At 37.3% G+C, this 514,737-nt stretch overlaps 3 protein-coding genes, 2 non-coding genes and 1 pseudogene across 7 annotated transcripts in view; 2 read left to right on the top strand and 4 right to left on the bottom strand.

The window, feature by feature from the left end:
* Positions 1 to 35,541: 35,541 nt before the first annotated feature.
* Positions 35,542 to 136,719, bottom strand: PIGK (phosphatidylinositol glycan anchor biosynthesis class K). Its single transcript, XM_049771783.1, is given in 14 exon segments — positions 35,542 to 35,740; positions 78,172 to 78,243; positions 91,351 to 91,435; positions 97,066 to 97,238; positions 100,656 to 100,766; positions 101,596 to 101,713; positions 104,658 to 104,754; positions 107,394 to 107,444; positions 107,447 to 107,489; positions 107,491 to 107,505; positions 109,970 to 110,105; positions 126,925 to 127,016; positions 131,166 to 131,219; positions 136,597 to 136,719. Coding segments are annotated over 12 exon segments (1,059 nt in total). The 5' UTR covers positions 136,693 to 136,719; the 3' UTR covers positions 35,542 to 35,740; positions 78,172 to 78,243; positions 91,351 to 91,362.
* LOC126006395 (eukaryotic translation initiation factor 1A, X-chromosomal-like) lies at positions 72,360 to 72,836 on the top strand (annotated as a pseudogene).
* A 44,596-nt stretch (positions 136,720 to 181,315) lies between the features above and the next one.
* Positions 181,316 to 464,794, top strand: AK5 (adenylate kinase 5). 2 transcript variants are annotated; one of them, XM_049771780.1, is made up of 14 exons: positions 181,316 to 181,650; positions 186,819 to 187,005; positions 195,603 to 195,770; positions 198,647 to 198,816; positions 198,929 to 199,042; positions 227,976 to 228,167; positions 314,095 to 314,185; positions 321,493 to 321,569; positions 383,340 to 383,382; positions 390,203 to 390,247; positions 429,070 to 429,233; positions 431,875 to 431,991; positions 438,509 to 438,700; positions 463,980 to 464,794. In XM_049771780.1, exons 1-14 carry the CDS (start codon positions 181,591 to 181,593, stop codon positions 464,046 to 464,048), a joined length of 1,689 nt encoding a protein of 562 aa, XP_049627737.1. In that variant the 5' UTR covers positions 181,316 to 181,590; the 3' UTR covers positions 464,049 to 464,794. The 2 variants fall into 2 exon arrangements, with proteins under 2 accessions (XP_049627737.1, XP_049627738.1); XM_049771781.1 differs by lacking the exon at positions 390,203 to 390,247.
* Positions 186,398 to 186,530, bottom strand: LOC126007816 (small nucleolar RNA SNORA51). The gene has a single exon (XR_007495298.1). It is a non-coding gene; the product is annotated as a small nucleolar RNA SNORA51 (small nucleolar RNA).
* On the bottom strand, positions 237,877 to 237,983 carry LOC126008270 (U6 spliceosomal RNA). The gene has a single exon (XR_007495609.1). It is a non-coding gene; the product is annotated as a U6 spliceosomal RNA (small nuclear RNA).
* Positions 464,795 to 470,385: 5,591 nt separating the features above from the next.
* The window catches only part of ZZZ3 (zinc finger ZZ-type containing 3), a 49,429-nt gene continuing 5,077 nt past the window's right edge, over positions 470,386 to 514,737 (bottom strand). The window contains exons 2-12 of one of the 2 annotated variants that reach the window (XM_049771470.1): positions 503,616 to 505,162; positions 487,614 to 487,752; positions 483,826 to 483,973; positions 483,630 to 483,745; positions 482,739 to 482,810; positions 481,289 to 481,390; positions 480,003 to 480,098; positions 477,552 to 477,704; positions 476,042 to 476,176; positions 472,308 to 472,408; positions 470,386 to 471,667 (exon numbers count right to left, since the gene is read on the bottom strand). In XM_049771470.1, the coding sequence (XP_049627427.1) occupies positions 471,523 to 471,667; positions 472,308 to 472,408; positions 476,042 to 476,176; positions 477,552 to 477,704; positions 480,003 to 480,098; positions 481,289 to 481,390; positions 482,739 to 482,810; positions 483,630 to 483,745; positions 483,826 to 483,973; positions 487,614 to 487,752; positions 503,616 to 505,111 (2,703 nt within the window). In that variant the 5' untranslated portion in view covers positions 505,112 to 505,162 and the 3' untranslated portion in view covers positions 470,386 to 471,522. The remainder of the gene's footprint in view (positions 471,668 to 472,307; positions 472,409 to 476,041; positions 476,177 to 477,551; positions 477,705 to 480,002; positions 480,099 to 481,288; positions 481,391 to 482,738; positions 482,811 to 483,629; positions 483,746 to 483,825; positions 483,974 to 487,613; positions 487,753 to 503,615; positions 505,163 to 514,737) is intronic. The other variant, XM_049771471.1, reaches the window with a different exon arrangement.

A 514,737-nucleotide genomic window follows, 5' to 3' on the forward strand; every position in this document is an offset into this window, starting at 1 on the left:
AATAGTCCATTTCTTTGCATTAACAAGTACTTTTAACTATAAGGAGTACTATTGCTGAAATGCACAGTCCAGATATTTGTATAGTCAATGCAAAGTTGGCTGGATTAGGCTGTGGCTAGAGCTATTTAACCCCAGTATGATTGAAATGTCTGTCTTTTTGAAAGATTATAGGATCTTATTGTAGTGCCATCTTTGCTTAGGAAAAATTTGAACAAAAATAGTTTATAAACATATGAAAAAACATTCAAGCTTTATATGATTGATTTATAGGCCACCTATCCAAACACTAGAAGAAATTATGTTGCTCTTTTAACAAGTCTTGTTTATGAAAATTAGGAAGGGTAATCTTGGAACATGATTATGTAGCTACATTACCAAACAAATGCTTGTGTCATTTTAGATTTTATGACTTTAGTTTTAAAGCTGACCATAAGAGAACACTTTCTCTTTTGTTAAATTCTCCTTCTCAAACACTCAAAGGAGTAGAAAAAAATTCTGAAAGTCCTGTCTTCATGGGAACTATATCTACAGGTAGCTAGATTATGTATGTGAATTTATGTCTCTAAAAATATGGTGTAAATAAGTAGAAGGAATTAGCATCACTTGGGTGTGACTTTATTATAGAATTCAAAGAAAATGCCCAGTTTTCTATAAACTTAGCTAATGGACCCGGTTGTGGACAATTGCCACTATCATTTCATGATCATTCCAACACCATTCAACCCCATTAAACATCAATTCTGATAGAAAAGATGACTACAAAACCATGTTTACAGACCTCAGTGATTTCAATAGCCAATAATGATTGAAGCCCAAGTCAGACTCATTATGTTATATACCTTTTCTTCTCTTCCCAGCTGTGTCATCAGATTCTCCCTAGCTTTTAAGATCACAGTAATGCAAAGCCACAGCTGGCCGATCTATAGCGTCTGTTATTTCAATACAAGAACATTTGGTTGAGGCCATTACAATAGATAGCCATTATGAGCAAAGATACAGGAATGCACAAACAAAATCAATCACTTCAAATGGCCCATAAAAAGAGGAATCTTACATTTAATATTCTACAGTAAATATTCACCCAAGAAAGTGTACATTAAAAGAACATTAGGAGGTAAATATTCAGTGTACTGAGTGGGGACTTCGCTGTGTGATTCCATTATGGTTAATGGGTGTTTGGTAACTAAATCCCTGTGCTTCACTGACCCTGGGATGTGCTCCTAAGGGCTAGACATAAAACCGAGTGATTCAGAAAGTTCCAAGGTCCTAAGATTTCAGAGTTAGACTTCTTCAAAGAATAATGAAAACATTTAGGTTGCTCCGACATCTTTGAATCAATTTCTAAACAATACTTTTAAGGACATACTATCTTTTTTTATCTAGCGTTTTCTCTTTTACTGGTGTAATTAAATTTCATTAAATGGAAATATATATTTTATAAAGTTTTATTTTGAAAAACAAATTCCCCTCAAAAAATCAAAATAAATTATTTGGAAGCTAAATGTATACTGGGTAACAACTGGGAAGAAAAGAACTGTTAGGATTTAGGCAGTGTAATTTGAATGCACTTATGCATTTAGAGTATTTAACTAAATATTTCCTTTCAAATATACCCAAGTTCCATTGACATGATTATTTGGACTATTAAACAGAATATAAGAAAATGACCCATGTTTTTATTTTCTGCTATATTGGTAGTTGATGTTAATAATCTAGTGTATTTCATATCTGACCCAATCTTCATCCTCACTGTTTCTATCTTAAACTTCATTTTGCTTTTTTTTTCTATCATTCTCTTCTGATTATTTATTTTTTGTCTATCATGTGCTCTTAGACCAGTGGTCTTTGGGGAGTGTAAATTTTTCACTTAAAAACCTAACTAAGGAACTGATTTCTGACAGGTCTGCAATGATCATATAGTAGGTGGGAGAAAAAAATCTGGCTATCACAAAAGTATTTCTGAAGCTCATCCTAATTTCCTTGGGGCCAGGGAGAAGTTCCACTCATGGATATTCACTGCTAAATTTGAACAGTCTTGGCTGTACCCGGACAGTGAATCACCATATCAAAAAGTCCGATCAAAACAAACCATAATATCAAGGCTTGTAAGGGAAAATTTCATCATATGTGCACATTCTAGTATGTGCCAGGAGATAATTTGGAATGGAAATTTGTGCAGGAGTTATACCTAGCTTTAAAAATAAGCAGGAGTAACCCCTTTAATATAACTCGCTAAGTCCCACCTCCTCAGGGTATTGAGCCATCATAGAAATGCAAAAAATAAATAAATAAATAAATAAATAAATAAATAAATAAATAAATAAATAAATAAAAAAAAGAGAGAGAGAGAAAGTCTGAAATCCTGTTTGTGTCTACTCAGTGCCCTAATAATATATGCTACCTTGGATTGTCCCTTTTCTTTTTAATATATGTGTTTGTTAGTTTAATTAGATTGTAAGCTCTTTAAGAGCAAGAACTGTTTCTCTTTTGTCTTTGTAGTCTTATGTCTAGTACAGTGCCTTGCACACAATAGGCGCTAAATAAATGTCTGTTGTTGATGAAGACCTCTTAATGTGGACCCATTGGATTTGGATTTGTTGCAAATTCATTAATTTAATAAGTACAGGAGACAGGACAGGTAATGAAACAGTTAAATCTCAAGTGTGTGTGTGTATGTGTGTGTGTGTGTGTGTGTGTGTGTGTGTGTGTGTGTGTGTGTGTGTGTGTGTGTGTGTGTTTAAATGGGCCCAGACCTTAAATCTGTGTTGTTAATCAACAAAGCTGACCTACATGGAGAGAGCATAGTGTTGCTGAATTCATTAGATTTGTTAATGCTGTACCGAACACACAGATGACATGAAGTTCTGCAAACTTTTTATTCTTGCTATTAGCAAGGTGTTCTTAGCACAAATTAAATTTAATATTGACAAATGTTATACTCTACATAGAAAGGAAGAAAGGTAAATGGGCTCTCGTTAGGATAAGAAGGGAGGACTAAAATAAGGTGAATTAAAACTTGATAGCTTCTTAAAGTTGTTGGGACTCTAATTGGTGGTTTCCTGAAAGTACACAATAATTAATCATATGTTTATATTAAAAATGAATTTAAAGAAAAAGAAACTTTAATTTTCATGAAGTAAGTTCAAAATGAATCCATCTCTACCAGAAGATAAGGGTGAATTGTGTCTTCAGGTGAAAGACCTGCACCACCAGGTAGAAACCTTTCAAGTAGTCCAATTATCTCCAAGCCAAGGAAAGGATAAGACGACGTGAAATCTGTCAAGGTGAGTTAACTGCTCTTGAGGGACGCTACAGAAGACTTTCTTGGACATGTAGGCATTGGAATCCCTTTCTTTCATTGCCTACTCTTTTCACATTCTTATTTGCATGATCTTGATTTCATACTTATAAACTAAGAAAAGGACTAGACCATCTGACATAAAATAAAGATGAGGATTTATTTTTGAATGGATATTATTAAAGATTTTCCCACATTTTCAAAACTTTTTGTAAAAGAATCACAAAATGGTATTTTTTAAAATGTTAAGATGTTGTAATAGGGTTTCAGACAGAAACCCAACAGATATAAGGGAATATCAAGTGCATCTTTGCTCATTTTTTTTTCAAAACAAAATGTAAACTATCCATGAAGGTGAATTATATTTCTTTCATTGAAAAGCTACTTGGCAACGTTCACAATCCCTTTTGCTCTATATATGTTCTTTCACAAGAATCGTATTTTTTCATTATGAAAATTAGTAATGGTGTCTATAAAAGTTTATGTATCTGACTCCCAAAGTGATGAAGATAAGGGCAGACATATAGTTTGACAGTTACCAACCTCATTTGTAAGTTTTTGCATAAATTAATTTGATCTTTATAGTAGCACCAATAAATTATTAGTTTCTTTTATTGTTATCCTTTTACACATGCAAAAATTTAGGCACAGTATACCTCAGTAACTTTCCTAAGGTTGTACACCATAACAAGTGAAAAATCAAATTAGAAGCCATGGAGTCTGTCTATAGAGTTTCTGCCCTTAGCCATGTGTTTTCCTGGCAGAAACTTAAATTAAAATATTTATTCAATTATACTACAACATATTCATGTAAGTTTAAAATAATTAAATTATGAAACAACCTAAGGAGAGGTTACTATTATCCTTGAAGTTATGAGTGTTTCTTCTACTGTCTTATATTTTCCATTTACCATCATCTTTATTTCTAAATAGTTTACTATGTACATACATGTAAGTAAATAATGAAAAAATTTTTAATTTTGTCTGCAAATAAGCACCATAACCTGTTATAACTTTGTGGATATAATAGTCTGAAACTGCTTTTCCATATCTATTTCTTGTGTGTAACTAGTTTAGTTTCATGATTGTATGATACCTTTGTGTTTATAATTATATGATGTCCTTGAGTTTATGATAGTTTATTTTATTTTTTTATTTTTTTCTTCTTTTAAAATTTTATAGTGATAATGAATAAGGGGAATTCCCACCACCAGTGTTGTCCTCCCTCCATCCCTTTTCCCAGCATGCATCCCACTTCTCTCTCCTTTACCCCCAGGATGCTAGTGTAGCTGGTAAGTTTATTTTCATTTATTTTCAGTACATTGGATTTTTAATAGTTTTTATATTAATAGTATATGCAATGCTTTTTTGAAGAGAATCTAGAATTTGGACCACAACTAGCTGTGCTCAAAAGCTACTCCTGGCTCTGTACTCAGGGGATCATATAATGTCAGGGATCAACCAAAATCTTCTAAATATAAAGCAAGACTTTAATCCCTATACTTTCCCTCTGACCTCAATGCTTTTATATACATTCCTGGAATGTTTTTCGGTTACACTTATGTAGAAATTTTTACACTAAGAATACCCCTAGGAATAAAACTGCTGGACTTATGATGAAATTGTTCACCAGTACAAAGCATTACCAGATAGTTTTTCAAGGTGGTTGGACATTTTACATTCCTAACAGTTGTCTACATCTTTGTAACACTTGACTTATTATTTTCAGAGTGTGAATTTTAGACTACCTGGTACATAAGAAGTGTGTCTCACTACTTACTGTCTTACCTTGTATTTTCTTGATTTCTTATGATATTTTTTTATTTTTATTCCTCACTAATATGATTAACTTGCTTATGAAATAGCTATTTATTTGTCTGTGTTTCTGCTGGGATACTTTACTTTTTCTATTAAATTTTTAATGTAGTGTAAATACAATTTTTTGTCAATTCTTGTTATGTTTAGCAAACATCTTTTTCTCCTTTAGATGAATAGCGTTTAATTTCTTTTTTTGGGGGGGGCACACTCATTTGATGCTCAGGGGTTACTCCTGGCTAAGCGCTCAGATATTGCCCCTGGCTTGGGGGGACCATATGGGACGCAGGGGGATCGAACTGCAGTCTTTCCTTGACTAGCACTTGCAAGGCAGACACCTTACCTCTAGCACCACCTCACCGGCCCCTAGCTTTTAATTTCTAAGTAGTTATGTTTTCTATCTTAAAATGAATAGCACTTCTTTTATTTAGTAGTTCCATGGCTCCTGATTAATAATTACTTTCCTGGATTTTTTCTTTTAAATTTTCAATTTTTTCTTTAAGAAAACTTTATCTGTTGATTGATTGGTTGATTATTTATCTATTGATTGATTGGTTCCTGGACCATACCCACTGGTGCTCAAGGGGTTATTCCTGGCTCTGCACTCATAAATTGCCCCTGGCAGACTGAGGGACCATATGGGATGGTGGGTATCAAACCGGGTCCTTCCTGGCTTGGCAGCATGCAAGGCAGATGCCCTACCGTTGTGCTATCTCTACGGCCCCTCAAGTTGTTTTTATATGAAAGTTATTTATATTTTTGTATAACTAAGATAAAAATTTATCTTTTAATAAATGGCAATTATCCACAACCACTTACTGGAAATTATTCTCCAGTGACTTGATGCCAGATTTTCATAACTGTGGGGGTTCGTTTCTATTTATTGTATTCTGTTCTATTCTAACAAATTTATCAATCCCTATACTAATAACACCCAATCTGGTTTTTTTGTTGTTGTTGTTTTACTTGTTGTTAGTTTTTTGTTTTGTTTTTTTGCTATTTGGAGGTCCACAGGGCATATTCTTGGCTCTGTGCTCAGGGATCACTCCTGTCAGTGCTCAGAGGACCATATGTAGTGCCAGAGATCAAAGGTCAGCCTGATTTTGATCCCAGGTCAGCTTCTTGCAAAGCAAGCTTGTTACCTATTCTACTATCTCTTCAACCTCTTCCCCAATCTTAACTACAGTAGCTATCTAATAAATCTTAATCCCTCATAGGATTATTTTTATTTCTTATTCTTTGTAAACAATGTCTTACTTGTTGTTCCAAATATTTAAGTCATGTTTTATAATACTTATGTATACAGGTTGATGAACTTATATATATTTGTATCCCATGCTCCCACTATAAAGATAAAAATATTATTATATCAGTATGGCCACTCCAGCTTTTTTATGGGACGAATGGCTAAAGAAACTGTGGTACATATACACAATGGAATATTATGCAGCTGTCAGGAGAGATGAAGTCATGAAATTTTCCTATACATGGATGTACACGGAATCTATTATGCTGAGTGAAATAAGTCAGAGAGAGAGAGAAAAACGCAGAATGGTCTCACTCATCTATGGGTTTTAAGAAAAATGAAAGACATTCTTGCAATAATAATTTTCAGACACAAAAGAGAAAAGAGCTGGAAGTTCCAGCTCACCACAGGAAGCTCACCACAAAGAGTGATGAGTTTAGTTAGAGAAATAACTACATTTTGAACTTTCCTAATAATGAGAATGTATGAGGGAAATGGAGAGCCTGTTTAGAGTACAGGTGGGGGTCGGGTGGGGAGGAGGGAGACTTGGGACATTGGTGATGGGAAAGTTGCACTGGTGATGGGTGGTGTTCTTTACATGACTGAAACCCAAACACAATCATGTATGTAATCAAGGTGTTTAAATAAAAAAAAAAAAGAAAAAAAATATTATTATATTTTCAGAGGCTGGAGCGATAGCACAGTGGTAGGGAGTTTGCCTTGCATGTGGCTGACCAAGGACGGACTTGGGTTTGATGCCCGACATTCTATATCTATGTGGTCCCTCAAGCCAGGAGCAATTTCTGAGTGCATAACCAAGAGTAACTCCTGACCAGGTGTGGCCCAAAAAAACAAAAAAATGTTTTGATATTTTTTCAGCAGCCAGATGGATCACTCAAGTTTTCTTCACTCAATAATATCCCTAGGGTAACAATTTCCAGTCTCCATTAAAGTGGAATTTTTTTAATATTTAAAATTCATATAAATATAATTATATATTATGTACTGTTTTAAATCTGATTTCTTCAGTCATATATATTTTTAAAATTCACTCCCATTGAGTGATATGTGTAGCAACTTTTTAATTGCTGAATAGTTTCAACTTGTTTTAGAATTGCCACTTTGGCTTTTAGTGGACCTGTGGGTTGTTTCCAGCTTAAGAGTACTTTAAATACAGATGTTATGGGTATTGATGTAAATGTGCTTAAGCAAACAGATTCATTTTTATTTGATATAAGGCAAGAACTAGAATTGTTCAATCACAGGTACACTTTAACTGAACCTTAGTAGATTCTGTTAAATAGTTTTTCAAAATAATCATATTGCACTGAGCTATAACTAAGGACTCCACTTACTTGACGCACTTAGCTTGGTATTTTCAGTCATTATAAAGGTAGAGTTTTAAAACTCACTTAGCAATAAGTGAGCACACAGCCATCCTGGGTTCAATCCCTGGCACCACTACGGTCCCCAAAACCCACTAGGAGTTGATTGCTGACCTCAGAAACAAGAATAAACATTGAACACTGCAGGGTATTACTCATATACCAAAAATAAGTAAAGAAAAGTTTAAAGTTTTTGCAAACTACATATAGTGGTAGCTTTTGGTTTTGCATTTATAAGTAATGATGTTAAACAACTTATAATATTCTAGTTGGCCAATTACATTTCCTCATTGGTAGCACGACTGTTCAGAGCTTCAATTTCCTTCCAATGTTGTCCAAAGTTAATTTCAATATTAGCTTACTTTAATATGGCTATCTTTGACTATACAAAAACATTTTATATTTTTAGATCCAACTTTAAAATTGGAGTATCATTTTCCAAATTAAATAAAGCCTGAAACTTCTATTGAGATCACATTCCTATAAATGTGTTTCTATAAATTATTAATATAGAATCTATATCTTAACATTATCAAGCCTTTTAATTCATGAACACAGCTTGAAATATTCCATATAAAGGTCTTCTACATGTCTATATCTACACTGAGATATTCGAAATGCTTCTCAGTGCAAAAATCACTACTTTTTTAAATTTAGTTTTTCACCTTTTGTTAATTGTATTAGAATAAAATTGATTTTGGTGATAGTGGTGGGGGGGTGTTAGGCCACACTCAGTTATGTTCAGGGTTAATTCCTGCCTTTACATTCAGGAATCACTGCCAAAGGACTCAGGTGACTATATGGGGCACCAGGGATCAAACTCTTGGTCGGCCATTCAGGAAAAGTTTTCTACCCATTATACTATTGCTCCAGCCCTAAATACAATTGATTTTTGTTTATAAATCTAATATTGATTGGAACTAAGTTAACTCCGATTCTAAAACTTTGAAGTGCCTTTGGATTTCCTTGATGTTCAATCATTCTGTCAATACTGGCAGGTTTTTTTTTTATTTTTCTTAAATAGGGGATAACCCTAACAGTGTGTGGAGGCAGGAATGGAATGCATTGTCACTTTGCCATGATATTTGATCTCTGTGTTCAGGGCTCTGCTAGTTGTAATCAGGAACCATTAAGCCAGTGTTTTTCAACCTTTTTGTGCACACTTTTTTCATGGAAAAAAAAATCATGAGGCACACCACCATTAGAAAATGTTAAAAAAAAATGAACTCTGTGCCTATATTGACTATAAAGTAATTCTCTTAAATAAGAATAAAATAAACACAAAGAAATTATTTTATAATTATTTTATTATGAAATAATAAAATATTTTATAATTGTTCATATTTCTGTTTACTTACTCAGTGTGAAACCTGAGCCTGTTTGACTGAACACAAAGTTGATATTCTGGCAGGACTCGAAGAAGACACACACGTAGCTCTTCGTCAACAGCTCTCAGTCTCTCTCTGTCTTTAGTTTTTTGTTTGTTTTTGTTTTGTTTTGTTTTAATATAATTTTTATTTTGATCATAGTGGCTTACATATTGTTGACAATAATATTTTAGGTACATATTAACATAACATCAGGGGGATTCCCATCACCGAATTATCCTCCCTACACTTCCGTTCCCACCCTACCTCCCATATCCTCCTCCCTCACCCCCGGGGCCGCTAGAATACGTGGTCCCCTCTGAGTTTAGCTTATTCCTTAGTGGTCCTACACCTATTTTGGTCTTGGTACCTCCCTTGTTTCCTCCTCTAACTGGGAGGCAGGACTAGATAGTTCCAGTTATGTGGCTTTGTTTGAAGAGAAAAGTGATAAACTGAGGTAAAAATCAAATACGTTGAAAATGGGCGGAGTCGTTGGCTCTTATTGGTTTGAGAGACGAAGGAGAAAAAGGTGAAACACCTCAACAGTACAAAAAGAAGTGTCAAATAAAATATCCAGTGAGCACTAAGATAAGCACCACATAAAAGCCATTGTCTTGAGATAAAGAACATGGCATAGCACCTAAAGAAAAAGAAAAGAAGAAAACAAATAAATATAAATGAAGACAACAACTTGAGTAACCATACCAAAACAAAGAAATCAACAAAACCTTGATAGATATAAAAAAACGTTTGTGCTTCTTTTTTTTCCCTCCTGCACAGGCACAGTAAATATTGGGGTCATTCGAAAAGGAATTCCCTTGGCCTAAGAGATACGGGGTTTCTCCACCCTTGAAGTATATTGTCATGGGATTAAGTATAGACTCCATTCAGGTTCATTTACTCTCCCCTTGGTGCTTTCGTGGTGTTTGGAAGACTTCTGCTTCGTCCTGGGTGATAAAATCAGATCTCTGTATCTAGAGATCTAGGTATCTGCACAGGTCGAGGGGTGGAACTTATGATGAAGCTTTTCTTTATGGTTCTAGAAATTCTGTTCCCTTAGTGTCATTTTAATCCGTCTTCTGTGTTTGGTGGTCTTGGTCTTTGCGCTGATTTTAGGATGGAACCTATGATAACATCTTCCGTTGTGTTTCCAGAAGACCCATTCCGTTGCAATTGTCTCAGAGGGACCTTTGGAACTGGAGATCATGGTTGTTGTGCAGTAGTTTTTATAATCAGTTACATGCCTTCAGCTCACAAATAGACTAATCATGCTGAAGCCGCATGTTACGGACGAAATTGGAATTTTTCCCATGGCACACCAGACAATATCCCACAACACAATAGTGTGCCGAAGCACAGTGGTTGAAAAACACTACATTAAGCAATACCCAAACTGCTGGGACATATGACAGAAGATGTAAATAGGACATATGGTTTCAGGGATTGATTTCAGGGTCTCCCAAGTGCTATCTTAAACTATCCCTCCTGCCCATATTGGAGGCTTTATTACTCTCTTGTACAAACATATTTTTATTTTCTTATTTTTGGAGAAAGTCACACCCAGTTGTGCTCAGAAATTCCTGATTCTGTGCTCAGGTATCACTCTTTGTGTTGCTCGAGAGACCATATGGGATACTATGGATCAATTCACATGCAAGAAAATTGTTCTACCAGTTGTAATTAGGTTTTCATTTTTATCATAATTTATCCCTTAATGCATGGGTTATTCATACATAAAAATTATCTAATATTTAGAAATTTTTTAATGACTTCTAATTTTCTCATTCTGCTCCATTGTAGGCAAATTTCCTATGATTTTAAATCTTTTAAAAAATTTACGATAGTTTTATTGTCCATAATTTTATCTGATTTGTTAATGTTATACATATACATAATGTATTCCTTACAAACATGTATTTTGAGAAGTTATTTGATCAAATTAATTACTATTACTAATTACTATTTTGTTTTAGTCTTATTGATGTTTAAGTCTGATTTCTATATATTATTTAGTCTCTTTTAAAAAATTTACGATCAGTTTTATTGTCCATAATTTTATCTGATTTGTTAATGTTATACATATACATAATGTATTCCTTACAAACATGTATTTTGAGAAGTTATTTGATCAAATTAATTACTATTACTAATTACTATTTTGTTTTAGTCTTATTGATGTTTAAGTCTGATTTCTATATATTATTTAGTCTCAAACTCGCGGCCCGCGGGCCATTTGGAGCCCTCCGTACAACATTTTGTGGCCCTGCCCTAGAGGAATCTTGTTTTGTTTTGTTTTGTTTTAGTTGTTTGGGTCACACCCCCCAATGTTCAAGGCTTACTACTGACTTTGCACTCAAGGATCACCCCTACTTTGCTTCCTGTGGCCCCCAGGTAAATTGAGTTTGAGACCCCTGACTTAGAGGGATATTTTTTAAACTCACTATAATGAAATTTAAAATTTCCTTTCAAGTAAACTTGAACCTCTATTTACTTTTAAAATGCATCATCTAAATATATATAAATTTAGGATTTTTATATTTTCATATTGCTGTGATATTTTGATGTTATAAATGCCATATTTAATTTGCTGCATTCAGTAGTCCATCCCTATCGATGGTGTTCATCATTGAGACTAGGATGTGTCTTGGCATGCTTTTCTTTAGATAATACATTTTGGGCATGTAGAATTTGGTTGCATGCAATCTTTAGCTCTGAGAGTTTCTCTGCAATGTTGCCCTTTATTGTTGATACTTTATAGGGGTTTTCTTCCTGTCTGAGACTTCAAAAATTCTTATGTTGTTTCTGTTGAGTTTATCAAAGACTTCTATTTTTCATCTGTTCACATTCTTTTTTTTTACCTTTTAATAGCTTTTATTTTGACCAAAGTGGATTACAAATCTTTCACAGTAGTATTTTAGGTACATAGTGACATTAGTGTGAGTGGTCCCCTCTAGCTTGTTGTAGATTGGGTATCAATTCTGTGGTCGTGGGCTTTGGATTTGATACCTAAGTCTGATCATTTTTTTATATTCACTTTCTTTGAGGAATTTTTCTCATTGTCTGCTCATTTGTCTTGAGGCTCTTTTTCAATCTCTTCTGTTGTATGGAGTTGTTATGCATCTCATCTTCCAAATCACTGATTCTGTCTTCAGCCACTGTCACTCAGTTGGAGAAGCTTTTCAGTGAGGTTTTTGATTCTACTACCAAGTTTTTCAGCAGTTATTTTAGTTTGAAGTTTTCTTATTTCTACTCTCAGATCCTCTTGATTCTTGTTTGTGGCACATTCAGTTCACCCCATGCTTTCTTTGAGTTCTATGAACTTTCTCCATATTTCTTCTCTAAAGTCCTTATCTGAGAGGCTAAATAGGTACTTTTTTGGTCATCAGAGCTACCACTCTAAATCTCTAAGCATTATGGAGGCTTGCGTTGTTGTTTCCCCACTGTTGTGGCTGTACTGTTATGTTTTCTATGTCCTGTCATGCTGGCATTCCTTGACTAGGAGGAGTGTGCAAGTGCAGAGTTCTTTGTTTTAGATCTTACCCCTCACTTGAACACCTCTGGCATGGCTTCCAGGTCCCAAAGTCGCAGGGTATTGAATGTCTCTTGTTTAATATAAGACTTCATTGTTCATATTCAACTTTGGCATTAGTTTAGTTACATATACATTTTTGTAGTGTTTTTGTTTATATTTGTTTCTATCTTTTTCACTTTTAAATTTCAGTTGCTTTGTATCTTTTTACTAGTTTTCCAATGACCAATAATAATAATTATTTTTAATCCAATATGATGACTTGTTTTAATTGTATATATTTGGATAATTTGCTTTTTAATGTAATTAGTTACATATATTACATTGATTTATGTTTACCCCATTGTTATTTATTAATTTATTTCTTATTTTTTTCTGGATTGAATAAAAATGGATGAAGGGAATTTTAGACCACATCTGACATTACTGTTACTCCTAATGCCATGCTCTCAGGTCACTCCTGGCAGTACTTAAGGATCATATGTAGTGCTGGAATTCAAACCAAAAAAAAAAACCATATTTGCAATATGTAAGCATATAACTGTTATTTTAGTTTGGGCTGAATGTGATTTTTTTTATATTTTTCATTTATTCCATGTCATTTTGTCTAGATCTCTGAATTATAAGGAAATCATATGTAGTGCTGAAATACAAACCATGTTTGGCTCATGCAGGCAAATCCTGGTTTCTTTCTAGGTATTTTATTCTTCTGTGCCTGCCTTCTTCTCTGTAATTTTTCCTATATTCTTTCATTTTTCTTTAAATAATTGTTCTTAATTATAACATTTATTTAATATTTATTACAATATACCCTTGATTAATGTTTTCACACCTCCAAGAAATGCAAAACTATAAAAGTTTAACTTTATTAACACACCATCAGATGTGGATTAAAACAAAAAAGTAAATAAAAGGGATCAGAGAGGAGCTGGAGCAATAGCCCAGCAGTAGGGTGTTTGCTTTGCATGTGGCTGACCCAGGATGGATTTCTGTTTGATCCCCGGCTTCCCATATGGTCCACCAAGTCAGGAGCGATTTCTGAGTGCAGAGCCAGGAGTAACCCCTGAGAGTCACCAGGTGTGATTCAAAAACCAAAAGGGGGTGTGTGTGCTAGAGACAGCACAGTGGTAGAGCATTTGCCTCTCACAAGGCCAACCCAGATGGACCCAGGTTTGATCCTCAGCATCCCATATGGTTCCCCAAACATGCCAGGAGCTATTTCTGAGCACAGATCCAGGAGTAACCTCTGAGCACAATTGGGTGTGGTCCAAAAAAACAAAAAATGTAAATAAAATATATCCCCCTCAAATAACAACTACCACTGACATTTTTTGGAAAAGGGACGGGCAACATCTACTGGTCTTCAGGACTTACTTTTAGATCTGTACTCTATATCACTCTAATTTCTGTTCAGGGGACCATATGTAGTTCTGGGGTTCAGTTGTTCAGGCAAATAGTCTAACTTGCCTTGAAGATTCTAGCTAGATTAACAGTGACAAAATAAACGTTGATAAAGTAGATGTTCTCCATAATGAGAGTACTGGACACATTCAAGCAGGCAAAGTCTTACAAGCAAAGATTTAATTTTCCTCAGAAAGAAGTAAATCTTCCTGATGGACAAAGTCTAAAACTCTCAGCTATAAGTCCCACCTGTCAAATTCATCTGCAGATTTCAGACTCAGGACTGCAACAGCATACCCTACAGATCTCACACTTATGGTGCCTCACATTGATTCACATGAGCCAATTCCTTAAAATCAATCTCGTAATTGATAGTTGTTTTTTAACATTATATAAAGTGACTTGATAAGAATGATAACAATAGATATCACCGGTTTTGTTTCTCTATAAAACCCCAATTAATGTAAGTGATGTTTCAGATTTCTTCATAATAAAGTAATTACATTTCCTTTTAATTATCAAAAATATTCTTTAGAGATGTTTTAATATGGAAACATATAATTGTTATTTTAGTTTTGGCTGAATGTGTGTTTTTTCTATTTTATCATTTATTCCATGTCATTTTGTCTAGATCTCTTAATAGTACTTATGCTATGAAAAACTATTACTTTTTTCAACTTACTCAGTTTTTTTAATATGTATAGATATATAGGAGTTGATTGATAGACATCAATTTATCAGATGGAAGCTTACTTGTCTATGTTAAGATAATATGCTCAGCATTATGCTGGCTCTTTAAAATATGTAAGATATCTAGATCATTGTATTGCCCATGTTATACTTGAATGTATATTTGTTAATTATTGGTGGTCCTGATTTCTGTATATGTCAGAAAATCAGGTTGAGTAATTGAGTCAGTGAAGTCTTTTATTATTTACTTCCATGGTAAGACCTTCCAAGAAGTGCTCCGGGGATTTAAGGGTTATAGCTAGCTAATTAGGTCACTCATTTAATGTTAGGCTCCAAGGCTGCAGTGCACTGGGGCTCTGTGATACTAGGGAGCATTGGGGCCACCCTGACAATGCTGAGAGGCTGCCAGGGCTATCAGTGGTGATGCTTATGGGGTCATAGCATTCCAAGGATCAAATCAGGTTCAGGTGTAGGCCAAATATATTTTTAACCCTTGTACACACTGTCCAATTCCAAAATCTTTTGTATTTTTCAATTTTTTAATCTAATAATTGAAAAGTATGTTAGAACTCCTCCATTTCAGTATTGAATTTCCTTTTATATAGGTCTCTAAATACTTTATTTTAATCCTTTTTTTTTTTTTTTTTTTTTTTTGCTAATTCAAGTTTTGATTTGGTTGGGTTTCATTTGGGTGCTTTGTTCACATCCTGAATTGCTCAGGGAATACTCCTAGCTCTATGCTCAAGGGTCATGGCTGGATATGCATAAGGATCTTGTGCAGAGCCAGAGATCACAATGGGGTCAGCACATTCAAGGCAAAAGCCTTATCCCTGTAATATCTCTCCAGACCTGATAATACAAGTTTATAATAACTTTGTAGTCCTGATAAAATTTGTTTTTTGTTTTTATCTTTACTTTTATATCTTGTATATATTATTATTTACTATTTATTACTTTATACATATATACATATATGTATGTATATATACATTATATACATATATATGTAGGAGTTACTCCTGGCTCTATGCTCAGAAATAGCTCCTGGCAGGTTCGGGGGACCAAATGGGATGCCGAGATTCAAACCACCATTCTACTGCATGCAAGGCAAATTACCTCCATGCTATCTCTCTGGCCCTTTTTTTGTTTGTTTGTTTTTGTTTTTTGGAGGGACCACACCCAGTGACACTCAGGGGTTACTCTTGGCTATGTGCTCAGAAATTGTTCTGGCTCGGGGACCATATGGGACTCTGGGGATGGAACCCAGGTGCAAGGCAAATGCCCTACTGCTGTGCTATCACTCCGGCCCCTAAAATTTATTACTTTTATTTTATAGAGAGGGCTCCCAAGCAGTGATCAACAGAACCAGTTGTCTCAATACTAGACTTCATGTGTGCAGCAGCACTACTCTAGTCTAATGATGTCTTGATGGCAACAAGGGTCAAATCAGAGGTATCTTGGGAGTTATAAGATGCCACGCATTGAGTTTAAGCCTTGCACATTCAAGGCATTTACTCCTTGACTCTTTTTAGAACTTCATTTGTTTTCCCTTAAATTAACTAGCAGGAGTAAAAGTATAGTAGTGGATGTAAGATTTTGGTCTTACATGTCCCCACTCAGATTCAATCTGGCAGTCTGTGGATCCTCAAGCACTGCCAGGAGTCACTTTTGAGGACAGAGCCAAGAATAGTCTCTGAGCACCACTGGATGTGGCCCCAAGTCCACACAAAAATAAAAAATCCACAATTAAATAACTAAAAATAACTATCTCAGTGTTGCTTTGTTTACTATTTCTGGTAATATTTTTTCTGATTCTTTAGGTTTTGTACAATACGCAGCAGTGTGGGCTACTCCAGCTCAGTACTCGGTGCGGTACTAGGGACTAATTTAGGTGTCTTGCATGAAAAGTATATACTTTCAGTTTCCTCTTTTTATTTTTGCTTTAAATCTTTTGTGCCCTTATATTTTATGCATTTCTAATAAATAATTTTTATTTCTCTAATATGACAATCTCTGTCTATTATTAGAACTGAATTAATTTCCAATTTGGCTGAACTGATGATATGTATAGGCTAGTAACTATAATTTAACTTTGCAATTTACATTTATTTTCCATATTTCTTCCCTCTATTGTTCCTTTGTTTTAACTGATTATGATCATGGCATTTAATTTTTTTTCTATTAGTTCAGAGTCATATACTATTTATTTCAACGTTCTCTTAAATAAAATGTTAACATATAGTGTATAAAACAACTTAGAAAATTTATGATTAATAATAGTAAAATTTCCCTGCTTGCCTTCCTAAATGACTGACCAAAGACCTTAGCACTCTAATTCTCTGTAAACTTTCTTCACATATTTATTTATGAATAAATAAACTCCCTCACTTTGAGTGTTACCTATTGAATCCATATTTCATGCTTATATTTTTAATCTATGGAAGTATTGAAGGATTTGCTTAAATTTATTATTTCTTTTAAACATTTCTTTCTGCTATACATTCTTTATTGCTCTACATTCTTTACATTATATCCCAAAAACTTTACTAAGTTTCAGTTTATTCTTTTAAAATTAAATCGTCTAGAATAATATATTTGTGAAATTGAAACTGCCTTTATTTTATATTTTCTGTTCCAGCTACACATTTCTACATAATAGTGGGTTTTTCTCACCTCTTTAAAGATAGTTTGCCTTCGGATTTATGGACTGTGGAAATTTGATTGCTTATTTTGTTATTCCTTTGTACAATCTCTGGCTGTTTATACAATCTTGTTACTTTTTTTGGAGTTCTAACATTTTACTGTAATGTATTTAGATATGAACTTAATTTATTTTGCAAGGTATACAGTTATTTTTATATTTACATATAAGATTATAAATTGTATTTATCAATTCTGAAACATTACTAGTTATAATCTCTTTACCTATTGCCTCTACTCGATACTTTATTTTTTTGTTTTTAGATTTATGTTAGGTACATAATAGACCTACATAATTCTCCATGGTCTTGCTAATTGTTTCATATTTTTCATCTTATTCTTGTACCATATTTCACATAAATTATTTCACTCTAGTCCCCAATTTACTATTTTTCTCATATCTGTGTAATATGCTATATAAACAAGTCCACTGAAAATTTAATCTGACCATTTTAGAGCAATTTTGGGGCCAATTTGTTATTTTTTAACTTTCAGAAGAACGTCTCTGGGGCAGGACAGATAGCGGTAGAGCCTTTGCCTTGCATGTGGCTGATCCAGGATAGACCTGGGTTTGATTCCCAGGTCTCCCAAGCCTGCCAGAAATGATTTCTGAGCAAAGAGTCAGGAGCAACGACTGAGAGCCGCCAGGTGTGGCCCCAAAACAAAACAAAACCAAAGAGAATGTTCCTTTGTAAGTATATATCTATACAACTATATAAAATCACAAAATATCCTATTAATTAAACTAGCATAAAGAAGTTTCAAAAAAGTAACGCTTTATTTGTATTATTTAATATATTAAAATATAAAAAATATAACTTTTTGTATTTTGGGCCACACTCGGTGGCTCTCAGAGTTCTCTGTGCTCAGAAGTTGCTCCTGGCAAACTCGGTGGACGATATGGGATGCTGGGGATCAAACCCGGTCAGTCCCAGGATGGCCCCTTGCAGGGCAAACACCTTACCATTGCGCTATCACTCTGGCTCCAAAATAATATAAAAATATACTGGAAATTTAAATGTGTGAGTTGTTATAGGATTAATTACCAATAACCAGTAGCTTTATATATATAAAAAATTCTGTGTACCAAAAGATGTCAATCACGAAATAAAGGAATTTAGCATTTATCTATATTAAATACAATTTTATTGGTGTCAGTTTGTCAAAACAACCTTAAATTCTGTCATCCCTCAGACATTTTATTTCTTACTGCTTGCCAAGTATAATATTGGTAAGTATGCTATGCTAGAGATGGTTTTTCAGTCAAGCCTTCCCTGTAGGAAAAGTGAAAGCTGTTAATTTGGATAGAACAGATCTAACTGATATGTTACTTTGATCCAGTGTGTGTTGCACCACTTTTTTTTTTAACAAGATTGCACTGAAAGCGTTTAGAAAGCATGTTGCCAAAATACAAATACTCTTCTACCTATATCATCTCCTTAGTCTATCACCAAACTAAATAAGAAAATCAAATTGGCATCTAGGTCCATTGTATTCCCTCTCAGGTTTTTGCTTCAAAGAATTTTCAAAAAGCCTTGTTTTATTTTATTTTTTCTTTTTGTGATTCTTAGAGTATTTATAATGTGACCTTTCTTTGCAATTGCTTACTCTGGTTTTCTACTTCTTTGTCTTCTGTATCACTCACATATCCTTCCATCTTTTGGCTTTATGTGTTGCTTTATTCCTACTCGAAATTTAAAGAGAGCTGAGCTAATTTTTTTTAGGGGGGGCACACCCGGCGGTGCTCAGAGATTATTCCTGGCTATCTGCTCAGAAATAGCCCCTGGCAGGCACAGGGGACCATATGGGACGTTGGGATTCGAACCAACCACCTTAGGTCCTGGATCAGCTGCTTGCAAGGCAAACGCTGCTGTGCTATCTCTCCAGCCCAGAGTTGAGCTAGTTTTTAATGAAACTGAATAAAATAAGATATTGATAGTGGAGGCTATCTTGATATTTCTAATAGCTTACATTTCACATGGTCTTTCTTACTGTCCCCAATGTCCCTCAAACCAAGAATGAGAGCCTCTAGAATGACTCTGCTCATAGTCGGCGTAGTCGATTTTTACCCCATTATATTACCTTTCTCTTTCTCAAACAAAACCACATAACTTGAACTTTCTAGTTCCGCCTCCCATTTGGAGGGGGCAGTAATGGAGTCACCAACACCAAACAGTTATAAGACCACTAAGTAATAAACTAGACACAGAAGGGACCACGCATACTAGCAGCCCCTGGGGGGTGGGGTGAGTGGAGGATATGGGAGGCAGGATGGGAGCGGTTGTGGGAGGACAATTCAGTGGTGGGAATCCTCCTGATTCAATGTAAATATGTACCTGGAATATTACTGTGAACAATATGTAAGCCACTATAACTAAAATAAAAATTATATTAAAAGAAAGAGATATATAATGTCACAGCCATGTCAGAAATATAGCCAGCAATCCATGGAAGGGTCAATGACTTCTCCAACGGGCCTTCTGGCAAATATTTCTTGGGAGGAAAATTAGGCATTGCACCAGGAAAGCCAAAGCCATGTCTGGTGCGTGCTTCCTTTTGCGGGTAGTGACAATTAGAAGTTGTATCCTTAGAAGGAATTTTGAATTTTTGTCAAGTACTTTTAGCATAGAATATGTCATCAATAGCAACAGGTTCCACTGAGGAAGTAACTAAAAGTGAGTAAGAAAACTTGAGCGTGGAGAAGGCCTTACAAAGGGTGCATAAGAAAGTTGATAATAAAACAAGAAATTTGTTGTGGTGCAAGCATTAAAATTTTAGTGCTATAATCAGTGTGCATGGATATTCATTAAGCAAAGACAAGGTAACTTTTGTATGCCATATAATTGTAAGTGACTCTAACATAAAGAGAAACCAATTTCTGACCTAGTTTAGTAAATGTATTCCACCAATTAATTCTCATTATTGCTAGATGTGGGTGTTTATACAATGTATTCTATCTGCACATAAATATAGGTATCAACACAATATCAATAATGAGCTCCTTCTTCAAGTAGGTCTCAACTATTGGGATAATTCTGGAAAAATAAAACAATAAAATAACACCGTTAGGGTTTAAAAATTTTCATTCCTTACAATGGTGCTTTCTTAGGTTCAGTATAGCTGGGATTCATCACTATTCCTTTAGTATATATCAGAGTCCTTAAATCTAAGTTATAAATGCTTGGGAAAGGGAGGAGAAAAAGAAATAGAACTTATTTTCAGGCTTCTCTCCCCTGCTCATAATCTAGTTGGAGATACAGACACATGTGTATAATGCTAATACAAGACTGTTAACTAAGATTCTATAGGGTAGGGAGGGAAAAAATTGATCAGAGCTCCTTAGAGAGCTTGAGCTTCTCTGGTGAGTGACAAAACTCTGTTCCATCTCATTTGTTGCAAAGTTATTTAACCATTTAATGGGCCAGTCTTGTACAATGAGTAACATAACTGTTGACTTACTTCTCCCCATAGGTAGTTTCTTCTCTTTTGAGAATAAGCCTTTCAGAAAATTTTTAATCTTTGTCTGAATCACATTAAATATTAAAAGATGTCTTCCCTCCTTTATATAAATCAATAGAATGGAAAGTTCATTTCACAGGGTTATGAGAGGAGCCCAGAGATTTTGCATCAGTTCCTTTTGCCAGGTTAACATTCATATAGTCCATTAACTCTTGCCTGTACCACCTTGATTTATAGTATTGCCATTCTCTTATTCAGTATGCTTCCAGTGCAATGTGAGTCTCATAATTTTCTAGCTTTGCTCACCAACTTTTTACTGGATTCTGATTATGTGCTAGATTTAGTACCCATCCTAGAGCCTGGATTCAGAACCCAAGGTTTCTGCCTTACGTGTTCTGGTCTTGCTTTTCTCTAAAGGTCTTCATTGGATCCTGAAGATCTATCTGTATCAGGTAACTAAAGGTGACTCTGGGCTTCACTTAATTCACTCCTTAGGCTCTTCTTGCTCTTCTGGCCCCTATTTATAGAGATACTTTCTGTAATACAGCTCTTTCCTCTATCTCTATCATGTCTTCAAAACTCAGTGGAGTAAACATCTGCAATTGGCAATCCAAGTTCCATTATCCTATATTCCAGTACCCCCATATTTCCTTTGGAAAATCAAACCATTAACTCTTAGTCCTGTGGCTTATGAGGGATTTACATTCACAACATAGTTCTAGAGGTAGATCTTGATTAGCTTAAGCTTGTTGCCATAATCTCTCCAAATACAATTGATTCTAGAATGAGAATATGCTTCTGTGGGGCTAATAAATTCTTGTCCCAAGTTCATATTTCTTTAGGGTTTGAGATATTAAAGTCATATTTTCTATCACAAGAGCACAGCATTGAGAAATAGATATGTAGAACAGACAGATCTTAGGATGCTGTCAAGTGGCTAGATCAAGCTGAGCCTGAAAACAAACTTCCTGAATATTTAGTCTGAAGATCAATAAGTATCAGCTTATGCAACTTAAATGTTGAGTTTTTATATAATATTCAAACTACTTATATCAAATCAATATTGATGACTTAAATATTGTCATTTCCCAAAAATTCCTTTGTTGCCCTTTACCAGGGAGTGCCAATTCATTCCAAACTAAACACCATAGAGACAAAAGCTGTTCCATTCTCCTAGAAGGTTCATATACTCAAGTTTGAGAGGATAAGGACACAATATATTTATAAAATCAATAGCAAATTGAAAAAATGTGTTATCAGTATGAATGTATCTATAATCAATCTCCCACCCTGTTGGCATTTTCCTCCTCAAAAGTCTCTCGTCTACTTCAAAAGATCAGAGATGCGTTATAGATATGACTGAAAAGCCATTACAAAATGGTAACATACCAAAGAAAGAGGTGGGTGGAGAGATAGCACAGCGGTATGGCATTTGCCTTGCATGCAGAAGGACAGTGGTTCAAATCCTGGCATTTCATATGATCCCCCGGGTCTGCTGGGGCGATTTCTGAGCATAGTGCCAGGAGTAGCCCCTGAGCACTGCCGGTGTGACCTCCCCCAAAAAAACAAATAAAAAAATGGTAACATAATAAAATGGAATAATAAAAGCTACATTACACTACCAAGAGTATTTCCTTCTAACATTTTAATTATAGATATAGATGCAATTTATATATGTGCATTATACAGTGATGCATATACATATATGTGCAATAGATCACAATGTGAGATGCACTTCTTAGTACAATGGAAGCAAAATAAAATAGGCATTTTGGAAAACACTTATTCTGGCTCTTACCTCAAACAGTTCTGTAATAAAAAATGCAAAAGAATAGAAAATATGAGCATGGTGGCATTAGAGAAGGTACATATTTTATTAGACATTCCATTTAGACATATATATATACATAAATACTAAGTAACACTATGATATGTATTTTTACTGAGCATAGGGGCCAAAATGGTTGAAAAAGACTGGTTTGCTTTCTGATGCCAGGAATATTACAAAATAGTATAATGGTCTGAGCTGCAGTCAACAATGTGAAGGAAGGAAGGAGGATCAGGGATTACCTCAGCCCTGAGAGCCATGGAAACAAGTAATGTCTTTTCAGAATATCCACTGGGCCTCTAGGCAGCTAGTGAAAACTTGTCCAAAGGACTGCTCTAGAAGTCAAGGCAGACAATGGGGCTGGCCACTCAGAAGCAGTGTTTTTCCACTCTGATTCCATTGCCAGGTCTTCACTGCATTTAGGTAAAGCCACACAGGCACAGCCTAGAAGCTTTTCAGGATAGAAGCTAAACATTCAGAACTGTTTGCTACCTTTGTACTTGGCCAAAAGGAAACACTGGTGGGTACTCTGTCAAGAACATGACCTTGAAAATCAAAGGGATGAGAACATCTATTGAAAGAGTATGGTTGAATGAATACTTCAATGATAAAAGCAAGCAGACTTCAAAAGCAGGCAGTTTGCTATCTCTAAAATTGTTTGCTCTTCTCGTGTTTTAAGTTGCTCACCTCTTTTGTATTTATTTTTAGTGTATTTCATTCTTTCTCTAAATGTTTAGCACTTAGAGTGTTATACTACTTTGACTAGCTTTAGCTTTTCGAGTTTCTTTCAAGTAAATTATTTCAGTTACTTGCATTACCTTTTTATAGTCAACGTAATTTTTCCCCTCAATTTTTCACTTTTAAGATTTTTTTTACCTTTTTTTTCCTGTGCGATTATTTACAACTATATCCTTGAAATTCTAAACTCCTGAGTTTAGCACACAAATTTAAGTTGTTTTTATCTCACTTTCTCTAGTTAATTTTTAATTTTAAGCTTCTTTTAACCAGTTATTAATATAAACTATAATATAGTAAATAATGATACATTTACATTTTAATATGGTATATTTTGTTAATCTAATTTCTTATCTTTTTTCCCCCAGGGCTGAGGTCTGAACATTATTGGAAGGGAATGAGGGGTGAGATGGAATGGGGGGTGTATTCATGCCTGACAGAAGTTTACTGAGGTGTTGTTACAGTGGAACTTTATGGAAAGCATCCTTAGAGTTCTAGTAAGGTGCTAAGAATGTTAGGCTTAAAGAGGTGTCACACCTCAGAATTCACTAAATTCTTTCCTGGAAAGATTTGGGGTGAAATTATCCTGGGAGAGATAGGAGTATGCATGGAGGTGTGGAAGAATCGCTCTCAAAATGCTCTTCACTGTGAAACTGCTGAAGGCATGGATGTGTGGGGAAGAGCAACCCCACAGGAGGTGCCTTCTGGTCACTCTCTAAAATAAAGCTGCCTATAGGGAAGGCCTCTGTGTTGCCAACCACTGAGCACTGCAGAAAACAAGTGTGCACATGTATACACACACAGAGGTTGAAGAGATTTATAGGAAGAATGTGCCAGAAACCTGAGGAGAATCTCCTTCCTGCTATGCTCCTCCAGCACTTCTTTTGTCAAAGCTTAATATCATGTTCACTGCGAAGGAGAGATTCCTAAAGGGTTCAGCTCTATTATCCCAGAGTGAAAATGAGTGGATTTGGAACTAACAGATAACGAATTGATCTTTGAATGGCATATCCCCTTGGCTACTTATTTTCTGCATTTACTCTCCTACACGTATTGAAAGCCTGCACAAAATGATAGAACTCTAAAAATTCTATCTTACAAGATGTTGCTTTTCTTCTTTTTACAAGTAGAGAACTTTCTATTCTTCACCAAAAATAAGGAATATGAGTCCCAACTGTCACTGTATGCATTGCTGACTATATTAATGGTTTTTCAAATCCCATCACAGGCCTAAAACACCCTTCTCCACACATCTAAAAACATAGAAACCCTCTCCACTCATCTTTTTAGAATGTCCTAGCTGATGGCATAATTCAGTCTCCAGTAATTCATTTTGCCTTCAATTATCATGACACTTCTAGCTTTTGGGGTTTTAGTTAATCCATGAGCCTAAATAAACAGTTGAACTTCCTTTGCTATAAAGAATTCTCTGTTTGGATTTAACACTGTGTGAGATACCAAGATGGTGGGCTAGGTATCTAAATCTACAGATGATATTGGCAGAAAATTTAAAGAGCAAGGAATGCCTGTGTATATCCAGAATATGTCTATTTCAGTAAGGATGAATATTTTATGCCTCTTTAATGATCAATAAAACAACCCCCTGTGTGTCACCTGACTGGTGCAATGAAGAATGAACCACCAATCCAGCTGGCAGCTGAGATATAGAAATTCTCCTGCCAATAAAGAAGAGATAACAGAAGATGGTCCTGATGGGATTGAAAATATTCAGGGGGTAGTGAAGAATTTTAAGAATTTGAGAAAGGATTTTGCAGAAGATCTGGAGGGAACTGTGTAAGAAAAACATTTGAGAAGACTGAAAAAAAAAAGAAGCAGAATGAAGAAAACCTGGAGAGACAAGCAAATGCCATGAATGCAGAGAAGGAAATGCTTCTAAAATTGGAAGTGCTCAATCATTCTTCACATATTAAGGAAAACTTAGAAGAATACAGGCAGGAAAGTTCTATTGGACTTGGCAATTAGGAGATCATTGATATCAGTAAAGACAATTCTCTTAGGGGAGTGGTGAGAGCTGGAGCTAGATTCCTGTAAAAGTTCACAAATGAATACAAAGCAGAAAAGCCAAGTCAGTAAATGCTGCCCATTCATTCAACATAATAGGCTATGAAATGAAGTAGAAAGAGCTTTGTACAGCACTTCCACATTAGCATTTAAAAGGGCACATAGGATTTTGACAGATTTTAAGAGAGAAAGCCTGAATATTTTATAAAATTAAAAAAAAATAACGCTTTAGCTATATGTATTAATATGACAATTTTTGATTAGAAATTTGGTATAATTAAAATGAAGTAACTTAATACCAAATGAAAGAGACTGAAGATTTTTTGAGGACATTGCTAAACAAACATACAAGACACTGTCAAATAAAAATCCTAGTTGTGTTAAGAGCATAAACTTGTAAGTCTATCTGTAGCCCTGATAATATAGCTCTCAAAAAGTTAAAGAGTTTTAGAATAAGCCAATCAGAGACACTTTGGATGCCATTCTTTTCTTTTTTGAGGGGCACAACCAGCAGTGCTTACTCCTGGCTCAGAAGTCAAACCTGGAAGTGCTCAGGGAACCATGCTGGATGCCAGGGGTCAAATCCAGGTCAGTCACATGCAAGGCAAACACCCTACCAGCAGTGCTATTGCTCCAGTCTTTTGGATGTCGTTCTTATGAGTCTCCAGCATTTGCCCCTGAAAGCTCTCTGTGGTAGCATTTCCCACCCCTATCTTCTCATATGAGACAGCATCACGGGATATTCTGAACCTCAAATAATGCTGTTCTTGCAGTGGCATCCCCAAATCTTGTCTTCATGGCTTGTGACTCTACCTTGTACTGCTTATATTATTCTAATGTGAATTTCTTCCAATAAATTGTTTTGCAAATATATGTGATTGTTTGATTCTAAGTGAAACTTCCCCACCCCCATGGGAGAAAGGAGTTAGCACTTTGAGACTTGAATATTACAAATAGTATAGTTTCTATGCAAAGAAGATTGCATAGAGGAGAGGGTATTAGTGAGCAGTATCCCAGAAGAAGTGGAATCAATAACTTAATCCCTAAGATCAAAGTACTTGGGTAAAGGAAAATATAGGAAAGTTTATAGAAGGAAGAGGGAGTTGAACTAATTGCTTTCCCCCAATTTAATATTCGATGAGAAAAGGTTTTTCTGATTACAGAAGTCTGTCTTGGTGAGAAAAGTTTGGAAAAAACACAATTTGAAGGAGTAAAAGTGAGAAATGTAATAAATAAATAGAGAAATAATAATCTGATTGCATTTCAATCATGATTCTAGTTTCATTTTTTTCTTGGAGTTATCTTTTCCTGTTCTACTGAGAAGGAATACATTACTAGCATTTATCAGAAATTTAAATGTTTCATTTTGCAATTTCTTAAGTGACATTTGCAATTTTCTGTTCTGTAGCTATTTTATTGTTTTCTATCTTTTTTCCCTTTGTTATTTTTCTTTCCCCTCAATTTTGTCACTATTTTCTTAATAGATAATATATTTTTCCTTAAAAATATCTATCAGAGTGGGTCATCTATGTTAACAACGTTTCAATAATTATAGCTGTACAAGGAGTTATCTTAACCTGGATGGAAAATAACAATGGTTTCAAATGATTCTAATGAATCTCTGGGAGTCACTAGGTGGTTCTCATTTGGGGGTTTCTCTCATAATCAGACTAAGGAAACATCCAAGAAGACTCCCTTTTTCATATCTCTGGAGGCTGCTTTTGGCTACCGGCTGCCATCAGAAGGCTGTCAACTCGAATAAATATAAACGGTTTCCCTATGGGTGAACTCAGGGAACAAAAGCTAGATTTTGAGAGCAAGTACTTGAGAGACAGGCAATTGCTAATTTACCTTTTTGAGACTAGCCTTGGAAGTCATGAAGTGTTCTGCTATATTTTAGGTAATCATAAAGGCCAGCCCATATCCAGGTAGAGGGAAAGTTATATATCAACTCTAGTGGAAAAAATTGTTTGAGAATTAATAAATGCTACATAAAGTGAAGGCAAATTAGACAACTGGTTAAGCAATAAGCATTTTGAAAACACCTCAGAGGGAATAATGAAGAGAGTAATTGTGATGCTGCCTTAAGAGATCTAAATAAAGGCCATTAATAAAGTTAAATAGACAATTAACCATAACATATTTATTAATAGCAGTTGGTTACTATAAGGAAGAATTTATAATCTTTTACCATCTTTTTTAAAATTGTATTTAAAGAAAATGCATCACATCATTGACATAGTTAATTGTAATGCATTTGTTTCTAGATAAGTGAAAGCAAAGTTACTGAAAAAAATAAAAAGGAAAAAATAAAGCAGAAGAGAAGCAAAAAATGAAAAATAAAGTCAATAGCAAGCTTACTTGTGAAAATCAATGAATCACTAATGAAGTCTTTAATACAACGGCAGATGGTTTAGTAAGCTCTTATTGTTACATGTCCAGTTTGTTAAATTGGGGTGTTCCTTTAAGGATGACAACATCGAAATTGTCCAGAAATTCAAAACTACATATACTACTAATTTTAGAGGCATACACTCAGCTGCAGAACCTCCTGGAAGAGCCAGCTTAAACATGGCAGCTGCATTTGTAGACATGGTTATAGCTGCCAAGCTTTCCTGGAAGAAGGAAGAAACGGGGGGAGGGTGATCACACTCCTTCTGAAAAAAGGTCTGGAGATGTCAACACAACAACCAGGATACCTGGCTTGTGGTTGGATTGGTGCCCCCACAGGAAACCGAGGGTCAGTGATGAGGCAGACCATTGGGGAAAGTGATTCTGAGAGGCAGCAAGCATGGCTTCAGCAGTGTGGGGCTTGGTCCACCCACTCCTCTTGAGATGGCCAGCTCTGTCACATGGGCCAGTGTAGCCATAATCATTCATGGCTGGGTTTACATCTCGTTCAAGAAAAGAGTTTGTCTATGGATCTGGCCTGGTTGGAATATGGTGACCTACAATTTCCTTTTGAGCAGTAAGAAGTGTTTTTCTTCTTAGTCACAAACTAGACAAACTAGATAGGAAGGAAAATACACCTGCAAATTTAGTGCAGTTTAAGATTAGGGAAAACCAGTCCTGACATACCTTTCCTTTTTGTTCTTCTCAACAAATTAGTATCAACAATACTCCTGAAGTAGAAGTTGCTAAGTGAGACTAAGAAAGTTACCCTCTATTGAATATTCATTTATTCTTTCTATTGTGAAAGGAGTCAGATGTCAATTATGTTCAGTTCTGTTAGTGAAGAATTTTTAGAAAGGGTGGGGGGCTCCTCCAGACACCCTTTTCATTGGTGTTCTTAGCTTCAACATATAGCAAATAAATTTTCTATTTAAGTATCTAGAATTTCAGACTATTAGACTTTCAACTAAATTTTACCTCTTAAGTGTGATCAAAGGGTTTGAAGGAGGTTTATGCTAAGAAACCCAACTTAAAGATAAGAACAATTATAAGAATTCAAGCAGGAAAAAAGGGAAAGTGAACACATTAATACTTAATGTTTTTGTCATTTTGTATATAAAAATAACAATGACCTAACCATATGTGGTCTAATGTCAGTCCTCTTAAATCTAAATGGCAAAAGGCTTCTATCTTTTTTCTTGAATTATTAACAAGAAATGATATACATACATATATCCATGTAAAGACACACATACACAGACACTCCAAGGACTAGGGTGAGGATAAGTTACCCATTAAATCAGGCTACAACTGTTTCTGACAAAGTGTCATAGAGAAAATAATTAAAAACTGAAGCTAGGAGAAAACTGTGAAAAGATTCAGACCAAAAACATCAACAAAAACAAAAAACAACATAGAATAGGATTAATAGTCTGAATATTAAAGTTTTTGAATAATATCAAAGTAGAAATAAAAATTCATTCTAGAATGATGTTTGCAGAAACAGGACAGTCAGGCACCAAGGCTAATGTTCTTCAATGTTAAATTAAATAAGCCTGAAGAAGGATAAATATAGAATGATATCACTTAGATGTAATTTTTAAAATAACTGCATAAAGAAATGCAATGGTTGAAAAGACATTTTTGCAACAATCCTCAGAGATAAAGAGAGGAGGGCTGGAACTTCCAACTCACTTCATGAAGCTTACCACAAAGAGTGGTGAGGGTAGTTAGAGAAAATAACTACACTGAGAACTACCATAACCATGTGAATGAATGAGGGAACTGGAAAGCCTGTCAAGAGTACAGGTGGGGGTGGGGTGGGATGGAGGGAGATTTGGGACCTTGGTGGTGGGAATGTTGCACTGGTGAAGGGGGGTGTTCTTTACATGACTGAAACCTAATCACAATCATGTTTGTAATCAAGATGTTTAAATAAAGATATGATAAGAAAAAAAGAAATGCAATGGTTGAAACAGGAGTTGTCTTGAACAACCTTGGTCCCAGGGTACAGTGAGAAGGAAAGAAAATGGAGAAGGAGAAACACAAATATGAAAGGATGGGAGCAAGGGGCCAAGTGTCTCAGATGCACTGGTAAAGTTAAATGACAGAACTGAATATCTAAGCCAAAGTTAACAATAGACTCAAAAGACTCAAAGTCGAACAAACTACCCTAAATGGGCCTGTTATACTTACTGGCAGGTTGGAGGACAAGGAGGTTGTGGTGGTAGTGGTGGGTAGTGGTATGGGATGTACTCTTGAACATTGCTGGAGGGAGATTGACACTGGTGATAGGATTGACCCTGATTCATTGTATGTCTGAAATCCAACTGTGAAGAACTTTGTAAATCACAATATTTTTCAATAAAATAAAATAAAAAGAAATAAAAACATTTTACAAATAAAAATATAGTCATCCTAGGCCTTGAGTGGAGGTTGAAAACTAAATTTGGGTAAAATCATCTGCTTAATGTTGAACTTTCTTTTTATTAATTTATGGACAATCAATTTAGTATATCATCACTGTTGCAAGAGCTCCAAAATTATATATGTATAAATACTACATAAAGTATATATTACTTTACTTAAGCACCATGGTTACAAAATTGTTAATGGTTAAGTTCCAGTCACAGAATGTATACCACCCTTCACCAGGATACATTTCCCAACACCAGAGTTCCAAACTCTTGTACCTGATTCCCTGTTTATTTCTATGTACCCAAATTTAATAGTCAACAGTTCGCATAGTCCCCAACTTACACCATGATTTACACTCTGAAATCCTCTGTATTTAGGATGTAAATTCAAATCAATTATCAAGGGTCCTAAATCTCCCTTTTCCAGCAATCATTGCTTGATTCATTTGCAGATGACATTTCTTGGACTACTGTTCCTAAATGTACCACTCAACACTACTAAATAGTAACACATAGACTGCTTATATATATTGAGCTCAGAAATTGAGGGAGTACTTTGAAAGTTCAAAGGCACAATTAATTTGTTAAATGTTCTCAATTTAATCAAAATCCATGGGAAGAAAAATAAAAAGTCTATCTTGCTACTAATACCAGGGTCTTCCAATTTATTTTGTCTCAATACTTTAAATTTTTTAAACTATGTGTTACTCTGATCAAGACATAACACTTCTATTTCCTTTACAACCCATGTTTATTTCTCTTCTTTCTTTTTAGGCACCATTTTTTTTCTTTATTCTTAGTTTTCATTATTTAACTCCTACAAGGCAAAAATCTAAATTAGACCATGCCTCAATAGATTAGATTACAGACATCATCTTAAGTCAATTGCTATCTTAATGTAACATTTATAAAAGTCTTTATTTTATACAGAACTGTTTATATTAGCTAACATTTACAAGCTAAGAAATAAGAGATGACCAACTCTTGCCAGTTAGCAAGTAGCAATATAAACAATATTCACTTCAAACATGTGGCCACAGACTACTAGGAGCACCCCCAAACACCCAGCCAGGAGTATTCCACCAGATTAGTCTTTGCAAAGCTAACTCTCTGACTCTGTCTTCTGTACTATTTTACTGACCCCTGTAAATTTTTGTTTTGCTTTGATTCTGGACTATATCCAGCAGTGCTTAGGGTTTATTCCTGATTCTATGCTCAGCAATCACTTCTGAAGGTTCAGGGGATTCCAGGGATCGAACCTGGCTTTGCCACAATCAAGGCAAATGCCCTACCCATTGTGTTATTGCTCTAGCCTCCCATAATTATTTTTCAATGCTTATTTATCTAAAAAGAAAGTGCATAAGGACACGAAGCAAATTTACCTTTACTAATCTCTATATATTCACTGAAAGTGCTAAATACCTATTTGCTAACAAATCTACAAAAACTCAACACAGGTAATGAAATAAAATAGTAAAATCAATGTTAGGGATAGTACACAATTACTAAGTAGTTACAAACTCCATGCCAATATGGTCAGAATGTTTTTACCACTTCCAAAATAGTGAACTTTTTATATGTACTACATATTATATAGTGCTTTACACTTATAAATTTATTCAATGACCTCTATCTATGCTATCTTGCAAATTCTAACAATGGTCAGAGCTGGCACTTGCATGATCAAAGGGCTGGTTCATATAATATGATCCCCATCTAGCAGATCCTATGTCTGGAAATATTTTGGGTAAATATGAAAGTCTCTGAAGCTGACGGCAGTCTGGGTAAAATAAGAATGACAGTGAAAGCTGTTTCATGTTTGAATAAATAAATTTTTAATAACCGGTTTCTTGGTCATACCTTATCTAGATCAGTCCCACATTCAGGCATCTACATAGTTAAATTAAAGCAGAGATTTCAAAGTACATTTCCACAATAATCAAGTTTTTGCACTGGAGGAAAACAGAAAAGAAAAAAAGGTGATCGTTGTTTATCATCCATGAATTTTCTTCCATATTTATGCAGCAAGTTTGTGTACAGAGAGAGCAGAGAGTAACAAAAGACCAATAAGGAGAAAACTTTTTTTATGTGGCAAATGATAACTGGTAGGAACTTCATAATGGGATAGCATTGCTGATTCCATAAAGCCAGAATGACTACTGATCCCATTTTACAGTACCACCTTGTGGTACCTTTAAAAAATATGCTTTTCAAAGTTAAAATGGTTTCTGCTACAAATGGATTTAATTTTGGTAAAACCAATGGAAAAAGGTCTATGTTAATGTGACAGTTGTAAAGATTTTAGAAACACATGCGTCAAAATTTCGAATTATGATTCCCAAAGTAACAGTAACTGTTATACAACATACATAATGGAAGAAATGCTATCAACATACACCACAGTGGAAAATACTCAGTAAGCAGAAACAAGCTGAGTTATGCTTTTTGTGGGAATCGTAATTTTCAACTAGCCGAGTATATATAAAAATTGAAATAAAAAATACATACATTGCCTATGTATTTATTTCCAATTTTCTCGATCCAATTTAATCAGCTCTGTATCCAAACTACATTTCCCTTTCTTAAACTGTAAATGAATATCTCTTGTAATTTTGAAATCCACATCATTTGGTTTCTTTATCGCATGCAAGCCACCTCGGCAGGATGGCTTCATTACACACAATTCTTTCCCCAAAAGGTCAAAACCTGTCTGATGGGATCCATTTATCTATATTCCATTTCTCCCTGAAGGACACCACAGGGGAGGAGAAAAAAAGAATAGCAAAGAGAACAAGAATAACTCCAAGCTACTTAGAAAGGTAAAGAGCAAAAGAGAGTGATACTAGAATCGCTTACTATTCCATAGTCCCCATCTTCTTAAGCAAAAATGAGAAAATCAGCACCATCAAACATTTGCAATTTCAAAAGTGTTCAGCCATATAGCATTATCTCATAAGACCCTCATAAGAACAAGCAAAAAGAAGACAATTTTCAGCAGATCAGCTCTCAGGGAGTCAAGTAGAATGTATTTAAGGATATGCTTTTAGATTACAATTTGAAGTCTGGGCCACTTAACGGCACTGACAATATTACCCACTTACCACATGGAGAGATTCACTTATTACTGAAGGCAAAATATACTTTATGTAAAAAGATGATGGTGATAAACCAAACATTTAATGTATTTTAAGATCTTTGCCTTAGCTTTATTCTAAAAATGTACTAATGAGCAGAAAGAGAAATAGCTGCTCTTAGCAATTTTCCCTGGACAAAATAAATCCTGCATATTACATCCAACATTGTTTTTTGCAGTCTGGTTAACTAAGAACTTCTGAAGAGATCTTCTTTTACTTTAAGCAGTCTTTACCGTCAGAGTATATTTCATTATATTTAAACTAAATTACTTTATCACTCTAAGTAGGTCCAGTTCACAACAGTGCTGTGATCTCAAGTTAATATCTGAAGGGTGATGTGATCAGCTTTTTGTCTCTTAGTGATACTATGATCCAACTACTTGAGTTAATATTTTTCTCCTCTTCCCATGGTTAATTCTCCAGCTAATCACATAAAAATATTCCTTCTTCCTTTGTCTAGTGCACCCCCCCAAAAAAAATGACAGCAAAAAAAAGGGGGCCAGGGATGTGATTCAGTGGTAGAGCACATACCAGAAATGTATGAGGACCTACCTGGGTTCAAATACAGAGTGAAAAGCAGAAAAAAGAAACAATGAAAAATGAATATTCAGAGCTGGCTACAAGCATCAATATAATTTGTTCTAACTTGGAAAATAACACAGTTAATTCTGGGCGTAAGGAAAGTGCAAACATTTTACATGTAAATAAATCATGGTACTTTAAGAGCTAAAAGGAGACAAATCCAAAGGGATATTAATTTTAGAAGGTTATCATGTGGAAAAACAATCTTCTTAATGATATTGACAATGACAAATAGATTTTTGAGATTAATAAAGTTCTTCCATAAAACAGGTAACATAAAATGTTATTCTATGGAACATGTACAAACACTCAACATTCAGAAGCTTTCCCCTTTATATAAAATTTTTAAAGAAAAAACAATAGGTGGTGCTAACAGCAAAATACAGTGTCAATACCATTTCCCATTAAACAAAGAAATAAAAATGGCTGGTGAGTTAAACAATCAACTTGTGATATAAGCTCCCTCTTCTTGTTTAAAAACAAAGAAGTATGTGCATAAATTTTCCAACAGTCCACCCACTTTGGGATGGTCTCAGAAAAGCATAGATTCATTCAATGGGAAAGATTTACAACAGAATGAAATGTTTCTTTCCAATAAGAAAAACAAAAAGACAACTAATTCTAGAAAATCACAAGATGTTAAAAATAAGGGGCTTTCGGGCCCGGAGAGATAGCACAGCGGCGTTTGCCATGCAAGTAGCCGATCCAGGACCAAAGGCAGTTGGTTTGAATCCCGGTGTCCCATATGGTCCCCCGTGCCTGCCAGGAGCTATTTCTGAGCAGACAGCCAGGAGTAACCCCCGAGCACCACCAGGTGTGACCCAAAAAACAAAAAAAAAAAAGGGAGGGGGGCTTTCAAATTCCCAAATATCTGAAAATTTCAAATCTGAAAATTATGGTCCTGGAGACTATAGCTTAAAAAACTATATTTCTAGACTTAAATATAATGAAAGGTACAGAATTTCATTAATGACAGTAAAATATGAACACATTAAAGTATGTACAAAGGGATTTGGTGATGTAGTTCAGTGATGAAGTGCGTGTCTTAATGTTTAGTGTCAATATTTGTGGGGTCCCCCAGCTGTGTCAAGAGGTAGGGTGTTGATCACTCTCAGTGACTATCATCTGGGTTCAATGCTGGGGTTACTATAGTGTTGCCTAGTCCAAGTGATGCTGGGGCTATGATGGCCACTTCAATATGCTGAGGGCTGGCAACATCAGTTGCCAGAAAATGAATTTAGGCCACATGTATATAAAGCATGTACTCTACCTTTCAGCTACTTCCTCAAACCTTAACATTTCTTTTTCTCTTTTCCAAATGAAAGTGTTTATTAAAAACAATTGTTATTTTCTAAAAAGACTAAGTATACACATTCTAATTTTTTGTTTCACAGTATAACATATATAATACAAGACAAATGTGATTAAGTACAGGCATTGATAATTATTTTACAAAATCATTTTTATTCAAATTTATTATATTTATTTCAAATTTACTCAAATTTCCATGTACTTTATATTTTTGCCAATTTACACAAAAAATTATTTTTTTTAAAAAAAGACCTAACAAAAAATCTTTATTCAAAGCTGTAGTCTTTCATGCATTCTTCATATATCCTTGGGTCTAGAAAATGAACTTCATATGTTTAATGCCGTAAGTCTTGAAGAAAACCATGATAATAAGTGCCCACAGTCCCAGAATAAAGCCCCCAGGAGGATGCCAATCTTTCGGCTTTGGTTTCTGCAAAAACAAGGAGGAGATGGTAAGTTTAACAATGGCTAAGCCAAACACTGGTGGAAAATAAAAACTTCAGTAATGTAACCAAATGAAATGTACTGAGATATGCTTTTGTTATCTTCAAATTATTTTGGTTACAGAACAATCATTGTTGAATAACTATTTATTAAACAGCTCCACTCCACCTTCGCAACAATGGTGAGAATTTCAGTGGCGAGGTCTGTATTGCAAAGTGATCTTGTAAAGATCAGTTAGCTGACATTTTGTTCCCACACAAAAAGAATATTCTACCATACCAAACTGCCTCTCTTCATTTCAGTTGTTAAGTAGCCAAACAATCCTTCTCATCTTGAATTTATATTTACTATAGTAGTCACATCATATTCAAATTTATACTCATTACTTTGTTGGTTTTATCTGTTTCTCCTGTTAGACTCTATAAAAAAAAAAAAAAAACAAAAACCTGCTGTTAAAATCCTAGCACTGGGAGCCAGAGCTATAGTACAGCAGGTAGGGCATTTACCTTGCACACAGCCAACCCAGGTTCAGTCACTGGCATCCTAAGCACAGCAAGGAATAGTTAATGCCTAGCCAGGAGTAAAATCTGAGTACTACCAGGTGTGACCAAAAACAAACAAAATCTCATCACATTTGACAACAGTGCCAGTTATATTGGGGACATGTGATACTTGGTTCCTTTTATTCAGATAACAACAACAAAGGCTGAGTGCCTTTGGTCATCACGTTCTTCCTTTGAGAAATGTGCCTTACCCCATTCTGGAAATTCTGCCTATTCAATATTTAGGAGCCCCAAAGCCTACTTACTCCCTAGGATAATATTTCTAGTCGCCAATATTCCCTGACTTCTTACTTAGCTGTTTCACTGGTTATTCCCCTCTACTATAATAGTTATCTTTAACGTAATTGTGGTAAACTGATGGCAAACCATGGCACTAATTCTCCTTACTTATCTGTCTTAAACACTTTTTAGTATTTTACTTTATTACACTTGTCATCCCTATCTTTATTCCACTAACTAGTTGATCTTGTGGCTATTTTTATTTTTTTCTGGCCACATACATCCAATATTCAGGGCTTCTATACCATGCAAGGTGCTGGGGATCAAACTGGGGTTGACCACAAGCAAGAAAGGCACCCTAATTCCTTTTCTATTACTCCAGCTTCTGCCCCATGATTTCTTTTGACCAACTTCAAGAGACTTTGCTTGCTTCTGATTTCTTTCAGTCCTCTGCTACCACCATGAGAAAAAAAAATATATAGGCAAAGCTTTTTTACATAGGCAAAAAACACTATCAGGAGAAGAATTAAAGACTGCCAACAACCAATCAAACCCCCAGAAGAAGAAACATCCAAGCTGATCACATATTCATGTAGCAGCATCGCTGAGAACAGAAGTGCACAGTTAAATTCAGCCAAAATTTCCACCTGGAGAATTGTGAGCTAAATACATGGTTGAAGTTTTAAGCCACTAAGTTTTTAAATGGTATGTTTTGCATCAAAAGCTATGAAATGCATCTGAGAGTGGCAATGCAGAAGAAAATTACTGGTCCTTTGTCATCAAAAGAAAACAGAAAATGTTCCCAATTTTTAACCCTATATTAACTTTTAATTCACCATAATCCAATGTAATTGGGTAGAGACATGAAAAAAAATCTTTCAAAGACAGACAGATGGCTAAAAGGTACATGAAAGAGTGCTGAGCATCACTAATCAGGAAAATGCAAATTAAAACCACAATGAGATAACACCTCACACCTGTTAGCATGGCTTTTATATAAGAAAAGTCCCAAATGTTGCTGAGGTCATGGAGAAAAGAACTACTAGATAACCTAGTAAATCTATATTTAGGAATTTACTCAAAGAAAAACACAAACTTGAAAAAATATCTGTATCCACCTTTATTCAATATTAGTTACCATAAATATTATTTAAAATGGACAAGACTTGGAAATCATCTAAGTGCTGACAACATACACCAATACCAATATACACAACAAACATCAACACAAGAACACACAGGAATCTATAGCCATTTAAATAAAAAAAGGAAATATTGTCATCTACAACAAGAATGGACCTTGAAGACACTGAAGTGAAGTCAATCAAAAAATAAAATGTAAATATGATTTCACTTATACATAGAATCTAAAGAATGAACAAACAAAAACTGGACTTCTAGAAACAGAGAGCAGATTTGCAGATGTCAGAAGAAAGGGGTCCATGGGGAGGTGAAAGAGGTGAAGGGGATCAAAAGCTGCAAATTGGGGACTGGAAAGATAGTACAGCAGCTGACCCTGTTAATCCTAGCACCAGATGTAGTCCCTGAGCACTGCCAGGAGTAGTACCTTAGCATAGAGCTACAAGGAAGTTCTAAGCACTGCTGGGTACTGTGGCAGGGAAAACATGTACTTGAAGAATATATATTTAATCTTCTTTCCAAATTAGATATACTGCAATAACATAGTTCAGTACTCACTATCCTTAAGAAAAAGTAACATGAATAGTGTGATAATGTGACGGCAATATAATAAAGTACTTTTCAGTGTGTTTTTTTTTTCAACCCGCCGCCTCTCCCCCGCCCCCCTTCAGTGTGTTTTTAGTGACATTCCTGTATATAATAATATTCTTATTTTTTAAATAACTGTAGGTAATATTTTAGCCACTCTGCAGTGATTTTACTTACAATCAAGTGACAGATTGGTATAATTATTGCATTTTGTAGTACAGCTATATTTGAGGTAAGTTCATATTAAAGCATAGCTTGTAATTTCATTTGTGTCCATATTAAAGTTTCTCATAAAATGACTGATTTTATGGAGTTAAGGTACTCTACTGGCTGCCATTAAATACACCCCTCTTTTTTTAACCTTTCACAATAATAGCTCTAATACAAAGGTGAAATGCATACATAAAACACTGCAATACATCATGAGCAAACACTTAAAGCTTAAGGGCAAGCTATTATTGAAATGCCTAATATTTCAAATTAAAAAGATAGGTAGCTAAGCAACACTGCACTTCAAATTGTGAACTGTATTCAGTATCTCCCTTCATGTTGCTAGGAGAGTATTACCGCAGAACTTTAAAATACATATTAAAATTACTGAAAGGATAAAACCAAGAATTTTCTCAACTGTGCATATTTATTGAGAAATAAGTGGAAAAATGACAAGGTTTCGATAAGATTTTTAAAGTAAAGAAAGTGCATTCAGTAATTTTGACTTTTTTTGGCGGGGGGGGGGGGCATACCTGATGGTGCTCAGGGGTTACTATTGACTCTGTACTCAGAAATCATTAGTGGCAATGCTTGGAGGACTATATGGGATTATGAAGGGGGGGTCAAAATCAGATAAGCTGCATTGCAAGGCATGTGCCCTACCACTGTACTATGACTCCAGCCCAGTATTTTTAGACTAAGGAAAGGCAAATAGATATACTTCTGTTCCAGTTATAATTACTTTAACATTAGCAGCTTCTTTCCAACTACTCGGTGGTATTATTAGTATTTCACACATTAACACTTTCTCTATAAAATACAAGTGTACCTTTCCAATTAACATTATGTCACCAAATTCTAGTGACACCCCAACACACTCTCTCCCTAGTATACATGCCCCGTATAATGCCTTTCCTTTGATTGTAAAGAAGGCTTGTGAATTTGATGAGCAAGTATATAGTTAACCCCATTACAAACATGGCAGAAATGAAGCATTCTGAAGATACAATTAAGATTCCTGATCAACTAATTTTCAGTTAATCAAATGTGAGGAATGAGTCTAATCAGGTTAGCACTTTAAAAGTGGGGTCTAAATACAGGAGAAATCAAAGAGTTATATTAGATGCTAGAATATTGGAAAAAGGATGAAAAGCAATCATAAGCTGACAACCTCCTTTGACCTCCGCCAACAAAAGAACCAAATTTAGGCATATCCAGAAAGCTTGAAAGAGAACCTTGAGATCAGATGGCATTGCAGTTCCAGGTGATGCCTCATTGAAGCATTCCAAGACTTATGAAGACTTAGGAAAAAATTAAAGTTAAGGAGGTTTGAATGGCTAAGATTTAGTGGAGTGACTAGTAGAGATGAGGACAACAAACAAAACACAGCTCCAGGGGCCGGAGAGATAGCACAGTGGCTTTTGCCTTGCAAGCAGCCGATCCAGGACCAAAGGTGGTTGGTTCGAATCCCGGTGTCCCATATGGTCCCCCGTGCCTGCCAGGAGCTATTTCTGAGCAGACAGCCAGGAGTAACCCCTGAGCACCGCCGGGTGTGGCCCAAACTGGGAAAAAAAAAAAAAAAGACACAGCTCCAGCAATCTGTGAAGGACTTTTCAAGTCTTGGGCAAAGTCATCCAAAGAAATGAAAATAATAAATGCTTTGAAATCACTAAGTATGTTCCTTACACAGCAAGACAAAACTAATCCCAAATGTATTTGTCAAAGTTGGACTTACAAAGCAGCATTGGGATAAAACTATTCATTACAACTGATACTGGATTCCTTTAGTAGAATAACTAAGACATTACCTTATTTAATAAGAATAGAAGTCAAAAAAGATAGAAAGAAGGCTAACAGGTATCTGAAAAAAAAAAAAAAGTCCAGAGCCGGTGAGGTGGCGCCAGAGGTAAGGTGTCTGCCTTGCAAGCGCTAGCCAAGGTAGGACCAAGGTTCAATCCCCTGGCGTCCCATATGGTCCCCCCAAACCAGGAGCAATTTCTGAGCGCTTAGCCAGGAGTAGCCCATGAGCATCAAACGGGTGTGGCCCTAAAAACAACAACAAAAAAGGTCCATAATTACCTATTATCGAAACAACAGCTACTATCAAAACAACCATACTAGAGAGAATCATCCTTATAAAAAGTCTGTAAACAAACAGTGCTGGTGAAGATGTGGCAAAAAGGAAAATTGTATCCATCGCAAGTGTGACTGTTATATCATTCAGTCTATTTGGAAAAAAGCTGGGGAACTTCTCAAAAAATTACAAATAGAACTTCTATATGACCCTGCAATTCCACTCCAAGAATCTACCCCAGGGACACAAAAAACATTATTCCAAAAGGACAGATGTATACCTACATTCGCTGCAGCATTTTTACAGTAGACAAGACCTGGAAACAACAAGTACCGAATGACAAATAATGAGTGTATTCAGAAATTGTGATCGATACATAATGGCAAACTGTTCAACTATGAGAAAAGATGAAATATGCAGGCTGCTGCAACCTGGGTGGATATGGGGAAAGTCGTGCTAAGTAAAATGAGTCAGAAAGAAAAGACAAACACTAGATGATCTCACTCATATGCACAGAATAAAGACACAGAGCAAGGAATGAGATAACTCCCAAGGGAACAGTGCCAAGAGTACTATGATCTGAGGGTGAAAGGTAGAGGGTGGAGGTGGGGAAGAGAAACCATGGAATAATAATGGAGAATCTAAGCACTTGGGTGGTAAGAATGGTTCCTAAACCATTCTTTAGTTAACATTGCATATGTAAGACAATAATATTGAAACTCTTATATAACAAAATAAAAATGTAATAAACTAATTTAGAATAAGAAAAAAAGAGAATAAGATAAAAGTCATTGAACTTTTTTGTACCTAAGATCCTACTTTAAATATAACCTCCAAGTGAAGCCTGTTCTTATTCCTCTGTGAGAAATGATTTATTTTCCTTTAGGTATCAATAATAAAACTTGATTTCTGTTATTAACAACTCCATTTTACTCTGCTTATCACATGCTTTCTGATACTTAACAAGATATTATAAGCTCTGAATACAATAGATATATCAACTATTTTAGTTATTGATACAGTTTTCTTTTTAAGAACTATGACATATTCAAATATTTAATAACAATTTATTTATATTTTTGTTTTTATGACAAAAAATTTAAGCATGCATGATTCATGTGCTAGAAAGATAGTTCAATTGTACTGAGAATATACTGTACATGTATGTGCCCTGGGTTTGGTCTCCAGTCTCTCTTGGAAATGGTGCTCAAGCAGAGACAAAAGTAAATCCTAAGCACAGAAAGGTGTGGTCAAAAAACAAACAAACAAACAAAAAACAGCCTACGAATGCATAAATCAAAAAACACATTTAAAAAAGACTCCTGAGTGAGAAGATAAAATAGTGATAGAGTGATATTGATTGATACTCTTGTCATAGGTATGCTGTAGAACCCTCCTATTCTTGAAACAATATTTTAACATGGTGTCAAAATTAAAAAGTAAAATAAAACTTAAGTTTAAAGAAACTTATTTTTAAATTCTTGTTTTGTTTTGTTTTGTTTTTCAGGCCACACCCGTTTGATGCTCAGGGGTTGCTACTGGCTAAGCGCTCAGAAATTGCCCCCGGCTTGGGACGTGGGGGGTGGGTGGGGGGGATCGAACCTTGGTCCTTCCTTAGCTAGCACTTGCAAGGCAGACACCTTACCTCTAGCGCCACCTCGCCAGCCCCTTATTTTTAAATTCTTAAAAGATAACCTATCATCCCTCAAATAAAAGTTTCATTTATCAGTTGTGCCTATCTAGAGTTCTGCTACTGCCTATGAAAAATTAAATCATACAGAAATCATCTACCCATTTTGAATAACTAGAAAGTCATATAAAAAGTTTTTTTAATGGCTTTGTTCTTGAACAGCAGTTATTGTTCTTGCAGCAGTTTTCCGATCCCCAAAAGAATGAAAATAAAATGAGCCCTTCAGTTGCTCAAGACATGCTGCCTAAAGGCAGTTTCTAAACTGCAGAATAGAGAGGGAAACTCAATCAGAACCTGTAGCTTTTAGTGATATTAGAATTCAGGAAGGTTTGGGGTGGTGAAACTTTATAAAGTAGATGCCACTGGAGAGAAGAAAGCTGCAGAGAGAGACCTCCAGAGATTCACAGAGGGGACTTCTTAATCACCGGCAATGGTCTAATTTGTGCATGTATAACAAGAATATTCCTATTGCTGACAGGAAAAAATATAGCTAAAGTAATTGGCCAAAACATTCCCTTCCAATGTTTATAATAGAATATCTTGTGATAGTTTACAGAGGACGAAATTTGAATAAATTAAAGAGAGTAGGGGTTATATTAAACATACATGCAGTGAGGGGACGGAGAGCAAGTAAGAACAGCAATAAGGTACATGCCTATGCAGTTAACCCATTCAGTCCCAACATGCATATGGTCCCCTACTCACATAGTCAGGAGTAAAGTTTGAGTGCTATCAGGTATGGTCCCAAAATTAATATATGTATATATATACAATCTTTATTGTATATATATATACATATATATATGACCCCAAAATACATATATATATATATGACCCCAAAATCCAGCAAACACCAAAATAAACCAATGAATTGAAACAAACACATATGTGAAATAATGACTGACTAAGGGCAAAAAGATTTCAAGACGGTTATTATATGTATTGGTTGTAAAGAAAAACATGAACATATGAGGAAATAGAATATCTGAAAGTCCTAAAACTAAATATTTAAGACAAAATAAAAAACAATGGAATAAGAATTGAGCTGCCATTTGACCCAGCAATTGCTCTCCTAGGCATATACCCCCAAGATGGAAGGACATTCATTCCAAAATACATATGCACCCCACTATTTATTGCAGCACTCAGTATAATAGCCAAATCTTGGAACCAACCTCGATGTCCAACAACAGATGAATGGATCATTAAGATGTGGTACATATACACAATGGAATATTACATGGCAGTCAGAAATGATACAATCACAGACTTTGCAGCAACGTGGATGGACCTAGATCATGTTATGTTAAACGAAGTAAGTCAGAAGACAAAAGATAAACACAGAATGGTAGCACTATTCTGAAACACCTAGAACACATATTTTATACACAACTAATACCTAACAAATAACAGGGTTTAACAGGGTAGAAACTCCGAACACTGTAATAGTCAACATATACGTGGGAGCAGTGTCCAAAATACATGAAAAAGGAACAACACAAACTCTTGACTACACATTATACCACAAAGAAAACAGCATCAACAGAAACGGCAGCATAGAGAGAACAGGTATGTAATCAGACTTCTACAACAAAGCCCCACAATAATCCCTTAGAGTTCGTATACAGGAACACAAGTATAGAACACCAAGGGAAATTACGGACTGCAATGGCAACATACCATAACACTACCTTTTAATGCCTTTATCTTACTATATTTTAAATAACCTCTCAGCTTTTCTGTCCACAGGCTCCCTTGGATACAAAGGGCGGACAAACTAAGGTGGCAACTCGGGATACCACACGGGATACCATACCTTGCTTGCACTATGAGATGGCCACGAGAAAACTCTTTAACATACACTTTATCTCTAGGTAATACCTTCATTTAGGAATTGAAACACGTGACCAGTCAGACCACCGAAGCAGTACCTGCGACGTACAGACTTAAACTACGGCTCTATTCTTCGAACACATTCAATCAAACCAGCATTCCCTGGCTATTCTCTCCTCTCTTCTCACTACTTTATTTTTTTTCTATTCTGCTCATTACTTTTTTCCCTTTCTCTTCCCCTTTTCTCTCTAAGGTATTTTCTCTTTTCTCTCCCTTCATACCCTTCCCATATACCTTCCCCTTTCTCCCCTCCGGAAATCCAACTATCCCTTCACCCCTCAATCCCATCCAGATCTCCCACCATATTAAAACTCTTCACCCTCAGTCCTTATTCTATTAGGCATCAATATCGACCTCCTACCCAACGAACCAGTACCCAGCACCCAGGCGAGGGGACACCCAGATAAACCCACACCTCGTCTCCGGCAAGAAAAGACAGCCAACTCCCCGGCGGACTCATGCTGCGAGGCCCTCCCTACCAACTCCCCTTAACGCGGACTGTTCCTTGAAACCGGGCCTAGGTCCAAAAGTATCCCCAATACAAGAACTCTTCCAAGACCTCCCTGCCGCAAATTTTTACCAATCTGAAGAAGGTCAGGGGGTGTGTTAGGAAGATGCCTGGGAACCCACACACCACAAGAAAAACCCAAAAGACAATGGGAAAAACTGTACTTCCAACATAGGCATAAGACCTGTAATACACCACCTCTTTACCTGCTCTCCCCCAAATGTAAAGTAGTCCTCTGCACCACTTTGGTCCCTTAAAAACTTCGCTAACTCATTTTATTTCTTTTTTTTTTATTGTTTTTTATTTTAATTTTTTAAATTTATTTATTTATCTTTTTTAAATGTTTGTCCTACATATATATTTGTGAGCACATACACTTTTAATTCCTTTTTTTTTTTCTTTTTTTTTCTCTTCGTTTTTGGGTATGTCACCTGTTTCTGTTATCCCATCAGTCCACCCACAAATACACAGACATTATAATGTAGCACCACTTCCCCCTGCAAAGGCACACTAAGTAAAGGGGAAATCTTACATATATATAAAAAAAGGAGCTCTTATCTACTAGAGATAGGAACTCATAGTTGTTTACAATATAGGGATATCTCCTGCCTTGAAAATATGTCATGTGGCATCAACTTAGACCTCAGGTGATTAGATACCATTCATCCAGCCTTGAACCCTTGATCCCCGACATAGAAATGGCACAGCTCTTCACAACAGCTGCAGGAAACAAACTCCATCCGGGACAGCCTTGATACGGCAGGACCGACAACAAGGCCCAGCTCTAACATGATATCCTGACAACGAGGAAAATGTGAACATCTTGACCTTAGAGCAGATTAGCCTACCTTACCAACTAACGACAAGACAAAACCAGAAGTCTTGGCACCCTTTGGTAGGTCCAAAAGCCAAGATCGGGATTTACAGATGACTGGCTGCTAGTACCACGACCAGACTGTATACATCTTGGGACCAATAAAAAAGCCCTAGTTTAGGGTTTGAACTATGACCTGCACAATAATCATGATCCCCAGTCCCAAAGGTCCAGCAGAGACAATTGTAAGGGAATGGGGCTTTTGGAAGCACAAAGAAAGACGCTATCCTAGGTGCCACCCTAGGTTCAGTGCAAAGACCAAGATCACCAACCACAGAAGATGGATTAAAATGACACTGAGGTAACAGAACCTCTAGAACCACAAAGACTGACTTCATCATAAGTCCCACCTCAGGATCTGTGCAGATACTGAGACCTCTAAACACAGAGCAGAAGTCTTCCACACACCAAAAAAAAAAAAACACCACCGGGAAAGTAAAGGATCCTGAGCAAAGTCTAGAGTTGATCCCATGACAGTATGCTCCAAGGACGGAGAAACCCCATATCTCTTAGGCCAAGTGAATTCCTTTTCAAATGACCCCAATATTTACTGTGCCAGGGCAGGAGGGAAAAAACAAAAATACAAAAAGCACAAAACCTTGGTTATTTTTTATATAAATATATATATTACCTTCATTTATTATTGTTATTATTATTTTTGATTTACCTATCTATTTTGGTCGATTTCTCTGTTTGGGTGTGATTATTGAAAGTGTTGTCCCCAATTATACTTATTTTTTTTTCTCTTCCTTTCTTTTTTTTTTTTTTTTTTTTTGGTTTTTGGGCCACACCCGGCAGTGCTCAGGGGTTACTCCTGGCTGTCTGCTCAGAAATAGCTCCTGGCAGGCACGGGGGACCATATGGGACACCGGGATTCGAACCAACCACCTTTGGTCCTGGATCGGCTGCTTGCAAGGCAAACGCCGCTGTGCTATCTCTCCGGGCCCTTTTCTCTTCCTTTCTTCTCTTTCGTTATGTGCTATGCCATGTTTCTCAATTCAAGACCATGGCGTGATTTTTGTTTGTCTGTTTTTGTTTTTGTTTTGTTTGTTTATTTGTTTTGTCTGTTTTTTGTGGTGCTTATCGATATAGCTAGAGCCCTCACTGGATATCTGACACTTCTGTTGGTACCAGTGGAGTGTTTCACCTTCTTTTTCTCCATCTCCCAAATTGATGATGAGAGCCTTTAGAAGGACTCCGCCCATTTTCGGGGTATTAGACTCTTACCCCAGTTTATTACTTTTCTCTTTTTCAAACAAAACCACACAACTTGAACTAGCTAGTCCTGCCTCCAGTTAGAGGGGGAAATAAGGGAGGCATCAAGACCAAACAGGTGCAAGACTCCTAAGTAGTGGGTTAGATACAGAGGGGACCACATATTCTAGCCGCCCTGGGGTGAGGGAAAAGGAAATGGGAGGTAGGACAGAAACGGAGGTGTAGGGAGGACAATTTGGCGATGGGAATCCCCCCTGATTTTATGTAAATATGTACCTAAAATATTATTGTCAACAATATGTAAGCCACTATGATCAAAATAAAAATTATATTAAAAACAAACAAACAAAAAAAACAATGGAATAAAGAGACCCATACCTGAACAATCTAAACTTTAAATAGTTTAGATTATACTATACTATACTATACTATACTATACTATACTATACTATACTATACTATACTATTATGTTATACTATTATATTATAATTACTATTATACTGGCAGATTGGGGGGCAAAGTATAGGGGTTGGGTTACACTTTAGAATATGGTGGAGGGAGGTTGATGCTTGGTGAGGGGGGTATTGGCCTGATTCATTGTATGTCTGAACCTACTATGAAGGACTTCGTAAAACACAATGGTTTCAATAAAAACAAAACAAAAATAAAAAAAAGAGCAAAGTCCTTTATTGGACTCCTAGAGAGAAAAAAAATAAACTGGATTAAGTAAACAGATTATACACTACACAAATATTAAAAGTATACTTAGATAGCAATAGAAATTATTAAGAATAAAATCAAAACAGGGCCGGAGCAGTGGTGCTGCTGTAGAGCATTTGCCATGTAATTGGCTGGCCTAGGACAGACCGCAGTTCAATCCCTCAGTGCCAGATGGTCTCCCAAGCTAGGAGCGATTTCTGAGCACAGAGCCAGAATAACCCCTGAGCATCACCGGGTGTGGCCCAAAAAACCAAAAATAAATAAATAAATAAATATATAAATGAAAAAGGGAAAAGGCCAGAGAAAAGAAATCAACAAAATCTAAGTAATTTCATCAATATGAAAGGTCACAATATCAAGAAAACATTTACAAAATAAGAGTCCCAAGTGGAGAGAAAGAAAATTAAATTAAAAATTGACTATTGTCATAGTTCATAAACCCTTTAAACCAAATAATCTACTTGGGGACAGGGGAAATGCAGTTCGGGGCCAAATCCAGTTATGCTTAGGGCTTTCTCCTGACTGTGCTCAGTGATTACACCTGGCAAGTTAGAGGGACCATATGAGGTACCAGGGATCAAATTTAGGTAGGCTAAGGGCAGGCAAGAGTCCTACCCACTGTACTATCTCCCCAGAGCCTATTTTATTTGTTGTTTTCTTCATCAAGCTATAAACTGTTCTACAGCAAAGAAAACTGACCTTAAACTAAAGAGCAACCTACTAAATGAGAAGATGTCAAAGGGTTAATATACAAAATACATAAAGTATAAACATAACAAAACATTCATTCAAAATACAGGTATAAGACTAGAACAAATACTTCTTCAGGCAGAAGATTAAGATAAATACTTCTTTAAATAAGACATGCAGTTGATTAGTAGATTAAAAAAAAAGCTCAACTTCACCTGTTATTAGGGAAATGAAAATCAAACCACAATGAGATATCACCTAGCACCTATGAGAATGATTTGTTTTAAAAAAAAAATAATAAAAACAACATGTTACAAGACTGGAAAATGGGATGGGAATGTTAGCAGATGTGGCCTCCAACATAGAGATTCATTAAAAATTTTAAAATAGAAATACAATACAACCCAACATCATTTCATATACTTATATAATATACATGAAAACACTACTGTGAAAAGATATATGCACCCCTGTGTACATAGCAGCATTATTCACACTCCCAATCTATGGAAAGAACTCAAATACCCATCTAAGGGCTGAAAAAAAAGAGTGGTATATACATTAAATTAAAAAAATACTTCAGTATTATAAAATTACAAAACCTCGGACTTTTGCAACAACATGGACAAACTACAGGTGGTTATATACTGAGTAAAAGGTCAGAAATTGAAGACAAGTACCAGAGGGTTTCTCACAAACTGAAATATAAATAAGCAAAACAAACACAATCACAAATAATAATAAAAAAAACTCTCAAGCTACAAAATAATATCATGCTCACTAAGATGTGCAAGAAAACGATGGAAGAGCTCGGTCTGACAATCATAATGACACTGGAACTTTGGCCTTCTGAATGGTGAGTCTTAAACACCAATGGAATGTACTCATAGAATTTACATTGAACTTTAGACCAATAACTAGTAAAATTTTAATTAAAAAACAAACAAGAAAAGGCCACGAGAAACTTCTTTTAACTATTGAAAAAAATCTATTAATTTAGAATTCTAGGGGAAATGTATTATGTGAAAATAACTATTAGTGATGGAGGTAAAAACATAGTATTTTTCCATAAAATGTAAGAGAACTCAAAAGGCTCGCCTACCACCTATACTAGAATGTATAATAAAAATATAACTACAGAAAGTAAAGAGACAATACATGCTTAGTATGCAGGAGCCCTGAATTTAATCTGATAGCATATGGTCTCTCAAAAGTGATCTCTGAGCATAGAGCCAGGAGTAGCCCTCCAAAACTAAGAGCAACACCAAAATCAAAACTAATAAAAAATTACTACAACAAAACTTGTTTAGGCAAAAGGATACATTTCACCAGATGGAAATACAAATTTCCACAAAGAACAAGGAGAGGCAGAAATGATAATAGGTAAACATTTATAAAAATATTTTCCTCATTTTAAAATTTCTTTAAAAGATATCTATTTAAAGAGAAATTATAATAGTTATTGTGGGGTTTATAACAAGTAGAATCTAAAACATTTAACACCAAAACCACAGAGTGAAAGGGAGAAAGTGGAATACATCATTATAAAGTTTTTATGCTATGCATGAAATAATTTATTATTATTTTAAAGTAGATATGATAAATTAAAGATGCATATTATAAATCCCCTAGCAGTAACAGCAATAAAGTGGATTCACTAATAAATCACACTGGCAATAAAATAAGATCCTACAAAATGCTTAACACAAATAAAGTCAGGAGAGGAAACAAAAACTAAAAAACAAATGAGAACATAGGAAAGATAATAATATGGCAAACTGAACTCGAACATAGAAATTAAACATTTCAGTGAAAGAATCTCTTGCTTGGGCACAAGTTCCCAAACAATGCTTAGGACACCAGCGATCACTCCATGTGATGGAGAGCTGTGATGATGGAGATAACTAGAGTCACAGCCAGTTAGTTGTATTAGGAGGTCTCTAGAGCCATGCTCAGCACTGTCATGGCTAATGGGGACCTCCAGATACCAGGAATCAAACTGAGGTCTCTGGTAAGCAAAGAATGTGCTCCTGATCTGTGTTATATTCCCAGTCAATGAGTGAAGAGATTTTCATACACCAATAACATAAAATTTCAATGATACTCTATTTTAAATCTAAACAAAAAGCATATAAATGGGAAGCTGGAGATATAGACAGAAGGTAGGCTGCTTACTTTGCACACAGTGCCAATTTAATCCCTTGTGGCATACATACTCCTCCGAGCATCTTCAGGAGTAAGTCTTGAGCAGCACCAGATGTGGCCAAAACCCACTCTACCCCCGAAACCCACACATAACCCCCAAATGAAGTATACAAGTGCACAAAGATAGCCTAACTTTAGAACAAGAAATATTAAGTGTTTATTGCCAGAAAGCAGTGGTGGGATATTGTGACAAGACTGAATGAAATGAATGCTTCATCTAGAATACTGTACCCACCAAAACTCACTTTCCGGTTTGACGGAAGAATACATGGTTTCACAGACAAAAATACAGCTCAGAAACTTTACAGACTCAAAACCAGTCTTAAGAGAAAAACTGAAAGACCTAATTTAAGACAAGACTGACCAAAAGACACACCAAATTTCGATATAAAGATGGCATTAAATCCCAGGACAATTCTTTCTCTCAACGTCAATGGACTAAATGCACCAGTTAAGAGACACAGAGTGGCTAAATGAATCAAAAAACTCAATCCAACGTTCTGCTTCCTACAAGAAACGCACCTGAATAGTCAGAACAAACATAGACTCAAAATAAAAGGCTGGAGAAAAATTATCCAAGCAAACAAAACCCATAAAAAGCTGGAGTGGCCATACTAATATCAGATAATGCAAACTTTATACTCAGGAAGGTTGTAAGGGACAAAGATGGACATTTTATATTAATCAAGGGATATGTAGAGCAGGAAGAAATAACTCTCCTAGAGAAAGATTAAGTGTTTAAAAAGAATTAGTTATATTGTTAAAAAGGAATGATTGATTAAAAATAGCATAGTGTCTCAATACACAAAATAAAAATTTATAGGTCTAAAAGAAAAACTGTAATTGTGTATTTCAGTATACCTTAGGACTGGTAAGTAAAAATTTACTAAATACATAGAAAATCTGAGAAATTCTATTCAACTAATGTGGCTGAAACTTTACCAGTCAGTAACAATACAAATTCCCTATAAATATGCATGGAAAAAATTATACATGGAATGTGCACCCTGATAGACCAAGTATGATAAACTCTGAATTACTTAAACCACAATAGTCTATATAGTAGAAAAAACTAGAAAGCAGCATTTTTTTTAAAAAAAAGTTTGAAAAATATTTAACAAATATCTGGAAATTAAGCAATTAATTTTGAAATAATCCAAGAGAAGCTCACAAGGAAACTTAGAAAATGTTGATTAAAAATGAAAATACAAGGCCAGAGAGATAGTACAGTGTATATGGGGATTGCCTTACAATCAGCCAACCCAGGCTTCCTGTTACCATATATGGTCCCCTAAGCACAGAGCCAGGAGTGGGTCATGAACACCACGAATATAAAAAGTAAATAAAAAATTATGAAAATTCAAAGTAAGAAGACGATATTGCATAAAACATACTCCTAGTTACTATGGTACAATTAAAATAAGCTTAAGATCAATGAACCACAGAGCACATAGCTTGGTAGTCCTAATTAATGCTCTCTTGAATCATAGCATCTAAAACAATGCTTGAGTTAATAAATGGGATTGTGTAATTGAATGTGGGATTAATGAAAATCCTGACAATTGTCAAAACTTTCTGAACAAAAAATAACCAAAATCAAATTAACTCGAAATCAAATGTACAAGGAATCCATGATACTTCTGAAAATTCTCACTTGTGCTGCATTCTTGGGTGAAAAAGAACTATGAGGTGGAAAAAGTTTAAGTACCCTATTTTAGATGCTTTGGTCAAGTAACATATAACAACTATTGATGCATTCTACAGGTTTCAATCTATACTTTACCTTGAAACAACTATGCAAAACCACCGGAGTGAAGAAATCTTTGTAATCATGTGCAAAATTGATCACGAAGAAAGAAATTCTGCCACACATATGTTCTAATTTCTATCTATAAGTGCTTACCTTAAAAATGAACAGGATTTGTCTTTGCTAGTAATACAAATAGCAAAGTATATTTAAGTGCACATTAAGAGATACATCTAAGTTCAATTTTTTGCAAGTGGCTATCCAGTTGTGCCAACACCACTTATTGAAGAGGCTTTCCCTGCTCCATTTAGGATTTCCTGCTCCTTTATCAAAAATTAGGTGATTGTATGTCTGGGGAACATTTTCTGAGTATTCAAGCCTATTCCACTGATCTGAGGGCCTGCCCTTATTCCAATACCATGCTGTTTTGATAACTATTGCTTTGTAGTAAAGTTTAAAGTTGGGGAAAGTAATTCCTCCCATATTCTTTTTCCCAATGATTGCTTTAGCTATTCGAGGGTGTTTATTGTTCCAAACGAATCTCAAAAGTGCCTGATCCACTTCTTTGAAGAATGTCATGGGTATCTTTAGAGGGATAGCATTAAATCTGTATAATGCCTTGGGGAGTATTGCCATTTTGATGATGTTAATCCTGCCAATCCATGAGCAGGGTACGCGTTTCCATTTCCGCGTGTCCTCTCTTATTTCTTGGAGCAGAGTTTTATAGTTTTCTTTGTATAGGTCCTTCACATTTTTAGTCAAGTTGATTCCAAGATATTTGAGTTTGTGTGGCACTATTGTGAATGGGGTTGTTTTCTTAATGTCCATTTCTTCCTTATTACTATTGGTGTATAGAAAGGCCATTAATTTTTGTGTGTTAATTTTGTAGCCTGCCACCTTGCTATATGAGTCTATTGTTTCTAGAAGCTTTTTGGTAGTCTTTAGGGTTTTCTAAGTAGAGTATCATGTCATCTGCAAACAGTGAGAGCTTGACTTCTTCCTTTCCTCTCTGGATTCCCTTGATACCTTTTTCTTGCCTAATCGCTATAGCAAGTACCAGCTAACATCATGTACGAAGGTAAAATCCAAATGGATTAAAGACCTCGATATCAGACCCAAAACCATAAGATATATAGAACAACACATAGGCAAAACACTCCAGGACATTGAGACTACAGGCATCTTCAAGGAGGAAACTGCACTCTCCAAGCAAGTGAAAGCAGAGATTAACAGATGGGAATATATTAAGCTGAGAAGCTTCTGCACCTCAAAGGAAATAGTGCCCAGGATACAAGAGCCACCCACTGAGTGGGAGAAACTATTCACCCAATACCCATCAGATAAGGGGCTAATCTTCAAAATATACAAGGCACTGACAGAACTTTACAAGAAAAAATATCTAATCCCATCAAAAAATGGAGAGAAGAAATGAACAGACACTTTGACAAAGAAGAAATACAAATGGCCAAAAGACACATGAAAAAATGTTCCACATCACTAATCATTAGGGAGATGCAAATCAAAACAATGATGAGATACCACCTCACACCCCAGAGAATGGCACACATCACAAAGAATGAGAATAAACAGTGTTGGTGGGGATGTGGAGAGAAAGGAACTCTTATCCACTGCTGGTGGGAATGCCGTCTAGTTCAACCTTTATGGAAAGTGATATGGAGATTCCTCCAAGAACTGGAAATTGAGCTACCATACGATCCAGCTATATCACTCCTAGGAATATACCCTAGGAACACAAAAATACAATACAAAAATCCCTTCCTTACACCTATATTCATTGCAGCACTATTTACCATAGCAAGACTCTGGAAACAACCCAGATACCCTTCAACAGACGAATGGCTAAAGAAACTGTGGTACATATACACAATGGAATATTATGCAGCTGTCAGGAGAGATGAAGTCATAAAATTTTCCTATGCATGGATGTACACGGAATCTATTATGCTGAGTGAAATAAGTAAGAGAGAGAGAGAGAGAATAACGCAGAATGGTCTCCCTCATCTATGGGTTTTAAGAAAAATGAAAGACATTCTTGCAATAATAATTTTCAGACACAAAAGAGAAAAGAGCTGGAAGTTCCAGCTCACCTCAAGAAGCTCACCACAAAGAGTGATGAGTTTAGTTAGAGAAATAACTACATTTTGAACTGTCCTAATAATGAGAATGTATGAGGGAAATGGAGAGCCTGTTTAGAGTATAGGTGGGGGTCGGGTGGGGAGGAGGGAGACTTGGGACATTGGTGATGGGAATGTTGCACTGGTTATGGGTGGTGTTCTTTACATGACTGAAACCCAAGCACAAACATGTATGTAATCAAGGTGTCTAAATAAAAAAAAGAGATACATCTATATCTTTATACTAATGGTCTTATTATATCTTACATCTTATTGTATATGTGTATATGTATAAATTTAGATTTACTACAAAGATAAATCCTACAAAGCTTTTTCAAATGTGTTGACAAAAACTTTCAAAATTCAGAAATGCTATTTCACTTTAAAATTAAAAGAATTACTTTGTGCCCCTGAATTCTGAGCACAAACAATATACCAAGAAGTGGTAGGAGTGGGGGAAAGGAAGGCAAGGAAGTGACATAAGGAAGGGTTGGTGAGGGTACAGTCATCTTGTACAATAAAACCATGTCATTACTATAACCAAGTTACCTCGATTGTAACCATCTTAAGCAAAATTCTTTTCAACTAGTCTTTACCATATATTTTTCTAGGCTGGTAAAAATTCGATAATAAATGCAACAAATTAAATTTTAAATTCTTATTGTAAACAAGCCACTTGGGCTGAATGGCTTTTAAGTATTGGTTATTCTTTTTAAAAAATGAATTATTGAATATTATCACAGGTTCCCTGTATTTATATTTTTATCATAAAAATTATTCTAATTTACTTTTGTATAGATAGAAAAATTCTTCTTCCTCTTCCTCCTTTTGTTTTGGGGCCACACTGAACAGTGTTCAGGGGCTACAGTCTGCTTGGCATTGTTCCAAAGACCATACTGTGCCAGGACCTAATCACTGGCTTACTGCATGCAAGGCATGCTCTCCAGTCCTTTGAGTTATTACCCATTACTTTGTTATTTATAATTTTATTTTATTGAAACTATTGTGATCTACAGAGTCCTTCATAGTTGAAATTCAGATATACAATGAATCAGGGCCCTTTCCACCACCAGTGTCAACCTCCCTCCACCAGTGGACCCAGATGCATCCTATACCACCACCCTTTGTCCTCTGGCCTACAGCACAGAGGACCCTTTGAGTTTAGAGTGTTAAGGTTTAGGTCCCTTGATTCTATTATCATTAACTTCATCTTCAATATTCAGTTCTGTCCTTATTTATTTCCCCACAATGCATCCAACATTACTGGCCCCTGGCTTCCAGCTTTTCTTTATTCCTTTCCTCTCAGTTTTATAGAAAAGTGAGAATATGTGGAATTACCCATTACTTCAATAAATTGTTACTTCTTAAATAAATGAAGATACATATAATGGTTTATATATTAGTCACGGCCATAAACATCGATGCTAAGAAATTACTTTAAGTTACTAAAGCAGAAGTATATGTTTTTTACTGTTTTGTTTTTCAAAGGGTCAATAATAAGCATTTTATATTGTGGGTCATGCAATGTCTGTCAGAAGTATTAAATTCTATCTCCTCTACCACTGTCCATAGCACAAAATTAATCACATAAAATATGTAAATGAACAGGTGTGGCCATTTCAAAAAAATATAGAAGTAATACTAGGTGGCAGGCTAGACCATGGTTTTGCCAGTGAAGTATCTGGAACATGTCACACAAAACATATAGTTAAAGAAACTACGTTGAACTGAGGGGAGTTTAAAAAAGCAAATAGCAGGAGGCATTGACTCATGTCTTTCTACTCTAAAGCAGATGTTAAAATTTCTCATTAGAACTTGGAAAGATTACACAAAAAACCATAATGGATGCCTTGCATTCTGGTGCTGAGTTTCAATTCCAAATAAGTCCAGACCACTGCATGAGTGGTTCAAAATCAGCCACCACCATCACCATTACCATCACACACACACACACACACACACACACACACACACACACACACACACACACAAAATTATTGAAAGAAAGGTTCCTTCCCTATTCCAGGAAGAGTGCATTCTTACTAACGGAGATTAGAAGTCAATGGAATTGGTCAAGTGAACCTTCTTTTTTTAAAATATCTTTATTTAGACGTGATTACAAAAATGACTATAATTGGGTATCAGTCACAAAAAGAACATCCCCCCTTCACCAGTGCATACCCACCACTAATGTACCCCCATCTCCCTCCACCCACACCCCCTGCCTGAATTCAAGACAGGCATTCTACTTCTTTCACTTATTAACATTGTCAGATAGATAGTGTAGTCATCTCTCTAATTAAACTCATTGTTCTATGTGGTGAGCTTCACATTGAAAGCCAGTCCTTCCAGCCCTCATTTCTGTTGTCTCTGGGCATTATTACAATAAGGTCCTTTGTTTTTCTTAGAACTCATAGATAAGTGAGACTATTCTGTGAGTCTTTCTCTCCCTCTGACTTATTTCACTCAGCATAATAGTTTACATGTCCATCCATGTATAGGAAAATTTCATAACCTTATCTCCTGACAGCTGTATAATATGTGTTTATGTACCAGAGTTTCTTTAACCATTCATTTGTTGAAGGGTATCTTGTTTCCAAAGTCTGGCTATTGTAAATAGTGTTGCGATGAATATAGGTGTGATGAAGAGATTTTTGTGTCTTATTTTTGTGTTTCTATGGTATATTCCTAGAAGTGGTATAGCTGGGCCATATGGGAACTCAATTTCCAGCTTTTTGAGGTATCTCCATATTGTTTTCCATAAAGGCTGGACTAGACAGCATTTCTACCAGCAACAAATGAGAGTTCATCTCTCCCCCACATTCCCACCAGCACTGATTATTCTTGTTCTTTGTGATGTGTGCCAGTCTCTATGGCATGAGATAGTACCTCATTGTTGTTTTGATTTGCATCTCCCTGATGTGGAACATTTTTTCATGTGCCTTTTGGCTCGAGTGAACCTTTTAAACTAAGCTTTATCTTCCATTAATTTCCCCTGTATCCCCTAAATCTTTTCCAAAACTGATTACCCCTTTATCCCTTTGTACTATCCCTTCTCCACAAAGTTATTGTTTCTTTATTAAAGTATTCAAGTTCTCTGCATTAACTGTTTTTTTTTTTTTGGATCTTTGTTTTCCTTAAGAAGACTACCATGTGCATGCTTAGCTATTAAATAAAATTTGTATATTTCCCCCTGTCAATCTGTCTTATAACAGTTTAGTTCTTAGGTACAATCAGAAAACCAAAAAGAGAAGATTTTCCTTGCTTAACTGTAAAGTGAGTGTTCTTTAAAAACTGTTTTCATTGTATTTATATTGGTAAGAGAAAATCTAAGATTTAAAAAAAGTCATCAAAAGTGAATAAAATGGTGTCTAAAATATGAAACTTTCAAGCCAGAGCAATAGTACAGCTGGTAGGGCACTTGCTTAGCACACGGCCAACCTGGATTTAATCCCTGGCACTCCATATGGTTCCTCAATCTTGCCAGGAGTAAGCTCTGAGTACTGCCAGGTGAGCTCCCAAAGCAAACATTTTTAAAAATGAGATTTTTGCAGCAAAGAATAATTTAATAAAAATTATCACAAGCCCTACAGTAAATTAACAATGTAATTTTAAATTAAGACTTTCATTAACTTATTATAATTTGAAAACTTTTGACCTATTAGTTCTTTAACAAGCTACAGAACTAATGTCCCAAGGACATCAAAAGGGACAGGGATGAAGTTACAGTGATAAATGTTACACTATGGTGGGATTGATGCTGGGATACTGAGTGTTAGAAATAACTGTATTATGAGTAATTCTGTAAGCCAAGATGTTTAAAATTTAAAAAATTTTAAAAATAAGGCAATTAAATGGGTTAAAAAAAGATCTTAGTAAATGAAGATGCCATGGAAACAGTAAGAAACCAGTATTGACCTCATGATCACAAAACAAAATTATTTTTTATCTTCTACAAAAATAATGACTTCCTATTTATCAACTTCCTAATTATAAAACTTATTCCACCTGAAAATCCAAAAATTAAGCTTAAATTACATTTTATGTTGTAACCCTTCCTCCAGAAAACACAACCCTAAACCTATTAATTGTGCTTTCCCCAGTAGAACCAGTATTTCTAAGTGAGTAAAGAAAATAAAAATCACTGTGCTGTGTCTTTGTTACCTTTTGCTTTAAGGTAAAAATAAATTCCACTTCTTGTTTTTTTAATTTAATTTGAGGGATTTTGGATCACAGCCAACAGTGCTTAGGGCTTACTACTGGTAGGTCTTGGTGGACCATATGTGGTGCCAAAGATTAAATGTTAGATGGCCTGTGTGCACCTCATCTACAATCTCTCTACACAGCCTCTTGTTATTTGTAGGCAGATTTTTTTTTTTTTTTTATGATTCTATTTGAGAATTAAAACAGTTGGACCACAACTGGAAATGCCCAGGTGCTCCTGGATCTCTGCTAAGGAATCACTCCTGGTGGTAACTGATGCTTGGGGATCAAACCAGGGTTGACCCCCTGCAAGGTAAGAGCCTTTTCTTTCTGTACTATAACTTCTTCAATGTGGGTCACCTATGAGGAACATCACAATGACTTTGAAAATTAAATTCAGAAGATTGACATCTTCTCTTAAATTATATTGCCTCAAAAAAACATCAGTAGCCCTCCCACTGTGCTTAAATGAAGTAATATTTCAGAGAAACAAGCTACTTTTTGTCAAATTAGTTTTTCTGTGATACAATTTGCTTGTAATTAAAAAGATCATAAGCTACATTTTTGTCCAAAAAAATTATCTGAAGTTTGTCAAAGCATTTTAAACAAATCAGTCACTTGTAGCCCCAGTATAATTATTGAATTGTTTTACATACTTGCATAACAGAAGTTAATCTTATATTACTTCATCCACATTCTACTTTCCAATTGATAGAAGCCCTTTATCTGCTTTAATCAAAGTCAATGTTCAAAAACAGGTTTACAATTGATTATAATTGCTATTTCATTTTGGGCAGAAAGTCAAATCAGATATTTTGAAAATAAATTTAATAAGATGTATGAAAACTGGGGAGTTCACAAGATGGATCACTGACTTAAAGTATTTGCCCAGCAATTACAAGGTCATGAGTTCAAACCCAGTGTAGCCCACATGTACTGGGAAGATGAGAGTCACTCATCTCTCTGGGATTCCCAGTGAAGAGAAATAAAAAGCCTGAAAACATAACAATTATTAAAATGGCAAGATATAACTGAAATACTTCTGCATTAACAATTTTAGGCATAGTTGATACAAGCAAACTTTACCATTTTATAGTATAAATTACTTTGTAGAAAGAAAATATTTTTATCAATGCCTAACCATCATTTATAATTATTAAGTATCTCTCTAGCAATACTACAGAATTAAAAACACTATCTAAAAGTAAGCATATTTATTCTACAGGATTAAGCAATTGTCTAACACATTTACACCAGAAATTTCTTAATCAAACTTAGAAGACATAGATATTTTTCTGTTTTCTCAAGGTATTAATAACTGAAAACAACTGGCAGATAAGAAAGATGTGTAACAAAATCAAATAATTAAATATCCTGATAAGGCACTGATAAATACATCTAAATAAAGATCAAAGACAAATTTGGAAAGAACTGGAAAATTCTGGAAAAGAAATTTGTACTTATCTTAAAATTTGTCCAAATTTATAATTGAAATATAACACATTAATTACTCTCTAAACATAATTAGTATAATAAAACCATAGTTAATCCTAAATGCTAAAAATCTCTAAAGATACTGATTTCTCTGACCTATTACTTTCTTGCCATGTACACATCAAGTTTAAAATAAATAACTTTTAACACATGTAGGTGTTTTCAGGTCAATTTAAATAATAGATTAAATTACTTCTACTTCAATTGTTTCTATCTGTTGTAGACTTTCTTTCTTACAAGTACATATATAACTATAAACAGAAGGCCGCTACATATAACTTTGTAAGCTGACTTGGGGGTATATTTGAGAAGACACCTGCTTTGATTGAATTACCTTTCAGTTTTTCCCCATGATACTTTTAGTACTGTTTTGTAGTAATTGCTGGGTTTCACTACCAAGTTTGTAAATATGTATGTATGTAAATAAGTATGTATATAATAATGACAATCAACTTAAAAAAAAACAATAATACATTTATCTCACTTCATTTGTTAGCTAAAATGCTAACTTGCAATGTAAATTAAAATCTTCTAGGAGAAGCAGAAGATACTTTGGGCATAGCGCTCTGGTTCTACTTTCTTTACTATATGATATAAACTTTAACTCTCGTATAGATTCTCTATTAATTTTTCATTCTGGGTTTTGGGCCACACCTGCCTGTGCTCAAGGTTTACTCCAGGCTTTGTGCCTTGGGATTATTTCTGGTGGTTAGAGCACCAACCATATGTGGGTACATCTGGGTACCCACAATCATTCTAGGAATGGAACAGCAATGTGCCATGTGCAAGACAAATAGCTTAACCCTGGTATTATCACTCCCAGCTTCCAAATTCCCTACATTAAAAGTAGATACACACACACACACACACACACACACACACATATACACACACACACAAATGACTATGAGCATGACATTTTCATTTCCTGAGGCTAGATAAGGGTCTGTTTTCTCACTTCCAGTATTGTTTGCTTCAACTCATAGCAAGTCAACAATAATTCAACTAAGAATAATTATCCACCAAAGTACATTTGTGTCCCTATACTTCACTCTTATAAAAAATATAGTCATGGGGCCGGCGTGGTGGCACTAGAGGTAAGGTGTCTGCCTTGCCAGCGCTAGTCTGGGACAGATCTCGGTTCTATCTCCAGGAATCCCATATGGTCCCCCAAGGCAGGAGCGACTTCTGAGAGCATAGCCAGGAGTAACCCCTGAGTGTCACTGAGTGTGGCTCAAAAACCAAATATATATATAGTTAAATATATATCTATAAATATATATATATAAAGTTAGGGCCTTCAGGGCCGGCCCTGGAAACTCGGGCCCTGGGGGGCAGGGGGAGTAGGGAAACCCCTCCCGTTTGCATTTTCAAACTGAAAGAGGGAGCCTGTAGTTGGACCCAGAAGAGCGCACATGCCAGGAATGCTGTCCCTCTTTTTTCTGGTATGTCAGGGTCCCTGGGCAGACAGCTGTCCATAGGCCTCCTGGACTGAACATGTAGTCCAAGAGACTGAGATCTCCCCACACCAGTCTGGCCTTCAGGACCGGCACTGGCAACTCGGGCCCTGGGGGGCAGGGGGAGGAGGGAAACCTCTCCCCTATCATACTGGACCCCTGTATTATTCGTTACTAATACTAATTTTCAAAACCACGTGGGTGCAAGCATTATCCAAAAATGTTCATTATCCTAGACAGTTCCTAAGAATGGAATCATGATATTCAAGATTTGGATAAAACACTCAAATAAACCTTTATTGTCTAGTCTTTTTGTGTACGTGACTTTTCATACTGACTTTAAGACTAAACCATAAACAGCTCATCTATATATTGTATATAGTCTCTATCATGTATTGCCTCTCCCCCACCCCTGTGTCTCTCCTACCCCCTCATTCCCAACCCTGAACCATTATCTTCCCCTTATTTAACCCTCTTTACCCTCAGTTCCTAACTGGGTAGACACCAAGACTAGCCTTCTGCCCCAACAGACCACCATCTAGCTCCTCATTGAAAGACACCCTCTCAGTCCCCATCTCATGCCTTGACAAAGAACTACAACCAACACGCTCGCTGACTCATGCTTGGTGGTCCCTCTTGCCCCCATCAAACTATGGACTGATTGTTGCATGATACCGGAATCAGCTTCAGCAAAACCCCTAGTTCAAGGGCAATATATGGTTCCGTAATGCCGCAAAACATGTCTCTAATTCAACTATCACTTGTTGTCTTCAAGTACCTTTCTTTTCTTTTTGTTTTTTTTTGTTTTTGTTTTTGTTTGTATTTTAAACACAGGTTTATTTATCTGTTCTATTTTAATGTATGCATATTTTCACTATCCTTAACATTTTTGGTGCTGCTGGGTACTAAAGCCTTGCCTGGGATAAAAAGGCAGATTAAAAACAGGTCACATAGACTGTGAGTATAATCTGTCATCCTTACCCAGAATAACACCAGCAATCCAATATGAAATCATATGTTTTTGTATTGTCACAGTAAATAAGGGGAAACCATAGACACAGAAATAAGATCTTATCTTCTAGGGATAAGACCTCACACTTTTTATAACACAAGGGTGCCTCCCATCCTGGACATGTGTCATGTGGATACAACCCAGTCTCCAGGAGATTGGACAGTGTTAGTTCAACCCCAAACCCCAGATCCCAGATGTAGAACTGATACAGCTCTGGGCAACAATTCCAGGAACCAACTCCATTGGGAAAATTATAGCACAGCTCTGGCACCAACTTGTATCAGTTATGATATGACAACGAGAAAATGACAACTTGACCCAAGACCAAGTTGTCTTATCACCTCACCTAACACTGGATGGAAATTAGAAGATGTACTGTCCTTTGAACTGTGAAAAATAAGAGCACCATGTACAGAAAACTGACTTTGACAGTTGCAACTGGGCAGAACTTTCCTTGGGACCGATAAAGAAAACCCTGCCCTAGACTGTAGACCAGAACTCTTATTAAAAAAAAAAAAAAAAAAAAAAAGGATTTCTTATTGCAGAAGCCCAACTTGGACAACAGAGACTGAGCAGAACCCTTAGATCCATAATATACCATACTTCAGCTTGGGGACTGAATAAAAACAGGGAGTATTTGCTAAAGAAGACTGAACATAACAACAATGATGGAACAGAACCTTGAGAACCTTAAAGACTCTAACCTAGACCCTGTCCTAGGACCTGCACACATGCCAAGACCGCTGGCTACAGTGGCCTCATTTTCTCACCCACAACTGAGAGGAAAGTTTCCTGGCACCACATAAAAAGCCCTTGGGATAAGGTAATGAGTATCTATGGAGCCAGGGGTTGATTCCATGATGGTTTGCTTCAAGGATGAAGAGGCCCTGAATCTCTTAGGCCACGGGAATTCCCATTCTCCCCCAATGCTTACTGTGCCTATGTCAAAAAAAAAAAAAATTGGAGAAAACGCCAAACCCTGCCACTCCAGCACCCCTTCTTTTTCTTGTTTTGCTTTGATTTGTTAGTTTTTGACTTTATATTCCTTCTCTTCTTTCCTCCACTTTTCTCTTCCCTTTTCAGTCCTGTGGTTATTATTTGGTATTTTTTTCTTTTTTCTTATTAGCCAGGTGCTTTGTTTTTCTTTCTCTCTCTTTTTTCTTTTTCTTTTTCTTTTTTTTTTTTTTTTTTTGTAGTTGCGGCCAATTTTCTTTTTCTCTTCTTCCTTTTTTTCTTATCCTTTTTATCGTAAACAACAACAGAATAGATAATCTACAACTGTAAAGTGTAAAGTGTAAAGTGGAGACCAGTTGTACTAGTATTCTGGGGGGAAACGGAGGGAGATATGAGATGCATACTGGAAATGGGGGTGGAGGGAGGACAGCACTGGGGGTGGGAGTGCCACTCATTCGTTGTCACTATGTACCATAAATCTGTGAGAAAAAAAAAATAACTGTAGTAGAATGCCTGTCTCGAATACAGGCAGGGGATGGGAAGGGAGGAGGAAGGAATGTTAAAGTGGGGTGTTTTATTTGTGACTGTAACCCAACTATGATCATGTTACTTAAATAAAAAATATATTTAAAAAAATAAAAAAAGAAACATGAAAAAATATAGTCAGAACATCTAAGAATACATTGGAGGAGGCTACACTGTATACTTTAGTATAAAAGAATGCAGAAAACAGAAACATCGTCCATATCTGGTATATTTATAAAATTACAATGAACTTTTAAAAAAACAAAATTCAGTTATAACAGCTGCTACTATGACTTGATAATATATTATATAAATAAAAATAAATTATTATTTTGGCAAATCTTTACTATTTACAAAAAATGTTTTTAAAAGAATTTATATTCTATGAAAAAGCACCAAAATATTTTGTGTATTAGTAAAAAATATAAAGCTGCCATGCAAAAGAAAGTAATGTTAGCAAAAAATATCTTGATATTCAAAAATAAACAAAGGGTGAAATAAATAATATTCATTACAAATGCTTACTTTGAAAATGTGACCATGTAAATTACTTTGACTTATAAAAGATATTTATTGGGATAGCTATTTTTAAATTATTAATTGCTTGTTTTAGTTGTATGTAGCTAATTTTAAAATATTCATTGCCTACTTTCAACACTCTTGACACTCATTTTCTTTAAAACTTTGTACAACCACTACTTGGCTGTAAGGACAAAATGAAAATAAAATAATAAAAGATATATAGTCAACCAGTGAGTGAGTCATATTCCAAACATACTTTTATCATCAATTTCAGAAAAATCTGAAATATTTGAAAATATTATTCCAAATCATCAATTTCAGAAAAACCTGAAATATTTGAAATATTTGAAAATATTATTCCAAATAATGGTTAGATTATTAAAGACAGTTCACAAAAGTACAAAATATTAAGTAGGTAGTAAGTCTACAAATTGTTAAATCTACTAAATACTTAGACTGATGATCTAAACATAGGTCTAAATATGATCAAAATATGAATCAGTAATTAGGTGATCACATAGAATATACTTTTCTCTTTATTTAGCTTTTATACTATAATCAACAGTGCTCAGGGTACTCCTGACAGATTTGGGGGATCATATGAGTGCCCAAGATTAAGCCCAGGCCAATTCTGTGCAAAGCAAATGTCCTACCCACTGTATTATCATTCTGCCCCCCCCCCCAATTTTTCTTTTTATGACACAAATGAGTCATAAACAGCCAAGTCAGCCTTCACAAACTACTCTTACCACTTTTATGTGCTCACCCCTGCAAATCTATGCCTTAATCTAAAAAATTTAAGACAAAACTCTGAACAACTGGACTGGGATAAGAGCGAGTATTGATTTTAATAAGAATGAATTCTTTTGAGATCAGTTTCTAAATAAATGTATATTCATCTGCTAAATTACTGAATTAAATTTTTACTGGGGGGAGAGGTTAAGCCTCAACCATTGAGGCTCAGGGGTTACTCTTGGTTCTGCACCTAGGAATTACTCTGGGTGGCATCCATATGCTCATGGATCCATATGTGATGCCAAGGATTGAACCTGTGTTGTCCACATACCCTACCAGCTGTACTCTCAGTTCAGCCCCAGACTAATTCTTATTTTAACCCTATATAAAGTATTTTATTTTTTTATTTTTTATTAAATCACCGTGAGATACAGAGTTAAAGTTTGTTGATAGCTGAGTTTCAACTATACAATGCTAATTCTTGAATCTTAACTCTACCAAACATAATGTCAGTTAGCCAAGATAAATATATATATATATATATATACATATATATACACATATACATCCTGTGAATACCTCATTCAAGTTTCTGGAGACAAAATTTTTTCTTTTAAGAACTTTACAATGTTCTAGGAAAGAATATGTGTGAATCATGGTTTTGCCAAAAAAAGAAAGAAGCCTTAGTAAGTTACTTAAGCATTCTAAACCTCAAGTGATTCATGCATGGTAATGATTATAATAACGATTATAATTGTATTCACCTCTACTCATAATAGTCCTTATTCTTTTATGATGCTTAAGGAGTGGTGGTGCAACCCATAAGGCATCTGCCTTGTGTGCGTAGCTTAGGACGGACTGCTGTTCGATCCCCCGGCATCCCATATGCTCCCCCAAACCATGAGCGATTTCTGGGCACATAGCCAGGAGTAACCCCTGAGCATCACTGGGTGTGTTGCCCCCAAAAAATAATATTTTGATAGAGAGATTAAATTAATATGGAAAAGGTGGGAGGAGGGAGGGAGAAAAAAAAGAAAAGAAGGGAAACAGAAATTTAAAAATCCAAGAATAAGATTGAACTATGGGATAAGTGCCCAAGAAAGAGTCATCCTGGTAATGCTGGGTCAGAGCGTGGAGTGTCAAGGACTGAACTCAGGCCTCAGCAAGCAAGGCATGCAATTCCATTCTTTTAAGATTTTATTCTTCAATCTATGGCTCATGGACTGTCGTGACTTCATCGAAATTTCCTGGAGGTATTCCAGTCATCACGTGATAGGTTAAATCAGTGTAAAGGTATAAAAGGGTTGAAGAGCACTGATTAAAGCTTTCCCTCAAGCCCTGAATTTATTATTATTATTATTAAGGGTATAGTGACACTAGGATAAAAAGAATCATTTAGATAAATAGAAGAATGATTTAGAAAATAAAGGATACAGCTTGCTGACCCAGATTCAATTTCAAGTACCACATATGTCCTCAATGCACCACCAAGCATGCTTACTGAGCAGAGCTAGGAAGAAGCTCTAAGCTGCCTTGGCTATGCCCCACTACACCAAATAAAAAATTAAAAAGTGAGGTCTTTTTAGATGTGTTGGTGATACTTGTGCAATTTGCAAGTGAAACTGTCATATAAATAAGCAATAATATACTATTCTCCTACTTAAAAAAAAAGAAAAACAAAGAAAAGGATATTTGGGGTTCACTGGCAAAGAAGTGACATTTAAAAGCACTATGGTAGGTTAAACTATAGAAAGTGCCAAACTAGTAGCAATTTTTTTGAGGAGGTTATTTTCTAGGTATAAAATCCTAAAGCTAAGTCTAGATGGAGATCAGCAAATGTATTTTTAAAAGAAAACAGAGAGATAGGAGGGAAACCACTGTATACTGATATCCTAAGAACAAAAGAATAGGTTTCAGAGAGATTAATTAACAGAGCCAAATAAAGAAGTCAAAGATTAGGATGGAGTCAAAGGAAATTTCAGTAAACTCTGTGAGAACAATTAAAAACAAGTTAATGAGATGCCAGCTGAATAAAGTAGCCTGAATAATAATTCCAGTATATATGTATACCATATTTATCCATGTAGTCATCAAAGGGTTTTCCTATTATAAATGACACTGCCCTAAACATTGGTGAACAAATATATGCACATATCTCTGAATTTAATTCTTTTGAATTTTAATTGCTTGTGGAATTTCTGTCATATAGAAATTCTGTTTAATTATTTTAAGAACTATCATACTGTGTTCATGGTGGATATTATTCCCACAAACAGCATAAATCATACTAATTTCTCTATCTTCACCAATACTTCATATTTTCTGTAAATATATATATAAAATAGTCATTTTAAGGAGCATAAAAAGTGTATCATTATGGTTGATTTGCCTTTCATTGTTGATAGGTAATACTAAGCAGATTTTCATGTGTATGTCAGTCATATATGTGTGTGTCTATATATCTTTTATATATTTATTTGCCTATTTAATAAGTTGTTTATCTTTTTGCTTTTAAACTACTTTACTTTTTTAACATCAATAAGAGAAAAGGAGTAAAGCTTAAAGAGAAAGCAGAATTCAGAACACTTTGTAAACTAAAAATACTTAAGTCAGCAGGGGAGAATGCAAAAACAAGAGAAACGAAACTAATAGAACAAGGTTCCTAATTATGTAAGCAAGGTCATCTCTGTTATTTCTTCCTCGAAGATGGTCAGAAAAGAAAGATTCAAGAAGATACAAATAAATTTGAAGATATATGAAAGGGTACATGTTTTTGAATCCTAATAATTTTAATTTGCTAAAAACTAACGAGTCAAGTTCAAGAGCTGAGATTAAAAGAAAGGAATAGGTGAAACAGAAGCTTGATGTCAGTGGCAAATATTAGGAAGGTAACTAGATTGATTTGGCAGCACTTAGCTCAAATGAAATTCTCCTAGTTTTCACTGTTGTTGTCATTAATATCATCATGTTTCCAATATACTATCTGCTTAAGCAAGGCTAAGAGATGTTTTCAAGGTCATGTAGTTATTAAATGGTAAAATCCTGGATTCAATTCTAGTTGATTCTATTAAATTATAAAAATCTTAAGAAATGCCTTCTTAGAAGGCCTGAGAAAGAGAGTGCTTGGGTAGGGTGCTTGCCTTGCATTTGGATGATGTAAGTTCAAGTCTTGATACCCATATGGTTCCCCAAACTTGGCAGGTGTGATTCCAAGCATAGAACAATGAGTGAGCCCTGATACAGACCACAAAATTACTTTTCATAAATATTAACTTGCATTTTGTCAGCAATTCATTTCAAAGTCCATTTCAAAGTCTACTCATTGACATCCATTTTTCTCACTTGAAAAATCTTACAAATTTGACAAAACTGATAGATCTGGAGATAATATTTAATGATTAGTGTGGTTCATACATTGCATTTCCAATGAGAAAGTTGAGTATATCAGAAACTATATGAAAATTTATAGATGAACAAAGTTTTTGATACATATTGTTGATAAAATATTACTACTGAAATATGGATCACTATTTTCAAATAACTTTACAGTTTCACCTCTTCCTCATAAAGTGACACTTTTAGAAATGGCTGTTATCTGATCAGAAGCTAAATTTACTTTATTTGATATTAAATAGCACACATTTCAAATATTTTAATTTATATTATAATTTTAACAAAACTACATGGACAATACATATTTTTCTCATAGACTTTAAAGTTGTTATGACTTAGAAAAGCTCCAGAAGATTCTAAAGCAGACTAACTCAGTCCCTAGGCAGAAAGAAAGATATGAATTTAGCATCTTTTTGATGAGCTCTCAAATATTGGTAAATTAAGAGACACAACTGTATAAAGAAGGTGTCAGAGATTTTTTTACTTTAGGGACTTTTCAATCAATCTATAGTAAAGTTTAGCTATGAGAGGTAGTAATTATTGGAAGGAATTATTGGAATAGAAAAAAGAATTAAAATACCAGGATAGCTACAGTAAAATAACATAACTAAGAGTCATAAATAATGTTATGTGAACTAAAAAACTATACAAATCTATGTCCTATAGTAATGACACTAGAGTTGCAGGGCAGTTCATATTTTAAACTATACCATAATAAAAAAATGAGACTAAATAATTACAAATACAAGGTTTGGTAGCAAACCTATGATCAGCTGCAGTGGTCTTCAACATGAGGTATTACTGCCCTTCAGAGGAGAGGTGTTCAGGAAAGAAGGCAATTTTGGCATAACAAAGACTACTTTTGAGTGCTTCTGGCAATTAGTAACTGAAAGGATCAGAATGTCAATTTTTTTGTCGAATTATTTTGTGGAACATAGACCCATTTGCACAGTGTAAGTACTATCTATTCAAATGCCAAGACTGCTTTAAAAGAAAAATAATGGTTCCTTCTGTGCCCAAACTGTACTTTCCCACTCTTTGTGGCAATCTTCCTGCCATAAACTGGTCCTCCAGGGCCTTGTCTTCATTGTCTTTGGATATTATTATCAAACTAACTTTTTTTTTTTTATAGCCCACAAAAATGTGTGATCTTTCTATGTCTATCCCTCTCCCTCTGACTCGGTTCACTCAGCATAGTATTTTCCATATCCATCTGGTGGTGGAAAATGTATACTGGTAAAGGGTATATTATAGACTGTATGACTTAAATTCAATCATAAACAACTTTGTAACTACGTATCTCATAGTGATTCAATAAACATTTATTTACAAATAAATTAAAATAAAATAAATAATAAATAAAATAAAAATAATAGATATACCAGGAAACTATATGGGCTGGTTATACCAGACAACAAATATCTAGGATTTGGGCCAGAAAGAAAGCAGAATAAGGTGCTTGTCTTACCCCTGAACATCACTAAGAGTGATCTCAGAGCAGAGAATCAGGAGTGAGCCCTAAGCACTGCTGAATGTGATCCAAAAAACCAAATGAAAAAATATATATCAAGGATATTTTAAAAAGCAAAATAACCTTATAAGACTTGAGCAGAGCCTGGCAGGACATTCATCAGTACTTGTCTCTTGCCAGTAAATGGGAGCTTTAATACATATATATATCTCTACAGTGATCTTTTAAGCAACTTGTCTTAATGAGGAAAAAAAGCAAGACTATACTGTGCCACCACTATATACACCACAGAGATACATTCAAATATAGATTATGGGGCTGGATGAAGGTGCTAGCCATGCAAGTCGCCAACCCTGGACTGATCCTCAAGAATACATGGTCCTCCGAACATTGCCAGGTAAGTCCTGGAGCCCTCTGAGCACTGCCAGGGTAGTCCAAGCAATTTCTAGCACACAGGGCCCAAATAGTACACTTAAGCCTCCGTGTTAAACTACAGCTTCAATGATCAAGTATCACCAAAAGGAAGCCCCCTAGATCTCCTAAACATCACTTAGAAGAACCCATCTCAAAAAAAAAAAAAAAGAATAAATAAAAAGATACTCTGTAATCTACTTATCTTACAAAATATTCAAAGAGCTATAAGAGGTTCTGTATGTTCCAGAGGAAATCAGAGATATAGCTAAGAACAGATGTTCACAGCAAGGTAAGTGTCAAAGCCTGATAAGAGGTAAAGAAACTATAGCACATATATAAAATAGAATTCTACTCAACTTTAAGAAAAACAAAATTATGGATTATAAATTACTTTCTTATAATTTAGAAGGTACTCCATTGGTTCCTTGTTTTAAGTGTTGCTACCATTATATCTTATGAAATTTTGCATTGTGGCCTTTTGTTTTTAATGCTAGATTTTTTTTTCCTCTTCTAAAATTTCAAAATGATGTCGCTTGGTATGAAATCTGTTTATTTCATTTTATTAAATTTCAGTAAACCCTGAAGATCTAGAAAAGATTTTCAATGTTATTATTATTCAATGTTATTATTTCTTTAACATATACTCTCCTCCATTTTTTGTATCCTTTTCCCAGAACTTTAAATGGACTGGGGCACTTTATTGTCTAAAACAATAAAGAGTTAAAATTATTCTCTGCTTCTTGGTTAGCAAAAGTCATAAATATAGGGTACAAACCGCCAAATTTTTCTCAACTGTATACCAATTTACATTCTTCTTCAGTAGAGAAAATTTTTCTATCATTATTTTTCCTATGTTTCTTCATCTAGAAGATTTTTTAAGTGGTACTTTAGGATCCAAATAAATTTATTTTTATACTTGGAATGAATACTGACTAGCTTTCACAGTTTTTTAGCTATTTTTGTTTGTTTGTTTTGGGTCACACCTGGTATCGCTCAGGGGCCACTCCTGGCCCTATGCTCAGAAATTGCTCCTGGCAGGCTCAGGGAAGCATATGGGACACCGGAATTTGAACCATCGACTTTCTGTATGCAAGGCAAATGCCTTACCTCCACGCTATCTCTCCGGTCGCAGTTTTTTAGCTATTCTTGTTAAATTGATGAATTTGAATTGTTTTATTGAAATAGGTTACTTTTGATCATTTTTATTATTTTAAGAGCTTATGATAATAAGCTCTTTTTTATAAGAATATTAATAGTATAAGGAAAATTCTTTGACTTTAATATTTTTATCCAATATACATTTTTGTTTTAATGAATATCTTTATTTAAGCATCATGATTACAAACATGTTTGTAGCTAGGTTTCAGTTATAAAAAAGAACACCCCCTTCACTGGTGCAACATTCCCACCACCAATACCCCCCATCCCTCCTCCCTCACCCCCTGCCTGAATTTGAGACAGGCATTCTATTTCTCTCACTATAGTTATCTCACAATAGTTATCAGTGTAATTTTTTCTCTAACTGAACTCACCACTCTGTGGTAAGCTTAACGAATATGTTTTACAATTCTACAAAATCAAAAGTGAATTTTCCTTTGTAATTTTTTATTATTTTGATATTTAGAAAGCCTTACCAACAAATATTTTACAACGTAATTTTCTAATTATTCTTTTTCCATTCTTTTACATATATAAAATCTAGTTATTATTTTTTCCAGAAACATATAGAATGGAAGAATATTTTTGATCTTATGTACAGAACAAGGGTGCATTAAAACAAAGAATCTATTAAATGCAACAGTGTTAAGAAAAAAACAACCTGATTTAAAAAATGGGATAATAAGTACATTAAAAAAAAATGTTCATCGGAAACAGACCACCGAGATGCCATTTTTGAGCCTGCGCAACAGCTTCGGAAAAACGTAGTGCGTTTACATAGCCTTCTACTAGTTACTAAGAAGTCTGAAAAGTCTGGAAATCGTTCACTAAAGCGATGCCGAAGAATAAAGGTAAAGTTGGTAAAAATCGTCGTAGGGATAAGAATGAAAATGAATCTGAAAAGAGAGAATTGGTATGTAAAAAGGATGGCTAAGAGTATGCTCAGGTAATCAAAATGTTGGGAAATGGACGATTAGAAGCAATGTGTTTTGATGGTGTCAAGAGGTTATGTCACATCAGAGGAAAACTGAGGAAGAAGGTTTGGATAAACACCTCAGACTTTATATTGATTGGTCTGCGGGACTATCAGGATAACAAAGCGGATGTGATTTTAAAGTATAATGCAGATGAAGCTAGGAGTTTGAAGGCATATGGAGAGCTTCCAGAACATGCCAAAATCAATGAAACTGATACATTTGGCCTCGGAGATGATGATGATGAAATCCAGGTGATGATATTGGAGATGATGATGAAGATATTGATGATATCTAACCTAGCTTTGAAAATTCTACGGATTTTGGGCTGTATCTGTTAAGAAGATTAATATTCATTCACCATAAATATTGGTTTGTAACAAATTGGTTTATTCCCATGGTTTTAATGTTTATTGTATTTCTTTTAAGAGCTTTTTGATTCTGAATTATCTTAATTAACAAATTGTTCTTTTGTGTGATGGAGCATTATCAATGAGAGACCACAAAAGCTACAATTAAAAGTGAAAGAAAAGGGCCCGGAGAGATAGCACAGCGGCATTTGCCTTGCAAGCAGCCGATCCAGGACCAAAGGTGGTTGGTTCGAATCCCGGTGTCCCATGTGGTCCCCCGTGCCTGCCAGGAGCTATTTCTGAGCAGACAGCCAGGAGTAACCCCTGAGCACCAGGTGTGGCCCCCCCCAAAAAAAAAGTGAAAGAAAAAAAATGTTCATCGTATCATGTTAGGTAAATGCAACTCAAAACAGTGAAATATTACCTCAAAAGGGAGACAATGACTATTATGCAGAAGGCAAGAACCACGTAGTGGACAGGACACAGACAAAAGGGAGTCACAATGTTGGCTGAAATGATATAGCTAAGAATCATGATGTTGGTTAAACTAATATAACTATTATGTGAAGCAGTATGCAAATAACTCAAGAAAATGAAAAATTTAAATTTCATGGGATCCAAGTCTACTTTATGTTGAATCCAAACAATGTAAAACACTATTTCAGGCCTGGGTCACAGTACATTTCTATAATTTAAAAGAAAATCAGTTCTTTTATTTAAATGCTAGGTCCATTCTACAGAGATTCACTCTCTAGTCTTAAATGGTTAGCTCAAGTATTGTAAGCTTTAGCCCTGAAGGCCTCTGGGAATTGTTGGTGAAAGCACTGGAGGCCCTAACTACTGCCTAAGTGGTCCTCGTGGCCCCTAACACAACAGATCCTGAGCAGTTCTGTGATAAACTGCCAGACAGTCTGACCAAGTATCAGGAAGAGTGGCCCTATGATTCCCTGAACACTTCTTGGACAACAGCCCCACTCCTTAACTCTACTGCAAAAAAAGAAAAAAACAAAACAAAAAATTCCCCAAACAAATAGAAAAATGAACATTACAAGCTATAGCTGGAAAGAACCTAAGTGTCCACCAACTAAAGAATATATAAACACCATGTAAAATATATATATATATCTAAACACAATGAATATTAATCAGTTATTAAAAAGATGAAACTCAGTCACTTGCATAGACAAATCTAGTAGTAAACATTAACAGTAAAAAGTGCCAGATTAGAAAAGACAAACACTATTTGATTTCACTCATAAGGAACAAAAAATAAAGCAAATAAATAAGAACTAACTAAAACAAAAGTGAACTTTTGTTCAAGATCAATCAAGTGTTACCAGGGGTGGGGAATGGGGTAGGAAAGTTGAAATAAAAGAGAAAAAAATGTATGTTTCTGAGAGAAAAGACAGTATTAGATTTTCACTGGTAAATTTAAGTAATGTAGAGTATTCACATGTAATTTTCAATGATGCAGACTTAAAGCTTTTATGTTCTAAAGAATGCTAATCGAATGCCTGTCTTGAATACAGGCAAGGAGTGGGGGAGAGGGAGATGGAGGGTATTGGTGGCAGGAACTCTGGACAGGTGAAGGGAGGTGTTTTGTTTCGTTTTTATAACTAAAACCCAACTACAAACATACTTATAATCATGGTGCTTAAATAAAGATATTTAAAAAAAAAAAAGAATGCTCTTTCAAGTAAAAGAATTAATACTTTAAGATCTAGTTTTTCCATATTACCAAAGAATAAAATATAGCCTCCTGCCAAATACTTGAATCAAGTGTGCCAGTGTTATCAAAATATTCTTCAATGGGGCTGGAGCGGTGGCACAAGCAGTAAGGTGCCTGCCTTGCAAGTGCTAGCCTAGGATGGACCATGGTTCAATCCCCCGGCATCCCATATGGTCCCCCAAGCCAGGAGTGATTTCTGAGCACATAGCCAGGAGTAACCCCTGAGCATCACCAGGTGTGGCCAAAAAACAAACAAAAATATTCTTCAAGGAGAATAGCAACTTCCTCTGTGTCCACCTATGACCTCCACTGCCTCGAAGGTGAGTGTGGCCCCACCCAGAGGGAGAAACAAGCACCTAACCAGCTTCCCCTCTGCAGCCACCCATGGCCCCGTCCAGAGGGACAAAACCAGAAGAATATTTCTCCTACTCAATGAACACTACAATTGCAAGCATGACAATGAGGAAGCAATGCAGATCTCTACTGTTCTTAGAGAATGAAGAGGGCCAAAAATCAAAACTAACTAAATAAAAATATTCAATTCTAAAACTCAATATTGAGAATTATCAAATTTATCATTATTGTCTATAAATGAAATCTGATTGTCATAAATAGATTTTTCAATAAGCTGTTTATAACTTTTGTAGATCTCCTGTTTTTTTAATTAGCACTTTAACAGAAGACCCCTAAATTCAGCAATCCATGGAACCATACCTGTCCTGTGTCTAATTACATTATATTTAATTCACTGTAATAAAAATGCTAAACAAATTCACTAACATTTGAGAAAAGGTATATCATTTTAGTTTACAGGAATGAGAAAAAGAAACAGAGGTGGGAGTGGAAAGGAAAAAATAGGAACATTTCCCCCCCTATAAAAAACAAATAAAAAATAGGGAAGGAAAGACAAGAAATGAAAAGCTCATCTTTACCACTCAGTTCTCTTTCCCTAACTTTGCTAGCACTAACCAATTAAAGATATGACATATAAATATCAACTACTGCACTATATACACACCAGGCTTTTCAGTGATTATGAAAGGAGATCTGCTCCTCAATCATACAAAATAACAGTATATATACCACAGTAGAGGAAAACCTTGCTTCTTTTATTGCCATGAAGACATAGCACCTAAACTATTATATATGTATTCATATATATTCATTAACATGCAATGTCTCATGAAACATTTTAGCACATATACAAATATATATCACAAATATACATCAAGTGTTATTTTGTATATAAAATATACTTCTCATTATGAATAATAATAAACTGCTACACTAATCCATATGCCTACTCTTCTGTCCATACAATATTTATTGAATGATGACCATGTTTTAATATCTGGTAAAAAAAAAAAAGTATACGCATATTTTACAACTTTTCTTTGACTATTATTGGACATTTCCCTTCAACATGGACTACTTGGCTATTATTTTCCTTAATATTAAAATTATTAATATTAAAAATATTAAAATAAAGTCTGGGGTCATGGATCCAGGTTCAATTCCCAGCATCCCATATGGTACCCTGAGCCTGCCAGGAGTGACTTCTGAGTGCAGAGAAAGGAATAACCCCTGAGTGCTTCAGGATGTGACCCAAAATCCAAAAAAGTAAAATAAAACAAAGTCTGAATTCTAATTCAAATAGTTAACTTAGGAGAAATTTAATGTTATATTAAGTTATTTGCTTTATTAGCATTTGGTATGTCTATATGTCAGATTGGTTGAATCTAATTGTATGTATTTACTATCCTCCTATGGGAAGAAAATATTTTTGAAAAATACATTTATAAATAAAATTCCAGCAACATAACTAAAAATTCTTAAATATCCTCTGGACAAAATTATACTAGAGTAAGTAAAGAGTAAGAATGAATAGATGACGAGTATGGCTTACAACATTTTTTCTGACTATGGCTGGATAACAAAATTATTATTCAAAGAAATATAAAATAAAATCCTATTGTGCAAATTTAATAAAAACTGAAGTATTGCAAATAAGGTACTACAAAATTTAAACTACAGTGTTATTCACATGCCTTCTTATACTGTCAAAAGTATCATCACAAAACTTTACGAAGTACATAATAGAAAAATACAATTATGATATAAACTATTGTTTATTGGTTCATGCAGGCTACAAAAACATGACTGACATTTCATCTGGTCAACCATCTAAGAGGTTAATTCTTATTTCTTGCTTCAGATTTTACTCCAGGTGAACCGTTGTGGGCAGATTCTATTTACCTATTCTGAACAAACCACGAACTGTTTCATTGCTCACTCTTACTGTTAAGAACATATTGACTTGCTGCCTGCTCTGCTGTTTAATTCATTTATGCTTAGAGTCAGGCATGAAAACAGAATTTTAAATGTGACATTTGCAGGCTGTTAGGTCATTTAAGCTCTGACAACACCAGGGAATTCCTGACATATAAACTGGACCTGATTGCTAAGCACAGAGAAGCTTCACAAAGGGGTAAATTTCTGACCATTTCTTTATAATTTCTCAGAATTTAAATACTACATTCAACATTTTAAAAATACATTTGACAAGCTCAAACTGGCACTGCTAATAAATAAAAATTATTTTGATTGACAAAGATATATGAAAAGATTCAATAACTGACACTCATTAAACATCTGAGAAATACTGACATTTAGAAGCTTCTTTTATAATCTGCAGATTCTGAAAAAGCTGGTAGGTCAAAAGGTATTGCCAACAATCCATAAAAATGCTTAAGATTCACAACTGGAGAGATTGTACAGGGGTTAAAGCCTTGCCTTGTAAGTAAACAATTCTGGTTCAGTCACTAACAGAGTGCAGAACAAAAAGGAAATCCCTTAGAAAGGGTAGATTTCTTTTATAGTCAATATTATGGCACACATTTTTTTCTTTTATTTGTTATTATGTTGATATTGGGGTCATCCAGAAGTACCTAGACTATCAATGGTTGAATGTATACTTCCATATGCAAAAACCTGCTCTATTTTCAAAAATCTAAGTTTATATACTTACTATATACAGCCTTTTCTCATATAATGTAGATGACTGAATCATCTGAGTCATCTCAGAACTGGAAATATAAAATTAGCCACACATTTAGAATTATACTTAACAAGAGGCTATAATGGGGTGATGTGGAAATAGTGGGGGGGGGCGGAAATCGTTTCACTTTGGATACTCAAAAAATATTACAGAAATTATATTTTTGAGCTTTTTTCCTAATCAATGACAAGTACTATGTACAATGGTTCAAATGAAAGTTTTCTAGAATTAAGTCTTGTTGTTAGGTAATGTACAAAAAAAATTCTGATTTACCCTGTATTTTATATAGTAAGAATTCTATTGCACAGTAAGTAGCCTTTTAATATTGTGCTTACAATGAAACTTCCAACAGTAATAGGTGGAGTCTAAATAGGGATAGACAGCCTGAAATGCCTTTCAGCTATAGCATATTGATTCTGAAAAACCTAACAAAAGCAATTACTTTTCAGAGATTAAAAATCTTGTTTCTTTCGAAAGAATAAAATGGAAAGCAAACCTGGTGTATTATCTGAGCTACAGGAAGTTGTTCAGCATATTTTAGAGGTTCTATTAATTCCTCATCCATCGAGTCTTCCTCATGGCTAGAGAAAAAATACAAAGCAAAGGATGAATAATATATAATTAAATATGACAAATATTCCAAATAGGAAATATATTTTGAATCAATATTAATCAACAATCTATGAAAACCATATCAATTACATTAATTACTATTTTAAGTAAAACACATAAAGGTAATAGTCTCAGATTCTTTGTTTTATTTTTGTTTTTGAGGCACACATGGCAGCACTCCAGTGTTACTCCTGACTCTGCACTCAGAAATTACTCATGGAAGGATTAGAGGACCATATGGAATGATGGGGATTGAACCTGGTTCGACTTTGTGCAAGGCAAATACCTATTGTGCTATATTGCTCTGGCTTCTTCAAAGTATCAAATTTTGTAAGTTTAAAAGTAATAAATGTTTCAGGGTGAGTTTTTTTTTATTAATCAAGCTATCTTCAAAACTCATCTTCAACAATATTAAAGCCTTCTCTATCAGCAACAGTCCCCATTTTGTCCTTTACATATAGATGTATTTAGTTGCGTTTTGATCATATAATGTACCAGCACCATCCCTTCTCCAGTGTTCATTTCCCACCCCAGATACTCACTTACCTACCCCCACCCCCAAACTGCCTCTTTGACAGACACTTTTTCTCTCTCTGTCTCCTTTTTTTCTTTTAGGCACTGTAGTTTGCAATACTGTTACTGAGGGGGTATCATGCATATTGCTTTACATCATTTAAATTTCTTGTTCTTGTTCAGACGATTATTGTAAGAGTGTTTCCTTCTCTGACTTAACTGCACTTCCCATTCATCATTTCTATTTTCTTTGGGTATTATTCTCATACTATGAGGTGTTTTTTGCTTGTTTGTATCTTTCAGATGAATGTAATGTGATCATTCTTTGCCAATCCCTCTCCCTCTGACTCACTTCACTCAGCATTATACTCTCCAGGTCTATCCACACATAAGCAAATTTTATGACTGCATTTTTCCCAATAGTTGCATAGTATTCCACTGTGTGTAACACAGTTTCTGTATCCATTCATCTGTTCTCAGGTATTTGGGTTGTTTTCAGATTATGGTTATTGTGAATAGTACTTCAGTGGACACAGGAGTGCAGACACCTCTTCTGCATTGTGTTTTCATGCTCCTAGATTATATTCCCAGGATTGTTAGGTTGAATGAAAGCTCAATTTCTAGGTTTTTGAGGAATATCTACATTGTTTTCCATAAAGGTTGAATTTGTTGACATTCCTAGCAACCCCTTTTATGTTCTAATCAATTGCCTCAATTTATCTACCTACTGATCATCACAAGTAAAGTCCTAGATTGATTTTTTCCCCCACCACTTCCCTGTTGAACCAACCACCAATTCCTTCATTGTCAACTTGTCATTCAGACAATTAATTTATTTGGGCTGGAGCGATAACACAGTGGTAGAATGTTATGCCTTGCACACGGCCAATCCGGGACGAACCTGGGTTAGATTCCGGGCATCCCATATGGTCCCCCAAGCCAGGAGCAATTTCTGAGCGAAGAGGCAGGAGTAAACCCCTGAGCAACACTGCTGGGTGTGACCCAAAAGCCAAAAAAAAATGTTATTTAAACCCAACTAAATAGATTTTTACCATCTTGAAAACAAAATTCAATACTTATTTTTATAACAACATTTACTATATTTAATCAATGTCTGCTGAATAATTTATGAGTATTATATGATTTATAATAACAATAAATTTGAGACTATTTTATATGAAATTTTTGGTTAATATCTACATTCAGTTAGATGCAGATCAAAAATAAAAAATAAATTAAAAGAATTTATTACATATAAAAAAGAGTTCTACCAAGATGTTGAAAATAACACACTGAATGGTAGAAAAACTTTAGATATTGTGTATCTGAGAAAGGATCTATAATAACAGTACCTAAATACTACAACTCAATAGTAAAAAGACAAATAATAAAAATTTCCTTCTCATCAAGTAAATTTCTAAATGAAACTGATGTATGTTTATTCATTTTACTGTCTTTGCAATGAAAAAGAATATAGTGTCTGCAGAGTATAATTTGGCACCAGTGACTTCATTCTGTTAAGGCAACAACAATTTTAATAAGTATCTGAAAAATAATAAAGTAATTCTGAGTTTAAGCATAAATATAAAAGAGACATCTCATTGTTTATTACATATAGGTAATATAATAGTATGAAGGATAGAATACATTTTATTCATACAATGTCTTTTGGTCAATATGGAACCTACAAATACATTGAAAATGTAGCAAGAGTGATTTTCTTTAGTGAAAAGTAGTTGTAAGAAAAAAAAATACCCCCCCCTCTCTCTCTCTCTGTCTCTCTCTGTCTCTCTGTCTCTCTCTCTCTCTCTCTCTCTCTCTCTCTCTCTCTCTCTCTCTCTCTCTCTCTCTCTCTCTCTCTCTCTCACACACACACACACACACACACAGGAATGCTCAAAGAGAGAAAAAAAGGAAAAAAAAGAAAAATATTCCAAATATATTTCTACATTAACATTTTTATCTGAACCATTTTAAAGTAAGGTGCAGTAATCATAGTCCATATTTAAACATTTAAGTGATCATAAAGTATGCATACATTTGAAAACAATTTTGTTTTTTGCAATTTAAGTATTATGGACATATATCAGCTTCATATGCAAAATATGATTTGACATATGCATACAATGCAAAACAAAATTTTAACTATAGTTTTCATGTTGTCTTAGCACTTTTAAAAGTCTGCGATTTAAAATTATTGCTTACAGGCCTCATACTATACACATTCCTGTGACTTTATAACTGGAAATCTCTTCTTCTTGATCCCTTTTAGTCCACTTACCAAACCTCTTCCACTCTAGTAACTACTCTTTGTTCTCTGTATCTATTTTTGTCTTCTTTTTTTCTCAGAACCCTCATGTAACTAAAATCATACTTGTCATTTTTATTTATTTTATTTCATTTCTAGATATTTCATTGATCTTATTTTACCCAACATAATGCCCCAAGTCTATCATGTCATTGCAAAAGATAAGACTCCATTTTTCTTTTTGTGGCTGCATAGCATTCCAACATGCAAGTGTGCACAGCATCTTGCTGATAGAGACACCTCCCCAACTGTGCTTAAGATTGCAGGGGCAGTGCTGGAGAGATAACACAGCAGTAGAGCATTTGCCTTGCATGTCCAGGACAGATGGTGGTTCGAATCCAAGCATCCCACATGGTCCTAAGCCTGCAGGAGTAATTTCTGAGCACAGAGCCAGGAGTAACTCCTGAGCGTCACTGGGTATTACCAAAAAAAAAAAAAAAATTGCAGGGGCAACTACAAGTTATAGCAGACTCAGTTGGCAATTTAGTACTGCTTGAGCCTAACATTACTGGGGACCACTATGGCCACCGTGTGGTGGCTGGGAACACAAGAGCTATAACCAATGGAGGTAATGAAGAAGGAAGTTAGGATCTCACACAGGGCCAGAAATCAAGCTTGGAGGTCTGAATATACATTCCATCTCTCTGAGTTATCTCCCCAGCTTCTCACACATTTTTTTTTTACCATTCATTTGTTCAGAGATCTGCAGATCATCTCCATTTCTTGGCTATTAAAAACAATACTGCGGGGCCAGGCGGTGGCGCTGGAGGTAAGGTGCCTGCCTTGCCTGCGCTAGCCTAGGACGAACCGCGGTTCGATCCCCCAGCATCCCATATGGTCCCCCAAGAAGCCAGGAGCAACTTCTGAGTGCATAGCCAGGAGTAACCCCTGAGCGTCACAGGGTGTGGCCCAAAAAACAAAAAACAAAAACAAACAAAAAAAAAACAATACTGCAATGAACATAAGGATATATAAAACTTTTCTGATCAGTGTTTTCATTTTGTTTGATAAATATCTTGGGCAGTATAGTCCCCCGTCCAAGAAAAGCAAAATCAATGGATCATAAGATAGCTTTATTTCTAACATAAAAAATTATTTTATTTATTTTAATTTATTTTAGGCACCATAATTTACAAGATTAATTATTAATAACAGCAGGGTTTCATGCAAAAATACAACCCTCCACCCTCCACTATCAGCTTCTCTTCATCACTGTCCCAGTATCATTCCCATCCCCCTTCCCTCCATTGTCTTTTATTCACCTCTAATTCCAACAGTGATTTAAAAAAAAACAAAGCCCCGTTCTCAGAGTCAAGTGCTTTGGAGTATTATTTCCTTATTTGTTCTTGTAGCATTATTCATAATAGTCAAAATTACGGAACCAACCCAAGTGTCCAAGAACAGATGATGGGATAAAGAAACCAGGCATACATCAGAAAACTACTAGTCTATAAGAAAAGATGATGCCAAAGAGCCTGAGTAAAACCCTTGCCTTGTACAAGACTCACCGAGGTTCAATTTCTGACACTACAATTGGTATTCTAAGCCTCATGAGGAGGGAGCTTTGAGTGTTACTAGGTGTGTCACCCTAGAAGGAAAAGGAAAGGGAAAGGGGAAGGGAAGGGGAAGGGAAGGAAAGGCATTTGCTGCTATGTGGATATGGACAGAACCTCTATACTGCTTCTTAATACTAACCCTATCAACTTATGCTTCCACCAGTTATGCACAAGGATTTTCTTTCTCTACATGTCTTGTTTTGCCAACACTTGTTATTTTGTCTTGTTTTTGTTTGTTTGGTTTGGTTTGGGGGCCACACCCGGTGACGCTCAGGGGTTACTCCTGGCTGTGCATTCAGAAATCGCTCCTGGCTTGGGGGACCATATGGGACACCTGGGAATCAAACTGCAGTCCATCCTATGCTAGCGTGCGCAAGGCAGATGCCCTGTGGCTTGCACCACTGCTCCAGCACCTTCTTCTTGTTTTTATTTATTTTTTATAATAGCCATCTGACAGCTATGAAATGACATTTCAGTAGGATCCTAATTTGTATTTTCCTGATTGAAAATTGTGGTGTATTTACTTAATGCAACACTGGCTAGCTATTAAAAATGATGAAAGCCTGCTTTAAACAACATGAATAAAACTTAAGGTGGTTATGTCATAAGCAAAATAAACCAGAAAGTAAAAGATAATTACTAGATGGTTTCTCTCATGTAGGGAATAGAAGAAACCAAAACAAATGAACAAATCACAACAAAAATAATGCTATTTCTGCAGAAAGTATAATTGCCAGAGGAGGGAGATAAGGAAAGAAGAGAGAAATCATGGAAACAGTGATCGAACTTGAGTGGTGCTAGTGAGTATGGCAAAGCTTATATATACATATATGGGTCAAAACTATATTCTCAAAATGTTTATAGCACTGCAAACCAATAATAACACTTTAAAAAAAATTGGGGCTAGAGATATATTTCGACTGACTGAACACACATTCTTCATGTAGGAAACCCAGATTTACCCTTAGTATTATTAAAAGGCTCCTAAACTCCTAAGAATAATCCCTAAGCACAGAGCTGGGAGTAGCCCTTGAGCATCACTGGTTGTGGCTCAAAATCTAGAGTGATAGTACAGCAGGCAGGATGTTTGCCTTACACACAGCTAATTTAGGTCCAATCCCCAGTACCTGATACAGTCCCCTGAGCCCCCCCAGGGAGGAATGGTCTCTTAGTGTAGAGTCACAAGTAAGCCCTGATCATTGCCCGGTATTGCCCCAAACCCAAAAATAAAAGTAAAATAAAGATGAAAAAATGTATATTCTTAGTAATTTAAAGACATTTAAAAAGTCAAAGAAAAATTCACAAGAAATATTTTTTGGGGGGGTAAAAGGTGGTGTTTTGGGCCATACCCTGTGATACTTGAGGCTTACTCATGGCAGTATTCTGGAACCATATGAATTACCGGCGATCAGATAAGTCAATTGTATTCAAGACAAGTGCCTTCATATCTGTCACATTTCTCCAGCCCTTCTATATAAAATATTTTTAAATTGTTTATGTTGTTTTCATTTATTTTTATTTAGGCACAGTGATTTACAAACCTATTCATGATTAACCTATTCTGACATACAATGTTCCAACACCAGGCCCTTCACTAGTGTCCATTTCCCTGCACCAATACATATGAAATCTTAATTAATTAAAGAAATAATTAAAGAATTTCTTTAATTAAAGAAATAATGGCTGGGTTTTTTTAACTAGCAGTATTTCACAAATTAAAATAATTATGTACTTTAGTTTTTTTTAGGTTATAATAGAATTTATTCATCACCATTCTAAAAACAGAAAGCTCTGCATTAGGGTGCCAGAACAATTGAGGAAAGTTGTCTTTAGAGTTGCATAATTCTCCTATCTCACATGGGGGAAGGGGCCTAAGAGCTCTATTAAGTGATTTTTTTTTATTTTAATTTTAAAGTTTTCAAAAGACTTTAATTCATGCAAAGTATATTCCCTGACCATAATGAAATTAAACCATAAATCAACTTTAGGAAACACCACAAAATTTTCTAAATATTTAGATACTAGAATACACTTCTAATCCATGGTAAAAAGAAAGGAGGTTTCCAAAAAAATAAGAAAATGATCTAAATATTTTCAGCAAACATTTAAAGAGAAGTTCACAGTTTAAATATGTATATATGTATGTATTATGTATGTATTTAAAATAAGCACTCTCCATTCAATAATACTTTCCTAAAAGAATTTAGAAAAGAGTCAATAAACCCCAATTAAAAAAAAAAAAGTAAAATAGAATGTTTAGGATCCAGACAGATAATATATTGGGTAGAGCACTTGCCTTGTATGTGATTCAGTTTCAATCACTGGTATCCCAAATAATGCCCTCCCCACCAGCACTGCCAGAAGCAAAAACATCTACACTTTGCTAAGTACAGAGCCATAAACATTCCCACTTCTTTCTTTGTACTCATATGTTTAATCTACAAAAAAGTTTGATTTAAATTTTCTTAATTTGTCTTACTGTATTTTATAATGGCCATTAAACCTTATTGCACTAACTCTAGACCTACATGTAATATAATATAATATCCATCTTTTGTCTCATTGCCTTTTTAGTTGGAAGATTACTTCATCAGACATGACAACAGTTGTACCTGTTCTGTCTTTTTTTGGTTGCTTTAGAATGCCGAATGTTCTATTCATTTTGGTTCTATTCTTTGATTCTGCTTATGTGGTGCTCAGGAAACTCCAAGGGTACAACACAGTAATGCTCAGGGATCCAAGAGATCCAAGAGATCAAGAGATCTGGTGCCAGAGATCAAACTATGGTCAGTAGTATACAAGGCAGACACCTTTATCCTTACATTATCTCACTGGCCTGGACTTCTTTCTTTATAGGAACCATATTCAAAGGTCTTCTAATGAGCTAGGTCACTACCAGTAATACATACTGCTTATGCCCAGTAGTTGGGAATGGCTTAGTCTACAGCAGCATACAATGCCAGGGAAATTTTTCAGGCCCTCACACATGCTAGACATGTGATCTGTCACGAGCTATAGCCCCAATCCCAAATAGGAAAAAAAATTTAGTATCTTTAGTCTCCATGGTGCAGCATTGCTTGTATTCAAATAACACCTTTTGTGTTATCTTGGACTTGTTTCGCTGTATTTAATTAAGACTCCCTAAATTAGATAAGATTTGTTATGACAACTCTTTTCCTTTGTTAACTCTTTTCTTTCTTAACATTTGCACTATGGATACTTGCATTTTCTTTAAGAAACACACTTTATTTTAATAGCACAATATTTTTGTTTATATGTGTGTCACTTTTCTTTACTTTTCTCAGCAGGTGAAATAGTCACCTTAGTATTGCAATTCTCTTTTGTTTCTATGGCCTCGAGAGTGAGAAAGAGGAACACAACTGATCACAGGACTACAAGCAGGGGACTGGCCAGGTACAGTTCAGAAGTAAAAATTCATGCCGCTTCACAGCCTGGTATCACTCCCATCTCCAGTTCCTCCCAGGAGACCACCTCACCATATCTGCTTCTAGGCAGGAAATGGAAGTCACACTATTCTCTGAGAACAGGAGGAGGGGAATTCTAATTCAGCTGCTCTGAGCCTACAATACCAGGAGCTACTGTGTTATTTTGTCTTGCTTTTTGTCCCAGAGCCCAGGTCGCCAGTTGGGCAGGTAGTCTTTCAGCTCCAATTGAAAGACGAACTGTTTCTTCTATAGTCTTGTCCTTCCTCCTGCTAGATCAGCTGAGCCTACATTAATGAAAGTTGGTAGATTGAGTCATCCCTTTTTGTTCTGTTTTGTTCCATCAAAAAAGAAAAGAAGTTGCATGGTGTTTCAGGCAAGCCAGTCTATGCAAGAAAGTGATTTCTTTCTATGATATGAAGTTGATTTTCAGTTGTAACTGAGCAGGGAGATTTGCTTGACAGAATCTATGCTTCCATTAAACTTTGGAAGTTCTTCTGCTTTAAACTGTTGTATCTTCAAAACTATATATATCCTTTTTAAAGCCAACTATTCATAGATCCAAAGTTTTTTGTCCTGACCCTTATACAAAGTGCCAAGTCAATATTCCAGGTGTTCTCCATTAATTATTACTTAAGGAACTTTGCCTGCTATGGCATTTTTTCACTTGGATTTTAGCTCCTCAGGCATTATTTCTCTCCAGATTCCCCTGTTTTGAGACAACTATGTCTTTCTATTGAGAGCCACTGTTCAGTAATAGATTCCCACATAACTTTCTGTCTCAGAGAAAAAAACATCTGCACTAGAAACTAGAGCAGTGGCACAAGCAGTAGGGCATCTGCCTTGCACACACTAACTTAGGATGGACCGTGGTTTGATCCCCCGGTGTCCCATATGGTCCCCCAAGCCAGGAGCTATTTCTGAGTGCATAGCTAGGAGTAAGCCCTGAGCATCACTGGTTGTGGCCCAAAAACAAAAAACAAACAAAAAACCATTTACAATAGGGTTCAATGACAAAATTCCCTGTAAAAGCATATTTGGATCAAGGTGTACTGTGTTGGCTTGTATTGGTTATAGAAGAGCAATCCCACCCACTCATATTTTTGAGAAGAGGTGCTGGGGCCACTCCCAGTGGTGCTGGAAGGGGCATGCTAGCCACCCATCTGGCTCCCTGAGCTCTACCAAAAGTAATCCCTCAGCGCAAAGCCAGTACCACTGAGTACCACTGATTGTGGCAACACCCTCAAAAACGATTCTTAAAAAAGTATTCAAATTAAAATGAAATTGATCAAATTCACTGAAAAAAAATTCTGTAACAGAAACTAAAGATATAGTATAGGGGATAGGGCACTTGCAATGCATGTGGTCAGCACTGTTTCAATTCCTAGCACATCTTCAAGCATGGCAGGAGCTATGCCTGAGCACAAAGCAAGAATTAAGTCCTGAGCACTCCTAGGTGTAGCCCAAATACACCCCTGCCAAATTCCACAACAATATACTTGCATGCTTCTCCTAGTGAATGCATAGTCAAAATAATATGTGATAATTTCATTAAAGAAAGAGAAAAATCTAGAACATCACTGAAATATGACAAGAACTTTGTATATCTGATTGAGATAGAAAGATTGAGTCATGTTGATAGATTAATGCATCCAGGGCTCAAATAAAAATCAGTAATATAGTTTTGTTTCATAAAGAAACAGGTCTTCTTCCTCAAACAAATATTTTATTATATTATCAGATATGGTCACAATCAAACTCTTCAATCATCTTTATTCTTATGAGAATTAAATCATGAAATAAGCATTTAAAATTACATTTCTAAATAAATAATTATTTATCTATTATAGATAACTACATATCTATATTTTTAAATGATATGGTCTATAACTATTTATTACATTGCTAGATAAACTTAATTTTCAGATTTTAGGTTATTTGGTTTTATTTAAAAACTATGAATGGAGCTAATGACAGTACAGTGGACAAAAGGGTGACCCAGGCTCAATCCCCAGCACCCCACATATATACTTCAAGTCCTATCAAGAGTAATACCTGAATGCAAAGCCAGGAGTATGCCTTGAGCATAGCCAAGTGTTGCCCAGAAACAAACAAAAACAAACGAGCAAAAAAAAAAAAATCACAAAATTTCAAATATTAATTAGTCCTAAGAAAAAAATCATAGTATTTAAGACATTTAAAATGGATGCTCCTCAAATCATATCACTCATAAAAGATACTGCTAACAAAGATGTCAGTGCCTATCCCTCGACTGGTTCATTTTGCCCAAAATTAAACTTAAAGGTAGTTTAAAGCTAGTATTATGATGTCAGAATTGGTATTTTAAGGCTCATAATCTGCAATCATGATGATTTAAAAATGTTTAATAAGATAAAACTGCAATTAACCAAAGCATAAAGTCCTGAAATAAAGTTGTAAAATATGAATATTACAGGAAAGTATGGGAAGCACTGTATAACAATAACTCCTGCCACAATGAGATATGTGGCATGATTGATAAAAATTCAAATCAAGTACATAGAGCTACTGTAGTACAACAAATAAAGATCACAGCATCCTCACTATACATTTTGCTTGGAAAAAAAATCAACAGTTGACTATGATGGCTTTCACATGTACTCTTAAAAAGGCTTTGATAAAATAAGTTCATTTTATATACATTATCTCCAACCCTCACAATAACAATATCTAAGTTTCATAAAGACTTAATAATGTGTCTGACGACATAAAGCAAGGAGCAAATCCAAACTTTGAATTTAAATATACTCATCTCCATTCACTTATCTCTACTAAATCATATTGTTTTAAAATTCCTTCTAGAATTAGAAGGGGTGATTTCACAATATCTTATTTGTAGGCTACTTGAAAAACAAGTAATTTGGCATATCACAATTTCAACGAAAATGATATAGTTACATAGACTTCTCCCTCTTCAATGGTTATAATCCTTATTAATCATATATGTCAATTTTTAAAAACTAATTCATTTTTCCACTAATAACATAACTAAAAACTTTAATCATAAATAACTTCACAGACATCTAACACTTAAGATGTTTCGAATTATACCTTCAATTTCTTTTAATTATTTAGTATGCAAGCTTCTTAAACTTTAGTTTGTATTCCTAATTTCATAAAATAGGCCAGAAGGTCAATGATTCAAAAAGATCCTAAAGATTTACCTACTTTATAGTGAAAATTCCTTACCATTAGGTTTATTAAAGCATGGAAACATAGAAAGAACATATTTTTTTTACCATTTTTTAAACTGATAATTCAATACCAAAGTCTTTTCTTCTTCTATCAGTGACCTGAAGAAACAAATACCCTGATTTATGTGAAGGTAAACCTCTACCTTCAGTATTTAAAAAAAAAAAATTCTTTTGCATCTACATCCATGTAATTCTACTGCCACCTTCTGGCATAAATTAACTTCCAATTTCCTTACAGCACCACAAATGAGAACCCTCCAAATAGGAAACAGTACTTTTAAAAAGTAAAATGATCAAAAGTATATTGAAAATAGTACTTTTAAAAAGCAAAATGACCAAAATTACTGAGAATAGGATTCTGGCAATAATTTTATTGTAGATGATACATATTCTATCAATAATGATATATAAATTTAAATTCAAAAAATTAGAAATAACTCTTAGTAACCTTATTAGCTGCAGTTATTATTTCCATTTTATAGTTAAGAAAATAAAAGAAAATAAATCACAGAAGTCAAGTCTGTTCCCAAGGTTCTAAAGCTGGTAATGACAGACTATGAATTTAGAAGCTGAATGACTCCAATTACCCTGCTTTTGATTTATTATATTGTAATATCCTCAATCTAGTCAGATAACAGACATTAATTAAATTTTTTCCTCATTTAGAATAGTGAAGATTAATTTATCAGAATAGAGCAATGATATTTCAATAAGAAAGAGACCGAGAGAGTCACAAAACAGAGATTGAAAACTCAAAGTTTCTATAATGCAATTTTCCATTAAATTCCCTAAACAACATAATGAATCACACTCTAAAGTTCTAGCATACTAATACTATAGTAACATTTTTAGATTTATAGTTTAGTGTTTAAATTGAAATAAGCTGATACTATTTTAAATATTAATAAAAACAAGTTGAAAATCACTTTCCGTAATAAACTTATTTATGAATGTATCTTCAGAGAGCTTTAACTTAATCAGATAAAGTACTATATTTTATTCTATTATTTATATACACTGATTTCTTATAAGTCATTAGCTAAATGAATTTATGTGCTTGTTAATTGTATGAGTGAATTTAATCATTTTTTTAAAAAGCACATTATTATGAAACCATAAAACATGTATTCACATGAAGAATTATAAAATGTACAAATCAATGTTAATTTCACTATATCTATAAATCAAGTCATTACATATAGTTTATGCTATGAAATTCTAAACAATGAGGTCTTGGATAACTGGTCACTAAAACAAAAACGCTAATAGGCTGAGTGAATTAAGTGAGAGAGAGAGAGAGAGAGAGAGAGAGACACGCAGAATGGTCTCACTCATCTATGGGTTGTCAGAAAAATGAAAGACATTCTTGCAATAATTTTCAGAGACAAAAGAGAGGAGGGCTGGAAGTTACAGTCCACTTCATGAACCTCACCACAAAGAGTAATGAGTTTAGTTAGAGAAATAATTACATTGCGAACTATTCTAACAATGAGAATGTATGAAGGAAATAGGAAGCCTGTCTAGGGTACAGGTGGGGGCAGGGTGGGGAGAAGGGATATTTGGGACATTGGTGGTGGAAATGTTGCACTGGTGATGGGGTGTCCTCTTATATGACTGAAACCCAATCATAATGATGTTTGTAACCAAGGTGTTTAAATAAAAAATATTATTTTAAAAAATACTATAAAATGCTGCTACTGTTTTATAATATAAAAATTGACCAACTAATATCTTTATAATAATAAAGAAATACAAGTAAGAATCATTTGGAATTACAGAGGATTATGTACAGAAGGAGAAATGCTCTCTATCTAAGCTAGGGTGAATGTAGAGTTCAAAAAAACTTCCAAATTGTAGTGATTTACTTTAGGCAATTATCACTGAATCATCTGATGACGAACTTCCATAGTCTTAACTATTCTTCACATGCATAATACATACATCAAATTTTTTATTTAATTTGCCTTTAAGAATTACAAATAGTATAGGGACCAGAGAGATACAGCACAGCACGTAGGGCTCTTACCTTGCATATGTCTGACCAGGTTTGATTTCCACATTTCTTATGGTCTCCAGAGCCGGCCAAGAGTAATTCCTAAGTGCAGAGATAGGAGTTACTCCTGGGCAAACAAACAAACAAAAATAATAAGCATGAAAGGATGAAGAACAACAATTGTTCAGAAGGTAAAGTGATTTTGGAAAATAGTTTTAGAGTTTCTAATGAAATTAAAGATAAATATATTTCCCTTTTTTTTTTTTTTTTTTTTTGGTTTTTCACCCGGTGACACTCCGGGGTTACTCTGGGCTATGTAATCAGAAATCGCTCCTGGCTTGGGGGACCATACGGGATGCCTGAGGATCAAACCGAGGTCTGTCTTGGGTCAGCCATGACCACTGCTGTGCTATTTCTCAGGCCTCACATTTCCATATTATATAGCAAATCTAGGTATCTACTCCAGTAAAGAAACACTATACTTGTTTTCAGTGGCATTATTCATAACTGCCAAAAACTGAAAAGGAAAACAAATGTCCCTCTACTGGTGAGCAGAGAAATAGATCACAAGTATCAATAGGAACCAATCTTAAATGTATTATGATTACAAAAGAAAGCAAATTCAAAAAGATACACAGGGCAAGAGCAATAGTAGAAGACTATCATCTGCATGACTCTTAAAAAAGAAAAATCCCTGGAATGACGCAATAAAGGTGGTTTCTCAGGAACACAGGGAAGAGAATGGATTACAGGGCATAAGGACATTTCTAGTGTTATCAGGTTTTCAGAGTGATTATTCAAGTCTATGCATTGGTCAAACCCAGAACTATGCACTAAAGAGGTTGATTTTACTGTAAGCACATTGTATTTTAAAAATTTATAAAAAATAATTATAATTACCAACAACAATTGATTCTCAAAATATGTATGTATAAAAATCAAAACAGAGTTTTAAGATACATGCTTAGAAGATAAAACTAAAATTAAAATCAAGAGGTAAACTACTTAAAAGCTGGTAGAGGGGTCAGTACATAGTACAAGTGATAAGGTCCTTGCTTTGCATGTGGCAGACCCAGGTTCTATTCTCGGCATCCCATAAAGTCCCCTAAGCCTGCCAGGAATGATTCCTGAGAACAGAGCCAGGAGTAATCCTTGAGTACTGCTGGGTGTAGCCCGAAAAGCCCCAGAAAGTTGGAATAAAAGTTAACTTTAAGGGACAGAGAAAGGGTAGAGATTGGGAATGAAGAATAAGGAAGATCAAGGGACTTTTCCAATATGTAAACAATTTTGTTTTGATTTTCTGGGGGCAAGTTGCTTTGTGACAGTTCATTAAGCTATGTTTATATTTCATATCCTTTTAAAATAGAAATACAAGAAACTCAGGCTAAATTTAAAAAAAAAGAATACAAGAGAAAAATTATTTTTCTTTTAGATTCTTTTTTTTTGGGGGGGGCCACACCCAGCAGTGCTCAGGGGTTACTCCTGGCTGTCTGCTCAGAAATAGCTCCTGGCAGGCACGGGGGACCATATGGGACACCGGGATTCGAACCAACCACCTTTGGTCCTGGATCGGCTGCTTGCAAGGCAAACGCCGCTGTGCTATCTCTCCAGGCCCTTTTCTTTTAGATTCTTGACTTTACTATCAGATATGTGGCTTTAGGAAATTTTCTGAATCTTACTCTCAATTAAGTTTGCAAAATGACAAAAATTGGAGGATTGAATGGTAATACAGTAGATAGGACATTCATCCTACACATGGCCAACCCAGGTTTAATCCCTAGCTCCTCATAAATGTTTGTGCACATTCTAGCCCCTACACAGCAGGAAAAGCAAAAAAAGAAATGACTAATAAGACAGGGAGGGAGAAGACGGCTGCTTGCATTTCTGATTGATTTCTAGATTTTGATGCCGGTCACTGACAGAAGTCTGCCCTTGGTTCCTTATAGCACAGAATAAAGTAAAAAAAAAAAAAGTCTATAGGAAAATAAGGAAAAGACAGATTTTATTTACAACCTAACAGTCCTATCTAGTACTATATATAAAGTATGATGGACTTAGGAAAGGGCTTAAAATATGATGACTGTGCAAGTAACTGACTGATATTTGGCCTCTTGTTCAAGGTGGGTACTTTTTACATCAACATAGCTGTGCTCACCCTTCTGTTAGAGGTCTGTGAATAATCTATAAGAATCCAATCCTCTCAGCAACAGTATTGCAAGCCATAGTGCCTAAGAGAAAGGAAAAGTACCTGCCATAAAGGCAGGCTGGGTAGACAGTAGGGGTGGGGGAGGTTAGGGGGGAAGGGACTGGGGATGCTACGAACCTAGTGAAGGGATTAGTGTTGGAACATTGTATGCCTGAAATCATTAATGCCTCAATTATTAATAACTTTGTAATTCATGATGATTCAATAAACAATAAAAAGTTTTTAAAAAGAATATCACAGGGGCTGGAGAAAGACTCTGTGAGTAGGATGTTTGCCTCATATGCAATCAACACGGGTTTAAACCCACTATCCCATATCAAGTAGTAATTCCTGAAACAGAATAACCCCACACATGACCCAAAGATACACAAACAGCAACTAAAAATTTCACAGAAACTACAGAAAAAAATAATACAAAATTTGCCACAAAACAAACAAACAAAAAAAAAATAAAGAGTATCCAGCCTCCAGGGAACTGCTAGACTCAAAAAAAAAGTTTACTTGCTTCAAACTACTATAAGGATGAAAAACATTCTAATAAAACATAATAAATAACAAATATTCATAAATAGAACATGACCAAATTCAGAGCCTAAAGTAAAAGTCTATTTACATTTTAATAAAGTTGACTAACATAAAAAGTAGGTAACTGAAGCTAGAGGCAAAGTACAGGGTTACATGCCTTGATGCAAAGGCCCTGTCACTACAAGGCATCCCCAAAATGTCCCTGAGTCTACTTGGCCAAGAATCACTGGACCTCAAGTTCCAAGAGTACCACTGGGGGAGCCCCCTCACCCTTAGAAAAGTAGTTGCTTATTTGCAACTTATATTCCTAGATTCTTGGCAATGCCTAGAGAAGATAAATTTCTATTCCTTGGGGTTTTTGTTTGTTTGCTGTGTTTTGACCACACCCAGCAGATTCAGGTGTTACTCCTGCCTCTTTTCTCAGAAATTACTTATAGCAGTATATAGGGGACTATATGGTATGCCAGGGATCAAACCCAGGTTGATGCAAGCAAATTTTTTTTTGGGGGGGAGCTATACCCAGCGGTGCTCAGAGGTTACTCCTGGCTGTCTGCTCAAGAAATAGCTCCTGGCAGGCACGGGGAACCATATGGGACACCGGGATTTGAACCAACCACCTTTGGTCCTGGATCAGCTGCTTGCAAGGCAAACGCCACTGTGCTATCTCTCCGGGCCCATCAGGCAAATATTCTACCTGCAGTACTTTGACTGCAGCTTCCAGATTCCTACATTGTGTAACCTAAAATGGGCTTATATTTTTATAACCACTGCTAGAGGCTACTTCCCCTATATAATAAGAACACAACACTGGTAATGTATGTAATACTGATAGACATATTACTAGACTCCTGAAAGTGCAGCTCTTTGAGGAGGGCAGGCTCAGTATGCATAGTTATCAAAAGTCAACTTTTGGAGACTGGAAAGCTAGTACTAGAGTTAAGGTGCATGCCTTGTATTCAGCTGATGCCAATTCAATCCTGAAACGATGTGGTCTTTTGAGTATTGCTGGGTGTGGTCCAGAAGGTGTCTGAGCTGAATACAGCACTAGAGAACTCTAAGGACTAATAGGATGGTCAGACTAATCCCTAGAACCACAGGGTCCAGGCAAGGGTATGTGAGCATACCCTCGCACTGAACCACTGAATTAGTTGGGTGAGAATCACTGGAGCTTCCAGGGTCCCCCTAGCACTTCTTGGAAGGTACAACTCTGTCTCCTTAAAATCAACAAATATTGGTGATGAAGGAGGTGCCTTATAAAAAATAAATGAGCAAAAGTATAGAATGTAAAAGAAAGAAAACATGTAATCAATAGTACTACCATAGATAAATATATACTTCAGTTTGAAAGGTCAATCTATATAGACTCAGAACAAGCAGTTCAAAATCAAATTATTACAAACCAGGCTTGTTGCAATCACTGCTACCTCATTTGTTTGTGCAAATAAATGTATTACAGTTAGAAACTTGCAGAAACAATGTTGTTATCATTATGTAATTATATCACTAAGTTTCAGAAGACAATTCTGTCATATAGCTACTGTAACTGTATGTACTAATAATTTCATCATTTTTGCTTTTAGTCTAATATAGTAGACTAAAAATATGAAATATGGCTAATCTGAACCAATTTGTTGCACTGATTTTCTAATAGAAGTAACCTTCTAAAAATCATCACTTTAAATGTAATAACGATGATCACACTGACATTTTTAGCCTAAGATTCAGAAAATAAATATTTTAGTCCATAATTTTATTACTAAAATAGTTCATGAGATATCTGATCTTTTATGTATATATTTTTCTCCAAACTCTAACTCATCTTTGCATACAAAAAGTACCTATATTCAATATAATTAGAATAGACTATATAAAAAATATTCTCATTAATTAGTTAATATACCAGTAAACCATCTGTGATATTCTAAATAAAATTATTTACAAAACACTAGAGGGTGCTCTAATTCAATATGACTGGTACCTGACTTTGATGCTTTGAAGAATTTTTTTCCTACATTAAAGATAAACTAAGATCATCTTTAGCACCAACATATATAGCTTTTGAAAAGGAAGCTAATTTATGAGACAAGCCTCTCTCTTTCTCTTTCTCTCTCTCATATACACACATAAATATACATTGGGAGCACTTACTGCTTTTTCTCTCATTACTTTTCATAATGAATTATTAAGTACCCCAAAGAAAATCTGAACAGTGCTACTTACTAGCTTCACTTCAAATTTACTTAAGTTCCAGATAAACTGCTCCAGATTAATGAAATACAATGCTAAAGAAAAGCCAGAAACTCCCAGACTACTCCTAGACTAGGAAAATGACAATCAAAATTATTCAGACTGCCAAAGCCAAAAGAAATTCTAAGCATGTAAGCACTGTGTTTTAAGTATATATTTGGCACCTACCCTCACTTCCCCTCCAGCATTCAACTGCCAGGCATTTATCTATCTGTCAAATTCCTAGAACCCTTATTATACTCTGAATACCAGGCTGCCAGTACTTCCATTCAATGCCTTGTCCTTTGCTATTTCTCACTGCAATAGGTGACAGCACTCACCAGTTAAATTTTATTAATGATTTGAAATATCTGCATATATTACCTATATGTGGAGTTCTAAACCAATACATACACTTCCATCAGATATAAAAGTATGGCCTTTGAGCTAGTCAGTTATAAGAAAAAAATTGGTACTTTTTAGAAAATTCCAATCACTGAGATTTTACTTATACATACAAAGGAATTCCAATGTTAGGTTATATAAAATCTTCAAATCGGGGCAGGAGAGATAGCATGGAGGTAAGGAGTTTGCCTTTCATGCAGAAGTATGGTGGTTCGAATCCCAGCACCCATATGGTCCCCTGTGCCTGCCAGGGGCGATATCTGAGCATAGAGCCAGGAGTAACCCCTGAGCGCTGCCGGGTGTGACCCCCCCCCAAAAAAAAAAAAATCTTCAAATCATCAGACCTACTCAGATAATTTGAAATGGATACCTGCTTTCTATGATTATTGGATCCTGCTGCAAACTAATAGTTTCTGTTGTAATTTCCACTTTCCGTACACTCCCAAAGAAATCAGTTATCAACACACGTTTCGGATCCCTCTGAAAAAGATCAGTGCGATGTCCAGGAGTAGACACACAAAGGCTTTTAGGGCATACCTGAAACTGAAAGGTAAACTTATATTTTACATATATCAATAAATGTATGACAACATATATATGCCATTTTTACTAAGTGTAATTAACATTATATAACATTCTGCCATGCATTTTCAAAGTTCTCTGACTCTAAACAAGTCACTGATACAGATTTGAAATTTATTCTAAACCTAGCGCTCAGGATATATAGACATTTATAAAGACAATATAAGAAGATAATCAGGAGGGTTTAAAATGTACTTTTTAAAGTTGCAAGCTACAAAGTATATTTTTAATCCTCAAATCTCTAAGAACTAACAAACAATATTATGATGACAAAATTGCCTCATTCTGCATCTATATGCACACTGAAGTTCTCAGTAAAAATAGCTTTATTTTGAAATAATGACCATTCATTTAAATTCTTTTTAAATAAAATATTGCTCAATAATCTAACATGTAAAAAAGATGAAAATAAAGTTACCCTTTGTGGCAGAAAGTTGACACTTAAAGTCATCATCCAGATATTCCCTTTAATCTCTTGTTGTGAATCTGTGTATATTAATATATAAATCAAGTAACTTTCTTAGTTAATTCCTGAGGAAAATAACCAAGACACCTCCTGATATTCTACTACCCTGACAAAGTCTAAAAAAAACACCACTTCATCACTACTCAAATTCCACAATGTTTTGTTAATAATATATCTGATATTCCATGTATATTTCCAACAAATGAAGTCAGCAAAACATAAACTATGTGTAGTTCATAGTGTTACTTTTCATAGAGAATCCAAAAGACTAGATAAAATTGTCCTGTTTTCAAAGCTTTGACTGTAGTCAGTGATAAATAAATATAACATGGTAGGAGGAAAGATGGCAGGCTGTATTTTAGAAAAGAATAAGCTCTTGATAGTTTCAAAATATGAGTAAATAGAATGTGGCATTTGGCTATATTTTTAAGATAAAAGAAAATTACAGAAGGTAAATATGGCCAGTCCTAATGAATTTCAGAAGTGTGAAGCAAATGCCTAGTTTTGCAGAAGCACAGGATATATGAAAAAAAAATAAATAAATAAAAACATTGCAAATTTGCTTGTAAGGGCCAGGACACACAGTATTTGCCCATCTGTAAAAACAAGACCAGCTGCAAAGGTGATACTGTTGCAGCAAAAAATTGGGCAAGAGAAGGGCAACTCTCACTTATTAATTCCGTGGTTCCAAACACTGTGCCTAGAACTTGTGGAAACTCCTTTAAGCCTACCAATATTTCGGTTACTATATTTCTACTTCAAACTAAAGTTCAAATAGGGTAAGTAATTTGCCTAACAGCACACTAATATCATTTCTTTCCATCCCTGTGCAAGAAAGCACAGTCCAAGAAAACGCAAGAAATCAGGAAATAAGCTTCAAAGCCAAGAAAAAAAAAAAAAGGTGTGAGGAAGTTTAAGGAAGGATCTTATCAAGCAGGAAGAACAAAGCAGATGCAAGTTTGAAGGAACAATGTAAAAGGTAAAACAACATAAACAAAGATAGAAATTCTAGATGTTTTGAAGTCTTTTTGGGTTTGTAAGTTCTGCTAGGTATCAGCAAAAGAAAACAGCAAAAATACAGTCAAATGAATTTGGGGAATAACTATTCTCTTCTTTGATACCAAAATAATGATACTTCCTCTTTTCATAAAAATCATTTTTTTCTTCAACAATATCTATCATAATGACTTGATTTCCTCAGAAATGTAATAACTTACAGATGCTGAAATTACTGTTTTATTTTATTTTATTTATTTATTTTTAGCTTTTGGGCCACACCCGGTAACGCTCAGGGGTTACTCCTGGCTATGTGCTCAGAAGTCACTCCTGGCTTGGGGGACGCAGGTGGATCGAACCGCGGTCTGTCCTAGGCTAGTGCTGGCAAGGCAGACACCTTACCTCTATCGCCACCGCGCCGGCCCCACTAACTTCGATTTTAAATAAACTTCTTCTTCACTTACAGAATCTCTATACTTTACCAGGTATACACTTATCAGCAAAGGCAATGATAAATTATTATTACAATCTCCATGTCCTTGCAGGCATTCTATTTTTCTGAAGTGTGTAATGCTTTCCTTCTCTCAAACTTCTTCCAAGAAAAATTTCAATCCCTAAAATCTATCTACAGGAACCAAACGTATATTGTCATGTCCTTTCAGACATTCAATGAATATTCACTGAGCATCTACAAATATACCAGGTATTATAGTTCTATAAGTAGTAAGGTATTTAAAGCACAGAATAGTTTGAGAAGCACAAGGTCTCAAGAGAACATCATTTAAAAAATAATTTACAAAGTGGCATTAAAAGCTTAATAAAGAAACATAGCAAGTAATAACATTTAAAAAAAACGACCATTTACCTTTAAAAAAAATCCAAAGGCTTTATATAACAGGTGATAATCCAAGAATGTATTCTCAAATGTTTTGTTTTTGTTTTTTTGTTTTTTTGCTTTTTTGGGACACATTCTGTGACGCTCAGGGTTACTCCTGGCTATGTGCTCAGAAATTACTCCTGGCTCAGAGGACCTATGGGACACTGGGGATCAAACCAAGGTTTGTCCTAGATCAGCCATGTACAAGGCAAATGCTCTATCACTGTGCTATTGCTCTGGCCCCTGTATTCTTAAATTCTTATCACTAGCACTATAAAATGTTTTATAGGCTAAGCTTCATGTCATAATTTCCTGCACCTAAAGTAACTAATATTGGAGAGATAATACAGCAAAATTACAGGACTAGGGAAATAGTACAGCACACAGGACATTTGTCTTGCATGCAACTGATGCAACTGACCTGCATTCTCTCCAACACTTCATGTGGTCCACTAAACCCCTCACAGAGTTACCCCAAGAGCAGAGCCAGTACCTGAGCACTGCCGGGTGTTGCCCCAAAATAAAATTAAAAAAAAGTTTATTTATATCTTACATAAATTCTAAATGAGAACAAAATGAGAGAAAAAATTCCTGGGAAGAATAAATTTGATTTGACTCCAAAGAATTTCAGCAAATGAATCTTTTAAAAGTCTATAAGTGACATGGGGAAGAACAAAGCAAAAACATCAAAATAGAACAGTACTTTAGAGAAAAGCAAGCTAATAAGGATAAAATGTAGGCCTTTTGAGGTAAAGAGAGAAAGATTCTTTTTTTTGGTTTTTGGGCCACACCTGGTGACGCTCAGAAATCGCTACTGGCTTGGGGAACCATATGGGATGCCCTGGGATCAAACTGTGGTCCATCCTAGGCAAGCGCAGGCAAAGCAGATGCCTTACCCCTTGTGCCACAGCTCTGGATCCAAGAAAGAAAGATCATTACAAAAGGGCACTCATTATTCAACATATAAAGTATCATCAAAAAGTACAGGGAATGAACACACTTATATTACATATGTATGATACATCAGAAAAATACTTACAAGGTCATGCATATTTGTTTGGCTTGCTGGATTAATTTCTTCCAAAAATTCCAAGACATAATATGTATATCTATCCATAAGGTGGACTCCAATTGCAGGATCAGGTTGATGCTATTAAAAAAAATGCTTTACTTAAAGGATTCTTTAAAGAAGTGTCTAAGATCATCATGAAGACAAAATGTGTACTATATAATCATCCTTCTAAGAAGGCAAAAAGACTAAGAGTTAGAAATAACAAGAATAGGGCCCACGATTAATTCAGTGGTAAAATAGCTGTCCTGCAAGCATGAGGCATAAATTCAGTCCCCAGCCAACACCCATGCTAAGTGATTCCTGAGCACCTCAATTTGTGATCCCTCGCCAAGAGTATGATTTTTGGCACACCAAATCTAAGTACATGTAAGCATCACAACTGTACTGTGCACCTATAGTAAGAATGACAACTGAATATAGGAGCACTGCAAACAAATTTTCAACCTCTGGTCACTGCAAAAACAAGAAAGAGAAAATAGAACGTAATGCAAGAAGGACAGAAAGAGCTCAACCCTGGTACCAAATGATTCCCTGAGCACTGTCAGGCTCTATAATATCAAGCTGGGCGTACTTCCTGAATACCACTGATTTGCCCCCCACCCACACACACACACATACAACAATTGTTGTTTGCTTGTTTCTGGGCCACAGCTCACAGTACATAAAAATACTCCTGTATTTGTGCTCAGGGATCACTCCTGGCTATACTCAAGTGACCACATGCAGTACAAATCAAACCCAGGTTAGCCTCATACAAAGCAAATGCCTTACCCATTGTACTATCTTTTTGGCCCCCAACTTTTTATAAATAAAAGAAAGACAAAATATATTCCTAAGGCATGTAACTTCAATAATGATTACATATACAAAAGACAATGAAGTATACAAATGGTAAAAATGTACCTACCGAGAGTGAATCTTCTCCCACCTGGCTACTAGCTAAAGCCATTATATTAGGAGAATAAAATCGCTCATACATGGATGCTCCTTGACAAGTATCAATAATAAAAAGCAGTTCATTGTAGCTGAAAGAAAAAATAATAATCTTTACTATGATTGATCATCAATCATACACTAGTATTCATACATTTCCATAACATGCGTAAGTTGTTTCTTATTTTACTGGTTAAATAAAAGTGTTTTGATAGAAATAATGGCCGCTAATACTTCCCACATAGCCAGGTCCAGGCTGATACCTCTGTGAAAATCTAAAAAAGTGAGAGCATGGGAGACAGATTTTTCCTTTTCTTTCTGCATGAACTACAGCAGCCTACTACCACAATCTACATCCTCCAACAGTTCTGGGGTCGAAGTGGTGGTGCAAGTGGTAGGGAAGTTGCCTTGCATGAACTGAACTAGGATGGACTGTGGTTCGATCCCCAGCGTCCCATATGGTCCTCCAAGTCAGAAGTGATTTCTGAGCACATAGCCAGGAATAACCCCTGAGCATCACCAGGTGTGGCCCAAAAACAACAAAAAAAAAAAAGGAAAAGAAAAGAAATGGCCCAGTTCTGCAACTGGAATCAAATCTGAGTAGCTCAATCCTCTCAGATGAGATCATACTACAAAGACTTTCTTTGGAAAAGGGATTGGGCCAAGTCCCACCCACTCACCCACCCAGCCACAGCACAGGAAAACGCAGAAGGCGTTGCCCACAGTCACAATCTTCCCTGGCAGAAACAATATCAGCCTAGCTCCTCCAAAAAGCTTCAAAAGAAAATGGCAACTGATACCTCCCAGATAGCTCTATCTGGGCTGATTTTTCTATGGCAATCTCAGAAAGCAGCGGGCTAAGGTAGAGACAGATTCCCTTTTCTGTATGAACTGTACAGCAGCACAATACCACACCCTACTAGACCCTCCAATGGATAAAGCCTGGCTCCAAGACTTAACCTTATCAAACTGACAAAACACCAAATTTGTCCAGTTCTATAAATTCTGGACCATGCAGCTATGTGCAGCTGCTCGACCCCTCAATATTTTATAGTACTGAAATCTGATGGGAGAGTTACATAGATGTCTACCAAGCTCAGTAAGCCTAAACAGTAGCACAGAAGGCTCAACTAGCACCAATGACAGCCCACTAAATCCTTAGACAGTAACTTTAGTAAAACCGTGGAGAGATATAACAACCATTCTAAATTGACCATTATGGATCAAAGTTTTGTTCATTCCACACTTGCCTCTGTGTTGTAACAAACTATATCAAGTAAATTTGTCTGTGCCTGCATGGTGGGTGGGACACCCTGATCAAGAGATAGTCACACTGATCATGAGATAGGTGTTTGAAAAAAAAAAAAAGTATCAATAAGTGGCAGGGGTGTTTACAAAAGACTTCCCAATACAAAGCTAGTATCCCCCCTAAAAAGAGTCTAGAGTTCTGTTTTGGGTTTTTTGTTTTAAGGGTCATACCCAACAGTGCTCAAGATTTACTCTTGATTCTGAGTTGAGGATCTACCCCTAGCAGTGTTCAGAGGCTCATCTGTGGAGCCAGGGATCAAACCCAAATAAGACACATACAAGCCAAGCACCCTACCCACTGTACAAATCATTTAAGCCCTTCAAAGGTCTAATTAGGAGACACCTCAATATGTATAATAATGAGCTACAAAATGGCTTTTGCAACACTTTCTCCTTCATTTCTCTATATATGTTGTATGTCGCAGAAACCAGGTGAACATTCAATTCAATAAATATTAATTTGGCATCTATTACACTGTCCAAGAAACTGAGCTAGGTACAGGAAAAAATATTATAACTTAATCATCATACTACATGAGCTTCAAATTTAACTGGAAAAAAGACTCAAACACAATTAAATTGAAATGAGAATTACGAATATTTACTGAGTTGGAGTTTTGAGTGTATTTAGATCCAATTACTTTAAGAACTCAAGAGAGAAACAGAAACAAACAAGCAAAAAACAAAAAAAGAAAAAGAAAAGAAAAAGAAACCACATTTCAGCAGAGGAAAAAACCTTATCCCAAGGTATCTAAAAGCGTAAACACTTAGAATAAGAGCCAGAGTACTGTACTGCTAGGTTTAGAGTAAATGTGAAAAAGATTGGAGGAAAGTAGTTCCAGACATGTAAAATAGAAACCCATATGAAATTTGGTTCTTACCTTCTAAGTTTTAGGAAGCCACCAAAGGCCTGTTTTTAACTGAAAGAATCTAATCAGCTCTATATTTTAGAATGATCTTACTATTTGGTAAAGATAAAAGTAGGGAGCAGGACCAGAGAGGCAGAGTTAAGACATATGTTTTTCATGGCTGACCTAGGTTTGAACTCCAATACCAATACAGTCCTCACAGCACTTCCAGGAGTGATTCCTGAGCACAGAGCCAGGAGAACACCCTGAGAGCAATGTCAGGGATTGCCCCCAAATTAAAAAAAAAAAAAAAAGTAGGGTCTAGGGTGCAGACATGTTATCTTAAAAGATGTCTTTGATAAACTAGATACAGGTAAATAATTCAAGTATGAAATCTTGAACTTCAAAATTCAAGATGACAAAGGAACAGCTATAAGACACGTTGTTATGAGACATCTGTGGGAAACCCCCGAGGATGAGAAAATCTAAGGTTCTAAGAGGCAACACAATAAAAACACAGTGCTGAGCACTGACATTGTGGGTATAAAATTTAATGCAGACACTTTCAAGCTATTTAAAGTTGACAAGTTACTTCATTTACATTTGCCTTAATTTAGTCATTTGTAAACATGGTAGTGATAATATTATCTGCTTTGAGTTATTAAAATCAAATAAGATAAATTATACAAAACACAGTACCTAGTACATATGTAATAAATATAAGCTATGTATAAGTCATAATAACCTACCAAATGCTTCCTCCTCAAATGGCTGAAACATCTGCAATTAAGTTTTAATTACACAAGAACTATAAATCCACTAACTGTGGAAAAATTAGTTATTGTCTTATAAAAAGTAATCATTTCCTATTTATAATTACCGTCTTTTCTGCCACATTTGTTCAAAAGCATCTGCAAGTTCTATGTTGGTAATTTCTTCAGAATCTTGAAACTTCAAGAATCCATTTCCACCATGTCCTAGGAGCAGCCAAAAAAATTCAAATAAAAACATTTGCTTTATTAAAACATTTTATGTCACTTTATACTCTAAAAATGAAAACATTATGGGAGCCAGAGAGATTGCACAGTGGGTAGGGCATTTGCCTTGTTTGAGGCCAACCAGGCTCAATCCCTGACTGGCTCAATTTTTATATAGTCCCCTACACCCTTCAGGAGTGATTTCTGAATGCAGAGCCAGTAGTAACCCCCTGAGCATCATCAGGTGTGGCCCAAAATTTTTTTTAAAAAATTATGAAAAACTAATGTAACTTTCTATCACATCAATAAAAAGAAAATATAGACTCTATATAAATATTGTACATATATCTTTAAAAGTTTCTCCTCATTCAATCCTAAAAACACACATATATACATTTCACTAAGTCCACTATTATATCCAGAATGCTTTTCATAGATAAAACTTTCATAAATACCAGGCAAAAATTATTGATAAAAAAGGAGTCAAAGATAATAGCTTGTCCCAAGATATGCTACTGCTATTTAGTATATATTTGGAATCCTATAACCCAAGGAAATATAGAGCTCATCTTAAAAAAAAAAAAAAAAAATATATATATATATATATATATATAAGAGGCTAGAGACACCCAAAAGATTAAAAAAGAAAAAAAAAATAGTGTCAGACTCAGTATTGTAGTGTGAAAGCATACACAGAAAATTACTCAACAAATGATATAAAAATACGTCCTAACACCACTTTATTTTCTAAACAGTCAATCATTTCATGGTGTAAGTTATTGAATTTTATCTTAGACACTGGAATTTCTTTTCTGCCATCATGAATGACAACAAAGACTCACTCAGAAACCAATTGTAAAAACTTTTAGTTTAATATACTAAGCAAACCAAAATAAGTTCTCTTTATTTGTGCAAATACATGAAAAATTCTTATAGCTTTCAGGTTTAAAAACTGTATAAATTTTTTAACTTCATTAACTCCACTAAACTAACTTATAAAGTTTAGAAAATGACTAAATCTTGAAAGATATAAATACCTGTAATATGACAGACAAAAAGTAAATTAGAGAGCAGTAAGTGCTCTGCTATATGAGATCTAAGAAGCATAGGGCACTGAAAAAGAACTTAAATATTACTTAGTCAACACTCATTTTACTGAATACAATCATAAGACAAGAGCATTAGTAATTTAAAAAATTAAAGATGAAAACTGTGGGCCCGGAGGAGATAGCACAGCGGCGTTTGCCTTGCAAGCAGCCGATCCAGGACTTAAGGTGGTTGGTTCGAATCCCGGTGTCCCATATGGTCCCCCGTGCCTGCCAGGAGCTATTTCTGAGCAGACAGCCAGGAGTAACTCCTGAGCACCGCCGGGTGTGACCCCAAAAACAAACAAACAAAAACAAAAAAAAAAACAAAAAACAAATGAAACTGTGAGTAAGGTGCTTGACTTATGCACAGCTGACCCATAACTGACCTGGTACTAACATAGGTCCCATAAGGCATCACCGGCAGTGAAGTCTGAGCACAATCAGGAGTTTAGTTAAGCTTAGCCCCCAAACCTTCTCCCCATCCAAAAATAATTATGAAAAAAACACTATCAAAAATAAATTGGGAGTTCAAAATGTAGTGAAAGAAATAAATATCCAAGCAAGAAAATAATAATAACAAGCTAAATGCTAAGACAGAAGCTACAGAATAATATGGCTGTGAAGAGAAAATTTTAAAATATACTTCCAAGGTTTGATGTATGGCAGTGAAATTTGGGAATAATTGGCTATTATGAATATACTGTTTATTTAGCTGTTTATTATTTAAATTCATTTTAGTTTTTACTCTTGTTCTTATTCCCTTCCAGTTGTCTGGTACATCATGGATTTATATCTTTTGTCTCAGGATCTAATTAGTGATGGAGCCTCCTTTCTCCCTGGCAGTGTCCTGTATAAGGGATTCATTTTGTAGTTGCTGAAGACACTTTACATTTATGTGATTGGTGATTCTATGATTTTCTCTTCATAGCCATATTATTCTTGCAAGGAATACTTGCATCCCATATCCTAGGAGGCACCAAAAATGAAATCTGAGGCACAATGTAACCAAGTATGCAAGTACCATAACCAGTGTGTGACCGCCCACATCCTCATCCCAGAAACTGAAAGAGAAGGGGGCTGGCTCAGGCAAACTTAAAGCCTTAATTAAAGGCAATTTCATAAGCTTCACTCCAAAGTAACATTAAATTAGAATTTTAGGAATAAAGCCAAAATATCTGCATTCAAATCATTGTTATAAACTCTAGAATTTAACGATCAATCAGTAGGAAACCATTTAAAAGCTTTATACAGAGACAGATCTGTAGCTTTGATTAAGTAGATAAGCAGGATATTAGCAAAGACAAAATTAAAGTCAGAGAGGTTATAGCAGGATATTATGTAAGATGATGTAAGGTTTACCAAGGCAGTGAAAAAGATAGGAAAATAGCACAAAAAGTTTTTAGATATTATTTTATTACTACTGTGGAAAAAGAATTACATAATAAACTACTTGAGCAAAATTCATTTAAGGTATTTAAATTTCTTGCCAGGTGAATTTTAATTTTAAAGGTGAGATATTCTGTTACTAAATTTCTAAAACTCTGAAATTACCTGTCATATAAATAAGAATATTGCTCCGATCATCAGAAAGAAGACGCTTGACCGAGGAGTACTAGGTGGGACTCTTCCAGTTAATACTCGTAAAAAAATTCTCCACAGTGACCTAAAAGCATAAAAGGACAAAAAAAAAAAATAGGTTAAATAGAAGAGCACGAAAAAAATCTGATTTTTTAACCTTCAAAACATTTCTTCTTTGTCTCTAAGTATACTCAGCATAAACAACATCAAGATACAAAGAAAAAAATAACTTAATTAAAATACGTTTATTTAAATATACACCTGAAAGTAACGTTGCTTTCATCATTAAAAGAAAATAGGTTAAATAGAAGAACACGAAAAAAATCTGATTTTTTTTTTTTTGGTTTTTGGGCCACACCCGTTTGATGCTCAGGGGTTATTCCTGGCTAAGCGCTCAGAAATTGCCCCTGGCTTGGGGGGACCATATGGGACACCGGGGGATCGAACCGCGGTCCTGATCCTTGGCTAGCGCTTGCAAGGCAGACACCTTGCCTCTAGCGCCACCTCGCCGGCCCCAAAAATCTGATTTTTTAACCTTCAAAAACATTTCTTCTTTGTCTCTAAGTATTACTCAGCATAAACTAACATCAAGATACAAAGAAAAAAAATAACTTAATTTAAAATACATTTATTTAAATATACACCTGAAAGTAATGTATGCTTCCATCACTAAAAAGAAATACTAAAAACAAATTTTGAAAAAAATAACTCAATTAAAATACATTTATTTAATAGACAAGAGTAACTTTGCTTCTATTACTGAGAGAGATACTTAAAAACAAATTTGTAAATTTAAAACTTTCAATGATTCGCTAAGTATTGCCCCCAAATCATAAATGTCATCATTTAAATTGTCTTTATTTTTATAGAGGTCGTGCTTAGGAAGATGGAAAAACACAAACTCTTACAGATAAATTCACCTACATTATAATGATTGTAGTAATTAAATGAAAGGAATTAAAAAATCTATGAGTATAGGTATATAAAATGATCTATTATCATTTTAAAAAATTTTTGCTGCTTAAATTTCATTACGGATTATCTTTAATATAAAAAAATTCCTAATGCTTTAAAGCAGGAAATTCTGGATCTCTGAGATTTTTGAAAGCATATTTAAAGTTAGTAAGGAGTAGATAACTAATTTAAAGTTAATAGCCAAATCATTTATTATAAAAGATTTAAATTTTAAAAGCAGAAAATCTATCCAGTTTTCTTGCTCAAGTTTTCCATAGATATTTTGTACATAAATGTGTGTGTATGTGTTAGGGGCAGAGAGAGGGGAATGTGGGTTATTATTTCTCCAGAATACAGCAAAATGATAAGTGTTTTAATGGATTTCTTATTGGCTAACTAGAAGAAAAAATTTGGTCCACATCTTATGATGACTAAATGAAAATTCAGCATCCATACACATTTATTCACAAGAGGTTTTTTAGTGTCTTCAAAGAGCTATAGGTACTTACTAGGTGTAAGTTACATAAGAAACAACTTTCCTAAAAGAGCTTACAGCCTCAGAGTAAAAAAGTATGTTTCATAAGTATTTTTAAACAGTGTCTAAGAACATGGGAGATTTACATGTTATTTTTAATTAGGCAGAATTCATCAATGCTTTACATTTCGCACCGATTTACAACCGATTAATTTTAAAACAAAATTTCAAAGAGAGGAATCTTTGTTTCCTGGGGACAGTCATGCCTGTCTGGGCAAGAGCAGGAAGGCTCCCATCCTAGTCCCCTCCACAAAGCTCGAATGGGGCCTCCTTCCCAATCTTCCCTCAGCTTCCTTCTGGGTTCCAGTGCCATCACTATTCCATATGCCCTTTGGGGCTAGCCAGTGGGTCCACGCGAAGTCTTTTCAATTTATATCATAGACTTCCTGCATATTGGATCTAGCACTTCTTTCAACACCTTGAGAATTCAGCACTACAAACTACCAAAGTTCAGTAGGGAAGCTAAAGAACACGTCTATTGTAAAGGATATGAAGAGAAATCCAGGAAAATCTCCAAATCTGTCCAAACACCTGAGCCTTATAGATGAGGACCCAAAATCAACACTGAGAAATTAAGAAATGAAGAAATTCTTAATTGAGAAATTAAGAAAATAGTCCTTTATATTTCAATTTTGCCTCTTATTTTATATTATAAATATGTACAAAACACTGGAAGTATATTAAAATAACTTACTTGAATAGTAAAATGTTTCCTATTGGTCATTTAAATCCTACCACATTAATTATTAAAAATAGGAAACTTGATATTTAGATCATATATGAAAACAAAATATTATAAAGAAAGCTGCTAAAAAAAACTTTACAAAAGTAAAAAAGCCAAGGTAAACCTTTTCTACCCTAGATTCATATACAAAAATGTTCATATTGTAATATTTTTACTCAAATAAAGTTTCCCATAAAGCAACTCCATAGGCAATTAATTATATCAAGGCTTCAGTGGCAATTATGTACAAAATATAAGGGTTAAGACTTTTAATCTACCATGATTTTGAAACTTAAAACAGTTACATTCTTAAAATGTTCATAATTAAATACTTACCTCATAACTCCTGTAATCTACTTCCACATCATCTCCATACACATTTAGTTCCATATTCTTGTGACTAAATACTGTGGCTGGTTTGGGATTTCTGGGGTTGCATGCCATATCATCTGCAAGCATCAGAACAATGTGACTAGAAAAAAAAAAGTCCAATAAATATATAATGTAAATAAAACCAAAAATTTAAAAAGAGCTATTGTATTTATAAATAGGAAGTCATGGTTCACTCTTTTCTTCATTAAAAATTACTCAAAGACTGGGAAGATTATCTCAAAGGGCTGGAATATCCGTTTTTCATTTGAGAGCCTGGATGTCAAGCCCAACACTGCATAATTCCCTAAGCAGTAACAGAAGCAAACCCTGAGCACCAACCTAGAGTAGTCCCAAATGATTTCCAGGGAGTATGGTCCACCAAAAAAAATTATTTTTTCAAAAAAAATAAGTACATATTTAAAATAACTATTTTATATCCCTATTCATTTAAATTTTAAAATGGAAGGAAAATAGCAAGAAGGCATGAATATCTGCAGGATTTGAAATTACTAACAAATTTCTTATAGAGCACAATTGATGCTTTATATATAGCAAAAGAAAGTTAAATGAGTTTCTCTTCTTCCAAAACAAAACAAGAAAGCAACGTTTTATAATAAGAGTTGTCGAAGCCACACTGGATTATGGTAGTCCCAAAGAATTAAACATTCAGAATCCCAACTGCTTACATATAAACACACACAGCAAACACATATCCACAAACACAATCCAGTGTGCTGCAGAAATATAATATCAATCAATTACTCATCATGGCCATTTCTGAATTAGATGTTGGGATAAATAACTCTCAGGCCAACTTCTTGCTTCTGACAGTTAAGACTAAATTTTGCCCAAGTGGTGAGCTTCCTTTAACAAGTCAAATCAGTATTCCCTTATGCCAATGATTGATGTCTGTTCTATCATTGAGCTACATCCCAGTCCCAGGTCAGTAAATTTTTCTAACTTAAAACTTGTTAAGGATTCCCATTAAAATGTAAGGAAAATCTCAAATCTTTATAAGGTTAAAAGACAGGCCAGGGAATATGACCTGTCTAACTTCATCATCCTTATCACCCATGTTCACTAAGCTGTTTCCACGCAGGCTTTTCTCTTTTGTGAATTTCTCAAATGAAAATGAAATCTCTAGAATTTCTCACCACAATACACACTAGACTCTAAGCTCTCCAAGAGCCAAGACTCTATCCTATTCAACATGGCATCACTCAGCCCTAGTATAAAAAACTGAGATACAGAAGATATCCAATAAAAATTCACTAAACGAAGAAAAATATTTGTATTTCAGCATACATTTTGCGATAAATTTAAAAAAAATTACTCTTAAATGCTTCTCATTAAGACTGACGAACATAAATCAAGCAATTCTTTATCATACTCTATGCTTGAGTTTCCCAAACATAAGGAGAAAATTAATGTGGTACATATAATTAGTTTGGCAAGATGAAAATGTTCCACTGCATATGTTCCAAATGCATTAAAGTTCAAAACGGAAACATTGTGAATTTTCTTGAAAACTGGCTAGACTTCTATTTTGAAAAGGTTCCAACCCTGCCACTTTCAAAGATCATATCCTCAGCTGCTACTGATTCATACCTACAAAATGGTGACATTCTATACAAAGAGGGACTATATCTTCTCTTTTATTAATAAGTGAATATAATTAACCTATATTTTATTTCAAATGCTAACATGTTAACCTAAGTTTCATTCAACCACAGGTTTATAGAGTATTAAGTAAGGTTGATCTTCCAAATTCAACACAAAACTGACAGCATTTCTTAGGGTTACACTTTTGGCTTAAGGTTAATTCTATTCTGTAAAATTAAAATGATTACTAAATATCTAATGTTACAGAATCATAAAGCAGTAGGATAATTTCATATTAAAATGATAAATCTAAACATCTTCTTCCAGATAACTTGATTCTCCATATAAACACTAGAACTCTTCGGGAACATAATCACTATCATATATCAAATCTGTGAAGCTGGGGAGAGAGTTCAATGGATTGGAGTACATGATCTGTATGCAGCAGCCCCAGGTTCAATCCTTAGCCCTGCCTGGTCCCTGAGCACCACTAGGAGTTGCCCCTGAGCACGACTTCAAGAGTAGTCCCTGAGTACTGTGATGTGGCCCAACCCCACCCCCGAAATAAGCATATTTGTGGATGAAAAAATAAGTGAAGGCATGGACTGAATCTAAAGGTTAGAAATTCTCATTCACACTTTCTGTTCTAGCTTTTTCTAGAACTAAAAAAATCTCACTTGGTCCAAATGTTAAATGTATATAATGCCACTCAATTATATATGTAACAATAAACTCATTAGTCTCATAGTTCTTATAAAACAGGGGTCTCAAACTCGTGGCCCACGGCCGTATGGGGCCCTCCATACAACATTTTGTGGCCCGCACCAGCCTTCAAATATCGCAGTATTCGCGATTATTCGTTTACCGAAAAAAAATCGCATTAAACATTCGCATACCCCGAGCAGTCCCGTTCGGGGTATGCGAATGTTTAATACGATTTTTTGCGATTTTTTTTTCTTACTAATGCGATTTTTATTGCGAATATTCGGTAAGCAAATAATCGCGAATACTTTGCGCCTAGCGCAGACATCATTTCTGCTGCTCCTGCCTGCTGTCCCTTGCTAAGAGAGAGAAGTTTATTACAGAATTAGATTTTGTCATACCTGCATCATGACTTCATCAAAGCCTGCAGTGAAGAGAAAGATTGATGACGAGCACAGACAATTTCAGGAAAAGTGGGAGACGCAGTATTTCTTTGTTGAGCACAGGGGCATCCCCACATATCTTATTTGCTCAGAGAAAGTTGCAGTGCACAAGGATACAACTTGAAACACCATTATTCAACTAAACATGCTGAGGAATGTGCAAAATATCAAGGAAATGAGAGAGCCAAGCAGGTTGCCAGTCTTTAAAGTATGTCTAATGAGGCAACAAGATTTCTTCAAGAAAGCAACCAAAGAGAATGTTGCATCAGTTGAAGCTAGTTACATGGTTAGTGAGATGATTGCTAAGGCAGGGAAACCATTCAGAGAAGGAGAGTTTGTTAAAAAAAAAAAAAATGCATGTTCCAGGTTGCAAGTATTATCTGTCTGGAAAAGAAAGGTCAGTTTAGCAAAATCAGCCTTTCTGCCAACACTGGCAAGAGCGCATTTCTGACATGTCAAGTGACATTTCTCATCAACTGTGTGAGAAAGCCAAATGTTTTGATGCATACTCAGGGCACAGATATAATAGATATAACAGACACTGTGCAGCTCCAATTTATGTCTGTGGTGTTGATTAATATTTTGAATTGACAGAGGAGCTGCTCACAGTAATTCCAATGCATGGCCAGACCACCGCTAATGAGATATTTCGGCATCTGTGTGATGCCATTGAAAATGCAGGTTTGCCATGGAAAAGGTTTGTTGGAATAATAACCAATGGAGCGCCATCAATGACAGGGAGGAAAAATGGACTGGTGGCACTTGTTCAAATAAAAAACTTGAAGAGGCAGGTGTAGAGAAGGTCATTGCTCTTCACCGCATTATCCATCAGCAGGCCCTTTGCAGTAAATGCCTGCCATGTGACAATGTGATGTCTGTTGTTGTGAAATGCATCAACCAAATCAGATCCAGGGGCTTAAAGCACAGGCGGTTCCGTGCTTTTTTAGAGGAAATGGAGTCAGAATATGGAGATGTGCTCTATTTCACCTAGGTATGTTGGCTCAGCAGGGGAATGTCCTGAAAAGATTTTTTTGTTGAGAGAAGAAGTGAAAGCCTTCATGGAGAAGGATGGGAATGCTGTTTCTGAGTTGAGTGATCACAAATGGCTCATGGACTTAGCTTTTCTTGTTGACATCACACATAAGCTGAATGTACTAAACAAAATGTTACAAGGCCTGGGGCAGCTTATCAGTGCTGCCTATGACAACATGAGAGCATTCTCCACAAACTTATGCTCTGGAAATCCCAGCTCTCTCAGACAAACCTTTGCCATTTCCCAGCATGCAAGGAACTTGTGGATGCAGGCATACCATTCAGTGGTGAGAAATATGTTGATGCTATTTTTAAGCTAAAGAAGAAATTGGATCACAGATTTGCAGACTTCAAAAAACACAGAACCACTTTCCAAATTTTTGTGGACCCCTTTTCCTTTGATGTGCAAGATGCCCCTCCTGTGCTTCAAATGGAGCTCATTGACCTGCAATGCAACTCTGATCTCAAAGCCAAGTTCAGGGAGATTAGTGGCAAAGCAGACATGCATGGGCAATTTTTGAGAGAATTGCCCCCCAGCTTCCCTGAGCTTTCCCGAATGTTCAAGCACACTATGTGCCTTTTTGGGAGCACATATTTGTGTGAAAAGTTATTCTCCACATTGAACTTCAATAAGTCAAAGTACAGGTCTAGATTTAATGATGATCATCGTCAAGCCATATTGAGGGTCTCAACTGCTTCCTCTCTAAAGCCAAATGTGGTTCAGATTTGTGAGAAGAAGCACTGTCAAGTCTCTGGAAGCAAGGAATAGGCAAAAAATGCCATGTTCAGAAGAACTGTTCATGATCTTCACTCAATGTTCTATTCATGTTCAGAAGAAATAATTAAAACTGTTAATAATGACGTTTGAGGACTTTTTTTTTTGTGAATCCCTTATGCGGCCCTGCCTCACCCAACTATGCCTCCTGCGGCCCCCAGGTAAATTGAGTTTGAGACCCCTGTTATAAAATTATAAAAAAAGACATCATGGACTAATAAAACTATTAGAATAATTCCATTTGAGAGATTTTGTTATTTTTTTGTTTTGTTTTAAGGTCATACCCAGTAATGCTCAAGAAGTTACTCCTGGCTTGACACACAGGAATGACTCCTGGCAGTGCTCAGGGGACCATATGGAATGCTGGAGATAGATTTTGAGTCAGTCATATGCAAGGCTGTTTATACACTCAACCTGCTCCAGCCCTGGATGTTGTCATTTTGATGTGACTTCTGTTATATTCATTAATGAAAAAAACAACATCAGGCCTATATTTTCTATTTATTTTCCTATATTTTTTCTATATTTTGATGCCCACACTATAATATACTTTAATAATCTAGAAATACATGTTCATAAAACTATATTGTACAAAATGCAATTCATAAGTTCCCAATTCTGTTGGCTATTCAGCATAATCAGCCTTTATAGTTAATGCCTTTGCCAGTAAACAATCTTGGATCACCAATTAACATGAAGTCTAATTTGTTGCCGTCTTTTTGAGCGGATCATCAGATTATCATTTTTACTATCTTTTTCACTTCAACATCAGATTTGTATGATCACAACAGTCATATAAATCCAATAAGTTGGTATCAATTAATCACTACTAAAGCCACGACTAAAAAAATTCTACACGGAAGACATTATATGTTCCTATGTAAGTTGCTCTAAGATTTAATTAAAGATGAAACTTTAAATCACTATAAATATATGATATTATAGCAGCAATTTGGTGACCCTAGGGTAGAGTGTTATGAGTCAACTATCATTCAACTCATTCAAGCATCTGCACCACAGTCATTAGTACAGTGAAATATTAAAAAAAAATAAAGTAAAAACAATTATGTATTAAATATGAATATTGATATGCCTTATGAAGTTGGTGATATGCCTTATGAAGTTGGTGTTTTGATAGCTTAATAGACTTGATTTACTATTATTAACAGTAATCTAATAATCTTACAAAAAAATTACCAATCTTTAGAGCATGCTCCTGCAATAAGCTCTTGCTAATGCTGCCCATCTATTTCAATTTTAAGATAACTAAAATTTATTTTTATTTCCACATTGGCACCTTTAACAAAGTAAACCCATTGGCATCATATATCTAGTAGTTTTGTTCAAATGTACAAGAACATGGTTTTTGCGATAGTATGTGCGATAGCCTTGTTACATTTTTTTGGAAAGAGGGTTTTTGGCAGGGAATTGAGGGGTTTTTAAGACAAACTCAACTGTGTTGAGGGCTAACTCTTATCTCTATGCTCAGGGATATAAGTGTTGATATATGTTAGGCAAGTGCCCTCCTCATTGCATCATATTTCTAGCCCTTATTGAACGACCATTTTTCAAACAATGATAAGCCAATTTAAAATTGAGTTTTTTCCAAGGATTGTGTAATGTAAATGTAAAAGTCATATATCACTTAGATGGAAAATAATAGGCATAGTATTTTAGAATATAAAGTCATAATAAACTTGTCATTATTTACAGAGTAGATAACATTACTTGCAAAATATCCGCCACCAAAAACCCTATGTATGAATGTAAAAGTTCAATTAAACTGCAGTAAACAAAATTACTATGTAAAAATCAGTTATTATACAGTATTAAAAATTATTAGAGAAAGGGGCCAGTAAGATAGCGTGGAGGTAGGGCATTTGCCTTGCATGCAGAAGGACAGTGGTTCAAATCCTGTCATTCCATATGGTCCCCCGAACCTGCCAGGAGCAATTTCTGAGCGTAGTGCCAGGAATAACCCCTGAGCACTGCTGGGTGATACCCAAAAACAAAAAAAAAAAAAAAAAAAAAAAAAACAAGAAAAAAATTATCAAAGGAAGAAGTTTAGAAAAATCCTATTTATGAGCACATCAAAATAATAAAATATATAGGAATAAGAGACCTGTAAAAAATTACTGAAGAAAGAAAGACTTAATAGCATAATACCATTCTATGTGAGTCTAAAACTCAAATGGAATGCAAATGAAAATTCCAACAAGATTTTAAGAACTTACGAAGCTTCTTCTAAAATTAACATGAAGACACTGTGATATAGATGGAGGAATAAACATTTCTAAATTCTTCAATGTCACCCAAATCTTTCTATTTACTTATAAAGCAGTTTCCTCTCTGCTCTATAATACCCTTCAAGTCTTCTTAGTCCTGCAAGTCACACCTAATTATGTAAACATAGCATAACATGACAGAAATAGTCAAATGGTCCTTTTATATTTGTCTCTATTCTCTTCCCTACAGTACAATTTAGCTGCTTCTGGGGATTGAGAAATCATCTCTTACAGTTCCAGGGGAACCTTATGAGCTGGGGGATCAAAAAGGGTATAGAAACTTGCAAGGCAAGAACCTTAATCCCTGTACTATCTCTCTAGCCCTACACCTTAGGTTCTTAATTACTCCAAATTCCCTATTCAAGATTGTCTAAGCACCTCTCCAGAACAGCAATCAGCTGGGGGTGGCAGACACATCAGCTGCCAATGTGAAAATAAAATGGCAGACTGTTCATAATGTTAAAGTACCCTGCTTCAAACATTTATTTTTATACCTTTCCTAAAATATGAGTAAAAAGTATTTTGCAGTGACAGGAGATAAGAACAAAGGTTATTTTTAAAGATGAGAACAAAGTTATTTTACCACACTATAATACTATATTGCAAATTACAAAGCACATTCACTACAGTTTTCAATGTTTTTACCAAAAAATGAAACAACATAAAATTAATAACAAAATAAAATATTACATATATTTAAACATTTAGAATTGCTTATACATTCAAGAAAGTGGTTAAAAAGAAATTACTTAATGACCTCCCTATCTACTCCACAGAGCTCTCATGATGAAAGAAAGATCTATGGATAAGAATAGAGAGCAAAGACAAAAGTACAAATGACTAAATATTATGTAGTAAATGTCATAATAAATCAAGAACTGAAAATGGTAAAGTCTGAAGTCTAGTCGAAATTTTTTTTGTTTTCGGAGAAGCAACAGAATTACTAAAGGTCCTTGATCGTAGGAGTAAAAGAAAGCAGTGTTTGAGAAGGGGAGTTCTAACAGCTGTGTGTAGGATGAGCTTGGAAGGGATAAAAATATTAAAGAAAGCAATAAACAATTACAGTACAAAAGTACAGATCATGGCAAAAAACATAATAAAGTGTGAGGTTCCTAAAACAAGATAAAAGAAAAACCAGACAGTTTTTAAAATGGAAATTTTTAAAAAGTGAAAAATTAAGAAAATTTAAAAATAAATTTGGCTTTTCTTATATTGGCCTATCCAATTACTTTCATAAAACCCAGTATTACACTCAACACATAATTATAGAATTTAGGACTAAATAAGGTTATTATACAATCAGTGTGCAAAATCATTTCAATCTTTCTAAGAGCTGTCATAAGAATAAAATGAAATAATATATATTAAAATAATTCTAATTATAGATGTTTAAGAGTTAAATAAATACTAATCACTGCAATTTCTCAGGAATGAGAGTTGTGATATAATAAAAGTGATTTTTTGGCCATAAAGTCAGAGAACCTGAATTCAAATTCCGGTTATATTATTTAAGCAAGTCATTTAACCATTGTAAGCAACATTTTTCAGGGAGTGATAGCAGAGATACCAGGGTTTACGCCCGGTTCTATATTCAGAGATCATTCCTCGTGAGGTTCAGGTTCTTCCTTAAGCGGTTACCGAGATGAAACCTGGGTCACATGTAAGCATGGCAAATGCCCCACCTAATACATTACTCTGTGGCCCCTGCGCAGATATTTTTTTAATATATAAAATGAGAAAAAGATCACACATAAAGGCACCAGGAAATAACATTATTAAATCCTCAAGACAATATTTAAATTCAATGAAAGGTCAGTATAAATTGCAGGACAAAGTAGGGGGGATCAGAAATAGGAACCCATTTTGGTACCCTTACAAAAGAAATAGCTACAAACATTTTTTTGTTTGTTTATTCTGTTTTGTTTGGGGGCCACACCCAGTGACGCTCAGGGGTAGTTACTCCTGGTTATGCTCTCAGAAATTGCTCCTGTCTTGGGAGACCATATGGGACACCAGGAGTCCTAGGTCAACCCTAGGTCAGCCGCGTGCAAGGCAAATGCCCTATCACAGCACCACCAATCCAGCCCCAGCTACAAACATTTTTAAAGAGTCCTAACAGGTATACCTTTCTCCACGTTATAAAAAAATTATAACAAAAATTATTATCAAGAAAATTCTAAATGCATTTATTCCCCACATTAAAGATAAAATGGTAACCATAATTCTACATTCCTTTAGTTAAAAGTCAATCCCAACCTGCCCTATATAATATGAACATTAAAGTTCTAGTGTTAACAATAAACATTTTCAGCTCTTAGAAAAAACAAAAATCAATGCAAGGATAATCTCTCTTGTATGAGGAACTTAAAGATGCACATCAAAGTAGCAACAAATGTTCAAAAGCAACATAATGAGGAAAATGATTCACAAAATTGAGTTGGTAAGGGGGACTGAGAAGGACGGGTTTTGGAGCCCTTGGGGAAGGGTATGGGTATAATGGTGATGGATGTGGTTTCGAATTATGTACATGAGAAACCATTATTAACAGTATTGCAAATCACAAGATCATAACTAAAAAATTAAGATAAACATGTTTTAATATAGCCTGTAACTGATCCTAAGTAAATCACTTTACTAAGTGCTCAACAGAAAAGAGCAACTGTACCAACTATAGAGAAAAAAGAGCCAATTTTCTTGAACACTGCTTAATGCCTTTTCTCTTTCTTGCCTTAATCGTTTATGCCTACTCGAGATAGTTGTACAGAAATTTCACCCCAAACACTTATTTGAAGGCAGAAAATGTTCTTATAAGAATGAAATGTTTCATGAAGCTTTAACCAAGAACATGACACCAAAGCCTTTGGGGGCTTGCTAAGGGTACAGAATGTATGGGCACAAAGTACAAGACACCTGTCCTCCATGGAATTTGGGACTGAAAAAAATAGGCTGGAAAATGATCCTGAGGGTTATCTGAACATGTCTAAATTTTTACCCATAATCACTAAAATCTGAGAATTCTATATTGGCAACCCTTTTCTTAGCAATGGGTCGTTTCCTGCCCTTTCCTCCTTCATTCTGTTCTCTAAATAAAATTGCTTCCTGAAGTTAAAAAAATAATTCTTTTTCCATAACTCAATATTTAGAAATAGTATTAGAAAACTCTGCCATGTTGTTCCTTGTTTGCATAGGCACATTAAAATGAGAAAATACTATACATACAAATAATCGGAATAAATTATCAGAACACACAAATCTTGTAGTGCAATGGGACCTTACACCCTGAACAATGACATAATGACCTGGCATAGGCCTCAGAAGAATGGGCATTCTCCATTCACCCCTGAAGCTATCTACAAAACATCCAAGGTTTTATATAACAACACCTGGAAGCAATTCTCTACCAGGGAAGACCCTACCGCTGCTCTGACGTTGACCTGCTCAAAAGAGACTTCCCTTAACACTAAGAAGACTTGACAACAACAACGACCTGCTTACAGGACAGGGCTCTCTGCATTGTCCATCAGTTGTGAGGTGAAACTAGAGGACGCTCCACATCCTGACTTCAGATTCCAGGATCTTTAATACAGAAACATTATACCAACAACAGAGACTGTGTGAAAAATAAAAGTGTATTGATACTACAGACAATGACTTGGATTGGACAAACTAGTTTGCCTGGAGCCTAGAGTTGGTCTTATGCCAGGAAACTTCAGGGGTAGGGTCTCCTTGCATTTAGACCAAGGCTTTTCCTTTCCATGTCCCTCATATTTTGGTGGGCCTATGCAAACAATAATTGCCACTCTAACACTGTTTTTACTGTGTTCCTTTGACTATAATCCTTAAGAAAAACAACCCACTTAAACTTTTGAGGTTAACTTAAACCAATATGCATGTGCATGGAAATGTAAAAATGTACTATGCCTTCAATGTTTAAGGAGTTATATAAGTTTTATGGCTTTAGATTGCTTTGTGTGCTGCTAAGAAATATTATGTATTACAATCTGGGGACTTGTGGGACAAAGTAATTGTACATGGGTTCTGTTTTATTTTTCTTAATGTTCTTTCGCTGAAAATTCAAAGTTAAGATATCAGCAAGGGGACTTATGTGAATTCTGTTTATGGGTGATTATCCTTCCACTATAACTTTACCTTGTCCTCTTTCTTTGCATCTTTGTTCTCATAATTAAAAATTATAAAAAGAAAGAAAGAAAGAAAGAAAGAAAGAAAGAAAGAAAGAAAGAAAGAAAGAAAGAAAGAAAGAAAGAAAGAAAGAAAGAAAGAAAGAAAGAAAGAAAGAAAGAAAGAAAGAAAGAAAGAAAGAAAGAAAGAAAGAAAGAAAGAAAGAAAGAAAGAAAACTCTGCCATGAGTGATTCCTGAGTGCAGAGCCAGGAAAGAAAGAAAGAAAGAAGAAAGAAAGAAAGAAAGAAAGAAAGAAAGAAAGAAAGAAAGAAAGAAAGAAGAAAGAAAGAAAGAAAAAGAAAGAGAAAGAAAGAAAGAGAGAGAGAGAGAGAGAGAGAGAGAGAGAGAAAGAAAGAAAGAAAGAAGAAAAGAAAGAAAGAAAGAAAGAAAGAAAGAAAGAAAGAAAGAAGAAAGAAAGAAAAGAAAGAAAAGAAAGAAAGAAAGAAAGAAAGAAAAAAAGAAAGAAAGAAAGAAAGAAAGAAAGAAAGAAAGAAAGAAAGAAAGAAAGAAAGAAAGTAAGAAACTCTGCCATGAGTGATTCCTGAGTGCAGAGCCAGGACATATAACTGATCACTGCTGGGTGTGACCTGAAAAAAGGCAAAAAATATGATAGTCTTCAAGGGTCTTGAGCACCTTGATAGGAGTTGCTATAATTTTGTATGTCAATACCATAAACATTAACATGTTGCTGTTGCATGTTACTCAAACTATAGTAACAAAAAAAATCAAAATTTTTCATACATTTATAAAAATAGCAATCATTTTCAGAATTCATTTTTAGAATGAGAAACCTTTTAACTTGAAAATTTTTTTATAATGTATAAAATAAAATTTATATTTTGTTTATTTGTTTGCTATTCAGGCCACACCAGTGGTGCTAGAGGCTTAAGCCTGGATTTGTACTAAAAAATCACTCCTAGTGAGACTTGGAGTACCATTGGAGTGCTGGAGATTGAACTTAGGTTGGCCCTATGCAAGTCAAGGGCCCTACCTGCTATACTATCTCTCCAGCCCCTCAAACTGTATTCTGAAATTCAAACTCTAAAACTTAAAATTGTTCTTACTGCTTCCAAGTTTCCAAAACTGTCATTTCATAGTAACTTGTTACTTTCTAAATAAAAGGTATTGCTCATTATAATTCCAGGTAAGATTAAAGAGCTATAAGACCCTATTAAAAGGAATATTCACCATAACGCATTAAAAGCCAAACAGAATCTTTTCTATTGATTTTTATTATTAAGTAACAAGTGGTTTAAATTTACTGTTTCAACCTCCAATTCTCTTTCCAACAAAGACTTGATAAAATGACGTAGAAAGGCAATTATCTGAAACAGAAATAAGCTTTGAATAGCAATTTTCTGAGAGCAAGGGACAAGCCTACTAATTAAAACCTACAGGACATATCCTATTGCATGTTCTGTTTCTAAAAGGACTCTATATCTTATTTACACCATTTAAACATATGACTCATATACCAGACAAAGATTTATTTATTAAAGTGAAAACTTCTGCCAAGCCATGCATAGTAATTTCCTGAGGAAGCCATCAGGTATAGAAGCAATAGTAGTTAAAAGCAAAGGGATAAATCACATACAATGATCTGAGGAAAATAATCAATAATTATAACAATTAGCTAATTAGAATAATAACTATATGTCTGATGTAACAAATTATTCATTCTCAACCTCAATTAAATGTGCTTTTTAAATTTAGTATTATTGAACTGTCTTAATTTACAGTAAACATAGGAATTAGATTATAGTTTGCCAGCTTCTTAGTACAAAATGATCTATTTACATAAAATATAACATTATTTACAGTCATTCATTGTTTCCTTTTTGTCACTGCAGCTCATTATATACATACCTGCTTCTAGTTCAAATATACAAATCCTGCCCAAAGACTATTAAATGAGAAATGAGACTAGTAGATGAGAAACAGCCATAGTAAGGCAAAGTGATTTGGCCGATGCACCAATAAACTCATATTTCAAACACAGACCAATCACATTAAAGCTTTCCAGGTAGTCTTCTAGATAAGGAAGCACAGAGTGAAAAAAAAAATCAAACCTAGTAACTGAATTGACTGCCATTTCCTGTCATAACTTACGCTTTGATAGTAGTAAAAGCAAACAATGACATTCAACAAAAAATATCGAACAAACTAAACAGAGAGGTAAATATCTGGATGTAAAGAAGTAGGGTTTTTAGCACTAGAGCCCGCCTTTTTATCATTTACAAAACAGCCTACCTTATATGTAATCATCTAAAGATAAGTCCCTCTCCTATGAAGAAGCCAACAATGCCTTGCAGGTATGCTTCTTGTCACCCCTATAGCACAAAGACAAAGAATCTAGGTTCCTTTTTTGTCAAAGTGCCTGTTCATTTCTTCTCCCCATTTTTTGATGAGGTTAGATGGTTTTTCTTGTAAAGTTCCTGTCAGTGCCTTGTATATTTTGGGTATTAACCCCTTATCTGATGGGTATTGGATGAAAAGTTTCTCCTACTCAGTGGATGACTCGTATTCTGGGCACTATTTCCTTTGAGGTGCAGAAGCTTCTCAGCTTAATATAGTCCCATTTATTTATTTCTGCTTTCACTTGTTTGGAGAGTATGGTTACCTCTTTAAAGATATCTTTAGTCTCAATGTCATGGAGTGTTTGACCTACATGTTGTTCTATATACATTATGGTTTCAGGTCTGATGTCTAGGTCTTTAATCCTATTTGGATTTTACCTTTGTACATGATGTTAACTGGAGGTCTAATTTGCTTTTTACAAGTGGCTAGCCAGTTGTGCCAACACCACTCTATTGTAGAGGCTTTCCTTGTTCCATTTAGGATTTCTTGCACCTTTATCAAAAATTAGGTGATGGGTATATCTGGGGAACCATTCTCTGAGTACTCAAGCCTGTTCCACTGATCTGAGGGTCTGTCTTTATTCCAATACCATGCTGTTTTAATAACTATTGCTTTGTAATTACAGTTTAAATTTAGGGTAAGTAATACCTCATATTCCTTTTCCCAAGTATTGGCTTTAGCTATTTGTGGTTTGTTTATTGTTCCAAATGAATTTCAGAAGTCTTTGATCCACTTCTTTGAAAATGTCATGAGTATCTTTAGAGGGATCATATTAAATCTGTACAAAGCTTTTGGGGAGTATAGTCATTTTAAATGATATTAATCCTGCCAATCCAAGAGCAGGGTATGGGTTTCTATTTCTGTGTATCTTCTCTTATTTCTTGTAGCAGGGTTTTATAGTTTTCTTTGTATAGGTCCCTCGCATCCTTAGTCAAGTAGACTCCAAGGTATTTGAGTTTATGTGAGACTAATGTGAATGGGGTTGTTTTCTTAATATCCATTTCTTTCCTATCATTATTTGGGTATAAAAAGGCCATTGATTTCTGATGTTAATTTAATAGCCTGCTACGTTGCTAAATGCATCTATTGTTTCTAAAAGTTTTTTGACAGAATATTTAGGGTTTTCTAAGTATAGTATCATGTCATCTGCAAACAGTGAGAGCTTGACTTCTTCCTTTCCTACCTGGATTTCCTTGATATCTTTTTCTTGCCTAATTGCTATAGCAAGTACTTCCAGTACTATGTTAAATAGGAGTAGTGAGAGGGGGCAACCTTGTCCTGTACCGGAGTTTAGAGGGAAGGCTTTCAGTTTCTCTCCATTGAGAATAATATTTGCCATTGGTTTGTGATAAATGGCCTTGATTAGATTGAGAAAGGTTCCTTTCATTCCCATCCTGCTGAGAGTTTTTTTTTATCAAGAATGGGTGTTGAACCTTATTGAATGCAAATGGCTAAAAGGCACATGAAAAAATGCTCCACATCACTAATCAGGGAGATGCAAATCAAAACAACTATGAGGTACCATCTCACACCACAGAGATTGGCACATATCAGAAAGAATGAGAACAAGCAGTGCTGGCGGGGTTGTGGAGAGAAATGAACTCTTATTCACTGCTGGTGGGAATGCCGTCTGGTCCAAACTTTTGTGGAAAGCGATATGAAGATTTTTCAAAAAGCTGGAAGCTGAGCTCCCATACAATCCAGCTATACCACTCCTAGGGATATATACTAGGAACACAAAAATACAATACAAATATACCTTTCTCACACCTATATTCATAGCAGCATTATTTACAATAGCCAGACTCTGGAAACAGCCTAGATGCCCCTCAATAGATGAATGGTTAAAGAAACTATGGTACATATACACAATGGAATATTATGCAGCCATCAGAAGAGATGAAGTCATAAAATTTTCCTATACATGGATGTACATGGAATCTATTATGCTGAGTGAAATAAGTCAGAGGGAGAGAGATAGATGCAGAATAGTAATCTCACTCATCTATGGGTTTTGAGAAAAATGAAAAATATTTGTGTAATGATTTTCAGAGACAAAATAGAGGAGGACTGGAGGGTCCAGCTCCTGACATGAAGCTCACCACAGGGATCATTTAGTGCAGTCACAGAAATAATTATACTGGGGCCAGCGAGGTGGCGCTAGAGGTAAGGTGTTTGCCTTGCAAGCGCTAGCCAAGGAAAGATTGCAACAGCGGTTCAATCCCCCAGAGTTCCATATGGTCCCCCCCAAGCCAAGGGCAATTTCTGAGCGTTTAGGCAGGAATAACCCCTGAGCATCAAATGGGTGTGGCCCGAAAAACCAAAAAAAAAAAAAAAAAAAAGAAAGAAAGAAAGAATTACACTGAGAACTATCATAACAAAATGTGACTGAATGAGGGAAGTAGGAAGCCTGTCTAGAGTACAGGCCGGTATGGGGTAGGGAGGAAGGACATTTGGGATATTGGTCATAGAAATACTACACTGGTGAAGGATTTTTTATATATATAAATGTATATATATTTTAATTTTTTAAGGAAATAAAAAAGAATCTAGGCTACCCCATTGACATTCTGAGGCCAGGGAGACAGTACAGCTGAGAAGGTGCTTGTTTTGCATGCAGCAGATACAAATGCATTCTCCTGCACCACATGAGGTCCCCAAACACCTCCAGGAGTGATCCAAGTACAGAGCCAGGAATTAGTCACCAAAACAAAAACAAAAACTAAAAGCAATAAAAGCAATAACTAATAACTAAAAGCAATAAAATTTTCTCATCAAGGACTCTCAAGAGCAAAAGAATATGAGAAAACTCGATTAGCAAAGGTAAATTTGGGCTGTGGACATCAGTAATAATTATTTCCAACAAACCAGTAGCTGCCAAGCATTGCCTAAATCTAGCCATCAGTAACTTGAGGCTGCATTATTGTCAATGAAATGATTTATGCCAGATTTTCAGATAAATCTTTTCTGCTAGTAGCCATCATAGTTCCTGACTATTTAAGGCTACAACTTTTCAACAACTTAATGAATTAATCAATAGGCTTTCAATAGGGCGCAAGCGGTAAGACGTCTGCCTTGCTTGCACTGACCTAGGACAGACCGCGGTTCGATCCCGGGGCGTCCCATATGGTCCCCTAAGCCAAAAGTGATTTCTGAGCACATAGCCAGGAGTAACTCCTGAGCATCACCGAGTGTGGCCCAAAAACAAACAAGCAAACAAAAAGCGTTCAATAAATTTCTTTTCTATTTGAGTCATTCAGAATTGTTTGCAATTTGAAAACCTGTTCAGGCACTTAATTATTAGATGACCCTAAGCAAACATATTTTATCAAAAGTTTTTAGTTTGGTACTGATTATTGATCTACTAAATTCCTGTTACAATCTCAAGTAAAGTTATTTTATGATGGCATGTTCTAACAAAAATAAACACTTCAAAACAGTTTATTGTTTGAAAAGGCAACACAAAACTATAAATATAGTAATAATCATAAAAGGATGAATTTCATTAAGATTCAAAGCCACACTTTATTGAAATTCCTTACCTGTCAGGAATGCCTAATCTCTTGACACTTCTATAAACAGAAAGAGTATTTGCAACATGTCGATAATTAAACCAAAATCGGGATGTACACACCTGAAATAGTAAACAAATAAGTTACTTTCATGAATTAAAATAAAACACGGAGTTAAAGAATTACTTACATTTTAAATTTTATTTTTTTTCAGGGGAGAGCGTGAACGCAGCCCCCCACTACCAAAAATCATGCAGTCGAGTTTCCCACATTTAGGAAAATCGCAGGGGTCAGCACACCTGAGCATACCTGGTGTAATCCCAAAACAAAACAAACACACACAAAAATTTCCATAAATTCCCAGGTTGACTAAAATAAATTTTAAAAAAATTTTCTAAAGAAATGGACAAGCCATTTTTATTTTTTGCAACAGAACAAATGATCTTCCCAATCAGTAAAACACAATTTGTATCCTAATATTCCCACTTTGAAGTGCCAGTGAAAGCCTATCCTCTTATTTTGTGCAGCTCTTGTTCAATTTTATCAAAAAATATCTCCTGAGGAATAGCATATAAAAGGTATTCTTTCTTAGTGAACAAGACCAAAGCCATGAATCAATTTTATAATTGATTAAATACCAATACAATTTTATTTCACAAATACATATAACAATTACAAACACTATTAATTTCTCTAGTAATTTGTAGATAATTATAGACTTTCATGAAATGAATCTTAGTAAACTTATCAAGGGCTACAACGATAGTTTAGCGGGTAAGACACTTGAATTGCAGGCCACCAACCCAGATTCAATCCCTGGTACCATACATGGTCTCCTGAGCTCAGCCAGGAGTCATCGCTGAGTACAGTAAGGAATAATATAAGTCCTGAGCAGCATTAGTTGTGGCCAAAAAAAAAGGAAAGAAAAATAAAAATAATCTATAAGCCTTCAAATATTCAGCCACTCTTTTCCATCACGAATGATAGATTTTGAAATATTGTATAATGCCCTTTCTTTTTCACAAAAATCAGCTCTTGTCTTGTCTCTAGATTTTCTCACCCTTCTTTCTAATCAACCTTACCATAACTTCATACAATTATTGTCTTCTAATTATAGACATGTCAGTAACTGAAACTTCAATATAAATGAAACCTTAATATTATTCAATTAATTTTTAAAGACAGGAAAAGCAAAGCTAATTACCTGTATGGAATTGAAAATACAAACTTAGGAATTCATATCAATGCAAGATGATAATTCAAGAGTAAAAAAGAATAAAAAAAAGAAGAAAAAGAATGGCCATTAAGTAATCCTTACTAAGAATCAAAATAATATATTTACAAATTAAAATAAAAGAAGCAGTCAGAAAAAAGGACATGAGGAATGTGTCTCCAGTAGTAGTACACATTCCTTGAGGTCATGAGTTTCATCCTGGCCTTGAATTCCTGCCCCCAGCACACCAGGTATTTTTGTTTTATTTTGGGGCCACTACTTGGATAGTGCTCAAGGGTAACTGACTCCTGACAGTACCCAGATATCAAGCCTGAGCCTTGTGCATGCAAAGCATTTAAAGCATTTAAACTATCCAAATCCTTAACACCTTCTTTTGGTTTTTGGGTCACACAGGGCAGCGCTCAGGAGTTACTCCTGACTCTATGCTCAGAAATTGCTCCTGGCAGGCTCAGGGGACAATATGGGATGCCGGAATTCGAACCAATGACCTTCTGCATGCAAAGAAAACACCTTACCTCCATGCTATCTCTCCGGCCCCCTAAACACCTTCTTTTAAACTTTTTTTGCATGGTCTGAATTCCCTACAATGAGCATTTATTATTTCTCTGCACAGAAAAATAAAAAATTTTAATAAAAAATAACGGGGCATGACAGGTAGGACGTCTCTGCTTTGCATGCAGCCAAACTAATTTCAATCCCCAGCATCTCATATGGTCTCCTGAAACTGCCAGGAATGATTTCTGAGCACAAAGCCAAGAGCCCTGACAGCCACTGGGTGCAACACTCCCAAATAAGAAAAGAATTTTTACTAAAAATAAAATAACCAATATGGTATTTATAAACTAATAAGGCAGATAAAAATATTAGTTTTCATTGTAAAAACAAGTCTACATTTCATCAAAAGCTTCCTTTTTTATTTTTTTTTTATCCGTTTCTTTGATGTGAGGTTTTTTGGTTGGTTGTTCATTTGGTGGTTATATTCAGCAGTACTCAGGGGTTATTTTTGACTCTGTACCCAGGAAATACTCCTGGTGGTGCTCAGGGAGGCCATATGGGATGTCAGGGATTGAACCCCAGTTGGCCATGTGCAAGGCAGATGCCCTACCAGCTGTGCTATTGCTCCAACTCTTCATTCATTTTTTAAATTTTTTATTTATATTTTTATGTAAGCACCTTGATTACAAACATAATTGTGGTTTGGTTTCAGTCATACAAAGAGCACCCCCTTCACCAGTGCAACATTTCCATCACCAGTTCCCCCAATCTCCAGCCCCCCACCACCTGTATCTGAGAGAGGCATTCTAATTCCTTCACTCACTAACATTGTCACCATAGTTGTCAGTGTAGTTATTTTCTAACTGCACTCATCACTCTTTGATAAGAGTAGAAGAGTAGTATCCTTATACTTAAATTTAGTCCTACCACCACTTGAGAGATATTCTAAAAGTAAAATATATTGTCAGTTCACATGGTGAATTGAAAATATTAGCCAGCAGTCAGAGAGATTGTATAAGAACTGAAGAGTATCCCATTGACTCTGGCTCAAATTTTCAGTACCTCATAAGGTCCCGAAGCACTAGTAGGGGTCATTCCTGAGCACAGAATCAGTAATAGCTTCTAAGTACTGTAGGTAGAGACTAAAGCCTCCCCCAATAAGAAAATTAAATATATTCAAATAAAACTATAAAGAAATTAATAAAATATAACAAAATCAACCAATTTTAACTGTTATAAAATAAAAAATAATTCATTCAAAATTTCTCAGCATATATCTAAAGTAGAGAGCTAAGTATATTTTTATAAACTATACTTACCATGTAAAAAACAATGTCTTCTCGCTACCATAATTCCCAGGTACCTTGATCTGGACTAATAACTGTGTGGCATTCTCAGAAAATGAAGGAGAACAGATTTCTCTTTCTGCCTGAACTACAGAATGCAACAACTCCCTTATACTCCTGGCCCAAATATATGAACAATTAAATCTTTTCAGATGACACTGGACTACAAAGCTAAAAACTCTGGAACTTTATTTTCAAAAGGGGATTGAGCTGAGCTACACTACATCAATCCTACCACTGAAAAAACCCAGCTGCCCTACCCAGTATCTTTCTGGCAAAAAAAAAAAAAAAAAACCTGTGTGGCTCCTCCAACAAGAAATTTTCCATTTCTCAAGACCGGAGCGATAGAACAGCGGGTAGGGCACTTGCCTTGCACGCGATCGACCTGAGTTCAGTCACCGGCATCCATCATGGTCCCCTGAGCATGCCAGGAAGGTGTCCTGAGGAAAGCTAGGAATAGCCCCTGAGCATCGCTGGGTGTGGTTAAAAAAAAAGAAAAGAAAAAGAAATTTTCCATTTCTCGAATGAAAAATAATGGCTACAGATACTTCCCAGGTAAGCCAGTCTGGGCTAATAACTGTGGCATTCTTAAAAAAGGCAGATTCCCTTTTTTGCATGTACTACAGCAATGTACCATTCTACACCTGCCCACGGAAACAGCCCAACTCCTCAACTTAATCTTATCAAACATCCAAGTCACCAAATTTATTTCAGATCTATAAATTCTTCAAATTTTATAGTATGTCAGCCCAGTAGAATCACAGGAAATCTAATGGGAAGATTGCATAGAAATCTACCAAGCACAGTGAGCCTAAACTGTAACAAAGAGATTCAACTACCAACACCCACAGTCCAGTAAATCCTTAAAACATTTATTTAGTAACACCATGGAGAGATGTAACATTCATTTCAAACTAACCCTTGTTGATCTAAGTTTTGATAATTCCACTTGTGTTGTAAACAAACTATCTCAAGTAAATCTATGTCTGCAAAGAGGCAAGTTATGGTGGGTGATAGGTGGGAAATTGGGGACCTGGTGAAAGGAAAGTCACACAGTGATGGGTTTGGTATTTGAACATTTAATGACTGAAACAACTGTATATGAACAATTTGTGAACAATTTGGACAATCACCGTTATAATAAAATTTAAAAGTTTTTTTTAAATACAAATTTTGAAAAGAAAAATAATACTTACCAAAACAGCCCAGTTGTTTGTATGGCCACTTCTAAAGAACTGTTCTGTTTGATCCTATCAGTCAAATAACAGCAATAATGATTAGAGAAAAAAAAAAACCTCATTTCCCAACATAAAGACCAATGAAGGCCAGTTAAAATTATGCTTTTTTTCACAGTTGCATTAATAATAATTCAATCATTAGGCAAATTCATAATAATTCTCGTAATTAATCTTATGAAAGATTCAAAAACAATTTTTTTCTTAAATTTTTATTTTGGGGACATTATTGGGAGAGGACTGTTTCCTTTTAAACAATGATCTTAAACACACTGAATTCTTCTTCATAGTCTAGTTTTCCATTGGCTCTTTAATGAATCACAAATTTTATGTCTTCATTTTATATACAAAAAGTAACAGCTGACGACTGATATTTAGTTCAACATCCATGCCTACTCTGTGCTAGCTGCTTCACTGGAACTCACCAATATATCTGACTAAGCACATTCTCTAGCACACTGTTCATGTACCGTTTCATTCATTTTATTTGTCATTGAGAAACATTTGAAACCTGAGCACTCAAAACCATTTAGATACCTAATAAATTTTATTATGTAACAAAATAATATTATCTATAAACTATAAAGTAGACCTCTGATCTACTCACAAACAGCATTTGTTACTAGAATAATAAGACTGTCTGTTTTAAATTTGGGCCCAATTACTTACTAGCTATAGAAACTTAGAAAATCTATTTCACTTCTTTATGTCTCTATTTTTCTGACTATAAATGAGTAATATTACCTAAAACAAAGTAAGTAGAAATAGTGACTAAAACAGGTACTAATTAACAAATGTTAGCTGTTTTAATTTTCAGCTGACAGGAAAATTTCAGGAATAAAACTTTAAAACCATTCAACTGCCAGTTCTATATTTACACACATATCTATACATAATTTCTAACCTGTCTCAACAGTTTCCTAGATACAAAAGAAAGCAATATGCTAGGAGGTAGGCACACTGGTGATGTGTGGTGTTGAAATTATATGCAAGGGAAACTATTATTAACAAAGAGTATTGTGAGTCATTAAAACACAACCAATATAAGTTAAAAAAATAAAAAATTAGGACGTTTACTGTGCTGTCTGGGTAGGGCATTTGCTTTGCACATGACTGACCCTGGTTCGATCCCTGGCTTCTCAGAATCATCCAAGACTGCCAGGAGTAATTTCTGAGCACAGAGCCAGAAGTATCCCCTAAGCACTGTTGGGTATAGTCCAAAAATAAAATAAAAATGAGGAAAGAGAACAAAAAAGAAGGAAAATGAAATGGAGAGAGAAGAAAAGAGGAGAGGAGAGATGAGGAGAGGAGAGGAGAAAACTAAGTACTTTACTGAATCAAGCACCAATTCAGAAATGCATAGATCTGTTTTTAGCCTAGATCTCATCCTTCTGGCCTATGAGACAGGCAAATTATTTAGCTCTTCAGAAATTAACTATTTACTCATACAAAATATGAGAATTAGGGCCAGAGCAATAGCACAGTGGTAGAGCAGTTGCCATGCACGCGGACAACCTGGGATGAACCTGGACCAGGATTTGATAACCAGCATCCTATATGGTCCCCCATAGCCTGCCAGGAGAGATTTTTGAGCATAGAGCCACGAGTAACTGCTGATCAAGGCTGGTGTGACCCAAAAACAAAAAAAGACAGACAGACAGACACAGAGAGACAAGAGACAGAGACAGAGAATAAGAGAGAGAGAAGTTATCTAATTAATCCAGCTTCAAAATTCTTATATCTAAATGAATAATTTGCAATGGCAGAATTCTTTAGTGCTTGTAGGCACTGCAAAATTATTCACTCAACATATGGGGCACACATTAGGTGCTTTAAAAAGATAAAAATAAAAAAACATGGTGATATGAAGCCATCATTAAAGCATGCTGATTTCTCTCCAAAATCCCACAGGAAGTTGAGCAAAAAAAAAAAAAAAAAAAAAAAACCAGCTCATGACAATGTGAAAACACTGACACTCATCACAACCATTCAGCAAGCATCATTTACTATACATATCCTGGCTGCAGTCTGTTCTCCAGGCAGTTAATGCTTGCCTATAAAGAAATTCCTACCCAACTTGAGAGACAGCATGTATATCCTGAAAGAGAATAATAGGGGCAACTGAAGGTTGCAGGTATGGAGTTTGCCAACCAAGATCCAAGTTCAATCCTTAGCAACCCATATGGTCCCTGGAATTCAGAGCCAGGAGTAAACACTGTGCATCTCCAGGTGTCAAAACAAAAATAAAAAGGGGAAAATGATCTGATGAGATGCCACAAAGAGGTGTCAGTACATTTGGGCTAAGAACCAAATAAACGCAACTCCAGACGAACACAGAATTGAGCCTAAAGATTTTGAGAAGTAGAAATATTAGCATAATTATAAGTTGAGAGAAGGGAGGCAAGTAGAAAAAGTGTGACAGGGAAGCTAGGGAGCAGGAGAGAGGTAGGAGAGAGATTGATGGTTAAACAGAAACCAGGAAAGGCAAGTACAGGAAGAGGAGTCAGAAAAAGCAGAGATGGGAGGGAGAGATGGGAAGAGGAGAAAGAATGATATGTGTAGGCAGAGATCTAAGTATGCAGGGTTTGTTTGTGAGTAATGATGATTTTCTTGATGATGAAGATTTTGTTCCTTATCCTTTAGAGCAACATTAAAGTGTAAATGGGTGACACAATAAGATTTACATTTTTTAAAATTACTCTGGCTGCAGTTTGAAAAAGAGAGTGGCAAGAAGAAAATCTAACAAGTTAGGAACTAAAACAGATGAGGTAAGAAACTACTACATTCCAAGATGGTGGAATAATAGATAGTAAATAACATACAAAGGTTATAATACTTAAGTGCTATATTACTCAAGTGTACAAATTACAATATAAAGGATGTGTAAAGGTTCTAAGAGGTTATACTTCTATTATTCTAATAGATAAAAAGAGAAAACTAAAGCTAGGAAATGTGGAAATGTAGAACAGCAGAGCACTTGTGAAACTACAGAAAAAAAGTAATAATATCCACAATGACATATAAAGATAATCCATTGGAATAAAGAAGGAAAATGAAAGAACCTCTATTACTATTATCTTAAAAATAGGGCCAGAGGGGCTGGAGAGGTGGCACAAGCTGTAAGGCATCTGCCTTGTGCACACTAGCCTAGAACCAACCACGGTTCAATCCCTGGCATCCCATATAGTCCCCCAAGCCAGGAGCGATTTCTGAGCACATACCCAAGAGTAACCTCTGAGCATCACTGGTGTGGCCAAAAAACAAAAAACGGGGGTGGGGGAGGAGGATGAGAAAGCCATAGGACATTTGCCTTGCACGCACTAACCTAAGACAGAAACAGTTTGATCCTCCAGCATCCCATATGGTCCCCCAAGTCAGGAGCAATTTCTGAGCACAGAGCCAGTAGTAAACCCTGAGTATTATCAAGTGTGGTCCCCCCCCAAAAAAAAATTTTTTTTAAAAAAGTCTTATAAACATTGAATATACATGCTAGCAATAATTCACCAATATATAATAGCCATGATCAACATCTTTTTTTAACTGATAAGAAGATAGTTCTTGTACACACACACACACACACACACACACACACACACACACACACACACATCAAAATGCCCCAAACCCCCCACCTCTGTCCGCATGTTACTTCTAGTACACCTCTTCATTCCTCACATCTCTTCCACTACTGCATGGTAATGTCAATTTTGTCAGGCAAGGCCCACATCTTCCATGCTATTTCCTTATTTTATCTCTACATAATACAGATGTGAAATCATAATGTACATATCCTTGGAACTATAAGCAAAGTTTTAAACTCAAGATACAGAGGTGCTGGGAAGAATGGACTCCAGTATGAAAAGTAGCCACAGACTTTTATGTGTGTACAGTGGAAAATCATTGAAAGGAAAGGACTGAGAAGAACCTAATCTGGCTTACATTTTCTCAAGAAAACTGTACATCTAAATGAAGAAATGTGAAAGTCTGGGAAAACAAGATGAAAGTAATTTCATAAGACCAAGCATTAAAAACACAGAACTGGAACGCTAAAATCAATGTTTAAGTCCCAAACATAAAATTTAATAATATTAAAAATATGATAGTAAAATAGTTTTCTGAAAACACCCAGATTTCAAATTTAAAGACAATGCCATAGAGCAGAAGATAAAAGCTTCAGAGGCCTGGATAAAGAAAGTGTGATATATGTACACAATGGAATATTATTCAGCTAGAATATCTAATGGTTTGCTGCAACTTGAATGAGAACTGGAGGATGCCAAATGAAATAAGTCAGAAAGAGGACATGTACATTATGTACTATATAGAGATAAAAGTAAGGAAAGAGCATGGAATGATGACAAAATTTGGGGCTTTGAATGACAAAACTGACATTACCATGCAGAGGGGAAGAGATGTGAGGAATTAAGAGGTGCACTAGAAGTAACATGTGGACAGAGGTGGAGAGTTTGGGCATTTTGATGTGTGTGTGTTTGTGTGTATACAAGAACTGTATAACAAAACCAATCTTAACACTATTCTACCCATGTTACCAAAACTGGAATAAGAGCAAGTAAGTTTGTGAGTGAGTGAGTGAGTGAGTGAGTGAGTGAGTGAGTGAGTGAGTGAGTGAGTGAGTGAGTGAGTGAGTGAGTGAGTGAGTGACTGACTGACTGACTGACTGGTTGGTTGGCTGGCTGAGTTTGGGGCCACACCCTGCTACCCTCAAAGGTTACTTCAGGCTCTACACTCAGGAATTCCTCCTTGCAGAACACTGGGGACCATAAAGGACGCCTGGGTCGGCCAGGTGCTAAGGCAAGCGCCCTCCCCGCTGTATTATTGCGTCAACCTCTAGAATAAAAAAATTTAAAGAATAAAAATAATTGCAAATCTTCTGTAGAGTGTACATTTACAAAACAATGAGTTTTACCTGTCATTTATAAAACAGTTTCTGTGGCTTTGTACACAGATGACACACCTGCAAACTAATGTAGTCCCTTAACCATATGCACAGACAGACACAGGACACACTCTGATCCTACCCAGAGGTGGGGGGGGCCTAGTGATTTGCTGCAAGGAGAGTTAAGTGCTGCACTGACATGCTGGTATTGCACCTAGTTTCTGGCCCGAATCCACTAGCAAAGGCCAGCAAGATCCTCCCAGATCTCCAAGCGTTTAATCCTTTTAATTCACCATTCGAAAAGTCTGAAACTGACCGAAATTGACCCAACCCGTCCCCAGTGTCCCCCTGGCGATGGCCCAGCCCTGGGCCCAGCCTGCCTGAGGACTCCAGGAGAGCTGCCTGTTTGCTGAGGATTGGCACCTGCGCTCACTACCTGGACACAGCGATCTGTTCTCCCAGAGCCCTGCCGCTCAGAGGAGCCTCGACTCCTACCTCGATATGACTAGTGGCCACGCTGCCGAACGACAAAAGCAACAACCCTGACAAGGCAGTCAGCCGCCAGTGCAAGGAAGCGCAGGAGGCCACCATGTTTGCGGTTCAGCGCTTCGGCTTCCGCTTGGGCGGAGCTAATGCCGTAAAGCAGCGCCGCGGTTCTGGGGCTGAACTCCGCCCCCTTGAAACTCCGCCCCTCGCCAATGACTATAAACGAGCGCTGGCGCTAGCTTGTGCTTCATTCTGTGTTCTGGGAAGGTGGAAAAGGATATAGGTCACGTTGAGCTTTGATATTCGGCAGCATATTTCATTTTTAAGTTGTGAGACAGATATAACCCTTTTTTTATTATTTTTTTGCAAGGGACATGAGAAAAATCCGTGACCCCAGAAACTTTCAAAAACTATTTTCCTATATCTCCTTTTTGATTTTTTGCAAAGTGAATGAGAAAACTCTGTGACCCCAGAAATTTTCAAAGGCTATTTTCTCCTATATCTCCTTTTTGATTTTATGCAAGGTGAATGAGAAAACTCTGTGACCCCAGAAACTTCCTTATTTGCATAGTGCTGCCCACCTTCTGAAAAACAGGATGCAGAGAAAAATACTTCAGTAAAAAATCTTGTGAAAATTGTCATAAGTCACAATGAAGTCATTAAGTCATTGTATGAATTTTTAGTAAGCTGTTTGTGGCTAGTTGAGCATTCTATGTTGTTTTTATTGTTGAACTCACTTGGCTTCTTTGCTACTTTCCCATCAAATTTGCTGTGTTTCTACTGGGGTGTCAGTATTGAGGAACTTGGGGGGTATAGCTTCAGGAGCTTCAGGATCTGTAAAACTGGGTCAGTGAGTTTACATGATGGTAAGTAACTGTGAGATGTTGTTTTATTTTATTCTTTAATGAATGCATTTCTTTTTGCTTGTCCTATAATTTTTTCTAGTTTTCCCCTAAGCACATTTATGATGCCTGTTTATATTCAAAGGCTTACTTTTATATTCTAAGACCTACATTGTTTTGCCCAGGGGACTATCTTGACATTGAGTTTGGATTTTGTTAGGGGAACAATCACATTATGTTCATATTTTTTTCTGATAAGATCACACAATAATATTCTATTTGTGATTCTCAGTGCTTATTCCTGAATATGCACTCAGGGGTCACTCCTGGCAGAGCTTGGGGGGGGGGGGGCATTAATGGTGCTGGATTTCAAACTTAGGTTAGCCTCATGCGAGGCAAGCTCCTTCCCTGGACCCACAGAATTGGTAAACACACAGAGCAATTGGGAGACAAATTTGCAAAACCTATTTTAAAACTTTTGTGACTACTAAAAGAACATCTATACAAAATAAAGTTTTCAGGCCAAGTGGCTGACCCAGGACGAATGCGAGTTTGATCCCTAGCATCCCATATGATTCCCCAAGCCAGGACTGATTTCTGAGCGCAGAGCCAGGAGTAACCCCTAAGCGCAGCCACATATGCCCCCTAAATTTTTTTAAATAAAATGTTCTAATATGAAAATAATATTCAAGTATGATAGAAAAAATGCCAAGGGAATGGATCCATTACAGGAAGTTTGATGAAACAGGGGTTGAAGGGAGTTTGGTTAGGAAAGAGAAAGGATTACTATGACCATGGTAGTGAAAAATGATAATTCTAGATGAGAACTGGATTCTAGGGGCCAGAGCAGTGGCACAAGCAGTAGGGTGTTTGCCTTGCACCCACTAACCTAGGACAAACCACGGTTCAATCCCACCGCGTCCCATATGGTCCCTCAAGCCAGGAGTAATCCCTGAGCCTCACCAGGTGAGGGAGGGAGGGAGGGAGGAAGGGAGGGAGGGAGGGAGGAAGGGAGGGAGGGAGGGAGGGAGGAAGGAAGGGAGGGAGGGAGGAAGGAAGGAAGGAAGGGAGGGAGGGAGGGAGGGAGGGAGGGAGGGAGGAAGGGAGGAAGGAAGGGAGGAAGGAAGGAAGGAAGGAAGGAAGGAAGGAAGGAAGGAAGGAAGGAAGGAAGGAAGGAAGGAAGGAAGGAAGGAAGGAAGGAAGGAAGGAAGGAAGGAAGGAAGGAAGGAAAAGGAAGGAGGGAGGGAGGGAGGGAGGGAAGGGAGGGAGGGAGGGAGGGAGGGAGGGAGGAAGGAAGGAAGGAAGGAAGGGAGGAAGGAAGGAAGGAAGGAAGGGAGGAAGGAAGGAAGGAAGAAAAAGAAAGAACTGGGTATTAAAAGGATATGCATAGATGCAGGCTCCCTGGGAAGGAAACTGTGGACACCCATGCACTAGCAACAATAAGTGTACACTCCTGAATAGATAGGTTATGCAACATTGTGCAATTGAAACTTAACCAAAAACAACTTTGTAACTGTGCTTGTAACTGTATCTCATCATGATTCAATAAAATACAATCAAATAAAATGATCTTTACTCACCCACTTGATCTTTCTCTCTGAAGCATTTTTAAGATGTGTGACATTCTAAAAAGTCTCTCAGGAATATGTAGTGGGAAGGAAAGGAAGGAATTGTGTATTTTATAAAAATTGCAACAAGTATACTATGGTAGGCAAAAAAAATGGCTCCCTAAAGATTTTCATGCCTAATTTCTATAATTTTTTGTTGTAGTTTTTGGTTTGGGGCCACACCCGGCGGCACTCAGGTGAACTCGGAAATCAAACCCTGGTTCATCCTGGGTCAGCTGTGTACAAGGCAAATGTCCTACCGCTGTGCTATCTCTCCAGCCCCTAATCCCTACAATTTATAAATATGCTACATACTAAGACATAAAGGAGTTTGCAAGTGTGATCAGGGATATTGATGGGAATATTATATTCAATTGTTTAGGTAGTCCTAATATTATTACAGGGAATCTTACAAGAGTGAAAACAAAAGATTAGAGAAGATAGGAGATATGATGGCAAAGCAATGGTTGAAGTGATAAAAGACCACCATCCAAGAAATATGAGAGACCTATATTAGCTAGAAAAGGTAGAGAAAAGGATAATCCTTTAGCATAAATAAGCAAAAACAAAAACAAATAGCTCTAATGAACAAATGCATCCCTGAAAAGGATAAAAGATAGCCAATAGGCATATGAAAAAAGTGACCCTTATCACTTATTATCAGGAAAAGCAGACTAAATTGTCAATGAGACATTTCACAGTGTAGATCAAAAAAGTAAGAGCAACTGGTATTAACTAGGATGCAGTAAAAAAAAATGGAACCCTTATTCACTATTCGTGTGAAAGTTGTCTGGTTAAGAGTATGGAAAACAAGGCCCACAGTGATAGTGACAGAACGGCTGATAGGGTATTTGCATTGCTCACGGCCAACCGTGGGTAGATCCCCAACATCCAATATGGTCCCCCAAGCCTGCCAGAAGTGATTTCTGAGTGCAGAACCAGGAGTAAGCCCTGACTGCAGCTGCATGTAGCCCAAAAAGCAAAGAAAAAACTAAATAAAAAGACTAGAAAACAGTATGGAGAGTTCTCCAAAAAAAGAAGAAAGAATAGAGCTTCCATATACTCCACAAATTCCACTTTTTGCATCTATTCTCAAGAAACAAAAACATTAATTGAAAAGATATGTACGTACACTCCTATGCTCATTACAACATTGTGTAATTGCAGACTATAGAACCAAGTCAAATGTCCAATAAAAGATGTGGATAAAGAAGCTGTGATTTTGTTGGGACCTGGGTTCTGAAGATAAGGGACACCATTTTGTAAGGACCACATGATGTAAGCCACATGCTAGTTTTCCATTTGCCTATTTCCATTAACACCACACCAAGCTACCTGGCCATACCAGGAAGCCTATCAGGGGAGGACACAGGGAGCAGCAGGAAGGTATCCCTAGACAATGGCCAATCACTTTAAAGATCATCAAAAAGATAGAATCTCCCTATATCCGTCCCTATATAATCCTCTTCATGACCTTGGGTGGGGTTCATCTCCTTCCAGGTGGCCCTGGCCAGCCCATTTCGGGGCTGTTGGCAGGCTGATTAAAATATTCAGCTTTAGGGGCCGGAGAGATAGCATGGAGGTAAGGCGTTTGCCTTTCATGCAGGAGGTCATCGGTTCGAATCCCGGCGTCCCATATGGTCCCCCGTTCCTGCCAGGAGCGATTACTGAGCCTGGAGCCAGGAGTAACCCCTGAGCACTGCCGGGTGTGACCCAAAAACCACAAAAAAAAAAAAAATATTCAGCTTTAGGGGCTTGGAGCGGTGGTGCAGCAGTAGGGCATTTGCCTTGCACATGGTTGACCTAGGACGGACAGAGGTTCCATCCCATGGCATGGCATCCCATATGGTCCTCCAAGCCAGGAGTGATTCCTGAGCACATAGCCAGGAGTAACCCGTGAGCGTCACCAGGTATGGTCCCAAACAAATAAACAAGCAAACAACAACAGATTTTCTCCAGTTGTTTGGTCTCGTCCTTCAACTCTGGACTCTAACAATTCATATACACACATACATATAATATAATGAGGAAGTCCTATGTAGCTAAAAGATAAAAAGCTCAATATTGCTGTAATTTAGATGGAACTGAAGAGCATCATATTTTGGAAAATAAGTTAAGAGGGTGGAGTAGAAGAATCTCACTCATTTGAGCATAAGAAACAAAAACAAGAAAATGTAAAATATTAAATAATGGCCTTGGATCACAAAATCTGACATTAGCAAGTAATGGAGTCTTAATAGTGGAGGGACAAATGAAGTGAACTAGAAATGACATAAGGGACTGCAGTGGGAAGATTTCGACACTTTGTTGATGATGTGGTGCAGTCAATTGCATACATCAAAAGCCTAAATGACTAAAATATTGTAACCATGTTATTTAAATTTGTAATAATTAAAAATCAGTTTTATCAACCCACGTTAGATGTCTTACCTCCAGAACTATAAAATAATGATTTTTCTATTTTAATCTACAGATTGTGGTAATTTGTAAAGCAATAATAAAAAACTACTGTAGGTATTTCATCTGGTAGTAGTGATCATCCCCCAAAAATAAGAGAATGAAAAATGGGTCTAAGAGGATTTTTAGTCTACATCCCTCAATATTGCTTGAAATTTTTGTCATAAATTTATATATATTGAAACAAAAATGACTATTAAAAAGCTAGCTCATGTTATATGCCAGATATTGGAAAAAATTATATATGGGGTAATTCGCAATTATCAAAGTCAAAATTGAGAGAAAGTTCACTAAAATCTTATTTATATTTATTCCCAACTTTTGAGACTATAGTCAGTCTGTATTCATTTATTCATTCATTCACTCAATGCTATTCATTGAGAGTCTTATTATGCTTCATAGTATGTTAGGAACTGAGAGTGCAGGTGATATTAAAACAGACACAATCCCTGCCTTATAAAATTAAGTAGAAAAAGTATAGAGTAAACAGGCAATTATACAAAGTGTAATTTACTATATTGTGACAAATTAAATAAAGAGATTGCTAGTGGTATCATCACACACCAGGTCATTTTAACCTTGTCAGGAAATGTTTGATTTTCAACATCAATTTAGTATTAAATTAAAGTTTACCAGACAGAGATGGAAAACAAAATTTTCTTAATTTTCTACAAAGGGCACAGATCACATTTGTTACAGAATGAATAGTCTCACTATTTTGAAAGACATGACTAGCTCTTTTTCTTTATCCAACTGCTCATTGCTAGAAGTGATGTTCAATTAGCCTGAACTAGTCAAATTTGATAATTGGACTTTTAATCTCTGTCTCTCTTTTACCAGTCAAATGAAATATTTAAGTTAATAAATGGAAGCTCTGGAAAAAAATAATGATTAAATAGTCTCCTTTATTAGAGTTTACATTAGGGAAACTATTATGGTTACTGACTTTTAATATCAAAAAGGGTTTATGTGATTCACTTAATGTTGATCTTGAGGGAAATTTGACATATGACACAGCCTTTTTGTTAGTTGAAGATGGTTTTTATAAGATTAAAATTAAGAAGCCTCTACAACTCAAAGAAAATGAGGACAAGGATACAAGGACAAACCACAATGCGAGGAGAAGAGGACTCTCATTCACTGCTGGTGGGAATTCAGACTGGTCCAGCCTTTTTGGAAAATAATATGGACATTCTTCAAAAAGCATCATTAATGGGTGTTGGACTTTGTCAAATGCTTTCTCTGCATCAATTGAGATGATCATGTGGTTTTTATCTTTCCTTTTATTGATGTTATGCATCATCTTGATTGATTTGCATAGATTGTACCATCTTTGCATTCCTGGGATGAAACTCACTTGGTCATGATGTGTAATCTTTTTGATGTATTATTATATTAGATTTCCTAAGATTTTATTAAGAATTTTCTCATCAATGTTCATCAGTAAGATTGGTCTAGTGTTCTTTCTTAGTAGTATCGCTGTAAGGTTTGGGGATGAGTGTGATATTAGAAGTTATTAGGGAGGATTTCCATCTCTTTGATACTTTGGAAGAGTCTAGTACCAATGGTAGTAACTCTTCTCTGAATGTTTGAAGAAACTCACCCATAAACCTGTCTTATTATGGACTTTTATTCTTGGGAATTTTTTAAATTACTGTTTCAATTTTCTTACATGTATTTGGCCTGTTTAAGCTTTCTACTTCCTCCTCCCTCAATTTTGGGATATTATATTTTTACAGAAATTTATCCATTACTTATAGGTTCTCTACCTTAACAGAGTAAAGTTGTTCATTATTAGCTCTCATGATGTCTTGGAGTTCTTAGGGTTCTGTTGAAATCTTTCATTTCTGGTCTGATTTATTTGAGCATTTTTCTTTTCTTTCTTTCTTTTTTTTTTTTTTTTTTTGTGAATCTTGACAACAGTTTGTCTATCTTGTTTATTCTTTCAAAAAACCAGTTTCTGGTTTCATCAATTATTTGTTCTTGTTTAACTTGTTTCTATATTGTTGATTTCTGCTCTGTTTTTTATTACTTCTTTTCTTCTGCTTGTTTGGGTTCCTTTGCTGATGGTTTTCTAGGTATTTAAGGTGTACCTTTAAGTTGTTGATTTTGTCATTTTCTCCTTTCCTTATTAAGGCCTGCACTGCTATGAGTTTCTCCCTAATTACTGTTTTTACTGTGTTTTGTAATTTGTTTTTGGAAATTTTGTTTCTTTGGGTAATTTGTTTTTCAATATAATTAGTCTCAAAGAATCTCCTTATTTTTCCCTTGATTTTCTCTTTGGTTTTTTGTTGAGCAGCATGTTGTTTAGTCTTCAGGCATTAGGTTTTCCTCCACATCTTATTTTACAATCAATATTGATGTCTGTGGCATTGTGATCTGATAGGGTATTTGGTATAATTTTTATATTTGTAAATTGATGTAAGTTGGACTTGTGTCCTAAAATGTCGTCTATCCTAGAGAAAGTGTTCCATGAACACTTGAGAAGAATGTATTTTCTATTTGGGGGTAATTAAAGGCCTTTTATAGATCCATTAGCACCAGATCTTCTAGTTTCTCATTTAGGGCTCTTATGTCTTTGCTAGTGTTCTGCTTAGTAGATCAGTCCAGTGGTTATAGTGGTGTATTGAAGTCTCTCACTACCATCACCTTCCCATCCATATGTTTCTCTAGATTTGTGAGAAAAAGCTTTACATACTTTATTGACTCTATTTTTGGTACACAAACATTGATCAGAATTAGTAATTCTTGGTCTATTGTTCCCCTGATTAATAAGTTGTATCCATCCCTGTCTCTAAGTACATTTTTGAGGTTGAATGAAATTTGGTCTGATATAAATATGGCTGTCCCAACTTCCCTCACTCCCCCAGTAGCTTGTATAATTGCTTCCATCCTTTTACTCTGAGCCTGTGTCTATCATGAAATTTTAAATGTGTTTCCTTCAGGCAGAAGATGACTGGGTGTTATTTCCTGTTCCAATCTGTTACTTCCTGTCTTTTGATGGGAGGGTTAAATCCACTGACATTTAAGGAAACTATTGACAGAAAGGGCTGTTGTGCCACTATATTGTGTAGGGTTGTTGCTGTTACAATTGGGTATTTGATTGGTAGTGATCTTTGAGTAGTTCATTTAGAGTAAGTTTGTTTAGTGCAAATGTTGTGAGTTTCTTTTTGTCTGAGAATGTTTTATCCCTCTCTCCTATATAAATGAGAGTTTTGCTGGGTAGTAGACTCTAGGCTGAAAGTTTCTTTCATTCAGTACTTTGAATATGTCATTCTACTCTTTTCTTGCCTGAATTGTTTTAAATGGGATACCTAGTTTGATTCTCATGTTCTTTACGTTATACTTAGGGGTTTTCTTCTCTCTAACTGCTTTAAAGAATCTATCTCTCTCTTTGTTCTTTTTTCTTTTTTTTGTTTTGGTTTTGCTTTTGCTTTTGCTTTTGCCATTGGAATGCTATATGTCTTCATATTGTTCTGTTAGAATCTATTTTGTTTGGCACTCTTATTGCCTATTGTACAGCAGCCACATTGCAGAGTGGGAAAGTTCTCTGCTCTTATCTCCCTCACTACTTGTTCTTCTCTTTTCTTTTTCCCTCTCCTTCTGGTATTCCTATAATTTGGAGATTATTTCTATTGTCTTTATTCATTAAGTACCTTACATTTTCTTCCATTTTTGTCTCTCCTTTCTTTTTTGACTTCTTTATCAATGCTGGCTTGTAATTTGTCTTTAAGTTTGTTTATGCAATTTTCCACTTGTATAATTCTGCTACTATGGCTTCCTTACACGTTTTGGTTCCTTCGGTTTCATTTGTATGGTTTCTCAAATCTTCTGAAAAAGTTCTTCTTTGAGTTGATTGAATTGTTCATCTATTTATTGCTTAATTTTTCAGGCTAGCTACTCCTTAATTTCTGTTGCTAAAACAATAAATACCGACTTTATGTCCTCATCTATAAGGCTCAGGCATTTTGGTGGGCTTGAAAATTTGCCAGGGTTTCTCTCCATATCCTCAATTGCAGTTGTCTTCCTTATCTTCCCCACTGTTCTTTGTACTTGATGGGTTGGAATGCTGGAGTTTTAGGTTGTTTAGGAAAGTGATCTATTGAATTGATTATATAAGAGATGGCTAGCTGTATATCTGCTTTAGAGGTTATTTTCTTAAACACATGACATTATTTGAGTATGATAGAAATATTGAAAACTAATTCATTGGTTTGTTCAAGTGTTTTTAGTTGTATATTTTCTAGAAAAAGAAAAGAGGTAGTAGGTTCAGTCTGCCTGGAAATATCTGATATAAAGTATCCGTGCAGTTTGGGAAGAGGAAAGTTGATGGAAGGGATCAGAGAGTCCTCTCAGCTGACAAACCTGAGATGGGGGAAAGATACCAGGAAGGTCAGGATCAGCAGTAGATCATGGAAGCATATTGGGGGAAGACTTTGGAGGTGGCACTTGACTGTATTTGGTAGGCGGGAGCAGAAAGTCCTTCTCTTGGCAGATGAATCTGAGATGGGTTGAAAACAGAGGTAAGCAGGACTGGCAATTGGACATGAAAGTAGCTTCAAACCTATTTTAAATCAAAATAAAATTGAAGTCTCAAAATTTTTAGTATGCAAAAACTAATTGGAGTATAGATAACTGTAGAAATCAGGTTTAATATTAAAAAGTAAAATAGGATGACACAAAACCACATGAATCTACAATATTAGATACATATCACTATATATTTGCTAAAATCCAAAGAATTTATACCACTATGGTCAAATCCTAATGTAAATAATACACTTCTAGTAATAATAATGCATTAATGTTTATCAGTCATAGTAAACATTAAAATATACCTCTGTGGTAAATGCTATTGAACAAGGAGGAAGTTGTATGTAAATTAAGTTTAGATGAAAGGAGAATATATAAAGAAACTCTATTTTCTGTTCAATTTTACTGAGAATTTAAAGCTTTACTAAGAAATAAAATTTTCTATAGTAGAGAGCTATTGGCACCTTAGTGGCAAACATGATGTAACATATAAAACATATAAACATTTATAATCTAGTAAATCAAAGTTACCTCAATTAGAAAATAAAGATAGCAAATTCCCAGTACAAAAAATTAACTCCTTAATAATTTTTTCGTATATATTTTTAAATAATATTTATTATTAAGTAATGATATATTATAAAGTAATAATATTAATTAACATTAAGTTAAGTAAAATATATTTAGTCTAAAAAATATAAGGGTTTTTACAAAGTAAAATTTATTAATAAGATGTAAATAGCACATTATTGCATAAAACAATCCTGAGCACTATCTTCAGTAAATTCTTGTTAAAATAACAGTATTTTCAAAGAAAATGAGACTATTATTAATAAGAAAATAGGGGCAATAGAATAAAACTAACAATTCTAATTCTAAAGACTGAAAAGAGAAGGTCCAAGCATCACAGCTTTTTTTGGCCTTGTATTGAATCATCAGCCTCACTAGTTGAGAATTGCTTGAAGATTCCCCCAGACCTCTGCAGTGACACTTGCAAAGTCCTCTACAAAATTAAGGGCTATTCCAGGAGGAGTAGATATATAATTGTACTTTAAATATTGTTTTATATACAAGAAAATATCTTATACATCATCAGCTAATAAAGTTAGCAACATAAACCAGCAAAGTGATTATATGGAATAGTCTATGAAAGAAGAAAAAAACTTCAAGTGCATGTGTAATTCAGTAGTGTATATTATAAGTGTATAAACCTTTGGCTTTATCAGTAGAGGAACAATTGAGCATTTCATCAATTGAGAAATATTTTCTGAACCACAAATTTTTTGCCAGCTAAAAATTATTCCTAGTAATGACCCTGCATTTATCCAAATGTCACTGTGTCCCTGCAGAGTTATTCTTAGCATTTTGAAGAGTTTCTTTGAATGTGTATGGGTGAACAAATATTTGTCATTAATACTTAAAAAAAATTGGGAGTTTAAATTTCAGATTCCTGTTAGACATCAGAAACTCAGGACCATAATGTTTTTTAAGGAGATTGCAAACTAGTTCCTCTGATGATATTGAACATCATTGTAAACATTGCTTTTTTAGTGGTTTGGGTAGAAAGAAGTCTTTGTATTTCATCAAAATTATATTACCTCTATGCATATGTGCACCTTAATATTTTTATTTGTGCATTTAGGTACTTATTATCTAAGTAGCATACCTAAAAATATGGAGCTCCTTTTAAGACTCCCAATAGTGTCAGTTTACCTAAAAATGCTTTTCTAACTTCCTATTTATTAAGCTAAACCTAACATCCTATGTAAAATCACCATGAATTTGCCATTTATATTTATAAACACAGACTGTCTAGAGCCCACTCTCAGATCTCTTGAGTCTGTTATCCTTGAGTGACTAAAAGTGCAGCCACCACAATCAAGCAATCAGGGATGCTCAGGGTTTAATTTTTTTCTAGATTTGTTCTAGAAGGCTAGAAAAATGTACCCCTTTTATAATTCTTCTAAGCTTTGTGCGATTTTTTCTACCTAAAATGAAGCAAATAAGAATGCCTACACCAGGAGATATTTTATAAATATATCCAAGTAAAGTTTGGTATCTGATAGGTAATGAGTATGAGATTGATGATTGTTATTAATATTTCCTTATTTCCGTTTCCTAGGGCCAGCCTGTCTCTGGGGACTTTTCTCATTTGGGCACTGTCTTCCCAAGAAAATGCACATTGCAAATATTTGGAAGCAAAAAATTTTGTTCTAGTCTGATTCATAAAAGTGTTGCAAATTTTATTTTTATTAATTTTATGAATTTCAGTTAATTAATGGAATAGTTTACCTATTAATGTAAGGAAATCAGTTGTGGTCTAGTCAGGTAAAAAAAAAAGCAAAAATTTTATATAAAGTGTTTTTCACAGAATTTCAAATGTTATCTGTAAGTTTTGATATAAAGGCCTAAACTTTTCACGATTAATTTAAAAAGCTTCTTTGCCAATAAGAGATAAATTGTTTATTAAGAAATAGCAATCTTCGAAATATAAAACTATTATTATGTTGTCGAATTATACATGAATCCTATTGTTTCAAGAAAGTGGAAAACAAAAATTACTCTAATATTTTTCAGAGGAGAAGAAGACTTCGTCAGGAATTTTGGGCCAACTAAATCAAATATTCAATGTGAGAGTCTAAAGATTCATTGCAGGGGCCTGAACAATGACACAGCATGGAAGGCATTTGCCTTGCATGTGGCTGAACCAGGTTCAATCCCCAGCATCCTATATGATCCCCAGAGCCTGCCAGGAATGATTTCTGAGTGCAGAGCCAGGAGGGTTGCAGGTGTGGCCCAAAACCTCCTCCACCCTCAAAATACAGAGGATTCAGTGCAGCTCAGTCATCAGGACCAGAGATTGCCCATATCACTCTGAATGGTTGTGCTGGGGCCTCTAAGGCTGCACTCTGTGACCCTCGAGGGACCTTGTTATGCCAGGGATCAAATGCAGAGCACGAACTTTAACCCCTATTCTATCTTCAAATCCTAAAAACACGAGTCAGGAACAGTTCCTGACCACAGCCAGTTGTAACACAACTGCATCCTCTCCAAATTAGTAGATTGGAATAACAGAAGAGCATAGGGTAGGCACCAAAGTTTTTGAGTCTTAAGTGGACCCAGAGTCAATGGTGGTCATTATCAAGGGAATACCTGCAGATCAGGGTTTGGAAAGAGAACAATGGAAAACCAGTCTGGAAAACAGGGGTGGTCAGTGAGGAAAAAGATAGATAGGAAGAAGCAATGCTTGGAGATCAGAGGGCATTAGAGGGCATTTATTTATTCAATAAACATCAAAAGGGAAGAAATCTAGGAATTCAAAAGTCATTGCAACCTTCCTTGAACAATTAAAAACCATCTCTCATTTTTCTCAGAAATTCCCTAGAGCCTCTCCAATGGAATTACTATAGCAAGTGATAATTTTGTTTGCATGTAACTGTTATCTATAGATATCTTTATATTTTGTGTCTTTGTTTACATGATTATAACTTATTGTTTTAATTGTGGTATAGATTTTTATAGATTTTTATAGATTTCTACAGCAGTAGAAATATTTCAGGACAGAATTTAAGCTAATATTTGAAAATAGTATATGTTTCTCTATACTCTAGGTATAAGGAGGAAGGATTTCAGATATGTAAAAAAACACAACTTTGTAATGTGAGTAGATATCTAAAAAAAGTAGAGGGGAGATGATAATTGGACCATGTTAATGAAGTGTTTAAATCACTGATTAGTAGATAGAATACAAAGAAGCTTAAATGCACTATTCAATGTCAAATTTTTCCGTATAGGTAATGAAGACTCTCTGAGGATGAGGAGGAGAATTAAAAACAAACAAGACTATTAAACTGGGTATGATGTTCATCAGATTGTGAAGTGCCAGTTAATTTGAAGTCTTTCTTTGGTCAGCAGGGGTCAGATAAGGACTAGACACTATCAAGTGGTATTCTCATCAATCAAGACATTATGTAATCTTGGCATGCACAATTGAAAAACAAATATCCTGAAAGACGTTCAGAAGCAAAGCCAGTTAGTACATCTATATTCTATTCTTGTATAGAAGAAACGACGTGAGAGCCAACAAGCTAAATAGGGATCCAAAGAGAAACAAAGGAATTGGGCATGTCAGGAAAAAGTGAAATTAAAAGAAATTCCTGAGTCAGTGCAGAGCATGAGATAATAAGCTGCCACAGTCTAGTGTCAAGTCAGAATGGTGACAGGTTACAAATGGAAAAGATATTTCAAAGTAATAACATAGGAGATTGCTGACTGTTAGAAACTAAATAGGGGGAGGAGCTTCATTTGGACAGAATGACTATAAAAACAATGACATTAATAGAAATGGCAAGTCAAGTGGAGTTCATTTTGAAAGGTAACAGGACCATAAAGAATTTGTTTTCAGATGGTTATTTTGATGTGATGCATACAAAATAGACTTGTGTGCAAAGTCATTGAAATATGAGATTAGAGATCAGGATTGGAGATTGTTGTTATGCAGATAGACATGGCAGAATAAGATGCTAAAGTACATAAAATGTTCTGGAGATAGAGGTTATAGAAACCAAAAATTAGAATCTCTTTGAAAGAAAATTGTTTTCATTATAGAGGTGGGAAGAAAATGAAAGTAGACTGATGCCAGAGAATCAACATACATATTGAGAACTAATAAGTTCAGGAGCTCACCAATGTGTCTTCCAACTTTCTCCAGACTCTCTTCCTTTGCACATTTCCCAATAATTGTTCATGTAAGTACTACCCTCAACTCTGTCAGAGTATGTGTTGTCTCCAACAGGATAAAAAAATATGAAAAGAACTTATCGACATTTTGGGGGAAGTCCTAGAGAAGGGACTGGTGTCTGTGTTGCATATAAAACTCTGGGAATATAACTCAAAAAGCCTCAAATAACTATCTCAGAATACAGCCAATTAAAGTCCTTATGATAGAGAAGCCCATGTACAGTTCTAAGCTGCTTGTAGGCCTGGAGGAGTGAGAAACAATGATTATCTCTTCTCCCTTGCTTCAGAGAATAAAATATACAAAGGCCCATGGGGCATTTCAAATTTCTTATAAGAGATCAGAGCTGAAGATCAATATGAACTGTGCAAACAGGAAAGACCTAGATTATACAGACCTAGCACCTGTCAACACGAGCAATTACCAGTCACCTCGGGAAATTCTATTTATTGAGCCGAAATGCTATCTATGACCTTTTCACCATAGGTTCCCTTTATTTCCTTCTCAAATAAGAAGTATCTTAGGAGAGAAGAAGGAGAGCATTCTGAACAAGAAATTACTGTGTTTGAATATATTTCAAATTTTAAGATATTTATTTCTGCTACAACTTGAAAACCAGGGCTAGAAGTAGAAATTAGTAGTTATTAGGGGTCCAGAGAGATAGTGCAGAGGTTATGGTGCTTGATTTGCATGTGATTGATCATGATTCAATCTCATCACTGCATTACTTCCCTTTGCACTGCCAGGAATAAACATTAAGCACAGAGCTAGGAGTAAGCCCTGAGCAATACTAGTAAACACCCTCCTAAATAAATAAAATAAATTTAAAGTGCATAACAAAATGAAGTGAGTTGCCATTATAAAACCATGTCTATGAAATCTACACCTACTGCTAACATCACACCTAGCAGCTATTTTGTGCTTTGAATAATTACAATATTCTTTGTAAGTAACAGGTTTCACACAAGCACAAAAATGCTAAAAATTGAAAATAATTTAAACCTAAACAATATGTAACATACCCGTAGGGTTATATGGGGGAATATAAGTCTTTTTATTATTGTATATAATTAAGTGATATATCTGTTCAATTTTTATTACAGCTCTCCTAATAATGGCCATAAAGAATGTTAAATATAATCTGCACAGTTTAAGTATATATAATATCATTAACTTTCTATTTTAAGAATGTAGAAATAGAATCTTTCAGAAAAAAAAGTCAATTAAATTATTTTGAAATTACTTGGACAAAGCATCAGTTTTTATCTCAAAATGCTATGTTGGGGAAAAAAGTACTTTTAGAAATCCATTACATTATTCCAGCTGAGGGATGTGAGTGGAGTGCTGTGATGATTTATTTTAATAAAAACATATTTATAAGAAAATGTAACTCCATTAAGGAAAAGGGCACTATAAACTAACTGCTTTAATTTTAAACAAAATTTTATAAACTTAAGATTTATGCAGCCTTGACATTCTCAAATACCCTAACCAGATTGTAGAGCATAGGTAGTGAGCATCATAACTACTTGGTAATGAATGTGGTCTATGACCCTGCACTGTTTTTTTGGTTAGGTGATGTGTTATACCAAGTACTTAAAAATTTTTTTATAATTTTTACTGTGACCCATATGAATTACAAGTCTTTCACATTATATTTAAGATATATAGTGACACTGAATTAGAGTCATTCCCACCACCAGTATTATCCTCCCTCCACCCTTGTTCTCAGCATACATCCAATACCTCCCCCCTTAGGCTCCTGGACTGTTAGTGTAAAAGGTTCCCTTTGTGTATAGCTTGTTCTAGATTGGGGATCTTTATTCTGTTGTCATTGACTTTGAGTTTGATGTTTAGGTCTGATCATCTTTTATTTCCACTTAATGTTCCAGCAACTGTTTGCTTCTGGTATCATCCATTCCCCCATCCCTTAATTTATGAGGCAGAACAAGATTATTCAAGTTCTGTGACTCTGGTGGGAAAAAATAACACCACCACCACAACAACAAAAAGAAAACTGGGGGAGCCCATCTAGAAACTATAAATGTCCATTTAAAAGAAGAGAGAGGGAGAAGCAATGGCAAAAAAAAAAAACACAATAGCAACAAGAAAAGAACAACAAAACAACAATAATAAGAAAGAAAATAGAAAAATAAATGGAAAGAAAAAGATAAAAAGGAAAGGCTAGTATGGCAAAGTTTATTTTATTTTATTTTATTTTTGTATAGACACAGTAAATATTAGAGATATTAGGAATGGAATTCCCTTGCCCTAAGAGATACAGGGTTTCTTTGCTCCTGAAGCATAATACTTCGTGGGAACAACTACAGGCTTTGGACATGCTCATTATTGAACCCCAAGGTCTTTTTATGGTGTGAGGAAATGTTCTGCTCAGTTGTGGCTGACAAAATCAGTCCTCTACAATTAGAAATCTTGGTATTTGCACAGGTTATAGAATGAAGTCTAGGATAGAGTCTTTATGGTCTAGAAGTTCTATTCCTTCACTGTTGTAGTCAGTCTTCTGTAATTAGTGATCTTGGTTTTTGCACTGATTCTAGAATGAAGCCTAGTGTGGAATCTTTTCTTTTGGTTCTAGATGCTCTGTTCAGTCTTGACTGTCAAAGTCAGACCTCTGGAATTAGATATCTTGGTTTTTGTACAAATTCTAGGCCAGAGCCTGGACTAAGTGACCCTGCACTTTTATGCAGTAAAATTTATTGAATATATCAGTGTTGCACTACCAATGGTCTATTAACTTAACTCTCTTCTATCTGTTACATTGTCCAATAGGGTACTTAGTAAAAGGTTCAAGAAGTGTCTGTTCCCACTATATACTTAATAACCTTAGTTTTAGTGGGATACCATTAATATAAAAGGTTCTCAGTTTTTGATGTGGTCCTTGAGGTATCCATTGTGAAAACCTACAGTAGGTTAATACATTGGGTCTATATTTTGGTCCATCTAGAGAACACAACATGTAATAATTCAAAACCACAAAATCTTCTGATTTCAAAAACCATAAATCTCTCTCTTTCTCTCTTTTTCTCTCTCTCTCATTCCCAGCAATGCAGGGATTACTCCTGCTCTGCACTCAGGAATCACTCCTGGCAGTGCTCAGGGGATTATATGGATGTGGAAAATCAAAACTGGGTCAGCAGCATGGAAAGCAAGTATTTTACCTGCTGTACAATAGTTCCAGCCCCACTCTCTTACTCTCTTAAATTATCTCTACCTTCTGGATTTATCATAATCCTAGCTTGCTCCTGAAATCCTCTTATATGGTATCTATTTTACTTCCATTTCCCTGAAGTATTGAATCTGTGGGTAAACTAGCTTCTGATATGGGTTTTCTTGCTTCACCTCCAGGTCATTCTCTTTCTACCTTCCTCAAATTCTCTAACAGAGAAGCTCAAAGCATCTATCTATACCACCAGTGACTCCTTTTTGTAGTCATTCTTCAGAGCTCACAATCTTTTCAACACAATTATAGTTTAATTTTTTATTATTTAAACATTTTATTGATTGATACCTTGATTTACAATATGATTAATATTGGTTTTTCATGCACATAATTCTAACACCACACCTCTTACCAGTGAACCCACCTCACTCTCCCAAAAACCCCAAGGGCCCTCCCTCTTAAACTCCTTTCATCTTTTTTTTTTTTTTTTGGTTTTTCGGGCCACACCCATTTGATGCTCAGGGGTTACTTCTGGCTAAGCGCTCAGAAATTGCCCCTGGCTTGGGGGGACTATATGGGACGCCGGGGGATCGAACCGTGGTCCTGATCCTTGGCTAGCGCTTGCAAGGCAGGCACCTTACCTCTAACGCCACCTCGCCAGCCCCAACTCCTTTCATCTTATTTGATGGCAATAAGTAGAAAAAAATACGTAGATGTAAAAATATATATAAATTAGAAATGAGATATAATAGGAAGATAAAAAGTATAGGGAACAAAGTAGAGTGTTTTACACTTCTAAATAACATTTACAGGGGTTGCCTTGCTCACAGATGACCCAAGTGTGACCTATGGGCACCTCAGATTATTCCCCAAGTACTACCAGGCAGGATCTCTAAACCTAACCACAGAGCCAGAAGTATTCCCTGAGCACCACCAATTATGTCCCAAAATGAAATAAATAAATAAATAAACAAAATTCTCAGGTAAGGTATTCCAGAGAAGCAGAAGCAGGATGGAGTATGAAATTATTAACCACATGAATTGATGAGAGGAGAGTTGTCCAGTCAAAGAGGAAGAAATTTCAATTCAAAGGACATGAAAAAAAAAAAAAACATAAAACATGGAAGGAGCTTAGAATTATAAGGAAGCACAATGCTCCAGGTAGAAAAGAATGGGATCAATAGGAAGAAGTCTCTAAATAAAAGTGAAGGAACAAGGTTCAGGGCAGTGTGTATGTATTTTTATGAATCTTGTAAAGACAGATTTTCTAGGACATTTTGACTACATTAAAGTCATATTCAGATAAAAATGTATGATGGGAAGCCACTGGACAGTATTAAGCAAAATCTAACATGATTGAACTTAATTTTTAGCAAGATCACTTTTACCACTATATTGAAAACAGAGTTGAGTGGCAGGATGGTCGTAAAGAGACCTATCAAGAGACAATTACAGTAACACAGGTGAGAAATAATGGTACTTGAGCTGCAGTAGTAAGTAGTGGATGTAAAGAAAAGTGATTGGATTCTGGATATATTTTTGAAACTAAAGGATATGGGAGAAGAAAGAAAGAGGAGTCAAGAATTACCCAGGGCTTCTGAAGATTGAATAGTCATTAACTCAAGTAGAGATGATTTTTGAGAGAAGCAGATGGTAGGATGACTAAAGCATGGATTGGGATATTACATTTGAGATACCAAACAGAGTGGAATTATCAAGTGGTAATTGTTTTCTTAGGGTTTCTGTATTCTGAAAAATATTCTAGGTTGGAAATATAAATTTGAAGGAAAAAAAGCACTGAGACTAAATAAGATAATAAAGGGAATAGATGCATTTAGGAGAGAAAAAAAGCACCCAAAAGCTGAGTCCTGATCTCCCCATAATTAAGAGTATATATGAAAAGGAACTAATAAAAAAAGAAAAGTTGACGTGGGGTGATAGTACAGCAGGTAAGGTGCTTGTCTTGCACCATGAGGCCAACTGTGGTTCACTCCATGGCATAATATAAAGTCCCTCCTCCATCCCTCATTGTGTGCACATGTCAGGAGTGGCCTCAAAGCACAGAGTCAAAAATAAATCCTAAGCATGTTCTGTGTGGCCAGAGAAAAGCCTAAAATTGATAAAATTTAAAAACAAAAATAACAAATTCAGGACAGAAACATATCCTATAAGCTTAAAAAGGGAAGAACTGGGAGCCTTAAATAACCCAACAGAATTCCTTTGAGAAACAAAAAAAATTTTTCCCAGCATGCCAATTTGGTTGCCTAAAAACATGTTTCAAGAATTTCATTGATTTTTTTTTTTAGTTTTACATTGCGTATATATCTCATGGTATGTGGGGAATGGTTGGGTCACAGGGAATGTGATCTTCTTCTTTTTATTTTTTAGTTGACATAAATTTTAATAATACATTTTTAGGAAGACCAAAAGCAACATGTTTTGTCTTTAAAAAAAAATAGAAAGTTGAAAGAAAAGCTAAAGAAATTGAAGAGAAAGGAAAGTATTTTTGAAAACTGTTGACTCACATTGAATTCAATGAAGCACCAGCAGAAAGTTTAGTAAGTTTTTTTTTAAGGATAAGATTTAAAAAATACAGCAATAACGGTGTAAGAGTGGCAAGTGTTTTTTGCATAGACCCAGCAAAATATGGGTAAATAGAAAAAAAGCCTTATCCTAAATACAAAGAAACCTTATCCCTGAAGTTCTCTGGCATAAAACTGACTCCGGGCTCCAGGATCACTAGGTTGTCCAACCTCTTAGTCATTTTCTGTGGTGAAATTTTTTTTCACACATTAGCTGTTGTTGTCCTATTTTTATTCTCATTCATTTTTATGTGATTCATTGAGGCCTATCTGTCAAAATATATCTCTTATCAGCAGTAATTTTGCAGGACAAGCCCCTCTTTCTCAAGCCCCTGGTTCTCTAGTCAGATCATCTTGTCCTAGTTTTCTTTTTTTTTTTTTTTTTTTTTTTTTTGGTTTTTGGGCCACACCCGGCGGTGCTCAGGGGTTACTCCTGGCTGTCTGCTCAGAAACAGCTCCTGGCAGGCACGGTGGACCATATGGGATACCGGGATTCGAACCAACCACCTTTGGTCCTAGATCGGCTGCTTGCAAGGCAAATGCCGCAGTGCTATCTCTACGGGCCCTTGTCCCAGTTTTCTTTACCTCATTCTAGTAGCTACAGGACAGATTGGCAAGCATAGAAAAATCACCAGATATTGTGGTACCTGTGTGTTCTTCCAGATACCCCACACATTTTAGTAGGGACTATTTTAGACCTTCTTTTTTATATTATTTTATTTAAAAATCATGTATTACATAGTTTCTAATAATACATTTTTACAAGTCCAATCCCACCACCAATGTAAAATTCCTTCCACTATAGTCCCTGGATTTTCATCTAGGCCCAACTAATCAACCCCCCAGGAAGGCACAAAATCATATTTTTATATTTCTTATGTACAAGTAATGGTAATGAAATTATTTTAAGTACAGAAATAAAAAATTGTGAAATTAATATATGCCACAATGAAATCATTAAGTCATTGTCAGATTTGCTAAGTGATTTGATGCTAGTTAATTTTCTGGTTTTTGTTTTATTGCTGAACATTAGGTGACTTTGAATTCACGCTGATATCTAAATTGGTGTGTTCCAACAGGGATAACAGTAAAGATTTTGATAGCAAAAATTCCTACCGTGATCACAGTAAAATATTGAAAAAATATTGCCATGCATCCAGAAATTCTTAGCTTCGTGACTGATATTAAGCCTTTGTGGGGTGTGGTTATTTGGCTTCCAGGCCTTCCAGAAGTACAAGAAGGCAGGGGAAGAGGTGGTTGGGGGAGAAAAAGTCCTGGTGAGGGTTGGAGTCATGGCAGAAGTGGTAGGGCGTTTGTCTTACACACGCTAACCTAGGACAGACTGAGGTTCGATCCCCTGGCGTCTCAATATGGTCCCCCAAGCCAGGAGAGATTTCTGCGCCCATAGCCAGAAGTAACCCCTGAGCGTCACTGGGTATGGCCCAAAAACAAACAAACAAAAAAGTCCTGGTGATTCAACCCCAATACTAGCATACCTGGAGTTTTGTAAATCCTCTTTTTGAAACCTGAAGGAAAGGAATCATGGAAAGAGAAAATCAGTACTAAAAAAACTGTATTCTCCTCGGTTCCCAGGTTTTATTCTGTTTTACTGATAAAGGTCATCAATTCAGTTTCCCCTTCCATGTGAGAACAAATCAGAAGTCTCTCTTCAAGAACAAAGTTTTTAAAACCTCAGCACTGGACAAGATTAGTAATTTTATTCCCCAAGAGTCAAATTTTCTGTCATCCTTATACTATTAATGATTTTTTATAGCTAGGAAAGATTCAATTAAATACCTCACACCACCTTGTTTCTTATCCAAAATATCAAGATATTTAAACTAAAGACATTTCATTTATCTTCTTCTAAATCTTATTGCAACTGTCTTTTTTGGCTTGTTGTGTTTTGTTTGCTTTAATGAATTCCTTATTATACTTCTGCATGATGAGCTTCCTACACTGAGTATAGTCCAGTCCCCAAGACCTTGAAAAACAGACATAATGTGCTTTTGATAATTGTTACTGGTAATGAATGATTTTAATCATCTGATCTTTATACTGAGGACATTTTTTGACTAAGCATTAAGCTCAGAATCATAAATTTCAAGTCTAAAATACACTTTAGAATTTAATCACTCAAATGATTTATTTTACAAATGAGAAAACTAATTCAGAAAGGTTAAATAATTTGGTCAGGGTTGAATAGCTTGTTAATTATCAATTTGTTCCACATTGCAGGTCTTTTTAAGTAGTTATAAATGTTAGAATTGAATTATTTGTATAATTTTCAATATACTATGACTACTTACACCCTCAACACACTAAATTAAGCTTTATCAGGATAGGCACTGTTTTTAAGCTGCCTCCCCAATGCTCTGCATAGGCTCTTACATAATTAAAGAAATAAATAAATGGATGGATTGGTCCAATAAATTATGTACCCAAATTCTGCTATGACTTAGACAACAGTGCTTTGTTTGGGAGAAGGAATTGTGAATCACCTGTGAAGACATGATCCAGAAAGAGGGGTGTTGCAAGTCAGCCCCTGAAAAGGTTGACTGATGGAGGGATGGAGGATGAGGTCTTTCCCTTCCAGCTCGGAGCACGCGTCTGCCACCCTGTCCAGCCGACGGTTCTGAGGTGAAACGGCGGATAAACAGCTTGCACACAGTTAGGCTTGTGGAAATATTAGCTTTATTTGGTGGACAAAACTGAAGTCCAAAGTCTCAGCCTCAGTTCCAGCCAAGAAAAGCCCCTCGCCTTTCACAGACCCTTGTTTTTATCCCGCAGAATCAGGTACCACCCAATGGTGGGATCAGATATCACCCAATGGTGAAAGCAGAATCAGGTACCACCCTAGGGTGGGGGCAGAATGCCAGGTCACACCCTAGGGTAGAGCACAATCACCGATCAGGGTAGGGTCAGTAACATAATAATCCCATAAAATGTTTACATACACAACAGAGGGGTAGACACAGAAACCAAAAACTATAGGAATCCTAGGGAATAATTCACTCTGGAAGAGAATTCTAGATTAGATTTCTTCATTAGCTTCTTCGAAATTCAGAGTGTAGCTTTCCACTCAAGACCTAGCACACCATTTCCTATATACAACTACATTTATATTATTTTTAGTTTAGAGAATGGCTCAGAGTAAGTTATAAGTATACCAGTGTGTCCATAATTCCCATAAAACAGATAACTCACCATTCAAATCACATGAAGAAATATGACTTTAAATGAGCTGTAAAGTTACTGGGTCAGAATAATTCAGGGTGCTAAGTCATGGATTTAATTAAGATATTGATGTAATCTTTTCCATATCTAGTTCACAGTTATGTGTAGAATTGATTTTCTCAACTCCATAGGATTCTTTTTGTATTGTCACTGGGAGCTAAAATAGTGAATAGGTGATATAATTTTCAGACTAGATTCTTCTACAGAGGAATGATTGCCTGAAGACAGACTAGATTTCTTCTCCCTGACGTCACACTTGCAATCATAGAGAGGAATCAGAAGATAAATAAAAAGAAGTTTCTTAGCTCATATTAACCACTCAACTAATTATTATCAAAATCTTTTCTCTGATTTACTCATAAAAAATGGTAAATGGCATTAAAGAAGGATGAAACTCTTTCTAGTGGCATCAGTGATACCCACTTATCATATCTTCTTTTTCTATTTCAAGAGAATGCTCAGGTTGACAACTGCATCATATGGATGTGCTGGAAACAAACATAAAGCAGCTTGATCTGTATATGGGGAAGAGGAAGAAGATTTATATAGAATTATATTAACAGTCTCTGACACTATTGTGAGTCAAGTAGCTCATAAAAGAAATGTCTTACATTCAGCAGTAAGCAATGGCCATCAGCAGATGGTTAGTTATCCATGACTCAATCAGATAATGCAAGTCTTCTGCATAGAGTGAAATAATTAAAAATTTGTGAGATAATTAAATAAAAATTTAAAAATAGTATGCCAAATTTGTGATAATGTAGAAAATATGCCACAGATACATACATATGTTAGTTAATATCAGATGAAAATTATAAAGAACTTGGAATTCTAAAAATCTCTGGACAGCACAAAATGGAAAAAAGGAGAAAATATATTCTAAAGTCTGGAGCCTAATTAATAAAGGGGTGACCATGATTTTTTATGCTTTTTTAGGGGAAGTGGGCCACACCTGTTGGTGCTCAGAGGTTACTCCTGGCTCTGTGCTTAGCTATCAGTCCTGGTAGGATTGGGAGACCATATGGGATACCAGGAATCAAACCCAGTTCCTCCAGGGCTGGTAGTGTACATGGCAAATGCTCTACCACTGTGCTATTACTCTGGCCCTCCATTTATCAAGATTTTGAAATCGAATAGGTAGATATGCTAAATTAACTGTCATAAATTTTCTAGTAAGAATCAAGGCAGAAAAATTGTAAGGAAGAAAATAAAAATACTCTTTGAGCTTTGCTGTATGGAATATGAAAATATATCTGTGAGTCTAGGGCTAATAATATAGAATTATTCACAGAGTTAACCAATTTTACATATTCGAGTGCACATTCATATAGTACGCAATGTACAGAACTCAAATTTAAACTAAAAGAAAATAGATAATGGCTATTCACAATCGACAGTATCAGAATATATGTAAACTACACAGTCTTGTATACTGGAAACATTGCAAATCTTCTGATTCCTGCTTGGCTATCGGTGACTGTTATGAAAGTAGTGCTAGTTCAGCTTCAAACTGTATTTCTACATTCCAGAGCATATTAATTCAATAGAGATCTGGGGGGTGGGGGGAGCGATGCACAGTAGTTTGGCGTTTGCCTTGCACTTGGCCAGACCTGGGACAGACCCGTCTTCAATTCTGAGTGCAGAGCAAGGAGTAACCCCTGAGCATCACCAGTTGTGTCTCAAAAATCAAAACCAACCAACCAAACAACAACAACAACAAAAATAAACAGAGATCTGGGGCCGGTGTGGTGGCGCAAGGGGTGTCTTCTGCCTTTCCTGAGCTAGCCTGGGACGGACCGCTGTTTGTCCCATGAGTCGTCCCAATATGCTCCCCCCAAGTCAGGAGCAATTTCTGAGCTCATAGCCAGGTGTAACCCCGGAGTGGCTATGGCCCAAAAACCAAAACTAAAAACAAAAACAAAAACAAAACCCAGAGATCTACAAGTTCCTCTAAATCTGCACAAAATCAGAAAGTTATTTTGTCAAATGAACCATTTGACTCATTTATTTATAGCAATTTGTGCCAAATTGCTTTTGTGGAAAATATTTCCTGTAAAGATTCAGCATTTTTAGTGGATGCATCTAATGGTATATGAATAAAATGAGTTAACTCCATTCTTTTTTCAATAATTAAAATTGTGTAAAGCCCTAGTAGTATTTATCATTATTTTCTCAACCTTGTTTCCTTCCTATGTCCCCTTCACTACTGTTTGACCCTTAGTCTCATGTCATAGCCTCACATTTAGGCAAAATTTACTTATGCCTCCTTTGGAATATCTTTGAGACACAGAGGAGACATATGGCGTCCAACTGAGAAATAGTGCTCTAGAGATTCTCACCTTTGCAAGTATTCAAGATATTTAAAGGGAAAATAAAGCAACAAATTTCAAATCTAGTAATAAGTAAAGTTAAAAAATGCCCATTTTGGAATACTAACCGGTCAAGTCTTTTGGGAAACAAAATGGACTTTCTTCAAAATGAGAACTTGAGTTTCCACTTGACTCAGCAATACTGCTTCTAGGAATATACCATAGGGGCCCAATAACACAATTCAGAAAAGTTCTCTGAAATCTTATATTCATTGCAGCACTATTTACAATAGCCAAAATCCAGGAAAAAACCCAAATGCAAGAACAGATGAATGAATAAAGAAACTGTAGTATATTTACACAAACAAGTACTATTCAGCTCCTCCGAAAAATAAAGTTATAACATTTGATTATACGTGGATTATTATAGAGCGCATCACACTGAGTGACATGAGTCAGAAATTGAATGACCACATTCATCTGTGGGATATAAAAAAATACACCCATAGTATGGGAATAACATTCAAATATAATAGAAGTGATGGGTGGGAATGCAATTCAGATGAAGAAGAGACCAATGCGCCAATAATATTGGAAATTATCACTCTGGGAAAGAACTGGGAACTGAAAAGAAATAAAGTGATATGCATGACATCCCATCAGTAACAGTATTGCACACCATAGTGCCTAAAAGAAAAAGAGAGAGAGAAGAAATGTATTTGCCATAGAAGCATGCTGGGAGGAGGGTGAGGGAGAGGAAAGCTAGTGACAGTAAATGAAAACTAGTGAAGACATGGCTGCTGGAACATTGTATGACTAAAACTCACCTGTCGACAACTTTTAAACTCTGTGTCACACAATGATTTAATTTTTTAAAAGTCCATTTTGATATTGCTTAAGGACTTACATCAGCTATTTTTATGTCTGGTACATTAACATAACTTTTATTTATTTTATAACAAGCAGGGACCAGAGAGATAGTATAGGAGTCAAGTCACTTAAGACACAGTTCAAGAGTTAAGGCATTTACTTTGCATATAGCCAATTCTGGTTTGGTCCTTGGAACCACATTATGACCTCCAAGTACCAAAAGGAGTGATCTCAGATAATAGAGCCAAAAAGGAATAAGCCCTGCAAGCAACTGGGTATGCCCCTTCTCTCTAAATAAAAAAAGCATCAAAACACACAAGCAGATTTCTTAAAATATTGAGAAGAAAGCGAAAGTGATGAAGTGAAATAGAAAGGGCAAAGGAATATTGGGAAGGGGAAAAAGCATTCCTGTTCCTATTCTATTTATTTATCTTAATTTCAGAGATAAAACTGCTTGAGCCTATCTTCCTCAAACTTGAATGATAAATTATTTCCACAGTTATACTTCAACTCATATACATTAATTTATATTATCCTAGTATTCAGTGCACCTTGTCTCAAAAAAGCACAACCACCCCATAATTAGAGGGGCCAGAGAAATAATACAGGATATTGTTATTATTATGTATTATTATACATGATTTGCATGTGGCTGACCCAAGTTTTGATTCACATATGCTGAAAGTGATCCCTGAGTACAGAGCTAGAAGTATTTCTTAAGCACAATCATGTATGATTCAAAATAGTAAAATAATAATAATAATAATAATAATAATAATAATAATAAAATAAAGGTTTACACAAAATGTCACAGGATTTTATGGGAAGAAGATATTTCCTGCTGAAGAATCCAAAGGAAATTCTGTGAAGACAATTCAATTTCAAGAGTTTTAAATTGAATTTGGAATTACAGAAGTGGGAAATTTCTCAGAATCAGAAAAATCCAAAGAATAGGGATAAAATGAGTTTAATTTGAGTAGAAGTAATCATTGATAATTATGATCAAGATTTAAAATGACAGAACAAAAGATTCAGTAGACAATAAAATTGAAGGCAGGGTTTTAGATTGAGTTTTAACTCCTTCACAGTAGCTAAATAAATTCTAAATTAGGATGCCCAGTTTTGTAAAGGAGAAAAACTGATGCTCAGACTAATTAAGTTTATCAGATAGCTAGGTAAGAAAGGTAATTTGGAAATTATGAGTATATGATGGTAACATATTTTTTCTACTCAGTACCTTGTTGCCAACATCGTCTTGAGTTGGCTTGTTTGATTTTATTTTTGTGATTATTATTATTATTATTATTATTATTTTGGTTTTTAGGCCACACTCAGTTAGGCTCAGGGGTTACTCCAGGCTCTGTGCTCAGAAATAGCTCCTGGCAAGCTCAGGAGACCATATGGGATCAAATCAGCTGTCTGCAAGGTAAATGCCCTACCTACTATGCTATTAATCTGGCCCCTGATCTTATTTTATGTTTTAGAAAACATGTTTATTCACAGTTTAACAAAAACTAATTCTGGGACAGAAAGAGCCTGATCACAGGTTGAATACAATATCAAGACCATAGGCCAAAATGAGAGGTGGTAAAGAAAAGGGGGTAGACCTCTGGGAGGTGGGATCAAATATATTAATATATATTAATTATATATAATTAATTATATTATATATTATATATTAATATATATTCTGTCTGACCTGCAGACAGAAGCATCAGGGAACTGGGTAGGAGGGAACCTGGAAGGAAGGAATCATCTTTCACACAGCATGTTCATGAAACACTAAGTAACAAGAATGATGGCAAGCAGTAAATGGCAAAGGAGTGACAAGTGACAAGCAAGCATCAGTGACAAGGCGACACATATGACAACCTCCAGCAGCAGAAGTGTTTGGATTCCAGTAGCGTTTCTTCTGTGGCAACCATGAACATTTTTTTTCTACTGTGTCTTTCTCACCTGAAAACCTAGCATACTTCTGAGCATGAAAACTATGTGATCAGGGGCCAGACAGATAGCATGGAGGCAGAGTGTTTGCCTTGCACACAGGACAGTGGTCCCCCAAGCCTCCCAGGAGCGATTTCTGAGCGCATAGCCAGAAGTAACCCCTGAGCGCTGCCGGGTGTAGCTCAGAAACCAAAAAAAAAAAAAAAAAAAGTAATCAGGGGGCCAGAGAGATAGCACTCCAGTAGGGCGTTTGCCTTGCAAGCAGCCAACCCAGGACCGATGTTGGTTCGAATCCCAGCATCCCATATGATCCCCCGTGCCTGCGAGGAGCAATTTCTGAGCACAGAGCCAGGAGTAACCCCGTGTGACCCAAAAACCAAAACAAAAATGTGATCAATAAACATTATCAGGTTTGGAATAAAAGGCTAGTTAACAACTTGTCTTCATAGAAGAATTGGAAAAGATGAGAAGATGAGAAAGACCAAGGCTGGGAGATCTATAAATGAAAAAAATCACTAGATAAGGAGCCACTGGTAATGTTGTCAGATAAAATGAGTAACAGAAGCTCACTAAAGGGGAGGCTTGGAAGGAACAATAGTCAAGCAAAGTAGACACTCTGAGGGAGGAAGGGAGTACAGTACCATTGCCAGGTGCTTAAGACAAATTTTTTGAAGATTTCATAATAACTTTAACGAATGTGCCAGCTTTAGAATGAATAAAAGAATACTTTCTCTTTCTACTTCTATTGAATGAGAGCTATCAAGCTCAAAAATATTAAGATGATTATACCTATAAAGTCACCAGGGTCATGTCAGGAAACACCATCTTTGAAAATGGATGCTCAAGATAACAGAGATATATGGAAACTTCCTTCTCTTCTTTGATCTTAATAGGGACACTCGCAAATTTTCATTAGCATGAAATAATATCATTAAGTTACACCTTCAAATTTCTGAAAATTTCAAAGGAATAATTTTATGGAGTAAAGAGAAACACAAGTTAGTATTTCCTTAAAAGTAACATGCCATCTTTTGTTCCCTAGAGATGAGAGGAGCAATAATGTCAGGGAATTTATTTAAAGCTTATAATTTTGAGAAAATAGTTTTTGTTTTGCTCTAAATGACTGAAGTGTAACAGTGGCCAACAGTTTTATAGAAAGGTATGAACAAAAGTTATCATCATTAAAATTTTCTGATTGTGATCAGACAGCTGAAAGACATCTAGCACTAATTATCAAGGATGGTAGACATTCTATTTGCTCCATTTGTTCTATTGTTTCAAATTACATCCTGTTTTCTTAGTACAGGCATGAGAAATAATAGTGCTTTAGCATTTCAGTGAAGTGCCAGTGAACTGAATTATAGTCATGAAAAAAGAAACCTGGTGTATATAACTGATGCAATTAGTCTCCTCCCTTCTGGGACACGGGTTTGAAAGAGATTATGTAAACAAATAATAGAGCAAAACCATTCATAAAATCAAAACAAATCAAACAACAGCAGTAACTGCACAAAAACAATATTTAAAGTTACTATAAATTACTCAAATCATTAAAATACTCATTATATAGGCAATTATGTAAAAAAAACTTCATGGTTTGACTATGAAAGACACATTTTAGGGACTTGAGCAGACAATAGAAACAAATGTTGAGGCTTGCAAGATAGTACAGCAGATAGGGCATTTTGCCTTGCTCCTAGATGACCCAGGTTCTATTAGTGGCATCCTATATGGCGCCCTGATCACATACTGGAGTTATCTCTGAGCATCTCAACTATGCCCCCCCTAAAGTATATAAATAAGGGGGAAAAAGTATAAATATAGATACAAGTATATTCTAGATAGCACATAAAAAGAAGTCATTTAAATCCATTAGGGTTCAATAAAGATGCTTTTAAGGAGATTTCAGCAGGGGAAATAGCTAAAAGGACTATGGACACAGCTATACTTTGGAAGAGACGCCAAAGATACAAATCCCTGACATCAAGCGATTCCCAGAGTAGCATCTCAAGTGCCAAGTGGGACGTAGCCCCTTTGCACTGCCAGGTGTGATCCATAACTTCCCTCCAAAAAATGGCCCATTTACTGTAATCTTAGAGATACAGTATTATTTCACTAATTGAAGAACAAAACAAACTAATTATAAGCTGAGACTATCAAATAAGGGCTCATAAATGTGATTGGATACTAAGTAAGATAATTTGAAATGAAACTATGAAGGGCTCAGAATTCTATCACCCCCAAATATTCAGAAGACCAGAGCCTTCTAATACAGCTTTCTATGACAACAGAAATGTTTTGTATCTAAAATTTCTAACATGATAATCACCAACCACACATGACTGGTACTTGAAGTACAGCTAGTTTAAACCGAGAAACTCAGTTTTTAATTTGATTTTAATAAACTTGTTATTGAATAATTAATGTATACATTCAGGAAGTCATAGGTTATACCAGTAGATGATACTGGTATTCACAAAAATTTCTGCAAAAGATATTGACGTTGTTGGAGAAATGCTTGAGTACTAGTTCCTATCAGAACCAAAAGTGATCATTTTAGGGATGGGTGAGAGAAATCTAAATAATCACTGTTCATTTGTCTCCTCTAACTCTTTAATTTTTTTTAAAAGTTCATCTAGTTAGTAAAAGAGTGTGAATGTTAATTTCAGAGGATCAATTAATAGCAGAAACATGGTTAAATGGAATAGATTTTAAGAAAAACATCAACAGTAGCAGATGGTAAGTTCTGGTGAATTAAAAGAAAATCTAGCACACCAAGAGTGCCTTGTGACTGTTGAGAAAAACATTTTATTCCTTTTCTTGGGCAGAAAGATAGCTTACTCATCCTTAGATGATTAATATATTCATTACTAATAGATTGTTCCTTATGCCTATAGCAAAAACTCAAAAATATCTAGACACTCAAAAGCATGCTAGTTCTGATACATAAATGTAATTTATGAATGTTAAATCTCTAAGCTCACAGAATTGCCAGTTTGTCAATAATGAGTTTTTTAAAATTCAATTGGTTCTTTGCATTGTACTAAAAAGTTTTAAAAAATAAATTGAGGTCATATTTTTAATGAGTGTTAGTTACCGTATTTTCTGTCGTATAAGACGACTTTTGAAACAAAAAAAAGTCAACCGAATATCGGATGTCGTCTTATACGCCGAGTATATCCCGAAAAAATGTTTCAATATGCTGCTAAACGAAAATTTTCTGAATATTGCCACAAAACGAATTTTCCAACTCGATCCAACCAATCACTGCAAGACTGCTCGGGCGCCTCTCTAACTCAGCCAATCCAAGCAGGCTTTTGATGCATGCAAATTAGACAATGTTCTGGACCCGAATCTACACTGTCAAAAGTCTGCTCAGATTGGCCAGAGTCAGAGAGGAAGTCTATTACAGTATAACCTTTGAACCTTTGCTTGCTGTGATTGGCTCATATGTATGTGGTACATACAGTTGCAGCACAGGAATCTTCTGTCTGATACAGCGAATATTGGCCTAAACCTATGTTTTAACTGCAAAATTAGGGGTCGTCTTATACGCCGGAAAATACGGTATGTAGACCTCAAAATAGTGCTTATATTTCAAAGCATTCAATCTAGACATTGTTTTAAAACAAAAATGCTTCTGCGTGTGTTTTTATTTTTTATTTAAACTTAAATATTAAATTCCAAATATGTTTCTGAAACTAGTATAAATTCCATGTTGCTATTTGAACATGAACTTTATTTTGTGTAAAGTATAGTATATCAAAATTGAGGATTATTTTGGAGTGCATATGACTGCCATAGGCCAAAGGTTGGAATGAAAACACAAATATGGTCTGGAAAGAAGAAATCACCCTGTTCCAGCCCCCTGAGATCTAGATTTTCTACCTGTTTGCTATGTAGTTTTGGTCAATTGGTTAAGTATCTCTAATCAGTCTTAGAAAAAAAAAACATAAAATCTTTAATATTTTCTTATCCTCTTACACACTATAACAAAACTGTAAAGATATCCTATTCTATCTTCAACATATCTTTAGTACCTAATGGTTCTCAGCACTCCCACTGCAATAATTTCTCATTAATACCACACACACACACACACACACACACACACACACACACACACACACATCTCTGTTTTACTTGCTCTTGGTTTTGCAATCTGATCTCTTCCTAAACTAGCATTGAGGGTCCTTTCAAATGTCTTCTCCTGGGACAGACAGTACTAAGTGTAAATCCCTTGTCTATGATCATCTAAGATCCCAGAACACTTCAGGAGTACCCCAGAGACGATATTATTGGAGTTAGATTTCTCTAGCACCCAAAGATACACGCAATAAGCCAAGATTCTTTGCACATAAAATTAACTCAGATCATATGGGACGCTGGGATTCGAACCGATGACCTCAGGAGCAATTTCTGAGCATGGAGCCAGGAGTAACCCTGAGCACTGCCGGGTGTGACCCAAAAACCACAAAAAAAAAAAAAAATTAACTCAGATCTTCATGGTGTGGTTTCAAAAGTCTTCACTAAGCATATCTGTTTTTCAACAATGTCAAACCATTTATTCTTCTAGCTAGGGTACCTTCAAATTCTTTTGTTTGAATTCTATTTACACAGATAAAAATATACATGGCTCTCATTCCTATGTTCATGAGTATCTATTTTAGGGACAGGTATTGGCCAAAGCACAGGGAAAACAAAGATTTCTAGAACATGTTCATTGTTTATAAGAAGCTCAGAAATTCACAGGGAGCAAGAGATTAAGCTATGAATTAATTGTTACTTTCATGCAGAAATTTTACTTTAAGTTCAATAATAAAGATTCAAGAAAAAGTTATGTACTGCAAATTCACTTTCTATCCTCTTATTAAGTTGTATAATAGAATGGAATAGATAAGTGGTCATGGATTTTAATAGTGAGCATTGAGTTTAAATCTATAATTTACCATCTTTTTACTTTTAAATTATTAAAGTATAATACATGCATAGAAGCACATGTCATTTTTGTAAAACCAAATGAGATTTACCAAGACAAATATATGTATGTAATCACAATCAAATCAGGAATAAAATCTGAGCTGTATATCCAAACTCCTCCTTTGAATTCTCTGTCATTTCTCTATCTTGTGGGTAAACCACTGTCCTGATTTCTAACTAATAAAATTATATTTGTCTGTTTCTGTACATATGCATAAACAAGACTAGATAGTTGGCATTTTTCCCCGATGCTTACTCAATATATTACTTGTGATACCAATTCATGCTGTTACTGAAATGAGAGACTGTTATCTATCTATATAGATACTCTGTTTTATGAGCAGAGCACAATTTATGTATTCTATTGTTGCTGAACATTATAGTAGTTTTCAGTTTAAAGATATTTTAGTGGTGTTTCTATGAAGCTTCCAAAGCATCTCTTGGTGAATACAAAAATACATATATTCAGCTTTAATAGTATATATGTGTGTATATAGGTTTTGGGGCCATACCAGGAGATGCTCAAGGTTTGTTTCAGGAAGTAGTCAAGGAATCAATTGATGCCAGGGATCAAGCTAGGATTGGTTGCATTAAGGCAGGTGCATTAACCACTAAACTATTTCACTGCTCCTCCACTTTAATAATTATTTGCAGTAAATTTCAAAATTTATATTCTCCCAGCAATGTGTGGGAATTCTTTTCCATAGCCTGTTATATTGATACTTACTATATTATTTCAGCATAATTATTCTGGTGGATGCATATTACTACTACATATTTATTGACCATTTGAATTATTTATCAGGGGACTCTCAGTCAGTGCTCACGACACTCAAGACTCAACAGCAATTCTCAGCCAATTAATTTGAGATTAAGAAATCATGAGACTGTGATGGTTCTTGGACTCAGGGGGCTGTGGAAAACCTAGGCCACTCAGCAATGCTCAGTTCCTCCAGTGTTACATACAGTGATACTTAGGGAACTCTGACACCAGGAGTCAAACTAGGGTTGGACACATGCAAGGCATGCATTTTAACTCCTACTATCCCTCTGGTCCCAGGACATTTGAATTCAAATTTGGAGATTCTATTTTGGAATGTGTCTGCTCAAATCCATTCTTCTATTATATTCTCTTTTAATAAAAGTAATTTGTTATGTACTTTAATATACCTCAATGTAAACCAAAGAATTATTTGCACTTTCGAAAGAGTGCACTTAATATATATTAAAGTATATAATATGCATGGTTTCTCAAATTTAGTTTAAAACCTAAAAAAAATCTATAAAGAATCAAATGTTAGATAACATGTTAAGTTTACTTGGAGGCAAAAGAACTCCAGTAATATGGAACAAAAATTCGTAAAGATCTATTTTTACCAATAAATATTAAAGCAAAAAAAAGTAATTTGTTGGGCCAGAGCTATAGCATAGTGGGTAGGGCATTTGTCTTGCATGTAGCCAACCCAGGTTCTATCCCCAGTATTCTTAGTGATCCTCCTCCTCCCCCCCCCACCCCCTCCTCCCCTCCCCATCCTGAGCCAGGAGTAATTTCTGAGCACAGAGCCAGTAGTAATCCCCAAGGGGGCCAGGTGTGGCCTCAATACAAATAAACAATTTGGACAACTTTACTGCTGTCCTACATTGGATATAGCTATTGCAAATATTTGCTCCCATTCATTAAGGTGCGTTATCACTCTTTTTCTTTTAATAATTGCTTAATTAAAGCACTGTGGTTACAAAATTATTTATAACTGGGTTTCAGTATAGAATGTACACCACACTTCACCAGTGTGTTTTTCCTGCTCACTAATGTCCCCACCCCTGTCTATCTCTGAAGCAGGCATTTTTGCTTCTCTCCTCCCCCCACCCCACCCCCGTCTCTCTCTCCTTTTTAACACTGTGGTTTGCACTATTAATGAAAGGATATCGTGTATGTTACTTTATCCCATGATTCTTTATCCAAACATTTTTTGAGTTTTTTTTTCTCCAAATTTTATGATTTTGCCACATATTTAGATCTGAAAATTGTCTTGGTTTGTTGGATATGTATTTAAATAAATTTTTACATGTTTATGAATTTGTTTCTTTTTCTTATTATATAAAAATGGAAAAAAACAAGGCATACTTCTAGTTATGTGAGTTAAATGAGAGAACGACATAAAGTTTTACAGACATCAGGATTCACAGTGCAAATGATACTTTGCTAAATACTGTGGCAAATACAGAGATTAATCTTTTATCAAAGTACTGTGACCCATTAAAGAACACACATTTTCACAAATAACTGTTCAAACGGGCAAACTATGGCAATTTCTGTCATAGAGCCATGAACAAAAGCATGATCCTGGGAGAGCTGCAGAAGTATAAATAATGGAGGAAAAATGTATGAGAGACGATGGAACATAAAACTTGGTGAGCAGACTGAGAATTAAAGTTAAAATTTTGATGTGTTTTTAAGCTAGTAAAGTAAAAATAATTATATAAAATTTTAATTACTTCTTAGTCTAATAAAGTTGTAACTCATCCAGTCAAAATACTGTTTATAGCTATAAATGAATTAGACCAATGCTGAAAATTAGATAAATAAATCAGAACTCCAAAATGCATTTTCCATTTTAACCAATAAGACAACTCTTGGAAATTTTTCTAGGGAAAGACTAAAATTGCAAAAAATATGCACAGTTTTTCATAGCAGAACTGCTTATAGTAGCATAATAGTGAAAGTGTAAAAGTGTGCAGCAACAGGAGAAAATGGTTCTGTTGTTTATGTCAAAGCTTCTCAATGAACTCTTAAAAAATCCATTTTTAAAATGGCTATGAAGAGCATGAAATATATCTAGTTATAGTTTAGACAATTTTAAATGTCATATTTTATAATTATTTTATTTAATCATTGTGTTTACAAAATTGTTCATGATTGAGTTTCAGTCAAACAATGTACACCACCCTTCACCAGTGCATGTTTCCCACAACAAGTATGCCCAGTTTCCCTCCCACACCTACCTGCCTCTTGGAGACATTCTTCTCTCTCTTTCTCTCTCTTTCTCTCTCTCTCTCTTTATATATATACATATATAATATCTTCCCCCCCCCTTTTTTGATACAGTGGTTTGCACTATTTTTAATGTACTAAAGAAGGGGTATGTATCATGCATATTCCTTTATCCCCTCTTAAAACTTCATTTTTTAAAATAATTTTTATTGAGACCAACTTGAATTACAAGTCTTTCACAGTTGTGTTTAAGGTACATAGTGACAATAAATTAGGGCCATTTTCACCACTAGTGTTGACCTCCCTTTGCCATAGTTTCCAGCATGCACCGCATACTTTCACACTTAGCTCGCTGGACTGATAGTGTAACGGGTCCCTTTTGTGTATAGCTTGTTGTAGTTTGGGTCTCTTGATTCTATTGTCTTTGACTTTGGTTTGGGTATTTAGGTTTGACCCTTTTTTCTTTTCACTCAATGTTCCTGACACTGCTTGACCCGTGAGTCCCAACCACTTTTTTTTTTTCTGTTTGTAGAAAGGCATAGAAACATGAACATGATTCATGTTCTTTTTTTTTTTTTTTATTAAATGTCTTTATTTAAACACTGTAATTACAAACGTGATTGTAGGTGGGTTTCAGTCATACAAAGAACACTCCCCTTCACCAATGCAACATTCACACCATCAATGCCCCCGATCTCCCTTCCTGTATTTGAGACAGGCATTCTACTTCTCTCACTCATTAACATTGTCATGGCAGTTGTTAGTGTAGTTATTTTTATAACTGCGCTCACCACTCTTTGTGGTGAACTTTATATTATGAGCCAGTCCTTCCAGCCCTCATCTCTGAGCATTATAACAATAATGTCTTATTTTTTCTTAAAACCCCATAGATCAGTGAGATTATTCTGTGTGTGTCTCTGACTTATTTCATTCAACATACAGTTTCCATTTTCATCCATGTATAGGAAAATTTCATGACTTCATCTTTCCTGATGGCTGCATAATAATCCATTGTGTATATGTACTAAAAATTCTTTAGCCATTCATCTGTTGAAGGGCATCTTGGATGTTTCCAGAGTCTGGCTATTGTAAATGGCGCTGCAATGAATATAGGTGTGAGAAAGGTATTCTTGCATTGTGTTTTCGTGTTCCTAGGGTATCCCTAGGAGTGGTATAGCTGGAAAATAACTTATGTTCTATGGTTCTGTAAAAAAAAAAAAAAAAGTGGATGGGAGCCCCTGTCTAGAAGCTATAAATATCAATTAAATTAAAAGAAGAAAAAAAAAGAAGAAAAAATAAAATAAAAAATAAAAATAATAAAAAATATTTAACAATGGGGGGCAGATGTGGTAAGTTGCTTTTTGTTTTTTTGTTTTGTTTTGTTTGTATATGTGCAGTAAATATTGAGGAAATTAGAAAGGAAATTTCCTTGACCTAAGTCACAGTGGTCGGCAACCTTTTTTTTCAACTGAGCCAAATCTCGCCAAAACCACGATTGAAATTTATTTTGAGAGCCACACAGGGCGCGCACTGACAGAGGCTAGGAGCGGAGTCCTGACTCCTGGAGCAGCCTCCCGGCACACAGAAGAGCCAAATTAAAAGCGTAAAGAGCTACATGTGGCTCACAAGCCGCAGGTTGCCGGCCACTGAAAGAGATACAGAATGTCTCTATCTTAAAGCATACTGTCATGAGACTGACTAAAGGCTCAGGACATGTTAGTTGTCAAACCCCCAGGTCTTTCTTTTTGCCAGGAAACATTTTGCTCAGTTGAGGTTAACATTCCATTTTTAACCAGAGTGACCAGTTCCAACTATAAATGTCATAGTGATCCCTTCTCATTCCAACTACCATTGTCTTAGTGGTCCGTTCTCTATACTAACTGTTCCACTATTTGTGTCAAGCTACCTACCATGGACTGGTCTTTCTGGCCCTCATTTCTTCTCCATGGGTATTATTACCATGCTATATTTTATTTTTCTTATATTCCACAAATGAGTGAGATTATTCTATTAGACAATATTTTTGAAAAAATATGTAACTGGGGTAGTCTTGGAAGGAAAACAGCATTGAAAACTAATCATTTTTTTGGGAGCAGTGAAGTAAAACTGAAGAATGTTTATTTTTAAAACTTGCTAAGTGCTTTATCATCATAAGCATGTCATGTAACTCTGTGTCCTACCATATCAACCCTCCTACACAAATCCATTTATATATTATAAAAATTTAATTACATTTATCTGTACTTAATTATTATAAGTCTGTCATCTCTCTACTAGACAGTTATTTTATTTCCTTTTGCTTTGAGGCCATACCCAGTTATGCTCAAGGTCTTCTCCAGACTCTGCATTCAGAAATCATTCTTGGTGGGGCTCAGATTTTATTAGGTACTAGGTATTGAATCTTGGCTAGATTTATGCAAGGAAAGTGCTTTACCCACTGTAGTATCTCTTCAGCTCTAAGATTATGATCTTGAGTCGTGTTCTTTGAATTCCCAGTCTCATACAAGAGTCTAGAACCTAAGATATTATTTTATAACTTATCAATTAATACATTAATAGGAGTTCTCAAATTTTAACTATGCTTAGTACAAAACATTAAATTAAAAACGTGTCTAATCCTTTTAAGTATTATGGAAGAGCTTTTAATCTCTTACCTTTAACCCAAACATTCCTAACAATCTTTAAGATTTAAATCCAAGAGGCTGAGCAAAGAGAAATTTGACTGAAGGGCTGTATTTTATGCATTTTTAACTCAAGTTCACTCCAATTTCATAGATCAGACCAGTGTGTAGTTGCCACAAAACTACACCACTTCCCCAATGCTCACAGTATCAGAAATATTTTAGATATTCCTTTCCATGCACAGTCTCAGAAATATCTTCCAAAAGAAAACATGTGGGGCCGGGCGGTGGCGCTGGAGGTAAGGTGCCTGCCTTGCCTGCGCTAGCCTAGGACGGACCGCGGCTCGATCCCCCGGCGTCCCATATGGTCCCCCAAGAAGCCAGGAGCAACTTCTGAGCGCATAGCCAGGAGTAACCCCTGAGCGTCACAGGGTGTGGCCCAAAAACAAAAAAAAAAAAAAAGAAAATAAAAAAAGAAAACATGTAATTTGGAGACATACTTATCAGGACAATATACACACATACATAAAAGGAGTCATGTATTAGTTTCTTCTGTATAAAAAAATATTTACCAGTGACCTAGCACATACAAATTGCCTGATTATTATAAAGATACATAGTATGGGGGCCAGAGAGATAGCATGGAGGTAGGGTGTTTGCCTTGCATGAAGGACGGTGGTTCCAATCCCTGCATTCCATATGGTCCCTCGTGCCTGGTAGGAGTGATTTCTGGGAGTAGAGCCAGGAGTAATCCTTGAGCACCGCATTTTTTCTTCTGCCTTTTGGCTATCTGTATTCCTTATTTAAGGAATTGTCTGCTCAGTTTTTCTGCCCAGTTTTTGGTAAGTTTAAATGTTTTGGTTTTTTTTTCTTGTTCTGTCAGTACCTTGCATATCTTAGATAATAGCCCCTTATCTGATGGGTATTGGGTAATTATTTTCTCCCATTCTGTGGATGGCCTTTGTGTCCTAGTCACTATTTCCTTGGCAGTGCAAAAGCTTCTCATTTTAATGTAATCCCATCTGTTTATCTCTGCTTCCACTTGTTTGGACAGTTGTGTTTCTTTCTTGAAGTTACCTATAGTCTCAATGTCATGGAGTATTTTGCCTACAAGTTCTTCTATGTACCTTATGGTTTTGGATCTGATATCAAAGTTGTTAAGCCATTTTTATTTGACCTTTGTGCATGGTGTTAGATGGATGTCTGAGTTCACTTTTTTGCATGTGACTAACCAGTTGTCCCAACACCACTTGTTGAAGAGACTTTTCCTTGAACCATTTTGCAAACATCTTCAAGGATGAAATATTAGTGACCAAACAAGTGGAAACAAAAATGAACAAATGAGAGTACATCAAATTAAGAAATTTCTACACCTCAAAGGAAATGATTACCAGATAGCTCACAGATGGGGAGAAATTATTTACCCATTTGATAAGGGGTTTAAATCTGGTGGAACTTTATAAGAAAACAACATCCAACCACATCAAAAAAAATAGGGAGACAACTGAATAGAAACTTCCTCAAAGAAGAAATATAAATCACTAAAAAGCACATGAAAGAATGTTCTGCTCAATTAATTATCAGTGAGTTGCAAATCAAAACAATGAGACATCATCTCACACCTGAGAAATTGGCACACATCAAAAAGAACAAAAAACAATGGATATAGAGAAAAGGGGACTCTCCTATGCTGGAATAAATGTCAACTTGTGCTGACATCCTGGAAAACAATCTGAATATTGTTAAAACAAACAAACAAACATAGGGATTGAGCTTACATTTGACCCAGTAATTCCACTTCTTTGACTAATGGAGAAAAGAAATTGGTATCCTAATGTTCCTTGCAGCATTATTCACAAAAACCAAAACCTAAAAACAATCTAAATGTCCAAAAATAGGTGACTGGATAAAAATAATGGTATATACATAAAGAAATATTACTTGTATTACTTGCCATAAGAGAAGATAAAGCCAAGCAATTTGCTCCTATATGAAGGAATGTGGAAAATATCATGCTGAGTGAAGATAGAGGAGAGAGATGAGCACAAAATGATCTCTCATAAACAGGATATAAAAATATAATGTTAAAATAATGAATGCCTAATGATAATAAAAACTAAGAATATGAGAACTAGTATTCAGTAGGATACATGCCACCTAAGGTATCTAAGGGATAGAACAGCAAGGGGGTAATGATTATGGTATAAGGAAGCATTCAACCTGAAGGAGGAGGTGGTGCTGAAAGGTGGTAAAAAGATAAATACATGTTTTATACATACATACATACATATATATAAACTGATCCTCTTATAGGCAGACTGAGGGTGGGGTGGCATTGGGAGAGGGAAATGGACACTGGTGAAAGAATCTGTGTTGAAATAATGCATACCTGTAACCCAATCTTGAATAACTTTGTAATTTACCGCGACTAAATAAAAAATTAAATAAATAAAATAAGGATCTTAAACTATTAAAAACATATTACAATAAACTCTTTACATATATTTGGACTTTAAATAACACATTTACCCCCAAATACAAAACAACATCTGCTTAAGAAAAAAAAGTAAGGAGGAAAATAGAGAGAAAAAAGAAGGGCACTTAGGAAACAGTAAAGGGTAAAAAGGAAAAATAGCTGTGAACTTTTGTGAGCTTGATTGGAGTTATGACAAAGATGATCTAAGGAAGGGAGATGGATAGGGTTTGTAGCTAAACTGATATTTATATAACCTTGAAATGTCTTACTTTGTTTACACAATGAGAAAAAATATAAATTTCACAGATATCACAGGGCATAATAAACTATATGCTTGCCATAATGTCTGATTTATAACAAAGAAATAATCAATTTTTTACCTTGCACGTAGCCAAACTTTTCATCATATTATTAACTACAAACTGCAGCAATGTCTGTGGCTGATTCCAACAGGCTTCTCGCTTAGGGTAAGAAATTGCAACATGAAAAGTACTTTGTGCCTTCTTGCTAAAATTTACCATAGTAACCCTGGCCCCATTCACATTCAAGATGGCATAAATGTATCTGCTACGATGCTTAGGAAATAAAATCTTGGTTAGGGAAGGGTAAGCCTGTTCTAGGAAGAGAATGCTTCAGCATTCTTTGCGTAGATGGAGCAACTGATCCCCACTCAGTTCTTTGTGGGGACAGAGCCATCTCCACCAATTGTTAAGACACTTTCTTTGTATGAACAGTGATCCTTGTTATCCACCAAGCTCCTTTTCCTCAAGATTATCTAGATCTTTGGAAAGGTATAACTATTGCATCAGTGTTATTCCCATTTTTATTTCTTCTGCTACTTCCTGCAAACAAATATGGGCAATCTGTCCCCTTACTACCACCTATGTGTATATCTCATTTTCATTGTTGTATTTATTAATATCACTAACTTTTGTCCTGAGAGACATTTTAAAAATTATTTGTCTGCCTTTTATTAACACTATTTGATGTATATATATTTTTTCATGCTTATTATACATCTGCACATTTTACATACATTTTCCAGTAGAATATGATATTCTTGACAAGAAGGATTATGCCTTATTCTTTGCTGTACCTCAGAACTTACCACAAGAAAAGATTCCACTGAGACACCAGATATGCATAGTTATCTTAATATACAGAAGACAAAAGGCCGAAAATCCTTTCTACATCCAACCTTTGAATTAACATCGGGAAATGGTGAGGCTGCTTTCCAATAAATGCATTTTGTGCTGCATTCTTGTTTTTTCTCTTTTCTTTCTTCTGAACTATCTGCCTAGCATTTTAAACATTATAGCTCCTTGTACAGGGTACTACTTGGAATTATCAACATCTTGCTTCTTTTCATCCATTTATTTTCATCCTGGGCATAACCATAGCACTAACTGTCAGCATAAGAGGCTACTTGCCTTATTTCCATTCACTGTATTTTTCAGATTATCTAGGATTTTCAGTACAATGTTGTTTTTCTTATTCAGTCATACAAGTTATACAAGCAATTTGTCAACCTTGCCTGGCCACACTGGAGTCCATTTAGAATAAAATATCCATTCACAGTACTTTTCTTCCCAAGAGAGGGAATATATGAGATGTACTCTAGCAGAAAGGTTCTGCAGAAAGTGACCTTTTCCATCTTAGGTACATCCCCTCAACAGTGCAGTTCACAATAAGTTCTGCTATTCTGAATCCTAGCACTTTTCAAGCATTATCGCACAAAAAGAGAGATAATGCTTTCCCAATTGCTGTAAAGTTAAGCTCTTAAGTAAGCTCATAAATAAGATTTCACAAGTAAGACTGTAAAAGAGAGGGCATATTCTGAGAGCAGAATTCTTTTTCCACAAATGAGAACACCTGACTAATTTAAAGTTACCGTATGACATGTGGATTCACAAGAGCTCTGAAACCTTCATTTTATACAGCTGAATGATTTTTTTGAATTCCCATCTTTGGGTAAAATAAAATTGCAGCTCTATTTAATGCTGGAGCAGCAGTTGCTTGTAGAAAAAATATTAGAATCCTCCACCCTGTATAGATAAACTGAAAAGGACCTACAGTCATTTTTTTGTTTTGTTTTGTTTTGTTTTTTGGGTCACACCCGGTGGTGCTCAGAATTACTCCTGGTTGGTTCTGTGCTCAGAAATCACCCCCGGCAGGCTGGGGGACCATATGGATTGCCGGGATTTGAATTGCCGTCCGTCCTGTATTGGTTGCATGCAAGGCTATCGCTCCGGCCCCACCTATAGTCATTTTTAATAAAGAAATAGGTGTTTTGTTATCTCCCTGGGCCAAACACTGGTGCCAATGCCTATTAGAGCCTCCATTTTTCTCCTCTACCTTCCCTATACCTACCTGGTAGGTAGTTAGAGATCAAATTCTCAGGGTGGCAGTCTTTCAAACAAACCATCTTTCAAACAGGTAATAAAAAGCCATTTTAAGATGGAAAGGCCATTTGGGGAGCTAGGAGAGGATAGTATAATTCTATAATGGTCTGTACAGGAAACCATTCATCTGCATTTCTGCCTTAGGACACCTAGATACACTCACCCATAAGCTTTCAGGGTGTAGAATGGCCTTGCAAAACTTGACAGCGGAAACTTCAGCTCTAAGACTACCAAGATATTTTTAATATAAGTGGACTCCAGGTCTCACTTCCCATTCTTTTATATCAGTAACTAATTAGTTGCCTACTATTATAGAGACAATCCTGGTCTTCGTACAATAAAATCTAGAGGGATTTGTGAACACTGGTAAGGAAGATGGGAGAAACCCACTAACCAAACTTTCCAGAAGGATAGAAATAATCGTGATTTACAAATCCTATGCAAGGGGACCAGTTCTACACTCTGAATAAGCTTTGCTCCGTGCCCACAGTGCCTTTCTCTGCAAGATGGGAAGAAATGATAATAAATACTGGGTCAATTAGGTGTCTTCCCCAGGAGCTCCTTGGGGTGGGGTGGGGTGGGGGACTCCGGAGTGTGTGTGCTTGCGTGTACACACATTTGCTTGTGCAAAATGCCTTTAGAAGTGAAAGGGTCGCAGCTTACTGGGGGGATGACCCTCCCAACACACACACACACACACACACACACACACACACACACACACACACACACACACACACACACACACACACACACACACACCCTACTCCTTTGTCACCTAAGGGGGGCGCCTCCATTGGCGCCCACTCGGGCAGCAACGCTTAGCGCCAAAGGTGCGGCACGAAGGGGTGTGACCACGGGGGCCCCCCGCGCGCGCCCATCCCCACCCACGCACCCCGCGCCACCCCGCACAGCGTGACTGGCCGCCGCCACCGCAGCAGCAGCAGCAGCAGCGCGGGCTCCGGAGGCGCAGAGCGCGGCGGTAGGGTTGCAGCTGAGCGTCCAACTCTCAGTCCTCCCGCAAGCCTCCCTCTCCCCGCGTCCCTCCGAGGTCCGGGAGCCCCGAAAGCCGCCTCGCGGAGCCCCGCAACCCCAGCTCTGGGACCCCCCGGAGAGGTGCGCGGGGGGCGCTGGCGAGGGCGCGCGCGAGCCAGACTTGCACCTCCTGCTCCATCCAGTCCAGCTAGCTGCAGCCTGGGTGTCTCCCTGTCAGCAGCACGCGCCGCACAGCCATGAACACCAACGAGGCCAAGGAGTACCTGGCCCGGAGGGAGATCCCTCAGCTCTTCGAGGTACGGGGGGGCTCTCGGGCTGGCCAAGGGAGAGGGCGCATGGAGAAGCCGGGCGGCATCTGGGGCGTTGGTGCTGAGCCAGCCGCGCCCCCCGGTCCCACCGTGCAGACGTGGGGCGAGGAAGTGAATGGGCGAGCTCCAGCTCGCTAGGGACGGGGGGTGGAGGTGGTGGGGTGGTTGGGAAACAGCACCCCCCCCTTTTTTTTTGCTACTGGACGTTGCTTCTACTCCTAAGGCTGCTCTAGCAAGCCCGCATTTCTCAGGACAAGTTTTCAGGGTGCTCTGTGCGCGCCCGGGGTGGCCCCGCACACTGCAGCCGGACCGCACTGTCCAGGGCGCAGGCCAGGCCAGGTGGGTGCGTCGGAGTTGCCCCGAGAGAGCCCAAAAGATTTAAATTCCGAATGGTCGAGAACGCTAGACCCCCTCCTTGCAAGGAGTCTGTAGGCAAAAGCACCCCGGGGACGCCCAGAAGATAGGGATGAAGATGCGAAAGGTGGTAGAGGTTGGGATTTGGGGAAGGGGAAATATCAACAAGGAATCTGACCCCCCCAACCCCCCCAATTCCCAGTGCAGCGCTGCTGCCTTCAGATTCAAAGCTATCAATCTCCCTACCCTATTCTGCTCTTTTGGTGAATGAACTCCAGGGCACCTTTCTTCGGAACAGAAGGTTTTCTGTCCTAGCCTCCCAAGTCGTTTCCCCACTAGGCACGCCGATCCTTGGTCCCTCCTAAAAAGTGGAGCTCGCAGCGCCCCCGATGAGGGGGACACGGGCTCCTGTTGCTTGGGGTCAGACCGCAGCACTGCATCGGTTGCACCAGAGGCCCTGGGGTAGGAACACTGGGCTAGTGTGAGAAGCCACTGAGATGAAGTCAAAAGGGACCTTGTTCTGCTTCAAACCACAAGCCTCCGCCAGACGCGGATGTTTCTGCTTTCTTTCTCTACGTATTGGAAGACTGGAACACTCCTGAATTCTTGGTGCTTTTGCTTATGTTTTTAGAAAAGAATGGAAGTGAGCCAAGCTTCATAGAGAGAAAGCTCTGTGAGGGCAATTTCATTCATTCCCGACAAGAGCCACTTTGACCCCCCCCCCACTCCCAATTCTTTTGCCCTTTATTTAAGGGCTGGGTAGTTCCAATAGAAATTTAAAATTCCACTGGGGGAAATAATTGTGTCCCCTCTTTTTCAAATGTGTGTCCAAGTTAATTTTTAAACTTGGCTGCTTTAATTATAGATTTTTCCCCACCTCTATAAACCACTGGTGTTGGTTCTACCAGAAGCCAAAATTTCCTCTTTCACCATCCTCTGCATCTGGTCTTTGAAGCCCCAATCTGGCAAGTGTATTTGTGATACGTGCATTAAAAATAATAGGGTAGTGTTGTTGCCTATGGAAAGGTTTGAAAGGTTTTCTTTGGTAGTTCTTTGAAGTTTCAGAAAAGTAGTTGTGGATATGAAGCATTCAAAAAAGTAATTATATATATGAAGCTTTTTGTCATAGTATTCCTACTAAGGTTAATTTCATTTCAACTCAGAATTCTAAGAGAAAGATTTGAAGCATCTTTAGGATGGTCACCTGCAAAGTGCAACTTGATAGTACAATTTATTATCTATCTGTTTATTTTTCTTTATAAATGTGAGTGTTTCTCTCCTCAGTGGAAAGATTTTAGTAGTTCATGAAAATTGGCACAGTGCATGGAAATAAGTGATGGTAGGCTTCCTGTCCCTTACCTTCCGGTTTTTACATTTTTTTTGTTTTTGTTTTTGTTTTGCTTGTGAATAGGACATTTCAAATTAGGGCACACCGAGAGAAGGAGGTCCATTCCCTTAAGTGAATTGCTGTAAAGCTGGGTACCTAAATGCAATATGGGGGATGAGGATGGTGATTGTAGCAGCCCTCCAGAAGTTTCATCCTTTCAGTAAGAATCTGTTATGCACATCACAGAGGGAACTAAAACCTGGCAGTTCTCCAGGTGATGCGTACTCCCTGTGATGAGTAACTACTCAGAGTTTTGATTGGAATTTCATCTTAAGGCAAAGTATATCTGTATACAAAGTTTAGCAAGTACTTCTCAAACATTGGCTGTAAGTGTTAGACAAGTAATTGATTATTAAGTTTGTATCATCTCATCACGAGATGCATTAAGTGACCTTTGATATTTATTTCTAATTTGACATCATATAAGCCAAATGAGCTCATTCTGCTAGGTTCGAGTATGAAGTGTATTTCTACTTTTAGATTACATTTTATTTCTTTGATTTTTGGCTTACACCTGGATGTATTCAGGGCTTCCTTCTGGCTCTGCATACAGGAATTATTCCTGGAAGTTTTGGGGGTGGGGGTACTATATGTGGTGATTGGAACAGAATTCAGGTCAGCTAAGTGCAAGGTGAGTCCCTACCTTTCTTACATTAAAAAAAAAATAGGGGCTGGAGTGATAGCACAGCAGGTAGAGAGTTTCCCTTGCACATAGCTGACCCAGGTTCGGTTTCTGGCATCCCAGATGGTCCCCTAAACCCACCAGGAGTGATTCCTGAATGCAAAGCTAGGAGTAGCATCACTGGGTGTTGTCTCCCCAAAACAAACAAAAAAATCAAAAATTACTTTCCCTTGTTTTGTTGTGAACTCTTGAATCTAGCTAGCTATATGAAGTGCATATGTGTATATCTATCTATCTATCTATCTATATATCTATATCTATATATATACTGATTTTTCACTTGAGGTCATAGGCTTAGCAATAAATTTGGATACTTGGTAAAGTCTGGGTTAAGTCATATAAGATCATTCAGTACTCAGAAATGTAATTCAAGAAACTGAGTAATAATGTTTTATTCACTGGAGGTGGCTGACTACTAGAAGAAAGGATTGAGATGATCCATAAAGGGGAAAAGCCATTCTCCCTACTATGGCCTATACCCTTAGAGGAGTTAGTTTTATTTAGAGTGGCTAGGAACTGATATTTTTTCCATTAAAAATGTCATTGAATATGTTTACTCATTGTAGGCAATAATAAGAAGTTAAAAACGGATCTACCATCTAACTTTTTGAACTGTGGCTCCGCATCCTGCAGAGTCACATAACTGAAAATGGAGGTCAATCGGAAAAGGTCTCTGGACTCACACTGACTAAAAATTAATTCGGAATCAAAGGCTGTAAGGAAGCCAAGGTGTGTCTGGCATGCTCAGCCAGACACATTTTTTCCAACAAAAAGGGTTTTTTGAATGGAATAGTTTAAGAAAAACTGATTAAGTGTGATTCATTTTGTAGTGGACTGTGTGAGGCACAGATTATCCAGCATTTTCTTTAATGTAAGAATTTTTTCAAGCTGTGAAGCAGAACAGGTAGATTTTAGAATCAGGAACGATAAATTAGAACTCAGGGCCTATCAGTTTCTAGCTGTGAATAATCTTGATCAATTCACTGTCACCTCTCAGCCTGGATTTCCTAATCTATATAAAGAAGATGGATATGCCTTGTAGAATAGAAAGTTGATATATGGACAAGCAATACAAACACACACAGAGAGAAAGCATTATCCCAGTATTAGCAGTATTAACTAACATAGGACAAGAATGAGATGTTAATTATAGTGTGTATGTGAAAATGATGCATCTTTGCTCAAACAGATCTGGAAACACAGATTGTGGATGCATAGCTTAATTTTTTTCCCCCACTCCTGGAATCAAATTCTACTGATTGAACACTCTAGCCCACGTTATTTAGGATTCCAAAGAACTAATGTACCCTGTAAGAACTGTTAAATCCCCAGTGGTTTTTCTATGAAATCTAAAGGAAAATGTTTTGCTCCTCAGTTTAGTTCCCGGAAGTCAGCATTCCCAAACTTGTAGCATTTTTAGAAATGAGTCTATGTGACACGTGAGTCATCAATAATAACAGTAACTCAGGATCCTGCCTTTTTTTTGTTGTTGTTGTTGCTGATTTTCCTTAAATCTCAAAGTATGTTATGGTGACAATTAAATATCAAATAGAAATTTTTTATTCTATTTTTGGTTTCAAATTACTTTTTATAGTTAAAATAGTTTGGAAGCTTGGACGATAGCTTAATGGATTGGAATCAGTCCTGGGCACTATCTGGTTCTCAAAGCACCAAGCCAGGAGTAGCTCCTGATTCTTATAAAGTGTAGCCCCCCCAACCCACAAAGTAAAATAAGTAAGTCAAAATAGTTTAATATGCATGAGGCCAGACAGTATAGTGGGTGAGGTTCTTGTCTTGCATGAAATTGGTCTAAGTTCAGTCCTTGGCATCCCTGACTCCACCTGAATGATTCCTGAGCATAAAGTCAGGAATAACCCTTGATTGCCATCAGTGTGGCTTAAAACATAGTTTAATGAGCATCCAACATGGCTCAGAGAAAGTGTCAAGAAGAGAAGATTGTAATGAGAAAACTCCATACTGTTGTTAAAGTTTATATTTTAGAATAATGACTGATACATAGCTGAAGGTGATGAGATTTTTACTGGGTACCAGAGACACTGAAGAACTAGTTCACAAGTCATCCTAGGAGTTCAAGTAAAACTTCCTGATAATAATAGTCAGTAAATACATCAACAACACTCATAACTTTGTGCAGAATCAGGCAAGTATTTTATATGCATTTTACGAACACTTGAATATTGAATCCTTAAAGAACCTTCTGAAATGAATGTTATTACTCCCATTACATAGATGAAGTAACTGAGACTTGGAGATTTTAAAGATAGGTAGGGATGAAGGAAATAATGACATTTTTTTGTCCCCCAATTCACAATACAGACCAGGCAAAGGGCCTGTGTTGAGGTGTATATGGAGTGCATTTACTGTACCTCCTCTTTCTATACAGTCAGCGCCAAGAACACAGCCTGTGGTAAGAATTGGGAGGCCGACTGAGACATTTTTATATTGCCATTTATTTTATTTCCACCTTAACTGATATAGTCAACTGAATTGTTTATAAGGCACAGATCCCTGAGCTGAAAACTAATTGGTTGAATATTTAAAGGGATGTCTTATTCAGATCTTAACTTTGACTAAAGGAAAGAACCACTGATGTTAAGTTGACTATACATAGGTGAGTATTAATGTTGCAGTCAGCAAGTCAGCACAGCTCTCTTATAAAAAAGGATGCAGCTTCAAATGGACTGTAACTATGCATATTTTATTGTGTTTTAGAGCCTTCTGAATGGATTGATGTGTTCTAAGCCTGAAGATCCAGTAGAGTACTTGGAAACTTGTTTACAAAAAGTAAAGGAATTAGGTGGTTGTGACAAGGTGAAATGGGACACATTTGTCAGCCAGGAAAAGAAGATCCTACCTCCACTCAATGGAGGGCAGTCACGGAGATCCTTTTTCAGAAATGGTAATGTATACAAAGAATAATCGTTTTTAGCTGTATAAACATTGAATATTGACTTCCCATATTGTCTGTAGGCAGTGATCTAATTCATTTGGTTTCCAAAAACCCTAGCAGGATATTTGGACTTAGAACATGACTACTTCCGTTCTGCTACCTCCTCTGTAATAAAAAAAAAAAATTACATGCCATTGTCCAATGTTTCACTAAAGGTATTATGAAATCTTACATTACTAATATCATTATTTTGCAAATGGATTGCATTAGCACATACTATTTTTTCATTGCAAACCAGACTTTCCTTAGTAAGTCAAGAACACAAAAATTAGTAGTGATTATATAACAATTCAACATGTAAGAACATGTTGAATATTAGCTGAATATTGGCTGGCAAGATCTGTCTAACATTATCAAGTTTCCAGATTCAAAATTTATTTAATGACTCTACAGAAATGCACTTAAAGTTTATATGTTAATCTGACAAGGATTTATTAAGTAATTGCTAAAATCACTAAATAAGATTAGACATCTGGGTGCTATAAAAGAAGTAGGATATTCTATAAAGACATGAACTTGTTTAATAATTTGAAGAATAGCTTAGATTTAGAACAATAGAAGTTTGCTAAAGGAGATTCATGGTGTAGAGATAGCTTAAAATGTAATTATAAGAATAAGTGATTCAATATCATTCAATCAGCCTTGAGACTCTGGATAAAATTGAGAAGTATAATGGTCTGTGTAAACCGGAATCAGTTCCAGTTAGGGAAACTAAATTAATTCTGTCCCAGTGCAAATATCATCATATTTTCAACTGTTAAGCAACTTTAAAAATCTGCCATGAAAAGTTTTATCTAGATAGACAGGATTTGAAGTGCAGACAATTCTATTTGTATTAAATACAAAGGGGAAATAAACCTTTGTTTTAATTAGTCTTGACCCACTTAGCTTTTATTTAAATGCAGTGTGGGGGAAAAGTCATATTGTGTTAATTTTAATGAAACACTAGCAGAAACATTTCCTCAGAAACACCTCAAGAGAAAATAAGAGTCCTCCTTTATCCACATAGGAATTATCAAGTGATTCAAACTTGGGGGCTTGAGGGATACCTTTAGCCAATTATATGCTGTAGCAATCATTTAGTAGATTACACTACGATAAAAAAAAAGTTATCTTTTTTTTTTTACTGTTTTTTGGGGGGGGCACACGAAGGGGCCCTCAGGGGTTACTATTGACTCTGCACTCAAAAATTACTTCTGGTAGTGCCAGAGAATGAGATACTGGGGATCAAACCTGGGTCTGCCACTTGCAAGGCAGTGTCCTACCTGCTGTGGAATCATTCCAGCCCTTTTAAAAGTCATCTTTTTTAACAGGGGCTGTTCCCTGCTAAGGTCAGAGGCCTATAGGACTGCTTCTAGCTGTGCTCAGGGAACTTTGCAATGCCTGTTATTAAACTAAGGATGGAACATGCTAGGCATGTGCTCTGCTGCATGAGTTGTCTTTCCCGTTTAATAAAATAATATTTTTGTGGGCTCATACAGTTCACACATGTTCCAAAACCACTAACATTTCCCAAGGTGGTGTAATACTGCTTTAACTTGACTCACTGTTGAATAGATACCCCATAGATTTGTTAGATCCAATTAAAAAAATGCTTTCTAAATTTTAAAGCTTAGCAAACCTCAGGTATTACTACATTTCGTTTAAGAGAGTATTTATGTTCTTAAATGTAAATCTAAGGGGACAAGTTATGCTTAGCTAGGCACACAGGTAAATGACTATTTGCAATAAAATGTTCTCGGATTATTCAATTCACAGTTTTCTTATTTGATAATATCAAGAAGCCAGGTAGTTCAAATATATAAAGAGACAGGACTTTGATAAAACTAGAATGCAGAACTGGAGAATAATCATTATCAAAAACAGTCAGGGAGGTACAAATTTGGAAAAAATGTTGGGCTGAGCAAATAAAATCTTTGAAGTTTTGTTGGAAGAAAGATAACGCCTTCATAGTTTATGACTTAGCCCAATAATCCAAGGCAAGTATAGAAAATGTAGTTTTAACATTCATTAGAGTTAGAATTGCTTGCTAATTTTAGCATCTCCATACCTGCTGATACTTTATTAGAATTTTGATTCATCTCAATTCTAGTTAATTATAAAATAGAACTTTTCTATATTCTATGGTACAAAATTTTCTTGATCATTTTTCTATGTCTAAGACAGCATTTCTCAACCAGAGGCCATATGACCCCATGTAGGCTGCCAGGATATTTCAATGGACCACATTAGGTGCTAATAATGTATACATGATGATGGTGGCACAATGGCCTGAGACTACGTATCAACCATTAGGACAAGGGCTACAAAAATAAACAAGCAAGCAAAAACAAGGTTGAAATAGATGACCACAAAAAAAAAAAAAAGAAAGAAAAATAGAAACAGAAATAGATGACCATAGCCAGAGAAAGGTTGGGAAACATTGATCTAGTAAGCTAAAACTCAAAATGATTTTTAAGTTGATCTATTCTAATTTCATTTTAAGATGCTTTACACATTTGTGCTCTGTAGATGTCCACTATCATATGTGGAAGAATTATTAAATTTAATAAATTTGCTCACTTTCCAGCAAGTTAGAATATTCTCACTATTTTCAGATATAAAGAATGGTTCATTCAGCTTTGCCGAAAAATTATATACTATGCTAATGTATAATTACCATAAAATATTCCTTGAAATACAGCATTTTTTGGTTGTTTTTTGGGCCACACCCGGCGATGTTCAGGGGTTACTCCTGGCTGTCTGCTCAGAAATAGATTCTGGCAGGCACGGGGGACCATATGGGACACCGGGATTCGAACCAACCACCTTTGGTCCTGGATCGGCTGCTTGTAAGGCAAATGTAAATGCGCTATCTCTCCAGGCCCGAAATACAGCATTTTAATCATCTCAGGAAATTACTTTCTTAAGTAAAACCATGATAAAAAAGCAAGGATAAATTATTGGCTGGTAGGCTTTTAAACCATTTTGTAAAAAAGTGAGCTGAACATCCATTTTTTTTTTCTGGCTCTATGTATTCAATTGGTCACACAATTAATTACTCATGGATAATAAGGATTTTATTTCCTGTGACAATGGTGTATCACTTTTAGACAGTCTCATTGTCATCTTATTTAAAGTAAACATACTATATTTGATTCCAAACGAGTGCTCCCTTTTTCTTTATTTTCATGAAGTCAGTCAATGATTAATTGCTTAATAAAATGATCAATTTACTGAGGATTGTTATGTGTTGGACACTCTTTTAGAACTGAGCATGTAGTCACAAAAATAAGTGAACAAGCCTCACTTCTGTGTTTATGGAGCTTAATCTAGCAATGAAGTTAAATCTTAAACACGTAAGATATATTTACCTTAGGTTGAGTTAGCGGGTAGGCTTCCTGGAAGAAGTGGTAAGCTAGTATTTGGAGACAGAAAGCTGCGTATGTGAGTAGGTGTTAGCTTGAGCAGGATAGAAGAGATTGAGGATACATCAGTGAGAACATAAATTCCTGTCATAGAAGCTATGCTATGCCAAAATCAGAAGCAATATTTCTGGAGCAAAGGAGCACATAAAGAATCTATATGTAATATAAAATGTTTCTTTTTGGGGGGGTTATAAACCTGGCAGACTTTTTAACCTTTATTTTCTTTTTTTCTTAGTTGGATTAGTATCCCACATCTAGCCATATTTTTCACATCCAACTATTCACTTTCATCTATTATCTCTCAAATAGTCCTCATTTTTCACCAATGTGTCAGTTCAACAACTTCCAAGCATCTACTCCTGCTTCTAGTCTCTTTCTCAAACCTAATCCAACCACCCCAGATTACTTTTTCTCAAAATTCATATCTCAGTTCTTATGTTCTTATTTTGTCACTTCTCTATCCACCACAAAAAAATCTCTTATAGTATTCTGGACATATTAAAACTTTACACATCATTGCTCATTCATTCTTTCTACCATCTTAATCTTTGATTTTTCTCCAGTGGAAATGATCTATTAATTGTCATTAATCTCCTCACTATTAACTAAGCAGATATTTATTGGACACTGATTGCCCCAATTGTTTAGGATCACAAGAAACGATTCCTTGTTTTTAGGGAACTTAATGTTTTAATGGGAAAAGAAAAACAATGAGTGAATCCCAGAGGTCTCAGGTGAAGTGGAAGGTGCTATGATGTCCTCAGACCAATTGGGTGCCTACCTTAGATGAGAAAGTAAGGTCTTTTTATAGGAGGTGACAATTAATCTTAGGTATGAGTGAAAAGCAGCAGCCAGCCATGGGACCAACATGAAAAGACAAATTTCAGCAGTGGCTTGTGGGAGCCAGTGTGGAGTCAGGCATTGAAGATACTCTTAACTGATTCTCATTGTGGCTTGGGGAAGAGCAATATTCCTGGGGATTGAGACAAGCATATTTATTTGAATATGTTTGGTAGGTAAAGTCAATGGGAGTAGAAATTAAAAGTAAGAGATGAAAATAATAAAAAAATGATGCCTAGGGGTTTTCCTTGCTTTAAGTAAAGCAATTAAATCTCAAAGTACAGCAGGAAACATCATTACCATTTCTTTTCCCTTTATTTTGCTTTGAGGGCTTTTGGGAGGGTGGGGACACACCTGGCTGTTCTAAGGGCTTATTCCTGGCTCTGTGCTCAGAAATCATTGCTGCCTACTCAGATTGAATCTGGGTCAGCCATGTAAGCACCCTACCCATTGTACTATCATCGCAAACCTTATCATCTCTCCTTACAAAAAATTTTTTTTAATTTTTTAGGTAAAATGGTTCCAATAGTGTTAACCTGCATGGTTTAGATGAACAAAGTTACAAACCTCATCAAAGTTCCCAAGACCTTCCACCAGTTTATAACTTGTCTGTCACCTCTTCTGCTTTCCTTTCACTTCTTGATATTCTCAGTTTAGCTTTCAAAGGCCAAGAGTTTGTTCTCATTAGATATTATTCATCCCTCTATTATGTTTCTTTTTATATAGCATATGAGTAAGATCATATCATTTGTTTTTTTTTTCTTATAATTTATATCACTTAAAGTGGTCTAGTCTAATTCAGGTTTCAACATACTGCAAGATTTCAGACTTTATTATAGCTGCATAGTATTCCATTTTGGTATCTGTACCACAATTTCATTATTCATTCATACGTCTTTGGAAATTTGAGTTATTTTCATTTCCCAGGTATTGTATTTAGTGCTACAATGAACATAGTATGCAAACAAATAACTCAGAGTAAATTGAAAACCTTGAGGTTAGGGCCAGAGATAACACAATGGATAAGACATTTACCTTACACAAGGGTAACCTGGATTCTATCTCCTTAGATTCTGCCAGATATGATGATTCCTGAACACAGAACCAACCAGGAATAATCTTAGAGAACTGTCATATGTGGCCACAAAGCACAAAACAAAACAAAAGTCAAAAACTTAAAATTAGACCATAATACATATGTTTTATAAAGGAAACATAGGCATAATTCTGCAGGATATAGACCTCAGATGTCTTTAGTCGAAAAGACAACAATAAAGTTTTTTATAAGTGGGACTACATCAAACTAAAAAGGTTTTGCATGGCCAAACCAATTTGAGCTAAAATATTGAAGATTATTCCTGGTTGGTTCTGTGCTCAGGAATTATCACATCTGGCCGAATCTAAGGAGATAGAATCCAGGTCAGCCTTGTGTAAGGTAAATGTCTTACCCATTGTGGTATCTCTGGCCCTAACCTCAAGGTTTTCAATTTACTCTGAGTTAGCTTTATTTTTTATTACAAGCTAAAAATTGAACATAAATTTAAATAGTTTTAAAGTATTAAAATGTTCACTCCTTACTAGATAGGAGAAAATATTTTTACACTATAGACCAGCTAAAGGACTTCATGTATAAGATAAATAAACCACTCACAAATCTCAATAACAAAATCCCAATAATCCATCAAAAATTGGGGTGAAGAGATGAAAAAGACACTTCATAAAAGAGGGCATGTAGTCTGCTAGTAGGCATACAAAATTGTTCATTATTATTACTTCACAAGAAAATGCAAATCAAAACAACAATGAGGTATCCTTGCACACCAATGACAATGGCAAATATCCAAAAGTTGAAAGCACTCAGTGTCGGTGAACCCACGGTCATTGTTAGTGGGAATATTGTCTGGCTCATATTTCCTTTAAAATGATATGGGAGCTTCCTTAGAAACAAAACATTGATCTCACTTTTGACTCTGGGATCCCAACTCTTCATGACATTTTCTTTTCGTTTTATTCTTGGTTTTGGAGCACAACTGGCAGTGATCTGGAGCTAATCTCAATTTAGTATTCAAGGATCATTCCTTGTAATGCTTAGAGTACCATGGACTCAAATCCATGCTTCCTGCTTGTAAAGCATGTGCTCCACCCACTTGGCTAGCTCTCTAGCCCCATCATTGTCTTTCTTTGTAGATCCCTTTTCAGCAGATTGTAAAGAATATCTGTTGCCACCTTTAGCGTGTCAGTGATCATTGACCTCATTTATTCTCTCAATGGAGAATAGAAAGTTCTGTGTAATCAATACCCTGGGAAATGTTAACTGTTGTGCTACGATAAATCCAAGTTGCCCTTAGCTGTATCTGCAGTGAAAGATCAGGTGGCCTCTTATCTGCACAGCTATCTTTTAAGTAATTAGGCCTTTTCTATTCCTCCAAGAACAGTGATAAAAGAGCAGGAAGAAACAAGGAGCCACACACTGTATTTCCACAACAGGTTGAGATTATCTATCTAATTTGAATTTGTTAGCTCCATCCTCTGCTCCTTTTTGAGTGTCATATGTATTTCTGACCAGTTATTTTTATATTTTGCTTCTACCAACTGTAATAGTATTTATATGTTTTATCATCTATACAAGTCTTTTAGAGTTGCTTTTGAAAAATCTGACGACTTTTGTCCAAATGAATCTTTCTGTTATAAAGTCTTATGTTTATCCAGGATGATACTTATCTAGGCACTTGTTTTGTTTGCTGTGTAGAACTCTCTTGGATATAAGTATGTACATTCTATTTCACATAAACCCTGTGGGTACAGAACTACACTTTTTTTTATATTGACTCATCCTCAACACAGTAACATGCCTAGCAATAAATAACAAATATCAGTTGTCATTATAGATAAAAGTTAAATCTTCACAGTTAAAATTTTAAATCAAGAAGATTAAAGGTAAAAAATATTGGGAAAGTAAAACTATGTGATGCTGAAAATATTCTGCCTTATAGAGAAACTGATTGCGAATGGGCTAGGAGAGATAGTACAGTACAGTACAGTAGTATAATGCTTGCCTTGCATGCAGCTGGCCTGAGTTCAATTCTCTGCATCCCATATGGTCCCTTTGAACCCACCAGGAATGATCCTGAGCACAGAGCCCTGAGCACAACTGGGTGTGGCCACCAAGACAGATAAGAGAAATTGATTACTACTCTTCTGCATGGTTTCTGATTAGATTTTGTGCATGGTGCTGAATGCTATTACACTGTATCACAGTGGAGCACCTAGTCTATAGTGAGTATGAATAAATATTGAAATGTTGGATTACCGGTCCTATCTAATTAGTATTTATACTCCACCCTAGAATGTTATCTGTTGATGGGATTGCTGGATTCCCCCTACTTAGTATTCCTCCTCCACCCTAGGGTATAACCTGATTCTTGCTAATAAAACAGTCTGATTTTCAGAAAGGAAGGGGCTCATTCTTCAGTCATCCTTCACTAAGCTGCTTTCCTCCTTAGGGGCAGAAGACTAGTGTGGTAGGATTCCTGGCCTGAGTGTTGGAATTTCTGAACCAGTTCCTGCACCTTTTCAGAGTGGATTATTTCTGCTTCCAGACCTGTGTCTCGCCAGATCCTAGTTTTGGAGACTGGGACTCTGTTTATGTTGAATGAATAGCATCGCATCAGTGGAAAACTAAATATGTTGGAGATGTTTGTGCACTACACACCTGTAGGAAGCACTATTTGCAGAATATATGCAAATTGCTAAACCAGACTCAACAGTACTTAAGAGAATTCTTTCAGAACAGGAGTTTGCAAACTACTACAGCTAGCCAAAGCTGGTTCACTGTACATTTTTTTATAAATGAAGCTAAATTGGATAATACGCTCATCCATTGGTTAATGTATATTGTTTGTGACTCCATTCTGGACTATTCACTGATTAAGTGGAATGTGGATGGTGTTCAAGCCCAAATTGTTCACCATCTGAGCTTTTAAGAAAAGTGTTGATGGCTGAGAGATGGGTCTTCCAGTCAAAAACAAAAGTTCTAAACATCTTATTATAATTTAAACCTGGCTATGCTCAGGGCCATACTCATGGCTCTGTGCTCAGAGATCAGTTATAACATATATCAGGACCATATGGGATATTGGGGAATGAACATAGGTCAGCTGTATGCAAGGCAAGTGCTTACCCAAGGGAGTATATCTCTAGCCCCAGTTCTAAACTTCCTTCTACACATTTGCTACATGCAAAATCAAATGTTTTGTTGTGCTTTTTGTCCAATTTCAAAGTTATCTTACTCTTTCGCAGTAATGCCTGAAAATACAAACTTTCCATATCGGCGATATGATCGGCTTCCTCCAATTCATCAATTCTCCATAGAAAGTGACACAGATCTCTCTGAGACTGCAGAGTTAATTGAGGAGTATGAAGTTTTTGATCCTGCTAGACCAAGACCAAAAATCATTCTTGTCATAGGTATGAAAACAAAAAACAAATTTGTATTCTGTTAAGTAACTTTGTCACTATAGCTTCAGTCCTCTAACTTTATATATACCTACATTTCAAAAAATTATGTGAATTGTGTATGACATTGCAAATATTTAATCAGATAATAACAAAATATAAGAATTCACCAAGTAGATGTTAATATGGTATGATATTGTTATACAATATAGTGTTTATTATAGTCTTATAGAACCACACTGTAAAGTCACAGAAATTATAGTGAAAGTAATCTCCTCTTTATGATTTATTGCTATAGGGCAATAAATTTATTTAACCTGGATAACTGAATTCATTACAATGATGGATGTTTTTGCCTTTAACTCAACAAGTTGAATTTTTATTCACTATTATTTTAGAGGAAAAAGAAATATATTTTCAGGGGCAGAGTAGCACCTACAAACAAAATACAAATGCAGTGATTAGATTATCAAATTTAATAGCATAGCAAATAGCATGAGTTTAATCAAATTATAGCAGCTGAATTTTGGAGGGACCTCAGAAGGCCCCTAGAGTCTCTTCTAGTAATTCTCATCCAACTAGGCCAAGATGCCCAATGCAAAGGTTTGAGAATGAAATGCTCTTTAGGCCCTGCTCTGCTAGGGATTGCCTGGTCTACTCCTGTAGTGTTCTGAGACCTTTAAGGCCATAACTGGCCATGTTTAAGAGCCTCCAGACTGCACCTATGATGCTTATCAGACTGCATGGTGCCAAGGATCAAACATGGGTCAATAATGCTTATTTCCTTACCCCTATAATTAGAAGTTATTTTAATTGCCACTATGAATCTTTTAATGGCATGAAAAATCAACTTGATACTATTCACATGAATAGGTATTTTAGGTGTTATAAATATTTTTTACGAAATTTTAATTTCTCTTGCAAATTCTGAATTTTAAAATATAATAACATTTAAAATTCCTAAAGACACCCTTTCTACAAGACAGCTTTAGCCATTATTTCCCTTTCCAGTTTGACTCAGATTCACTGAGATGACCAAGAGATTTGAGCAGCTATTCTTCTCTAACTAGAAAGTTAACAGAAGGCAAAATGCTTACAGTATTTATTTAAAGAACATAAAGTTACTAAGGAGAAAATCCTGTGAACTAATATACTGAACAATAATATTGTTTTGAGTGAGGGAGTTTGCACCCTTTCCGGTTGTGCTCAGAAACTATTCTTGGCTCTGTGCACAGGGGTCACTCCTGGCAGTGCTAAATTGGGGTAGCTACATATAGGACAAGTGGCTTAAGCCTTGTACTATCTCTCTGATCTCTGAAAAATGTTTTAATATTGCGAGACTTAAATGAATGACATTTGTACATTTCTAAATCTAATGATAATAGATTGTAAATTTATTTAAATATGAGTTGTTTGAATAGTAATTCATAGGAAGATTTCTAAAACTTAGTATTTTCTTATTTTTATGACTAAAAATTTATATTCATTGCTTAGAAGTCAAGGAAATACATTACCAAGAGAGATATTATAACTAAGATAGTATATTATTATTGCTATTATTATTATCATTATTTTTATTAGATTGTGGGACCACACCTACCCATGTTCAGGGTTGGTTACTTCTACTTGAAGAATTAGCTCCCAGTGGTGTTTCAGGACCTTCATGTAACAGAGATTAACCCTGAACTTTCTGAATACTAAGCATGAGCTACAGTCCTTTCCTTTGAGTTACCTCTTCATTCCTACAAGATAGATTTATAATTGAAGAGTAATTGAAAATTAATTCAACAGTTTCTGGTGCAGTATTTTTCAAATACTTTTTCTTATTGCACTTAGTAAAATATTGGTCGCTAATTAGAGATTGAAGAAAAGAAGACAAACGTAAATTACCATTTTATTAATTATTTTTATTTTGACCAAGTGGATTACAAATCATTCACAGTAGTATTTTAGGTAAATAGTGATATTGAATCAGAGGCATTCCCACCACCAATGTTGTTCTCTCTCCACCCCTGTACCCAGCCTGCATCCCATATTGCCCCTCCTTTGCCCCCCCCCCCGGGCTGCTAGTATAAGTGGTCCCTTCGGTATCTAGTTTGTTGTAGATTGGGTAAAAATTCTGTTGTAGTTGGCTTTGGATTTGGTGGGTTTGTTTTTTTTATTTCTACTCAATGTTCATATGACTGTTTTGGTCTTGGTGCCCTCCGTTATTTTCTCCTCAATTTGTAAGGCAGAACAAGATGGTTCAAGTTATGTGGTTCTGTTTGACGGTAAATCACCATTTTATGGTAAAAATATTTAACTTTTATTATTTTTTGGTGTTAAATATAATATTGGTTTTTATTAATAGGTTGAAGAAATAGCAATTTGACATAAAGGTACATTGCAACATGTATGAATTTGGGGCATTGCACATTTCACAAACTAATCTTACGCCTTTTTAATAAAATAAGATCTTTAGGGCAGATATAAATGCTAATATTTTCCTCACTTCACAATTCTTTTTATTCAGTAAAATCAACCTGTTTCCCAGGGGTGTGATCCTAATTATAGATTCCCACACTGTATTATAACATTTTATGTATTACAAGGATGGAGGGTCAATGGTTGTAAATAATTTTGAGAGGATTATTTTGGGAAAGAGAGAAATCAAAGTATTAAGTTCATCTACCAAAATTGAGACAATTTTATGACTTTTTTGAAATTATAAAATAATCATCTCTGATCTTTACACATTTCTATTACTTCAAAAAAAAAGGGAATGGAGAAGATATTCAAATAAGCAGTGGCTACCAGTGTCTAGACTGCATCTCAAGGTCAAAGCAGTTGTATAAAAGGAATTTCTTGTTATATCAGAAGGTTACAGTTTTACATGTTTTAAATAATAGGTGGACCAGGAAGTGGAAAGGGTACTCAAAGTTTGAAAATTGCAGAACGTTATGGATTCCAATATATTTCTGTGGGAGAATTACTAAGAAAGAAGATCCACAATACCAGCAGCAATAGGAAATGGAGTCTTATTGCTAAAATAATTACAACTGGAGAACTGGCCCCACAGGTACTTCTGTGTAATTTGCTTCTATTCAGCAAAGATTTTTATGCCAATATGGTATACCAGAAACAGAATACTAAGTTTTATGATTGTCTTTCATCCTTTTTCTTTATGAAAGGAAACGACAATTACAGAGATAAAACAGAAATTGATGCAGATACCCGATGAAGAGGGCATCGTCATTGATGGATTTCCAAGAGATGTTGCCCAGGCTCTATCTTTTGAGGATCAAGTAAGAATGTTTCCTTATAGTTTCCATTCACCTGGGTCTCTGTGAGCTTCATGGGCCACCAAGCCCAATACTTTGGGAGTGTGAGGGGAACCTTGCTGTTCTGGGCATATATCAGGTATTTGCTCTAACACTGAAATATCTTCAGCCCTTCTTCTCTTTACAATGTAAGTGTTGTAATTTTTGCCTAAAAATCTGTAATTAAAAAATCTAATTTCTTGGAAGACTTGCTATTTTGAATAAACACTATCTGAAAATAGACAAGTACATTTGTATAAGTTGAAAGGAGGTCATTTCCTTGGCATCTCTACTTAAAAAGTTGGAAAACCATCTCTGCCAAAAGAAAATATAAAAGCTAGTTCAAGAATACATTAATATTATTTAAAACTTCAGTATCTTTTACCTTAATTTCAAAATTCTTCACAGTCTCTCTCAAAATTTTCTCTCAAAATTCTTATTCAATGTCTCTTTCAATTTATCTTACCCAGATTCCATCTCTCTTACCTTTATTTCCAGATTCTTCCCTACATTTCAAAGTTTCTTTCTTAAAAATATTATTATTTTTAATCTTTAATTACTAAATGCAGACTAGTACATTACTCCCTGGTGATGTAAAATATAATTCTGTACTTAAATTGTCACCAGTTATGGATGCCCTTCTCTTGGGCTACGCGTGAATACTGAACACCTACCTATGAAATTTTTTTTTATTTTTAATTCTTACTTAAAAATTTTAATCACAGATATAATATATGGTCACACGAACTTTAGGTCTTGGGGTAAAAAAGTGAAAATTCTCCATTTGCCTTCCTTTTCTGAGAAATGCTGCTAAGTTTATCTTTATCCTTCTAGAGTTTTCTTGGATATCAGATGCTTCTATGCACATCATATCTTCGCATAGTAAAGGGACACCAAATTCACAGACAAATGTGTTTTATATGTTTGCAACTATTTCCAAACAACTTCTCCCATAAATTTTCTAAAGATGGGGCCAGAGATTGCACAGCATTAGGGCATTTGCCTTGTACTCAGCCAACACCAGACGGACACTGCTCCAATTCCCGGAATTTCATATGGAACCCCTGAGCCTGCCAGGAGTGATTTCTGGGCACAAAGCAGGGAGTAATCCCTGAGAGCGATGGGTGTGACAAAACTAAAACCAAAAACCAAAAAAAAAAAAAAAAGATTTTCTAAAGTTGTTATCCCATTACTGTTGAATCAGAGTATTATTTCTCCAGATTATTTCTAACCAAATAATAATTTATTTGCCATCTGATAACTATTAAAGACCATTTTAGTTGTTGAATTTAAACTTAATCTTCTCACATATGTAAGAAGTCTGGCTCTAGGTTGCTTAAGGCTAGAAGAGTGGCTTCATAAAAGCCTCTCTTTGAACATTCCCATGAGTTTTCTTGGAATACCCATTATGCTGGAATCTCTTTACCACACTTCAGGATTCCCATTCCCACTCTAAATCCAGAACTTTTAGTGCTTACTCAATTTAAAGATTCGGCTCTCATTCTACTATTGAAAGGAGAAAAAGTCAAAAACATAAAAATTATGCTGTTGCTATTGCCTCCACATATTTTTGTCACAAACAGTAGTGTTCCCCATGGTTCTTGCTGTTTTAGGATACCTGAATGCTAGATAGGCCATCCCATCACATACCATCTCCTGACATATGGAATGAGATCTGGTTGGTGGATACAAGAAGTCAGAATTACTTAATCCTTTCTTTGTAATGTTTTTCAAACACAATATCTCGTTTCTCTCTTTCTCTCCTCTGGAAGTAATTTTGGAAGATCCTTGACACTTCTGATCATTTTGAAAACATGAACAGATCATCTCATTTTCAAGTATTAAAAAGTTCATTCCTTAGTTATATCACACTAAATCAATCAGGAGGAGGTGAGTGGGCACTGAAAGTACAAAAAAAGCCATATTTAGTCTTAATCAAAGCTTCAATTTCTTTTTCTTTTTTTCTATTATTGTCTTTGTTGTCCATGGCTTAGGCGTGGCTCAGACTCGGCTCAGACTCACAGATCTAACAAATTGTGTCAGAATCACAAAATTCTTCCTTCTGCAGGTCAGGTAGACAGGAAGTGCCAGTACATGTAAAACTTTCCACCAACACCCTCTCTCTGTGCATAGTCAATCCCCACTTTTTTATGGTCCTGATACAGGTAATGGGCGAAGATCACAATATTGGCTTAGGCTTATGGAAATCAGATTGCAGTTCTTTAGAATGGTCTGGTATCTCTGTAGACAAGTAGTCCTGTCTATGTACTATTTTCAACCACACCTCACTATGCAACAACTTCTTCAGATGGTGATGTAGTACCTTGAAGGTTCTTGTTCTCCGCAGTCAGGATGATGGTGCCTGAGTTGAGTGACACTATTTCTGAACTGCAGGAATTCATATTGTTCAAGCCATGCTGAAGTGTTAAGATTAAGTCAAGAATTAAAGTCAACCCTGTTTACTCCACATCCTATGTAGCACTCTTCTTTCTTTCTTTCTTTCTTTCTTTCTTTCTTTCTTTCTTTCTTTCTTTCTTTCTTTCTTTCTTTCTTTCTTTCTTTCTTCTTTCTTTCTTTCTTTTTCTCTCTGTCTCTTTTTTTTTCTTTCTTTACTTCTTTCCTTACTTTCTTCTATCTTTATATCTTTCTTTCTTTCTCTCTTTCTTTCTTTTTCTTTCTTTCTTTCTTTCTTTCTTTCTTTTTCTTTCTTTCTTTCTTTTTCTTTCTTTCTTTCTTTTTCTTTCTTTCTCTCTTTCTTTCTTTCTTTCTTTTCTTTTCTTTCTTTCTTTCTTTCTCTTTCTTTCTTTCTTTCTTCTTTCTTTCTTTCTTTTTCTTTCTTCTTTCTTTTTCTTTCTTTCTTTCTTTTTCTTCTTTCTTTCTTTCTTTCTTTTTTCTTTCTTCTTTCTTTCTTTCTTTCTTTCTTTCTTTCTTTCTTGCTTGCTTGCTTGCTTGCTTGCTTGCTTGCTTGCTTGCTTGCTTGCTTGCTTGCTTTCTCTTTTTGGAATCAGGGAATAGTCTTGGAACTGTGCTCAGAGATCACTCCTGGTGGTGGTGCCAGGGATCAAACCCAGGACAAGGATGGTAGATATATTAAAGAATCATCATAAAGATTTTATGATATAAAGTACCTGTTGTTTTTAATGCAGTGCTTGACTAAAATAAACATTCAATAAAAAGATATAGCCATTATTATGGGACAAGCACTCTATATTTATAAAATGGTAGATCCTTGCCATCTCTTCCTTCTTTGTATCAGACATGTTTTAGAAAAACGGGCTTAGTTTCCTTCTAGGGAGGGAGTTTATCTTTTTCAATATGATTGAGGAGCCCTTAGAGACTACTTGGAGGATTAAGGCAAGCCAGAACAACTTTAACCTTATTTTATGTTCGGAAATTCTAGTAAGTCTCAGTTGAAATAAATTTTTCTTCTTCCAAAAATTGTTGGAGGCACTCCAGTGATATGTCAGCCAGAGCCCTAGACAGTATGGGCAGATGCTTTTAGAAGTTATTAATTAGTGATGATTTATTCTCAATGCACATCTCTTAGATATTTAATTAATAGCAAAACTCCCACTATTATTTTAATTTCTTCTTTTATTCACCCAGTTTATGCATCCTCAGAAATGATCCCACAGAGATAACTTCTTTAATTTTTCCAAGAGAGGCTTTTGTATCTTCTTCATTGTAACTTTAACTTAAGAGGCATTTTGGTGCTACATTGTCTTATTTGGGACCTTTACAGAACTTCCTTGATGATATTGCTTATGCTTTCTTTCAAATGTATATTTTATTTTGTTAATGTTCTATAACCCAAATAGCCTAAAGACCATTCTTTTACTTTGATAATAAACTTTGAACTACCATATCTTCTTAGTTATGCTAGTTTTCTTTGCTCAGCAATAGTGTTTCTATTTTTTATAAAGAATTTTAGATTTGAATGTACATATCTTATAACTTATTGCTATCATATTCTCACTTGACTCTCCATCAGTAGCTACTGTTATTCTACAGTTAGGAACCTAAAACTCAAACTAGTACCTTGCAAGGAGAGCCAGAACTTGTACTGACTCACAAAGGATTCAGATACTCTGACCTAAACCAAGAGCTTTCCTCACCTTAAGGTCATAAATTAGCTGCTATGAGGCTGAATATAGGCTTTAGACATTTTTTTAAAATGTGGACATTTTGCAGCTCACAATCTTTCCTGTATCTCCACTGTTGGCTAGTGGGTAATATGCTGTTGTGTGTTTCATGGTAGTGCCTCACTTTCACCCCCGCCCAGCATTTCAGATGGCTCTCACATTGGAGTTAATGCCTTCTGTGCCTCTTGTCCTTCCTACTGTGGCTGTTTTTAATTGTTGTTTACCCACAAGAGATACAAAAATACCTAGACCCTATTAGGTTATATGCTTACCTGGCATATTGATGTTACTCTATATATTAACTATTTGTAAAGTTTAGTTCTTCTTAAGCAAATCTTAACAATTAAACAGAAGACCTAATGTCCTTATTGCATCCAATTCACCATCTTGAGCTATGCCTCTGGAACTCACAAGGAATCATGGAATAAAACATTAAATAGGTCTGATTTATGGCATGAAGAGAATGGGGAAATAGCTGAGATAATGGCATCATTAACACAAGTTAAAAGTCTTGTTCTAAAAGTTTTGAGTTGCATCATATTTGTTAAAGTAATAGCTTTTACTAAGCTTTTACTTAGTGAGTAAGAGTGAGCAAGAAAGGGTAAATTGGAAGGGACTTTAAAATGCTTCTCCGGACACTCAAAACATTTATCAATGCTTGGAAATACTTATTTTAAATAAGTTAATAATGACATTCTAAATCATTTGTATTACTTTGAACTTCTTAAGTAAGAAATAAATATTCTCAGGAATTCTGCTTCTTGAGGGTTGTGGTCCCTGCTTACTCAAAGCTTTTGTGAAGTCAGTATGTCATGTTTTATGGGCTGGAAGAGGGCGATACCTGCCAGAGCAGTTGTAAATAACTATTTATTTTTTCTCTTTTCTAGTTCTGATGCTTTACTAGTAGCCTAAACTTTTCAATTTAAACTATATCTAAAAATAGAAATAAATTAAGAGTCTGAGTAATATTGACTATATGAAAAACATTTTTTCAACTAGACAAATATAGTTTTTTAAAAAATGCTTTGAATAAAAGAAAATCAATTCTCAAAAGGGTTGTCATCATACTTGTGCAGTGAATTGATCTGACAGACTTCAAATTTGATTTGCTATTCCTAAGAAGAAAAAATTTAATTTGCTCCTAAAAGGAAATGAGTTCATTTAAGTTATATATTTTTAGTCATTTACACTTTCATAAAAAGTATTAATGAAAATATTGGTGTTTTCCCATGGAACTAATGACTTAGAAACTAGTTATTAATAATTTGGCCTTGAAATTTAAATAAATTAAAATATTATTATTTATTTTCAATGTAATAGGCTATGATATTGCAGATAAAAATAGAGTCCTATGAGATTTTTATGATTACTCTATCTAAAGTGAAATAAAAATACCCAAATTTGGAATCAAGGTAACAGTCATCTTTGGGAATCAAAGTAATCTTTGGGAGATATATTATAGTGTGGTTAACTTGCATGCAGCCAACTTGTATGTAGCCAACCTAGGCTTGATTCCTGGCACTATGTGTGATCCCCAAGCCCTCCCTGGAGTGATCCCTAAACACAGAAACAAGACATGACCCCCAATAAACAAATAAACAAAACCTCCATAAAAGTCATTTTTGACTTTGCCATCTAGATTAGATACTATTGCTTCATAGCAAATCACTCAAAACTTAGTCACTTAAAAATAATTATTTATAGTTTCACCTGTTTCCTATGGACCAGAAAATCGAATGCCTCGTCTCTGGCTGCAAAGAGAGTACATTATGTAAGGTCTTGCCCCACTCATAGCCCACTCATATTCAATCCCCAGAACGTCAGATGGAATTAATCTTTTTATTCCCATGCCTGATGCCTTGTTGGAACTACTCAAGCAGTTGGAGACTGCAATGTCTGGAGTTCCTTAGGCATCTCTTCTTTTTCTACATTTGAAGGACTCAGAGTAGCAGGACTTAACAGCAACTCTGTGCTCCAAAGGTATGTAATTCAAGAATAATCAAAGGAATTTCTATAATCTTTTTAGAACTAGCTTTGGGGCAAGAGCAATAGAACAGAGTGTCTGGTGCTTTTCTTGTATGCAGTTGACCCAGGTTCTGTCTGTGGCATCTCATCTGCCCTGTTTCCCACAAAGATGCTCTAGGTCTTATTTTCAGGGGGTGTCTTATTTTTCCATAAAAATGAATATGGTACACATTTATTGTTAAATGAAAATAAAGAAAATTTATTGTCTGTATGCAGTATGGTAGTACAGTAGTTGTCAACACAAACCAGACAAATTGTGAATCCTACAGACTCCAGTCAGGGTGACCCTAGAAACCAGTTTATGGTAAATGAATTTTCATTCCAAGACAAAGCCTAGGGGAGGGCCTCATTTTCATGGATGCCTTATATTTCACTCAGAAGGAAATCTGTAAGTAGGTCTTATTTTCAGAGGATATCTTAAATTTGGGGAAACACATGTTCGTTGAGCCTGCCAGGAGTGATGCCCGAGTGCAGAGCCAAGGGTAATCCCTGAGCATCTGTAGGTGTGGATCAAAACCAAAAATTAAATAAAATAAGACTAGCTTCAATGCCACACATCACTTTGACTACTTTGTTTTTATTAGAATGAATCATTACGATTGACACATTTTTAGTAGAGGATTTGGAATCCACTATTTTTTCCTAATATTTTCAGGAGGAGAATAAAATATGTATCAATATATTTTAAGTCATTGTACCATGGTACTCAATAAATAAATACCTGTTAATTATTCATTTTTCCCATTGGCCTGTTTTCCTTATTTCTATTATTATTACTCTCTTCATCTTTATTCAAGAAACATGCTCCTCTCTATTTGAACTTTTGGATTTTTCAACTATAAATCCTCCTTTTCTTTGTTCTCCTCAGATCCACTCTATTTTTTATCCAATGTAAAATTAACCATTATAAATTATTACTATCATTAATTCAGTTGAAAAACCTTTTGTATAAAAGCTGCTCATATGAATTATTGCCCTCAAACTAGTTTCTCTTTCAATAGACCTTGCTTTAAAATGTGGGTTGTTTGGATCTCTTTGCAGTTTACCAAATTAGAAGTTCTTTTTTTTCTTTTTATTTTTGAGTCATACTCAGAAGTACTCAGGACTTACTCCTGGCTCTGCATTCAGGAATCTTCTGGTAGGTCTCGGGGAAATATGAAATGCCAGAGACCAAACCTGGGCCAGCTGTGTGCAGGGCAAGTGTCCTACTGCACTATAGTTCTGATAGTCCAGGATTAGAATTTATGATTGATTGAATTCAATAATGTTCAAGTTAGCAAGTTAACCTTTATCAAGCTGATTATTAAGTACACTGGTGTGAATATTAATTTAATGTTTAATAGCACGCAGCAAACATTCTAAGCCACAGTGTGTTGCCATGGTTATGGAACAGTGGACTGTTACTAATAATACTTGGGTACTGAAATTAGAGGACATTTATAGTTATCTCAAGAACGTCATTTTATTTCTCATTATACTTGCTTTCTTAGGTGGAAAAGAAAATCCTTAGAATGTTAGGAATTTCACATAAGATATTATTACTAATGTCACTATGCCATAAGATTGTTATAGCTTTATGAAATGTTTCTTATAAAATCTAATCTGAGCAAAACTTGTTTTGCCTCTCTCTTTCTCTTAACTCTCCATTTTTCTCACTGACACACATTCTCTTACCTCCCCCTTTATTCCTTTTAGACACTGTAGTTTTCAATATTATTATTGAAGGAATATCATACATGTCACTTTATATTCTCAGCACCCAGCTGTTTTCTAGAGTAAACATTTCAAACTATAACTGTCATAGTAGTCCCTTCTATGTCCTAGCTTCTTCACTCCTCTGCTCTTTATGGCAAGCTGCCTATAGTCAACCAGTCCTTATGGACTTCATCTCTATTTTTGAAAACACCTTTTTGTAAGAAATCTTATATTCTGGCACCTTGAAAAACTACCCATTTGGTTTTGTTTTGGGGGCACACCAGGTGGTACAGCTTAGGACTTATTCCTGGGTCTGCACTCAGAGAACTTATGTTGTCCTGGCAGGCTCAGGGGATCATATGGGATTCCGGGATTCGAACCACTGACCTTCTGCATAAAAGGCAAACGCCTTACCTCCATGCTATCTCTCTGGCCCCCTCCATTGCTTCTTAACTGTAATGTTTACCTAAGAGAGCATAACACTTTATATTTTCATTTTATATATACTATAACTCTTAACCTAACAACCCATATTTTAGGTAACAAAACCCAAAACTCCTTTTTCTTGGAAGTCAATGGTTAACATCAGAACACCAAATAAGTCTTTTCAAATAAAACTTCAAGTCATTGCCCTAGAAGGAAAAGTAAGATACAAGAGTAATATTTTAAAATACAAATACAGCTAATAGACTTCTGCATTTAGCTGCAGTACTAAATACTCAACAAAATCTCACTTAGTGAATAGTGGAAAAATATTTTGATTATATTTGTAAGTTTTCTCATAGATCCATATTTGCTTCCTACAATATAGAATTGAGTATCATGTCTGCCTCTTCTTCTCTCTTCACACATTCCTCCAGTAAATCAGAGACATGAAAGGTTTCTAGGGAAAGAAGGCATTTCTTATAAAGTCATATGACTCACAGAAGGCACAAGTTTCTAGAACCTCAAGCCAATTTCTTTTTTTTTTTTTTTTTTTGGTTTTTGGGCCACACCCGATGATGTTCAGGGGTTACTCCTGGCTATGTGCTCAGAAATTGCTCCTGGCTGGGGGGAATCATATGGGATGCTGGGGATCAAACCATAGTCCATCCTAGGACAGCCGCATGCAAGGCAAATGGCCTACCATTGTGCCGCCGCTCCAGTCCCCTCAAGTCAATTTCTATGTCTCTTATACTATTCTATTTATTTCTGTGTTCTTGGCTTCCATTTTAGAATTGTATCCCAATATAGTGGAATTTCCATGAAGTTTTACAGTACTCATAATATTTTATGTCTTTACTCCAACTTTGAATAGGGATATTCTTATGAGCAAGGGATTTTTCTTTAGTTATTCACTTCATACTTAGGATATTCAAGAAAATCGTGAGATCAAGCTGTTCTAAAGATACACTGTTAAATTCTGGTTGGAATCTGAGTCTGTTATAATGCCTCAACTCTCTAAGCATGTGATTTTAAATGTTATTTTTCTTATACATATGAATGAGAAGACTTACTCTTAACATTTGCAGAGATATAGTTGTGCCTAATGAATAGAGTGGAATAGCATCACTTCTTCAACTACTAATAACTTAATAGTCTTAATTTTCAGAGATAGTCTTTGCATTTAATTGAATGCTATGCAATGAAAGCAGATGAAAGTGAATTGAACCATATTAGGCATGCACTCTTTTTGATAGATTATTTCAGCAACACAAATCAAAATAACTTATGCATAAGAAAAGATAACAGTTTCCCTATATAATGACACTATTATAAACTTCTTTAAAAGAAGGAAAAAATTTCTATGTAAACTTGAATTGAAAAATATTAATATTGACAGGTTGTGAGTATTCAACGTATTCCCCATTTATCACCTAAGTGAGTGGAGTATAAATGGCACAATTGCATGATTTCTTATCTATTTTGTATTTCCATAATAACAGTAACATTTAATATACTTTTGAATTTCTTTTTCCTTCCAGATATGATTTTAGTAGATTTGAAAATGTGCTTCTTCCTTTAAGAATTTAAAAACCATCTTTTTAATACTTCCTCTTAATAGATGCACTATGTCTCAAAGCATAAAATCCAGTTGTCTAGAATAGGTAGGTCAGAGAAAAACTGCTTTTACAGTGAAAATGTTTAATCTTATTTGATACACTAAAAATATCTGTTGATTTAGCTTCAAAACCTTTTCATAAAGCTAATTGCTAGGCAGTAGAGCTAAAAGGAATTGAATTGTATGATCTTTGAGAATTCCTTCTAGTTGCTTTCTTGAACTTAGAACATTGTGGACAATGTTTTGAATAACAAATAAGTATTCCCACTGTAAACTCTATGGATATAACACTAAATGTGTGTGAAGAGATTAGATAAGCAGAGGTACCCCCACTGGAAGGTGGCTGTGATGAACATTCACAAATGCTAAAGACTGCTATCAGATGATTTTCTTGACTGCTCCGGCATCATCACTCTGGTATTTTCCTGCTTCTTAAAAGACACCATTTTTTGTATGAATTTATGCACAACATTTAGTAATAATGAGCTGACAGACCACACTGAACTAGGTAGCCTGGTTCATTCCATAGGTGTAAAACTAGCAGCTATATTGTTGGTTCCCATCCATTTGCTGGCTCCTACCCATTTGCCCTCATTTATTACTCTTCAGATTGCTTCTCTAGGACTGAGAACTGTTGTCTATGCTGGCACTGATGACTTTTCCCAGTTTCCTAAATAATAATTAAAATCAAGTACATAATTTTATGGACACTATTAGGAATAAAATTCTTTCTTTTGTGACCACATTTGGTGGTGTTCTGGGCTTATTTCTGGTACTGTGCTCAGGGATCACTCCTGAAGGGATCATGTTACTATATGTGGTGCTTGTAGTCAAACTCCAGTTGACTACATGCAAAACAAACACCCTACTTGCTGTACTATTTTCAGGTCCAAGCTTATATTTTCTGTTGTTTGAGCCCTGTCTATTTATTAAACTTTGTATATATTATATTATAAGCCCTATTTATATTGTATATATATATATATATATATATATATATATATTTGGTTTTGAGGCCACACCTGGCGGTGCTCAGGGGTTACTCCTGGCTATCTGCTCAGAAATAGCTCCAGGGAGGCACGGGGGGCCATATGGGATGCTGGGATTAGAACCAACCACCTTAAGTCCTGGGTCGGCAGCTTGCAAGGCAAAAGCCACTGTGCTATCTCTCCAGCCCCTATATTATAGATATTTCTTATTTCACAAGCTCTTCCAAATTACATTACTTCTCCCCATTCAATCATCATTCCCTTTTCTACCATTGACATTCATTCTAAGATATTAAATTAAATGTGCTTCAGGTAAGTAAGTGAAATTCCTGTTTAGCATGAAAGTCAATTCTGTCTGCCTTCCCAGAATTTCAACTTCAGATTCATAATAGAAATTTAGTAAATATTAAATGAGTGAATATCAAATCAAGTAGAGGTTTGAACATTCAGATTAGTGTTGGGGAAAAATACTTTGTGAAAAATAGAATAATAAATTTACATTTATTTCCATATTGTCAACCTGGTATATATAAGTATAATTTTAATATTTTCCTCTTCACTGAATTCCTGCAACTTTACAGCTTAATGTACCCCCCACCTGTTTTCATTGAAATGAAGATTTGCACCATTAAAATCAAGCCAAGGGGATATACTTTTCATAAATTAATGATACCTTTTTTGAAGCCAGTCGTGGCATATTCTGTTCAACAACTTTGCTTAATTTTGCTGGTAACAAATAATGAAAGAACAGAATAACCTCTAACAACTATGTGACAATGTTAATGAGTAAGAGAAGTAGAATGCATGTCTTGTATAGAGGCAGGGTGGGAGGAAGGAGATAGAGATATTAATGAAGGGTATGTTGCATTGGTGAAGGGGTGTGTTTTTTTTATGACTGAAACCCAACTACAATCATGTTTGTAATCAAGATGCTTGAATAAAGATATTTAAAAATTAAATAAAATTAGTCATGCATATATAAAAAAAGAATAGAGTAACTTATTTAACTATTTAAAGAAGTAGAAACCCTAAATTTTGTGTAAGAGTTTGCCACAGATCATGAAAATAGGATATAGCTTTGGGCGGCGGGGAGGGGGGGGGAGAGTGGACAGACTATAGTACTTATGGCTTACTCCTAACTCTATAGTACTTATGGCTTACTCCTAACTCTGTACTTGTGGGTCAGTTCTGACTGGTTCAAGGAACCATATGGAATACTGGGTTTGAACTAAGTTAACCTTATGTAAGGCAAACTTTACCTTTCATACCAGACTATCATTTCTGCCCTAAAAATAGTTTTTTAACAATAAATGCTAAAATATCAAAGTAATGTTTAAAATACAAGTTAACCACTTTAAATTTATTTATTTCATTGTCTCCTAAGTCATATTGTTCTACTTCAGATTGTTATTGCTATTTTACTTAAAAAAGAACTGAAACTTCATTATTTGTCTCTATATAGAGAGTTGTCTGGTTAAATTCATATTATATAGAGTGCTTCAGTGAAACAGATTTTATTAAATTTGTGTAATTTCATATTATTGTAACAAAAATGGGAATGGTGGGTGGTTTTTTTCTTGTATAAAAGAGAATTTACTACCTACTATCCATCACTTGGAAGTTGAGAAGGTTACAAATCCTATCTTAGAGGGCCAGAGAGATAGGACCAGGTTTATTGTATCTTACTTGCATGCAATCTCCAGTTCAATCCTCAGCACCCACCTTGGTTTGAACTTGAGCTCCTCTTAGCAATGGTCCTCTTAGCAACTTCAGGGCTAATTCCTGAGCATCGAGCCAGGAGTAAGCCCTGAGCATAGCTGAGTATACAACCAACCAAAACAAAACAAGTAGATCCTATCTTCAGTCTGCTTGTTATCCAACATGATTCCTAAACCATGTGAACAAAGGGAGAGTGACTGGTTGTATGTGTTATAGGCTCTTGAAGCAAATTTTGATCGATATATACAAGTTTCTCCATCTCAGATGCCAGAAGGCTGTCCAAGAATTCCACTCAATTCTTATAGTTACTATGTGGAAAGTACATTTTGTTCCACAGTTTAAGACTCACTCTCTCAAAACTACCAAACACTTCAGTTTCTGACCATAAATTAGTTCCAATTAGTTGCCTGTACTCTGGCCTACTTCTTACAAATTAAGGGTCTTGTTACAGTGGGTGTGTGCTCAGGTGATTGTCCCTAAGCAATCGAACTCAAAAGCAAGTGACTGGAGATCATTGGCCAAATTCAGAGAAGGGAAAAAAAGGTAAGGAAGCTTGCAGAGAAAGACAGAAACCTTTTCCCATATTTTTTTTGGGGGGGCCACACCTGGCGGCACTCAGGAGTTACTCCTGACTATCTGCTCAGAAATAGCTCCTGGCAGGAACGGGGGACCATATGGGGCACCGGGATTTGAACCAACCTCCTTAGGTCCTGGATCGGCTACTTGCAAGGCAAACACCGCTGTGCTTTCTTTCCGGGCCCCTTTTCCCATATATTTAAAAAAAAAAAAAAAAAAAAGAGGTGGAACCAGAGCAGTAGTACAGCAGTAGGCATTTGCCTTACACGCAGCTGACCAAGGACAGACCTCAGTTCAATCCCCTGGCATCCCATATAATCCCCCAAACCAGGAGCAATTTCTGAGTGCATAGCTAGGAGTAACCTCTGAGCATCACCTGGGTGTGGCCCCAAATCAAACAAACAAACAAACCAAAAAGGTGAATGGTGGTGAGCATTTCTCTAAAAGATTAAAAGGAGCTAGGCTGGTACAAAGGACTAAGGGGATGAGGGCAAAGCTTTAGTTATTCAGGCTATCAGGCACCAGTCAGTCCCATCCTTGTGACATTCCAGAGCAATAATTTCTTTATTTTTAGGGTCATATTCCTAATCTCACTCTCTCTGTTACCCTTTTGTCCCTATCAATCTCACAGCCCACTCTGACTTTACATCTGTTATCAATCAAAGGTTCTCAGTATCTTCTCAGACTTATTTAATTTACAAAGTACAAAGAACTCAGGAAACTCATTTACAGAGTAGATTTAAAAAGTTGATTATAAAGGATATGAATCAACAGCTTCATGAAAAGAAATACAGCGTGAATTCTAAAAGCAAAGGAAGTTCTGTCCTTGTGGAGCTTCAAGTCAAGTTAGACAAAACATAGAAGCATTTTGTTTCCTAGCCTGCATGCTCCCTGAGTACCCTCTCACCTTGAATTTTTATGAAGTCTTCCTTACACAGGCATGACTGATGAACTCAGTAGTTATTGAACCCCATCTCCAACCCAGTACCCTGACCCCTAATATGAGGGAATGTGGATCTAAAGTTCCTACACTCTAGGCCTATTTACTGTTTATTTCCCTGGCAGCCAGTCCCCACTTATAGGTGTTTTCCAAAAGTTACTTTCTAGTAGAGTCTCACATGTAAGAAGCCTGGGTTCCATTCTCCAACATTGTATAAACCAAAACAACATAAAAATACTATGGGTACAGCAAAAACAACCTTTATTAATATAATAAATGACATTTAGGAAATTCAAAAATTGGGGGAAATCACACTGGAGACAGGGTACAATAAGTAGGGACTTGACTTGCACACATCTGTCCATAATTCAATCCCTAGGACCATATGTAGTCCCTAAAACTATAGGAGTGATTCATGAGCAGAGAGACAGGAGAAATCTTTGAGCACAACGAACAAAAAGACTTGGGGAATCTTGTGAAACAGGAACTATGGATGAAGACCATATCCCTTTCTTGTGTGTGTTTTATTTTTAATTTATGGCACTGTGCTTTATAATAGTGTTAATGAAAGGGTTTAATACATTTAGTATTCAATCACCACATTCAGAGTGGATAGATCTGAAAGTATCATGAAGAATGAAATCAGTCGAAGAAGGACAAAATGATTTCTCTCATATGTGGGACATAAAGAAGCATATAAAAGAACACTGAGAACTGCTCTACAGAAGACTAAATATGTTTAAAAAATTATTTTGACCTGAATGACTGTATATATTGTGTGTATATATATGCACACACAATATTATATAACAATATTATTATGCTATTATATTCCCATGAAACTTTGTTTCTAAACCCTTGGAAACCCCAGAGAACTATGAACCATGTGGAGAATTTCTTCTTTCCTGGTTATAGGCAGCAGAGAGCCTAGGAACAAGTAGCACCATATTCCCACCTATTATCTTAACGTTCTCACTACTGTCACAGCAGCACTGATCCAGAGAGTGTCAGTGGGGGGGAGAAGATAGGACCAGGGCCAGATAGACTAGGGCAAGAAATTCAGAAGTTTTCTGAAAGTAAGTCTTTTGAAAATGAAATCAAGCAGGTCTCACGAGCCATAAAAAATAGTTGATAAAGATTTTTGATAAGAGCCTATAAAAATAAGCTTCTACTATAGACATACATACACACAATGGAGAACTACTCCTGCATAAAGAAAAATAAAGTCACATAATTTGATGGTACACGATGACTCTGGAGAGTAACATGCAGAGTGAAATGAGAAATGAGGAAGAAGAAGAAGAAGAAGAAGAAGAAGAAGAAGAAGGAGGAGGAGGAGGAGGAGGAGGAGGAGGAGGAGGAGGAGGAGGAGGAGGAGGAGGAGGAGGAGAGAGAGAGAGAGAGAGAGAGAGAGAGAGAGAGAGAGAGAGAGAATGATGATCTTTCTCATAGGAGAAACATGAAGAAATGTATCTTAGGAATAACAAATGCCTAAAGGCAGTAGAAATGAAGATGGGGAAGTGGATAGGCTAGGAAAGGGACTACTATGACAATGATAGAGGGAAGTGGTCACTCTGGAGAAGGACTGATGCTGAAAGGAGGTAAAGAGATACTTTCAGTATCAGTATTATGAACCACACACAGTGACTAAAAAGAAATAAGAAAAAAGTGCCTGCCATAGAGGCAGGCTGAGGGACAGGAGGGAAACTGGGGTTATTGATGAAAGGAAGTAGACATTGGTGAAGGGTTTAGTGGCGAAACATTGTATTCCTGAGAGTCAGTTATTCACAATGTTGTAACTTTGCGATTCACACATTTCATTAAAAAATTTAAAGTCACTTAAAATGAATAAAAAGCTTCCAGATTTATTGGATGAGGTAAAATTTAAATTTTCTTTATTAAACATTCAATTATTAAAATACACCGTCGAGACCATGGAAGTGTCTGTGTGGTAGGAAAAGATATTCTCAATGCACAGCTGACCCAAATGTCTGTTTCAAAAATATGAAAATGTATGAGAAAAAGGGGATAAAGAGAGAAGGCAGAGAGAGAAAGAGAAAGAGAGAAAATGATCAGAAAATTTGACTACTAGTAGACTTAATTAGGTCTTTTTAAGGGGGTATTTAAAAGACTTATCATTTTAAATAATTTAGGGAACACAGATGACCTCTGTTCCTGACCACAAGAATAGTTATAAAACGAAAAATCCTACCAATTCCAAATATTAACTTAAACACATGAAGCAATTGATATATATGATACCTCATTGAATAGTACAATGTATATAATAAGTTCTAGATTCTATTATGTGCACCACATTTTAATCTTTTGTACAAATCAAATATGTCCTTGCCCCAGTTGAACGTACTGTAGCTGTGACACGTGCCATAGATAGCAGTGGAATAGCTATCACTATAAGAGCATCTGACAGAGTTGGCCTTGGTGTGGAGGTCATGAAAGACTTCTATGAGTGACTGATAATTAGACTGAGACATAAAGATGAGGAAGAATTAACTAAAGAAAAGTAAAGAGACAGAGTGATCTTTCCAAGAGAATCTTCTTCCACCAATACTCCTAAAGTCCAACTCATGCCACCAATACCCGCCCAAGCCTGCCATCATAATGGGCACCTTAAGTTTGGTTGTTAACATTTGGATCTTGTGATTTTATTGTTGCTGACTTTCAGTTGGATATTTATTTCTGTTTTTTTAACACCACCAAATAAACCTTAGCCCTGTCCACCATCATTTCATATGTGTCTTTCTATTCCCGCACTCAATTTCTTTCCTTCTCACTGTATCCTGAGATCTAGATTATTCTTGACAACTCCCTTCCCATTTAAACCATTGCATTTCTTCATATAGTTATTCTTTTTTTTTTTTTTTTGGTTTTTGGGCCACACCCATTTGACGCTCAGGGGTTACTCCTGGCTATGCGCTCAGAAGTCGCTCCTGGCTTGGGGGACCATATGGGACACCGGGGGATCGAACCGCGGTCCGTCCTAGGCTAGTGCTGGCAAGGCAGACACCTTACCTTTAGCGCCACTGCCCGGCCCTCATATAGTTATTCTAAGTACCACATATAAGTGATATTATCTTGTATTTGTCCTTCTTATGGCTTACTTTATTTAATATAACATTTCCAGTTCCATCCATTTTACAGTGAAGTGCATGATGACATCATTCCTTACAATTATATTGTATATGTTTAGCACATCTTCATGATCCACTCATCTGTTTTTGGGCATCTAGGTTGATTCAAACTCTTAGCTATTGAACTGAGTGCTGAGATAAATAGTGCTGTGCACACATCCTTTTGGATGAGTATATTATGTTCTGGAGATAGATATCCAGCAGCAGAATTTCTGGTTCATATAGCAGTATGATTCTAGTTTATTGAAAACCTCCATACTGTTTTCATAAAGTTACCAGGTAGCATTCCCACCAGCAGTGGATGAGACTTTGTTTTTTATCACAATCACACCAACACAAATTGTTTTCTATGTTTTTGATATGTGCCATCTTTACTGATGTAAGATGATATCTCATTGTTTTCTTAATTTATATTTCCCTAATGTTAAGTTATGATGAGCATTCTTTAAGTGCCTTTTCATATCTGCTGGTTATCCTCAGTACATTTTCATTGCCAGTTGATGAATATAGTTTCTATCCACATCTTGAAAATAATTTGCATTATTTGCTATCATGAATAATGATGCATGGATTATGGGAATATAGATGCCTCTTAGACATGCTGATCTTGTATTCTTTGGCTATATCTAGATATGGGATCATTAGATGATTAAGTATCTCTACTTTTAATTTTTAGGGAATTACCACACTTTTCTATAGTGACTGCAACAGTTTATATTCCCACTAACAGTGGATATAAATTCTCTTTTGTCGACATCCTTACCACCACTTGTTATCTTTTGCTTTGTTTTATTTTTATAATACTCATTCTAACAGTTCTAAGGTGACAAGTGAATTTGCTTTAGTGACAGTTACTTTAGTGACAGTAATGTTGAACATCTTTAACTTGCCTATTCATTTGTTTGCTTTCTTTTGATAAATATCTATTGCCTTTTGCCTATTCTTCAGTTGTAGATATTTGTACAGTTTTACCAATTTTCCTTTGATCAGATCCATGGTATATATTTTCTATCTTTTGGGGGGGGGAGGAGCATTTTTTGCCTATTCTTCAGTTGTAGATATTTGTACAGTTTTACCAATTTTCCTTTGATCAGATCCATGGTATATATTTTCTATCTTTTGGGGGGGGGGAGGAGCATACCCATTGGCACTCAGGGATTACTCCTGGCTCTGCACTCAGAACTCACTCCTGGAAGGCTTGGGGGACCCTAGGGGTGCTGGAGATCCAACCTGGGTCTGTCCCAAGTCTTCCACATGCAAGGCAAATGCCCTACCACTGTACTATCACTCTAGTTCCGACATTTTCCATCCTTTAATGTTTCACTTTTCTATAGCTTTACATATAAAATGTACTGCAATATAAGACATTCTAAAATTCAACCTCTTCGTTTCTCAGCCCACTTTTCTCCTATCTATTGCTGCCAGGGCAAGTTTTCCTCCTTATGTTCTGAGCTCCATGCTTTGGGGCTTACACTTTCATGGTGTGAGGGAGGTAGCAAGCCAAGAGAAAATGCCAGAACAACAGAGAACAGAATCTGAAGGACCATGCCTTCTGCCTTATGCCCTTTCAGAAGTATAGAGGGACTGAAATCTCTGTCTCCCTACCTCAGAGGCTAAACTATGGCACAGAACCTAGATCAGCATTTCTTCTCTTTGTAGATTCCCTGGACTCTTATTTTTATACCTGTGGCTGCTTTCATACTGCAAGAGCTGTGGCCTCAAAAGCCTTAAATATTTACTATCTGACCCTTTATAGTAAAGGAACTCTTATTCAGGCACTATTGCTGGCTCCTATTCTAGGAATGAGGACATGTATTATTTCTTTTTTATATATAATAATAATTTTTGTTTTGACCAAAGTAGATTACATATTTCACAGTAATATTTTAGGTACATATTAACATTGAATCAGGGGATTTCCCACCACCAAAGTTGGAGGACATGTATTATTAAATTACTTAACGTCTTCTAGAAACCAGTGCTTTGACTACTTTCTAAATAAGATCTGAGAATAGTTAACTTTTCTTTGTCTGTATGGTTTTTCCTCTGTTTTTAAATATCACAAAGGGCTTACTTTTTTTTTTCCGTTTTGAGTCACACCTGGTATTGCTCAGGGATTACTCCTGGCTCTGTGCTCAGAGGTTATTCCTTGTAGTATTCTGGGGACCATATGTAATGCTTGGGATCAAATCTGGGTCAATTCTGTGCAAGGCAAATGCCCTAACTTCTGTGCTACCACTCTAGCAACAGGACTGACTGTTTTTTATGTGGTAAATATTCATTTATATTTATGCCACATATTTATTATTTTATTTCTCTTCATTTGTTCCTTTGAGCCAGTTTAACCTTTCTTCTACTTGAAGATTGTCCCTTAATATTCACAATGGTGTAGAATTTTTGATAACAGGTCATATCCATTTCTGTTTATTTCAATATATTTATTCATTTTTAGTTTGAAAAACCTTTCTACTAGATATGAAAATCTTTGTTGACATTTATTTATTTATTTGGCACTTCAAATATTAACCCATTATTTTATCACTTTCATTTATTTTAATTTAGCTATCAAATTTATTGTTGCTTTTCTGAAGGAAAAATTATTTTACTTTTGAGTTTTTTGGATGCTTTATAGGTTTCTTTTGTCTGTCTAGACTTTAATCAGTTTTACCATAATGTGCTTTGATCTGAGTTTTCTATTTATTCTTCCTGGTTTTTATATTGTTTCATGAATCTGGGGCTGATTATTTTGTCAGTTGTAGCATTCTTAATTTTCTGCTTCTTTATCTTCTTCTAAAGTTTTAAACCATGTCTTAATATGACTTACTTTTTTTTTTTGCCTTTTGACCTTTGCCTTGCTTTATTCTCCCCTTTCCCTGTTCTATTCTTCATTTCTTGTTTATTTCTATACCAAAGATAGAATCCTCTTCTTAATATTTATCTAAAAGTTTATTTATTCTAATTATCTTTTCTAAGTAGCTATTAACCATATTTAATCAACCTAATATAATAAAATATTGAAATGATTATAAATGAGATAAAGTCATGTGAGGGCTAGCTCATATGTATTCAGCTGATAGAACTTTTTAGGATTCCAACCAAAATCTTTGATTGGGTAAAAGGCAGGGGCTTCTACAGTCCCTCCTCTCTAGTGGACCCCAGATTACAATGTAGTTACATGGTCTGGTAAAAATTTCGCCAGAACTTGTCTCTAAGAAATTATCAAGAATTTTAGTTTTCCATTTTTTTCTTTTTCTTAGCTTGTTTAATCAGTAAATATTTAGTAGGTGAAAATATAATGTTATTTTACATATGTCTGTTGGCAGACTGGAGAAATAAGTTTTAGCCAGCATTAGAAAAAAGTTTTTGTTATTAAAGTAATAAAAACATCAGTCCCATATGAAGTAAGCATCCATTGCTAGAAATTCTCAGGAGAAACATTCCAGCTAAAATGTGCTAGTTTAAATATAATTTTTAAGGGGAATGGGAAATAAATCAGAATTTGTGGGCTTATACTCTGCCTGTGCAAGACCTAGAGTGCAATACCAGATGCTAAGTGAACTCCTGGTTGTAGTCCTGGTGACAGGTAGAACCTGAATAGCACCAGGCATTGCTGAGCCCTAGAATTGTATCAGCTGGTCCAGTTGGCTGAGTACCTGAAAGTGAGCCCCAGGCTTCTGTGAACTATTTTGGAGCCCCCAAGATGAAATAATAGATAAATACAATAATTTTTCAGTGAGTTATGGGAGGAAATGGGCAATTCGAAATGATGCTATTTTGGGTGATCGTTGTGCATAACTCTATACCAAAAGTATTAATGCTATTATACAATAGTTTAAGAAACAAGAAAAGTCTTTAATGCATTTTATTTATTTATTTATTTATTTATTTGGTTTTTGAATCATACCCTGCGGCACTCAGGAGTTACTCCTGGCTCTGCACTCAGAAATAACTCCTGGCAGGTTCAGGGAACCATATGGAATGCCAGGTATCAAATCCAGGTTCGTCCTGGGTCAGCCACATGCAAAGCAAACACCCCACCACTGTGCTATTGCTCTGACCCCAAAAAAAAAAATTTAAAGAGATTGTAGAGATGTCTACAAGCTTCAAATTAATTTGGGGTAGATAGCCTTGTAGGTGTGTGTTTTTTTTTTTTACATCTTTGGCCTCTCCTTATTCATCTCTTTTCCTCTATTTTCTCTCCTCCCCTCTTCTCTGCCTCTGTCTCTTTATTTCCCTCTGTCTGTCTCTCTCTTGCTTCTCTTCCTTCCCCATTTGTCACATTCCCAGTTTCTCTTTCCTCCTTTTCCTTCTTTCTATTCTTTTCTATTTTGCACTTTGCCTTTTTGATCTCTAATAGTGTAGCTGATCTGAATTATGGAGTCTAGACCTTTGAACACATTTCCATAAAAATAGGGCAGTCAAAAATAGTGACAGTTAAGAGTGGAAATTCTAAAACAACTCACTTTCCAGTCTGAGGCAGCATATACATCTTTGATTATCAAACACTGGAATTCTTTTCAACAGAGCAATAATTTAGGCAAGGAATTTTTAAGAAAATGAGTAAAGGAAGATGAACTTGTCTTTATAATGACAGAGAAAGAAGATTGTTTTAGGGGAGTTAAATACAGAACCATATCAGCAATTGAGAAGTTTAGTTTATACACAAAGAGATTCATCTATTGTTCTTTCATTTATGTATTCACTTATACATTCAGCCAACCAGTATATTTAGAGAACATAAAGTAAGTAAAAGCATATCAACCACTTGTTACAACCACTTTATTTGCTGATTCTTATGAATAATTTATAAGTGACTTTTATGAAAACAGGAAGTTCCCATCTTTTGAAACAAAATAGTATCAGCTGTTATTTGAATTTGGGGGTAACTTACAAACAATTTGACATTTTTCTCCATTTAGTTCAGAATGCTATAAGACCAGAGAGATAGAACAAGGGTTAAGGCACTTGCCTTGCATATGGCTAATCCTAATTCAATTCCCACCATTCCCACCCTGAATATTGCCAGGAGTGATCACTGAACACATACAGAGTCAGGAGTAATCCGTGAGCCCTGCTTGGCATAGATCAAAAACTAAAACCTAATTGAACTAAAAGCAACAAAAGAGTACTACATGAGGTTATAATAAGTGCACAATTGTGAAAGATTACTAAGGATAAAATGGCTTATTTTTTGTTTATTTGTTTGTTTTGAACATAGGAGACTTCCAAGTTGTACTCAGGGTGTCTAGAGCTACCGCTAGCAATACTCAGCCAGCCAGGTAAACAAGCACTGCAGTGCCAGAGACCTCCAGGACCACATCTTATGGTACTCAAAGAAAATATGTGGCTCCAAGAATTGAACCCAGGACCTCACACATACAAGTCAAATGCTTAGTATTACTCACTGGGTCATATTACTTACCATAGAGGAGTTTGTTGTACAGTTAGTCCCACTGCTAAGCAGTCAATTGGTTATTCTAAACTGTCTTCATGGTCTTTTCAGCACCACATTGCAATTATTTTGTTACCTATCATATGTTGTTTGATTTATAGCAAGAAAAAACAGCCAGTTAATCACAAATATAGGTTAAGCATATTTTAGTACCAATGGTCAAATACTTTTATTGATTAAAAATAGCAAAGGTAGGGGCTGGGGAGATAGCACAGCCAATTGAGGGCAGACAGTGGTTTGAATCCCAGCATCCCATATGGTACCCCATGCCTGCCATGAGCAGTTTCTGAGCACAGAGCCAGGAGTAACCCCTGAGCACCACTGGGTGTGACCCCCCCAAAAATAGCAAATGTAGTCCATTCAATTTTTAAATTGAATGATGTTTAAAGATGATGTTTAAAGATGTTTATTAATTTAAAATAATAATTTTAATATAAAGTATAAAAGAATCAAGAGGTATGTAAGGTATAAAAAATATATAAATTCCAAACTGTAACTAATTAAAAATAAGTTAAAAGACAAAGTAGGGGAATAGAGAGATAGTACAGGGGTAAAGGCACCTTCCTAGGCATGTAGCTGAAACCAGTTTGATCCATGCTATCTCTGAGCATCTCTAACAGCAATTCCTGAGCACAGGGGCAGGAGTAAGCCTTAAGCACTGCTGCGTGTACCCCTTTGCCTCCACCAAGTGGACAAAGTAAAACCAGAGACTAGTTCAGGTAGTCAGGCACATATATTGGATATATACACCTAGCCAGTATCTTATAGTGTCTTCTAAGCACCACAAAAATGTAGACTTCCAGGGTTGCCCTTCAGTACCACTGGGGTGACCCAAATAATTGCCAGCATGGGCACCACATGTACAGAGTAGCACACAACAGGGAGGCCCTTGAATTAAAACATCTAGATTTGTTGGCCAAAAATCATGAGCAGTCACCCCATCTCAGAGCAGCTTAGGAAGTTTTGCTGCCCCGGCCCCAAGACAAAATATATTGGGGTTGGAGAGATAATACAAAAGATAGGGCACTTATTTTACATGTAACTAAACCAGGTTCAAACTCCAGCACCCCATATTCTGAGCCCTGCCAGGAGTTATCTCTCAGCTCAGAGCCAGAATTAACTGCGAAGCACCATCAGAATTAGCCCCTTACCCACCCCAATAAAAGACAAACTATAAGGCCTGGAATGTTTCCCAAAGGTGTGCGTTTCATGCAAGATCCCCAGTTCAATACTTGTACCACATATCTCCTGAGCCAAGAGAATCCTTAACCACAGCACTGCCAGATGTGGTTCAGAAACAAAATAAAAGCAAGCCATAGTGATATTTAAACATATCCACATTTATCTATAGCATCATTATGTTCTGTAAGTTGTACTCAATACTAAACTAGAAGTACTAAGCTAAGAAGTACTAGAAGTACAAGCTAACACAATCTAATATCATTTTAACTTATTCATAAACATTGATTTCTCCCTCTTATAATTTCTTAATGGAATATTTAAACAGATGTAATTTGTATCATCTAAGGTATAATATGCCAAAGACTAACAAATATAAATTTACAATAGAGTTTTTAAAAAATAAAATTGTATTTTAAAATCGCATTTTAAAATAAGGATGTTTTCATTGTGTATCAGGTATAATAAAAAAGTTATAAAATGAGTTAATATTTTTAAAATATGTTTAGATTCATTTTCTTTGCTTTTTGTTATGTTTAGAGGGGCATACCCAGCTGTGTTCATGGTTCAAGGAAGATGCCCTTCCTCTGTACTCTCACTCTGGCCCCAAGATTTTGTTTATTTCTAATTGGTATGGATTCTTTATTTACAGTTGAGAAAACAGAAATAGGACATTTTGCCCAAGGACAAGCAACTAATAGCTGGCAGATTCTAGGCTCAAAATCAAGAGGATCTAATTCTAAAATTCATGCTCTTACTTATCCTAGTGTGTAACTAAGTGTGCAGTAGAAATTGGGAAAACAGAAGTTGAATGTTTTTTTTATGGATAAAATCCATTTGGTTAAGCTCAGAGAAAATGAAGTCTTGATGATACATGAGAATACTGCCTGAGGCTTCTAGCTGAATTATTGAGAAAGTGCACTGCCCCCTAAATATTAAATGACTAAACAAGCTAATCAATAGGCATGGTGGAAGTTTCATGTTTGTGCAAAATGCTGAAATTGAGTTTAGTCTTGCTAAGTCATGGATGACATTCTTATTTACAAGTTAAATTATATATGGTTTTGGAAACAAAAGAGAACTGACCGTTGGAAATCAGTACTGAAACACAGATTTAGAATCTGTGAATAGCAGTAGGAAACTAAAAGAATGGAAAGAGAATGGGGGCCTGAAGAGGGAAAACAACAAAGCAGCACTAGATAAATCTGGGGCAGCACCTGAATAGAGGAGTTTAGAAAAGAAAAATGTGAGGGGGATGGAAAAAGTAAAAAGTTAAAGGAGTAGCATGATTCCATGAAAACATAAAAACCAAGACTAAAATGAGCACTTGTTATCAATCAAGCTTGTGCTCAGTATTTTATATTATTATTATTATTCTTTAATTTTTATTTATTTTTGTTTTGGGGGGCCATAGCCATGGTGCTCAGAATTTACTCCTAGTTCTGCACTTGGATCACTCCTGGCAGGACTAAGGGGACCTTATGAGGTGCTCAGGATTGAACCCAGGTCAGCTATGTGTAAAGCAAAAGTACTTACTGTACTATCACTCTGTCTGCTGCTTTTTATTTTATATGTGCTGTCAGATATTTATAATAACACAACTAAAGAGGTAGGTTTTACGTTTCTGTTAATAGATATAAATAAGGTTAGCAAGGTTAGGCCATATACCTATTGCTTAGCTGGCCAGTCCTAGGAAAAACCTTTAAAATGTGTTTCCCAGCCCCCAGAGTGATTGTATTTTAATCAGTGGAAACCATCGCTTTAAGTGAAACAACATGCATTGAAAGTAAATCCTTGATTAATGTTGTTTTATGCAACATTTCTAGGGATTGTTTTTCATCAACATTTTAAGGAAATGACTGATTGAATAACTGATGTTATTCAATTATCTGCTGTGTTTATCTTGCAGATTGTAATGTTTTATAGAGTTAGTAGGCAATAAGAGCACTGAACATGGAAAGTAGATGCATATAAAGGGGCAAAGAATGGGGTCAGAACAATAGTAAAGTGAATAGGGCATTTGCTTTGCATGCAACAACTGGGTTTAAGTACCTGACACCACAGATGGTTCCCAGAACCAGCCAAGAGTGATCACTGAGTGCTGAGCCAGAAATAAGCCCTGAGTATAGCTGAGTGTGGCCAAAACGATAAACTAATTATTAAAAATAAAAGGACATAGAAACTTAAAAATAAAACTAAAAAAAAAAAGACCTTTAAAACCTAGAAATAAAAGGGCAGGGAATAGGAAAATAGCACTGTTACCTGTTTACTATAGAGAATATCTGGGGCCCAATAATTGTCTTCCTCTTAAAATTAATTTACATGTTTACCTTTGCCTTTTAAAAAAATCAATCTGGTACCATCTCCCCCTAAGGAGGACTGTTACTTGAAACCGGACTTAGCTCCAAAAGTAGGCCCAATACAAGAACTCTTCCCAAGACCTCCCTGCCGCAAATCTTTCACCAACCTGAAGGAGGTCAGGGGGTGTGATGGAAAGGTACCTGGAAACCCACACACTACAAGAAAAACCCAAAAGACAACGGGAAAACCTATACTCCCAACATAAACATAAGACCTGTATTACACCTCCTCTTTACCTGCCTTTCCCCAAATGTAAGGTAGTCTTTTGCACCTCTTTGGTCCTTTAAATACTCCGTTAATTCATTTTTTAACTTTCTTGCCCACATATACATATGTGAGCACGTACATTGTTAATCCTATTTTTTTCTAATCTTTTTTGGGTATGTGACCTGTTTTTGTTTTCCTCTCTGTCCACCCCCAAAGGCACCAGCAATATAACGTAGCACCATTTCTCTCTGCAAAGGCACACTAAAAAAAAGGGGAAAGCTTTCACATAAAAAAGAGCTTTTATCTACTAGAGATAGAAACTCAGAGTTGTTTACAATACAGGGATAACTCCCACCTTGAAAATATGTCATGTGGAATCAACTTAGACCTCAGGAGATTAGATCCCATCCATCCAACCTTGAACCCTGGATCCCTGTCACAGAAATGGCACAGTCCTTCACAACAACTGCAGGTAACAAACCCCATCCGGATCAACCTTATTACTGCTGGAACACCAACGAGTGCCAGTTCTAATACGATATCCTGACACCGAGGAAAAGGGGAACAACTTGATTGAAGAGCAGGTTATCCTGCCCTACCAGTCACCGATAAGACAAAATCAGAAGATTTGTCACCCGCTGGTAGGTCCAGAAGCCAAAAATGCGATTTACAGAGGACTGGCTGCTAGAACCATGACCAGACTGTATATATCTTGGGTCCAAAAAAAAAAAAAAAAAGCCCTAGCCTAGGGTTTGAGCTACGACCTGCACAACAACCATGATCCCCAGTTCCAAAGGTCTGGCAGAGACAATTGTAACGGAATGGGGCTTCTGGGAACGCAAGGAAAGGCTCTATCCTAGGTGCCATCCCAGGGCTAGTGCCAAGACCAAGACCACCAACCACAGAAGATGGAATGAAGTGACACGGAGGGAACAGAACTTCTACAACCACAAAGACTGACTTCATCATAAGTCCCACGCCTGTAACTGTGCAGATACTGAGATCTCTAGATACAGAGGTCTCACTATAACACCCAGGATGGAGCAAAAGCCTCCCAAACTCCACAAATGCACCACGGGAGAATAAAGGATCATGAACAGAGTCTATAGTTGATCCCATGACAATATACTCCAAGGGCGGAGAAATCCCATATCTCTTAGGCCATGAGAATCCCTTTTTGAATGACCCCAATATTTACTGTGCCTGGGCAGGAGGGAAAAAAAAACACATTGTTTATTTTTCATATATTACGTTTTATCTTCATGTACTACTATTATTATTTTTATTTACCTATCTATCTATTTTTGGTCGATTTCTTTGTTTTAGTGTGGTTATTGAAGTTATTGCCCCCACTTATCTTTTTTTCTCCTTTTACTTTTTTTTTTTTCTCTTTTTTTTTCCTTCTTTTCAGATTTCTGGGTGGCACCCGGCAGTGCTCAGGGATTATGCCTGGATCCGGGCTCAGAGATTGCCCCTGGAGGGCATGAGGGACCATGTGGGGCGCAGAGATTCGAGCCGATGACCTCCTACATGAAAGGCAGACGCCTTGCCTCCATGTGATCTCTCAGGCCCCTTCTTTTCCCTCTGCATGGGCTCGGCCATGATGCCTTTCTCAAGACCACGACATTTTTTGTTTGTTTGTTTGTTTTGTTCTGTTTTTGGGGTGCTTAGCGTTATTGTTGGAACTCTTAATAGATATTTGACACTTCATCTCGTAGGGGTGGACTGTTTCACCTTCTTTTTCTCCTTCGTCTCTCAAACCGATGGCGAGAGACTCTAAAAGAATTCTGCTTATTCCTGGTGTATTAGACTTTTACCCCAGTTTATTATTTTTCTCCTCTTCAAACAAAACCACATAACTTGAACTAGCTAGTCCTGCCCCCCAATTAGAGGGGGAAATAAAGGAGGCATCAGGACCAAACAGGTGTAAGACTACGAAGTAATAGGATAGGTACAGAGGGGACCACATATTCTAGCAGCCCTGGGGGTGAGGGAAGAGGATATGGAAGGTAGGACAAAAACGGAGGAGTAGGGAAGACAAACCGGTGATGGGAATCCCCCCTGATTTTATGTAAATATGTACCTAAAATATTATTGTCAACAATATGTAAGCCACTATGATCAAAATAAAAAATTATGTTAAAAAAAAGAAAAAAGAAAAAATTCAATCCGAAAAAAAAAATCAATCTGGTACCTTACTTGAGCATAGTTTCCTGAAACTGTATGGATGGGGTATGCCATTCACCCAATTTACCATGGAATATGATAGCAATGGTTCCTCCTGGCCTTCTGTACACAAGTTGCCATGGAAATACACCGACAACAACACAAAGGTCCAAATATGTGGCTACCTGAATTGAACCAAGAGGTGAACCCACTAGCTACAATTGCAATGATTGTTGTGTTGATTGTCTATCTACTTATTTGCTGTTCTTTACAGATCTGCACTCCAGACTTGGTGGTATTCTTAGCATGTGCCAATCAAAGGCTCAAAGAACGATTATTGAAGCGTGCAGAGCAACAGGGTCGGCCTGACGACAATCTGAAAGCGACCCAGAGGAGACTAATGAACTTCAAGCAAAATGCTGCTCCATTGGTTAAATACTTCCAGGAAAAGGGACTCATAATGACAGTAAGTTATTTAGTTTGGCTTTCTCCTTTTATTTTGTTTTTGTTCTCTATTGTTGTGGTGTTGTTATTGTTGTTTTGAGGATATACCTGGTGGTGATCATTACTCCTGACTCTTCTTCATTCACTCCAAGTAGTTCTAGGGGTCCATATAGGGTGCTGGGGATGAAATTCAGGGTAGTCATGTTCAAAAATTAGCTCCCTTTTCTATGTACTATAGCTCTGGTCCCAGGTTCTGCTTTTAAAATAGATTTCTAAGAAGTCCAAATTCTCATTTGTATATCCACTTTAGAAAGGTGACTTTTGAAGAGTTGTAGAGCCAAAGAAATAATAATTTTGATCTGATTTGCCTTTGTTAAGCCATAACGATAAAAAGCATTTTTGATTTGTTTGATTTTGCAAAAGATAATACAATTTAACCTTGGGCTAGAATTTTATAGCTTCCAAAATTAAAACAATTTGTAAGTAGTTATCTGAATAATTTTAAGCAATATTTGTCCATTTCTCAATTCTGCTGTTTTTTAGAAACCTAGTAAAGCTTACAGGCTTTAAAGAATCCAGTTCACATAATGTTACTACAACTTAAATTGTAATTTAGATTTTGTTTTTTTATAATATATAACATAAAGTAATGAGATTCTGATAACTAAAACTTTCCAGAGGATTTGACTTGTCATAAAGAAGGAATAAGCAAGACCTAAAAAAAAAATCACTTAATGAGCTGGTGTGTTTTGACTCACAGGCAGGAGGCCTGGGTTCAATCCTGAGCACTGCTGGGTATAGCTCTGAAGCAAAACAATAAGTGATAGTAGCTGAAAACAGGAGACATATATTCATATAATGCAAATATTAATATTTTCATCATTTTAGTTTGTTTTGTGGTAAGGAGCCATTGGAAGAAAAAGCAAGAATATTGATTGATAATTACTACAATATAAAATATTTTCTTAGCTATATTTATGCCACCCTTAACATGAATTTTAAGTTTTGAGGGGTAAAGAAGCCATAGGTCATCTGGAGACATGATTTTATGAAAAAAACTAGTTGGAGTAGTTAATCTAAGCAGAAACTTTCCCTCTGCGTCAGGCTCTTCTCACCAGACCAGTTAAAATTAGTGGCATTGCAAAGCCCTATAGGAAATTTGATAAAAAATGATGTGCGCCATTCAAATAGAATGTATATAAAATGCTTTTCTCAAGATTTAGATCCTTTTCAAGTCTGTTTACAGAAATTTTAGGGCCTAATATCCATTAGACTAAAATACCAGATTTGAAAGAACAAGACATTTAAATAAACATCTCTTTCCTGTCTCTTCAGCACTATATGGAAATATTTATTAGAATTTGCTTTTTGAAGCAGGGGAATGCATTAGGAAGAGAGGGGACCTCTATGACAATAATAGTTGGGGATGATTACTCAGGACAAGAACTGGGTGCTGAAAGGAGATAAAGTGATATGCATGATACCCCTCAGTGAACATTTGCAAACCATTGTCCAAAGGGAATAAAGGGAAGGGGGGGGGCAGAGAAGAAAAAATGCCAGAGAGGGAGGCAGTGAGGAGTCAGGGTTAGGGTGGGAAGCAGGCTGGGGGACATTGATGGTGGGAAATGTGAACTGGTGAAGGGATGGGTGTTGGACATTGTATAACTGAAACTTAATCATAAACTACTGTGTAACTGTGTTTCACAGTAATTCAAATTTAAAAAATATTATCAAGGGCCAGAATAATAAAAAAAAAGGAATTTTCTCTTTGAATCAAAATTTTCATGTCAGAGAGTTGTAAATTTTTCTGAAATTGTTCACAATCTTAGAATTTATTTTGTGGTCTTGAAGAGAATATTGTTTAATAGGAAATAAGTGTCGGTGTTTCTTTAGTTATTTTTTTTTTTTAGTATTTTTGCCCTTTCCCCTTGAAAATTAATAATGATGACTTCTGCATCATATTGTGAAAAATCATAAATTATTCCTGCAGCTCAGATCCCTTTGTAAGGTGCTGAGCCCAAATTTTAACTGATGTTTGTGAGTCTTAGAGGTGTCTTAAAGGCAACCAGAGTGTCTCTGATCACTCCCTGCTTGTCGAGTTCATTATCACAAGCAAAGCAGATTTCCCAAATGAATTTATAGTGGAGATTGCTAATTTACTAATTTTTTGCATGGAGGTGAAGTGCCATTGTCTCAAATTGTGCTGATGCAGCCTGTAACCTCACTGCTAAAGTCAGACAAACTTTAAGATGACACCTCTAATTATTGAGAGATTTGCCTTGGAAAATCACCTTTTTAGAAAGCGCTGAGCACAGACACTGGCTAAACTCTGAAGAATACAATTTAAACATTTAGCCTAACAGAGGAAAGACTGAACCACACAACTTTTAGAATCTGGGTTATAGTTCACTTTTATAATTAACCACAAGCATATTAAGATACCATTAAAATCTTGAATAGATCAAACCCATATAATATTGTTTCCTATTGTTTTGTTCATTTCCACTTTTCTGATTGATTCTTTTATTCATTTAGTAAATATTTACTGCGAATCAGTGGGTGCCAGGGACTCAGCTAGATGTTAGGCTGCAAAGCTAAACAAGCAAAGGATAATGACCTTTATTTTATACATGGACATATTGCCAGTACTTAGCACAGTACCTGTCTGGTACTTACTTTGTTGCCAGTACTTAGGGAGCGTTTATCATCCATGCAGAAAAGATAGTGAACAGTGAATTATGAAAAGTGATGATGTTACAGAGAAGAATGTGCAGGGTCCCCTCACACAAAGCCCACTCTGTTAGAAAATAGAATTCCCTGTAGTAAATAGAATATACCCTCCCTCCCACAGATAAGATCGATTATTTATGTTGTGATGAACATAGACTACATGCCTGAGCTTACATTGCTCTTCAGTTCCATTAAGAAATATTATCTTATTGCTCTTCTTCCTTCAACTTTGGAGTCTGAACTCCATTACTGGGAATCTTAGCTCCACTGCAGTTTAATAAATTCATGATTATTTAAGACTTGGTTTCCAGCTATAAATGGAAAATGATGATATAGCTTAATAAACCATATTGTTATAGATGAAACAAAAGTGCATTGTTAACACTGAAGAAAGAGACAACAAACATATGCAGTCAACTTGTCTGTCTTAAATTCCAGCTGGGCCAGCTACTATCTGTGTGTCTTGCTGCTTGTTACTTACCTTCTCTGTGACTGATGCCTGACCTGTGAAATAGGTATAGTTTTCAATCCTACTTCAGTGTAATTGTGAGAAGTAAGTGAAGGTTAAGTGCTTCTAATTATGCCTGGAACATTTTAAGGGTAATTCCAGTGATTGGTATTATTTTACAATTTCTCCCCCCTTATCCTTTCTTTTCTTCAAAACCTATCTTGTGAAATTTATGGTTATGACTAATAATTATGTGATTTCAAAGGAGATCCTAACCCACAAATCATTGAAAAATTCAAAATGAAGAATGCACATTCAAAAACTATATGCCAAATCTATTCTTTCTTAGTATTTCAGCTGTTTTAACCTCAAATATCATTCACATATTCAAACTGTCTGAATGGTTAAATAAGGTAGTTAAATGATAACAAATATCAGTCTTTTCCTTTTATTTTTTATTATTGGCTATATCTTTTGGCATATATAACTAAAGTCAAACCCCAGTTTAAGTAAGAGAAAACTTACCAAATAGCAAAGGAAAGCATACTCTTGCCCAGACATTGTCTTATTGACATGATTTTCATCCCATGACCCTCATAATTTTTTTATTTTATTATATATACCTGCTTTTGGCTATCCATACAAGTGTGAATTAAGTGATGATAAACCATGAAACTCCTAAGGGCTAGCATACATAATAGCAATATGGAATATTTTCACCTTAGTTCATGTGTTGAGTAACTCCCTTCACATATTTTGGATATTCAGCATGTTTTTATAGCTATATACTTGTTTGTGGGGGTTACATGCTTCAGTGTTTGGTATTACGTTTTATAGCCCTCAGAGGACCATATGTCAGGTAGCAAATCTGGTCCTCTTACATACAAATTATCTATGTGTTTAGTGATATCTTTTCTTTATTTAAAAAAAATTCTAATAATCCTAATCCTAATACTAATCTCTATTTTATAATCTTTACCAAAATTGAAATTTTTTGGTTTGTTTTGGCTTTTGATTTTGGGCCACACCTGGTGGTGCTCAGAGCTTAGTTCTGGCTCAGGCAAAGGGTTAGTTCCTGGAAACATACCTATTAAATGCAAGACATTGTCCTATCTATTGTCCTATCTTTGAAGCTCCTTGAAACTCTTTTAAAAAATCACATTGGTTAAAACAGGTCAAGTCTGTGGATTTAGTGAACGCTTTGAAAGTTAGCCATAGTAATATAATATTGATATTTTTTTCAGGAAAAAAGGTCTTCAAAATGCTTGAAATAATAAAGAAAGATATAGTGTTTATATTATTTTCTGAAATGAATTGCACCTTTTGATTCAGTTGGAATAACATATATTTTTATGCTATTTGAGGGGAGCATCCCTGGTGCGAGGTCACACCTGGCAGGACTTGGAGGATCATGCTATGACAAAGATCTAATGCAGGACTCCCATATGGCAGGCATGCATGCCAACCCTTTGAGATACATTCTAGGCCCTAAAAAAATAACATTTAAAAAGCAGAGCCAAGGGAGCCGGAGAGATAGCATAGCGGTGTTTGCCTTGCAAGCAGCCAATCCAGGACCTAATGTGGTTGGTTTGAATCCCGGCATCCCAAATGGTCCCCCATGCCTGCCAGGAGCTATTTCTGAGCAGATAGCCAGGAGTAACCCCTGAGCACTGCCGGGTGTGGCCCAAAAATCAAACACCAAAAAAAAGGAAAAAAAAAGCAGAGCCAAGAACTGAACAGTAGTGAACTAGATAGGGCCCTGCACGTGGCTGACCTGGGTGCAATCCCCAGCATCCCATATTGTCCCCTGAGCATGTTCCCTCATGTTCCCTCCCCCATTTTTTTAAATGCAGGGTCAATGGAAAATAAAAATAAATAAAATGCAGGGAGAGAGAGAGATAGAGAGAGAGAGAGAGATAGAGAGAGAGAGAGAGAGATAGAAAGAGAGATAGAGAGAGAGAGAAAGAGAGAAAGAGAGAGAGAGAGAAAGAGAGAGAGAAAGAGAGAGAGAAAGAGAGAGAGAGAGAGCAGATTGCATATAGCTGACCCTGGTTTAATTCCTGGCAGTACATATGGTTCCTCCGGCACTGCCAGAAGTGATCCCTGAGTTCAGAGCCAAGAGTAAGTCCTGAGCATTGTTGAGTTTTGCCTCAAAGCAAAATAAAATAAAAAATACTATCTCTTAACTTCCAGGGCACAGTTAATAGTTATTTACCACCATCTTTAAGTATCACTACATAGAATGATGAAAAAGAAATCTGAACGGTAAAAACCCTTAGCACATTCAGACATATAAGAAGACACAAGAAAGGCAATGAAAATGATTACAGTTTAACCAAACAAATTAATTCTCCTAAAATTACAAGGATGAAAGTTGTTATTGTTTCTCAATGTTTGGGTTGATGAATTGTGATACGTAGCATCTTGAAGTTGTATTTCCTTTACTATTTATTATATCTTTTTTTACTGATGGGTGTTTAAACATTTATTTCATGTAACCAAGAGCCCCACTAATTTCTACTTACAGAAAAAGAGTTGAGTTTTCAAAGGTTAATAAGCAGAAAGGCCTTGGAGGTATTTTGAAACATATTTCCTTCAGTAGTAATAGTATATGTATGCCTTGTTATTTGTCCCTTTGAATTAGTTGCTTCTGAGTTGTCCAAAGTATATTTAAAGTGAAGTTGAAAATACCTACTAGCATAAAACTTGATACTGACAGAATTTAAAATTGGAGAGCCCAGAAGTAAGATAAAATATATATCTATTTTTTACTCAAGTGAAGTGCAGCTTATAAAAAAAATCCACATTTCTGGGCAACAGACATTTATCAAATCCTGTGTGCAGAGCTGGCAAGACAGTGCTGCCCTAAAAGGTAGTGTTGGCTTTTATTCAGTAGGGTAACATCTGTATAGATTAGTCATTGGTGCTCACAGTTAATTTATGTGTTCAACTATTAACATCAATCTTTGTAATTCTATATTTAAAAAAGAGAACTAAGTTGAGAAGTGATTCTGATTACTTCCATAAAATGTTTTTATTGTGAATTCTATTAATATGATACCAGTTTTAGTCCCTCATCAAGGGCAAAAAAGCAACAAGATAAAGCCATTTGTTCATGAAGTGTCAACCCACATAGAGTTAGTAACAGCCAGGATTCTAGGGAAAATTATGCTGTTTCCTAAACAGCATCAAAACAACAGAAAGAACAAGAAGATATTGTTTTATTGCTAATTCTAGCATTCTATCTCGGTAACTGTGCCCTGACTCACAACTTTTCCATACCCAGAACTCTCTCAGTGTCAGCCCTATTCACACTCCACAGGCAAGATGGCAAACTAGATGACTCAGCTAATGCAACTCCTTCAAGGTGGGAAACTGATGCTGATTCTGTAGCCAGCTTGTGAACATTAGCACCTGATGATAAGAGGATCTCAAACTAACAAATGCAGTATTTTCTTGGGGAGGATTTTTATAGCTTAAACTACAGACTTTGCCCAATTTTGAGATTTTTTTTAAAATAAATGTTCTCACTGGTAAGACAGATTTTTTATGAGTTAACTCATCTGTTTATGGGCACGGAAATTTATTTCATTTATCACTTTGCTTTTATGTATATTGCTATGGACTTTTTGACCAGGCAGATTTGTAATTACTTTTAAGTAATTTCTTTAAGCTATCAAGTTTAGATAAGGTTATTGAACCAAGTGATACAGATATAAATTTATATTGATTTGTTATAACGTAGAACTTAAGTGTTATAGCTTCATATCTCTAAATGTGTTATGTAAGACTCATCATACCTATCACCTAAATTCCAGTGATATCCTATCACCATTAAAAGCCTCTTTACTAACCTCTCCCTATCTCCTTCTTTTCCCTCTGTTAGTTGCTATAGTTTTCAATGAATCTGGGAGTTGGTTTTGTTGACTTTTAACAGTTAATTTTCTTTATTTATCAGTGTTCTGCATAGGTTCTACATAGGTAGTGTTTCTTTAGGGATAACGGCGGCAAACAAAAACAAATAAAGTTTTCCAGAAATTCAAAGCACTATTACTGATACTACAAATTTTAGGAGCATGTACTCAGCTGCCAGGCCTCCTGGAAGAAGGAAAATATGGGGAAGGAAGGAGGTGCCCACACCCGTTCCCAAAAACCCTGGTGATATCAGTCCAAAAACTAATGTACCTGAACTGCAGTCAGATCATGTCCCTGAAAGGAATCATAGAGGGTCAGTGATGAGGCAGGGCCATTGAGGAATGGTAATTCTGAAAATTGGAGGCAGCAAGTGTGGCTTTGGCAGGGAAGGGAATTGCCCATCCATTCCTCCTGAAATGGCCAGCTTTTTGCTTCATAGACCGGTGTAGCTATAATCTCTCAGGGTTCTGCTTACATCTTGTTTGAGAAAAGAATGAGACCTGTGGAGCTGGCCTTATTCTAACATCTCTATAGTCATTTTATGTACAAAGTATGACCCTAATATAATAACTCAACAATAAGCTACACAGATTAAAATACTAAAGTGAGCCCATTTGGAATACTCACCCTAAAAATATTCCAATTCTAAGAACTGTATTGACAAGCCTTATCTCAGTAAACTTTATTTATGGTTCATGCTGTTGCAGTAAATTCTCCACAATAGGTTATCTTTATTTATAGGCTGAAAGGAAATTAATAAATAGTAGCCAAATGTCAAGTCAAGCTAATAGCTTCCTATAAATTTATGTTTCAAATGTGCACTTTCTGATAGGAAAATTCATCTGCTTTAGTAGGAAATACTCTGAACCATAATTTTTAACAGTAATGCCCATGGATATTTCATACTTTTAGAATTAAGTATTAATTTACTCGAAAAATTATTTGAGTCTTACTGGTAACATACTTAAGAAAATTATACTATTAAAAAGTCTTTGGGTTACATTTTTTCATATTTAAGATCAAACTAATTAGAAACTCTCATAATATTTTAAAAAGTAAACTGCAGTTAAATAATAAGAAAAAAAGATGGTGGCAAAATAAAAAGAACTGCCTTGGCAGTAAAGAAAAAATTTAGCAAGGAGGCTATCTCTGAAACATTGACTAATAATCTGAATGCTTACTAAGTGTTTGGTACTACAAAAAGTGCTCCAAATGTTTTGAATCATGAATCCTCACCAACTCTCCACAAGGCAGCCATTACTTTTATCTCGGTTTTGATAAATGGAAAAAATAGAAACAATAATCTTGAAAAATAAATGAAGATTTTCCTGTATCCTACAAGAGAAATGAAGTCTCCTCCAAGCCCTGGCACCAACCCCATTGATAGTGGATATTCTAAATCCTTCCTTGTTATGTGAACAATGTTTACAACATCTTTACTAGAAATAGATTTCAGCTTAAAGAAGCCACTTTCTTCACTCATTCATAAGAAGCAACTTTTCTAGTGTTCAGATTAGACTGTGAGATTGCAGCAATTTTGTCACATCATTAGGCTCCACTTCTAGTTCTTTTGCTTTTTTTTTTTTCACATCTGTAGACATTTCTCTGCTTATTTCTTAAAAGCTTCTTAAAAGCAATTCAGAAGGAGTGGAATCAACTTCCAGACTCCTATTACTATGGTTATTTTGTCTTCCTCCCATAAAATGTGACTATTCCAAATGATAGAATCCTCTGATAGAATCCAGATTTGTTGTTATAGAAAGTTTTCAACTGACCTTCAATTGAAATTGATATTGATATTGCTCATAGCAATCCGAGGACTCATTATGGCAACAATGGTTTTATGAAATGTTTTTCATAAACAACGGGCTTGTTTAAAAAATCAAAATTACTTTTTTAGAATAAATGTGTTAACAGGCATAAAAATAACATTGATCCCTTTGTGTATCTTTGTTGGAACTTTAGAATGCCCTGGTTGTCAGGTTTTCTTTTTTGTTTGTTTGTTTGTTTGGGTTTTTTGTTTTTGTTTTCAGGCTACACCCATTTGATGCTCAGGGGTTATTCCTGGCTAAGCGCTCAGAAATTGCCCCTGGGTTGGGGGGACCATATGGGACACCGGGGGATCGAACCGCAGTCCTTCCTTGGCTAGCGCTTGCAAGGCAGACACCTTAACTCTAGCGCCACCTCGCCAGCCCCAAGGTTGTCAAGTTTTCTGAGTCTGGAGTATGCACCTAAAATAGTCATGCCATGTTATAAATTATATTTTACCATTCAGATTTGTTGTTCCATTGATAGGGTGCTAGCCACATGGAGTTAGCATTATTTTTAAGGATCCCAGTATTATCAGAATGTTAAATAAGCATTAGTTTTGACTGAAGTTACCAGCAGCATTAGTACCAGTTAAGAGTCTCATCATGCTTTGAAGCTTAAATTACTCTCTAGTTAGGAAAGCCTTAATACTATCGTTTTATAATTGAATATTGGTTTATCTCATTGCAAATCTGTAGTTTGATATACTCAATATCCTCTGATAACTTGTTGCAGATTCAACATCAGCAGTGACTGCTTTATCTTGCCCTTTAATATTATGAAAATGGCTTGTTCCTTAAATCTTTTTTTTTAATTTTTTTTAACTTTAAAAAATATGGAACGCTTCACGAATTTGCATGTCATCCTTGCACAGGGGCCATGCTAATCTTCTCTGTATCGTTCCAATTTTAGTATATGTGCTGCCGAAGCGAGCACTTGTTCCTTAAATCTTATGAGCCAACCTCTAAAATCAAACTTTATTTCAGCACTCATTTTTACTGTTGTTTTGGCATCACAGCTGTGCACAAGGCTTGCTCCTGACTCTGCACTCAGGGATCTTTCCTAGTGGGCACAGGGAACCATATGGAGCACTGGGGATCAAACCCAGATCAGCCGTGTGCAAGGCAAATGAGTTCCTGCTGTATTATCTTTTAAGTCCATTCTCTAAAGCATTCTTACCTCTAAGACTAACTCTAAATTAGGACCTTGCTTTGGGTTAGGTTTTGGTTTAATGGAATATTGTGGCTGGGTTGACCTATCCAGATCACTAGCTTGCCTCTTATCAGGAATAAGATATTTCACTTTATTTCCATTATTTTAATTGGGGTAACTTTGGTTAATGAGAATGTAAAGTATGTTGGGGTTAGAGCACATGGCCAACTTGGGTTTGACCCCCCTTTATCCCATGTACTCCTGAGTACCATCAGGAGTAATTCCTGAGAGCAGAGCCAGGAGTAACCTGTAAACATCACTAGGTGTGACCTCAAAACAACAGCAAAAAGAGTTTAAAGTGTTTAGTTCATGTCCTTTTGGTGGGGCACAATGTTATCACACCATCCCTACCATCAGAGTTCCAGATCCCGCCACAGCATCATTTGTGTACTCCAGTGGGATTGCACCCTTAGTTTCTTTCGATAACTGTTGAAATGGTGACTATGTGTTATGCGAGTTTTATTTCTCCATGAGGCAAGAGCTACAATAATAGTGGTCTCGGAGAAATTCTTTTATTAGAATAGTATTCATGGACCGGAGAGATAGCACAGCGGTGTTTGCCTTGCAAGCGGCCGATCAAGGACCTAAGGTGGTTGGTTCAAATCCCGGTGTCCCACATGGTCCCCCGTGCCTGCCAGGAGCTATTTCTGAGCAGAGCCAGGAGTAACCCTTGAGCACCGCCGGGTGTGGCCCCCCCCAAAAAAAATAGTATTCATGGAAAGATAAAAGGAAGTATAGGAAAGAAAACCCAATGCAATAAGAGCTATAATTCAACAAAATCCTGTAAAGTGGCATAAAATCTAACCAAAGAAACAACAAATTAGTTGGACCACAAAGAACTGCTTCAGAATAACTCACTGAGTTAATCAATTAAAAACTACACCTATGGAGCCAGAGAGGTGGCACAAGCGCTAAGGTGTCTGCCTTGCCCAGGCTAGCCTAGGACGGACCACAGTTTGATCCCCCAGCATCCCATATGGTCCCCCAAGCCAGGAGTGATTTCTGAGTGCATAGCCAGGAGTAACCCCTGAGTGTCACTGGGTGTGGCCCAAAAACAAACAAACAAAAAAAATCCCAACACCTATATCTGAGGCCTTCCTTTTTTTTTTTATTTTGGGGCCATACCCAGCAGTGCTCAGGGGTTACTCCTGGCTCTGAGCTCAGAAATCACTCCTGGCAGGCTCAGGGGACCAAATGGGATGCCGGGCATCAAACCCATATCCATCCCTGGTTGGCTGCATGCAGGGCAAATGCCCTACTGCTGTGCTATCTCTCTGACCCAATGTGGCCTTCTTTTTTCATGGCAGATAACCCTACACAATTAAGACTGATCACACAAAAGATGGATTTTATTAAATGGAAAAATTAAGCTTATCATTTTTAAATAAAAAATATAAGCTCATAATTCTCTTAAAGTTAACATCAAAAATAAAAGATTTATATATGTTAGGGTTGCATTTTGATGAATAGCTGAATAACTATTGCTTTAAATAGTTTTATCCGATTTTTGTGAAAAAGCAGTCAATGCAGAAATAGATTACCCAGGGCTGGTACAGTGACTTAGTGTCATCCTCAAGGACTCACACACATTTTGTTTTTCTGTACCTTCCTCAGTAATGCGTTTCCTCTTTATAACAAAATAACTGCTGCTTCTTTAGTCATCAAATCCAAGTAGGACAAAGGCATTAGGGCACAGTATTGGTAGACACATCTATTAATACCATGCATTAGGCAAGTAAAACTTTCTCATCACCCTCTTTTATCTCCATCATGGACATTACTGTGCTTAAGTCTCATTGGTCAGAACTGCAGACATATTTTACTGACCTTCAAGGAGGCTAAGGAAGGAGGTAATTAACCTCTTAGCCTCCTATTCTCCATAATAAAGGAAAATAAAGAAGAGAAAAACAGTAAGTAAATTAATATTAGATTTAATTTAAAAATTAAGTAACGTACTTCAAACTAAAGAAAAACTTGTTTCCTCTGCTTAAATGATCTGAGAGCTTATATTTATAAATGATTCTATCAAAAATAGTAAAAATAAAATTAGGAATTGAGTTTCCTCCCATCAACCAAATATAGTAAAAGGAAAAGTTATCTGTGCATAATAATAAAAGCTAGCTTTACTAAGCACTTTTAATGTTCCAGAATCTTTTTGTTTGTGTGTTGGGAGGGAAGTCACCTGGAAGTACTTAGGGTTTACTCCTAGGGAGGCTCAGAGGACCATAAGGAGTGCCAGGGATTAAACCTGTGCCAACAGTGTGAAAGGCAACCGCCTTACCTGCTGTATTATCTCTGACTTGATCTAGGATCTTTAATCTCCTTACATATAATTCTCACAGTAGTCCTTAAAGTTTGACAAAGGAAACAGTATATAAATAGATAAGGATGCTGAGGTGTGAAACAAACTCTCACAGAATTCACTCAGTTAATGCCAAAGGAATGAGCTAGAACTGTATCCAAACAAAGAATGGACAGTCCTCTCTCAAAATAGCAAATGCTGAGAATGCCCTATTAAGATGAACTGCAAGATGTACTAAGAGGTCAGGATATCTATTCTTGTTACAGAATAAATAAATGAATCTTGGAAGAAACGGAGCATTGACACTTTAAATAAACTGCTATGCCAGCTGCTTAACAATAGTTCTCTCTTTAAATCACTCAATTCTGTAGGCAGCTATAACACTTGCTTTGCGATTTCTATGTGCCAGGTGTTTTACGCTGATTATCATGTTTTAAGTAAAATCTCAAGCTTGTGATCCTTTCTAGGATAGATCTAAGATGCACAGCCTGACTTTTACCTCATCACTCCTTGTGTCATTGACATCTCTTCTCCTTTATATTCTCCTTTACCCTGGGACTCAATAGCATATTGTCTGCTGTGACATAGTCCTTCTTCAATCATTTTTTTTGTCCAAATTTCCTCTGGAAGGCTCTTTCTTACCCAGGCAGTGTCTCAAGGATGCTACCTCTACCTAGTTTATGGTATCTAGCAGCTCTGTTCCAGATGTATGTCCAGACACACTTGTGCTCTGAAGTAAACTACAAGATAGAAGAATCTACTTGTTTTCTCCAGAGTAATTCCTGAAGATTGTAATTAATTCAAATATCCTGGAATAATTTGTGAAATTAACTACATGCACTCAACTAAGTCATCAGACCTCTAAAATGATGAGTACATAGTCACCATTACCAAATTCAGAACTGGAAATGGGACTAGGTAGACAGAAAAGAAAACAGATAAATATATGTATGTTTATCATTATAATCTGGGGGCTGACTTCCCATTTCAGTAATTTGGAATTTAATGTAGCACAGTATAAAAGTCTTTCAACTATTAAATTTTAGGGTCAGGAGTGATAATACAGAGTATAGGGTGCTTATCTTGCATGTGACCAACCCAAGTTTATTCCCCAGCATTCCCTATTGTCTCCTGAACACTACCAGAAGTTCAGAGCCAGGAATAACCCCTGAGCATTGCTGGATGTGGCTCAAAATCAAAAATAAAATATTCCATTTTTGAATTTTAAAAACTGAATAAAGTATATTTTAGAGAGGGGCTAAAGCTGTGGCGCGGAACGGTAAGGCATCTGCCTTGCCAGCACAAGCCTAGGATGGACAGCAGTTCGATCCCCCAGCATCCCATATGATCAGTCCCCCAAGCCAGGAGCGACTTCTGAGCGCATAGCTGAGAATAACCCCTGAGTGTCACCAGGTGTGGCCGAAAAAAAAATATATATATATATACATATACAATATTAGGCAGTTCTTTAGAGATTTCTAACTAATATAGGGTACTTGTATTTTTATTTGTTTTCAGATATTCTATTTGAAATAACAGGGTAACCCTGAACATTAAAGGATGTCTGTAGAAAAGAACCCTGGAAGTATATAATCTTGAGGGTAACCTAAGATGTTCTGGGTAATTAAATTAGCAGTAATTTTGCAGTTATAGCTTCAAAGGTGTTTAATAATATTTGTTAAGTTAATTTACCAGTCAATTTATAAATAGACTGAAAGAATCATTTCTAATAAGTTGTGTATGACCAGGACCATGTTTAGACTTCATTCACTTGGATTAGATAAGTCATTTTTTGGTAGTGCTTTAAACTCAGACTTTCCAAAATTCATGCTTTCCCTGCTATCTGGCCTCTAACATTGGCAATTCACAGATTATTCGAAGGTGTCAGTAAGCTCAAGAGATTTCTCAGAAAATACCATGGAGTGTTGCTTCAAACCATCTAAAATTGCTGTCAAATTCAGGATCAAGGAAATAAAAGAAATAATAGTTGTGGTGTGTGCGTGTGTGTGTGTGTGTGTGTGTGTGTGTGTGTGTGTGATGCTTTTTTTTGTTTTGGTAAACAATCTTGTTTCCTTTCTGGAAAAAAAATATGTGAAGTCCAAAATTCATGTCAATGTAAGAAAGATGTGAAAATTGTCCCCTCTAACCTGGAGCTTTTCTTATACTACATTTTTTTTATTCTCCCATTTCTATTCTTTTTTTTTTAATATAATTTTTATTTTGGTCATAGTGGCTTACATATTGTTGACAATAATACTTTAGGTACATATTTACATAAAATCAGGGGAATTCCCATCACCAAATTGTCCTCCCTACACCTCCGTTTTTGTCCTACCTCCCATATCCTCTTCCCTCACCCCCAGGGTTGCTAGAATATGTGGTCCCCTCTGTATCTAGCCTACTACTTAGTAGTCTTGCACCTGTTTGGTCCTGGTGCCTCCCTTATTTCCCCCTCTAACTGGGGGTCAGGACTAGCTAGTTCAAGTTACGTGGTTTTGTTTGAAGGAGAGAAAAGTAGTAAACTGGGGTAACTACATTTTTTAAATTATTTTATTTTATTTATTGACTGATTTATTGATTTTGGTTTTTGGGAGTCACACCCGGCAGTGCTCAGTTACACCTGGCTCTATGCTCAGAAATCGCTCCTGGCAGGCTCGGGGGAACATATGGGATGCCGGGATTCGAACCACCATCCTTCCGCAAATGCCTTACCGCTGTGCTATCTCTCCGGCCCCTATACTACTTTTTTTTTTTTTTTTTTTTTGGTTTTTGGGTCACACCCAGCGTTGCTCAGGGATTACTCCTGGCTGTCTGCTCAGAAATAGCTCCTGGCAGGCGCAGGGGACCATATAGGACACCGGGATTTGAACCAACCACCTTAGGTCCTGGATCGGCTGCTTGCAAGGCAAACGTCGCTGTGCTATCTCTCCGGGCGCTATACTACATTTTTTAATATTTGTTTAACACCATGATTTACAAAGTTTAAGGCATACATTGTTTCAATACCAATTCCATCCCCAGTGTCAGTTTTCATCCACTAGTGTTCCCAAATTCCCTCCCATTCCCCAGTCTATCTTTAAACAGACACATTTTAAACTTTGCTTAGGTAGTTTGTCTCATGTTTACAGTGTTGTTTCCTCTATGGCTTAGTTATAGAGGTATACCACACTTCCACATCAATGATGTGCCCAAGACCACTGGCCTCTGCCCTTGCTACCTCCCATCCACTACTTCCTACTTCCCCCTTGATATCTTTCCTTCCCTGTACTTCTCATTTCTATAATGTAGAGGCCAGGGTAATATCTTTTCTTTTGATATGCTGCAATCCCTTGTCTTATTATTCTATGTAGCAAGAGGTGATAATCAATATATATATATATATATGTTCTTCTTTTGAATTACTTAATTTAACATGATATCCAAGTAGCAGAGAATTGCATGATTCTGTCTTTTCTTGCAGCTTTAAGTGGTTCGTTTGTTCATATAAATCAGTCTGACAAAAACCTGAAAAGAGTTGATTCTTTACAACAAAATGATTAATTCAACAGCAGTTTCCAACTAGATCGGCTTCAGGAGATCTCAGAGCCTCTTGGCTCTATTAGCAATGTTGAATGACTGCAACTCACTTCTGACTGCCTATTCATCTCATCAGTTCTCTCTGAATTCTAAAACACTGAAATTAGATAATTACAATATTAATTAGTGAATTTTCTGAAGCTGACTGGATAGACAATGGCACTCTTCTACTCCGGATTTTGTCAAATGAGAACTCTCCTTTGAAAGGGGAGTAAAGAAATATAAGGAATTTTAGTTGTCTCAAATCATCTTCTATTATTACCTGTGATGCTTATGGACTGAATTCTTTTTGCTAGATCTGTGCTCCTGCTCTTTCCTTCCCTCCAGTCCTGACTATCAGGCCTTTCTCTCTTGATCTGGATGACTGTCATATTTGAGTTGATTTCCTCTGGTAAATCACACTGACATACAGGAGCTCCCATAACTCTTTTTATTCCTTATTATGTCAAGTATAATGCTATTTTATTTATAGTAATTTAATATCTTTCTATATTTTAGTATTTTTCTGCCCTCTCTATATACCATATTCTAGTATTTTCTACTATATATTTTATTTCACTGTCTACTTTCCTCTATTATTTTACTGTTGTATTGAGTATTTTACTTTTAGCATCTGGGTTGAAGCATAAGGTCAACATAAACATATTTCTTAAATGAACGGACTATATTAATGAGTTGTCAATTATGCGATAATCTTTATTCAATGTATGTTGATATATTTGTATAATTATGTATGAGAAATATAGCAAAAATATGTATGAAATATATGTTTATATATATATGAAATTGATATCAATGGGGCAAGAAAAAGTCAAAGATCCAAAAAATATAGAGGAATGGTTTTTCAAACAGAAAAACTATTCCCACATCTTAACTTCAGTTAATACTGAATAGTAAACTTTAACAATTTTAAATCTTTAATTATTGTGAAAATACTTTTTTGCCCTTCTAAAGGTTAGGTCTCTTGGTTCAAAATTTGAGTTTTAAAAATATTGTATGACTTTATTTTGTTTTTGCAGCTTGCCACTTTCTTTTTCTTTTTCTTTCTTTCTTTTTTTTTTCTGCTACACCTGATGGTACAGGAATTGCTCCTTACTCTGTATTTGGAATTATTCTTGGCTATGCTCAGGTGGACTGTATGAGATGCCAAGGCTTGAACCAATGTTGGCCACATGCAAGGCACACACCCTACCTGCAATACTATCTCTTCCGCTCTCTGCTTACTAATTTTTATTTAGATACTGTGATTTACAATGCTGCTATATTTTTGTGGGTTTTGGACCACACACACCTGTGATAAGGACTTATACCTGCCTTTGTGCTTGGGATAACTTCTGGCAGTGCTTGGAGACCACATACAGTACCAAAGGATTGAACCCAGGTCAGCCACATACAAGACAAGCTCTTTACCTGCTGCTCTGTATCTCCAGCTTAGTTATACCTTCTATCCTTGCATCATTCCAGGACCACACCCATCACCAGAGTACCCACTTCCCTCCATCAGTTTACTAAGGCTTTTCTCTCTATCTCAACTCCAAAATAAATTCAGTTCTATAGGATCTCCAGTTCTAACAACTTTGGGCAGCTGTCGTTCCCTTTCTACGTTTCCTCCCCTCTTCCCTCCTTTCTTCCATCTTTCTTTACTTCCTTCCTTCCTCTTTTCTTCCTTTCTTCCTTCCTATTGTCCTTTCATCCATTCTTTTATTCCTCCTTCTTTTCTTTCTTTCCCATAGTTCTAGTCAATTTACCAGCTCCTTAATATGGTGATGGACAAATTAAGAATATCAATACTTTATATGTTAATACAGATACTATTTTTGTTTTGTTTTGTTTGTTTGTGGACCACATCTGGAAGCTCTCAGGGATTACTCCTGGCTCTGCACTCAGAAACCGCTCCAGGCAGGCTCGGGGATCATATGGGATTCTGGGAATTGAACTCATGCCCCTGCTAAATTGGTTGCATGCAAGGCAAACACCCTACCCCGCTGTGCTATCTCTCCAACTCTTCAGATGCTTTTCAAATAAACCCTGCTTTTTTTTTTTTTTTTTTTTAGTTTTTAGGTCACACCCGGCAGCACTCAGGGGTTACTCCTGGCTCTATGCTCAGAAATCGCTCCTGGCAGGCTCGGGGGACCATATGGGATGCCAGGATTCGAACCACCGTCCTTCTGCATGAAAGGCGAACGCCTTACCTCCATGCTATCTCTCCGGCACCATAAATCCTGCTTTTTATGCATACAAAAAATTATCAGCTCTTTAGTTTATATAAATTGCTGAAATCTCAAGGTCTGAATTCTGCCACATGAAAATGGAATATCTACTTCTAAAATAGGTTGTAAGGATTAGGGAAAAAAGGGTAATTGGATCAACAAGTTGTCCAGTATAGAAACATCGCTAATCTTTTGTTATTATTTTGTTGGTAAAGGTTTTCCTATATGTTTGAAAGTAAAATATTGCTACTTGGTTTGATTTTGTAGGCTATTTTGGGGATTGGCAATGCAATTACCATTAATTTATATGGGAAAATGTTTTAGCATTTAATGCATGTAATTTTATTTCCAGACCCCAAAAAATAACCTATCAAATCATACCAAGTATCAATGTTCCATTTTCTTTTTTCTTTTTTTCTTTTTTTTTTTTTTTTGGTTTTTGGGCCACACCCGTTTGACGCTCAGGGGTTTCTCCTGGCTATGCACTCAGAAATCGCCCCTGGCTTGGGGGGACCATATGGGACACCGGGGGATCGAACTGCCATCCGTCCTACACTAGTGCTTGCAAGGCAGACACCTTACCTCTAGCGCCACCTTCCTGGCCCCAATGTTCCATTTTCAAATAGTGATAAAAACACTAATATCTATTTTCAGATATTACCCCCTACACTGATCCAAAGTATAATTAGTGCTAGAACACTTATATGTGCTGAGTTAATTTCACATTTTTACTCTTTTTATTATATTGTATTTCTGACAAGGAAAAAATTATAACCAGAGGCATTTTTTTTAAATCTTAGGAAAACAGCTGTGGCAGTTCCTATAAAATGATGTGCTGAGAAAATTGAACAGAGTTTGACAGTCTGAAAGGAGCTTTGCCAAATTTGTCACCAGCTCTAAAAGCCCTGCAGAAACTATTTTATAGACTCTTGTTATTGATTTCTCTCTCTTCCCTTTTCTTCAAATTTTGCTTTCATTCTTTTTATTGATTCCTCTCTCTTAAGACAGTCTCACTTGATGCCAAGATAGTTGACTGGCAGTTTCATTCATTTGCTCATGCCTGTGTGATTTTAAAAATCCTACTCAATTTCTGCTCTGCCCAAAAGATCCCCATGCTAGGAAAAGTATTAAGCAAAAGGCAGTGCTATAAAGTCTTGCTTTGAAGTTATGAAGGCCAGAGTTAGAATCCCAGTAAGTTTCTTCACTGTTCTTCAAACTGTAGTATATCATCTTTTAAAAGAGGATTCAAGGCATAAATATTAATGCTAGTGAGTCAGCTTACCTCAATAAAAAGGAGTTAAAGTTCATTGACTTATTATGTTAATTATTAGAAATAGTATGAATAAGGTAAGTGGGAGAAAGGAGTAGTAGGTTCCTTTTAATTGTGGGTGAAATTGACACCCTGGTGAGAATGATTAGAATTATACACATTATAGGTATGGACTTAATATGTATACCAATGATAGAGCTTTGGTATTTGGTACAAATTAAAAAATAATATAAATGAAGCACTCACATCACATGGATGGTTTGATAGCTGTGGTAATCCACACTCCTTGCTCAAAACCATATAAAATGTGGATAATATTTCACATATGTTGAGCATTTCATTATACTAAATGGCATCATATATCCATGATGGAAGATGTATTGGATACAAGATGGAAGATGGCAAATGCCCAGTGATAAAAATCCTCTTCATCGTATGCCAATAGTGTGTAAAGTATATCCATTCAAAGTGATGAGTTCAATAGGAAAGCTCAAGTTGAATCCTGAAAACTACTCATTACTCTTAAAAAGAACTGAATCTGGAAACTACACCAAAAGCTACTTATTTTAATGGCGACATATTTTAGAAGAAATGTCACCTACAAGTCTGTCTTGGCAAATGCTTGTTCTGTTATTTTCTATCATCTTACTTCTTAACACTGGCAAATGGAACTGCCTGACGGAAGAGCAGCTTTGAATTTTCTATCAAGATAAGGAGAAATGAAGTTTATTTAGTTTTCTTTCATTCTTTTTATTTGAATATTGCACCTTCGGGGAACTGTGGATAATGACAAGGGAATATTAAAACACTGGTGGAGAAATTAGTGTAATAACTCCATAGGTATAAAATAGCAACTTCAATGCTTTTGTAAACTGGTCTCAATAATAAAAAAAAGGAAGTTAGAGCCAGAGCAATAGTACTGTGTATAGGTCACTTACCTTGCATGCAGCTGACCCAGGTTTGATCCCCAAGATTCTATATGGTTCCCCTAACCCACCAGGATCCTTGAGCAAAGAGCCAGACTACTGCTAGGCGTGACCTCAAAGAAAAAGATAGTCATAGAAGTCAGTTCCAAACTTAGTTTCTATTTGAGACCTTCAGGAAAATGGTAAATGGTAGTAGTCATTCTTTATGATAATTTTGGAGCTACTCTTCCTACACAGTTCAAATCTGTCATGAAGAAACTGTATGTTCTGAGAATATCATGTTCTCTTTCTAATCTTGAGCCTTATTACATGTAAAACAGTTTCCATTCAAATAGATACATACATACACACAGAGAGACACACACTGGGATCTTTCCTTTCTCAAAAATTTTATTATTATTTTTGGTTTGGGGGCCACACCTGGCTCTGCACTCAGGAATGACTCCTGATGGGCTGAAGGAACCAAGTGGGATGCCCAGGATTGAACCTGGGCTGGCTGTGAGCAAGGCAAAACCCCTTCCCTCTGTACTATTGCTTTGGTCCCAGATCTTTCCCTTTAAAACAAATAATCTTTATGAAGAGGCTATATATGTGTTCACATATACGTACATGTAGACCCATGTGTGGGTGGATATGCAAGGTGAGGAATGTAGACAAATTTAAGAAGAAAATTAAATGTTTTTTATTCTGTAGTTTGAAAATAATCTCAACACTGTATATTTTTTATTGCAGCTTTTATAGAATAGTTTGACAATAAGTTACTTAACCTCATATATTCTATTTTAAAATGTTTCAACTTAAAATATGGTCCTGTTTGCAAGTCATTACTTGGGTAGTTTATCTTCTTGAAGTCTTAATAGTAATGACACAGAATTAATATAAAGTTCAGATATAAAAGGATGAGTCCTTTTTTATTTTTTTTAATATTTTATTTAAACACCTTGATTACGTACATGATTGTGTTTGGGTTTCAGGCATGTAAAGAACACCACCCATCACCAGTGCAACATTCCCATCACCAATGTCCCAAATCTCCCTCCTCCCCACTGATCCCTGCCTAGACTCTAGACAGGCTTTCCATTTCCCTCATACATTCTCATTATTAGGACAGTTCAAAGGATGAGTCCTTTTATAAGTCACAGATTAATTTGTTATTTTTTCTGATCCACATGTGGCTAGGAGTCAAAAGGCCTGCCTTCATTAAGCATTGAGAGCACTCTGAGCTCACTGAGGTTCCGAATAGATTTAAGGCAACTCCTGACACAGAAAATTTACAGTCTGATCCCAAAGAAAAAGTTAAAGCATAAGGACATTAAAAGAAAGCTGAGGTTAAATCCTCCTTTTGACTAACGTAGAACTTTGTCTTTTTTAATTAAAAAGCATTCTCAGATCTTGAATTCTTTCTCTCCTGAATTCATTCCATTTTAAAATGAATCATGTTCCAGAGAATTTTTCCTTACCTCAGAAATAATGACCGTTTTAGCCACCATAATGTAATTTGCTAATTGAATAGTAAATTCTGCATCCTCCCTCTCTAAAATAAAAATGGAAGGGAAAGAAAAAGCCTATTTTGTAAACTGTGGTCATTTGTAATTATTAGTTAAAATCAAAACCATATTTTAATGAAGAAAAATATCCATGAGTGCAGAAATTATATAAAGAAAATGCTTTAAAATTATACAATCAGATAGATCTCTAAATATTGTTAGTTTTAGAAAACCATTGAAACTGTTTTTGCCAGAAGTTTATGTGAGCATTTTTGCTAAATTAGAACGTTAAAATAGAACATTCATTTGTATTTGATCTGGAAGTGGAAATTAGGAATGATTTTATCTTTTTCTTTTCCTTTTAGACAAAATTTTTTACTATAGTATGTTTTCCATTGGTAATCTGAAATGACTAAAAAATATTTAAAAGCTGCATACACTGGAAGAAAAACAATAATGTAATAAGTCAGCTAATTCAAATAAATAAGATAATTCTGTTAAAATATGGTATCTGTGGGAAACTAAGGACATTTTCCATAATGAAAATTACATATTAAACTTGCTGAATTTATTGCAAGACTTTTCTTCTGATGATTCACAAGCTTTAGTTCAGATTACTTAATTGCTTTTGTAGTATGTCAAACAACTGTCAACTTGCAGTAACAGTATATTTTTTTCTTCTTGTGGGATTTAATGATATGAAAAGTTATCCAAAGCTAAATAACTTTGTCAGAGTCAGTAAATTAATTAATAAACCAATGCATGGTTCTGGGTTATCTGATGCTTAGGAAGATATTGGTAGACTGTTGATAAACAGGACCAACTAGACTGTTTTGCTAGTTTTAGAAGATGTGCAAATAGAATAACCAAATGAACCAATCAAAAACAATTTTCTAGTGTCAAGCCCCGAGAAAACACTAATGTGCTTATCCATTCACTAAGATACTAAGTGTGCATTATTGTTGATTATAAGTTAACAATATTTGCTAATAACAGGGCCAGAGCAATAGCACAGCCAGTAGGGCATTTGCCTTGCACACAACCAATCCAGATTTGATCCTCAACATCCTATATGGTCCCCCAAGCCTGCCAAGCATGACTTTTGTGCACAGAGTCAGGCATAACCACTGAGTACTGCTTGGTGTGGCCTCAAAACCAATACAAATTGGTTTTGTTCCCCAAGCTTTACTGGGTTTTTTGGTTTTGTTATTGTTGTTGTTGTTGTTGTTGTTGTTGTTGTTGTTTTTGGGTCAGACCCAGCAGCACTCAGGAGTTACTCCTGGCTCTATGCTCAGAAATAGCTCCAGGCAGGTTAGGGGAACCATATGGGATGCCGGGATTCAAACCACCATCCTTCTACATGCAAGGCAAATGCCCTACCTCCATGCTATTTCTTTGGCCCCAAGCTTCACTGTTATGACTACACAGCATGACACTGGGAGTGGACCCCAACTGCCACCAGTGTGCCCTCTGAAAAAAACTCTCAAAACAGGAGAATAGGATCCTGTGGTTGAAACATATTGATTGAGCATATACCTTACTTGTATGAGACCCTATGTGTAAGCCCACCCCACCTTCTGCACTACCTCCCATGACAACAAAGAAGAATAGTAATAAGTCTTAAGTGGACCAGAACAATAGAATAGGAGAATGGGCACTTGTCTTGTATGTGGCTGGCCTGGGTTCTATCCCAAGCAACCCCATATAATCCTCCAAGCAAGGAGTAATCCATGAGCACCACTAGATGTAGCCCAAAAATGGAAAACAATTTTTAAGTACAATTCACTTCTTAAAGATAATAGAGAAAGATGAAGGAGAGAACGAGCAAAAATACAGAAAAGATACAGGAAAGGGGGGAATTTTGTATCAGAGATACAATTATACAATTAATTAAATTAAATTAAAACTGGAGAGAAAAGCCAGTTGTCCAATGTTGATTCTGTGACAAATTAATCAAGATAAGAACTGAGAAAAGCTTATTTTTTGTTTGTTTGTTTGTTTCTGGGCCACACCTAGTGACACTCAGAGGTTACTCCTGGCTATGAACTCAGAAATCGCTCCTGGCTTGGGGGACCATATGGTGTGCTGGGGGATGGAACCGTGGTCCATCCTAGGCTAACGCGGGCAAAGCAGACACCTTACTGCTTGTGCCACCGCTCTGACCCCAGCTTATTTACTTTTAACAATTGCAAGGTATCTCATAAATTTTATCATCCATTGCTCATTTGGTTAAGTGACAGAAACACCAGATTGGAGTCAGCAGAGGAGTAAGTGGGAAGTGAGATAATGGAGTTGAGTGGGCAGGTGTCGAAAATTTAAGATGCTTGACTGTGAAGGACAAAAGAAAAAGCAAGAGAGAAGAGAATTGAGTTGAGGGAGGAACTTTCTGTTTCTGCATTATTTGGTTTGAATGTTACACCCGAATGTTTTCAGGGAAGGAGACTTCAAAGTACTTCTATGTTGATAGAAGGGACTCAGTTGAAAGAAGAGCCTGAGTTCGTGAATGTAAGGAGACATATAAAGTCTAGAAGAGATCAATATTTCCTATTCAGCTATTTTCAACAAATATGTATTGACTTAATAGACACCAGGAATCAAAAGTGAACAAGATACACTCCTTGCCATTCAATTTCTATAGAAACACGGAACGTTACTAAGGGCAAGAAACAGACCTTTCAAAATGAAGTATAAAAGAAAATTACCAGAAAAATAGAAAACAAGTGATTCCACAAGCCACACCAACTTTCTCTTCTAGCCTCTTTTCTTTCTGTTCCCCAAACACACATTTACAGCTCACCCTCCAAGTTTTGTCCCAAACTCTTGCAATCTACCTTTCAGATACTTTTTAATTGTTTTTTATTTTAATTTGTTCCTCATTATTTCAGCTCTCATTTCTAATTTCCTCTATTACCAGATTATTTTTCTAAATTATTTTGATTCTTAACTATTTTCTAGAAAGCATTATGGAGTCCAAGTATCATGGTATTAAGGTAAAGCTCCAACTTTTTGTTATTTTGGGGCCACGCTTGGTGATGCTCAGAGCTTACTCCTGGCCTCTGAGCTCAAGGATTACTCCTAGCTTAAACACTATTGACCAAGTGTCCTACATGCTGCATGTCCTACATGCTGCACTTTCACTATAATCCCAGGAGCTCAAACTCTGCAACTTTAATTATGTTTTGCCTGTAGGTCCTGGCTTATCTTGTATCTGTCCATCTCTAGAATAGGAAATAATACTTCTGAAGGTTGCTATCCTTAGTATATAAATAGCATATATAAAATTGATCAGAACTTGGACTTCCTCCTTTTTTGTTTGTTTTGTTTTGGTTTGGTTTTTGGCCACACCTGGAAGGGCTCAGGATTTACTCCTGGTTCTGTACTCAGGGATCTCTCCTGACAGGCTCAGGGAACCATATGAGATACTGGGGATTGAACCCAAGTCAGCTTGCAAGGCAAATGCCCTACCTCCTCTACTAGCTTTCTGGCTCCCTGAGTTTGGAATCACACGTAGCAAAGGCTGTGTGAGTTAGAATCCAGGCTCTACTGTGCTATCTTTAACATGTAACAGCCTATTTATGACTTGAATTTCTTTTCTATTTTTATTAATATCTTTATATAAGTATCATGATTACAAACTTCTTTGTAGTTGGGTTTCAGTTATTAAAAAAGAACACCCCCTTCACCAGTGCAACATTCCCACCACCAATGCCCCATATCCCTCTTCCATCACCCCCCTGCCTGTATTTGAACAGGAATTCTATTTTTCTCACTCACTACCATCTAAATCCACCAAAAAATGGGGAGAAAACTGAACAGATAATTCCTCAAAGAAGAAATAAAGATGTTCAAAACACGTGAAAAAATGCTCTACATCACTAATCATCAGGGAGATGCGAATTAAAATAACAATGAAGTACCACTCATGCCACAGAGACTGGCACACATCACAAAGAATAAGAATCAGTTCTGGGGAACCAGAGAGATAGCATGGAGGTAGGGTGTTTGCCTTGTATGCAGAAGGACAGTGGTTCAAATCCCAGCATCCCATATGGTCCCCCGAGCCTGCCAGGAGCGATTTCTGAGCATAAAGCCAGAAGTAACCCCTAAGCTGGGTGTGACCCAAAAACAAAACAAACCAAACAAACAAACAAAAAGAAAACCAATCAGTTCAGACAGGGATGTGGGAATGCAGTCTCATCCAGCCTTTATGGAAAATAATTTGGAGATTCATCAGAAAACTGGAAATTGAATTTCTTTTCTATTAAAAAGCAGTTTCTGATAATAGTAGACAACAGACAAGAATGTAAAGTGATTATAATAATATCAGGCATAGATACTATGTAAATGAGTTTGCTGCTATTTTCTGTACTGACAAGTATCATTACAGTAAAAATGTTTACTTAGGTGCTAGAGGAAGAGAACAGCAAGCAGGTGAGCCATGTTCCTTGCAGCCAACCCAGATTTGATTCCCAGCACACTAAGTGGTAACTCAAGACCATCAGGGGTGATCCCTGAGTGTAGGTCCAGGAGAAAGCCCTACGCACTACTGGGTGTGACCCCAAAAGAAAAAAGATGTTTACCTAAAATGTTTGCTATCCTCTTCCAGAAATATAAACAAATACCTAGCATATCCTAAATCTTCAGTAATCTGAAAGTGATATTGCTATATCTATCTAGGGTAATTATCATTACCTTTCATCTGTTTAATGGATTTTTTTATTTTTTTATGATGTGAACAATGATGCAAAGAAAGAGGACAAGGTAAAGTTACAGTGGAAGGACAATCACCCAAAAACAGAGTTCTCAGAAGAAATCCCCCAGCTGACACCTTAATTTTAAACTTACAATCAAAGAAAGATAAAACAGAACCCATGTACAATTACTTTGTCCCTCAAGACCCCAAATTGTAGTACATTATAACATTTCTTAGCAGTACACAAAGCAATCTAATGCCATAAAATTTATGTAACTCCTTAAACTTGAAGGCATAGTATTTTTTACATTTCCATGCACATGAATATTAGTTTAAGTTAACCTCAAAAGTTTAAGTGTTTTTTTTTAAGGTTTAGAGTTAAAGGAGCACAGTAAAAACGGTGTTAGAGTGGCAATTATCGTTTGCATAGGCCCACCAAAATATGGGGGACATGGAAAGGAAAAGCCTTGGCCTAAATACAAGGAGATCCTACCCCTGACGTTTCCTGGCATAAGACCAACTCTAGGTTTTATTTAATGGATTTTACTTGTAATATCATAACACTATTAACATATATAAAGAGTAGGAGATTTTTTTCAAGGTCACATAGCAAGAGTAACAAAGCCAGAATTTCTTTTGTGTCTGTCTAGATATGAAGCCCATCTTCCTTCCACACAATTCTCTCTCTACAATTGTACAGTTTTTCTTTTCATCATGAAGGCTAAAAGTCTAGTAGCAAGCTGCTTGTGCTCAGCTGCTCCATTTTTGACACTCTTTGATAAATGTGTGAATATGAACCCTATGTTTCAGAGTTACATTATCAGGAAAGTACATTGCAGATGGTTTTTCTTAAAATCTCAACTATTCAAAAGGTCAAGTCATACTGGCAAGAGATTGTCACTGAGTTAAAATGCTGCTAAATCAGGGATTTTAAATTGACTTCTAAAATATATAGTTTATAAGCAAGTAACTTATGGGGTTTTGTATTTCTTTCTTTCTTACTTCCTTTTTTCTTTCTTTCTTTTTTTTTTTTTTTTTTTTTTTTGGATTTTTGGGCCACACTCAATGACACTCAGGGGTTCCTCCTGGTTCTTCACTCACAGATTGCTCCTGGTAGGCTCAGGGAACCATATAAACCATATAGGATTCTGGGAATTGAACCTGGGTGTGTCCTGGGTTGGCCACATGCCAGGCAAACCCCTACCACTATGCTATCTCTCCAAACCTTTTTTGTATTTCTTGAATAATGACAACTGATACAAATTAGCTTTCATCCATCACTGATAAATATTAGTTATCTATCTGTGAGTAGTATCATCACACTATATTCAGAAATATTGAGAGTCTAATGTTAGCTTTTGGTTCCAAAACGAATTATTCTCGATAGTATTGGAAGTATGTAGGATTTGTATTTTTTCCCTAGGTTTCTTTTTTAAAATTTTTAAATAACAATTTTATTAATATATTTTTTAAGCACCATGATAACAAACATGTTTGTAGTTGGGTTCAGTCATAAAAAAATGAACAACCCCCTTCACCAGTGCAATCTTCACACCACAAATGCCCCCCATCTTCCTCCTCCCACACCCCCTGCCTGTCTTTGAGACAGACATTCTATTTCTCTCATTCACTATCATTGTCATGATAGTTGTTAGCATAGTTATTTCTCTAACTGCATTCACCACTTTTTGTGGTAAGCTTCATATCATGGGCCAGACCTTCCAGCCCTCATCTTTATTGTCTCTGGGTATTATTACCATAGTATCTTTTATTTTTCTTAAATCACACAGAGGAGTAAGACTAATCTGGAGTAAGTCTCTCTCCCCCTGACTCATTTAGTCATAATAGTTTCCATGTCATTCATGACTTCATTTTTTTTCCTTGATGATTGTATAGTATATCATTGTGTATATGTAGAACAGTTTCTGTAGCACTGTTGTGAATGGGAGCCTGATCCCTGCCATGTGTATTTGTTTTTCTTCTGATTGAATAATGTGAACATGCTTAAATAATTATGTATAGATCTCTGAATATTAATATAATGATTTTAATTTTATGTCCTGGCACCATTAATAGAAGTAGTCACAAATCACTTCTTAATCAGTTTATTATTAGTGATTTGTGACAAGCTACCAAAGGTTCGATGCCATTCTAAACGTTATTTAAATCCTTACCTAAAGCAAAGTCTTTGTTATTCATTATTTAGATGAGAAATCTGGAGTTTGAACTTGTTTTACCCTTCTAAAACAAGATATCGTATTATAAAGCCAAATTTCAAAACAAGCGCTAATTTCAAAGCTTTCCCTCTGTAATACACAATTGTAGTGTATTTTCATAAGATTGTTTTTTGTATTTCCGTAAGATTGTTTTTTGCCTGTCATCCCACCTGGATCTTCCAGGTGGGGGTGATTAAGTAAACAATAAAGAGCTTGTGGGCAATTCGAGAGAGGTGTTTTGGCAGAGCTGACGGTTGGCTCGGTTGTTGTTTTGGAGTTGGCATCAGAACTGTTAAAAGACTCTCATTGCCGAACTTTTGTCCCCCAACCTTTATATCTGTCTGGATTATTTGCAGTGGAGAATTATCACTTAGGTTTCCCCCAAAAGAGGAAATGGAAACATGGGATTTAATCTCTCATTTTGGGAGATATTTCTGGATTCACAAATCACCAACAAGGGGTTCAACATCCCCCAACACACAATATCACATTTTAAAAAGATTTTAGCAAGAAATATCCACTTTAAAAACTAGATAACAGTCTATATTTAAGAATATACTAACAAATCACCTTTAAATAAAAAGACACTGCTTTTAGTTTCCTTTTATTTAGCAAATTACAAACATATGTATCTTAGAATGCTATATGTGCTTTCACATTATTTATGTTCATATAATTGGCTCCCATTTATTGTTGTCATACATATATTTGTATCTCCTATGTACATTAATTTTGAACTCTTCTATCTATATATTTGAAGAAAGTATTGAGACATTTTGTATTATACCTTGTATAATGAGCTACATATGAAAATGGTAAATGCACACTATATAAAATAAAACTCTAAGGAACCCGTGAGAAAGTACAGTGGATAGGGAACTTGCCTTGCCTATGGCTGCCCTGAGTTTGATTCCCAGCATCCCATATGATCCCCCAATCCCACTAAAACTGATTCCTGAGTGCAGAGTCAAAGGTAACCATTGAGCACCACTGGGTGTGACCCAAATACACTAACACACAAAAAGAATCTAGGAGCCAGAAAAATAGCACAGGGATTAGGAATGCATGCTTTGCATATGCCCAACCTTGATTCAATCCCCAGCACCACTATCACACCCTGAGCATCACTAGGTATAATCGTTAGGATCCTAATCACAGCTGGGTACAACCCAGTACAGATGTAAAAGCCTGGGAGGTACTACATCTCAGACCAAGCATTGAATTTCAGGCCCAATTAGAAAATCTGGCCCTTTAAAAATTGGGGGACCTCCCAAAAAAGAAATTGGGAGACCCCAAAATATTAATTTTGTTTTCATTGGTCTTTGTTTTTAGTGGGGTTTGTTTTTTCTTTTTTTCTTTTCTTTTCCTTTTTATTTTGCTTTTTGTGTTGTTTTTTTTCTTTTTTCCCCCTTTCTTCTTTTTAAATTGATATTTATAACCTCTAGACAGACTCCTCTCATATTTTTGTTTATTGGTTTTGCTTATATTTTGTTTTTTTGGTTTTTGGTTTTTCTTTTTCATTTTCTTCTTTTCTTTTTTTCAAACAGAACCACATAAATTGAGTGATCTTGTTCTATCTCATAAATTGAGGGGGAGGGGGAAATAGATGGTACCAGAATCAAACAGTCTTATGAACATTGATTTGAAATAAAAAATGATCTGGGGGCCAGAGAGATAGCATGGAGGTTCGGCGTTTGCCTTGCATGCAAAAAGGTGGTTCGAATCCCAGTATCCCATATGGTATCCCAAGCCTGCCGGGAGCGATTTCTGAGCATAGAACCAGTAGTAATCCCTGAGAGCTGCCAGGTGTGACCCCCCTCAAAAAAAAAAAAGATCTAACTTAAACACTAAACCCAAAGTCAATGGCAACAGAAGCGATACCCAATCTTCAATAAGCTATACACAGAGGGGACCAGTTATTTTAGCAGTCTGGGGGCAAAGGAGGGGGATGCTGGGAACAAGGTTGAAGAGAGGACAACACTGGTGGTAGGAATACCCCTGATTCGATGTCACTATGTACTTTAAATATTACTGTGAAAGACTTGTAATTCACATTGATCACAATAAAAATGATTAAAAAAAGAAATTGGGAGACCCCAAATATTAATTTATAACATTAAAATTGTGCTATAATAAAATATAATATTAATTTTATTATTAACTTCTATTTTAAAATATTTAATTTCAATATTTTAAAATATTTTAATATTTTCAAATATTTAATTTTTATACTTAAAATATAAGAACAATTTTTACTCTCATTGTTTAAAATATTTTATTGAAAATTGGCATTTGTTTTAAACATTACTTTTATATTTTTTAAATGTCATTGAATTAATATTGGGTTATGTAATTTTATAGTCTCATAATTTGACATCTTCCATCAAGATCAGAACAAAGTTTCCATCCACTGCCATCCAGTTTACCCTTTACCCAGTTTATCCCTCCCTCTGTTCTTCTGGTAAATACCATTTTGTTTTATTGTTTAAGTTTTGTTTAATTTGTTCATTTGCTTTGTCTATTTTTCTCATCTATGAAAAATGTTTTTATATATAAAATACTATGTTTTTATTTTACTGAGTTACCATTTATTTTAAAAGATCTTAATCAAATATGTAGTTTCAAGATACATTTTGACTTAAAAAATTAGAATAATTCCATCATAAATTATTAAATGAAAAATAGACAAGCTGTGGTCTTTAGAGTACACCTATAAACTTCTAAAATATTTTTTAAAGCTACTGCCAGGCATGCCATTTCCAACAAGTATTTGCTAGTATATGAAATGTAGTGATATCTGCTTTGAGAAAACCATGAAATATTGTTTTCGTCCCCATCACTGAATCAGCATTTGATGCTCTTAGGAGAATCTTTTCCAGCAGCATTTCTCTCCTTTTGCAGACATAGTGACAAGAGTTGCTTTCTGAAAGTTTTGATGAGAGATCAAGGCAGATGGATGCCTTCTTCGGGATCCAATTCTACCTTCTGCTTTTCACCTCCTTACTCAGACTTGTCCTGTATACGGTTTCTGTTTTCCTATTTCTCCTCCAGCCCTATGAAGAATTCCAGCTGTGAGCTAGACTTCCTGAAATGGTTTCCTCCATAAGTCACTGAAAAGTGATTAAGCACCAGATCTCTGGTCTGAAAGAAAGCAAATTCCCCCTTTCTAGGTCTTGACAAATCACACCCCACTCCCCACCCCATTGTCTCTCTTGGGCAGCCTCAGAACCTTCCTGGCTCCCTCAAAGTAAATTTTCACACCAACAGGAAAAAATTGCAAACAGACTAGGGGTGTTTTATTTGCAGTTGCTTTTCAACTTCATGTGTGATAACTGTGAACAATCCATTCTATCTTAGTGAATGGGGTTTAAAAACTTTGAAGATAAATCAGCATTGTCAGAAGAGGCAGTGGAATGGTGATATTTGATGATATTCCTTTTTTTGATTAGTTAGTTCAGACTTTTGTTCTGGTGAGTAACAGAGAGAGGAACTAAAGAAAAATTTAACTCACTGTGCAGATGGTGAGGTGTTAGACTTCCACCCAATTTCAGGGTAACTAAGCCACATACTTCAGAATATGAAGCCTAGAAACATGATCCAGGTGCACACATTCCGAGATTTGGGTCACTTCAAAACATCCCAACACCTCCTTAACTATTCAAGTACTTCTGGTCTTATTATGGGTGTCCACCCCTATTCTAATATTAGTGATTATAGCCATTTTTTGTTTCTCAACTCCTTTCTAAAATATTTCTACTCCTTTTGTTCTTTTATTAAAAAAAAGTATTTTTCCAAGGCTAAATGTCACTTTTCACTTCCTGCTAGCTCCATCCAGAGCTGAACCCAAAGAGGATGTGGGCTTGTAAAGATTATAAATATCCATACTCTTTCCATTCACGTGTCTTCACTCAGCTAAGTGGCTTCTCTTTTGCAGTGAGGATTCTGCTTTGAGTCATGCATGATAATGTGCTTTTATTCATAGCTGTAGTTCTCACATGACCAGGAACTCTTCTTGGCATTATTTTGAGCCTTCCAAAAACACGTTTATGTAGAGTATGTTAAAGGAAGGGTACTACTTTTTCCAGGAGCTGCCTGTCTAGTCTGTCCATTTTCTAGGCAACAGTGGATAAAGGTGCAACCTTGTCATATTCCCAGAAGCCTAGAGATACCCAGAGAAACAAGTAGTTTCAAAGGAAAGAGGAAGAACAAGTTTGGAAGTCATCTCAAAGACACTTGTTGGCAGGCTAGTAAATCTTTTTTTTTTAAATAATATATTTATTTAAAACCATGATTACAAACATGTTTGGAGTTTTGGGTTTCCTTTACCTGGTTCTTTTTTTATTCTCACCAATCGCTGCCCAAAGCAAATAAGCGAAAGCTATTTGTTAAGAAAGTGAACTTCCACATCAGGGTACCTGTGTGTCACTTTTCAGTCACCCTGGAGCAGCTACCTTTCCAGTGGAATCAGTTTTCTTTTCTTTTCTTTTTTTTGGAATCAGTTTTCTATTGATAAAAGAGAAAAAATAATCCTACCTCAGAGGATTTTTAGAGGCTAAAAAAAAGATAATTTGTCTAAGGAGCCTAGCATTCATGTTTGATAAATGAAAGCAATCATTATTTCACTATTCCATATTTAATGTGCAACTTAAAGAGAACTAGAGGGGAATAAAATACTTACATATTAAGTTCTGGTAATTATTAATGCGCCTTGGAAAGTTCCATCCTAGGAGAAGGATTTAATGACAGATTGATGTTATTATATCACTCCTACTAAGGCTCCATATGAACTCTCAGAAATGACCTCTTGGGGAAACGTATCAAAACCTTCAGATTCCCTTTGTTTTATTTTAATTTTCCTGGCTTTTGATCATTATTAATACAGCAGATAGTGCAGTTGCCTTGCACACAGACAATCCAAGTTTGATCCCCAGCATATTATATGATTCCTTGAGCATCTCCAGAAAAGAACCCTGAGTACAGAGCCATGAATAACCCCTGAACACTGCCAGATATGTCTCCTCAATCATTTGTAAACTTTAAAAATTATTATTTTGAGAGTAGGACTCTCAAGAACTGTTCATAGAGCTGAGGGGCCACTTGGTTTCTTAGTTACTGGGTCAGACAGTTCATTGCTAGGATGTAAGAATATTGCAGTTCTTCCTGAGTCCCTTACTGCTAGAAACAACCAAGGCCACCCCAGCACTGTACCATGCGTCATTATGTGGTTGACATAAGCAACACATATGCCTTAACCCTTATACTATCTCCTGAACTCTAAAACATTATTGAAGTCTATTTTGAGGCTTTTTTCAATCTTCTGTTATTATCTAAAGGTTTTCTGGACCTCATTTGGAACTCACTGATTCTGTCCTCAGCAACTGTTGCTCTGCTAGTAAAGGCCTCCCAGTGGATATTTTTTTTATTTTACCTACTACATTTTTCAGTTCTGTCATTTCTGTTAGTAGTTTTCTAATTTCTGCTCTCATATACTTTCGTGTTTTGTGGGAAGTCTGTTCCATTGTTTCTTTGAGCTCCTTAAACATACTAAGCATTTCCCCTCTGAACTTTTTTTCAGGGAGATTATATAAGTAGCAGCTACTGATTAGTCATCCGGATAGCAATTTTCACCCACTACACATGGTGTTGTTTTGCACTGCTTTAACGTGGTTCCTCTTTTAGTCTGGAGGTGTGTCTTTTCCACTTATCTCTAAGTGTCCTCACTACCTGGGAGGAGACATAGCTTTTTCTATATAAACTGTTTCTTATGACATACGCTCTGCGCCTACTCTCCCTTTTCCTTTCATTTTGTTTCAATGTAAGAAAATATTTTTTTTTTAATTTATGGTCTCTACAAGTCTCAAATGTTTTGGTATACTGAATTTTCAGCTGTTACTCAGGGCTATATCCAAGGCCCCTATTTGGGGTATAGAACCGTCAAACTACATCCTGTGAATCATATCTTTGATAAGCTAGTCACATTTTTCTCTAAATCTAAATAGTAGAATTCAGCTATTTAAAGAAGTTGAGATAGTGAAATAGAAGCAAAATGAAAAATATCCTGGTTTATGGGGCCGGGCGGTGGCGCTAAAGGTAAGGTGCCTGCCTTGCCTGCGCTAGCCTTGGACGGACCGCGGTTCAATCCCCCGGTGTCCCATATGGTCCCCCAAGCCAGGAGCAACTTCTGAGCACATAGCCAGGAGTAACCCCTGAGAGTTACCGGGTGTGGCCCAAAAACCAAAAAAAAAAAAAAGAAAAGAAAAATATCCTGGTGTAGAATTTTGAAGCTTTAAATGGCCTTTTTGGGTGTGTTTGGGAGCAGGGGGGCAGGCACACCAAGTTGTACTCAGGACTTACTTCTGGGTCGGCACTAAGGGGTCACTCCTGGTGATGTTCAGGGTATAAAATGATGTTACAGGGATTGAATCAAGACCTGCCACCTTATCTTCTGTACTATCATTTTGGCCCTGGATGGCTTTTGATCTTTTCACTTGTTACTTTGCCTCCTAATGAATTAACTTCTGATGTTCAAATTTTTGCAGTTTGATGCATCACTGAGAGACTACATGCACAAAATTATAGTAAATCAACAGAAGCTATGTGGAATTTTTATTTCACTCTTTGTCTTTAGAGAGCTTAATCCCTATAATGCTTGGTCAATCACATTTTACAGTGCAGCTGTACTGCTCAGACTAAACATTGCTGGGGACAACCAGGGCCACCTTAGGAATGCTAACAGACTGGTGCTGGAGTTATAATCCAGGCCTTGAGTGTACAAGGCAGACACACTTGACACTTTTGACCTTTGAGCTTTGTACGCAGCCTGAGTTCTGTATGTTACTTATTGAAGATTTGTGTAATTGTCAGTTATTAAAATTTTAATGTTTTTATTTCTTATGAGGAAAAGAAAACAGCAACAAAGATTCACACCATTGTTTAGCACACTTATTATGGCTCAGACTTCTGATACTGTATGAAAACTCAAAAGATGGCACCACTGATTTATGTCACTTAAAATTCCAGATACCAAACAATAATTAGGGAACATGACAGTGATTTAATTTAGAATCTTCAGCCACACAGTTCAAGCTCAATCCCTCTCTCCTCGTACTCATTAAATGCAAGCCAAGAAGAGGGTGAGAGTCTGAAGCAGTCTCTGCTGATGCACACCTTTTCCTGCTTGGGCAAGAGGAACCTACCACATCAAATGCTGTAGCAAAAAAAAAAAAAACTAAAAAATTTAAATATTGGTGCACTCATTTCCCGAAAAAGAATTGCCTCATTGTATTACCAACTTGCTTATTAGTACATGTTATTACCCTTGTGGGTTTGGTTTCCTTTTGGTTTTGGTTTTGTTTTACTCTTTTTAGGATCAATGGCATTTAGCTATTGTGTTTATTAAAGAAGTTATCCAGTGTCTGCCAAAACAAAGGGACTATGGATGAAATAAGAAATAAATACAAACTCCTCTTTAATTATGTTATACCATTAAATAACATTGCTCTGTAGGGAAGCTCAAATAATCAATTATAGCATTCTCTTGGATGTTTGTAGTAATGTGGACATTACTGACCCTAACACGTTTGAAGAATGTTTCTCCTTATCTTTTTTTGGACTCTGTTTACTTCTTGTTTTCTTTTGTAATTCCTATTTTGTTTTATGTTTTGGTTTTGAACCATACTTGGTGTTGCTCAGAGCTTACTCCTGGCTCTGCAGGAATCACACTTGGCAGGCACAGGGGATTCTATGGGGTGTTGAGATTGAACTGGAGCGGGTCCCTTAAAGGCAAATGCTTTATCATCTGTACCTTTATCCTGGCCCTTTCTGTGACCTTCTTGATTTCTCTCCACCTTCTTCAGACTCTTTGTGGAATCTCAAACCATTATAGCATACTCATTGAAAGGAGTGTCGTCTTGATTTTCTTCAACAATGTCCCACAGAACTGTCCTAATACTGGATTTACAGCTTCAGCATTCTCCTTAAATCTACTTCATCCCTAGCATTCTTCCATTGTAAATGTCAGCACCATTCTCTGTCAGAGCTGGATCATCATCTCTCATTTATCTATAACTCTGATCATTGACGGATTTCTAGTCATCCTAACTGCTAGATATCTCTTCAGCTTGGCCCTCTTTCTGCAACAGCTTTTATCTGACCTTTCCCCAATCCCTCTACTTTTCATTTTATTTGGAGGCCACACGCAGTAGTCCTTGAGATTTTTTTTTCTGGCTCACTGCTCAGATTTTACTCCCCCTTGTGCTTGGGAAACCATTTGATGCCAGGGATTGAACTTGCACCTCTTACATGGAAAGTATGCTTTTCACACTGTCAGCCATTGAGTCATCTTTCCAGGCCCTTCTTTTTCTTTTTTGAAGAAATCACTCCTTTCCCTGTCTTTAGTCCTTCCTTTCTAGACAAGCTTCACATACTTTGTGGGTTATCTCTATGACCAGATCTCTCAACTGCTTTAAGTTAATCATTGTTTCTCTATTTATTTCTCAGCATGAATTTAGGACAATTCCATATTTTCTTTTGACTACTTCCAAGAAAATGAGAATAGTGTCATATGTCTGTGCTTTAGCAAATGATGTTATTTTGTAAACTGTTACTTAAACAACTCTTTTCTTTATATGGGGGAAAGATTTGGGGTCCTAGTAAGTAATGCTGACAGATTACTTCAGAATGGTGCTCAAGGGTCTTACCTTGGTGGTACTCAGGGAATCACAAAGTTCTGAGAATCAAATCCAGGTCTCCAACACATACCTATTCATTCTTTAAAACTTTAACTTGATCAGGAACAACCCTCCTTGAATCTTGAATCTTAACTTGAATCTCAAAATTTCTGAGAAATCTTCCTTCTTCATTTTCCTGTAGTAATTTGTAAATTCTTCCATACTAGCATTTAGCATAATGCTTTAATGTTTCTTTCACTAGAAACCATTACAAAAAAATTATACAACACAAACAAGACTCAGAATTTCAGTACCGGTGAATAGAAGTTACCCAAACATAAAACGGTGGAGCTCCATCTCAACCACTTACACAATTTTATCCTATATGCCATTGTACCCTTTGACTTTAGGTGTCTAGGATGATCAAGTATGAGGGAAAAGAAAGGAACAGATTATGGGTGAACCCTGGCAAGAAGCTTCAGAGGACTGTCTCCATGAAAGAGAAGTACCCCCATCCCTGGTGATGCAGTTGACATCCTCAGCAAGCCCTCTGGAGATGTGCCCACTGCAGTTTGCAAAGAATTTTAATCATCATCATTATCACAGACCTCTGAAAGAAGACTTTAGGATTTTTGCTTCCTTTCTATGCTGACAGCTGGTGAAAACAAGATTATTTGTCCTTATGAATTAACTTCAGAGGTTCCCAAAGGTTGATATTCTCTACTTAGACATTACAAGTTAAAAAGTGTGTCATTTATGTCCTTTTTTTCCAAGTAATCCAAGTCATCATCCTGGTAGCAATAGGAAATTCTATTAATAGAGTAAATTTGAAGGTGGAAGAACACATAATATTTTGTTATTAATATACAACTTAAACATTGTGTTATATAACAATATGTATATGTATACATCATAATCATCATTTTTAAGGAACTAGAGAAGCTGTATAGCATATATATATACATATATATATATATATATAGAGAGAGAGAGAGAGAGAGAGAGAGAGAGAGAGAGAAGCTATATAACAAGGCCTTTCCTTGCTTGCAGCTGACCTGGGTTTGGCCCCTGACACTGCACATGGTTTCCTGAGTACAGCAAAGAGTGACCCCTAAGCCCTGAGCATCCCCCTATACTTCATAGCTAAAGTTTCAAGCTAAAATGTTGCATCCATATTTTTTAGATAAGCAAGATGTCCAAGTTGAAATTAGAAAACAAAATAAATGGAAAGAAAAGGAAAGAATAGGGGCCAGCGAGGTGGCGCTAGAGGTAAGGTATCTGCCTTGCCAGCACTAGCTTAGGACGGACCGTGGTTCAATTCCCTGGCGTCCCATATGGTCCCCCAAGCCAGGAGCGACTTCTGAGCACATAGCCAGGAGGAACCCCTGAGCATTATTGGGTGTGGCCAAAAACCAAGAACCCCCCACACACACAAACAAAAACAAAAACAAAAAAAAAAAAAGAAAAGAAAAGGAAAGAATAATACTTAGACATTGCGTTGTTTGACCCTCATCCTTGAGATGCATGGTATTTCTCAGATTATAGTGTATGATTTAAACCTAAAATATACAACTATATGTTCTGAAGCAGTGCTTCAATTATGCATTTCACACAAGGCTTTGGAATCTAAAACATATTTTACTATTCCTTGTGGGAAAAAATGGGTTTTCTAACTGTTTCTGTAGCATGTCAACAACTTGCAGAGTTCCCAGAAACTAGTAATTATTAATGACAGCATCCTGAAGGTTCCTAAGTTCCTACAGAGCAGAATGTCTGGAAGGCATACACTGAATAAGTCAGCTGAAGTGTGATGGCTGCAGGGTGCAGCTCCTACTTGACATCCTCCTGGGGAAAAGTAGGAAGATGAAAAGAACTGATGAGAGAGCACCATAGCTTTGGAAAGAAACTGTAGTACCCAGTGTTTCATTTCCTGATAATAGTGACTCACTCCCCCACCTTGCCCCTAAATTTACTAACATGATGGAAATTGACGACTAAATCCTGGAAGGCTTTAAAGTATGAATGATTTTTGAAAAATGATTTCTTCAATAACTTTGCTCTGCTTATAGGATCGTAAAAAATCATATTTTCTTCTTCTCTAGAAATATTCCATTACCACCAAAGTAACTAACATTTACTAAGCAAAATTAATATCATGATGATGTGTGAATAACCCTAATGAGAGCACTAGGTAGGGATTAAATAAGCAGAGCAGTAAATTTAGATTTATGATGAAACACTTAAATACAGTATTAAATTTCAGAGATTATTTGTAAGTCTTCTCCCATATACGAACCTTCAGTGCAGGAAAATGTCAGTGATGATTCTTATTCAGTCTACAGTTTCATGAGATCTCAGAACCTGGATTTTCAACATTCCTTTATTTGCAGACATTTTATTATTCTAGCCTGAAGATTTTCAGCTTTCATCATTTTTCCCATATACTCTATTTCTTTTAAGTTTCTTCATGAGAGCATTACAAATCCTTTAAGAATACTTCTGTCTGTAATTAGATACTGTTCACAAAGCACAAGCACTGAACAACTAAAATAGTAGTAATAATTATTGAATACCAATATTGTTATCACTCCTAAAAACATTAAACACACTTCCGTAAATTTTTTATTCCTTTTTGTGCCACCAATCATCTATTGTTTCTTGAACAAATCTTTTATATTTTGAGATCTCGGGCTCTTCAACTCTTCGCCAAGATTTAATCCTGGATACTAGATGTCCCCTAAGAGATTTTTTTAGTCCTCATGACATTCTTGTTTTGAAAATAATAATCATAGTCTTTAATGAGCATCATAAACTTCTTGAAGGATGGGGCTGAAGCGGTGGTGTAAGTGGTAAGGCATCTGCCTTGTGCACTCTAGCCTAGGATGGATCTCGGTTCAATCCTACAGCGTACCATATGGTCCCCCAAGCCAGTAGCTATTTCTAAGCACATAGCCAGGAGTAACTCCTGAGTATCACCGGGTGTGGCCATAAACCCCCCCCCAAAATATTCTTGAAGGACCTGTCATGTTTAGCTCCAGTTTTTTAAGTTATGCTAAAAATAACCTTTGGCAGCCAACTTATTAATTTTATGCCTAAATTTAAAAACAATACATAAAGAAACTAATAAATATGTTCATCATTATATTTACTTGCCACAATTAAAGCTAATCCCTAAAACACAATTTAATACTACATAAGAAAATTTTTTGTGTTTGTTTCAGGACTATATCCTGTGATTCTCAGGGCTTATTCCTGGCTCTGAATGCAGGGATGGCTTTGGGCAGGGTTTAATGGATCATATAAGGTCTCAAGAATCAAACCCAGGTCAGTTGCATGCAAAGCAGACACCTTACCTGCTGTACGATCGATCCCTCCAGCCCTGGAAAAACATTAGGGGGCATCACACCTGGGAGTACTTGGGACTGACTCCTGCCTTTGTTCTCAAATGACATTGTTGGTAGGGCCTGGGGACCATATGGGGTGACAGATATCAAATCTGGATTGCTCAATTGCAAGGCAATTGACCTACCTACTATATCATCAGTCTTACTATTTAAAAAACATTTAGAACAAACATTAATGTTATGATTTATTCTATCATGATGAGTATAGATACTTAATAGAAATTTTTGATTAAGTATAAAATGGTTCTTTTGTAGTAAGATTTACTTAAAATTAAACTTAGAGACATATTAGAGACATTGCCTAGCAAAATAAGAGATACTTCATTATATTCAAGATTTCTATAGCAATTATATTGTTGCCACTGGTATAAATTTTAAAAAGAGGTGGAATAAAGGATAAATAGAGTAATAGAGAGAGTGGTTATTAATGATGGCTGGAAAATCCTGAGCATATGTGTTAGTCTTCTGGGGCAGTCATAATAATATATCATAAATCATGTGACTTACACAACAGAAGTCAATTTTCTAAGTCCTTGAAACTCTGAAGTTTAAAATCAAGATGCCGGGGTCTGAGTGGTGGTACAGTGGTAAGGATTTTGCCTTGCACATGGCTAACATAGGATGGACAGCGGTTCGATCCCCTGATGTCCAATATGGTCCCCCTAGCCAGGAGCAATAGCACTGCAGGTAGAACATTTACCTTGCAAGTGGCTGACCTTAGTTTGATCTCCAGCATCCCACATGGTTTATAGAACCTGTTATGAGTGATTTCTTAGTGCAGAACAAGGAGTAACCCCTGAGCACCACTAGATGTGGCCCAGAAACAAACAAAATTTTTATTTTTCCTACCAAATTTTTCTTTCAATTTTGTTTAAAATTTTTTTATTTATACTCTCATATCCTCTTGACTTTTATTAGCTGTCTTCTATGGTTTCTTTGAGTTCCTTGAACACCCTCAAAATTTCTTCCCTGGTCAGAGAAACTATATAGGTGGCTGATATTAGTTGGGTCTTCAAAATTACCATCTTCATTCACTAAGAGTGGTAGTGTTCTGTGTTGCTTTTCCATTGTGATCTTTGCAGTGTAGTGGTGTTTTTTTATGTGTTGTGGTGGGGCTCATTGACTAGAAAAAAAAATACATGGCTGCATTTATAATGTGAAAAAGGCTCACTGAGTCAAAAGAGAACCCATTGCCAGTCTTTCTTCCTGCCTCAGTTTCTTGGGACTGTGTAGCTGGACTGACCCCAACCTGGGCTGGCTGGAAGATCCCTACCCTTGTTTTTCCCTCACTAACCTGTGGTGAAAATGGTTCTTTTTAATATATGAAATATTAAGAAAACAATGCCATGGTAAAGTTACTCCAACTTTAAAGGTAAATAAACATACTCCTATTGCGATTAGATTAATATATAGAAATAATGAATGAAATTTATTACTAAAAATACCTTAATGATATACTAATGAGATAATGAAGTTAGGTTGAATATAATCATTACTTTCATATCTAAATTATACATTTAAATAAGTATATAAATAATAGCAGACCATCATTGTACCATTATTCATCAATGAATATAATTTAAAAGAACAAAATTTAAACTTGAGTAGCAGTTAATGAAATATTACTAAGTAAAAGACAAAATACCAATCACTTTACAATTGTTTTAGATGTCAAAAATAATAAAGGTCTACATTGACAGGGTTATAGATTATATGTGTAAATTATAAGCAGTTATCTCATTTTGCATTTTTATTGTGAAACAATATAACATTTTCCAGAATAATATATACCTTTATGCCATGCTAATATTTCTAGCTCTGGGAAATAGTGACAACAATGATAGCTGCTACACCAACTGAGAATTTATATACTGCTCTAGGCACATTACAAATGTTTTACATTCTTTCTAAATACTATAAGTTGCTATTACTAGCTGTGTTATAAAGATGAAGAAGCTTTGATGTAAAAAATTCTAATAAATTACATACATTTGAGAAATTCAAATCTTTGTTTATCCAAACTCTTTCTAGACTATCATGCTGTGATGAAGCAATTTAAAGACAAATGGGGGGAAATGAGAGAAAATAAGAAAATAAGGACAAGAAATAGGAAAATAAATTGGAAAGGTTTTTATTCTATTGTATGGGTCTTTTTTTTTAACAAATAAATTAATTGAGTCACCCTGAGATACAAGGTTATTGTACAAGGTTACTGTTAATGATTGCTTTTCTCTCATACAATGTACAACATCCTTCACCAATGCACATTTTCTGCCACCATGTCTCCAGTTTTCTTCTCATTTTCCTCTATGCCCTCTGTTGTAGACAATATTCTCTCTCTTTCTTTTCTTCCCCCACCCCCGTTTTTCCTTTTAGACACTATAGTTTATAATATTGTAACTGAAGGGGTATTTTGCATATTACTTTATCTCTTTTCATCACAAGTTCTTGCCCAGAATAATAATTTCCAACTATCATTGTTATAGTGATACCTTCTCTATTCTAACTACTCTACCCCACTATTTCTGGCAAGCTTCCTGCCATTGACCAGTCTTTCTTGCCCTCATCTCTATTGTCGTTGGATATTAATATCATACACAAATAAGTACAATCATGCTGGCCTTCCTTCTCCCTCTTGATTCATTTCACTTAGCAAAATAATCCCCATATCCATCTATAAGCAAAATTTTTTTATTTTTCCTAACTGCTGCATAGTATTCCATTGTATAGATGTATCATTTTTCACACTCTCAGCCAGTTGGGTTGTTTCCAGATACTGGCTATTGTGACTAGTGCTGCAATGAATATGGAGTGCCCAGGCTTTTTTGCATTGTATTTTTAAGCCCCTGTGGTATATTCCTAGGAGTTCAATTTCTAGTTTTTTTGAGGAATGTCCATATTATTTCCAAAAAGGCTGAACCAGTCAATACTCACATAATCATTGAATTGGAAAGGCTGGACCAATAAACATTACTACCAGCAATGAGTGATAGTTCCTTTCTTCTCCATGCCATCATTGATTGTTCTTGTTCTTTTTTTATGTGTGCTGTTATCTGTGATATGAGATATCTCATTGTTTTGATTTGCATCTTATAGATGATTAGTGATATGAACCATGTTTTCATGTCCTTTTTGGCCATATGTATTACATCATTGAGGAAGTTTCTGTTCATCTCTTTTTTCCATTTTTGGATGGGGTTAGATGATTTTTCTTTTAAGCTATACCAGAGTCTTATATATTTGAGATATTAATCCTTATTAGATAGAATTGAATAGTTTTTACTATTCTGTGGGCAGTCTGTGTATCTTGTTACCATTTCCTTTGAGGTGCAGAAGCTTTTTAGTTTAATGTAGTCCCATTTGTTTATCTTTGTTTCTGCTTGCTTGGCCAATGGTGTTTCATACTTGAAGATGCCTTTAACTTTAATGTCATGGAGTGTTCTGCCCATGTTTTTCTCTGTCTACTTTATAGTTTCCAGTCTGATAGCAAGGTTTTTAATTCATATTTATTTGTTTTTTTGTTCGTGGCATTAAAGAGAAATCTGAGTTCAGTTTTTAATATGTAGCTAAGAAGTTTTCCCAGCACCACTTCTTGAAGGGGCTTGCACGACTTTGTTTTTCTTGAATATGTCTCTTAAAACAAATAATTTGTTTTGGGACCAAAGCGGTGACACAAGCAGTAAGGCATCTGCCTAGCCCACACTAGCCTAGGATGAACCACGGTTCAATCCCCTACCATCCCATATAATCCCCCAAGCCAGGAGCAATTTCTGAGCCCATAACCAGAAGTAACCCCTGAGTGTCACTGGGTGTGGCTCCAAAACAAACAAAAATTTTCTTTTAAATGCCCATGGTGCAGGAACAATAGTATAGCAGGTGGGGCATTCCCTTCTTATGGCCCACCTGGGTTTGATCCTCCGCATCCTTGAGCCCTCTAGGAGTGAACCCTGAGCAGAGAATCTGGAATCAGCCCTGAGTACCACTAGATATGGTGAAAAAGAAAATAATGTATTTTTTAGTTAGGGAAATAACTACATTTTGAACTGTCCTAATAATGAGAATGTATGAGGAAAATGGAGAGCCTGTCTAGAGTACAGGCGGGGGTCGGGTGGGGCGAAGGGAGACTTGGGACATTGGTGGTGGGAATGTTGCACTGGTGATAGGTGGTGTTCTTTACATGACTGAAACCCAAACACAATCATGTATGTAATTAAGGTGTTTAAATAAATTAAAAAAAGAAAAAAAAAAGAAAATAATGTATTTAAAGAACAAAAGTGCCAACATTCACTGTGAAAGCCTGCTCAAATAGCAAAATAAATCCATCAAAATGAATCAATCCCTTACATCCAGCAGTCTTCACAGGGTAATGAAATGATGCCACTTCTGCAAGTATATTTTAGTGGATTGCAAGACTGTTGGCTATTCATGGAGTGAGAACTATTTTAGATGAGATTGGGTGCGTTCAGGGTGCTATGGCCATAGACAGTGAGAACTATCTTAATCCAATAGAAACAAATTGCTTAGGTGTGAGTTCTGGATCTATTCCCTTACCTGATGTAGAACAAAGTTAATTTGCAAATGGGGACAAATTGCATCTTTGGTAGTTGTTGCTGGACTAAGTGGACAAATGTTGGGCAGCAGAAATAATATCTAGGGACCTGACCGATGGCACAAGCGGTAGGGCATTTTGCCTTGCATGCACTAACCTAGGACGGACCACGGTTCAATTCCCCTGGCGTTCCATATGGTCTCCCAAGCCAGGAGCGATTTCTGAGTACAGAGCCAGGAGTAACCTCTGAACATCACTGAGTGTGCCCTCCCCCCAAAGAATCTAATCCATGTGTGATAGAAAGAATGAAGACAAAATGTGAAAACACATTGATTATATGTTTTAAAAAATGCGCGTATGGAACACTTAAATTGATCATAAAAACAGAAATATATGTAATATTAGGTTGAAAATTCCCGTATTATCTTCTTATATTAAAAATGAACTATAGGGGCCGGCGAAGTGGTGCTAGAGGTAAGGCGTGTGCCTTGCAAGCGCTAGCCAAGGAAAGGGCCACGCTTCGATCTCCCGGTGTCCCATATGGTCCCCCCAAGCCAGGGGCAATTTCTGAGCGCGTAGCCAGGAGTAACCCCTGAGCATCTAATGGGTGTGGCCCAAAAAACCGGAAAAAAAAAAAAAAAGAACTATAAACTGCAAAGGCAGTATCTTGCCAAGGACTTCTGCAGAATTTAAGTGTGAGATCAAACAATAATTCTCTCAGAGGGTTAATACTAAAACACACATTATAGAAGTTATAATTACTATCTATTTTACACACCTTCCTTAGCAAGCATTTATGCAAACTGTGTTAGTTCTGCATGTATTCTCCTGAAAGACAACCAGTCTAGAATGAAGCTGGAATTCCATAATGATCTATTTATTGCTGCATTCCTCAAGAGAGAGGACAGTCTAAAGTCTAATTAATAAATGGAAGAAATTTTATGCCTACGTGGGTACAATTTGCTCTGAATTTTCATTTGGTAGGGTCAAGAGTGGTCAGAGAAAGGAAACAAAGACAAAACATGCTTTAACACATTATGAAGACTCAATTTAATTTTATCAAATTAGAATATTCAAAATATCACTATGACAAGAACTAAATTGCTCTCCTGAGCATCCTAGTCACCTCAGATCAATCTATTAATCAACAGATTTTGGTCACTACTCTTTTTTGCTTTCATATCCATATTTAAAGTGTCACAATACAAAAGTCATTTAATACTATAGTAAAGCAACTTTAAATATTTGTTGCTCTAGAATTACTCCTATCTTGATTATATTGCATTATAAATGAGATCAAGTTTGACTCAGAAGTCTGCCCTCATTTATCACATCGTGTAACTATTATTTACTAAAATTGAATTTTTCAATAGCCTTAATATTAAATGATAAATAATAGTTTACATCAACCATAAGTACTATTATTACTATAACATTATGGTCACGACAGTGCATCTTGCCTTTATGTAGTCTATTAAAAATGGCTTTTATCATCTTTCAAATTTTTACTTTATTGTTGATTTAAAATCTTTGGAACTTTCCATTTTTTAATATTAAATATGTGAGTCAAATTTTAAAAAATGACTAAATGACTCACTCGTGTTTATTTTATCTTCTTCGCAAAAGCTGGCCCTTGATAACTGGGTGATCAAAGGCATTTTTCTTTTCAAATGCACAAAGAACAAGGACAGTAATAACAAGTGAGACATCCATGAATATAAGATTCCAATAAAGGATGATACAGGCAAATAGGATACTAGCTGACTGATTGAACAGAGAAGGAAATCAGCTTCAAATGCTTAAAGAGAGGTTAAGCACAACGGAAGAGCTAATCCAGAAAGGGGGCCAGAGCAAGGAGAGCACTTGCCTTGCTCACGGCAGACCAAGGTTAGATTCCCTGGTATCCCATATGGTCCCCTTGAGGAGCACCACCCAGCATGCAGAATCAGGGGTAACCTTGAGCATTGCTGGATGTGGCCCAAACAAAAGATACAATGAAAAAGCTAATCATTAAAGAGAATGGGAATTTAGTTATATCAGGTGTGGTGAAAACAAAAATGGATAAAGCTCATCACACAAAATGTATTTGACTGTGTTTATGTAGAGTTAGATTTTTCCATCTGACACCTTTGTACTGAGCACTATTGTTATACCCTTTCTCCTTGGAAAAAGTTCGGAGAATTCTTCCATAGAAATTAAGTAGGAAAAAAATACCCCAAACTACAAAAACATCAAATGGCACAGCTTTCTACAGCACCACTAATATTCAGATCAGGGAGCTGTACAAAGGAAAATTTTCTTTTTTTGAAGAGACCAAGAGACAAGACTTTGAAGGACTGCTTAGGATGCTCTCACGACACACAGCAATTTGTGTCAAAGAGGGATAGGGGCTCAATACTAGGACCTGAAACTGCTGTGATACTTGACCTGCGTGGTGCCTGGGGACCCCCATCCACCCTAACAGTGCTGGAGGCTTTTGTAGCCATACTGGGGAGCTCCAGGGTTGCAAACAGCAATGCTTAGGGGACTGAGTGTTGGGAATCTAACCAGGGACTGGAGCCTGCTAGGCACAGGCACGTGCCTTAACCATCTTTCTCCACTATAAAAATGTTTTGGTTTTTTTGCCACAATTAAAGGAAAAAATTCAGAGATAAGATCTGCAGGTGGGGATTTTCTGAGAACTCTTCTTGGCTTGCAGTTAGCAGCCTTCTCCCTAGGTCTTCACATCATCCAGATCCAAATCTCTCTATATAAGGACCAGTGTATTGGCTTAAATGCTGCTCCTAACATTGCATCATGTTAATTAAACTGCTTACTTAAAGACTATATATCTAAATACAGTCGTATCCTGAGGTACAGGAGGTAAGGAACTTGAACACACAGGGTTTATTTGGAGGGGCTATTTAGGGGGTTCTATCTGTAATGTATATAGCTGCCACAATGCGACATGGAATGAATTTGAATAGTTGAGGACCTGAAAGAGGGCCTAGCCAAAAGGCATTAACTCTATAGACCCTGGCCTATCTCATGCATAATACCAATAACTAACACCCTTTCCTCTGGCTGAGATAAGAACAGTGACTTGTTCTCTAGCTTAGGATCAGAAGAGTGATTGACTCTCCTTTAGCTGGAGGTCAGATATGTGAATTCTGATGAGCCCCCACATGTATAATTCAGGAGCTGTCAGTAAAATAATCTTGTTCACAGGGACCTTAAGGAATGCTTTCAGTATGAAAGCAGATGTAACAGAAAATAATCTGTCTGAAGAAATAGAAATATGCAGGAAATGAGAGAAATCAATAACATTTTAGTTATAATTTCCATGTGATAGGAAAAAATAGTATCGCCAGAGAAGAACATCAAGCACAAAAAGCATTAACTACTTAGTGGAAAACAGGGATATAATATTACTGAGTGATCACAATAATGAAGTATCAAGAATGGTTTAAATAAGAGATAAATCCTGAAATTGAAATAGCAAGTAAGAGTAGTCAAGGTGGGCCCGGAGAGATAGCACAGCGGCGTTTGCCTTGCAAGCAGCCAATCCAGGACCAAAGGTGGTTGGTTCGAATCCCGGTGTCCCATATGGTCCCCCATGCCTGCCAGGAGCTATTTCTGAGCAGACAGCCAGGAGTAACCCCTGAGCAACGCTGGGTGTGGCCCAAAAAAAAAAAAAAAAAAACAAAAACAAGAGTAGTCAAGGTGTAATGTTTACAATCTCAATAACTTTCAGAAGAAATATCTAAGAAAAAATGGATTTTCCTGTGGGGGGGGATGGAACAATAGTACAGCAATTGCAGGTAGGACATATACGTTGCATGTAACTGACCTGGGTTCAATTCTTGGTACCCCATTTGGTCCTCCGAGCACCACCAGGAGTAAGTTTTTAATGCAGAGCCAGGAGTAGCCTCTGGGCAGCACTGGGTGCATCCCAAAAGCAGGAGGAGAAAGAGAAGAAAGGGAAAGAAAGAAAAGGAAGGAAGGAAGGAAGGAAGGAAGGAAGGAAGGAAGGAAGGAAGGAAGGAAGGAAGGAAGGAAGGAAGGAAGGAAGGAAGGAAGGAAGGAAGGAAGGAAGGAAGGAAGGAAGGAAGGAAGGAAGGAAGGAAGGAAGGAAGGAAGGAAAGAAGGGAGGGAGGGAGGGAGGGAGGGAGGGAGGGAGAGAGAGAGAGAGAGAGAAAGAGAGAAAGAGAGAAAGAAAGAAAGAAAGAAAGAAAGAAAGAAAGAAAGAAAGAAAGAAAGAAAGAAAGAAAGAAAGAAAGAAAGAAAGAAAGAAAGAAAGAAAGAAAGAAAGAAAGAAAGAAAGAAAGAAAGAAAGAAAGAAAGAAAGAAAGAAAGAAAGAAAGAAAGAAAGAAAGAAAGAAAGAAAGAAAGAAAGAAAGAAAGAAAAAGGATGGATGGACAAAGGAGGGAGGAAGGAAGGAGGGAAGGAGGGAGGAAGGAAGGAGGGAGGGGAGAAGGGAGGAAGGAAGGGAGGAAGGAAAGAAAAAGAGGGGAAGGAAAGGAGAGAGGGAGGGAAAGAAATAAAAGAGGAATTTCTGCAAAAAAAGTATTCTTTTCACAAAGTTGTTTAATAATATGTTGTTGGGTTTGGTTTTTTTTTGTGGGGGGTGTTGGTTTTTGGGCCACACCCAGTGATACCCAGGGGTTACTTCTGGCTATGTGCTCAGAAATTGCTCCTTACCACTTGCACCACTACTCCAGCCCCTGTTTTTCTTTTTAATTCTGTGCACATATTATTTTAACATGTCTATGTCTTTATATTAATCTCCTTTTATTTTAAAGATATTAGTTATAATTACTTAGTGCCCATTCTAACAAACCAATTTTAACTCAGTGGTCTTTTTAAAGGTACTATTGCCCAGTCATAGTATAAGCTATTAGGAATTAGATTCTCTTTGTACATGATGTTAGCTGGGGGTCTAACTTCAATTTTTTGCAAGTGGCTATCCAATTGTGCCAACACCACTTGTTGAAGAGGCTTTCCCTGCTCCATTTAGGATTTCCTGCTCCTTTATCAAAAATTAGGTGATTGTATGTCTGGGGAACATTCTCTGAGTATTCAAGCCTATTCCACTGATCTGAGGGCCTGTCCTTATTCCAATACCAAGCTGTTTTGATAACTAATACTTTGTAGTACAGTTTAAAGTTGGGGAAAGTAATTCCTCCCATATTCTTTTTCCCAATGATTGCTTTAGCTATTCTAGGGTGTTTATTGTTCCAAATGAATTTCAAAAGTGCCTGATCCACTTCTTTGAAGAATGTCATGGGTATCTTTAGAGGGATAGCATTAAATCTGTATAATGCCTTGGGGAATATTGCCATTTTGATGATGGTAATCCTGCCAATCCATGAGCAGGGTATGCGTTTCCATTTCCGCGGGTCCTCTCTTATTTCTTCGAGCAGAGTTTTATAGTTTTCTTTGTATAGGTCCTTCACATTTTTAGTCAAGTTGATTCCAAGATATTTGAGTTTGTGTGGCACTATTGTGAATGGGGTTGTTTTCTTAATGTCCATTTCTTCCTTATTACTATTGGTGTATAGAAAGGCCATTGATTTTTGTGTGTTAATTTTGTAGCCACCTTGCTATATGAGTCTATTGTTTCTAGAAGCTTTTTGGTAGAGTCTTTAGGGTTTTCTAAGTAGAGTATCATGTCATCTGCAAACAGTGAGAGCTTGACTTCTTCCTTTCCTATCTGGATTCTCTTGATATCTTTTTCTTGCCTAATTGCTATAGCAAGTACTTCCAGTGCTATGTTGAATAGGAGTGGTGAGGGGCCGGCGTGGTGGCGCTAGAGGTAAGGTGTCTGCCTTGTAAGCGCTAGCCAAGGAAAGGACCACGGTTCGATCCCCCGGCGTCCCATATGGTCCCCCCAAGCCAGGGGCAATTTCTGAGCGCGTAGCCAGGAGTAACCCCTGAGCATCTAACGGGTGTGGCCTAAAAAACCAAAAAAAAAAAAAAATAGGAGTGGTGAGAGAGGACAGCCTTGTCTTGTGCCAGAATTTAGAGGGAAGGCTTTTAGTTTTTCTCCATTGAGGATAATATTTGCCACTGGCTTGTGGTAGATGGCCTTCACTATATTGAGAAAGGTTCCTTCCATTCCCATCTTGCTGAGAGTTTTGATCAAGAATGGGTATTGGGGGGCCGGGCGGTGGCGCTGGAGGTAAGGTGCCTGCCTTGCCTGCGCTAGCCTAGGACGGACCGCGGTTCGATCCTCCGGCATCCCATATGGTCCCCCACGAAGCCAGGAGCAACTTCTGAGCGCATAGCCAGGAGTAACCCCTGAGCGTCACAGGGTGTGGCCCAAAAACCAAAAAAAAAAAAAAAAAAAAAGAATGGGTGTTGGACCTTATCAAATGCTTTCTCTGCATCTATTGATATGATCATGTGGTTTTTATTTTTCTTGTTATTGATGTTGTGTATTATGTTGATAGATTTACGGATGAAACCTTGGATGAAACCTACTTGATCGTAGTGGATGATCTTCTTAATGAGGCATTGAATCCTATTTGTCAGGATTTTGTTGAGGATCTTTGCATCTGCATTCATCAGCGATATTGGTCTGTAAAATTGAATTTAGACCCCCCAGCTAACATCATGTACGAAGGTAAAATCCAAATGGATTAAAGACCTCTATATCAGCCCCCAAACCATAAGATATATAGAACAGCACATAGGCAAAACACTCCAGGACATTACAGGCATCTTCAAGGAGGAAACTGCACTCTCCAAGCAAGTGAAAGCAGAGATTAACAGATGGGAATATATTAAGCTGAGAAGCTTCTGCACCTCAAAGGAAATAGTGCCCAGGATACAAGAGCCACCCACCCAGTGGGTGAAACTATTCACCCAATACCCATCAGATAAGGGGCTAATCTCCAAAATATACAAGGCACTGACAGAACTTTACAAGAAAAAAACATCTAATCCCATCAAGAAAATGGGGAGAAAAAATGAACAGACACTTTGACAAAGAAGAAATACAAATGGCCAAAAGACACATGAAAAAGTGCTCCACATCACTAATCATCAGGGAGATGCAAATTAAAACAGCGATGAGATACCACCTCACACCACAGAGAATGGCACACATCACAAAGAATGAGAATAAACAGTGTTGGTGGGAATGTGGAGAGAAAGGAACTCTTATCCACTGCTGGTGGGAATGCCATCTAGTTCAACCTTTATGGAAAGCGATATGGAGATTCCTCCAAAAACTTGAAATCGAGCTCCCATATGATCCAGCTATACCACTCCTAGGAATATACCCTAGGAACACAAAAATACAATACAAAAACCCCTTCCTTACACCTATATTCATTGCAGCACTATTTACCATAGCAAGACTCTGGAAACAACCAAGATGCCCTTCAACAGATGAATGGCTAAAGAAACTGGGGTACATATACACAAAGCAATATTATGCAGCTGTCAGGAGAGATGGTCATGAAATTTTCCTATACATGGATGTACACAGAATCTATTATGCTGAGTGAAATAAGTCAGAGAGAGAGAGAAAAACGCAGAATGGTCTCACTCATCTATGGGTTTTAAGAAAAATGAAAGACATTCTTGCAATAATAATTTTCAGACACAAAAGAGAAAAGAGCTGGAAGTTCCAGCTCACCTCAGGAAGCTCACCACAAAGAGTGATGAGTTTAGTTAAAGAAATAACTACATTTTGAACTGTCCTAATAATGAGAATGTATGAGGGAAATGGAGAGCCTGTTTAGAGTACAGGGGGGGGGGGTCGGGTGGGGAGGAGGGAGACTTGGGACATTGGTGATGGGAATGTTGCACTGGTGATGGGTGGTGTTCTTTACATGACTGAAACCCAAACACAATCATGTATGTAATCAAGGTGTTTAAATAAAAATAAAAAAATAATAAAATAATTTTAAAAAAAAAGGAATTAGATTCTCAACATTAAACTCTGGGGACACAATTCAGCCCACATTAGGTTGAAACGGACCTGTCATCAAGGTAAGATTTGTATTGAAAGGGAAAAAGGAATAGTGTGGGATGACTATGACTTGATACACTAGTAAAATCATAGGAAACTAGAAGCCCTAAATGATTTTTTTGTTTTTTGGTTTTTTTTTTTGGTTTTGGGGCCACACCCGGCAGTGCTCAGGGGTTACTCCTGGCTGTCTGCTCAGAAATAGCTCCTGGCAGGCACGGGGGACCATATGGGACACTGGGATTCGAACCAACCACCTTTGGTCCTGGATCGGCTGCTTGCAAGGCAAACACCGCTGTGCTATCTCTCCAGGCCCAGAAGCCCTAAATGATTTTTTATTATGAAGAAATAAATGTGATCAGCTAGCCTGATGGGAATATGTGGGAAGTTGTGACTAAGAAACCAGATGATAAATTGGTAAAAATTAAGCAGTTCTTATAGCTAGGACAGTGGTTGGCAAGCCGTGGCTCGTGAGCCACATGCGGCTCTTTAAACTTTTTAATGTGGCTCTTCTATGTGCCAGGCGGACGCTCCAGGAGTCAGAACTTTGCTCCTAGCCTCTGTCAGTGCACAGCCTGTGTGGCTCTAAAAATAAATTTCAATTGTGGTTTTGGCTAGATTTGGCTCAGTTGTAAAAAAAAAAAAGGTTGCCCACCACTGAGCTAGGATATGACTGATTCTAACTAGAGCAATGGCAGTGGTGTTGAAAAGAGAGTCTAAGCCTTCCCTCTAAATCTGGTACAATACAAGGCTGTCCACTCTCACCACTCCTTTTCAACATAGTACTGGAAGTACTTGCTATAGCAATTAAGCAAGAAAAAGATATCAAATGAATCCAGATAGGAAAGGAAGAGGTCAAGCTCTCACTGTTTGCAAATGACATGATACTCTACTTAGAAAACCCTAAAGACGGGCCCGGAGAGATAGCACAGTGGCATTTGCCTTGCAAGCAGCCGATCCAGGACCAAAAAAAAGGTGGTTGGTTCGAATCCCGGTGTCCCATATGGTCCCCCGTGCCTGCCAGGAGCTATTTCTGAGCAGACAGCCAGGAGTGACCCCTGAGCACTGCCCGGTGTGACCCAAAAACCAAAAGAAAAAAAAAAAAAGAAAACCCTAAAGACTCTACCAAAAAGCTTCTAGAATAATAGATTCATATGGCAATGTGGCAGGCTACAAATTAATACACAGAAGTCAATGGCCTTTTTATACACCAATAATGATAGGAAAGAAATGAACATTAAGAAAACAACCCCATTCACATTAGTGCCACACAAACAAATATCTTGGAGTCAACTTGATCAAAGACATGAAGGACCTATTTAAAGAAAACTATAGAACCCTGCTCCAAGAAATAAGAGAGGACACACGAAAATGGAAACACATACCGTGCTCATAAATTGGCAGGATTAACATAATTAAAATGGCAATATTCCCCAAAGCATTATACAGATTTAATGTGATCCCTCTAAAGATATCCCATGACATTCTTCAAAGAAGTGGATCAAACACTTCTGAAATTCATTTGGAACAATAAACACCCTCAAATAGCTAAAGCAATCCTTGGGAAAAGGAATATGGGAGGCATCACTTTCCCCAACTTTAAACTGTATTACAAAGCAATAGTTATTAAAACAGCATGATATTGGAATACACACACTCAGATCAGTGGAATAGGCTTGAGTACTCAGAAAATGTTCTCCAGACATACAGTCACCTAATTTTTGATAAAGGAGCAAGAAATCCTAAATGGAGCAGGGAAAGCCTTTTCAACAAATGGTGTTGACACAAATCGCTAGTCATTTGCAAAAAAGCAAACTTAGAGCCCCCCAGCTAACATCATGTACGAAGGTAAAATCCAAATGGATTAAAGACCTTGATATCAGACATGATATCATAAGGTATATAGAACAACATGTAGGTAAAACACTCCATAACATTGAGACTAAAGGCATCTTCAAGGAGGAAATGGCACTCTCCAAACAAGTGGAAGCAGAGATAAACAAATGGGAATATATCAAACTCAGAGGCTTCTGCACCTCAAAGGAAACAGTGCCCAGGATACAAGAGCTACCCACTGAGTGGGAGAAATTATTCACCCAATACCCATCAGATAAGGGGCTAATATCCAAAATATACAAGGCACTGACAGAACTTTACAAGAAAAAAACATCTAATTCCATCAAAAAATGGGGAGAAGAAATGAACAGACACTTTGACAAAGAAGAAATACAAATGACGGGGGCCGGCGAGGTGGCGCTAGAGGTAAGGTGTCTGCCTTACAAGCGCTAGCCAAGGAAAGGACCACGGTTCGATCCCCCGGTGTCCCATATGGTCCCCCCAAGCCAGGGGCAATTTCTGAGCGTGTAGCCAGGAGTAACCCCTGAGCATCTAACGGGTGTGGCCCGAAAAAACAAAAAAAAAAAAAAAAAAAGAAATACAAATGGCCAAAAGGCACATGAAAAAATGCTCCACATCACTAATCATCAGGGAGATGCAAATCAAAACAACTATGAGGTATTATCTCACACCACAGAGATTGGCACACATCACAAAGAATAAGAAAAAGCAGTGCTGGCAGGGATGTGGAGAGAAAGGAACTCTTATCCACTGCTGGTGGGAATGCTGTCTAGTCCAACCTTTATGGAAAGTGATATGGAAATTCCTCCAAAAACTGGAAATTGAGCTACCATACGATCCAGCTATGCCACTCCTAGGAATATACCCTAGGAACACAAAAATACAATACAATACTTCCTCACACCTATATTTATTGCAGCACTATTTACAATAACCAGACTCTGGAAACAAACAAGATGCCCTTCAACAGATGAATGGCTAAAGAAACTGTGGTATAGGGGCCAGAGAGGTGGCGCTAGAGGTAAAGTGTCTGCCTTGAAAGCGCAAGCATAGGACAGACCGCGGTTCGATCCCCTGGTGTCCCATATCGTCCCCCAAGTCAGGAGCGATTTCTGAGCTCATAGCCAGGAGTAACCCCTGAGCGTCAAATGAGTGTGGCCCAAAAACAAAAACAAAAAAAAGAAAAGAAAAGAAAGAGAAGAGAAGAGAAGAGAAGAGAAGAGAAGAGAAGAGAAGAGAAGAGAAGAGAAGAGAAAAGAAAAGAAAAGAAAAGAAAAGAAAAGAAAAGAAAAGAAAAGAAAAGAAAAGAAAAGAAAAGAAAAGAAAAGAAAAGAAAAAAAGAAAAGAAAAGAAAGGCATTTGGGGCCAGAGAGATAACACAGCGGTGTTTGTCTGCAAGCAGCCGATCCAGGACCTAAGGTGGTTGGTTTCGAATCCCGGCGTCCCCTATGGTCCCCCGTGCCTGCCAGGACCTATTTCTGAGCAGATAGTCAGGAGTAACCCCTGAGCGCCGCCGGGTGTGGCCCAAAAAAGAAAGAAACTGCGGTACATATACACAATGGAAAATATTATGCAGCCGTCAGGAGAGATGAAGTCATGAAATTTTCCTATACATGAATGTACATGGAATCTATTATGCTGAGTGAAATAAGTCAGAGGAAGAGAAATAGACGCAGAATGGTCTCACCCATCTATGGGTTTTAAGAAAAATAAAAGATATTCTTGCAATAATTTTCAGAGACAAAAGAGAGGAGGGCTAGAAGTTCCAGCCCACTACATGAAGCTCACCACAAAGAGTGGTGAGTGCTGTTAGAGAAATAACTACATTGAGAACTATCATAACAATGTGAATGAATGAGGAAAGTAGAAATCCTGTCTAGAGTACAGATGGGGGTGTGTGGGGAGGAAGGAGATTTGGGAAGTTGGTGATGGGAATGTTGCAGTGGTGAAGGGGAGTGTTCTTTACATGACTGAAACCCAACCACAATCATAGTTTTAATCAAGGTGTTTAAATAAAGATATTAATAAGAAAATAAAAAAGAAGAAAAGGGAGTCTACTAAAGATGAAAAAGTTAGGGATTCACAATATTTCCACCTCCAAAAGAACTCAAATATAATTTAGGGATGTAGAAATAGTACCGTGGATAGTATGCCTTGCTTGCATACTTGCTTGGCTTTGCTCCTCAGCACTCTATATGATTCCCCAAACCTCAAAATGAGTGATCCCTGAACATAGTGCCAGGAATAAATCCTGAGAATCAGAGGATGTGGCCCAGAAACAAATGAAAGTTATTGAAACTGTTACTGAAAATTACTAAAGTGTTAGCAACCGAAGCCTTTGTATGAGCTTAATGTAATGTATAGCATACATGATACTTATGTATGAGCTAACCACATTGCTTTGCTAAGTAAGCTGAGTAACCCCACATATGTAAGAAGCTGAAAGTTTTCTTGACTATTAGAGCATCTTTGTAAATAAAAATAAAAATAACACTCGGTATTCTGAAATATAAAATACCTAGAAATATATCTTATGGATGCTAATCACTGTTTTCCAAAGCCTCAGGAAGAGCTTTCCAAGTTGGAAACCAACTTATTAAATCCAGAATATCTCCATTTATAGGTGAAGAAGATAGCCAGATGCATCCCAAATCACACTTCAAATTATTAGCTGTTTCGAGCCAGAATAAATTTCCTGTGTCTTATTCAAATTTAGTTACCTTTTGTTGTAACTTAGCAAGAGCTGATATCTGGTTAGTAGCACTTCTAGGGAACGGCTGAGTTGCTTGAAAAGCAAATAATGATCCTCTCATTTATCCATGGCTTAAGACTTAATTTTCCATTATTAAAGATTAGCTTAAAGCAAGGTAAGCCATTAATGATTTTTATGTTAAAATTAGCTGCTAAAACCACCACCTGGGTGCATTTTATTTTTTTTCAACCTTTGATTTTTGAACTACCTTCTTATTATCCCACCATTTTAAACTAGAACAGACATTACTGTTTCTTGATTCAGGGACATAATGACACACAAACAACCATATTATTTGAAAGTTTATTATAACATACATACAGAAATGGCACTTTAAGAGACTAATTTAAATCCTACTACTATTTCCACTTCAGGAAGATTTTTTACTTCCATTACTCTAAATATTGCAAGTGTTGGCTTTAGTTGCTGATTCCCTCAAAGTGCTTCATAGTGAAATGCATAATTTATAGCATAAACACAAATTTCTAGATCACAGTTGTCATTAAAAGGAAAGAAATATATATCATACTGAATCTTTATTCCTATTAAATGCAACATTTAGGGAACAAATTTCTCTTTCCAGTGTACTTTTTGATTAATATTCTTCTCAAACATGCCTTTTCTCTTTAACAGCAAGTTCTTCTTAGCATTTGGGAGGAACTTGTGCTTCCAAATCTTTAATGTCTCAGAGTATTCCAGTATCCATGTAAAATTTTCTATTAGTTATTTTTTATTAAGCATTAATCATATATGGGAAAATACAATTTAAAATGAAATGTGGGAAAAACACTTCTAACTTTTTTTCAATTACATAAAACGTGGCATTTAAAAGAGACTTTTTGTGCTTACTAAAACAACATGTGGAAACAGTGAAAATTTATTTTCTTGTCTTGGTTTTTGGGTCACACTGAAGGGGTTCAAGGGACCAAGTGCAATACCAAGAAATTCAGTTCAGCCCAGGATGAAATCTATTTTAAAATATTGATTTATTGAACTTTCTTCATTTGGCCAAAAAGAGAATATATATGAGAGTTTCTTTCTTTGAAGAGATCAGAAAAGATACCAGATGAATGTATATGAATCGCAGACCACAAATTAAGGCAGTGCTTCTCAATTATTTTCTGTCATGTCCCCCTAGGAAGAAGAAAACATTTTCCGTGCCCCTCGCATGACTATAAATTGTATCTTTATTTTAAAAAAAAACTTTAACCTGCAAAACAAAAATATATAAAATAATTTGAGCTGAGTTTTTCATCAGAGGTGATGTCTGGATTAATGGCTACAACGAGCATGTTTTGCAATGCATAGCTTTTCGAAGCGGGGTTTGAAGCAGGACACAACTTTCAGCTTCAAAGACATACAAAGACATAAACACAGGGCTTAGCTTGTTATGACAGTGTTTGCCAAGGTCAAACATGCCCTCCTTTATGGAGCCTATTTGAGAACCACTGAATTAAGGAAACATGCAGACTGTTGGGAAATATGGAGAGAGACAGAAAAGAAAAACAGAAAACCTAACTGGAATAGGAGCTAGTTATGGAATGGGAACTGCTTTGTGTATAAAATTAAAAGTTTAGTGATAACCAAGGTACATAACTACGGTTATCTCTGTAAAGCTTATGGCTTTGATTAAATTAACTTACTTCATTAACTAAGGGAATACTGAACTGCAAAGAATTGTATTGGGGATCCTGCATATGTATAAGCTAGATACCATGTGGAGGATTTTCTAATGTTACTCCAGGGAGAATGTAGAATTCCTTTTATGTGAGACACTATCGGTGAAAAGTCAAGGTCACATCTGCCTGAAAGGAAATGGGGGAGTAGGAAGGAATAACGACATTCCATTTTATAGTAGTCTCTGATTACCCTTTAAATCTCTGCAATATCTGTAGTGTTCTCCCATTTTCATTTCTAACCCAGTTTAACAAGTTTCTCTCTCTCCCTTTCTTTGTGAGTTTTGCCAGTGGTTTATCAATCTTTATTTTTTCAAAGAACCAACTTTTGCTTTCATTGATCTTTCAGATTTTTTTGGATTTCCACTTCATTGACTTCTGCTCTAAGCTTTGTTATTTCCTTCTGACTACCTATTTTTCGTTTCTTTTGTTGATCATTTTTTAATTTTATAAGCTATGTCATTAAGCTATTCATGTAGGCCCCTTCTTCCTTCCTGATGTATGCTTACAAAGCTATAAAATTTCCTCTCAGTACTGCTTTTGCTCTGTCCCATAAATTCTGATAATTAGTGTCTTCATTGTCATTTATTTCCAGGAATATTTTTATTTCCTCTTTGATTTTATCTCTTACCCACTGGTTGTTTGGTAGTAAGCTGTTTAATTTCTAGGTGTTAAAGTTTTTCTTCTGTGCTCCTTTGAAGTTCACGTTTAATTTCAGTGCTTTGTGATCACCAAAGGTAGTCTGCACAATTTCTATCCTCTTGATTTTATGGAGGTATACTAAGGGCCAAAATGTGGCCTGTCCTGGAGAATGACCTTTTCCTTATGATTATCTATTGAAATATTCTTCTCATTATGAATAAATATTTACTAATATTATATTATTTTCCATAAAGACATAATTATCAATTGGATATGCTTTGGGCCATAACAAAATAGAGAAAGTTATCATAACATGGGGCCGGGCGGTGGCGCTAAAGGTAAGGTGCCTGCCTTGCCTGCGCTAACCTTGGACGGACCGCGGTTCGATCCCCCGGTGTCCCATATGGTCCCCCAAGCCAGGAGCGACTTCTGAGCACATAGCCAGGAGTAACCCCTGAGCATTACTGGGTGTGGCCCAAAAACCAAAAAAAAAAAAAAAGTTATCATAACATTGGGCCAACATTGACAATCCACCTAATCAATGAACAGGAGGTGTGCTTCCATTTGCTTGGGTCTTTTCTTTCTTTCTTTTTTTTTTTTGATTGTGCACTTTCTTTTTATTTAATAATGTTTTTATTTAAGCAACATGATAACAAACATGTTTGTAGTTGGGGTTCACTTATAAAAAAGAACACAGCCCTTCACCAGTGTAATATTCCCACCACCAATGCCTCCCTCCATCTCCCTCCTCCCAGACCCCTTGCAGAAGAATCCTTTTGAGTTCATATTTTTGTGTTCTTGGGATAGATGCCTGGTGTGGAATTGATGGATCACTATGGAAGTTCTCTTTGTCATTTTATTTTAAATTCTCCAACTGTTTAATACAAAGGCTGTGTAAACATAGTAATTCCATGGACCATAGCAATAGTACAGTGAGTAGTGCACTTGTTTCTATCCCTGGCATCCCAGAAAGACCTCCAAGACCTGCTAGGAGTTTCCCCAGAGAGTAGATTCGGGAGTAATTCTTGTGCACTATTAGGTGTGATCCTAAAACTATAATTTCAGTGCTATTGTAAATAATGTCTTAATAAAATGGACTTTTTTGATTTTGGACCACATAGAATGATGCTGAAGGGTAGGTTTTTTTTTTTTTTTTTAATGAAATCAGGAATTACTCCTAATGACTCAGTGAACCATATGGAATTCTAAGACTCAAACCCAAGTGGGCCTCATACAAGGCAACTGGCCCACCCATTGTACTATTGCTCTGGCCTAAAAAAATTAATTTTTAAATGTTTTTAAAAGAGTGATTTACATGACAGGCTGACATAAATCATTGTTTTTACTTAGAAAATTGACAAGAGAATCTCAGTTAACACTCAAAGTGTGATTTAAGTGTATCGTGATTTGTGGAAGAATGATCTGTAAAAGATGATGCCAGGAGATGTCAGATCCCAAATAAGTTCACCACCTTTTTCAGGTCAACCTAGAGCAGGGTGTAAATAGAGGACCAACCAGAGGTGTAATGCCTTCAGGAGCGACTGCAGTGAGATGACTCTTTATATCAGAGGAGAAAAACTAAATAGCTGCTCAACTAATAGGATTACCTGCATAGGAAGCTTGAACAAAGAGAAGGAAAGGCCCTTACTGGTCAGGTGTACATGTAGCATATCAGATCTGTGGAGTGACCTATGTGACTAGGGGAACATAATCTAAGTGACCAGGAGTGTTTGCTCTAACAAGCGCTCATCTTCCTCTCTCCCAGCAGGGGAGGAAATATCCCAGTCTACAGGGTGCCTCCTTTTAGGAGCTCTGTTTGGCAGTATGAATCTGCCCTGCTAGAGTAGCATTCTCAATGTGGTCCATACCTGTTCCTGAAGGGCCTGGCTACAATGACCAATCTTAAAGAATAATTATCCTAGGCTCAAAGGGAAAGTACAATGGGAAAGACACTTTCCTTGCATGCAGGCAACTTGGGTTCAATTCCCAGAAGCCCATAATATCCCACCAGGAATTATCTCTGAGTGCTGAGCCAGAAGCAAGCTTGAATATCTCTGGCTGTGGCCCAAACACAAACCAAAAACCTTTGAAATCATTAAGTATATATTTAATCCCTTTACTACTATAGTTTTATTGTTTTGTTTGTTATTTGGCTTTTGGGTCACACCTGGCAGCGCTCAGGGGTTACTCCTGGCTCTGTGCTCAGAAATTGCTCCTGGCAGGCTCAGGGAACCATATGGGATGCCAGGATTCATACCACCATCCTTCCGCATGCAAGGCAAATGCCCTACCACTGTGCTTTCTCTCTGGTCCCCCCACTTTTACTACTATAGTTTTAAACAATTAAATAGATTTAGATCAATATAAACAAACTACTTTTATCTGAACATTTCAAAGAATCTCTAAAAATTTTTCTGCTGATTGATCTATTTAAAACTGTATTATTCAGGCAGGGGGGTATGGGTGGAGGTTATAAGGTGAATTGGTGGTGGGAATGTTGCACTGGTGAAGAGAGATGTTCTTTTGGTGACTAAAACCCAACTGCAGTCATGTTTGTAATCACGATGTTTAAATAAAGACTTAAAAAATAAATAAATAAAACTATTATTGGGGCCAAAGTGATAGCACAGTACAGCAGTAGGGCATTTGCCTTGCACGCAGCCAACCCCAGATGGACCCTGGTTCGATTCCTGAAATCCCACATAGTCCTCTGAGCCTGCCAGGAGCTACTTCTGAGCACAGAGCCAGGAGTGACCTCTGAGTGCCTCCAGGTGTGACCCAAAAACAAGAACAAAAATAACCATATTACTTACATTCTTATTAAAATAATACATGACGAATATGGTTGATATTGGGTTAGAGTCCATAGCAGCAATCTCTGGCAGTATCTACTGAGGAGTGTTTTAAGGAGACACATGTCATTGTGGGAAACAAGACAACAGGGAAAGAGGCCCTGACTTAAATGAATGGCTTCCTGAGCAGTGCAGCCTCAATCTGGTATGGGTGAATTGCAGGAAAATGGCCCTAGGTGATAGGAGGGTAACTTGAAGCAACATCAATTAGCTACAAGAAGGCTCAGAATAAGATGTAACTTTCAACAACACTTTCAACAACTGGGGCATTCTTATGAAAACAGTGTATATATTCATCTCTGTGAAAATCACACACCTCCCTGTGTTGAGGTTGCGTCATAATGCCTGTCCATAGCAAACATTTACTTAATGGCTAATGTGTATGAACACATGGAAAAGGTGTACAGAAAAGTTGTTGAATAATTAGATATAAGAATTAATAATAATACCTTCCATTTGTAAAGTATTTGCCTTGTTTGTATGATTTTGGACAGGTAGGAGCTGTTAGTACCCCCATTTTACACCTAAAATTTTTTGATTATATATTCTTCCTTTGGAGGTTATTATAGTCTTTTACTCTTAATTTCTTCATTGTCCCAGATGCTGAAATGAAAGGTAAGTTAAATAAATGGGGCAAATAGTGAAACAACATATCTTGGCTCATATATACATTCATTTATAGCTTTATAGAATTAATTACTGTTTTCCTCTTAGAAGATGGAATTACCATCTATAGCTTACATCTAAAATGACAGATAGGGGTCTCCAGCAAAAATTAAAAATTTTAGATTCCTTGACTTTTTCAGCATACTTGAAATATCTGGAACTTTCTTAGTCTTTTTGTCTCTGCTATATGCTAGACTAACCATTGACTATACACACATATAATTAGTTGTTCTAAATTGGTTGTTTATGTTTAGCCCTGATACTGTGAATATTACTGAAAGCCATGATACAAAAATGGGGGCTAACTATTTTTAAGCATTCTTCTAAAATACAACTCTCCAAATTCAACTATTTTTAAGCCTTCTTCTAATGTACAACTCTCCAAATTCAAAATTTCACAGATCTTAGAGAAGCAAAGTATTTTGCACATTTAGGGCCTTTCTAATGAGCTACTTTGCAGTTCTTCAGGATAGTTACTCTGCATCATCCATGAGTTAAATAAGAGTTTAAGATAAATTTCCCTGTAAAAGTAAAACTTAAAATAATACATTTTAAACAAATAATAATATTTTAAGTGAGATAAGTGTCTTGGTACTTAGAAATCTTTATATATAGAATCTGAATTTTAAAGAGATTGATTTGTCTTCTGTGTGCTTATGGTTTTTACTCAGTGCTCCCGCATCCTCTCCCCACTCCTCCTACCCTCCAATCCCTACCATCATCTAGCTGTGTTAATTGTGACTGGAAAAATGCAGAACCCAAATCGGCACAACTCAAATAATGGTTCTGATTCTTCTGACAAGACAGCTAAGTAGGTCATGGTTTTATGCCAAAAGGAAATGGCCTTTTTGTGGCCAAAGGACCATTTTTATACTCCATAAAAACCTGTTAAGGCATTTTTATCCTCCACGAAAACCTGTTCAGTCATGATTAACATTATGACTAAAATTTCTCATTCCAAATCCATTGATTTGCCCACAGTCTTTTATTTTTACCAACCAAAATATAGTGTAGAAGTTTCTTTTTAAGCATTTTAAAATTCAGAAAAGCATTTTACAATATTATCATTACTGCCGTACTAGCTTACAGAATATACACAAATCTAATCTAGTTCTTTTTTTGGGGGGGGGGTGGGCCACACCCAGTGACGCTCAGGAGTTACTCCTGGCCATGCGCTCAGAAATCGCTCCTGGCTTGGGGGACCATATGGGACACTGGGGGATCAAACCGCATAGTCAGTTCTAGGCTAGCACAGGGCAAAACAGACACCTTACCACTTGCCCACCACTACAGCCCCTTTAGTCTAGTTCTTAAGTTATGATTTTTTGGTAACATCTTTGAGGCTAAGTCATTCATTTGTTCACTCCTCCCACTGTGCTTGGTCTAGAAGAGATAGTGGAAAAGTAAAAATGAAGAACATATGAGAATTGTTATGTTATAATATGTTTTGTTTTGATTGAATTATGTGTTTGCCGCCCTTACCAATATTATAATGGCATTTACAGAATGAATGTAAATGTGGATTTTTAAAAAGCAAACACGATAAAACTTAGTAGTCAGAAAGGGTATGGACTTCAGAGAATTTAGCTTTTTAAGTGGATGTTTTCAAGAACTATGAGTCTGCACAGCCAATTATTTTATGCTCCTCCAAAAACACTTTTTGAGATTTATTATGTGAAAATATCTACTTTTCACTTTTTTTATTTTAGCAATCAGCACCACTATTTTATGAGTGCAAAAAGAGGCAAATTCTCCATATTTGGGCAACTAATAATAGTGGAATTACTATTACTTTGAATCTACTTTGGATTACTTTGAATCTAGGTGGCCCCACTCCAGAATCTTGCTCTATACATTGATGTTTTCTGTATGTAGCCAAAGCAAACAAAATATAGCTACTGACAAGTATGTTGAAAATGCAATTTTCCAATCACATTAAAAATAATCAGAGTTGAGGCTGTTCAATCCTCAAAAATTCTTGTTTGTTTATTTTTAATTATGAGAACAAAGATGCAAAGAAAGAGGACAAAGTAAAGTTACAGTGAAAGGACAATCACCCATAAACAGAATTCTCAGTAGTTCCATTGCTGATATCTTAACTTTGAACTTTCAGCCAAAGAACATTAAGAAAAATAAAACAGAACCCATGTACATTTTACTTTGTCCCTCAAGTCCCCAGATTATCGTACATAATATTTCTTAGCAGCACACAAAGCAATCTAAAGCCATAAAACTTATGTAACTCCTTAAACATTGAAAGCATAGTACATTTTTACATTTCCATGCACATGCATATTAGTTTAAGTTAACCTCGAAAGTTTAAGTGGGTTGTTTTTCTTAAAGATTAGAGTTAAAGGAGCACAGTAAAAATGGTGTTAGAGTGGCAATTATTGTTTACATAGGCCCACCAAAATATGAGGGACATGGAAAGGAAAAGCCTTGGCCTAAATACGAAGAGACCCTACCCCTGAAGTTTCCTGGCATATGACCAACTCTAGGCTCCAGGCAAACTAGTTTGTCCAATCCAGGTCATTGTCTGTAGTGCCAATACACTTTTATTTTTCACACAGTCTCTGTTGTTGGTATCATGTTTATATATTAAAGATCCTGAAATCTGCATACCCTATATTGTAGTCAGGATGATGCAGAGTGTCCTCTCGTATCACCTCACAATTAAAAGGCTATGCAGAAAACCCTGTCCTGTAAGAATCCTCAGAAATTCTTAACACCAGAGACATTTGTGGGGAGTTAAAATTTTATTTGCACATAAATTTCCCTCTATCCATGAACCTACATATAAATTCTATTACTAAAAAAATCTAATTCCCACCTCATAATTTTCTTTTTCTCTCTGATTTAGTTATATTTTTCTTTTTGTTTGTTTGTTTGTTTTTGTTTTGGGGCCACATCCAGTGATGCTCATGGGTTATTCCTGGCTATGCACTCAGAAATCGCTCCTTGCTTGAGGGACCATATGAGACACTGGGGGATCGAACAGCAATTGGTCCTAGGTTAGCTGAGTGCAAGGCAAATGCCCTACTGCTGTGCCACAGCTCTAGTAGTTATATTTTTCTTAAATCTTGAGTTAAAACTCGCTCGTTTAGTTATGGTTCCATGGTTATTGTAATTAAATAAGCCTATATGCTGTTTCTACTCAAAATACTTTTTATCAACATACCCATCATAGCCATCTTGCTAAAAAGCTAATAATTCTGAAACAAAGATAAGTTTGGGTTTTATGGTTTTGGTTGTTCGTTTGTTTTTTTTAGTTTAGTACAAGTAAAATTATAACAAAGTGTGAAAACTGGGATTTGTAAAAAAAAAAAAAAAAGGAAAAATGAGGATGGGCATTTAATTGGTTCTTTATTTGGAAATGGACCTAAAACTTAAGAATAGATAGTAGAAAGAAAATTATTCATGTGGAGTAACTAAGGACATAAAAATTGTGTTTTTCTAGAGCAAAAATAGGCTAGAACTTTAGAATATAGACATCGTAGGGGCCAAAGCGATGGAGCAGCTGTAGAGTGTTTGCCTTGCAAGTGACTGACCGAGGACATCATGCGGTTTGGTTCTTCGGCGTTCCATATGATTCCCCAAGCCAGGAGCCATTTCTGAGTGCATAGCCAGGAATATCCCCTGAATGTCACCGGGTGTGGCCCAAAATAAAAAATAAAAATAAAAGAACATAGATATTGTAATAAATTGAACCTGAGTTCATATCCAAGTCATCTTCATCTGTAGTGTGGCCTTAAAGGTAGTTTACCTGAGTCTATTCTTTTTGGGGGAGAGTGACACCTGGGTTTGTCTGGTGATTCAGATGTTTCCAGAGTGCTTTGTCTTGTGCCTAGTGTATGGTCAATGCTTAATAATAATTATTATTACTGCAGCTATTTCACTTGTCACTTTCTTATAATAACAGCTCAACTCATACTCACTATATGTTCCTCCAGAATTTCTGGTAAAGGTATCAGTTCCCAAATCAAAAGCCCCCAAAAGACCTTTAGATAATTACAAGAAACATGAAGTCAAGTCCAAAATTTTTGTTTGCTTGTTTTCTTGTTTTGGGGTCACACCCAGTGGTGTTCAGGGGTTACTCCTGGCTCTGTGCTCAGAAATCACTTTTGGCAGGCTGAGGGGACCATATGGGATGCAGGGGATTGAATCCAGGTCCATCCTGGGTCAGCTGCATACAAGGCAAATGACCTTCCCACTGTGCTATCGCTTCAGCCCAAGTCCAAGATTTTGAAACAGAAAGTCCTCCTCCCCCCAAAAGTGCCTTTAGCACCTTTATTCCTTTACACTGCTTTTTCTCTCCCCTTCGAAAATTCTCCCCCACCCCTTTATTTTGCTTAGTTTCATTTGTTCATGACTTATCTAATGGATCACCCTCCTGAGGAAGTCTTCTCTAACCACCTTTCAGCTCCATATTTCCCATCTACCCAGCCTCACTCCCCTCCAAAGAACCCTACATACATTCTTATCACAGCCCTCCCACTCCTATAATTTGCTTATCAATTTCTTAACATATAATTTAATCTCCAGTTGGTTGCAATATTGGCATATTTGACTACATTCATTTATTTGTCAAAATCATAATTATTTTATATTTACATCTTCAATAAGGTAAACCATTAGCATAGGTTTCCTAATAGTTGTTTTACTATCCAGATGATTTTTGTTTTTGAGCCACACTTGCTCAGGTCTTACTCCTGGCTCTGCAATAAGAAATCATTCCTGGCAAGATCAGGGGGCCATTTGTGGCTCAGCTTTATGCAAGTCAAGTACCCTAACTGCTTTACTATCACTCTGACTCTAGTCCAATGATTGCTGACTGTGCTCAGAATATATTTTTCCTGTTTTAAATTTATTTTATTTTAAATTTTACTGTGAAAAAAAGTGAATGCAAGTCTTTCTCAGTAATATTGCTCAGTAATATTTAAGTGACAATGAATCAGAGACATTTCCACCACAAGTGTTGTCCTCCCTCCATTCCTATTTCCAGTATTTAATCTTATATCTCCCTCCTCTGCTTCCCGGACTGTTAGTGTAACTGGTCTACTCTGTGTTTAGATTGTTGTAGATTGGATATCAATTCTGTTGTCATTGACTTTTGGTTTGGTGTTTAAGTTTGATCATTTTTTTTATTTCTTCTCAATGATATGACTGTTTGGTCCTGGTACCATCTATTTCCCGCCCCCTCAATTTATGAGGCAGAACAAGATGATTTAAGTTATGTGGTTCTGTTTGGAAAAAAAAAGAAAAGAAAAATAGAAAAAATGGGAGGAGTCCATCTAGAGGTTATAAATATCAATTCAAAAGAAGAAAGGAAATAAAGAAGAAAAACATAACAAAAAGAAAAGGCAAATTAGTGTTACATGCCACCCAAAATGAGTTTTTCAAAACAGCTTCTAAGGAACAATGATATAGAATGCAATGTCTAAAGAGGAAATTTGGTCTAAAATCCAAACCCTGAACAAAGAGAGAGCTCAGGGATTAGGATAAAAGCCTTGCATATGCTCAACTCAGGATTAATCTCCAGCACATATGACTCCCTAAGCACAACCAGGTGTAATTCTGAAGGCTCTGAAGAAACATCAACCAAACAGCCCAATTCACCCCCCCCCTTTATTTCTTTCTTTTCTTTTTTTTTTCTTACCTTCAAACAGAAACACATAACTTGAACCATCTTTTTCTGCCTCACAAATTGAGGGGGAAATAATGGAGGGCACCAAGACCAAACAGTCATATAAACATTGAGTAGAAATAAAAAAATGACCAGACTTGAACACCAAATCCAAACCCAACTACAATAGAATCAATACCCAATCTATAACAGGCTAGACACAGAAGGGACCACTTATACTAGCAGCCGGGGGGGGGGGGGCAAAGGAGGGGTGATATGGGATGCATGCTGGGAACAGGGGTGGAGGGAGGACCACATCGGGGGTGATTGTCCATAGTGATTGAATGTCACTATGTACCTGAAATACTACTGTGAATGATTTGTAATCCTCTTTGGTCAAAATAAAAATTAGTAATATAAAAAAGAAGAAAAAAAGAAAAAGAAAGGAATGAAATTAAAATAATTAAAAAAAGAATTCCCAATAGTGGTCCCCCCCAGGACACTCTTTGTGAGTCCCTAAAAAGTAAACAAACAAATAAATAAAACCTCAGTCATATTCCATTTTTTAGTGATATATTTCATTGTGATGACCTGTGTTTTCATTGCAGAATACACTTCCTTAACTTTTTATTTTCCCAATCACATCTCTTCGATTCTGCTTAATTTCCACAGAATCTTTTACATAATTATGAATTGTTCATTTTTGACCATGGTAGTTAAATCAACACTGTAGGAAAGATTTTTTTTAATAAAATGATATGTCTCAACTAAGACAGAGAGAAAAAAAAGGAAAGGAAAATAGAAGGAGCCTGATATTCCCAAGGCCTATAAATTAGCCCCTAATTACACATCTGGCTCTTAGTGAGCACAGTGGTTTTTTCAGCCTACCAGGGTACCACTTAGGGCTCTGTAGTGAAGGCATTTGAGCAGTAGAGAGAATGAAGCCTTTAATTAGGAAAGGTACCAAATGTCACATGAAGCTGAAACTCTTAACTAGTTTCTTTAATTTGTATGTTTTCTTGGCAATGGTTTAATCACCACCATCCGGGTAGTTGCATAAAGCTTCAAATCACTGGATGCTGGGAGGAAAGAAAATAGATATTGGAAAAGGATATTTTAATTAATTTAATTTCCTGCCTAATTTTAGTTTAACAAGAATTTCTTATCTAACTGCTAGGCTCAAAAACCTGCTAGGTGTGATGGAAGAAAAACAGGAAAATACATGATGTGATTCTTGTCAGCTATGACTGTATCCTCTCATTTATTTTCCATTTTATGCTCCATTTATTTCTTTTTTTTTTCAAAGCAATTTAAACTTCATTGGTTTCTTTCTTAAGTAAGAAAAAGTAATCTATTTATCTTCAATGCCTCGTTCATACCAGGCACAAAATAGGTAATATTTTTTTCCCATTTGAAACTTTACCTAAATAGATTTATTAAATTATTAATAATACACTTATTTCAGGTATTCCACATTACAACACTAGTCCCACCACCAGTGTGACCTTCCTTTCACCGGATTCCAAAGTTATCCATCCTTTCCCCTGTTCCTTAGAAGGCACAAAATAATTAACTTTATATTGCTTGTTATAACATAGATGTCATAATGGTGTACTGAAGTTATTGGCTGAGGATTTGCTGAGCTGTTAGGTACTAGTTGTTCTTTCTGTGCTATTGTTTTCACTAATTGAGCTTAATGGACATCTACACAAGTTTTCTGCCTAATTTTCTATTTCCTACTGGTCTGTCAATACTATAAATTTTGAACATGTCCTTCACTCCCACAGAGTATTACTATGATGATTAAGCATCTACCAGATTCGGTGCAGTAGTGACTCTCTCTAAAATCAGTAATGGGACCTAGCCATTTAAATGCCAGTAGAAGAGAGTGTGGATGGGTGGAATTCTGGGCCTTCCAACATGATAGAAAATTGGCCTGCCCCATCCCAAAAGAAGTCCAGTAATCTGGACTGGAGACTGGGTCTACCAGACTTGGTGTGGCAGTAGCCGTTTCTCTCTCAAAGAAGGTAAATTTTTACTGAACTGAACTGCATAGTATAGACATTATAAGAGATTGTATCAAATATTTGATCCAGGGACAGATTCTAAACTTTGCTTTTGTGACAACCCATCATATAAATCTATTTTCTGGGCTACAGATCAATTTCTGAGTTAACTTTTGAGTAAGAAGCAGTACATCAGGCAGTAGCATCATCTTAATAAAATATTAAATAATCTTGGCATTTGTTTAGCATTTTGGCATTTGTTTTAGTTACCTTGATACATATGTATGATACATACATATACATACATATATCAAATACATGTGCTTTCTACTACAACTTTTTAGAACAACTTTTTATTTTTTCCCAAGTATCACTGAAATATAAATTTACATTGAGTTTATAACAAGACAATGTTAATGAGTGGAAGAAGTAGAAGGCCTGTCTCAAATACAGACAGGGGGTGGGGGAGGAGAGAAATGTGGGTACTGGTGGTGAGAATGTTGCACTGGTGAAGAGGGGTGTTCTTTTTATGATCCAAACTTAACTACAAACATGTTTATAATCATGGTACTTAAATAAAGATATTATTCAAAAAAGTGTGTGATTTCTGATTTGATATATGGAAATATTGTGACTTTTGTATCATAACACATAAGGGGCCTGAGTGATAGCACAGCAAGTAGGGCACTTGCCTCACATATGGCTGACCTGGGTTCAATTCCCGACATCCCATTTGGTCCCATGAGCCTGCCAGGAGTGATTCCTAGGTGCAGAGCCAGTAATTACCCCTGAGCATGCCAGGTGTGGCCCCCAAAAAAAAACAAAAAACAAAACCCACATATATTTAAGATTGACTCTACCAACTTGCAAGTATATGTACAATATTGTTAGTTATATAGCCATAATGATATTAGATTATAGAAACTATTTATACATAACTTTTTATGCTCTCAAACAAATTGTTCTTTTCTCATGAGCTTACTTTTTGTTTATATGACTTTGGCTAATTTTCAGAATCCACATATAGCAACTTAATTCTAAGCATGTTCTATTAGAGTTACCCACAGACCAGTAAGCAGAATATTAGGAGCTTGATTTCTGTTCATAATCCAGACATCTGTTGGCCTCTACCAAGTCTACAAACTTAAATAATTAACTTCTGCAGTCTCACATTCTTTTTCCCTGAGATGTTTTGACTTGAGCTACCTTTACAAAGTTGGATTATTCATACCTTTGGCCCTCCTCTTTCATTAGAAGACTGTTTGTGACTTCAAACTTTAACTTCACCTTGTCCTCCTTAGGTAAGAAAGTCTTCCTTTGGTTCCACTACCTCCAAAGAAATAGCCATCAAGGAGCTTTAGTAAATGGATGATTGCCTCTCAGTCAATGTGGAACTAAAGTCCCCGATGAATGTGGGAGGAGTCGCTGTGCTAAATGTGAAAGCTGTTCAGTAGATGAACTCTGGGGCCAAATCAAAGTAACTTCTACAGGAAGGATCAAACCAAGGATAGACCAATATATAAATATATACTCCTATCACAGAGTGGCTTTCAGGAAGAAAGCCTTCTAAAGACATCCAAAGTGAGCACCCTTACAAATTTAACAGTCATCTACCATTTGCAATTATCTCTGCCTTCCTGTACCTTTCCATATGCTGGCTATCGTTTAGGTAGCAATATTCTGCTAACCATCGCAGCTGCCTGGCAGTGTACACACATCACACAAAGAAATAAAGTCACATCATATGTCCTCAAAAAGAACAAAAGTATTTAAATATATCACATCTGAACTTGATTTGAGTTGAGATTGGGAGTAGTCAGTTTTGAAAACTTAAAGTTTTTATTTGTTCTGCAAATGATCAAAGAAGACTTAAAGATGCTCTATAGTAGCATATAGTGGGGTTCACAGTATGTAGACTTGTGGTTTTAGATCCTATATATATGACCTACATGACCTTGGACAAGATGTCAAATATCTCTAGGTCTTTTTAATCTGAGACTAATAATATCATTTTAAAATACCATTGTAGAAATTTTATTTTATTTTATTTTATTTGGGGGGGGGTCAAACCAGGTGACACTCAGGGGTTACTCCTGGCTATGCACTCAGAAATTCACTCCTGGCTTGGGGGGCCATATGGGAAGCTGGAAGATCAAACCATGGTCCATTCTGGGTCAGTCGCATGCAAGGCAAATGCCCTACCACTGTGCCACTGCTCCAGCCCCCAAGGAATTCAATTTTAAAATTATAAACATCTATAAAAAAAACTAAAATTCCATTGTATTTAATAGATACTCAAAAAGGGCAAGAGTACTTTGATTTTTACTTAGTACCTTTTGGTTATTGATACTGATGGAGATTCAAGGAATGACTTCTCATATAATTTGAGTTTCTATAGCAGGGTGAGCCATTCACTAGTACTCTGTGACGGTTTCAAGAAGAAATTATTATTTTTTGGTTTTTCGGCCACAACCGGTGACACTGAGGGGTTACTCCTGGTTATGTTCTCAGAAATCTTTCCTGGCTTGGGGACCAATTAGAAGCAGGAGCATCAAACCATGGTTCATCCTAGGCTAGTGCACCACCTCTCTAGCCCCATCAAGAAGAAATTATTACAAGTTTAAAATATTGCAAGTTTTGTCTGGGATCTCTCTATTACAGAGAAATTTCTCCAGTGAAAATTTCCAGATGCTATTTGTAACCCAATTATCCAATGAAATAAATATTCTTTCAGGAAAATATATTTGTACACAATCTATAAGGTAAAATGCTAATATCCAAAATACATAAATATATATAAAGCACTTACAAAGGGCAACAACAACAGAAAACCATATTCTCCATCAAAAATTGGGAGAAGAGATCATAGACGTCCTCCTATGAAGACATAAGTATGCTCAATAGGCATATGAAAGTGTGTTTGTCTTTACTTATTAACAGAAAATGCAAATGAAAACAATAATGAGGTGTAATGCTTCACTGGTGTGAATGGCACATACATCAGAAAGAATGAAAGCAGTCAGAGTTGGTAGAATGTGGTTTTAAAAAAAAAAAAGCATCATCATTCTTGAATAGAATTTCATCTGGTTAAGCCTCTATGGTAAACAGTATGGAAATTCCTAAAAACAAAACAAACCTCCCAAAAGTGCAGTAGCTATGTCTTCATTCAGCCAGCTCCATAGACTCAATCTATTTTTGAAAGAGTAGTATAACGAGCCATGAAAAATCCTAGGCACACTGGCCATGCAGCTAAAAGCTGGCAAATTCAAGAGGAAAGGTGAGCCAAATCCCCACCTGCCCTGCAAAGCTACTCCTGTTGCACCTATCCCCACAGTTGCTACTTCACCAATGACCCCGGCTTCACCATTCATCTTTTGCTCTTTGTGGGGTCATTAATCTGACCAAAACTCCAGGTATGCCTGCATGCTGGCATCTCAAATGAGTGAATGTGGGCACTCTTTCCCTGCTATCTTATATTTCTGGAAGCCCTGGCAGCCAAAAAACTACGTGCCCAAAAAAGCCACAACGTCAATAAGGGTTCTTGGAATTCCTGGATTGCTAAGCTGTGCAACAACTCCAATTTTTTAATACTTTCATCTCTATAGGAATACACCAAGGATTTAGACACTAATGTGTATATGAAGTCACCCAATGTTCAGAAAGGAAAAAGTAACAGAATTATCAACTAGCAACAAGACTTACTAAATCTTTTAACAATAACTTTTTTCATTGTCAAAATAATTTTCACAAATTTTCTTGTTGCTGTACTTTTTTTCTTTCTTTTCATTTTTTGTCTTTAATACGTTTGCTCCTACTTACTAGAAAAATGTATAATAATCAACTATATCAACTCTGTAATATATGGTCTTTAAATAAAGTAATTTATATTAAAGAAAGAAAGAAAGAGAGGAGAATTATTGAGGTTGGAGAGAGAAGTTGCAGGTAGGTTGTTAGCCAGGACATATGAATAACTCAAATAATAAATGAGTCAAGTTTTGATGTATATGTAGACAGACAGACAGATAGATGATAGTTGATAGATAGATAGATAGATAGATAGATAGATAGATAGATAGATAGATAGATAGATAGATAGATAGATAGATAGATGATATACAGACAGACAGACAATAGGCTGAAGAAAAGGAATAGGAAGAAAAGTTGAAATCATGTAATTCACTGCAACCTGGACAAATGGAACTGAAAAGTGTTAAGTGAAATAAATCAGAGGAGAGAGAAAAATATGGGATTATCTTACTAAACCAGAGAATAGACAGTTGAACTATGACACACCATTGGCCTTGTATGAAAAATCTTATAAATAGTAAAAAGGGGGTGTGGATGGAATGAAGATTAAACTAGTGGAAGATAGTCATGGGCAGTTTTGGGTGAGGGGAGGAAGCAGTAACTTTGTACAATTTTGTACAACTTTGACACTATTGTAACCATGCTAAACAACTCTTATTTTTTTAAGTTTTAAGAGATAAATTCTATGCATAAAATTTAGAAGGCATTACTCAGATACCCACAGCTTTATAGTGTTCTGTATTCATTTGTTTATATGCCAATCAGATATGATTTTAGATATATCTTTTTTCATGTGTTATTCTTCCTTCATTCTGTTGAAAAATACATTGTATAAATTTCATTTCATAGGAATTGTCCTTATAAAAATGTGCAATAACAAGAGAGATAGTGGGGCCCGGAGAGATAGCACAGCGGTGTTTGCCTTGCAAGCAGCCGATCCAGGACCAAAGGTGGTTGGTTCGAATCCCGGTGTCCCATATGGTCCCCCGTGCCTGCCAGGAGCTATTTCTGAGCAGACAGCCAGGAATAACCCCTGAGCACCGCCAGGTGTGGCCTAAAAACCAAAAAAAAAAAAAAAAAACAAACAAGAGAGATAGTACAGTGGGTAGGATTCTTGCCTTTGCATAGTAGTTAGCCTGGATTCTGCCCCTGGTAATTCATATGATCCTGCTAGCACTGCCAAGAGTGATCCTTGAGTGCAAAGCCAGGGGCAAGCCCTAAGCACAGCAGATGTAGCCCTAACACTATATATACACAAACATACACTCACACACAAATATGCAGTTGATTTAACATTTTCAGATAGTCTTCCTACATATAGCTTGCCAAATCCACAAAGTTGCTTCTCTTTCTAATTTTGTGATTAAGTAGGAAGTTGGAAATAATCATGTAAGAGAATGAAAAAACACATTATTCCATCACTAAATCACAAGTTTTTACATGATTACCATTTTAATAAAATACCCAATTTTTGAGAAAAAAAATTTACTTACTAGTGGGAACATTGACCGATTTTTTTTTTTTTTAGAAAAAATTCTCTAATTATATGGAAGAGAAAAAATGAAGAACTACGGAGGGATTTCCAGGAGCAAATGATGGAAGACATTGTAGAGAGTGTACTTAACTGAAGCAAGGGAGTTGTAAAATTTTTGAGAAACTGATTTGATTCTTAGAGAATGTTACCTGAGGGATAATCAAAACAGAAGCTCTACTAATAACAGAGCCAATTTATTTCCTCCCCTAATGATGATGAAAGGGGGAAATGGGAGACAGGCATAAGTTTTATGAAAGTTGGAATCTGGAGAGAGGTGGAACTGTCTTTCTTGAGCTCCTTTGGGTTTATTATAGACCTAACATTCATTTCTTACTGGCAGAGGTGAGAGTGCAGAGAGTCCTGTTTCTATGGAAAAGATTTGGGCAATCTGTTGCAGCTGAAAATCTGAGCCAAAAGAAAACAAAAATAGAAACTAATTTTTGTGTGCCATTAAAAACGTAAGACATCCCTGTTGCTTTCTCTTCAAATGGTGACTGCTCCCTCTACTATTATTTCCTTCCCTAATCTAGATTTATTTTGAATGCCTTTGAAAATCCTTACAGCATTTGTTATTCCAATTATAATATGTGTTTTGAATGAAGGAATTTGGTAAGCATTTTATTTTGAAATTTCCAACTGGCCTCCCTAAATCTCTTACATTAAAGAATATAAGAACAGTTTACACAGAACCTCTCCTTATATAGGAAAATGTTTGGCTTTTAGATGGTTCTTATACATTGAAAGATCACCTAAAAGATAAAGGGTTCATCACAGAATTTCAGAACTGAGAACAACCACAGATAATAACTAGTCGAGTGGTCGGGTGACACACAAGAATGCCTTTCTGAAGTTTGTTTTACACCTATTAAATATAAATGTACACTAGAGTCCTATCAACTTTTGCTCAGCATAATCACATTTATCATACTTATATATTTGAAGTTACTAGCTCAGAATCTTGCATAACAAAAGTCTTTTCTTAAATAGAAGGAAGAAAGGATTGAATGAAGGAGGGAGGGAGTAAGGGAAGGAGTAAAGGAAGCAGGAAATTCAAATAAGAGAAAGAAAATGTAATGCCACCATGATTTCAAATCATAATTTAGAAACACAAAACCTGAGGGTGCCTTAATGTGACTTAGATTTTTAGTTTGGCACTACTGACATTTTAGACAAGATCATTTTTTGTGTGTGGGCATTTTCTATCCGATATCATGTAAGATATTCACTAATATCCCTGACTATTAGCCTTCCCTGCCAGTTAATTCAACCAAAAATATCTTCCCAAATTTTTAGATGTAGGCTTGAGAATCATTCATGCATATGATTTATAAAAATCATAAGTATAGCCCTTAATAATTTAAAATCCATATCTTCTCATGCATATAACCTCTCCATTCACTGCTATTTTACCACAGTGTTTGGACTTTTACCATCTGTCAAATAAGTGCCAATTGTTCTCCAAGGTCTAAATATTACATCATTTGCCAATAGAATGGAGAGAAAGTGTTAGTCCTAGAGAGGCAAAAGTGGGATGTTACAGAAAATAATAAAGCCTGGGTTCTGCACCGTCTGAAGTGGAATGAATTGACTTCAGCAGGAAGTGCATAATCCAGAGCTGAGTTGGATCTCTCTGTGAAGTTACCTTTATGCATGACTCCCACTCATTGTCCAAGAGTTTACAAGAGATCAGCTGAAGGACTGATCTCCCTAGGCTCTACAAAGACACAGCAGTTACTCAGCAAAAATTTGTCCAATACTTTCAAGAATGATCTTTTATATTTTGCATATTCTACCTCAGACTACCAGGTACATTATTAGTCTTTGCTTGAAGTAAACATATTGTTGTTTGAATCAGTTGATGGATAAAATATCTCAGTGCTTAGTATTGTTTATTCCCATGTTCTCCAATTTAAAAGAAGTTGAATGTGGAGGTGGCCAGAGAGATAATGTAAGGGCTAAGATGCTTGCTTTGCATCAGGCTGGCCCCAAATTCAGTTCTTTAACTGAACACCTCTGTCTCCTGTAGCAAATTGTAAAAACTGGGAAGGTGTGTGTGTCTAAAGTTCAGAAGCAATCTAACATGTACAATATAGGATATAGTCCTTCATCTCTAGGAACTCAAAAAGATAAATATAAGGATTAGCATTCATGCTAGAATCTGTGCTGGTGAGCTAGCTGAGTTGTTAACTGTCTAGACCCTATTTACAAACCTTCCTAAATCCATTTGCCCAGGTGATCTCTGTTCCTTCATAAATGTGGAATCCTGTTTGCTACTGGCCTGCCCATGTGTCCCCTTCCACATTGCTATGCCCCAACCAGCTTCCTTAGGGTGGAGAATAGTTTTAATCATCCCATTAAGACAGGAGCTTTTGCAGAAATGTCACCTAACGCAGCCAACTTAATGCTGCAGAGACATCCATTCAGCACTTCTAGACTCAGGCTGTGCTGGGAGTGGGTCCTGACTTTCCAGTAACAATACATCTAGGCTGAGCTGAATTAACTCCTCATAAGAGAAGATGGGATTAATGAAAGAAAACTGAAGCTCCTGGGTGTTCTGAGATGTGGTGGGTCCATTTGGCCTTTTCGGAAGCCAAGCTTTTAGTTGTGTTTTCTTGTGAAGCTGAGAATTGGCTTAATAACACGTTTTTCATATTTGCTTTCTTCCTTCTGTGCCTCACTCCCTGTTTTCACTTATACTTACTACCTCTGATTGCTTACATATGCGTACATGCACACACACATACAAACAGACCATTTATTGTAAAATGTTAACCTGTAGGTTTTGGCTTTTATAGATGCCAGGCTAACCATAAGCTTAAACTCATGTATTATAAAATGACAGTGCTGTCATTCATCCTTCAAAAATTCAATAAAACTTTAAGTAAAATAGGTCTTCTAAATAACTTAGTGAATCAAGTGCCTACCTGGAAAGTAGAGGTCATGAATCTTATCCCCAGTGCCTCCACATGTGCTGAGCTTGGTATCTCTGCTGTCTGTGATCTCATTGCATCACAAGCAATTACTAGCCACACTTCCGCAAGGTGTATACAAGCATTGCATACAAAGTATGACCCTCAAGAAACAGTATAAACTGCTTATGCACAACCATAATTCAAGAGTGTCACTCAACCCCGGTGGGCTCAGCAGTAAGTGTTCTGGCACCACAGCCAAACTTATGAACCTTGGTCATTCTGACAACAAACACAGATAGGGGAAAAGAGAAAGCTCCCCTCCCTTTCTTGGGGAGAGGTACACCTGGCTGAACTCAGGGCTTATTCTTAGTTCAGAAATTACTTCAGGCAGAACTTATGGGACCATTTGAGGTGCCAAAGATCAAAACTAGGCCAGCCATATACAAGGCAAGCACTCTACTCACTGTACTATCACTCAGGTCCCATAAAGGGCAGATTGTTTTGTTTTGGGGTTACACAGGGGCAGAGATCAGAGGTTACTCCTAGATCAGCACTCAGAAATTACTTCTTGCAGGGTACCAGATGGGATGCTGGGGATTGAACCTGGGTGCAAGACAAATGTTCTACCTGTTGTGCTTTGTTACCAGCACTTTTAAAATAATAATAAAAGTGTCATTCAGTACCTCTACTGATGGGTCATTTAAATGAAAAAGCTGGTCATAACATCCTACATGTCAGGGAAACAGAGCATCCCAGTGGCACTGATTCTGTCACCATAATCATCTTGATCTGTCATCAGCACCACTGCTTATCTCCCTTTGCTTTTATGAAAAGCTGTGCTGACACGTATTTGAGCAGAAAGGCTTGTCTTACTGTGTGTGACAATGCCATATTATCTAGTAGGATAAAAAGTGCTAGTCATCCTAAATTCAAGTCCCGATACTGCTTCTTTGCTGTTTGACTTGAAAATGTCATAATATCTCTCAGTAGATATTCCCTCACTGCAGACTAGGAAGAAGACTGATTTTGTCCACCTTTCCATTGGGTTGATGTGACAGCAAAAGCACTCTTAAGCATGGTACAGAAATGTTTAAGTGAATATGTAAAGAGAAGTAAGGAATGACTTTCCAATTAAGGCTTCTAAATTTTTTCTCATTAAAAATAATGAGGAACTTCTATAAGAAAATAGAAATAAGTCACTTAAGTTGCCTTTAATATCTATAAAGTAATTAAAATATAAGAGACTGACTTTTCCTCCTCACATAAAATAAATGTAAACAAAGATTTTAACAATTTTAATATATTATAAAAATAAACAGAGCCAGAGATAGTATAGAAAGTAAGGCACATGCCTTGCATACATCCAACACAGGTTCAGTTCCCAGCATCACTGTCATCAACCAAGCACTGCCATGAGTTATCTCTAGTACAGAATTAGGATTACAGCTGGATGTGGAAGGAAGAGAGGAAAGAAGTGGAAGGGAGGGGAAAAGAGGAGAGGAGGGACAAATCAGGAAGAGGGGAGACAATTGTATCAGCCCTGCTGTTCCCAAGCCTTCTGAGAATTTCCAGACTAGTATAATGCAGGGGAAAGGAATTCCAAGCTTTGAGGAGACAGGATGGGAAGTCAAGAAAACCAAGGTTGCTGAAGTTCAGAGACAAAGATTCTAGAGGTTAAAATTCCAGAGGTGTCTTCTGAACCCATATTTAGTTGAGTTCAAATCAGTGAATACATGTGAGGATCTCTCCAAAACTAGGAAAGAATTAGCAGGAATAGTTCCTGGAATTATACCAGGAGAACTGAAAAACCTCTACATTCACTCAAGGCACTAAAGAGAGTACATAATATTAATTAATCAACAGTATTAATTAGTCTTAGAGGACAGAGATTCTAGAGGTTAAAATTCCAGAGGTGTCTTCTGAACCCATATTTAGTTGAGTTCAAATCAGTGAATACATGTGAGGATCTCTCCAAAACTAGGAAAGAATTAGCAGGAATAGTTCCTGGAACTATACCAGGAGAACTGAAAAACCTCTACATTCACTCAAGGCACTAAAGAGAGTACATAATATTAATTAATCAACAGTATTAATTAGTCTTAAATGCTGCTTTTATCCACTCTAAGAAGTCTAAAAAACAAGGCTTAAAATGATTAAATTGTTTTCATCTTCCTCATCTGCTTTCAAATCCAAAACCCAAGAACATTTTATAAGAACATAAAAAAATAACAATCATCCACATGCTCATACTGGCAATGTCTGGCATTCAGTAAAAAAATTACTAGTCATCAATTATTTTAAAAAGTAAATTTATGTAGACACACTATATGCAGGCATGCACAGAGAATTATAGTCTCTCACTTTGGCAAATGCATTTCATGTGCCTCTTATGCTTGCTTGTTTTGGAATTTGGGGCCACATCTCACAGAGCTTGGGCTCACTCCTGGTTCTGTGCTCAGGGGTCACTCACAGTATTCAGGGGACCATACAATGCTAGATATCAATACCAGGCCTTCTCTGTAAAAGCTGTCATGTACTCAGCCCATTGACCTTTCCTTCTATCCCTGACTTTCCACTGATGAAAACATGGCTGGTCTGTATACATTTATTATATTAATATTTCATACATTTCAAGCAACATAACAAACAGAAGTATACAATGAAAGATTATAAATCAATGTTTACACTTGATCTTAGCCAAAAGGCTGAGAAGCGATATAAATCAATGTTTAGAGTGAAAAGGCAAGGTGCTCTGTTAATGCAATGAAAGATTATTTTCTTTGTGTTTTTTCTTTTGGGGGGACTTTTTTTTTTTTGGTTTTTGGGCAGTAGAAACAATGTGAGAACTTGTCTTTAACAGAAAGTATGCCACTTGAGAGATGGTGAGGTAGGACAGTGAAGGGGCCACTACAACAGTGGAAAAGCAAAGTATTCAAATGGAAGGAAGAGAGGAGACTGAATTGTAGTAAAGTATTATGCATTATTATTATTGCCCTATTTGCAATAGCACTATAAACCACAGTATCAAAAGTTATCAAATGATTTTTTTAAGTGTCTCTTATAGAGGCAGGCAGGTGGGTGGGAGGGAGATGAGATGAGGGAGGAAGTGAGGCATTGGTGAAAGGAAATGGATACTGATGAAGAAATTGATGCTGAAACATTATATTCCTGAAAACCAATCATGAACAACTTTGCAATTCATGGTGACTTAATGAAAACATTTTTAATTGAAATAAATCTTGGGGCTAGTGCAATAGTACAGCAGGTAGGGTGTTTGCCTAAAAAGTGACTGTCCCAGATTTAACCCCCAGTTCTCTTAATGTTTTCCCAAAATGTCTTCTAGATGTGATCCCTGAGTGCAGAGTCAGGAATAACACCTGAGCACCACTAGATATGTCTGAAAACCAATAATAATAATAAAATAAAACTGTGTTTATAGATTTAACTGATATATACTATCTGTAATATTTAGTATAGCAGCTAAAAGGTGGTTTGGGGAATTGTTATTTTTGAATAATAAATTAAAATATCTTTTCCCTATTGTTTATCATTTTACACTGTTAATTTTATTTTTTATGGTAATGACATTGGTTTACAAATGAGTGCCATACACTTTAGGAGTACAATATCCTAAGACTTTGCCCATCACCAAATTTCAAATTCAGTCCACCTCAGTCAATTGTACTCTTTGAGCTCACTGGCCCCACTGTGGCAACCTCAAATCTATGGTCATTGTCTAAGGGGTTCTTTTTGCTGTACACTTCTATTCTCTTGCTTTGTTGCTTTGTATATCACATATGAGTATAATCATCTGAGGAAACAAGCACTTCTGTTCTATTTTACTTAGCATAACCCCTTCTAGTTATATTGATGTTGTAGCAAAAGGCAGCCTTCCATCTGTTCTTATTGCTTATTGTTCTTCATTGTGTATCTCACATTCTACTTTATGCTCATCTATCATTAGGCAGATTGACCTCAGGTTGAATGTTAGGTTTTCTTCAGATCTTGTTTATTGAAAATAGCAATGTAAAGAGCATAGATGTACATGTAAACCTTTAAATTAATGTTTTTGTGTCTATTTGGTTAGATAGCTATAGTGGAATTATAGGATCATATGATAGTTCTGTTTTTAACCCAAGTAGGAAAATCTCCATACCATTTTCCCAGCAGACTAAAATAGCAGTTTCAATTCCCACCAGCAGTGAGGGAGGCTTCTTTCTTTTTATCCACATTCCCAACTACACTTTCCTTCTTAATATAGGTCCTTCTTGGAGACTGGCAATATACTAGAGAAGTAGAGAGGGAAAAAATAACATTTGGTCATGATGTGTGATCCTTTCAATGTATTGCTGGATTTGTTCCTTTAAGATTTTGTTGAGGATATTTTACATCTATACTTATCTGAAATATTATTCTCTAGTTTTCTTTCTTGGTGATTCTCTGAATTTGAGATCAGTGTAATGTTGGTAGATGAGAAACTGAAAGAGTTCTCTTTTCCTTTTTTTTTTTTTTTTGTTCTGGGTTTTGGGGTCACACCCAGCAGTGCTCACGGGATACCCCTGGCTCTACGCTCAGAAATCGCTCCTGGCAGGCTTGGGGGATGATATGGGGTGCCGGGATTCGAACCACCGTCCTTCTGCATGCAAAGCAAATGCCCTACCTCCATGCTACCTCTCCAGCCCCTGTGTTCTCTTTTCTTTAATTTTTTTCAGAAGAGCCTGAAAATTAGATCACATTTAAAGGGTTGTTTTTAATTTTTGGTCATTCTTTTTATTGATCTTTTAAGGTTGTTCACTAATAAAAAGCAAGGGACCTTGGATTTGGAGAGTTTGGGGGATTTTTTTATTGTTTTGGGGGGGGTTGTTGTTGTTATTGTTGTTGTGTTTTGGTTTTTGATTTTTGGATCACACCCAGCAGTGCTCAGGAATTACTCCTGGCTCTACGCTCAGAAATCTCTCCTGGCAGGCGCAGAGGTGAAGGCACCATATGGGATTGCGGGATTTGAACCACTGTCCTGCATTCAAGGCAAATGCCTTACTTTCTTACTCTCTCTTTGGCTCCAGATTTTGTTTTAAGGAATATTTTTGGTAACTTTATTTCTTTGCTTGTAATTGGCCTATTTGGGCTTTTTGCTACCTTCTAATTTGGACATGGAAGATTGGATGATTCTATAAATTCAGCCATTTCTTCAAGGTTCTCTTAAGTGACTCAAAATTATTAAAACAGTCGATTATAACCTTTTGCCTACTGTGATATCAGATGCTACTTCTCCCCTTTCATTTCTGGTCTTATTTATTCTTTTTCTGCAGTTGTTTAGAGCTGCATATTTTCAGTTTTCCTTTTACAATTTAAAAAAAAATACTAAGAAAAGCCAGAGAGAAAGTACAGGTATTAAGGCACACACTTTGCATGTGACTGAATAGTTTGATTCCCAGCACCACATACAGTTCCCCTCAGGAGTGATCACAGAGTATAGAGCCGACATTAAATAATAACAATAATTTAAGAGCTGGAAAGCACAAGATTTTGGTTAGTTTTTCAAAGCTTATTTTATAATTGCTTTATTAAGGAAATTCAACCCACATTTCCTTTTTTTGGAAGAGAGTTTCCCAAGCGAGTTCTGAGGGCCTGGGGTCTGCTCCTAATGATACTCAGACAACCAGCTTGCATGGTTTAATGCTCAGGCTCAGAAGTGTGGAGGGGCATCACACCACTCCCCAAACCTCTTCAGTGCCTGGGAAAGTATGTAGTGCTGGGGTTCAAACTCAGGACTCTATGCATCCAAGGTTCATGTGCTCTAGCTTCAGAATCAACCCAGCCCCTCTACATGCTTTTTCTTACCTATAAATGACTTTAAACTTACCTTCAACATTCTCCTCAATTTGATAAGAGGTGTAAGCTTTAAAATCCTCTGAGGGGCCGGAGAGGTGGCGCTAGAGGTAAGGTGTCTGTCATTCAAGCGCTAGCCAAGGAAGGACCGCGATTCGATCCCCCGGTGTCCCATATGGTCCCCCCAAGCCAGGGGCAATTTCTGAGCGCTTAGCCAGGAGTAACCCCCGAGCATCAAATGGATGTGCCCCCCCTCCAAAAAAAAGATCCTCTGAATGTCTGATTAAAGACTCAAGGGTTTATTTACCATTGCCTTGCTTCATTAGTGATATGATTGTGCGATGCATGCTCATTCTATTTTGAAATGAACTAATTTCTATCATTTCATGTTCCCAACTTGTCTGTCCTAATTTCCCCAGTTTGATGCTGACCGTGATGAGGATGAGGTGTTCCATGACATCACCATGGCAGTTGACAGCAAGTTATTTCCAAACAAAGAGGCTACAGCAGGTAAGTCCCTGTGTCCTTTGGGCAACAGTGCACTTTGATCCCTTGCCAAGTGTCTGCAGCATTGTAGTAATGAAACTCAACAAATTGCTGTAAGGTCTGAAGGGTGACATAGCCATCTAAGATTTTTACCTTCTAGTTAAAAATAAAGATGCAAAGCAAAATAACTGTGCATCTGGCCCTTTCTTCCAGTCACTGAACAGGTAAATTAGCATTTAGTTACTATGCAGCTCTGGACCTATGTTCTGTAACTGGAAACAAATATCTAATCTAGCGCATTATTTATGCTATAATTAAGTTACGTTACACACACACATACATGAACACATACATACCAGGACTCCTGATTCATAAGTGATTCCCCATGCACACATCTACCCTGGTGCACAGCCCCTGTGTCTATCCCCTTTTCTCCCACCCCCAGCCATACTATGCCTGGAAGTTGTAGTTAGAAAGCAAGTAATACACATAATCACACCCATCCTGTAGTAATTATTCACAGTTTTGGGTCCATCCTTATCTTTCACCCTGACTGGATCAAGTCATTGTGCCTCATGGTTTTGACTATTAATTCTCTGTGAAAAACTTTCTAGTCTTTGTCCAAGTCCTGTTTTATCTTTGATTGTGGCCTCAGTGGGGAAAAGCCAAAAGTTCTTGGCTCTAGAAAGAATAATAATCACTTAAAATTTTAAACCATATTTGTAATCTACTCCCTGTCATTCAAAGAAATACCAAGGTTTCTGGGAAAGCCAGAGAACCCAGATTACTGATGTCCATTCTTCTGCCTCATTTTTCATTGAATTTTATAAGAAAAAGATAGTCTATTACAGGTACAATTGAACTATTTGTCAAGCCTGTAAGATTATTTAAACAAAATTACTACTTCTCTGAAAAAATGCTCTGACACCTAAGCTTTTATAGCTGGTGTTTAGTTTAGGATATTTATTTTGACTTCTTACAAAATACGTAAACATTAGATGCCCTTTGTTTTCTAATGCACTTGACTGGAGATGATGATTCAGCTGCATTTTGTTTCTTCCCTACTCTGTGAGTGCCTAGTGGCATCATCCAAGGTCCCCTTGCCCTACAGCAATACTTCTATTCTGGTTTCTGACTAGTTGGTAAATGATATAGGTGCAATGTCCTTGTACCTTCTGAGTCCTTTGGTTATGTTAGTGCCCCATACTAGACCCTAGTAAAATCTCCAAAGATTGACTTTCCACTTTGAGCCCAAGCTTACAAAAAAAGAAGACTTTACCTACAAGTTCTCACCAGAGCCCTCCTGAAGTCCTGGAAAATTGCCTTCTGCTCCAGACCTAAAATAAGTCTGTTCTAAAACAAATGAATAAAATAAATATGACATACATAAAGTTTTAGACTTTAAGACCAAATAAGTAGTTATTAGAAGGAAAGGAGGAAGACTGTGTGGGTAAATCAGGTAAAGGGGTCAGTGATAAAGTATGAAATTTGACTTTTTTAAGTGTTAGACTTAATGTATTCTGTGAACATGGTGATTTTCAGTGACACATGCCTACAAAGTTTATAATATTACAATATACTATGACTTTAATAAAATATTTAAGATGAGAGAACAAACAAATAAACCAGTTATGTGTGTGAGAGACCCCAGCGAAGAGTGTGAGCCAGACAATCTATGGTAAACCAGTTGTACATGGTGCCTCTCTTCCTAAAGGACAACCTCTTTGCCACACTAGGCTACTGCAGCCATCTTCTCTCTTTTGAGAGAACACAGAAACCTGCACCTGTCATTGCAATCTTTTTGTCCCGATGATGTTACTTAGTCTTATACAAATAAAAATTTGTATGTATTTAGTCTCTATGAAATGAGGATTTGATATACATAGTGAAACAATTGTTACAGCCATCTTCACATAGTTACCATTTTCCTGTGGGTGATAAATGAACACCTGAAGTACATTTTTTTAGCAGATGTCCATGTTCAATACAGCATTTCTACCTAGAGTCATCATGTTATATGTTAGATCCTACATAACTGCACTATATCTTTCCTAACTACCATCTTTCCATTTCTCCACCTCTGGGCCCAGAGTAACCATCTCTCTACTCTGTTTCTATGCATTTGACTTTTTAAGAGTTCACATATGAGAACATGCAGTTCAGCTCTTTTAAGAGAACTGGCAAAAATGTTCCTGCCTTCATGACTCAAACTATTCATCACTCTTTGGGTACATGATGGAAGTCCAGTATTTATTTTCATTCACTGGTTGAAGGCTTAGTCATTCCTTGCCATCCTTTTTATCTTTTGTCTGGCTTCTCTCAACTACTGTGAATCCAGTCTACCATGGGATTCTCACAGGATGAAGCTTTGATCACATTATCTTAGAAAAAATAAATGAAACAGCAGAACTTTCAATAACTTTTCTGCCAGCTAATCTCCAGTGTCTTTATATGGCTGGAAACCCTTATCTCAGTTTTTCTACTTTGGATCTCTTCCTGCATCGCTTCCTCCTCCATCTTACCTGCTTTTTCCAATTCCTTAAGCCCTAGGGACCTTCCATATTCTGGTCATTTGCAAGATTTATTTGCAGTCCCTATTTCTTTTCCTGTCCAACAGATCCTATTTTATATGTGATTTCCTCAAGATTTCTCAAGTTCCAGGCCAGCTTCCCATGAGTTTCCTTTTGGAGTTTTATCTCAGTTGTGATTATACAATTTGTTTATTGTTTATTGTAATAATCTGTTTCCCCTTATTAGAGTATGAGACTTCACAAGGGAGCCAGGTGATAGAGAGGGAGAGTTCTTGCAATCAGATGTTTCTTTTCCTGTCAGCCACCCCAACTAAGTCTGTTGCCATGGAGCTGTACCACATTTTTTTAACTGGTTTGTTGTCATGCCATAGAATGTCATTTCTTCAGAGCCTCTACATTTTTGGGTTTTAGCTGTAATGTCACCTGTCCCTAGAGTTCTCTGTAACAGAGCCCTAGGGTAGCATCACTCATTCTCTGTGCTTCAGTTTCCTCATCTCTAAAGTAAGGGGAAAAAATAACACCTGGCTCTTAATTACTGTAAAGAACAAATCGCTTGTATATAGAATATGTAGTTGTTACGTTGAAAAAATTTTATGTTAATAACTTCATCTGGGATTGGAGTGATCACTGGTCTAATACAATGCAACCCCCTTTTCTCTTTTTTCTTATTTTTTGAAGGGCCACGCCCATTGATGCTCAGAGGTTACTCCTGGCTATGCACTCAGAAATTGCTCCTGACTTGGGGAGACCATATGGGATGCTGGAGGATTGAACCGCGGTCCGTCCTAGCCTACTTCTAGGACCACTGCTCTGGCCCCCTCTTTTTTCTTAATCTACTATAGTCTCCTCTTTCATAGTCTTTCCCAGCCCCTATTGTGAAGTTTCTAAAGAGCCATCTACTGCATTATCACCCATAACCACCAGCACCCAATACCTCAAGCACACCTTCTAATCCCCTCTGCTGACTGGATGCTTTCTTCAAATAAATTAGTTCTTTGAAGAAGAGTTCTGGAAGCTGTTACTAACATTTTTCACACCTATTGGAATTAGAGCTGGAGTCTCTGTCCCTGGTGCCTAGGACTCTTAGGAGAAACTTAACATTATAGAGTAAATGCATCAGATCAACATCTGCAAAATTAAATGTTTTTTTTGTTTTGGTTTTTTTTTTTTTTTTGGTTTTTCGGCCACACCCATTTGACGCTCAGGGGTTACTCCTGGCTATGAGCTCAGAAATCGCCCCTGGCTTGGGGAGCCATATGGGACACCGGGGGATCGAACCGCGGTCCATCCGCTTGCAAGGCAGACACCTAACCTGTAGCGCCACCTTCCCGGCCCCTGCAAAATTAAACGTAAAGGTCCTTTTTTTTCAGTCATTCTGCTTATTGACCAAATAAATACTTTCTAAAAGTTTTGTTCTTACATTTAGAGATGAAAAAATGTTTACATAAAATTGTACACTGTTTTGAAAGGGACAGAATGGAGATTGAGGGGGGGGCTCTGCTTTACTCAAACAAGCAGATGAAACATTAGGGGAGGTTTATCTACATATACCCTCATTGTCTGCAAAACCCTACTTTGTAAGAGATTTTCTTTGTTTGATACTCAAAACAGAAGGAGGGTTTTCTTAAAACTTTAGATTGAAGGCTTACTAGGAGAGAAAAGATACAGAAGAGTTTCTTAAAAATGGTGTGCCTGTCCTCTCCTGCCTCTATTTTCACTTAAATTTAAGGATGCAACATAAAATAGTATTTTCAAAGACCACTCTTGTGCCTGATATCTGGTGTTACTGAATTCTCCCTACTCTTGCTCTATTTCAGCACCTGCCATTGTGTGCTAGATAGAAGAATGATTTTTAAATCTGAGAAGAAATTGAGAATTTTAAAGTAGGGGGAAGTGACAGCTATGTTATTATTTTTTTTCAGAATGTTTTGATTTTGCTGGTTTTTTTTAAGTAACAAGATTGCTGCAGTTGTTTTCTGTGTAAATTGTCAAATTAATGAAGGCACAAATATGTACATCTATCTATATTTACCCCCAGTTTTGTATGTCAAACCTTCAATTATTATTAAAGGCCCGATTTCAGTAAGCCAGGCAACCAATACTAAAAGAAAATGAAAGCTATTCAATTATTATTTGAGCTGATAATTACATCTTTTGTCTACGGCCTCCTATGATATATTAGTCCTGTTGCCAAGAGCAGTAACATGTCAAGAAATTCCATCCCTTATTGAAAAATAAAATGTCTGTTAAAGGCACTTTATAAGGAAAGTCAATTTATTTTTCCTTACAAGTATGAGTCATTTTTCCCTTTGTGATAAAAAGATCTCTTCATGCTACTATTGCTGAAGATATTTTTATAATAGTCGTGTATAATTTGAAATATTAATGTGTAATGCCTGTTAACTGGGTCATTTAAGAGCCCTTCAAATTGAACTTTTTCATGAGAGAAAAGTCCTAATTAAATAAGTGGGACACAGGAGCTCTACTAACTATATGTTTAATAAGCCTTTGTGTTCAGAACCCATTCTCAGTTCACAGTAATCATACTGAATACAGATGAGATAAAGTATCTTTTGAATCACTGTATCTTTGATCACTTGCAGTAGTCAGTGGAGAATAATATGCATATTGGAGAAATAATGAAAGCTAAATAAAACAGGCTTTGCCTTTAATGATATCTTCAATAGTGGTGACTGTGATTGTCACACGTTGAAGTGACACTTCTTGATTCCACTTCTGCTTGTTCTATTCTACAGCTACTACCCTATAACCCATCTCATCATCAGCCATTCACTGTTACTTATTTTCTCCAAATGTCACAGAGGCACTATACTGTCCCTGGTCCTTTCTGTAGAGTGCCTAAATGACGGATCCAATGTACAAAGCCATGTGGACAGCTTTTGCTTAGAATTGAGAATCAGCTGGATGTGTTAGGAGAAATCAATACAATGTACAAAGCTGTTACTGCTTAGTATTTAATCAGTATGATAAATATCAGGAATAATGATTTTAGAAAAATAACAAAAAAAGGAAGAGGTAAGAAAAGACTATCTGTGAACACATTTTGTATCTTTGGGGGAAGAAAGTGTTAAAACTGTCTTGGTAGAGACCTGTATTCCAAAGGTATCTAAGACATTTTAAAAACTCTATTAAATATTGTTCATTGAATATTCTGGCATCAAGAATTATTTGGCAAAGCGCAGTTCAATGAAACATACAGTGTCTGTTTTGTCATCACATGTATAATAATATTTTATGGGAAGTGCTGAATTCTGCCTCCCTGCCTATTGGATGATATGTGTTTCTCAGCAGGAATAAGTGATTAAATGAAAATGACAAGTCAAATGTACTTCAGAAACCCTGTTATGAGAAATTACTGGTTTGAATTTGAGCCTTAGAAATTAATGTGTAAGCAATTTAACAAAACCTTTGGGACTAGGATTTTTATTAAATTTGGTGTCAGAGGGATAGTATAGAGGTCAATGTAGTTGCCTGGTATGAAATTGATCCTAGTATGATCCTTGGCACACAGGATCTACCAAGCATCAACATGATGATCCCTGAGCACAGAGCCAGGAGTAGCCCCTAAGTACTACCTAATATAGCCTAGTTCCTCTTCTCCACCCTCACCCCCGAAGAAGTTAACCGGCTTCTTGGTCAGGGACTTAGGTGAAAATTTTCTCCCATTTTCTCATTTTCTCAGTGAGCAAAGTCAATTCTTATTTTGGAAATGCCAGTGGTCTTCTCCCACTTTTATTTTCTTTTAACGTTTCTTCCAGGACAGTTATTAGTTCCCCACATAAGGTGCTTCAATTCCTGGGAAATGTATTGTCCTCAGAATTCATACTCATGGTTCCTTGTGAAAACTCCCTTCTTTACACTTAGTTAAAGCAATGCTCTTTCTTTTTGATGATGACAAATCTTTTCCAAATAAGATTTTCATCTTAAAGGTCGAAACATTTGGTGTTCCGGGGCCTGAGAGTTATGCCCAGCAGCACTGTAAGAATCTTGTGACACTAGAGATTTGACCCGGGTCTTCACATGCAAGGCATGCACACTGATCCTCAAATTCTCTCCTAGCACCAGAATTTTTGTGAAAACAATATAACCATCATAGCAATAGAAAACTCAGTGGGAGATTGTGCTAGAACACTTAGAAAACATCATTAGGGGCCAGAGTGATAGCACAATGAATGGGTGCTTGACTTGCACATGGCCAAACCAGGTTCGATCCCCCACATTCCATATGCTCCCCCAAGCCTACCAGGAGTAATTTCTTTGTGCAGAGCCAGGAATAACACCTTAGTGCCACCAAATGTGGCCCAAAAACTAAAATAAAATTAAAAGACTCTATTTAAAAAGAAACAAAGAAAACAACTTTAAAAAGAAGATGCATGGGTCTGGGGCCAGAATGATAATAGCACAGTGGTAGGACATTTTCCTTGCACACAGCCACCCCAGGACAGACCCAGATTCAATTCCTGGCATACCATATGGACCCCCAAGCCTGATAGGAGCAATTTCTGAGTGCAGAACCAGGAGTAACCCCTGAGTGCCACCGAGTGTGACCCAAAAATCCAAAACAAAGAAAAGAAAGATTGGTCTAGATTCTAGAAGGATAGTACAACTTGTTGGGCCCTTATCTTTCATTCAGCTGACCTGGGTTTGATCCCTGGTACCCTATATGATCCCCAAAGCCTGGCAAAGAAGGATCCCTGAGAATCACATCAGAAGTAACCCCTGAGCACCACTGGGAAAACTGTTCCCCCTCTTCAGATAATTTTTTTTTCTTAACCTTAGGTTCAAGTGACCTTGATCCTTCAATGTTGTTGGACACTGGGGAGATCATTGACACGGGGTCTGATTATGAAGATCAGGTAATTAAAATCTAAAAGCTGTTTTTTATTTAAAGCATTTTATTTGAGCTCTTCTAGAAGTTTTATGAAATTTGGAATTATTAATAATTTTTGAAATATTTTCAGATAACTAATGGCAAAGTCCATGATAAATCACAGTGACTTCCAACTTTCACTCACTAACCATGGCCCTTTTGCTTTCCCTTATCTATAAACACAAAACATCAATAACAAAAATGGTTACATGAAATAGAAATGAAGTTACATGAACCTCTCTTCCTGAGAAATTTGCCTCTTTTTATCTCTTGCAGTAAAAAACCTATAGTAAATATTCGGTCTCAGTTTTAGATTCAGAACTCTGCTTCTCTATTTTACATCTTTGAATGGCACAAATCTCAGAAACAAGAATTTAAATATATTTTCTGTCTGAATAAAACCAAAGAAATTTATCTGGGTCATTTATTCTCAACAGAAAAACTTTCTCTATTGCTAAATTTTAATGTCATAAAATAGTTGGCAAATGGTCCAACTTGCTAATTTGTTCTTATTTTTAAGAATTATGTCATAAACTTCCTTCCACCTCTCATCAGTATGCATCTGTAATGACTGAATGCCAAGAAAACATGTTTTTCTGGGATTTTTTCCCCTTATATTCAACTAATATATGTCACATATAAAACAGATCTGATGCGGATAATATCTAATGGTTCTGCATTTCACATACACATTTACAATTTGGTCTTCAAACACATCAAGTTTCTTGAATTTTAACACAAAACAAGAAGATATTGACAAGCAATATGAGAGCTACTACGTATGTAATGTTTTTAGCACTTAATATGTACTAATCTTTGTGCTAAATTCCTTAATTTGATTATCTCACTAATTCCTCATAGCATCTCTAAGAAATAGAAATTACTAAACCTATGTCATAGGAATAATGTAGACAAGGCATTAAACAAAGGAAAGTTGCACTAGTGAATGGGGGGGTGGACATTTATGGCTGGAACCCAATTGCGAACCAGTTTGTAATGGTGCTTAAATAAAGCAATTACTATCAACAAATAATAAAATAAAAAATAGTTATTAGTCTATAGTTACACAAATTTCACAGTGGAAAAGAAAACATTTGGTATATACCTTAACAGATGCACTATACTGCCTCCTAGATGAAGACAAGCCAATCAGTGTATGACTTTTGAAGCTTATTCAATTATTTTAAGAACCTATAAGACATATAAACAGATTAAATCTTGCCTTTTGATTCAACATGAATAGAGCTAGAAGTTATATGTTAAATGAGTTGTCAGAACTAGGATGAGCTCACTTGTACATGGTTTATGAAGAAATATCGGGATTGAATAACAATAATAATAACAAGATCTTGGACTTGACTAGAGTTGAAATTACAGAGCAGTATGGCCAAGAGCAGGGGTGATAAAGGAAAAGACAGACCAAAAGTGACCATAGGACTGAGGTGGAGGGTCTTGGGCTCTTTAGTGGTGATGAAGGTACAGTAACTGTATGCTGAAAGAGTAAACGTTAATACTTTTGTTTTGTTTTGTTTTGTTTTTTCAAAGTAACGTAAAGGACAACTTTTTAAAGGACAGCTACAAAAATTTTTAATCTTCATCTTCATTCTGACTTACATTGTTTTTTTTGTGTATGTGTGTGTTTTTATTTAAACAACTTTATTACATACATGATTGTGTTTGGGTTTCAGACATGTAAAGAACACCACCCATCACCAGTGCAACATTCCCATCACCAATGTCCCAAATCTCCCTCCTCCCCACCCGACCCCCACCTGTACTCTATACAGGCTTTCTATTTCTCTTGTACATTTTCATTATTAGGATAATTCAAAACGTAGTTATTTCTTTAACTAAACTCATCCCTGTTTGTGGTGAGCTTCATGAGGTGAGCTGTAACTTCCAGCTCTTTTCTCTTTTGTGTCTGAAAGTTATTATTGCAAGAATGTATTTCATTTTCTTAAAACCCATAGATGAGTGAGACCATTCTGCGTCTTTCTTTCTCTCTCTGACTTATTTCACTCAGCATAATAGATTCCATGTACATCCATGTATAGGAAAATTTCATGACTTCATCTCTCCTGACAGCTGCATAATATTCCATTGTGTATATGTACCACAGTTTCTTTAGCCATTCATCTGTTGAAGGGTATCTTGGCTGTTTCCAGAGTCTTGCTATGGTAAATAGTGCTGCAATGAATATAGGTGTAAGGAAGAGATTTTTGTATTGTATTTTTGTGTTCCTAGGGTATATTCCTATATGGTATAGCTGGGTCATATGGGAACTCGATTTCCAGTTTTTGGAGGAATCTCCATATTGCTTTCCATAAAGGTTGAACTAGACATTAATACTTTTGTAATCATGTTATCTCAACTACAGTAAGCATGAAGTAAATTCACAGGAAATAATTTTTTAAGATACTAGCAAAGGGGCCTGGAGAGATAGCACAGCGGTGTTTGCCTTGCAAGCAGCCGATCCAGGACCAAAGGTGGTTGGTTCGAATCCCGGTGTCCCATATGGTCCCCCATGCCTGCCAGGAGCTATTTCTGAGCAGACATCCAGGAGTAACCCCTGAGCACCGCCGGGTGTGACCCAAAAAAAAAAAAAAAAAGATACTAGCAAAGATATGTTAAACAATTCCTATTGTAGGTGGTCTGGTAATCTGAAACTATGGACTAGACAAATTTCTGCTACATAGAGCAAGAAACAGCATCAGAGTGATAATATAGTGCGTAAGGATCTTGTCTTACACATAGCCTATCTTAAATCAATCCCTGGTGTCCCTGAGTCCCACTAGGAATAACCCTGAAATCATCAAGTCTGACACAAAAACAAAACAAATAAACAATAAAAACAAAAAAAAGAAAGAAAATTCAAAGAAGATATAACAGAAAAGTGTGAAAGAAATCTACTTTTTGTAGAGTACACCCACTCTATGTCCTCATACTCTATTTTGGGGGAGTACATCCTTACACTCTATATGTGTATAAGACTCATGAACTCGCCAAAGTTCTAATGCATTACACTAGCAAAATGGTCCATTGAGGTGACTCAAGCCTCTCACATCTCTTTTCTCTTTGGTAACTATTATGTTTTTCATAGTCTAAGATATACTTTGGTATATTTTGTCACTTCTTTTTCTTGAATTATTTATATTCCATTCATTAATTAAACAATCTTATCATTGTCTTTTCCTTTGTGATATTTTTTCATTACCATAAGTACTAGCCACATTGTTGCAAAAAGTGCAATTTCATTATTTTAAACAACTTAGTAGCTCTTCATATGTATATATGATCTATATTAACTAAAATAGCCTTATTAAGGAGATAATATTTAAGCAAATATTTGGCATATAACATAAAAAAATAACACAGAAGACAGTTGTGAAAAATATTTAAGGCAGAAATGGGGAAATACTTTTTTGCCAAGAGCCATTTGGATATTTATAATATCATTCAAGGACCATACAATATGGGTATACAGAAGACAGCCAGCCAATAAGATGCATATGTATCTGTCTTGTGATGTACTAAGATATAAAATCACAAGATTTTGTGGACCTTATGCACTCCTGTTAGAAAGTAACAGCAATGTTAGTGAGCCCAGTTAAATAAAGCAAAAACTTGCATTTATTGATCACTTGCTTATAAACCAGATATTAATTTTTGGCTTATGTAAAAAAAGAATTTTTTTAATTCTTATGGTAACACAAGTTAAAGTTGAGGAAATTAAAACTTATAAAAATTAAATAACTTTTGGGGCCAAAGTGGTGGCACAGTTGTAAGGCGTTTCCCTTGCATGGGTCAGACCAAAGACAGACTGTGGTTCAATCCCCGGCATCCCATATGGTCCCCCAAGCCAGGAGCAATTTCTGAGCACATAGCCAGTGTGGCCCAAAATCAAAAAAATCAAATAACTTTTAATGTCTCAAAGCTAATAAGCTATAGAATGAGGATTTCTTCTATACTAGTAGCCCAAGGGGGCAAAGAAGGGGGATATGAGATGCATGCTGGGAACAGGAGTGGAGGGAGGGCAACACTGGTAGTGGAAATGCCCCTGATTCAATGTCACTATGTACCTATGTACCTAAAATATTATTGTGAAAGATTTGTAATTCACTTTGGTCAAAATAAAAGTTGTTAAAAATTTTTGTTGTTGTTAAAAAATTTGTTGTCCTTGAGCTCAGGACCACGTGGCTCCATCCCCCATTAACTGGCAGGTCATCAGGGTACAGGAAAGTGGTGGGTAGAAATCTCACTCACGGGCCCGGAGAGATAGCACAGCGGTGTTTGCCTTGCAAGCAGCCGAACCAGGACCAAAGGTGGTTGGTTCAAATCCCGGTGTTCCATATGGTCCCCTGTGCCTGCCAGGAGCTGTTTCTGAGCAGACAGACAGGAGTAACCCCTGAGCACTGCTGGGTGTGGCCCAAAAACAAACAAACAAAAAAAAAACAACTCACTCACAAGCAGGCTTCAGGAAGTATCAGCTTTATTCATATCCTATCTACCACATGTGTGGTCAATCTTAACCATTTACGCATGCTATCCTTAGCTTGCCCTGCATCTTAGCTTTTCCAGCTATGTCTCCTCCTGTTACCTCTCTATGCTGGCAAATGCTCAAATAAACCAACAAGAAAGATATTATTAAGGTCTCTGGTAATCTATCATTCATTTTGGTTAACAACTATTTAGTATCTATCTTTGCTGCATTTGAATTACCATTCTTTTACTGTAATGTAAATATTTTAGACTTTGTGAACTACATGATCTTTGATGCAGCCAAACTCTGTCATTGTATTGAAAAAGGTCTTGATTGTAATTAAGCATGCTGATTATGTTCCAGTGAAACTTTATGCATACTAAATTTTAAATTACATAATTTATATGATTTATTTTTAACCACTGAAACTTTTAAAACCCCTCATTAACTGCAAGACCATACACAGATAAGCCAGAGGGTGGATCTGACCTGAAGACCATAGTTTTCTGACTGCAACTCTAAGCCATCCCCTGGTCTTGGTATTGTCCTCCCCATTGGCTTCTATTAACTCTAAAGTATTTAGTAGTACTCTCTGAGATTCACTTCTATGATCTCAATGTACCATCACTTATGTGAGATAGATATTATTATCTTAATTTTACTAATGAGAAAACAGAGGCATAAGAAAGTTAAGAATTTATTTTTCATAACTATAGCACAGCGGGGAGGGTGTTTGCCTTACCTGCAGCCAACCCAGGATAGACCCGGATTTGATCCCCAGCATCCTATATGATGAGTGCAGAGCCAGGAGTAAGCCCTGTGCACCACTGGGTGTGGCTCAAAAAAAAGAAAAAAAGAAAAAGAAATTTTTGTTATTTTTTGGGGGGGGGGCCACACTTGGTGACGCTCAAGAGTTACTCCTGGCTATGCACTCAGAAATCATTCCTGGCTTGGGGACCATATGGGATACTGGGAATAGAACCCAAGTCTGTCCTGGGTTGGTTGTGTGTGAGGCAAATGCCCTACCACTGCGCTATCACTCCAGCCCCAAGAAAAAGAATTTTTTCAGAGGTGTAGATAAAATTTAATCATAGTTGTCTGGCTTCAGAGTCAAGATAGGAAATACGGGCCAGACTCTATATCAATCAATCAATCACACACACACACACACACACACACACACAATCTTTTTTTAATATTTCCCTTTTATGGATTATTTTTTATACAATCACCAAAAAGATAATGAATAGAAAGGGAAAGTGTCCAAGGAAGATGAATCAACATTAACTGCACATGGACCCTTAATAGATTCTTAATTGCTTGTCTTTCAATACACAGAGTATCAAATATGGAGCTTGGTGTTCAAAAAAGGAAATTTCTGGGGAGTACCAAACCCACCTCACCACAGTACTTTGGTTCCCCAGAATGTTTGCTCTCCGTTGGTGCTGCTCCTACGTCTTGGTTCTTTGATTATTGGTTTTCTTGCTTCACTCACAGTTCTTTATTTCAATATAGGCATTCCCTAACATCCAACTATGGCACCTTCACTCCCCGTTGAACAGATTCTTTTTGGAAAAGCTCCTTCATATTCATATTCAGAGCTCCCTAGTGAATTTGTGTCACAAAAGTCTGACAGATAAACAGGAATACTTGGATTTCCATTGTGCATCTCAAATTCAGCATATTCAAAACAACTTACGTCTTCCTCCACAAAATCTGTTCATCCTTCTGTTTTCTCTATTTCTGTGAATGATATCCACCATCCTCTTAGCTTAACCAGAAAGAAGAGCATCGTTCTAGCTGCCTTCTATTCTCTACCTTCCTGCATCAGTTTGATCAAAGAACAGTCATTTTAACCTCACCCACCCCCCAGCCATTTTGAGTGTTAGTAAGTTAAAATCTAAGCAGCTCTAATGATATTCATAGTGTAAGGACATGGGCTCACAAATACCTACTCATAAGTAGGTGAGTTGATTCATGCTTGCTTTCTCCTCATACATTATACATTATATTATTAAAATCTTGGTAAGTTTCTTTTACCTAGTACCCATCATTCAAAACATTACATGGCATTCTAAGGATAAAAACACAGTGTGAAGAGACTGAGAATATATCTGAACAAAATTTTGATATAGTAGAAATGTCAGAATTAGCAAAACTGAAAACTAGACCCAAAAATTAGTAGTATGCTAAGGTCTTAAATGGAAAATGTAGATAATGTGCAAGAATAGACTATATAAGCATAAGATAAAAATTCAAAGAAATACTCAAAAATAAATGTTGGAGATCAAAAACATTGTAAAAAGAATATCTTTGATGATTTATTAGTAGACTGGGGGTAACTGATTTTCAGATCTCTGTGCTCGAGAATATAATCATAGAAACTTCTAAAACTGAGAAGCAAACATAAAAAGACTGAAAAATAGAGCAGAGTATTCAAAAGCTATGAAACAATTCTGAGATGAAATAGAATGGAGTATTCAAACGCTGTGGTAAAATTACAAAATTACATACAATGGGAATACTGGAAGGAGAAAAAAGAGAAATAGAATCAATAATTAATAGCTCCCAACACATAAAGTCTCAACTGGATTCAGTAGTGAATTCTTCCAGACAAGGAAGAAATTACAGTAAATCACCATAAAATCTCTTCCAAATGACAGAAACAGAGAGAATACATTCTAATTTATTCTATCAAGCCATTGTTTTAAGCTATCATTTAACCAAAGCTTTGTGATAGACATTACAGGTAAAAAAAAATATAGAGAGACTTAAGACATCTTGTAAACATATAGGCAAAATATTAGTAATACAATGTAAAGAATTATACATCATAACCAAGTAATATCCTGAATATTCCTTGCTAATTCAACATCTGAAGAACAATTAATGTAATATATATTTATAGACTAAAGAAGAAAATTAATTTTCATATAAGTAAATGCAGAAAAACCACTTGAAATTAACAATAATTCATAATACAAACTAAGTAATGTAGACATAGAGGAAAAATTCCCCAATTTGATAAAAAAAAATCTACAAAAAATCCTACAGGTGGGTTTGGGATGTGGCTTAATGGTGGAATTTTGTCTTGTGGGTGTGTGGCCTCAAATTCTATCCATGGCACCACCTCACCTCACCGAATGTCACCTTGATGAGTGAACATGAAAAGGCACTGTTCAATGGGCTAGAGAGATAGTACAATGGGTAGGGTACTTATACAAAGTCAGACTGGGTTCAATCCCCTGCATCCTGCATGGCTCCTCAAGCTCATCAAGAGTGATCTCTGAGTGCTAATTCAGAAATAAGCTTTGAGTAAGCTTGAGCACCACTGGGTATGGACCCAAAAAACAAAGGACAGACAGCACTGTTCCTATTATTATGGAATATACAGAAATACCTACTCATAAAATACCTAAATAATAAAATAGGTTTAAACTATATGCTGTTGGGAGGTGTGCATATTGCACTTTGCCTATGTGATCATCAAGGTATAGAGACAGTAGATTTGAGGTCAGAACTTGAGTATAAGATAACCAGGTTATGTATGATAAAGTGAGACAACAGGAAAAGATTGGGGCAGAGGAGCAAAGAAGTCTAAAAAGAAGAACTGTGTATAAAAGCAGGAAGAAATATGGCATCTAAAAGATCAAAAGATGCAGAGAGAGCAGGTAGGTGTATGAGCTAAGCCTGGATTGTGGAACTCTAAAGAGCAGACTGGGTTTTCTCTTTTGTTTTGTTTTTTGTTTTTAGGCCACACCCGGTAACGCTCAGGGGTTACTCCTGGCTATGCGCTCAGAAGTCGCTCCTGGCTTGGGGGACCATATGGGACACCGGGGGATCGAACCGCGGTCCATCCAAGGCTAGCTCAGGCAAGGCAGGCACCTTACCTCTAGCGCCACCGCCCAGCCCTGGGTTTTCTGACTTAATCCTAAAACCAACTGGAAACTGTGAAGACTTGTTTGTTGCATTGCTGCCATTGAATGGGGATGTGGTAGCAAAATGATGTGTGATATAATTATTTTTATACTTAAAAATATTTTTCTAAGGACTGGATGGTATAGCTCAGTTGTGGGGCTGCAAGATCAATCCCAGCTCTATGATTTGGGACTCCAAGAGCCATGCACCATTTGTGACCTCTAGCATGGGAAAGATGCGTGAGCATCACATCTGAATGTGACCTTCAGTAAGCACTATAACAAGAATGTGTTGGTTAAACCATCCTTGAATGTGTTGGGGTAATTGAAGAATGCAGCCCTGATAAGTGCCTACCTGTGCAAACACCACGATGGCTTGTCTTTGGTAATTTCAGCAACAACAACAACAACAACAACAAAAATAGAAGTGGGCCAGAGCAATAGCCCAGCAGTAGGGTGTTTGCTTTACATGCAGCTGACCCAGGACGGAACTCGGTTCGATCCCTGGTGTCCCATATGGTCCCCCAAGCCAGGAGCGATTTCTGAGCTCATAGCCAGGAGTAACCCCTGAGTGTCACCGGATTTGGCCCATAAACAAAAACAAAACAAAAGGAAGGGAAAGGAAGGAGGAGGGATATTTAAAACTGAGTCAGGGATTATAAAAGAGATGACTGTTCTGGCTATAGTGTGAGTCCAGTGGGTGGCTGCAGAACAGGCGATGGTGACTGGCTCTGGCACTAGAATGTGGGCTGAACAGGATGTATTTGAGGGACACAGTGGAGCAAAGTCAACAGAACTTCATGTTGGAATGAATATGAGAAAGTGGGGGAGTGATATATTGAAGGTTTTTAAGATGTACTGCTTGGTGGATGGTAGTGACATTCACTATAACACTAAGAAATAACACTAAGAAAATACCAGTTCCATAAGGAAAGAGCATGAGTGTAATTTCAGAGTGCATTATGCATCCAAATAGAGAACTCAAAGTGTGAGATTTAATATACTGATCTGATATTTAGAGGAAAGAGTTGGGTTGCTAATATGAATTTGTGAGCTGCTGAACAAATGTAAAATTTGAGGTTAGGCATTCTAATAGAGAGAGAAAGAAAACAGTTGAGAGAAGGGTCAAAAGTTGCATGGAGGATATTTCAAGTGTAGGTAGAGGTAGTCAAGGCTACAAACATTTATAAAAGACGATGTTATATAAGAGGCAAATCAGTAGAGCATGTTTTTACAATAGCCAAAAAAAATATTATCTCAGGAAGCAGAAGGTTAAGTGTTGATAAAAAGAATAAGAAAAGGAGAGAATGGAAAATGGCTGTTTCGTATATAAAGGAAACTGTATATGGAGGAAAATGGTTAATTTTACAGAAAGCTGTTAGGGAAAGTTGCCATTGTTTGTAATAATAGGCATTTGAGTATGTTTTGAAATGCGTACATGGAGTCCTCTCATGAGGAGAATGAGAGATCGGTATAAAGAGAAAGAGATTCCTATGAATATGGTATGATAGAGTACCAGAACACAAGTGAAGAAATGGGCCTTAGAAGAGAACAGACCACGCGTGGGTTATAACAGAAGGAGCACAGATAGGATTGTAGACTTTGTATGTTTAACAATCAGAAACTGAGCTCCTGACAAATGGTTCCCAAAGACAAAACCATCTGTTAAATCCAAGGTTTGAAATAAATGAAGAGTTGAATTGTTGAAATCAGGGGCAAGTAAATGCAAGAAACATAGCAGGATTGAAAAGTAGTTCAAAAACCCATTATGTGTTAGTGCCTAGAAATTTATTTTGATCTTATAGACCATTTTATTCACTTAGGGAATATCGTTTGAGTGGCCTTGAAATCACAGACACTTTTCTAAGCACAAAAGGTGCTGATTACTGTGGAATTTCCATGAAGCATAGAGATTATACATAGTTCACTTCACTCAATGATGCAATTTGTCCAAGTATGTGCTACAGAAAGGCAATGAGTGGAGATGATGATGGATCAAAGATTCTATCAATACAGGAAGGAGAGTGGACAGAGGACCATAGGAGGCAGAGAAGATATAGCAGTCAAGTTGAAGTCTTTACATTTTTAATTCTGTCTGTCATATATGAGCTAGGTCTTTGTTTAAAAGAATATTTCATCCTAGTATTTCCATTAGAATGATTTCAGATCTTGCTTCTTATTCCTTAAGATTTTTTCTAATAATGGAAAAGTATAACCTTTTCATACCAACCCCCCCTGGACACCAAAATCAATGTGGTTTATTCCTAAGTCTTAGTGATTGATTAAATTTTATTTTGAGCTTCATCACCCAAAAATTTATATTGCTTCCTGATCCTAGTCTCTTGCCAATATTCCTTACAAGAATGAGCATGAATTTTTGCAACCAGTAAAACTGATTCAAATGCATCACCACACTCAAGAGATTGTATGCTCCTTAGCTTTTTCAAACCTGACTTTCTTTATTTACAAAAGCAGACATAATTCCTTGCAGGCTGTCTGGATTAAAAGAAATAATCTATGTAAAATGCCTTATACAGTGGACAATCCAGTGAATATTTTCTCTTCCTCTTTTTTCTTTCTGAAAGAGGTAGCCTATCATGTACCTCTTTTATGTTCATTACAGTGCAACAGAAACAGTGTTGGGATACAAATATACTTATAAATAAAGTCAGAATGCGAGACCTCCTGATTTCAAGAAAGAACAAAGTTAAATGGAATACATTTGTTCATGTGTCTGGGGGATATGTCTTTGTTAGTGTGCATTTTAATTGAATTTCTATAGTGATATCAGTCTCTTATATAGTCAATATATTCAGTGAAAACATGTAGTTTGGTGTATCTCTAAAGCTGATTTTAAATGGTGCCATCCCTAAAACACTGCATTTTTAATAGCTCTGATTATAATAAAAGGACTTAGTTTGTTGCAGTTGCCTTACTGAGTTTCTTGGTAAATCAGGTTTCCATGGCACATCCTAATGAAAGCTGGGAAACTAGAATGCCCACGTTTGCCTATCAGATCTAAAAACTACATGCATTTGATGGTGAGAATTATTGATGGTGTATTAGAAGAATGAAAGAAGGTACTCTAAAGAGATATAAAGGTCAAGAGGATATAAGTCTAACTTTCTCCAAACACTAAAACAAAATTTAGCACCACTTTCTGTGGGTTTAGGCAGATAACTTTTCTGGCTGTCTTTTTTGCCTATAGGCAGTGGAACAAAAGTGATTCTTTAAGGAAGAAAAAAAAGCCAGGAAGATAGCTCTGGAGTCTGAGGCATCTGCCTTGCATCAATAAAGTCCCAAATTCAATTCCCAGCACAGCATGACCCCCTTACCACCAATGGGGATAGCTTGGTGGTCACGGAACACCACTATGACAGCCCTAGAGGCCCTGAGCAGTGCTGGATCAAACATTGAACCATCTATCCTGGTTATCTAAGCATGGTAAGGATTAGCCCCAGGGTCCCTGAACACAACTTAGAGCACCCCCCAAAAGTGTAACCCCCATTTTAAAATTCATAAATTAATATATTTTGACTATTCTTCACTGCAAAGTCGGGGGATGTCCTTCATATTTTCATTAAATAATTTAAATATTTCATGTTAATACTATTGTATTTAATATTTATATTAAATATTTTAAATATTTAAAACCATGTTATAACATTTAGGCTGTCAGTTTTGATCCCACGGTTCAATATAATTTTTTACTTATAAAAGTAAAAGCCCCATCATTATGCCTATCTGGCCAGTCCTATCACAGACTATAGAAGAAATCTTTGCTGAATGAAATGAGAACTGACAGAATTCTTTTATTTCAACTCAATAGGATAGGTTCTTAAGACTAAAATATATAAAGGACTGATCAGGGGGAAAAAAATGAATGTTTTTTGCTTTTCAGAATCCTATTAATCTTGTCAGACTGGCTTTATAATTAATTTCACAGGGCCCAGTGACATCTTATCTGCAGGAATAACCTTGAATGCCATGTCCTTTTGTGGGTAAATGAAAATATTTATGATAACACAATAGTATCACTATCTTAATAAAAAGAAGGAAATAGAGCTCACAGAAACCAGGCATCTAATGTGTGTTAACACCTTTAAAGACAGGAAACAGTTGTTAACAGAACGTCACTAACCTTCTGGGATTATTATGTATTTACAGAAGTAAAGGTAGAGAAAGTGCAGATATCTGAAAACTCAATACAGGCTCAATTACAAACTCCACAGATTTAGATATGAGTGGTAAAAGCAGGATGGGAGGAGGTTGCCATTTTCTCCTCAGAACTGGTTGCCAGGGAAGCAAGGTTACCACTGTCCACTATCTGATTAATTATCTTTCTTTTTCTATAGGTTTAAGGTCATAGAGTAAGTGTCCTTGTTTCCAGTTTTCTGTCAAATCCATGTTTTCATTTGGTATGGAGTTTATGCCAAAATCCAGTAAAGAAGAGGAATATTTAAGTTTAGTCCACATAAGGGCTTTGTGCTGTAGCCTTCATTCCGAATATATAAAAAGAGAATAATATAAATATTAAGTAGCTGATTCTTATCAAAACATTCTTGTAGCTGTAATACACTCTACATGCAGTTGTCTAATCAAGAATACATCACATGATGGCTACATTTTCTCATAACCTCTTCTGAATGTTAATAGAAATACATTATAGAACAATAGTTTTACCACTTTGGATTTTGAAGGAACCCCCTCTTTGTAAATATATTCAGTAACAGCACAAAATAGAAAAATCACCAGTAATAAAAAGTGTGAAAATAAAATTTTCAGTAGAATTTCAGCACCATCGTGAAAGCCTTTAGCAGACAACAGACTGTCCTTATTTAGATGAGTAAATTGCCCATTTCTATTATAGCACTTGGATTATGGCCATTGGGTTACACATCTCTCTCCCCCTGAGACTATACATAGGTACATAACGCATCATTGTAATTCTTTAATTCCTCAAACAGGCTTGATGCAGTACATGAGGACAATTCAGAAATATTTTTCTTCATCACTATGATGTGGAAATATACTGTGAAATATAAGGTAGAAATCTAATCATGCAGATGAGGACTAAAACAAATTTACATGTCACTGGTATTTCTTTTTTAATTTACACTTTCAAAGGAGAGTAGTTAGGGTGCTGAGAGATCTAATATAGAAAGTACTTGAAAGTTCTGGAAATACTTATGTGAATAGATTTATTTTTTCGTGGGCAAAATAACAGACCAACCTCCTATTAGCCTTTCCATGTCAGGATGAGTAGAGTTAAGTTCTTTATCACAGCTCTGTTTCCAGTGTCTTTCATAGCACCTGATGCATTCTCAGTAATTAACTGGTTATTGAAGAAAGTCTGATGTCTTTAGTAAACTATCATATGTAGAAAATATTTCTGCTTTACTAAGAGACAGACAGGCACTACAGATATAAATTTAGAGACATGGAATTTGGAACAGTGAATAAAGGGCTTTTTAGTCACTCAGCCCCATAGCTCATTGAAAATATTTTAAAAATCCTAGTAGCCATTCTTTTATTTTCTTTAATAGTTTCTTTATTTAAGCACCATGTTTACAGAAATGTTCATAATTGGTTTCAGTTATAGAATGTACACCATCCTTCATCAGTGCAACTTTTCCATCACCAACTTTCCCATCCCAAAGATGGGACAGGCAGTCTATTTCTCTCTCTCCTTCTCACCTCTCTCTCTCTCTCTCTCTCTCTCTCTCTCTCTCTCTCTCTCTCTCACACACACACACACACACACACACACACACACACTATCATTGTCATGGTAGTTGTCAGTGCAGTTAATACTCTAACTGGGCTCACCACTCTTTATGGTAAGCTTTATATCATGGGCTGGTTTTCCTGGCTCTCATCTCTATTGTCTCTGGATATTATTGTTATTATCTATTTTATTTTTCTTATATCCCACAAATGAGTGAGACTATGCTATGTCTTTCCCTCTCCCTCTGACACATTTCACTCAAGAGAGTATCTATTTTTATATGGAGTGGGAATTTTTATGCCTTCTAAGATGTTTTTCTATGGTCTCTCATCAAATTGTTTAAGAAAGAACTAAAGCTAAGTGTGTGTATGTGTGTGAGTGTGTGTGTGTGTGGTGTGGTGTGGTGTGTGTCCTGAGCCCACGAGGAATGATCCCAGAGCACAGTAACAAGAGAAATCCCTTAGTATAGTTGGGTGTGCCCCCCCCCCAAAAAAAAAGCAAAAAAAAAGAAGATTCTGATATATGCCTGTCAAGGGAGAGGGCTGGGAGCATTGGTGGTGAGAGACTAATGTTGGAACACTTTATGCCAACATATTATGAACAACTTTGTGATCACTGCATCTTATTAAAAATCAAAAAGAAGGGGAAAAATACTCTCTTAGTACAAACATTAAGTACTTGTGAACCATTGACCTGAAATATGAATGAATTCATTTTCATAACCAGACATAGTAGCTATCATGTAGCCTTATTTAGTTCTTTATGACAAAGCTTCATGGAGATTATATGAGGACTAAGTATAATACATATGGGTTATTGTTCTAAGTTATTACATAAGCATTATATAAATATTACTAAAAACATATTAAGCACATCTCTAAATTGGGCACTATGCTAACTACTATTCAATTACCCTAAAAACACTACCTCTAGCCCCAATTTTCAGTTGACACTTGGGATACTAAGAAACATGCCCCACATGGCACAGCTGAAAAACTAATTAGAGTTATAATACACTTCATTCTATTCATTGCCAAAACCCATGTTCCTGACCTCACCCCTCCACACTGAAAAATGTGGGGTTTTTGCCTGGCATTTATGGGGAACTTTTAGATCAAGATCCTGGAGAAAGACTAGCAATACTAGTAGCCAGGATTTCTCAAGCACCATGATTCTGTCACTCTTGGACACATTTTACACATAGAATTAATGCCCCAAGAAGTTAGGTAACATGTCAAGGAATGAAAATCAAAATATCAGACATCTATATTTTATCACCAACTGAAGCTCTACTTCAGAAGAGCCTTTGGTAGAGCAGGGCATCTTCAGGAAACCAGAAGACACATTCAATTCTAGAATTCAAAGGAAGACAGGTGTTAGGGAGAGGAAGAATTCAAGAATTGAAATCCATTTTACCTCTTTGATTATTCTGCTACAACTTCCCATGATATGATATCAGAAATGGGAATGAACAGAGAGAGAAACAAAAAAGGAAGGGCCTTCAAGGCCTGCATAGTTGGTATGGGAGGGCTATTTTTTTCAAGGAGGAGTGCCTCTCAAGCAATGCCCAGGAGCCCTGGCGCCTCTTCCAGCAATCCTCAATCAATCATAATTGACAACTCAGTGTATGAGCCCAGCCATACTGCAAAGCACAATAGTGCAATGGGGTGCTGAGAGACTACCAGGACTATACTTAGTGATACTTGGGAGTCCATGCAGTGCCAAAGAACACACTCAGGTTGCACACATAAAAAACATGTATCTTGACTCCTGAGTAATTTTCCCTCATCCCAATATAGGGGAAAGATAAGGATGGGTTATTTGCATGTCTAATTTAGAAACTTGATGATTCATAAAGAATAAGCTTTGTTTCAAACACTATATACAACTCCTTTTGAAAACACTTGGCTTTTTAACTAAATCTGTCTGAAGGAAACCAGCAAAGAACTCAATTTAAACCTTCCAGTGTTTTCTTAGATATTTGTGACCTTGAAGAAACTTTAAAGTTACAGGCTTTTATATAAGTCCCTAGCCCATGCCAAGAGTTTTCAAGACCTACTTTAAGCCTCTTCACGAGCCTAGAAGAAAAGTTTCATTATAGTGAAGGCAATGCAACTAATAAGGTCTTCTCTTTCCACTAAAGCATTCTGCTACCTCAGATTCCAGATTCACGACCAGAAATCATCTTTCTGAAAAAGATAAAATACAAAATAAGTTTGTAAAAGGCCTGGCTCACATTTCTCAAATGCAGAAGATAGTCTTTTTTACAAACTTCTAAGATGAACCAACCTTTTAAGCAGTTGTTTCAAATTGTAGGAAATGTCAAGTCAGTCTGTATTTGCTTCTATTTCAAGACAATATACTTCCATTTTCTTGTTGTTTTCTTAAACTTAGTAACTTCCTCCTGATTCTAAAAGCAAAACGGCATGCTGTGGAAAAGAAGCTCCTAGTGCAATCCCCACCAAATCTCCTGTTGTAAACCTGGTTTTCACACACTGCCATTTGTGGCCCTGGTGGCTTCAGCACTGCTGTCCCCACAGCTCTGCACCGCAAGGCCTGAGCAATGAGGCTAATAATGCCAGGAGTCACCCCAGATCTCAGATATCTAAACAAACACTGCTGAAAAGAACACACCACACATGCATTTTTAAATCTAAAATAAAGCAACAGGGGGCCAGAGCAATAGCACAGTGAGTAGAGAGCATTTGCCTTGCATGTGCCTGACCTGGGTTTGATCCGTGGCATCCCATATGGTCCCCTGAGCCTACCAGGAATGATTTCTGAGTGCAGAGCCAGGAATAACTCTTGAGCACCTCTAGGCGTGGCCCCCTCAAAAAAAAAAAAGGAACAGTTATTGATAAAGCAAATGATTTTTAATTAATATCTTCACTTAAGCATTATGATTACAAACATTTTTGTAGTTGGGTTTCAGTTATAACAAAGAACAACCCTTTCACCAGTGAAACATTCCCACCACCAGTGCCCCCATATTCCTCCTCCCTCACCCCCTGCAGAATTTTTAACAGATCATTTTTAGATATTATTGATCAACTATGTTGTTTAAAATAAAAACTAACAAACTGGGTCTTAATGCAATTTCACATGACTTTGTTAGAAAAATATACATTAAATAGTAACATAGGGGGCCGGAGAGATAGCATGGAGGTAAGGCATTTGCCTTGCAATCAGAAGGTTGGTGGTTCAAATCCCGGCATTTCATATGGTCCCCTGAGCCTGCCAGGAGCAATTTCTGAGCATAGAGCCAGGAGTAACTTCTGAGCGCTGCTGGGTGTGACCCAAAAACCAAAATAAATAAATAGTAACATAGCCAGAGGCCATTGATCAGTAAGCTAGTGGCCTGGTAAGGTTATTTATGTGTCTGCAATATGCACCAGAATTTCTGCCATGTTTTCCCTTGGGAACAATGATAATCTCCAATCAAAATGTTGTCAGGCTCCTTTGTTGTCAGATGTCCTGTGTGCTATACTGTGCTGCCACACCTTTTCTTTCACTGGCAACAGTATATTCCAAACATCCAAGATTTCTGTTATTTCCAAAATATGACCAGAATTAACTGGTAATCTATTAATTAATCTGTTAATTAATATATTAATTAATTAGTTCATTAATCAATCCATTAATCTGTTTCATTTTACTTGTCCTTGACTTGTAGAGCAAAAAGTATTTTATAAGGGGCCTGGAGAGATAGCACAGCGGTGTTTGCCTTGCAAGCAACCGATCCAGGACCTAAGGTGGTTGCTTCGAATCCCGGTGTCCCATATGGTCCCCTGTGCCTGCCAGGGGCTATTTCTGAGCAGACAGCCAGGAGTAACCCCTACGCACCGCCGGGTGTGGCCCAAAAAAAAAAAAGTATTTTATAAGAACAAACAAAATGTATAGGCACAAAACTGCCCAAAAAAAAAGTATTTTATAAGAACAAACAAAATGTAAAGGCACAGAACTAGAAAACAAAAGTTTATTGATTTTTACAAACTGTTTCACAGACTAAAAGTTGTAATGAATGATATAACAAACACCATTATCTAGTTTTAGCTTTAAAAAAAGGAAACACGAAAAATAAGTGACATCTTCTTACTGTCTTTATATTGCTGCTCCATGGTAGCTGTTTCACTGTGATGCTGGTAGAGGACTCCAGGGTAACTTAATGTGAAGTGGAGAAGAGAGAGACAGCAGCTCCAAGAAGGGAATCAACCACTTTCTCTCTCCCTACTTCTGCCCCTCTGGGGACAGCTGGGTAGAGCTCGAACTGAAGTCTTCAGTGAGCCCCTGCATGGTATGGACAACAAGTCCTCACTAGGCAGCCATCAAGTCTAACTTATTCTGCATGGCACAGGCTTAATCTCTGCCACCCAAGAAAGATTTTTCTTGAGAAGTCATAGACTCTGGCTGAAGTGAGCAATTCCTCTTTGCAAGAAAGCAAAGTCAGTTCTAGACCTTACCAGGGCCTTTCAGTTTATCACTAAAAAGAATTTTAGGAGATAAGCTATGGAATAAAAACAGATTTTATTCAGAGGGACTAAGGACCAGGAAGGAAAGTATAAGATATAGAGTAATGTGTTAAAAGGAGATCCCAGCCTTCTCCAAAGGCAGAGAACCCAATACATGTCCCAGGGTTAGTATGAAAATGCACATCTCCAGAGGGGAGATGTAGGCAATATGCGTATGCAGACACCATGTGCATGGCAGACAAAATGCATGTGTGCTGCTCCTTTGTTCCAAGTTGATTTTCATTGTTTCTATTTTAGTGATTTCTTTTTTTTTAAATAATAATTTCTTCATTAAGCTCCATTGTTACAAAAATGTTCATAGTTGGATTCCAGTCATTGTATTTACACCACCCTTTCACCATTGTAACTTTCCCAACAATGTTTCCCATTTCTCTCCTCCCCGAGCCCCTGCCTGTCTTTGAGACTAGCATTCTATTTCTCTCTCTCACTGTCATAGTCATGGTAGTTGTTGGTGCAGTTATTTCTCTAGCTCAGCACTCAGCGCTCAGCACTCCTTATGGCAAGCTTTATATCATGCGCTGACCTTTCTGTTCATCATCTCTATTGTCTCTGTGTATTATAACTATACTGTCTTTTATTTTTCTTAAATCCCATATGAGTGAGACTATTTTGTGTCAGTCTCTTATCCCCCTGACTCATTTCACTCAGCAAAATAGTTTCCATGTCCATCCATGTCTAGTCAAATTTTATGACTTCATTTTTCTTTCCTGTTTTTGTGTTATGTTGTTACATCCCTAAGAAAGGTATTAGGAGCTCAATTTCCTTTTTTTTTTTTTTTTTTTTTGAGGAATACCCATACTGTTTTCCAAGAAATGTTGGACCAGACAGTATTCCTAACAACAGTGAATGAGAGTTCCTTTCTCTCCACATCCAGGTCAACACTAGTTGTCCTTGTTCTTTGTGATGTGTACCAGTCTCTGTGGCATGAGATGATAACTTGTTGTTTTGATTAGCATTTCCCTGATGATTAGTGATGTGGAGCATTTTTTCATGTGCTGTGTGGCCATCTGTATTTTTTTCTTTTAGAAAATGTCTGTTTCTTCTCCCCATTTTTTCTCTTTTTTTATTTTAAATTTTTTTAGTTATTTTAACATGTACATTTACTTTGTCCCTCGAGCCCCCAGATTGTAGTACATTATAATATTTCTTACACAAAGCAATCCAAAGCCAAAAAATTTATGCAACTCCCTAAACATTAAAAGCTGTAGTATTGTTGACACAATTGATCATTATACAATAATTCATTAAGAATGAGTCAAAGGAGCACAGCAAAGACTGTGTTAGTGTAGAAATTGTTTGCATAGGCCCAGCAAAATATAGGGGACATGTCTTCTCCCCAATTTTTAATGAGGTTAAATGTTTTTATCTTGTTAAGTTCTGTCAGTAACATGTATATCTTAGATGTTAGCCCCTTATCTGATGGATATTGGGTGAATAGTTTCTCACATTGCATGGATGGCCTTTGTATCCTAGGCACTATTTTCTTTGAGATGCAGAATGGTATCAATTTAATGTAGTCCCATTTGCTTCTACTTGTTTGGACAGTGCTATTTCCTCCTTGAAGATGCCTTTAATCACAATGTCATGGAGTATTTTACCTATGTGTTCTTCTATATACCTTATGGTTCCGCGTCTGATTTCAAGGTTTTTTATTCACTTGGATTTTACCTTTGTGTATGGTGTTAGATGGAGGTCTAAGTTTGCTTTTTTTGCATGTAGCTGGCCAGTTGTTCCAACACCACTTGTTGAAGAGGCTTCCCTTGTTCCATTTTGCATTTCTTGCCCCTTTATCAAAGATTAATAACTGTATGTCTGGGGAACACTCTCTGAGTGTTCTGAGGGTCCAAGACTATTGCTTTGTAGTACAATTAAAAGTTGGGGAAAGTAATGCCTCTCATTTTGTTTTTCCTGAGGAAAATTGCTTTATGCTATTTATGTTCTATTTATGCTATTTATTGTTTCCAAATTAATTTCAGAAGTGTTTGATCCACTTCTTTGAAGAATGCTATGGGTATCTTTAGATGAATTGCATTAAATCTGTACGATATTTTGAGGAGTATTGCCATTTCATAATTTAATCTTCCCAATCCATGAACAAGATATATTTTCTCCATTTTCCTTGCGTCCTCTTTTATTTCCTGAAACAGTATTTTGTAAATTTCTTTGAATAGGTCCCCTCACCTCTTTAGTTAACTTCAAGGTATTTTGAATTTTTGTGGTACTATGTGAATGAGATTCACTTTTAATGTCTATTTCTTCTCATGTCATTATTTGTGCATAAGAAGGCCATTGAGTTTTGTATGTTACTTTTGTAACCTGCCACTTTACTATATGAATCTATTGTTTCCAGAAGTTTTATGTTAGAGTCTTTAGGGTTTTCTAAATACAGTATCATGTTATCTGCAAACAGTGGGAGCTTGACTTTTTCCTTTCCTATCTGGATACTCTTGATATCTTTTTATTTTCTGCCTAATTGCTATGCCAAGTACTTCCAATACTATGTTGAATAGGAGTGATGAGAGAAGTAGCTTGTCTTGTGCCCTTGGAAAGGCTTTTAGTTTATTCTTCATTGAGTATAATATTTGCCACAGGACTTGTGATAAATGGTATTGACTATAGTGAGAAAATTTCTTCCTATTCCTATCTTGAAATTTTTCATCATGGATGGGTTTGGGACCTCATCAAATGCTTTCTCTGCATCTATTCATTTGATCATTTGGTTTTAATTTTTCCTTTTGTTGATATGATATAGAGCATTGACTGACTTGCCTATGTTAAACCATCCTTCCATTCCTGGAATAAAACCTACTTGATCGTGGTGTATGACCTTCTTGATGAAGCCTTGGATACTATATGCTAGGATTTTGTTGAGGATCTTTGCATCAGTGTTCTTCGGGAATATTGGTTTGTACATCTCTTTTTGTGGCATTTCTGTATGCCTTTGGTATCATGGTGATGTTAGCTTCATGAAAACTATTTGAGAGTGTTTCTGCTTATTCCAATTTCCTGAAAGAGCCTTAAAAGGATTGGTAGTAGGGACTCTTAAAAGGTTTGAAAAGAATTTGTTAGTGAATCCTCCTGGCCTTCTGTTTTGGGGAAGATTTTTATTACCATTTTAATTTCCCTAATTGTTATAGGTCTGTTAAGATATACCAGATTTGGGGCGGCGAGGTGGTGCTAGAGGTAAGGTGTCTGCCTTGCAAGCGCTAGCCCAGGAAGGACCGTGGTTTGATCTCCCGGAGTCCCCATATGGTCTCCCCCCAAGCCAGGGACAATTTCTGAGTGCTTAGCCAGGAGTAACCCTGAGCATTCAAATGGTTGTGCCCCCCCCAAAAAAAAAAGATATGCCAGATCATCTTGGTTAAACCCTGGGAGGTTATAGAGTCCAAAAATTTATCTATTTCTTCCAGGTTCTCTTGTTTTATTAATATATGCCAGATCATCTTGGTTAAAATTTGGATGGTTATGAGAGTCCAAGAATTTATTTCTTCCAGGTTCTCTTGTTTTGTGGCATAGAGTTTCTCAAAGTAATATTTGCTTACCCTTTGAACTTTTGTATTATCTGTAGTAATCTCCCTTTTGTATTTCTATTTCAGTTTCTTTTTTTTTTTTTTTGATTTTTGGGCCACACCCGGTAATGCTCAGGGGTTACTCCTGGCTATGTGCTCAGAAGTTGCTCCTGGCTTGGGGGACCATATGGGACACCGGGGGATCGAACCGCAGTCCGTCCAAGGCTAGCGCAGGCAAGACAGGCACCTTACCTTTAGCGCCACCGCCCGGCCCCCCTATTTCAGTTTCTTAAGTTACTCTCTATCCCTTTTTTTGTTGATCGCAGTTCAATCCCCTGATGTCCCCTATGGTCCCCCAAGTCAGGAGCAATTTCTGAGTGCATAGCCAGTAGTAACTCCTGAGTGTCACCGGGTATGCCCCCCCCCCCAAAAAAAACAAAAACAAAAAGGATTTACAGCAGACCTGTCACAAGAAACCCTCACGGTCAGAAGGCAGACAAAATTCACCAAAATGAATGCTTTGTCTAGAAGATGCATCCAGCCAGACTTACATTCAGGTTTGAAGAAAAGGTACACAGCTTCATGGATAAGCAACAGCTCAGAAACTTTACAGACTCAAAACCAGCCTTAAAATCTAAAATGAAAAATCTATTTTGAGACAAGACAAACCAACAGACACACCAAACTTCTACAAAAGAAGACACTAAATCCCATGACAATTATCTCTCAATGTTAATAGACAATTTTACCAGTTAAGAAAGCTGACTCCAATGCTTTGCTATGTATAAGAAAAACATCTAAATAGTAAGAACAGACAGACTAGAAGTCAAAGGTTGGAGGACAATCATTCAAGCAAGCAATTCTCTTAAAAAGGCTGGAGTGGCCATATTAATATCAGATGACACAAATGTTAGACTTAAAAATGTTATGAGACAAAGATGGACATTTAGCAATAATGAGTAAAGGGTGTGTGTTAAAAGACTGAGTATAGTGATACACTAAGGACTAGATTGACCCCATGTAAGATTTCTGTTTTTTCTAAGTTAGTCAGATCCCAAGGCCCTATCCTTGCAAAACTAGAAGTTTTTTATTTTTTCTCAATCACAATGTGGACTTTCCTTTCCATCTCTCCTTTACTATCTTACTAAAGTTTGAGAAGGCTTCCCTGGTCATAAAAATTTGAGATGAATCTTCTGGTCCTCAGTTCTTTATGGCCACATGTGCTACATGTTGAATTCTATGTGCTCCATTCAGAAGTGATCATATATCCCCCAGCTAGGGCACTTGAAATTAAGTTAGCTGCTTGTCAAATATAGCAGAGTCCCTGGCATTTCCTGCGTGTAGAATTTAGACAGACGACTATGAGATCAGCAATAGAACCAGGAACCACATGAAGGAAATAAGGTCAGAAGAAGAAGGCTGGGAAAAGGTTGAAAAATATTAGTCTTCTAGACCTACCAAATCATAGCCAGTCAATGGGGAACCCATTGCCTGTTTTGACTTGGAGAAGGTGTTCTGTGATCAAGACCCAAATCTACTCTTATCCCCAAAAACCACATTGCCAACAGGTTACATGCCACTTTTAGTCCTGAACCACAGCAGGGCAACTTGGAGCTGTTATGCAGTGGTCTAGTATAACTGCAATTTTGACATTTGGCTGTAGCCAGGCCTGCTCAACCCAGGCACCATGGGTTCAACAAACATTGTGCAGGACTACCTGAGGCCACCTCTATAGTAGCTGCTAGGCACTGGAAAAGGCAAGTATATTATGTCAATCTGCCTGTTACAGTTGCTATTGGGCACTTATGGCCACATGCATCTGTAGCCCCCCCTTGAAATCTATGGAGGTCCTATAAGAAGGTCATATAGACCTCAGTTGAGGAATACTAGTTTTCAGGATGCTTTCTAATTCTAGGCATGTATGCAAGCTCCCTGCTTCCATCAGAGGTAGAGAGGAAAGAACTGAGTTTGTTTAGGGGCAAAAAAACAAACATCACTCAGCCCTCTGCTGCTCTGCCCTTATATTGGGAAGGAAGGAGCTCACCTCAGTTCACCTCGGGAATTTTCCCTAAGGAGTTTCTTTTTCAAAGGGTATTCAAGAAAGTACCACCCAGAAAAGTTAACAAAAAGTCACTGAGGTAAATGAAGCCTTGCTGAGTTAAATCCCTTAATATCATGCCTAATATAGTTCTTGCATTTTAAACAGTAGGTGAGTGATGTGAGAAAATCTTGGGATATTGATAGAGGGAGTCAGAATAGTGGATTCGGAGTTGGAACATTATGTACCCTGAACTCTTATTAACAACATTGTTAAATCATAGTACATGATTAAATTAATTTAATAAATTTAATTCAATAAGATTAAATTAAGAATATTAAAATATATTAATAAAAATCAGAATTTGCTCATTACAAATATTGAGTTGGAATTAGGTTGTGTGCAAGGTTAACTCTTCTCCTTAACTCTTCTCTTTAACTCCTTAACTCTTCTCCTCCAAAACAAAATTCTGCACCACCATGGTATATTTTAGAGATTTCCCTGAAACTATAGATATCTCTGGTCCACCCTTTCCTCTTGGCCGGGTTGCAGCCTTTGCTTCAGATTCCTGCTTACTGCTAATAGTGGAGTTCCTGATCCGGGAGGATGTTTGGTCTCATTGTGTGGTATCTTGGTGGGGCCCACCAGACAGGATTTATATTAATTCAATTATAGGTGTGGATTTTACTGAGAGTGCTATGCAGATCTTTCCCTATTCAGCCTCATCCCCTCCTTCCTCTCGGAAATTTCTATTTCTTACAGGTTCCTTGGAAATGTTGATGTTTCTGGTTCAGGAATCACAGACTAGAACTATAGATTTAGCAAAAGTCTGTTGAGTGTTATGTTCAACTCTATATACCCCCAGCCTTTGGCAACATAGATGGGAATCAGTAAATGGTGAATATCTTTATTGTCAATTTTTTCATATAAAGATTTGGAGGGGGAAGCAGAAGAAAGAAAGACTTTAAATTGGTTTTGATTTTTTACAACTAGAAATAGCAGTTTAGGGGCCGGCCGAGATAGCATGGAGGTAAGGTGTTTGCCTTTCATGCAAAAGGAACAGTGGTTTGAATCCCAGCAATCCCATATAAGTCCCCCGTGACAGTCAGGGGCGATTTCTGAGCCATAGAGCCAGGAGTAACCCCCTGAGCGCTGCTGGGTGTGACCTCCCCCCCAAAAAAAAAGAAAATAAAAAACAAACAAATAAGAAATAGCAGTTTAGAGATTGTACGGACCATATTGTGATGATGAGGATTGAACCCAGGTGAGCGGTATTCAAAAGGCAAACAACCTGCTACTGTATTATCTCTCCAGCCCTCCAAGAAGCGTCTTTTGAAAACAATTTAACTTTCTATGTTTTAACAATGCCAACTTTTTTCAAACTTCCACAAACTCTTGTACTACTTAAAAATTATAAAATATTAGAGATGTTTATATTATCTTCATCAGCTTCAACAGTCAGCTTCCTAGTACCAAGACCTTAACTTGGCTGGCACATGTAGATAAGAGATATTCACATATAAGAGATATTCATTGAGTAACTGAATTGATGTATGGTAGTTAGATGGATGGGACTGATGAATATAATGGATTATATATGAATACTATACTATTTTTAATTTTTGTGAGCAATATATAACTACTTTATAGAAATTATAAGAAAACTTTTTGAAAGGAACGTTATAGCTATATACCTAAGCTTAAAACTAATTTGACTTAATTGGGCGGGAGTTTAGGGTTACACCCAGCAGTGCTCAGGAGTTACTCCTGCCTTTGTGCTCAGAAATTGCTCCTGGCTCAGGGGACCATATGGGATGCCAGGATCGAAACCACATCTTTCCTAGGTCAGTCATGTCCAAGGCAAATGCCTTACCATTGTGCTATCACTCCAGCCCCTTAACATTTTAATTTATGTGTGTGTGTTGCTGAGACCAGAACCCAAGTTTTCACACATGCAATGCAAGTGATCTACTGCTGAGCTGCATTTTCTGCTTTCGTGAATTTATATATACCATATTTTCCGGCGTATAAGACGACCTATTTTTTTGTTTGTTTGTTTTTGGGTTACACCTGGCAGCGCTCAGGAGTATTCCTGGCTCTAGGCACAGAAATCAATCCTGGCAAGGCTCGGGGGATGCTGGGATTCGAACCACTATCTTTCTGCATGCATTTGCCTTATCTCCATGCTATCTCTCTGGCTCCCAAAAGACTACTTTTTAACCCATGAAAAACTTCTTTAAAGTTGGGGTCATTTTATAGGCCAGTATACAGCATGCTAAAACTTACTCCAGCTTTAGGGATAAGTGATCTACCACCCTCTTACGACTGCATCCCATCCAGCTGCTAGGTGTCATCACTCAGTCCTCTGCTTATCCTTATTCATCTTTCAGGGCATACAGAGGAGCTGAGTTACCGAGCACCGAATCCCAAAGAGCCTCCAAGTGTCATTACTGGTATGCGGCTTTCCAGTGCTCAAACCCTATATTTTAACAGGAAAAATAGGGGGTCGTCTTATAAGCCTAATCATCTTACATGCTGGAAAATATGGTATATGTATATTAAGGGGATCATAATATATTGTCCTGTCTAATTTTCTGTTTATGTTATATGCTGTGTATCACTTTAACACACTTAAGTTTGCTTCCCTGGTATTTTTTTATTTAAGAATTTATTCAAGAGACAAAATTTATTAACATATTGAGGTAAACTAACATAACATAATATAGTAACATAACATAACATATAATATAATTAATATAATATAATAATACATGTAAGTCAAAGAACATTTCTGATTAAAACACAATTTTTTAACATAATGGCTTACATATCTTTCACAGTAGTATTTTAGGTACATATCAACATTGAACCAGGGGAATAACCATCGCCAAATATGTCCTCCCCCCATCCCAGTTCCCTTTTTGCAACCCATATACCCCACCATGACCCCCTGAGCTGCTACAGTGGGTGGTCCCCTCTTTGTCTAGCTTACTATTAGTGATCATATATCTGTTTGGTCCTGCTACCCTCCCTTGTTTCCCCCTCTATTTAAGAGGCAGAGCTAGATAAATCGATTTATGTGGTTTTGTTTGAAGAAAAGAAAAGCAATAGAAAAAAAAGAACTCAAATATGCTGAAAATGGGCGGAGTTCTTCTAGAGGCTTTCAACCTCAGTTTGAGAGAGGATGTGAAAAAGGTAATTGAAACACCACCACAATACAGAAAGAAATAGCAAATTAAATATTCAGTGAGCACTACAGCAATAAAGACAAGCACCACACAATAGTCTCGGTTCTGATATCAAATCATGCTGGAGTGTAAAAAGAAAGAGAAAGATCAGATAAAATAAAATAAAATAAAATAATATTGGAGACATCAACTTCAATCTCTACACCAAAATAGAGACGTTAAAAAAAATTAATCAATCGATAAATAAATCTGTGGAAAATGACTGTTTTGTGCTTTTTTTTTTCTATTCTTTTTTTCCCCTGCATAGCCACAGTAACTATTAGGGATATTGTAGAGGGAATTCCCTTGGCCTAGGAGATACAGGGTTTCTCCACCCCTGAAGTATACTGTCATGCGAGTAACTATAAACTCCTTTCATTTTCATGGTGCTTTCATGGTGTATGGAAGACTTCTGCTTCGTCTTGGATGGTAAAAATCAGACCTCTGTATCTAGAGATCTTGGTGACTGTGCAGCTCAAGGAATGGAGCTTATGATGAAATCTTTCTTTGTGGTTCTAGTAGTTCTGCTTCTTCAGTGTCATTTTAATCCATCTTCTGTAGTTGGTGGTCTTGGTCATTATGTTGGCTCCTAGGATGGAGCATGGAATAAGGTCTTTCGTTATGTTTCTGGAAGACCCGTTCAGTTGCGGTTGTCTCAGTCAGACCTCTGGAATTGGAGATCTTGTTTGTTGAACAGATCGTAGACCAAAAGCTAGGCTAGAGCTTTCTGTTGCTGTTGTTGTTTGTGGTGGTCCTGGATGTGTACTATCCATTTCTGGTTGTAACAACCAGTCATCTCTATATAGCGATCTTGGCTTTTGCACAGATCAAAGGGTGACATGTTTTCTGATTTTGTCTTACCATTAGCTGATGAGAAGGACAAATTGCTCTTAGATCAAGTTGTTCCCATTTCCTTGTTGTCAGGTTATCAATTTAGAACTGGCACATGTTGACATCAGAGCAGCCTTGTGAATGCCCTGGAGGGGATTTGGCTCCTGGAGCTGTTGTGGAGAACTCTATCGTTTCTATGTCTGGGATCCAGGAGTCAAGGCTGGATGGTCAGTGTCTAGTTCCCTGGAGTATAAATTGTTTCCACATGACATACATTCAGGGTGGGAGATGTCCCTGTGTTGTAAGCAAGTATAAGTTCTTATCCCTAGTAGATAAGAGCTTGTTTTTACATGAACAATTTCCCCTTTGTTTAATGTCTTTGCAGGAGGAAGTAATGCTACATTATAATGATGGTGGATTTGGGGGTGGAGAGAAAAGAAAACAGACACCTGACAAAAACTAAGAACATATATGCTCACACATATCTAAAGAAAAAAAGTTTCTTTTAAAAAAAAGATTAAATAAAAGACATTATTAAAGGAATAAAGTGGGGCCGGAAGAGATAGCATGAAGACAAGGCATCTGTCCTTCCAATAGGACGGTGGCTCAGATCCCAGCATCCCCGTGGTCCCCCATGCCAACCAGGGGCGTTCTCCAAGCATAGAGCCAGGAGAACCCTCCGAGTGCCGCCAGGAGTGACCCAAAAGAAGCAAAAACAAATCAAATCAAATAGCAAAAACTAAAACAAAACAAAACAAACAAAAGAAACTAACAAGAATAAAAATGAAAAGAAAAAAAAAAAACAAAACAAAGGAAAAGGGAGAAAGTGATACAGGAGATCACTTTACATTTGGGGAGAAACAGGATAAGAGGTTGTGTTATAATAGGTCTATACTTATGATGAAAGTATAGGCTTCCCCATTGTCTTTTGATATTTCCTTGTGAGGTGTGGGGTCCAGGCAGAGAGGGTCTTTGGTAGAGTTCTTGCCAGTGGGGGTCCTTTGCAGCTAGTTCTGTTATCAAGCCACAGTCCACATCTAGGGAGAGGTGATTAGGAGGGCCACACTGCATGGGTCAGTCAGGGTGTTGGTTGTATTTTCTTGCCAGGAGCAAGGTGAGAGTTTGAGTGGTGTCTCTTCACCTTGGGTAGTGGGGTACTGGCTCCGTTGGGGTAGGAAGTCGGTCTTGATGCCTATTGGGTTAAGAACTGAGTGTGAAGTGTTATAGTGTGGTGGGGATTCGGGGCTGGGATTGAGGGTGAAGGAAATAGTTGATTTCTGGAGGAGAAAAGAGGGAATAGTATGTGGGAGGGGTTATATAAGGTATAGGTATGGATTTGTTTGTGTTTAGGTTTGTCCCTTTAAGGAGGATTTCTAGCTCTGTGTGCTCCTGCCCACATATAAACATATAGAAGTTATCTTAGGTGTAATATTAATGTAGAGAGGTGGTGTGGGCAAGGAGGGGTGCTAAGTTACTAAGTATAGTACTTGTAAGGAAAGAAAACTTAATAGATCAATCTTTGGGTATGTATAGGTTTCATGTCTCGAGTACTGGGATTATTATGTTACTGACCCCTACCCTGATTGGTGATTGTGCCCTACCCCTAGGGTGTGACCTGGCATTCTGCCCCACCCTAGGGTGGTACCTGATTCTGCTTCCACCATTGGGTGTATCTGATCCCACTATTGGGCTGGGTACCTGTTCTGGGGGATAAAAACAAGGGTCTGTAGAAGGAGAGGGGGGCTTTTTTTCTTATCTTCTTGTCAACAAATTGATCCAGTGTTGTTTTGCAGCAACTTTACAGTATGAAATACAGTGTCCATAGTGAACTTTACCATAATGGTTTGACGCTGATGATAAGTTGTATTTCTTAATCTTGCTTTTATTCTCTGAACTGAATTCTACTAAATTGAGGTCTTCTAAAGTAAAATCCACATAGTGTGCAATTTTTTTATTTGTTTGCCATTAAAATCAAAACGTTTCAAGTGTATTATAAGTACTGGTGGCAGTTTCCATAAGTACGTTTTCTTTGAAAACTCCCTTTTGTTTTTCCAGCCTGTTGCACTGAACTTTGTTGTCATCCCTTAACTCTTCTTCTTTAAAAAAAATCATAGAGCCGCATTCCTGTAATGTACATTTATCTGTAGATGTAACAGCCAGAGACAAATGAACAAATTGTCTCATACACCTCAGCAGTTTTGGTGGCATGTGAGACACTGTACTATAGATTTGAATAGTCCTTGAAAGAGATCATAAATAATAGATTTGTGAGACTTTTGGTGTTCTGGACTAAATTGTTCATAATTTTCATTTTTCATAATATGTTAGTGAGGTTTATTTATATGGGTGTTTAACCTCTTTTCAGTTTATCCACAGCACCCTATATGTCAGCTTATCCTTTCCTATAGAGGATGGTAACCATGTGGTTTTTATTTGACATAGATTGAATTGATGATAGTGAGGAGGAGAAGGTGAAGAAGAGGGAGATAAGCGAAGAGAGAATAGGAAAAACAAAACAAACCAACAATCAAACACATACAACAACAAAAATACGAAGTAATGAGAAAAGAGGGTATAAAAAACAAGGGCATGTTAGTTTGTTGAACGTGTTTGATGCTTAGGCCCTGTGGTAGAAATCTGTAGGTCTCGGTTGTTGCTTTGGTGATATGGCTGGTCATGTGCTTCAGGTCCTAAAAGAAGGCATAATCTAGAGATAAGGGGGTATGTTAAAGAGTTTTATCTGGCCCATTTTCATGATTCAAGCAGAGTATGGTGCTCTTGTGACTGGAGCATCGATGGTACCTTAGGATGTTCACACTTTGTATCCAGGAACCCCTATGGACAGAAAAACTGAGAGGTTATTTTTAATGTGATAAGGTTAAGGCATTCAAATATAATGTTTTGAAGTGTTTCCGTTGGATTCAGTAATTTCCCGTCATGATCTTTACCTGTAATCCTTTATAAGATCCCTAGTAAATTATAATGGGCCTTGGAGTTAAAACGATAATTAACATACCTGTTCTCTCTATGCTGCTGTTTTTGTTGTTGCTCGTTTCTTTATGATAGAATGTGTAGTCGGGCGTTGTGTTGTTTCTCTCCCCTCTTTGTTTTGGGCTCTACTCCTCCCCAGTATATGGTGATTATTACATGTGTTTGAGGTTTCTATCCTGTTTCACCCTGTTATTTAATCGTGGAGAATTGGTTGTATATCTGATGTATATTCCTAGGTACTTTAGAATAGTGCTATCATTCTGTGTTTATCTTTTGTCTTCTGGCTTGCTTCGGTTAGCATAATATGTTCTAGGTTCATCCACGTTGCTGCAAAGTCCTGTGATTGTGTTCATTTCTGACTGCCATGTAGTATTCCATTGTGTATAGATACTACATCTTAATGATCCACTCATCTGTCGTTGGAGATCAAAGTTGGTTCCAAGACTTGGCTATTATACTGAGTGCTGTGATAAAATAGTGGGGTGCACACATACAATGGCAATGAAATGTCCTTCTGACTTGGGGGTAGATACCTAGAAAAGCGATTGCTGGGTCAAATGGGAGCTCAATTCTGAGTTCCTTGAGCACTCTCCAGACTGTTCTTCCACAGGTGTTGGACTAGGGGGCATTCCCACCAGCAGGATGAGAGTGCCTTTCATGCCGCATCCCCGCCAACACAGATTGTTCCCATTATTTTTGATGTGAGCCATCCTCACTGGTGTAAGGTGGTACCTCATTGTTGTCATGATTTTGGATTTCCCTAATGATGAGTGAAGGTGAGCATGTTTTTATTTGTTTGTTGGCCCACCTTTCAGTCTCCCTTGAGAAGTGTCTATTAATTTATTTCCCTATTTTTCTATGGCTTTATTTGGTTTTTGGGGGGACTCAGCATTCTGAGTGCTTTGTATATTCTTGTTACCAGTCCTTTATCTGATGTGTTGAGTGTGAAAAATTTTTCCCATTCAGTTAGCTGTCTTCTTATTTTAAGTTGGGTTCTCTCGTCATGCAGAAGCTTCTTAGTTTGATGTAATCCCATTTGTTTATATTTGATGCTAAAATCCTTGCCATTGATGTTCCATCCTTGAATGACTTCCTTTAATATATAGGTCTTTGAGTGTTCTACTTATTTTTTCCTCAATAAACTTTATAGTTTCTGATATAAGTTCAAGGTCTTTAATCCATTTTGAGTTGACTTTTGTATAAGGAATGAGGTATGGGCCAATTTTCAGTTTCTTACAGATGGTTTTCCAGTTGTATCAACACCATTTGTTGAAGAAACGTTCTTTGTTCCATTTCAAGTTCTTGGCTCTATTGTCAAATATTATTTGACTGTATATCTGGGGATTTATGTCTGGAAATTCTGTTCTAACCCACTGATCTGAGGCTCTGTTTTTGTTCCAGCACCATGCTGTTTTGATCACTATGGCTTTATAGTATAGTTTCAGGTTAGGTAAAGCGATACCACCCAACTTCTTGTTTTTCAGTATCTGTTTGGCTATCCTGGGTCTTTTGTGATTCCAGATAAATTTTATGATTGATTGTTCTAAGTCTTGAAAGAATGATGCCTGGATTTGGATGGGGATTGCATTAAATCTTTATAGAAATTTGGGTAGGATAGTCATTTTGATTATGTTGATTCTACCTACCCATGAGCATGGGATGTTCTTCCCATTTCTTAGATCCCTCTTCAATTTCTTTCTGAAGTGTTTTAAAATTTCCCTGGTATAGGTCCTTCACTTCCCTTGTAAGGTTGATTCCTATGGTACTTGATATTTTTGAAACTATTTTAAATGGAATTGTATTTTTAATCTCTCTCTCCTCAGCTTCGTTATTTATATAAAGAAACAACTACTGTCTTTTGTGTATTGACTTTGTAACCAGCCACTTTGCTGTAATGGTTAATTGTTTCTAGGAGTTTTACTGTGGACTCTTTAGGGGTTTCAATGTATATCATCATATTGTCTGCAAAAAGAGATTGTTTGAGTTCCTCTTTCCCAATTTGGATCCCTTTGATTCCCTTATCTTGTCTGATTGCTATTGCAAGGACTTCTAATATTATATTAAATAAGAGTGGAGAGAGTGAACAGCCTTGCCTAGTTTCTGACCTTAGTGGAAATGCTTCTAGTTTTTCGCCATTAAGGATAATGTTGGCTGTGGGCTTTTCATAGATTACTGTACTATCTTGAGAAAGGTTCCTTCTAACCCTATTTTGCTGAGTGTCTTCAACATGAAAGGGTGTTGGATTTTGTCACATGCCTTCGCTGCATCGATTGATATAATCATGTGGTTTTTGTCTTTCTTGTTGTTGATGTGATGTATGATGTTGATTGATTTGCGTATGTTGAACCAACCTTGCATTCCTGGGATAAAACCCACTTGGTCATGGTGTATGATCTATTTGATGACATGCTGGATTCGGTTTGCTAAGATTTTGTTGAGTATCTTTGCATCTATGTTCATTAGTGAGATTGGTCTGTAGTTTTCTTTCTTGGTGGTGCCTTTGCCATCTTTGGGAATGAGTGCGATATTAGCCTCGTAAAAGGAGTTGGGGAGAATTCCTGTTTTTTTCGAATGGTTTGGAAGAGCCTGTGAAAAAGTGGAAGTCTTCTCGGAATGTTTGATAGAATTTACCTGTAAATTCATCTGGCCTGGACTTTTGTTCTTAGGGAGTTTCTTAAATTACATCTTCAATTTCCTCTGAGTGATTGGTCTGTTTAGGCTTTCAAGATCTTCCTTTTCCAGTCTCAGAAGATGGTAATTTTCCAGAAATCTGTCGATTTCTACTGGGTTCTCTAGCTTGAGTATAGTTGTTTATAATATGATCTCGTAATATGTTGTATTTCTTGGAGTTCTGTTGTAATATCTCCCCTTTCATTTGTGATCCTACTGATTTGGATGTTTTCCCTCTTTTTTGTGAGTTTTGCCAGTGGCTTGTCTATCTTGTTTATTTTTTTCGAAAAAACCAACTCTTGGTCTCATTGATTTTTTGTATTGTTTTCTTAGTTTCTATGTTGTTCATTTCTGCTCTGGTTTTTACTATTTCTTGCCTTCTGGTTGTGGTTGTATTTCTTTGCTGCTGTTGTTCAAGTTCTTTGAGATGATCCTTTAAACTGTTGATTTTGTCATTTTCCTCTTTCTTGACATAGGCCTGTATTGCTATGAGTTTTCCTCTAATTACTGCTTTTGCTGTGTCCCACAAATTTTGACAAGTTTTCTCTTCATTATAGTTTGTCTCAAGGAATCTTTTTATTTCTTCCTGGATTTGTTCTTTGATCCAGCTATTGTTGAGCAGCGTGTTGTTTAACCTCCAGGTATTAGTTTTTCTCCATTGCTTCTTCTTCCAGTTAATTTTGACTTCTGTTGCATAGTGATCTGATAGGGTGCTTCTAATGATCCTTACATTTGTGGTCTTATTTAGGTTAGTTTTGTATCCTAAGACATGGTCTATTCTGGAGAAGGTTCCATGAGGGCTTGAGAAGAATGTGTATTCTGTTTTCTGGGAGTGGAGGGCCCTATATAAGTCTATTAGCCCTAGATCTTCTAATTTTTTTCATTTAGGGCTCTTATTTCTTTGCTATTTTTTTGTCTGCTGGATCTGTCCAGTAGTGATAGTGGAGTATTGAGATCTCCTACTATTATCATATTTCCCTTCATGTGTTTCTCCAGGTTAGTGAGCAACTGCCTCACATATTTTGCTGACTCTACATTAGATGCATAAATATTGATCAGGGTTTAGTACCTCTTGATCTATTGATCCCCCTGATTAGTATTTAGTGACCCTCTTTGTCTCTGATCACTTTCTCAAGATTGAATGGAATTTGGTCTGATATAAGAATGGCTGTCCTTGATCTTTTTTGTTTTTTATTGGCTTGAAAGATTGATTTCCATCCTTTTATTCTAAGCCTATGCTTGTCTTGTACTTGTACTGTAGGTGTGTTTTTTGCAGGCAGCAGAAGTTCAGTTTATGTTTTCTAATCCAGTTCTCTACTATGTGTCTTTTAATGAGAAAGTTTAGTTTGTTAACATTTAGGGAGATTATTGACAGAGAGGGCAGTTGTGCAGTTGTGTTGTGTAGGTTGGTTGTTGTTACAATCGGGGGTTTGGATTGTGTAGTTCATCTCTGAGTAGGTCGTTTAGGATCAGTTTTGTTTGTACAAATACTGCAAGTTCATTTTTGTTTGAGAATGTTTTTAGGCTACCATACCATATGTGAATGGACAGTTTTGCTGGGTATTGTACTCTAGGCTAGAAATTTCTTTCATTCAGTCCTTTAAATATTTTATTTCACTGTCTTCTTGCTTGAATTATTTCAAATGGGATATCTGGTTTGATTCTTATGTCCCTTCCTTTGTACTTGAGGTTCTTTTTTCTCTTATTGCTTTAAGGAGTTCATCTTTCTCTCTCTCTCTCCCTCTCTCTCTCTCTTTCTCTCTCTCTATTGCCATTTGGATTATTATATATCTTGGTGTTGGTTTATTAGGGTCTATTTTATTAGGGACTCTTTTCACTTCCTGGATTTGCAGAGTCCTCTTTTCAAAGGATGGGGAAGTTTTCTGCTATTATTTTCCTAACTACTTGTTCTTCCCCTTTTCCTGTTTCCTCCCCTTCTGGTATACCTACAATTCTTAGATTTATTTCTTTTGTCTTTGTTCATTAAGTACTGGACTTTTCCTTCCAGTGCCTTGCCCTCTTAATTCCTTGTGGTTTCCTGGTCATTTTTGGTTTGCAGTTTTCCTTCAAATACTACTATGTGCTTCTCCATCTCTGTGATTCTGCTCGTCTGGCTTTTTATGGTGTCTGTTAATTTCTTTAATTCCTTTTGTATGGAGTCTCTCATATTCTGTATCAGATCTTCTTTAATTTGATTAATTTGTTCCTCCATGGATTTCTTGTACTCAGTGGCTAGCGATTTTCTCATTTCCTGTACCATGGCTTGCATTTCCTTTTTCATGCCTGTTTTTAAATCTTCATCTCTTGGATCTGTGCATTTTGGTGGACTTGGGAACTTAGTAGGGGTTTCTCTCTGTATCTCCAGCTGTTAGGGTCCTCCTCGGTTTACCCATGTTTTTATGCATTTATTGGTGTGGCTTGGAGAGCAGTGCCTTCCAATTTCGGCCCTGCTTTTGCTCCCTGAGATGTGTGGCTGGGTCCCCTTCTCTGGATTGCAGCTCTGGGTGGGACTGTTGGGTGGGCTGGCTGAGGTTTGGCCTCTAGCGTGCCCTCTAGTGGGAGCCTGGTTAGTGTTCACCCCCCTCTTGCTGCCAGCCAGTGCAGTACCACTCCTGGCCACAATGGTGGGGCGCAGTGGAGCCTGGTTCCTTTGCCCTTCTCCCCTACCTGGAAGTCAGCGGGAGCTCCGCCTTCTCTAGGCCTCTGTCGGAAAACCCTCCCGTCTATTGGTCCCTAGCCTGTCCCAGCAGGGGGGTGCTGGAGACCTCGGGAGACGCAGTTGGGGGCGGGGCAGAGGCAGCGGAAAGTTCCCTGGCGAAATGCCGCCCTGGGAAACTTCGCAGACATGGCCAGGGATGGGTAGAGGCAGCAGAAAGGTTCCTACCTTGTGCAGCCCGTGAAAACCTACTTCCCTGGTAATTTTTAAATAGCTTCATTAAAGTTACAAAACAGTACTTTGATATTTTTTGTAAATGTAGATTCAACTTCAAAATCATACTTAATAAATAAAGTGATATTCTCAAGATAATAAAACTAGCTTTGTTAGGGCAAGAGCAATAGCACAGCTGTAGAGCATTTGCCTGGCACGTGCCCTAGAGATCTAGGACAGACCTTTGTTTGATCCCCTGGCATCCCATATGGTCTCCCAAGCCAGGAGCAATTTCTAAGTGCATAGTCAGGAGTATCCCCTGAGTGTCCCCATGTATGGCCCAAAATGAAAAAATAGAAACCTAGCTTTGTTAAAATATTCTTGTTGGGGCTGGAGACCTAATAGAGTAATGTAGTGTTTGCCTTGTACCTAGCCAGCCCAGTTTTAATCCCCAACATTACAGGAATGATCCCTAAACATAGAGCCAGGAGTTAGCCTTGAGTACTGCCAGATGTAAAATCACCCCAACCCCAAGTGAATGGGTCTGAATCAGGGTTGAGGGTGAAACACATATAGTCTGGCAGCCTTCTATCTCATATGGAGATCCTGCTGCCATTTTTATTGAGTGCTGCCCCTGGATGGGGCAGTAAGGACAGATATCTCAGGATCTCCTGAGCCAGTCTCACTCAGATTTACAAGACAATCTCTTTTGGGGGGTAAATCCAAGTTGTAAACAAATATACAAAGAAACCAAGTTTGATCTTTCTTTTAGGTAAATTAAGGTGTATTCTAACAGCCAGGTATCCTAACAGCCCCACCCCACAAAAAATATTGCTATAGACTGAGAAGACTATTATTGATAATCTGATGACTATTATTGATAACCTGAATCCTACTATAGGGGATAAAAGTAACTTGTATCAATTCTTCATAAATTAGAACCTCTGAAATGCTCATCATTACCTTCAAACTTTTTCTTGACTAATTGAATTGCATCCCTGCTTACCTTATTATCAACTTAACATCTAATCTTTTTTTAAATGATGTGCAAACACTCTAAAAACTAATGAAATTATCATAAACATGGATTAGTTCATTGTGAGTTAACATGGTTTTCAAATAAGTTATAAAAATATTATAGGGGGGCCTTCTTCCTAATGTTTCAGAGATTGCCACTCACTAGCAATTATCCCTGCTTGGTTTCTGGGCAATTGACAAGTTTTCCCAAATACTCCTCTCTCTCCTCTGGAGAGGATTAAGTGGTAGAGTCAAATCACTGAGTCTGATAGTTATAATGAGGAGGCTCACATTCATTTAGTGCATGCTGGTTTTGGAACATCTGTTTAGGTTCCCTGAGACTAGTTTCCACATGAATATATGAATATGCTTTCCCACACCAACAAACAATTCTCAGACAGCACAGATACTAAAATTCAGCTCATTTCTGATGCTGTTTACCTGGAGATGGAATTAGATTCCACAGATTAAAACCTCTGCTTCCAAGTACACTCTGCTTCAGATGCCCTTTATAAACCCCCAAAGTTCTTCATTTCTTCCTTTAGCATCTCACCAATCATCTCCAAATCAGAGATTCACAGCACCTTCCCTCTGTCCCTTGGGGACCAATCACTTTGCTGGTGTGGTTCTGTTTACCTACTAGATCACTAGTTAGTTACAAAAAAAATAAAAAAGAAACATGTTATTTAGAAACTGCCATTACATAACAGTCACTGCTGGTTGTGCTGGTTGTGGCCCCAAAACAAAGACCAAAATTATAGTTTTTTCTATAGTTCTGCTGCAGGAGGTAAGGGGGGGAGGTGAAGGAGCAGAAGACAAATACAACATTTCCACCAGTATGGAAAACTAGCCAAATAGAGATATTGATTGTAAAGAAGCTGTTTTGGAGGACATTTCAATTTTCAGGCTAGAGAGATAGGACCTGGATTCAGCAAGGAAGCCCAGAGACTAACAGGGAGAGATTGAGGAAGTTAAATAAGAGCGGCTTTGCAGGGCCTTATTGTGTTTGTGATTCCAGTATTAAATTTTGAAGGCTAACTTTTGGATCCCATCGCCAAGCTGGAAGGATGGGGTAGGGTGAAGCTAGTTTTGTGGTGTGCCCCCTAGAAAAAAAAGGTACTCACTTTCCCCTTATCTCCTTTTTATTCCTACCTAGCAGTGTGCTAGTTGAATGTTGCTGACTGACCTCAGGTTTATATCCTAACAAAATCTCTTTAACTTCTTCTCCCTCCTGGATTTGTGTTTTCTTATTCATGAAAGCAAGTGTTGCCACCTCAGGGTGCAATAGAGAAAGGCACTGCTCCCAGGCCAGGAAAAAGAAAGTCACAGCTCAAGATTACCTTTTTTTAAATGCCTGCTGCAACTTAATGAAAGACGTGTATCTGCAATTCATTGAAGTCAGTTGGTAGTCTGTTTTTGCATTGTCATGGCAACTGCTTGTGGGAAAGGTATAAAGAAATAAATGCACTATAGTTGCTCTTAAAATTAACATAGAAAGGAAGGGTGGATGATGAGAGGAAGAAAAGGAAAGAAGAGAGGAGAGGTGAGGCAGAGGGGAGGAGAGGGAGAGGAGAGGAAAGAAAAGGGAAAAGAAAAGGAAGAAAGAGAGAAAGGAAAGGAAAGGAAAGGAAAGGAAAGGAAAGGAAAGGAAAGGAAAGGAAAGGAAAGGAAAGGAAAAGGAAAGGAAAGGAAAGGGAAAGGAAAGGAAAGGAAAGGAAAGGAAAGGAAAGGAAAGGAAAGGGAAAGGAAAGGAAAGGGAAAGGAAATGAAAGGAGGAAAGGGAAGGGAAGGAAGAAAGGAAAGGGAAGGGAAGGAAGAAAGGAGGAAGGAAGGAAGGAAGGAAGGAAGGAAGGAAGGAAGGAAGGAAGGAAGGAAGGAAGGAAGGAAGGAAGGAAGGAAGGAAGGAAGGAAGGAGGGAGGGAGGGAGGGAGGGTTGTAGGGAGGGAGGTTACTTGTCTTGCACACAGCCAACTTGGATTAGATCCCCAATACTCCATATGGTCTCCAAGTTCCACCTAAAGCTATCCCTGAGCACAGAGCCAGAATATGCCCTTAGCCCTTAGCACAGCTGGATGTAGCAGGAGGAAGGAAGGAAGAAGGAAGGAAGGAAGGAAGGAAGGAAGGAAGGAAGGAAGGAAGGAAGAAGGCAAGGGAAGGAAGGAAGGAAGGAAGAGAAGGAAGGAAGGAAGGAAGGAAGGAGGAAGGAAGGAAGGAAGAGAAGGAAGGAAGGAAGGAAGGAAGGAAAGGAAGGAAGGAAGGAAGGAAGAAGCCAATTGGTTAGATTCCCAAGACTAGAAAGGAGACCTAGGTTGCCTAGCCTGGCATTTAGATTTAATGCCAAACTTAAAACCATAAACAAGAATGTGACCATCTGAAAACAAGAAAAATGACTCCTGCCTTAATAAACTAAAAAATAAAAGTCATAATCTTTTTTTTTTTTTGGTTTTTTGGTTTTTGGGTCACACACGGCAGTGCTCAGGGATTACTTCTGGCTCTATGCTCAGAAATCACTTCCTGGCAGGCTAGGGGACCATATGGGATGCTGGGATTCGAACCACCAACCTGCATGCGAAGCAAATGCTTTACCTCCATGCTATTTCTCCAGCCCCAAAATTTATTATCTTAACATACATTGTACAACTCACTGTTTACAAAAGACTTTGGATCATCTCATTTCTTTTGACCAGTCATCAGAGTGATATCATTGTTCTGCATTAGCCAGGGGGACACCACCAGTCATGTTCAGAATCTAGAATAAGCTCAGGGGCCAGAGAGATAGCACAGTAGTAGGGCATTTGCCTTCCACACAGCCAATCCAGGACAGACAGTGGTTCAAATCCTGGCACCCCAGATGGTCTCCTGTGCCTGCCAGGAGCAATTTCTGAGCACGGAGCCGAGAGTAACCCCTGAATATCGCCGGTTGTAACCCAGAAAAAAAATAATAGAATGATCTTGATAGAAACTCAGAATTGTTTATGCCATCTCCAACGTCTTTCTCCCCATTGTTCTAGAATAGAAACTGAGTCCCCACTGTGGCTGTGAAGCCCTGCAGGATGTCTCAGCCTTGTCCCTCTCTTTGCCTAGCCTCACCAGCTTAGCCTTCAATTCTAAAGTATCCATTGTCCTGCAGATCCATACATCAGCTATGGGCTCTTCCAGGAATAGCTGCCATTCCACATTCCTCCTACCAGTTCCTCTTTCTTCTCACTTGATCCACTTAGAATACACACCCCAATCTCAATGCACATCAGAGCTCCTAATTCAATTTTTGTAGAACCATGTGCTTTACATATATTCATATTTTAATATGTTTGTACTTATATGACTATCTAATTCATGTCAGTTTTCCCAACTTGACATGAAACTTGACATATGAGCACTGGGGCCATGTTCATATGCTCACCAAAGTGTACTAGCCCAAGCCTGATTCTGACAGAGCAGGCTCTCGCTGACATTACCAAGAGCACATCACAGAACCAGAGTTAGACCCAAGTTCTTCAAGACCTGGTGCCTTTCCTAACGGACCATTCTGGATTACCAAATGTTAGAAATGGAAACATTTTCTAGTACATAAAACTATATAACTATAACATTTTAAATTTAAAGAAAAGTTAAGTAGATTATTTGGACCCAGATTAATTAATTACTTTTTTTCGGGGGGGAGCACACCCAGTGATGCTCAGGGGTTACTCCTGGCTATGCACTTAGAAATAGATCCTGGCTTAGGGGACCATATGGTACAGTGGGAATTGAACCCAGGTTCGTCCTGGGTCAGCTGCATGCAAGGCAAATGCCTTACCGATGTACTATCACTCCACTTTCTTACCTACTTTCAACTACACTATGCATTATTGATAACTACATTCACTATGAAATACTAATATGACTGTGATGTATATTTTTTTTTATTTTTCATCTATAATCATAATTAATATATAGCACAGAAGTGAAATATAAGGAACTAGAATTTTGTTTTAAGATTAAGATTTTATTTATGGGGCCCGGAGAGATAGCACAGCAGAGTTTGCCTTGCAAGCAGCTGATCCAGGACCAAAGGTGGTTGGTTCGAATCCCGGTGTCCCATATGGTCCCCGTGCCAGTAGGAGGTATTTCTGAGCATACAGCCAGGAGTAACCCCTGAGCACTGCCAGGTGTGGCCCAAAAACCAAACAAACAAACAAACAAAGATTTTATTTATGTTGGTAACATTTCAAATATAACAAATAAAATAGATTATGGGGAAAATAGACAAGAAAATACTGGAGTAGGCTAAAGGCAAGGGAATTAGTGGCCAAGCAGAACAAAACTAGCACAGTTTTACTGATATCAATTAGGACAGAAGGGGAAGTACATTAGTACAGATTCTGGCAGAAAATGAAAAATATCTATTTACAGAGTATCTCTACTACATCCTTCCTCTGTCAGAGCTGGCTGTGTATAGCATAAAAATAATGTGAGCCTATAATTATCTTTTGAGCTAGTTCAAATTCCACTGTGACCTTTAGGAAAGCTGTTTTAGATATTTACGTGTAAAGTATGAATATTTGCCAGCACCGACCTCATACACTAGCTCAAAGATTTAAGACCCACAATCGACAGGGATTGCCAAATAACACATTATTGCTATTGTTGTTACTGTTGTTATTGCGTTGTTACTTTGCTATATGCAACTTAATATTTATTAGGGACCTCTAAACCTGTGATATATAATCTTATTACTGGAAGTTTGTACCTTTTTCACTACCATCAACTCACTTTATATTTTTATTTTATTTATTACCAAATTTTATTTCTAAAATAAACATCAATGCATCACATCCATGGAATAATCTCCCTGTTTATTCTTCTCTAGAACTTTTATCTCTTCATTTTAGTACAGACATGAAGAAGCACGGATTAGAAGAGATTCTACCCTTTAGAGTTTTATATCTTATAACTTCAGCTAGAGGAGATAGTTCTGAGATTATTCCTAAAATGAATTTTTCTATATTTCTTCCCCTCACACTCAAGAAGTTCCCTAAATAATAAACTCATCTGCGTGTATATTCAGCCCTCTCTTCAGATCTAGTCAAACCTTTGAAACAGTATTTTTGTGCAAACAATGCAGAGCAAAGCAGCAGGAATGGCCTTGAGTACTAAGGTTTGGTCCACATGGAGTTAAAAGACTGTCAGGAAGGTGGTGTTGATGTACCAAGCCCCAATCTTTTAAGTATTAGAGTGCTCACATTTATTCAGAGTAAGTGGAGGAAAGGAAAGGAAGTGGCATTTGTAAAAGCCATATTCTTTATTTTATATTCTGAATATTTAGTAGAAAAATAAATTAAATTTCATTTAAGGCAGAGCATTATTAACTCAAGTAGTACTATTATATAAGGGGCCTGAAAGCTAGTACAGTGGTAGGGTGTTTGTCTTGCATGCAATCAACCTGCCAGGGATGGACCTGTGTTTGATTCCCGGCATTCTATATGGTCCCCAAGCCTGCCAGGAGCAATTTCTGAGCAAAGAACCAGGAGCAACATCTAAGAAACGCCAGGTGTGGCAAAAAAAATCAAAAAAGAAAAAGTACAATGAGAAATTTTGTGACCATGGTGCTTAAATAAAGAAATAAAAAAGAAGATATACACAGTGCACAACCACAGACCCATACATGGCAGTCATGCCTCAGAGACAGGCTGCTTCCCACTTTGACCACAGGGAAAGGACTGCCTATTCTCAGGAGCAATACAACCCTGCCTTTCTTTTGCTTGTTTTTGATATTGTTTTAATTTCTGGACCACACCTAGTGGTGCTCAGGAGCTCTACTCAAGTCCTGACAGTGGCCTAGTGCTCTGGGGGACCAGGTGATTCAGAATCAAACGCAGGACTCCAGCATGCATTGCTTGTGCTCCAGCTTTCTGCACAATCAAGTTGACCCCACTGCTCCATTTTAGATGTTCCAGCTTCCGAAGGATTAACTCCTCTTGCCGGGTTGTCTTGTCTGTGTACCTGTCTGTATCTATCTTATCTTTTATTTCTGTTTTTGGTTCCATCTTTTTACTGTGTACCAATCTGTATAACAACAAAGATAAGAACATTGCCAGTTTCTTTGACTCCTGCATTTGATTATTTTGTTAGTTGTGAGTTGAATTTGTGATTTTGAGTAATATAATGCTATCATATTACTTCAGACAGAATGTAGGGGAAGATGCACATTCCATGGAATTCAGGAGTTACTCCTAGCTTGGTGTTCAGATGTTGTTCCCAGAAGTGTTCAGGAGACCATGTGGTGCCAGAGATCTAATTTGAGGTTCATTCATTCAAGCTCTTTGAGCTGTGTCCCAAGGCTTCTTCATGCCTTTAAATATTTCCTGAATATTCTTTGCCAAAGGCATTTCATCAGATAGTATGTTTTTCCCTATTTCCCGAGAAACTTTGAACTAAGATTTTTAAACAAAGAGATATAAAGGCTGTCCTTCAAATAGAACATATTGCAGGAGGCACATAACTAGGCCACTTTAGAAACCCACCTATTTGCTCTCTTCTAAATTGTCTTGGAAAAATTATAGCAGGAAGTCAAAATAAAAAGTGCAAAGTCCTTGGACTAAGGAATTTTCAAATATAATTTCAATTTAAGAGCTGCTTTGTATCAGCTCAATGTGGCTGCTAAATTGCCTAGAAAGTAATGGCCTAAAAGACCATCCAAGACTGGAGCATGGTACAGCAGGTACACGAACTGGTATGATCCCCCAAGCCCATCAAGAGTGATACCTGAGTGCAGAGCCAGGAGTAAGTCCTGAGCATAGCCAGGTGAAGTCCAAAACAAGACATAAACAAAACACACACACACACACACACACACACACACACCTATCCACTTATTGTTTCTTGAGGCAACAGGGTTATCCAAGCTGTTCTACTGATTCAACTGAGCTCACTCACAATACTACAGTGCAATACTCTCTTTTATGAGTCTTCTGGCTAGACTCATATCCTGTGTTCAATCAAATACTAACCTAGGTGTTGCTGTGAAGAAAACTGTACCAACTATACTAATATTATGTGATGAAGATGATTCTTTTTTTTTTTTTTGCTTTGTTTGGTTTTGGTTTGGGGCCACATTCCACTGAACTCAGGGTTACTCCTGGTCCTGCATTAAAAAATACTTCTGTCAGGCTCATGGAATCATATGGGATTCAAGGGAATGAACTCACGTTGGCCGCATGCAAGGCAAATGCCCTACTTGCTGTTCTATCACTTCGGCCCCAACAAGATAATTTTTGATACTATGGATAGGATCATTCAATTAGCTAGAAGGCCTTTAAAACTAAAACTGAGGTTTCCCCAAGGAAGAGAAAGTTTGCCAGGCCTACTGTTGTTACCTTCTGCCCTAGAGTTTCTGGACTGTCCACCACCAGCTCTATAAGACTTGAGATTTTGCTAATTAGTCCCTTATATTTTGTTAATCAGTTCTAGGATGGCCATGGCCAGGATGAACCATATTCTGCTGTACATGGTCACTTTAACTGCTGGTGGGGAGTCTATTTGTCTTCATGGCAGTGGCAGGGGGCATAAGAAGAAATAGAAGGAACCCACAAGAATCTCAGAGTACAACCTCAAGTGGCACCCTATCACCTCCTCTTCATTCTGTTGACTGAAGCAGGTCACAGACTGGTATAGGTTAGGGCTGGGAAGCCTCACAATGAGAGACATTACAAAATTGCATAGTAAGGAGCCTGGATACAGGGGAAAGTTGAAGATTCTAGGCCACAGTTGCCACTGTTCTAACACAGACCATTAAATATAATGGTACAGACTAGGAGTTCATTCTTTTTACCACCAATATGCCATTCCCTTTTCCTTAATGCAGGCAAAACTATAGTTTATTTGCAGCACAAAATGTATAGTCTTCATTCTCTCATTTATAAATGAAAGATAATAAATCCCATTTTTGGTATTATCATGAGAATAATAGGAGATCTGAAGAAGCAGCTGTAATAGAGACTGGCAGGAGAATCATAAATGATGCTTCCCTTTACCACCAGTGACTTTTAAGTATGGAAAGAAGGCAAAACATACTTAGGGACTAGGCTAGACTAACTAGAAATATTGTGTTTTTAAATGGTTAATATGCCTGGGTAAATATAATTTCCTATATAATTGTTACACAAATAACTTGGCTTATTTGCAGTCTTTCCAAAGAGGTTTTTGAATTTGCAGGGGGAAAAAAAACAATCATGTGGATATAAACACAACCCAATGCCCATAATTTGTTTTTGTGATTGTGACTTTTTTATTTAATAGCACCTTTGAAAGCTTATTTGTAAAAAGTTGGTTGGTGTCCAAATCTTAGAGCCAGACAGACCTGAATTCAACTCACAGATTCTACACTCTACAATTTAAACACATGTCTAACCCCTGGGACACAGATTCTTATGTGTAAAATGAGGATGATAACACCTCCTTTAGCAGATGTCTACTGGGCGAAAATTGAATGAGATAATGCTCAATAAATGTAGTTATATATCAGTAGAAAATCATAGAAATGTTCCCCCCCTCTTTTTTTTTTTTTTTTGGTTGTTTTCAGAGACACATCCAGCAGTGCTCAAATATTATGTGTGGTATGCTCAGAGGACCATATAGGATGCCAGAGATTGAACCCAGGTCAGCATTATGGAAGACAAGAACCCTACCTGCTATACTATTACTGTGGCCCCAGTAGAAACATTTTAGGATTAAGAATGCATTGACCAAAAAAAAAAAATGCATTGACAGGGGCTAGAGCAATAGTACAATGTTAGGGCATTTGCCTTTCATGCAGCAGACCCAGACATACCTGGGTTCAATCCCCAGCCTCACATATGGTCCCCCGAGCTTGCCAGGAGCGATTTCTGAGCACAGAGTCAGGAGTAATTCCTGAGTGCTGCTGGGTGTGGCCAAAAATTTTTAAAAATTTCAAAACGCATTGACAGGGGCTAAAAAGAAAATATTGTGGATAGGGTGCTTGCTTTGTACAAGGCCAACTAGATTCAATCTCCAGCATCTCAAATGGTCCCCCAAGCACTGCCAGGATTAATACCTGAGAACAGAGCCAGAAGTAATCCTTGAATAGTGCCAAGTGTGATCCAAAAACAAGCAAACGAAAGAATGCTTTGAGGCCACGGAAGTAACTGAATAGTCAAGGATGTTTGTTTTGCGTGTTGAAGTATGAGAAACACACCTGAACACACACTCTAGTCCCAAAATTAAAAAAAAAAAAGACACAGGATCATAAAGTACAGCACAAGTGAAGCATTACTGGCAGTCTTTCAAAACCACATGCCTTAGAGGCAAGCCCACCCAAGATGGTCAAAACAGGCATTATATTACTTACTCTGCAACCAAATAATCAGTTCCTCATTGTCTGTACATATACCATGCCATGTACAATCTTTTCTGATGTTGAATAAATTTTATTTTAAAGTGAAAATATTTGGGGGTTGGAGCAATAACACAGTGAATAGGTCATTTACATTGCATGCAACCGACCCTGGTTTGAACCCCAGAATCTCATATGGTTCCCTGGGCCAGCCGGAAGTAATTTCTGAGTGCAGAACTAGGAGTAGCCCCTGAAAGTCACTGGGTGTGGCACCAAAACAAAAAAAAATTTAAATACTTGCCAGCACCCTTGTGATTTGATTGTGGTTTTAGAAGTTGGTTTTAGTTGTCTATACACACACACACACACACACACACACACACACACACACACACACACAAAATCAGTCACACACCACTTAGTTCTTTTGTACCAGGAAGGCTTTCCTGGAGTATGTGCTTTCTAAATGTAGTTTCTACCTTCATACCCTGTTTGTTTAGGCAGTTTGTTAGTTGGCGAATCCTTAAGTAGATATATTGCTGTTTTCCATTTAGGGTTTAGTGCTTTGTCTTAAAAATGAACCACCATTTAGGGGCCAGAGAGATAGCACAGCAGTAGGGTGTTTGCCTTGCATGTGGCCAACCCAGGACAAACCCAGGTTCAATCCCAGGCATCCCATATGGTTCCCCGAGTCTGCCAAGAGCGATTTCTGAGCTCAGAGCCAGGAATAATCCCTGACTGTCACCGGGTGTGCTCCCCCAAAAAAGAACCATCATTGACTTTATTTCTAACATAAGGACCAAATTTGCTTCCCAATACCCTGTGCCACCCACACCCCCGTCACATGCCAAGATCATGCTGGTGACCTCCAGTTTCACAGGCACAGCAGCACATCATTGAGCCTGAACATTGAACTACCCAGCCAGTTAACCAAGTATGGCTGAGAGTCGCCTTTTGGTCTCCAGAGCATCTTCTGGGAGGCATCCTCCACCCCCCAAAAAAGGAAGAATATATTGAAATGCTGGTATTTTTAAATGTCACCACTGTCCACTTACCTCACTGTTCACGCTTTTCCATGAAAGGAAATAGCTCTGTGACAGCTCTGACCTTTTTTACACCAGCATGTTGTGTGTGGAGATGTAAATTCTGTCACTGGAGAGGGCTAGAGCTTTATCTCTCAACCATCTGACTATGGATACAAAGAAATGGCGCCACACAAAGTAGCATTGAGTAAGCAACCCACAAATTTAATTGGTCATAATGAAGAGAAAGTCCTAGTAATTTATAGTGAAAAAGCAAGGCTTGAGGGATCAGAGAGATAGCAGAGTGGTAAGGCATTTGCCTTCCATGCAGCTGATCCAAGACATTCAGTAGTTCGAATCCCAGCATCCCATATGGTCCCCCACCCCCAGTGCCTGCCAGGAACTATTTCTGAGCACAGAGCCAGGAGTAACCCCTGAGTGCCACCAGGTGTGACATCCGCACCCCCCAAATACAAAGCAGCAGCAAAGCACACATCTAGAAAATCGTACAATTGTTAGTTTCTACCTGTGTTACTCTTCGTGGAGCACTGAGAAGTGCCAGGCCTGAGGAATGGCCAGATTCTTTGAACAGTGATTTGTCATCCCATAAAGATCTGAAACATGCCTATTTTAGGTTTTGATTCCAAATATCCGTAACCTTTAATAGCTCATTAATTAAATGAATGGTAAGTGTCTTCAGGTTTAAGTAAAAAATAATATTCTTTATACAGCACCGTTATTCAGACAAGAAAGGAGTCTGCCTTTCTGAGTGTGCTCAACAGGATTCAAAGAATATGCTTGCACCCATAGTAACCTAATGAAAATTGGCATAAAGCATTTAAAATGCTCTTTTCTTCCTTACCCAGAACTAGCTGATCCCAGGGCTAGTCCATCATCAGATACATATTACCTCAGCAGGCTGTTTCCCTCTTTCCCATCTGCTTTCCTATTAAGGGCAGTGCTTCTTTAAGGTCACAAAGTGACACAAAGTTATCACAAAGATAGCTCCAAATTTCACATCCTCACAGGCCCTTTGCAAGAGTGGGATGGTGAGTGAGGCTAACTTCTTTTATCTGCGTCCCTCCCTCATTTTAGCTGGAGAAAATCTGTCTTCTGAAGCCTTCTAAAATACTGCTTTTCACATCCTCTTGGCCCAGTACCCATGACACTGAGGATCTGGTATGTTCAGTCTCTGAAGAGAAATAGGGGCCGTGTGGGCAAGAAAGGATAGAAGCAGCCTATTGGATCAGCACCTAAAAGTATCTGCCAAAGCATCCATTAAGGAAAAGGTCAAAGGCAGGTGAGTCTGCCAAGGATCTGGTCTCCTGCTCCACCTGTCCCACCTCCACTAATTGTGTCTCCTTTATTGTTTTTGAGGATAGACTTCTACAGGAGATCCTACTTGAATAAAAGCTTCTATGGATTAAAAAACACAATTTGTAACTCTTTGTTGTAGCTTACACTCCAATAAGTAAATACATGCAGTGAATGCAAATAACTTGTTGATGCATTGCCAGCTATCTCCAACAGTTCCTAGCGGAGAGGAGAAGCTTTATGAATTTTCAATTGCTGCTGTAACAATTATGAACTTGGTGAAAGGAAATAATGCACAGTTACTATTTACCTTTCTGGAGGACAGCAGTTCAAAATGCACTAAAATCAAGATGCCAGCAAGATTGATTGCATTCCTTCTAGAGGCTATAGGGGTGAATTCATGTATGTCCCTGCCTTTTTTTTTCTATTTTTTTTCTTTTTATTTCTCTTTGGTGGTGGTAGTGCTGCTGCTGGTGGTGCCTTTTTTTTCTTCTAGAAGTTATCCACATTCCTTGATTTGTAGATCCCTTTGAGCAATAGTGTCATTCTGACCTTTGATTCTCATCACATTTTCTCTGTCTCTTTGCTATAATAATTCTTGTGATTACATGCAACTCCACTCATGTAATACAGGATGGTCTTCCCATAAAGAACCTTAAGCATATCTGCAAGTCCTTTTTTGCTATGGAAAATAAAATATTCATAGATTTCAGGAATTAGATACGGATATCTTTGAGAAGGCAATATCCCATTTTTTCACAGAACCCAATAAGTATTTCTAGATTTTTTTTTAAATGAGCACTAGCATCTCAGTGTCAGAAGCTTCTTGACACAAACCTATTCTAACTTCTTATAAGAGCATTGAATACATCAGGTGTTAGGAATGTTTGCCTTCCGAATGAACTCTTCTAGGGTTGAACAGGTCTTACTTATCCTGAATCAAATGACTGATTCATTGAGTCTACCCATGTAATAACAGCTGTCCAAGGCTCAGGGAGGTAGATGAAGGAAGAGTCTTAAATAAATTCCGAGTAAAGGGGAGGGCATTTTATCTATCCCATCCTGTGCAAACATTAAGCAGCAGTCCAAGGCCAGATTAAACCAGCCAAATTCTGGTAACATTAATAAATTAATGTATCTTGGTCAGAGTCCACCTTAACTAGCTTGAGCAAAACAAAATGAACTTTATGAAAGTTGTAAATGGAAGCTATAGAGAGCAACTACTCAGCAGTTTCTTTTCCTCAGACCTTCCTAAGTCTGGTAGATTTTAATTAAAATCCTCATCTCAGACCTATAGTTGGTTTTTAGGAGGTTAAAGATGTCTATGGACCTGCCTCTCTGATTTCCAGTTTTTAGCCTGGATATTGTCTTTGATTCCTTCTTTACTATATACCCTATGACCACTAACTAATCCTGTCTCATTCCCTGCTTCATCTACTATGACGCAGGGACTTAAATACAGACATTTGAGTTGGGGAATAATGAAAGTGAGAGACAAAAGGGCAAGGTCAAACAGAATCTAGTTATGGTCCTTGGAAAACTGATTGCTGCCTCTACAACAATGATAAACAAAAGCTTTAGACTGTAGAGCAAGCCATTTGGGCATACCCATGATAAAAGGGGAATTCAGAAGAAGAATGGGGAAGGTATCATGTGTCTTGCAAACTCTACTTTCATTCACCTCAATTAAATAGACATACCCCTAATGCTACTTATTTTGTTCCCTGTTTAGTATATTTGTCCCTGAAAAACATATGAATACTTAGTGTTCTAATAATTCACATTATTATGTTATTATTGTTACTGTTAATTATTAGAACAAATTACTAGTAATTTATCCTTTTGTTCTAAAATTTTCATTTTATATTTTGCCAGAGTAACCTATAAAGAACTTGTATCTCTCAGCACCTAACTCAACTACTCGAGACTGTATACAGACTATACTGTATACTGTAGTTCCCAATGGTTGATGCTATTTTATTATTTCCACAGGGAATCAGAAAACAAGGTGATGATGGCCAAATTTAGTCAGATGTAACCTCTTCCTCCTTCAAACATTAATTTGAAATTAATGAAATCAAAATAGAAATTTTTTTTTTTGGCCACACCTGGTTACTTCTGGCTATGTGCTCAGAAATCACTCCTGTCTTAGGGGACCATATGGGACACTGGAGGATCAAACCGAGGTCTGTCCTAGGCTAGCACAGGCAAGGCAGACGCCTTACCTCTTGCACCACCACTCCAGCCCCCAAAATAGGAAATTTGTTTCTTCCTCTTAAACACTAATAAATAGTGCCTTTTCAATTTTTTAAACAATGGTGCCAAGCTTGGCATCTGAAGACAAGATTCATGTATTTCTTACAACATCTTCTAGCAGTGAATTGTCAGACACATTTTTAAGATGGTAAGAACAAAAACTTATAGGAAATGCTTGGGAGAAATGTTGAGACTAACCAGGTCCCTCCCTATTCTCCACCTCAGGGTGTGGTCTGGCGTTTCCCAATAAAGATCCAGGTTCCTCCCTAATATAGAGTGTAGTCTAGCTCTTCTTAATAAAATCCCCAGTCTCAGGAAAATGCTCTTGCATTTCCAGCTTTCCTCCACTGAGCTTTCTACTTTTTTTTTTTCTTTTTTCTTTTGTTTTTGGGGCCACATTCGGCGGTGCTCAGGGGTTACTCCTGGCTGTCTGCTCAGAAATAGCTCCTGGCAGGCACGGGGGACCAGGTGGGAGTCGAACCAACCACCTTTGGTCCTGGATCGGCTGCTTGCAAGGCAAACACCGCTGTGCTATCTCTCCGGGCTCTGAGCTTTCTACTTCTTAGGAGTGGTATGTTTGCATGTTAGAGTTCCTGAACCTGTTTTTACCCTCTTCACTGTGTGTGGATTATTTCCTGTGTCAGCATTTGCTTCCAGACTCAGTTTCTCCAATGTTCCTGTCTTGGGGCATGAGGCTTTCATCACAGGAAAATTTTTTTTATTTTATTAGCAGAACTGGAGAGATAGTATATAGCATGTAACATGCTTGCACAACAGGTTCAATCCCTGGAATGTGATCCCCTGAGCACTGCCAGGAGTGATTGTGGGTGTGACCCAAAACAAACAAATAATCAAATTCTCTATAGGGTCACCAACATTTCAATGTATATATGTACAAGAAGGGAAAAACACCCTTCTTCCTAGAGAACCAAATTTGTAAATCACTATTTAAATCAGTTCATTGCAGAGAACCTGTAATTTAATAAGACCAAGGAAAGGTTAGCCTAGCATCCCCTATATTTTTTCATGCTTGTTTTCTCAATTACACAAGTATTTCCACAGCAAGCAGACATCTAATTGTGTAGAGTTCAGTGAAGGAAAAATAGAACTTGCTGTAAAATAATTCTTGGGTATACAAAATTACATACCACTTCCCATACTTTTTTTCCTAATTGCCTATTACTTTCAATGAAAACATACTTTAGATAAAATTGATAAATACTCCTAAACATTTCTCAAGGACCAGTTTCCCATCTTCAGATGCAGTAAAATTATTTCTATATAACAATATTCTGTTGCAGATCCAAAGAAATTTATTTGCAGTGCAATATGTGAAACTTAAGAATTTCTCTTGTGCCTGGCCCAGCTTCAGTCCTTCTTGTGCAAATGGATCTTCCCTTGCTTCATTCCTATGATGCTATAAGTAGTCATCACACTGATGGAGTGTAATCCTAGTCTCACTCACCTGGGGCCATCATGGATAGCAGGAGCAGCCACAGGACACAGGTTTGGGAATCAAGAAACTCACCGAAAAAAATAATAAATAAAAATAAAAATAAATTAAAAAATTGAAAAAAAGAAACTCACCAAGCTGCTGGTTCAGAGTTCACTCCTTTGAGTTTCCTATTTAAAAAAGCCTGCACCTCTGTATTTTTCCAAGGGAACAGATGAGACTGTGGACACTGAAAATACTCTACCCAAATAGAAGTTCCAGACTCCATTTGTAATGGAGTCTTATTTGGCTATTAATTTTTGATTACCTTTTCATGTCTTTAAGATTACTCTTCTCGGGGCCGGGCAGTGGCGCTAAAGGTAAGGTGCCTGCCTTGCCTGCGCTAGACTTGGACGGACCGCTGTTCGATCCCCCGGTGTCCCATATGGTCCCCCAAGCCAGGAGCAACTCTGAGCACATAGCCAGGAGCAACTCCTGAGCGTTACCGGGTGTGGCCCAAAAACCAAAAAAAAAAAAAAAAAAAAAAAAGATTACTCTTCTCAATAAAATCATTTTTGTGCTCCAATTCTATTCCCCCCTATAACTAGAGTGCTCCAATTCTCCCCCCCCCTATAACTAGAGATGGATAATTTTTTAAAAATGTTAATAGAAACCAGAGTTATAGTACATCAGGCAAGGTGCTTGTCTTCCATGCAGCCAATCAGGATGTAATCCCAGCACTACATATGATCCCTGAGTACTACTAAGAATTGATTCCTGGGCCCGGAGAGATAGCACAGATAGCACAGCGGTGTTTGCCTTGCAAGCAGCCGATCCAGGACAAAAGGTGGTTGGTTCGAATCCCGGTGTCCCATATGGTCCGTCCGTCCCCCCGTCCCCCCCCCCCCGTGCCTGCCAGGAGCTATTTCTGAGCAGAGAGCCAGGAGTAACCCCTGAGCACTGCCGGGTGTGGCCCAAAAAAAAAAAAAAAAAGAATTGATTCCTGAGCATTAGTCAGGAGTAAGCCCTGGGCACAGTCAGATGTTGGCCCAAACCCCCCAAATAGAAAAGAAAAGAGAAGAGAAGAGAAGAGAAGAGAAGAGAAGAGAAGAGAAGAGAAGAGAAGAGAAGAGAAGAGAAGAGAAGAGAAGAGAAGAGAAGAGAAGAGAAGAGAAGAGAAGAGAAGAGAAGAGAAGAGAAGAGAAGAGAAGAGAAGAGAAGAGAAGAGAAGAGAAGAGAAGAGAAGAGAAGAGAAGAGAAGAGAAGAGAAGAGAAGAGAAAAGAAAAGAAAAGAAAAGAAAAGAAAAGAAAAGAAAAGAAAAAAGAAGAAAAGAAAAGAAAAGGCTTGCTGTTAAGCCTGTAGTCTCCCTTGAACACATATCTTACTTGCTTGTTTCTGTTTCTTTGCTTATTTCTACTCTGGAGAAGCCCATGTTTTCTATTGAAAACATACTTCTCCCTTTATCTCCCCTCACATCTTTCTAAGCAAGTTTCAGTAAAAACTAATTTACTACAGGGGTCAGAGAGATAGAACAGCAGGTACAGCAGTAAGGGTGCTTGCCTTGCACAAGGCTAATTAAGTCCTGGCAGCACACTGGTCCCCCACAAGTCACTGCAGGTAGTAATTTCTGAGTACAGAGCCAGGAGTAAATCCTGAACTTCACCAGATATGTTCCAAAAATCAAAAAAAATATATTAATAGAAAACCTAGGAGAATCCTCATATGCTAACATGTTTATAATGCTTTCAGAATTAGTTACCTGCTTAATTGCAGTAAGAAATTAGAAAAGATTATTGTTCCCTGGTCTCTTAAAAACTAGGTAACCCTATGCGATTCTCTTTTGTTTAAATTATTATTTTGTTTTGAAGTCTTCACTTCCTTATCAAATGAAAAATGAAATCTTTTTTTTACCATATTTGTAAATTTTAGAGTAAGAAAGTAATTCCAACTATAACATTTTGTTTTCGAGTAAATTTTTTTTATCATGGTCCCTTTTGAAGTTATGTACTTAATTTAAAAGGCATATAAACCATTTTCCCCTTTCTCCACTTTTGTTGTTGCCATGACAGAGGAGGGAGGGTCTGTATCCTTGATTGTGGTGCCTTGACATCACACACTTTGTTGTAGTAGTAGAAATTCCCACCAGAGGGGCCGGGAAGGTGGCGCTAGAGGTAAGGTGTCTGCCTTGCAAGCACTAGCCAAGGAAGGACCGCAGTTCAATCCCCCGGGGTCCCATATGGTCCCCCCAAGCCAGGGGCAATTTCTGAGCGCTTAGCCAGGAGTAACCCCTGAGCATCAAACGGGTGTGGCCCAAAAACCAAAAAAAAAAAGAAAGAAAGAAATTCCCACCGGTAACCCACCAGAATCATAGTCACAGACTGGTGAGATTGGTGCTGGCACCTAAACTGGTATCCTCATACCTACAAAGCCGATGTTCTATCACTGACCTATCCCTATATACATATATCATTTAAGACAAATTATTCTGTCTAGGAAGTACCTTCCCAAGTCTCAATCACTTCTTTCAACTTCCCAAGATGTTTTGATATCATTACTCACAAAATATTTTTTACTGTCTTTGAGGCCAAAAAAAAAAGTATCATAAGAGAGATAGTAATTTATCTTGCATGCTGCACTTCAACCAACCCTGTTTCCATCCCTGGACTCATGTATAGTCTCTCAAGAACCACCAGTTCTGAACACTTCTGGGTTTGCCCCAAGCCCTAATTAATAAATCATGTCTCCTAATGAGGGCCAGTAGCACAGACCAGAAGGATCCCACCTCCAGCAATAGTAGAAAGCACAGGGTAACTTTAGAGCACTTAGATCAGTCTCAGTACACTCTGGGCAGCAATGAAAGCTCAGATGGCACCACAGAACCTTAGATACAGTATTCCTTAGCCATTGGAATGCAGCAAGTATCCAGATATGTGAAATGCCACCCCCACCCCAAACTGTGCATTATTACTTGTGATAATACCCAAGAAAAGTCTTCAAACCAGAAATGTACTTGGTGCTGCAATCAAAGTAAGTTAAATACTGTAGTTCTTTAGAATTCTAAGTCCATCTCTGATGTTATTTTGCTCTATTTTTATCTCTCCCACTAAAAATTCAATAAGTCAAGGAATTAGGAGTGACAGGACATTCATATCTGAAGGTGGTAAAATAGAAGCTTTGCTCAGAAAGAGAAACATAGGCTCCAATTAATGTCTCTCCCTACAAATAATATCAGAATAGCCACCTTGCAAAAGCAATCTCTTGTTTTTACATCCATACAAGGAAAGAAAGTTTAATGTGATTTGTTTTTGCTCTCATCATGGCTTAGAAATAACTAAAGACGGCCCGGAGAGATAGCACAGCGGCGTTTGCCTTGCAAGCAGCTGATCCAGGACCAAAGGTGGTTGGTTCAAATCCCAGTGTCCCATATGGTCCCTTGCCTGCCAGGAGCTATTTCTGAGCAGAGAGCCAGGAGTAACCCCTGAGCACCGCCGGGTGTGGCCCAAAAACCAAAAAAAAAAAAAAAAAAAAAAAAAAGAAATAACTAAAATAACTATAGAATGAAGGCTGCACATCAAAAACATCTATAATACAAACCTGCAGTTTCAAGGTCGGAGTGATAGTGCAGCTGTATTGTGTTTGCCTTACACATTGCAGATCCAGGATGGACCAGGTTTGATCCCCAGTGTCCCATATGGTCCCCCAATCCAGGAGCAATTTCTGAGCACATAACTAGAAGTAACCCCTGAGCATCACCGGGTATGGCCCCCCAAAAAATTCAAATCTGCAGTTTCTCCAAAGGCCACACCAACAACATTATTATATGTATAGCACAAAAAGATGCAGCACCTGAATGTGTGTATATGCTTGCCAGTTTTGCTACAGCTTTTTCCACTTCATCATGATTAGTTATATCAATGGTCCTCAAACTACGGCCCACGGGCCACATATTGTATTTATTCCCATTTTGTTTCTTCACTTCTAAATAAGATATATGCAGTGTGCATAGAAATTTGTTCATAATTTTTGTTTTTACTATAATCTGGACCTCCAACAGTCTGAAGGACAGTGAACTGGCCCCCTGTTTAAAAAGTTTGAGGACCCCTGAGTTATATCATACAGAATGGAAGTCATAAATGACACTTACATAAAGTCTATAACGATAATATATCTCTTGACAGTGTGTTCATATTTTCTGACATTCTACCTCATGGAACACTAGTTTTAATATTACAGAAAGACACCTCTGTGCCTCATTGTACCCACAAATTTAGCCCAAAATTTAGATTTAGAGATTACAAATAACTGGCCACAACACAAAAAGGACCTATGACACCAGAGGTGGAAATGATTAGTTAATGGGTTGTGTTTCTCCAAATATGCCTCACTGAAGACTCCGCTACTATGAGACTAGACATACCCACCTTCTCATGTGTTTCTCAACTAAATCCAGAGAACATTTTCACTATGAAATTAATGTTTTTCATAAAGAATACTGTAGATGTGAAAAGAAAAGCAAGTTAGGGCCTCTGCAGGGTATATGGCCCAAATCACAATATTTGTCTTTCATCAGCTATTTCATATTTGTGCTTTTTAAATGACATATTAATTTAATTTGTAAAAGATCTATCATGGCAATATAAGTTCATTGACTATTACTGCAAAAGGACACCTTTCAATCAAACATCCAATTCACCTGCTCTTTCTCCAAGGTGCAGACATAAAGACAATTACCTCCATGCCCCCAGGAACCTGCTCACTGTTGATGTATTAAAGAAAATAAATGTGGGGATTGTTTGAAGCAATTGGGCAAACAAAATAGAAAACTAGGAGTAAGAGCTATCAATAAGTAAGGTTGAGATAGAGAGATAAAACAGCAGATAAGATGCTTGCCTCGAATACTCTGACCTGGGTTTGATCTCCAGCACTATTAGTCTCCCAAGCTTTGCCAGCCCTAAGCATAGCTGAGTATGGCCCAACATTCACTCAAACACCACCCCCAAATCCTACTCAAAGTATAATACAGATCTAACACAATCCTTATCAAAACCTCAATGCCATTTTTCGAAGGAAACAGAACAAATATTACTGAAATTCATCAGAACTACTAAAAGCTCTTAATAGTCAAGACAATCCTAAGGGTAAAAATGTGTGAGGTATTTGTGAGACCTGTGTTCAATTTCTAGCTGAAAAAGAGGGACCAGAATAATAGCACAGAGGGAGGGCATTGACCTTGCACACAGCCCACCCAGGTTTGATCCCCCCACATCCCATATGATCCTCTAAGCCTACCAGAAGTGTTTTCTGAACTCAAAGACAGAAATAACCCCTAAGCATCGCCAGGTGTGACTAAAAATTCCCCCCAATAAAAGTACAAGAAGCTTCATGATCCCCAACTGCAAATTATTCTGCAAAGCTTTAGTAATAGTATAAAGTCAGTGAAATAAAAATAGACCCACAGACCAATGAATTTAACAATAATAATAATAACAAAGTCCAGAATTTAACAATAATATATACATATATACATGCAGTAACTTTATAACAAAAGAGCCAAGAACATAAAATACAGAGATAAAAATTTCTTCAACAAATTATATTGGGGTATACTGAATAGCCATATAAAAAAGAATAAAGTCATTACACAAAGTTAACTCAAACTAAAGACTTGGGTGTTAGATCTGCTTCTTTAATACTTTGTAGAAAACATAGACAAAACACTTTGTGACTTAGGGATTAAGTCACTTAGTTACCTAGGAACCCAAAAACATTATGCAGAAAAGCCTTCTGAATTCCTATGGTTATTGCATATTTACAATAGGCACTATTTTATTATTTATTATTGCATATTTACAATAGGCAGAACTTGGAAACAATCCAAGTGCCCAAGAACAGAAAAACAGTCATGGGAGAGTATGAGAAAGAAGCCTGGGACATTGGTGGTGGGAAATGTTCATGGGTAAAGAGTGGTGTACAGTGTAAAACTGAAACTCAATTGTGAACAACTTTTTAATCATGATGTTTAAATAAAAGGCAAAAATCTTTAAAGGGGGAGAGAGAGAGAGAGAGAGAGAGAGAGAGAGAGAGAGAGAGAGAGAGAGAGAGAAAGAGAGAGAAGTAAAATGCCTGCCTCAGAGGCAGGCAGGGGTGAGGTGGGGTGGGAGGGAAACTAAAAGACGTTAGCAGGAAATGTGCACTGGTGAAGGGTGTACATTCTATGACTAAAACTCAACCATGAACAATTTTGTGTCCACCGTGCTTAAATAAGGTAATTATAATTTAAAAATAAAATATTCAATAAAAAAACACTTCATATTATTTAGTTTCAGTGATTCCTTTAGAGAGCCAATTCCAGAGAGACAGAAACAAAGAAAACACACACACACATACAGATATACACACACACACATGGTATATCAAACTACAATCTACTGCACAGTAAAAAAAAATGTAATTGAAATAAAAAAAGTCCACATAATGTACCAAACAAAAGTCATGTATCCATTTATATATTTATTGAAGGAGATATATCACAAAATTCAGTGAGATGAAACAAACAACTTCATCAAAAGATATATTGAGAACATACTTTCCACCAAAGGCATGTAAATAGTAGGCACATGAAAAAATGTTCATTGTTTATTATTAGAGAAATGCAAATCAAAGTGACTGTGTGATACCATTTTTCCCTATGAATGGCTTATATCAAAAAGACCAGAAACAACCAGTTCTGAAATGGATGGAGAGAGGGGGTCTGGTACAATACTATTCTGGTAGGTGCTGCGTCTTGATGGAAAATAGTACAGACATTTCTAGAAATATTTTTTTAAAAAGGAAGAATTTCTGTAAGATCCGAAGATTCATTTCAAGGTAGGTATCTGAGAAAACAAAAGTACTGCTTCAAAATATGCATGTGTATAGATACATCCAAAATATGAATGTATATATGTACTTATGTTCACTGCAATACTAGTTACTATTGCCAAAATATGGAAATATCCCAAGTACCCAAAGACTGAATGCATAAAGAAAATGGGAAATATATACACAATAGAATACTATTCAGCATAAAGATAAAATATTGCTTTTTGTAATAGTGTAGAAAGTACTAGAAGGGATCATGCTAAGGAACAGAGAGATGAAGACAAATACCAAGTGATCTCATATAATGCAGACAGCAAAGAAAGAAAACAAAGGAACAAAGAAAGCCAGGCAAAAGCAAACTGTCCCACTCTGACCCCTGAACTATGATCATCTGTGAGGTTGGGAGAGAGTACTGAAAGGGTGGAGGTCTGATGGATTACTGTAGAGAGTATGATACAGGTCATTGGGTTTAAGGTATCGGTATGGTAACTTATATTTTAAAAAGTTATAAAATCCCCCTAAAATATATCAAGTGTTGAAAACTACTACCTCAATTAAAACTAAATAGGTGTTGGAGCCAGAGAAAATAGTTCAGCAGGTAAGGCCTTGCACAAAGCCAACCAAGATTTGATCCCTGACATTCCACATGGTCCCCTGAGCACAACCAGGCAAAATTTCTGAGTGCAGATCGTAGAGTAATCCCTGAGCACCACCAGATATGGCCCTAAAACAAAACAAACTAAAATATAGAGAGAGGCGTGGTAAACAGTGTTGAGTGAGCACAATTAAGAATATGGGCACCACATTGGGGCCAAAGCAATAGAACAGCATGCCTTGCACATGGCCAACCTGGGTTCAATCCCCGACATCCCATATGATCCCCCATGCCTGCCAGTAATAATTAATGAGTGTGAGCCAGGAGTAACCACTAGGCATCACTAGTTGTACCCCAAAAACAAACAAAAATGAATGTGAGCACCACAGCCATGGTGACCCCCCCAATCACAACGAAAATAGCAGCAACAGTAGTGTAAATGAAAAGTAATAACAAGAATATAAATTTTAAGTCAATAAAGTTTAACATGTTAAAGCATGAACAGGTGGCAGTAGTTTAACTCATGATTGCAATGAGTTATAAGGCCGGGCTCAGTCTAGTGCCACACACACAAAACTAATTCTGGGATGGGACCGGAGCTATGGCATTGTGGGTAGGACATTTGCCTTGCTTGTAGCCAGCCCAGGTTTAATCCTCAGCATCCAATATGGTCCCCCAAGTCTACCAGGAGTTATTTTTGAGTACAGAACCAGAAGTAACTCCTGAGTGCTGCCAGGTATGGCCAAAAACAAACAAAAAATAAGCAAATAATTCTGGGAACTAAATCTAGGCAATTTTACTTCTTTTAGTTTATTCCAACGTCAGAGAGATAGTACAGTGGGAAGAGTGCTAAGTTACATGAAACCAACCCACATTAGATCTCTGGTTTCCCATATGGTCCCCTGAGTCAACCAGTAGTGAATTCTGAGCTCAGAGCCGAGTTACCACTGAGCGTTACCAGGTATGGCAAAAAAAAAAAAATTAAACTAAACAATGCAAAAATAACCCACAAAAACCTCTTAGCTCCTTCTATAAAAAATAGGTAACAATAGTGCCTTCTTAAAGTTATTTAAAATGTGATGTATTCATTGTTGCAAGATCTAATGCATCTAAAGTTGCAATTTTTTTTAAACAGGGCGATGACCAGTTCAATGTATTTGGAGAAGACACAATGGGAGGTGAGTTTCCTTTACTGCCTGGACCTAAAGTTATCACTTTAGGAATTCTGAGCACTTTTTTTATCATGCACCAATCAAGTGACACTGAATTAGCATTGCATGTACTTTTTCTGAACCAAGGAACATGCTTAAGATTGAAGGGCTCTACCTGACAACTCTTGGTTCCTGTCAAGAATCAAAGGGGTGATTTAAAGGAAATGTTTCCAAACTACCCAAAGAACATAATCTCAGTGAAAAGATGATAATTTTGGTAAAATAAGTTCAGAAGCCATTTAATACTCAATGCCCCCTTAGAAATGTCATTTATATAATGATACAGGAAGGTTCCTACAAGTTCTATGGGAAAGAGCTAACTTAACTTCAAGTATTTTTCCTGCATTGTAGTTATTGATCCATTATGTATCATTGAGAGATAACTTAAACAATTGGTTCTGTCTTATAATTTGCCTTGGTAAGAGTCTTGCAAAAGTTTTATTAAAATACTATAAATAGACATACATAACAAAATACAAAAGTATCTGAATTTAAGATTATGCAGAAAAGATAAGGTTTATATTGCTCTAGCTATAATACTTTCTAACATTTCTACTTGATAATAAATGCTATTATAATTATGGTTTTATAAGTATGTGTGCATTGATTGTGGACATACAAGTCAGTGATTTGGCTTTCTAAATAATCCCACATCTAATTCTTCACTAATTCGTCTGCATGGGGTGTAAGGTAAAGTGTCATTTAATGATAATTGCAATAGCTGTTATCTTCACCAGCCTTTGCCTTAGCACATCAAAGAAACCTTTCTGGAAACCAACATTGTTTGTAGAAGAGCTTGCTACTCCTATCTTTTCAGTCACCAAATGTCATTATGATACCCAATGGAGAAAGGTATATAAATGTGAGCCAGGATCAAATAGTGAACTCAGCTCCTACTGAACAGAAATTGATTTTTTGGTGTAATAGTTCTCTTTTTTCTGTTTACAAAGTTGGCACATTGTCACTGTAGAGCATGTTTTAAGAAAAATGAAGTCATTATTTATCATAAGCATGTTCCTCTGTCATTAAAAATTCTTCAAAGAGGGATCAGAGAGATAGCACAGTGGTAGGGCATTTGCCTTGCATGTGGCCGACCTCGGAAGGACCCGGTTCGATTCCTGGCACACATATGGTCCCCCAGTCTGTCAGAGGCAATTTCTGAGTGCAAAGCCAGGAGTAACTCCTGAGCACCGCTGGGTGTGGCTCAACAACCAATCAATTAATCAATAAATAAAGTAAAAAAAAAGTATTCAAGGGGCTGAAGAGATTACAGGAGGTAAGGTACTTTCATGTGACCAGCGTTTGTTCAATCCGTGGCACCACTCAATGGTTCCCCCTGAGAATTACCAGGAATTACTCATAAGCACAGAGCAAAGAATAATCCCTGAGCACAGACAGATATGGCCCAGAGACCAAAAACAAACAAACAAACAAACAAACATTCTTAATGGCCAGATCAATAGTATAGTGGGTAGGGTGTTTGCCTTGTTCAATCACTGGCACCCTATATGGTTGGGTGTTTGATCCAAGTTTAATCGCTGGCATCCTATATGTTTTCCTGAACCAGCAAGGAGCATTCCTAAGTACAGAGCCAAGAATAACCCAGGAGCAACTTGGTTGTGGTCCTTAAATAAATAAATAAATAAATAAATAAATAAATAAATAAATAAATAAATATAAAAAAACAAAACCTCTCTATAAATTTACTTTGTATTATATGAATGTGACATCATTCATTTTTATAAAAGTCACACCAGTGGTGCTTAGTGGCCACCCAACCCCCACTTAGCAGTAGTCGACTATACTCCTTAATTGAGAGCACTGGGGAGTGACAGGTAATACCAGGGATTGAGCATGGGACCTCTCACATACTGAGCATGTGATTTACCACTTAAACTACCTCATGGTCCATCAACATATATTTTAAATGGCTACTCTTTGACTTTTGAGCCATACTCCTTTAAAATATATGTTGCTTCACCAAAGAGTTAACAAGAATAATATAGTATTCAAAGTTGTCTCCAGTTTCTCTATCATCACATGTCTCTAGCCTCTGATGCATTTTATTGGTCCAGCCTAGTGCCCTAAAATGTGATTTCAGGGGGCTATACCCCATGGTCCTCATGAGTTACTCCTGCTCTGCACTCAGGAATTATTCCTGAGAGTACTCAGCGACTATATGGGATTCTAGGAATCGAACTGGGAATGGTCGCATGTAAAACAAGTACCCCTATCCTATCTCTCCACACTATGGGTATAAGATAAAGATGCTCAGAAAATAACCACCCATAGGTGCACAGGAAGATAGTCTCACTATACTTTGACCCTCTAACAATGCTTCTTAAGCTTTTACTGCTTTCATTGGACCAGGATGTCTTAAGGGTTGGAGCATAACCATGAACTTCTATAGATTCTCACCCTGATCTTTAGAACATCCTGAATAATTTATATCTGCACTCTTGACCTACCCAAAACTTGGCCTTTGTACAGAACCTGGCCTGCCTCAGCACATTGAATAAGCAGCATTCAGGTACAGCTCTTGAGCACATAAAACGTCTCATCTTTACAAATAAAGCCATGGGTGCTTGAGACAAGAGTGATTTACCTTTCTCTCTACTCTTTCAAGCAGAGCTCTTACCTCTGTCTTCAGCACATTTTCTGTACATTATTTTTTACATTTGAGAATTCCATTTCCAGATTCTGGAAGTAGCCACTGAGTTTCTGAGCTCACAGAGTTCTTTCCAATTCAGAGTTTTGCTGGAATCGTATCTTGGGTGACCTCATTCCCATCCAAAGTCTCAGGATTTGGGTTTAAGAAGAAATCTGAAACAATAAAAAATATATACTCAGAGGGCCTGAGCAATAGTACAGTGGGTAGGGCTCTTGCCTTGCACATGGCTGAACCATGTTTGATCTCCAACATCCCATATGGTACCCCAAGCTTGCCAAGAGTGATTCTCAAGTGCAGAGCCAGGAGTAAACCCTGAGTATCTTGAGTGTGGTCCAAAACAAACAAACAAACAAACAAACAAAAAACTAAACTGTGGTGTACCCCAAGACCCACCCATTTCTGGGAGGGGTCTAGGGAACCGGATAATAGGTGTGACCCTACCTGCAAGACCTCCCATTCCTGGGAGGGGTCGGGAAAAAGATAAGCCTGGGACGAAAGGGATTCGGGCTTTTTGTCTCTTGGCCGGCTTTTGGATCTTTGGGCCGCATGGAGCCCAAAGGGGAGATGACTGAATTATAAGATGCAGGGCGAATGCTTGAAAGGTTGACATAGGCCACACACCTGTGGTGGCTAGGGCATGAATAAAGATGATTCTTCCTGAAGCCTGCGTGTGAGTGAGTGATTTCACCTGGGCCTGGGACCCGGCCGGCTGGATGGAGTTGCAGAGCCATGTGGCCTGGGGTGGCAGAAAGGAATCCATCGCCATCCATCGCCATCCAGCCCCATCGTTAATTATTTAATACAACAAATGGCGCTCCGAACTTTGACCTGAATCCTGGACCCAACAAAACAGCGAAAATGGTGAGATTTCTGCTCTTCTGTTTGATTTTCGCTTTGTTCAGATGCAGTCAGCCCAAAGTGTTTGGCCACGTGAAGCCATGTTCAAAGATGGCCGCAACCCCTTCTAGGGGCAGAAGGGCAACTGGAAGGAGAAAGGTTAAAGCTTGCATCACCTCCAGCCCAGGCCCAGAACTGACACTTTGTTACAAAAAACAAAAACCTCGGCCTGTACGAAAACTAATTAAAAGCTTAAATTGGAAACGGAGGAGAAAAAAGACTGTATTTAAAGTGGACTGATTTTCTGAAAATGACCTGCGGCTTGAATTTGGATTTCGACTTTGGAAATTTCGAACTGAACTTTTAGTTTAAATCACTTGGAACTCTGAACATCCAAAGTGCTCCCAGAGGGGAAAAAAGGCAGCGGTGAAGCCCCTGCGGCAAAAAGCTCCAAGCGGCAAGCTCCAAGCAGCTCGGCTCGGCTGGGCTGGGCTGGGCTCAGTTTGGCCCAGAAAAGCGAAAAACCTGGAATCCACCCTCCAGCGAACCGGCAGCGGGCAGCGAAACCGGCAACCTCATGGTCTACAAAACCGTCTACGGGGCCTGAAACTATAAAAGAGAGCCACGTGGTGAGATCAGCGTGGGACAAACCAACATCTGAACTTTAAAAGTTTACAAAAGCCACATGGTGAGATCAGCGTGGAACAAATTAATCTACGGGGCCTGAAACTATAAAAGAGAGCCACGTGGTGAGATCAGCGTGGGACAAACCAACATCTGAACTTTAAAAGTTTACAAAAGCCACATGGTGAGATCAGCGTGGAACAAATTAATCTGAACTATGGTTTTAGGTGTAGAAAATTAGTGGGTCGTTATATTTTACTCATAGTTGGTGATGGGATAAATTTTAGTTAGTTAGTAGTTAAAAATAAAAATAAAAAGGAAGGTAATACAGTTTAACATCTAATTTCTAACCACCTGCATCTTTGTCTTAGTCATTTTCTTTATAATTTAAATGTGTTTTGTTGTCTTTCAGAGTTAATATTTTCAATTGCAAAATGTTTTACTGTGTATTTTAATGTACTTAGCCTGTTTTTAAAATGTATGTTATGCATGTATGCTAAAGTATTTGTGTATAGAAAATATATAGGAACATTGAAGTTCCCCCAATATAGTTTAAAAGTATAGGAACATGAAAGTTCCAAAATAGTGCTTGGTAAAAAAGCATTAATACAATTTTAGGTTACAGGTGTAAAGTATATTTTGCAAAAATATGTTTTTCAAAAGGGCTGGTATATTAATTTTCACTTTATTACGTTGGCGCATGAAAATATTTAAAAAAGGGGGAAATGTGGTGTACCCCAAGACCCACCCATTTCTGGGAGGGGTCTAGGGAACCGGATAATAGGTGTGACCCTACCTGCAAGACCTCCCATTCCTGGGAGGGGTCGGGAAAAAGTTAGATAAGCCTGGGACGAAAGGGATTCGGGCTTTTTGTCTCTTGGCCGGCTTTTGGATCTTTGAGCCGCATGGAGCCCAAAGGGGAGATGACTGAATTATAAGATGCAGGGCGAATGCTTGAAAGGTTGACATAGGCCACACACCTGTGGTGGCTAGGGCATGAATAAAGATGATTCTTCCTGAAGCCTGCGTGTGAGTGAGTGATTTCACCTGGGCCTGGGACCCGGCTGGCTGGATGGAGTTGCAGAGCCATGTGGCCTGGGGTGGCAGAAAGGAATCCATCGCCATCCATCGCCATCCAGCCCCATCGTTAATTATTTAATACAACACTAAACTAAACTAAGGTCAAAGGAGGATGATTTTCCAAGTTGTACTTAGGGGGCTTGAAAATTAATATTGGAGTAAATGTGATTTCCTTGACCATACCCAGTTCAATGCCCAACACCACACATGGTCCCCTAAACATGGAAACAAGATTAAACAGTTACAGATATGTGTAACCCCAAAACAAATAAAAATGTGGCACTCAGAAGGCCCAGGGACTCCTCTCAGTAATGCCTGGCAATACTGGGGCATTCAGAGTCCTCCAGAGCTGCACCTAGCAATGTTTCAGAAACTATGTGGTGCCAGGGATCTAATCAGGGTCCTCCACATTCAAGACATGGTCTTAATCACTCTATTATCTCTTTCTTTGGGGGCTATTTATATATGTGGACTATTTATAGGAACTACAGAATCACAGGCATTTAAACCAAAAGACATATTGTTTCACAAAATGAATCATAGATATTTGAACTCAAAAGATCTTTGAGTTCAACAGATCTTTGAGTTCAACAGATGAAGAAACTGAGGCTCAAGGAAGAGAATATCACTTGTCTAGGTCAAGTCAGTTGACAATAGAATCAAAAGATAGCTAGCAATTCTCCCATTCTTCTTTCACCATGCCAGTTGCAGATTCTTTAGGACTATGCAACTCTAAAGAGTGTCCAATTTTGCCAAAAAGTCATTCCTTTGCCTTAAAGCTGTGGTTCCAAAACCTGTGTCCATTCAACAATTTTGTAATATTTATCTTACCTTTATGCTATTTTGTATACATTGCTTACTTTTTCTTTTAATTGACTCAATGTCGGGGTCGGAGCCATGGCGCTAGAGGTAAGGCATCTGTCTGCCTTGCGAGCACTACCCTAGGACAACCATGCTTCCATCCCCCGGCGTCCTATATGGTCCCCCCAAGCCAAGAACGATTTCTGAGCACATAGCCATGAATAACCCCTGAGCGTCAATGGGTGTGGCCTCACCAAACAAAACAAAACAAAACAAAAAAATTGAGCCAATGTCATTATTACCTAAGTGTGTTTTATTTTGGAGGGGAAAATATATATCACTGCCTTAGATGGAAAGTAGCATTGTATTATGTATTTAGTAATTATATTTTCAAAATATTATCTTCCAAATCTACTTGTGTTTTTATATCCTCTTTATTAAAGGTGAGATTGGTGAATGTTTAAAAGAAAAAAGAAAAAAAGAACACCAAAATTAGATTCGTGAAATTATTAATTCTTTTTTCTTGTGACTTCTGCTATTTAATGAGTTTTACCACCTGAAATTAACAGTCTGTGTTAAAATGAAAATAAGTTACTGGATCTGGGAACAAGGCTGAATAGTCATCAGTGCCTATAAATTATAGTCTGTTCACACATTATCTCAACTTTAAGCTCCCTATCAAACAAAGTGACAAAATTTAGCTTTTTATAACATGAGTACAGTTACTTTTATTAGTCAGTATTTTTCCAATAACAAATTGTTCTTATTTTAAAGGTTTCACAGAAGATTTGAGGAAGTATAAAATTATTTTCATGATTGGTGAGTAACAGCCCTCAAATTTTCAAATGCATTTGCTAAAAATAACAACTTGCCAGGGGAAGAAGACTATTCATTTCTCACCCTGTTTGTTTTGAAATATTTTCCCATTTTTGGTAAAGAGAACACACTTTAGTCTTTTGGATTTTTTCTTTTTTAAAATACAGTTTTATATTAATTTTTTCTGGAATATCTCTATAGGATAAGCAAAGTAATATTTTAAGAAATGTCAACAGGGCCAAATAGATAGTGCAGTGTGTAGGGTGCTTGCCTTACATGAAGTTAACCCAGATTTTATTCCTGGCATCCCCATCTGTTTCCCTGAGCTCCACCAAGAATGACCCTGAGTGCAGAGCCAGGAGTAAGTCCTTAGCACTGGGGGTTGTGACCAAAAGAAAAAAAAAATACAGATGGGAAGAATGGATTACATAATTGAACCCAAAATTCTGCTGCCTCAAAAAACAGTCAGAGAAAAGACTCAAAATCAAAGGTTGAAAGATAATTATTTAAGCAAATAATTACCTCTGGGGAAAAAAAAAGACCAGTATAGATGGCCATACATGTATTACATGACATAACTTCAGGCTCAAACAATTATAAGAGACAGTAAAATTCATTTCTTTTTTTTTTTGGGGGGGGGGTCACACCCGGTAGTGCTCAGGCATTACTCCTGGCTCTATGCTCAGAAATTGCTCCTGGCAGGTATGGGGGACCATATGGGATGCCGGGATTCAAACCACCGTCCTTCTGTATGGAAGGCAAACACCTTACCTCCATGCTATCTCTCCGGCCCCTGAGGTTCATTTCTTTTTTTTTTTTTTTTTTTTTTTTTTTTGGTTTTTTGGGCCACACCCGGTGGTGCTCTGGGGTTACTCCTGGCTGTCTGCTCAGAAATAGCTCCTAGCAGGCTCAGGGGACCACGTGGGACACCGGGATTCGAACCAACCACCTTTGGTCCTGGATCGGCTGCTTGCAAGGCAATCGCCGCTGTGCTATCTCTCCGGGCCCGAGGTTCATTTCTTAATTAATAGGGATATGTACATAAGACTCACACTCCTTTTTTATTAAAAAAAATGTTTATTTAAACACCATGATTACAAACATGATTGTGATTGGGTTTCAGTCATAGAAAGAACACTCCCTTTCACCAGTGCATCATTCCCATCACCAGTTCCCCCATCTCCCTCCCCACTTCACCCCCTCCCGTATTTGAGACAAGCTTACTACTTCCCTCACTCATTGACATTGTTATGATAGTTCTCAGTGTAGTTATTTCTCTAACTGCACTCACCACACTTTGTTGTGAGCTTCATATTATGAGCCAGTTCTTCTGACCCTCATTTCTGGGAATTATTTCAATAATGTCTTTTATTTTTCTTAAAACCCATAGATGGGACCGGGCGGTGGCGCTAGAGGTAAAGTGCCTGCCTTGCCTGCGCTAGCCTTGGACGGATCGCGGTTCGATCCCCTGGCGTCCCATATGGTCCCCCAAGCCAGGAGCAACTTCTGAGCACATAGCCAAGAGTAACCCCTGAGCGTCACCGGGTGTGGCCCAAAAACAAAAAAAAAAAAATAGATGAGGCTAAATATAGCATGGAGGTAGGATGTTTGCCTTGCATGCAGAAGGACAATGGTTCAAATCCCAGTATTCCATATGGCCCCCAGAGCCTTCCAGGAGCGATTTCTGGCATAGAACCATGAGTAACCTCTGAAAAAAAAAAACATAGAGGAGTGATACTATTCTGTGTGTGTGTCTCTCTCTGACTTATTTCACTCAGCATAATAGATTCTATGTACATCCACATATAGGAAAATTTCATGACTTCATCTCTTCTGATGGCTGCATAATATTCCATTGTGTATACATACCACAGTTTTTTTAACCATTGTTAAAGGGCATCTTGGTTGTTTCCAGAGTCTGGCTATTGTAAATAGTGCTGCAATGAATATAGGTGTGAGGAAGGAATTTTTGTATTCCATTTTTGTGTTTCTGGGGTATATCCTAGGAGTGATAAAACTGGATCATATGGGAGCTCAATTTTCAGGGGTTTTTTTGAGGAATATTGTTTTCCATAAGGGATAGAGTAGACGGCATTCCCACCAGCAGTGAATGAGAGTTCCTTTCTCCCCACATCCCTGCTAGCACTGATTGTTCTTGTTCTTTGTGAAGTGTGCCAGTCTCTGTGATGAAACACTCCTAAACATATATGCACCTAATGAGGGACTTGAAAATATTTAAAGTAACTGCAATAACTGCTAACTTGAAGAAAAATATTTATGGAAACACAATAATCATTGGAGACTTCAACACCGCTCTATCAGCTCTTTATAGATCAACTAGACTAAAGCTCAGTGAGTAAACACTTGATTTGAAGGAAGGAATGTAAGGCAGGGGGTAGATAGATAGATAGATAGATAGATAGATAGATAGATAGATAGATAGATAGATAGATGATAGATAGATAGATAGATAGATAGATAGATAGATAGATAGATAGATAGATAGATAGATAGATAGATAGATGATAAATAGATATGACTTTTCATCCCCCCAAAACTGAATACACATTCTTCTTCAATGCACATGTGACATTCTCCAAGAGAGACTACATGCTGGGACACAAAACATACTTCCATAAAGTCAAGAGGGTTGAAATTGTTTCAACTATCTTCTTAGACTATAAGCATTGAAAATAGAAGTTAATTACAAACAGAAATGGAAAATTAACTCAAACACCTCAAAATTTAATAGCTCATTACTGAACAACCTGTGGAGTAGAGAAAATCAAAAGTGAGAATAAAGACACAACCTACCAGAACTTTCAGAATACAGTAAAAGTGGTTTTTAGAGGAAAGTCCATATACCAGGATAATGCAAGTATTCATCAAGAATGAAGAAAGAGCCTAAATAAATAACTTGACTGCACAATTTAAGAAACTATAAAATGATCAACAAGGGGCCGGAGTGGTGGTGCAAGTGGAAAGGCGTTTGCCTTGCTTGTGATAACCTATTATGGACCGCGGTTTGATTCCCCAACGTCCCATATGGTCCCCCAAGCCAGGAGTGATTTCTGAGCGCATAGCCAGGAGTAACCCCTGAGTGTCACCAGGTGTGGCCCAAAAACAACAACAACAACAACAAAAGGAGCACAATACAGAAAGGAAGAAGTTGCTTTTTAGTAAGCTACCAAATTATTTGAAGGAAAAAAAAAAGAAGTTAAATAAATCTTAGAGCAAAAATTAATGAACTGGAGGGGAACAGAAGGATAGTATAGTGGGTAAATCTCTTGCTTTGTTTACAGCCAATTCAACTGAATTCGATGCTTGGCATACTAGTTTCCTGAGCTCTGCCGGAGTAATTCCTGAGTGCAGAGCCAGAGTAATCCCTTAGCATCACTTGGTGTGGCCATAAAACAACACACACTCACACACATACACACACACACACATTAATAAACTGAAATAATTTTTTTCAAAAGATCAATGAAACCAAGATCTGATTCTTTGAAAAAAGTAAACAAGATTGGTAAGCCACTAGTAAAACTTACAAAGAAAGAGAGAACCCTAATAAACTAAATGAAAAATAAAAGGAGGGGCATCACAACAGATACTACAGAAATTGAAAGGATCATCAGACTATTTTGAGAATCATATGACATCAAATGAGAAGACCTAAAAGAGATGTAAAACACCTGAACAGATCTATCACTATTGAAGAAATCAAAATCATAGTCAAAAGTCTACCCAAAAACTAATGTCCAGGTCCAAATAAATTCACTAATGAGTTCTTTCAAACCTTTTCTTAAGACTTAAATCTTCTTCAGAGGCCGGAGCAATAGCACAGCAGTAAGGCGTTTGCCTTGTATGCGGCCAACATGGGACGAACCCCGATTCGAATCCCGGCATTCCATATGGTTCCCCAAGCCTGTCAGGAGTGACTTCTGAGTACAGAGCCAGGAGCATCCCCTGAGCACTGCCAGATGTGACCCAAAAACAAAAACAAAAACAAAAATCTTTTTCAGGTTCTTCCAGGAAATTGAAAAGACAGAAATACTCCCGAACAGTTTCTATGAAGCAAACATCACCTCAATAGCAAAAACTTACAGACACATCACCAATAAAAGAGATAAGTACAGGCTGATATGCCTGATAAGCACAGATACAAAGATTTTTAACAAAATTTTAGCAAATAGGGGCCAGAGCAATAGCACAGCAGTAGGGCATTTACCTTGCATATGGTAGACCCAGAACAGAACCAGGTTCAATCCCCAGCATCCCATATGGTCCCCTGAGTCTGCCAGGAGCAATTTCTGAGTGCAGAGCCAGAAGCAACCCATGAGCTTTTCCGGGTATTCCCCCCATCAGAAGGGGGGGGAGGGAGAGGGAGGGAGAGAGAGAGAGAGAGAGAGAGAGAGAGAGAGAGAGAGAGAGAGAGAGAGAGAGAGAGAGAGAGAGAGAGAGAGGCCAGAGCAATAGGTAGGGTTTTTGCCTTGCATGTGGCCAGCTCCAGACAGACCTGGGTTTGATCCCTGGTGACCCATATGGTCCCCCAAGCCTGCCAGGAGCGACTGAGCACAGAGTCAGGAGTAACCCCTGAGCACCTCCAGGTTTGAACCAAAAACCAAAAAATAAAGAGAAACAAAAACAGAGAGAGAGACAGAGAGAGAGACACACACACACAGAGAGAGAGAGAAATGCTAGCAAATATAATTCAACAACTCATCAAATATCATGTACCATAACCACATGGGATTCACCTGGGGAATGCAAGGATGATTTAACATACACCAGTCAAAAAACTTAACACACCATATCAATAAAAGAAAAAATAAGTCATATGAGCTTATAAATAGGTGTCAAGAAAGCATTTGACAAAATCCAGCACCTATTCATGATTTAAAAGAACTCAATAAAACTGGAATTGAAGGAACTGTCCTCAACATAGTGCCATTTTACCACATACCCATAACAAACATTATACAACCACCACAAACACCAAGCTAGGAGTTGCCCCTGAACACCACCAGATATGGCCCCAAGATAAAGCACAACAAAAAGATTTCAGTTAGACTGGCCTTCAAAGCTCTTTCAAAATGGCCTCAATGTCTTTTCTGTTTCCCACTATTACCCTCATGAGTCTTCAGCTCCAGCCACACCTGCATCATTATTATCTTATCTGTCCTCTCTTTTGCCATTACTTTATATCAGGGGTCCTCAAACTTTTTAAACAGGGGGCCAGTTCACTGTCCCTCAGACCATTGGAGGGTCTGACTATAGTAAAAACAAAACTTATGAACGAATTCTTATGCACACTGCATATATCTTATTTTGCAATGAAGAAACAAAACAGATACAAATACAATATGTGGCCTGCGGGCCATAGTTTGAGGACCATTGCTTATATTGAAATTTCTTCTTTCCTAATCATGCCCCAGGATCAGTATTTCCTGTGAGTCTAATTATGCCCCAAGGTCAAGATTTGTTCTCTGTGAGTCTCCTCTAATCATCACTTTCTCCTTTATGATCCTCCTTCTCTGTGTCTACATCAATCATTTACATACCCATAATAGCTGGACAACAAATATTTGCTGGAATAATGAATTCTCTAGAAAGCAGTGTGGTCAGTTTCCATAACAACTGCAATAGCAAGTGGGATTTCTGGACTGGAACTGACAGGCAGGTTGATATTCTGATAATGGTTCTGGCAGGATGGCTTTTGAGTTAATTATCAGACAAATCAAATGCTCCTTTTTCCATAGAGCAACTCCTACCTTCTCAGAAAATAAGTATCTTCCAATGCCTTATCCCATGTTGGTGCTGTTTATTGCTCATAATTTCTTTGCTTATATGCAGAGTAATAGTTATCAATGGGAGCAGTTACTGCCACTCCCTTTTATCTAAGTGGGAAAGAAATGTCTAGGGAAGAAGGTAGCTAATAAGCTGGAGCATAGTTTTCGAATGCAGGAGGCCTGGGTTCAGTCCTCAGTACTGATGATTCCTCAAGCACTTCCAGTACACATACCAAAGTACTGAGCCTGGAACAATCCCAAACAAAAGTAATGATTCAAGGGCACATATCAAAAGAGATTGTGGAAAGTATGGCCTCTATTGGATCTTTGGGTGATGTGTGTATATTGACTCTTTGTTTACAAAGAAAGGAACTCAGTAGCTGTTTCTTATACTTCGTTTTCACCTGTTCTTTCAAAAGCATTTAACTCCACAAATGTGAGAAAGGACTCTGGAGAATGGAGTGCATCTCTGGAAAGCCCCTTTTCTCTGTGTTTGTATGGGACTGGAAAAGTTCTGAATGTTTCTCTGTTCCCAGTGGTACAAAGAATTCCTGGAAGAAAAGTCTGGGTACTTGTCAGAGGGAGCCAAGGGGACCAAATGAGAAGCAGAGGCAGGGAAGTCCAATGCTAGGTCTTAATGGAAGGTGGAGAGGAAACCTCTCAGGAATCACCAAGAAGGATGAGGGAAAACTTCAATGGGTGAGACTAATCCTCACATAGATCCTAGCCTCTGAATGAATTTATATTTTTTTCCATTTGGGCTACTACAACAAAATACCTGACTGGGTGTATTATAGACACCAAAATTTATATCTCATAATGTTTGTTTTTGTTTTATCTGTTTACACCTAGAACTCAGGGCTTGATCCTGGCTCTGCCCCCTTTTAGTGGCACAGAGTGAACCATTTGGGATGCCAGAAATCAAATCCAGGTTAGCCATGCATAAGGCAAGCAAGCACCCTACCCTCTGTACTATTGCTATGTCTTAATTTTGAAAACCAAAAAGTCCAAGCTCAAAGTGCCCTTAGGAGGTATCTGGTTTAGTTCTTAGATGATGTCTTTTCCCTGTGACCTTACCCAGTGGGAGGGTGAGGAACTCCATAGGGTTTTATTTATCAGGGCATTGATCCAAATCATAAGGATTTTCTCTTCATGATCTGATACCTGCAGCCTGACCTCCATATACTATCCCATGAAACTGTAAAGCTCTTCAACCAACATATTCATGATTTGGCTTTAAATTTGGCAAGGACATGTTCCATCTGTCAAGGTTAACAGAAATAGCTGGATTTCACTGGGTTCACATAGAGATGCTCAGTTTTCATCTGATTTCCAAGTCTATAGTCTACCATAACTGTGGAAAACCAACCCCTCTCTAGACACAAACACTGCCCTGAGAGTGTACAGATATCTTTGGTGCTCTTGTAAGCCCAACACCTATATTTTCAGAATCCAGGGCACTCAGGATGGAAGAGAAAAACAAGAATGACCTTGGATTTCTTTCCAATAGAGCCTCAAAATTACACACAAATCAGCAGAATGTCTTTCTAAAGTTAGAGAAATGCAAGCATTATGTAGTGACAATGAATCTACTTAATTACATAAAGCTTTTTCTCTGAAAAATGTGCTCCATAATGTTGAACTACAGCAAAATACTCTTGATTTAATCAGGTCGAATTAATAACCCTTTAATAAGGGCTTATTATGCTTCAGTACTGTGTACAGTTTAAAATTATATAACACATTAGAACACTGCATAACTTGGCAGAAGAGGGAGGGGTCAGGGGGATTCATAGTTTTTAAATTACTTCCTCACAAAAAAGGAGGATAGATATGGGATGCATGCTGGGAAAAGGGGTGGAAGGAGTCAACGTTGGTGGTGGGAATGCCCCTGACTCAATGTCACTATGTACCTAAAATACTACTGTGAATGATTTGTAATCCACTTTGGTCAAAATAAAAATTATTAATAATAAAAAAAAAGAACTAGTAAAGTAAATGGAGAGTTCACAGTTTCGTACTCATTGTTTCCTACCCTAGCACTGAGATATTTTTTGGACATGTCATTAATTCACCCATTGAGTTACATCTGAGGGCCTCAGCCTAGTTTCACAGTCAAGACCACATCTCCAGGCCTCACTCATTAAAAGCCACTTTGCTTATTCCAATGCATACTTAGATCATAGTGTCTTTTTTTCCTTCTATTTAAACACCATGGTTACAGAGTTGTTCATGGTTGAGTTTCTGTCTTATACAATGTGTACTACCCTTCACACATGAACAGTTTCTGTCACCAATGTTCCCAGTTTCTTGCCCACCCTACCTTCTGCCTGCCTCTGAGGCAAGCATTTAACTCCCTCCTCTCTCTTTATACCTCCCTTCCTCTCTTTCTCTTCTTTCCTCTCTCCTTCCCTCCTTTTTTCTCCCTCCCTCCCTCTCTCTCCCACCTCTCTTCTTTTTATTTCTTTTAGATACTGTGGTTTGCACTATTGTTAATGAAAGGGTACCATGCACATCACTTTATTTCCATTCAGCATCCAGTTCTTTCCAGAGTGATCAGTTCCAATTATCATTGTCATAGTGATCCCATTTCTACCCTAACTGCACTGCTCCACTATTTGTGGCAAGCTTCCTACCATGGAACTAGTCCTCCTGGCTCTTGTCGCTATTGTCTCTGAATATTATCTATCATACTCTCTTACCATATTTATCATATCTTTTTTTCTTATATCTCAGAAATGAAAAAGATTATATCTATCCCATTCCCTCTGACTCATTTTACTGAGCATAATACTCTACATATAGATCCATTTATAAGCAAATTTTATGACTTCATTTTTTTCTAACAGATACATAGTACTCTATTGTGCAGATGTGCCATTGCTTCTTTAGACACTCATCTGTTCTTGGGAACTTGGGTTGTTTCCAGGTTCTGGCTATTGTGAATAGAGCTACAATGAACATGAGTACAGAGGGATTTTCTGTGTTGTATTTTGGAGTTCCTAGGGTATATCCCTCAAAATGGTATTTTTAGATCATATGGAAGCTCAATCTCTAGTTTTTTGAAGATTATTCTTTTTTTTTTCCCAAAAAGACTAGACTAGTCAGAATTCCCACCAGCAATGAATGAGAATTCCTCTCTCTCCACATCCCCCCCAGCACTGGTTATTCTTGTTCTTTGTGAAGTGGTATGAAATCATAACTCATTGTTGTTTTGATTTGCATCTCCCTGATAAATAGATACGTGAAGAATTATTTTCATGTGCCTTTTGGCCATCTATATTTCTTCTTTGGGGAAATGTGTGTTTATTTCTTCTTCCCATTTTTGGATGAGGTTAGATGCTTTGTTCTTGCTGAGTTTCTATCAGTGCCTTGTATATCTTAAATGTAACCCCTTATCAGATGGGCATTGGGTGAATAGTTTCTCCCTTTCTGTGAATAATCTTTGTATCCTAATCACGTTTCCTTTGAGGTGCAGAAGCTTCTCAGTTTAATGCTTTTCCATATTTTTATCTTTTCTTCCACTTGATTGGCCAGTAGTATTTCTTCCTTAAAGATAGATAGATTCCTTTAGTTTCAATGTCATGGAGTGTTCTGCCTACATTTTCCTCTATTTAACTTATGGTTTCAGGTCTGATATCAAGGTCTTTAATCCATTTCTTATTTGACCTTACACAAAGTATTTTACTAATAGATACGTTGAATGTCTAGAACACTCTAGAATGATTCAGAACTTTATCTTTAACAAAAGAAGAAACTGTCTTTCTATTCCCTTGGGCCAATCCTTTAACATCTCTGAATTTCTTTTAAATAATATTGCTCTCTATTTATCCCAAATTTGAACAGCTTAAAATTGACATATTGCTAAATTTTCTATCATTGGAAGCATGAGCAACAATTACATTAGCCCAAAAAAAGAAGTATGGATGCAGTTAAATAATTTAATATCCCCTTTTTCCACAGCCAAACTATTTGTTTTAGATTACCCCATAACATAAAAGCTAAAATATAATGAGAACTTACTACACTGTTCATTCATATGTCATGCTATACTTGTACATCTTACATTATTTGCACACACATAACCTCACACAATTATCTATATACTTCCTCACTTTATAGATAAAGAATTGATGGCTTAAAATAATTATGTCCCCAGTAACAACTAGGTTATAACTATATAACTAACAAGTTACAGAGTTGGGACTGAGAACTAAATTTTTCTAACTTCAAAGACTGTGCTCTAAAAATGACTACAGTCTTATAGTACGAAGGCCAAAATCACCATTAGGTCATAAAATGGAGATTTTAAGGGAAGAGTTTGCCCTAGTTATTTGAATAAGATCTTGAGTTTCTTTTTTACAGTGTTAATGTATAACTATTGATATCTAAAAACAAACATCAATGAGACTAAGACATGTCTAAAATTTGATATGACATCAGATGAGGTGCCAGAATGATAGTACAATGGTAGGGCTTTGCATTCGGCCAACCTGCAAGGAACCTGGTTTGATTCCTGGCATCCCATATGGTCCTCCAAGCCTGTCAGGAGCAATTTCTTAGTGCAGAGCCAGGAGTGGCCCCTGAGCACCACTGGGTGTGGCCCAAAAACCAATCAATTAATCAATATAAAAAGTTTTTTTAAAAAGGCATCAAATGAGTCTCAATAAACTGATTTGTTTTACCATTCATGTTTCTCCCAATTATGTTAAATTACATATTAGGGCCCGGAGAGATAGCACAGCGGCGTTTGCCTTGCAAGCAGCCGATCCAGGACCAAAGGTGGTTGGTTCGAATCCCGGTGTCCCATATGGTCCCCCGTGCCTGCCAGGAGCTATTTCTGAGCAGACAGCCAGGAGTAATCCCTGAGCAATGCCAGGTGTGGCCCAAAAACCCAAAAAAAAAAAATTACATATTAAATTCAAAATAAGAAATCTTTGCTAAATTCATAAAAATAGGTGTATTTAACTTTAATTATTTCCTCCCCAAAGCATACATTAGAATATATTATACATTCTATTATATATTATATATAATATATATTTTTTTTTGGGCCACACCCGTTTGACGCTCAGGGGTTACTCCTGGCTATATGCTCAGAAATCGCCCCTGGCTTGGGGGGACCATATGGGACGCCGGGGGATCGAACCGCGGTCCGTTCCTTGGTAGCGCTTACAAGGCAGACACCTTATCTCTAGCGCCACCTTCCCGGCCCCATTATATATTATAGAATATATTATACATTAGAATATATTCTGCCTCTTTTACTAAGAAAATATATCAGGATGACTTTTCTTTTTTTAATATCTTTTTTTAATTATCTTTATTTAAACACCGTGATTACAAATATAATTGTAGTAGTATGATTAAAGTCATGTAAAGAACACTCCCCTTCACCAGTGCAGGATTCTCACCACCAATTTCCCAGATCTACCTACTCCCCACCCCACTCACACCTGTACTCGAGACAGGCTTTCTTTTTTCCTCATTCATTCACATTGTTATGATAGTTTTCAGTGTAGTTATTTCTCTAACTGTACTTATCACTCTATGTGGTGAGCTTCATGTCATTAGCTGCACCTACATGGGAGGATGAGGGGAAGTAAGGGTTGGGACTGAGGCAGTAAAATATAAGAAATGAGCTTTGTAGGGCAGTATCAAGGTCCCAATACAAGATAGATATTATGGGTCTATAGAATATATGCACACAATACTATCAATATGAAAACAAAGAGAAAAAATTTCCACTGACTGTCCCAACATAAACCAGTGCTAGAACAGCCTGCCCTCCTCCCAGAGCGCATTACCATTAGTGTAATAGAGATAGGGGGAAAGCCTGTTGACCCCTATAGAGTCCACCTAGACTGGTGCCCAGGGAAAAACTGAAGTCCAGGGGAGAAAAACCCTATACCTGGCAAGAGCTGGTCTCCAGAATCAAGAACGAAATTGGAAGCCAGATGTCTGCCCACCCTCCTCCCCATGCACCTCCCCCTTGGAGTACGGAGGGAGGGGGGAACCTGAGGACCACTAAGAGTCCACCTGAACCCAAATTCTGGCCATCTGAGCTGACACCCAGGGAAGACCTGGAGTCAGGGGGAAAAGACAAGGATGACTGGGGGCCTGCCAAGCCTCCCAGCATTCCCCAGGCTAGGGAGAAAAGCTCTGGTATGGGGCCTCCCAAACCCCATACCTGGCAAGAGCTTAATATCTTTATTTAAGCACCTTGATTACAAATTTGATTGTAGTTGGGTTTTAGTCATGTAAAGAACACTCCCCCCTTCACTGGTGCAACATTTCCACCACCAATGCAGGATGACTTTTCTGTACAAATTTCCAAAACTAATTTCAGAAAGCCAAAGACATTGAAGAATCTGTGTTTGAAATTGTAATGCTATTTTATGTATATATATGTATTTATATGTGTGTGTATGTATGTTATTTCTGAGATGTTCTTTGTAAACTATTATATTATATATTGATCCCAAGCCTATTATGAAGTCAGAGTAAAAAAAATAGCCTTAGGAAGCCAAAAAGATAATGAAAGTAGTAAAGCACATGCATAACCTGTATAAAACCCTGAGTTTGATCCTTGGTACTACATGCTCCTCCCAACCCCTCAGGGAGCTGATCACTTGGAATGGCCCCATCCTCTCAATGTTTTTTGGATTGAATCCCCATTAAAACAAATAAGTAGATAGAGAAAAGTCTTAGGCCATGACACATATAGACTTTAAGAGAAATGCATATCTTCCTTAAGAAAAATTATTTTCTCACCTTTATGTTAAACATATATTTAGTATCCTATTAAGTATATATTTCTGTGAGTGGCTTTCAGTAATTTGATGCATCTACCACATTTCTACTGTATGTTTGGTAAAAATGATACACTGAAGCATACAAGGATGAAAAACAAGATGTTCTAATATTCAGTTGCTTGTGTTGCAGGGAGGGAACAAGTTTTAAAGTTTGTTCAAAATTTTAAAGACACAATGGCAGAGTGTTAAGTGCTGAAAGAGATATGCAAGTAGAGATGCAGGGCTCAAAAGGGGAAAGTCAGAACTGAATCCAGAGGAATAAAAGGAACTAGCCAACTGCTAAATGGGAAGAATGTGGGGAGGAGAAAAAACAAGAGTAAAGAGATAGCTTCAAAAGTAAGTGGGTGAGAGACACAGTGTAGACCAAGATATTTTTAAAAGTCCAGGGTATAAATAACAATGGGCTAAGAAATCTGAATGTCATTATATAATGACATTATAATTTTACCATTATAATTTTTACTCATTTTATTTATTTGATTTGATTTGATTTGATAATAGTGGTCATTTCGTTTCAGAAGACCTCTTGGTCAGTGTTTATCAACTGGGACCACAAACTCCTGTGCAACCCAGAATATTCTAAGGGGTCACAAGTGAAAAATCACATGCATAAGGGGTCCACAGGACAGGACGAACTAGTCGTCCAACCAATAGAACATGTGGCCTCAGAAAGATAAAAGGTTGGAAGCAGTTGGAATAGGTTGAGAAACACTATCTAGATGACCTGTATGGTGAGGAACTAGAGGCATTAAAGTGAAAATGAAGAAACAGCTCCAAGGAACTTAAGGCATAATGATCCATTGTATTAACAGGTAAGTGACAGGAATTAGCGTGACTCAGTGATGGCAGTTAAGACTACCATGTGAACAGAGACACTGTTAAAGGAGATAAGGAATATTGATAATAAATGAAATTTGAGAGAACAGTGAGTTCTTTATAAACATTTTAAGACATATGTTTATGGGACATCCATGAAGTGATATCCAATCAAAAGTATGGTGTAATCTGTGTGAACTCCTCAGTTTGATTAAAATAAATAAAATCTGGCATCCAAAATACTAACTCTAAGTAAATATAGTAGATAGATATAGATATATATTAGACAGATATATAGATGTAGTATTTACCAAGGTATCTATGTAGGTGAAGCCAGGTATAAATAAGAGAGATTTCACCTAGGAAGCCTAGGCAGAATGAAACCATCTACAGGGGTCTCAAACTTGCCCACAGGCTGCAAACTGCCCTCCATACAACATTTTATGACCCTGCCCTAGAAGAATCTTTTTTTGTTTTGTTTTGTTTTAGTTGTTTGGGTCACACACCCCAATGTTCAAGGCTTACTACTGACTTTGCACTCAAGGATCACCCCGACTTTGCCTCCTGCGGCCCCCAGGTAAATTGAGTTTGAGACCCCTGATAGCAGCTGCCATTTCTTATTAACACGTTTCTGCCATATACAACAAAGCAGCACAGATTTTACTGTAGGAGACCCTACATTTCCCTGAGGAATGAGCAAAACAAATTAATGATTAGGGAGAGAGTGACTGTTGATCTTCTCAACTGTAACATTTCCTAAATATTTCCCACTCATTTTGCCTAAGGTTCTAGAATCAAGAGTCTCAGCCTATTTTAGCTGTAAATAAAACCAGCTACCAGTTAGTCAAATATGTTAAAGACTTCCCATAACTAAGTACACTGTTCTGCTTTCACATGAGCATTTTCTGGGACACTGTGAAGTGTTTTTTAAGCACTGTGATTTACAATACTGTTTACTGGTAGGGTTTTATGGGTACAGTGTTCCCCACCACACCCTCACCAGAATGTCCACTTCCTCCACAACCATGATCTCACTTCCCTCTCCTCCCTTCACCACCGTCCTCCAGGTCAGTTCTGTAGTTCTCAAATTCTGTTGCTTTTGGGCATTTGTAATTTCCTTACTAAGTCTCATTATGTCTTATAAATGAAAAAGATCCCTCCAGGGGTCTCAAACTCAATTTACCTGGGGGCCACAGGAGGCAAAGTCGGGGTGATCCTTGAGTGCAAAGTTAGTAGTAAGCCTTGAACATTGGGGGGTGTGACCCAAACAACTAAAACAAAACAAAACAAAAAAAGATTCCTCTAGGGCAGGGCCACAAAATGTTATACAGAGGGCCATTTGCGGCCCACGGGCCTCGAGTTTGAGACCCATGTGAGTCTTTTCCTCTCCTCTGGACTAACTTCACTGAGCATGATATTAGTCAAGTTCCATTCACATGGCAACAAACTGCATGATTCCTACTTTTCTTATAGCCAAGTAGTAGTCCATTCGTGTATATATACATAGTTTCTTTGTCCAATCATCTATTCATTGGTACTTGAACTGTTTCCAGATTTGGCTATTGTGAATAGTTCTGCAGTGAACATAGGAGCACAGATGTTTTTTCTGAATAGAGTTTTGGGGATCCTTGGAGTAGATATCAAGAAAAAGAAATCCTGAAACATATGTAAGATTAATTCTAAGTATTTTGAAAAGTGTCCATATTGTTTTCCAAAGGGATTGAACCAATTTACATTCCCACCAGTGGTGAATAATGGTTCCTTTTCCCTGCATATCTCTACCACTACTGGTTGGTTTTGTTCTTTGTGATGTATGTCAGTCTCACTGGTGTGAGATGATATTTCATTGTTGTTTTGATTTGCATTTCCCTGATAATCAGTAATGCAGTGCATTTTTCATATGCTTATTGGCCATCTGTATGTGTTCTTTGAGGAAGTTTCTGATGGAGTTGATTTTTTTTTCTTGTTCACTGTTACAGGTACTTTAGATATCTTCATTATTAACTCTTGTCAGATGAGTGGTGGAAAATATTTTTCACCCATTTTCTGGGATGTCTTTTTATTCTGGTCATTGTTTCTTTTGCAGCACAGAAGCTTCTTAATTGGTTGTAGTTCCACTTGTTTATCTTGGCTTCTGTTTGCTTGACCATGTCATTGAAGGCATCTCTAGTTTCAATGTCATGAAGTGTTCTGCCTATATTTTCCTCAATGTATTTTATGAATTCGGGTCTGATATTGAGGTCTTTAATCTATTTTGAGCTGACTCTTAGGGACAGAGTGCATCAGAGAAAGGTATTTGGGTTCACTTTTTTTTTTTACTGGTAACCAGTTATTCCAACACCATTTGTTAAATAGGCTTTCCTTGCTCCACTTTATACTCTTTGCTTCTTTGTAAAAGATTAGCTCAGGAGAGAAGGGAAGCAGAAAGAGAGTGTAGCAAGCAAGGTACTTACTTTGCACTAAGCCAACCAGGGTCTGATCACCCAATATAATTCCCCCAAGCCTGTCAGGAGTGATCCCTGAGTACAGAGCCAGGAGTAAGTCTAAAGCACAGCCAGGTATGACACAAAAAGAAAAACAAAGCAAAACAAACAAAAGATTAACTATGAGTATATGTGAGGAATTGTTTCCCCTGTGAAATTTTTATATACTGTCACAGGCCTTAATGGAGTTCATTTTAGTGGTTCTACCTTACTGTCAAGGAATGCTTTAAGAAGTTGATCACTGTGATAGTGCAAGCCACCCCCACATCCACATTCACCCAGTGACCTTAGTTAAAGTTGGTAGGGACATATTTGGAACCTCTGCATATTTCCCTGCTTGGCCTAACTCTCATTGTAGATGTGTGGAAATCTGGCATAGGCAGGGAGTATGAAGAATAGTTTTATTTGTCTTGGAAGTCCTCGGCATGATCAGGCAAGTGCTGAGACTTCACATTTCAACAGCATCTGCTAATGATAAAGAAAGAATTGTTGAGAAAGAAGTGTTGTAAAAGGAAGGGAATTGTAGGCAGTGCAAACTGAGATAGTTTCCTAGAATCTGCCCTGGGAACCCCTTCCCCTGACCACTTACCTGAAAGCAGTGATGGCCATTGACTGGACACTGGATTTCACTGAATCTCACAGATGCCAAAGACCATTCCTTTCTTTTACATTTCAATTTCTGCACACCTACCAGGGTGTCTGAACTTACTAGGCATTATCTGTCTTTAGAATAAATGAATGGATTGGGATGACAGATAATGCTATCTCAGATAAAATTGTACTGTATACAATTGGTGGAGAGACAGTTACACTTAGTGATGGGAATGGTGTTGGAGCAGAGTATGGCTGAACCTCTATTATTATAAACAACTTTATAGATCAGAGTGCCTTAATAAACTAAGTAAATAAATAAAAATATGAATGGGAAAAATCACTGTACCCAAGTTTTATTATGAAAGGATACATTGTCAGAAATAAATACATTAGAATGATTTCTATTATTATCCAGTTCGGAGTGTAGCTCTCTTGTCTGACCCATAAACAAGCTCTGAACAAGCAAATAGACATGTATTTACTTTCCTAATGTATTTTTCTAAAATGTATTCTTTTTCTAATTTTCTCCCTTAAGCAATCCCTTCCTGCACTGTTGTAACTGGATTCACACACATGCTTGTCAGTGATACTGGCAAATATTCAGCTGTGGTCCTCATCATGGGTCACATATCAGTTAAGGTACTCACACACTAGTGTTTTCACTTCTTTAACTGTGGAGTTCACACTCTTGTATTTGCACTCCTTTAGCTGGATTGTTCACACATCAAGATTTGCATACTTTAGTTTTGCTCACACACTAGTGTTAAAACTCCTTTAGTTGAGATATTTGTACATAAATTTCATCATGAGTCACACTTAGTTGATAATCTACCATTTATGGCTGTTTTGTTCATGGTTGGGAGAAAGGGGTGTCCTTGTGATGTTCATACATGTGCTACCAGAAGTTGTGTTTCCTTGGCCATAATACTCATATTTCTTTGTAGTTGTGGTGCTTTCCAGTGGTCACAGCCCTTTATGTGGATCTTACACACACATGGCTATGGTATATCGAGAATTCAGTTGTGGTAATGGGAATCTTTGCAGACTTGCCAGGCACAAACAGCAGAGCTACGTGGACTGCATCGGCATACATGGCATACTGGAGTATTGACATTGTGACCATATGCTTGTAAGGCAGATGCTCTAAGACTATCTATTTCTCTAGACCCCCAATTGTTCTCTTTTATAGTGAGAATGGCCACATTTTTCAGGGCACTATCTGTGCATATCCTGAAGGTGACAGTCTGCCAAGACTTTTCTCTCTAATGTTTATAGTTCCATGGACTAAGAATACAAGCCTCCTTCTGGCTTCCAAATCTTGTATCAATAAGTGTCCCCTGCACTATAGCTATAAATTCCAGGACACCAGACATACATAAATGTTCCCATCTGGCAGTGCAGTGTAGCAGAAAGAGAACCCACAGATGGCACCCATGAACCTCCCCATTCTCAGCAAGGTCATACCCTATAGACCAATTTGAACTACATTGTAGGCTTTATGGGAACAAGGACTGCCAGTTTTCAAAATAATTTTTGGGGGTTCATTTCTCAGTGTGAGTTCTAAAACTTGAAATGTCTAATATTAAATTTCAATCCTTTACTCCTCAGGGAAAAGTTCTGAGCTTTGCTTTTGTGTAGCTGCTTCCTCAGTGTGAACAATTGTGCGGGAGGCAGGATTTATGGGAGATTGTGTCTCCAGCTCTCCTACTGCTTTCAGGTGTTTTTCCCTCTTGTCTGTAATGTAGGAGTAACACCTGCCAGTTCTTGAGGATGTTTTAATAGGAAATGATTTCGACTGTAACTGAAAATGTGGTGTGCCCTTAAGACGAGGTGAACTCATAATCTTGCCATCAGCATCTGTCTTACTACCTCATATGTGCTGCCACAGATTTTCTTTCAACTTTCCACTTTTTATTTTTAAAAAACTAAAATTAAAATACACCTTACCAAATCAGAGAAAATATTTACATATAATGTATGGTAATACATTTGATAAAAGAGTAATCTCTAAAATAAAGCATTTAAAAGCTCAATAACAACAGAACAATAATGGAGTAAGAAGGTGAACACCTCCCCAAAAAAGACATATGGAAGGCCAGTAAGCACAGGAAAGAGTGGTCATTGTAACTTTTTTTTTGGGGGGGGGGGTCACACCCACCAGCGTTCAAGGGTTACTCCTGGCTCTATGCTCAGAAATCACCCCTGGCAGGCATAGGGGACCATATGGAATGCCGGGATTCAAACCACCATTCTTCTGCGTGAAAGACAAATGCCTTAACTCCATGCTATCTCTCCGGCCCTGGTCATTGTAACTTATTATTAGGAAAATGAACATCAGAATAGAACTTCCATGTGATATAGTAATCCCACTTCCTGACATCTACCTCCAAACAAGAATTTTTGTTGTTGTTTGTTTTTGGGCCACACCCGACGGTGCTCAGGGGTTATTCCTGGCTCTCTGCTCAGAAATAGCTCCTGGCAGGCACGGGGGACCATATGGGACACTGGGATTCGAATCAACCACCTTAGGTCCTGGATTGGCTGCTTGCATGGCAAACACCGCTGTTCTATCTCTCCGGGCCCCAAAAAAGAATTTTAATTAAAAAAAAAAGAAAGAAAAACTAAGGGGCCAGAGAGATAGCATGGAGGTAAGGCATTTGCCTTGCATGCAGAGGGACGTAGTTCGAATGTTGCCATCCCATATGGTTCCCCGAGCCTGCCAGGAGCAATTTCTGAACATAGAGCCAGGTATAGCCTCTGAGGGCTTCACAGAATGAACCCCCCAAAATATTTTAATTTGAAATTAGAAGTCCTCACATAGCAATCAAACAAGACAAGGAAATCAAAGGAAGTCAAATTGAAAAAGAGGAAGTCAAACTATCTATATTTGCAGATGACATTAAGATATACATCAAAGACCCTAAAGAGTGTACAATAAAAGTTCATAGAAATAATAAATTAATACAACAAAGTGGCTGGCTACAAAGTCAATACACAAAAGACACTTGCATTCCTTTATACAAATAACGACTCAAAAGAGAAAGAGATCAAAGAGTCTATCCCATTTAAAAGTGTCCAAAACTATCAAGTGCCTAAGAATCAGTCTAACAAGAGAGGTAAGAGACCTATACCACAAAAACTTTAAAATACTTAAGAAAGAAATAGAAGACCTAAGGAAATGGAAGAACATTCCATGCTCATGAATTGAAAGAATAAATATTATCAAAATGACCATCTTACCTAAATTACTATATAGATTCAATGCGATCCCTGTTCAAATTCAGACATTTTTCAAGGACTTAGAACAATCAATTATAAAGTTTATGTGGAACCATAAAATATCTAGTCAGATCCATTTTGAAGAACAAGAAACTGGGAAGCACCTCATTACCTAATTTAAAGTCCTACTACAATACCATAGTGATCAAAACAGCATGGTATTGGAACAAAGACAGACTTTCAGATCAATGGGTCAGAATAGAATATCCAGTGACAAACCTCCAAATATATTGTTAACTAATCTTTGACAAAGAAGTCAAGAACTTGAAATGGAATAAATGGTTTAAGAAACTAAAGATCAACCTATTTCTCACATCTTACACAAGTCAATTCAAAGTGGATTAAAGACCTTGAGATTAGACCTGAATCAATAAAATTCATTGAGAAAACACTCCAAAACTGAGACCTCAAAGAAGTCTTCTAATGATAGGATACCAATAGCAAGGGCTATAGTATCAAATCTGAATAAATGGGACTACATTAAATTAAAACTATCTGTATGACAAAAGAAAATTGAGCTAAAATTAGAAGACAGCTAACTGAAAGGAGAAAATTCTTACACTCAACACATCAGATAAAGATTAGGTATCTATTATATACAAATTAATTGCAAGATTTAACTCTACAAAACCTAAAATCTCCATCAAAAAATGGGGAGAGGAAATGAATGAACAAACACTTCTCGAGGAACACCAACAGATGGCCAACAAACACATGAAAAAATGTTCATCATCACTTATCAGGAAAATCCAAGTGAAGACAAAAATGAGATATCATCTTACACCAGTGAGGATGGCACATACCAACAATAATGGGGATAATCTCTGTTGGCAGCAATGTGGTGAGAAAGGAACTCTAATTCACTGCTGGTGGGAATGCTGCCTGGTCCAACCCCTAGGGAAAACAGTACAGAAGGTTCTCAGTAAACTCAACATTGAGCTGCCATATGACCCAGAAATCCCTCTTTTATCCCCAGGACAGAAAAGCATTCATCCAAAAGGATGTATGCATACCACTATACATTGCAGCATTCAGTACAATAGCCAAGATTTGGAATCAACCTAAATGTTCACCAACAGATGAGTGGATCATAAAGAGATGTGTGAACTCTATGCTCATTATAATGCTGAGTATAGCAGCTATGACAAATATCACCTAAATGTCCAATAACAGATATATGAAGAGAGCATAAGCTATGAGATATATATATATGTATGCACATACAATAGAATACTTTGCAGCTCTTAAAAAATGAATTCGTGCATTCACAACAATGTTAATGAAACTAGAGGATAACATATTGGGGCCAGTGAGATGGCACTAGAGGTAAGGTGTCTGCCTTGCAAGTGCTAGCCAAGGAAGGACTGCGGTTTGATCCCCCCGTGTCCCATATGGTCCCCCCAAACCAGGGGCAATTTCTGAGCGCTTAGCCAGGAGTAAGGAGTAACCTCTGAGCATCAAATGGGTGTGGCCCAAAAAAAAACGAAATAAGAAACATATTAGTAAAACAAATCAAAGAGAGAAGAACAAATACGAATGATCTCACTCATCTATGGTGAAAGAAAACAAGGGAATAAACAGTATGGAATGAGAACAAACCTTTTCCCTTTAATCACAAAACTCAAGGAACAGAGAAATAGTACAGAGAATAGGATGTTCGTATTGCATATAGAAGATCAGGGTTTAATCCCCAGAACCAAATATGGTCCTCCAAACCCTGCCCAGAACCAGTGGTCCCTTAGCCCAGATCTGTCCCAGTGTGGCCCCCAAACAAACAAAAAAACTCACATTACCAAACAGTAGGGTGAGAAAGGAAAGAACAGAAGAGAACTAGAGTCAGTTTAGAATCAATGGTGAAAGGTCTGGTGGGGAATCTGGAGGGGCACTTTGGTGGTGCTATGCACTATGAAGGTGCAGTAGGCTTCTTCGTCAAAACTATGAAAGTTAGGGGCCTAAGAGATAGCATGCAGGTAGGGCATTTTCCTTGCATGCAGGACAGTGGTTCGAATCTTGGTATCCCATATAGTCCCCTGAACCGGCCAGGAGCCATTTCTGAGCGTAGAGCCAGGAGTAACTCCTGAGCGCTGCCGGTGTGACCTCCCCTCCCAAAAAAAAAACTATGAAAGTTAACACTATTATAATCATGTTACTTAAACTATAATAAGAAATACATACATACATGCATACATACATACATACATACATACAAAAATTTAAATTAAAATGTTGCAATGAGCTAAACAGATAACTCAATGAGCTGGAATGCATGGATTCCTAGCACCACATGATCCCCATTATCACCGCAGCCATGCTACTAGAAGCAACTCTAAGCACCAAGTTTGGAGAAGCCCCTGATCACCAAAAATGCTAATGAATATCTAAACGTACATACATACTTTACATACATACACCTTGAGATAAATTCCTTGATATAGAGACCCAAGATTTTTTATTTCTTTTTCCAACTTGGTTATTACAAAGGTAGGAACAATTTTATATACCTATCATCATATATCAGATTCCCAGTTCCCATAGTGTGGCTCTTAATTGACTATTATAAAGCTCCAGATATAATGTAACTAATATCTATCATAAATCCTATGCACTTGAATATCCTCACTTCCTTTTACAGTACATAAATAAACTGTAAGCATAAATATTTTCCAAGGTCTCTGACAAAGACAAAAACATTGAGTGGTAATGCTAGAAATGACCTTGGGATTCATCTAGTCCAAAGAGCTTATTTTTAGAGAGAATACAAAATCTCTTAAGGGTAAAATATTGGAACAGACAGACTCCCAAGAAAAACAAAACCAGAAAGCCATGTGTAGGTCAAAAGCTGCAAAGACATAAAACAAAGGCAAATTACCTTTGGGGAGTAGAGTTATGGGGAATTTGTCTTCTTTTTACTTTCCTAAATTGTCAGTTTTTAAAGAAACATATGCTTCTTTTACAGTGGGAGAAAAAACTACTTTCATTAAAACAAAGAATGGCAGTCAGGGATATAGCATAAGGGTATAACATATTCTTTGCATGAGCAGGTCAAAGTTTAATCCCCAGCATTGCATAAACCCTGAGTATTGAGTACAATTCCTACAACAATATTAAGAAAGAGAAACAAAAGGAAGGAAAATATAATGGTTTCTGAATTATCTGTTAATTGTATTGCATTAACTCACTTAATAGTAATATAATATATTTTATTTTAAGATCATAGTGAAATAAACTACAAAATATAGGGTGACTTGATAAGTTTAAGAAGAATTTAAAAGAGACAATACAGCCTAGTAACAGTGGTCCTCAAACTATGGCTTGCGGGCCACATATTGTATTTGTATCTGTTTTGTTTCTTCGTTGCAAAATAAGATATATGCAGTGTGCATAAGAATTCATTCATAAGTTTTGTTTTTACTATAGTCAGACCCTCCAATGGTCTGAGGGACAGTGAACTGGCTCCATGTTTAAAAAGTTTGAGGACCCCTGCTAGAACAATGAAGAAATAGAATTCAGAGACCCCAGCAAAAAGTGTCTGACTGAAGCAACTTTTGGAAAGCTGCATTTTATAAGTTTGAAAAGCAAAATGTACTTAATAAGTTGAACCTAGAACTGGTCCTGGAGACTCCTAGCTGAAAAAAGAAAGTACTTGTTTCTAGTGTTATGTCTTTGTGAGCAGTTTAGGAATGTTATCACTATTTGTTTGGTGGAGGGAAGTAGGATGAAGATGGGGTTAGGATGCTATGATTTCTAAGAGCTTCCTATGGTGGAAATGTTTAGGATTCACTGTCATGGTGCCTGCCATTACCTCTTCCCCAAGGATAAACCTTCCTCATATTCTTTTTGTTTAGTTTTGTTGTTTTGGGCCACACTCAGCGGTGCTCAGGGGTTACTCCTGGCTGTCTGCTCAGAAATAGCTCCTGGCAGGCACGGGGGACCATTTGGGACACCGGGATTCGAACCAACCACCTTTGGTCCTGGATCAGCTGCTTGCAAGGCAAACGCCACTGTGCTATCTCTCCGGGCCACCTTCCTCATATTCTATGTAACAGTTCATTGAATCCAGTTTCAGAGTCTGGTCTTAGATTCTTCAAATATCTGACAGTTTAGATGAATTAATTGCAAAATTATAGATCATTGGTATTATCAGAAGATGACATCATGTCCCTAAGATTCTAAGTCTAGTAAGTGGTAGGATTAGAGAGAGTTGTAAGACTTAACAAAAAAAAAAAAACTATAGGATGCTAGAGCTGGAGAGATAGTACAATGGTTAAGGCACATGCCTTGTATATCCAGCACTGCATATGGTCTTCTGAGCTCAACCAAGAGTGAACAATAGCACAGAGCCATAAGTAACTCCTGAGCACATCTGGGTTTAGCCACCCCAAAAAATATCTTCATTCAACTTGATATTTAGATAAAAAAGATAATAGGGCTTAGTGTATGTCCTGTGTAGCATTTAATTGGATGTCCTATATTAGAAAGCCCAACTCTTCTGACCATTCTAATGGAAGATTGCAATGTGTTTCTCAACAATGGATCTGCCTGATTTTCTGATTGGTTGCACATATTAGAGGCTATAGAGCTAAGTGACTACCAAAGTACAGTTGGTACCAGGACAAATTTTTCATTTGTATAATAAAGTTACAAATAACACTTACTTTAAATAGTTTTTGTAAGAATGAAATGATACAATTAAAATATACAGAAAAGATTCTTATTAAATATGATCATTATGATCAAGATACCTATTCTGTTTTCACTGAGGTAATGGTTTATAAGACTATGTATTTTAGGGGTACAATTTCACACCTTTTCAAAATGCAAGTTTTCACACCATGCCCAGCACCAATAGTCCTCTGGATTCCCTTCTCCCTTTACTCATCTTCTCATTCTTCCCTCTCTGTGGTCAGGGTTCAAGGATATGTTTCTATATGACTGTTTCTTGATTTTTATCTATCATCTGCATTTGTATTAAATTATCTGGTATTGGGCCCGGAGAGATAGCACAGCGGCGTTTGCCTTGCAAGCAGCCGATCTAGGACCAAAGGTGGTTGGTTCGAATCCCATTGTCCCATATGGTCCCCCATGCCTGCCAGGAGCTATTTCTGAGCAGACAGCCAGGAGTAATCCCTGAGCACCGCCGGGTGTGGCCCAAAAACCCAAAAAAAAAAAAAATTTATCTGGTATTTGTCTTTTTCCTTTGATTTGGTTTTTTGGGGGGTTTTTGGGGGGTTGAGTTTTTGGGGAATTTTGTTTTGTTGGTATTTGAGTCGCACCGAGCAGCGCTCAGGGGTTACTCCTGGCTCTATGCTCAGAAATTGCCCCTGGCAGGCTTGGAGGACCATATGGGATGCTGGGATTTGAACCACAATCCTTCTGCATGCAAGGCAAATGCCCTACCTTTCCATGCTATCTCTCTGGCCCCATCTTTGATTTGATTTGATTTATTTTGATCAGTATGATTTACTCCAGTTCCATCTATGTTGTCTCAAAGAATTTTCATTTTCTTATAGATTTTTTTTCTTATAGATTGTGTTTCCATACAGTTGAATAGTATTCCATTTTGCACATATATCACGCTTTCTTTTTTATCATTGTTGGCTTTTTTTGCTTTTGGATCACACTCAATAGTGCTCAGGGCTAACTACTGTTCTTCGCTCTCAGAGATCACTCCTTGCAGGGTTCAGGTCATAAAAGTCATAAAAGGGGGGCTGGAGAGATAGCGTGGAGGTAAGGCATTTGCCTTTCATGCAGGAGGTCATCGGTTCGAATCCCAGTGTCCCATATGGTCCCCCATGCCTGCCAGGAGCAATTTCTGAGCCTGGAGCCAGGAATAACCCCTGAGCACTGCCGAGTGTGACCCAAAAACCACAAAAAAAAGTCATGAAAGGGCATAAAATTATCTATGAATTGGGTCATATAATATGGGGTGCTAGTAATTGAGTCCTGAATCAGCTGCATGCAAGACAAGCACTTTATTCACTGTACTATCTTTCCAGCCCCAATAACATTTTCTCTTTAGCCACTCCTCAGTCACTGGATCTTGGCTGTCTTGAACAGAAGCATGCTCATGTCTTTTGGGGTTAGTGTTTTTATTGTCTTTATTTTAGCTGGTAGTGAAATTGTTAAATCATATAACAGTTCTCTTTTTAACATTTTGAGAAATCTCTATACTATTTTATATAAAGGGTGGACACATTTGTTTTCCTACCAACAGTAAAGGAGGGATCCTTTTTCTCCACATTCTTTCCTTTGCTTATTTTTGGTCTTTGTAATGTAGACAATCCTACAAGTGTGATGTGATGTCTCATATCATTTTGATTCATATTTCCCTAATAATAACTATTAATAAGCATTTTCCCTTGTACTTTCTGGCCATCTATCTACCTTCTGCAGTCAAGTGTCTATTTAGCTCTTTACACTTCTTGATGAGGTTGGTTGTTGTTGAGCTTAGTGATTCATTGGTTATTAGTCTTTTGTCAAGTTGTGTAATTATGAATACTTCCTCCCATTCTATAAAATGTCCTTTCACTTTAATGATAATTTTTATATATTTACCTGAATGACCCTTTATGATTCTCAAATTTGTTTGCCTTTGTCCTACTCAATTTGTACAAGCATCCCTCCTATAAGTAGCCACCTTCCTTCTCTCATTTGATACAAAAAAGTGAAGAAAGAAGATAGCACTGTTTTTGATAAGACAATATAATTTTTGTTAACAGTCATAACAAGTATTCATTCATGCTAGAACTATTATCTCAGTATTAGTACACAGTAAATACAATGGAAAGATCAACAAAGATTCCCTACAGACACTTCTGGTAACTTCACAGCAAATTACCTTCCTCAGTTAAGAAGCTCCAACCTGGTCTAATTATCAAAATTACCTAGGGAATTTTCTTAAAGTATTTTTTTGTTTTTATAAAAATGTTAGAACTTTAACCAAGAGGCCAGAGTGGTGGTGCAAGCTGTAGGGCATTTGACTTGCACCCACTAACCTAGGATGGACCGCCGTTCAATCCCCCAGCATCCCATATGGTCCCCCAAGCCAGGAGTGATTTCTAAGTGCATATCCAAGAGTAACCCCTGAGTATCACCAGGTATGTCCCCCCCCCAAAAAAAAAACTTTAACTAAAACTGAAAAATGTTTGCAGTGAATACTTACTGCTCACCATCTATATGCTACCATTAATATTGTACTATAATGTTTTATCTGTCCATTTCTCCATCCTTTTATTCATTCACCAATACATATTTTTTCCTCTATACATTTCAAAATAAGTCTAACATTTTGAACACTTCCTTGAAGAATTTTTAAACTGTGAACTCCAAGGGTCTGAGCACTGCTAGGAGTAATACCTGGAGCATAGAGCCAGGAGTAATTATGCCTGAGCACCAAGAGGTATAGCCTTAAATAAAATAAAACGAACTACAAATTCCCATAATTTCACACCAGAATTTTTTTTCAATATATCCAGTTGATCCCAAAACACAAATAAGATAGGAAAATATCAGTTTAAAGAAGTTAGGGTCTGCAGCAATAACACAGCAGGTATGGCATTTGCTTTGCACAGGGTTGACTGGGGTTCAATCCTGGGCATCCTATATGGTCCCCTCAGCACTGTCAGAAATGACCCCTGAGCACAGAGCCAGGAGTAACCCCTGCGTGCCACCAGATGTGGCTCAAAATAAAACAAAACAAAACAAAATAAAAAAGAAGCAAGGTTATAGTGTAATAACTAATACAATCTCCCCTCATATGCTTAGTAGTAAAACAATAAAAATCTTCCTATTATTTTTTTCTTATTTCTTATTATTTCTTTTTTTTTTTTTTTTTTTTTTTTTGGTTTTTGGGCCACACCCAGTGACGCTCAGGGGTTACTCCTGGCTATGCGCTCAGAAGTCGCTCCTGGCTTTGGGGGACCATATGGGACACCGGGGGATCGAACCGCGGTCCGTCCTAGGCTAGCGCTGGCAAGGCAGACACCTTGCCTTTAGCGCCACCGCCCGGCCCCCTTCTTATTATTTCTTATTCCTTCTTTCTCCCCTCCTTTTCACCTTCTTTCTTTTGGACTAAAACAGCATGAATATCATCGTTCTCTGGGATTCACTCTGGTCATCATGCTGATTGAACCCCTTCAAAATAGTTCCAGTATAATGCCAAAAAGAAGTGACATGGTAAAAAACCTCTGTGTGAAAGTTATGCTTCTGCATACATTTCACTGGCCAAAGAACTTGGAACCTCTTAAAAATCAAAAAGTTGGGAGTGTAGTAATCCTGCTTCCAAGAAGAAGCACAATGGAAAGAAAGCTGGAATGTTTTGGAAGAGTCACACAAAATTGCACAAGATATCATCACTAACTTCATCCAGATTCAATATTGCCAGACCAAAGAAGCTGACATTCAACAAGGCACTGTGACTCTCCTCAGATCCCCCAGCCATTTTAAAGCAGATATCATCTAAAGTCTCCTAACTCCCAATGCCATGTACAGAAATACATGGCAGAAGTTTCCAGATAATTTATCACCTCTTCATTCATTCATTAATTCTTTTACTGCCCAAACAACTATTGAGTGCCCACTAGACAATAAGCATTCATTTAAAGAACTGTGTCTGTCATCATGAGTTACCCATGCCATGTAAAATAATTCCATATAACCCTCTCCTGACCTTATCAATGGCATATTTCATCCTACTCACAAAATAACCTGAAGCAGCAGTGTGTTTCAAAACTATTAGAGATGTTGTCTTTGAGAACAAAGATCTATTTTTCTTAATTATTTCCAGTCAGAGAGAGTCAGTTCCCATCAACAGCCTGCTGAAACTCAGCTTGGTGATATAACTCATCCCAGACAATGAATGTTTGAGGTGACTCATGGCCCCCACGGTAGATAAGGACCATTCCTGAGGCATCATGAGTTCATGAACTGATGGCATAATAGCGTTTCTCTGAATGGAATCATTTAGTCAAAAAAAAAATGGGATGCAACCTTGGGACCCATCTTCATTTTGAGAGAAAAAATATTTCAAGGGACAGAAATCTAATAGATTTTTAAACCACTCTACAGATGAACTGATAACAGGATAGTCACATTTTCACAAGATTGTTGGTTACTTCACAGACTGTGTGACTGTGAAAGCTGTTCATCTTAAAATGTATTCAATTTAATGCACATTATAAAAGTGCTGTGTCTAATTTTTGTAAAAAAAAAAAATAAATAAAAGCATGGATTAAAGGAGCTGAGAGCTGTTTAAGCATCTTTGAAGTTAGTTGCCATATTTTACAGATAATGCTTATTAAATGTTTCATTGGACCAGTTATCATTCCAAACAATTTACTTGTGTTTCCCCCATGTTGTTCTCACAGCCTTGACATTAAAATTACAACCTGACATTAAGATTATTTTTATTTTATAACTTATGTTCAGAATGGATTCATGTCTGGATCAAAGTCATCTAAACAAATAAATGTCTGAGAGCATAACTCAAATTCCTTCATCCTGAGTTTCTTTTAAATGAAGAGGGCTATGTTTGTCATTTAGGTAAGGTCACCTGGCTCCTAGACATGGGTCCTGATTAATAACCGTCTGTGGTATTCTAGGTGAGGAACACTGAGGATACCAATGTAAATAAAAATAAAATAGTTTCTACTGTCTTTTTTACCTTGGCAAAAAATAAATAAATAAATAAATAAATAAATAAATAAATAAATAAATAAATAAATAAATAAATAAATAAATAAAAAGAAAGAAAGAAAGAATGTGGGCACACTGACCTCAAAATAAAGAAAAGATACTTACAGGATATTTATTCCTAGTGTTCAATGTTACCAAAATATTCAACAGACCAAAGAATAGAAGAAAGTCATTGAATAACATAACAATTACACAATTGCTGTTGAACTTTAGATCAATTCCAGAGCATGATGAAGACATTTGCTAGCTTGCAGTGGGATAAAAAGTCAATAAAAGAGGCCGGAGAGATAGCATGGAGGTAAGGTGTTTGCCTTTCATGCAGGAGGTCATCAGTTCGAATCCCGGCGTCCCATATGGTCCCCCGTGCCTGCCAGGAGCAATTTCTGAGTGTGAAGCCAGGAATAACCCCTGAGCACTGCCGGGTGTGACCCAAAAACCACAAAAAAAAAAAAAAGTCAATAAAAGGGGAAAGAGGTGGGGCCAGAGCCGTGGCACAAGGGGTAGGACTCTTGCCTTGTACGTACCAAACTAGGACGGACCTAGGTCCCCCAAGCCAGGAGCGCATAACCAGGACTAAATCTGAGCGCATAGCCAGAACTAATCCCTTATCGTCACCAGGTGTGGCCCAAAAACCAAAAACAAAAGGGGGGCGCAGTTTTAGGATACTGAAGAAAAGGGAAGAATATTACAATTACTAAAGAACACAGTAGAAATATGTAGAAGAAATTATCATGTTATACGGAAGACATGATGCCAACTGAGAAAAGTAAATTTAAGAAAATTAAGAATCAATCAAGTGAGTGGAATAAGCAAAGAAGATGCTCTTCTAATCTAATCTATTCTTTCCATTTCATTATGTGTTCTTTTTTATATTGGAGTCACACTTAACAGAGCTGAGGAGTGGGGGAATAGGAACAAGTGATGCTAAAAATTTAACTTGGAGCCCTACAATGCTAGGCATACCCTATTCCATGTGAAGAATTGCCAGGTCCTAATTATTTATTCTTTCATAGCTGTCATGAATGTCTATTGTGCTTCAGGCACATTGAAGAGCAAAGTGTGCTGATATCCTGTGCTTGAGAACTCTAGGGTCTAACAGGGAAGACAGAATTGGAGGAATCGTTTATTTATAATTTTATATTTCATATATAAAATATACATTTGTTTTGTTTGTGGACAACACCCAGTTGTATTAGAGCTACTTCTGACTCTGTACTCACGGATCACACCTGGTTGTGCTTAGGGTACTATATTGGATGCCAGGAATTGAACCCAGTTAACGCATTGGAGGTAAGCACCCTACCCACCATACTAAGGCTCTGGTCCCCAAGATAAAAATATATATTAACTGTGAAAAGTATTAGGAAGGGGGACCAGAGAGATAGTACAGCAGCTTGCTTTGCACATAGCCAACCCAGTTTCAATCTCCAACTCCACATAGTGTCTGAATCCCACCAGAAGTGACCCCTGAATGCAGAGCCAAGAATAAACCTAAAAAACTGTAGGGTATCCCACAAACAAACAAACAAACAAACAAACAAATATATATATATTAAAAATAAATAGAAGTAAAATACCAAGATGCCACAAGAGCTAAAGTAGAGAATTTAGCCTGAGATTGAATTGTCATGCAATGTCTTCCAAACAAGAGAAATAGATGCCGGAGAACAAAAAATGAAGATAAATATATTCTGAAAATGTTGAAAGTTAATCTATACCTTCTAAGTTAATAAAAGAATGAAAAAGACCTCTTGGGGGCAGAAGAGATCTGGAGTATCTGGGCAAAACACATACCTGGCTTGTATAAGGTCTTAAGTTGGATCCCTAGCAGTACATATCTTTCGAAGAACTTCTGGGTTTGCCCTATTTTAAAATAAATATTGGGCGAGTTGGAAAAATAGTACAGGAGTTTAGGTGCTTGCCTTGCAAATGTGAAACTCTGGTTCAGTAAGCAGCACTACAGATCACCCAGAGCACTGCCAGGAGAAGCCTGAGCTCAGAATCATAAATAAGCCATCACTGCTTGCAAGTCAGGCACTCTAACCACTGCACTATAACTTGAGCTCTGCTTATATATATTTTTTTTTTAATTGAAAATGGTGGGTATCTCAAAGTGATAGCTAGTTTCTAAACTTGTTGGATTATATCTATTTCTAACTTCAATATCCTGGATGATATCCTACTGGTGAGAGGAATAACTAACCTTCCCTAATTGCAAATAGTATTTACCAATCAACAGATCTTTGTAAAAGAGATAAGACAAAGGATCTTTTTAGTCCATGAGACTTGAGATAAACATTTTTTTTTTGTTTGTTTTTGGGCCACACCAGGTGGTGCTCAGGGGTTACTCCTGGCTGTCTGCTCAGAAATAGCTCCTGGCAGGCACGGGGGACCATATGGGACACCGGGATTCGAACCAACTACCTTTGGTCCTGTATCGGCTGCTTGCAAGGCAAACGCCACTGTGCTATCTCTCCGGGCCCAAAGAAACATATTTTTAAAAACTTTTCAAATATGAACTTAATAGAATTTAGCAATTGGTTAAGTCTGGGCGATAGGACAAATCAAAGAAAGTCAAAGGAACAGTGTGACAGAGCTCTGGTTCTTCCTTTGTGGTATACCATAGAGGAATCTAGACTGAGAAATTAAAAAACTCATCCTGGACCACATGACTAGAACATACCAAAGTCTATTTCAGCTCTCTTTCCTGCCCACTTCCCTATACATCAGTCTTTTCCCTCTTGCCATTCTCTGCAAAATCCTCTCATGGTCACAGTCACATGCCGAGCTCAGATGCTAAGTCAGATGCCAAGCTCACCTTGTGCTCTTCCTTCTATATTGCTAAGGTAATTGCATATACTCATGAACTATTCTTCCTCTGCCAGAACCAGGAATCTCTCCCAGTGCTTTTGGTGCTAATGTTTATAGGCCTGGCTCCCAGTCCCCTCATTCTTTTGTGATAGTGGCTTCTTCTAATTCAAGGGTCCTCAAACTTTTTAAACAGGAGGCCAGTTCACTGTCCCTCAGACTGTTGGAGGGTTGGACTATATTAAAAACAAAAATTAAGAACAAATTTCTGGGGCCGGAGAGATAGCATGGAGGTAAGACATTTGCCTTTCATGCAGAAGGATGGTGGTTCGAATCCCAGCATCCCATATGGTCCCCCGTGCCTCCCAGGGGCAATTTTCTGAGCATGGAGCGAGGAGTAACCCCTGAGTGCTGCCCGGTGTGACCCAAAATCGAAAAAAAAAAAAGAACAAATTCCTATGCACACTGCATAATCTTATTTTGAAGTGAAGAAACAAAATGGGAACAAATACAGTATGTGGCCTGCGAGCCATAGTTTGAAGACCACTGTTAGACCAACCTTTCCTCTCATTTTTTGTTAAACTGTAAATTCTCTAAAGGAAATTACAAGGCCTACAAGTATAATATCTGACCTTCACCAGCTTCCCAACAAATATTTGTCAAATAAAGAGCTAAATCTATAGACCTCGGACTTCATTCCAGGCTATAACCTATAGTTAAAAAGATACAATTTTTAAAAAGTCAACAAAGGATACCCTAACCTGCCCTCTGATGTCACTATTAAAATATTTGAAAAGAATGGTCACAATAATAAAAAAGCCTTAGGGCATTTACCTTGCATGTAGCCAACATAAATTCCATACACAATTCCCCATATGGTTCCGCAAGCTTACCAAGAGTCATTTCTGATTTCATAGCCACGTATAGTTTAAAAGAGAGAGAAAGAAACTTACATGCGGGCCGGGAAGGTGGCGCTACAAGTTAGGTGTCTGCCTTGCAAGTGGATGGACCGCGGTTCGATCCCCCCGGTGTCCCATATGGTCCCCCAAGCCAGGGGTGATTTCTGAGCGCATAGCCAGGAGTAACCCCTGAGTGTCAAATGGGTGTGGCCCAAAAACCAAAAAAAAAAAAAAAAAAAAAGTTAAGAAACTTACATGCATGTGTTGGCTTGTAATTTAGATTCTACTAATTATGTTCCTGACATCATCATCTATTTGGACTTGCTTTCTCCCTGCTTCCAGAATGTGCCAGAACACACCAACTTTACATTCTCATTCTTCTTGTCCTGAGGCCAAGCACCTGCCACAAGGTCTTAGAAGGCAAAAGCCCTGCTAGTACTTTCAAGAGCTGTTTCCTCAGAGGATTGCTCTGGTCAGTGAAAAGCATGCTGGGAAAGATGGCTTTTTTTGTGCCAATGCAGATGGTTTTCATTCTGTCGCAGAAAACATGAGAGGCCAAAGAGAATACTGGATGAGAATAGACACTTAATCTGGAACTTACAGCTCTACAGCCTCCTCTCCTTCCCTTTTGTCTCTGCAGCACTCTGGGAATCTCTCTGGGAAGAATAATACACTGAGCCTGGCAATTTGCAGAGTTTGTACTTTTTACTGTCATTTTTGGCCTTATAAAGGGGAAGATATCTCAGTGGTTACTTCCAGCTCTGTCCTCAGGGGTCACTGTAGGGAATGAGGGAACATAAGTGCCAGATATCAACCAGGGGTTACTTACATACAGGGCAAGTGCTTCATCCCTGTACTAACTCTCCATATCCCCAAGAAAAAAAATTGTTAAACTTCAATGGGGATTGAAAATAAAGATGCTGGGGCCGGAGAGATAGCATGGAGGTAAGGCGTTTGCCTTTCATGCAGGAGGTCATCGGTTCAAATCCCGGCATCCCATATGGTCCCCCGTGGCTGCCAGGAGCAATTTCTGAGCCTGGAGCCAGAAATAACCCCTGAGCGCTGCCGGGTGTGACCCAAAAACCACAAAAAAAAAAAAAAAAAAAAAAGATGCTGCAGTTAGTGGATGAACAGTGCTGAAAGACTTTCTGCACAATGGGATCTCACACCAGGTATGTGACTCAGTGGCCAAGCACTTGCCTTGCATGCTTGGGACCTTGAATGCAAGCCCCAGCACCCCAAAATAAAATAAAATTGATGCTTCTAACTCAAAGTGGAATTTCATATCCTTGATTCATTGTGACTCACTCTACCTGGTACCATGTTCAAGTTTGCTCTAGGTTTTATGCCCTGAGACCTCATATTTAGAGCCAATAAGGTGAGAGCAAATATGACAGCTACTCTTCGGCTCTCAGTTGAGAACACAGCCCGCTCCTGATAAGTGGCACCTTGCAAGATTCTTTTGTGGGAAACTATCTTGGAGGAATATCATGGCTTGCTTGTTTTTGTTTTGTTTTTGTTTTTCATTAAGAAGTCATCAGTTACGGCCTCGAAGACATGTCAGTGATTAGAGAAGAAAAAAATTCATATTTCTGCTAATAGTTTTGGTGCCTCAGCTGCAGTTGATAAAAATCATTCTGTTCTCTGATTTGGAGACCTGGGAAGAATCAAGCCATTGTGTAGATTACTTAAAATTCCGCTATGCCTGCACCGTTTGGCCAAAGAATGCCAAGAATTTGCAGCTGTTGCCCCCACTCCCACAAAAGGTTCAGCTGTTGTTCACTTGAGCTCAAGAGTTTTAATTGCCTTTGTGTCAAGGTTTATTAAATTACATCTTAGAGGAGCAAAAACTACAATAGTCATATTAGTAAACTGCTGAAAGAAGAAAATAATTGGAATACAGCAATGTTGTAGTGTAAGCTGTCTGAAAAATCTTTCCACATGATCAGCTTCTAGTCATCCTAGGGAAAGTTTCCAGGTAAATCCAGCCTCAAAAGTCTTATGACCTCAGCAGGAGCCCAGCCCCCCAATACTCTGCCTTGTTCCCTTGCTATGAAAGCACTTCTTTCCTAAGAGGGCCTTCTCTCATCACTCACTCCCCTGTTTGTATTTGGAGAAAGGAGACAGGAGCTGAAGTGATTGAAGCAAACAGAATTAGCTGCAGATTGGTTTCTTCTTTTAAGTGCTCTGTGTTATTGGCCCCACCGCCTCTATAATTGCTGCTTTCCTGTTTTTTACCTCTAACCCATCTGTGACAAAGCCATCAGGACAGTGTTTTAAACCCTCTCCTTTTGCCTTAGAGCATCTGAATAAATAAGAACAACTCCAAAAAGGTGATCTCCTTTTTGGCCAGAAAACCTTGGGTTTTCTGTTAAGGCACAAGAGAGGAAAGGAGAGGACTTTCTAAAAATAAAGAAGCTACAGCCAATGTTGATCCTCAGGAGGGAAGTAGCTAATTATCCCAAGAAATCATTTATTTTGATTATTGTTTGGTAGCATGGTTTATTATAGTGTTTATGTTTATACTTTAGGCATACAATGTTATTGCTCCACACCCAAAGTGCCAGTATCTTCCATCACTGTTCCCAGGTTCTTTCTCATCCAACCCTCACTCCCAACCCCCAACTCCCCATCTCCCACTTGGTAAATTCAGACTTGTTATCAAAGTCTAAGCGTTTGTTTCTATTGAACATTCTTCCTTTGCTTTGTATTTTTTGTGCCACTTATAAGATGTTTCACTATTTATCTTTCCTCTCCTGACTTGTTTTGCTTAACTTGATACCACCTAGTTCTTGCTGTCGCATATGCAAGATTTTACCTTTACTTAAACTGAGTAGTATTTCATTGTATATATACAAAATATATATAAAATATACCATATGTACAATATATGTTACATATAATATATATATGCATCACGTTTTTTCTTATCCACTTATCTGTCATTGGACACTTGGATTGTTTCCAGATCCTGGCTATTGCTAAGAGTGCTGCAGTGATCTTAGGTATGATCTGTCTCTTTGATTTATCTATTTTGTGTTTTTGGAATAGATGCCAAGGAGAGAAATCACTGAGTCGTATAGAAGCTCTATTTTTAGTGTTGAAAAGTTTCCATACTGTTTTCCATAGAAACTAAATTGGCCAACATTCTTACCAATAGTGAACGAGGTTGAAAGAATCCTTCCTTCTGAAGAAGGATTTGGTTTTATTATTATTATTATTAAATCTCCATAAAAGAGTTAAAAAGTTGTTGATAGTTGAGTTTTGGTCATACAATGTTCCAACACCCATCCCTGAAAAGGAGGCCAACCAGGAAAGTAGTTAAGAAGTAAACGTTTGGGTCAGAGCGATAGCACAGCAGTAGGGTGTTTGCCTTGCACGTGGCCAAACTAGGACGGAACCGGGTTCGATACTCGGCATCTCATATGGTCCCCCGAACCTCCCAAGGGCGATTTCTGAGTGCAGAGCCAGGAGAAACCCCTGAGTGCTGCCAGGTGTGTCCCCCCCCCAAAAAAAAGAAATAATAAATTCTTAAATTTTTTAAATTCTCAATAATAAAATCTCAATCATTTTTTTAAAAAATTTTTTTTGGTTTTTGGGCCACACCCGGTGACGCTCAGGGGTTACTCCTGGCTGTCTGCTCAGAAATAGCTCCTGGCAGGCACGGGGGACCATATGAGACACCAGGATTTGAACTAACCACCTTTGGTCCTGGATCGGCTGCTTACAAGGCAAACGCCGCTGTGCTATCTCTCCCGGCCCCATTTTTTTAATTTTTTTTATTGAGTCCATTGTAAATTACAAGTCTTTCAAAATTGTATTTCAGGTATATAGTGCCAGTGAATTAGGGCCATTCCCACCACCAGTATTGACCTCCCTCCATCCTAGTTCCCAGCATGCATCCCATACTTCCAACCTTCGCCCCTTGGTTTGCTAGTGTAACAGGTCCACTTTGCATATAGCTTGTTATAGTTTAGGTCTCTTGATTCTATTGTTGACTTTGTCTTGAGTATTTTGATCTGACTTTTTTTTTCCACTCAATGCTCCTGAGACCACTTGGCCCCTGGGTCCCATTCACTTTTTTTTTCTTTTCTCAATTTGTAGGAGGACATAGAAATATGAGGCAGAACAAAATGATTCATGTTCTAAGGTTCTATTAAAAAGGCGGAGTCCCTATCTAGAATATATAAATAAAATTAAAAGAATAAATAAATAAAGGGAGCAGATGTGGCACGTTTTTTCTTTGTTTACATAGGCACAGTAAACATTGGGGAAATTAGAAAGAAAATTCCCTTGGCTTAAGAGAGATACAGGGTGTCGCCACTGTTGTCGTAGTCAGTGTGATTCGAGATGTTGGTTTTTGCACAGAGCCTAGGGCAGAGCATCTTCTGTCAATCATGTTTTTTATTTTTCCCTTTTAATCAGGCATTGATGAAGCAACAACTATGTTCTAGATGCTATGCTGGAGGGTATTGTGGTATGATTTTAACCAGACTCTCACAGAGGCCAGGAGAGGGGAAGGGGAGAGGGGAGAAAGGGTAGTGGGGGAAGGAACTAAGTTAGTTCCTATGAAGTCTACAGAATGACTATAACCTTCTAAGTATCAGGGCAGCAGGAAGAAACTACTCCACAGTGAAGAAGACCTGAGGTCAACACTTGATTGTGAACTTGATCCTCTCTTTAGCTTTAAAGAACATTAGGACATTCCTGGGGCAACTAAGACACCTTCCTTGACATTTAAGTGAGATCTGAAGATGTTTTTCCGGGAAGTTGGCTTGGTTCCTCATCTGGAGGAAATGACGCTGAAGTGTTCTAGAGTGCTGAGGCAACTTATCCTCAAATTTTTCAAGAAGTTATTGTACTCTACTTACATCTGTTTTGAAAAATGTGTATTTGAAAAGCATTGTTGGCATTTGCGGAGCAACTTTCAGACTCTGTGGTATATGTTCTGCATTGGGGGAGGGAATTCAGTCCCTCAGGAAACTTCTCCGATTTCAGCAGACTGGTCTTCCCACCTTAGCACCCATGCCCTGTGAACTTTCCTCTGTGACCCTGTAGCAGCCTGAATTTCTCCCCAGAGACTAACATGTTTTAATTCTTTGTTGTTTAATAGTTTACTGTCCACTTTATCCAGACAATTCTAGACACATTCTCCACTGTTTCCACAACTGTGTCCACAAATCCCAGTGTGGCTTTTGGGATGTCATAAATTTACAACATCTACTTGGTGATGGAAGCACAAAAACGTACCTATTGTCATTCAAGTTAAACAGCAGGGCCAGAAAGATAGCTCAGTAGGCTGGAATGAATACTCTGCATGCAGGAGTCCCTGGTTCAATCCCTGACTCTATCTGGTCCCACACACAATGAACCAGGTATAGCCCTAAAATATCACAGGGAATGACTTAAAAACAACTGGAAAATGAGACTCCAGGATCAGACAAGAAGATTGCTTAGCAAGTGTCAAATATCCTGATTTCAGTCCCTGTCAACACATGATGTCTCTAGCATTGGCAGTTGTAGCCCACCACCAGCTTGAGCAGCAAACTATCAACCCAGCACCCCTGTTAGTGGCCCTATTTTATAAAATGAGAGAGAAAAAAAATACCAAGATTCAAACCCTTGGTTCATCTTTAACTTCTTTTCTAGGTGGCCCTGGTTCTGGAAAAAGCACCCAGTGTGAAAAGCTGGTAGAGAAATATGGATTTACGTATCTCTCCACGGGTAAGCTCCTGCATAATGAGCTGTCATCAGAATCTGAAAGAAGCATAGCAGTCAGAGACATCATGGACCGAGGAGATCTGGTGCCTTCAGTAAGTTACTCGCCCAGCTAGTGGGCTGCTTTGTAGTGTTATAATTAGTCTGGACTGCTGAGAGATTGGAAGCCAGAGGGACATTAGCTGCACCTTCTTTGTGTGCATGTAAAAGTTGTGAGATAGGTAGGAATGGCTATGGCTACTCCATCTGATTACATAAGTTTGTCCAGGATCAGGGTTCTCTCCTATGCTGGCTCTGCCATCCTTCTGATTGCCTATAGCATGCCCACCTGCCCAGCAGTCCCTACTGTGGAGTTAGAATCTTCAAAGAAATTGAGTGTGATACAGCAAAACCAAGTGGCCTCTCAAAAACAGAAAATAATGTTTTTATTTTTTGGCCTTGTGCTGGAAGGCATAAAAGCATTGCTGTGAAATGTGGTATCTTCCTTATATGATTCATGGAAAGTCTATCACTTTTAAGTAGCATTTTTCTCTGCAAGGCAGATTTTGTCTCTGAGAAGTTGAATGCCATGGATCTCAAACCTCATTCATGCTAAGATCCTAAGTAGGCCTCTCAGCAGGGCTGGTACAGGACAGTCTCTTTCAGAACTCAGAGCTCTCTGCTTCCTCTCCACTAGCTGTTCATTTGGAAAGCAAAAATGGCCCTCTTGAATGGAAACAGACCATAGCAAAACACTCTAATCACCATGGATCATTCTTTTTACAGCAACCAGTGTGTTTTCTTTAAAAAAAAAAATGTTTATCACAGAGCCAAAAAGATAGCACAGGCACTAAGGCATATGCCTGGCATGTGACCAGTTTGATCCCCAGCACCACATGGTCCCTCAAGACCATGGTCCTGAAGGTACAACCCAGGGACCTCAAGTAATCCCCAGCACCACAGAGCAATGTCCCTCCCATCCTTGCACTCTTGCATGAAATTGCTATTTCGGTTGACCAAGAATCTTCAGTGGGTTCTCTGAAGCTCCTGAGCATCATTTAGAAGAATGCCCGATCCCACTTTCCAAAAAATAGTTTATCCCATTGTGTTACGGTCACATGTCACTTAATGACAAAAGCCCTTCTGGGAAAAGTCCCACCACTCTCACAGTGATTTCTGCCTACCGTCTCCTTGCTGTTATACCCCACGGCCTTTGCACTCACCTTTCCTCAGCCTTAGGGCTCTTGATATATAAACTCACATTGTTGGCACTTTTGCTTCATCTGTGTCTCTATTTAAATGCACCCAAGTTATTAGAGATCCCCTACCCCCTACCTGTCCTGTCCTGATACATTATTTCTCTGTCACACTGCCCCTGTCACATTGTTTCGCTTTGTTCTTGGTAATATTTGTTCTTAGTCATTCTTTCCAGCAGATTCTTTTAATGTATGATTCCTTCATCTATTATCCATCTTCTTCAACTAGTATATAAGAACCCAATCACCATTACTAGAAATAGATTCTCACCACACTTGCAGAGATCCAGAGATCATTCATCTCCTTTGACAGATGGTTGCATTTTTCCTATGTGCATTCTCAAACTTCCATTTATCTTACCTGCCCTTTTCTCTCAATCATGGGTTTTATTTTGTTTGGGGTTTTTTTGGACAAAGGTTTGGACAAACAAAGTCAGGTCTTACTCCTGGCTTCGTTTGTGGATCACTCTGGTAGCTCGGGAGATGGAGTATAAGGAACTGAACCAAGGTCAGCCATGTGCAAGAGAAGCCTTACAGCATGGGTTAAATTTTAAAAATGTAACTGATGGGCTGGAGAGATAGTAATATTGTGCATACTTGCCTTTCATGTGGATGGCCTGAATTTGATTCCCAGAACCCCATAATGTCTCTGAGTCCCACTAGGAGTTATCCCTGAGGACAGGGCCACAAGTGAGTATCCCTGAGTACCATTAGATGTGGCCCAAAAATTGAAACAAATCAATTAATTTCATTTTATTTAAATGTAACTGAGAAAGTGTTCACATTTGTGAACAAATGTGCCTTAGCACCTTTAGCATCTTCTCAGATCAATGGAATGTCAAATTTCATATAGAATTTACTAGAAGGAAACCAACAATAGTTTCACTTTTAACTGTTATATCTCATTTTAGACCACCATTATATCTGATTTATGGAGTACTACCATATGCAATATGGCTTCTATATTTCAACTAATCTAAGATACCACTTTTAAAATATAACCTTAATCTCTAACTAATCAGTAACTAATAACTATCAAGTAAGAAAAGATATTCTGACTGTGACCCATCTGATTATAAGTTACCTTCCAATTTGAGGAGACATTCAGTAAAACATATGAGCAGAAGACTTGAAATTGATGAAGTAGTGCTGCTGTCTGAGGCTTGCTCTTCAAGCTCATGTTCTATCCTGAACACATATCTTGCTTACTTGTGTTTCTGTACCTTCGCTTGTTTTTTCCATGCTGGAGAAGCTCATGTTCTCTCTTGGACATGCATTTCTTTTTTTTTTTTAATCTCCCTCATAACTTTCTAAGTAATTTCCTTTGAATAAAAGCTATCTTGCTTCGCATACAATATTTACAAATATATATACATATATGTAGCTGTATGTGGTTAATGTTAGCCTATCTTCTCCTCATTGAGATAACCAAAGGGTCCTTTGCAGTTCTAATGGTATTTTGTGGAAGAACTCAGGACTTGTCCCTCTCCCTCTATCCCAGGGTATCATTCTGGAACTCCTGAAGGAGGCCATGGTAGCCAACCTCAGCAACACCAAAGGCTTCCTGATCAGCGGCTATCCTCGGGAAGTGAAGCAGGGGGAAGAGTTCGGGCATAGGGTAAGCTGCTATTATGGAAACTGTCCCCAAAAATAGTCAAGAATATCATAAATCTAAAACTGTCCTTTTCCCAGTTACATTCATTAAGACTTTCTATTATAAATGACAGGGACTCAATAAGTATGACCACTAACAAAGGTGGGGTAGAAGGGTAAGTGAAGGAACATTTATTTTTTCAAATATGTATTATTTGAATAATAATAAAGTTATTATAAATTTAAAAATAATAATAAAGTTATAAAAATCAGATTTATTCTACACTTTTATGGATCCATGATTCCACATTTATTGGTAACTCATTTGATTCACCTCTTAAATTTTTTTTTTTTTTGTCCTTTGTGTTGGGTCTCATTCTCTTTCTGTTTTGAGTTTGTAATTGAAAGTCACCTCACAGAAGTGTTTTCAGTTTTCAGTGGGTTCAACAAAAAACCCAAGGTTATATTTTCTTATCCTGGATTAACCCAAGGGCCTTCATTGTGACCAAGGGGGAAGAAAGGAGAATTCATGATGAAATATCCAGAAAGATCTTGGTCCTGCCTGCAGGCTGAGGGCAAGGCTGGAAGGTTAAGAGGAGAATGGGCATCACATGGGAAGCACAGAGACTGAGATAGGAAAGGGAAATCAGCCCCCCAAAAATAAAGATGCAAACTGTCACATCCCCCATGCCTACTGCTTCATGCCCACCCTCTTCAGTGCTTTAGTTGGGTCAGGAACACTCATAGAGTGAACTGCAGCAAGTAAAACTTTTTTTTAAGAGCCTTCTCTGGACCAGGTCTAATTTTTTAAATATCTTTATTTAAATACCTTGATTACAAACATGATTGTAGTTGGCACACTGGTGAAGGGGGGTGGGTGTTCTGGATCAGGTCTTAGGCTACACACTTTACATACATCGCCTTTAATTTTACAAAGTCTAAGCAAGAGAGATACTGTTGTCCCGTTTGTCAAACAATGACTTCCAAGCCTAGAAGAATAAATACATAAATACATATGTAGATCTCTTTTGAGCTGCAAAACTTTTTAATGCAGGAAGCTAGAGAGAAAGTACAGTAGGTAGGGCATTTGCCTTGCTGAGAATTGACCCAGGTTTGATTCCCAGCATCCCAAATGGTCCTCTGAGCACCATCAAGAGTAATTCTTGAGTGCAGGAGAACCAGGAATAACCGTTGAGTGCCACTGGGCATGACCCAGAAACCAAAACTTTTCCATGCATATTTATATATATATATATATATATATATATATATATATATATATATACTTTATATATATATGCTCAGCAGTCTCCAGGACCACTCTCAGCTATACAAATTTAGCAGCTGTGTGTTCAGGCTGTTGAATCAGCACTAGCATAGCCATGTGGTACTCCAGAGCCATGAGAACAACCTATTGGGATGCTCAAATAAGTAAGTAGAAAAGGTTGTGGGTTGTTGTTTTTTTTTTTATGATAGAGATGGTGAAGAAAACCAGAGAGGATATATGTCTTGCCTATGGTCATTCTGATACTAAGTTACATCTGGTGGCAAGATCAACATTTTAGGGGCCCAGACTGGAGGGAAAATACAGCTCTTTCAGCCTAGTGAGTCTCTTCAATCCTCAGCAACACATCTGACCCCTACCAAAAGTGATCCTTAAGCACTGAGCCAGGAATAAGCCACACATCACCCAGTATGGCCTAAAAATAAATTGAAAAATTTTGGGACCTATTCCTTCAGCAGTGACCCTACATTATTAATTAAGGTATATATTATTTGTGTTTCTCTGAGGTTTAGTCTGACTACCTGCTGGGCCTTTTTCATTTCACTTTCTTAGATGGTCTCTGAATAAAGGATTATCATTCACCTCCTATGTTTCTTACTTAGAACTTAAGTCAGAGAAGAACTTTGCCGACCTCATTAGTGCCCTGAACAGCCTGGAACTGCCAGTTGTGACCCCAAAATCAAATAAATATATAAACAAACAGATACATAAAGTACATAATTCATGTTGTCTGCAGTCAGAAAAGCTGGATTTTCATCTCTGACATAGATCAGTGGTGATTCTAGACATGTCAGTCATCTGCAGTCTCCTTTGTAAATGGAGATGATGACATTTCCTAGCTCCCTCATATAAATAAAAGGTCTTCTGAGCATCAAATGATAGAATATACATACTGTGTTTTTTTAAGATCACCACTCATACAAGCCTGTCAGTTTCTTCTATTGTGCTGCCTCCTTTGTTACATCTCAATAAGGGTTAGCAGAATATATAACTAACTGAATAATATTTGTTATCCTTTGGGCACTTAAAATGTTCCAGAAACTGAATTCGATGACTTACATGTCACTTATTTATCTTTATACTCCTATTCTGGAGGTATTATCATCCTCATTTTGTATATTAGAATCATTTTGAAGAGGGTTATGTACTTAGCACAGTTCCCTTCTGTGAAATTGAAATACTTCCTAACTTTTTATTCAACATAGACTCTCAGAAATGTGTGTGCTTTGTTCTTGTCTTATTCAAGACTTTTTCCTTTTTTTATTTGTTTGTTTGTTTTTCATTTTAGTTTTTGGGCCACACCCGGTGACACTCAGTGGTTACTCCTAGCTATGGGCTCAGAAATCACTCCTTGCTAAGGTGACGATATAGGATGCCTGGAGATTGAACCGCAGTCTGTCCTAGACTGGCATGAGCAAGGCAGACGCCTTTCCCCTTGCGCCACTGCTCCGGCCCCTCAAGACATTTTCTTGATTTTTTTCTTTAAAAAAAAAAAAAGGTTCTAAGGAGCCTCTTAGCTAAAAGTCTGCCTTTAGTCTGAATATACACTTAATTTTCCTGGATGTATGAATTACTGTCCCTCTGCTTTACTACTTTTAACTTTCTTGTAAAGTTTCTCATCTATAGATTTAGTGATCCTGGTTATGAGTATATTCTTGTCTTCATCTCTTACTCTTTTGTTTTTATTTATTTTATTTTTGGGGGACCACACCCGGTAACGCTCAGAGGTTACTCCAGGCTATGTGCTCAGAAATCACTCCTGGCTTGGGGGATTATTTAGGATACCAGGGGATCGAACTGCTATCCATCCTGGGTCATCAGCATGCAAGACAAACACCCTACCGTTGTGCCATTGCTCTGGCCCCTGTTTTTGTTTATTGATTTTGGACTTTTAGGACTATACCCAGTGGTTTTTAGGGACTACTCTTAGTTCTGTATTTGGAGGGGGGTGTCTCTCCTGGCTTGTGTGGTTTGTGTGGTGCCAGGGATCAAACCCTGGCCTTCAACATGCAAAGAATGTGCTAACCTTATTATTAAATCTCCCCAGTCTCTGTAACATATGTAAAAAGCAGACTCAAGGGACTAGAGTGATAGCACAATAGGGCATTTGCCTTGCACACAGCCAACCTGGGATGGACCCTGGATTTGATCCCTGGCATCCCATATGGTCCCTCAAGTCTGCCAGGAGCCATTTCTGACCACAGAGCGCCACCAGGTGTGGCCCAAAAATAATAATAATAAAATAAAAGCAAACTCAAGCTGAAGAGTAAAGGAGGGAAAGCCCTTACTTGCCTTGCATACACCTGACCTCAGTTTGACTCACATAGTCAGGAATATTCCTAAGCAATGTCAGGAATAGTCCATGAGTCCCTTCAAGTGTGACTCAAAAACCAAAATAAAATAAATTAAATGTAGCTTCTGATTCAGCAGTGCAAGAACTGTATCAAAGACTTTACATTTCTAAACATATTCCAAACATAACAAAACTTCCAAAATTGCCAGTCTCTGAACAGTTTGTCTTTGAAAATCTATGTGGAAAACAAAGCTGCCTCTCAGTCCCTAGGCTTAGTTTGATCCAGAAGGCTATTATTACCCAGATTCCTGTCATCTCTGATGTCCCTGGTCAATTTCTAAATTATCTTGGCTATACCCAAAAGTGACCTGACATCCCTTGGCAGTTAGAAAAATTGACTAATTGGTTCATAGAGCTTCCAACAGAAACTACTTTTGGGATTGCAGCTCTGCATTGAGCCCCGGGCAGCCTCCCAAGCATGCCCTCTGCTGGTGAATAGTTTTTTGATTTGGGTTGGGTTTTTTTGTTGTTGTTGTTTGGTTGGTTGGTTGGGTTTTTTGTTTGTTTGTTTTTTTGTTTTTGTTTTTTTTAGTTTTTTTCTTCTACACTATTATCCCACCCTCTCTTACTGATCAAAACAACTTGCTCTATGCCAAGAAACATACATTATTTTATTTATTTTACTTAATCTACCAGTAATTCTGGTTAGAATCATCACTATATAAGACAACATTTAGTAAGAATTATAGCTGTCAGAGAAAAAACACAAAATATTCTAAAGAAATACGTGTCCATTTTATGTATCTCGATACAGTTTGGGGTTGTTACACACAATGCATGGCTTTGGTCTGTGATTAGGATTGTACAGTTAAAAAGAGTAATGTAGGGCCTGGAGAGATAGCACAGCGGTGTTTGCCTTGCAAGCAGCCGATCCAGGACCAAAGGTGTTTGGTTCAAATCCCGGTGTCCCATATGGTCCCCTGTGCCTGCCAGGATCTATTTCTGAGCAGACAGGCAGGAGTAACCCCTGAGCACTGCCGGGTGTGGCCCAAGAAACCAAAAAAAAAAAAAAAAAAAAAAAGAGTAATGTAGGTTAGTGACGTTTGTGGGGGTTAGAGAGTTAAGGAGTAAAAAAGAGCTTTGTAGGGGTCTGGTAAAGGGCAGAATACAAAATGAACATTCTGGATATGCAAAACATAACATAACGATAAGGAATACTCTTAATACATAAAGTGCGCGGGCCCGGTGCAGTTCTGTAGTTTTTGGATGCATAGGGAGGAATTTCTCACCCCCCTCCCCCCAGGGCCCAGATTAACCAGGCATGGCCCTGAAGACCCGCCTGGTGTGGGGGGATCTCGGTACCCTGGACTAAGTGGACAGCCCAGGGGGCCTATGGCTAGCTGTCCTGTCAGGAGCCCCCAACATACCAGTCAAAGACACCCAGAAGTCCTTAATTCTGGTACATCTTCAGTGTATAAATGAGAAAGAACTGAGGATGCAGAGTAGTAGAACTTAATGATGAAGTCAGATAGCTTCAAATAATAAGTTTACTTTCTTTTTTTTTTTTTTTTTTTTTTTTTGGTTTTTGGGCCACACCCAGTGACGCTCAGGGGTTACTCCTGGCTATGTGCTCAGAAGTCGCTCCTGGCTTTGGGGGACCATATGGGACACCGGGGGATCGAACCGTGGTCCGTCCAAGGCTAGCACAGGCAAGGCAGGCACCTTACCTCTAGCACCACCGCCTGGCCCCAAGTTTACTTTCTCTAAAAGGTTCTGGAGTGAATGGGCTCGAGTTATGGCCCTTAATGGTCCCTATGTGTAGTTCTTTATGCATGTGCAGTCAGACAGTAGCTAGGGCCAAGTGTAGGGAGCTTGAGCTAGTGAGGCCTAGTCTTCTGTCCACAGGACTCCCTCTAGGAATCTTGGGACTCCCTTGGACTTCCTCACACCTCAGAAATTAAGAGGAGTTGGACATTTTAGATTGCAGTTAAGCAAAAAATCGTTTACAACACTGGAGCCATAGTGATAGTATAGTAGGTAGGATGTTTGTTTGCATCAGGCCAGCCCAGGTTAAATCTCCAACATCCCATATGATTGCCTAAGCACAGCCTGTAGTGATTCCTGAGTACAGAGTTAAAAAAAAATTTTTTTTTCAAATAAAGCTTACACTTTCACTGCTCAAAAATGGGGTATTTTCAACAGTGACATGTCAACTCTGAGTCAAGGAGGTTGAGGAATGAGATTCATGTGTCAGTAGGGAAGATCTTTAAGTATATCTCAAGACAAAGAATTGATGAAGACTTTTAGACCTTTGTGGAGACATTTGCCACACCAGGATTTGACCCTAAACAGCACCTTTTATGTGCACAACCATTTTTTTATTCTCATTCTTACATTCTAGTTTTCTTGGGGGGAGGGCCTATACCCTGCAGCACTCAGGGGTTACTCCTGGCTCTGCTTTCAGAAATTACTCCTGACAGGCTCAAGGGACCATATGGGATGCTGGGGATCGAACCTGGGTTGGCCTTGTGCAAGGTAAATGCCCTACCCACTGTCCTATCGCTACAGCCCCATGCTCCTACACACTGTGCTCCAAGGGGCTCTGATAGGAATTAATGGTGTAACAAAGGAGATGGTGGTTAGTTCTACCTCTGTCAGTCAAGGCAACACCACACTTACACAAACACACACACACATACACACACACAAACACACCTTTAATGAGGAGAACAGGTCAGATTTTTTGCAAAAAGCAAAAAGACAGCTGAGTAGTAGTATATGGAACCACTGGAGCAGATATTAAGAGCCATAAGTCTAGTCTCAGTTTTTTTCCAAGTGTAGTTCTTGGGGCCTCAAGAGAAGCCAGAAAGGCCAGAATGAAAAGAATGAGGTGACCCAGGTTCCCATTATGTTTCAGAGCACTGCAGGGTGGAAATTCTGACCATATTGTGCACTTGCCCCCAGATTGGAGACCCTCACTTGGTGATCTGTCTGGACTGCTCAGCTGATACCATGACCAGCCGCCTTCTTCAAAGGAGCCAGAGCGGCCAAGATGTGGCTGATAACCCCACCTCCATCGCCAAGCGCCTTGAGACCTACTACCGGGCATCCATCCCCATCATCGCCTATTATGAGACAAAAACACAGCTCCACAAGGTGAGCTTCATGTCTGCCTCCAAAACCAGGCAGTTACCCCTTTTATTTACCTGTCAAATCAAAAGAAAAAAGGGGTTATTTCCTTCTTTAAAGAATTTGGGGAAGGGGGCTGGAGTGATAGCATAGTGGTAGGGCATTTGCCTTGCATGCAGCCAACCCGGCACAGACCCAGGTTCGATGTCCGGCATCCCATATGGTCCTCCAAGCCTGTCAGGAAACTTTCCTAGCACAGAGCCGGGTGTTCTGTAACCCCTGAGCACCACCGGATGTTACCCCAAAACAAAACAAAAAGAATTTGGGAGGAAGAGTTCCTCACAGCAGCACAATTTGGGCTCAAAGAGAGAGATCTATTGTTCTTTTTCTTTAATATCTCTTGAAATTAAATAATTTTATTATATGGACCATAAGAAATTAACTATGTGATTTGAATAATAACAAAGTATTTTTGTTAAAAATAATTCTCTTTTAAGGGGCTGGAGGGAGAGTACAGTGGGTTGGTTGCTTGCCTAAAATGCAGCTGACCCCAGTTTGATCATCAGCAAATGGTCCCCAAGTCCACTAGGAGTGATCTCTGAGTTCAGAGCCAGGATTAAGCCTTAAGCACCTCTGGGCGTGACCCAAAATAATTAAGAAATACAACTCCTTTTTTCCAAGAAAGAGAGAAGAAACAGTGGCCAAAAGAACAACAGGAAGGAAACAAGGGCACAAATTCTGCTGCTTTCTATATGACCTCTCATCCTTGGCTGCAAAGGATGAGTCAGAAGATATTTTCTAGCTCAAAGCGTTACCAACTTTAAATTTCTAGAGTTTTGCATAGTTCCTCATTGACATCTGGAACTTTGCCTCCATTTATTGTCATAACTAATGTTGTGAGGAGATGAAGCCTCTGGGCCCGAAGAGCCACTAATTAAGTAAACGTGAAAATAATGTGGAGAAATGGGCAGCGTAAACTCAGTGATCATGAGTAAGAACCACGCTGAATCACCATTAACTTCATGAATTTGGGAAAATAACTCAAACCTCATTTGTTGGCCCATTTAACAAATAGTACCCAGGGGTGAGAAAAATAGCTTGAGGGACTGAAGTGCATATTTTGCACATGTGAAGTCAGAGTTTAGTCTCTGGCACTACATGAACTAACTTTCCAGCACCACTGGGTTCCAAATATCACAGTCACCAAAGCAAGCACCAAATTTGCACTGATAGCACTGACAGAACTGACCCCTGGAGCCCAGCACTGATGAGGAGCCCTGGTACACTAAAAATAAATATATAGATAATATTTTTAAAAGAAAAAAAATGGAAACTTCAAACTTTAGAAACAAGCCCACGAAAGGTGCATTATATAAAACCAGAGTCTTAAGAATACAGTGTTACAAAGGATTTTACAAGATTGTTGGATCTTACTTTGTACAGCCCGGAACACATGCTATGATTCAGATAGAAGGGAACTTTTTCCACTTTCAGGGGGATTTGTAGAGGTGAGAAAAATTCCTATTAAATTAGTTTAAGCACTTCCAGAGTTAGAAAATCTTTTGTATTGCTGCCTAGTATGATTCTTGCCTAAATTCTACACACTACAAAATGACTGATGCTTAGATACAGGGCTAACGGAATTTTTAGATCAATTTAATTTCTGGAATCTTTCCCCAAATTAGAGCAAGTTTCGAACCCTATTTGCTGGTGTCTTCAGCTTCTCATGTATTCTAGAGATACTGGGCGCCAGTTCTATGGCAAGGAAATAGTGAGGATCCATCCTCCTGGCAGATATTTACATGCAGCTATCCTAACTCTGCCATTCTCTGGAGGTTCTCTCCAGAGCAATTGCTTGGACCCCTGCACCTGCTGAGGGGCGTCCTTTCTGTCCCACCGCAGCTCTGAGGATCCACCCCCAGCCAATGTAAACTGGGCTTTTTAAACTTTACCGTTTGGCCCCCTTATTTCAACCCAAGATATTTTTACACGACCCCAGGTATATAAACTAAGTATTCTAATCATACATTTATTGCTAATAAGTCAAAGTCGAAAGGACTCCAAAATTGTGCTCAGAAGGCTCTGGGGCTCCTCCTGGGGATTCTTAGTCAGCCTTGATGGGGAGTGGTCATTACAAGAGCTTCAGGATATGGTGCTATTGGACCCTTGAAATGCTGAGGAATACATAAGTCACCCCAGAAGCTCTCAGGGGACTCCAGGGCTTCACCCAGCGGTGCTTGAATGACCATGTATACCAGAGATCAAAACAGGGTCAGTTCCATGCAAGATAAATGCCTTAACACTTGTGCTATCTCTCTGAGACCCATCAGTTTATTTTTATTTATTTATTTATTGTGGTTTGGGGGCTGCACCTTCTGGTATTCAAGGCTAAATCCTGATTCTGTGCTAAGAGGTGATTCTTGGTAGACTCTGGGGACCAAATGAGGTACCAGAGGTCAGACCAGCGTCATCTAAATGCAAGGCAAACACCCCACCTGCTGTACCATTACTCTGCCCCCCTTCTCCCTTTTTGAGTCCAAGGAACAAATAGTTACTCACCAAGTGAGCTTCTGATCCCTGAGGCGTTTTCTTAAAACTAGGGCATGCATATATTTTCCTGAACGAATGATTTTGTATTTGGTGTGTGGGGCAAATGCCCAAAAAAAAAAGTGGCATTTCTGGGTTATATTAAGAGCTATATTGTGACTTTCTTTTGTGTGTGTGGTTTTTGGGTCACACCCGGCAGTGCTCAGGGGTTATTCCTGGCTCCTGGCTCAGAAATTGCTCCTGGCAGGCATGGGGGACCATATGGGGTGCTGGGATTCGAACCGATGACCTCCTGCATGAAAGGCAAATGCCCTACCTCCATGCTATCTCTCCGGCCCCTATTGTGACATTTTTTGAGGAATCTCAAATACTGTTCATTCAAAAAGACACAAACACACCTGGGTTCACTGAAGTGCTTACTAGTACAGAAGCCAAGATATGGAAATAACTCAAACATCCAATGATAGATGATTGCTAACGATGCATCATATGTAGATACAATAGAATACTGCTCAGTTATAAGAAGAAATGAAATCTTATAGATAACTGTAATGTGGATAGAAGTACAGGGCATTATACTAAGTCAGAGTAAAAAGAGAAATACAAAATAGTCTCATTCACTTGTGGTATTCAAAGCAATAGATAGCACCAAAAGATGACAAATCCTTGGGAAGGGATTATAAAACAGATTCCCAAGCCAAAGAAAGAGGGGTCTAGGAGTGACAAAGGAACAGTGATGGAGGGTGTCAGTAGAGTAACACTGTACATCAATCTAATAAATGTTAGTAGTTTAACTATGTTATCCTGACTATAGTAAAAGAGAAAAGAGAAAAATAGAAAGTGAAAAATAAAAAAAAAAAATGGAGTTGTGGGTGCATTTTAAAATGCAAGCCACCATATAGGGGCTGGAGTGATAGCACAGTGGTAGGACGTTTGCCTTGCACATGGCCGACCCGAGATGGACCTGGGACAGACCCAGGTTCGATCCCCGCCATCCCATAAGGTCCCCTGAGCCTGCCAGGAGTAATTTCTAAGCACAAAGCCAGGAGTAACTCCTGAGTGCTGCCGGGTGTGGCCCAAAACCTAAATAAATAAATAAATAAATAAATAAATAAATAAATAAATAAATAAATAAATAAATAAATAAATAAATATGCAAGCCACCAAATCAGCAGCTCAGATTAATTTAGGAAACAGCACTGGTGATGGGGGGTATTCTTTACCAACCCAATCACATTTATGTTTATAATCAAGGTGTTTTAATTAAATACGTAAGAAAAAATTTAGGAAGCAGAAGTTTGCCATGGTTCCACACAGATACAGTCACCCTCCACAAGTATTTCCCCAGACCTCAGTATTATCCCTTTATGATTATGTGGAATAAATCAGCTGAAACCCTGATCTCCTAGCCACCTATTCACCATAAGCAGTATATGACATTTTAGGCAAAAGTTATATTTTCATGTACAATTTATTCGGTTACTGCCTTATATTTTTTTTACATAACAAAGCTAGAATGTATAACAGAAGCCAAGATAGAAAGGTATTTGATTCCAGAGGAATCCCCTGACTTGGTGGTTCTCTCAACCCACATTAAAATCAGCTTTGTTCCGCAGCTGAGAAAGTTAGAGCAGAACTTTCCACCATTCAGGCCTTAATCCCTTGTGGCACTTTCCTATCTACTCTGATCTCTGCCTTTCTCAGCACAGCAATTCAGTCTCTCCTGGTTCACAAAATCAACTCATAACAGGAAGTGTATGCCACTTTGAATGTGAAAAAACATTAAAATGTAGCCTCCCATGGTGAAAAGCCCAAACACTCCCAGATGGAGAAAACCTGACCTGGATTTCAGAGAACTAGATTTCAGAGAATTGAGGGCAGTGAGGAGCCTGGGATATTGGGTAAGTTGATTCATTGCTTAACCTCTCAGGCCTTCCTCCAAAATAAAATGAATGGACAAAACACTATCTCCTAGAATCCTCCATTCCATAACTCTGATTTTCGGGGCGAGGAAACTTTTTTCTAGTCATAAAAATAGCATGTTTATTTTAGAAAACATCAAAGTCTAGTGCATCTCATCATACTGAGGGAAACATTCTAGAATAGGTCCTGCGAGTCCTTTTGCTGTAAATTTTGAAAATAAAACTATGGCCATAAATACATTGATTAAGACTTCTTGTTTGTCTCTAATTGGCACCAAACCCAGTAGGCCTAACTTGAAACACAGAACTTAATTTTATGCTAATAAAATTAGAACAAAGCAGGCTCAGAAAGCTGTGAGATTAGACTCCCCTCTCTATCTTTTTAAACATTTCATTTAATATTTAATAAATATTTTTATTTAATATTTTCTCTCCCCACTCTCCTTCCCCTTAGTGTTACTGCTGTTGAGGTGACTGTGATGACTGAGGATGCTCATGCACAGCTGTAGTCACACAGTTTTAGCTCGAATATTAGGTGGTGCTGCTCACACCTCTGGCCACAGTGCTCACTGAGGCCTGAATTCCTTTAGTTGAGGGGCTTTCACAAGTACTCTTCAGGGAAAGATTCTTTGTTAGGGCCAGAAAAATACAACAGATGTTAAAGTACTTGCCAACCCTAGTTTGATCCTTAACATCACATATGGTAATACAGTTTAAAATAAATTGAAATAAAATAAACCAAAAAATAAAACTGTAAATGCCCTGGTGAGACATAGGCAAAACAACCTCTGCCTCTGAAAATCATGGTTTCATAGCACAGGACCAGATGCCCGTTTTCTGATCAGATTTCAAGTCAGGAACAGATCATGGCATCTAGTTTCGTTGGTAACAGGTAAACGTCTAAGTTTTCAAAACTGCTGAACTATTCATATTTTTCTATGGCTTTGAGTATCTAGTGGGAAGTTGGAGAGACTATATCCAGGGACGCTGGTCAAATCCCATAACCCAAAAGATAAAGGAGTGGGGTATAGGGCCCTTGAGATGTTCTGCAAATCAAATTGGTTAAATGAAGGACAGGATTGAGGGTAATTCATCATTAAAGTTACCAAGTGTGAAAAATAAACCAAAAAGGGGCTAGAGCAATAGCACAGCTGTAGGGCATTTACCTTGCATGCAGCTGACCCAGGACAGACCCAGGTTTGATCCCTGACATGCCTGAGCCTGCCAAGAGCGATTTCTGAGCAGAGCCAGGAGTGACCCCTGAGCGCTACTGAGTATGGCCCAAAAACCAAAAAACAAACAAAAAGTATCAAGTGTTCACACTGGTGGTAAGGATTATATTAATTTCAAATAACACTTTTTATTTTGTTTTGTTTTGGGGCCTTACCTGTCAGTGCTCAGGGGTTACTCCTGGCTCAAGGATCATTCCTGGTGGTGTTTGAGTGACCATACGGGAAGTTGGGGATTGAACCCGGGTTGGCCACATGGCCACATGCAAGGCAAGCGCCCTTCCTGCTGTGTTATCGATCCAGCCCCATAATTTCAGTTAACACCTTTTAATTCTAAAGTAATAAATACTATCATAAGTGAAAAGGGTTCTTTATTCCCCGCTCCCCACCCCGGGGCTGGAAAAATAGCTTAATGGACAGAGTGCATGCTTTGCATGCAGGATGCCCAAGTTCAATTTCCAGCACTACATATGGTACCCTAAGCAATGCCAGAAACAGTTCCTAAGCACAGAGCCAGGAGTAGCCTTGAGCAACATCAGGTACAACCAAAAAAGTAAACAAAACAAAAATAAATTATGATGAAGGGCTAAGCTTAAAGGGCTAAATACAGGTTTTGCATACAGGTGGCCTGAGTTTGATTCTTGGCATAGCTTCCTGTGACTGTGAAAGTGACCATTTTTCCCTCAGCAAAGAATCCAGACTATGTTCTCATAAACAAACAAAAAAAAGTTAATAATGTTTTGTCAACATTACTCTCCTAAAAAAGAAATCAGTGTACACAATTGGCTAAATGTTATTTTACCACCCCCTTCTCTTCTTCCTCTTTCTCCCTAACCTCCAATTCTTCATTGACCCTCCCTCTCAATTATTATCTACTTATCTACTTTTTTTGGTTTGTTGGTTTGTTTGTTTTGGGGCCACACCTGGTGACACTCAGGGGCCACTCCTGGCTCTGTGCTCAGAAATCATTCCTGGCTCGAGGGACCATATGGAATGCCAGGGGATCGAACCACAGTCCATCCGAGGTTGGCCACGTTCAAGGCAAAAGCCCTACTTCTGCACTACTTCTGCACCTGGCCCTGATTATGTACTTTTGCTAGATCTCTCTGCAGCAATACACTTTCCCTATCATATTTTGATTTCTTGAAAATACTACCATTCTAAAATGAAATAACTGTTTCTCAGAAACAAAAATATAATAATTATTTTCTATAATTGACATATAATATTTTCTAATGTGGTTATTCTTTTTTCTCAAACCCTTTGCTTTTAGTCTAGCTGTTTTTGTCCACTACTAACAGCATTCCCAAAAGCATGCACCATTATTTAGGTTTGTTTCCAAATGGAGAGACCAAACAATGAGCTGCTCATTAGAAGCAGAAGCTTAAAAAAAAGAAGAAAAAAAAAAACTGATTCTTTTTCACTTTCTTTTCCCTTCTTGTTGATCTGAGAAATTTCTTTGAAATAAGCAAAGCTCAGATATTTTCCAAACCTTGGAGGCTTGGGGCCTGGTTATCAGCACCTCATCTTGACTGAGTATCAACACCCTATCTTTCAGGCCTCCTCAAATTCAATTTGAACCTGCCTAGATTGAGTGCCCCAAGCAACTGAGATTTGGAAATCACCTACACCCCTGCCTGCCAGTTCTATAAAAAGAAAAATCTAGAAAGGAGAAGTTTAGAGGAACCCTGCAGTTTGGTCTTCACACTTGACAAATGAGGCCTAATCTTCCTTCTATCTGTCTCAGAGAGGCTTAAGAAACTCATTCTGTTTTTGTCTTGGACTACACCCAGCAGTGCTCAGGGCTTACTCCTGGCTGTGAACTGGGATCAGTCCTAGCAGGACTTAGAGATCCATATGGGATGCTGGAGATGAGGCCCAACTCTGCCCCCTTCAAAGCAAACACCCTAACCACTGTATTATTGCTCAGAATTCCAAGAAACTCATTCTTTCTGACTGTTGAAAAGAGCTTTCTTCCAGCTCCCTCCTTCCCTTCCTGCTTGTCAGGCCTTTAGATTCCTGCAAAGACTTTTAGATTAAGCATGACATAGTTTACACCCCTGTGGTCCTGTAGAAATGAGTTGTGCTCACCACTTAATATCCTCACAAAACAGCAGGTAAAACACAATTCCAGGTCCATGTATTGCTCCTCTATATACAATGTTGATCTTCCTCCTTGCTGTTCTCATCACATGGCAGATTTTTCTTTTACCCATATCAGAGCAAGACATTCACTGGGTCCCACTAACTCTAACTTTTACAGAAGATAACCGGGACCACTGAATCAAAGAATCTTGACATATTCAGTAGGTGTTTATGGGGCATCTCCAATATCCAAGACATGGTTAATGCTGGGTATTAAGGAGTAAAGAAACTCTACGCTCACAGCAGGGGGTTAAATGCAATAAGAGAATTTTCAGAAAGTTCCATGTCTTTAGGTTCACCGAGATTGAGCCCACAGAGGTAGGCTTCAGAGAGATGATACTTTAGAATCCTAAGGGATTTGTAAAAGTTCATGACAAATAAAAGAATGGGAACTCATTCTGAAAATCCCCGTAATACAAGCACAAATATGAGTTAAAGTAACAATAGATTAGACTAAGAGCAAGGTTGAGGGCAAGGCTCTTGAATCCAACTTTTCATTCATTCCTCCTTCACTCAGTAAACCTTCTAAGGACCAGAGAGACAATAAAGCAAATTAGGCAACACACAACCTGGACTCCATTTCTAGAAGTACAGATGGTTCACAGAGCCCACTAGGATTATTGATTCCTGAGGACGGAACCAGAAGTAACCCCTGAGCAGTGCCAGGATGGCTGCAAACAAATAAGCAAAAACTCCTAGACCAGCATTTTCCAATAGAAGGGCCATATGGGCCCTATTTATAATTTAAACCTGTCTAGGAATCATGTTTTTAAGTAATAAAGAGAAATAAGTGAAATTAATTTTACAGCTTAATTTTTTAATCTGAATAAGGTAAGTATCAGCATTTTAGGTGTAATATATACATAAATTATGAGATGGTTTCATATTTTTAATTATGTTTCTAAAATATTAAGCATATCTTGATTCAGATGGTAAATTTTCCTGAGAAATTACATAATTTCAAAAAATAAAAGAAATTACATAATTTCTTTTGTTTTTCATAAAATTAGCAGTTAAAAATAGGTTTCACATACCAAAGTTGTTCAAATATATTTTTGATTTTTCAATAACTAAAAAACAAATGAGTCAACTAGTTTTCAAAGTTATCCTAGGGTCAAAGTGATAGCACAATGGATAGGATGCTTGCCTTATATGCGGCCAACCCAGGTTCAATTTCTGGTGTCCTGTATTGTCCCCGAAGCACCACCAGTAGTGACTTTTAAGCTCAAAGCCAGGAGGAAACTCTGAGCACTGTATGATGTCCCCCACGCCAAAAAAGAAAAAAAAAAGGAGAAGAAAAAAATTAACCTAGTGAGAGAGAGACTGAGAGAGAGACGGAGACAGAGAGAGACAGAGAGAGACAGAGAGACAGAGAGAGAGAGAGAAGAGAGAGAGAGAGAGAGAGAGAGAGAGAGAGAGAGAGAGAGAGAGAGAGAGAGAGAGAAGAAAATGTCTTTTATTAAAGTGATAGCACAACAGGGAGGGCATTTGCCTTTGTAGGCAGCTGACTTGGGTTTGATCATCAACATCCCATATGGTCCCCAGCACTGTCAGGCATGATTCCTGAGCACAGAGCCTAAGTCCTGCTGGTGTGGTTCAAAAACCAAAAAGAAAAAAATATCTGTCATAGAAGCAGCAGCAGGGAGGGATCTGAGGGAGGTCATGGTGTTGTGAAATGTGAAGGAATGGGTGTTGGAACATTTTATGACTGAAAATCATTAACAGCTTTGTAAATGTGTATTGGTGGTTCAATTAAAAATGTTATTAATTTAGTTCCCCAGACATACAATCAATTAATCTTTGCTAAAAAGGCAAGAAACGCAAAATAGAGCAAAGAAAGCCTCTTCAACAAGTGGTGTTGAGACAACTGGTCAGCCACATGCAAAAAAGCAAACTCGGACCTTCATCTAACACCATACACAAAGGCACATGAAAAATGCTCCACATTACTAGTCAACAGGGAGATGCAATTCAAAACAACAATGAGATACCATCTCATGCCAGAAAATGGGAAAATGGCACACATCACACATACACACACACACACACACACACACACACACACACACACACACACAAAATCAAGAAAAATCAGTGCTGGTGGAGATGTGGGGAGAAAGGAATTCTCATTTACTGCTTATATGAGTGCTGTCTAGTCTAGCCTTTATTAAAAACAATACGGAGATTCCTCAAAAAACTGGAAATTGAGCTCCTAGATGACCCTACTATACCACTCCAAGATATACCCTAGGAACACAAAAACACAATACAAAAATGCCTTCTGCACACCTATATTCATTGCAGCATTATTTACAATAGCCAGAATCTGGAAACAACACAGATGCCTGACAACAGATGAGTGGCTAAAGAAACTGTGGTTCATATACATTGTGATTCATATACACAATGGAATACTATGCAGCTGTCACAAAAAATTGAAGTCAGGACATTTTCCTACATACGGATGGTCATGGAAACTATTATTCTGAGTGAAATAGGTCAGAGGGAGAGAGATAGACAAAGAATATTCTCACTCATCTGTGGGATTTAAGAAAAATAAAAGACAGTATGGTTATAATACCAGAGGAAAATAGAGATGAGGGCTGGAAGGACCAACATATGATATGAAGCTTACCACAAAGACTAGTGAATGGAGCTAGAGAAATAACTTCACTAACAACTATCATGACAATGGTAGTGAGTGAGAGAAATAGAATGTCTGTCTCAAAGACAGGCAGGGGATAGGGGAGAAGAAAGAGATGGGTTTTGGTGGTGGGAAGGTTGCACTGATGAAAAGGGTTTTCTTTTTTTTAATAACCGAAACCCAATTACAAATATGTTTGTAATCATGGTGTTTAAAGATATTATTTAAAAATTTATTAATTTAAAATAAAAAGTTAACCTAGCACAGAGGTAAGGCACTTGACCTACTTGTAGTTGATCCCAGTTTGATCCTAGCCACCAAACATGGTCCCCCACGTACTACACAAGAGTGACCCCTGAGCACTGAACCAAAGATGAAACCCTAAGCAGCTCAGGTGTGGCCAACAATTTACAACCCCTAAATCTCTACAGGGTTGGAGAAAAAAATACAGGAGGTAAGGCATTTGCCTTGCATCCTGTCAACCCTGACTGGCTCTACATATGGCCTATTGAGCACAGCCAGGATGGATGGTGGTTCGAATCCTGGCATCCCCTGGGATATGGTTCCCCAAGCCTACCAGCAGCGATTTCTGAGTGAAGAGCCAGGAGTAACCCGAGTGCTGCCAGATGTGACCCAAAAACAAACAAACAAAATCTCACTTTTTACATTGAGGTTATTCTGAGAGCAGGCTGGGTCAGGGGCCACCTGAAGTTCCATGGATTGAACTCCGGGAGTCCCACATGCTAGACTTGTGTTCTGTCGTTTGAGCAGAGTCTACCCTAAGTCCATCACATTTTAAATGAACACACAGCTCAGCTCAGACTTCAAAAAGTCCTGCATAGAGAGACTGGGCAGATGACAAATCATTCTTGTTAAGACTGGCTAGTGTTGTCACTAAAGCTTGCCTTAAAGCTCCCAGAGGAAGGCAATACAGTATTTTTCTCCTTTTCATGACGTTAAGAATGAGAAGTAATATGGAGTGTGACTAGCTCTGTGAACTGGATGGCTCCCAGGAACTCCTGAAAAATGTATCTCATGCTGGGCCCTACCCAGCTCACAGGTGCTGCCTAGTAAGGCTCTGGGAGGGGCTGCTCTGGGGCAGCTCTGGTTGCACTGAGATTAGAAGCTCATCTAAGAAATGTTAAACCACTCTGTGAAAACTTGGATTTGACCCAGAAAGCCCCCTGACATCAGTAGGTGAAAAACAAAACTCAAAACCGGGGCCGAAGAGATTTCTGCCTTGCATGCAGAAAGACAGATGTTCGTTCCCATATGGACACACACACATGCAGAAAGACAGATGTTCGTTCCCATATGGACACACACACACATATGCAGAAAGACAGATGTTCGTTCCCATATGGACACACACACACACACCAACCTGCCAGGAGCGATTTCTGAGTGTAGAGCCAGGAGTAACCCCTGAGCACTGCTGGGTGTGACCCAAAAACAACAACAACAACAAACTCAAAACCAAGCCAACATTTTGTACAATATGGGAAAATTCAGGAAAACACACTACACTTAAACAGAGTTTGAACCAGGCAAAGGTTTTATGGTTTACAGTTTCACAGGAATAAAGAGAAAAGGTGGAACTAAAAATCTGCAGTTCTCCATAAGCACATCTTTTCTAATTTAGTAGATATTTCATTGGCTGCTGAGCAGAAATATTATTGTTGTGTCCCACTGTTCCTTCAAGAGGTGAGGTTTTTCACCTTCAAAATTAATCACATATTTTTTTCACTTCTAGCTTTTTCTGTTTGTTTTTTGGGCCACACCCAGCAGTGCTCAGGAGTTACTCCTGGCTCTGTGCTCAGAAATCGCTCCTGGCAGGCACGAGAGACCACATGGGATGCCGGGATTCGAACCACTGTTGGTTCTGGGTTGGCTGCTTGCAAGGCAAACACCCTACCACTGTGCTATCTCTCTGGCCCTTACCTTTTTTTTATTAACTTTTTTCTATATTGATCAAACATTTTAGATTGATTCAGACACAGAAAGGTAAGTCTTCAAATGATAATCTACTTAGTTTTATCTGAAATGAACTACATTAAAACTCCTTAACATTCTGACTCTACTGAATTGAAACCCAACAGTTCTGAAGAAAAATAATATCAGAAAATTTTACTGTTCCTGGGGAAACTCATATTTTAAGCACTAGTTATGAAAGGAAAATGTATATAGAACATGTTGCAGTCTATCTTATTTTTAAATTTGCACAATTACGGAGAACTTCTACACACAAAGCAATTCAATTTATGAATTAGAATTCTTTTTTTTTTTTTTTTTTTTTTTTTTTGGTTTTTGGGCCACACCCAGCGGTGCTCAGGGGTTACTCCTGGCTGTCTGCTCAGAAATAGCTCCTGGCAGGCACGGGGGACCATATGGGTCACCGGGATTCGAACCAACCAGCTTTGGTCCTGGATCGGCTGCTTGCAAGGCAAACACCGCTGTGCTATCTCTCTGGGCCCGAATTAGAATTCTTATCTGTTCACAGTGAGTTTTAAACATCAGTTTGTTGGCTGGTTTCAATTTACTTAAGTTACAAATATTGAGAATAGTTGCTGTCATTCACAAGGTACTTAGTTAATTTTTGACTTTCGGATTACAGTTATGTACAAACACGTTTATTCTGGATATCAGCCCTTTATCTGATACGTTGAGTGAAAGGATTTTTTCCCAGTCAGTTAACTGTCTTCTTGTGTTATGTAGGGTTTCTTTTGCCATGCAGAAGCTTTTTAGTTTAATGTAGTCCCATTTGATTATGTTTGACGCTAAAGTTCTTGCCATTGGTGCTCCATCCTTGAAGACCTTTTTGATATAAAGGTCTTTGAGTTGATTTTTGTATAAGGAGTGAGGTATGGGTCAATTTTGAATTTCTTACATGTCGTTTTCCAGTTGTACCAACACCATTTGTTGAAAAGACTTTCTTTGTATGAACACATTTATATAACCATATATATTAAATCTATATTTATGAAAGGCACTTATTGTTTTGTTAAATTAATCTCCAGTTGGAATTAGATGAGCGTACATACACTTACATAAGAAAAAAAACTACTTTATTGCTCACTACCTCTCTTGGATTTTATGCTCAGAACTTTGGATCTTGGACCAAATGAGGATGCCAGGTTGCTTCAAAGAGTCCCCCATTCACAAAAAATCAAAGGCTGCTTTTTCCATCTAGAAAGCCTGATTATTTGATTTTGTCTTTAAATCTCCTCACGTCCTTGGACTTCGCAAAGGCTAAAACCACAGCATGTGATTCAGGCTGAGTGGCAATCAGAAGCTTTTTTTTTTTTTTTTTTGGTATTTAATTAAATAATTGAATCCTTGTATTTAAACCACGAAGCAAAACAAGAAGGGAGGTGTGGGATGGAAATAGAAACGGGGATATGGCCCAGCTCATGCTGCTGTCTGTGTGTGGGGAAGAAGGGTGGGAAACGTTATGACTCAGTACTGCACCCAGCCCCCATCTTTCCTCTAAAACTACAGCTTGGCTGAATTCATAAATCCCTTTGAAAAGCTTTCCACCTCCCAGCCCTCAGTAAATAGCAAGCATTGGTACCAGAGAGACAGTACACCATAAGGCACTTGCCTTGCATATAGTTGACCCTATTCACTCCCTGGCATTCCACAAGGTACCTCTAGCCTGCCAAGAGTGATCCCTGATCTCAGAGCCAGGAGTAAGCCCTGAGCACTGCCGAGCTTAAAACAAACAAAAGAAATAGCAAGTATCATCCTTTGCACAATATTATCCCTGTTTTACAAACAAGCCCTTGTTTGTTTTTTTTTTTTTATTTTTTTATAGGGCTTGGGGAGCTGCATCTGATTGTGTTCAGGGGAATCTTACATGCTAGGGATTCAAACCAGAGTCACAGAAGAAAGAACTGTATACACAGCACATGCCTTATTTTAAGAGTAACTATGACTCCTGCCCCCAGTTGCTTGTTCTTTTAACAAAGAATCGAATCCCAGATTCTTCACAAAGTTCAAATTGTGAGTGAGAAAATGGGCTCTGAGAGCATATTTCGACCCCATAACTGCTTTCTTCTGCCCAAGATCACATGGACAGTGCTGGGGAATGAGGTTGGCACAGTGCAGGGACAAATTAAACATCAAAGTGAGTTGCAACCTGTTGAGTATGTTGAGATCCCCATTAGTTTGGTCTATAAAGGAGAAAGGGAATAATTCTAGGAACAGAAAAGTTTCTGTAGTGAAAAAATGCATTTCCATCAGTCTAGAAAACATTCGGAGTAATGGTAATTCACATAACAAATTAAGTGATAATCAGTATCAAAAATGATGGTTTCAATAGATTGTACCACCTAACTTCCTGTAGTTACACTCTGATATTTGCATAGTGATAAAAAATATCCTTGATGACAAAGGTCTCAAAATTGGGAAGCAGAGTGATAGTACAAAAGTTAAGGTAATTACTTGTGGGGCCAGAATGATACCATGTGTTCTTGCCTTGCATGTGGCCAATAGGGTCCAATTTCCAGTGACCCCATATGGTTCCCTGAGTCTGTTGAGAATGATTCCTAAGCATAGAACCAGGAGTAAGCTTTGAGCACTGCTGGATGTGGCCCCAAACAACCCCCTCCCCAAATTATTGTTATACACTGCAAAACCCAGTACAATCCTAGAACCATTTAAGATCCCTGAGCAGGGCCAGATAAGCCAATACCTCCACACACATCAGTTTCTCAGAATGAGTCTGATGGTAGCAAGTACATGGGTTTGTGAAAGATATTACTGAATTATAGACATAAGGAAAGTTTATTAGGGAAGTAGGATGTTTACAGAAAGGGCAAGAGGATCTTTATTCCAGCTAGATAATCAAAATAAAGACAGTCTTATGCTTTCTCTAGGTTTATGTACTCTTTCTTTCATGTGGGGTCTTGGCCTGTGTGTGGGATGCTACTTTCATGACTTAGGCCAATAATTCAAGCTTGGGATATTTTTTAGAGTTTAGATGGTACCTTTATTCTTCTAGGAAGAATTTTGCAGAGTTGGTATAAATTAGCATCGTGGTCTTTTTTTGGGAACAAAAATAAACAAAGACCTCCTGAGGGGCAAGCACAGAAGCAAATCTTGCCTTTCTAGTTGCTAAGATTTATGACTTGTGTATCCTAGTGGGTTCCATGCTGGTTTCCTGCATTGTTTTTGTGTCTAAACAAGAAATTTGTTCATCACTGGTATTGTAAATGGTGTCATCTCATAACCTCAAAAATGGAAAGTGTTGTTCTCTGGTGCTCATCAAAGTCTGCAATACAAAGCAGTGGTAGGTCAGCAAGGTATAAAAAAAAAAACAGTAAAGAGGAATAGTGCAAAATACATGCACTTTGAGAGGTTCGAAGAATATAGCTGCGGGGCCCGCCCAGTGATTCCCGACTGTGAGTGTTGCCTGTGTGTGTTTTTCCACTGTCCTGTCTCCAAAACCTCTTGGGAGTGGGCTGGAAAGGGCCCAGAAAAATAGCACTCCCAGAGGCTCCAGAAGAGGCTCTTTCTACCCAATGAACCCCACCACAACAGGCAGAAAAAAATCACACTACAAGCGGGAAAATGGGGAAACCTCACAGGCAATCAACATGCACAGAGAATGAAGACGATAGCTCAGATGACCTAAAAAACTTCGACCATCTAATTAACCTCTCAGACAAGGAGTTTAGAATAGCAATATGGAAGATGTTTGTAGAACTCAAAGAAAGCATAGATCGATCTGATCAAAATACAAAGACAGAAATCAGAAAACTCCAAACTGAAAGAGCAGATCTGAAAAATACGGTAGCTGAACTGAAAAATTCAGTAGATGGCCTTGCCAGCAGGGTAAAAGCAGCTGAGGACAGACTTGGCGTGATGGAAGATGAGATACAGAAAAACTCAACACAGCAGAAGAAATTGGAAAAGAACCTTAAGACAAATGCTCAGGCAATAGAAAAAGTACTCAAGGAATGTGAACAGATGAAAATAGAAGTCTTTGATAAACTCAACAGAAACAACATAAGAATCATTGGAGTCCCAGAGACCCAGGTAGGAGATCTCCAGGAAGAATCAACTGTCAAAGACATTATCAAAGAGATACTCCCAGAGTTAAAGACTACATACAATCAAATCCTGCATGCCCGAAGAGAACCAGCTAAAAGAGACCCAAAGAAACACACCCCAAGACACATCCTCATCACAATGACAAATCCCACAGATAGAGATAGGATACTGAAAGCAGCAAGATCAAAAAGGGAAATTACATTCAAAGGAGCATCCCTAAGACTTACAGCAGACATGTCACAAGAAACTCTCAAGGCCAGAAGACAGTGGTGGGATACTGTGACAAGACTGAATGAAATGAATGCCTCACCAAGAATACTGCACTCGACTCACTTGACTCTCGTTCAGGTTTGAAGGAAGACTACATAGCTTCATGGATAAACAACAGCTCAGAAACTTCACAGATAAAAAACCAGCCTTAAAGGAAAAACTGAAAAGTCGACTTTAAGGCAAGAGAGACCAACAAACACAGCAAACTTATCTACAAAGATTACATTAAATCCTATGACAATTATCTCCCTCAATGTCAATGGAATAAATTCACCAATTAAAAGACACAGAGTGGCAAAATGGGTCAAAAAGATGAATCCAACCTTCTGCTGCCTACAAGAAACACACCTGAATAGTCAGAACAAACATAGACTCAAAATCAAAGGCTGGAGGAAAATCATCCAATCAAACAACACACTTAAAAAAGCTGGGGTGGCCATATTAATATCTGATGACACCAACTTTATACTCAGAAAAGTTGTAAGGGAAAAAGATGGACACTATGTACTAATCAAGGGATATGTGCAACAGGAAGAAATCAGACTATTAAACATATATGCACCCAATGAGAGACCAGCAAATTATCTAATACAATTGTTGACAAATCTGAAAGAAGACATCAATAATAACATAATAATTGTGGGAGACCTCCACACGGCCATGTCAAAACTTGATAGGACAACCAGACTGAAACCCAACAAAAACATACTAACCCTGAAGAGAGTAATGAAAGAATGAGGACTAGTAGATATATATAGGACACTCCACCCAAAAAAACCTGGATACACATTCTTCTCCAATGTACATGGGTCATTCTATAGGATAGACCACATGCTGACACATAAAACATACCTTCATAAAATCAAGAGGATAGAAATCTTGCAGGCTACCTTTGCTGACCACAAGGCTCTGAAATTAGATGTAAACGACAAAGCCACACAGAAGAAAAACTTTAACAATTGGAAATTAAACACCATGCTACTGAACAACCAGTGGGTCCAAGATGCAATCAAAGAGGAAATCAAAACTTTCCTGGAAACAAATGATAATGAAGACACAAACTGCCAGAATCTATGGGACACAGCAAAAGCGGTCCTGAGAAGAAAATTTATAGCTTTGCAAGCACACATCAGGAAGGAAGAAAGGGCATACCTGAATAACTTAATGACGCAGCTCATAAAATTAGAAAATGGCCAACAAAAGGAACCAAAAATAGGGAGACAGAAGGAAATAACAAAACTGAAGTGGAAATGAAGTGGAAAACCAAAAAACATTCTGAAAGATCAATGAAAGCAGATTTGTTCTTTGAAAAAATAAACAAGATTGATAGACCATTGGCAAAACTCACAAAGAAAGAGAGAGAGAAACCTGATAACCCGTATTAGAAATGAGAAGGGGGAGATCACGACAGATACTGCAGAGATCCAAAGGGTAATCAGAGACTACTTTGAGAAACTTTATGCTACTAAACATGATAACCTAGAAGAAATGGATAAATTCTTGGACATTTATAACCTTCCTCAATTAATTAAGGAGGATATAGCATATCTAAACACCCCCATCACTACTGAGGAAATTGAAACTAATCAAATATCTGCCTAAAAAGAAAAGCCCAGGCCCAGATGGATTAACTAATGAATTCTTTCAAACCTTTCAAGAGGAGCTACTACCAATTCTAGCCAGGCTCTTCCATGAAATTGAAAAAAACAGGAACACTCCCAAATGAACAAACTTCCCAATGAAGCCAACATTACCTTGATACCAAAACCAGACAGAGATGCTGCCAAAAAAGAAAATTACAGACCAATATCCCTGATGGATGCAGATGCAAAGATCTTCAAAAAAATCCTGGCAAATAGGATCCAATGCATCATCAAGAAGATCATACACTATGACCAAGTAGGTTTAATACCAGGAATGCAAGGATGGTTTAACATCCGTAAATCTATCAATATCATACACAACATCAACAACAAGAAAAAATAAAAATCACATGATCTTATCAATAGATGCAGAGAAAGCATTTGATAAGGTCCAACACCCATTCTTGATCAAAACTCTCAGCAAGATGGGAATGGAAGAAACCTTTCTCAATCTAGTTGAAGCCATCTACCACAAGCCAATGGCAAATATTATCCTCAATGGAGAAAAACTAAAAGCCTTTCCTCTAATTCTGGTACAAGACAAGGCTGTCCTCTCTCACCACTCCTATTCAACATAGTACTGGAAGTGCTTGCTATAGTGATCAGGCAAGAAAAAGATATCAAGGGAATCCAGATAGGAAAGGAAGAAGTCAAGCTCTCATTGGTTGCAGATGACATGATACTCTACTTAGAAAACCCCAAAGACTCTACCAAAAGCTTCTAGTAACAATAGACTCATATAGCATGGTGACAGGCTACAAAATTAACACACAAAAATCGATGGCCTTTTTATACACTAATAATGATAGGGAAGAGATGGACATCAGGAAGGCAATCCCATTCACATTAGTGCCACACAAACTCAAATATCTTGGAGTCAACTTGACCAAAGATGTGAAGGACCTATACAAAGAAAACTATAAAGCCCTGCTCCAAGAAATAAGAGAGGACACATGGAAATGGAAACACATACCGTGCTCATGGATTGGCAGGATTAACATCATTAAAATGGCAATACTCCCCAAAGCATTGTACAGATTTAATGCGATCCCTCTAAAGATACCCATGACATTCTTCAAAGAAGTGGATCAAACACTTATGAAGTTCATCTGGAACAATAAACACCCTCGAATAGCTAAAGCACTCCTAGGGAAAAGGAGTATGGGAGGCATTACTTTCCCCAACTTTAAACTACTACAAAGCAATAGTTATCAAAACAGCATGGTATTGGAATAAAGACAGACCCTCAGATCAGTGGAATAGGCTTCAGTTCTCAGACAATGTTCCCCAGACATACAATCACCTAATTTTTGACAAGGGAGCAAGAAATCCTAAGTGGAGCAGGGAAAACCTCTTCAACAAGTGGTGCTGGCAGAACTGGTTAGCCACTTGCAAAAAAGTGAACATAGACCCCCAGTTAACATCATGTACGAAGGTAAAATCCAAATGGACTAAAGACCTTGATATCAGACCTGATACCGTAAGGTATATAGAACAACACGTAGGTAAAACACTCCATGACATTGAGACTAAAGGCATCTTCAAGAGGAAACTACACTTTCCAAACAAGTGGAAGCAGAGATCAACAGATGGGAATACATTAAGCTGAGAAGCTTCTGCACCTCAAAAGAGATAGTGCCCAGGATACAAGAGCCACCCACCATGTGGGAGAAACTATTTACCCAATACCCATAAGATAAAGGGCTAATATCCAAAATATACAGGACACTGACAGAACTTTACAAGAAAAAAAATCTAATCCAATCAAAAAATGGGGAGAAGAAATGAACAGACACTTTGATAAAAAAAAGAAATACAAATGGCCAAAAGGCACATGAAAAAATGCTCCTCATCACTGATCATCAGGGAGATGCAAATCAAAACAACCATGAGATACCATCTCACGATACTAGAGATTGGCACACATCACAAAGAATGAGAACAATCAGTGCTGGTGGGGATGTGGAGAGAAAGGAACTCTTATTCACTGCTAGTGGGAATGCTGTCTAGTCCAACCTCTATGGAAAGTGATATGGAGATTCCTCCAAAACTACAAAATGAGCTCCCATATGATCCAGCTACACCACTCCTAGGAATATACCTTAGAAACACAAGAATCCAATACAAAAACCCCTTCCTCACGCCTATGTTTATTGCAGCACTATTCACAATAGCCAGGCTCTGGAAACAACCAAGATGCCCTTCACCAGACGAATGGCTAAAGAAACTGTGGTACATATACACAATGGAATATTATGCAGCCGTCAGGAGAGATGAAGTCATAAAATTTCTATACATGAATGTACATGGAGTCTATTATGCTTAGTGAAATAAGTCAGAGGGAGAGAGATGCAGAATAGTTTCACTCATCTGTGGGTCTTAAGAAAAATAAAAGTCATCTTTGCAACAATCCCGAGACAATGAGAGGAGGGCTGGAACTTCCAGCTCACTTCATGAAGCTCACCACAGAGTGGTGAGTGCAATTATAGAAATTACTACACTGAGAACTACCATAATCATATGAATGAATGAGGGAACTGGAAAGCCTGTCTAGAGTACAGGTGGGGGTGGGGTGGAATGGAGGGAGATTTGGGACACTAATGGTGGGAATGTTGCACTAGTGAGGGGGGGGGTGTTCTTTATGTGACTGAAACCTAATCACAATCATATTTGTAATTAAGATGTTTAAATAAATAAAAAAATACTAAAAAAAATTCAGTATGATCCTAAATTTCTACTATGATTCATTTAATTAAAAAAAAAAAAAAAGAATATAGCTGTGGTCTGCCCAAAAGTAGCAGAGCTGAAATTGAGTGGAAGTTCTCTATAAGTGTCTTTTAGATGATGAAAGTATGTGTGCAAACAAAGTTGAGTTGAACCAATCCCTTATTCTATTAAGTTGTTTCTTCTGGGGAAGACCCATTATATACTTGAGAAAGTGGGTTTTTTTGTTTGTTTTTGACAAGGGAAAAGCATTGGCTACTGGGCCTAATAACTTTACTTACAATTCCAGCTTCATTCCTTGCTACACCCATAAATTCAATCACCCAGCGATTTACAACTATTTGGGATAATATAATGTAGTCGACAAATAATAATTTTGGAGTCAAGACCTGGATTTGAAACAGGTCTTGCCAAGTACTTAAAAACTGAAAATGGGGCCAGAGTAACAGCACAGAGGTAGGGTATTTGCCTTGCACACTACTGACCTGGATTCAATCCCCAGCAATCCATATGGTCCCCCGAGCCTGCTAAGAGTGATTTCTTCTAGGAGCACTGAACCAGGAGTAACCCGAGTGTTGCCGGGTGTGACACCCCCCCCTCAAAAAAAAAGCTGAAAAACATTCAGAGCCTCCATTCTATCATTTCTGTAAAAAGAAGAATAACACTGTCTCCTAATATTACTGTTAGGATTACCTAGATATTTAAAATGTACTTATGCTGACTTCATGGTTTTCTTTCTTTTCAGTGCTGATGATTCTTTTTCCTCATGAAGTTTCTCTGCTCTCCCAAGTGGCCCCTTTAGCCATAGCAAATCATAGCACTGACTCTCATTGGGCTTGGCATTGCCAGTGCATCACACATTGCAGGAAATGTTTGTTTGCTGACAGGAAAAGGAGAGGTAAAGCAATAAGAAATGTGTGGAGGAATATAAGCATGGCAAAATTCCTATCCCAAAGGTGGAGAGCCTCTAACTGGAATAGACACTTGCTGTATTGACTTCTGCAAATTTGTCCTTTTCGTAAACAAATCTTTATAAGGATAGGGCAACAACTCTTTTCAAGTTTTAATTTGTCTTTCCCTTATTTTGAGTATACATACCATAGATACAAGAGACTGTATGATAAGTGTGTTGGCGCTACGGACAATGTCTTGGATCTAACGATAACTTGCCTGAGGCCTAGAGCTGGTCTTATGCCAGGAAACTTCAGGGGTAGGATCTCTTTGTATTTAGGCAAAGGTTATTCCTTTCCATGCCTCTCATATTTTGGTGGGCCTATGCAAACAACAATTGCCACTCTAACACCATTTTTACTGTGCTCCTTTGACTCTAATCCTTAAAACGCACCCACTTAAAATTTGAGGTTAACTTAAGCTAATATGCATGTACATGGAAATGTAAAAAATACTATGCCTCTAATGTTTAAGGAGTTACTTAAGTTTGATGGCTTTAGATTGCCTTGTGTGCTGTTAAGAAATATTATAATGTGCTACAATCTGGGAACTTGAGGGACAAAGTAATTGCACATGGATTCTGTTTTATTTATCTTGACTTTCTTTGGTGAAAGTTCAAAGTTAAGATATCAGCAAGGGGACTTCTTCTGAGAATTATGTTATGGGTGATTGTCCTTCCACTGTAACTTTACCTTATCCTCCTTCTTTGCATCTTTTGTTCTCATAATCCAAAATAAAAGAATTATTATTATTTATGCCTTTTAAAATAGTTGGGTGGGTGTTAACTCTAGGGCACCACTTTGGTCTGTGACTTAGGACTCACAGTACTTAAGTTAGAAAGGGTAAAAAAGGAGTAATGATGATAGGAGTTAAAGAAGTTAAAGAGAAATATGAACTTATAAAGGGGTATGCAAAAGGGCAGAGTACAAAATGGATATTCTGCATACATAAAAATATAATTCAATGATAGTGAGTACTATTAATGTTTCTTATGAGAGTACTATTAATGTTTCTTGTGAGAGTACTATTAATGTCTCTTGTGCGCACGGGGGCGATAGCCCCCACACGATTTTGAAAATGTAGACTGGATAGAGATTACCAGTGCCAGCCAAACCTCCTCCTGCTAGACTCCCGGCTCCCAGGAAGGAGAGATCCTTCAAGAAGCTGGGAGACCAGAAGTTCAGAGCCCCACCCAGACCCTCCCTAAGGAGCTGCATGGATAGTGGGGGAAGGCCTAGGGTACCTTCAAGCTCCACCAAGGGACCCAACTCACCGGCTTGCCCAGGCGTGTGGCCCGGGGAAGCCCTGGAGATCTGGAGCAAGGCGGTAGAGGGCTGCTGGGGTTACCCAAGTCCCGCACCCCCACTAGGCCTGGTCAAGCAGACCTCTAGTATGGCGGGGGCCTGCCAAACCTCCTCCTGCTAGACTCCCGGCTCTCAGGAAGCGACAAATCTTCTTGATGCTTAAGTTTGCTCCAGTCAAGTCTATTGATGCGTTTTTTTTGAGCTCCCTGAACATTTTCCATAATTCTACTCTAAACTTCTTATTTGAGAGGATATCTAGCTGTTTCCTACTTTTTTTTTTTGTTTCCTACTTTTTAGATTATTAGAGGAGCCATCTTGTTTTCTGTAAATATTGGGATGTATTGCAAAATTACTCCATTGGTAAGGCTGTAGATTGCTTCTTAAAATGTGCAGAAATGGAATTCAGGGGTTACAAGATAAGCGCAGCCGTGGAACAAAGCGGAGCGGCCGCACTTTTTGGTGTGGGTCCTGGAGAGATTATAGTCCTTGATGTGTCTAGGCTGGCTCAGCAGAAAAGAGGCAGAGAGCATGGCCACCATTCTTTATAAGTCTCTGGGTACCTAATCACACGGCAGGAATTGGCCCCACATTTGTTGGGTGGGGACATCTTACCAGGTTTGGGTCCTGGAGAGGTTATAGTCCTTGGAGTCTCTAGGCAGGCTCAGCAGAAAAGAGGCAGAGAGCATGGCCACCGTACTTTATAAGTTTTTGGGTACCCAATCACACGGCAGGAATTGGCCCCACATTTGTTGGGTGGGGACATCTTACCAGGTGTGGGTCCTGGAGAGGTTATAGTCCTTGTAGTCTCTAGGCAGGCTCAGCAGAAAAGAGCACTCCAGTCTTTCTATAATCCCTAACACCATTCTACAAAAGAGCACCTGTTTTTTATTGGGGGGGGGGGATCACTAGGTACACAACAAAGCTGAGATAAAGTACAGTCCCTATAGTTTCTCTGATATACCATACAATAGTGCATTTGTGGTATCACTGAACTTAAACACTGAACTAAAACATTGTCTACCCTCAAAGTCCAGTTTTTTAGGGTTATTCTTATATTGTTTTGCTGTTATAGTATCATAAAATAATCACTTAGTATAAATCTCAGGTTATCTATTCATTTCTCTCCCTAATTCCTAATCATTTTACTGACTTCATAGTTTTGGTTATCTTAATAACCGAAGTTAATAACCCATGTTATCTTTGGGCCAGATAACTCAATGGACTTGAGCAAATGTTTTGTATCCAGTAGGCCCCAGTACACTCCCTGGTACAATATGGTATTCCAGCACTGCCATAAGTGCTCACTCAACACCAAGCCAGGAATCATCCTTGAACCACTCAGCACTGTGGCCAATTCTCCCTTGTCTTGGAAAAATGCCGTCTTTTCACTGACATGCATGTGTTTCTTTTGTGTCATAAAAAAACTTGATAGCTCAGTTCTTTAGGTGATGAATTATATTGGTTCAATTCCTGTTAATTATAAAAAAGCTACTAAAAACATCCTTATATAGGTTTTGGTATGAACCTGAATTTACAACTCCTGTTGATATATAACACGGAAAACTGCTCAAATGCGTGTTAAAGAGTCTAGATTTCTAAGAAAATACCAACCTACCTTCCAGTGTGGTTGAAGTTTTGCATCTCCATCAGAAAGGAATGAGGATGTTTTATCATTCCTTACATTTGGTCTTGTCAGTTTCAGATTCTGACTATTCTACAGGTAGTGATAATGTTGTTGTCTAAGCATCTAGTATTTAAAACTATTTTTTTCTTATAGAAAGGGGAATTTTGTTCTTTTATTTGGAAAACTCTTAAGTAATCACTACTTAAAACATCCATGATAATATATCTGACTACTCTCTTTTCTATGTAGGTAAATGCAGAAGGAACATCAGAGGAAGTCTTTCTTCAACTCTGCAAAGCTATTGACTCTATTTTCTGAAGACAAAGATGCATGTTAAGGAGACTGGCGACAGAAAAATATTAAAAGGCTCATTCCTTATTTAATATGTTTCAAATTAAACCTTACCCCTTTTGTGTCCCTCCCCATCCACCCCAATCTTGAAGTTATTTACTTCCCAGCTTGAATTATTCAAGAGGTGTCTGGAGCTGCGCATGGTATCTTTGGTATTTGCCAACCTTTTCTGCATAATTCGAAGAGGTGTCTGCATTCACAGTATATACTCTTTCCCATCATATATGGCTGCATCTCATAACTAGGATAGTATGTGAAGTTATGCAATACCAGTCTATCAGTCTTAGCCTCAGAATTTGATAGAGCCTGGGCATTTGGTTGTTATCAAATTAGGAGTTGGCTTCCTAACTCTCCATCATCCCTTCCTTACTCCCTCAAGACTAAAATGCTATTATTGCCTGACAAAGGACATTAGTATGAGATGGGCATAAGTATGTTACTCTGGTAGGTCTCTCTGTAACCACAGAAATGGGGCCATTAATTGCGATTTTAAGAAACAGTAAGATTTGAAATAAAATTTAATATAAAATTGTAAAGCTTTCCCAAGAGAGCAAAACCCAAACTAGTCACCGATAACACTATTCATTTTTGAGATTGGTTACTTGGAATACTGTCCTAATAGCTAAAAGAATAAACTGGAGAAGTTGTCTACTTACTATAGTTTCTTCTAACTGTGATGTTGCCAGTTCAGCAAATATAAATACCAAGACCAAATGTGATTTAAAATCATAAAATGTTATTGCATTCACTTAACAAATGTCAACCTATAATTTCCACTACAAATGATCACTTATTGTTGACAAACAAGAAATACCAAATAACAAAACATATGGGTGGGGAGTGGCATGTCAGTCAGTAGGTGATATCTAAGATTCCAACTTGCTTTGTAAGAGCCTTTTGGCACATGTTGATGTATGTAAAGTTTTATCTCCTTGCATCAAACCAGTGAGGTTCTTTTTTGTGTTAACACAATTGCCAAACCAGAGCTTCTTCTATATTCTACAGTAATTACTGCATCTTCCACTCAATCACTACAACAGATCAGTTTTCAGTTTGCATGATTTTTTGTTTGTTTCTTCAATGGTTGTGCAGAGAAGGGACCATTTCTGGGACAGAATTGTATTTTTTAAGTCTTTTTTTCCCCCTTGAAATGGTTATATATGCAAATAAAATAAATGGAACACAGAATAGCTTTTTCTATTTATTTGTAATTCACATCATTCTGGAAAGCATTTGAGGCTTTATTCCAAACAGAATTAGAAGCAAACAGTAATAGTTAAGATTTATGAATGCTCATATGGTTTTAATTTGGGGCATAGATTTGTTTTGAGCTGTTACAGAGAGAACTTTCAGAGTCCCATAATACATGGTAATTTTCATATTTCCTTTTTCTCTAGCAGCCGTTCTTAAACAGAAATATCAGTGTTTGCTAAAGAAATTAAATTTCTTTGGTTACATTTATGCCTCTAATTAACAAAAAGGGGCATTTTCCTACAACTCACAGTTTTCAAATATTTTATTACTATTCCCAAGTTGTTATTCTATATAGGGCAATTTAAGAAGTATTTGAGCAAATTAGAAAAAAGTTACAGGATGAATATTGTCAGTTGTGCTACAAAACACCACCACATACACAAACACAAAGTGACCCTTTGTAGAGTTTAACACATACTGAATGCTGGCAGTCTTTGCCAAACATAGCTTTGACAGCTTGACTAAAGAAAATTAGATAGCAGGGCAGTAGACACACCAAACCATGACTTTTATGGCTGTGGTTGAAAGCCTTCTAGTAAATCAGCAGAGGTAAATAGCTTAACTCCTTAAGAGGTGTAAAGTCTACAGAATTGTAATCTAAACACATTACTTATTTGATTGGTTTTAAATGGCATCACTACTTCAGAGTCACAAAAATTTAAAAGGACCTTAATCAGGGGTCTCTGAAGAGACATATAGAACAATCTAAACACCTTTACAATGGTCAACATCCAGGAGGACAGCACACCATATATACTCCACTCACCCCATCGATAACCGTTCTCCTTTATTTCATTTGGCATTAGCTAACTGGCACTCTTTTTTTCTTTGGGAGAAGGGTGGAAATGAGAGGCTTAGTGCTCAGAGTTCACCAACAGAGATGGAACTGGGGTCAGCCATGTGCAGTAACCACTGTATCTCTCTGGCTCCTAAAACTGGCACTTTTAATGTTGCCAAGATCAGGGGTTTTCTATTGCTTATTTTCTGTATCCTCCAGATTATCCACAAGGTTTACCCCATTGAGAAATATTCCCTTAATCCATTCAAATCTCTGTCCAAATTTTTACTTGTTATTGAGGCATTTTTTTATTTTTCCATTGAAATAGGAAACTAGTTCCTACTCTTCCAGCACTGTTTTTCTTGAGAACACTTACCTGTCTAAAATTAAAGTATTTTAATGAACTTGCTCATTGACAAGCTCCAATTAAAACAAAATTTTATATCACCGATCCCATACATATCTATTAGCACTGACAGTTAACATTTAAATTCTCTGATCCTCCTTTTCTCATCTGTAAAGTGAAGATCATAATAGTAATAATCAATCATAGAGGTGCTGAGGATTAAATAACATGTAAATCTTTCACTAATTACCAATGTTCAACAAAAAGTGGCTGTGTTGACATTTATTGAGCATATATCATTCACTTCCAGTTTGAACAAGAACACAGAATTTCCACTCGTGTCCTGTTCTATCACCCTAAAAACATAGTAAAGAATCTATATTCATCAATAACAAAATTTCCCAAAGAAAACCAAAATCTTCTCAACCATCCATTGCCGAAGCACATCCTACAGGTAGGTAAACTATAATTCTAGTCCTGTCAAGGTCCTGCAGAGGAGATATCCTAAGTAACATTCTTTAAGAACGATAGCTGGACACTTGGGGAGAGAGTGGTATTGCCCAATTTCCAAAGGAAAAAGTGTAAATCATAAAAAAAAAAATTGAGCATGTTACAAATAAATAGTTATTGAGAATCTACTAAGATCAAAAAGAGCCAAGTCCTAGTGACACAGATACAGCTGCTCTCTAGTCTCCTGGAACTAAATATGATGTCCATTCTCAAACATTCAGATATTCAGCTACCCAAATGATGAAAAGAAAGTTACCTTTGTTTTGATCATAGGGAATATTTTCTATATCAAACACTTTAGAACTTATAAAGTCCATAATGTGACAGCCTACCTGCTATATGAGAACTCGTTATAGTACAACTAGAACAATGGCCTTCAAACTTACCGATAACAAAAGCTTAACATGCTAACTTAATGTGAAAATAAATTCGTACAAAAAAATGTTTAGCTTTACTACATGTGATGGCCTATTTCCTCTACTTAATAAAAAAAAATACTGCAGCTGTGGAGAAAGCTCAGGTGGCAGAGCACATGCATACTAAATGCAAAGTCCTGAGACAGATACCCTGCGCTGCACAAGCCCCTTCTCCCAGCACCGCCAAAGTGTAGCCCTGCTAGCCCCAAGCACCAACGGAACTGAACACCTCAGCCCTGCACCATTACTAGGAGTGGCCCCAGCCTCCCACTCCCAGCACTGCTGAGTAGAGCCTTTAAAAAAAAAATTTTAGGGCCCGGAGAGATAGCACAGCGGCGGTTGCCTTGCAAGCAGCCGATCCAGGACCAAAGGTGGTTGGTTCGAATCCCGGTGTCCCATATGGTCCTCCGTGCCTGCCAGGAGCTATTTCTGAGCAGACAGCCAGGAGTAACCCCTGAGCATCGCTGTGTGTGGCCCCCCTCCCAAAAAAAAAAAAACAAAAAAAACTTAATGTTCCCTATACACCTCAGTAAATTGTTGCATACTGCAATTATTTTCAACAAAAGAGAGGCAAGTAAAATAGATAAGGCAAACTATCAGGTCTTGAGAGGCGTCAAGTATACATGGAAGTAAATACCTGAGTCAGGAGACATAAGCTAGTCCAACTTTACCTAAGCCCTCATGACTGAACATTTGCTGTTAAATTAGAGTATGTAACTTGTTTTTCTTGTTCACTAAAGGCAGACCTTTCCAGTGCCCCGCCGCCATATGCAGCCATGCTTTTTACTCTGCTATAAACCAAGGTATATGCTCAATTTATGCTCTAAATACAACAGGGAAAAAAAACAAACTGAGAAGTAATCCCTGCATATTCCCACCTCTAATCTCTTAGTGACTGATACCTGACTGAAAATAAATATTCTTGCTCAGAAAATATGGTAATGCAGCAGATGCTAACTATGGAGTAATCTGTCGAATTAAAATTCACCAAATTAAAAGCATTACCACTATATAAAGACCATGAACAGATTATTGAACTTCTCTGACTAGCTTTCTTTGTAAAAAATCAGAAAAACAAACTTTCTTCAAGTTTCTAATAATCAAGTTTTTAACTATGTTACTGGGGGTACAATAAGCATTATACTGGTGTTGCTAGTAATACTAACACATAAGACTAATTGAAATTTTCTCTGCATAAATGTAAAAAAAGAAAGCAGAGCCAGATAGATAATGCAAAATGGACTAGAGCAGTTTCTCAACTGACAATGGTCCCTAAAGAATATCCTGGGTTAGAGTACATGCCTAGCAGCCAAATGTAAAAAAAGAAAGCAGAGCCAGATAGATAATGCAAAATGGACTAGAGCAGTTTCTCAACTGACAATGGTCCCTAAAGAATATCCTGGGTTAGAGTACATGCCTAGCAGCCCTGGGCCCATTCACTCCCCCATCCTGAAGCACCATCAGGTGTTAGCACTGGTAGTCTGAACACAGCAAGAAAGGTGCTGAAGAAGAAACAATAAAAAAAGTTCCTTCGTGGGCCCAGAGAGATAGCACAGCGGCGGTTGCCTTGCAAGCAGCCGATCCAGGACCAAAGGTGGTTGGTTCGAATCCCGGTGTCCCATATGGTCCTCCGTGCCTGCCAGGAGCTATTTCTGAACAGACAGCCAGGAGTAACCCCTGAGCACCGCCGGGTATGACCCAAAAACCAAAAAAAAGTTCCTTCGTTTCTTAAGAACTTGAACATAGGAAATATATCTGACCTATTGAATAGCATTTAAAAAGCAATGCTTTAAGTAGGGTCATGATAACTTTTTATGGGAGATGGACAGCCTACTTGCAGATGATAACCCCTCTCCATTTCCTCTAGTCCACAGCTTAAAATGTCACATTACTGCTTGAACTACACTTTAGGAACCTTTAAAAAAGTCACAAAGACTATTTGCTTGGAGCTGAAATGCAAAATAAACATTTCATCAATTAAGCAGCAAATGATCCTCTGTGTCAATCAAAAGAATAACTTTTTTTTTGCCCATGAAAAATACTTAAGACTATTGTTTATGTAACAATTATATAATTATCCTCTGGCGAGTAACATTACATACTTTGTGGGACTTATTAATGGGTCTGAATTGTTCTCATAATTATTTTTCAGCATTATTTCTACACATATACACAAGTTTCAAAAGTCATAATTCAAGGCAACTAACTGTCTTGCTACAGGTAGATTTCCTGGTATATGTCAGAATACTAAAGTTACCTTCTACCCCCAACTGATAATATTCCAAAGAAATTAAACTCAAATCCATTATTTTTCTTTAAAATGTAATTTTATCATCATGGCTAATTTCTAATAAATATATTACTTTTAAATTCTCATATAATATATTTAAATTATATTATTCTTCTCAATTTTAAAAATTCAGAGTATGACTTTAGTACCCTCCAATGTATTAAAACGAACAAGAAAATAATGTTCCAATAATCTAAAACTGAATAAAAGAGCCAACTGTAAATTTGGGCCAGTATAATCGACCTCTAGAATATTTATTTTCTTTCCCAATAGTAAATACTTTTCAGGAAAATAGTTTTTCTTATAACCTATTTATATTTAATTTGTGGTATGTGTTCCTTTTTTGTGACCAGGTCTAATTTACTGCTTCAGCCCAGAGTGAGTGAAAATATAGTCTTTTTTTACTTTTTTATATTATCCGTAATATAATCTGTACTCTTCAGAAGGCTGATAAAGTAAACCCTTTAAAAAATATTTTTGGGCCAGAATAATTATACAGTATATAGGGTACTTGCTTTGCACATGGCTGACCCAGGTTTGATCCCCAGCAACCCAAATGGTCCCCTGAGCACTGCCAAGAATAATTTCCTAGTGTAGAACCAAGTAACCTGTGAATATCGGCAGGTGTGACACCAACACAAAAAACAAAGAAGTTTTTGGTTTCAACACTAGCAAAAGTTTCAAAATCTAAAAGGAAGTCACAACAAGCATTCTATAATATAAACAGACAGTATCCACATAAGTTTATTTCTCACAGTTCTCCTGACAAATGAACATTATTCAAGAACATACTGTATACACAGATAAGAAGAAACATACAAAATGCTTTTAAATGATGCACAACAAAATCCAGCAGTATAAAAGAATGCATGTGAACTCTTGCTCACTGCGCAGACTAAATTTAATCACTTGTTTAAATAGTAATAAAAATACAATCTTTTATGGATCTTGTGCAGACTACAAAAGGGAAATTATTACCATATATATGATTTTTATATTAGGCAGTTTTCTTTGATGAGTTGCACCAACAACTCTAAATACAGAGGCAGAAGGCTGTGTATTTTAAAGGAATTAATGTTGTGAATTAGAGATTTTACACAGTTACTACCACTGGCACTTTTCACCATATTTTGTACACATCACATGATCATCTTATATAACATTACATTTAAAAAATATATCTGAGTGACAATTTTATAACATTCACACACCATGAGCTGGTTAAGGAAGCAATGCCATAGTTGCCTCCTGTAGTGCTTCACTTGTTGGAAATAAGGACAGTTTATTGTGGTTAAAAAAAAATTAGACGTCAATATGGTTAAGCAGCTCCAATTTACTAAAGACCATTCAGTGGCCACACTGGGACAGTGAGTTCTTTTAAAGTGTACATCCTAAAAGCAAACACCATCACTGGTTAAAACTTTTGTCTAAAGAAGTCAGTTCCTGTACTGAAAACTATTTTCACAAAACTGAAAGCTACTAACTGTTTTAATGTAAATACTTTGTCTCATATGTATGCGAGTTCTTAGAAACCTTTGGAATTTACTCTCTCTTTAATGTGTGCTCTCATTTCCACCTTTCCCGCTTGAGATCACCACTTAAAGGACTTTTTTGAGGTGATGGTGAGAAATTCACCAGAGAAACCCTTTGCTCAGCAGAAATGTTCAGCTGCTGAATAGTGATCTAGAGCCACATCGGTGCAGAGCTGGACTGGACGAGAACACTCAGGAAGCTGTCATGCTGAGTGTCACTTCAGGGAAAGCAGAGAATCTTTCCAAACTGCACATAATTCACAATGATACCATTGCTATGTGAAGAGGGACTAATATATAATGTTTTTTCCCATGTCATCTGTTTGCTGGAAAGTAGTTTGGGTCAAGGTAATTATAACTGGTGCTTTGGGACACACAGTAGTCTCTGTCTAAAAATGTTTCTGACCTATAAATGGGTTCTAATTGGTGATCTTCCTTGTGAATATCTGTTTCATGTAGGCTGCAAAGAAAAAACAAACACATCATTAAATGGCATTGTCTATATATTACAAAACTTCTACCTCTAAATCAATTAATCTACCAGAATTTCCACTAAAAGTATGTGATATATAACAAAAGAAAACTTTCTGTTTGTTTTGTTTTGGGCCACACCCAGTGACGCTCAGGGGTCTGCACTCAGAAATCACTCCTGATAGGCTTGGGAGACCATCTGGGAAGCCAAGAATCAAATTCAAGTTGACCACATGCAAGGCAAATGTCCTATCCACTGTGCTATCAGCGCTAGCCCCAAAAGAAAACATTTTTAACTGCCTAAAACAACTACAACTAATATAAGAAGCTACATATGGAGATATCTAAGTTGTTTGAAAGGGCTAGAGTTATAGTACAAGAAGCAGGGTACTTACTTGCCTTACATATAGCCTATTGAAATTCAATTCCTCACACCTCAAAAGTTGCTGAGCCCTGCCAAGATTAATCCCTAAAGATAGGAATATGCCTATATTCCTGCTGGGTGTGCCCCCAATCAAAAAACAAAACAAAACAAAACGAAAAAACAAAAACCAAATAAGCAGTATAGAAATAAAATTCATTAATGAATGAGCTATTCATAGCTAATCTACAATAAAGAAAACACTTACCAGTCTGAACAAGTATCACAAAAATCCAAAGACATTCCTGGAGGACAATCTTGGCAGTGCCACCGAACCCCCTGGATAGGTTCTATGCCACAATTATCACACTGTGACAAATTCAGAGAAGAAAATTATTAAAGCTATGATGTTACAAAACCTACCCCCACCCCAGGAAACATATTACAAATGTACATCCTTTCCTTTCTTTAGATACATTAAAAAGTAAAATATAAAAATAGTTGTAAATATAATTTCATAGCTAATTATCTGACATTCCATCTATTCAAGATCAAGCTAGAGATAATATGAGATTATCTTTAATGCTCTTTTATAAAAATTAAATCATCTATAAACTTGGGCATTTAATTATTATTGACTAGTTAGTTAACAGGTACTTTAGACCAGAGCACAATGATTGATATTGAGAATTACTGATTCAATATCACAATTAAAATTCTTCAATGTTGTAATTTACAATGGTTTCAATAAAATAAAATTAAATTAAAAAAAAAAACACAAAAAACTATCCAATGTGGGTGGAGAGACAAGGTAATGCCTACCCAGGTTTGGTTTCCCGTATCCCATATGTTCCACTAAGAACTGCAAGAATGTGGTTCAGAAACTAACAAACTAAAGTAGAAAAAAGAAAAGCCACTATCCAAAGTGTTATGGAATTATTTAACTCTTAAGTGATCAGTGCAGTTAATATCAGCCAGGTTAACCCAAATTCTCTCTGAACTATCATCTTACTGAATTACTTTCCAAGTCTACAGGTTCCTAATAATCAACAGCAAGAACAATGAAAAGGTAGACCTAGCTCTTTCTTAGTTTGGCATTGAGAGCCCTCCAGGTATTCTGCATTAATTATGAAAATTAAAGTAAATTCCATTTCTAGTTTCTGTGATCATTACAACAACTAGATGCATGTCTGACTGAAAAACCAGAGGCATAATTTTGTTTTAAACTTCAGTTATCAATCATAGACCATATCACAGTAATTTTGTGTATACCAATACATATCATGGTCATTATTATTTTCTTTACATTTTTTGTTTAACACATGAAATCAATTCTAAAACCTTAAGTGATCTCAAGCATGTAAATTTCAAATCATAGCTATTAGTCAACTATAGCAATATGGAGTTAATACTATCATAAAACACTTGAAAGTTATTGAGTATATCTTAAACTGCTCACAATACACACAAGGTACCGATATGAGGTGATATTGTTTATTCCTTAACTTTTACACAATTTAAATATGTAGTTTTTGGTTAATTCTCTCAGTAATAAGTGCGTGTATATGCTTACATAAAATACATGTGTGTGTGTTTACATAGAATACAAACCCTGTTGACTGCAGATACCTGAGGTCTGTTCCACCAAAAAGAAATATAAAAATGGGAGTGGAAGTAGGTAAAACTCTTGATCTTTTTTGTTATTTGGGGGGGGGGGTATTTTTATCTTCATTTTACTGAATCATTACCCGCTTAAGGTCAGTATCTATGATACAGTATTGTACCTATGCACAGGACAAAATTTAATTAACAAAAGTTAATCTAACATTTATAATATATGCTTGAAGTCCCAGAAACCATCTTACACAACTCTTAAAAGTCTTTAAAAACTAAATAATTTAATGGGGTCTGGGGAGACCCCAGGTCGAAGGCCTTGTCCCTAGCTTGGGGGTGCTGGGAGCCTTGGTAGGCCCCCAGCCGTCCCCTCTCCTGCCCCCGGCCTCCAGGCCTTCCCTGGGACCCAGCCCAGGCGGCCAGAAAAGGTGGGTGTCGGGTGGTCCCTCCTGGAGGGGATCCCAAGCTTTCCCTGCCCTTCCCCCAGTGAAGAGGGGAGGGAGGGCATAGGGAGGAAGGCAGGTAGATCCTGGCTTCTGGTTCTTTACCGAATCCTTTCTTGATCTGGAGGCTAGCTCTAGCCGGCATGGGGTCTGGGAGACCCCAGTTCAAAGGCCTTGTCCCTAGCTTGGGGGTGCTGGGAGCCTTGGTAGGCCCCCAGCCATCCCCTGGGACCCAGCCCAGGCGGCCAGAAAAGGTGGGTCTAAATTGGGGGGTGCTGAGAGCTGCTCATTTTTATTAAGGCAGTCTCTGGCAATTTCTTACCAGTCTACATGTTCAAAACCACGTGGGGGCTATTGCCCCGGCGCGCACAGTAAATATCAATAGTATATCCTAGCCTTCAGTTATGTTTTGTGTATTGTATGTAGAATGTCCATCTTGCATTCTGCCCTTTCGTACACCCCTGTAAAGCTCATTTTCACTCCTTAACTCTATTACCCCCAAGAATCAGTATGCCCCCCATTTACCCTTTTTAACTTCAGTACTTCACAGTCCCAATCACACTGGATTTAACAACCCCCAATTATTTCAAAAGGCATAAAATGAACACGTATGGCTTTTGAATATTTTATGTCTATTTTCTCTAACAGCTACAACTCTTACTAAATATTCTCTTATACAGTGAAGATTTTCCCCTCTTTTTATCTTTTCTTCTCTCTGTGAGCTGTTCAATAAGGAATTTTTGGTGAAAGAGTCCCTCAGATTAATGCTTATGTTTAACCATGTCATGGGGATTTTTGGACTTGTTCCTGCAGCCCCCATATAGGCCTATAACGCCATGTGGCATTGTTCCTTGTTTGCATAGGCACATTAAAATGGGAAAATACTATACATACAAATAAGTTCCTATCTAATAGAGGTAGGAACACAGAAATCTTGTAGAGTAATGGGTCCTTACACCCTGAACACTGACATAATGACCTGGCACTGTGCCTCAGAAGAATGGGCATTCTCCATTCACCCCTGAACTAGGGAAGCTAACTATGAAACATCCAAAGTCATTTATAACATCATCTGGAAGCAATTCTCTACCAAGGAAGACCCTCCTACTGCTACTCTGACACTGACCTGCTCAAAAGAGACTTCCCTCAACACTAAGAAGATTTGACAACGACCTGCTTACAGAACAGGGCTCTCTGCATTGCCCTTTTATTGTGAGGTGAAACTAGAGGACGTTCTACCATCCTGACTTCAATTTCGGATATGCAGATTCCAGGATCTTTAATACAGAAACATGATACCAACAACAGAGACTGTAAAAAATAAAAAGTGTATTGGCACTACAGACAATGGATTGGATTGTACAAACTAGTTTGCCTGGAGCCTAGAGTTGGTCTTATGCCAGGAAACTTCAGGGGTAGGGTCTCCTTGTATTTAGGCCAAGGCTTTTCCTTTCCATGTCCCTCATATTTTGGTGGGCCTATGCAAACAATAGCTGCAACTCTAACACCGTTTATACAGTGCTCCTTTGATTCTAATCCTTAAAAAAAAACACACTTAAACTTTTGTGATTAACTTAAATTAATATGCAGGTACAAGGAAATGTAAGAAAATACTATACCTTCAATGTTTAAGGAGTTACACAAGTTTTATGGCCTTAGATTGCTTTGTGTACCGCTAAGAAATATTATAATGTACTACAATCTGGGGACTTGAGGGACAAAGTAATTGTACATGGGTTCTATTTTATTTTTTCTTAATGTTCTTTGGCTGAAAGTTCAAAATTAAGGTATCAGCAAGGGGTTTTCTTCTAAGAATTCTGTTTATGGGTGATTTTCCTTCCACTGTAACTTTACCTTTTCCTCTTTCCTTGCATCTTTGTTCTCATAATTAAAAATAAATTTATTAATAAAAAACTAAATAATTGGTAGGGTCTGTACAATTTACCTTGAAACCTATGTGTTGTACAAATCCACTTTCAGCTTGCATTTGTTGAAGTTTTTGCTTCTTTAACTTTTTAAATTGTAATAGTTCCTTATATTCAGGTAAATTCCTATACATGATAGGAATACTTTCCTCATCCTATTCAAAATAAAATTAAAAAATTAGTTTGACAATTAAACTAAATGTAAGAAATAGTTATCTAGAATTTTCCACTCTTAAGAAATCTTAACTTAAATAGCTCAACAAGCAGAGGTCATGCTTTACATGTAGCAGTCTGGGTTCAATCCCCAGCACCTGAAGCCCCCTAGAACATCAATGGAAGCTATGCCCAAACATAAAGCTGTATAGTAGCTCCCAAGTACTGACACGTGCAGTCTCACAAAATACTAAAGATATCTTACCCTCCCCATTTGAGGGGGTAGGAGAGAAAGGATCTGGTTTAAGGACCACACTTGGCAATGCTCCTGGGTTACTCCTGGCTCTGCACTCAGAAATCATTCCTAGAGGTACTCAGGGGACCAGATGGGATGCTGAGGATTGAACCCGGATGAGCTGCATGCAAGTCAAATGCCCTGGCCACTGTACTATCACTCCAGTCCAAAGATACCTGACCTTTAAGGACTCATTATGATGAACAGGATAATGGGGCTGCATAATATCAAGGACTTGCTCTAAATAAGTAAATGATAGAGTTGGGAAGGGCAGGTTATATAAAGTAAAACTAGATTGCCAGGGCTAGAGTGATAGTACAGAGTGTAGAGTGCTTGCCTTGAACACAGTTCACCTAGGTTTTATCCTCAGCAACTAATATGGTCAAAGCCCTGAAGGAATGAGCCCAGCAGTCAGGTGGAAAGCAAAAAATACAAAAACAAAATTATTGTAAGTTTAGTTGTTAAAGTTGGATGCATGAATATGCATAAAACTGGATGCATACTATTTTGCATTATGGGTTGTGTTTGTTTACATTTTTTGGTTTTGGAGGTCACACCTGATGGTTCTCAGGGCTTATTCCTGGTGCTGTGTTCATACCTGGTTGTGTTCAGAGTTTATTCCTGGCTATGTGCTCACAACTGGTGAGCTCAAGTGCCCATATGGGATCCAGGAAAAGTGAAAAATGTGTCAGGCCTTGTACAAAGCAAGTGCGCTGCCAGCTAGATTAATGCTCCAGACCCTACTTTTTATTACATTTAAAAATTTCATAAAAAATGTTGAAAAACACATAAAATAGATAAATAAAAAGCAAATTGAGCGGGGGCAGAGTGCTAGTACACCTTGCCTTGCATATGACCAGCCAGAGTTTAATCCCTGGCACCCTATATTGTCCCCCAAGCACTGCCAGGAATGATCCCTGGGTGCAAAACCAGGAGTAACTGCTGAGCACCACAGGTATGGCCTCTGAGCATCCCTTGGGAGAGCCAAGAACAAACAAACAAATTCATAATTCTGGTTAATTAAAAGAGAAAAAGAAAGTTTTTCTGAGGCATAAGAATTAATCTATGAACAGGTAACTTACTGATTCTTCCTCGAGAGTAGTGTTCATGTGGCTATGAAAACAGGTTCGGTCATCATCTTCATCCATATAAACTGGTGGTTCATGGGAAGTCATGAAAGTGGAGGGTTTAAAGAGATGCTTATTAAGAGGGTGCTGCCGTCTGCTCGCTGAAGACTAAGTAGAAAACACATATTTAATTGGGAAGTAAAAACCCTAAAACATTCAATATTTTGAATGCAAGTTTATCTGTTAGGAAGATTTCAACTCTACCCTTCAGCATTCTCTGATGTGTCTGTTTTTGCCTTGTTATCTAGATTCTTTTTTTCCTGAAGCTATATAGTTTTTTATTGATTGAAACTCAGAAAAATTTGAGAAGAGAAAGAGGGAAAATATGTGTTTAAGAGAGAATATAAGGTTCCTGCTCCAGTCCTAATTATCTGCCTCCAGAGGCCATTTCAGGTCTGTGTCTGGCAGGCTCGGGGACCATATGGTACACCAGGGATCAAACCTGGATTGATCCAGTGTGCAAGGCAAATGCCCTATAGCTATACTATCACTCCAATCCCTCCTCTTTTATTATCTTTTAGATAGGGGTTCCTGCCCTTTTCACAGAACCTTGGGACACAAATTAATTTATCTCATACATCTATATTTTTCTATAAAATTAAGAAGGAAAAAAATAAAGACAGCATTGGCCAAGGACCAAGTAGTCTCAGGTACACTGGTAGAGATAGAAAAGGACAGATTTAAATATCCGAGCCAAAGTAAACAACAACAGAATCAAGAGACCCAAACTATAACAGTCTAAACTTAAAATGGGCCTGTTATACTGGCTGGCCAGGGAGCAAAGGGTGGTATTACAGGTTGCACTCTTGAGGCAGGTTAACACTGGTGGTAGTGGGAATGGCCCTGATTCACTGTATATCTGAAATCCAACTATGAAGGACTTTATAAGTCACAATAGTTTCAATTAAATAAACAAATTACATATAAATAAACTAAAAAAAATTAAGAACAAACATAAACCTCTCCAGAATGGAAATAAATAAACAAATTACATATAAATGAACTAAAAAAATGAACTAAAAAAATTAAGAACAAACATAAACCTCTCCAGAATGGAAATAAGCAAACAGCGAAAATCAAGATATGCATTCAAGGGAGAACACAGGCTTGAAGAGCAAGATTATTAACTGGATTTTGAAAGCAAGAAACCTTAAAAATGTTCAGTAACAACAACAACAAAAAAATGTTCAGTAACTTTTCCAACAATAGCAAGAGTAAGGCAAGGGGTGGGGGACCATAGGCCATATGTGGTGGTGCTAAGGGCTTACTCCTGGCTCTGTGCTCAGGTTTCACTCTTGGTGGTGTTCCTGGGGCCATATGCAGAGCCACAGATCAAATAGGGATCACCCCCATATTATCTGTCTAGCCCTAGAATCTAATTTCTTTTTGTAAGCACCACTCATAAATTGGTGGTTGCCAGGGACAGGCTGGTGGGGAGGGGGAAGAAATTGGTAAAACAAGTGAAGAGAATCAAAAGGTATAAACTTCTTTTTAGAAAATAATCAGGGTGCAATAATAGCACTGTATGTATAAAAAATTAATGTACAGCCACAACAGTTCATAATATTATACTGTGCATTTTAAAGTACTTATAAGAAGCCTTTTTTGTTCCATTTGGTTTTACTTTTGGGGACTACCTGGGGGTGCTCTTGGCTCTTACTCAGGAATTACAAACCCTGGCAGTGCTAAGGGGACCAAATTGAACGCTGGATTCCAGTTTGGCCACATGCAAGGCAATTAATTTCCCTAACTGCAGTATGATCCATCCCCTATAAGATCTTTAAAGTCACCATTGAAAAGAAATTAAATATGTATGGTGATGGATATTGACTATCTTTGTGATTACTGTGATAAGTATCAGATTATGTTTTAGTCTAAAACTGATAGTGTTATATGTCAAAATACCTCTATTTTTTAAACTTTCTTTTTTTGGTTTTTGGGTCACACCCGGCAGCGCTCAGTGGTTACTCCTGGCTCTATGCTCAGAAATCGCTCCTGGCAGGCTCAGGGAACCATATGGGATGCTGGGATTCGAAGCACTGTCCTTCTGTGTCTAAGGCAAACGCCTTAGCTCCGTGCTATCTCTCCGGCCCCAAACTAGCTGCAATTTGATGCCGTGTTCTATTTAGAAAGGGATGAACAGCTTGTTCATTGTAGAAAATAGATATTAACTTACAACAGAATCATAACTTTGAATGGTTCTTTGTATTATATGCCTATTATGTACTGTTTGTATTATATATTGTATGTAGTGTATTATGTTTTAAGTGACAATTTACATATTATACCTTTATTTGCCCTATTTTTTTACATCTATAAGTATTTCAAAACATATACACCTTTACAAAGTAATTCTGCCCCTGAAGAGCCAAATCAAAGGTTTCCTTTCATCTATTTTCTTTTTACCTTTTTGGAGTATATATACAAGTTTGGTGTTCTGCCAGGGACTGGAATGCCAGCTTTAGTTAGTTTTATGAAATACTTTTGTACTCGGCTGGCAACCTAAGGAAAGAAACATGACAAGTTAAAAAATAATTAAATGAACCAATTTGATTAAACAATTAAACATCTTATTAAACAATTAAAATTTATCATAAATCCAGAAGGAAAATTAAATTGACACCAAAGGTATGGATAATTACCAAAATTAATAAAATTAAATTTGTCTGATTCCGAGTATTTACATATTTTCAATTGTGAACCCATTTATAAGCAAAAATAAGTTTATTATTAATGGGAATATGACGAAAGATGCTAGAGATTTTATTTACATAATTCTAAGATAATGATCAAAATTCTACTAGATAGTATAAGCAATAATGTACAGTTCTCTTGTGTTTATATTACTTAATGAGGTCAAAGCAAAATCAGCTCAATGTTTTTCTGATATCGATACAAAAATGCACAGTGCTAATTAAAAATTTTTTGTCAACACTGCAACCAACAATGACATGGCATATGTGCCTAGTGCCATTATCCTTCGTTGTCCAGAGTAGATGCAATAGAACGAGGAGGTAAGACTCAGAAAGACTGATGAGAGGGACTAGAGATATTTTAGGGGAACTTTACTTCCCTGTAAGTCAACTATAGGACCTCAATGAGGTTTCTATGAGCACACATATCTCTGCTCTCTCTCTCTTTGAGGAGATTCCTTAGAAATAGTCATTTTAGAGACTCTCAAGTCACATAACCCTTTTGCCCACCAATCAAGTAATTCCTGTTGACTTGCTTAATCTAGTTAGGTTAGTATTAGCAAATGTTTGCACAACAGTTATCTTTGCTGCTCTTCTTACAATTGTTGGTTTAAGAATTTGATGGAGAATCAAGGATCTCAGGCCACAAGGCTGTGAAACAGCCTCTAACCACAGGCTTTTCCTCTCTTATTTCTTTTTTTTTTTTTGGTTTTTGGGCCACACCCGGCTCAGGGGTTACTCCTGGCTATGTGCTCAGAAGTTGCTCCTGGCTTGGGGGACCATATGGGACACCGGGGGATCGAACCGCGGTCCGTCCAAGGCTAGCGCTTGCAAGGCAGGCACCTTACCTTTAGCGCCACCGCCCGGCCCCTCCTCCTCTCTTATTTCTATGCTTTCTTCTTAATCCTCACAGTGCCCCTGCTGGTTCCCAGTACTTCATTAAATAATAAAAAAAAAAAAATTATATATATACATATATGAGGTTATCTCCTAAATTACCTGTTTTGCTGTCCTATTGCCCAATTCATCTGCTATCTTCTGCCAGCGCCGTGATTCTACTTCTTCAGGAGGATATTTCAGAAGTAGTTGTTCAAGCTTTTTCTAAGGCAAAACCCAAGACCAAATTTTCTTTTTTTTTTTTTTTTTTTTTAAAGACCAAATTTTCTTAGCTAAGTGTTCAATGCAAAACTGAATTTTTGAAGAAACACATCCACATTTCATTTTTAACTTTATTACCTGAACTTTGGGGATTAGACTACAAAAAATCATTATGACAGAGAACAAAGGAAATAAATTAAATTAGAAAGATAGAACAATAGAAAATAAGTTAAGTACATGAATTGTATGCTAGAAGCCCTATTTTTGGGGGGGGTGTTTCAGGTGACACCCTGGCAGCACTCAGGGGTTACTCCTGGGTTACGCCTGGTTATGCTCAGAAATAGCTCTGGCCTAACATTTAATTGAAAAACTCCTCAAAAGCTTTTCATAAATTGTACAACTCATTAGTTGTACAGACTCTGACCTAGGCTTTATCAGCTTCCCTCTATAATAAAAACAAAACTACACCAAGGCAGTTTCAGTTGGTCCCAAGTTTTCTCTCTTAAACCTTTACTACAAAAACAGCTACTTTACTTAACTATTTTGCTACCTTTCTATCCACTCTTTTTTCCAAATCCATGTTCCTTCTTTCAAAATCATCCCTAAATAAAAATTCAAATATTCTCAAATGCCCAATTCTTTTTTTTTTTTTTTTGGTTTTTGGGCCACACCCTGTGACGCTCAGGGGTTACTCCTGGCTATGTGCTCAGAAGTTGCTCCTGGCTTCTTGGGGGACCATATGGGACGCCGGGGGATCGAACCGCGGTCCGTCCAAGGCTAGCTGGGACGCTGGGGGATTGAACCTCGGTCCGTCCTAGGCTAGCAGGCAAGGCAGGCACCTTACCTCCAGCGCCACCGCCCGGCCCCCTCTTCAGCCTTTTTTTTTTTTGGTACATTTTTTTTTTTTTTGGTTTTTGGGCCACACCAGTTTGACGCTCAGGGGTTACTCCTGGCTATGAGCTCAGAAATCGCCCCTGGCTTGGGGGGACCATATGGGATGCCGGGGGATCGAACCGCAGTCCGTTCCTTGGCTAGCGCTTGTAAGGCAGACACCTTACCTCTAGCGCCACCTTCCCGGCCCCTCCCAATTCTTAAAATGCACAAAAAGACTGCAATAGTCAGGGATGTCTGTGACAGAGTGCCTCGTTTTCATGTGTGATACTTCAGGCTTGATTCTTGGCACCCCCTTCAAAAAGAATTAAATAATAAAATAGAGACATGGCAATGACAAGTTAAAGTACTTTAAATTCATAATTAGAAAAATTACATGCAACAATATTTTACATAAATATTTTATGACCAAATATTTTAGATTATTTATAAGCTTACACAATTTAGAAATATCTACTACCTGTTCTTCAATAGACCACAATTGATTAAATGTTTCAGGCTTCGTATCATCACATAAGCGGCCTCTTATCATCTGCATAAAAAAACGAGGCTATGATCAAAGAAAGGAAAAAGAAAGATAATCCCCTCTCTCTTCCTATAATCACAAAAACTGTAACCCTATCCATTAATGTTAAATATTGGATTAATTTTAATATGTATAATTATTTACCAAATGTCTTCCCATTTGGTTTTATCCTACCAATTCTTTTATACAAATTATATATCAATTTCATTTTTAAAAAATGAGTTCAGAATGAACAATTAATATAGTAAACAAGGTTCATCGAAAAGCAGTAAAGTCAGGATTCAAATCCTGTTCAGGTTCATTACAAAAAATTCTTACTTTTAGTGTATATTTCACATAATATACATGTCAAACATTAAATGAGGCATGTTACATGTACTATTCATTTAATCCTAACAACAACTTAACACTATTAATCATACTATACACAAGGAAACCTGAAATTCCAGAGCTAGTAAGGCAGTGCAATACAACTCCTTATCTTCAGAGTTCACGTCCTATGACTGTCCAATGAAAGAGTGCTTAAATTCTGGTTTAAACCAGAAACCTAGTTTAGTAGTGAATAGTTTAGCAGTGAAGCCCCTAACCTGGAGGCACAAAATTGTAAATTCAATCCCTGGCATTGCCTAACCCATTAGTGCGATCTCCAGCATATCTTAACCAAGAATGTGTGAACACTTAAAATAAAGTACAAATATTGCACAACCTTCACAACAACAAAAAATTTAAAAAGTAAAAAAAAAAAAAAAGAATATAAAAGAAAAACAAGGCCAAACATTTTCTCTGTAATTCAAACTGTCCTATCCAACACACTAGAGTGCCTACCTGAGGACGACTGTTTGAGCCTTCTGGACCATCACTCAAAGGCAACACTGAGTATGAAAGGGACTCTCCTTCCTTCTTCGAATCTAAAGGACTTTTTGGTCTAGCAGGTAAACCTACTGAAAATAAAATCATATATAAACATTTGAGTAAGACTACTATAATTATCCATTTAAATTGTTTTCATGTCATTTCTTACCTTTATCAAAAACTAGCTTAACTCTCCTAGTATGTCTTTTACGGTTTTTAAATTCTCTTTCAAAGTTCCCAAGGCTATTCGTATATTGGTCCCACACAATTTCAGGCAACTGAACAACTCTCTGGGGATATGGCAGCCCTATATCAGCCTGGAGGGGAAAAAAATTACAATCTAAATTTAATTCAACAAACCATCACTGTACTAAATATTACAATGATTCCAAATTCAAATAATCATCTATGCTTCTCTGGGATTCACTGCATGAATCCAATTAACTCATAGAACTAATACAAACTAAATATTAAAATGTCAATAATGATATTACATTTAGCAAAAATGAAGCACTATATTTAGAGAGAGCCTTGAAGCTGAGCCACACAGGTTTATCAAAACTCTTTTAAACATAAATATCAAAGAAAAGCTTATCTCTAGGACAACATACAAGTTTCTTATCAAACAAAAAAATATGATGACATCTTTGAGAATCAAAGGCATAACTCTAGAGAACAGAAATATAGTACGACATAGGTGTCTGACTTATATGCAACTCTGGTTTTATCCCTGATACTGCATACAGTCCCTTAAGGAATGCCAAGGATCATTTCCTGAGTGGAGTTGGGAATAGCCCGATCACTGCTGAGTGTGGCCCCAAAACCAAAACAAAAGCAAAAATGATACATCTTTCCTTAGTTTAGATCAGGGGTCTCAAACTCGTGGCCCGCGGGCCATTTGCGGCCCTCCGTACAACATTTTGTGGCCCGTGGCCGGCCTTCAAATATCGCAGTATTCACGATTATTCGCTTACTGAATAATCGCAATAAAAATCTCATTAGTAAAAAAAAATCGCATTAAACATTAGCATTTCCCGAGCAGTTTCGTTCAGGGTATGAGAATGTTTAATGCAATTTTTTTCTTACTAATGAGATTTTTTATTGCGAATATTCGGTAAGCGAAATTCCTTATGCGGCCCTGTCTCACCCTGACTTTGCCTCCTGCAGCCCCCAGGTAAATTGAGTTTGAGACCCCTGGTTTAGATGGAACTCAGGAATTTTACCAATCACTTCTGATGATGATTTCTGATGTTATTAGCTGTCAGGATTATCAAACCACCAAAACATTATAGATCTACTATTAGTTGTCATGATAACTAAAATGTGTATGTGTGTGTGTGTAATTAGGACTTGTGAAAGTTGGTGTGTTGTGTGATCAATTAGGACTTGTGAGTTACTCATATTTTTAGGATAAATATTCTAAAGCATATCCACAACCTTGAATTTTAAAAAATATGTATTTTTGTTTGTTTGTTTATTTGTGACCACACCTGATGGAGAATCTCTACCTAGAACTTAGAGCTTAGGGTTTTATTCTGACTCTGCTTGGAGGAACAGTATGATAGTGGGTGTTAAACCTGGCCCCCTAACAATACACTCTAGCTCTTTGTGCTATCTCCTGGGTCCTGTTTGTAACTCTGAAATGTAGCTAGACACATAGCTAGAAAAAATTTAAATCACAAATGACTACAAAAGAAAAACTCCCTAAAACCTTGCTGACCACTTTTAAGATTTATCTGGGTAAGTTTAAAAAAAAAAAAAAAAAACAACTTGGGGGGCCAGAGAGATAGCATGGAGGTGGGCGTTTGCCTTACATGTAGAAGGACGGTGGTTTGAATTTTGTCATCCCATATGGTCCCCCGAGCCTGCCTGGAGCGATTTCTGAGCATAGAGCCAGGAGCACTCCCTGAGCATCACCAAGTGTGGGCCAAGAAAACCCCAAACAAACAAACAAACAAAAAACAACAACTTGCCAAAAGGAGAATAAAGGAAGTAGGTTACGTGCCTTGCATACAGCCAACCCTGGTTTTGAATCCCTGGCATCACATATGGTTACCCCAAACAAAGCAAGGAGTTTTTCCTAAGCATATAGACAGGAGTAAATCCTGAGTAAACCCACCCAGCCAAATAAAAAATAAAATTAATGCCTAAAAAGAAAAGTAACTCCTAGCAATATAATGCCATTCTATTCAGGCATTTTGGCATTGTCATTATTGTTGTTTTTGCCTCACTGACTGGCTCTATTCTCACGGATTACTCATTACAGGTCAAAACATTGTATGTGTTGTTAAGAATTGAACCCAGGTTGGTCAGATGCCAAACAAAACACCTAACACCTAAGCCCACTGTACTATCTATCACTTGGGCCCTAAAACCAGGTTTTTTTTTTGGGGGGGGGAGGGGGCTACACCCAGCAGTGCTCAGGAATTACTCCTGACTCTATGCTCAGAAGTTGCTCCTGGGCCCGGAGAGATAGCACAGCGGTGTTTGCCTTGCAAGCAGCCGATCCAGGACCAAAGGTGGTTGGTTCGAATCCTGGTGTCCCATATGGTCCCCCGTGCCTGCTAGGAGCTATTTCTGAGCAGACAGCCAGGAGTAATCCCTGAGCAACGCCAGGTGTGGCCCAAAAACCAAAAAAAAAAAAAAAAAAAAGAAGTTGCTCCTGGCAGGCTTAGGGAACCATGTGGGATGCTGGAATTAAACCCACAGTCCGTCCAGGGTTGAACACGTGAAAGGCAAACGCCCTATCACTGTGCTATTGCTCTGGCCCCCAAAACCAATATTTTCGGGCCCGGAGAGATAGCACAGAGGCATTTGCCTTGCAAGCAGCCGATCCAGGACCAATGGTGGTTGGTTCGAATCCCGGTGTCCCATATGGTCCACTGAGCCTGCCAGGAGCTATTTCTGAGCAGATAGCCAGGAGTAACCCCTGAGCACTGCCGGGTGTGGCTCAAAACCAAAACAAAAAAAAAAAAAACAAAAAAAAACAAAAACCAAACAAAACCAATATTTTCTTAAGGTGAACAAAGTATTCCTTTCCCTTATTTTTTAGCTTTAATCTGCTCACACAATATTGATTAATATATGCTTCTCAAAAGTTTCAGTTGAGTCCCTAATTCACATATATATATATGTATATACATATATATATGGTACTATATATATTTATATATATAGTACCATTAACATACATTTGAATAATTTCTATATCAACAGCCCAAGAAAATTACTATAAAATTTTGAATCTGTGGCCAGAAGATAATGGTTGGGCTGCTTCTTGGCACCACATGTGTCCCCCCACCCACCCAAGCAATGCTAAATGCAGCCATGGAGAACATTAGCACAGATGGAGTAGCCCAAGTATCTCCAGTCACCATAGGGCCTATGTAACAGCATCACAACCTCAGGCTCTTGCACTGAGCCAACTATCTGGTTGACTATTGTCAACTATTTGTCACTGAGCACCACTTGGGAGTGTCCCCCCAATACAATTAAATTAAAACTTGAATCACATTTAAATGGTTAACTATTGACAAGAAAGTTCTCTTAAAGACAGAAAAATACCAGAACTTTTTACTCTTCTAGTTTTGCTTTTATCATTACTGCCTTTATCAGCATGATGTAATTAAAGAAAATAATTCAAAACTAAGACAATTAGTAAGCTCTCAAGTCCTGAAAGTGAAAGATGAAAAAAAAAATCAAAAAACAAAAAAACAACAACAAAAAAGGAAAAGATCAGGAAAGGCTAGAGAATTGGACAAAGACCTACATAAATATCCCACTAGTGCATTTAATTTTGGATGGTATATTTCAGGGTATGTTTAATGGGGTATACGTATCGTCTTCAGCAGTTATGTTCTATTATAAAAGAAAAAAAATCAGTGAAAAACTATATCAAAATAAACTAGGGTATTACCAAATAATTTCAGTAAAACTTAGTAAGTGCTCAATATGTACCTTCTTCTGGAGTTTCTCCACAAATCCAATGGGATTTTTTAGTGCTTCTTTCTGGTGTTTGCCTAAACTTTCAAGATCCTGGACTGCTTGAGAACGCTGAGCCTCGAGTACAGCAATCGTTTGTAATAGTCTCTGATAACTACACAAAGAAAATTATCTTACTAAAATTTTCTAGTACCAGAAATGAATAAAAACTGAGTTCAATCCATGATCTACTTTAAGTCACACAGTCTTTATTAAGTTACCTGAAAGAGTTTAGTAAAACATATTACTGGGATTAAATGAGGTCTTCCTGAGTTATGAAGTACCTAGTCAGAAAATATCAGTTAGAGAAAGAAAGCCTTATTTCCCCACCATATGTTCTTAATTTTTGAACCTGACTAAATACCAAAATCAGAAAGCATTAACTTTCAGGCAGTTATTTTTAAAAACTACTTAAACAAAAATAAAATAAAACTTAAGATTTGGGCATAAAGGAAATCACCAAATTTAGTTCTTCTATTGTGATCTATTAGAAAAGAAATAAGAAAATATATTTTCTTGCCCAAAGTTACATGGAAACTGGTAATTAAGACAAAACCTGATAGTACATGATTCTTATTTGTCCTTTCTATTACAACACTTATTTTATAAAGTTTCCTTTACCATTAACAAAGCTTAATGATTTTCCCCTCAGCACTTAAGATAAAGTTTATTAAAAGTACTTTTAGAGGGCCAGAGCGGTGGCACAAGTGGTAAGGCGTCTGCCTTGCCCATGCTGCCTAGGACAGACCATGGTTCTATCCCCCGGCGCTCCATATGGTTCCCCAAGCCAGGAGCGATTTCTGAGTGCATAGCACAAGTAACCCCTGAGCACACCAGGTGTGGCCCAAAACCAAAGACAAAAATGAAAAGTATATTTTAGAGGCCGCTGGGATAGCACGGTGGTAGTGCATTTGCCTTGCATGTGGTTGACCCAGGACAGACCTGGACCTTGGTTTGATCCCTGGTGTCCCATATAGTCTCCCAAGGCAAGAGCGATTTCTGAGCGCATAGCCAGGAGTAACCTGTGAACGTCACTGGGTATGGCCCGAAAACAAAAACTATTTTTAATGGGTCTTTAAAGATACTTTTTATTTCTATATGCAAAATTACTACCTACTATATTCTCTTATATTTTCATCATGGTGCATATGTACACAACATAATTTTCTCTTTTCTCATTTTCTAGGTGTTTCTGTCTTGCCTCTAAATAGTGTTTAATGACATTACCAATATATACAACTCAAAACATATTTGCCCAAAGGCCTGAACAATCAAAGATATATTGAAGGAAGGGATACAACCTCTTAAGTTCATATAAAGAATAATTAAGTCCAGGGGTCTACAGTGATAACACAGAGGGTAGAGAGCGTTTCTCTTGCATACAGCTGACCCAGGTTCGATCCCTGTATCCCAAATGTTCCCTTGAACCTGCCAGGATTAATACTGAACTCAGAGAATCAAACAAAGTTGTTGTGTTCACTCATTTGCCTCACTTTTTTTTAAATAGTTCTAAATAACATGTCCCTTTATAAATACATAGATGTATATATACACACACATAATATATGGTATACAAGGTACTAACAGAACTTAACAAGAAAAAAATCTAACCTATCAAAAAATGGAGAGAAGAAATGGACATTTCCTCAAAGAAAAAATACAGATGGCCAAAAGGCACATGAAAAAATGCTACACATCACTAATCATTGGGGAGATGCAAATCAAAATAACAATGAGGTATAATCTCATGCCACAGAGACTGGCATACATCACCAAGAACAAGAACAACCAGTGCTTGCAAGATGTGGGGAGAAAGGAACTCTCATTCACTGCTGGTGAGAATGCCCTTTAGTCCAGCCTTAATGGAAAATAATAATGGAAATTCCTCCAAAATCTGAAAACTGAGCTACCGTATGATCCAGCTATACCACTCCTAGGGATATACCCTGGGAACACAAAAACACAATACAAAAATGCCTTCTGCATATCTATATTCTTTGCAGCGCTATTTACAATATCCAGAATCTCGAAACAATCCAGTTGCCAACAATAGATGAGTGGCGGAAACTGTGGTACTTTTACACAATGGAAGACTATGCAGCTATTAGGAATAACTAAACAATGGAAGACTATGCAGCTATTAGGAATAACTAAGTCATAAAATTTGCCTATACTTGAATGGGCATGGGAGTCTATTATACTGAGTGAAATGAGACAGAGGGGAAATAGACAGAACAGTCTCACTCATCTGTGGGATTTAAAAAATATGAGGGACCAGAGAGATAGCACAGCGGTGTTTGCCTTGCAAGCAGCTGATCCAGGACCAAAGGTGGTTGGTTCGAATCCCGGTGTCCCATATGGTCCCCTGTGCCTGCCAGGAGCTATTTCTGAGCAGACAGCCAGGAGTAACCCCTGAGCACCGCCAGGTGTGGCCCAAAAACCAAAAAAAAAAAAAAGGAAATATGAAAGACAGTATGGCCATGATATCCCAGAGACAATAGAGCTGTATGCTGGAGGACCAGCTCATGACATGAAGCTTGCCACAAAAAGCAGTGAGTGCAGCTGGAGCACTAACCACAATAACAACTATCATAACAATGATAGTGAGGAAGAGAGGCAGAACGCCTGTCTGAGAGACAGGCAGGAGAATGGGGTGGGAGGAGGGAACTGGGGGATATTGATGGTGGGAAGATCACACTGGTGAAAAGTGATACACATTCTATGACTAAAACCCCAGTATGAAAATTTTTGTAAACAGTGATTAAATAAAATTTAATGAATAAAATTTAAAAATAAATTGGTGGCACTCAGCAGCTTCTCCCTAAAGGTGCTCAGTGGTTACTCCCAATAGTACTAGAGGAATGATAGCATGAATCTGCCATTAATCAAATTTGGTGCTCCAGCCTACGACCTACCCCTTGCAGTCCTTTGCACTTTAAAAATCTTTTCTGTAGTGGGGTTGGAGAGGTAGTATAGGAATACGGCTATTATTTTGTGGCTGACTCAGGTTTGATCCCCAGCATCCCATATTGTACTCTGAGCACCACCAGGAGTGATTCTTCTTTTTTGCACCTCAAACTTCCCTTATTTATTTAAATTATCTTTATTTAAGCACTGTGATTACAAACATGTTTGTAGTTGGATTTCAGTCATAAAAAGTACACACCCTTCACCAGTGCAACCTTCCCACCACCAATGCCCCTCCTATTCTACCCTGTCAGTCTTTTAGACAGGCATTCTATTTTTCTAACTCACTACCATTGTCATTAGAGTTGTTGATGTAGTTATTTCTTTAACTGCACTCACACTCTTTGCGGTAAGCTTCGTATCGTGGGCTGGTTCTTCCAGCCCTCATCTCTATTGTCTTGGTATTATTACTATACTATCTTTTCTTTTTCTTAAATTCCACAGATGAGTGAGACTATTCTGTGTCTATCTCTCTCTCTCTGACTCATTTCACTCAGCATAATAGTTTCCATGTCCATCCATGTATAGGAAAATTTCCCGACTTCATTTTTCCTAACGGCTGCATAATTCCATTGTGTTCATGTACCACAGTTTCTTTAGCCACTCACCTGTTGTCTGGCATCTGGGTTGTTTTCAGATTCTGGCTATTGTAAATAACGCTACAATGAACATAGATGTGCAGAGAGCATTTCTGAATTGTGATTAAGTGCCAAGCCCAGAGTCAACCCTGAGCACTGAGAAGTATGGCCCCCAGTCCCAAAATTCTATTTTGTAGCACACATTCCATCATACAGATAATCAATACTTGGGGTCAATACAAGCACTGCTTGGGTGACCAAAATTAAAATTTTAACAATTTAATGAACAAAGGAGCACACAGATACCTACACAATATGAATACTTGATCTTGTAAATCACAAATCAGCAAATAAGCAGAAATCTCAAAGATAAAACATACCATCTTGATGTTCTTAGCCATGACACACAGATGCCAACATTTTAAATCAGAATATTTGTAATCAGAATATACTGACCAACGCATACACACCTTCTTATTCTTCTCAAGAATACTACTAACCCCTCATAAAAGTCTAATAATCAAGGTTAAAATTTGTTGTCATTGAAGAGTAAAAATTATCTCAAGGCAGAAATACTTATTTTAATAATTACAACTGTGGGGGCTGTAGCAATAGCACAGAAGGTAGGGTGTATGCCTTGCACGTGGCCGACCCAGGTTCGATTCCCAGCATCCCATATGGTGCCCCTACCCCCACACCCAAGACTATCAGGAGCAATTTCTGAGCACAGAGCCAGAAATAACCCCTGAGTACCTGCAGCCAGGTGTGACCTCCCCAGAAAAAATAAAACTGTGAAGGGTTGGAGAGATAGCATAGCTGGTATGCCTTGCATGTGGCTGCCCTGGGCTTGATCCCTGGCAACCACATATGGTCTCACATATTCCAGAAGTAATTATTGAGTGCAGAGCCAAGGGTAACTCCTGATTTTCATAGGGTATGGCCTCAAACTAAAGAAAACAAAACAAAAAAATTACTATGAGTTAAAAAAATAAAGAGGAAACTAAATTAATACTGGTTAAGTTATAAACAGAAAATCAAACTCAGTGAATACTCCTCCTTCCCCACTGAATGTATAGGATTACAAGCTAACTATTTCTTATACCAGGCAAATCTATTCAGGCTCAAGACAGTCAACTGAAACAGAGATATTCAGTTGCTAAAACAAAGTAGTTTCCCATCTGAAACCAGCAAATTGTACAAATTTTTATAGTATGTAAATTATGCCATAATAAATGACAAAACATTTTTTTCCAACAAAAGGGAAAACTAATTTTTTTGGGGTTTTTTGGGGGGGTCACACCTGGCAATGCTCAGAAATCGCTCCTGGCAGGCTCGGAGACCATATGGATGCCAGGATTCGAACCACCGACCTTCTTCATGCAAGGTAAATGCCTTACCTCCATGCTATCTCTCCGGCCCTGAGAACTAATTTTTTAACTCTCTGCCAAGTAATAAAGATCATCAAAATAATCATCAATTAAATTTTTTAAACTATCATATTAATAGTACATATCCTTATGATGACATATTAAAATGATACATTATCTCTGTAGTTTTCCTCTCCAAATCCTACAATTCTAGGCTGATGTCAAGGGAAACACCAGAAAAACAACAATAAAACACCTCCAATACCCAACTTCTCTCTCTAAACTGCCCCAAATAATAAGTAAGGCAAGGGGCTGGCAAGGTGGCGCTAGAGGTAAGGTGTCTGCCTTGCAAGCACTAGCCAAGGAAGGACCACGGTCCAATCCCCCGGCATCCCATACGGTCCCCCCAAGCCAGGGGCAATTTCTGAGCACTTAGCCAGGAGTAACCACTAAGCATCAAATGGGTGTGGCCGAAAAAAACAACAACAAAAAAAATAATAATAAGTAAGGCAAATCTCAGTATAGAAAAGCCTATGCAGACATGAAAATTTGAGTAAGGTGTCATAGATAAAATAAGTTTTTGTTTGTTTTTGGTTTTTGGGTCACACCCAGCATCGCTCCAGGGTTACTCCTGGCTCTATGCTCAGAAATCATTCTTGGCAAACTCAGGGGACTGTATGGGATGCTGGGATTCAAACCACTGTCCTTCTGCATAAAAAGCAAATGCACTACCTCCATGCTGTCTCTGTAGCCCATAGATAAAATTCTTAATGGAAAACCTAGACTAGCTACAAGGAGCAGTAGTTAACTTGAAAGTCTAATGAGTCCTGCTGGAATTCCACCAGAACACATTGCTGAAATTGGGCAGCCTCTCAGAAGAACTCTGCTGTGAAATTACTAGTGGACCCAACAACAAAGAAACAGGATAGAGTGTGGAAGTGTGTAGCTGCAGGAACTTTAACAGGTTAGAACAAACTTCAGCTGCAGGCTTCAGTATGGGAAGGCTACAGTATGGGAAGTAGGGTAGGGGGTCCCAGGAGTTTTCATATCCACTGACTGAAATGGAAAGCAAAGCAGTAAGAGACTAAGAATAAGAGAAATGAAAGCCTGACTCAGAGTGAGTGCCAGGCATTGTTTCTGTTAACCCTGGAGTAGTCTAGCTGTGGACAATTCGTCCAGAGGGCCCCTCCACCCAACCCAAACCAGCAGTCAGCTCCAAGGAGACATTTGCTTAGTCAAGTACAGACCCAAATTCACTAGTCAAATATCAGATTTATCAAGTAGGCCATACTTTCACCTTCCAAAATAAATTCAGGTAGCCAGGCAGACACTGTTTTGGGAAAAGGGGAATATAATAAGGTGCTAGTCTTGCACTATACTTTACTGTTAATCCATATGGTCTATTGAACCCTGCCAGGAATGATACTTGAGCACAGAACCTGGAATAAACCCTGAACACAACTGGGTATGTTCCAAAACAAAGTCTAAAATGTGTGACTCAACAATAAATTGAGAAATTAAGGAGAAGGCTGGGGCCGGAAAGATAGCACAGCGGTAGAGTGTGTGCCTTCCAAGCAGCTGATCCACGACAGACAGTGGTTGAATCCTGGCATCCCATATGGTCCCCCGAGCCTGCCAAGAGCGATTTTTGAGCATAGAGCCAGGAGTAACCCTTGAGCACTGACAGGTGTGACCCAAAACCCAAAAAAAGGGGGGGGGGGAGTTTAATTAAAGAGGCCAAGATAGGGAGGGAAGAAAGGGAGAGAAGGAAGGGAGAAAAGGGTCAAAGATATAGCTTTGCAGTATGTTTAAATCCCAGGATTCAATCCCTGGCACCACCCCGAAGAAAAAAAGAACTCAAAGCCAGGAGTTAGAAGCCTAGTGCAGCACTACAAGATGAAAGTTTCTAAAATACACTCTAACATGTCCCTTTATTAAAAAAATAAAAGATGAAGAGACAGAGAGACAGTACAGCAGGTTAGATTCCTGACACCGCATAAGCCCACCTTAGCACCATCAAGAGTAAGCCATGATCATAGCAAGGTATAAGCAATACAAATAGGTATATTATATATATATAAATATATATTACATATATTAATAGATGTCTTATGAAGTATTCATCTTATGAATACCATTTCAAATCAAGTAAACAATCTTTCATATTTCTTGTGTCACATTTATTTTTACTCATCCTCAAGAAGTGTATCTGAAACAGTAAGCCAATTTAACTTTTGCCCTAACGATATTAATACCTCATGACAGAGTCAGTTTACCTTCACTCTTCAATTTTAACTAGTTTTTACTTCAATTTCGCAGTGTCTTGGGGGACAGAGAGAGAGAGAGAGAGAGAGAAGGGAAGGTAAAATGCCTGGGGGGAGGGGAGGGTATGTGGGAGGGAATCTAGGGGCATTGGTGGTGGAAAATGTGACTGTACTGCAAACCAAAGTGTCTAAAAGGAAAAAATAAAGGGAGAGAGAGAGAGAGAGAGAGAGAGAGAGAGAGAGAGAGAGAGAGAGAGAGAGAGAGAGAGAAACTACTGTATATACTCAAGTATAAACCGTGTTTTTCTGGCACAAAATTTGTTCACGCACCGAATCAAATACACGCAGTCTCCAGTAGTCTTCTGCCATCTGTTGGAGGGGGTCGATGCTTCAGCTCAGCAGTCCACAAGCCTCGGCTGAGCTGAAGAGGTAGGTGGCTGAACTGAACTGGATGCCACTGAACTATTTAACCCACAATATTTTGCACTTTGTATGAGACCAACAGCACTGATTATGATATCTGCGAACTCAGTGATGATGACAATGTCTATGCTAATAGCCTCACATCAGATATAGCTGAAGCTCTACTTGGACATACAGATGATAAGGAGGAGGAATTCAGTTTTGAAGGATTTTAACCTTTGTGATTTAGCTTGATTACCTGTTAAGCTATGGTTTTCTGCACTTTAAAGTTTTAAAATTACTGTTGCTAGTTTACAGTTTTTTGTTAGCCATAAAAATTGAAAAAACATTTAACCTACTGATTCCTCAATTACTCTGATTGTTTTAAGTATATATTTTTATTTTTGAAATTCACCAGTGGCTGCTGCATTTTCCATCTCGGCTTATAATTGAATCACTAAGTTTTCCCAGTCTTTACGGTAAAATTGGGAGGGGTTGGCTTATACTTGAGTATATACAGTAATTAAACTCATTTTTCATAGCATAAGTAAAAATAGGACCAATATTACAGAACTAAATGTCTCAGGTCAACAAAAAGTAACTTTCAAATGGTCCTGCAGGCCAGGTATGAGTGTCCTAAAAAAGAAAAAACCCTAGAACAAATTTAAATTAGAGGCCAAGAGACAGTATAGGGGTTTGAATTTTTGCCTTGCATGTGGCCTATCACAGTTAAATTACTTGCTCCTTGGGGCTGGAGAGGTGGTGTAACAGTGAGGCATTTGCCTTGCACTGCGCTGACCTAGGACGCACTGCGGTTCGATTCCCCGGCGTCCCCTATAGTTCCCCTGAGCATCACCCACTGTGACCCAAACCCCCCCCCAAAAAAAGAAAATTTACTTACATTAGCTCCCTAAACACCACCAAGGATGGATGATTCCTGACCATAAAGTCAGGAACAATACTAGACATAGCTCAAATCACCACAATTAAATCAAACTTCCATTTTAGATATTTGAGAGAATACTCTCCTGCCATAAAGATGCAGAGCACTAAAGAATATACAGAAACGGTTATATTTAAACAATCAGTGAGGAGTGAGGACTGAGAACTGAGAAAGTTAATAATAAGCCCTACATGATTACACTTCCTATCTGGAGGTACGGTGTCAGCAGTATAGAACTGAAAGAGGTCTTGCTAAGAAAAGATACAGAAGATGGCTCAAAGAGCTGAAGTACATACTGGGTCTGATCTATATAGCACATGCCAAGAGTGATCCCTAAGCACAACTGAAAGAGAGTGTCCCCTCCATTGCCTGTGCAAAAGGAAGATAGAAAAACAGTTTGGGAGAGCTGAAACAACTAGAATTTGTGGGCTAGAGCACCAAAGAAAAAAAAAAAAACACAACAAAGACAGAATACAGAAACCAACAGACGTTCCCTTAAATATTTAGTTTATATATATAAATATATATAAATATAAAGCTGCACCTGTAAAACATGACTCTACAGTTCAAGCAAATAATATCAAGAATCAAATACCACACAACTATGAATGATCTCATGAGGCCAGATCATTTAAGATTCAACAAGCCAGAGAGACAAGATCTTTTAAAAAAGAGAAAACAGAGCCAGAGAGCAGAGCCTGGAGAAAACAGCAAGAGGATGTTTGCCTTGCATGCAGTGGGAGCAGGTTTAAATTCCTGGTCCCCCAAGCCTACCAAAATCCCTTAATCATGAGTAAGCCCTGAAGTATACCACCAAGTATAGCTATCCCACAAGACACATCCCACCCAGCCCCCCTCAGAAAACAGAAAGGCCATGTATGTCATAGAGTAGACTAGACTAGGGCAGACTAGACCTGGAATATAAAGGCTAGTCTGGTCTTACTCCTAACAGAGATAAACTTGAAACAATACTGAACTCATTATCAAGTAAATTAACAGCCTGTCAGAATAATTCTCAACACTAAAGAAAGAACAATACACAATTCCCAACACCATTTAAAGAAATAACACAATCTGACAATATATTTAAAAGTTTACAATCTGGGGCCGGGCGGTGGCGCTAAAGGTAAGGTGCCTGCCTTACCTGCGCTAGCCTAGGACGGACCGCGGTTCGATCCCCCGGCATCCCATATGGTCCCCCAAGCCAGGAGCGACTTCTGAGCGCATAGCCAGGAGTAACCCCTGAGCGTCACCGGGTGTGGCCCAAAAACCAAAAAAAAAAAAAAGTTTACAATCTGACAATATATTTAAAAGTCCACTATAAAAAAAAAAAAAAAAGTCCACCATACAGGGGCCAGAGAGATAGCACAGCAGCGTTTGCCTTGCAAGTAGCTGACCCAGGACCTAAGGTGGACGGTTCAAATCCTGGTGTCCCATATAGTCCCCCATGCCTGCCAGGAGCTATTTCTGAACAAATAGCCAGGAGTAACCCCTGAGCACCACTGGGTGTGGCCCAAAAACCAAAAAAAAAAAAAATTCACCATACAAAGATTATTAGGCATGTGAATCCTAATATAGACATGAGATTCTAATATGCTATATAGAATTCTGCACACTGAGTCCAAAAGAAATTACTCAGTATCTTTTCAATTCCTCAAATTACCATATAATCAAGGCCTAAAGCAAACAGAGATAGCTTACCATAATACTCTAAAATAAATAGTAGTAAACATATTCCAATGTAAAAGGGGGAAGGTAGTACAGTAAGATAAAGTAGGCCACGAGGAATAACTTCCTATTTACATAATATCTGATGACATGAGTTACCAAAGAAGCAGTATATATGGTATGATACGGGTAATATGTAAAAATAGAAGTTTTGAGCCTACTACAATAAAAAAAATCAATGAAACAAATTTCCTGTTACTAAAAGCTAAGTTTCAATTAGTCTTAAAAAATTATTTTGATCTTTGGGCCACACCCAGAGATGCTCAGCGGTTACTCCTGGCTCTACACTCAGGAATCACTCCTAGCAGTGCTTAGGAAAACACCGGAGATGCCAGCAATCGAACCTAGGTGAGCTATATGCAAGGTGCAAGGCAAGTGTCCAACCTACTATACTATTGCTTTAGCCCTTCAGTTATTTTGAATAGGTTTTACTACTAATAACTATTTACTATAATACATAAACAACTTTGGGGGAGATTGTGGGGACCCATTGGTGATGTTCAGGGATTACTCCTAAAGGTACTTGAGGGACCATTATGGGTCCTAGGGATTGAACATAGGTCAACTGCATGCCAGGCAAGCATCCTACCCATTGTACTATCTCTCCAGCCCGATATAAGCAACATTATTAGTCAGTTAGCCAGTAATGTATGTAAGACAGTTCCCAAACAAGAAAGCATATTAAATCTAACATTTCATAATTGCTTTTCTATATATGCAAAGAGAAATTCTTCAAGCATCATAATTCTGACAATTTATTCCAAATTTAAAGAAAACAAAAGGTAGTAAATAGTAGAGAAAGTTGTTATTAAAGGGAGATGTCATCATAGCCTAAGTGACAATAAAAACCATCAAAATGGCCAAAGGATAGATAAAACAGCAGGTTAGGTGCATGCCTTGTGTGAAATTAATTCAGATTCAATGGCACTACACACTGTCCACAAAAGACTGCCAGGAGTGAACACTGATCAAAGGGCTGGGATTAAGCCTTCAGCATCACTAGATCTCCTCCCCTCCAAAAAAAAAAACAAAAAAAGAAACAGAATTTTGAAAAGAAACCAAAGAACATAAAAGCAGGGAAAAAACAGGTCTATTCTGGTAGTAAGTCAAAACATATTAGAAATATCTTACGTTTCTATTAGAAAAGATAATCTAAATCAAAAAGAAAAGGCTATGGTGTACACACACGCACACAGAGATTTTGACTGGAGGTTGGGGATGTGACTCAGTAGTAAAGTGCCTGCCCTGCACTGCACACAGAAGACCAAGGTTTGATCCTTAGCACATTAAAGAAAAGTTTGGGGGGAGGTGGTGATGATAGATTGGGCCATACCCACTTGTGTTCAGGGCTTATTCTTGGCTCGCTCTCTCTCTCTCTCTACTTAAGGATCACTCCCTAGCAATGGTTGAGGGACCATATGCAGTGTGTGGATAAACCTGGGTCAGTGGTATGCAAAGCAAGCACCCTACCAGCTTTCTATCTTTCTAGCACCGTACCTACTTTCTTTCCATAGCCCCTATTTTTAAATACTTGGATAAAAACAGAGAATCATATTACTTGATATAAAGTAGTCAAAGGAAAAATAAAAACACTGAATTATTTTGATTTATCAATGGCGTACTCAGCATATAAAATCTTATACTTAAGGATGTTATTTCTCTCCTTAAATAATCTTTGTGCCAAACTAATAAAACTAGTCTGGCTACTATTTCACAAATTTTTCAATGAGTTGGAAAGGTATCTCAAGCATCAATTTTTCCTGATTTTTAACCTAATTTCAGTCTAACATCCTTTTAACATGTTTTTTTTTTGCTTATTATCCATATTCTCTACTTAAAGTTAAGCTATTAACTTTGATTTCTCCAGGCTGCACATAGAAATTATTCTTTAGTTATAAATTACTCTTAATCAATGACTATTAATGTATGGGATGTGGGCCAAAGCACGATAGCACAGTGGTAGTCTGCCTTGCACACTGCCACCTGGGACAAACCCAGGTTCAGCATCGTACGGTTCCCCAGCCTGCCAGGAGCGAATTCTGAGTGAAGAGCCAGGAAAAACCCTTGAGCACTGCCAAGTATGGCCCAAAAACCAAACAAATAAAAAACTAAAGTAGGGGATGTCGCCCAAGTCACACAAGCCTGGCAAGTTCCTGAGTTTGATCCCCTGAACCCTCGGTCTACCCTCACCCGAATATTTGCCAGGAGTGCCTCTCCAAAATAAAAACAATGAAAAACAAACAAACAAAAAATAAGGTCAGAGCAATAATACAGCTGGTAGGGCTATTGTTTTGCACATGGTTCAAACCCCATATATGGTCTCCAAGCCCACAAGAAGTGATTCCATAAGCACTGCAAGGTGTGGCCCCAAAATCCAAAAATAATAAAATAAAAAAAATAAAAACAGGGGCTGGAGCGAGAACACAGCAGTAAGGCATTTGCCTTGCATGTGGCCAACACAGAACGGACCCCAGTTCGAATCCCCAAATCCCTTATGGTCCCCTGAGCCTGCCAAGAGCAATTTCTGAGCACAGAGCCAGGAGTAACCTCTGAGCACTTACTTCCATGCTATCTCTCCGGCCCCAAGGACAATCTTAATAAAACATTAGATCATATCCTGTTTTTACACAAAACAAAGGTGTTCCCCAACTTTCTTTTTTCTTTTCACCTATCCTTTGATATGTAAATGTACGCTTTGACTAGAGTAGCTAGTAACGCGCTTGATATAGGGCTAGAGAGATAGCATAGAGGTAAGGCATTTGCCTTGCAACCAGAAGGACGGAGGTTTGAATCCCGGCATCCCATATGGTTCCCTGAGACTGCCAGGAGTGATTTCTGAGCTAGAGCCAGGAGTAACCCCTGAGCGCTGCCGGGTGTGACCCAAAAACAGAACAAAACAAAAAATGCTTGATATAGGTATTTTTGTCCCTCCCCACTCCAGGTTGGTAAAAAAAGAGGTTTCAGTTTGGCTTGGCTCAGAGAGGGACCACGAGGATTGAAGCCAACCAACTCCATGATTCTCACCTGATTGGCTTGATTTATTAATTCTTCGTGGTTACTCCGCTTCAGATCTGTCCACTCAGGGTTGGAATTAGGGCTCATGGGGTAATTTTACAATAAAACTACCATCAAAATTTAAAATAATGCTATATCTTCGAAGAACATATAAAACTGTCTTTCTTGGGCCCGGAGAGGTAGCACAGCGGTGTTTGCCTTGCAAGCAGTCGATCCAGAACCTAAGGTGGTTGGTTCGAATCCCGGTGTCCCATATGGTCTCCCGTGCCTGCCAGGAGCTATTTCTGAGCAGACAGCCAGGAGTAACTCCTGAGCACAGCCGGGTGTGACCCAAAAACAACAACAACAAAAAAAAAAAAAAAAAAAAAGGAAAACTGTCTTTCTTATTCTCATAAATTTAGAATAGAATGATAAAATATCAGAATTTAAATTATCAGGAAATTTTGACCAAATATATGATTATTTATAGAGAAATATTGTCCACTATCAATACCATTGAAGTCTAACCAGACTTTTGTTTTGGGTCACACCCAGCAGCACTCAGAGGTTACTCCTGGCTCTATGCTCACAAATCAAACCCAGCCAGGCTCGAGGGACCAGATGGGATGCCAGGATTCAAACCACTGTCTTTCTGCATGCAAGGCAAACGCTTTACCTTCATGCTATCTCTCCGGCCCCCTAATCAGACTTATTTTTATTTTCTAAGATATGTTCTGATTCCTTTATGTATATAATATATACAAATCACTCCAAGCAGCCCTTAAGAGACTGTATGGAATTCTGAAAATTGAACCTGAATCAGCTGCAAGCAAGGCAAGCACCCTATGTATTATTCTATTTCTCCAGTTCCTTATGTCTTTACTTTTAAAGATATATATAATTTTGGGGTCGGAGAGTTAGCACAGTGGTAAGGTGTTTGCCTTCCACGTGGCCAACCCGGGGAGGACTGGGGTTCAATTCCTGGCACCCCATGTGATTCCCCCAAGCGTGCTAGGAGTGATTTCTGAGTGCAAAGCCAGGAGTAACCCCGAGCACTGCCAGGTGTAGCTCAAAAACCAAAGCAAAACAAAACATAATTTTAACAGTAATAACTCAATTCATCTCAAATGGAAAAAACTCACTGTAAAACTACTGTTTTATCCCAACTGAACTTCGTTTAAAATTCTGGAAAATACTAACAGTTTACAAAATAAGTAAGTAAAATTATCAAATAAAATGCCTCTATTAAACCCAGTATAAAAGTACTGTTCATAAATAAAAGAAAATATTCAGGAAAGAGACCTATGCAAAAAAGACCATATCATAATATGTAAACCTGAACTGTTTGTATAATGCACGACAAGTTTCTTATGATGTAATTGTCACATCAAAAATATTAAGAATTATTTCTCAAAAAGTACCTATAGTCTTTATAATCTGTTATATTCATTCAGAAGCCAAGATGTTATGTTTGACTTCTATTGTTGCTGATCATGAATTTTATAAGCATATTTACAAGCAATGTTAATAGTTAACTTTGACCCACACCCAAAGATATTTAGAGGACTATGTGGTGCCAAGGATCAAACTGAGATCAGCTGCATTCAAAGCATGTCTTAACAGCTAGACTATGTAATTCATTATTAAAATTGCCCTCAACACTTCAAAGAAAAGCAAAACGAACACTTAATTAATTTTTAAAATGGTCTTAATCACAAAGACTGAGAACTAAAAACATTTTAAGAAGCTCCCTCCCCTTAATTTATAATCACGAAAAAGCTATCTTGATTTGCAGAGATAGTATAGCAGGTAAGGTGCTTGCTTTGCATGCAGTCAACCTAATTTCAATCTCTGGTACCCATATGGTCCCCTCAGTCTACCAGTGATGATCCCTAAGCACAAAGCTAGGTAGGAGTAAGCTCAGATCACAGGTGTGTGTGGCCCAAAACTAAAACAAACAAAAAAACCTTCAATAAACAAAGGAAAAGACTCACTCAAAGTCTTTATGTAAACTTCATTTGCCAACAGAATATATATATATATACTAAGTACAATTTACAGTTAGCTATAACAACAATATCTACTACCTAAAAGCACAAAAGTGAAAGAATGCATAAAGAACATTTTAAATCAAAAGTTTAATTGAAAATTAAATATAATAACACAAAAGTAGATATGTTGTCTTTCATATTTTTTTCTTATTTGCTCATTAATTGTTCTCTAACATACAAAAATAATACTTTAGAGCTGTACTGCTATAAATCTAAGTTTATAGTTATAATTAAAGGTGTTTCCATTTTCCTCTCACTTTGGAGAAGCCCACACTCTCTTGCACATGTTTCTCTATCTCTCTCTGTGTGTCTCTTGCCACTTCCTCAGAATCTCTAAATAAAAATCCGATTTTACTTTCCATGTTATAAATTCAAATGGTATAAAACTTTTCTTTTTATTAAAAAAAAAAAAGTACCATAAATTGTCTCAACATATCTAATTCAGATGACTAACATACCAAAAGTATAAAACCATAGTCAGTGAATTGAGTATTAAATTCGGAATCTTTGTTTTAGGATTGTCATTTTTTGAGTTAATAAAATCATTGTAATTAATTTTAATTGAAGATAAAACATTAATCTTAGGTGGAATAAAAATTCTACTGACATTTTATCATTATATTAAAAAGAACTTGGGGGAATAATAAACAAAGCAGAATTCATGGTTACCATATTTACACATACTCTTTGTTGTGTTTCAGTGCCACATGATCTGATTCAAAGAAATAAACATCAGGATCTTCATCTTCCTCCTCTGTAATGTGCGGATTGGCACTCTCTTTGGCAGATGGCAAATGTCCAATATTGAGTCTTGTTTCCAACAATGGCTTGCTTAGTCCTTCACTCCCATAATTTTCAGAGTCACAACATAATCCTTTTTCTTTCTCAGAAAATTCATCAGGATTTGTGGGAAGTTCACTTATATTATCACTAACGGTTGCCTTTGTTTCAGTGGAACTAAGATCATTCTCAAGTTGTCCATTTTCTCTGCAAGGAGAACTACTTTTAGTGGGACTACCTCTGGATGGGGCTGCCCTTCGTGGTGAAGTTCTCAGAGTATAACGATGTTCTTGAGGTTCTGATAAAGACATCATCTGAGCTGAAACACAGTCTAGAAGAGATTGTTCTGGTTCTCCAGAGACTGGCAAACTTGCGACAGCTGAGTCCAGGATGTTATTGGTATTTTCATTACACTGCTCTTTTGAGGCACTATCTCCCACTACATCTACTTCCTCCTCAGAATCCCTTACAGATGACTGAATTTCAGAAATAGGGCCTTTAGCTGGCTTAGTTGTCAGTTGATTAGCACGTTCCACAGGCAGGCTAGCAGTTACTACTTTGTGGTCCTCCAACTTGACCTGTACTTCTGAATCTGTGCAAAGCACGTTATGGTCTACATAACTGTCCTCCTTCCTACGTTCAAGGAACACTGACGTGTGGGTTTCTGAATCCCCATTTTCAGCTACTGATTTTTCCTGCAGCACATTGGAATCAGTGCTGTTTTGTTTAGTGTTCCCATCAGGCTGACAGTCATCACAGTTTATAACAGCGGCATCACCAGACTCAACACCATTGACGGCTAAATAGCCTGTGAGTTCTTCAACTACTGCAGAATTAAGTGACCCTTCCTCAATGGCATTCACCTTTTTAATTTCCCTTTTCTCACAATCATCCAGTATAAGACATCGACAAGCTCGTTTAGTCCCTTGAAAATCTGCATCATTGTCCACTACTGTACTCCTCTGTTCTACTGACTCTTTGTCTGATTTTACAGGTGAATCTTCTTCTGAACTGTTTGTTGCTTCAGATCTAAGGCAACGTTTAATTCGTTTTAAAACTGGTGAAACAGGTTCTGTTTGCCTTCTCTCACAATTTTCTACAGACTGCCTTTCTGTGTTATCTTTTTCTGAAGAAGAAAGTCCTCTTTTCCTAGGGCTTACCCATGATTCTCGAGTATTTTGCTGTTTTAAATCAGTAGTTCTCCCATTACTATTTCCTTTCTGAATTTGCACGGGCTCTGGTCTCTTCTTTGGTGATCTTGATCTCACTTGAGAATGAGAAGAGATTTCTTCAGGGTGAGCAATGCTACGATTCCTTAAAGTTCTACCACAAAAAGATTCATCCAAGCCGTTTAACCCCACTGTTGATCTTGTAACACGAGTAGATCGGGAAGCAGCCATACTATGGCAAGTCCCTACAATACGGTCATCATGATCCACTCATTGGGAAACCTTCAAAAATGTAAACAAAATAATGAGAAAGAGGTAATAGTTAATATATCTAAAACAAAAGTAGAAAGCTAGCATTTTTAATCTAAGTATAACCCATTTGATTAAATTAAGCATAATTTCTTTTCCAGCATTTTTAAAAATATGATTAATGGCTAAGACCTGGTACGTAACAAGTTCCAAGTTCCAATGCTACATGCTTTAAGCACATTAACTCACTAAGTCTTAAAATGACTACTATATGTACTATTATAAACCTGTTTTATAAATAAAACAACTGAGATACAGACATCTTATCTATTCAAAGCCACACAATCCAATTAAGTGGAAAAGCAGGATTCTCACATCATGCTTTTTCACTGTGGTTGCCTCTCAGAATGAAGGCCACAGAGGAGATCTTTCTCAAATTCAAGACTTATTCTTGGTGATTCAAATGGTAATCTTAAACCTAAAATTATCCCAGTCATTTCTCATGTTCTCTCCAAACATTCTTAGGAAGCAAAAACACAAATACTATTTTTTTCATACAACTCACTCTTTTTTTTTTTTTTTTTTTTTTTTTTTGGTTTTTGTTTTTGGGTCACACCCAGCAGCGCTCAAAAATCACTCTTGGCAGGCACAGGGAACCATAAGGGATGCCGGGATTCGAACTACCGTCCTGCATGAAAGCAAGCGCCTTACCTCCATGCTATCTCGCCGGCTCCATTCAATTCACTCTTATATGAAATTTTATTTTAACAAATATCATGAAAAGTCCTTTGATAATCTATTTGACATCCAAAACTTTTGTTTGTGGTAGAATTTTTAAAAATTAAGCAGCTGGAGAGAAACTTGTGATCCTAGCTTGACATGGCTAAGAGTAAAACAGAAGACCCAGGACTCCTTAGTCTCCAGAAATATAAAATTTAGCAAGTGAAATTTATAGGGAGTATAAAGTAAAAAAGGATGGAAGTCCCCAAGCAAATAATTCATTTAAGAAATATAGAATCCGGGGCCGGGCGGTGGCGCTGGAGGTAAGGTGCCTGCCTTGCCTGCACTAGCCTAGGACGGACTGCAGTTCGATTCCCCGGCGTCCCATATGGTCCCCCAAGAAGCCAGGAGCAACTTCTGAGCGCATAGCCAGGAGTAACCCCTGAGCGTCACAGGGTGTGGCCCAAAAACCAAAAAAAAAAAAAAAAAGAAATATAGAATCCATACCTATCTTTAACTTTTCCATCTTTTAACTTCTATGTACATGTGCATGCTAGTTTTAATTCCTGCTAAATTTTTAAGGATATACTTGGTTTTTTTTCTTTGTTTTTTTTTTTTTTTTTTTTTTTTTTTTGCTGGGGGTTCAGTTTTGTTTTTGGTCCACATCTGATGGCACTAGAGTTACTCCTGGCTCTGTGTCCAAAAATTATTCCTGACAGGCTCGGGAAACCATATGGAATGCCAGGGATTGACCTGGTGTCTGCCCTGTTCAAGGCAAATGCTCTACCTGCTGTGCTATTGCTCCAACCCCTATACTTGGTATTTTTCAGATAGAAATTTGAGGGACAAGGGGCCATAGTGATAGAACAGTACGTAGGAAGCTTGCTTTGCAAGCAGCAGGCCTGGGTTCAATCCCTACTATCCCATATGGCCCCCCCGAGCCCTGCCAGGAGTGATCCCTGAGTACCTTTGAGTTTGACCCAAAAGTAGAAAAGAAAAGAAAAGAAATTTTGAGGTCTGAAGGCATATACTTGCCTTGCAAAATGTCAACCTGGGTTTGATCTGTGAAATCATCGATGGTTCCCAAATACCACCAGGAGTAAGCCCTGAGTGTAGAGTCAGGAGTAAGCCCTGTGCATTGCAAGTATGCCTCCCATGCCCCCAACAACAACAAAAAAGTAAACATCCAAGAATTGTAAAAATACAGATGAATCACTGGGTACAGTGACTTAATATTTTCCAAATATTCTCCAGTCAGAAACCAAGAGAATTAATATCTCAAGTATACACTCCTTTTCTGAAAGCAGAGCCAGAATAACCGAGCTCTGCCTAGTGTGATCCCAAAACAAAAAAGAATTAGCATCCATTTTTGCTTCTTTTCTGTTTAGCTTTCAAAAAAAAGTATTCCACCCTGGCACTGGAGTAACAGTACAGTGGACAGGGCCTTTGCCTTGCACACAACCTGAGTTTGATCCCTGGCATATCATATGGTTCTCCGATCCAGCTAGGACTGATTCCTGAGCATAAAGGCAGAAGTAAACCCTGAGTGCTGCTGGGTGTGCTACCTCCAAAAGAGTACTCTGCCACTTTCAGTCCAACTCTAAATGGGGGCAGGATGGAAAGATAGAGGCCAATAAAGGCTATAATACAAAAATTCCAATGTAAAAGTTTCCATTTCTCTCAATTTTTGGTACTTTCCCCATAGTTTACCCCTGCCTACAACTTTCCAATGGATATTCCCTCATATATCAAACACAATCTTTGTCAATTGGAAATTTCTAATTGGAAAGGATACAATGAACAAAAGACATGCTAAAAGAACATGAAAGGGAACTCTTTCCTATTTGATATGTCACACAATATGGACATTATAAATAGTGTAGCTTTCTTGCAGAATATAACATAGCATTTAAAAATAGGGGTGGGGGGCCAGAGAGATAGCATGAAATTAAGGCATTTGCCTTGCATGCAGAAGAAAGGTGGTTCAAATCTCAGCATTCCATATGGTCTCTCGAGCCTGCCAGGAGCAATTTCTGAGCGTAGAACCAGGAGTAACTCCTGAGCGCTATCAGATGTGACCCAAAAACAAAACAAAACAGAAAAGAAAATGGGGGTAGGGAGTGGCTTCACAAGTAGAGCTCAAGTCTGAGGTTCACTCCTGGCATATATGTGGCTGGCTGACTAGCTATCAAATTCAGTATGCAAGCTGGCAATACCACAGCTATACCCAACAATAAGGGGTAGTTAAAGCTATTGAAGCTAGGGAAATAGGAGAGGGGAAAGTAAAGTAGGGATGACATCATAACTTGACCTCAAGACTTTATGCATGCCATGCATGTAATCCAGCCCTTTGACCTATCTCCCTAACCCATTAAGTATCTAAAGCTAGAGAGATAGTACAGGGGGTCCACTTGCCATGCATGTGGCCAACCAAGGTTCATTTCCTAGCATCCAACATGATCTCCTGAGCCCCACCCGATGTGATCCTTGACTTTAAAGCCAGAAATAACCCCAAACATCTCCTGCATCATCATCATCATCATCATCATCATCATCATCATCATCATCATCATCATCATCATCATCTACCAAATAAATTTAGGGGTCTAATATATCTAACGGGTAAGGCTACAATGCCTTGCATTTACCCAACCTTGGTTCGATCCCAGTGTCACAAACTGTCCTTTGCAGCAACGCCAGGTACTTCTGATGCCTTGCACAGAACCAGGAGTAAGGCCTGAATACAGCCAGGTGTAGTGCCAAAACCAAAAATAAAAATTAACAATTTGTTTACATTTTTTAAGACATACAAACTCTGCCAAGATTAAAATAGGGTAACTTGTAATTATCAACTACCAAAAAAAAAATTTTTTTTTTCCACCAAAGGACTAAGCCTGAAGCCTGGATTCAATCCCCCGCACCACATGGCATTGAGTACCTCCAGCAGTGATCCCTGGGGCATAGAGCTAGCAGTAGCATAGCCCAAAAACCCTGAGCCTTGAGCATAGCCCAAAAATAAAAATAAATTTTAATAATTTTTGTTTTTTTGTTTTTTTTTTGGGTTTTGGGCCACATGGGTTTTGGGCCACACCCGGCGGTGCTCAGGGGTTACTCCTAGCTGTCTGCTCAGAAATAGCTCCTGGCAGGCACGGGGGACCATATGGGACACCGGGATTCGAACCAACCACCTTTGGTCCTGGATCGGCTGCTTGCAAGGCAAACACCGCTGTGCTATCTCTCCGGGCCCAAATTTAAAAATTTTTAAATTTAAAAACTATTTCATGTAATCAGAAGTACTAAATGTAAGGTTACTCACTTTAAAAATTAAATACCTGGGGCCGGAGAGATAGCATGGAGGTAAGGCATTTACCTTTCATGCAGGACATCAGTTCAAATCCCAGCGTCCCCCGTGCCTGCCAGGAGCAATTTCTGAGCACGGAGCCAGGAAAAACCTCTGAGCACTGCCGGGTGTGACCCAAAATCCACAAAAAAAAAAAATTTAAATACCTTGGGCTGGAGCAATAGTACAAGGGGTAGGGCACTTGACTTGTATGTGGCCAGTCCTAGTGTTACCCCCCACTTAGGGGAGCACACACCAGACATGGCTTTTTGCCTTCCTGGGGCAGTGCCTTCCTCCCAAAGAATTATTTGCCAAAAGGCCCGCTCAGAGAAGTCAATCATTTGACCCTTTGCGTGGATTATTGGCGGTAATCCCAACATGGCTGTAACATTACATTTTCTCTTTATTTGGCCACTATAGAAATCCAGCCTCAGCTTTCCTACAAACAAAGAAATGTCAGTACCAAAGCTCGCATAAAGTTCCCTGCTGGCTAGTTTATTTGTGACTCGTATTTCTAGTATAACCTGGAGCCAGCAGCTTGTTTTTCTGAGTTTAGCTCTATGATGGTAAACAATTATTTCCGTCTCCCCTAAAATCTATTTTCCAGCAACTACATAAACATCATAAATATCTCTGTCTCTCTCCTCCTGGTTTCTTGAAAAACCTGCTTTTTGCTAAACCAAAAACATCTCTAGCTCTTGTTTCACAGCCCTCCAACAGGGGTCTTTCTCACCTATGATAGTCACTTGATATGTAGATTGTAGGCCTGTTTCCCCATTGTACTGCTCTCCTACTCTTTGTTCTCCCTGAGACACCCTGCATTCCAGAGCCCATGCTTAAAAATGTCATCAGCTGAAAAATAAAATTTGTCTTTCGTCTCTTGGACGAGAGTCCCCATACAATGCATTTTATGTGGTCTCATTTATTTCATTTTCTTTTCTTTTTTTTTTTTTTTTTTTGGTTTATGGGCCACACCCGGCGGTGCTCAGGGGTTACTCCTGGCTGTCTGCTCAGAAATAGCTCCTGGCAGGCACGGGGGACCATATGGAACACCGGGATTCGAACCAACCAGCTTTGGTCCTGGATCGGCTGCTTGCAAGGCAAACACCACTGTGCTATCTCTGCTGTGCTCTCTCTCTGGGCCCTCATTTTCATATTTCATATTCGTCCATCTTGTGTACCCGCTTATTCCTAGTGAGAATTATCTAACCCACTAAGGTTTTGCTTAGGGATGCTAACACATCTGCAGCATCCTAGTTTGATCCCCGGAACCCCATGTTGGTCCCCTGAGCCCACCAGTATTATTTCTAAGTAAATATGAAATATCTATATAAATATACAAAGAAAATATAATTTCTTGTGTGAATTACTTTTTTTTAATTTGGGCCACACTTGGCAGCAGGCTGCTTCTACTAAGCAGATCAAACTTTAACCTGCTAGATACATGTACACACATGTACACAGTCCATAGTCTTATCTCTCTGGCCCCAAATATATATTTTCAGAAATTTCTATTATAAAATCTGAAGCAACTTGATACTCATAATTTATAACTCAAAATAATATTGCAATAGTAATAATATTGCAAAAGTAATATTTTACAAACACAGAAAACAATGTTAATCTTTATGTCTTAAAATGTCGAATACAGGGCTGGAGAGATAATAAGTGGATAAGGTTGTCTTACATGTGGCCGAACTGAGTTCATTCCCTGACACTCCATACAGTCTCCTGAGCCCACCAGGAATAAACCTTGAGCACTGCCAAAAAAAATCAAAATGTGCTGGCGCAAGCGGTAGGGCATTGCCTTGCATGTGCCAACCTAGCGTCCCTCAGCATCCCATGTTTCCCCAAGCTAGGAGCGATTTCTGAGCGCATAGCCAGGAGTAACCCCTGAGTGTCACCAAGTATGGCTCAAAAAAAGTAAAAAAAAAAAAAAGTTAAATAAATAAAGTAAAATATGGTGCTGGAGAGATATTCAAGAATTTAGGAGCTTGCCTTACCTGCAACTGACCCAGCTTCTCAATCCTGAGCACAGTGCCATAAATAGCTCAATGTGACCACAAAGCAAAAGTTAATTAAAAACTAACATATGATACCAGTTATGGGCATAAAAACTTCAAATGCTCCCAGTAACAAACATTCCAGCCCTTCTCTTTCCACACTAATCTCAATGACAGCAAATTCTTGACCACATCAATAAAATAAGCAATTATTAGTCCCCATGTATACATTTATATCACATCATATAGAAAAGCCTATTATTTCATCACTCCAGAAACCAAAACTGATGTAACTCAGACCTTCTTGTCTTATTCCCTAATAATTTTATTCCATTCAACAAATACAATGAAGACCAAGTTCTAGAGTTCTAGAATTCTTTGATATTGAGCCCTATTAAAGAAAATCAATTCTATAGCAAAAATCATTTGGTACTTCAAACTCTTGTATCTTATAGCACTGTCTAAAAACTAGTTTCATCTTAGACATTTCCTACCCTGTCTAAGCCCTGTCTAAGACCTACCAATTAGTCAAATTCTCTAAAATTCAAAATCTTTTAGATTTTGAAAAGCCCTGCCTTTTAGGCAATATTCAATTTAAATAGTCATAAATCACAATTCAGACTCATTTTAATTATTAGGTACTAATAAAAATTTGGCTCTGAAAGCACCAACCAAATAGAGGACTATGAGAATGATTTGAGTGAAATTAATATATTGTATGCACTTAAGGGTTAAAAACTGTTTGAAATTCAGAGCCAGAGCAATAGTATAGACCTTAGGGAATTTGCACTGCATGTGACTAACCTGGACATGACTTCCGGCAACCTACATGGTCCCCCAAGCACCACCAGGAGTAATTCCTGAGTGTAGAGCCAGGAGTAAAACCTGAGCACCACCAGGTATGGCTCCAAAACAAAACAGCAACAGCAACAACAACAAATTGACTAATTCTAAAAACTGGAATTTAAAAAAGTTTTAACATTCTTCTCTCTGATCAATTTTTTCTTCTGTTTTAGTTATTTTCTTATCTTTTCTGTTTCAGATAGGCATATACAAAATAAATACTGTAACAAACTTCACAATTTAGTTTTCAAAAAGTGCTTTATAGTGTTATCATTATTTCAAGTGACTCTAAAAATTGTTCTTTCCATCCACAGTAAAATATTATGAACTAGGGCCAGAGAAATAAAGCAGGTAAGGCGCTTTCCTTGTACATTGGCAAAACCATGCAAATTGGATCTCTAGCATCCTATATGTACCCTGAGCTCTGGTTGGTGTAACCCAAAAACTAACAAATACTATAAACTAAAGCAGCAGTTACCTCATTTTAAGCTATAAAATACAGTTACTAAAATAATTTAATGAAAAAAGTTTAGTGCACAAAATTCTATTTATGCTGAAAATAAGTTGCTGAGGAAAAATATCAAGAAATGTATTTATGGGGCCCGGAGAGATAGCGGCATTTACCTTGCAAACAGCCGATCCAGGACCAAAAGTGGTTGGTTCGAATCCTGGCGTTCCATATGGCCCCCCATGCCTGCCAGGAGCTATTTCTGAATAGACAGCCAGGAGTAACCCCTGAGCACCGCCGGGTGTGGTCCCCCCAAAAAAGAAATGTATTTATGGTCGGAGAGATAGCATGGAAGTAAGGTGTTTTTGCCTTTCATGCAAAAGGTCATTGGTTCGAATCCTGGCATTCCATACGGTCCCTGAGCATGCCAGGAGCAATTTCTGAGCATGGAGCCAGGAGTAACCCCTGAGTGCTGCCGGATGTTGACCCAAAAACCAAAAGAAAAAAAAGAAATGTATTTACTTACTAAAAAAGAAGCACCTGGAGCTAGGGTAGGTATAGCAGGTAGAATGCTTACCTTACACACAGCTCACTCAGCCATGAATGCAGTGGACAAAGGATTACCCGTTACTCTCTATGGTCCCCAGAATCTCTGCAGGAGTAATCCCTGAGCACAAAGCCAGAAGTACCCCTGAGCACCACTGATTGTGGTCCCCTCACCAAAAAGGGGGCACATGATGAAAATCCTATTCAACACCCAACTGGAATTGAAATATGTAGCTAAAATGTACTTTTCCCTACTATGTCACCTACCATTTAATAAACATGAACCTTTTTGGAACTGAGGAAAGAAAATGTGATGAATTATAAATATTAATCAGACACCCTACCTCTCTTCCAGACCCCATAAATTTTCATTCTATCACAGAATACAATAGAGAATAGTAAACTTAATCTAAACTCAGATAGATCTCAAACTCTACAGATCTTAGTCATTTACTTGTTGTTAAACTACCATCCCCCAAACTTTTATCTACTTTTACTTCAAATCTAACTACAAAATTCTGAAACTCTCTTAAATAGTATCAGCTATGATTCTGATCTAAAATTTCCAGTTTTTATAATCACATGTGCAGAATAAATGAGTAAGAACTGAAAGAAAAAAATAAACATTAAGCTGAAAAGCACCATAGAATAAAACACTACTTCAGTATCAATTCTTACTAAAGCTCAAAAAAGACACTGCTTTAGGGGCCAGAGTGATGACGAAAGCAGTAAGGCATTTGCCTTGCATGCGGCTAACCCAGGACAAACCCTGGTTCGATCCCCCAGCATCCCATATGGTCCTCCAAGCCAGGAGGGATTTCTAAGCGCATAGCCAGTAGTAACCCCTGAGCGTCACCAGGTGTGGCGCAAAAACACACACACAAAAAAAAAAAAGGAAAAGAAAAAGACACTGCTTTATATAACCCTTTGTTTCTACAATAATTACCAAAACAGAATGCCTTATTTTAAGAACTGTATTGACAATCCTCAATGTTAAAGATAGTTATCTTCTATTATAATATTCAATTTCACCAAGGATTTAAATTAAAAAAAAAGTAATGCGACCATGTAGACAAACCAAGTGAGAATCAAAGCAAGAACAAATGTCAAAAGTTAGCAACATGAATTTCCTATGTCTAGAACATAAACCTGGGTTGCTTATTAATGGTCCAGGCTATTCACGTCATGTAATTCTTTAACATAAACTTTTTTTGGTTAAGTCATTACCGCTGCATATATATGATGTAGAACAGTACTCAAATGGGGGCCTCCTATAACCAGCCTCTTGTGGGCTCCCAGGATATTCCAAGAAGGCTACCATTAAAAATCATGTAAATGGCTAACCCCCTAGTAAATGAGACTAAGGGGCTAATTATGGGGAATAGGGCACAGCATAGAAAGAAAGCAAGGTCAGAAAGGAGCCATGGTCAAGAAAGAACTGAGAAACACTGATTTATAGTATCTATAAAGTAGAAAAGTGAAGCTTAGAAACGATCTAGACTAGACAATCCAACTAACGGGTCTAAAAATTTCTTTGAAGCCTGAAAACTATTGTTTTGTACAAGAAGAGCTGTTTCTTTCCCATTAAGAGAAAAAAAGGGGTAACACAGGAGAAGACAACTGAAAGAAAATACTCTTACAAACAATAGGGAACCAGATATGGAGCTCAGCTGCAGAGTGCCAAAGATAATAGAAGAAAGAAGACAAG

Source organism: Suncus etruscus, chromosome 4 (genome assembly GCF_024139225.1).
Source record: "Suncus etruscus isolate mSunEtr1 chromosome 4, mSunEtr1.pri.cur, whole genome shotgun sequence".
NCBI lineage: Eukaryota > Metazoa > Chordata > Mammalia > Eulipotyphla > Soricidae > Suncus > Suncus etruscus.

Coding starts and splice junctions, on each gene's coding strand:
- AK5 (XM_049771780.1), top strand. CDS start 181,591: ATGAACACCAACGAGGCCAAGGAGTACCTGGCCCGGAGGGAGATCCCT. Junction 181,651..186,818: donor AGATCCCTCAGCTCTTCGAG/GTACGGGGGGGC, acceptor ATTGTGTTTTAG/AGCCTTCTGAATGGATTGAT. Junction 228,168..314,094: donor AAAAGGGACTCATAATGACA/GTAAGTTATTTA, acceptor TAATTTCCCCAG/TTTGATGCTGACCGTGATGA.